Source organism: Nomascus leucogenys, chromosome 2, assembly GCF_006542625.1.
Source record: "Nomascus leucogenys isolate Asia chromosome 2, Asia_NLE_v1, whole genome shotgun sequence".
Classification (NCBI taxonomy): Eukaryota; Metazoa; Chordata; class Mammalia; order Primates; family Hylobatidae; genus Nomascus; species Nomascus leucogenys.
In genome coordinates this window covers 52,228,983-52,785,794 of record NC_044382.1, presented here as the reverse complement: position 1 = coordinate 52,785,794, position 556,812 = coordinate 52,228,983, and the positions used below count along the sequence as shown (strand labels likewise).

The following is a 556,812-nucleotide window of genomic DNA, read 5'->3' as shown; positions in this document are numbered from 1 at the left end:
GAGGAAACATGGTTTGAGGGGTGGGCAGGTGGCCTAGGCCAGAATCCTGATGTTCAAATACCCTACATGGCACAGAGTGCCCGTGCCACAAGGCCCACAGGGCTGCGTATTGAGGGGTCCCCAGCCTGGGCTGTTGCCTTGGAAGTGGCAGAAGCAATGCTCTGGGCCATGTACACTGACCTGAGCTTCTCCTGCCTCCTTGCTCCTAAAATTGATTTATAAAGGAGGCAGCTAGCCATAACATGATCTAATCACCACTGGGGCAGACCCAAGCTCAGACCATGCCAAAGACAGGCTTGCATAAGAGGCCGTGACATCCTCCCTTCTGGAGGGGCAGCTGTGGATTCGGGGCCTAACGCCTACTTCTCTACACTCCCCAGGAAGGCCTGGCGCCCACATTTGGAAAACCAGCCTCCTCCTTAGGACAAGTCCAACAGCAGGGTAGGCACAGACCAGTGACCCAGGGGGCCACTGTGGGGTTGGAAAGAGAGGCCAGAGCAGGATAGAGCACCCCCATCCCCCAAGAGGGCCTGCAGACTCACTGGTCTATCTCTTCATTAAAAATGGAGAAACTGAAGAAGCCACAAACAGCCCAGAACCAGCTCAGAGCTGCTGGGACAGCCTACAGCAGACAAGGTCAGCAGGTAGGGCTCAGGCCTCTCAGCTCAGAACCCAGTGCAGCTTAGAGCCCTGTGGTTCAACCCTGGTGGCTTCTTGGAGATGGTACCCCAGGCCCAGGACTCTGGCTACGAGGACACTTAGTGCCTTCTCCTCAGCCTCCTAAGCAGGCAGGAACTAGTACTGCCTAAGCAGGGCTCTGCAGGAAGCTCTTGATTCCCCTTCCCTGGCTTCTGACATGGACCTTGCATCCTGCTGGACGCTGTCTGACCTGGCCCAGGGGACCTGCTCGGTGGAGGGAAGTGGCGGTGTTTGCTTCACTCCTTGCCTCACAGGCAGCCACTCTGGCTCTACTCAGGCTCCAGCTCCAGGCCACAGTCTGTCGGAGCTCTCAGGACTCCAAGGGACTTGGGCCTCTCTCTCACTCTTCTCCATGAGCTCAGCCCTCCTCTGCACTCTGGGAAATCAGACTGCTTCACAAAGTGAGACAGTCCCAGTCAGGCCCTGGGTAGCCTGCCTGGCCCAGCAAAAGCAACAGGACAGGAGCAGAAGAGGGGTGAAGTGAGGAGAGAATGGGAGGAGGAAGTTGAAGGGAGACAAAGGTAAGCAGCAGTGGGCAGGTCTCACTTTCTGGCTCAGGGTCACCCCCCAGCGGGTCCACAAACTCCACCCTGATGCGCTGATGCTGACACCACTGCCCACCTCCCATGACCACCACAGCAGCTCACCAAGAGGCGTGTCCACCAGAATGGCATTGTAGAGCTCAGCAGGTGTCTGAGCAATGTTCACGGCCTCCATCTGCTCGAAGCTGCCTAGTGGGTGGCACTTGGGCACGAGCTCAGCGATGGAGCGCTGGTGCAGCGTGCCCGTGATGAGCAGGATCACGTTGTCGATCATGTAACTGTAACTACAGGGGGCAGGCAATAGCAAGGAGCCCATCAAGGTGGGGGCCGGGAAGTCCTGGCATAGCACCATGCCCTCGCCCCCCTGCACAGGCCATCACCCCTTAACAATGTGTGCTGACTCAAGGGTGCTGCAGATAAGCACCAGTGTCTCCTCTCCCTCCCCATGTTCCTCTCAAGCTTCTGACCACCCCCACTGCCAGAGGCCTAGGACAGACACAGCCCCCCTCAAAGAGGGGGGCAGGGGATTCATGCCCTGTGAGGGATTGAGACACGAGTTAACTACCCCACAGCATGAATAGCATTCTAACAGGACACGGGAACGGGGCACAGGAGGTGAGATATGCAGCCCAGCCCAGGAGGTGAAGAGTGTGAGAGCCTGGGAAATTAAAAGGCTAGGAGAAGAAAACGTGTTCTGGGAAGAGGGAACAGCATGTGCAAAGGCCTGGAGGCACTCACTGAGTGATGGATGCATTGGAAGAACTGGCACGGTCAGGACTAGCAGACGGAGAGAAAGGCGCAGCAGCCGGCAGCATGGGGCTGCAGCGGGCGGCGGGGGGCAGAGGCTAGGCCTGGAGGGCCCTGGCTTTGTTTTGAGCACTAGGGATCTATGAGCAGGGTGTAAGCAGGGGAATCGCCACCCAGTTAGGGTCACTCTGTCCCCCAGTGGGGACAGAAGAGGAAGAGGCAGAGATAGCGACAGGAGGAAAGGCTGAGGAGTGGAGTGGAGAGAAGCTTCTCCAGGGAAGGCCAGCAAGGAGCCAGTGGGGGTTCTCTGGAGTGAAGGCCCAGGTCAGGCAGACCTGCACAGCCCATGCCAGAGATAGAGAACTGTCCTCTTCTTTTAGGGCCTGAGGCCAGGGCTGGGCATTCACCTAGGACGGCCTGGATAAGACCCAGAGACCTGAACAGGAGGCTGGGTCAGGTCAATCCCAGGCCGAGGCTCCCATCACTCTGCCCTGCAGAAGGCCAGCTCTGTGGGGTACATGGGCAGCAGAGGGGGCTGTGGAGCTGGGGAGGGGTGAGACTGCCCAGTTCAGACTTGGCAAGGGACAAGGCTCTGCCTCCAACCAGCTACAAAGGGGCTGAGGCAGAGTTCTGTGTAGTCACCTGTGTGGGGATGCAGTGAAGGGCAGAAAGCCCCAGTCCACAGTTAGGCTGCAGTAGCCACAGCTATCCTCCAGTCTGCCACCAGAGATGAACTCAGGGTACGGGGGAGCTAAATGAGGCCTAGGGGAAATTCCTCCAAGGTCAGGGTGAGGCACCTATAGGAGGATAAAAGTTGGGGTGGAGGCTGTTCTGAGCTGGGCACTGAGCACGGGTCTTGTCCTAGCTTCTGCGTGGGCCAGAGCTAGGCCCCTGCCCTGTGACAGGACCTTGTGCAACTAGTGCTCAGGCTGTCCAGGGAAGACCTTGGTAGGAGGTGTCTTCCCCCATACTGAAGAAAGAAAGGAGGGGAGGTGGCAGCCCAGGGCCCAGGCCTCGGCTCAAAGCACTGGCCACTGGGGGAGCTCCCACAGGGCCCTCTAGAAAGGCGGCAGGAGGAAAAGGCCCCAGCTCCTGTCCTGGCCTGACCCCCACTCCCCCTGCTTGCTCTACACTCCCCCAGCTCCCACCCAGCCTGGCGCCCTGCGAAGACCTTTGCTCTCCTGGGCCTGGGGCCAGGCAACTGCCCTCTCTCCACCCCCAATCTGGCTGGGTCAGCTACAGGATGTGCACTGAGAAGAGACAGTCCCCTAACTCCCAACCATAACTGAGAGCCTCAAGCAGGGCCCACTTGCAGCTGCAAGCCAAGAGGCCCAAATGGGCAGCCTCCTGCCCCCAACCCCACAGTGCTGGCAGAGTAAGGGACCTCAGAGCTTGCCAGAGCTTTGGGCCATGGTCTGCAGCTCCAGCTTGCATCTTTGTGCATGGACAGCACACACGCCTCCTGCCTATGAGGCCTCCAACATCTCACATACCCCAGAGCCCATGCTGCATACGCGCCACCCCGTAATACTCTAACTGCACCCCATCCAGCCCCAGTGTAGCCTTGGTGCTCCCTGAGACAGCCACAAATCCCCTGCCCCCAAGCAGAAGGATGCTTTCTTATGCTCTCACTCCCTTTCAGACAGGAAGAGGGAGAAAAAGCACACCCAAGGCCCACCTTATCCAAGTGATCCCACAACCACTAGCATTACCAGCCCCACTGTCAGAGCAGATAAGGCCCAGAGAGGGCCAGCACCAGGCCCTATCACACCACAAAGCAGAGGAGCTCCACGTCCCCATGGCAAGTGTCCACACACCTCCACCCATGGCCAGGGCCCCCTGCCTGGCTCTACATATCCCACCTTGTCTCATTTTCTCAGAGGGATCCCCACCAGTCAATTTCCTCTTTTTCAACCTCCCCCTCCTTGCGCCCCCCACTCAGGGCATCTGTTTATGTGGGGGAAATGCTGAGCCTAGTAAGGGCCACTCACAATCACACCACCCCAGCCCCTTCAAGGCCCTCTTCAAACCCAAGCCAGGCGAATCGTGGGCAATCCTGTGCCAGACCCAGCACTTCCCTTCCCGGGCTGGCTATAAGCTTGTTGCTGCTGCAGCCCTGCTTTTCTCTCCTGCCCAGTGAGGGGCAGAATCCTCTTTTTCAGGAGATGAGAGGCAAGACAGGCCTGGCAGAGATGAGGCTGGCCCAGCAGTCTGCCTTTCTCCCAAGGCTGAGGCCTTCGGCAGGCAGGGAAATCCTCCTCTTCCTCCTTGCCTGGCTTCAGCAGCTGCCTCCCTGCCCCCAGAAAGCCACTCCACCATTCCTCCCCTCATTTGGCCTCAATAGGAGGGAATAAGGTTCCAGCTGGTCAGCATCTCCCTCCAGGGGAAGACAGCTGGGGAGTGGAGGGCCGGCTGCCCGCCAGGCCAAAGAGGCCCTTGTGGGGTGGGGGTGGGGCCGTCTGTATTCCTCTGCCCAGAGGTCCTCCCTTGCCCTGTGCCTTCAAAACTTAGCTTGGGCCCACAGACATCTTGGGTTGGAGTTTAGGAAGCCACTTCCTCCAAGAAGCCTTCAGAGTCCCTAGCCAACCCTGCCCCTCTGCTGTGCCCTTTGGTGCCACCTGCTGGAACAATATGGCTTCTCAACCCTGGGGGGCTGGTCTGGTGCTGGTGAGGCAGCCATGATGCCTGGGTAACCCTGCCAGCTTGTCCACTGCAGTCCCCAGCAGGGGCTCTGGTGAGCTGCTAGTGACAGTATCTGTATTCAATCACATCTGGGTCCTGAAGAGCCCTGTGCAGAGTGGAAAGTGAACAGAAATATCACTGTTTCTGAGCTCTGTCCATGGCCTCAGCACACCACCTCTTGAGACTTAGTTTCTCCTCCATATCAAGATGAGTGAGGGCCAGGCATGGTGGCTCACACCAGTAATCCCAGTACTTTGGGAGGCAGAGGTGGGAGGATCTCTTAGCTCAGGAGTTTGAGGCCAGCCTGGGCAACATAGCAAGACCTCATTTCTATTAAAAAAATCAAAAAAATTAGCCAGGTGTGGTGGCATGCACTTGTAATCCCAGATACTTGGGAGGCTGAGGCAAGAGGATCACTTGAGCCCAGGAGATCAAGGCTGCAGTGAGCTATGATCATGCCACTGCACTCCAGCCTGGGCAACAGAGCAAGATCCTATCTCAAAAAATAAAATAAATAGAAGATGAGGGCGGGTGCTGTGGCTCACGCCTGTTATCCCAGCACTTTGGGAGGCCAAGGCAGGTGGATCACTTGAGGCCAGGAGTTTGAGACCACCTTGGCCAACATGGTGAAATCCTGTCTCTACTAAAAATACAAAAATTAGCCAGGTGTGGTGGCGCACACCTGTAATCCCAGCTGCTCTGGAGGCTGAGGCAGAAGACTCACTTGAACCTGGGAAGCAGAGCTTGCAGTGAGCCGAGAACGTGCCACTACACTCTGGCCTGTGTGACAGAGTGAGACTCCAGCTCAAAAAAAAAAAAAAAAAAAAAAAAAGCATATGAGTGAGGTGTGGCTCCAACAGAGATAGTGAGCTCTAACCTGCTCATAAAAGTCCTGCCTCTCCCCGAGGCCCAGTTGGGTCCTTCCACCTGGTCTGAGCCTTCTGGGCCTCACGGAGCTCCTGCATGCTTGACCCCAGGCCCAGGAGAAGAGTGAAAGTGCTGGCACTCCTTCAAGGCAGGAGCCAGGTCTAGCCCAGGACCCCAAAACCACAGCAGGCCTACAGCCCTCAACTGCAGAGTCCTGCCATGGACCCAGAAACAGTGACTGTAGATAGCAAAGACAGGAACTGGCCAGGGGAGTGGGGGCCAGAGGAACCTGATGCCCCTCTGTGACGAAGCAGGGCCCCAAGGTTGGGGTGACAGGTCCTGGAGAAAATCACAGATGTGCTCACAGGCCCATTAGGCATTTGAGGCCACTGTCCTGGGACAAAGCCTCTTTCCAGCTGCCCACTCCAGGCTGGTGGCACCGAGGCCCCTGACACAAGAGAAATAGGGGCCCTCAGATCCCCCAGGTGGTGCAGGTTACCCAAGCCCAGGCTCTGCCAATGGGCACCTGGGCTAGGCCCCCTCCAGGGAGGCTCACTCATTCAAAGACAAAGGCCTTTAAAGCCCACCTGGGACTCCCCAGAGGCCACACTCACTCCTCCCACAAGTCTCTCAGCTTCTCTTCCAGGACCGACTCTCTCAAGGGAAAACATCATGGAATGGCCCAGATCAAAGTCCCCTCCAAGGCCAAAAAACCCTGACAACACTATCCCAAGTCTCACAGCAAGGTAATGACTGGGCTTGGGCACGGTGACATAACAACATGTTAGTGGCATGAAACTGAGCCAGATCCTCTCAAGAGCACATGACGACAGTCCACTTCACGGGCCCTATCTCACTCAGGCTGTCGGCCCCATGCCAGAGAGCTGCCTCATGCCAGAAAGCTGCCTCTTCTCCAGCCACCTACTCTCTCCAGTGGCCTCTCTATCCCCACCTGATCCTGGAGTCCTCCCAATGCTGTGAAGCCACCTGTGACCCCCAGTTCCATTTGCTAAAGCTGCTCACAGTCCTCTCCAGGCACTGTCTATACTATCACTGGTGCCATCCCACTGCATCCAGGCATCTCCCTCCCAGCCCCAGGCCTGGCCCAGAGCAGGTACTGGTTATGTGTGTGGCTGAAGGCTGGCCAGGACCTACAAAAGCAGGGGACACTGTCTCTCACACAGAAGGGCAGAGGCAGCCTCAGCCAGCTCCTGCTTTCATCACCTCCTGGCAGAAGCCTGCTCCAGCCAGACTGGGGCAGCTCCAAAAGCAACTATGAGGCCTTGAGGGATGGAGCTAAGGTGACCTCTGTGATGGTCCCAACCTCTGTCCCCAGCTGGGCCAACTTTGTCTGTGGGCAGTCAGGGCACTGTTCCCTCAGGTCTTCACACCCAGGACAGGTCCTCTCGCTGATGCTTCTACTGCCTGGAGGACTGTACTCTCCTCTCTGAGTACATTCTTCTGGGTTTTCTAGGGTAGCTTCCTCATTCGCAGAGTGGGCGCCATACCTGGAGGCTGTTGTGTGGGGCACAGAGCCAGGTGCACCATGCTCGCTACTCAGGACATGTATAGTTCCCTCAACCTAAAACCCCCCTATTCCAATGCTTCCCTTAAATGCTTTTCCCCTCAGCCAAACTAGCCACCTCCTCAGGGAAGCCAATCATGAGCCCCAGCCTGAGGGAGCTCAGGCCTCTATGGAAGGCTTCACCCCTTCCTGCAACACTCCACACACACACACTGGGGATGGCCTGCTGGGGCAGAGTGGAGAAAGAAGAGTGGCCAGAGAGGTAGGAGTTAAGTCAGAGAGGTATCATGGGAGCAAAGAAATAGTTAAGGAGGCTGGGAGGTGGACACCGCAGAGTGGTCACGCCTGGAGACCTTGGCAACATGAAGGTCGGGGTGGCTTTAGCCAGGGCCTTGTGGTGGAGTGACGGGACTGTTGAAAGCTCGAGGGATGAGGGGAAATGATGGAACAGACAGTGAATGTAAAAGTTTAGGTCCCACGAGATGGTTTTTCATTATTTGAGCTTGCTTAGATACTGAAGAGAAGAATTTGGAAGGGAAGGTGCCTGCACAGACAGGAATGCAAATGAGTGGCCATTCGGCATCCAGGGAGTAAGGTGAGGGCACTCAGAACATTGGTGGAAGGATCCAAGAGAAAAGGAAGGGCACTTCTGCCATCGGAATGGGGTTCGGGGTGGGGGGGGGGCAGAAGCAGCACTGGGAGGCATATTGGCTTCTACTGTCTTTGTGAAGAAGGTGGGCCATCTGCCCAAGAGGAGGCTGGGGGCAGGAGAGCAATGGTGTTTAAGACGGGAAGGTGGTCTTTGCAGTGCTGGTGGGGTCTGCAGGGTGCTGAGTAGGTAGAGCCAGAGGCTGCCAGGCAGAAACAAGCTGAGGCTGGCTAAGAGGGTGAACATGCATGCCTGGCAGCAAGGATGACCCCCCTCAAGGCTGGCTTCCCCAGCTTTCCTCCCGGCAGTGGAGGTAGGGGGAGGGCGGCTCCAGGCTGGAGGCTGCTGGGATTCCTCCAGGGCTGGGGGGCTGCCAGCCGGGTGGGACCATGAGTCGGACGGCCAAGAGAGCTGCGGATGTTGGCAGAAAAGTGCTCGAATGATGGACCAGGGAACTTCAGCTGGGGAGGGCGGGAAATGAAGACAGAAGGGGTAGCAGGGGAGGAAGCAAGGCCTAGTGTCCCGCTGAGTCCGGAACCCGTGTCCCACAAGGGACTGAGAGTGGGCTGGATGGCCTAAAGCCTGTGGGTACAGAGGGTGCCTGATTCAGCAATTTCAGGGGTGGAGCAGTTCCAGGTGGTGACATGGGCCTGGGCAGCCATCAGTGGGGGTGGCTGAAGTGCAGACCAGAGGAGCAAAGGAGCAGGTCATTGGAGATGACGAGGTCATGGACCAAGCAGACACAGGCCCTGATGGGCTGACACGTGACTGCTGCGCTCCTCCTGAGTAAGGGCAGGAGTGAGTGGCTGGTAGGACTGGAAGCCACAATCACCCATGAATGGAAGGGGTGGGAAGTGGCAGATTCGGACAGCCTGCCACAGGACAGCACTTGGCTGCTTTAAGCACCCTTGGTGCTTGCAGCCAACCTCCAGCTGCGGTTGTGCGGCCTCAGTCACGCTTAGAGCCCTCTCCAGTTTCATGGCCTGGCAGGCTAAGACCAAGACAGGCCAAAGGCTAGCTGCACAGGCAAGTGGGCTAGTGGGCAGTGGGATGGGTGACATCTACCCTCTGACCATGGGCATGGGGTCAGGCCTCCTCTGGCCAGCCTAGCTGGCAAGGCCGGAACATTCACCAGGAAGCTGATGCAGCCTTGTGCAAACAAGTCTCAGGCTGGGCTCTGGCAACAAATGTACTGCTTCCTGGTATGTCCTCAGCTCTGGCTTTGCAGCAAGGAACACAGAGACCAAGGCCAGGGAATGATCAACAGATGGGGAGCTGCAATGTGACCCCTAATGTAGCACCACAAGAGACACCCCATTACCAGCCTCCTGCCCCAGTAGGTCCATGTTGGCATACCTTGATGGAGGCCAGGGCAGCAAGAAGGCTCTCAGGAAAGGAGGCCTGTGGCCAGGAGAGGGCTTGCTTCCTAGCTTGGGCATGTTCCCTGGCCCTTCAGGTGTCCCAGCCTGTGACTCCTGCCTGAGAATGCAGCCCTTTGGCTGCAGCACTTCCTTGAGCAAGTGGATCCTGGGCAAGTGGCTCCTAACTGCAGGGGGTAAGAATCAGGTCAGGCAGCAGGCATCTAACTCTGTCTCTGTAGGGACAAGTGGGGCAGGTGTGCCAGGTCCCAAGGAGGAGAGTGGGGGCACCATAATCAAGGAATGGTAAAAGTTAGTCAATACCCAGAGAGTTCAGGGAAATGCTTCACCATACCGCACACTCACACTCTGCCAATGCAGGGTACTCTCCTAGATGCTAGCCACCGAGCATGCCTCTGCTCACTACCCCTGTGGGGCCACCACCTAGGCTGGGGCTATTTCTTTGTCCACCAGGACTTGGCTCATGGCTCTTGGGACATCCCTGCAAAGGGACCCTCTCTACCTCCCTGTGCAGTCCAGGTACCCTCCCTGAGCCTGCAGATCCCAAGGTCCTTTCCTCTACTCAGCTTCTCCAGGAGCTTGATGAAGGCAGAGCTGTGCCCAAGGGTCAGACAATGAAGAAGCTGGGGCAGCCAAGGGTCATAAGAATGGGGGCCTGCCCACCTGAGTTCCTGAGGGCTTGCGTCAGAACTGAGAAAGGCAACTAGACGTTCAGCCTGCCCCCTAACTCTACTCCAACCCAATCTCCCTGAGACCCAGGGCCATGGTCAGAGCAGATAGAGAATGGGCCTATCCTAAGACCTTGGCCTTTCAGAGCTCTGTCCATCCCCTGACACCTGAACCCTGGCATGGGGATTGGGGCCTGGTGAGTGTTCTGTTTGGGTGCTGTAGGGTAAGAAAAAGGGCTCCCACCTTCCCAGGTTTCCCTGCCCCAGTCTATGTGACTGAGGGAAGAGGCTTCATCCAGCACTACTGCGTGGGACACTCTTGCCTGCCCACCATATCTTCAGCCACTAGTGAACGTGCTGGTGACCCCATTTTATAGGTGGTGGCCTGGAAGTCCAGGGTTGTTGAATGACCACGCACACAGTCAGGGAGGACTCTGAAGGCAGGGCCTTGTGACAGCTGGCCTGACAGAGCTGCCATCAGCTCTGACAGCTGACACAGGCACGAAGGCAACTGGCCTAAGCCACACTGGGGCCAGCTTCTGCAGGGGTAGCTATCCTGCCCAGGTGAGAGGAGAAGGCGCTACAAGGCACACTCACGTAATGAAGTCTAGGAAGCTGGCGAGTGGCTCATAGGCATGGTTCCTCATGTGGCGGAACTCCACCACCATCTTCTCCTTGAGCCGGTCATCGATGACTGACACCGTCAGAGGTGATGCCTCGTTGGCCAGGAAGTTACCATAATCAGTGCTCTGCAGATGCAGTTTCAAGTCTGAAACCCAAGGGCAGGGGGTAAGGGCTAGCCTTGCTGGGCCTCCCCAAGGGTCCCAAGTCCCCATCCCCACCCCAACTCAGCCCCAGCTCTCCCCTGCAGTTGTGTCCCGCTACTACCCTGACCTCCATCTCCCTGTTGGCTCAGGGCCTACCACAGGGCAATCAGCTAAGGCCCTGGAGATGCACCAGATCTTTGGGCCACAATCCAGCACATGGAGCCCCAAAGTTCGAGCATAAGAGGAATAGTTCCTCCCCAAGATGACCAGACAGCCTGGGAAACTCCAAGGTCCAATCCACAACCCACAGCCTTTGAAGCCCTTCTGTATGTTAAGCTGTAGGCTGGCCCTAACCTAGAGCAGGGTAAGTCATGAGCCCTGCACTCCAGGGCCTCAGGGTCAGAGGGGCAAGCCAACACACCCTGAGGCACATGAAATACAGGACATGCCTGAAGCTGTGGGAGTGGAGTGGAGAGGGCACCAAAGATCAGACTGAGAAGATGAGAAGGCCACAAAAGGCTGGGCCACAGCAAAGGGCAGGGGCAAGAAAGTACAAAGGAAACAGCCAGGAGGATGGTGTGAGTGACAAGTGGCCTGCAGGGCAAATGAGTGGCATGCGGGGGAGGTGAGGCTGGCAGGAAAGACTGAGCATCCCTTCAGAGTGGCTGGAGACAGGCAGACCAATCCTGAGGGTTTTCCTGAGCATTCAGAGACGGGGTGAGGGAAAAGGAAGGAGAGGCAGAGCAGAAGGGCCCGGGGGAAGCAGGCCAGGGGAGAGGCAGTGGGATCCCGATGAGAACCTAACAACAGTCTCCCAGAGTGTTTTGTTTGTTTGTTTGTTTGTTTTTAAGAGATGGCATCTTGCTATGTTCCCAGGCTGAACTTGAACTCCTAGGCTCAAGTGGTCCTCTGGCCTCAGCCTCCCAAGTGGCTGGGACTACAGGCATGTGCCAGCCAGAATGATCTTTTTAAAACACAAGGCAGACCATGCCATTCATTGTCCTTAAACTCTCCCCTATTCCTACTTCACTCAGAAAGAGAGTCCCTTCCGGACCCCTCATGTGATGGTCCCACCATCCCCGCTTTACCTCTCTGACAGGTCCTGCCATTCCCCCATGCTCACTATCCCCAGCCATGTCCCCACCTCAGGGCCCTTCCTTGTCCCCTGGCCTGAAAGTGGAGCTGTCTCCCTCCCTTCCTTCACATTTTTCCTCACACGCCCCCTCTTCAGAGGCTTCTCCAGCAGCCCATCACTGTCCCTTGTGTTATTCTTCTTAGTAGTACTTATCCCACCTGATACAGGACACAGAAGCTCCCTGGAGACAGTACCAAGGACAATGGCTGAGAAGAGACCCAGGCACATGTTGGCGGAGGCTGGCTTGGAAGACTACATGCCTCTCCGTCCCCTGGGGAGGCTGCCCAGGGGATCAAAGGCGGAGCTGCACTTGGGACCACCTCCACATGCTGTCCTGGCCACGGCCTCCCCAGGTGTCTTTGAGGCTCAGGAGACCATGCTAGCCTGGGTTGTTTAGAGAGGAAGGGAAGTGGGGCATATAAACTCTCTACAAGCTTAGGGGACCCCTGTGATGCCCCTCCTGCTGTACTCCATCAGGAGAAGACAGCCCCAACCTGGAGTCAGGCGTGCTAAAGGAGAGATGGAATATAGCACGTTGGAGATAGGGGTATGCACAGGTCTCTGGAATGGATGCCTTCCACCTGCATCTCTGGGGGGCTGGTGGCAGGCCACACTCATGACCTCTGTGGCTCCTGGGCACTCATGGAGTGAACTTCAACCTCCTGAGGCCTGCAGGAGACACCTGCTGCCTTCACCATTACTCTGCAATTGACCACTACTTTTCTCCCATGGCCACTCAAAAGGGCATAGAAAAGAAAGCCAGGCAGGGCAGGCAGAAGCCACCAGCCCCTGTTCTGCTCTGTGAACCCCAATGCCTTTTTGCCTGGGGGATGTGCACTCTCTTACATCCTTACCCCAGGCCATCTGCAATGAGCCCTTGCCCTGGGATCTCTTCTCACATCCTCACCACGTTTAACCAAGCCCCAGCTACTCCTAGAGTAAGGCATGGGTGAGAAAAGATGCTTTGCTCAGTAAACTTGGGTGGTTGCAGTATTTCATTACCCATTTGGTTGTTAACTGTTCTTAACTGTAATTGATGGTCATTGCTGAAATAATATATTGCCTGTATTTCTACCTCTAGAAGTGGGTTTCATGTGCTAGATTTTAATATCCTTGAGCTTGGGCAAGTGTGCAAGCCTTTTTTTTTTTTTTTTTTCTGAGATGGAATCTCGCTCTGTTGCCCAGGCTGGAGTGCAGTGGCACGATCTCGGCTCACTGCAACCTCTGCCTCCCGGGTTTAAACGATTCTCCTGCCTCAGCCTCCCGAATAGCTGAGACTACAGGTGCATGCCACCATGCCTGGCTAATTTTTTTTTATTTTTAGTAGAGACGGGGTTTCACTATGTTGGCCAGGCTGGTCTCGAACTCCTGACCTCGTAATCCACCTGCCTCAGCCTCCCAAAGTGCTGCGATTACAGGCGTGAGCCACGTGTGCAAGTCTTTTTAAGAGAAACATGATTTGTACAAAACTGAGAGATTGTTAATGCCCCTGATGTGGTTTTTGTGGATGTGAAATGGTGAGAATATTAACTGATTCCTCTTACTGTGGTATTAAAATGAAGCCTTCTTAATTTATCAAAGTCATGTTCATGCTCTGATTTTATATACTTGGGGTTCTGGCCCAGGCCTAGCAAGTGCTGAAATCTCCACTAGGGGAAGCTGCAGAGCGGATGGCAGCTGGGAGCCAGGACTGGAATACAGTTCTCTGGGTCAGACCCAGGCACTGGTGAGGCAGCTGCCAGACCAAACCTGTCTGCTTATTCACACAGCCACTGCAGCCAGCCAAGAGCCCTTCTCAGGCCAGGAGACTTCTTCCTTTTCAGCTATAGCCTGGGCCTAGAAGCCAGGCCAGATGTACAGGGTGAGCTCCAGGGAAAAACTCAGTCCTTTGGGTGGTGGCACTCCTGCCAGTGACTCCACTATTCCCTGGGACTGGGAGTCTGGACCCTGGTCTGGCCTCCTGATCCCTCCCCTCCAAAGCACCAGGGGCTGGGCCTCACCCGGGCATCTGTGTACACACTGCTCTTCCAGGCCCTGGCACAAGCTGCTGGGAGGCTTCCCCGAGTGAGCTGTCACCTCCCACTCAGGATCCTCATGAGCTCTCAAGCAGCATGAAACTTCCTCTGCTCCAGCCTCCCACTTTGCTCCGCATGGCTTCTCTCCCTAGCTCAGCAACTTCCCCATTGCCAAGCACCTTTCCCCTCCCTAGGCCTCCATGACTCTCTATCCAACACCTGGCACTGGTCAGGGGGGAGTCCCCTCATCCCAACATGAAGCAGGCAACCCAGATCTACTCTAACTGGAAACACATGGGCTGTACGGTGTTCTCAGCCATGCCAGGAGCAACCTGTGTGCTGGACCTCTCAACCATGCCCATTTCAGCCTCAGGAACAGAAATCAGACAGAACATGAAACCTGTCCAGAGTCCCAAAGTTGGGGCGTAGAGGGGCTGGGATGTGGAGCAGGCCTGGGGGATTCTGTCTGTCCCCAGATCTGGTCTCCTCCTCTCCTCCCCACTCTGCACCTCCTTTACTGCTCTATTCCCCAGCCCTTGACGCAGGACAGGCTTTTCAGATACGGACTCAGCTGTCCAGACAGATTTCAGTCCCAGATGAGCTGGCAGGTGGTGGCAGAGGGGTGAGAGAAGCCAGGGCATGCTTTCTTCCCCTCCTCGGAGGCAGCCTGGACACTCACTGCTCACCTGACAGGCATGGACCATCAGCACTGTCACTGGACTGTCATCACTCAGGGACAAGTCCCTCTGGCATCCCTTGTGGCACCATCCATTCCTAGAGAAGCCAGGAATGTGTGCATGTGAATGAGGGGGCAAAGCCAAACAGCGGGCTCTCTTCTGCAGGCCCCCCACTCCTGGGCTTAGCACGGGCCTCCAAGCAAACACCCCTGTGCCTTGGCTGCTGCATTCTGCTGACGCTGCATCTGGGGAAGCCACAGCTCCAAGCACTGCTGGAACGCAGGCGGCTGGGTGGTTTCTGCTGGCGTTTGTCAGATCAGAGCAAACCCCGGAGACTCTACTGAGAATCCTGCCCAAGGCCTGAGGAGTCTTCCTTACCAGGAAACTTATTTTTTAAAAGCCCCCAGGGACGATGTCAAAGGGCTGTTCCAGACCACTTTCCCTGGCCAAACCCCACATCTCCCTGTGACCCAGGGAAGGGGGACAGCCTGTCAGCCAAGAAGGCGACTTAGAGGAGGAGGCCTGCTGAACCCTCAGCTCACCCATGAGGAGACCACACAGGGCTTCTAAACCAGCTCTGGCCCTATTGGAGAAACCTAGCTCCCAGACCCAGTGGCTGGCAGCCCCAAGCCCTAATTCAGTACTGGTCAGGCCTAGGACAAGGCTGGTTGGGATGCTCCCTCCTCCCCAGCTTCCTGCTCTCTGAGGGATGCGGAGGAGGGGATGTGCCTGGGAGGGGACGTGACTGGGAGCAGGATCTAAGCACAGAAGGAGAGGCCTGGAACTTGTTGAGCGCTTTGTGGGAGACCTGGCCACCCAGCCCTGGCCCAGCCTCTGAGGGCAGCCAAGGACGGCAGGGGCTCTGGGAAGCCAGGGGCTAGTTCTGCTCTGGGCCTTGGGCTCAGTAGCCTGACAGCCTCAGTGATGGCCACTGAGAGGCCCAGACGTGCCTGGCCGAGGCATGAGCAAGCAGTGTTCTGGCTAGCACAGACTCGGGGGACTGCTCTGGTCTACCCACAAGCCCAGCTGTCTACCCCAAATCCTCCCATCCATGGCCCAACACCAGGAATGTCTGGCCAGCTTGGGATCTCTCACAGTAAAAGACTTCCTTGAAGGCTGATTTCTCATGTTCAAGAAGATGCTGCTGCTCTCAGGAAGTTCTCTCTGCTGTCTGACCTAAACCCCAACTCAGAAGCAGCAGACCAACTTGGTCTCCCAGTGTCTCCAGCCTTCCCTCGGGCCTAGGCTTGCTCCTCAGTCTGCACCCCAAGACCTTCCCACACCTCCTCTGCTTCCCACATTCTTGTCCCTATGTTCAGATGACTCTCCCCCCAACTCCATCTCCTGGCATTACCCAGGCCTTCTGCCCCACATCTTGGCTCCCTACTCCCAAGACCACTCTCCACACCATCACCAGAATGAAGTCCTCCAAATTGAACGGTTCGCTGTCACCTTCACCCAGCAGTCCATGTGGCCCTGAAGCTGGAGTTCTGCCTCTCCCCCACAGCCTGTGAGGCCCCGTGCCCTCAGCCCTAGCATTACCTCAGCCCTTGACTGGTCTAACAGCGCTACTTGCTGGCCGGAGTGACCTTCCTGTGATCTCTGCTCCAGCAAGTGCTCTAGGGAAGTCCACAGACTGCCGGAAAGAGAAGCCCTTGAAGTGCAGGAAATAATGCTGCTTTCTCAGGCCCACAGAGAGGCTGGGTTGGGAAGACACACCCCCAGCCTGGAAGTGAGAGTCCCTGCCCTCCCGCTCCACAGGCCAGCCCTGTCCACCCTGAGGTTGCCTGTGTCAAGGACCATTGCCCTGGCTCCAGCAGGAGCAGCTGAGGTCTTTGAAGAGGCCTGGGAAGGCTGCAGCCCAAGACCCACCTGGCATGGCTGCCCCTCTCAGGGGTCGCCAGGCTGCACCAGACTCAGGCTGGCCACACTGGGCCCCAGCTGGCACCCCTATCACCCTAGCCCTTGATTAGTAGGAGGGCATGGGACACTCAGCCTGCCCAGTGCTTTCTGCTCTCTGTGTGACAAAGTATGGGCTTGGCAGCCAACCCCAGACAGGCCTTGAGAGGTGGCAGCTGGGCAGCCCAGCCCCCGCCCACTTCCTGAAACTTTTCCCAGATCCTGCCAACCCAGAAGGGGATCTTTCAGCCTCTCCAGGGCTCCTAGGGTCAGATGGCACACGGCCTTTTCAGCCCCCAGGCCTCTGTAGTTCCTCCCCAAGGGCTACAGGGAGGCAGAAAGGAGGGTCCTGGCCCATGCCAGAAGGTTGGTCCCACATGCCCCAGGGCCCAGTAGGCATGGAGGCAGCCTCTGGCCAGCATACTAGGCGGGGCAGCCCTGCTCGAGGCTCCCCCGTGGCCTCATGGCCAGCCCATGGAGGGGTCTTGCTGGCCAGCTGGCCACAGCAGAGTGTGAGAGGACAAAGTGTTCCCAGACTTTACTTCTGCTTTTCCAGAGGTCACTCAGTGAGGCTCTCCTGGGGAGCTCAGGGGTTTTCAGGAATTGAGGCCCACTGAATGGAACCAGATGTGAGAACATGCTCCCTAGACTCTGGTGTGCCCACAATGCCATTCTCTGCAAGGGTGACAGAGCCTTGGAGCCTGTTCTACCACTCCCCTGGGCCTGGCTGAGAAGTCTGCTTTGAAGGGACTGGACCTGGGCTCTACCTCCAATGCTACAATTTCTACTGGCTCAAAGTAGGAAAACTCAGACAGATGGACCGATGTGGACAGATGGCCAGGCTGGTGGCCCAACAAAGCGAGAGCTGCCCTGCCCCTCCTCGGTGAATGTGCTGCGCCTGACCTCCTCCCTAGGCTCAGGGGTGGGAGGAGACCTTTTTTTACATATCAGCTCCAAAGCAGATGTGTGCACTGGCTGGCTGGATCTGCAAGGTCAGAGCACCACATCTGGAACTCTCAGTGTGGGAGCCACAGCATGGAAGCCATTAACCCTGGGTTTACCTGGGGCCTGCAGCACAGTATGAGTGTCCTCTTCAGCCCCCAGGCCTCTGCCAGGGCCCTTGGCAGGCTCTCTGCAAACCTCACGTAACACCAATTGACTAAGTAACCCCAAGTTCCAACACTTCCTATCAAATGCCAGCTTTCCCCCCTCCCCCCATGCCATCTGCCATTCCCCATCCAGAGCCTTGGCACTACCACCCTCAACTGGGGTATCCATGGCACCTTTCCCTGGCCAGTGCAGGCCCACCCATCACCCATCAGCTGATCTATCCCACAGCCCCAGCCCCCTCTGCAGATCCATTTTGCCAGATCACTGGCTTCAAGACATCATTCCTTAGGCAGCTGAGTGGGACAGGGGACAAAGAATCTGGGCTTCAGAGCCATAAGGACCTGGGTTCAAATCCTGTCTACAAACTGGCCCTAAAATACTTGTGGAATCTCTCCGGAACCAGGCCCCTGGCCAGTCACCGGGTAACAGGTTCTGCAGCGCCAGCCTCCCAGGGCACTGCATGGACACTGAGCAAAGGCAGTGGTTTACAGAGAGCTGAGCACAGCATACCACAGTCCATTTCTCCTGGCAGACACCATAAGCCCAGCAGGGTGTAGCCTTGACTCCAGGCTGTTGCTTAGGCTGTCCTACTAAGTCCTGTACAGAAGGTACCTGTTCCTCCTCTCCATGGTCTGTCCCAACCCTTTCCCAGGCCTCTAGCATGTCCTCCTCCCTGTCATAAAGCCTGCAGGGGACCTTGTGCAGCATGAACATGCTAACACTCTGCTATCTCCTGCGGAAAGAGAAACAGGGCTGGCTCAAGAGCTGGGGCTCCTGTCCCCAAACCTACATCTCACCTATCAGCAAGATCATAGAGAGCTCTGAGCAGCCCCAGCAACCTGGATAGACAGAGGCAAGGACAGAACTCTGCACCACCCACCACACCCTGAGTTGCCCTGAGGGTCTCAGGAGCAGGCAGGGGTAGTATAGCCAAGGGCAGCTCTTGCTTCATGGGAAACTTCTGGGCTGGCAGGCCAGCAGTCCTGGGAAGAACCTGGAGTCTCCTGCTGGCACGGTCACATGCAAGTTACTAGGTTTCAGGTGGCTGAGGCAGAGCTCCTGCAGGGAAAAGACAGTAAGTTCTCCTTCCTCGGTCCCTGGACCCACATTTTGTTTCATGCTAGAGGTTTTTCAGTGAGGTGAGGCACTCACAGTAGGGTAATGGGGCCGATCGGCAGAGATGGTCCAGCTGACACCAGGGGCCAGTGGCACCAACCACCAGCAACATCAGACACAGGGATCAAATGGGAGAGTCACCTCCCAAGTCCAGGAAGCAAAAGGATGTCTGCCCTGGGTTCATCACCCCACTCCCTGCTCTGGGACAGGTGGCAGGTGGTGGCAGAGACACATTTAATTACCCTCATACTCTCAGGAACACCTTGTCCCTGCGGCTGGGAGGATGAAAGCATTTCTCACATCCTAGGAGGAAGTCAACTCATTTGACAGTCAGGAGGGTGCCAGGCAGGCGACAGTCCCATGTGCCAAAGGGAGGGGCAGAACTGGTTACTGCTGCACCCAGGGCAAGTTCCAAGAAGCTCTCCTCTGACTGAGTGGAGATCCGCCTGGACAGCCCGTCACCAGGCCGTCCCCACCCAGGCCCGAAGGCTCCATGGGACTGGCATGTCCCAGGAGACACAGGGCTTGCAGAGCAGCTTTCCTATGTTCCCTGGCCACAGCCCAGCCTGAGAATCAGACAACCCAGCCTCACCCTGGCAGGTGGGGGCCGCACTCTCCTCTGTCGATGCCCTGCACTTTGACCGAAGCAAGCTCTTTCTTCTCCAGGTTTGCCACCACGGTTATAGAACCCGCAGGTTGGGGTGGATCTGGAGCTGTGAAGAAGAGCTTCTTTTCATTTTCCCAAAGATGTGAGTTTGCCTGGGCATGAGTAAGAGGTAAAGTGGTCTGGCCTGGCCAGATGCCAGGTAGCCCAAGGAAGGCCAGTTATGGCAATGTGCTGTGCTCAAAAGCTGGCCGAGGCTGGGCACGGTGGCTCACACCTATAATCCCAGCATTTTGGGAGACCAAGGTGGGGGAATCACTTGACCCCAGGGAGTTTGAGAACAGCCTGGGCAACATAGTGAGACCTAGTCTCCACAAAAAATAAAACAAAATGAGCCCAGCGTGGTGGTACGTGCCTGTAGTCTCAGCTACCTGGGAGGCTTGAGTCTGGGAAGTTGAGGCTGCAATGAGCCAAGATCATGCCACTGCACTCCAGCCTGTTCAACAGAGGGAGACTGTCTCAAAAAAAAAAAAAACCTGGCCCATGCCCATGTCTAGCTTCTGGGTCTGCTGGCCTGCATCACGTGAGCAATCCTGTCAGCTGTTGATGCTGGGCTCCTGTTCCACATGCACAGCCATCTTAGGAAGGACATGAAGGAAAGTTGGGGCTCACTCAGGTAGAGGTGGAGGGGATTTCTAGGGCTCCCTAGAGGTGGCTGTTCTCAGTGAGAATAAGCAGGTCAGGCTGGATCCTGGCTGGAGCATCCTGCCAGTTCCATGGTGCCTAGAGCCAGCCCAAAGGAGAAAAGTAGGAAATACTCATTTTGCTTTGACCTAGGCCCTGTGTTTGGGATCGTGGGATCAAACCTCATCTGGGGCTGTGAGCTCATGCACTGTCAGCATAAAGTCCCATTCCCTGCGGCTCATGGAAACTGGACAGAGGCTGGGCGTGGTGGCTCATGCCTGTAATCCCAGCACTTTGAGAGGCTGAGGTGGGAGGATCACTTGAGCCCAGAAGCTCAAGACCAGCCTGAGCAACACAGAGAGACTCTGTCTCTACAAAAAATACAAAAATTAGCCAGGTGTGGTAGCACGTGCCTGTGGTCCCCACTACTCGAAAGGCTAAGGCAAGAGGATCACTTGAGCCTAGGAGGTCAAGACTGCAGTGTTCGTGCCACTGCCCTCCAGCCTAGGTGATAGAATGAGACCCTTTCAAGAAAGAAACAAAGAAAGACAAAAGAAAGAGGGAGGGAGGGAGGAAGGAGGGGGAAAAAAAAAGAAAGAAAAAGAAAAGAGAAGAAAAAAGAAACTGGACAGAGCAGCCCAAGCCAGAGGTAGAGTTAATCCATCCCATACCTTTCCTTGGCAGAGCCAAGAGGCTTGGTCCAGGCAAGAAGATGGCAGAAGCAGTAACTATACAACCTGGTCCAGTACAGCACCCCCAGGACCCCACCCACCCTGCCTTTCAGCCCTCCCCTCAGCGGCCCTGCTCAAGGGCCTTGTGGGACAGGTGTTGGGGCAACAGTAACATGCCAGAGTGAGCCGGTGCTGTGGACCTGGGCTGGCCCCTGGGAGGGACGTGGTCACCTGCTGGACCACACAGTGAAAGCTAGGTCCAAATGACTGAAGCCACTGGGGGAGGTGAGAGGCATGGAGCCTGGGCAGATACTGAAAGGTGACATTCCAGGACCCTGTGCTCCCCCAGGCCTTGTGATGTGTATCTAGTTTGAAGCTTAAAGGGTTGGGGGCACGGGAAAACAGGCAGAGCTGAACCCATGACCTGGCAGCCTCAGGGCCCTGTGTGCTACATCATGGATTACAGCTCATCTGTATTCATCAGCTCCCAACCCTTCAAGTTCCAAGCTAGATCCCAGGTGGCAAGGCCTGAGGGAAAGACAAGGGCCCCAGAAGCAGGGTCCTTTTTGCGCAACTACCCCTTCCTGAGTTGAGGGCCAGTTCACAGAGATATAGTACAGGCATCCTTGAGTGAACAAATAAAAGAATAGATAAAGGGGGAAAAAAATCAAAGAACATAGAGTGATTGGACAGGAACTGCCAAGACAGGTGTCAGGAGACCATAATTATGCCCTTGGGCCTTACCTTGGACCCAGCTTCCCAGATGAAGAGAGTGAATAACGGTACCTCCAGGAGCCTGTCCAGCTATGACACTGTTCTAGCCTTGTCAGGCCCAGACCACATTGACTCCCTGCAACCCAGCCCCTGAGGGCCCCTCAGGGGCTCCCAGTGAGATCAGTGGCCTGGATACCCATGGAGCAGCCTCAGAAGAACTAATGACAGCTGCAGGGGAGACCCTGGGGCTGTGGAGCCTCTGAGTGGCCACCAGCACAGGGACAGGGGCAGGCAGTAAAGGCTGAGTTTCAGATGACTCCTCAGAGGGGAAAGCCCCATCCACCAGCCAAGCACAAAAGCCTCTGTTGAGGTCAAGGCCTGAAAACCATTGCCTGAGCATCCAAAGTGGGGCAAGGTCTGGGCAAGTGCCCAGGGCCAGGCAAGAGCTAGCCAGGAAAGCAGTGTCCAGCACCAGTCAGGGCTGCTCCTCCACATATTCCTTTCCCCTGCCACCAATCTGCCCAGCAGTCCTCAGGACCACCCACATTCACACAGGGGCAACCCCAGCCCTGTCCCTCGTGCCTACTCCTTGGTTCTTCAGGGGAGTTGCTAGGTTTGGACACACATATTAGGTGCCCAGGCCACACAGCAGCAGCCTATCCTACTAAAGCACCCTTCGGGGCCTTGATTTTCCTGACTCTGAAAAGGAGGAAGACCAACATTCTAGTGCAGGATAGATTTTTTAAAACATCAGCCAGGGAGTAGGTGCTGGATGAGGCAGACGCCAAGGAGGCTAATGGAGAGGCCTCCAAACTGGGGTACAGGGTAGGAGAGACTTGTCAATCAACTGATGATAACCCATCGCCAGCCTGACCGTGTGGACCTGCAGTGCTTACATGGTGTTCAGGTGCCTGGTTCGGCATCTCCCGGAGTCACCTTGCATATATGTGCCTATACATGCCACATACATCCTACATGCCCCTCAGAGGGAGTGTCAAATGAGGTTGAGGAGAGAGAAAAATTCATCCTCTGTCCTGAAGACAAATTTTCCCTCTCCTGGAGAGGCCAGGGTGGCAAGACAAGAGTGGTAACTACCTAGGCAGGTGCATGGTTCTAGGGGCCTGAGAAGTGTAGCCCTGATCCCTGGGCTGCCTCAAGAGCCTACTTGGAGCTCCCAAGACCCTTAGGTTCATAGCACACTGTGCTGTACCTACAGCTCCAACTCTGAGCTGCTGGCATGACCCAGGTGAGGGCAAATGAGGACGGTGTGGTGGGCAAGGCTGGAACAGCCTGCACTGGGCACCAAGGCAGAGAGCATCAGGAAATGTCCCCTGGCCTTCTCCTTCCCAACCCAGGAAGATAGGGCATAGGGAGGTGAGGGTGGATAGAGGTACACAGACAGGAGACACTAAGTGACAAGCCCTACCTCATCTGAGAAGGCCAACTGGGACTTAAGTGAGGGAGTAGGGCCCAGGGCAGAGACCCAAGGGACAGTACTGGTGGCAGTTGCCCCATGGAAAAGTGGAGGAGAGAGAGCCTGGATGACTTACAGGGTCCAGCCACACCTCCCTCCCCAGGCTCCTTGACAGTGGAGTGATCCTGGCGCACCCCCTTGTGGTGGAAGGGAGGATGGCACTGTCCACAGCGAGGGGCCCCTCTGGTGAGAAGAGGGTACACCAGCTCCAGTTCCCTTTCAACACATCCCTCCAATTTAAACACGGCCTCAGACTCCTGGTCAGCATCTCCCAGTCATCAACCTCTGAGGGAGTGGGACTACAGGTACCCACAGAGCTATGCAGGAATGTCTCATAAAGAACAGGAGTTGGGCCAGGCACGGTGGCTCACACCTGTAATCCCAGCACCTTGGGAGACCAAGATGGGCGGATCACCTGAGGTAGAGGGCTCGAGACCAGCCTGACCAACATGGAGAAACCCTGTCTCTAGTAAACACACACACACACACACACACACACAAAATTAGCCAGGCATGGTGGTGCATGCCTGTAATCTTAGCTACTCAGGAGGCTGAGGCAGGAGAATCACTTGAACCTAGGAGGCAGAGGTTGCAGTGAGCCAAGATCGTGCCATTGCACTCCAGCCTGGGCAACAAGAATAAAACTGTCTCAAAAAAAAAAAAAAAAAAAAAAAAAAAAAGAACAGGAGTTGGCCAGGCGCGGTGGCTCACACCTGTAATCCCAGCACTTTGGAAGGCCGTGGCTGGAAGATGACTTGAGCCCAGAAGTTTTGAGACCAGACTGGCCAACATAATGAGAGCTTGTCTCTACCAAAAATAAACAAAATCAGCTGGGCGTCGTGGTGCGTGGTTTGCAGCCTAGGTGGTCAAGGCTACAGTGAGCCATGATGGAGCCACTGCACTCCAGCCCAGGCAACAGAGTGAGACCCTGTCTCAAAAAAAAAAAAAAAAAAGAAAAAGAAAAGAAAGAGAACAGTAGGTGGATATAAGCCTGGAAAGCCAAACCGGAGACCACATGGACCTGAGTTGGCCATAAGGAACTGGTCTGTCTTGCATGAGTGAAGACAGAGCCTTCGGAGGGACAAGGCTGAAGGGGACGTGGAGGGAAGCATGGGCATCCTCAGCCCTCTACACTCTTGCTCTCCCTCTCTGCCAGACCCTCCCAAGTCTCCAGTTCCCTTTATCTAAGTAAGTCTCAACTCCTTTTGTCTCTACTGCCTAGTATGTGTCTAATAAAAGCAAGTGCTTAATAACTCAGAAACAGGGAAATCTATGATATGGTGCATCCCTGGGGTTGGCGGGGGGAGACTTGGCTTTTCCTCCCCCACACCACCAAAGCTTAGTACTCAGCCAGTGCCAATAGAGCTGTCATGGCTGGGCGCAGTGGCTCATGCCTGTAATCTCAGCACTTTGGGAGATCGAGGTGGGCAGATCACGAGGTCAAGAGATCGAGACCATCCTGGCCAACATGGTGAAACCCCGCCTCTACTAAAAAGACAAAAATTAGGCAGGCATGGTGGTGGGTGCCTGTAATCCCAGCTACTTAGGAGGCTGAGGCAGGAGAATCGCTTGAACCCAGGAGGCGGAGGTTGCAGTGAGCCAAGATTGTGCCACTGCACTCCAGCCTGGCGACAGAGTGAGACTCTGTCTCAAAAAAAAAAAAAAAAAAAAAAAGAGCTGTCACTCATCCAATCAGGCAAATATCTATTGAGCATCCACTCTGGCTAGGACTGTGCTGTTGAATCCTTACAACCTACGAATAAGTGATTTCTGTTTCATTTTACAAGTGGGCAAATACATCTCTGCATCACACAGCTGTCCAGAAAGGGAGCCATGGTCTGCCTGATGCCTGGCTCCACACAGAACTCAAGAAAGGTTCTGGCAACCCATAGGGGCCCTAGGGTCCTGACCCTGAGCAGGTGCAGATGACTTACAGACGGTCATATCATGTCCTTGCACCTGTTCATTCTGGATGCAGATCCTCCTAACAAGTGGCAGTGTGTCTGACCACTGAGCTCAAAGCCCAAGAGCAGCTACAGGTTGGGAAGGGGACCTTGGTGCTATAGTAGGCATCCTGACCACAGCAGGAAGAGTGAATGGGTGGCCTGACAGAAGGCCCCAGACAAAACTATGGGAGGCAGACCTGGGCCCTCAGGGACAGTGGTTCTGTTCCATCTCATTCCAAGTCTAACAGCCATTAATGCAGGAGAGACTCTGCTATGTTCAGTGTGTGCCACTTAAGAAAGCAGGGAGCCTGGGCAACATAGTAAGATCCTGTATCCACTAAAAAATAAAAAATTAGCCAGACATGGTAACACATGCCTGTACTCCAGTTACTTGGGGAAGGTGAGGTAGAAGGATCACTTGGGACCAGGAGGTTAAGGCTGCAGTGGGTCATGATCATGCCACTGCAATCCAACCTGGGCGACAGAGTGAGACCCTGTCTTAAAAAAAGAAAAGGAGCTAGGCGTGATGGCTCATGCATGTAATCCCAATACTTTGGGAGGCCGAGGCAAGAGGATCACTTGAGCCCAGGAGTTCAAGACCAGCCTGGGAAACATGGCAAAACTCCTTCTCTACAAAAGATACAAAAATTAGCTAAGTGTGGTGGTGCAGGCCTGTAGCCCTAGATACTTGGGGGGCTGAAGTGGGAGGATTGCTTGAGCCTGGGAGGTCAAGGCTGCGGTGAGCTGTGTTTGGGTCACTGCACTCCAGCCTGGGCAACAAAGCGAGACCCATTCTCAAAAAGAAAAAGAAAAAAAAAAAAACAGAAAGAAGGAAAGAAAGAAAGGAAAGGAAGCAAGCAAGCAGAGAAATGAGCCTAATATATTCCAGAAGTGTATTATGCAATGTTTAAAATAAGGTGTTGAAGCATTTCCGTCTCTGCCATCAAGAAACCCTAGTCACCCAGAAACCTTATATTACTAAGGGCCCTGAATGGCTGACATCTGCCTATGCTGAGAGTACTTCAAAAGGCCTAGCAGGGGTTCAAGCACTGGCTCCACCTCAGAAACCAGGCCCAAGAAATCGCTGAGTAAACCCAAGAAAAAGTATATGTTATCACCCACCAGAGCAAGTTCTGACAAGACATCCTGTGGCAGGGATTTGGAAACAGCAGTTATTGGCTCCTGTGGGGACTCTTACTGACTTGACCATAAATAGCTTCTCAGATAAAATCGGGCTAAAGGCCAGGCGCGGGGGCTCACACCCGTAATCCCATCACTTTGGGAGGCCAAGGCAGGTGGATCACAAGGTCAGGAGTTCGAGACCAGCCTGACCAACACAGTGAAACCCTGTCTCTACTAAAAATACAAAAATTAGCCAGGCATGGTGGCACACGCCTGCAATCCTAGCTACTCAGAAGGCTGAGGCAGGAGGATCGCTTCAACCCGGGAGGCGGAGGTTGCAGTGAGCCGAGATTGTGCTATTGCACTCCAGCCTAGGCAACAGGGCAAGACTCCTTCTCAAAATAAATAAATAAATAAATAATAAAATCGGGCTAAAGTATATGCCAGTGCAAGATGTAACCAACAAAGGGAATACAGGAATGGGGGTCAGGAGGAAAACGCAAAGGACAGACAGAAAAACAGCCAGTTAGGTGGTCACCTGCTCACAGGAGCTGTACCTGGACAGGGGCCCTGCAGCTCTGTCCAGCTGACATGAGAAGAGTCCAGCTCTGGCCTGGGCCCTCAAGCACCCCCATCGGACTTGGGAGTCTTCAGGTGTAAAGAGAAGTGGCTTCATGGGGGTTCCCTAAGACTCAGACCAGCCCTACAATGCTGCGAAACAAAACCTGGACCACAAAGGTCCCAGGCTCTCCAGCACAGGCCTCAGCTTTGATGGCTGCTGGGTGTGGGTACCCTTCTCTTTGCTTACCTATATGTCCTAATTTTCCTTAAATATCTTTATTGAATGTTTCAAATTATAAAATGTGTTCACTGTAATACATTTAAACAATAGAAGAGTACATAAAAAGTCAACATTGAAACCTTCCTCCTCCCAGCCTCTATAAATCCCTCTCCCCAGAGGTTGTCACTCAAGACAACTTGGCGCCTGTGCTTCCAAAAACATGTGTATGTCCACCTGGTAGTCTACCAAGATGGGATTACAAGTAACGCTTTGCAACTTTTCACCTAACAATATATTTCTAAATCAGCCCTTATGGAACTTCACGCTTTGAGCACTGTCTCGTAGCATTCCATTGTAAGAATAGACCACGGTTTATTTAACCAGACCATAACCAAATCACCGGATATCCCATTGGTTCTAGTAGTTTGCTGTTACCAACAAGGCTGGCGTAAACACCTCTGTACATGCTATCCCATGCTAATCTACGGGACACAATCTTGTAAGTTGGGTTGCAGGTCACACGGTATACACATGCAGTGTTTTGACAAAGGGGTGACAATGTATACCCCTTGGAGAGTCTACACCAAGTCATCCTTCTACCAACTTTTTGGAGTTAAAAAATTATATTTAGTCAAAAAGAAAACAAGAAAACAAAAAGCCACCATGCCCCAGCATCATGCAGGAAGAGACACGGCAGGAATCTGGAGGGAGAGCCCGGCTGTCCCTCTCTCTGCTCTGCTTGCCAAACTGGGCTCTATGCCAGGTGTCCTCGTTAGGCCACACTTGTGTCCACTTGGCCCACAGTTAAGGCTGCTCTCTAGCCTCCTGGCAGGAATTGTGGGCAGAGCTAGGCTTCCAAGGCAGGCTTGCCCCGGCTACGAGCCAACAGATGGCCTGGCGCGGGCCTAACTGCTACCAGCCAGTGTACTGGTGACTTCCAGGTTAATATCTTTAGTGTTACTTCCTCACACAGCCAACTGCCTGACGGACTCCCTCAGACATCTGAGATAGAATACTTCCCCTCCCACCCCGCAATCTGCACCCTTAACTTTCCTAACCCTTCTCTGGTAGCCCCCATCTCAAAAGGATCTCCAGCATCCACCCAGTCATTTATTAAGCCAGCAGTCTGACTTCTAACCCCCTTCACCCCACATCTAATAAAAACTGGACCAATCTTGTGGGTTTCATTTCCCAAGCTGATCTCTGACCTGGTCCTTCATCCCCCCTCATTTCACTCCAGCCCTGGTTAGTCCATATTCTCCTACCTGGAGAGCTGCAAGAGCGGCTAGCAAGTGTCCTGCTTCTGGCCTGCTCCCGCAAATCCATCCTCTAGAGCCTCAGAGCAAGTTTCTTTTTTGTTTATAACTGACGTGTAACAATTTCACATATTTATAAGATACATGTGATATTTGGATACATATATACACCGTGTAATGATCAATTCAGGGTAATTAGCATATCCATCAACTCAAACATTTATTATTTCTTTGTTTTTGAGACAGAGTCTGGTTCTGTTGCCCAGACTGGAGTACAGTGGGGGTGATCCTGGCTCACTGCAACCTCTGCCTCCTGGGTTCAAGCAATTCTCCTGCCTCACCCTCCCAAGTAGCTGGGGATTACAGGCATGTGCCACCATGCCTGGCTGATTTTTGTATTCTTAGTAGATATGGGAGTTTCACCATGTTGCCCAGGCTGGTCTCGAACTCCTGACCTCAAACGATCTACCTGCCTCAGCCTCCTAAAGGGTTGGGATTACAGGCGTGAGCCACCACACGTGGCCTATTATTTCTTTGTGTTGAGAACATTCAAAATCCTCTCTTACAGCAGTTTGAAAATATATAATAAATTATTGTTAAATATAGTCACCCTATGGTATAGAATAGAACTTATTTCTCCTATCTAGCTGTAATTTTGTACAGATTAACCATCCTCTCCCTCAGAGCAAGTTTCTTTTTTAAAAAAATTAATTATTATTAATTTTTTTTTTGAGACAGGGTCTCTCTCTGTTGCCCAGGCTGGAGTGTAGTGGTGTGATCACAGCTCACTGCAGCCTCAACCTCCCACGCTCAAGTGACCTTCCCACCTCAGCCTCCAATATTAGTATTTTTTTAGAGATTGGGCGGGAGTGCGGTTCTCACTATGTTGCCCAGGCTGGCCTCAAACTTCTGGGCTCAAGTGATTCTCCCACCTCAGCCTCCTAAGTGGCTGAGATTACAGGCGTGAGCCACCACGCCAGGCCCGGTGAGTTTCTAATTGTATCACACCACCAACCCTACCTCTTCCACAATTCCCCATTTCTTCACCCACTGAGGGGTTAGGTTCCCACACTGGCTCATGACAGCGAGATGCCAAACCTCCCCCCTGCCTAGCCCTAGCCGCCATTCCTGCTCTGGGGCCTCATCCTCGCAGGCGGCAGCAGCAGCAAGCTGGAGGGGAGCAACGAGTGCAGCAGGCTGCCAGACACCACCACCAACCCATTCCAGTTCATCCGCCACTGTGCACTGGGGTCTCCTTGTGCAGCAATGCCACTGCCCAAGGCAGTGGGGCCAACATGAGGGAAAAACTTCAGGCTTGTGTGGGGCCCAGGCTCTCACAACTCAACATGCTCGTTCCCTTCCTTCCACAGAGTAAATGCTCCTTCCATTGTTGCCTTCTGCACATCCTTCTTCCAATGCCCTCCCCGAGCCCCCAGCTCCTCTCTCTTGCTTGTAGTCACTAGATTGCCAGTACCATGTCATCTCTTCCTTTGGATCACGTTTGACTCAGAGGAATTTGGGACTGAGCTAAGCTCATCTTGCTGTCCAAGTTGTGGTCATCTAATTTCACCAATTCAATAGAGTTTCCTTTGACAAACAAAATGAAATGTATAAAATATTTCCAGGCGGCTGGGCGCGGTGGCTCACACCTGTAATCCCAGCACTTTGGGAGGCCGAGATGGGCAGATCACGAGGTCAGGAGATCAAGACCATCCTGGCTAACACGGTGAAACCCCGTCTCTACTAAACAAAATACAAAAAATTAGCCGGGTGTGGTGGCGGGTGCCTGTAGTCCCAGCTACTCAGGAGGCTGAGGCAGGAGAATGGCGTGAACACAGGAGGCAGAGCTTGCAGTGAGCCGAGATCGCGCCACTGCACTCCAGCCTGGGCGACAGAGCGAGACTCCGTCTCAAAAAAAAAAAATTTCCAGGCAAGACCATACACAGAAAATCCCAAACAAGACATTTCCTACACATTAACCTTAACCTCAGAATCTCTCTCTTTTTAAAAATTTTTTTTTACCATAACTCTCATCCTTCCTGAGCAATATGTCCTTCTAAGACACCCACAGCCTTCCAGGAACCAGCCCAATGCATCTATCCAGACCTCGCTGCTGCAAACCCTCGACACACACTCTACTTTCTCCTTCCACCTCCCAAGGCTGCTGTCATGAACGAGGCAGTTTCATGTTTCTGAGACTACTAATGCCATTCCTTCTCCCTATGCTCTTCCCACCTCTTGGCCTGGCTAATTTGGGGCTGGGGCCGGGGGGGAGCGGCAACAGCTTTACTGAGATATAATTCATTTGCCATACAATTTTCCAACTTAAAGTGTACAATTCATGGTTTTTAGTATACTCACAGAATTGTGCAACCACCCCCACAATCAGTTTTAGGACTTTTTTTTTTTTTTTTTTTCAGATGGAGTCTCACTCTGTCACCCAGGCTGCAGTGCAGTGGTGCAATCTCAGCTCATTGCAACCTCCACCTCCCAGGTTCAAGCAATTTTCCTGCCTCAGCCTCCCAGGTAGCTGAGATTACAGGTGCCCGCCACTACGCCCAGCTAATTTTTTGTGTTTTTGTTTGTTGTTTGAGATGGAGTCTCGCTCGGTCACCCAGGCTGGAGTGCAGCAGTGCAATCTCGGCTCACTGCAAGCTCCACCTCCCGGGTTCATGCCATTCTCCTACCCCAGCCTCCCGAGTAGCTGGGACTATAGGCGCCCACCACCATGTCTGGCTAATTTTTTGTATTTTTAGGAGAGATGGGTTTCACCACATTAGCCAGGATGGTCTCGATCTCCTGACCTCGTGATATGCCCACCTCGGCCTCCCAAAGTGCTGGGATTACAGGCATGAGCCACCGCACTCAGCCAATTTTTTGTATTTTTAGTAGAGATGGGGGTCTCACCATGTTGGCCAGGCTGGTATCGAACTCTTGACCTCGTGATCCCCCCGACTCAGCCTTCTAAAGTGCTGGAACTACAAGCATGAGCCACCATGCCTGGCCAGTTTTAGGACATTTTTATCACCCCAAAAATAAAGCCCATACCCATTAACCGTCACCAACCACATAACATATCCCCTCCCTAAAGTACCCTGCACCTACTGTGCACTCAATGCTGTTTTGATGGTCACTCAGTTTGCCTGTTAGACAGGCACACTTGCCCTAAGCAAGACCTGTGTGACATACTTGTATTAGCCACTCAAGGCCCACCATGGCACCTGTCTCATAGGAGTGATGGCAGGGAATGACCACAGTGGAGCAGCTGGCCTCTCCAACTGTTCACTTGGTCCCAGGCCCCGTGCTTACACTTCATAAATATCTCAGAGACCCTAATATTATTCTCATTTTACAGCTGAGGATAAATGACTTGCCCAAGGTCACAAAATCAGTTAAGTGGCTGCGCTGGGATCAGTTCATCAGTAAGGTCTTCTCTAACTGTCTAGACATTGTCTCTGCCCATCCACTGCTGCCACCTTCTAGCCTCACCTTCTTCTGTTCTCATTAAGGTCTCCTATGACCTCTGAATGGCAAAACCAAATGGAAGGCTGACTTTGTCAATCTCTTGGCCACATTTGGCACTCACTACCTCATTTATTTTCAGGCTCTCCTTTGGAGCTACCCACATTTCAGGGAATGACTTTGGCCTTTTTGGCAGGACCATCATCTTCCCCCAAGTCCTTTGATCAACTGAAGTGCTTCCTGGGGGAGGGTCCCATCTTCAGCCTCTACTCTTCTGACTCCATGGTTATCTCTTGGGGACCATGGACACACCGCTACCTCAATTTCCCAAGCTCAGAACTGTCACACCTGAGCACCAAAAATAGCCTTCGTATCTCCACTCAGATGGCTCACAGATCACTCAATTTCATCTTCTCACTCCTCCAACCCGTTCCTTCTCCTACATGCCACCGTCATTTCATTTTGCCACCTACACAGTTGCCTAAGCCAGAGATGAGGACATCAACCTTGACTTAATTCTTCCCCCAGCCTTCCTACCCAACCCTCAAGTCCTATCAAATCCCCTTCCTAAAATTCTCCTGCAATACTCCCAGCCAATGCTTGAGGTCAGGCTGCCTTCACCCCCAGCCTGGATTACTATAAGAACCTGCAAACTGTTCTTTCTGCCTCCAGGGTGGCCTCCACCTTCAAATTGCAGGTATCCTCTAAAGTACAAGTCTAATAGCTTTACTATCCCATCCCCTGCACTCAGGACAGAGTCCTTTCTATGGTTTTTACAATCCTTCAAGAGCTAATCTCTCCTTAACTTTCCAACCACACTCCTAACCACCCCACAGTCTGTGCTAAACGACTTGCCACACCATCAACATTTGCATCTGCAGTTTCATGTGACATTGCAACTGGAGATTGGCCAAGCCCAGCCTGGAGTCTCTCTTCTTCTTGCATAAAATTGTCTCTTGTGAAATAATGTTGAAAGGCACAAAGAGATGTAATGGACAGAAGACAAATGAAATCAGGGTAGAGAGGGATAAAGTGTTCTGGACAACAGCCAGCACATCACACATGGGCGCTTCACCCATGGCCTCCAACGATCTAACTCTCTGGCTGAGAAGAACAATCTTCAGGACCACTAGCTCACATGGAACTTGAGAAGGTTACAGGACTCCTCTTGAGTGTTAATTATATTTCTTTACAACAGGAGGGAGATGTCCTGACTGGCCCAAGTATCAGGTAGAGCTCCCATTCCAAATTAGGAAACTGGCATTCTGGTACTCATCAGCTGAAGTGGTGCTACGTAATCCAGCAAGCCATTTGCTTCTCTGTATTTTCCAAGTTTCTGAGTAAGAGAAGAGCTAAACTAGCCATGGAAAAAACCAAGAATGATGTCCAATACAGTATCAATCAGAACCCCATATGACTCAGATTATGGTCTCTAAATACAACTTTTTAATAAAAAGAACCAAGTCTCCTAAGAGAAATGAAGACTACGTCTGGGTCAAGAAATGTTCAAGGTAAGATTAGAACATACGGGCATCCCAAGCCAGACGGAGTGGCTCACACCTGTAATCCCAGCACTTTGGGAGGCCGAGGTGGGTGGATCACCTGAGGTCAGGAGTTCAAGACCAGCCTGGCTAACATGGTGTAACCCCATCTCTACTAAAAATTAGCCACGCGTGGTAGCGTAGGCCTGTAGTCACAGCTACTCAGGAGGCTGAGGCAGGAAAATTACTTGAACCTGGGAGGCAGAGATTGCAGTGAGCTGAGAATGTGCCACTGCACTCCAGCCTGGGCAAGAAAACAAGATTCCATTCCAAAAAAAAAAAAAACACAGACATCTCAGATAGTAAGGAAGCTTTCAACAGCTACAGGGTTACATAAAAAAGACTTGGCAGTCAACTGAAAAAGCTTCCACTGGCCAAGAGACAATTTAAGCATCAATAAGGTTAATCAACTGAAACATAATAAATACATTAAAATCCATTAGTGTGTTATAATACTAAACAAATCTTGGTTGGTTTAGTCACAAAGCCTCATTAGTCATTTTTGGAGGATGTCAGTGAAACAACTCATTATTTTGAAACCTGGTAACTATTGGAAAGAAGTAAGCATTTATCTTAACCTCTCCTATACAGACTGTATCTCAGGACAACTAAGTAGTTGATTACTCGAAGTTTACAGGCATAGAAGTGGTCAAGCTGGCAACTACAGAAGGAAACAGAATTAGAATAGCACTATTTTGCAACCCCCAATGAAATGATGGCTCCAGTCAATAAATGTCAATTATTCCTTACATCATAAAAAGAGAAACTAGGTATTATGTGCCTCCCAATAGAGGTACAAACATTAGCTGGATGTAGTGGCTCACGCCTGTAATCCTGACACTTTGGGAGGCTGAGGTGGGTAGATCACCTGAGGTCAGGAGTTCCAGACCAGTCTGGCCAACATGGTGAAACCCCATCTCTACTAAAAGTACAAAAAAACTAGCTGGGTGGCTGGTGCCTGTAATCCCAGCTACTTGGGAGGCTGAGACAGGAGAATTACTTGAACCTGGGAGGCAGAGGTTGCAGTGAGCCGAGATTGTGCCATTGCATTCCAGCCTGGGCGACAGAGTAAGACTCTATCTCAAATCAAAAAAAAAAAAAAAAAAAAAAAGAAGTACAAACATCACCTATTAGGTATCTACAAAAAAAAAAAAAAGAATTGAACCAAAATCTGAGCAAGCCTCTAGACCTACTACTAATTTAAAGTGAGAACAAGGGACAGAGGAACAAGTTCAACTATATGTCAGAGATGGGATCAGTAAAATTGAGATGGATGGAAAATCTATAAATCAAGTGATCTAACTTCAATCTATATATTAAAATACTTGAGAGAGTATCAACTGAAATGTATGGATCATATTTGGATCCCAATTGAAACAAATCATATTTTAAAAATTTGAGACAATCAGGGGAATTTGAACACTAAATGGACATCTGATTACATTAACAAATTACTGCTTTTAAGGAAGAAGGAATAATATTGTCATTTTTTTAAATACTCATGACTTTTTTCAGAGACACTGAAATATTTACGACTGAAATGGTATGCTGTCTGGGACTTACTTCTGAATAATTTGGGATTGGGGGTATAAATGGAACTAGCATTGAAACAAGACAAGATAATTATTCTATCAATAAGAATTTATGATTGTTGTAGTTAGACGATTATTACTTAGGGGCTCATTATATTATTGCTTCTTATTTGTATATGTTTGACAGTTTGACAGTATCCATAATAAAGTTTTTTTTTTTTTTTTGAGACGGAGTCTCAATCTATTGCCCAGGCTGGAGTGCAGTGGCGCAATCTCGGCTCACTGCAAGCTCCGCCTCCTGGGTTCACACCATTCTCCTGCCTCAGCCTCCTGAGTAGCTGGGACTACAGGCGCCCGCCACCACACGAGGCTAATTTTTTTGTATTTTTAGTACAGACGGGGTTTCACCGTGTTAGCCAGGATGCTCTCGATCTCCTGGCCTCGTAATCAACCCGTCTCGGCCTCCCAAAGTGCTGGGATTACAGGCGTGAGCCACTGCGCCCCATCAATAAACAGTTTTTTGTTGTTGTTTTTTTTTTTTGAGACGGAGTCTCGCTCTGTCACCCAGGCTGGAGTGCAGTGGCGCAATCTCGGCTCACTGCAAGCTCTGCCTCCCGGGTTCACGCCATTCTCCTGCCTCAGCCTCTCCGAGTAGCTGGGACTACAGGTGCCCGCCACCACGCCCGGCTAATTTTTTGTATTTTTAGTAGAGACGGGGTTTCACCGTGGTCTCAATCCCCTGACCTCGTGATCTGAACGCCTCGGCCTCCCAAAGTGCTGGGATTACAAGCGTGAGCCACCGCACCCGGCCAATAAACAGTTTTAAAGAGAAAAGAGGAAAGCAAAATTCTGGAGGGTACAGGTTCAAACAATACTGAAAACAAGGGTTAACATTTACCTAGCGCTTACTCTGTCCTTGGTGCTGGGCTAAGTGTTTTACATGTTGTAGCTTGTTGACATTTCACAACCTGTGTGAGATAGGTTCTGTTAATATACCAGTTGAAAAACCCAAGGCCCAGAGGTGTTAAATAGATTATCTAAAGTAGTCCAGTAATTGGCAGGATTGGAATTCAACCCCAGGTTTGCCTAACTCCAAAGTCCACCACACTTTGTGCACCAAGTGCTGGAGGGATGGCTTGCATGAGGGATATGAGGGATAGAAATGTGTGTGAATGGCCAAGTGTGGTGTCTCACACCTGCAATCCCAGTACTTTGGGAGGCCAAGGTGGGTGGATCACTTGAGGTCAGGAGTTCGAGACCAGCCTGGCCAATAAGGCAAAATCCTCTCTACTAAAAAATACAAAAATTAGCCGGGCATGGTGGCACATGCCTGTAATCCTAGCTACTCAGGAGGCTGAGGCACGAGAATGGCTTGAACTGGTGAGGTGGAGGTTGCAGTGAGCGGAGACTGCACTGCACTCCAGCCTGGGTGACAGGGCTACACTCTGTCTCAAAAAAAAAAAAAAAAAAAAAAAAAAAAAGAAAGAAAGAAAAGAAAAGGAAAGGAAAGAAATATGTGTGAATGAGCAAAGGATCCCTGAATGCCACACTAAAGATCTAGATGGTATTCTACAAGGTGGGGGAGGGGGCGGGAGGGTGGGTGCCTATGTTGAGCGGTGTTATAGGAAAAATGTGTAGAAAGAATGGCCTAACATATTTATGGGGGATGATAGAGGGTCCCCTGGGAAGATGAGAAGAATGCTGTACCCCCAGAAGCTCTGTTATAGGACAGCGGACAGCAGCAGGAGTGAGGAAAGACAAGAAGAGAAACAACCAACCCAATGTCTATTGATGATCAATGATGTTCACCTTAGATTTAGGCAAATAAAGACCTTCGACAAGTCCCAGGCAGTCCACAAAACTCACATTAAGCTCCAACTGTGTGCCAGGCCCTGTCCCAGGCAGCCTCCCTCTATTTCTCCCCTTTTTCCCACAGTAAGGGTAATCGGTTGCTGGCAGATGCCTACAGCCCAGCATCCCAAAGTGCTCTCCTTCCCCACCTCCACTCACATAAGTAAGGTAAACAACTTTTCTTGCAGATGTACGTTAACATCATAAGACCTATAATTATTGTACTGCCGATTTTTTTTTTTTTTTTTGAGACAGGGTCTCTCTCTGTTGCCCAGGCTGGAGTGTAGTGGTGCAGTCTTGGCTCACTGCAACCTCTGCCTCCCATGTTCAAGCAATTCTCCTGCCTCAGTCTCCCGAGTAGCTGGGATTATAGGCGCCTGCCACCACGCCCAGCTAATTTTTTGTATCTTGATTAGAAACAGGGTTTCACCATTTTGGCCAGGCTGGTCTCAAACTCCTGCCCTCGTGATCCACCCGCCTTGGCCTCACAAAGTGCTGGGATTACAGGCGTGAGCTACCGCGCCCGGCCTGTACTGCAGATTTACATTAAAATCATAACACCTACGATTATTGTATTTTTAACAGTAAGTTTTCTATTTTAAAGGTATTTATTTTCACTTTACTGGTCTAGTTTGCAAGGCAAACAATAAATGATTTTTTAATTTGAGCTCACTTTTAACCTCAAGAAGTTTCTGATGAGAAAATGTTCTCTAGTGGGTGAATCATCTGGCCATCCTCCCCCCACCCAGCTACCAATTATGAGGCTATCAGCACCTCTCCTCAAGAGTACCACTTGAGGATCAGGGATCCCCTCACATCCTGGCCACCCTTCCCTTCCGTACCACCTGCAGAGGGAGTGGTTGGCAAGGACTGGAATTAGGGACATCTCTAACTCAGTACATCTGTTGGAGCTGTGCCTCAGAAGTCAACGCCACTCTGGAGCTGTGTGCTGAGAAGAAAGGGGAACTCGGTTTCTCATTACTCTTGTGCTCAGAAACCCTGTCCCAACAGGCATCCTCCTCGCTGAAGGGGTGGGATTAATTGGCCAAATACTTGTATATGAACTTCCAGACCTGCAAGGGCCACCCTTGTTCTCCCAAACATTGCCTTCAGGAGATACTGCCCAGCCAGCAGTTCAGAGTTGGAAGAAAACCCTCGCTAAACTGGCTCAGCAGTTCCCCAGGAAGGCTCACCCCGCAGGCCAACGCGAAGACACAATGATCCCAAAGATCTTAGAGTCTTGGTCGGGGGAGGGGGAAGACGTGGGGGACTTTTCCGCTTAGCTTCCTAAGCGTTGCTACGGGACAGCTCTTGGGCTACGTCAGGGTAAAGAGGCCTGTATGGCCACATCTCGCACCGATCAACTACCCCCGAAACACCCTCTCCTTCCAAACCGCAGGGTGAGCACAACGAGAGAAAAGGTGGCCCAAGTAGAGGTGAACAACTGCGGTTCTTAAAGCCTTGTTTGCGTTTGGGCCGGCGCCGAGCCACAGCTAAAGATAGATCCCGCTCCCGCGCGTCCGCTATCAGCCCCAGGATTCCCAGAAAGGCCTCTCAGACCCTTCAAGACCCCCGCTTCCGGCTTCCCGGCCTACACCTCTGAACCCTCAGGCCCCGGCCAGCCTCTATCCCCGCCTTTCGCGGCCCCGGCTCACCCTCCAGCGTCTCGCACTGCACCAGGTTGAGGTAGTCGGCCTGGCTGAGCACCCCGGCCTTCAGACCGCGCACCAGTCCCTCCAAGTAGCCATTGTCCACGTTAAAATAAAGCTCTGGGAAGAACGACATGGCTGCTGCGGGAGCGGCGGGACCGGAGAACCTGGACCGGCCGGCACGAATCGCGACTCCCAGATCAGCTGACGCCGCGTCCCCAGCGGGCTGTCAAGTGCGTCAGGTGACGCGCAAGCGCCTCACGTGACCACAAAAGGGGCGTGGCTCTGAGCGGCGCCCGGCTTCCGGGTGGATGCGCGGAAGCGCGGCGCAGGCGTGGGTTGGGGGATGTCCCTGTGGCGCCTGGGCGCTAAGAAGAGGACGTTTGAGGCCGGCCGCGTGGTGGCGCCCGTGGCCGCAGGGATTTGACTGGGCCTTCTCTAGCTTTCCCGGGTTTGCTGCATTTGGCGCTGCAGGGGCGGGCAGGGTAAAGAAGGGAGCGAGCCCTTCTCAAGCTTGGAAAGTTTCCAGACTGCTGGGCCAGCCTCCTCCCCAGAGGGAAACTGAGGTTCGATTGAGGCAGGAGAATAGGGTCTGGAGGCAGGGAACTTGAGGCCAATACGTGCTGAATTCTGAAGCTGAATCAAGGGAAAACACCAAGGTCTGGGGCAGGGAACCGGAGGCCAACTAAGGCGAACTTCCTAAAGCTAAACCAAAAAGAAAAACCCCATCTCCCCATGTCCAAGTAACAAAGGATCAAAGGCCACTGTCCCCACAACCCTCCCCCTTCCACCACGTCTCAGTTGAAAGGGAGAATGCCTTGGATTGGCTGCGGGCCAAGCACGGGGCCATCCCTTCGTCTGCATAGGGCGCCAATTCACCTTAGCCCCATTTATGCCTAGTGTTCCATTATTGGAACGCTAAGCATATGGGAGTTATTTATATCCTACTGCTCAAAGTCATGGCCAAGGTCTGATTGCAAAAATTCAAAAGATTGCAACCTCAGGCATAAATGGGTTAATTAGCCATGGACCAAACCCTTCATCCAGATAAGGGGTAACAGACAGGGACTGCAAAATGAGTACTTAAAACCCAGAAAACTGTAACTGAGCCCTTTCAGCCTCTTGCTCAGGCCCACTCCCACCCTGCGTAGTGCTTTCTCGCTTTAACAAATCCCTGCTTTCTGCTTTCTTCCTGTGTGTCATTCGTTTGTTACTTTATGGGTTTTGTTCAGTTCTTCGTTCAAAACGCTAAGTACCTGAACAATGCACACTCCCGGCCTTCCCTCTGGTAACAGGATGAGGGGCAGGCTTTGCGTGGAAGTAGCAGCAAGCAAGCCCTGGAGCCTAAGGCTAATTCGTTAGCCAGTAGTGATAGCCCCTGTGCCACGCTGCATCCTGCTTTCCCCGCACTTGCTGTACAAGATTTTCTGGAGTGTGGCTCTTCTCTACTTTTCCCAGGGGCACCAGGACCCCTAAAAGCGCCCGTGTATGTGCCTCCTATGATAGGGTAGCCCAGACCCTGGGATAAGAGTATGTGTGGTTTCTTGGCTTGGCGACACTCCCAACCCCTCCGTGAACCCTCCCTCCTTTGACGGCCACGTTTGAAATAATCACAGCCTTGGGGTTGGTCCCATCCTTTATTCGCATTTCCTTGCCCCTACCCTAGCCCCGACCCTGACGTTGGCCAGCTAGGTGCGGCTGCAGGGGTTCATGGCAGTACCCAGCTTTCGGCAGTAGCAGAAGGCATTGAAGAAGCGGCAGTAGCACGTGGCACACGGGTCACAGCAAGGCACCTGCTGTCCCAGGCAGGACTCATGCAGCCTTACGCAGCGACGTGAGGAGCGGGGCTCGCGGTCCTGCGGGTCTAGTACCTGCGGGGGTGGGGAACCAGCACAGGCCTCTAAAGACAGATCCAGGGACCTTACCTGTCCCAACCTGTGCAGGATGGCAGTGGAGCATGGGGAGAGGTGGTCTGTAGTATCGTCGCTGGTGAGGGAGTTTGGAGCTGGGGAGAGGAGCTATTACCCAATGCCCCCTCCCAAGGGCCACCACCTTACCCTTTTCCCTGAGCAGTTACCTCTGCCAAGGCCTGAGCCTCCTGCAACAGATCCTCTTCTGCCTGTTCTGCAGTTGTCTTCTTCAGTGGCGCCCGTAGGCCCAGGCCTGGGGCAGAGGATGTGAGGGCAGGAACCCCCATGCACAAAGCACCCACCTCCCAGGGGAGGGTTTGGGAAGGGGGAAAGAGGGTTTATGCCAGGGGAGACAATTTGTAACCAGAGGGTATTCAGGCCCCGCCCAGTCCCACCCTTGCTCACACTGACCTGGGAGCTCTGGGAACAGGGCCTGGTCAGGCCTTCTGATGCCCTCCAGGGGGGCCAAGCCCATCTGGGCTCCTTGCGTGGCAGGCAGTGCCAGCAGCAGGGCACAGCTCAGCACCGCTGCGGTCAGCATGGCCTGGCTCAGCAGGAAGATGCACCACTTAGTCCCTCTTCAACCTTGGAGTCCCCTCTAGGTGCCCAGATAGAGACCCCACAGAGAGGAGGAGTCCCTGCCCAACCTGAGGACTCACCTCTGCCTCCGGGATTCTTGCCTAGAGAGTTCCCGGCCACCCCGTGCCCTCGGCTTATATGGCAGGGCATAATGAAGGGCCACACGTGACTGATCCTGCAGCCAGGCTGTGAAGGACCCTTCCTGGAGGGTGGGGGCACAGTTCAGGCCCTCACTCCCTGAACCTGAGCCTTTTGTTCTACAAGAGGAGTGCCTGTCTCCAATTTGGGGTGAGGTTTCCAGGAGCCAATTAAAATTTGGGAGCAAGAGAGGGTGCCCAGGGTCCCCAAATTTCCACAGGACAGGGACCTAGGAGCTGAGCAGGGCTGGAGCCATTAGCAATAACAAGGCAGGCGGCCCTGAAAGCTTAATTTAATTTGTGGCCCCAGAGATGCTTACTCAACCCCTATGTGGCGTGTTGTTTCCTGTGCTTCCAAGAATTCGGGTCAAGGACATTGGAGAGGGTGATGAGCCAATGGCCACTGTTGGGCCGGGGTAGGTGCAGAACCAGAACCTGGGTTTCTTTGGAGGGAATGGGGAGGGAAAAGCCCACCTAACCAATCCCAGGCCCTCCTGACTGAATTTCTGGTCCTCCCCTCCCTTTCTCCCTCCAGGTTTCTCCAAGACCCCCCACTGCTGCTCCTGTCCCCAAACCCCTTTCCACCTGGGGTTCCTGGAAGCCAAGGAAACAGAACGAACTGTTCCCTGGGTGGGCGAGCCACTGCAGAGTACAAAGCTTTCAGGCCGCCTGCCTCATTAGCGCTAATGGCTGCTCCCTTCCGCCCTGTGTCGTCAGGACTGTCTATGCCTGGTCTCATCAGCACAAGGCTGGGGTAAGGACTGCCCTTTTGTGGAGATGGCAGGACATACAGGACCCCACTGCCCCTGCCTTCCTTCACCCCACTGCAGAGCTGTTTATCACACACGTGTCCATCTGGGAAAGGAATGCAGGCTGAATCAACTTTGAGAGGATCACAAGGCCCCAGTGCACAAACTGGATTGGCACAAGGCAGTGGAAAAAAAGATGAAGGGGGACAGGTATGGTGGCTCACACCTGTAATTCCAGCATTTTGAGAGGCCAAGGTGGGAGGATCACGAGGCCAGGGGTTTAAGACCGGCCTGGGTATCATGGTGAGACCACGTTGCTACAAAAAATAAAAAAATAGCTGGGGGTAGTGGTGCATACCTGTAGTAGAGGCTGAGGTGGGAGGATGGCTTGAGCACAGGGATTCAAGGTTGCAGTGAGCTATGACTGCATCACCGCACTCCAGCCTGAGTGACAGAGCAAGATCCTGTCTCAAAAAGAAAAGAAGATAAAGGGTGGCCAGGCACGGTGGCTCACGCCTGTAATCCCAGCATTTTGGGAGGCCAAGGTGGGCGGATCACTGGAGGTCAAGAGGTCAAGACCAGCCTGGCCAATATGGTGAAACCCTATCTCTACTAAAAATACAAAAATTATTCAGGCATGATGGCACATGCCTGTAATCCCAACTACCCAGGAGGCTGAGGCATGAGAATCGCTTGTAACACGGGAGGCAGAGACTGCAGTGAGCAGAGATCACACCACTGCACTCCAACCTGGGTGACAGAGTGAGACTCCATCTCAAAAAAAAAATGCTATTTAAAATGAAATGAAGTAATCCATACTCCCAATATTTATATATACTGGGACATCCAAGAAATTAAAATCACACCTCATTATGTCTTTTTCTTTGAAACAGGGTCTCACTCTGTCACCCAGGCTGGGCCTGGTCAGCACCCATGCTATGGAGAGCTCTTCATGGTCTGGTGTGGACAGGGTGGGAGTGGAAGACCTCCTCCCACCCAGGTGCTCAGTGTCTTACCTCACCTACGAGCAGTGGCTGTCTTCACCTGAGTGTGTGCACACAGGTGTATCAGCCCCATGGGCAGTGATGGACGAGGGCTGAGGCACTCACAGGGCAGCCCATGCCCTGGTCAGGTCCAGTGGGGGAGAGATCAAGAAAACCCACCGCCAAAACACAATGAGCTGTGATCACACCACTGCATTCCAGCCTGGCCAACAAAGCAAGATGCTGTCTCAAAAAACAAAAACAAAACTAAACAAACAAAAAAAAAAACAGCCAGGTGTAGTGATTCACACCTTCTTGAGCCCAGGAGTTCAAGACCAGCCTGGGCAACATAGTGAGACTCTGTCTCTACAAAAAAAAAAAAAAAAAAATTTAATTAGCTGAATGTGGTGGTGCACACCTGTAGTCCCAGCTACTCAGGAGACAGGGAGGAGGATAGCTTTGGCCCAGGAGATTGAGGCTGCAGTGAGCCATGGTGGTGGTGACTCACGCCTATAATCCCAGCGCTTTGGGAGGCTGAGGCAGGCAGATCACCTGAGCCTAGGAATTCGAGGCCAGCCTGGGCAACATGGCAAAACCCAGGTTCCATTTAAAAAAAAAAAAAAAAAAGGCCAGGTGCGGTGGCTCACGCCTGTAATCCCAGCACTTTCAGAGGCCGAGGTGGGCAGATCACGAGGTCAGGAGATTGAGACCATCCTGCCTAGCACAGCAAAACCCTGTCTGTACTAAAAATACAAAAAAAAAAAAAAAAAATTAGCCGGGTGTGGTAGCGGGCACCTGTAATCACAGCTACTTGGGAGGCTGAGGCAGGAGAATGGTGTGAACCCTGGAGGCAGAGCTTGCAGTGAGCCGAGATTGAGCCACTGCACTCCAGCCTGGGTGACTGAGCGAGACTCTGTCTCAAAAAAAAAAAAAGTTTCACGGCCGGGTGCAGTGGCTCACGCCTGTAATCCCAGCCTTTTGGGAGGCCAAGGTGGGCAGATCATGAGGTCAGGAGTTCAAGACCAGCCTGGCCAACATGGTGAAGCCCCATCTCTACTAAAAATACAAAAATTAGCTGGGCATGGTAGCACGCACCTATGATCCTAGCTACTTGGGAGGCTGAGGCAGGAGACTTACTTGAACTGAGACCCAGGAGGCGGAGGTTGCAGTTAGCTGAGATCGTGCCACTGCACTCCAGCCTGGTGACACTCCAGCTTGGTGACAGAGTGAGACTCTGTCTCAGAAAAAAGAAAAAGTTTCACTATGTGGGTGATTTTACTGGTAAGGAACCAGCTTGATATTCCCAGGACAATACTTGTTGGCAAAAGGACCTTCAGAAATATGTGGCATGTTCTGGAGGAGGATTTGGGAAACCCTAGGGGAGGCAGAGCCTCCTGAGTGAGGGTGTGGGCCTGGAACACAGGGACTCTGTGCAGGGAGGAGAAAGGGGAGAGTGTGCGTGCTCGTGCCAGAGACCACATGAGGACAGAGAGGGGTGCTCAAACCCTCTCCCTTCTCTCCTTTTTCCTCCTGCAGTGTACTCCCCTTCAAGGGCCCTGTTCCCACTTTGTCCAGGGGAGAGGGTGGGGGGTGCAGGGAAAAACTGCAAGCACCCGTGGCTCTGTCAATCAGGGTTGATTTTGAAACCCCTACCCAGCCCACTGCCCCTGCCCCAGAAAGCACAGCCATGTGTTTCCTGTGAATCACCTGTAGGATTTCCTAAGGCAGAGATTGCCTGGAGAGGCACGGTCTCCTCAGTCATTCAGGGAGAGGAGAAGGATGGATGGGGGTTCTCTCAGGCTGGTGTATTGAGCCCTGAGCTAGAGGGGATCTGTGATGGTTAATTTTATGTGTCAACTTGACAGGGCCAGGAATGCCCAGATATCTGGTTAAATATTATTTCTAGGTGTGCCTGTGAGGGTGTTTCCAGAATCGTCCAATCCTTTGAGGGTTGGAATAAAACAAAAAGATAAAGAAAGTTGGTACCATGGCTCATGCCTGTAATCCCACCACTTTGGGAAGCCGAGGTGGGAGACTCTCTTGAGCCCAGGAGTTTGAGATCAGCCTGGGTAACATAGGGAGACCCCATCTCTACAAAAAAATTTAAAAATAGCCAGGCACGGTGGTGCACATCAGTGGTCCCAGCGACTCCAGAGGCTGGGGTGGGGAGGATCGCTTGATCCCAGGAGGTTAAAGCTGTGGTGAGCCATGATCACACCACTGCATTCCAGTTTATGCACACGAGACCTTGTCTTAAAAAAAATTTTTTTAAAAAGAAAGAAAACTGGAAACAATCCAAATATCCATCAACAGCAAAATGGATAATAACATTATATTGATATAATTGGGCCAGGTACAACAGTGGCTCACACCTGTAATCCTGGCACTTTGGAAGGCCGAGACGGGTGGATCACTTGAGCTCAGGAGTTCAAGACCAGCCTGAGCAACATAACAAAACCCTGTCTCTTCAAAAATTACAAAAATTAGCCAGACATGGTGGCGCAAGCCTGTAGTCCCAGCTTCCCGAGAGACTGAGGTGGGAGGATTGCTTGAATCCAGGAGGCAGAGGTTGCAGTGAACCAAGATTGCACCACTGCATTCCAGCATGGGTGACAGAGTGAGACCCTATCTCAAACAAACAAACAAACAAAGTATGTTTATATAATTGACGACTATACAGCAATGAAAAGAGAATGAACTGCTGCTACACACTGCAACATGAATGAATTGCACAGACATAAGGTTGAATGAAAGAAGCATGCTGCAGAAGGGAGTGAGGATGGAATGATTCCAGCCCTATGACATTCAGACCCAAGCAAAATTATAATAAATGGTGATAAAACGCAACAGCGGTTAACTCTGGGAGAGTGGGGAATTATTGACTGAGGGGGGAAATGAGGAAAACATGTGAGGTGTTGGAAAGGTTTTGTATCTTGATCTGAGTGGTGGTCACACAGGTATATAAGTATGTAAAATTTCATTAAGCTGCACATTTAAGACTTGTGTATTTTGCCAAGTGCAGTGGCTCACACCTATAATCCCAGCACTTTGGGAGGCCAAAGTGGGCAGATCACCTGAGATCAGGAGTTCGAGACCAGCCTGGCCAATATAGCAAAACCTTGTCTCCACTAAAAATAAAAAATTAGCCAGATGTGGTGGTGTGTGCCTGTAGTCCCAGCTGCTCAGGAGGCTGAGGCAGAAGAATCACTTGAACCCAGGAGGCGGAGGTTGCAGTCAGCCAAGATCGTGCCACTGCACTCCAGCCTGGGTGACAGAGTGAGACTCCATCTCAAAAAAAAAATAAAAAATAAAAAAAGTATTGTATTTTTTACTGGATACTGTGTCTCAATGAAAACATTTTTTCTTTTCCTTTATTAGTGGCTCAAAAAATAATGGAGTGTCTGGCTGGACATGGTGGCTCCCGCCTGTAATCCCAGCACTTTGGGAGGCTGAGGCGGGTGGATCACAAGGTCAGGTCAGGAGTTTGAGACCAGCCTGACCAACATGGTGAAACTCCATCTCTACTAAAAATACAAAAATTAGCTGAGCATGGTGGCACGTGCCTGTAATTCCAGCTACTCAGGAGGCTGAGGCAGGAGAATTGCTTGAACCCTGGAGGCGGAGGGTTGCAGTGAGCCGAGATTGCACCACTGCACTCCAGCCTGGGTGACAGAGCGAGACTCCATCTCAAAAAAAAAAAAGAGAAAGAAAGAAACTTCCCTCATCTTTGTAGCTATTTGTGTAACTTCCCGTATCTGTGTAACTACTGTTAACTGTGCAGCTGTGGGCATGTCTTTAGGAAAGCCTATGTAGCTTCTCTTGTCTCTGTAGTTGCAGGTATGTTTTAGGTAAGTCTCCCCATCCCCCTCCCTGTGCAAGTTCCCACAGAGCTCACCATTTGCATGCCTGAAAAGGGGAGGAAACATTTTCCTGGGAGCCTGCTGATTACGCAAAGAACAAAGGCCTCTATCCTGGGCCTTGCTCCCTTATCTGTGCAGCTGCAGCTTGATTTTTCCCCAGGCTGCTCTATCTGTGCCTGTAGAATTTTCAAAAGAATTTTCAAAAGAATTTTACCAAGGACTAGCCTTAGCTCTCTGCCCAACTGCTTTTTTCCTTTTCTCCTCCCTCAGCATCCTATAGGAGAAAGTCACCTTTGTCTCCAAATTCCCTGGTCCTGGTTTTGAAAATCCTGCTGGCACCTACTGCTGAAGGCTGTGGCTGGAGAATTCAGTGAGCTACTTTGTTCTGGACAGGATCTGATGGTCCTCGCTTGACCTAAGCTGAGCTCTCCCAGGCTGTGAGCATCCCCAAGGTCAGCCTGTGACTCTCACAGAAGTTCTGACCTCCAGAGCCTTCCCCCTGCTGTGGCCTTTGGGGTAGAGTAGGTTACATAGGCCAGCACCATCTGCCAAAGTCAGGGCCAGAAACCTATCCATGGGAGCCAGATTTGGCTTTTGGCTTGGGCTGGTATTGACTTTGGGCACATTTGCATCCCAGAAAGAATAATTTGGGGTATGGGATTTCATGTTTTCTTTAGTACAGCCTTGAAAGCCACGTGTACAGGGTGTTTTCTTACGAAGATAGCAGTCGGGCTATATTTGAGTAGTCCAGAGAAGTTTAAATTACAGAGACGTCCGGATATTGTCACAGTCTTGTCTGAGGTCAATAGCTTGCAAGCGGTAGAGCTGAGAGTCATACTGGGGAGTCTGACCCTGTAATGACCCCCTGGTCACTATGCTCGGAAATAATGACACCTGGAGTTGTATTTTTCAGCACAGATTGACTTTGAATAATAAATACGTAAGAATATTTCTCCAGTTACACACACACACACACACACATATACACAATTATGCCATTTCTCATCTTCCCTGAAGCACATGGCCCTTTGGCCTCTATTTTCATACTTTTTTTTTTTTGAGATGAAGTCTGGCTCTGTCACCCAGGCTAGAATGCAGTGGCACAATCTCAGCTCACTGCAACCCCTCCTGGGTTCAAGCAATTCTCCTGCCTCAGCCTCCCAGGTAGCTGGGATTACGGGCGTGTGTCACCACACCCAGCTAATTTTTGTATTTTTAGTGTAGACGGGGTTTCACCATGTTGGCCAGGCTGGTCTTGAACTCCTGACTTCAGGTGATCCACCCGCCTCGGCCTCTCAAAGTGGTAGGATTACAGCCATGAGCTACCATGCCCAGCCTGTCATACTTTTTTTCGGAAACAGAAGATTAGTTCCGTATTTCAATATTAACAATGACCACACTCTGACTCAATATTGGGGAAGTTTTGAAACTAACCCAATAGTCCCATAGACGGCTTTTTTGGATAAACATAGAAATCAACCCTTCTGATCTTAAAGCTTGAAACTTACATTTGTTTTATCTGAGTTCCCCTCTCAGGAAAGGACCCTCAGTCCTCTCAAAAAGTAGCAAAGAACTGAAACGGACCAAATCATCCCATCCAGACAATGAGACTCAAGGGCTCTCATTCATCATGATTTGCTTCCTTACCCCTTGCATTCATTTTCCCACACACAGTTACATTTCTTCCCTGCTATACAAACTCCTAATTTTAGTCCATCAGGGAGATGGATTTGAGACTGATCTCCCATCTCCTCACTTGCAGCACCCGATTAAAGCCTTCTTCCTTGGCAATAATTGTCTCAGTGATTGGCTTTCTGTGTGGTGAGCAGCAGGACCTAGACCAAACCTGTGGTATTTTAATAACAGTTCAAAAAGTGTGAGTTTGGCCTGAAGGGAGAAGCCACTGATGGCAGGCACAGATGTAGGCCCAGGTTTGCCAGAGCTTCAGACTTTTTTTTTTTTTAAGACGGAATCTCACTCTGTTGCCCAGGCTGGAGCACAATGGTGTGATCTCGGCTCACTGCAACCTCTGCCTCCTGGGTTCAAGCAATTCTCCTGCCTCAGTCTCCCGAGTAGCTGGGATTACAGGCATGTGCCACCACACCCAGCTAAGGGCTTCAGATTTTTTAAGAAAAGAGAGAAAACAGAACTTTTTTTTTTTTTTTTTTTTTTTTTTTTGAGACGGAGTCTCCCTCTGTTGCCCAGCCTGGAGTGCAGTGGCCCAATCTCAGCTCACTGCAACCTCCCCCTCCTGGATTCAAGCAATCCTCCTGCCTCAGCCTCCTGAGTAGCTGGGATTACAGATGTGTATCACCACGCCCGGCTAATATTTTTTGTATTTCTAGTAGAGACAGGGTTTCACCGTGTTGGTCAGGCTGGCCTCGAGCCCCTGACCTCATGATCAGGACTTCCTAACCACGCCCGGCCCAAAGGTGAGGCCTCTTACTGCTGTAATAAAGAGAAGACAGGGCTGGGTGCAGTGGCTCACGCCTGTAATCTCAGCACTTCAGGAAGCCAAGGTGGGCAGATGGCTTGAGGTCAAGAGTTCGAGACCAGCCTGGCCAACATGGTGAAACCCTGTCTCAACTAAAAATACAAAATAATTAGCAAGCATGGTGGCACACACCTATAGTCCCAGCTATTCAGGAGGCTGAGGCAGGAGAATTGCTTGAATCTAGGAGGCAGAGGTTGCAGTGAGCCAATATTACACCACTCCAGCCTGGTCGCACTCCAGCCTGGGCGACAGAGCAAGACACCATCTCAAAAAAAAAAAAAAAGAGAGAAGAGAGGAGGGTCTGAAGACTTCCTGCTGGCTGAGTGTTATCTGCCTCAGGCTACCCTGACTTTTTCACTGTTTTTTACTTTTTTTTTTTTTTTTGAGATAGCCTCACTGCGTAGCCCAGGCTGATGTGCATAACACAGCAGCCTTGAACTCCCTGGTTCAAGTAATCTTCCTGCCTCAGCCTCCTGAGTAGCTGAGACTATAGGCATACACTACCTCTCCCAGCTCGCAACTTTTCAGAAAGGGTAGACAAACTACAGTAGCTGCCTGGACACCATACTTGGAGGAGAAGGGGAGGGGGAGGCTGCACCGGATTCTGTCTTCTGAACTATGTTATCTTCCAGTTTCAACATCGTAAATAGCACAGCAATCTTATATGATGGGCCTCCTGATGTGATGCAGAAATCACCAATGTAGTATTCTTGACAAAAGTATTTACCATGAATCCAATCTTGAAGAAGCAATCAGGTAAATCCAGAATATACTAGAAAAGTGGCCTGGCCTAAACTCCTAAAAAGAAAATCAATGACATGAAAAACAAACAGGCTGAGTGTGGGGCAGAGGATACTCTTCTATATTAAAAGACACTAGAGAGACATAACCAAATCCAATTCGTGAAACTTGCTTGGCTCCTGGACTAAAATAAGAATGCTAAAATGGGCTGGGCGTGGTGGCTCACGCCTGTAATCCCAACACTTTGGGAGGCTGAGGTGGGCGGGTCACCTGAGGTCGGGAGTTTGAGACCAGCCTGACCAACAAACCCCATCTCTACCAAAAATACAAAATTAGCTGGGTGTGGTGGCATATGGCTGTAATCCCAGCTACTCGGGAGGCTGAGGCAGGAGAATTGCTTGAACCCAGGAGGCAGAGGTTGCAATGAGCCGAGATCGCACCATTGCACTCCAGCCTGGGCAACAACAGCAAAATTCCGTCTCGAAAAAAAGAAAAAAATATGGTAAAATGGCATTCTTGGAACAAGTCAGGGTGATACTGCTGAATTACTGTTGGTGTGGCGATGGTGTTTTCATTGTGTAGAGCAAGGTTTCTCAACCTCTACTGTTAACATTTTGGTGCAGATAATTCTCCTTTTTTTCTTTTCTTTTCTTTTTTTTTTTTTTTTTTTTTTTTTCTTTGAGGCAGGATCTTGCTCTGTTGCCCGGGCTGGAGTGCAGTGGTGCAATCATGGCTCACTGCAACCTCCCCTTCCCAGGCTCAAGTGATCCTCCCAACTCAGCTTCCCGAGTAGCTGGGACCACGGGCCCACATTGCCACGCCCGGCTAATTTTTTGTATTTTTTGTAAAGATGGCGTCTCACTTTGTTGCCCAGGCTGGTCTCAAACTCCTGGGCTCAAGTGATTCTCCCACCTCTGCCTCCCAAAGTGTTGGGATTACCAGCAACCCCAGGCCCAGGTGATTCTTTCTGGTGGGAAGTTTAACAGCAGTTCTGATCTCTGCCCACTAGGTGTCAGTAGCACCACGCCTCTTTAGTTGCAACAACTAAAAAACGTCAAATGTTCTCCAAATAGGTAGTGGTGATGGTTGCATAATATCGTGAATATACAAAAACCATTGCACTGTACCCTTTAAAATGGTTAAAATGGTGAATTTTATATCGTGTAAATTTTCCCAATAAAAATTGTTATTAGACCGGGTGCGGTGGCTCACACCTGTAATCCCAGCACTTTGGGAGGCCAAGGCTGGCAGATCACTCGAGGTCAGGAGTTTGAGACTAGCCTGGTCAACATGGTAAAGCCCCGTCTCTACTAAAAATACAAAAATTAGCCGGGCATGGTGGCATGTGCTTGGAATCCCAGCTACCTGAGAAGCTAAGGCAGGAAACTCGCTTGAACCCAGGAGGCAGAGCTTACAGTGAGCTGAGATCACACCGTTGCACTCCAGCTTGGGTGACAAGAGGGAAACTCCGTCAAAAAAGAAAAAGAAATGAGTTTCTTCCTCCATACTTCCAGAGCCCCAGTGAGTCCCTGCTCTGCAATGTTCATACCCATTGTGCTGTTACTGCAAGTCAATGAGAATGTTGGTGGACTTCTCTCCACTTCACAGAAGAATGAATGAAGGCCCAGAACAATGGCACGAACCTGTCGTTTCTTGGCCTTTTGGCTAAGATCAAGTGCAATGGCATGAACCTGACCATAGTCATAGACAAACAAGAGGCAGAGACATTGTCTTAGATTGAGTTCCCACTTCAGAAAACCTTGAGACAAACATTGTAGCACAGGAAGTTTTTTAAGAGGATACAAGCCAGGCATGGTGGCTCATGCCTGTAATCCCAAAACTTTGGGAGGCCAGGATGGACAGATTGCCTGAGCCCAGGAGTTCGAAACCAGCCTGGGCAACATGCGGAAATCCTGTCTATAAAAAATACAAAACTTAGGCTGGACGCAGTGGCTCACGCCCATAATCCCAGCACTCTGGGAGGCTGACATGGCTGGATCACTTGAGGTCAGGAGTTTGAGATCAGCCTGGCCAACACGGTGAATGAAACCCCATTTCTACTAAAAATACAAAAATTATCCAGGCGTTGTGGTGTGCACCTGTAATCCTAGCTACTTGGGAGGCTGAGGCAGGAGGCTCACTTGAACCTGGGAGGCAGAGGTTGCAGTGAGCTGAGATAGTGCCACTGCCAGTCCAGCCTGGGTGACAGAGCGAGACTCTGTCTCAAAAAAGAAAATAGCCTGGCATTGTGGCATACACTTGCAGTCCCAGCTATTAGGGAGGCTGAGGTGGGAGGATTGCTTGAGCCTAGAAGGTCAATACTGCAGTAAGCCGGCCGGGGGCGGTGGGCGAAGCCTATAATCCCAGCACTTTGGGAGGCCGAGGGGGGCGGATCATGAGGTCAGGAGATCGAGACCATCCTGGCTAACACGGTGAAACCCCATCTCTACTAAAAATACAAAAAAATTTGCTGGGCGTGGTGGCAGGCGCCTGTAGTCCCAGCTACTTGGGAGGCTGAGGCAGGAGAATGGCTTGAACTCGGGAGGCAGAGCTTACAGTGAGCTGAGATCGTGCCACTGCACTCCAGCCTGGCAACAGAGCAAGACTCCGTCTAAAAAAAAAAAAAAAAAAGACTGCAGTAAGCTGTGAGCATGCCACTACACTCAGTCTGGGTGACGGAGCAAGACCCTGTCTCAAAAATAAATAAGGAAATAAAAGAGGATACAAAGAACAAGGGTACAAAAATACAGGGAGGGAAGACAGCCGCCATAAAGTGGGTCATAAGCAGGGTTCCACCAGGGATGCCTGGTCCCCCCGGGGTGTGGGTGGGGAACTCTGGGCTGCAGTGCAGAATGCATGTCTCAGAGAAGTTCCACCCGAGGCAGGAGGAAGGTGAGTAGATATACAGCAACCCTCTTTCAGTCCCTTAGAGGGTTGTTGGGGGAGAGTTAATTCCTAGCACTTCTGACCAACTTGTAGAGTGAGCTCAGAAAGCCCCAGACACATCAGAGGCAGATACCAGCAGTGGACACCAAGAGTCTGTTCCACGTGTGTCTAAGCGTGCTTATCCCCCAAAATGTGGTGCCTACATCAACAGCATCAGCCTAAGGTAGGAACTTGTGAGGATGTTAAGTCTGGCTCTGCCCCGACATAATGAATCAGAAACTCCTGGGGGTAGGGCTCAGCTGCTAGAGTTTGTTTGTTGGTTTGTTTGTTTGTTTGTTTGTTTGTTTGTTTTGAGACAGAGTCTCACTCTGTCGCCCAGGCTGGAGTGCAGTGGCTCCATCTCGGCTCACTGCAACCTCCGCTTCCCAGGTTCCAGCGATTCTCCTGCCTCAGCCTCCTGAGTAGCTGGGACTACAGGTGCGCACCACCATGCCCAGCTAATTTTTGTGTTTTTTAGTAGAGATGAGCTTTCACTATATTAGCCAGGCTGGTCTCGAACTCCTGACCTCATGATCTGCCCACCTCAGCCTCCCCACGTGCGGGGATTACAGATGTGAGCCACCGTGCCCGGCCAGCTGCTAGAGTTTTAACAGACCTTTCAGGTGGCTCTGATGTGACTGAGCTTTGAGAATCTCTGCCCTAACCCACCGTTTCTAACTCCAAAGCCCGAGGTCTTTCTGGTACTAGATGATGGCTGAGGCCTGCAGCCAGTTAGTGGGAAGGGCTGCTGGGGATGTTAGAGGCAGAGGAATAAGCGGCCTGACACTCAGCTCCGGGAACACCAAATAGGTGCTGGCCCTTGTAACCCAGTGAGGAGGCAGAGCTCATTCCTTTATCTTAAAATACGTTCTGAGCACTTACTGCATGCCAGGGCCTGGTGCAAATGCTTAGGGCTTACTAGGAACCTGGGGGTGGAGGGAGCAGGGTTGATGTGAAGGCTGGGTATCGACAAAGAATTTGGGTCTTTTGGGGCTCCTGTGGTCTGGTCCACTCCTTGGAGATACCTACCAGGAGATGACTCAGCCTTCCTAGTCCAGGAAAGCCCCCACCTCTTTTTCTGTGAGCCCAGCCATCACTTTATTGCCTTCAGCATGTCCTGAGTGGATTTTGTCACTGTTACTGGGGCCTGCAAAGCACACAGCCCTTGTGGTCCAGCTGAGGCCACATGGCCACAGGCCGGCCCACAGCCATACTTGCAGGGTGAACCAAAGTCAAGGAAGGGTCCAGAGAAGCTGGGTCTGAATGCCACCCACCACTTTCCCATGTCAGGAGATGACACTTATGTGGACACCCCAGGGATTCCTATGGATTCCTCCAACCCATCACCTTTTCTAGAGCACCACTCACTCCTCCCTCCAGAGTCTCCCACCTTTCCAGCACTGGCTTCCCAAGTTCCACTCTCTGCAGCCTCCATCTGTGGCCTAGACCCCAGGATCCAACCCCCTAAACTCCTTCTAGGCAACCATCTTGGGCAACTTCACCCAATGACAACCTATGCTCCTCCTGTTATTGACAGCCCTGAAAAAATGGAGTGCAAGGTCATAGGCCCCATTGGACCTGATATCTTTACCAGGCTCCTGAGAACCCAACTGAGCAGCCCTGTCCTCAGATTCCAGCTGGGAGATAACATTGGGGGTCAGAAAACTGACTCCCAAGGTACAAACTGGAACAGCCAGTGTGAGTGCCAGCACACAGGATGGCTTCCTCATCATAGGCCAGAGTCTGGCCCTGGGTTAGCAAGTTCAGGGCGGCCTACAAGAGGAATGAGCTGGAAAGAGCTGTGGCCAACCCAGGGAGGCCCCAAATACACCAAGTCCCAGGTCCTCCTGCTCTTGTCACCTTACTACAGTGATAAGACAAGACGCATTGTGTCTACAGTCCCAGTTCAGAACTTCTGTCATGGAGCCTGTAGTGCTGCAAAGGTTGAAGACAGTGACTTACACCCAGCTCAGTTCTTTATTTTCTTTCTCTCTTTCTCTCCTTCCTTCCTTCCCTCCCTCCCTTTCTTTTCTTTTCTCTCTCTCTTCTTTCTTTCTTTCTTTCTTTCTTTCTTTCTTTCTTTCTTTCTTTCTTTCTTTCTTTCGTCTCTCTCTCTCTCTCTCTCTCTCTTTGAGACAGTCTCGCTCTGTCACCCAAGCTGGAGTGCAGTGGCGTGAACTCAGCTCACTGCAAGCTCTGCCTCCCGGGTTCACACCATCCTCCTGCCTCAGCCTCCTGAGTAGCTGGGACTACAGACGCATGCCGCCACGCCTGGCTAATTTTTTGTATTTTTAGTAGAGATGGGGTTTCACCGTGTTAGCCAGGATGGTCTCAATCACCTGACCTTATGATCTGCCTGCCTCGGCCTCCCAAAGTGCTGGGATTACAGGTGTGAGCCACTGCACCTGGCCTTTTTTTTTTTTTTTGACACGGAGTTTTGCTCTTGTTGCCCAAACTGGAGTACAATAACACAATCTCAGCTCACTGCAACCTCTGCCTCCTGGATTCAAGCGATTCTCCTACCTCAGCCTCCTGAGTAGCTGGGATTAGAGGAGCATACCACCATGTCCGGCTAATTTTGTATTTTTAGTAGAGATGGGGTTTCACCATGTTGGTCAGGCTGGTCTCGAACTCCTGACCTCAGGTGATCCACCTGCTTTGGCCTCCCAAAGGGCTGGAATTACATTTTTTTTTTGTCATGTGTCTGTTGCCAAGGGAATAAGGTTGGGAGGAGGATCAGGCAAGGGTGTGATTTATATACATATATTTTTTTTAATTTTTTAATTTAAGGACAGGGTCTTGCTATGTTGCCCAGGCTGTTGAACTCCTGGGATCAAGCAATCCTCTTGCTTCAGCCTTTCAAAGTGCTGGGATTACAGGCATGAGCCACCGCACCTGGCCAAGCTCAGTTCTTTCTGGGGGTGGGCTTGGGAAGCCTTCCTCAGCAGTGATCCAAAGGCCTAGGACAGAGGAGAGGGGGTGCAGAGAAGAAGGAACAAGGCCTCAACCTCTCATTCTTGGCAAATCTAAACCTGACAACCAAGATGATGATATTCTCATTTCACAGAAAAGTCTACTTTTCTCAGCTGGGGAGCAAGTGTCAGGAGCACTGGGGCCAGACTCCCTCCCCAACCTGGGCCTGCTCATTTTCCCCCCTTGCCTGAGGACCCTGGGGATGAAGGAAGAGCATCAGACCAGGGGCAGGGTCTATTCTGGGCCAGCACGTGGAGCGGAGGCAGAGCTGGCCTCAGGCCCTTGCCTGATCCTCCCTCCCCTTATTCCCTTGGCAGCAGACACATGACATAGAAATCACTGGTTCCACCAAATACTGCACAGCCCAGATGCTGCTGGCCTGATCGGGGCCAAGCTGAGTCACCACTTTAGGATACGATTCTGCTTTGTGGACTATGAATGCACCCTCATCACCCCATGCTCAACCCCCAACTGAAGGCTGAGGTTACAGCAGATCCGTGGATATCACAGGGTGATGAGGCACTAGGCCACCTGCTGCCTATTCCCTGGCACTTCATTCTTCTGATAATGGAGTATGAGAGAGAATGGGACATGAGGTGGACCCCAATCAGGCATGTCATAGACAGGAGGGACACATACTATCACTGGGCATGGCACCCTAGATAATGACCCAGAGGGAGGTTGTAGATCTCGGCCCTGGGGTCCAAGCTGATGAGGAAAGGCAAGGAAAAAAGAAGGGGCCAGGCGCGGTGGCTCATGCCTGTAATCCCAGCACTTTGGGAGGCCATGGTGGGCAGATCACTTGAGGTCAGGAGTTGGAGACCAGCCTGGCCAACATGGTGAAACCCTGTCTCTTATAAAAAAAATATATATATATATTAAAAATTTAGCCAGGGCCAGCCACAGTGGCTCACGCCTGTAATCCCAGCATTTTGGGAGGCCAAGGCGAGTGGATCACCTGTGGTCAGGGGTTCGAAACCAGCCTGGCCAACATGGTGAAACCTCGTCTCTACTAAAAATATAAAAATTAGCTGGGCATGGTGGTGGCACATGCTGGTAATCCCAGCTACTCAGGAGGCTGAGGCAGGAGAATCACTTAAACCTGGGAGGCGGAGGTTGCAGTGAGCTGAGATCATGCCATTGCCCTCCAGCCTGGGAGACAAGAGTGAAACTCCATCTCAAAAAAAAAAAATTAGCTGGGTGTGGTGGTGTGCACCTATAGTCCCAGCTACTTGGGAGGCTGAGGCAGGAGAATTGCTTGAACCCAGGAGGCAGAGGTTGCAGTGAGCCGAGATTGCGCCACTGCACTCCAGCCTGGGGGACAGAGTAAGACTCTGTCTCAAAAATAAAATAAAGTAAAATAAAATAAAATAAAATAAAATAAATCATCATTATATGATGATACAATTGGTACTCCAAACTATCAAGTTGTGGCCAGGCGCAGTGACTCATGCCTGTAATCCCAGCATTTTGGGAGGCCAGGGCGGGTGGGTCACCTGAGGTCAGGAGTTTGAAACCAGCCTGGCCAACGTGGTGAAACCCCATCTCTACTAAAAATACAAAAATTAGGTGGGCGTGATAGTGCGCACCTGTAATCCCAGCTACTCGGGAGGCTGAGGCAGGAGAATGGCTTGAACCCAGGAAGTGAAGGTTGCAGTGAGCCGAGATCACACCACTACACTCCAGCCTGGCGACAGAGCGAGACTCCATCTCAAATAACAACAACAACAAAAACAAAACTATCAAGTTGTAACTTCAAAACTGAAATTTATTTATGTATTTATTTATTCTGAGATGGAGTTTCACTTTTGTCGCCCATGCTGGAGTGCAATGATGTGATCTCAGCTCGCTGCAACCTCTGCCTCCCGGGTTCAAGCGATTCTCCTGCCTCAGCCTCCCAAGTAGCTGGAATTACAGGCCCCCGCCACCATGCCCAACTAATTTTTGTATTTTTAGTAGAGATGGAGTTTCACCATGCTGGCCAGGCTGGTCTCAAACTCCTGACCTCAGGTGATCCATCTGCTTTGGCCTCCCAAAGTGCTGGGATTACAGGCATGAGCCACCACGCCTGGCCCAAAACTGCAATTTATAGTGCACTGAGCAGCAAAGCAAAATGACGAGAGCACCACTTACAATCTCTGTTCCAACAACTCGACTCTGCTGTTGGAACCCAAAAGCAGACACAGGCACCATTAACAGATGAGCCTGGCTACATTTCAGTAAAATTCCATGTCTGCATACTGAAATTAGAATTTTAGATAACTTTAATATGTCACAAAATAGCCTCCATTTGATTTTTTTTCATTGTGGTTCATGCCTGTAATCCTGGCCCTTTGGGAGGCCAAGGCAGGAAGATGACTTAAACCCAGGAGTTGGAGACGCAGCCTGGGCAACATCAGGAGACCCTATCTCTACAAAAAAAATTTTAAATTAGCTGAGTGTGGTGGCGCGCACCTGTAGTCCCTATCCTTTGGGAGGCTGAGGCAGGAGGATCATTTGAGGCCAGGAGCTCACTGCACTCCAGCCTGGACAACAGAGGGAGACCATGTCTTGGAAAAAGAGAGAGAGAGAGAAAGAGAGAGAGAGAGAGAGAGATGGAGGGAGAGGGAGAGAAATGTAAAAACTTCAGAAAAACTTCAGTGCTTCTTAGTTGGTTTAAAAAAAAAATGCCAGGCACGGTGGCTTACGCCTGTAATCCCAGTACTTTGGGAGGCCGAGCAGGCAGATCACAAGATCAAGAGATTGAGACCATCCTGGCTAACACAGTGAAACCCTGTCTCTACTACAAATACAAAAAATTAGCCGGGCATGGTGGTGGGCGCCTATAGTCCCAGCTGCTTGGGAGGCTGAGGCAGGAGAATGGTGTGAACCCTGGAGGCGGAGCTTGCAGTGAGCCCAGATTGCGCCACTGCACTCCAGCCTGGGCAAGAGTGCAAGACTTCGACTCAAAAAAAAAAAAAAATCCTCGGGAGGCTGAGGCTGGAGGATCGCTTGAGCCCAGGAGGTTGAGGCTGCAGTGAGCTGTGATCCCACTACTGCACGCAGCCTGCATGACAAAATGAAACCCTGTCTCAATCAATCGATCAATAAGGCCGGGCACAGTGGCTCATGCCTGTAATCCCAGCACTTTGGGAGGCCAAGGCGGATGGATCATTTGAGGTCAGGAGTTCAAGACCAGCTTGACCTACATAGTGAAACCCTGTCTCTACTAAAATACAAAAATTAGCCAGGTGTGGTGGCAGGTGCCTGTAATACCAGCTACTCAGGAGACTGAGGCAGGAGAATCGCCTGAACCCAGGAGGCGGAGGTTGCAATGAGCCAAGATTACGCCACTGCACTCCAGACTGGGCGACAGAACAAGACAACCTCTGAAAGAAAGGAAAGAAAGAAAGAAAGAGAGAGAAGGAAGGAAGGAAGGGAGGGAGGGACCATTCTTGACTTGTGGGTTATACAAAAACAGGCAGGGTTCCACTCCTGGCACTAGGTTTGTTCTTGTGTTTGTTCTCTGTTCAGGGTTATGCCACACAGGGGGTAGGAGGGGAATTGGTCCATGGTTATGTGTCCTCACAGATGACCACTGAGAAGGCCACCATGCCTAGTCGTCACGACTCTAGGCCCAGCAACTTGCTGAAGCCTCTGCAGTGCTGGGGACCTAAGCATTTTTGTGAGGCTTCCACACCCTATCTGCCTGTGAGGACTGGGCAGTCCATCTGGGGGTCTGGCTGCCTCTTCTGCATGCTGCTGGGAGGCTAGGCCTGACTGTCATTGCTCTACGGCCACATCCCCAGCCATGATCTTCTTTTTCTTCTTTCAGCCAGAGGGAGCCCTGAATTCACACAGAGGAGTTATTCTACTTTCCATCTGCTTCTGCATATCATCTTGTCTACTTAATTCCCCTCCTTCCGGATTTATAGAACAGTATGCATAATATGACCCCAACTGCATTCCAAAAAATAGATGTAGATGTAAGCTTAGAGATGCAAAGAAACTTTTTGAGAGAATTCACTATGCTTCTCTCTGGTGGTGACACAGTTCAAGGAGGTTCCATGGGGTGTAATGTTCACCTTTCTCTTTTATCCCTCTGATCACTGAAATGATGCTTTGTGTGTGTGAACATGTATTACTTTTATAATTAAAATAGAAAAATTAATTTGAATGGGACAAATGCTTGAAGTCAAAGTCACCTGTTATAACTGCTGTCACTAACAGGGCAACTGTTTGAAAATGCTGCAGAAACATGAGAAATGTTCATGAAGTGACCCTGTGGAGGCTTCCGGTCACAGGATCATGTGAGCGCCACGATCACCCCAGGGGTAGAGCAGATGCTAAGTGTTCACCACACCCAATTCTCTTCCTGGACACACAGGAAGATGACGTTTCCCAGGCCCCTTGCAGTTAAACTGAGGTCTAGTGACAGAGGTCTGGCCAATAAATATGGGCAGCAGTGACATGCCCCACCTCTAGGCCCTGGTCTTTTTTTTGTTTAAGGGTCTGAGTCTTGTTCTGTCACCCAGGCTGGAGTGCAGTGCTGTGATCATGACTCACTGCAGCCTCAACCTCCTGGGCTCAAACAATCCTCCCACCTCAGCCTCCCTAATAGCTGATGTTATATAGGCATGAACCAGTGTGCCTGGCTCAGGCCCTACCCTTAAAAGCATCCCACCTGATTCACCAGCCCCCTTCTCCTCTCTCTCAGTAAACTTGGAAACCACACATTCCAGATGGTATAATTTACAGCATGATGGAAAAAGCCAGCTCTCCATGGGAAGCTGGCCAGTCTTCACTGGAGTACATTTTTATTGCATGAAGCCAATGAGACTTGATATTGTTTAACTCTGTGGTTTCCAAAGTGCGGTCCTTTCAAAGTATCCATAAAGTCTACACTAGGTTCACAGTAATATTAAGATGTTATTTGTTAGCTGGGGGCAGTGGCTCATGCCTGTAATCTCAGCACTTTGGGAGGCCAAGGCAAACGGATCATGAGGTCAGGAGTTTGAGACCAGCCTGGCCAACATGGTGAAACCCAATCTCTACTAAAAATACAAAAATTACCTGGGTGTGGTGATGCATGCCTGTAATACCAGCTACTCGGGAGGAGGCTGAGGCAGAAGAATTGCTTGAACCTGGGAGGCAGAGGTTGCAGTGAGCCGAAATCTCACCACTGTACTCTAGCCTGGGTGATGGAGCAAGACACCGTCTCAAAAAAAAAAAAAAGATATTATTTGTCTTTCATGAGTATACAGTGGGATTTTCCAGAGGCTACATGACATGTGATTTTTTTATTTTGTTTTTTATACAGACAGAGGGGTCTTGCTATGTTGCCCAGACTGATCTTCCAACTCCTGGCCTCAAGTGATCCTCCCGCCTTCACCTCCCAAAGTGCTGGGATTATAGGTGTGAGCCACTGCGCCTGGCTGTTTGTGACATATGATGTTGAAACAGGTTGAGTATAGAAGCAGATATGGGAATTAAACCAGAATATTCAACCAGACATTGAAGAGATTTGCAAAAAATACAAAACAATACCACTATTTTCACCTTCTTTTTGGTTTGGAAAAATGTAGTTATTTTTCATTAAAAGTATGTTGTGCTGGCTGGGCACAGTGGCTCATGCCTATAATCTCAACACTGGGAGACTGAGGTGGGAGGATCACTTGAGATCAGGAGTTCGAGACCAGCCTGACCAACATAATGAAACCTCATCTCTACTAATAATATAAAAATTAGCTGGGCTGGCTGAGCGCAGTGGCTCACGCCTGTAATCCTGGCACTTTGGGAGGCCGAGGCGGGCGGATCATGAGGTCAGGAGATCGAGACCATCCTGGCTAACACGGTGAAACCCCGTCTCTACTAAAAATACAAAAAATTAGCCGAGCGAGGTGGCAGGCGCCTGTAGTCCCAGCTGCTCGGGAGGCTGAGGCAGGAGAATGGCATGAACCCGGTGAGCGGAGCCTGCAGTGAGCAGATATCGCACCACTGCACTCCAGCCTGGGCGACAGCAAGACTCCCTCTCAAAAAAAATAAAAAATTAGCTGGGCTTGGTGGCATGCTCCTATAATCCCAGCTACTTGAGAGGCTGAAGCAGAAGAATTGCTTGCACCTGGGAGGTGCAGGTTGCAGTGAGCCGAGATCACACCACTGCACTCCAGCCTGGGCAACAGAGCGAGACACCTTCTCAAAAAAAAAAAGTTGTGTTAACATGTAAAGGTTTCATGATATTATTTTAAATAAATAAATTAATAAACATGCAAACATTTTCTGTTTTAATTTCTCACATGGTAAATATTAATGGTGTGAACCAAAAAGTGACTGAGGCATCTCAATCAATTTAGAGGTTTATCTTGCCAAGGTTGAGGACATGCCTGGGGAAAAAGAGACACAAGTCACTGTATGATCTGTGTCCTGTGCTTTTTCCAAAGAGGAAAGAGGCAGCAGGAGGGGAGGGAGGAAAGGGGAAAAAAGCGGGCAGGAGGGTAGGCAGGGCGGCAAGTGGTGACATTGTTGTGAGGCTCTGATTAGCAGCTCAGTGACTCTACATTTTATATGTGAAAAGGGGTCGGGGGAGTCAATTATGCATTGTCTCGGGCTTAGCAGATCTACATTTTACATAACTAAGCCTGTGAAATTACAGCTGTCCGTTTGCTAAAGGAAGGCAGTTTTTGTGGTTCCCAAGCTTAACTTTCCCTTTGACATAATGAATTTGGGGTCCCAAGATTTTATTTTCCTTTCATAATAAATATAACCAACATGAACAAAATTCTTCAGAATCCTCAAAAATACTGAAGAGTGAAAAGAGGTCATGAGACCAAAAGGTTTGAGACCCTTTGCTCTGTGACAGCTAGCCATCCTGGGACAGGCCGTTTCAATCTGGAAATACACATAGTACCTCAGTTATGGGAAATTCTCTCTCTGTCTCTTTTTTTTTTTCTTTTGAGATGGAGTCTCGCTCTGTCATCCAGGCTGGAGTGCAGTGGCGCGATCTTGGCTCACTGCGAACTCCGCCTCCCGCATTCAAGTGATTCTCCCACCTCAGCCTCCTGAGTAGCTGGGATTACAGATGTGCACCACCACATCTAGCTAATTTTTGTATTTTTAGTAGAGATGGGGTTTCACCATGTTGGCCAGGCTGGTCTCGAACTCCTGACCTCAAGTAATCCTCCCACCTTGGCCTCCCAAAGTGCTGGGATTACAGGTGTGAGCACATTGCCCGGTCCCTTTCACTTTACACTTCCCATTACTGTCATTTTGCTCTACTTCCTGGAGATTTCTTCAACTCTATTTCCAACCCTTATATTGAGTTTCTCACTTCTGCTATCATATGTTTCATTTTTCAAGAGTTTTAACATTGCTCTCTGGAATTTTTTCCCCCTTTTTTTCCTGAGGCATGTTGTTCTTGCTTTATGGATGTAATGTCTTCTCTAATATCTCTGAGAATATTAATGCAGAATGTACATTTCCTCTGATTTGTTTTGTTATTGTTGCTTTCATCTCTGCTTACCACGTTACCTTTATTTCTCTAATATCTGCTGATTATTGGTTGTCTCCTTATATAGAAGAGTCAGGCCCTAGAAAACTGATTGACAGTAGAAGGCATTGAGCGGGGCTTGTGCACAGTTTCAATGTCATATAATCTGAATGGTCATTTCCTTTAGAACCTCCTTCCCCACTCTGCACGATGTCAATGTCAATGTGTTTATTATTTTCTCTTGAGGTCTCTGCCAATCTCCTGCCTGCAGGTATACTCTGGCTGGTGGCATTCTAGACCCTTCCTAGAGAAGAAGAGCAGTGCCTACATATTCAGTATATAAACTTCTCTGTAATCATTCTGCTTTTCGGATGATAATCTGACTCCTAACTGCCTGATGCTCCCCAGTCTACAGACACTCTCTTCTCTATCATCTGCTGGTATGGGAGAAGGGCAGCACCATCTGGGTTGAGTTGAGGAAGGGATCTAGGGTTCAGCCACTTCTTCTTTCTTTAAAGTAATTTTTTTAAATTATTATTTTAAAAAACAAAACTCACCATTTAACCATTTTTAAGCATATGTCAGTAGCATTAAGTACATTCATAATGTTGTATACCCATTGCCACTATCTCCTTCAGACTTTTTTTTTGAGATGGAGTCTCCTTCTGTTGCCCAGGCTGGAGTGCAGTGGTGCAATCTCGGCTCACTGCAAGGCACTCCATCTCCCAGATTCAAGCAGTTCTCCTGCCTCAGCCTCCCAAGTAGCTGGAATTACAGGCGCCCACCACCATGCCCGGCTAAGTTTTGTATTTTTAGTAGAGACAGGGTTTCACCATGTTGGCCAGGCTGGTCTCAAACTCCTGACCTCAGGTGATCCACCCACCTTGGCATCCCAAAGTGCTGGGATTATAGGCATGAGCCACCGCCCCTAGTCCTTTTTTTTTTTTTTTGTAAGACAGGATCTCTAATGCCGGGTGCGGTGGCTCATGCCTTTAATCCCAGCAGTTTGGGAGGCTGAGTTGGGCGGATTAAGAGGTCAGGAGTTCGAGACCAGCCTGGCCAACAAGGTGAAACCCCGTCTCTATTAAAAATACAAAAATTAGCTGGGCGTGGTGGCAGGCGCCTGTAATCCCGGCTACTCAGGAGGCTGAGGCAGGAGAATTGCTTGAACCTGGGAGGCAGAGGCTGCAGTGAGCCAAGATCACGCCATTGCACTCCAGCCTGGTGACAGAGCAAGACTCCATCTCAAAAAAAAAAAAAAAAAAATTCTTGGCTGGGCACGGTGGCTCACACCTGTAATCCCAGCACTTTGGGAGGCCAAGGCAGGAGGGTTGCTTGAGAGGCCAGCCTGAGACCCTTGTCTCTACAGAAAAATTTAAAAATTAGCCTGGCATGGTGGCTCACACCTGTAGTCCCAGCTACTCAGGAGGCTGAGGTGGAAGGATTACCTGAACTCAGGCAACTGAGTCTGCAGTGAGCCGTGATCGCACTACTACACTCTCGCCTGGGTGACAGAGTGAGATCCTGTCTCAAAAAAAATTAAAAACAAAACCAACATTCTTAGCTCACAAGCTGCACAAACACTAGCAGTGGGCTAGATTTGGCCATGAGCCAACCCCTCTACCCTAGACTATTGGCAAAGATCAAGAAGTATGACAGCAGAGAAAAAACAGACACTTGAACTCCTCTTGGTGGGATGTCACTGGCACAACAAGGAGTGGGAGTGGACAGTGGGTGGCATGGCTCAATGCAGTGGAAGCAGTGTCCCCTCCCTCACCACGTCCAGAACAGTGGCAAGACCTCAGTGGGGAGCAAGTACAAAGTGCACCCAGTGAGTCTGAACCCTAAGAATTAGGCACCAGTAGGCCAGGCGTGGTGGCTCACGTCTGTAATCCCAGCACTTTGGGAGGCTGAGGAGAGCAGATCATGAGGTCAGGAGATCAAGACCATCCTGGCCAACATGGTGAAACCCCATCTCTACTAAAAATACAAAAATTAGCTGGCTGTGGTGGTGCATGCCTGTAGTCCCCACTACTAGGGAGGCTGAGGCAGGAGAATTGCTTGAACCCAGGAGGTGGAGGTTGTAGTGAGCCAAGATCTTGCCTCTGCACTCCAGCCTGGCAACAGAGCGAGACTCCATCTCAAAAAAATAAATAAAGGCAGGGCACGGTGGCTCACCTGTAATCCCAGCACTTTGGGAGGCCGAGGCAGGCAGATCACGAGGTCAGGAGATTGAGACCGTCCTGACTAACATGGTGAAACCCTGTATCTACTAAAAATACAAAAAATTAGCTGGGCGTGGTGGTGGGCGCCTGTAGTCCCAGCTACTCGGGAGGCTGAGGTAGGAGAATGGTGTAAGTAAACCCGGGAGGCGGAGCTTGCAGTGAGCCTAGATCGCACCACTGCACTCCAGCCTGGGCGACAGAGCGAGACTCTGTCTCAAAATAAATAAATAAATAAATAAATAAGAAAAAGAGCCGGGCGCGGTGGCTCACGCCTGTAATCCCAGCACTTTGGGAGGCCGAGGTGGGCGGATCACGAGGTCAGGAGATCGAGACCACGGTGAAACCCCGTCTCTACTAAAAAATACAAAAAATTAGCCGGGCGTGGTGGCGGGCGCCTGTAGTCCCAGCTACTCGGAGAGGCTGAGGCAGGAGAATGGCGTGAACCCGGGAGGCGGAGCTTGCAGTGAGCCGAGATCGAGCCACTGCACTCCAGGCTGGGCGACAGAGCAAGACTCCGTCTCAAAAAAAAAAAAAGAAAAAGAATTAAGCACCAGTCTTGACTAAGGTCCTTGAGTCCTATCTGAGCTGCCCCTTCTAGGGCCTTGCGAGTGTGGACAGTGACAGACCCTCAGTGGTGGGCCAAAAGGGATGCAAGGCCAAAGTTCTGCTCCAAGCAAGACCTGTGTCATTTCTCAGCCAGGGGAGGGGAGGGGACCCCAACGGGGTCATGCACAGCATAACGACTATTTGGTCAACAATGAACTGCATATATGACAGTGGTCACATGAGATCGTAATACTGTATTTCTACTGAACCTTCTCTATGTTTAGATATGTTTACATGAACAGATATTAGCTGTTGTGGTACAACTGCCTACAGTATTCAGCACAGTAACATGCTGTGCAGGTTTGTAGCCTAGGCGTGTAGTAGGCTGTACCATCTGGGGTTGTGTAAGTACAGTCTGTGATGTTCACACAATGATAAAATAGGACTTACTTCTCAGAACATATTACCATTGTTAAGTGCTGCATGACTGTAATTACTTGGCAGAAGGGAATTCAGATTCAGATTGATGTTTCTTGCACAAAGGTGGTATTTGGAAGAAAAAAAAATTTTTTTTGAGATGGAGTCTTGCTCTGTCTCCCAGGCATGGGAGAGTGCAGTGGCATGATCATGGCTCACTGCACCCTCCGCCTCTCAGGTTCAAGCGGTTCTCCTGCCTCAGCCTCCCAAGTACCCAGGACTCCAGGCACACGCCACCACTCCCAGCTGATTTTTTTTTTTTTTGAGACAGAGTCTTGCTCTGTCGCCCAGGCTGGAGTGCAGTGGCGCGATCATGGCCCACTGCCAGTTCCACCTCCTGGATTCACCCCATTCTCCTGCCTCAGCCTCCCAAGTAGCTGGGACTACGGGCACCCACCACTATGCCCGGCTAATTTTTTTTTTTTTTTGAGGCAGAGTCTCGCTCTGTCGCCCAGGCTGGAGTGGAGTGCAGTGGCGCAATCTTGGCTCACTGCAAGCTCTGCCTCCCGGGTTCACATCATGTCATTCTCCCACCTCAGCCTCCTGGGTTTGTTTTTTTTTGTTTTTTTTGTTTTGTTTTTTTTTTTGTATTTTTAGTAGAGACGGGGTTTCATCATGTTAGCCAGGATGGTCTCGATCTCCTGACCTCATGATCTGCCCGCCTCGGCCTCCCAAAGTGCTGGGATTACAGGCATGAGCCACTGTGCCTGGCCACTCCTGGCTAATTTTTTTTGTATTTTTAGTAGAGTCAGGGTTACACCATGTTGGCCAGGCTGGTCTCGAACTCCTGACCTCAAATGATCCACCTGCCTTGGCCTCCCAAAGTGCTGGGATTACAGGTGTGAGCAACTGAGCCTGATCTGTTTGTTTGTTTGTCTGTCTGTCTGTTTTTGAGACCAGAGTCTCGCTCTGTCACCCAGACTGGAGTGCAATGGTGCAATCTCGGCTCACTGCAGCCTCTGCCTCCCGGGTTCAAGCAATTCTCATTCCTCAGCCACCCAAGTAGCTGGGATTGCAGGCACATGCCACCATGCCTGGCTGATTTTTGTATTATTATTATTATTTTTTTTTTTTGGAGAGGGAGTCTTGCTCTGTTGCCCAGGCTGGTGCAATCTCGGCTCACTGCAACCTCCACCTCCTGGGTTCAAGCAATTCTCCTGCCTCAGCCTCCTGAGTAGCTGGGACTACAGGTGCATGCCGCCACGCCTGGCTAATTTTTTGTATTTTTTTTTTAGTAGAGACAGGGTTTCACCATGTTGCCCAGGCTGGTCTCAAACTCCTGAGCTCAGGCAATTTGCCGGCCTCGGCCTCCCAAAGTGCTAGGATTGCAAGCATGAGCCACCACACCAGGCCGTGATTTTTGTATTTTTAGCAGAGACAGCTTTTCACCATGTTGGCCAGGCTGGTCTTGAACTCCTGGCCTCCAGCGATCCACCCGCCTTGGCCTCCCAAAGTGCTGGGACTACAGGCATGAGTAACTGTGCCTGGTCTGGGGCAAAAATTTATACCCACATTGCAAGGGTTTTTTTTAAAACAATTGTAGTGATGCCGACTTTCTGAACTAATCTGGAGGGAGTCCACCTGCCCAGAGCTCTCCATCTCACTCTCAGGCGATGGGGGAGGCAAAGTTAGAACCCTGCTGTGAGGGCGACAGTGTACGCAGCCCTGGGGTAGTGAGCTCTCTGGTGAAGCCTCGGTGATGGGATAGGAAGGTGGCTTTTGTGAATGTATCTTTGAAGTCATTCTGTCATCATTTTGACAAGTAAAAAGAGGCAAGATGTTTTGCCAGAGGTGCAGGAACCTGAAGCTGGCCTGCTGTTGAACCTCTGTGCAGGAGGGAGTCAGGCAGATGACAGGAATGACAGGACAGGCTGATGGCCAGCCGTGAACCCCAGGGAGGAGAAGGAAGGGAGATCAGGTGAGACTGAGGCTCTCTATGTTGCCCAGGCTAGTCTCGAACTCCTGGGCTCAAGCAATCCTTCCACCTCAGCATCCCTAAATGCTGGGATTACAGGCATGAGTCCCCACACCTGGCCTATCACCTTTAAAATTATTTTATGTTATGTTATTATGTTGTTATGTTGCCCAGCCTGGGAAACATAGGAAGATCCCATCTCTACAGAATATTTAAAAATTAACCAGGAGTGGGCCAGGCACGGTGGCTCACGCCTGTAATCCCAGCACTTTGGGAGGCCAAGGTGGGCGGATCACAAGGTCAGGAGATCAAGACCATCCTGGCTAACATGATGAAACCCCGTCTCTACTAAAAATACAAAATATTTGGCCGGGTGCATGGCTCACGCTTGTAATCCCAGCACTTTGGGAGGCCGAGGCAGGCAGATCACGAGGCCAGGAGATCGAGACCACAGTGAAACCCCGTCTCTACTAAAAAATACAAAAAATTAGCCGGGCGTGGTGGCGGGCGCCTGTAGTCCCAGCTACTCGGGAGGCTGAGGCAGGAGAATGGCGTGAACCCAGGAGGCGGAGCTTGCAGTAAGCCGAGATCGCGCCACTGCACTCCAGCCTGGGCGATAGAGTGAAACTCCGTCTCAAAAAAAAAAAAAAAAATTAACCAGGAGTGGTGGCATGCACCTGTTGGCCCAGCTACTCGGGAGGCTGAGGTGGGAGGATCCCTTGAGCCCAGGAGGTCAAGGCTGCAGGGAGCTATGGTCATGCCACTGCACTTCAGCCTGGGCAACAGAGTGAGATGCTGTCTCAAAAAAACAAACAAACAAAAAAAGAAGTTTAAAAATAATTTAAAAAGAAAAGACTCGGCTGGGCGTGGTGGCTCACGCCTGTAATCCCAGCACTTTGGGAGTCCCAGGTGGGTGGATCACGAGGTCAAGGGATTGAGACCATCCTGGCCAACGTGGTGAAACCCCATCTCTACTAAAAATACAAAAATGATCTGGGTGTGATGGCGCATGCCTTTAGTCCCAGCTACTTGGGAGGGTGAGGCGGGAGAATCACTTGAACCCAGGAGGTGGAGGTTGCAGTGGGCCAAGATTGCCCTACTTCAGTCCAGCCTGGGGACAGAGCAAGACTCCATCTCAAAAAAAAAAAAAAAAAAAAAAAAAAGGCCGAGCACGGTAGCACGGTGGCTCACGCCTGTAATCCCAGCACTTTGGTAGGCTGAGGCGGGCAGATCACGAGGTCAGGAGTTCGAGACTAGCCTGACCAACATGGTGAAATACTGTCTCTACTAAAAATACAAAAATTAGCTGGGTATCGTGGCGTGCGCCTGTAATCTCAGCTACTCAGGAGGAGTAGCCTCATTTGAACCTGAGAGGCTGAGGTTGCAGTGAGCCGAGATTGTGCCACTGCACTCCAGCCTGGGCGACAGAGCGAGACTCTGTCTCAAAAAAAAAAAAAAAAAAAGAAGAAGAAGAGTGAAAAGACAATCCACAGGATGGGAAAAAAATATTTGCAAATCAAACAACTCAATGCAAAAGTGGGTAAAGAGCCAGGCATGGTAGTGCACACCTGTAGTCCTAGCTACTTGGGAGGCTGAGGTGGGAGGATTGCTTGAGTCCAGGACTTTGAGACCAGCCTGGGCAATATAGCAGGACCCCATTTCTACAAAAAAAAAACTGTGTAAAATAAATATTTACCCAAATAATATACTCAAATGGGCTGGGCACTGTGGCTCACACCTGTAATCCCAGCACTTTCCAGGGGCTGAAGCAGGTGGAGCTCTTGAGCCTCAGAGTGGGAGACCAGCCTAGGCAATATAGCGAGACCATGTCTTACAAAAAAATACAAAAATTAGCCAGGTGTGGTGGTACATGCCTGTGATCCCAGCTACTTTGGAGGCTAAGGGGGAAGATCGCTTGAGTCCAAGAGGTTGAGGCTGCAGTGAGCCATGATCACATCACTGCACTGCAGCCTGAGTGACAGCAAGATCCTGTCTCAAAAAAAAAAAATCATTAAAATTAAAAAATAAAATGAGCCAGGTATGGTGGCACAAGCCTGTGGTCCTAGCTACTTGGAAGGCTGAGGCGGGAGGATTGCTTGAGCTCAGGAGTTGGAGGTTACAGTGAACTGTAGTTGCACCATTGCACACCAGACCAAGACACTGACTCAAAAAAAAAAAAATTGTTTTTAATCGAAAGACAGTAAATGCACGCCCCCTTGTGGGTGCATGTTTACACTTGCTCTCCTTTTGGGACTTCCTGGGAACTTCTCACTTGGTCTTCTCTGTTCACGGGGCTTATGGCCCTACAGCTCTGTTCTCGCTCCGATCTATTGATTAGACTCCCAGAAAGCCCCAGCCCTGTGCTGAATTCCCCAAGCTGATGCATAGCTCTGCATCCCGGAGTCTGACTTGATTGCAATCAAAGAGATTCCTCCACACGTGGTTGACATCAGTCAGAAACATCCAGACACAGAACCCACAACATTAACCACACACACACACACACACACACACACACACACGCACGCACGCACTGAGGACAGTCAATCAACAGCAATCACACTGCACAGGGAGAGCCCCTGGATGACTGCACAGCTGACTTCCAGGTGGGCAGATGGCACCCTAGGAGAAGTGTGTGGAATCTTTCCACTCAAGGTCACATTAGCCACCTGGGTATAATTCAGTGGTGAAAGTAGGGCTGCCTTCATGGGTCTGAGATTTGTGTTGTCATGCAGGGCTCCATGCTCAAAAGGATCCCATGACTGCTTTTATGCTCTGCTGTCATCATCCTGAAATTCATAATAAGATTGAATAAGGCACCCTGCATTTTCATTTTGCACTGAGTCCCACAATGTATTTCCTGGGTAAAATGTTCCAAGACCACAGCAGCACAGAAGACCCTCAGGGGATGAGACAGCCTTGGCTTGCATAAGCCATGATACTCAAGTTTGTGTGGAGGAGGGGGTGACAGCTGTGTCTGACACATATTAAGCCCTCAAAAATGATGGCTGTTATTACTGTGTGTCATTGATGATGATGATAAGAGTTGGCGAACTGCTCCAAAGCTGTTTTTCAAACTTCATTGCAGCCTGATTAATTCAGGATCCACATGCCGTCGTTCTGCTTTGTTTCACTGGTGCATTTGCAAAGCATTTTTTATTCAAGCGGTCCCTTTGGCAACCCTCAGGAAACTCAACATGCATACCCAGCCTTTCTTTTTTCTTTTTTTATTCTTTTTTTTTTTTTTTTTTTGAGACGGAGTCTTGCTCTGTCACCCAGGCTGGAGTGCAGTGGCCCGATCTCGGTTCACTGCAAGCTCCGCCTCCCGGGTTCACGCCATTCTCCTGCCTCAGTCTCCCAAGTAGCTGGGACTACAGGCGCCCGCCACCACGCCCACCTAATTTTTTGTATTTTTAGTAGAGACGGGGTTTCACCGTGTTAGCCGGGATGGTCTCGATCTCCCGACCTTGTGATCCGCCCGCCTCGGCCTCCCAAAGTGCTGGGATTACAGGCGTGAGCCACCGTGCCCGGCTCTTTTTTCTTTTTCTTTTCTTTTCTTTTTTTTTTTTTTTTTTTTGAGACAGAGTTTCGCTATTGTTGCCCAGGCTGGAGTGCAATGGCGTGATCTCGGCTCACTGAAGCCTCTGCCTCCTGGGTTCAAGTGATTCTCCAGCCCCAGCCTCCTGAGTAGCTGGGATTACAGGCACCCGCCACCCCGTCCGGCTAATTTTTGGTGTTTTTGTTTGTTTGTTTGTTTGTTGAGACAAAGTTTTACTCTTATCGCCCAGGCTGAAGTGCAATGGCACAAACTCAGCTCATTGCAACTGCAACCTCCGCCTCCCAGGTTCAAGCAGTTCTCCTGCCTCAGCCTCCCAAGTAGCTGGGATTATAGGCACCCGCCACCACATCCAGCTAATTTTTGTATTTTTAGTAGAGACGGGGTTTCACCATGTTGGACAGGCTGGTCTCAAACTCCTGACCTCCGGTGATCTGCCCGCCTCAGCCTCCCAAAGTGCTGGGATTACAGGCATGAGCCACTGGGCACAGCCCACACCCAGCCTTTCAAACACCCACAGAGACCAGGCGCAGTGGCTCGTGCCTGTAGTCCCAGCTACTCAGGAGGCTGAGGAGGGAGAATCTCTTGAGCCCAGAAGTTTGGGGTTGCAGTGAGCTATGATGTTGTCGTACTCCAGCCAGGGTAACAGAGCAAGACTCTGTCTCAAAACACAACAAAACAAAACAAAACACACTGAGATGTTATATACTGATATGGTTTGGCTCTGTGTCCCCACCCAAATCTTATCTTGAATTATACTCCCATAATTCCCATGTGTTGTTGAGGGAACCCAGTGGGAGATAATTTGAATCATGGGGTTGGCTTCCCCCGTACTGTTCTCGTGGTAGTGAATAAGTCTCATGAGATCTGATGGTTTTATCAGGGGTTTCCGCTTTTGTGGAAACTTCTTCATTTTATCTTGCTGCCACCATGTAAGAAGTGCCCATCGCCTCCCGCCATGATTCCGAGGCCTCCCCAGCCATGTGGAGCTGTAAGTCCAATTAAACCTCTTTTTCTTCCTAGTCTTGGGTATGTCTTTATCAGCAGCATGAAAACAGACTAATACATATATTCTCATCCAGATATTACCACCATTCTCCAGTTGCATCAACAGTTCCTAAAGTCCTACTCCATCTCCCACCCAGCTGCCACAGATTCTCTCAAAGTTCACACAGACACACACCCTCAGGTCATCTGGCTGAGTGTGGGCAACATCTGCATGTTCCTGTCTGCCATATTGAAACCGGCCCAATTGTCCCCTAGAATTGACATTTATGGTTTATTTGAATAAACATAGGATTTGATCCTCCCACTCTTAAAACTTTAGAAAGTTACATTTGTCTTGTCTCAGTTCCTTTCTCAGGAAACCAACCATCAGGCCTCCCAGGTAGTATCAAGGAACTGAAACTTAACAGATCACTGCATCTGGACAATATGTTACCAGACCCCATACCCATCATAACTGCCTAATCAGGCTGGGCACAGTGGCTCACACCTGTAATCCTAGCACTTTGGGAAACTGAGGCAGGCGGCTCACTTGAGGTCAGGAGTTTGAGACCAGCCTGGCCAACATGGCAAACCCCCATCTCTCCTAAAAATACAAAAATTAGCCAGGCATGGTGGCATGCCTGTAATCCCAGCTACTTGAGAGGCTGAGGCACAAGAATCACTTGAACCCAGGGGGCAGAGGTTTCAGTGAGCCGAGATCACGCCACTGCACTGCAGCCTGGGTGACAGAGTAAGACTGTGTCTCTAAATAAATAAATAAATAACTGCCTAACCAGCCACCTGCTTCCTATTAACCAACTCCTCTTCCTTGCCCTTCCCTAATTCCTGTTTTCCCATACAAGGTCACATTTCTTCTCTGCTATATAAACCCCTAAAGTTGTTTGTTTGTTTTTTTTTTTTGAGACAGAGTTTCACTCTTGTTGCCCATGCTGGAGTGCAGTGGCACGATCTTGGCTCACTGCAACCTCTGCTTCCCAGGTTCAAGCAATTCTCCCACCTCAGCCTCCTGAGTAGCTGGGATTACCGGCACCTGCCACCATGTCTGGCCAATTTTTTGTATTTTTAGTAGAGATGGGGTTTCATCATGCTGGCTAGGCTGGTCTCGAACCCCTGACCTCAGGTGATCTGCCCGCCTTGGCCTCCCAAAGTGCTGGGATTACAGGCGTGAGCCACTGCGCCTAGCCTTTTTTTTTTTTTTTTGATACAAAGTCTGGCTGTGTCACTGAGGCTGGAGTGCAGCGTTAGGATCTTGGCTCACTGCAACCTCTGCCTCCTGGGTTCAGTGATTCTCCTGCATCAGCCTCCCGAGTAGCTGGGATTATCGGCGCACACCATCACGCCTGGTTGATTTTTGTATTTTTAGTAGAGATGGGGTTTTGCCATGTTGGCCAGGCTGGTCTCAAACTCCTGACCTCGTGATCTGCCCCCCTCCGCCTCCCAAAGTGCTGGGATTACAGGCATGAGCCACCACACCTGGCCTAAACCCCTAATTTCGTTCAAAGAGACGGATTTGAGACTGATCTCTCATCTCAGCTGCAATACATAAATAAAGCCTTCTTTCCTGGCAATACTCGTTTCAGTGATTGGCTTTCTGTGTGGCGAGCAGCAGGACCTAGACCAAACCCCTAGGTCGTTTCAGTCACAACATAAACACTGACTATGTTCAGGCTGTGGACTCTGTAATTTTCATTTTAGCTTTTAGATTATTACAAATTAGGAATTGTACTTGTGTGTATGTGTGATTTCTGGGTAGCTAGAAAGGGTGAGAAGGGTTGGCATTTTGAAAGTACATTAGAAATAAACCTACGGCTTTCTAGATTTCCAGTGAGAGCCAGTTGTTGTCATTATGTGGAAACTTAGCAAGGAAACACAGGTGATTTTGTGTCTTTGTAAGGTTTGGAGGTTGGGGGCCTTGGAAGCTCTACAAAGGGCCTGGGGTGAGCCCCTAGGAGTACAGGGCCATGGTGTAATGAGGGCTGCCTAAATCAAAGGAAAAACTAACAACTCCACTGCCTCTTATGATTCAACAAATCTGGAGCTTTAGATAAGAAAATTCAGAGACAAGAGGGGGCAGGCAGAGTGAAAAATGATGTCACCTGCCACTCTCAGATTTCCTGCAAGAAATTCCAGTGGAGAACTGAATCCTGGATCAGTAAATGGCTTTATCAGCCAAAAAAGATGAAAAGCAGATTCCAGGAACTAAGGAAGGATGAATCTTGGGGAAAGTGTTTAGTTTTAGTGTGAAACTGTCAAGCCGCTTGCTCCGGTGGAAACTCAGGGAGAAAAACAACAGTGAGAAAGACTAGCGAAATAGCAAGGAACCAGACAGCTCGCCTGAGAGAGTCTGTGCCTCCGGGCAATTTATTAATAGAAGACTGAGATGCATCTACTCAGGAAAAAAAAACAAAAAAAAAACTGGGCAGCTCCAGAGAGGAAGACAATATCCCAGTGCGCAAGGCTCCCTGCCATTCATAATCCAACAGAGAGTCATTGCGCATCCATCCAGTTCCTACGGAAGGCAGTGCACATGGATTGGTGAATGAGGCACCACCATCCCTGGCCCCACAGAGCTCACAGCCATTGAGCAAGTCATTGCACTTGTGTTAAGTGAGAAGGAGGAAGGTTTGGGATGGGGGTCTTGGAAGGCTTCTCTAACACCTATGGGAGGATCATTCAGATATAAAGTTCAAGCTGAGGCTGGGCACGGTGGCTTACATCTGTAATCCCAACACTTTGGGAGGCTGAGGCAGGAGGATTGCTTGAGGGCAGTAGTTCAAGACTAGCCTGGGCAAAATAGTGAGACGTTGTCTTTACGAAAAAATTTAAAAAAAGAAATTAGCTGGGCATACTGGCACACACTTATAGTCCCAGCTACTCAGGAAGCTGAGGCAAGAAGATCACTTGAACCCAGGAGTTCAAAGTTGCAGTGAGCCATGATCATGACACTGCACTCCAGCCTGGGTGAAAGAGTGAGACCCTTACTCAAATAATAAGGCTGGGCACAGTGGCTCATGGCTGTAATCTCAACACTTTGGGAGGCCAAGGCGGGTGGATTGCTTGAGCTCAGGAGTTCAAGATCAGCCTGGGCAACATGGTGAAACTTCGTTGTGTATATATATTGCTTGGGTTCCTGGGTTCAAGTGACTCTCCTGCCTCAGCCTCCCTAGTAGCTGGGGTTATAGGCATGCACCACCATGCCCAAATAATTTTTGTATTTTTAGTGGAGTTGATGGGGTTTCGCCATGTTGGCCAGGCTGGTCTCAAACTCCTGATCTCAGGTGATCCGCCAGCCTCAGCCTTCCAAAGTGCTGGGATTACTGGCATAAGCCACCACACCCACCTGTCTGTATATATTTAAAAATTTTTTAATTAAAAATAATAATTAATTAATTAAGATCAGGCTGAATTTCTGACAGAAGCCTGGGCTAGAGAGAACAGGACTGCTCTGGAGACCTGAAAAGAGAAGCTGTTTGGGGAGCAGAGGTACAAGAAAAGTCTAGATGAGTTCTTTCTATTCTATTTTAGGTTATTTATTTGATTAGCAAATTTGTTGGGGCGGAGAGGGCCATCTCCCAAGTGACAGGCAGGCTTATTTGGCACTTTTTGTTTATTTACAAAGCAATTCAATTTCTTGGTGTTCAGGAGCTCCCTGAGAAACGGGCCAGGCCCACCTCTGGGACAGGCAGAGGGCACAGCATTAGCAAAGGCCCAGGAGAGGGACTCCGCAGAGCGGCCTCTGAGAAGAGCCAGGAGTCCCTCGGGCTGGGGAAGGGAGAGGGCATTGAGGCCTGAAGGAAGACTGGGCTGATCTTCAGACTTCAGTCTAGTGGGGAGCAGGGTTAGTCCTGGAGGGACAGTGCCCCACACAGCCAAGGCAGGGTGAGGGAGGTCACACCTCAGCACATTCTCTTCTGTGTGACGTTGGAGATCATTAACCTGTGGACCCTAACAGCTGCCACCACCACCTTCAGGAATTCAGGTCCTCCCTGCCTGGCACATTGGCCAGCACTCCCACGGCCCAGCCCTGTTGGAGAAGGAGGCAGTTCATTTGATGTGCTGACACTGGCTCTCTTGGCTTCCTGGGACAGCCCTCACCAGCATCCTGGGCTCTCGAGAGCCTGGGCTGGTGGCTGCCATCCCCCCAGGACAGGAGCCCACCAAGTCCCTTCTGGTTGAAGCCCCTTGGGCCCTCAAGAATCCCAACTCTGCTCATGATGGCATCTGGGGGAGCACGGGAGCCCTGGAGGGGAAGGTAAGAGTCCTGCGTCCCAGCCCAGCCTGGCCACTGGCTCACTGTGGCGACCCTCAAGCATGGCCTTGCTCCCTCTGGAACTCAGTGACCTCTGAGATCTGGGACCTCTGAGTCTGGGAATTGGGCACAGAGGCAGGTGACTCAACCTGCACCCGGTCTTGGGATTTGGAAACCTGAGCAGAGCAGGTGGCGCTCTTGGAAGAGGAGGCAGACAAGGGCAGAGAAGGGGGCTGCACAGGGCTTTGTAAGAGAGAAGGAGAGCTTCCGGACCCAGCCTGTGGTCCAGGAAACTGTCTCAAAGGAAGTGGTGTCTCGGCTGAGACTTCAAGGGTGAGCAGCAGTTAAGCAGGTGAAGGAAAGAGGAAAAGGCGTTCAACTGCATGGCCCAGGCCAGGCGCAATGGCTCATGCCTGTAATCCCAGTAATTTGGGAGGCTGAGGTGGGTGGATCATGAGGTCAGGAGTTTGAGACCAGCCTGGACAACATGATGAAACCCGGCCTCTACTAAAAAATGCAAAAAGAATTGGCCACATGGTGATGCACACCTGTAATCCCATCTACTTGGGAGTCTGAGGCAGGAGAATTGCTTGAACCTGGGAGGCGGAGGTTGCAGTGAGTGGAGATTGTGCCACTGCACTCCAGCCTGGGCAACAGAGAAAGACTCTGTTTCAAAAAAAAAAAAAAAAAAAACCACTTCAGGGCCCACCCTGTGCAAAGACGGAGAGGCCAGGAAGGCAGGGTGTATCGAGGGACACAAAGAGTGATGTGTATCCTTGGCAAGTGATAGTCTGACCAAGGGCAGGGCAGTGGGCATAGGGAAGAGGGGACTCACTTGGTGGCTGGAGGGTGTCAGGGAAGAGGTCTGGGGAAAGATTACATGGGGACCCAGGAGGGAGGGCAGTTCTGAAGGGAGGAGATCAGGTTGACTTTACACAATGGATTTGGAGGTGTTCGAAGGTCATCCTAAGTGGGGGAAGTGGAGCAAGAGATGTGGAGGATGAGGGGGATCATCACTGTGGGAATAAAAAGGAGGCTCTGGCCAGCGTGGTGGCTCACGCCTGTAATCCCAGCACTGTGGGAGGCTGAGGCGGGTGGGTCACCTGAGATCAGGAGCTCGAGACCAGCCTGGCCAACATGGTGAAACCGTGTCCCTACTAAAAATACAAAAATTAGCTGGGTGTGGGTGGCAGGCACCTGTAATCCCAGCTACTCGGGAGGCTGAGGCAGGAGAATTGCTTGAACCTGGGAGGCAGAGGTTGCAGTGAGCCGAGATGGCGCCATTGCACTCTAGCCTGGGTCACAAGAGCAAAACTCCGTCTCAAAAAAAAAAAAAAAAAAAAAAAAAGGCTCTGAGGGCCAAGTGCAGTGGCTCATGCCTGTTATCCCAGCACTTTGGGAGGGTGAGGTGGGCAGATCACTTGAGCTCAGGAGTTCAAGACCAGCCTGGACAACATGGTGAAACCCTGTCTGTACCAAAAATACAAAAAATTTAGCCAGGCATGGTTGTGTGTGCCTGTGGTCCCAGCTACTCAGGACGCTGAGGTGGGAGGATCGCTTGAGCCTGGGAGGCGGAAGTTGCAGTGAGCTGAGATCGCGCCACTGCACTCCAACCCAGTGACAGTGAGACCCCATCTCAAAAAAAGAAAAGAAAAAGAAGGAAGGAAGGAAGGGACGGAAAAGAGAGAAGAGAAGAGAGGAGAGGAGAGGAGAGGAGAGAGAAGAGAAGAGAAGAGAAGAGAAGAGAAAGAAAGAAAGAAAGAAGAGAAAGAAGAGAAGAGAAGAGAAGAGAAAGAAGAGAAGAGAAAGAAGAGAAGAGAAGAGAAAGAAGAGAAGAGAAGAGAAGAGAAGAGAAGAGAAGAGAAGAGAAGAGAAGAGAAAAAAGAAAAGAGATCCTGAAGTTGTGCCCTGGAGAGAAGTATCAAGAATGAGGTGTGGCTAGGTGCTGTGGGTCACGCCTGTAATCCTAGCCCTTTGGGAGGCCGAGGCAGGCGGATCATGAGGTCAAGAGTTCGAGAGCAGCCTGACCAACGTGGTAAAACCCCGTCTCTACTAAAAATACAAAAATTAGCTGGGCGTGGAGTGTGCACCTGTAATCCCAGCTACTCAGGAGGCTGAGGCAGGAGAATCTCTTGAACCTGGGAGGCAGAGGTGGCAGTGAGCCGAGATAGTGCCACTGCACTCCAGCCTAGGCGACAGAGTGAGACTCCATCTCAAAAAAAAAAAAAAAAGAATGAGGGAAGGGGGTTGAGCTCCTGGAGGAGCCCACTGAGGGGCATGAAGGGAGATAGAGAAGCAGCTAGAAATCCTTCTCTTGGATCACAGAAGTCAAAGGACGCTTCAGAAGATGGGGAGAACCAGCTGTGCCCAACACGCCTGCAAAGGTCAAAGGAGGAGAGGACTGAGAAGTGGAGGGACAGGGAGCATTCCTCCCTCTTGAAGAGGCTTTGGTATATGGAGGGGGTTTTAATGGTAGTGGTGGGGTTCCCAGGATCCGTGATCAGGTCTGAGTGTCAGCAGAGCTGTCACACAGAACCGAACAGGTTGTACACTGCACTCTACAGTGACTGTCGGTTCTTGAACCCAGGACTGGCCGCCAGCGGCACCCCCTTGAGCTAGCGGTATTTTGCCAAGTCCGTAACTGCAGTGTAGACACTTCCCAGACGGTGGCGCCAAAGACCAACTTTACTTCTTAGGAGCAGCGCCGGGCCCCGCTTGGGGATTCTCAGCCCCAGGTCGTCATCCGAAGGGAGCGGGGAATTTCCAGATGCCTGGTGACCGGGTCTCTCCTACCACGACACCCTCCGAGTCTCTGACAGAGCAGTTCACCTAGCGTTAGCAACTCACAGAAATAAACTATGCACCACACACTGCAGCCTTCCTTTGTCAGGGGGCCTGGGCTGAAAGGGTCCCAGGGGAGCAGTTCATCCCATGAGCTGGGACAGGCGAAGACGTCCCTCCCACTTGTCCCTTAGGAGAAAGGAGTCAGGAAGGAAGGAAGGACGCCCAGCCCAGACCGCGAGACACACAGTCAGTCGCCCCACCCCTTGCCCAAACCAGGAGAGCACCGCCCAGGTCACAGCTCCCCCTGGAGGCCGAGGCTGGACTAGCGGGGACAATGACAGCGACACTGGCCAGCCTCAAGCGGTGTCCCCAGGGAAGCGATTGCCAAGCCTAGAAATTTACACCTCATCAGTGCAGAGGCCAGCCTGGAGATGCCCCAATAAGTAATGGCCATGTTGCTTTTGAAAACGATGCCATGTTGATTGCAAACCATTATTTGTATGAAAAAATACAAAGAAGAAAATAAACCAAGTGAAAGTACAACGCCCAGAAATTACGGGCATTGTGGCCCTCAGGACCTATGGATGCAGGTCTCACCTGAGGAGATTCCCGCTATGCAGGCTGTTCTGGAACTTTCTCCACTCCACCATGTTTGTTGTTGTTGTTGTTGTTTTTTGAGACAGAGTCTTGCTCTGTCGCCAGGCTGGAGTGCAGTGGTGCCATCTCAGCTCACTGCAACCTCTGCCTCCCGGATTCAAGTGATTCTCCTGCCTCAGCCTCCTGAGTAGCTGGGACTACCACGCCCAGATACTTTTTTTTTTTTTTTTTTTTTTTTTTTGAGACAGAGTCTTGCTCTGTCCCCCAGGCTGGAGTGCAGTGGCGCGATCTCGGCTTACTGAAACCTCCGCCTCCTAGGTTCGAGCAACCTCCTGCCTCAGCCTCCCGGGTAGCTGGGATTACAGACATGCATCACCATGCCTGGCTTATTTCGTATTTTTAGTAGAGACGGGTATCCCCATATTGGCCAGGCTGGTCTCAAACTCCTGACCTCAGGTGATCCACCTGCCTCGGCCTCCCAAAGTGCTGGGATCACAGGCGTGAGCCACCGTGCCTGGCCAATTTTTGTATTTTTAGTAGAGATGGGGTTTCACCATGTTGGCCAGGATGGTCTCGATCTCTTGACCTCGTGATCTGCCCACCTCAGCCATCCAAAGTGCTGGGATTACAGGCATGAGCCACCGCATCCGGCCTCCACCATGCTTATTATATTGAGTGCCTTTCCATGTTCAGATATAAAACCCTCACTCCCTACCCTGCCGTCATCCCACTCACCTCTCAGACCTCACACCTCCTGACCTCTCCTCTAGCCCACATGACTCAACCACCACTAGCTCATTCTCACCTCCTAGCTACCCCCCCCCACCCCGCCTTTGCTGTTCCCTCTGCCCGGGACACTCTTCCTCTGGGTCGTTCAGTGACTGTTTCTTTCCTGTCATTCAAGTCTCAGCTCCAATGTCACTGCCTCAAAGAGGCCTTCCCTGACCAACCTGACTAAAGCAGCCCCTCAGACCCACCACTCCAAACCACATCACCTGGTTTGGCTTCTTCACAGCTCTCCTCTCTCCCTCTCTGTGAAATCATCTTGTTTATATGTTAACTCATTTATTATCAGTCTCCTTTGGCAGAGTGTAAACTTGAGAGCAGGGACCTTGCCGAAGTAGTCTGTCACTGTGTCCCCAGCATCCAGAATGATGCCAGGCTCATAGCACATGCTCAATCCATGCCTGCTATCCATTTGCAGTGGCTATGGCGCATCTCAGGCCTATGTGCACCTCCTTTAGCCCTCCATCTCCCACTGAGGGACTATGTCATCCCTCTGTCCCTGATTAAACAAGCCAGTACTTTGGGAGGCCGAGGCAGGCAGATCACCTGAGGTCAGGAGTTTAAGACAAGCCTGGCCAACATGGTGAAACCCCATCTCTACTAAAAGTACAAAAATTAGCCGGGCATGGTGGCGCGTGCCTGTAATCCCAGCTACTTGGGAGGCTGAGGCATGAGGATCGCTTGAACCCGGGAGGCAGAGGTTGCAGTGAGCCGAGATTGCACCACTGCACTCCAGCCTAGTGACAGAGCGAGACTCCGTCAAAAACAAAACAAAACAAAACAAAACAAAACAAACAAACAAAAAAACCAACCCAGTAGTCAACATCTTTTGGCATAGATGTTTTCCTGCATGAACAGCTATTTCTTTTTTTTCTTTTTTTTTTTTTTAGACGGAGTCTCGCTCTGTCACCCAGGCTGGAGTGCAGTGGCACAATCTCGGCTCACTGCAACCTCTGCCTCCTGGATTCACGCCATTCTCCTGCCTCAGCCTCCCGAGTAGCTAGGACTACAGGCGCCCGCCACCAAGCCTGGCTAATTTTTTGTATTTTTAGTAGAGACGGGGTTTCACTGTGTTAGCCAGGATAGTCTTGATCTCCTGACCTCGTGATCTGCCCGCCTCGGCCTCCCAAAGTGCTGAGATTACAGGCGTGAGCCACTGCGCCCGGTCATGAACAGCTATTTCTTTGGGGTAAATTTGCTGAAATTTGGTGAAAGGGAGGTTTGCGCTTGCCATCCTGATAAATTCTGAAAAAGCTACCCTTAAACTTTTTTTTTTTTTTTGAGATGGGGGTCTCGCTCTGTTGCCCAGGCTGGGGTGCAGTGGCACAATCACGGCTCACTGCAGCCTCAACCTACTGGGCTCAAGCGATTCTCCCACCTCAGTCTCTTGAGCTGGGATTACAGGCATGAGCCACCATGGCGTGCTCATTTTTGTGTTTTTAGTAGAGACTGGGTTTTACTATGTTGCCCAGGCTGATCTCTAACTCCTGGGCTGAAGTCATCCTCCCACCTTGCCTCCTGAAGTGCTGAGATTACGGGTGTGAGCCACTACCACACCCAGCCTACCCGTAAACATTTAAACCAATTCCTACTCTCTTGAGTGTCCACTCACACATCATGTTCATCACTGCCCATCTCAGAGGCAAACAAAAAAAAATAGTGTCTCCTGTTGTTTGTGTTTGCATTGTGTTGATTATTAATGAGATGCAGCACTTCTTCAAATTGCAATTTTAACGATTAAATAGATGGGTGCACTTAAAGCATCAGAAAGGAGAAATGGCTCCAGGAGGAGCCTGATGAGAGCGGTAAAGCCAGGACTTGAATGTGGGGCAGCATCCCTGGCTCTTGTCTTTTGACACACACAAAGGAAAGTAGAGTCCAGGCTGGGGCTGGAGGGGTGTGGAGGCTGGTGGTGGGTCAAGCATACCCGCAAGCCTCATACCTACCTCCTCCAAGCCTGCCTTTGCCCCACCATGCACTGAAGTGCTCCTGCAGGCCGTGGTGCTTTGGGCCTTTCCTCACTTGATCTCTTGGTGACCCAGTTGACCACTGTTCCCCCTAGAAGATGTCTCCAGCTCAGACCCCTCTCTCTTCTCCCTGCCTGTCCAGCTGCCTTCTGGACACTTCCTCCTCGGTGGTCCCTAGATCCCTCAGATGCCACCTGCCCAAACTGACCATATTACCTTCCCCTTAAGCAGATCCTCCAGGCCTCCCCACCTCATTAAAAAAACACCACTATCCCACTATCCACCCATCACCCAGGCCCAAAGCTCCTGCCTCATCTGGGATGTCTCCCTCTCTCCAGACTCCACATCCCTTCAGTCACCAAGCTCTGCATTCTGCCTCCTGGACATCTCTTAAATGTCTCCTTCTCTCCATCCCCACTGCCCCCACCCTGGCCCAGGCCACCATCCACTGGGCTGGAAATTGCACCAGCCTCCTTGAGGCCTCCTGCCTCCCCTCATACGCACACACACAGTGCCTGAGTGATGTTTGCAAAGCACAGATATGACCACAAAATCCCGAGCCTAAAGCCCAGGCTCCCCATCACCCCAAGGGTAAAATCCTTGCTCCCCAGCCAGCCCCAAGGCCCCGTGCACAATTCTCCAGCTTTTGCTCTGGTCCAGCAAAAGAGGCTGCTCCTTCCTCCTGTGGCTTAAACTCTGTTGCTCCCCCAGCCTCAGCTGCTCCTCCCAGGACCTACCCACTGTCTGCCTAGGGAGCCCCAACAACAAGCCACGCTAAGGGCCCCTTCTCTGCAAAGCCCTTCCTAACTAGCACACATGTGCACACAGACACGGTCCCACACACTCACATACACACACACCCTCAGCATTTGGGGACTCGGGAGGTGCAGAGACTTGGACATACCTGTTCTCTTTGACTGTGAGCCCTGTGGGAAGGGACTAGGGAGATCTCACCTCTGATCCCCCCAGGGAACCCCGGGCACAGCCGACATTCCACAAATGCTTGCTGTATATCTGGCAAATGAATGAATGATGTGGCCCCAGGCACAGTCCAGGGCAAGCTTCTATTCTATCCGTTCACAGAAAGCTGGGATGGCGGGAGGGGAGGGCATTGCATAGCAGAGAGTTGTCATCCACGGGGGCTGTAGGGTGGGGTGAGGGACGCCGCGGTTTTTCTGGGGTTTTGGACTTGAACTGCATTGCTTCCGAAAATGGAACTAGCAGCGCCATGTGTGAGGACTGGGGGTTCATTGCGGCTCTCACCACCCTCTGCTGTCTGTCCCAGGGATTTTTCTCAGGCCTGAGTCCACTCCTCTGAGAATGTGATCTCCCAGTGGTTAGAAGTGCTCATAATTCCTTTCTACACACACCACAGCTACCAGCTGAGTCCCAGGCAGAGGACGGGGCTCAGTAAATGATGCCCGATTCAAACAGGGCCGAACTGACCACGACCCAGGGAGCCAAGCTGGAGCTCAGAGTCTGCCCTTCCCAATGATGTGACAGTTTCTATGGGAAGTTCTTGCCTTCCCTGAGCTTCAGGTGTCTCCTCTGTGAAGTGGGTTTCAAGCTGTGTCCTCCCCTGTGCTTAGCTCACCAATTGTTAGGGAGAGGCCTTGAAGGCCACCAGCACCCTGTGACCCTCGGAGGGATGCTGCCCTCCCCTCGAGGCCCCTTGGATGTGGGGGAAGAGCCAGGTGAACTCCCAGGTGTTCCATTTAATCACTGCAGCCCCATCTGTGCCTGGTCTGGTGGTCACAAGCCTGGCCATGGACAAGGACAATAGACAGTAATGGGTGCTCAGAGGACACAGGTTCCCTGGAGGAGGGGACATCTGAGCTGTTTTCCAAGTGGATGAGGGGGAGAAGCATCCTAGGCAGAAGGGAGGCTGGGATAAAAGGCAGAGGCCAGAGGGTGGAGGCTGCATCCAGGGAGCTGCAGGCTGGGAGTGTAGTGGAAGCCAGATCACAGGGGCCGCAGAATAAGTGCAAGATAAGGAGGTGAGGTCATCTGAGGCCAGATCTCCTGGGCCTCGGAGGCCCCACCACAAAGTATGGACTATCCACTGGAGTGGGTGGGCATGGTAGGGGGAGGGAATTAATTCAAAAGATGTTAGGGAGAAAGAAGCAAGAGGACTGGGCGGCTGAAGGAAGGTGAGGGCAGGAGAGGGGGATGCCAAGGGCTCATGCATTTATACGTTCAGTTACTTGCTCATTCAACAAATATTTCTTGAACTCCCACTGTGAGCCAGGGACCATGATGATAAGGACTTCTGTGGTTCCTACCCCCACACTACTTAGAGACAACACAGTCAGGCAGGCTCAGGCCCATAAGCACACATGGCGTGTACACTGCTGCCTGGCCATGGTGAGTAGTATGAAGGGAGTCAATAGGAGGCTGGAACAGAGGGTGTCTGCAGAGAAGGTACACAGAAGATGCCCGGCTGAGGGGTGACTTTAGGGGTGGGCAGAGGCCAATTGGTGCCAGCTTTGAGAACTCCAGAGAACCCCAGTCTCTAGCTCAGGTGGATGCCTGGGTAGACAGTGGCGCTTTGCAGGGATGGGGACAATCATGACGACTGGTGAGTCAACCAGAAAGCAGCCAGGGGCTCTGAAACAGGAGAAGGCTCTGGGCACAGAGGGAAGTTTGGGATGGTCAGCAGTGAATGGATGGGAGCCCTGAGACTGGATGATATTTTAGGGTAGGGGGAATAAAGAGAAGAACTCAGCCCCTGGAAGTCATGCCCAGGTTTAAGGACTTCAGAGAAAAGGGCACTGACCGGCCCAGTGGCTCACGCCTGTAATCCCAGCACTTTGAGAGGCCAGGGCGGGTGGATCACTTGAGGCCAGGAGTTGGAGGCTAGCCTGGCCAACATGGTGAAACCCCATCTCTACCAAAAATATAAAAATTAGAAGGTGGAGGATGCAGTGAGCCGAGATCATGCCACTACACTCCAGCCTGGGTAACAGAGGGAGACTCTGTCCCCCCCCGCCAAAAAAAAAAAACAAAAAAGAAAGAAAAGGGCACTACAAAGGAAGCCCAAGAGGAGGGGCTGGAGAGTGGAGAACTGTGAGGCAGAGGTGGCTCAAGCCTGTAATTCCAGTACTTTGGGAGGCCGAGGTGGGAGGATCGCTTGAGCCCAGTTAGAGACCAGTCTGAGCAACATGAAGAAAGCCCATCTCTAAAAAACCGACCAAACAGGCTGGGCGCGGTGGCTCACGCCTGTAATCCCAGCACTTTAGGAGGCCAAGGCGGGCAGATCACGAGGTCAGGAGATCGAGACCATCCTGGCTAACATGGTGAAACACCATCTCTACTAAAAATACAAAAAATTAGCCAGGCGTGGTGGCGGGCGCCTGTAGTCCCAGCTACTCAGGAGGCTGAGGCAGGAGAATGGCATGAACCTGGGAGGTGGAGCTTGCACTGCATTCCAGCCTGGGCGACAGCGACACTCTGTCTCAAAAAAAAAAAACAAACAAACCCGACCAAACAAAACCAAGCAAACAAGCAAAACACACAAAAAAACAGCCCTCAGGACTGGTGGGGGCGGGGTACAGATATTCAGGGACCTCTTACTGTCCCTGAAACCATTCCTGGGTAGGTGTCCTCTGACATACATGAGGGGCTGCAGGAGTGCAAGGCCTGGAGAAGCCTCAGGGGTGTCCAGGTTGGAAGGGGCCAGGGGTGTCTGATTGATGGGAGGAGCGGGGGAGTGGAACTGGCCCTTTGACCCCAACATGGGGTCAACTCTCAGCCCCACCTTTACCCACTGTGTGGAGGGCCAGCATTCCAGCCCCGGCTTTGGAAAGGACTGGGTTAGCCAACACATGGCCCTGTACCGGGACCCTGCCAGCGTCCCCAACCCGACTGCCCGGAAACCAGTACCCAATGAGTGGGGAATGCATGACCCGGCTATGAGCCTGGACTTACCAGCCAGACAGTGGCAGAAAGGGCGGCCTGCCTCTACAGGGGGGAAGCTGAAGCTGGCTGAAATGGCAGGGCTGAAGGGCAGCGTCTGGACCCAGAAGGTGCCAGGCGGCTTCTGGACTCCCCAAGGCCTTCACCAAAACAGCCCTGGATCCTTTCCACCAACCAGCCTAAGCCAGCAGTAGCAGCTCCAGGACCTGTTTCAGGTGGCCACAGACAGGGGGCCCGCAAGGTCTCCAGAGCCCCAGGGATCTGGGGAGGGGACAAGCAGGCGAGGCTCCCTGGCGCTCACCGTTTTAGGGTCTGCTTGAGGTTCCCAGAAAGCCGCCCTCACATCCCCCAGGGTCTGCCCTCCCTGCAAGCTGGTGGGCTGCATGGGCCACCGGCCTGCCCCGTTACCCGAGAGGGCGGAGCGAGCCGTGGGCGCCTCCAGGGCTGCGGGAGCCGCGGGAGCGCAGGGGGTGGGGCCCGGCGGGCCAGGGGAGGGGCGGCGGGGCGGCGGGCGGAGGGAGGGGCCGGCGCCGGCGGCGGCAACGACAGCGGCAGCTGCGGCGCGACCAGGCCGGGCACCTCCGAGCGCAAGGACAGAGCGAGGTCCGCGCAGCCCAGCGCAGCCATGTGAGTGTCCGCGCCGTTTCCGGGGCTGCAGGCCGGGAGGGGAGCAGGCGCGGAGGTTCTGGTGCCCCCCGCCGGCGCCACCCGGTGGGTCCGGGATCTGCGGCTCTGTCCCGCCTCACCCCATCCCCTGGACCCCGGCCGCGCCTTGTCTTCCCTCCCCTCCCCCCGGGCTTGGAGAACGCAGCTTCTCCCACAAAAGCCGCCGCCTCCGGGCCTGCAGCGCCTGGCGCTGCTGCCTTCCTCCCATGGCAAGGCCCTGGCGGCCGGTGCCCCAGGGCGCTGGGGTGGGCCAGGCCAGAGGGCGGGCTCAAGGCGCCAGCCTGGGCCCTGGCACGCGCGCTCCCCGGGAGCCCTTGCTGCCTTCGCCGCAGGGGAGGCTGGGCTGGAAATGGGGAGGGGGCGACGAAGGGTGCGGGCCGGCCTAGGAGCTGAGCTAATCCTCCTGGCTCTAGGGGCCGGCCTAAGCAGCTTTGTGGCGGGCCCCGAGGTGACCGAGCCTGGGCTGGAGCCGGGCTCTCCGCCTAAACCTGGCGTAGCCGAAGCCGGAGAGGATCGTCCTTGTCGGGGAACAGAGCTTTTCCCTGGAAATGGAGGTTGGCGCAAGGTTCTTGCAACAGCCGGGCCTGGGCACTCTGCAGAACTGGTTTGGGCAAGGGGCTGCTCACCAGGGCTAGAGGTCGGATTCTGTCTCGATTCAGCACCCTTTGTCCTCCTCTCCAGGGTGAGGCCTGAGTCTGGCCTCCCCTACAGACCCTCCCCAGCCAGTTCTAACGCATGTCCAGGCTGGCCGCCCCAGCACCTACTGTGCGCAGCCTCATGTAACAATCCTTGTGCCCTGGCTGCAATCTGCGGGGCCGCGCCCTGGGCCTGCCGCATTCGGCCAACCACAGCATCTGAGGAGGGTTATGACCATCTGGCCGTAACAGGCCCAGAGAGGTTAGTAGTATTCTCAAGGTCACACAGCTGGTTTGGGAGAAGCGGGATTAGATCTGAGTCCTTGCCCCTGCGACACCCACCTCCGTGGTATTGGAGGGAGGAGAGGGATGATAATTGGGGGCTGAGGTACAAAATACTCCAGCGGGACAAGGAGGACTGGCATAGCTCCTTCTTCCACCCCTCTCTCCGGCTTGGGTCCTGTGACTGCGGCGGGAGAGAGGAGCAAGGTGAGCCACCCCAGGGATCTGGGTTTGGGTGCGGGTGAGGGGAGGACTCAGGACTCCGGGCTAGGTCCTGCTGGGGAGAAGCGGGCGGGGAGGGCGCGGGTGAGTCACGGCGGCCCCTCTGCGCCGCCGCTCGGACTCAGCCCTGGTCAGGCCCGGCCCGGGGGAAGCCGCCCTGTTCCTAGCGCGCGGCCAGGGAATGTAACCAGCTGACCAGGGAGGGGGCCGGCAGGAAGTGAGGCCACCCGACAGCCTCCGCCCGGTTCCGGGGTGGGGGGTCCGGGGCTGCGCCGCTCCCCCTCCGTCCTATGCGCTTGGGCAGCTGCGAGATGACGTCAGCCGCCGGGTTTGGGGGCAGTTGCCATGGAGACAAGGACAGGCTCAGAGGGGACCCCCTTCTCCCTTGCAGCCGCCCCTTGCCCAGGTTATTTTTAGCCTCTGTTTACCTCGGTCGGGGCGGCCCCGGGGCCTCCCAGAGAGGCGGCTGGCCTGGCACAGTGCTGAGATGGGCAGCCGAGGTGGCGGGATATTCCGCCGCACCCGGGTGTGCCAGTCTTGGTGTGTAGGAAGTGTAGCGGGGCTGCAGGATCTGGGGCCATGCGGGCAGGTCAGGGCTCCACTCACGGCCATCCTGACCTGGCTGTGCTGCAAGCCCCATAACCTTTGGAACCTTGGATCTGGGTTATTTCCCATCCTGGGAACAGACTATAGGGCTGACATGAGCCCAGAGAGTCCCCTGGCTCTTATCAGCCAGTCCCCCACCAGTTGAGGTGGCCCTTCTGCCTTAGCTCAAGGGGTTCAGCTCTTTCCCTACCTGCTGTCATCCAGCAAGGGCAATCCTGCTCACCCATCTCCTGAAGCGGTCACTCAGATGGACATTATGATGGTCATTTGTACCAACAGTTAGACATCCTGGTTTCTATGGGACTCGGGGGATGGTGGCAGCAGAGGGCCAACCAGAGAGCGAAAAGTGATGGAACAGTCAGCCATTTCCAAGTCCAGAATCCCAGGGGATCCCCACCCTGCGTCATCCCAGGGAGCAGAGCCCCATTTGCTGATGGTAAATGATACCATCAGCCAGTGGGAAGGGAGAGGGAGGATTGTATGTGGAGTAGGGGAGTTGGGGTGGACACAGACTTGAAATCCTCCCCACCAACAAACAGCTCAGTGTCTAGGCAGCCCAGCTTCCCCCACTGCTCCCCCTCCTTTATCTCCCAGGTGCTACAGGACCCCCAGAGCACTGTAGTGAGCCAAGCAGATATGCCCCAGGCCTCACAAGGTTCAGTCTGGTGGGAAGACAGGCCCTAAAGGAGAACTGACAACTGGGTTATGTAGTCTCGGGGTTCAGAGGGAGGAAGTCAAAAAGGGGGAACCAACCCAGGGCCTGCTTCCTGGAGGAAGTCATAGGGTAGACTTGAGGAAGGAGAGGGACTTGGGGCTGAGTAGTGGGAAGAAGGAATAGGAGCGATGGGGGCTGCCGGTCAGATTCTGAAGAAGCTTGCAGGTATTGAGAGAGGGTCTCAGTTGCTGGAACAGAGAAAGCAGGGGACTGGGAGGGGAGGAGTGGCTGAAATAATGTGAGGGACAGGACAGATCCTGAAGGGCCTCGTGGGTCATGTTAGAGAGTCTGGGCTTTCTCCCTGGGACAAGAGTGGCTGTGGCTATTTCACATCAGTCTGAATAGAGTGATATTAAAGATTTAGAGTCCTGGGGTCAGACAGCCTGGGTTTGAATCATGGTCTTGACACTTACCAGCTATGTGACTGTTTTGTTTTGTTTTTTGAGACGGAGTCTTGCTCTGTCTGTCGCCCAGGCTGGAGTGCAGTGGCGCGATCTTGGCTCACTGCAAGCTCCACCTCCCGGGCTCACGCCACTCTCCCTCCTCAGCCTACCGAGTAGCTGGGACTACAGGCGCCCACCACCACGCCTGGCTAATTTTTTTTGTATATTTAGTAGAGACGGGGTTTCACCATGTTAGCCAGGATGGTCTCGATCTCCTGACCTCATGATCCACCTGCCTCGGCCTCCCAAAGTGCTGGGATTACAGGCGTGAGCCACCGCGCCCAGCCTGCAGTTAGTATTTGTTGTGTGTTCACAGTAAGATGTTAGCTAGGCATGGTGGTGCATGCCTGTGGTTCCAGCTACTTAGGAGGCTAAGGCAGTAAGATCGCTTGAGCCCAGGAGTTCAAGGCTGCAGTGAGCTATGAACACACTGCTGCACTGAGACCTGGGTGACAGAGTGAGACCTTGTCTTAAAAAAAAAAAAAAAAATTAGGTATGGTGAGTCCACCTCAACGTCCCTACCCCACATACAATTCTCCCTTCCCCAAACACTTCCTATAGAGGGACATCTTCATGAGAGGAGATCTCATTTCATCCTCCCAGCAGCATTGGGAAATAGCTGTTGTTATTATTATTATTGTCCTCTTTTTACAGATGGATGTCTGAAGCCCAAAAGGCTGAATAAGTGTCTTGCCCAAGGTCACACAGCCTCAGGTTTCTCAGGTGCGAAGTGGGGCTAATAGGACTTACCCCCATAAGGCTGTTGCCAGGATTAAATGAGATGATGTTTGCTAAGCTCAATACCTGGCATATAGAATGCTCTCAATAAAGGATAGTTTTTGGCATAGTCAAGCGGCTACAATTTTAAGGTCAGGGTTGTTACTGAATAACGAACGGATGATTGCAGGTTAGAGTGGAGACAGGAAGTCCTTCAGGAAGGTTCTAGCTCATCAGAAGCCCAGCTGTAGGACTCGAGGAGAGAGTTGGTGATGGCTTGGACCTGAATTCTGGCTATAGGGGTAGAGGTGAGGGGGCAGATTGCAGAGAGATTTAAGAGCCAGACCTGGCAGGAGGGGGTGACTGAGTGGCCATGGGGGCTGAGACATCCAGGATGACTCCTAGTTTCTGTCTTGAACAACAGAGTACATAGATGGTGGGGTGTCATGGAGAAGTTGAGACTGGGGAGAGTCAGGTGGAAAGTGGTGACTTTGGTTTGGGAACCCAGCATGCACTATGACAGTGCACGCAGCATCTGGGGAGGCAGCAAGCAGGCAGTTGGATACAGAGGCCTGGTGCTCAGAAGAGTGGCTTGGGTGGAGGAGAGATAAGGAAGCCAGCAACATTTAGATGGCATTGAGCTGCAGGATCTGTGCACAGCCCAAGGACGGGGAGGATAAGGCCCATTCAGGGATGGGAGGAGAGAAGCAGCCTCTGTGGGAAAGTAAGATATGCAGCCAGAGAGGTAGATAGAAAACCAGCGTATTGTCTCTTGAAATTCAGGGGAAGGAAAGGCTTAAAGAAGAGGAGGGGAACCACGAAGTCCAAAAGCTTTGCTGAGATCAAGCAGGATAAGGATAAAACATGGGCACTGGGTTCAGCAACAGGGAGGTCACTGGTGACCTTGTCCAGTGGTGAGTACAGAAACTGGACCAGGGTCGGAAGAGGAGCAGGTGGGTGTAGTGAGAAAATGCAGGTAGACATCTCTTCAAGACACACTTGGCTTTGAAAGGAGAGGAGAGAGGTGGAGTAAGGAATGGGGTAGCTGGAGAAAGACAGAAGGTCCACAGGCAGTCTCTTTTTTTTTTTTTTTTTTTTTAGACGGAGTTTTGCTCTTGTTGCCCAGGCTGGAGTGCAATGGTGTGATCTTGGCTCACTGCAACCTCCACCTCCCGGGTTCAAGCGGTTCTCCTGCCTCAGTCTTCCGAGTAATTGGGATTACAGTCATGTGCCACCACGCCCGGCTAATTTCGTATGTGGTTTTTTCTTTTTTTTTAGTAGAGACTGGGTTTCACCAAGTTGGTCAGGCTGGTCTCGAACTCCTTACTTCAGGTGATCCACCTGCCTCGGCCTCCCAAAGTACTAGGATTACAGGCATGAGCCGCTGCACTGGGCTGAGTCATTTCTTTTTTGTAATTTTTTGTTTTTTTTTAGAAAGAATCTTGCTCTGTCACCTAGGCTATAGTGCAGTGCAACCTCGGCTGACTGCCTCCTGGGTTCAGCAATTCTCATGCCTCAGCCTCCCGAGTAGCTGGGACTACAGGCCATGCCACCATGCCTGGCTAATTTTTGTGTTTTTAATAGAGTCAGGGTTTCACCATGTTGGCCAGGCTGGTCTCAAACTCGTAGCCTCAAGTGATCCACCTGCCTCAGCCTCCCAAAGTGCTGGGATTACAGGCATAAGCCACCGCACAGGTCCAACATTTTGTAATTATTTATAACCAATTTTACATTGAAATATAATAGGCACACAAAAAGTGTGTATGTCCTAATTGTACAACTCTGTACATTTTCATAAGAGAACACACTCATATGGGATCAGGAAATTTAACCCAGAGCAGGAAATAGGACATTACCAGCACCCTGGAAGACCCTTGTGGCTTCTTCAGTCACAACACCTGGAGGGAGACTCCCAGGCTGACTTCTATCACCATAGATTAGTTTTGCTTGCTTTTGAACTTACTATCAAGGGGATCATACATTTGTCCTCTCTTGGGTTTGCTCTCAGATTCACCCATATTGTTGCATGTCACTGTATATTTTTCATTCTTTTTGCTATGTGGTAATTCCATTATTCATTGACAGGCATCTGGACAGTTTCCAGGGTTTTCTTTTTTTCTTTCTTTCTTTTTTTTTTTTTTTTTTGAGACTGCCTCCCGCTCTGTCACCCAGCCTGGAGTGCAGTGGCACGATATCAGCTCTCTGCAGCCTCTGCGTCCCAGGTTCAAGAGATCCTCCTGCCTCAGCCTCCCAGGTAGCTGACACTACAGGCGTGCACGACCACACCCAGCTAATTTTTGCATTTTTAGCAGAGATGGTGTTTCACCATGTTGGCCAAGCTGGTCTCGAACTCCTGACCTCAAGTGATCCACCCGCCTCTGCCTCTCAAAGTGTTAGGATTATAGGCATGAACCACCGCACCCAGTCCGTTTTTATTTTTCATGTGGGAGTGACTTGAGCTTGTCTGAGACTTGTGGAGAAAGTCTGAAACACCCCAAAAGGAGAAAGATGACTAGGGTCATACTTGAGGATTTGCCAGGTGGGCAGTGAGGGCCTGGCCAAGGTTGAGGATTGCTCTGTGATTCCAGCCAGGCTGCTGTGCCAAGACCTCTGGCAACTCCTGCCAACCTGTGTGCAGGTGTAGAGAAGTCCAGGAGTTGGGTTCCCCAGGGCTGGTTTCTGCCAGCTGGGAGAGAGGCGCGCAGTGCTGAGGATACTTGCAGCAGGCAAGTGATGGGATGGTGGCTGTGGATCCAGGCTGGGGAGGAGGCTGTGCAGGGAAGGTACAGAAGAGAAGGTAGGAGGGAGCTAGCAGGAGAAAAGAAAGCAGAGGCGGACTGTGAGCTCTGCACAGGGTGGTGTCTGTGAAATTCTGGGCTGTATCTCCAGTGACTGGCACATCCTTGGCACAAGGTTGCCACCCAGTGAATAGGTGAATAAATGGGTGAGGGCTCAAGGGGCCAGAGGTCTCAGGTAAAAGGCAGGTGAGGTGGGGGTGATGGAAAGCCTGAGGGTTGCATCAGTGTGGTTGTGGTTTAGGAAGGGGGCATTCCAAAGACATGTGATAAGGCTGGGGATGGCTGAAGGGAGCAGAGAGGCCAGCATTAGGCAGGCAATCCATGGGAAAGCACAGGTCACCAGTGTAGGGTGCAGGGTACCCAGGCTTCACCTTCAAGGAGGAGGGGAGAATAACATATCTCAAACTGAGGTCCCCGGACCTCTTGCATCTGAATCTGCCGGGAGGAGAGGGAACTTGTGGAAATGCAGACCCCTGGGCCCAACCCAGCCTCTTGGGGAGAAAGTAAGCACGGTATGGGAGAATTGAGCCTCAAGGAGCAAGAGTGTTTATGGGATGGGGGAGCATCCAGCTCCTCCAAGGTCAAGGGAGGGATGGGCATGGTGGCATCTATCCAGGCTAGAGGCGGACATGGGATATTCAAAGAAGAGACAGGCTGGGCGCGGTGGCTCATGACTGTAATCCCAGCACTTTGGGAAAATGAGGCAGGCTGATCACTTGAGGTCAGGAGTTCGAGACCAGCCTGGCCAACATGGTGAAACCCCGTCTGTACTAAAAATACAAACATTAGCCAGGCATAGTGGTGGGTGCTTGTAATACCAGCTATTTGGGAGCCTGAGGCAGGAGAATCGCTTGAATCTGAGAGGCAGAGGTTGCAGTGAGCCAAGATTGTGCCACTGCACTACAGCCTGGGAGACACAGAAAAAAAAAGAGAGATACTGGGGAGGGGGATCAGGATGGGAACTGGGAACGCAGAACCTGAGAGGCCCATGTGAGCTGGGGGCAGGAAGGATGGGGCATTAGCCTAGGATGCAGCTTGACTGGGGAGGAGGCCCTGGCTGGCAGCCAGACCTGATCCTTTCTCCTGGGTCCTGGGAGGAGGGGAGTGCTCATGCTGAGTTCAAGCGATTCTCCTGCCTCAGCCTCCTGAGTAGCTGGGATTACAAGCGCGCGCCACCACGCCCGGCTAATTTTTGTATTTTTAGTAGAGACGGGGTTTCACCTTGTTGGTCAGGCTGATCTCGAACTCCTGACCTCGTGATCCGCCCGCCTCGGCCTCCCAAAGTGCTGAGATTACAGGCGTGAGCCACCGCGCCCGGCCTCAATAGCGACTCTTTAAGCCCCCTACTCTAATGTCCGATACTTCCTCCACTTAGCGCCTTCATTCTATCCCTTCATATTCATCTCCATGCTCAAATTCCTTTACGCATGTTACTGACCCTAGCCGAGAAGACCCTCTACCCCCCCGTCGGTCCCCTCCCCGAGGGGAACCCCAGTCACCGGTCCCGCCCCATCCAGGCGGGCTGAGTCAGGCGGCAGGAACTGGGCGGGGGGCGGCGCCGGGAGGAGCCGAAGCCGAGCCAGAGCCGCTGGGAGCGAGCCGGGAGCCCAGCCGGGCGGCTTGAAGTGGCCAGGGCCGCAGGGTCCGCGGGGGGCGAGCGCGGGTCGTGGGCCGTCCCGGACCCACCATGAACACCAAGAAGAGAGGTAGGACCCGGCTCGGGGCTGCGAAAGCTCAGGGACTGGCCCCAGGGGGCGCAGGCCGGGTTCGGGGGCCAAGAGTGCGTGTTTCGCCGAAGCGGGGTGGGGGTCTGCCGAGGAGCTCTCCCCGCCGATGCTGGGGTGGAGGCGCACGTCAGTGACTCAGTTTCCAGGTGGGAGCCGCAGGAAAGAGGAGGGGGCGGGGCCCTTCTCGGCATCTCGCCCAGCTCTGGGAATCCCCCTGCCTGGAGGGCGCCGGGACGCCGGGGCCGGTGGGGGCTGGGGGAGCAGGTCACGCTGGCGGGCGGGCGGGGAGCGGGCGACAAACCCGCACCGGCTGGGCCTGTGGGGCAGCTCCGCAGGGCTCCGAGCGTGGCCCCGCCCCGCCCCGTGACCTCCTTGGCCTCCCGGGGTGGGGGCGCCCGAGCTCCGGGTGCCCTGGGGGGACATCGGGGGCAGGGCTGGGGAGGCTGCCCCGCCCCCGGGTAAACAGGCGCTTCCGCACATTCTTCGCGCGCGCCGCCCCTTTCCTGCCCCTTCCCAGCCGGAGGAGGGTCCCCGCGCGACCCCCCTTCCTGCCCCGCGGCAGGCGGAGCCCGCACCTCGGCAGGAAGTGGGGGCCGAGCCGAGGCCACGCTGAGTCCGAGGGCGAGTCGCCTGCGGCTGGCCTGTCATTAGCGCCCGGGTCGGCGGGACTAGGAGGACCCGGCCGGAGCCCGCTGGGGCAGCTGTGCCTAGCGACAGGAAAGACCTGCGCCAGCCCTGGATTCCAGCTGCGGGGAGAGGGCTTCGGGGATCCGACTGGTACTGGACACCCCCCCGATCCCCCGCAGGGAGCCCCGCGCGGACTCACTCCATGATGTCCCTGTCGGTGCGGCCGCAGCGCCGCCTGCTCAGCGCCCGGGTCAGTAGGAGCCAGTCCTTCGCAGGCGTCCTCGGCAACCACGAGCGGGGACCCAGGTACGCCGCCGCGCAGGGTTGGTGGGGTCAAAGGGCGTCAGATGGGGCTGGGACTGGTCGCTAGTGAGGGTCTGGGGGTGCGTAGTGAGAGTCTGGGGGACTCCTGCTCTCCTCTTTCTGAGGACAGCCTCTCCTTCAGGAGCTTCCCGGTCTTCAGCCCGCCGGGGCCCCCACGGAAGCCCCCCGCGCTCTCCCGAGTGTCCAGGATGTTTTCCGTGGCTCACCCAGCCGCCAAGGTGCCGCAGCCCGAGCGGCTGGACCTGGTGTACACGGCGCTGAAGCGGGGCCTGACGTGAGCAGCTCCTCTCTTCCCAGCCCTGTCCCGGGATCCCTCCCCAAGCCCGCATCCTGCTAGTAGGAATCTTCTCCAGCCCCATGCCCTCTCCCTGCTGTCTGCACCCTGGGCAGCATGAGGCTGGAGAGCCGAGTTCATTCTTGTGGTCGCCCCTTTCCTCAGGGCCTACTTGGAAGTGCACCAGCAGGAGCAGGAGAAACTCCAGGGGCAGATAAGGGAGTCCAAGAGGAATTCCCGCTTGGTGAGTGGCGGGAGGTAGGGATGCCCTTTGCCTCTTTGGTGTGGAGGGCTGGGCAAGGGCAGCCCTCGGTGATATCTGGGCTATTTTCTGAAGTGATCTGGTTCAGGTGTGAGTAGAAAAGGGGATATCAGGAAAGGCTGAGGGGCTTTTCTATCACCAAACTTTGCAGTGCATACTTTCTGCTTGGGACTCAGTACCTGCTCCAGGAGCTTCCAGTGGGGTAGGTGGGACCCCTACAGACATGGACAGCAGGAGATTCTGCTGCAGTGGTACTGAGCAGTGGTACTGCTGCATGGTGCTTCTTGGGAAGAGGTTAGGGCTTCCCGGAGGAGGGAACACTTCTGCCGGGTCTTGATGGGAGTTCCCCTGCAGAGGGAACCTTGCACAAGGAAGCACAGAGCTCTCCCCAGGGGGCTGCAGGAAAAGGAATCCCAGGGAAGAGGTGGGAGGAGGGGTCCTGGAGGGGGCTGAAGGGACCAGATCTGTGCTACCAGCATCCACTAAGGGCTAGACCAGCAGGAAGGGGCGTCAGTTGCTACTGTGACGGGAGTGCTTGTGGACTGTGGTGTGAGAGAGGGGAGCTGTGATGAGTCTGAGTGCCTCTGCTGGAGTCCTCCTCATCCCTCCTAAATATTTGCCCCTTCTCCCCACCCCCTGCAGGGCTTCCTGTATGATCTGGACAAGGTGAGTATGCATGGAATGGTACTGGAAGGGGTTGGCTCACAGGGAGGGTAAGGGCCCTGGGCCTCAGGCCCCTCCTGACCCACCTCTCCCCCAGCAAGTCAAGTCCATTGAACGCTTCCTGCGACGACTGGAGTTCCATGCCAGCAAGGTACGAGTGTAGCATGTGTGCAGAGTGGGGTACGGGGTTGGATATCATAGGGAGAAGAGGGGTGGTGCCAGGCCCTGGATGAACAACCCCAGAGGTGAGTAACCCCAGAGGTGAGTCTCAGTCCCCCTACTGTCACCCCACTCACCTTCCCAGATCGATGAGCTGTATGAGGCATACTGTGTCCAGCGGCGTCTCCGGGATGGTGCCTACAACATGGTCCGTGCCTACACCACTGGGTCCCCGGGGAGCCGAGAGGCCCGGGACAGCCTGGCAGAGGCCACTCGGGGGCATCGCGAGTACACGGAGGTGAGGGATGGGTGCCCATGAGGCAGAGGCACAGGGTGTGGCAGGGCTAGTGGCTGGCTCTTGACACCCTCCTGTCCCTGCCCCTCCCTCCCAGAGCATGTGTCTGCTGGAGAGCGAGCTGGAGGCACAGCTGGGCGAGTTTCATCTCCGAATGAAAGGTACTGAGTTGTGGGGGCAGGTGAGGGTCCGGAGGGAGTATGCTGAAGACCCCCAATATGGCTCACCGACTTCTCGCCTTCTCCTCCAACTCTCAGGGCTGGCTGGCTTCGCCAGGCTGTGTGTGGGCGATCAGTATGAGGTATGAGAATGTGCAGGGAAGGGCTGGGTCAGTAGGGTCCCAACACCTAGGCTCCCTCATCCCACCTGTTCCCCCAGATCTGCATGAAATATGGGCGTCAGCGCTGGAAACTACGGGGCCGAATTGAGGGTAGTGGAAAGCAGGTGTGGGACAGTGAAGAAACCATCTTTCTCCCTCTACTCACGGAATTTCTGTCTATCAAGGTGATGTCTCTGCCCAGGACAACAGGCCACCATGGTCCTGTGAACCCCTTGTGACCCCCATTACCCTGAGTCCCCTTACTCCTGTGATCCCTTCATGGCTCCATAGCCCTGTGAAGATATGATTCTATGACCTTCATGATGTCTGTGGCCCTGAGAGGAACAATCTTTGTGACTTTTAGGACATCATGTCCTCCTGACCCTGTGACCTCCTCATGATCTTCTGACCCTGTGAATATTTGACCTCCTAAGCTCCCATGAGGCTGTGACCTCTATGACCTCAGTGACCCTACCATGCAGACCTCTGTGATTCCCATGCTCCCAGGATGCTTCCAGCATCCATGGCTCCATGAGCATGCATGTGTCTGTCTATCTATCTATCTATCTATCTATCTATCTATCTATCTATCTGTCTATCTAGGAGATGGCGGGTCTCACTCTGTCACCCAGGCTGGAGTGCAGCAGTGCAATCATACCTCACTGCAGTCTCAAACTCCTGGGCTCAACCCATCCTCCCACTTCAGCCTCCCAAGTAGCTGGGACTACAGGTGCACCACCATGCCTGGCTAAAATTTTTGTTTGTTTGTTTGAGAGGGAGTCTCGCTCTGTCGCCCAGGCTGGAGTGAGGTGGCGCAATCTCGGCTCACTGCAAGCTCCGCCTCCCGGGTTCACGCCATTCTCCTGCCTCAGCCTCTCCGAGTAACTGGGACGACAGGCGCCCGCCACCACGCCCGGCTAATTTTTTGTATTTTTAGTAGAGACGGGGTTTCACCGTGGTCTCGATCTCCTGACGTCGTGATCCGCCCACCTCGGCCTCCCAAAGTGCTGGGATTACAAGCGTGAGCCACCGCACCCGGCCTTTTTTTTTTTTTTTTTTTTTTTTTTTTTTTTTTGAGACAGAGTCTTGCCATGTTACCCAGGCTGGTCTTGAACTCCTGGCCTTACGTGATCCTCCTGCCTCAGCCTCCTATGACCATTTTATAAGTTATACGCAAATGCAGACCTCAGATTTCCCATTATCTCATAGCCCCTGCACCCTTGTGACCCTACCTTGCACTCTTGGCTACAGGTGACAGAACTGAAGGGCCTGGCCAACCATGTGGTTGTGGGCAGTGTCTCCTGTGAGACCAAGGACCTGTTTGCTGCCCTGCCCCAGGTTGTGGCTGTGGATATCAATGACCTTGGCACCATCAAGCTCAGCCTGGAAGTCACATGGAGGTTGGTGGGGCTGAGAGGCTTGGAGGAGGGCCAGGAGGGCTGTGGCACCTGCCAACAGCCTCTTCTCTTCCCAGCCCCTTCGACAAGGATGACCAGCCCTCAGCCGCTTCTTCTGTCAACAAGGCCTCCACAGTCACCAAGCGCTTCTCCACCTATAGCCAGAGCCCACCGGACACACCCTCACTTCGGGAACAGGCTTTCTATGTGAGTCATAGCCTAGGTCCAGGCCTCGTCTTCCCCCAGAGGCTCCCTGGGGGTGGTTCTGAAATGCCCTCTCCTCTTTCTCAGAACATGCTGCGACGGCAGGAGGAGCTGGAGAATGGGACAGCATGGTCCTTGTCATCCGAATCTTCAGACGACTCATCCAGCCCACAGCTCTCAGGCACTGCCCGACACTCATCAGCCCCTAGGCCCCTGGTGCAGCAGCCTGAACCCCTTCCCATCCAAGTTGCCTTCCGTAGGCCTGAGACCCCCAGCTCTGGGCCCTTGGATGAGGAGGGGGCCGTGGCCCCAGTCCTGGCAAATGGGCATGCACCCTACAGTCGGACTCTGAGCCACATCAGTGAGGCTAGTGTAGACGCTGCCTTGGCTGAGGCTTCAGTGGAGGCCGTTGGCCCAGAAAGCCTAGCCTGGGGACCTAGCCCACCTACACACCCAGCTCCCACCCATGGAGAGCACCCCAGTCCTGTTCCTCCTGCCCTGGACCCTGGCCACTCTGCCACAAGCTCCACCCTCGGTACAACAGGCTCTGTCCCCACATCTACAGACCCTGCCCCATCTGCACACCTAGACTCAGTTCATAAGTCCACAGACTGTGGCCCTTCAGAACTGCCAGGCCCCACTCACACCACTACAGGCTCTACCTATAGTGCCATTACCCCTACCCACAGTGCTCCAAGCCCCCCCACTCACACTACTACAGGCTCCACCCACAAGCCCATAATCTCTACCCTTACTACTATAGGCCCTACCCTCAATATCATAGGCCCAGTCCAGACTACCACAAGCCCCACCCACACTATGCCGAGCCCTACCCATACCACAGCAAGCCCCACTCATACTTCCACAAGCCCCACCCATACCCCCACAAGCCCCACCCATACCCCCACAAGTCCCACCCACAAAACCAGGATGTCAACTCCCACCACTACAAGTCCCACCCACAAAACCAGGATGTCACCTCCCACCACTACAAGTCCTACCCCCAGTGCTATGGGCCTATCCAGACTGCCACAAGCCCCACCCATCCTACCACAAGCCCCACCCATACCTCCACAAGCCCCACCCATCCCACCACAAGCCCCATCCTTATAAATGTAAGCCCTTCCACTTCTGTAGAACTTGCTACCCTCTCCAGCCCCTCTAAACACTCAGACCCCACCCTCCCAGGCACTGACTCCCTTCCCTGTAGTCCCCCAGCCTCCAATTCCTACACTCAGGCAGACCCTATAGCCCCCAGAACCCCCCACCCAAGTCCTGCCCATTCCAGTAGGAAACTCCTCACAAGCCCTGCCCCAGATCCCCCAGAGTCTGTGGTTCAGAGTCTAAGCCCCACTCCCTCACCCCCAACCCCTGCACCCCAGCATTCAGACCTTAGCCTGGCCATGGCTGTCCAGACCCCAGTCCCAAGGGCAGCCGGAGGGTCTGGGGACAGGAGCCTGGAGGAGGCACTGGGGGCCCTAATGGCTGCCCTGGATGACTACCGTGGCCAGTTTCCTGAGCTGCAGGGCCTGGAGCAGGAGGTGACCCGACTAGAGAGTCTGCTCATGGTGAGGAGGGCTGGGCTGGGCTAGGACAACCAGGGAGGGCAGCCAGGGGGCAGCAGCCGCTCTAATGTCCTTAACAACCTCAGCAGAGACAAGGTCTGACTCGCAGCCGGGCCTCCAGTCTCAGCATCACTGTGGAGCATGCCTTGGAGAGCTTCAGCTTCCTCAATGAAGACGAAGATGAAGACAATGATGTTCCTGGGGACAGGTGAGGGGGCTAGGCAAGATGAGTGTGAGGCTAGGTGAGAGGGAAAAGGTGAGGCAGGACCAGGGGAAGGTGGAACAGGTGAATTGCGAGAAAGTCAAAGGAGAGGACAGGTGAGGCAGGGCCAGGTGGAGCACGTGAGGACTGAGTTGCTGGCAGGTGCACCTGTGTCCACCCCTCCTATGTCCTTCATGCCCATGTCTCCAACCCTACATGTGTCCCTACTGCTTCTGACTGCCCTCCTCACCTCTGTAATGTCTGCCTCCCCTGCTGGTCCCCATCAGCTTGGGTGCCTCCAGCCCCTCCTCTTCCCCTTGGCCTCACCTTGGACCTGCCCTTTGAAAGAGCTCTCTCAGTGTCTCACCGTGCACCCTGGGACCCCAGCACTGCCCCGCTCCTTCTCGACCCCGACTCTCCCAGAGGCCCTGGCCCCTCAACTGTCAGTCCTGGAGTGGCCTTTGCTGGTTCCCAGTTGAGAGTTGTGCCAGGTCCCTCCTTCCTCTGCTGCTGCCCAGGCTACAGCCCCAGGCCCTGCACCCTTTGCAGTCCACTTGTCATAAACCATCCTGCCTGCAGCTTACTCCTACCCATGCCATCCCCAGTGGTCCCAGCTGGAGGTAGCATGGGGCAGACTGACTCCAGAGATCCGTACTACTACCTGCTGGTCCCAGCCCCTTCCTCCTTCTGGAAATCCTCCATGAACTTACCCCACTGTCTGCTGTCAGTGCATCATCTTCTTCCTTTCTGGGATGGGGGAAGCTTAATAAAAATAAATGCTGGTGACCAGGTGGTGGTGTGTGCCTGTCGGGTGGTTGACCCCATTTTTCTCTCAGGCCTCCAAGCAGCCCGGAGGCTGGGGCTGAGGACAGCATAGACTCACCCAGTGCCCGCCCCCTCAGCACGGGGTGTCCAGCTCTGGACGCTGCCTTGGTCCGGCACCTGTACCACTGCAGTCGCCTCCTGCTGGTGAGGCTGATGGTGTTCCCCCACCCTTCCCTTGTAACCCCTAACCCCAGGGAGTCCTGCCCTTCCATCCTGGTCCTCTATACCTCCTCTGACTGCCACACCCCCGTGCCCCAGGGCCCTTGGCATCTGGCCCTTGCTGAATGGAGTATCTCCCAACTCTGCAACCCCAACCTCCCCCAGTGCATGCTGGGATTTGTCCTTGAGCACGATCCTCCCAAGCCCTACCCTGAGGCCTGAGCTACTTGGCTACCCATGTTCTCCAGAAACTGGGCACATTTGGGCCCCTGCGCTGCCAGGAGGCATGGGCCCTAGAGCGGCTGCTGCGGGAAGCCCGAGTGCTGGAGGCAGTATGCGAGTTCAGCAGGCGGTGGGAGATCCCGGCCAGCTCTGCCCAGGAAGGTAAAGGCCTTAGGGGTTCGGGCTCTGCCATCTGCCCTGAAGCTCCTACCTCAGCCTACCGCCATCTGCATGCTCTCTACTCACCCGCCTGCTCTATTGCTGACAGTTTCCCTCACCCCCTCACAGTGGTGCAGTTCTCGGCCTCTCGGCCTGGCTTCCTGACCTTCTGGGACCAGTGCACAGAGGGACTCAGCTGCTTCCTCTGCCCGGTGGAGCGGGTGCTTCTCACCTTCTGCAACCAGTATGGTGCCCGCCTCTCCCTGCGCCAGCCAGGCTTGGCTGAGGCTGGTGAGTGGGCTGCCTCCTCCTCCCACCCTTGCTCAGATTCCCAGTGACAGGAAGCTCAGGGAAGCCAGGTCAGCCCACACAGATAAATGAACTGGGCACCGAGGAGACCAACAAAGACTTGGGCCTTAGAGCAGAAGGACCCAGATGGGTGGGGTTTGAACAGGGGGCCTCTGGACCTGAGCCTAGGATAGGAGCATCTCTCCCCTCTAAAAGCTTGTGTTCACCCAAACTCTGAGGCCCATGCTACTGCCTCCTGCAGTGTGTGTGAAGTTCCTGGAGGATGCCCTGGGGCAGAAGCTGCCCAGAAGGCCCCAGCCAGGGCCTGGAGAGCAGCTCACAGTCTTCCAGTTCTGGAGTTTTGTGGAAACCTTGGACAGCCCCACCATGGAGGCCTACGTGACCGAGACCGCTGAGGAGGGTGAGGTGGTGGCCCTGATCACATAGTGGCCTCTTTGGGTCTGAGGACATGAGGACAAGCCCTCCCCACCCTCGGGGGCTCCTCACCCTGCCACCTTGCCCACCCACCCACCATATCCCCTTTTTTCAGTGTTACTGGTGCGGCATCTGAACTCGGATGACCAGGCTGTTGTGCTGAAGGCCCTGAGATTGGCGCCCGAGGGGCGTCTGCGAAGGGACGGGCTGCGGGCCCTCAGCTCCCTGCTCGTCCATGGCAACAACAAGGTCATGGCTGCTGTCAGCACCCAGCTCCGGAGCCTGTCACTGGGCCCTGCCTTCCGGGAGAGGGTGAGTCGGACAGGGCTCTCTTGAGGGCGAGGGCTGGGGTCCTGGGCTCCCAGCGTCTGGCTAAGTCTGTCCTCCTGCCCTTCCACAGGCCCTCCTGTGCTTCCTGGACCAGCTGGAGGATGAGGACGTGCAGACTCGTGTGGCTGGCTGCCTGGCCCTAGGCTGCATCAAGGTGACCCCTGCCAACACTCCCACCCCTCTGTCCCCTTCCAGCACCCCCACCCCTGAAACCCTCCCATCTGCTCCCCTGAGCCCACCTCAATGCTCCCTCCCCTGACAGGCTCCCGAGGGCATTGAGCCCCTGGTGTACCTCTGCCAAACTGACACAGAAGCTGTGAGGGAAGCTGCCCGGCAGAGCCTACAGCAGTGTGGTGAGGCTGGGGGATGGGAGAGATGGGTGGAGTTCTGGGACATCTTGGCTGATGGGAGTAGGAGAGATGGCGCCAGGGGTGGGAGAGTGGGATGGGGCTAGGGCCACCCCTGACCCCATCCTCACTCATTACAGGAGAAGAGGGACAGTCTGCCCATCGACGGCTGGAGGAGTCCCTGGATGCCCTGCCCCGCATCTTTGGGCCTGGCAGCATGGCCAGCACAGCATTCTAAACTATTCACCCCTGGGTTCCTGGCGCCCCTTTCTCCCCACTTTCAGGGCTCACCAGGCACTGGCAGGGAGGGTAAGGGCTGGCTCCAGATACCCCTCCCCCACAGATTCCTAGCAATGAAAATCTAATATATTCTTCTGTTGCCCCTGGGGTTGGAGAGTCAGTGCCTGCAGTCAAGTGCCTCCCAGCCTCGGCTCAGCACATCCCTTGCCACAAATCAGTGTCTGGGGCTTGGCCACCCTGCCTCTGCCCAGCCACATCCCTTGGTTTTGTATTTTATTTACAGAGTTTTACAGAAAATAAAAAAGTAAAATGCCTTTCCTACACGGCCTGGTACACTCCTGACCCTCTGCTCCAACACGCTCTGGCTGTGGCCCTGCCTGACACTGGTGTGTCCACACTGCAGCTGTGACAGTGCCATGTGCACTTGCCCTGGAAATCCAGGTGGAAGAAAGCCCAGAGGCTGGAACTGGGCTTGGAGAAGACAGCAGGGGAAAAGGGTGGTTCAGTCTGCAGGTGGGGCCTACCCTGGGCCTGGGAACTATGGCCCAAGGTGGAGCTAAACTGGAGTTGGCCCAGAAAACACCAAAGCGTGCCAATCCCAGGCTGTGGCCTGGGAGCAAAGGGGAAGGGAAAGGAAAAACAGGAAGGGAAAGGAGGCACGGGGGTGGCTGGAGCTTCTGCCCACCAGGGGGCAGCAGATCTGCGTCAGCAGATGCCAGGTTTGGGTCTTCTGCAGCCTGGGCAGCTTTCTGCAGAGGGGGCTGAAGGAGCTCCTTGAGGCTGGGTGGCAGGGGAAAGGAGCTCCTTGCGGAGGGGAAGAGCTGGGACCTGGGAGGCTAACCTGTGACCCAAGACAGCAAGTCCCTTCCCTCCCCAGCCGTCTCCCCCTCTGTAATAACAAACGTGCCTGAACTCTGTGATCCCCAACAGCCAGCCAACCTGTGCTGCTTCAGGAAGCAGAGATCCCAGGAGAGGGCTTGTCTTTGCCCCGCCTCACCTTGCCCCAGAGCTGCCTGGCCAGTGAATGTGTTAACCCCAGAAGGCTGAGTCCTGCGTGAGGAACTGAAGTGTGGGGTGGGACTTCAGGATGGCAGGGCTGTTCTAAGGAGGGGCTGAGGGAGGCCCACACCTGTGGCTGGAGAAACAGGCTCTCCACCCTTCCCCTCTCCCTCAGCACTTCCAGTATCCAGGGGCAAGGAGATGGTGCACAGGCAGCGCCTCCCCGAATCATTGAGGCTACTCTGATGTCCCAGGACCTGTGGCAGCAGCTTGGCCTGTGCAGGACGTGTCACGTTGGGGAGCCTGCCCTCAGGAAGAGCCAGTGAGGTGCCAACAGTCCCCTGGAGGGTGACCCAGATCCCTAGGGAGCCCTGCCCCCCAGTGTTTTAGAGCTAGGTATGAAGAGGTTTGGCTGGGGCCTTAACCACCTGCTGGGGAAGCCAAGCTGAGCAGAAAAACGGCAACAGGAAGAAGCACAGGAAGCACCTGTGTGGATGCAGGTGGCTCATTCCAGACGCTGGGGCGAGGGTGGGCAGGGGCAGGCAGGCAGCCCTCTGCACACTGGCGCGGCTCTTTGCTCTCTGGGTAACGAAGGGTGGCACGGGATGGTGCAGCTCAGTATTTGGGGTGGTCAGCTGGAGCAGCATGGGGCAGAGGAGGCAAACAAATGATGGAGACCAGGCCAGCACCCAAGGCTGGCCACAGCTGGGGCCTGCCCCAGGGGTCCCTGCAGGAGGCCAGCAATCCCAGAACCAGCCCTAGCAGCCCTCAGTCCTGAGGCCCCCACAAGAGGCCCATTGGTAGAGCAGGGCTATCCACCTGCATCAAAAGCATAGCCTGTCATAGCGGGGAAAGAGGAAGTGAACACTGGTTGACCAGGTCCTGGGAAAGTGCAGATGGGGGTGACTGAGCCAGCATGAGCTTACAGCTCAGTACACAGGAGAGGGCAGGGCTTGAACAAGAAATGGAGGATGGAAAAATGTCATCATCCCAGCTAAGGGGTCCACTGGAGTTGTCACTAAGAATCCCTGCTCTCCAATGCTGGGAAGGGACAGACCCTGGACTCTTTGTGCTCTGCAGAGTCTTGAGGCCAGAGCCTAGTATTCAGCTCTAGCCAGGCATGGGTGTGAGGATCAGAAGGGGACAGAAGCTAGAATGAGGGCACTGTGAGCACAGCCAGGTGAAGCACATGATGCCCATCTGGCTCAGAGCAGCATGAATCAACCCCAGGACAGCCAATCGGCCTCTCTCCATCAGTGGCTTGAAGGCAGGCTGAATGGCCTCCTACACCCAGGCCCATGCCCAGGTCCCTGAGATGGTGGAGGGGCAGGGAGAACCCTTGTCCTCCCACCTCTATATCTCTCCCGACCCCCTCTGCCTCACAGGGGCCTCCCACAGGGCAAACCTGACCATAGCATTCTCCCACCCCCTACCTTGCTGTCATGTGGGTCAGGGAGGCACGTGTTCCTGCTGTCTGGGACTGAGGACAGTTGGGAGCCCCCTGCCCCAGGTGATGGGCAGCTGACGATACCATCATGAGTCAAAGGTATCAGGGCAGGGAAAGTGTCTGCCCAGCCTCTGAGGGGACAGATGGAAGTGGGCTTCCAAGGCCTGTGACACACTGAGAAGTGCCCTATCAGTTAAGTCCATTGAGGCCACAGTCGCCTTGGCCATCATCTCTGAGACTCTGCCCAGAGGAAACTGATCTGCACACAATGCAAAACAGAGGCCAGGCTGAAGTAGTCCATGATACAGTTTATTGTGCTGGCAATCGATAGAGTGTTCCCTCTACTCCCCTCCTTTCCTTTTGCCCTCTCCCAACCTTACCTTTCCTCCTGTCTCCCACTCTTCTTCCTCATGTATTCCAAGCTGCAGAGGACCAAAAAAAGAAGAAAGAAAAAAGGCACGTTTGTGAAGGCAAAGAAGCAGATGGGTTGGCATGTGGGAAGAGGATTGCTGCTTTGTCTCGCCCACAGAGCGGGGGTGCCTTCCTTGTATGTTTCTGTGCCTGGTATGTGGGTACAATTTGCTGAACCCCAGACATATGACATGACCCTCCTTTCCCTCCATACCCCCGTCCCCACCCCAGACACTCCTGGAGTGACCTTTCAGGCCATCCATCTCCTATGGACAGAAGGCTCTTGGCTTGGCTGCAAGGCCTGGCTTTTCTGGGCCTGGGTGATACAGGATGGTGAGCTTGGGAAGGACTCCAGTGCCTCATATAAACTGCTAATGAAGCACAATCTATCATTTAGAAAATAGGACTGACATCGGCCTGCGAGAAAGGGGTCTCCTGTTTCAGAAGGTTGATGGCAATTGGGTGATGGCCACTACTCTGAGTTTAATGTCAAGGGTCAAGTCTCACCTGTCTCACTTGTCTCCAGATACACAGGGCATATGGACACTCAGTGAATGCTGACTGAGAGCAGCTGAATTGCTATACGCAACGCCTAGATTTCTAGCTGTCTCCTCAATCTCCTTACAACCTTCTCCTCCTCAGGCATGTCTTAACATGGTGAAATCCCATGTTGTCTCTACTTAAAAAATAAAAATCACCCCACAGGGTTCCATTCTAGGCCCTTTCCTCCTCGCTCAAAACATACCCCTAGAAGATCTCCCCATTCCACTGGCTTCCATCCACATGCTGAGGCTGCATGCCAATCATTCACATGGTTCTTACCTTGCTTCCAGACCCCCACATCCAACTGCTCACTGGATACTTCCTTTTGAATATCTGGGGCATTTCAAACTTAACATGCTCAAAATCAGACTCAACATCTTCTCAAAACTTGTTTCTCCTCCAACAGCTCTAGTGGTTACCAATTTCCCAGGTACCCAAGCCATATAACAGAGCCTCATCCTTACTCTTTCCTCTGTACCCACATCCCAGCCATCAGAATCCTCCCAATTAAATGCCCTAAATATATATATTTTTTGATATGGAGTCTTGTGCTGTTGCCCAGGCTGAGTGCAGTGGTGCGATCTCAGCTCACTGTAACTTCTGCCTCCCGGATTCAAGCGATTCTTGTGCGTCAGCCTCTGGAGTTGCTGGGATTATAGATGCCCACCACCACACCCAGCTAATTTTTGTATTTTTGGTAGAGACGAGGTTTCACCTTGTTGGCCAGGCTGATCTCTAACTCCTAACCCCAAGTGACCCACCCGCCTCAGCCTCCCAAACTGCTGGGATTACAGGTGTGAGCCACGGCACCTGGCCCATATATTTATTTAAGAAGCTGCACGCCCACCTGCTCTTGTCACAGGAGCCTGCACGTTCCCTTCTATAAGACTAATCACACTTCACTGCAATTGCTTTTATTTTATTTATTTATTTTTTTTTTTTTGAGATAGAGTTTCACTCTTGTTGCCTAGGCTGGAGTGCAATGGCATGATCTCAGCTCACCACAACCTCCGCCTCCTGGGTTCAAGCGATTGTCCTGCCTCAGCCTCCCGAGTAGCTGGGATTACTGGCATGTGCCACCATGCCCGGCTAATTTTGTATTTTTAGTAGAGACGGGGTTTCTCCATGTTGGTCAGGCTGGTCTCAAACTCCTTACCTCAGGCGATCCACCCACCTTGGCCTCCCAAAGTGCTGGGATTACAGGCATGAACCACCACACCTGGCCTGCAATTGCTTATTTACTTTGTATCCTCTGGAACATACATTCATAATATATGCTGACAATTTTACTGAGTAACCACCCAGGTCTGAGGTGGGTACCTTCCCTCTAGAACTTGGTCCAAGTGTTTTGTTTTGTTTTTGAGACAGGGTCTTGCTCTGTTGTCCTAGCTGGAGTGCAGTGGTATGATCATGGCTCACCGTAACGTTGAACTCCTGGGCTCAAGGGATCCTTTTGCCTCAGCCTACCAAGTAGCTGGGACTATAGGCACACACCACTATGCCCTGCTAAAGAGGTGGTCTCGCTATGTTGCCCAGGCTGGCCTCAAGTGATCCTTCCACCTTGGCCTTCTAAAGTGCTGGGATCACAGGTATGAGGCATCACACCCAGCCTTTTTATTATTATTTATTTATTTTTAAACAGCTCTTTTTGAGATTTAGTGCACATACCATCCAATTCAACCATTTAAAGTGTACAATTTGGCCAGGTGCAGTGGCTCATGCCTGTAATCCCAGCACTTTTGGAGGCCAAGGCAGGTGGACCACCTGAGGTCAGGAGTTCCTGACCAGCCTGGCCAACATAGTGAAACCCCATGTTGTCTCTACCTAAAAAATACAAAAATTAGCTGGGTATGGTAGTGGATGCTTCTAATCCCAGCTACTTGGGAGGCTGAGGCAGAAGAATCTCTTGAACCCGGGAGGCGGAGGTTGCAGTGAGTTAGATCACGCCACTGCACTCCAACCTAGGTGAAGAGTGAGACTCCATCTCAAAAAAATAAATAAATACTTAAAGTGTACAATTCAATGGCTTTTAGTATATTCAGAGTTGCACAGCCATTACCACAATTTTAGAACATTTTCATCAACCCAAAAAGAAACCCTGCACCCCTTAGCTGTCATCCCTGCGCTTCCATATTCTCCTCCCTACCCCCAGGCAACCACTAATCTACTTTCTGTCTCTACAGATTTGCCTATCCTGGATATGTCTTACAAATGAAATCAGGTTAGGGCTTTCCAACTTACCCAGTTTTAAGATTCACCTGAGAACTTCCCTGGAGATTCTAATTCAGCAGGTCTGGCGTGGCGCCAGCCAATTCTCTATTTGTTCAGGCTGCATCTGCCTTTGCTATGCCCAGCACCCAAGGCCAGATACAGAGTAAGTGGTCCAGAAATATCTTTTGATGAATACCTCTAAAATCTGTCTCTAGCTCTGGTTTCCCTTAAATACACCTTCCCAACTGATGGCCTTGTCTTATGTCAAAAGCAACCTGAAAAGCACTTTGAGTGTGAAAGTACCATATGTTCAGTGTGGAAGAAGCCTGGAAACTCAAAAACACTCCCTAGTCCCCCCATGGGGCATAGAGCTTTAGAATGCACTTTCACCACCAGGATCCCAATTAAGGAATGGAACAGAAGCCTGAGGAGGGGACAACAGAGGGAGAGAGGACTGAGGTCAGACTGGTGGAGGAAGCAAGCAAGCTGAATCCCCAGGGGCCAGAGGGGGCAGTTAGAGATGAGGCTGAGGGGGTGAGCAGCAGGTTGGTCATGGGAGGCCTTGTGGAGTGGCTGAGGAGTTTGGAATTTATCCCAGGTTACTGGGGAGCCACCCGTGGGCTTGAAGCAGGGGGGGTTTGTGATCACGTGTGTGCTTTGGGAAGGTCACTCTGGCAGCTGTGAGAGGGAGGAGGCCGGAAGCAGGGAGAAGCCTGCAGTTACCATTAGAAGCAGCAAGAGTCTGGGCCTGGTGGCTCACGCTTGTAATCCCAGCAGTTTGGGAGGCTGAAGCAGGTGGATTGCTTGAGCTCAGGAGTTTGAGACCAGCCTGGGCAACATGGCAAAACCCCATCTCTACAAAAAATACAAAAATTAGCTGGGCATGGTGGTGTGCACCTGTAGCATCAGCTACCGAGGAGGCTGAAGCAGGAGGATAACTTGAGTCCGGGAGGTCAGGGCTGCGTGAGCCGTGATTGCACCACTGCCCGATAGCCTGGGCAACAGAGTGAGACCCCATATCAAAAAAAAAAAAAAAAAAAAAAAGCAAGAGTAGCCTGGGCCAGAGTGGGTAAAGGCTAGAAGCACAGGCTTGAAAGTCACGCTCGTTTTAGCATGCAGTTTCATATGACTACTGTGATGTCCAGTGATGCTCCATTCTTTCCACACCTGTAGCCTATACGTTTACACTTCCCTTTTCATCCTTGACTTTTACCTACTAATACTCGAGGTTTAGTCTGATATTTCCACACTAATATAAAACGAAATAGAAGGCACTCGAGGGCTAGGGACATCCTCTATCTATCTCTGGTATTACCTAACCTCGAACATAGACCTGGGTCCTCAGCAGTTATTCAGGACATACTTACAGATTAATAAGTCATCACCTAAATACCTCTGCTGTCTGCCTGAGAGCCTGAAGTTTCCACAATTAAAGCCCTTCCCAGCCTGGGCAACATAGTGAGACCCTGTCTCTATAAATAATTTTTTTTTAATTAGCCAGACATGGTGGCATGTGCCTGTAGTCCTAGAGACTCAGGAGGATTGCTTGAGCCCGGGAGTTAAAGGCTGCAGTGAGCTATGATTACGCCATTGCACTTCAGCCTGGGCGACAGAGTGAGATCCCATCTTTCTTTTTTTTTTTTTTTTTTCGGAAACAGAGTCTCGCTCTGTCACCCAGGCTGGAGTGCAGTGGCGCAATCTTGGCTCACTGCAACCTCCACCTCCCAGGTTCCCAAGTGATTCCCCTCCCTCAGCCTCCTGAGTAGATGGGATGACAGGCACACGCCACCACACCTGCTAATTTTTGTATTTTTAGTAGAGACAGGGGTTTCACCATGTTGGTCAGGCTGGTCTCGAACTCCTGACCTCGTGATTCACCCACCTTAGCCTCCCAAAGTGCTGGGATTATAGGCGTGAGCCACCACACCAAGCCTACAGTCCCCCATTTTTTATGGGGGATATGTTCCAAGCTCTCTGGTGGATGTCTGAAATCAAGGATAGTCCTGAACCCTATATATAGTATGTGTTATCAATCTGATAACTGAGATGGCTGCTAAGTGGCTAATAGGTAGTGTACACAGCATGGGTATGCTGGACAATGGAACAAGTCACATTCCAGGCAGTATGCAGCTGGATGTTGTGAGATTTCACCACTCTACTCAGAATGGTGTGCAATTTGAAACTTATGAATTGTTTATTTCTGGAAGTTTCCATTTAGTATTTTCAGACTGCAGTTGACCATGGGTAACCAATAGCAGAAAATAGCAGAAAGTGAAGCTGTGAACAAGGGAGAGACTACTGTACTCATTCTGATTTTGCCAACAAGTTGCTGGACAACCCTGAGCAACTCACTTCATTTCTGAATTTAGGACAAAACTGCCTGGCTCATCAAATAGAGCTGTGAGCATCACTTGAAAAGGCAGACATGAAGGTGTTTTGCAAAATGAAAAATATAGAGATGGATTATAAAGGGTGATCCATGCATGTTTGGAAAAGTAAGTAACAGCACAGAAAACAAAATCAACTTCTAAAACATTGGATATAGGTCTAGCAACAGTCCTTTATACCTTAAAGAGCAGTCATTTGAGCTGAGAGGTAAAAAATAAATATGGCTGGCCGGGGTAACCCCAGCACTTTGGGAGGCTGAGGTAACCCCAGCACTTTGAGAGGCTGAGGCAGGCAGATCACAAGGTCAGGAGATCGAGACCGTCCTGGCTAACACGGTGAAACCCCATCTCTACTAAAAATACAAAAACATTAGCCAGGCATGGTGGCACACAACTGTAGTCCCAGCTACTCAGGAGGCTGAGGCAGGAGAATTGCTTGAACCTGGGAGGCGGAAGCTGCAGTGAGCCAAGATCTCACCACTGCACTCCAGCCTGAGCCACAGAGCAAGACTCCACCTCAAAATAAATAAATAAATAAATAAATAGGCCGGCATGGTGGCTCACGCCTGTAATCCCAGCTCTTTGGGAGGCTGAGGTGGGCAGATCATATGAGGTTGGGAGTTCGAGATCAGCCTGACTAACATGGAGAAACCCTGTCTCTACTAAAAATACAAAATTAGACGGCCATGGTGGCGCATGCCTGTAATCCCAGCTACTTGGGAGGCTGAGGCAGGAGAATTGCTTGAACCCCGGAGGTGGAGGTTGTGGTGAGCCAAGATCATGCCATTGTACTCCAGCCTGGGCAACAAGAGCAAAACTCCGTCTCAAAAATAAATAAATAAATAAATAAAGCTTTCACAGGGGTCTGAAAAAAGCAGACATTAATAAGGAAAAAAACCTCCTATAGTCTAGGCAAGAGATGATATGGAAGGATGAGTCTTTAAAATGTTAGAAGAGGCTGGGCTTGGTGGCTCATGCCTGTAATCCCAGCAATTTGGGAGGCCAAGGCAGCTGGATCGTGAGGTCAGGAGATTGAGACCAGCCTGGCCAACATGGTGAAACCCATCTCTACTAAAAATACAAAAATTAGCTGGGCATGGTGGTGCGTGCCTGTAATCCCAGCAATTTGGGAGGTTCAAGCAGGAGAATCGCTTGAACCTGGAAGGCAGAGGTTGCAGTGAGCCAAGATGGTACCACTGCACTCCAGGCTGGGCAACAGAGCAAGACTCCATCTTGGGGAAAAAAAATTAAAATGTTAGAAGTGGTTAGGCTTGGCAGTTGATGCTGGTAGACAATGAAAGCTTTCCAAATGTCTTTAAAGGTTTAGCATCACTATACACCCTCATCCGATGGTGTAAGATGACTCGCTGTCCCCCAAATACTCTTGTAGACTTTTATGTCTTTGATCATGGCTCTTCACCTTACATGTCTTCGTGTCACTTGTTAATGCCTTGCTAATCCTTTAGACCCAGCTGAAATGAGATACTCCTGGAGTGACTTACTCCTTTAGCTGCGAGCTCATTTCTTTCCACTATAACAGTTATTGCATTAATTTTTTCTGTGTTTGTTTTAACCAGTTTTACTAGTTAAATTTTGAGTCCAAGGGCAGGAAACACATCGTGAGTCATCTTTGAATCTCCAGTGCCTAGAACAGGAAGCTGCACACAGCAAGTATTCAATAATTACTTGATGAGCTGCATCATGTCTCACACATGTTCTCAATAGGTATAGAGAAAACCAGAGTGTTCACATGTAACTTCCTTACCCCAAAGAGGGCAGGAAGATTCCCTGCTCATTGTGTCTTAGAAAATCAACATGTCTCCCCTTCACTTGTTGATTATCTTGATTAAAGAGTTTTTTTAAAAATATGTAAATGATCATAATTACTGCAAGCTTTACAGGGGTAACAATAGGAGCCAAGGAAGATCTTGGAATTACAACTGTTCTCCTGAGAATCATAGGATAATGATTTCTGGCCGGGCACAGTGGCTCATGCCTGTAATCCCAGCACTTTGGGAGGCTGAGGTAGGAGAATTGCTTCACATCAGGAGTTCGAGACCAGCCTGGGCAACATAGTAAGACCCCCATCTCTACAAAAAACAAAAAACCTTGGCCGGGTGTGTTGGCACTCGCCTATAGTCCCAGCAACTCAGAACGCTGAGGCAAGGTTTGCAGTGAGCAGAGTTCGCCACTGCACTCCACACTCCAGCCTGGGCGACAGTGGACAATGAGACCCTGTCTCCAAAAATAAAAAATAAAAAAGCTTTACTTGCATTTTCTTGTCTAATCCTTACGGCTGTATCAAGCACAGTGATCATCCCATTTTATTTATTTATTTTTTTGAGACAGAGTCTCCTCTGTCACCCAGGCTGGAATGCAGTGGCGTGATCTCGGCTCACTGCAACCGCTGCCTTCCAGGTTCAAGCAGTTCTCCCGCCTCAGCCTCCTGAGTAGCTGGGATTATAGGCACCCACCATCGTACCTGGCTAATTTTTGTATTTTTGTAGAGACAGGGTTTCACCATGTTGGCTAGGCTGGTCTTGAACTCCTGACCATAGGTGATCCGCCTGCCTTGGCCTCCCAAAGTGCTGGGATTACAGGCATGAGCCACCATGCCCAACCTATTATCCCATTTTATAGAAGAGAAATCTATAGTTGAGTTGTTACTAATTCAACAGAGACCACACAGCTAATAAGAAACCAAGACTAGACTTGAATCCCGAACAATCTAATTCCAGCATCCATAGAGGGTGACATTAAACATTTAAGTTACATAACTAACACTGCTTAATCTAATTAACTGCTCATCAAATATTTCTAGCAATTGGGCTTTCCCAAATGCTCTCCTATAGGGGATCAATATGCCTTTTGCCAGCACGAGGACACTGGTCCACTTGCCTGTTGGTAACAGCACTCTGCTTATCTAGCAAGTGCCTGTGTACCTGACAAGTCCCTGAGGAAGGAATCTGCTCTTAGTGTACAAACCACATTGGGTTTCTGGTCCTGTATGAGGCTAAGGACCAGATCCTTTTTTTTTTTTTTTTTTTTTTTTTGAGACAGAGTCTCGCTCTGTCACCAGGCTGGAGTGCAGTGGTGCGATCTCGGCTCACTGCAACCTCCGCCTCCCAGGTTCAAGCGATTCTCCTGCCTCAGCATCCTGAGTAGCTGGGATTACAGGCACACGCCACCATGTCCAGCTAATTTCTGTATCTTTAGTAGAGACAAGATTTCACCATGTTGGCCAGGATGGTCTCAATCTCTTGACCTAGTGATCAGCCCACCTCGGCCTCTGAAAGTGCTGGGATTACAGGCATGAGCCACCGCGCCCAGCCTAGCCTTATTTTTATCACCTCAACTGTTTCACAGCCTGTCATCATATTTTCCCTCAGCTTGTTTCTTTCCAGCCTCAAACATTCTATCCCTTTTGTTTGGCCTTCTATTCCTTCGTCTTTGGAGCTGACTCCATAAAGTAGGACACATCAAGATTTACCATAAAGACAAGAAAATATTTTGTTTATTTATTTTTTAGATGAAGTCTTGCTCTGTCGCCCAGGCTGGTGTGCAGTGGTGCAATCTCGGCTCACTGCAACCTCCACCTCCCAGGTTCAAGCAATTCTCCTGCCTCAGCCTCCCGGGTAGCTGGGATTACAGGTGCGCCACCACGCCTGGCTAATTTTTATATTTTCAGTAGAGATGAGGTTTCACCATGTTGGCCAGGCTGGTCTCAAACTCCTGACCTCAGGTGATCCGCCTGCCTCGACCTCCCACAGTGCTGGGATTACAGGCGTGAGCCACTACGCCCAGCCAGAAAATATTTTCTTTTCTTCCTTCCTTAGTGATCCTTGGCATTTTCTCAGCCCTATGTGAGAGGAGTACATAGGGTCCTTGTCTTCAGAAAGCAGGCTCCAAGGCCACTTGGACCCCATTCCTGGCTTTTGATGCCTCAGAGATCATACAGTTATAAATATAATTAATATATAGTTGTAAATATAATCATAAATACAGTTGAGGTTTTTTTCCCTCTAAATCCACTGCCTCAGGCTGGGTGTGGTGGCTTACATCTGCAATCCCAAGACTTTGGGAGGCTGAGGTGGGCAGATCTCCTGAGATCAGGAGTTCAAGACCAGCCTGGCCAACGTGGCGAAACCCCGTCTCCACTAAAAATACAAAAAATTAGCCAGGAGTGGTAGTGCACACTTGTAGTCCCAGCTACTCGGGAGGCTGAGGCAGGAGAATTGCTTGAACCTAGGAAGCAGAAGTTGCAGGGAGCTGAGATCGAGCCACTGCATTCCAGCCTGGGCGACAGAGTGAGACTACATCTAAAAACAAAATAAAATAAAAAAATAAGTCCACTGCTTCATATTTGCCTACATAAAAGCTTTAGAAGGTGTTCTTGTAGTCTACTCTTAAAGAAGATGGGGACAGGTGTGGTGGCTTACACCTGTAATCCCAGCACTTTGGAAGGCCAAGACAGGAGAATTGCTGGAGCCTGAGACCAGCCTGGGCAACACAGTGAGACCTCATCTCCACAAAAAGAAAACAAAAAAAAGGAAGATGATTTGAAGTAAAATCTTGAGAAAGTGAACTAATTCGCTTATTAATGTTACTAGAAAGAAAATCTAAAGTTTAAATGCAAGTCAGCTTTTAATTTTTTTTTTTATTTTTGAGACAATGTGTTGCTCTGTCACTCAGGCTGGAATGTAGTGGTGCAATCGGGGTTCACTGCAGCTTCAACCTCCTGAGCTCAAGTGATGCTCCTGCCTCAGCCTCCCAAGTAGCTGGGACTACAGGTACACACCACCATGCTCAGCTAATTTTTTGTAGAGATAGGCTTTTGCCATGTTACCCAGGCTAGTCTCAAACTCCTGGGCTCAAGCAGTCCACCTACCTTGGCCTCCCAAAGTGCTGGGATTACAGGCATGAGCCACTGTGCCTGGCCTATTTTTTATTTTTTTGAGACAGGGTCTTGCTTTATCACCCAGGCTAGAATACAGTGGCACACACATGGCTCCCTATAGTCTCGACCTCCTGGGCTCAAGCGATCCTCCCACCTCAGCCTCCCAAGTACCTGGGACTACAGTCATGCGTCACCACACTCAGCTAATTTTTAAATTTTTTGTATAAACAGGCTCTCCCTATGTGCAAGTCAGCTTTGTTGTTTCTAGTACATAAGTTCCTGGCCGGGCGCGGTGGCTCATGCTTGTAATCCCAGCACTTTGGGAGGCCGAGGCGGGCGGATCATGAGGTCAGGAGATCGAGACCACGGTGAAACCCTGTCTCTACTAAAAATACAAAAAATTAGCCAGGCGTGGTGGCGGGCGCCTGTAGTCCCAGCTACTCGGAGAGGCTGAGGCAGGAGAATGGCGTGTACCTGGGAGGTGGAGCTTGCAGTGAGCCGAGATTGTGCCACTGCACTCCAGCCTGGGCAACAGAGCGAGACTCCGTCTCAAAAAAAAAAAAAAAAAAAAAAAGTTCCTAAGTATACCAGGAGCTATTTGGGCTGAGGAGAATGCAAAATGCGAATATTCCAGAGGCATCTGTTTGGTAATTTTCCTCTGAGTTTGTCTTTTCTTTATGTCTGAGTCCTAATGTGTACAAAAGAGGCAAATGGAATAACTTGGTTTCTACAAAAAGAAGGGTCATGTGTAAATTTTTCAAATACTTCACACATTTCTAAAATAGTATCTAATGGTATAAGGTAAGTAACTGGGATTAGACATGAGAAAACTTGCCGGGCGCGGTGACTCGCGCCTGTAATCCCAGCACTTTGGGAGGCCGAGGCGGGCGGATCACCTGAGGTTGGGAGTTCAAGACCAGCCTGACCAACATGGAGAAACTCCGCCTCTACTAAAAATACAAAATTAGTCGGGGGTAGTGGCACATGCCTGTAATCCCAGCTACTCAGGAGGCTGAGGCAGGAGAATCGCTTGAACCCAGGAGGCGGAGGTTGCGGTGAGCCGAGATCACACCATTGCACTCCAGCCTGGGCGATAACAGCGAAACTCCGTCTCAAAAAAAAAAAAAAAGAAAGAAATGAGAAAACTTGGGTCCTGGTGTTGAGAAGCTGTACTATCCCTTTTCTTCATGTCTGTACCTAAGCAGCTGAATGTTGGAGAAAAACCAACACACTAGGCCAACTGGTTTACCTTTAACGCCACCAAGGAAATCCTGTTAAAGACTTGCCTTCCCTCTCCCCTGCACTTGCATCTGTCTTCACCTTTGTTGCCCCTATCATGAATGGAAGCATCCCTGTTCCTCTCCAAGGTCAACCCTCCGTTTCCTTCTATCTTCTCATGGATTTGACTCCTATATGGGTCAAGCAAGCCTTCTCTCTCGTGGATCACCCATCTTTCTTCCCCACTATATCCCTCCCAATGGCACATAAACATGCTCTGGGAACCCTACCATCTTTTATTTATTATTATTTTTTGAGATGGAGTCCCGCTTTGTTGCCCAGGCTGGAGTGCTGTGGCCCAATCTTGGCTCTCTGCAACCTCTGCCTCCCGGTTCAAGCAATTCTCCTGCCTCAGCCTCCCCAGTAGCTGGGATTACAGGTGCGCACCACCACGCCCAGCTAATTTTTGTATTTTTAGTAGAGACGGGGTTTCACCATATTGGCCAGGCTGGTCTCGAACTCCTGACCTCAGGTGATCCACCTGCCTCAGCCTCCCAAAGTGCTAGGATAACAGGCGTGAGCCACTGCGCCCAGCCCCTACTATCTTTTAAAACATCTCATCTTTCTATATCTATTCCCAAACTTATCTAGTCCCTTCACAGCAAAACCTCTCTCAAATTGCATACATGTGCTGTCTCCATTTCCTCACTTTCCTGGTCACTTTTCAACCCATTCCGGTCAAGTCCACCTCCCTGATATACCCACGTGAATCAAGCCAAGGCCATTAGTGACATTCTCCAGTGACTTGCAAGGTGACCCAATCCAATAGCCACATCTCTGGCCCAAGTTTATCACACCGCTCAGCTGATGCCTCCTACCTGAAACCTTCTCTGCCCAGGGATTCCACAACTCAGCGCTAGATTTCATGACTTCCTAGATGCTCCCTTTTAGACTCCTTCTCCATTACTCTCCCAATATTGGAGTGCCCCAGGATTTGGCCATGGAATTTCTCTTCACTCTTTCCTCCAAGCCAAGCCAGGGGTCATAAACTGACAGCTCATCTGTGTGGTTTAATCAACTCACGAAGTTTAAAAACATCTGATTCAGTTGCTAACATCTAAAAACTCTGGAAATTTGACATCTTAAAAATACAGATTTTTTATTCCTTTAAGGGGAAAAAAAAAAAAAAGAGTATGTTACTGGGCCAGCATTCTCACAAGGGAACGGTCAGCTGGATGGAGCAGAAGCTGCTCCCTAGATGCTGGGTCCATTTGATATCTAAGGGAAGAGTCATATTCCCTGTAAGTACCAAAAGGCTCTCCTCCCAGAGCCACCAGCACCTTGCAGTCAGTTCTTGGTCAACTTGACTGCAGGTTGGGAAGGGTCCGCAGGCGGCTCCTGGGGAGGGGTGGGACTGAAGGTCTCCGCCCACAGAGAACAGCTCTCCCGCAAAGACAAGAAATGCACGTTTCCACAGAATTACACAGCACTAAATACAGAAACTCCTTTCAGTAAAAAGCGACTGCTATGAACGTGTTAAAGCATCAAGTCTGGTCTTCCGCCGCCTCTCCGGGCTGAGGTGGCCTGGGGACACCAAGAGGACGCCCTCCCACTCTTCTCTCGCACCCGCTTTTAGGTGGCCCTCTTCTAGGGCGGAGACATCACCAAAAGCCGCTGAACAAGGACAGCCCTTCCAGTCGTCGCTCGCGGACACGGAGCTGGGAAGGCGCGGGAACCGACCGGGTCTTACTCGGTGGCGGGCAGCTGAGACGTTCGGAGGGCGGGTCGGGCCTGGCTGGGGCGGAGACTGGGCGGGGCCGGGCCCGGGAGCCTCCTCAGCCCCACTGGCTTGCCCCGCGCGCGCTTCCTCCAGCCACCCCCACTTCCCCAACCCTGTACGGGTTCAGGGGGCCAGAGACAGCAGCTAGGGAATAAGGTCAAGCGGACTGAATCCGGCACCGCCCAGGGGCGGCGGCCTCCGCCCAGGAAGCCCCACCCAGCGGGAGCCAGGACGCCGCGGCGCCGGCAGAGCCCACGCGCGACCCGGCGGGGGCGCGGGAGGGCGCGTGCGGCGTGACGACGCGACTCGCGGCGCGTCCCGTGACGCCATCGCGCCCGCTTTTGAAAGTTGGCGCCCGGGGCCGCCTCCCATGCTGCCCTGCGCCAACCCCTCCCCTCACCTTTCCTCCCCCGCCCTCTACTCGCAGCCCGGCCGGCCCCCCCACCCGTCCCTTCCCTTATCAGCACCCGCGGCCCCGGCAGCGCCGACGCAGGCGCACTGCACCGCGCCGCCGCCATTTTGTGTCTGAGCCTGTGGAGCGATTAAACCGTGCGCGGAGCTGCTTCTTTGGCGGCAGCGGCGGCGGCGGTAGCCGGTGCGGACGCGCGGAGCTCGCCGGGGACGCCAGGTGGCCGGAGCCGTGGAGCGGCGGCAGAGCGGGCGCCGCGGGGGGTGTGGCGCGGAGGTAAGGGGGCCCGGGGTGGAGGAGGTTTCGCGGGCCGCCTCTAGGTGTCACGATGGGGCCGCTCCGGTCGGCGCTGGCTGCAGCCCGGCGCCAGCGCCGCCGCCGGGGGGTGTTTGTCTCCCTCTACCGTCCCTGCTGCGGCGCGGCCGCCGCCATTGCCCGTCGCCGCCGTGGCCCGGCCGCCCCCCACCCCCACCCCCACGCCCGCCCGCTAGGCCTCCCTCCTGGCAGCGCGCTAGGCCTCGGGCGGCGGCAGAGGCAGAGGCCCGCGCGCCCGGCGACTCCATTTTCCTTCCTTTGTCTCTGCCCTCGAGGCCGGTTCCTGGCCAGCCGATCGCCCGGCCGCGGCCCGCCCTCTGTCCTGTGTCCTCCGCCCCTCCCGCGGCGGGTGACCCCAGCTGAGACGCTATCTCCGCGTCCCGGCTAAGGCGCCCGTCTAGCGTAAGGGTTCGGACCGACTGCCGCCGCGCGCTCAATCAGGTCCCGGTGCCGTATGGGTGTCGGGCCCTGGCCGTCGCGTCTCGGGCTGCCCCTCCTCCAGCCAGCCCCGTCCCCGGAACCTACCCTGCCGCCCTGCGTGCCTCCCCAGCTGCTTGGCTGCTCGGCGGTCGCTCCCAGTCCGCGCGTCGCCGCCGCTGGTCTCCGTCTCCGCCGAGTGGCGCAGGCGGCGCTGCAGCGGCTGCGAGCAGAGGGACCCCAGCGCTGCCGAGAGCTCCCTCTGCAAGACTGGCTGAGCTGCTCGCACCTCTACGCTGCCTGAGCGGGCGGGGGGACGCGCGCTCGCCGCTCCCGCTGCGCCCCCAAACTCTCGCCTGGGCTCCTGGCCGGACCCGACCGATGCGGGCCCCCCCACGGTGGGCGGAAAAGATGCGAGTTCTGCACCAAGTAGTTTTTATCCAGCCGGGTTCAGACTCCCCAGCCAGTGATAGCAGCCTGACTTTGTGCGCTCAGAGATCTCAAAGGGACTGAAACTTAAATTTCGTTCTGATCTCAAGTGACATGACAAATTTCTAAATTTGGGAGTATGGGCTGAGTCCCTTGAGTTTCCCTCCCGCTTTAAAATGTCCTCACACTAACTTAGTACCTGATGCTCTAGGGCTAGGTGAAGGCGGTTCTGCCCCAGGATTGTGCAACTCGATCTAGAGCGCCAGTAGGGCAGAATGAGTTTATTCTTGACTCCACTGGTAATTTGCCCATACGATGAAATATGAGGGTTGACGTTGTAATTGAATCCTGGGTCACTTGCTGCAGATGGTTTATAAATATCTACGCCTAATGTAACTACTGTTTAGTAGGAGACTTCCTGTAGCCCAGAGTTCAGCGTTAAGTAAACATTCGCATACGTAGTCTTCATACTTGGAGTTTCGATCAACTAAGAAAGTTAAAAACCAAGTCCTCATAGGTGGGAAAGGAAGTTAAACAGGGCATATATTTAAATTTATTCGGTCCTTAAGTTTTCTTTCTTCACTAAAAAGCTTCCCGTTGAATTGCGGGAGTCTTTTGCTTTTCCGTAAATATTCTAGTGCCTTAATATAGTTCAGTGCAGCAGTTGATGTATCAGTTCGGGTTGTTTTGGAGAGAAGAAAGTCTGGATTAACATGTTTTTAGGAAGGAAGCTATGTTAAGTTTATGAAGAAATTAAACAGCCTGGTCCTAACCAAAGTTGTCCAGTCCACTGTATGTAATCTCAATCTGTAGCTCCTCACTGCAGTCCTCTTCGTAGGCACGCTATGTCTCCTTTTGGAACTCTGCAAAATGTTCCTGCCACCCCTCTTCCTCAATAAAATTGCATAGAGTAACTAAATGCAGTTGATTGATAGTTAGACTTGGGAATAGAATCACCTTTAATTATCTAATATGTTAGTCCAATTGTGTAATTTATTGCATTCTTTTGTGACTTTGTTTTCCTTTTGAAATTGTGGTTAAGTAGCATGTTTTATTTATTTAAATAAGCTCAACATTGAGTTAAAAATTAAAATACAGCAGGTGTGTAATCGAGCCAGGAGTAAAGCTTGTTTTCCCGGGTTAGTACTGTGCTCCGTAGACCATATTTTGCTTCTTGGTTTGGTTGTTTCATATGCAGTCATCGGCTTCTTGGGTTTATACATCATTTATGTTGTTTTAGTGGAATAGACCTTTTCCACACAGTTGCTATCCTTTGAAATTCCCATATGCCAGGAATCTTACTTTGTTTTGTTTTTATTAGAAAACTAAATCTACAGAGAGAATAAATTGAGGATGAATTAATATGTTAGGGTAACCCAGACTTCTTTTTTTTTTTTTTTTTTGAGACGGAATCTCGTTCTGTCCCCTAGGCTGGAGTGGCAGTGGTGCGATCTCGGCTCACTGCAACCTCTGCCTCCTGGGTTCAAGCCATTCTCCTGTCTCTGCCTCCCAAGTAGCAGGAATTACAGGCCCGCGCCACCACGCCCGGCTAATTTTTGTGTTTTTAGTAGAGACGGGTTTTCACGATGTTGGCCAGGCTGGTCTCGAACTCCTGACCTCAGGTGATCCACCCGCCTCAGCCTCCCAGAGTGTTGGGATTACAGGCGTGAGCCATCTCTCCAGGCCAGGATCTGTTATTTAAATTAGTGATAGGAGGAGGATTAAAACAGGAATGTTTGCCTACATAAGAAAATACTGCCTATTTAAGAGTAGTTGTGGCTGGGTGTGGTGGCTCACTCCTGTAATCCCAGCACGTTGGGTGGCCGAGGCGGGTGAATCACGAGGTCAGGAGATCGAGAGCATCCTGACTAACACGGTGAAACCCTGTCTCTACTAAAAATACAACAAATTAGCCGGACATGGTGGCATGCACCGTAGTCCTGGCTACTAGGAAGGCTGAGACAGGAGAATCGCTCAAACCTAGGAGGCGGAGGTTGCAGTGAGCCGAGATTGTGCCACTGCACTCCAGCTTGGGCAACAGAGCGAGACTCCATCTCAAAAAAAAAAAAAAAACAGAGTAGTTGTAAAGGTTAACTTTATCGGGATCCATTCAACCTATGTAAGAATTTAGGAGGTGAAGTTGTCCTTAAGATGCATTCAAATTCTAAGAGCTTTAGGATTTTATTTTAAAGTACACACGCAAATGAAGGCACTCACCTGGGACTTCTGAATGGCTTGGGGAGTTCCTTGGTGGAAGCCACTTGTGGCTGACTTAAGGCCCTGGGGAGGAATCTTGGGCACAGCCTTGCAGGCTGGTGCCTCCTGGCCAAAAGTCACCTCTAGAGACTGCTTTTTTTGCTTCAGGGATGCTGCTGCTGTCACAGCCACTCCACATCATCTACGTTATAGACTCCACCTAATTTTTTTAAACTAGACCATCTGTCTGCCTAATTTACCTGTCTTGGCTCCAGATGACTTGACTGTTTTGCCAAAAATTAGGCCCCTCTTCAAACAACTCAGATGCATTATGATTTAAAAAGAACAATAATGGCAAATAATGTATAACTTTGAAGACCATGGTTCTCAATTGATGTGATTTGTAGGTGGGACATGGTGGCTCACACCTGTAATCCCAGCACTTTGGGAGGCCAAGGCAGGCGGATCACCTGAGGTCAGGAATTTGAGACCAGCCTGGCCAACATGGTGAGACCCCATCTTTACCAAAAACACAAAAATTAGCTGGGCGGGGTGGCATGTGTCTGTTTCTGTAATCCCAGCTACTCAGGAGGCTGAGGCAGGAGAATCACTTGAACCCAGGAGGCGGAGGTTGCAGTGAGTCAAGGTCGTGCCATTGAACTCCAGCCTGGGTGACAGAGTGAGACTGTCTCAAAAATAAAAAATAAAAATAAAAATAAAAGATTTGTCTTACCACATTTGTTTTGTTGTTCTTGTGGGGCGTTTGTTTGTTTTTGAGACGGAGTCTCGCTCTGTCTCCCAGGCTGGAGTGCAGGGGCGCGATCTCGGCTCACTGCAAGCTCCACCTCCCGGGTTCACGCCATTCTCCTGCCTCAGCCTCCCGAGTCGCTGGGAGGACTACAGGCGCCCGCCACCACGCCTGGCTAATTTTTTGTATTTTTAGTAGAGACGGGGTTTCACCGTGTTAGCCAGGATGGTTTTGATCTCCTGATCTCGTGGTCTGCCCACCTTGGCCTCTCAAAGTGCTGGGATTACAGGCATGAGCCACCACGCCCGGCCTGTGGGGTTTGTTTAAGACAGGGTCTTCCTCTTTTACCCAGGCTGGAGTGCAGTGGTGTGATCACAGCTCACTGCAGCCTCCACCTCCCTGGCTCAATTGATCCTGCCACCTCAGCCTCCTGGGTAGCTGGGACTAATTTTTTCTAGAGATGGGGTTTTGTCATGTTGCTTAGGCTGGTCTCAAACTCGTGGGCTCAAGCAGTCTGTCTGTCTTGGCCTCCCAAAGTGCTGGGATTAGGTGTGAGCCACCGTGTCCAGCCCATTCTTTTTTAAACACCTGTAAACTTTCTGTAGTCTGTCTTCGTATCTTCCCTGCTAGTATCTGTGCATTTTCTCAGTGATTTAATATTTGAATGCAAAGTTGTGGCATTGCATATAGACTGCCAAAATACAGTCCAAAGGTGAGGGTTAGGATGATATTCTTTCACACTTGATCCTTGTTTTTGGTCACTCTTGGAATTTTCAGGGGTAGAAAATTTCATTCCCTTTGAGGTATGCTAGTAATAATAATGGACTCCAGTACAGAAGTGTTGCTTGGACTAAATACGCTAATCACCTGTTTGTGTTACTAAAAATTGCCTCTCAACAGAGGAGACTTTAGCTTCATCTAAGAAAGTATTATATCAGTGAGTTTTGTGGAGTTTAGCTAATTGTGAGATGGGTTTCCTCTTAGAAGATGTACCTCATATGCCAAATTGCTTGGAAACTTTTTTTTTTAATACATTTTGATTGAGGCAGTGGCATGATCATAGCTGTTGCCCAGGTTGGAGTGCAGTGGCATGTTCATAGCTCACTGAGCCTTGAACTCCTGGGCTCAAGCAGTCTTCCTGCTGCAGCCTCCCAAGTAGCTGGTACTATAGGAGTGTGCCACCATGCCCAGCTGATTCTTTTTATTTTTTTGTAGACAGGATCCTACTATGTTGCTCAGGCTGGTCTTGAACTCCTGGGCTCAAGCAAGTCTCCCACCTCGGCCTCCCAAAGTGTTGACATTACAGGTGTGAGCCACCATACTCAGCTTGCTTTTTTTTTTTTTTTTTTTTTTTGAGACAGGTTGTCACTCTGTTGCCCACACTGCAGTGCAGTGGTGTGATCATGGCTCACTGCAGCCTTGTCCCCAGCCTGCCCCAAGTGATCCTCCCACCTCAGCCTTCCAAGTAGCTGGGACCACAGGCACACAACACCCATCCTGGCATGTATATATATGTGTGTGTATATATATATATATATATATATATATATATATATATTTTTTTTTTTTTTTTTTTTAAGATGGAGTTCGCTCTGTTTCCCAGGCTGGAGTGCAGTGGCATGTTCTGGGCTCACTGCAACCTCGGCCTCCCAGGTTCAAGTGATTCTCCTGCTTCAGCCTCGCAAGTAGCTGGGATTACAGGTGCCTGCCTCCGTGCCTGGCTAATTTTTGTATTTTTAGTAGAGACGGGGTTTTGCCATGTTGGCCAGGCTGGTCTGGAACTCCTGACCTCAGGTTATCCACCCACCTCGACCTCCCAAAGTGCTGGGGCTACAGATGTGAGCCACCATGCCTGGCCTTTTATTTTTTTATTTTTTATTTTTGGTTCTTCTTCCCTGAGACGAAGTCTTGCTCTGTCACCCAGGCTGGAGTGCAGTGGCGTGATGGTGGCCCACTGCAACCTCCATCTCCCGGGTTCAACCAGTTCTCCTGCCTCAGCCTCCTGAGAAGCTGGGATTACAGGTGCATGCCACCATGCCCAGCTAGTTTTTGTATTCTTAGTAGAGACCGGGTTTCACCACGTTGGCCACGGTGGTCTTGAACTCCTAACCTCATGATCCACCTGCCTCGGCCTCCTAAAGTGCTGGGATTACAGGCGTGAGCCACTGTGCCTGGTCTGCCTGGCTAATTTTTATATATTTTGTAGAGACGGGGTTTTGCCGTGTTGCCCTGACTGGCTTTGAACTCCTAGGCTCGAGCTGTCCTCTACTTTGGCCTCTCAAAGTGCTGGGATTGCTGGTGTGAGCCATCATACCTGGCCATATTATTTGGAAACTCTTTTTTTTTTTTTCGAGACTGAGTCTTGCTCTGTTGCCCAGGCTAGAGTGTAGTGGTGCGATCTTGGCTCACTGAAACCTCTGCTTCCTGGGTTCAAGCGATTCTCCTGCCTCAGCCTCCTGAATAGCTGGGATAACAGGCGCACACCACTACGCCTGGTTGATTTTTGTATTTTTTTAGTAGAGACAGGATTCCACTATGTTGGTCAGGCTGGTCTTGAACTCCTGACCTCGTGATCCGCCTGCCTTGGCTTCCCAAAGTGCTGGGATTACAGGCATGAGCCACTGTGCCCGGCCTATTTGGAAATACTTAATTCAAATTTAGCTCTTTATTACACTTGGGATTTTATTTTATTCTTTTTTTGAGACAGTGTCTCACTCTGTCGCTAGGCTGGAGTGCACTGGCACGATCTTGGCTCATTGCAGCTCCGCCTCCTGGGTTCAGACGATTCTCCTGCCACAGCCTCCTGAGTAGCTTGCGCCACCATGCCCAGCTAATTTTTGTATTTTTAGTAGAGACAGGGTTTCACTATGTTGGCCAGGATGGTCTCAATCTCTTGACCTCGTGATCCACCTACCTTGGCCTCCCAAAGTGCTGGGATTACAGGTGTGAACCATTGTGCCTGGCCTGGGATTTTCTTTCTTTTTTTTTTTTTTTTTTTTTGTAGGTGTAGGTTCCACTCTACCTTTGCTTGAAGCTTGACAGTTCATTTTGTAATTTAGGGTGAAAAGATGCCATCTAACAAAGTATTCCGTTATTCAACTAAAAAAACTATTTCATTGCTATGCTTCTAGGATTTTCAAAGGTCAGTAAAAGCTCCTCCTGCCAGTTATTTTTTTTTTTTTTTTTTTGAGACGGAGTCTTGCTCTTTCACCCAGGCTGGAGTGCAGTGGCACAATCTCGGCTCATTCCAACCTCCGGCTCCTGGGTTCAAGCAATTCTCCTGCCTCAGCCTCCTGAGTAGCTGGGATTACAGGCGTGTGCCACCATGCCTGGCGAATTTTTATATTTTTATTAGAGATGGGGTTTCATCATGTTGGTCAGGCTGTTCTCAAACTCCTGACCTCAGATGATCCACCCGCCTTGGCTTCCGCAGTTATCTTACTAAACTGGCAAGCATAGCCTTTACTTATGGCATGAACAAACTTAATCAGTAAGACCACTACTTGCTGAAGATACGGAAATAAACTGTTAGAGGGCCATTATTGCAGCCACAAGAATTAATTTTTTTTTTTTTTTTTTTTTGAGATGGAGTCTTGCTCTGTTGCCTAGGCTGGAGTGCAGTGGCAGGATCTCGGCTCACTGCGAGCTCTGCCTCCCAGTTTCATGCCGTTGTCCTGCCTCAGCCTCCTGAGTAGCTGGGACTACAGGCACCCGCCACCACACACGGCTAATTTTTTTTTGTGTGTGTGTATTTTTAGTAGAGACGGGGTTTCACGTGTTAGCCAGGATGGTCTTGATCTCCTGACCTCATGATCCGTCCGCCTCGGCCTCGCAAAGTGCTGGGATTACAGGCGTAAGCCACTGCGTCCAGCCAAGAATTAATTTTTTGGTAGTTTGAGTATGTGTGCCATTATTTGGTTGCAATATTGCAGTGGAGTTTTTTTTTGTTTGTTTGTTTTTTGAGACGGAGTCTCACTCTGTCACCTAGGCTGGAGTGCAGTGGCACGATCTCGGCTCACTGCAAGCTCCGCCTCCTGGGTTCACACCATTCTCAGCCTCCCAAGTAGCTGGGACTACAGGCGCCCGCCACCACGCCTGGCTAATCTTTTGTATTTTTAGTAGAGACGGGGTTTCACTGTGTTAGCCAGGATGGTCTCGATCTCCTGACCTCGTGATCTGCCCGCCTTGGCCTCCCAAAGTGCTGGGATTACAGGCGTGAGCCACTGCTCCTGGCCTTTTTTTTTTTTTTTTTGAGACAAGATCTCTCACTCTGTGAAGCAGACTGGAATGCAGTGGCACAATCTCAGCTCAGTACAGCCTCAAACTCCTGAGTGAGTCTCCCACCCTGGCTTCCCAAAGCGTTAGGATTACTGGTATGAGCCTGGAGTCCTATTTTGCTACTTTACAAATCTTTAGTCCTTTATATATTTAGCAAATGTGTGAAAAAATAACTGAATGTTTTGTTATTGGCTTGATGGTGGACATTTATGGAATGGCTCAGTTAGTGACATGACATTAACAGGTGTTTTGTTTCTTTCCCAATTTTTTCTGTCTTCAGTTTCCCTCATGCTGTTTTTTATACTGTATGTGTATTTGTATAAATTTAGTGTTTCATAAAATGTTTTATGCTTTTCTTTTAGAATGATTACGGACCTGAAGCCAAAGAACAAGATGCGCTAGTGGACAGATTGCTGACCAGGGGCTTGAGAGCTGGGTTCTGTTTTCCCTCCTCAAACTGACTTTGCAGCCACGGAGAGGTAAGTGCTATTTCCATTTTTTCTATCTTAAAAATGGTAGTAATATAACCCTCCTGGAGTTGGAGGATTTGTTGGCTAATTCTTGGATATAGAGGATGCAGGATATCAGGTGATTGAGAGCATACAGGCTTCATAATCAGAGTCCCGGGTTTGAAATTCTTTACAACAATGTACTAGCTGGGTAATATGGGGCAAGTTACTTTAACCTGTCTACTCCTGTAGTCCTCACTTGTGAGAGAATAACACCACCAATCTCAGAGACTATTCTCAGAGTTAATGAGAATGTGTTTTGTAAAGTGTTAAGTACTATTCTGAACATGTACATTGAAAGATCCCAGGAAATTGTGGCTGATTTTCTGTAGAAACTCTTGCAATGTGTATTTTGACTATTGGCAAATGAACTGAAAAGAAAGTCCATGACCTGTGGCTACTTGTAATTTTGATGAGAAACAGATGGAAACTTGTTCTTGGGGAACCTGGTGTCCTGGATAAAAATTGTCTTAATTTGAGTTAGCCTAGCTCATTGCCCATTTTGTGTCAGAGTGTGACAGTAATTATCATTTTAATTTAGCCTATAATTTTTACTATAAAATATAATGGACATTATATGGAACTTGGAATAGGCCTTTTATAAATATTGGAATCTACTATGCTTTGGGATCTCATAAACAACAAAGTGGGATTCTGGTTGTAAAAATTATCTCTTCTCACAGTACCAGAAAGCACATTTTTTTCAGACCCTAGAAAAATGTGAAAATAATTTAATTGTACATGTGTAATGGCAAAAAGGAATGTAGAAGTGGAAATTACAAATGTCAGGATTAGATAAGCTTATATGAATGAATCATCTAAACGACTACTAAGATTTTTCTTACAGGCTCTGCCTGGAGCAAATAAAGAGAAGGGAATAGGAATGAAAGTTCTGTTATTCTTCAAACCTTTATTTTCCAAATGGGCAACTTGTTATCCTGCTAGATGGGAAGGAGAAGGTCTGTGGTAGTATTCTGTCGCTCCAGAAATAACTTATGCCCTGCAGGTTCTTTTAGGAGTGTTGACACAGAGTGCATACCAATAAGTTGCTGATTTAAAAGAATGCTGATTTAAAAACTATTGAGAAATCTAACCTTTAAGAGTTTGGGGAATGGGTTTATAGGAACACGTTAATCACTTTCGAGTGTTATGACCAGCTTAATTGCGTAGATCCCTGTTTCTCAAACTGGGATATGAATACCCTTAGGGAATCAGGTGGTATGATTTCGGGGTACTTGGAGTCTCAAGAAAGATAAACATGACCCATCTTCCTAGAACTTCAGTTTTACTCATTGAAGAGGTGGTGAGTTAAGTAATTTAACTGGTAAGTGATTAAATATTAAATATTGGCTGGGCACGGTAGCTCACACCCAGTACGTTGGGAGGCCAGGCCCTCCAAAATCCCAGTAATCCTAGTACTTTGGGAGGCCAAGGCAGGTAGATCACTTGAGGTCAAGAGTTCCAGACTAGCCTGGCCAACATGGTAAAACCCCATCTCTACTAAAAATATAAAAACTAGCTGAGTGTGGTAGCGGGTGCCTGTAATCCCAGCTACTCGGGAGGCTGAGGCAGGAGAATCGCTTAAACTTGGGAGGCGGAGGTTGCAGTGAGCCAGGATTGTGTCACTGCACTCCACCCTGGGCGACAGAGTGACTCAGTCTGCCCCACCCCCCCAAAAAAAGAAACAAAAGGCTAGGCGCGGTGGCTCATGCCTGTAATCCCAGAACTTTGGGAGGCTGAGGTGGGCGGATCACGAGGTGAGGAGATCGAGACCAGCCTGGCCAACATGGTAAAACCCCGTCTCTACTAAAAATACAAAAAATTAGCTGGGCGTAGTGGCGGGAACCTGTAATGCCAGTTTCTTGGGAGGCTGAGGCAGGAGAATTGTTTGAACCTGGGAGGTGGAGGTTGCAATGAGCCGAGATCACTGCACTCCAGCCCAGGCAACAGAGTGAGACTGTCTCAAAAAAATAAATAAATAAAATAACCAAAAAGACAATTAGCTGGGTGTGGTGGTGCATGCCTGTAATCCCAACTACTTGGGAGGCTGAGGCAGGAGAATCACCTGAACCAGGAGGCAGGCAGAGGTTGCAGTGAGCCAAGATCACGCCACTGCACTCCAGCCTGGGTGACAGAGCAAGACCCTGTGTCAAAAAAATAAATAAATAAATATTAAATATTGTTATATTAAAACAAATAGACATTTTTGGAGCAGAATGAAAACCGTACGATTAAGATAACACAGGTCTTCAACAAAATAAGCATGAGTGTCTGAGGGTGGGAAGTTCTCTTTGTATAGATTCTATAGTCGATACGTTTGAGAAGCAATACATTTGAGCTATAGAACAGCTCTGCTATCCTGCTCCTTACTTTGTCCTTGTAGTGTTTGTGTAGGGAAATACTCTCAAGCCCAGGTTTTTCCTTTGCTTTCACACAACAACCACCATCAACACAAAAGAAGACTTACGTGGCTTGGCCCGGTGGCTCATGCCTGTAATCCTAGCACTTTGGGAGGCCGAGGTGGGCAGATCGCAAGTCCAAGAGATCGAGACCATCCTGACCAACATGGTGAAATCCCGTCTCTACCAAAAATACAAAAATTAGGCGGGCGTTGTGGTGCACGCCCTGTAGTCTCAGCTACTTGGGAGGCTGAGGCAGGAGAATCGCTTGAACCCAGGAGACAGAAGTTGCAGTGAGCCGAGATCATGTCACTGTACTCTGGCGTGGCGACAAGGCGAGACTCCATCTCAAAAAAAAAAAAAAAAAAAAAAAAAAAGACTTACGTGACCGAAGATGGGGTGGAGGGATTTTCCTCACACACCAAACAGTGGATACCAACTAGATGTCCTTCAATTCAATTCCAACATCATCTACCCAAGATGATGTCAGATCCCACACGTTTAGGGTTCAGTCCCATAAAACCACCCGTCCTTCCTACCAGTCACAAGCCCATTCCTTCAGAGCTTCTGACCAACTGGCTTCAAGTTGAGTTTCCCACGACCTCTTTCTTGGGTTCCATTAGTTTGCTAAAGCAGTTCACAGACCTCAAGGAAACACTTCTTTAGATTTGCCAGTTTGTTAAGAAGACTACTTTATTTATTTATTTTTGAGACAGTCTTCACTGTGTCGCCCAGGCTGGAGTGCAGTGGCGTGATCTTGGCTCACTGCAACTTCCCCCTCCCAGGTTCAAGCAATTCTCCTGCCTCAGTCTCCCGAGTAGCTGGGGTTACAGGCGTCCATCCCCACGCCTGGATAATTTTGGTATTTTTAGTAGAGATGGGGTTTTGCCATGTTGGCCAGGCTGGTCTCAAACTCCTGACCTCAGGTGATCCACCCAATTCGGCCTCCCAAAGTGCTGGGATTACAAGCATGAACCACCACGCCCAGCCAAAAGCATCTATTCTTTTTGTTTTGTTTTGTTTTGTTTTGTTTTTGAGACAGAGTCTCGCTCTGTTGCTAGGCTGGAGTGCAGTGGTGCAATCTTGGCTCACTGCAAGCTCCGCCTCCCAGGTTCACACCATTCTCCTAAGTAGCTGAGACTACATGCACCCACCACCACTCCCGGCTAATTTTTGTATTTTTAGCAGAGACAGAGTTTCACCTTGTTAGCCAGGATGGTCTTGATCTCCTGATCTCGTGATCTGCCTGCCTCAGCCTCCCAAAGTGCTGGGATTACAGGCGTGAGCCACTGCGCCCAGCCAAAAGCAGCTATTCTTAACTGTGTGTTTTACAATTACTAAGTATTGTTGTTAACATATTGCTCTTAACGTAAGTGGCATTTAAGAATTACATTTTCTCCATATGTCCTTGTGGATAAAGGAAAAAAAAAATTACATTTTCTTTAGTCACATGTCATGTCGCATGCCTGTAGTCCTAGCTATTCAGGAGGCTGAGGCAGGAGGATCGTCTTGAGCTGAGGAGGTTGAGGTTGCAGTGAGCCATGGTCCCGCCACTGCATTTCAGCCTGGGGGACAGAGTAAGACCCTGTCTCAATAAACAAATAAGTAAGTAAGAATTAAGTTTTCTGAGGCTGGGCATGGTGGCTCATGCCTATAATCCCAGCACTTTGGGAAGATAAATTTGATTTTAATCCCATTAGGACACCAAGTCCTGGCCATGCAGCTTAATAGCTATATGGCCTTGCGCAGTTCTATTAGAGGTGACTTCCTTGGGCTTCCCTTTCCTCTTTTTTTTTTTTTTTTTTTTTTTTTTTTTTTGAGAGGTGGAGTCTCGTTCTGTCGCCAGGCTGGAGTGCAGTGGTGCGATCTCAGCTCACTGCAGCCTCTGCTTCCTGGGTTCAACTGATTCTCCTGCCTCAGCCTCCTGAGTAGCTGGGACTACAGGCGTGCGCCGCCATGCCCAGATGATTTTTGTATTTTTGGTAGAGACGGGGTTTCACCATATTGGCTGGGCTGGTCTCAAACTCCTGACCTCAGGTGATCCACCAACCTCGGCCTCCCAAAGTGCTGGGATTACAAGCGTGAGCCACTGCGCGGGGCCAAGTTGGTTATTGTATATATTTTGCATTAAACTGAACTTCGATGACCACCAGATAATACAAATGTTAATGAACTAAACGGAAATATTGTGCCATAGGAAAATGGGTTAGATTTATCAGAAAATCTGTTGAGCAGTAGAGAAATGGGTAAGAAAACAAGGTCACGTTGCACGTTGCAAGGGATGTAAAACCCTAACCCATTTAAAAAGATGAATGCCAGCCTGGGCAACTTAGTGAGACCTTGTCTGTAAAAAAAAAAAAAAAAAATATAGCCAGGTGTGGTGGTGCACACCTGTAGTCTCAGCTACTTGGGAGGCTGAGATGGGAGGATCACCTGAGCCCAGGAGGTTGGGGCTGCATGCAGTCTAGCCTGGGTGACAGAGTGAGACCCTGTCAAAAAAAAAAAAAAAATGGAAGACTGTTAACCAGCAAAATGCTTATGAGAGAGGTTTTTTAATAGCATAATACCAAAAAGTTAATTATTATGGAATAAAAGTAAAGAAAATCCCAAACTAAAACCTGGCATATAGCAGAAGCCCAATAAGTAATTATTTGTATGAATGAATGCCTAGGGAAAAAAGACTAAACAGACATGGAAATCATCAGTCAAAACTGTAGTGTGAGGGTAGTTTGGTTTGGGGGTCACTTTTTGTTGGTTTTGTATAGTTTGTGTAATTTTTTTAATGCAAATAAGTTTTTTTCTTTTCTTAGATCAAAGCAGAATTACCAAAATCTGGCTATAAAAATATTTAACAATAGGTGACCAGTTAAATTATGATACATCCCTATAATGGAATTTTTTTGTTGTTTTTTGTTTTTTTGAGACGGAGTCTTGCTCTGTCGCCCAGGCTGGAGTGCAGTGGCGCGATCTCTGCTCACTGCAAACTCCGCCTCCTGGGTTTGCGCCATTCTCCTGCCTCAGCCTCCCGAGTAGCTGGAACCGCTAATTTTTTGTGTTTTTAGTAGAGGCGGGGTTTCACCGTGTTAGCCAGGATGGTCTCGATCTCCTGACCTCATGATCCATCTGCCTCTGCCTCCCAAAGTGCTGGGATTACAGGCGTGAGCCACCGTGCCGGCCTTATGATAGAATGTTGTGTAGCCGTTATGTATAAAAAATATGTTGAAATGGCGAGATGCTTGTAACAAAGTACAGAGAAAGCAGATTATCAAACAATATGTATGGTATGATCTCACGTGAGAGTAAGTATGTGTATATATTGGGGAGGGGACTGTGAATTTGGATACAAGCCAGAATGTGTATATAAAACCTGTAGGTAGGTTTCTTTAAGCTTTCTCCTGTTGCCTGTATTGCATAATTTTTAAAGGAAAAGGGAATGCAGTACAGTAGGAAGTAGCACTGAAACTTTCTGATAAAGATAATGAAATGGGCCAGGCATGGTGGCTCACACCTATAATCCCAGCACTTTGGGAGGCCGAGGTGGGCAGATCACGAGGTCAGGAGATTGAGACCATCCTGGCTAACACAGTGAAACCCCGTCTCTACTAAAAATACAAAAATTAGCCAGGCTTGGTGGCAGGCGCCTGTAGTTCCAGCTACTGAGGAGGCTGAGGTGGGAGAATGGCATGAACCTGGGAGGCTCTGTCTCAAAAAAAAAAAAAAAAAAAAAAAAAAAAGAAACGATAAAAGGTGTTTTTGCCTAGTTTACTTGGCAGTAATGTCTAGACTTCTTTTTTTTTTTTTTTTTTTTTTTTTTTTTTGAGATGGAGTCTCGCTCTGTCGCCCAGGCTGGAGTGCAGTGGCGGCTATCTTGGCTCACTGCAAGCTCCGCCTCCCAGGTTCATGCCATTCCCTTGCCTCAGCCTCCTGAGTAGCTGGGACTACAGGCACCCACCACCACGCCCGGCTAATCTTTTTTTTGTATTTTTTTAGTAGAGACGGGATTTCACTGTGTTAGCCAGGATGGTCTCCTCATCTCCTGACCTTGTGATCCACCCACCTCAGCCTCCCAAAGTGCTGCAATTACAGGTGTGAACCACCGTGCCCAGTCAGTCTAGACTTCTTGAGTGGAATCAAGAGGGCCACTGGAACAGTTACAGAAGTGCAGCCAGGAGGACAGTAAGGCAGGAGGAAGCTCCTGCATCTGCCGAACTGTTAGAGGGGATTGAGGTTGCAGAGGCAGTTCTTGCAGTGATCCTCACTTAAATTTGGTCTTAAACTTTCTTTAAATATTACCCAAGTAATGTTTAGTTTCATTGTTTGGAAGAGTCTAATGATTGTAGAATTACATTAGAACCTAAAGAATCCCTTGTTTTCCCAGAGCTGAAGACTATTAATAGTCTGATGTGTTGACTTTGTGCGTTTATTAACAGGCATGTACATATAATACAACTTTTTAAACAAAATATAATTGTGTTATGCAAATTTTCTATAACCACATTTAGTGTAAGAATATGAGGGGAAAATACTTCAAACAGTACAAAATGTTAATAATGAAAAGTAATCCTCAGTCCCACCTCTTATCCCTCATTTTTCTTCCTCAGAGGCAGTAAATACCAATTTTTGATGTATCCCTCCAGAGAAAATTCTGTGTATATTCAAATGTGTGAGTTTATGTATCTTTTTTTTTTTTTTTTGAGACAGGGTTTTCACTCTGTCACCCAGGCTAGAGTGAGAGGCGTGATCTTGGCTCACTGCAACCTCCACCTCCTGAGTTGAAGTGATTCTTGTGCCTCAGCCTCCCAGGTAGCTGAGATGACAGACATGTGCGGCCATGCCCAGCAAATTTTTGTAGTTTTAGTAGAGATAGGATTTCAGCGTGTTGGCCAGGCTGGTCTCGAACTCTTGGCCTCAAGTGTTCCACCCACCTCGGCCTCCCAAATTGCTGGGATTACAAGCATGAGCCAATGTGCCTGGCCAAGTTTATGTATCTTTTTTAAAAAGCACAAATAGGCCGGGCGTGGTATCTCACGCCTGTAATCTCAGCACTTTGGGAGGCCGAGGCAGGCGGATCACCTGAGGTCAGGAATTCGAGACCAGCTTGGCCAACATGGTAAAACCCCGTCTCTACTAAAAATACAAAAATTAGCTGGGCGTGGTGGCAGGCACCTGTAATCTCAGCTACTCAGGAGGCTGAGGCAGTAGAATAGCTTAAACCCGGGAAGCGGAGGTTGCAGTGAGCCGAGATCGCACCATTGCACTCCAGCCTGGGGGACAAGAGCGAGACTCCGTCTCAAAAATAAATAAATAAAAATAAAAGGCCGGGCATGGTGGCTCACGCCTGTAATCCCAGCACTTTGGTAGACCAAGGTGCGTGGATCACCTGAGGTCAGGAGTTCAAGACCAGCCTGACCAACATGGTGAAACCCCGTCTCTACTAAAAATACAAAAATTAGCCAGGTGTAGTGGCACGTGCCTGTAATCTCAGCTACTGGGGAGGCTGAGGCAGGAGAATCGCTTGAACCTGGGAGGTGGAGGTTGCAGTGAGCCGAGATCGTGCCATTGCACTCCAGCCTAGGCAACAAGAGTGAAACTCTGTCTCAAAAATAAATAAATAAATAAATAAATAATAAAAATAAAAAATAAAGCGCAAATAGTAGCTTACTGTACACGTTCTAAACGTTTAAGATGTTTTCATTCTTTTTTTTTGAGACGGATTCTTGCTCTGTCACCTAGGCCGGAGTGCAGTGGCGTGATCTCGGCTCACTGCAACCCTTGCTTCCCAGGTTTAAGCGATTCTCTTGTCTCAGCCTCCTGAGTAGCTGGGATTATGGGCACATGCCACCATGCCCGGCTAATTTTTGTATTTTTAGTAGATATAGGGTTTCGTCATGTTGGCCGCGCTGGTCTTGAACTCCTGACCTCAGGTGATCCACCTGCCCCGGCCTCCCAACTGCCCAGGCCTCCCGAAGTGCTGGGATTACAGGTATGAGCCACCACACCCGGCCCGTTTTTAATCTTTTGCCATTAGAGAAAAATACCCTAGTAGTAAATAGCTTTCTTATATACACATCTTTAGGCTCGTGTACTAGTGTAAACATAGGGTAAGTTCAGAGAAATTGAATTGCTTGTATATTCCTAGAAGAGGGAATGGCATGTACAAAGGCCCAGAGGCAGGAAAAGAAAGACCTAGAATGTTCTGGCTGCTGAAAGAAGTTTGGTGTGATTAGAGGAGAGTGTATAAGGCTGGATGCAGATCTGCTGATAGGGCCCTGAAGCATGTGGTAGGCAATGTGAAAGAGTTTGGATTTTAAGAGTTTTCAGCATGGTGGTTTCAGAAGGGAAGTCTTCTTGCTGATAACGGATTTACATTTTAGAAATCCGTGGCCGCTGTGTGAAAAATGGTAGGTAACGGAGCAAGAGGGGAAGCAGGGAAACTGGTTAGAAGGCCACTGCATTGGTCCAAGCAAGATGTAATGCTGTCCTGAGTTAAGGTGGGATAACTGGGATTTCTGTTTGTCTAGTTTGTTAAATTATAATGATTATTTTAAATTAATTAAGTTAGAGACAGAGTCTCGCTCTGTTGCCCAGGCTAGAGTGCTGTGGTATGATCATAGTTCACTATAACCTTGAACTCCTGCCCTTAAGCCATCCTCTGGCCTGAAGCTCCTGGGTAGCTAGGAGTGTAGGTGCATATCACCAGGCCCAGCTAATTTTTTTTTGTAAAGATGGGGTCTTACTGTGTTGCCCAGGCAGCCTTGAACTCCTGGCCTCAAGCAATCCCTTCCTCCCAGGCCATCCAAGGTGTTGGGATTACAGGTGTGAGCTACCACGCCCGGCTTAGTTTTTTAATTATTTATTTATTTTATTTTTATTTATTTATTTATTATTTTTGAGACGAAGTCTCACTCTTGTCCCCCAGGCTGGAGTGCAATGGTGCAGTCTCAGCTCACTGCAGCCTCTGCCTCCCAGGTTCAAGTGATTTTCCTGCCTCAGCCTCCAGAGTAGCTGGGATTACAGGTGTGCACCACCACACTCGGCTAATTTTGTACTTTTAGTAGAAGCGCCTGCCACCACGCCTTGGCTAATTTTTTTTTTTTTTTTTTTTTTAGTAGAGACGGGGGTTCACCATGTTGGCCAGGCTGGTCTAGAACTCCTGACCTAAGGTGATCCACCCATGTCGGCCTCCCAAAGTGCTGGGATTACAGGTGTGAGCCACCGCACCAGGCCTTTTTTTTTTTTTTTTTTTTTTTTTTTTTTTTTTTTGAGATGGAGTCTCACTCTTGCCCACACTGGAGTGCAGTGGCGCTATCTTGGCTCACTGCAAGCTCCACCTCCCGGGTTCACGCCATTCTCCTGCCTCAGCCTCCCAAGTAGCTGGGACTACAGGCGCCCGCCACCGCACCCAGCTAATTTTTTGTATTTTTAGTAGAGACGGGGTTTCACCATGTTAGCCAGGATGGTCTCAATCTCCTGACCTCCTGATCCACCCACCTCGGCCTCCCAGAGTGCTGGGATTACAGGGGTGAGCCACCACACCCGGCCCGGCCTTACTTATTTTTAATTAGGTTGGAATCCTTTTCTGCATCCTCCTTTGTAACCTTGCTGCGTGTTATGAACATTTTTCCTGTTAGATATCTGGTTTTTTTTTTTTTTTTTTTTTTTGAGACAGTCTCACTCCGTCACCCGTGCTGGAGTGCAGTGGCATGATCTAGGCTCACTGCTACCTCTGCCACCTGGGGTCAAGTGATTCTTGTGCCTTAGCCTCCCAAGTAGCTGGGATTACAGACATGTTCCACTAGGCCTGGCTTATTTTATTTTTATTTTTATTTTATTTATTTTTTTGAGACAGAGTCTTCCTCTGTTGTCCAGTCTGGGGTGTGGTGGCACAATTTTGGCTCACAACCTCCGCCTCCCAGGTTCAAGTGATTCTCCTTCCTTAGCCTCCGGAGTAGCTGGGATTACAGGCGTGCACCACCACACCCGGCTAATTTTGTACTTTTAGTAGAGATGAGGTTTTACCACGTTGGCCAGGCTGGTCTAGAACTCCTGACCTCAGGTGATCCACCCACCTCGGCCTCCCAAAGTGTTGGGATTACAGGCATGATCCTAATTTTTGTATTTTTAGTGGAGACAGCGTTTTGTCAACGTTGACTGGGCTCATGTTGATCCACCTGCCTCAGCTTCCCAAAGTGCTGGGGTTACAGGTGTGAGCCACCTCACCCAGCCTCTGTTAGATATCTTTTGTTGGCTGGGTGCAATGGCTCATGCCTGTAATCCCAGCACTTTGGGAGGCTGAGGCGGGCGGATCACGAGGTCAGGAGATCGAGACCATCCTGGCTAATATGGTAAAACCCCGTCTCTACTAAAACAAAAAATTAGCTGGGTGTGGTGGTAGGCACCTGTAGTCCCAGCTACTGGGGAGGCTGATGCAGGAGAATGGCATGAACAGAGCTTGCAGTGAGCCGAGATCGCGCCACTGCACTCCACCCTGGGTGACAGAGCAAGACTCTGTCTCAAAAAAAAAAAAAAAAAAAAAACTTTTGTTACTTCAAATTAGTAGGAACTTTGTTGTTGGATGTTAAGTGACATGTGTGCGTGCTTTAGTTTTCTGAACTGTTCCTTTGGGCATAGCAGTCCTTGTTTGCCCTGACTTTTTGCCTCTACTATGTTGTTTCTACCTATTCCTCATTAATTGAATTATTTCTAAAATATGAGCATTGGCCAGGCATGGTGGCTCACTCCTGTAATCCCAACACTTTGTGAGGCTGAGGTGAACAGATCGCATGAGTTCAGGAGTTAAAGACCAGCTTGGGTGACATGATGAAACTCGGTCTCTACTAAAAATATAAAAATCAGCTGGATACGGTGGTGGGTGCCTGTAATCCCAGCTACTTGGGAGGCTCAGGCACAAGAATCGCTTGAACCTGGGAGGCAGAGGTTGCAGTGAGTCGAGATCGTGCCACTGTACTCCATCCTGGGCAACAGAGTGAGACTGTGTGTCAAAAAAATAAATGAAATATGAACATTGACTCTGAGAGCCAAGTTTATTGTAAATTTGAGTGCATAGATTTTGAGTTGTTTTTTTTTTAATCAAACCTGTTTTGGTCCTGTTCTTGTTTTCTAAGTGGTAGATATTTGCTGGTTTAATGACTTACACATAGGGTGACACAGAGGTCTGTCTTAGTTAACAGCTATGTAGATTATCCTATCACTTATATAGCTATAAATATTCTACACATTTTTCACACACTGAACTTAAATCTCCAATTTCTTTTTTTTCTTTTTTTTGAGACGGAGTTTTGCTCTGTTGCACAAGCTGGATGGAGTGCAGTGGTGCGATCTCAGCTCACTGCAACCTCCGCCTCCTAGGTTCAAGTGATTTTCGTGCCTCAGCCTCCCAAGTAGCTGGGATTACAGGTACCGACTACCACGCCTGGCTAATTTTTTGTATTTTTAGTAGAGATGAGGTTTCACCATGTTGACCATGCTGGTCTCTCTAACTCCTGACGTCAAGTGATCCTCCAGCCTTGGCCTCTCAAAGTGCTAGGATTACAGGCATAAGCCATGGCGCCCAGCCTACTTCTTATTTTGAAAGAAGTAGATGATACACATTATCTTACCCAATAAGGAAGAAGGAAATGAGTCCTAAAATATCCTAGGTTGGTGAGGGCTTTTGAAGAAAAGAGCATATATCTAGCTGGGCGCGGTGGCTTACGTCTGTAATCCCAGCACTTCAGGAGGCTGAGGCAGGTGGATCACCTGAGGTCAACAGTTCAAGACCAGCCTGGCCAACATGGTGAAACCCTGTCTCTACTAAAAATACAAAAATTAGCCGGGTGTAGTGGGGCATGCTGTAATCTCAGCTACTCGGGAGGCCGAGGCAGGAGAATCACTTGAACCTGGAAGGTGGAGGTTGCCGTGAGCCAAGATCGCTCCATTGCACTCCAGCCTGGGCGACAGAGCGAGACTTGGTCTCAAAAAAAAAAACAAAAGAGCATGTATCTTGATGCTCTGTGTGGTGAGTAGTAAGCAAGAGTATACAAAGAGTGATTAATCCTTGACTTTCGAGCAGCTTTTCTAGTTTAAAACATATCCTAATGGAGGGAGAAAAGGGCAGTCTGGTAGGTTGTATTTTATGTTGTAGCATTTTTGCCTGACACAGGGATTCTGCTTTATATTTCTTGGACTGCAGATGTAAATGCTGCTCAGTAGAGTGGTGTACATTAGCAATCCTCATCTAACTAGGTTTTGGAGATTTCTGTCTGATTTCTGGGTTACAGACAAGGGGACTGCAAAGCCAGAGAACCACCCTTTGCTTCATGCTTGTGTGCAGCCTCACTGTGTGCAGTCGTTTAAAAATGTCTGCCTTCAGCTGGGCGCAGTGGCTCATGCCTGTAATCCCAGCATTTTGGAGGCCGAAGTGGGTGGATCACCTGAGGTCAGGAGTTCGAGACTAGCTGGGCATGGTCGTGGGCACCTGTAATCCCAGCTACTCGGGAGACTGAGGCAGGAGAGTTGCTTCAACTCGGGAGGTGGAGGTTGCAGTGAGCCGAGATCATGCTACTGCACTCCAGCCTGGATGACAAATTAAACTATTTCTCAAAAAAAAAAAAAAAAAAAAAGTTTTTTTTTTTTGTTTTTTTTTTTTTTGAGGTGGAGTCTCGCTCTGTCACCCAGGCTGGAGTGTAGTGGCGCGATCTCAGCTCACCGCAACCTCTGCCCCCCAGGTTCAAGCGATTCTCCTGCCTCAGCCTCCCAAGTAGCTGGGATTACAGGCGTGCTGTGGTTTTTGTACTTTTAGTAGAGATGAGGTTTCACCATCTTGGCCAGGCTGGTCTTGAACTCCTGACCTCATGATCCACCAGCCTCGGCCTCCCAAAGTGCTGAGATTACAGGCTTGAGCTACTGCGTCCGGCCAGTCTTCTTTTTTTAAAAAACTGTGAAGTGGTGATACTGGTTCCTTTCTTACCTATAAGTATTCTTCAAATTGTAACGTAATAAAACTGTAGGATATTAAAGCCAAAAGAAAATTGAAGTCATCTGTCAATCCCTTAATTTTACAGATAAGAAAACTAAGAGGCAAAGTGATTCACCTAAGGTCATGGATGTAGGACAAGTGCTTATGCCTTTTTTGTTCTTCCCTAGACTGGCTCTGAATAGTCTTTGGGTTTCCCAGAATTTCCTGCTGCATTTGGTTCTGTAGCTAATTATTTTATACCTTCATTTTTTAAATCTCTTTTGACAGAAAAACATGCATCAATGTGTATCTCTAGAAAAACAATGTAGAGGCTGTACATTACTGCTCTAGGGTGTAGTATGCATGTTTTTTTTTGTTTTTTTTTTTTAAGACAGAGTTTTGCTCTTATTGCCCAGGCTGGAGTGCAATGGCACAATCTTGGCCCACTGCAACCTCCACCTGCTGGGTTCAAGCAGTTCTTCTGCCTCAGCCTCCCAAGTAGCTGGGACTACAGGCATGCACCATCATGCCCGGCTAATTTTTTGTATTTAGTAGAGACGGGGTTTCACCATGTTAGGCTGGTCTCGAACTCCTGACCTCAGGTGGTCCACCTGCCTTGGCCTCCCGAAGTGCTGGGATTACAGGCGTGAGCCACCATGCCCGTCTTATACATGTCCTCAGTGTGTATTTTTCAAAGAAGAGCAGTAATGTTACCAACTTTAAAAAAAGTGCCCACGTGTGCAATGATGCATTACTAGGCTCTGACTGAAGATAATATTAAAGTTCAGTATCTAATAAGATTTTGAGCTTACTCATCTTCTTAATCCAGGACTTTTCAGAATCCTTCAGTAATCTTTGTGTGATAAGAACAGAACATCCTTAGAGGCGGTATTGGTTAGCACTTCTGTTTTTAATGTAGTGCACTTGGACCACTGAAAGTTTTTAATTTTTCCAACCACTACTTTTTGTTTATTTGCTTAAATAAACTCTAATATAACAAATCTCTGGAATAGCATGGTCACTATCACATACTATAAAGCAGGTAGAAGATATTTTACATTTACAGAGGTATGATACATAACTCTTCTATAATAGAAGATATCGTAATTCTTTTTAGTATTTCCTGTGTTTTATCTCTTGTATCTTTCTACTCCTATTTAAAAATTTTTAAGGTTATGTTAAGAGTATAAAATAGTAGTGACTCTTGGTTTGTAATTTTTTTCTCCCTGTCCCCCTGTTCAACAAAGTATTTGCTTCTTCCTGTCTTGATTGTGTCTTTTGGGTATATATAAATATATAACCCTCCCTGCCCCCCACCCTACCCCCATGCAATTTCTTGGTTATGGTATTGCCCTCATTTTTTTGTTGCCTATACATGTTTGTTTAAATATTTCTTAGTAACCAAGTTGACAAATTACTTGTTTTAATCATATTGGTTCAAAGTAACATTTTGAGGCTGGTTGCGGTGGCTCACGCCTATAATTCCAGCACTTTGGAAGGCCGAGGCAGGTGGATCACTTGAGGCCAGGAGTTATAGAACAGCCTGGCCAACATAGAAAACCCCATTTCTACCAAAAATACAAAAAATTAGGCCGAATGGGTGGATCACAAGGTCAAGAGTTCGAGACCAGCCTGGCCAAGATGGTGAAATCCTGTCTCTACGAAAAATACAAAAAAATTACCTGGGCATGGTGGCAGACGCCTATAATCCCAGCTACTCAGGAGGCTGAGGGAGAGAATTGCTTGAACCCGGGAGGTGGAGGTTGCAGTGGGCCGAGATCGCGCCACTGCACTCCAGCCTGGGTGACAGTGTGAGACTCCGTCTCAAAAAAAAAAAAAAAAAAAAAAAAAAAAAATTTTTTTCCTGAGCATGGCCCTTGTATTCCCAGCTACTAGGGAGGCTGAGGCACAAGAATTGCTTGAACCCCCTGGGAGGTGGAGGTTCCAGACTGTGTCTCAAAAAAAAAACAAACGAAGTAACATTTTGTTTCTTTTGTTGTTTAAACTTCTACATGTGTATCTTTGTTTTTTCAGCCTCTTTTATTCTTTGTAGCTATTCAGTAATGCTTTATTATCCATATCCTATGCTGCTATACTCTTTTGTTGTTGTTTTGGGTTTTTTTGAGGCAGGGCCTCACTTTCTTGTCCAGGCTGGAGTGCAGTGGGCACAATCTCAGCTCACTGCAACCTCTGGCTCCTGGGCGCCTGCAATCCTTCCGCCTCAGCCTTCTGAGTAGCTGGGACTACGGGCCTGCACCGCCATACCTGACTAATTTTTGTATCTTTTTGTAGAGACAAGGTTTTGCCATGTTGCTTAGGCTGGTCCCCATCTCTTGGGATTATAGGTGTGAGCCACTGTGCCTGGCCTGCTACTTGCTAATGATGTCATTTTAAGTGGGGGGTAACTTTTTAAACATTTTTTGTTTTTTCTTTTCTTTTTTTTTTTTTTTGAGACAGGGTCTCGCTCTGTCACCCAGGCTGGCACAATCACAGCTTGCTGCAGCCTCAAAATTCTGGGCTCAAGCAATCCTCTTGCCTTGGCCTCCTGCAGTGCTGGGATGGTAGGCGTGAGCCACCCTGCCCAGCCAATAACTTTCTTGATTGTTGTCGAAGACATTATATTGCTATTTATTGTTACCACATTGCTATTTGGTACAAGTATCCATTGTTGTATTTAAACTGTTAGCTTCTGATTTAATGTTAACTTTACAGGTGAACCGTTTTACCAAATAAAAGTTGTCTTGGTTTTACTAAGTAGCCTTCATGAGGTGAGTCCTGGGTTACAGAGACATTTTTATTTATAAAAATAAAAACCATGACAGTTCACCCTATCATGTGTGCCCATTTCTGCAGGGTTTTTTTTTCTTTTTCCCTTCTTTCATGCCTACAGATTGTCCTTACTACCTAGAGATTGTTAAATATTGGTTGTACCCACAATAGAAGTGAAACTTCAAGGCTTACTCTGCTAGGCACAGTGGCTCACACCTGTGATACCAGCACTTAGGGAGGCAGAGGCAGGAGGATAGCTTGAGCCCAGGAGTTCAGGACCTGCCTGGGCGGCATAGCAAGACCCCATTCTCCACAAAAAGGGGGAAAAAGACAAAAGACTCATTGAGTCATACATTCTATTATTGCTTATGTGAGAATTATATTAGTTTTGAGATAGGCTTTGTAGTTTTTTTGTTGTTGTTTGTTTTGTTTTGTTTTGAGACGGAGTCACCCAGGCTGGAATGCAGTGGTGCAATCTTGGCTCACTGTAGCCTCCGCCTCCCAGGTTCAAGCGATTCTCCTAACTCAGCCTCCTGAGTAGCTGGGATTTCAGGCGCCCACCACCACGCCTGGCTAATTTTTGCATTTTTAGTAGAGACGGGGTTTCACCATGTTGGACAGGCTGGTCTCGAACTCCTGACCTCAGGTGATTCACCTGCCTCGGTCTCCCAAAGTGCTGGGATTGCAGGGATGAGCCACTGCGCCCAGCCAGGATCTCTGTTTTTTAAAGCTCACAAGAATATTCTGATACGGAGTAGGTTTGGGAATCATTGCTCAGGCAGCATCTGTCCAAAATTCATAAAAGTACCTGTTAGGTGTTGTGTAAATCCTGCATTATGTGTGTAATTTATTCCTATTTTGTAATACATTTATTCAAGGTGATAGACTTGCTGTAGATCCTCAGTCTTTCTCGTATTCCAAGTGATAAAAAGACTGTAGGGCTGCTCCAAAGAGAGTCTAACTCTGAGCTGCTTCCAGGTATATGGGTCTGCAGTGTGGCAAGGAGGGATCTGGTGGTCTGTAACATAGTCTCTTACTAGGGGAACAAGAAGTGAAGCTTAGGTTACTCTACACCAGCAAAAGTGTCATTTGGGCTATGGAGAGCAGAGAGAGGACAGCATGTGCTTGGGAGGCAGCCTCCTGTTGGCACTATGGCACCAACGTTGACTCACAGATGAGCATTATCTTTGGTTTCATGTATAAATGTTCAATAAGTGAAATAAACAGGCTACCCTTAACAGAGGGCTAGAACATGGTCTCTGAAACCACATCAAAATAATTTTTTTTTGACACAGATTCTCACTCTGTACCCCAAACTAGAGTGCAGTGGCGTGAACTCAGCTTACTGCAACCTCCACCTCCCGGGTTCAAGCGATTCTCATGCATCAGCCTCCCAAGTAGCTGGGATTACAGGCACACACCACCACACCCAGCTAATTTTTGGATTTTTTTTTTTAGTAGAGACAGGGTTTCGCCATGTTGGCCAGGCTGGTCTCGAACTTCTAACCCCAAGTGATCCACCTGCCTTGGCCTCCCAAAATGCTGGGATTACAAGCGTGAGCCACCATGCCCAGCCTCAAAGTAATAAATTTGAGGCCTGGGTGTAATGGCTCATGCTCATAATCCCAACATGTTGGGAGGCTGAGGCAGGAAGATTGTTTGAAGCCAGAAGCTCAAGACCAGCCAAGGCAACAAAGCAAGACCCCACCTCTACAAAATAATAATGATAAAATAGCAGGGTGCAATGGTGCATGCCTGTAGTGTCCCAACTACCCAGGAGGCTGAGGCAAGAGAAGCACTTGATCCCAGGAGTTCAAGGCTGTGGCAAGCTACGATTGCACCACTGCGCTCACTCCAGTCTGGGAGACAAAGCGAGACCGCACCTCTTAAAAAAGATAAATAATTATAATAATATTAATTTGAGATGGCTTAATACAGTTCCACTCAGTTACATTAAATTTCTTCTGCACAAAATTAGTCTAATTCCATACATATTTAAGTTCTTGTTATATATACCGTTCACCTGTTCTGTAGTTTGTCAGGCAAGGTCCACCTCATCGTTTAATATCTAGCTGTAGCAATTCCTTTCCTTAAAGCCCTTCACCCACTGAAGTCATCCTTTATGCCAGGGTGGCAGGAAGTTTGTTAACCCTTGTTACAGTACTCATCACACTATATAGCTGCTATTTGTTTTTCTTGCTGCCTGCCAGACAAGGAGCTCCCTAAGAACTGAACCTCGTGCAGAAGACAAAGCTTATCTGTTAGTCAGCTTTACCACAGTACTGATTGAAGACTACCCCTAGTACATATGCTTGTACTCTCTCTCCCTTCCCCGCCTCCGGCCCCAAATGACACTTCAACACCTAATACCCCATTTCTTCCATTAACTTGAAAAAGAGCCGGGGCGCGGTGGCTCACACCTGTAATCCCAGCATTTCAGGAGACCAAGGTGGGTGGATCACCTAAGGTCAGGAGTTTGAGACCAGCTTGGCCGACATGGTGAAACCCTATGTCTACTAAAAATACAAAAATTAGCCTGGCATGATGGTGGGCGTTTGTAGTCCCAGCTACTCAGGAGGCTGAGACAGGAGAATCACTTGAACGCGGGAGACGGCCATTGCAATGAGCCAAGATTGGCACCATTGCAATGCGGACTGGGCAACAAGAGTGAAACTCCATCTCAAAAAAAGAAAAAGAACAGTTAGAACTTTTTTTAAAAAAAAAGAAGAGAGTTCCTTTCTACAGCAGTGTCAGCCACCTTTTGGTGAAAGAATTATTGTCTGCCTTTATTATTCTTTGTAGCAAAAGAACTCCTTCCCCTCCTCCCATACTAGTTTCACTGTTGCCATTACAAATATTTTATTAGTATGTATTTCCTAGATTCAAAGCTTCAGTGGGCTTTCTTCAAGTAGCTGTTAGAATAATTGTTTTGTTTTGACCATACCCTTTAATATTAACAAATGGGAGGTGAGATTGTTAACAAAATACTAGAATGCTCTTAACTTTTTTTTTTTTACTTAGAAGAAACATTTTTATTTCCCTTTTAATTATTTCTACACACACACATACAAAAAGCCCTAGCTGTTTTTTTATAATTTATAATATTTTTTTTTAGTAGAGACAGGGTTTCACTATGTTAGCCAGGATGGTCTCGATCTCCTGACCTCGTGATCTGCCCACCTCGGCCTCCCAAAGTGCTGGGATTACAGGCGTGAGCCACTGTGCCTGGCCCTAACTGTTCTTTTAAAAATTGGCCAGGCACGGTGACCGGCCAGATGTGGTGGCTCACACCTGTAATCCCAACACGTTGGGAGGCTGACGAGGGTGGATCAGCTGAGGTCAGAAGCTCAAGCCCAGCGTGGCCAACATGGTGAAACCCTGTCTCTACTAAAAATACAAATATTAGCTGGACATGATGGTTGGTGCCTATAATCCCAGCTACTTGGGAGGCTGAGGCAGGAGCATCGCTTGAACCTGGGAGGTGGAGGTTGTAGTAAGCTGAGATTGCACCATTGGACTCCAGCCTGGATGACAGAGTGAGACTCCGTCTCAAAAAAAAATAGAAAAGGCTGGGCTGGGTGGCTCACACAAATGCTGTGATTACAGGCGTGAGCCACCGTAATCCCAGCACTTTGGGAGGCCGAGGCGGGCAGATCACTTGAGGTCAGGAGTTTGAGACTAGCCTAGCAAACATGGTGAAACCCCATCTCTACGAAAAATACAAAAATTAGCTAGGCGTGGCGATGCGCGCCTGTAATTCCAGCTACCCAGGAGGCTGAGGCTGAGAATTGCTTGAACATAGGAGGCGGAGGTTGCAGTGAGCCAAGATCTCACCACTGCACTCCAGCCTGGGTGACAGAGCGAGACTCTGTCTCAAAAAATAAATGAAAATTAATGTCAGAGAAGAGAAGTGAGAGGTACAGTTGTGATTAAATAAATGAGTGCTGCTTCAGATAAAGGCTGCTTCCGTTCCCAATCACTGTGAAATAAATGGTCACTATTATTTTTCTGCTTCTCAGCCCAAGTTATTCTCCCAGTTCAGCTCCTCCTCATTCTTTATTGTAGTCTACAACTTTCCTGGTACTAGTTCACTGATACTTTGCTTTGATGAATTTTAAGCTCTCAGATAAGATGATGGCGTATATGTTTTCAGGAATAGCAGAGTAAAATGGTTATTTTGTTTAACTTTTAAACAGCTTTTATTCTAAAAGAGTTAATAACTTTTATTCGTTTTGGCTAGTGTCCTGCATCTAGTAAAAGTTACTTAGCTTTTCCTTTCATCCTCAGGAAAAACTGATTACTTTTTTTGGGAGGGGGGGGTCACAGAGTCTTGCTCTGTCGCTCAGACTGGAATGCAGTGGTGTGATGATAGCTTACTGCAGCCTGGGCTCAGGCGATCCTCCCGCCTCAGCCCCCAGAGTAGCTGGGACTACAGATGGATGCCATCATACCTGGCTAATTTTTTTTAATTTTTAGTGGAGACAAGGTCTCACTATGTTGCTCAAGCTGGTCTTGAACTCCTGGGCTCAAATGATTCTCTTAGCTCTGCCGCCCCAAGTGCTGGGATTATAGGTGTGAGCCACTGTGCCCGACCTGATTACTTTTAATTGCTTTTTTTTCCCTCCTTGTCCTAATGTCATTTAACATTCTCTGTAGTCAGAATACCAGACTAAGCTTTTCAGTCAACATTTTTCTAATTTAAAGATCTATTGACTGGACGCGGTGGCTCACACCTGTAATCCCAGCACTTTGGGAGGATGAGGCGGGCAGATCACCTGAGGTCAGGAGTTTGAGACCAGCCTGGCCAACATAGTGAAACCCTGTCTCTACTAAAAATACAAAAATTTGCTGGGCATAGTGGTACACGCCTGTAATCCCAGCTGCTTGGGAGGCTGAGGCAGGAGAATTTCTTGAACCCTGGAGGCGGAGGTTGCAGTGGCCAGGATTGTGCTACTGCACTCCAGCCTGGGTGGCAGAGCAAGAATCTGTCTAAAAAAATAAGTAAGGCCAGGCACAGTGGCTCATGCCTGTAATCCCAGTAATTTAGGAGGCTGAGGCGGGTGGATCACCAGAGCTCAGAATTTTGAGACCATCCTGACCAATATGGTGAAACCCTGTCTCTACTAAAAATATAAAAATTAGCCGGCATGGTGGCATGCGCCTTTAGTCCCAGCTACTTGGGAGGCTGAGACAGAATTATTTGAGCCCAGGAGGCGGAAGTCGCAGTGAGCCAAGATCGTGCCACTGCACTCCAGCCTGGGCAACAGAGTGAGACTCCATCTCAAAAACAGCCACGTCAAAAAAAGATACGTACAGAGGCCAGGCATTGGTGGCTGGCTCAGTGTCAGTAATCTGAGCACTTTGGGAGGTCGAGGCGGGTGGATCACTTGAGCTCAGGAGTTTGAGACCAGCCTGGCCAAGATGGTGAAACCCCGTCTCTACTAAAAATACAAAAATTAGCCAGGCGCAGTGGCATGTGCCTGTAGTCCCAGCTACTCAGGAGGCTGAGGCAGGAGAATCGGTTGAACCTGGGAGGCAGGGGTTGCAGTGAGCCGAGATCACGACACTGCATTCTAGCCTGGGTGACAGAGTGAAACTCCGTCTGGAAAAAAAAATTATATATATGTATGTATAAATTTTTAATATATATTTTATATTTTAATATATTATTTCTAATATATTTTATACATACATATGAAGAGAAAGCTGCAAGGTATCTTCTGTTCTCTTAAAGTTTTTTTACAGTTTCAACTTTCATTTTAGATTCAGGGGGTACATGTCCAAGTTTTTTTGTGTACATGGGTATATTGTGTGATTATGAGGTTTGGGGGTACAGTTGTTCTTATCACCCAGGTAATGAGCATAGTACCCAATGATTAGTTTTGCAGCCCTTACCCCGTTTTGTCCCTCCCCCTCCTAATCCCTAAGGTCTGTTGTTATGTTTATGTCCATGTGTACCCAGTGTGTAGCTTCCATTTATAAGTAAGAACATGAGATACTTGGTTTTCTGTTCCTGCCTTAATTCGCTTAGGATAATGACCTCCAGCTGCATCTGTGTTGCTGTAAAGGATGTTATTTCATTCTTTTTTATGGCTGTGCGTTCTTTGCCTTCTTATGATGTCTGAGGGTTTTATCAACCTCTGTTAGGCCATTTGTTAGGTACCCTTCATGTTGACTTTCAGAATTTCTGTGGCTTGTGAAAGTTCATGGGGTCTTAGAGCTGCTAATGTATTTCTTACCAAGAGAATGCAGATAGACTTCTGGTCTCCCCAGGAAATAAGTTGGGGTTTTTAGCAATCAATTGCCCCTTATAATGGATAGTAAGTAGTATATTGAAAAGTTGTGGGTTTAGTTATAAAATAGACTGCTGGAAATCATTCTCTTCTACTGTCTTATTCTCAGTACACATGGATTATTCCTGGTATAATAACCAGTCTACTTAACTGACTAAACTCTGCAGTGGTGAGTATAAAAGGTTATTTTGGTTGTTTTCCTTTGGAAATTGTCTGACATATTTGCTATGTAGTCATAATCATAGGTGATAAATTACTAAACCTTAATGTCTTCAAAAATTAGTGTATTCACAATTAGCTTCCATTTTTACATGGCAGGATTTTTAAAAATCTAACCTGTAATTGTGTTTTTGGGCATTTTTATTTTTCTCTATTAAGAAGTGACACACGCTGAGCATGGTGGTTTAAGCCTGTAATCCCAGCACTTTGGGAGGCCAAGGTGGAAGGATCCCTTGAGCTTAGGAGACCAGCCTAGGCAATACAGTGAGATCCCATCTCTGTAAAATAAAATGAGCCAAGTATGGTGGCACATGCCTGTAGTCCCAGCTACTTGGGAGGCTGAGGTGGGATGATCACTTGAACCCAGGATGTCAAGGCTGTAATGAGCCTTGATTGTGCCACTGCACTCCAGCCTGAGCGACAGGGTGGGACCCTGTCTCAAAAAAAAAAAAAAAAAAAAAAAAAGATGTAAGAATTAACACAGGCTAGTTGCAGTGGCTCATGCCTATATTCCCAGCATTTTGTGGGGAATGAAGTGGGAAGATCCCTTGAGCCCAGGGGTTCGAGAACAGCCTGGGCAATATAATGAAACTTTGTCTTTCAAAGTTTCTAAACTTTGCACCACTTAAAAAAATAGTGATGCATAAAAAGACTTTGCATCACTAAAAAAATAGTGATGCAAAGAGAGCAATAAAGGTAAATTCATATACTTAGGCTTTCACTTAGCATGTAAACAGTGTTTTGTTTTTTCATGTTCCCTTCCTGCTCTTGTCCTGTGCAGGAACCATCTATACCTGTTTCACCTGACAAAGTCACTGAGAATTCCTGTTTGTCTAACACTGTTTTATATCCCTTGCTATAGAGACTACAGAAATAAAAGGCATAGTTACTGCCCTTAAAAAGCTAATACCGGGGGGCAAAACACATAGAACATTATGCCACAGTTAAAACTTGTGGTCAGTTTGCACTGGTCAGGGTTGAGTTGGCTTTGATTTAGAAGGTGACTTGAGCTGGGAAGGGACAAGACATCAGATACTGATGTGGAAGATGCCCAGCAGGAAATAGTCAGAGGTGAGGTTGGGTGGGTGGAAGGGAATGGGAACAAATTGTACAGAGCTCTGGGAGCTAAGATGGAGAATTTGGACCTGATTCAGTCAGCATTACCAATCATGAATTTTTGGAATTTTTGAGCCTCATTTCAGGAAGGTTAATGTGGCATCAATATTCTGGATAGAACAAGACTGGCCAGCCTGCAAAGCTGTTCTGTCTCTTCCTACCACCATCCCCCACCCTTCCTTTGACTCACCTCAAACTCCTGGGCCCAAGCCATCCTCCTGCCTCAGCTTCTCAAGTAGCTGGAACTATGGGTACAAACACCATGCCTGGCTTGTTCTGTTTCTTTTTTACTCTTTCTCCTTCATTCCTGGATTTATAGTCAGTCACCAGCTTCTGTCAACTGATTGCTACCTTCATCCTACAGAAATCCAGTACTTTATCAGAGAAGTCATTTTTGTGGGGAAAATTTATCAAAGGTTTAGATAAGATTAGATTCTAGGAATCTAATTAGAAAGCTAAGAAGCCAAAAAAGCATATATTGTTGAGTTAACCATGTTGAATGTCTTCTTGGCTGGCGGTATAAGGATACAGAGGATAGCAGTTGGCATCATGCATGTATTGTTTCATTGGGTTTTTATGATAGCCTGTTAAATGGGTACCATTTCCTTATTTTATAGAAAAGAAAACTGCAGCGAGAAGGTAGCATATCTCACCCCAGGTCACAATGCTAATTAGAAAAATCAGAATTGTGATACACATCTCTGACTCTTAACAGTGATTCCATTCTGCTTCTCCTGTCTGCCCTCCCTTTTTAAATATAGAACAAACATTTTCTCTATATTATGTATTATATTAAAGCACTATTTTTGATGTCTATGATTCACACCACCAATTAATTACCTTCAGTAGAACTGTGCTAGTTTCACTGCACCAAGGACAACATTGGGGAGTATCTTTTTTCTTCTTTTTTTTTTTTTTTTTTTTTTGAGACAGAGTCTCTCTCTGTCACCAGGCTGGAGTGCAGTGGCACAGTTTCAGCTCACTGCAACCTCCACCTCCTGGGTTCAAGCGATTCTCCTGCCTCAGCCTCCCAAGTAGCTGGGACTATAGGTGCATGCCGCCATGCCAAGCTAATTTTTGTATTTTTAGTAGAGACGGAGATTCACCATGTTGGTCAGGATGGTCTCGATCTCCTGATCTCGTGATCCGCCCGCCTTGGCCTCCCAAAGTGCTGGGATTACAGGCATGAGCCACTGTGCCCAGTCTGGGGAGTATCTTTCAAAACAGCCATAGCAGTTTAACAGAGGCAAATGCTGTCACATTATTTTAGTTCGCATTTCTTTTACTATTAATGAGGTTTGGTTTTTTCTTATTCATCTGCCATTTGTGTGTTTTCAGTCATCTATTTGTGTCCTTTGCCCAGCTTTTTCTTTCAGTGTTCATCTTTTCATTGTAAATTTTACAGTTATATATATGATAAAGAGGTTAATCCATTGTCATAGATGTTGCAGATATTTTTTTCATGTTTGGCCATTTTCTTTTTAGTTTTTGTTCAACATGTTTTTGTCATACGTAATTTTATTTTTATTTTATTTTGTTTTGTTTTGTTTTGTTTATTTATTTAGAGACAGAGTCTTGCCCTGTCACCCAGGCTGGAATGCAGTGGCACGATCTCGGCTCACTGCAACCTCCACCTCCCTGGTTCAAGCGATTCCCCTGGCTCGGCCTCCTTGAGTAGCTGGGATTACAGGCACACGCCACCATACCCGGCTAATTTTTTTGTATTTTTAATAGAGATGGGGTTTCACCATGTTGACCAGACTGGTCTCAAACTCCTGACCTCAGGGAATCCGCCCACCTCGGCCTCCCAAAGTGCTGGGATTACAGGTGTGAGCCATTGTGCCCAGCCTGGAATTTTTTTTTTTTTTTATCTTATGGTGCTTAAAATCTCAATCATTTCCTCTGATTTCTCTTATTACTTACGCTTCTAAGCACAAAGCCTTCCTCATTTTTTTTTTTTTTTTTTTTTTGAGACGGAGGCTTGCTCTTTCTCCCAGGCCAGAGTGCAGTGGCGCGATCTCGGCTCACTGCAAGCTCCGCCTCCCGGGTTCACGCCATTCTCCTGCCTCAGCCTCTCCGAGTAGCTGGGACTACAGGCGCCCGCCACCACGCCCAGCTAATTTTTTTATATTTTTAGTAGAGATGGGGTTTCACCGTGGTCTCGATCTGCTGACCTCGTGATCCGCCCACCTCGGCCTCCCAAAGTGCTGGGATTACAGGCGTGAGCCACCGGGCCTGGCCGCCTTCCTCATTTTTAGAAAGCTGTTCACCTTTTCCTAAGTTTTGTGTGTGTTTTTGTTTGTTTTGTTTCATTTTGAGACATGGTCTCACTCTGCCGCCCAGGCTGGAATACAGTGGCACAATCATGGCTCACTGCAGCCTCAACCTCCCCAGGTTCAGGAGATCCTCCCACCTCAGCCTCCTGAGTAGCTGAGACCACAGGCGCACATCACCACGCCCAGCTGACTTTTTGTATTTTTAGTAGAGATGGAGTATCTCCATGTTTCCCAAGCCAATCTCGAACTCCTGGGCTCAAGCGATCTGCTGGCCTTGGCCTCTCAGTGTTTCGATTACAGGCGTGAGTCTCTGTACCTGGCCACTAATGCTTTTTTTTTTTTAATTTTGATACAGAGTCTTGCTGTGTTGCCCAGGCTGAAGTGCAGTGGTGCGATTTTGGCTCACTGCAACCTCCACCTCCTGGATTCAAGCAGTTCTCTGCCTCAGCCTCCTGAGTAGTTGGGATTACAGGCCCCGGGGGGCCACTATGCCCAGTTAATTTCTGTATTTTTAGTAGAGACGGGGTTTCACCTTGTTGGCCAGGCTCGTCTTGAACTCCCGACCTCGTTATCCACCCGCCTTGGCCTCCCAAAGTGCTGAGATTACAGTCGTGAGCCACCACACCCGGCCCTGCCAATGCTTCTTTGTTTCATACAGCAGATATATTACAAATGGATTAAAGATAACTTCCATTTTTTTCCAAATAGTTAACTGTTTTTCTGGTACCTTTTATGCAGTAATTCTCTTTTCCCTACTGATTTAAAATGACACCTTTTTATTTGCTAGGCTTTGTTTCTGGATTCTCTCTTCTGTTTAAATTGTCTGCCTATAGTAACAGTACCACATTATATGAATTATGTAGCTTTATGGATATGGATAATAGTGTCCCTACTTAGTGAGGTTTTTTAAATGCCTCTTGGAGGAATTTGGGGCTGGAGGGATAGGGTTGTTTTCTTTTTGTTTTTGTTTTTCTTAGTTTTTTTTAGACCACGTCTCACTTTATTGCCCAGGCCAGAGTGCAGAGGCATGATCACTACTCACTGTAGCCTTAACCTCCTGGGCTCAAGCAATCCTCCCAGCTTAGCCTCCAGGTAGCTGGGACTACAGGCATGCACCATCACACCTGACTAATTTTTTAAAGTTTTTGTAGAGATCGTGTCCTACTGTGTTGCCCAGGCCTGGTCTCAGACTCCTGTGCTCAAGCATTCCACTCTCCTCAGCCTCCCAAAGTCCTAGCAGTCAGGCGTGAGCCACTGCACCTGGCCAGTGGAAGAGTTTTATAATCTTCAAATAGACCCTGCACATTTTCAGTTCACATTATTCTTTTTCTTGTATCTTTTTATGTTTCTGTATATTTTCCCATGTTTCAGTGGTGTATATTTATTGAATAGATTGTATATACACTTTCGAGTTTATAGCCCATCTTGTTCCAGAAAGAACTTGAAGAAATATTTAGGAAATACAGATAATAAGTGATTTAAATAAACCAGAAAATACAAATTATAATAGAAAGTTATTATTACATGGTTTGAGAGGCAACAAATTAATCAAGATGTAGCCAGCTAAAAAAATGGCAATATGATCCTGTTACATAGGTTTAACAATGAAAGAAAAAAAATTTCCTTGGAGAAAAGCTTTTCCAAGTATTTAACTCCCAGTGCAATTTCTCCCACATATCTTTTAGTGTAAGCTAAGGCATGATGCCAAAGTGAAACTCAATAAAAGCACTTCTGTAGGGGATAAGGCCATGTGGCCCAAGTATACCCAGCTTTCTGATGGTCTGGCATAATTCTGGGATAAAGCCTAGACTAGAATGCTGAATTCCACAGAGAGGGCAAGTCAAATAAGGACAGAAAAGCCTTGGTGGATTTACCAATTAAAGGCCATTGCTGGCCTCAGAGCAGTTCCGTAAAGTATTCCCCAATACTTTCTGATTCCCCAATCAGAAACCAAACTGGTGAGTGGAAAGTAAGGAAAGAATTAGAGACAGCAAGTGTAAAGTCGAGCGTGGTAGGAAAAAAGAGATGACAGATACTAAATCCTGCAATGGGGTTGAGGGGAGTTATAAATGGGCAAGATTTAAGCAACATAGAGCTAGCTAAGAAGTGGCTGAAGCGGCCGGGTACGGTGGCTGAAGCGGCCAGATGTGGTGGCTCACGCCTGTAATCCCAGCACTTTGGGAGGCCGAAGCGGGCGGATCACGAGGTCGGGAGATCGAAGCCAGCCTGGCTAACATGGTGAAACCCCATCTCTACTAAAAATAAAAAAAATTGGCAGGGTGTGGTGGCTCACACCTATAATCCCAGCACTTTGGGAGGCCGAGGCGAGTGGATCATGAGGTCACAAGATTGAGACCATCCTGGCCAACATGGTGAAACCTTGTCTCTACCAGAAATACAAAAACTAGCTGGGCCTGGTGGCACGTGCTGGTAGTCCCAGCTATTCAGGAGGCTGAGGCAAGAGACTCGCTTGAACCTGGGAGGCAGAGGTTGCAGTGAGCCGAGGTTGTGCCACTGCACTCCAGCCTGGGTGACAGAGCGAGACTCTGTGTCAAAAAAAAAAAAAGTGGCTGAAGCAAGAGGAGGAAGACTGATCCATGCTCCCCAAGGATATAGGCCTCTGGGGTCTCTGTGTTGGATTCTAGGCCCTTGCATCCTCACACTCAGTAGTCAGCAGGGCCAGAGAAGCATTAAGATGCCAGTTTTCCTTCCTTTTTGCCCCTCCTCCCTGATTGCCTGGATTGTTCTTCCTCAGTCTGGAGGAACCTCCTGTTCATCCTGTATAGAGAAGTTGACTGAATAATAAAATTTTTTTATCTAAGCTTCACCTTTTCACCTAGATGATAGAGAAACGCAATAAGGATCTGGTCTTAGGAGCTCCATTTTATGGTGATACCACAGTCTAGATGACTAACCCACCCACTTTGCCAAGCTCACTTAGTTGGTTAGTGATGGATTGGGTATACTGGAGTTTCTCTTTATTTCCTGTGCAGTGTCATTGAGTTGAAGGTGACAGCCAAACATTAATAGATTCTTTAGGCAGTGAAACTGGGATTGCAGATATGGATTGGAAAGACCTCTGTGTAGAAACAGTGGAAGTTAAAAGGCTAGTGCAATGGGCGGCTGCAGAGCCTTGGTGTGCTCAGGGGGGCTGGTGAAAGAGTACTCAGAGACAAAGGAAGGGAGCTAAGGGAGCAAAGAGGCTTATGAAGGAAGAAATGAGTTTCATCTTGTCAGATGCCAGAGAAACTGAGATTGAGAATGAAGGAAAGGCCCTTGGGTTGACTCTGGTGGTTCTTGATGGATGGTACCTGTGGGCCAAACAAAGGGGCCACAGAGGGCTAAGGAGGGAGTTGAGTCCTTTTTAATAAGGACAGATATTTAAATTTATTATATTTTTTGATTTATTTTATTTTTGAGGAACAGGGTCTCACTTACTCTGTTGCCCAGGTTGGAGTTCATTGGTGTGATCTCACCTCACTGTAACCTCTGCATCCTGGGCTCAAGTGATCCTCCTGCCTCAGCCTTCCAAGTAGCTGGGACTGCAGGCATGCACCACCATGCCTGGCTATATTTTGTAGAGATGGTGTTTCACCATGTTGCCCAAGCTGGTCTCGAACTCCTGGACTCAAGGAATCTGCCCACCTCAGCCTCCCAAAGTCCTGGAATTACAGGTGTGAGCCACCATGCCCGGCCTGGCTAATGTGTGTTTTTTAAAATTTATTTTTAGAGATGGGTCTCCCCATGTTGCCCGTGCTGGGCTTGAACTGTTGGGCTCAGGTGATCTACTTCAGCCTCCCAAAGTGCTGGGATTACAGGCTTGAGCCAACGCACCTAGTCGTAAGGACAGATTTTTTGAGATAGGAGAGCAAAGCCATATATAGAAGTGTATATAAATTCTATATATAGTACGATTTCATATATATACAAAATACATACCTTTAACTGAATAGCTGAGAAAACAGCATCAGAATATTAGGTGATTTTCATAATCTGGAGGAAAAAAAATATGTCCCGTAAGTAAATTAAAACTGCTTTGAGTGATATAAACTTCTTTTTGGTGGTGGTATTGGTCCACAAAAAATATTTGAAGAAACCTAGAAGGCATGGGCGACTCAAGCAAGCATAGAGCCAAAAAATATGTAGGAATTAGAGTGAGTGGGTATGTTTTGTGCTAAGAGGAACTGACTGTTTGAAAGCAGTAAAGGGAGGAGATGGATTGGAACTGCTAGCGTCGGGAGAGACAGCTAGAAGCGCAGTCCCCAGGGAGTGGGGAGAGTGACCTGGTCCAGCCTATTGGTTACTTATTGATTCAGAGGAGAGACTCCCATCCTCTGGAAAGAAAGTAAAAGAAGTTAAGTAAAAGGAGGGATCCACTGCTTCATGGGATGCACTAAGTTTGTGTGTGTGTGTGTGTGTGTGTGTGTGTGTGTGTGTGTGTGTGTGTGTTTAAGATGGAGTCTCGCTCTGTCACCCAGGCTGGAGTGCAGTGGCGTGATCTCGGCTCACTGCAAGCTCCACCTCTCGGGTTCCTGCCATTCTCCTGCTTCAGCCTCCCCAGTAGCTGGGACTACAGGCGCCTGCCTCAGCCTCCCCAGTAGCTGGGACTACAGGTGCCCGCCTCAGCCTCCCCAGTAGCTGGGACTACAGGCGCCCGCCACCACGCCCAGCTAATTTTGTTTTTGTATTTCTAGTAGAGATGGGGTTTCACTGTGTTAGCCAGGATGGTCTCGATCTCCTGACCTCGGGGATGCTCTGAGATTTCTGAGCAGTGTATTGAGAGGCTGATGGCTTGCTACTTTGTGTCTGATTTTTCTCTATTAAAAATAGAAGCTATTGCTTTAAGACCTGAGTAGATGCTGTTGTTTTGTGGACTTTATGCCATGTTTTTTTTTTTCACAGTGAGATAATACTCTGTCAGCTCAACTCCTTGGAGGCACAGTTAGTTTCTATTTGTACTCTTTTGTACCACTTCTTTTTCTACCTGGTTTATAATTCTGTGACCTCTTTTAGGTTGGACTTGGTTGTTTACTTTTTTTTTTTTTTTTGAGATGGAGTCTCCCTCTGTCACCCAGGCTGGAGTGCAGTGGCCCAGTCTTGGCTCACTGCAACCTCCGCCTCCCGGGTTCACGCGATTCTCCTGCCTCAGCCTCCCGAATAGCTGGGACTCTAGGCGCCTGCCACCACACCTGGCTAATTTTCATATTTTTAGTAGAGATGGGGTTTCACCATGTAGGTCAGGATGGTCTCGAACTCCTGACCTCAGGTGATCTGCCCGCCTCGGCCTCCCAAAGTGCTGGGATTACAGGCATGAGCCACTCAGCCTGGCCTGTTTACAAGCAATTTTTAACATTTTAAGTTTTCAAATTCACACCAGAGACCAGATAGAATTTTTTTCCGTTGTCTTCAAGTTGTAGCATCAAATTGTATGCTACAAAATCCTGGAGACCCCAAAGATTCTTTTTCCTCCACCAATTTTATTATTGAGGATATTTAAATAGTCTGGGATTATGTAGTGATTCTGGCAGGGTCACCACATTTACATTCACAGCATCTCAATTTTTTGTTCTTTGATACCTTTTCTGAGAATGTCACTGTGAAGTAAATTGGGCTTTTTGTATGTTCCCTAGCTCCAGACATCTGGATTATCATTCCCTTTGCAGGGATACTAACTTTTGGGGCTTTTCAGGGACTGAAAAACTTCTCTTAAAAATTTTTTTTCTGGGGGCTGGGCACGGTGGCTCATGCCTTTAATCCCAGCACTTTGGGAGGCCGAGGCCGGCGGATCACCTGAGGTCAGGAGTTCGAGACCAGCCTGACCAACATGAAGAAACCCCGTCTCTACTAAAAATACAAAATTAGCCAGGTGTGGTGGCGCATGCCTGTAATCCCAGCTACTCGGGAGGCTGAGGCAGGAGAATCGCTTGAACCCAGGAGTCGGATGTTGCGTTCAGCCGATTGTGCCATTGCACTCCACCCTCTAGGCAACAAGAGTGAAACTCTATCTCAAAAAAAAAAAAAAAAAAGAAAGAGAAAGAAAAATCTTAATGGGGAAACAGTAATAGTATAATGTTAAATTGCAAAATCTAATTCTGTGGGTCAAGGGTGGGACCTGAAGTTCTGTGTTTTTACGAAGCCAGTGCTGCTGGTCCTCAGACCATACTTTGAATAACAGAAGTACAAAGCTGTGCTGTCCAGTACAGAAGCCCCTAGCCTCATGTTGCTGTTGAGAATTTAGAGTTTTACTGGTTCAAATTAAGGTATGCTGTAAATGTAAAATACAGCTGGGCACCACGGCACATACCTGTAATCTCAGCACTTTGGTAGTCTAAGATGGAACAATAACTTGAGGCTGGGAGTTCAGGACCAGCCTGGGCAACACACCTCTACAAAAAAAAATTACAAAATAAAAAAAAAACATTAGGCCGGGCACGGTGGCTCACACCTGTAATCCCAGCACTTTGGGAGGCTGAGGTGGGTGGATCACGAGGTCAGGAGATCAAGACCATCCTGCCTAACATGGTGAAACCCTGTCCCTACTAAAAATACAAAAACAAAATTAGCCGGGAGTGATGGTGGGTGCCTGTAGTCCCAGCTACGCAGGAGGCTGAGGTGGGAGAATGGCATGAACTCGAGAGGCGGAGCTTGCAGTGAGCCGAGATCACGCCCCTGCACTCCAGCCTGGGCAACAGAGGAAGACTCCCTCTCAAAAAAAAAAAAAAAAAATGAGGGGCGCGGTGGCTCACGCTTGTAATCCCAGTACTTTGGAAGGCCGAGGCAGGCGGATCACGAGGTCGGAAGATCGAGACCATCCTGGGTAACACGGTGAAACCCTGTCTCTACTAAAAGTACAAAAAATTAGCCGGGCGTGGTGACGGGCGCCTGTAGTCCCAGCTACTTGGGAGGCTGAGGCAGGAGAATGGCATTAACCCAGGAGGCAGAGCTTGCAGTGAGCCGAGATCGCGCCATTGCACTTCAGCCTGGGAAACAGTGCAAGACTCCGTCTCAAAAAAAAAAAAAAAAATTAGAGGCCAGCCACGGTGGCTTATGCCTGTAATCCTAGCACTTTGGGAGGCTGAGGCGGGCAGATCACTTGAGCCCAGGAGTTCGAGACCAGTCTGCGCAACATGATGAAACCCCACTTCTACTAAAAATACAAAAAAATTAGCCTGGTGCCTGGCATGAACCTGTAGTCCCAGCTACTCAGGAGGCTGAGGTGGGAGAATCACCTGAGCCCAGGAAGTCAAGGCTGCAGTGAGCCATGATCATTCTGCTGCACTCCAGCCTGGGCAACAGAGGAAACCCCGTCTCAAAAAAAAAAAAAAAAATTAATTGAGCATAGTGGCATAAACTGTAGTCGTAGCTACTTGGCAGATTGAGGCAGGAGGATCACCGGAGCCCAGGAGTTGGAGGTTACAGTGAGCTGTGATCCTACCACTGCACTCCAGTCTGGGCAACAGAGCAAGTCTGTGTCTCAAATATAACAATTTTTTTTGTTAGTTTTGTTTTTGTTTTGTTTGTTTTTGAGACGGAGTCTCGCTCTGTTGCCAGGCTGGAGTGCAGTGACACAATCTTGGCTCACTGAAAGCTCCACCTCCCAGGTTCACGCCGTTCTCCTACCTCAGCCTCCCGAGTAGCTGGGACTACAGGCGCCCGCCACCACGCCCGGCTAATTTTTGTATTTTTAGTAGAGACAGGGTTTCGCCATGTTAGCCAGGATGATCTCGATCTCCTGACCTCATGATCCCCCTGCCTCGGCCTCCCAAAGTGCTGGGATTGCAGACGTGAGCCACCATACCCGGCCAACAATTTTTTAAATTGATTAAACCTTGAAATGGTATTTTGGACATACCAGGTTAAGTAAAATAGATTACTAAAATTAATTTCACCTGGGTTTTTTTTTTTTACTTTTTAATATGAAGTTTTTTTACTTAAAATTATATATAATGTGGCTTATGTTTGTGGCTTGCATTATATTTCTGTTGAACAGTGCCAGCATAGAGAATTTCTATTCTAAAGATAATCTGTCTGAACAGTACTGAGTATATAAAATTGATTATAGTTAGGATTATGCTTAGTCTTTTACAATCAGAGGTATGAATGAGATTTTTTTTTTTTTTTTTTGAGACAATCTCGCTCTGTCTCCCAGGCTGGAATGCAGTGGCGCAATCTTGGCTCACTGCAAGCTTCGCCTTCCGGGTTCACTCCACTCTCCTGCCTCAGCCTCCCAAGTAGCTGGGAGTACAGGCACCCGCCACCACTCCCGGCTAATTTTTTGTATTTTTTAGTAGAGACGGTGTTTCACCGTGTTAGCCAGGATGGTCTCAATCTCCTGACCTCATGATCCACCTGCCTTGGCCTCCCAAAGTGCTGGGATTACAGGCGTGAGCCACCACGCTTGGCCTAAATGAGATCTTGTAATAAAAATGCTAGCACTTTGCTCATTTTAAATTTATAGGCGAATTATAAAGCATTCTACAAATGTTCTTTGATCCCCACCTTCTGCGGTAACTTTTTTTATATTTGTCCCCACTGTCATGGAACAGCATAGTAAGAAGCCTTTGCATTGGATGTTGTTGTATTTTTCTCTTGGTTGTTGAGAACAAGGGACTAATGAAAGAAAGAAGGTAATGGCAGAATAAACCAAACTGGCAATCCAACAACCTCGGGAGTTTACCTTAAGCCTTGTTTTTTTCCAGGCAGATGGTGGGGTTTGCTGAATCTGTCCAAAAATATATGTTGCTTCAAGCCTGGCTTTTGCCCTTAAAGAGCTTTCACACCCAACTGGGAAAATAGATCACTTTGAGAAAATTTTAAATGCTAAACTGTGTCCTTATTTTATCAGAAACACATTTGGAGCAAAGTAGTGGCCACAAGAACCTCAGAAAGCTTTGTTGTGCCAAGGATGAGCTGGTGTTGAGAGGAGTGGATCAGGCGTAAAGTACAGAGTGAAGACAGGGAGATGACAGTAGGAACTGTGTCTGGATGAAAAGACAGCTTGACTGAAGGGGAAAGTGCTAGAGGGCAAGACATAAATCTGAATAGGTTATCATGGGGTCAGGTATGGAGGGGCTTTGTGAGCCAGAAGGGTGGTAAGTGCATCATGTAGTTTTTGCAAAAATAGAGACACACTTTTTGAGGAAATTAAGTCCTGTTCTTTGTGAAATGAGTGAATCTTTACTTCTCTGCCCAGAAAGCATAAGTGGTTTTCCATTGCCAGTCGTCTGAGATATTTTGTTATTCAAGACCGTCCAAACTGTGGGGGGCAACCAGCACATCTTTCACCTTACTACCCTCTCCTCTGTCCTGTGCCTTAAGCCAGTTCTTTTTCTTACTCATAACTAATTCCCACATGTATTTATTCTACCCAAAAATCCAAACCTTTCCCCTACAGAATACACCCTCTGCCTTCCACTGTCAAACTCTGCCTTTAAATGTTCTGTTCATGTTTCAGGGTTCCATTCAAATTCCACATTTATGAAGCATTTTTCTATCACACCTGGTTATGCTATCTTTCTCCAAACCTACGTAATTTTACCTTGAACCATTGTGCTACCTATTTTGTCCTTTATGTTAGACAGTAACTCCTAGAATGTAGGACCAGGCCTCCCAAAATGCTGGGATTACAGGTGTGAGCCACCATGCCCGGCCCCTATTTTACTCTTCTTTAGGTAATGTCATTCTCTCTGTAGTTCTTGTGCTGCCTCGCAAGTGGTCCTGGCTTAAGGAGTCTTCTCTGACTGCTAATGTGGATATAATACAATGTTAAGGTGCCTAGACAGAGAATTGGAGAAAAGTGTCTCTAATAGAAGTAACAAAAGCTTCGTTTGAGCTGTATTCTTGGCCAAAAATACAAAACACTTGAATGTTGTTTTTTTTTGTTGTTTTTTTTTTTTTTTTTTTGAGACACAGTTTCACTCTTATTGCCCAGGCTCCAGGCTGGAGTGTAGTGGCACTTGGCTCACTGCAATCTCCACCTCCAGGCTTCAAGCAATTCTCGTGCCTCACTCAGCCTTCCAAATAGCTGGGATTAGAGGCACACCCCACCACACCCAGCTATACGTTTTATTTTAATTATTATTATTTTTTTTAGACAGAGGCTTGCTCTGTTGCCCTGGCTGGAGGGAGTACAGTGGCCCGATCTCAGCTCACTGCAACCTCCACCTCCCAGGTTCAAGCAATTCTCCTGCCTCAGCCTCCTGAGTAGCTGGGATTACAGGCATGTGCCACCACACCTGGCTAATTTTTGTATTTTTAATAGAAGCGGGGTTTTGCCGTGTTGGCCAGGCTTGTCTCCATCTCCTGACTTCAAGTGATCTGCCTGCCTCGGCCTCCCAAAATGCTGGGATTACAGGCGTGAGCCACCACGCCTGGCCCCTATTTTACTTATTTTACTCTTGTTTAGGTAATGTCATTCACAAGATTTTTCTTTGTTTTTTGTTTTTTGTTTTTTGTTTTTGAGACCGAGTCTCACTCTGTCGCCCAGGCTGGAGTGCGGGGGCATGTTCTCAGCTCACTGCAACCTCCACCTCCAGGGTTCAAGCTCTTTTCGTGCCTCAGCCTCCCAAGTAGCTGGGATTACAGGTGCACACCACCACACCTGGCTAATTTTTGTATTTTTAGTAGAGATGGGGTTTTGCCATGTTAGCCAGGCTGGTCTTGAACTCCTGGCCTCAACTGATCCACCAGCCTTGGTCTCCCAAAGTGCTGGAATTACAGGCGTGAGCTACCGTGCCTGGCCTATTCACAAGATATAAGAGCCAAAAACTATGAATTGGCTGATTTGTTTTCTGTTTTCTATTACATATTCAATTTGATTAGCATTTATTGAGTACTTACCAGCTTGGGCACAGTGCTAAAGAGTAAAAACCATGGCTGGGCGTGGTGGCTCACGCCTGTAATCCCAGCACTTTGGGAGGCCAAGGTGGACAGATCACGAGGTCAGAAGTTCAAGACCAGCCTGGCCAACATAGTGAAACCCCGTATCTGCTAAAAATACAGAAAATTAGCCAGGTGTGGTGGTGGGCACCTGTAATCCCAACTACTCCGGAGGCTGAGGCAGGAGAATCACTTAAACCTGGGAGGCAGAGGTTGCAGTGAGCCAAGATCACGCCATTGCACTCCAGCCCGGGTGACAGTGCGAGACTCCAACTAAAAAAAAAATATATAGTAAAAACCGGCTGGGCGCAGTGGCTCACAGCTGTGATCCCAGCACTTTGGGAGGCCGAGGCAGGCAGATCATGAGGTCAGGAGATCAAGACCATCCTGGCTAACATGGTGAAACCCCGTCTCTACTAAAAATAAAAAAAATTAGCCGGGCATGGTGGTGGGCGCCTGTAGTCCCAGCTACTTGGGAGGCTGAAGCAGGAGAATGGCGTGAACTTGGGAGGCAGAGCTTGCAGTAAGCAGAGATCGTGCCACTGCACTCCAGCCTGGGCGACAGAGCGAGACTCCGTCTCAAAAAAAAAAAAAAAAAAAACCACTTGTTAGATGTGGTTCTTATTCTCAGGGAATTCATGATCTCATTGTCAGGAGAGAGGTGAATGTCAACTTGATGGTATGACATGGGCAGTTTTGTGTGGTGTCTACAAACAGGGCCATTGCAGTCTGGATGTAAGTTCTGAGTTTGGCTTCAAAACACAAGGTCAAAAAACTTTGACAGGGTGGAGAAAATGGGGAATTGCTATTCAGTGGGTATAAAGTTTAGTTATGTAAGGTGAATAAGTTCTAGAGATCTGCTACACAACATAGTTCCTGTATTAATCGTATAGCATTATGCACTTTGAATTGTGTTGAGGATGGATCTCATGATAAATATTATCACCAAAAACAAAACATACAAGGAAATTTTGGAGGTGTGTTTAGTGGGTTTTTTTTTCTTTTTTGAGACGGAGTTTCGTTCTTGTTGCCCAGGCTGCAGTACAATGGAGCAATCTTGGCTCACCACAACCTCCACCTCCCGGGTCAAGCGATTCTCCTGCCTCACCCTCCCAAGTAGCCAGGATTACAGGCATGTGCCATCACACCTGGCTAATTTTGTATTTTTAGTTAGGACGGAGTTTCTCCATGTTGTTCAGGCTGGTCTCAAACTCCCGACCTCAGGTGATCCACACACCTCGGCCTCCCAAAGTGCTGGGATTATAGGCGTGAGCCATCACGCGCTTAATAAAGCTACCTTAATAAAGCTTTTTACAAAACATTGGCAGACCCGGGCACAGTGGCTCGGTCACACGTATAATCCCAGCACTTGGGGAGGCTTAGGTGGGAGGATTGCTTGAGCCCAGGAGTTCAAGGCCAGTCTGGAAACATGGCAAGATCCCATAATTGCAGAAAATTAAGCTAATTCATATATGCATCATCTCACATCCTTGTCATTTTCTGTGATGAGAACACTTAAAAATCTGCTCTCAGTTATTTTCAGGTATACGTTATTATTAACTGTAATAGTCATGTTGTACAATAGATCTCTTCTTCCACTAACTGAAATTTTATATCCTTTACCAGTGTCTTCCCCACTACATGTGTAAGATTTAAATTAGTTTTGTGAGTAATTCTTTAATATCATCAGATATCCAGTTGAAATTTCTAATTGTCTTGTGTCACATCTTTTTCACCGTTTATTGGTTTGAATCAGGATCCAAAGAAGATTCATGCATTGTGATTGATTACTGTCTCTTAACACTCTTTTTTTTTTTTTTTTTTTTTTTTTGAGACAGAGTCTTGCTTGGTTGTCCCAGCCCAGTAGTGACAACCAAAAACGTGTTAGCCAAATGTTCCTAGAGGCAAAGTCACCCAAGGCTGAGAACTACTGATCTACTGGTTCTCCCTCCAATCTTCCCTTGTATTCTTCTTGTTACCTGTTTGCAGAAGAACCTGAGTATAATCTTGCAGTGTTTCCCTCAGTATGGATTTCACTGATTTAATCCCTGTAGTATAATTTAACATCCTGAGTCACCAATTTCCTGTTAATTGGCTTGGATCTAGAGACTTGATTGGTTTCAGAGTTTTGGGGTTTGTTTGACAAGATTGCATTACAGGTAGTGGTTTTTTCTTTTTCTTTTTTTTCTTTTTTGAGACGGAGTCTCGCTGTGTCCCCCAGGCTGGAGCGCAGTGGTGCAATCTTGGCTTACTGCAAGCTCTGCCTCCTGGGTTCACGCCATTCTTCTGCCTCAGCCTCCCGAAGAGCTGGGACTACAGGCGCCCGCCATCATGCCCGGCTAATTTTTTTTGTATTTTTAGTAGAGACGGGGCTTCACCATGTTAGCCAGGATGGTCTTGATCTCCTGACCTCGTGATCCGCCTGCCTTGGCCTCCCAAAGTGCTGGGATTACAGGCGTGAACCACCGCGCCCGGCTGGTGGTGGTTGTTTCCTTCATCAAGAGGCACATAATGTCTGTTGTGTCTTTTTTAATATTAACAACCATTGATGCCTAAGTCATTCACCAAAGGGTCTTTTTGTTTTAAAATGTATGTTTTTATTTAGACATGCTTTGCTTTAAATAACAATCTGTGTTCTCTCTTAATAAAGGCAGGGGAAATGGAAGGTGATGCAGTTGAAGCCATTGTGGAGGAGTCCGAAACTTTTATTAAAGGAAAGGAGAGAAAGACTTACCAGAGACGCCGGGAAGGGGGCCAGGAAGAAGATGCCTGCCACTTACCCCAGAACCAGACAGATGGGGGTGAGGTGGTCCAGGATGTCAACAGCAGTGTACAGATGGTGATGATGGAACAGCTGGACCCCACCCTTCTTCAGATGAAGACTGAAGTAATGGAGGGCACAGTGGCTCCAGAAGCAGAGGCTGCTGTGGACGATACCCAGATTATAACTTTACAGGTTGTAAATATGGAGGAACAACCCATAAACATAGGAGAGCTTCAGCTTGTTCAAGTACCTGTTCCTGTGACTGTACCTGTTGCTACCACTTCAGTAGAAGAACTTCAGGGGGCTTATGAAAATGAAGTGTCTAAAGAGGGCCTTGCGGAAAGTGAACCCATGATATGCCACACCCTACCTTTGCCTGAAGGGTTTCAGGTGGTTAAAGTGGGGGCCAATGGAGAGGTGGAGACACTAGAACAAGGAGAACTTCCACCCCAGGAAGATCCTAGTTGGCAAAAAGACCCAGACTATCAGCCACCAGCCAAAAAAACAAAGAAAACCAAAAAGAGCAAACTGCGTTATACAGAGGAGGGCAAAGATGTAGATGTGTCTGTCTACGATTTTGAGGAAGAACAGCAGGAGGGTCTGCTATCAGAGGTTAATGCAGAGAAAGTGGTTGGTAATATGAAGCCTCCAAAGCCAACAAAAATTAAAAAGAAAGGTAAAACGAGTTTATCCATAGTGGTTTCATAAAACCATTTTGGGATAAGCATACAACACAGTGCATATGCAAGTTGTTTTATATTAACTGTATTTGTAAAAGGTCATTATGTGGGTACCGTTCTTTAAAACCAGTCTAAAATAAGTTTTTTCAGGTTGAATGCTCTTTTTTTAATCCCAAAGAAGAAGGAAATGCATTAGTGACATGAGATAATTATGACTTATATTGGGTTTTGTTATTAAAAGCTAATCAAATATATTTGTAGAAATTTAAGATTAGGATTAATCTTAACACTTTGAAACTCTGCAGCAAGTAAGTGTTTTATTTCGCACATAGGTGTAAAGAAGACATTCCAGTGTGAGCTTTGCAGTTACACGTGTCCACGGCGTTCAAATTTGGATCGTCACATGAAAAGCCACACTGATGAGAGACCACACAAGTGCCATCTCTGTGGCAGGGCATTCAGAACAGTCACCCTCCTGAGGAATCACCTTAACACACACACAGGTGCTGGATAAGAGTCTTGGGGGCTACAACAGCAAATGCTCAGATTTGGCTTTTTTAGTATTCATTCAAGCTGACTCCAGCGGGAATTTAAAGGAAGTTTTTATTATTTCTTATGGTGCCCTTTTTGTAATCATGATTTTATTGTAAGCACTTGGACTTAGTTATTATAGACAAATGTAAAGAAAATTTAATGAAAAATAACAACACCCTCTCTCTTAAAAAAAAGAAGTCTCAGGCAATAGATGCCTGGTACTGTGAGGAAGAACATTAGAAACAGAAGTGAAATCCCAGTGAAACCCTGTCTCTACTAAAAATACAAAAAATTAGCTGGCTGTGGTGGCGGGCGCCTGTAGTCGCAGCTACTCGGGAGGCTGAGGCAGGAGAATGGCATGAACCTGGGAGGTGGAGCTTGCAGTGAGCCGAGATCCCGCCACTGCACTCCAGCCTGGGCAACAGTGCAAGTCTCTGTCTAAAAAAAAAAAAGAAAAGAAATAGAAGTGAAATCCTACGTTTATTTTAAAAAAAAGTGGCCGGGCACAGTGACTCACGCCTGTAATCCTAGCACTTTGGAAGGCTGAGGTGGGCAGATCACTTGAGATTAGAAGTTGGAGACCATCCTGGCCAACATGACGAAACCTCATCCATCTCTACTAGAAATACATAAATTAGCCAGGTATGGTGGCGGGTGCCTGTAATCCCAGCTACTCAGGAGGCTCAGGCAGGAGAATCGCTTGAAACCTGGGAGGCAGACGTTGCAGTGAGCTGAGATAGTGCTAGTGCACTCCAGCCTGGGCAACAGAGTGAGACTCCATCTCACAAACAAACCTTAACGTTTTTTGTTTCTGGTTGTTTCACGTCAAGGAAGGTAAGTAATTCATAATTTCAGAATGGAAAAGTTAAGACACCATTCTGATAATTCAAACATTTATTTGAGCACCCTACTTACTTTAGTGCTCAGATATCCTGATATTAGCTTCATGTTGGCTGTGGCCAGGTTCCATGAGGTCTCTAAAGTAGAGGGACTCTGTGCACTAAATTTCTCTTTAAGCTCTCCTGGGCTGTTTGTTATCCCAGTGTAGGAACTTGGTTGCAAGTCTTCTCACATGGTTTTTCATGCAGAATAACTTTCTTCTATCCATATTCTGTACTTCATTTCATATGACAACTCTTGTTTTTGTTTTTTAGGCTTTTAAAAATTTCTAATGACAACTCTTGTTTTAGATTTGTTGTGCTGGTTGTCAGCTGACCATGATCAAGTAGGTGTTAATCATAAACAGTATGCTGCACATGGGCACATTCTTCACTAATGTGACTTAGTTACTTTTAAACATCTCCCTAACTTCTACCCAGACACTTGATAATATGTTTTATTTGATACTTCGAAGACACTAGGATGGGGCATATGACTAAATAAAAGTGACTGGGTAATCCCAGCACTTTGGAAATCCGATAAGGGGTAGATCACTTGAGGCCAGGAGTTCTAGACCAGCCCGGCCAACATGGCAAAACCGCCTCTGTACTAAAAATACAAAAAATCAGCCAGGTGTAGTGGCACACGCCTGTAAACCCAGCTACTTGGGTGGCTGAAGCAGGAGAATCACTTGAATGCGGGAGACAGAGGTTGCAGTGAGCCAAGATTGTGCCACTGTACCCCAACCTAGGTGACAGAGCAAGACTCTGTCTCACCAAAATAAATAAATAAATAAATAAATGGCCCCGTGACAGGACTTCCCAAGATGGGTGTGCCTTGATTTGGGCATTCTCTATCTGGTCTTCAGCTTTGAAAGTAAGAGGTACAGTCTATCTGGTTACTCAGCAGATTTGGCAGGACTGATTCATACCAACAAAACCCACAAGAGCAGATGCATACACCAAGAGTATCAGTTTATGGTGAGGAGTATACCTTTTCATGTTCCAGATGCAGTTGCATTGCATTCTAGGGGGCGCCTTTGCCTCTGTTACGATGCTGTAGCAGCCAGGCACCGTAGCTGTTGCCTGTAATCCCAGCACTTTGGGAGGCCGAGGTGGGTGGATCACCTGAGGTCAGGAGTTCAAGACCAGCCTGGCCAACATGACGGAACCCCATTTCTACTAAAAATATAGAAATTAGCCGGGTGTGGTGACGCATGCCTGTAGTCCCAGCTACTCGGAAGGCTGAGGCAGGAGAATTGGTTAAATCCAGGAAGCAGAAATTGCAGAGTGGAGGTCGCACCATTGCACTTCAGCCTGGGCGACAGAGCGAGACTCCGTCTCAAAAAAAAAAAAAAAAAAAAGCTGCTGTAGCAATTGAAAGCTAACTTGGCGAGGATGAGCCTTGATGGCTGGGCACATGGTGGCTCACACCTGCTGTAATCCCCGCACCTAGGGAGGCTGAGGTGGGTGGATCACTTGAGGTCAGGGGTTTGAGACCAGTCTGGCCAACATGATGAAACCTCATCTCCACTAAAAATAGAAAAATTAGCCAGGTGGTCGCATGTGGTGGCTTACACCTGTAATCCCAGCACTTTGGGAGGCTGATGCGGGCGGATCACCTGAGGTCAAGAGTTCAAGACCAGCCTGACCAACATGGGGAAACCCTGTCTCTACTAAAAATACAAAATTAGCCAGATGTGGTGGCACATGCCTATAATCCCAACTACTCGGGAGGCTGAGGCAGGAGAATCGCTTGAACCCAGGAGGCGGAGGTTGCGGTGAGCTGAGATCGTGCCATTGCACTCCAGCCTGGGCAACGAGCAAAACCTGGTCTCAAAAAAAAGCCAGGCATGGTGGCCCACGCCTGTAATCCCAGCACTTTGGGAGGCTGAAGCGGGCGGATCACGAGGGCAGGAGATTGAGACCATCCTGGCCAACATGGTGAAACCCCATCTCTACTAAAAATACAAAAAAAAAAAAAAAAAAGTTAGCCAGGTGTGGTGGCATGTACCTGTAGTCCCAGCTGCTCAGGAGGCTGAGGCAAGAGAATTGCTTCCACCTGGAAGGTAGAGGTTGCAGTGAGCCAAAATCATGCTACTGCACTACAACCTGGGTGACAGAGCAAGAGACTCTGTCTAAAAAAAAAAAAAAAAAAAAAGGATGGGCCTTGAGTGAAGGGATGTAGGTGGTCATGTGGCGCAGCCTAATGGAAATCCCTGCCCCACAGCAGTATCCACTTCTTTGCTAATTGCCATGCTTATGCAGGCCTCCTTCTCTCCTGGATAGTACTAGGTAAACACGAGCATTTATTTTTTAGCTTACTTTGTTCTAAAAGACCAGGCATGGTGGCTCACACCTGTAATCTCAGGACTTTGTGAGGCCGAGGCTGGAGGATTGCTTGAGCCCAGGAGTTTGAGACAAGCCTGGGCAACATGGCAAGACTCCATCTCTACAAAATAGAAAAATTAACCAGGCATGGTGGTGCAAGACTGTAGTCTCAGCTACTGGAGAGGCTGAAGTAGGAGGATTGCTTGAGCCTGGGAAGTCAAGGCTGCAGTGAGCCTTGATCCTATCACTGCACTCCCACTGGGCAACAGAGGAAGACCCTGGCTCAAAAACAAAAAACGAAAAGAAAATTGGATGCCACTTTTCTTCTCTTGTTAATTGTTTTACTTCTTACCCGTACCACCAGACTATACACTTTTCACAGGAAGAACTCTGTGCTTTACTGTTAGATACATAGTGGTTCTAAAGAATCAAATTGAACGAACAAATGAACATTCCTTGGAATTGCTTAGTTTTTATTATACTCTAGTATTCTCTTCATTCTCCAGCATTCTCTTCATTCTCAAAGAGAATCATTTGTGCAGATGGCTGGTTCTGTTCATTACATTGTGGCTCTTCCTAATTGTATTCTCAAAGGCAGCCTTCCTTTGGTTTTAGTGTTTGGTATTACCTTGCTGTCACCCCATACCTGCTGCCCACAATTACAGATGGTCACTAGTCTGTGAAACTAGCACTGCATTGTGCTCTCAGTTTTGTCTCTAAGATTCCTTCAGTGAAAGACAAGAAATGTAGAGAGTATATTATTCATAAATGTTTTATATTGGATGAACTGACATTCAGAATGATCACAGCATATTAGACATGGATGTTTGAAAATCATTTGTTTAAATCACATAAAAGGGAATACTATGTAAAGCCTGTGATAAGCCTCTGAAATTCCTTATCAAGACAGATATATATGGAAAACAAGTTATATGTTTGTGTTTTTAAAAGAAAGTTTCAGAATATGGACAGCCCAATGGCCCTATATTTATAGGCATAATACAGTGAGATTTGAGAGACGGGAGATCTTGCTGTGTTGCCCAGGCTGGTCTCAAACTCTTAGCCTCCCAGAGTTCTGGGATTAGAGGCATGAGCCACCAAGCCCGGTCTCTATTAACTTTTAATCCATAATGACCAGGATATTCACAAAATAGGAATAAGAAGGTTTTTATTGTATTCAAAGGCAGCAGATTCAGATGGGTAATTAAGGGAAACTAATTTGGTGTGTGTTATAATATCCTGGTGTTAGTATTATAAATTGATCCAGGCCCTCCCATAGTTTTCGGAGCTGACTTCCGGATCTGCTTTCAAGCTACTGCAGTTGATGGGATGAATAGGGTCCAGTCTCATAGCAGTTCTGTGCCACACATTGAACTCTGTCATTAACTGTGCCCTTGATCTTGCTCTTCCTGTTACTCCATCCTTTCTCTAGGTACTCGTCCTCACAAGTGCCCAGACTGCGACATGGCCTTTGTGACCAGTGGAGAATTGGTTCGGCATCGTCGTTACAAACACACCCACGAGAAGCCATTCAAGTGTTCCATGTGCGATTACGCCAGTGTAGAAGTGAGTGTTCAGCTTTTTGTTGGTATCTCTCTTAGGCAGACCATGATTTATTTCAGTACAAAGCTATAACTACCCAAATGGACTTAAGATGAGGTAGAAGAATGTTAGAAAATTATTAACACTCCCACACAACACCGCTCCCCCAAAAACTTATGATGGGCGTGAAAGATTTACCTGTTAAAAAGAGTCAAGTGTCTGGCTGGGTGCAGTGACTCACGCTTATAATCCCAGCACTTTGGGAGGCCGAGGTGGACGGATCACCTGAGGTCGGGAGTTGGAGACCAGCCTGACCAGCATGGAGAAACTCCATCTCTACTAAAAAATAAAAAATTTAGGACGGGCGCGATGGCTCACAGCCTGTAATCCCAGGACTTTGGGAGGCTGAGGTGGGTGGATCACGAGGTCAGGAGATCGAGACTATCCTGGCTAACATGGTGAAACCCTATCTCTACTAAAAATACAAAAAATTAGCTGGGTGTGGTGGCGGGTGCCTGTAGTCCCAGCTACTCGGGAGACAGGCTGAGGCAGGAGAATGGCGTGAACGCCAGAGGCGGAGCTTGCAGTGAGCTGAGATCACGCCACTGCACTCCAGCCTGGGCGACAGAGCGAGACTCCCTCCATCTCAAAAAATAATAATAAATAAATAAATATTAGCTGGGCGTGCTGGTGCATGCCTGTAATTCCAGCTACTTGGAAGGCTGAGGCAGGAGAATCGCTTGAACCCGGGAGGCAGAGGTTGCAGTGAGCCGAGATCGTGCCATTGCACTCCAGCCTGGGCAACAAGAGCGAAACTCCATCTTAAAAAAGAGTACCAGTTTCACGTGTTAGTACAGGCAAATTCTGTCAAACTTTGAAGAAAAAACTGTACCCAGAACATTTTAAAATGGTAGGTTTATCAATTTTATTATTTGAAGCTACACTGTTACCAAAACTGGGTCAGAAAACTACCGAAAAGCAAACTTATCCTCAGAGAGAAGCAAAAATTCTAAATGAAATTATTAGCCAATGAGCCAACCTAATTTAGTAATACGTTCTAAAAAATAAGTGATATTGAATATATCTGAAACACAAAGATTGTTTATCATTGAGAAATTACTGATGTATATTACATTGAAGGATTGAAGAAAAACCATATTATTTCTGTAGATGGGACGGAGGCTAAAATTCAGTAATCATTAATTACTGTTTAATGTCCTAGCAAGTTAAGTATAGGAGAAAACTTCTTTAATATATAATGTGTTTAGACTGGGCATGGTGGCTCACGCCTGTAATCCCAGTACTTTGGGAGGTTGAGGTGGGCAGATCACCTGAGGTCAGGAGTTAACCAGCATGGCCAACATGGTGAAACCCCATCTGTACTAAAAATACAAAAATTAGCTGGGCGTGGTGGCACGCACCTGTAGTCTCAGCGACTCAGGAGGCTGAGGCAGGAGAATCACTTGAACCTGGGAGGTGTAGGTTGCATTGAGGCAAGATCGCGCCACTGTACTCCAGCCTGGGTGATGAGTGAGACTTCCCCTCAAAAAAATTTAAAAAAGCATATATACCAGAAATGTATAATAAACTCATCCTAATTAATTCTGAAACATTGAAAGTATTTCCATTAAAATCTGGAATGTGACAAGTTATTCATTCTTAATGTTATTGTTTCAACGTTGTACTGGAAATCCTAGCTAATCGAATAAAGCAAGAAATGAATTATTAATGGAAAGATAAAACTGTTATTTCTTGCAAAGAGATTTGCTTACAGAGAAAATCTAAGAGTATCAGAACAAAAACTTAGAGTGATAAGAGTTCAGTTCACTGGCCAGATATAAGCATACAGAAATCAGTAACTTTAGTAGTGATAGGAAGGTATGAAATGGATTCTAATAGCAATAAAATAACTTAGGGATAAACTGAACAACAAAAAATATCTATGAAATGTACATGAAGAAAATTTCAGAAACTTTTCCAAAGGACCTGAATAAATGAAGAAACATTACCAGTTGATTCTAACTTTCAACTGGAAGAATAAATGTGAATGGCTAAGAAAAATTTGAAAACAGAATGAGGGGCTTGTGCCATTGGATTTTGTAAAACTATAGTAAATGAAGCCAGTGTGATATTGCAGTAGGAATAGATAGCTCATTGGAACAGACTAGGTTCTGGTACATATTGAAGTTAACAGGTTAAATAGGGAAATCTTGAAGGAAAAGAATTAGTAATGCTGTTAGGATAGTTATCGACTTATGTGTGTGAAAACTTGGTGTGTAACACTTACAAGTGGGGCCGGGCACGGTGGCTCATGCCTGTAATCCCAGCACTTTGGGAAGCCGAGGCAGGTTGGTCATCTGAGATCAAGAGTTTGAGACTAGCCGGGCCAACGTGGTGAAACCCCCGTCTCTACTAAAAATACAAAAGTTGGCCAGGCCTGGTGGTGTGCGCCTGTGGTCTCAGCTACTCGGGAGGCCAAGGCAGGAGAATTGCTTGACCCTGGGAGGCGGAGGTTGCAGTGACCCACAAGTGTGACAGTGTACTCCAGCCTGGGCAACAGAGCGAGATTTCATCCCAAAAACAAAACAAAACCAACAACACTTACATGAGTGCAGTGTTTTTTGTTTTTTGTTTGTTTCCTTAAAATTAGGATACTTTTTAAATTTTTCAAAACATTGAAACATTAGTGAATGTTCAAAGCACTTTTTTGGAGCAGGGGGTGCGTGGGGGATAGGGTCTCTCACTCTGTCGCCCAGGCTGGACTGCAGTGGCATGATCGTGGCTCACTGTAGCTAGCCTTAAACTCCTGAGCTCAGGTGATCCTCCCACTTCAGCTGCTCCTCACGTAGCTGGGACTACAGGCATGTGCCACCACACCCATCTAATTTTTGTATTTTTTGTAGAGACAGGGTTTTGCCATGTTGCCCAGGCTGGTCTCAAACTCCTGACCTCAAGCGATCGCATTCCTTGGCCTGCCAAAGTGCTGGGATTACAGGTGTGAGCCACTACGACCTGCCCTCAAAGCACTTCGTAGAATCAAGTTTGAAAGTCACTGTTTTAGTATCAGGTATCCTGCAGGGGACTAAAGGATGGGTAATGGTGAGGATGATGGATGAGAGGCCCTTCGAGCCTGGCCTGTCTAGGAAACGCTAATGATAGGAAAAAAGGATGAGTGGAATTAAAATATGTACTCAGTAACACAGGATTTGGAACAAATTGATCTGTAAATAGGCATAGATTATTTTTAAACTATTATGGAAAATTTCAAACATGTAGAAGTAAAGATTGTAATACATCCTCATGTGCTTGCCACCCAGCTTAAACAGTTATTAGTAATGCGCAGTCTTTTTTTTTTTTTTGAGACAGAGTTTCGCTCTTGTCGTCCAGGTTGGAGTGCAGTGGTACGATCTCGGGTCACTGCAACCTCCACCTCCTGGGTTCAAGAGATTCTCCAGTCTCAGCCTTCCGAGTAGCTGGGATTACAGGCATGTGCCACCATGCCTGGCTAATTTTTGTATTGTTAGTAGATACAGGGTCTCACCATGTTGGCCAGGCTGGTCTTGAACTCCTGACCTCAGATGATCTGCCCACCTCAGTCTCCCAAGTAATGACCAATCTTGGCTCATCTACACCCGTATTCATTTACCCACTTCTCTTAGATAATAATATGGATTCGAGAAGCAAAGTTTACAAATAATGAGGAGGGAAGAAGGTTATCTTTTAGACTTCTGTATTCTGAACTTCAGTGCCCCAAAACTAAGCTTTTGGGCCTAACCTACAGTGCTCATGTTATAGTCTGTGTTAACAGAAGTTAAAGTTCGGTTGTTTTCGTATTTCAGGTCAGCAAATTAAAACGTCACATTCGCTCTCATACCGGAGAGCGTCCGTTTCAGTGCAGTTTGTGCAGTTATGCCAGCAGGGACACATACAAGCTGAAAAGGCACATGAGAACCCATTCAGGTAGGACTTCTCCACTCCTTACTGTATTAATGAGCTTCTTTTCAGTGAATCCCATGGGACCCTGTGGACCACTGTGTGCCCACATTGTTTATGTGAATGGAAGACTGGCTTGAAAATAGCATGGAATTGATTAATGCTTCTCCGGCATATCCTCTGAATTCGTTGTTCGGAAAATACATTAGAAAATAGTACCTTTTGTTTTGTTCAACTTGAATCTGCCTACAAGAAAAATTTTAAGGGAGAAATTAAGTTAAAATGGACAGATTTTAATTTTAAAAGTCTGGGTAGATTTCCTAACCCACCTTATTCAGTTTTCCTGGATGTTGTCTTTTCCTAAAAAGAAAAACTTGTGGGTTCTCCATTCAGTCTCCCCCAAAGGTAAGCATTGCTGTAATGTGGAGGATTCTAGAGCAGAGCTGGGCAGAGCAGAGGTGGCCAGCAGCAGTTTAGGACTTGGCCATATCTGAAGATAGACAAGATCTGGGAACTGGGACTGAGCCTCAGCCTTCCGAAGACCTGTAGATTCTCTGTGATGTAGCATATCTGCCACCTGAGTTACCCTCCAATTAAATTACAGTATTTATTCATTTCATTTATGTGTTCATTCTGTATTTTCTTTAAAGGGGAAAAGCCTTATGAATGTTATATTTGTCATGCTCGGTTTACCCAAAGTGGTACCATGAAGATGCACATTTTACAGAAGCACACAGAAAATGTGGCCAAATTTCACTGTCCCCACTGTGACACAGTCATAGCCCGAAAAAGTGATTTGGGTAAGTAGATTAACTAGTGAGAAGTGAAAAAAATATTTTGAAGGATTTATATTTCAAAATATGGGGATCATAAATAACTGCACCTTCTGACTCTCATAACATTTTATGTATAGGAATGGTCTGTCACTTAGTAAAAGCCATTGCTTAGCTGCTTTTTTTTTTTTTCTATTTCTTCCTTTTCATACTGTAGTCAGCCCACAAGATTCTGTCCTGAATAAAACTCATCTATAAATTAAGGGGAGCTGTGATGGGAGGAGACAGAGTACACCTTTAATTAGTAGCCTTCCTTCCCCAAATAGGAAAGTAACATAGTGTGATTCAAACTCAGGTCATTCTATTGTATTTTTTTGAGAACATCTGTACTTTCTCTAGGTAATGGGACTGTTTTATTGGTTTAGTGGTAACTGTATTTCTGTGCATAGTTAAACTAGAGTTTACATACAGCCGGAGTTTATTAATTATATTTAGGCTGGGCACGGCGGCTCAACACCTGTAATCTCAGCACTTTGGGAGGCCAAGGCAGGTGAATCACGAGGTCAGGAGATCAAGACCATCCTGGCTAACATGGTGAAACCCCGTCTCTACTAAAAATACAAAAAATTAGCCGGGTATGGTGGTGGGCACCTGTAGTCCCAGCTACTTGGGAGACTGAGGCAGGAGAATGGCCTGAACCTGGGAGGTGGAGCTTGCAGTGAGCAGAGATCACGCCACCGCACTCCAGCCTAGGTGACAGAGCGAGACTCCATCTCAAAAAAAAAAAAGTAGCGAGTAAAAAGTGAGAGCCATCCTCTCCCTTACCTCATATCTACTCCCAATAATTAGCTCTCTTTAAGTTTGGTGGGATATCACCTCAGCTGATACAACTTGTAGTACTGTAAATATATAAATTCATGATCTCAAATGTAGCTGGGCCCTCACTGCTCCTAGCTATTCCAGCTGTTTGTTCTTGTTAGGTGTGCTCCAGTTCTTTATGAGTGAGCGAATTCATTCCACAGTGTTTGGTGCTTGTTATATAGAGTTAGGCACCCTACTTTTACTTTTTTTTTTTTTTTGAGGTGGAGTTTTCCGTTTTCCTCTTGTCACCCAGGCTGGAGTACAATGGTGTGAACTCAGCTCACTGCAACCTCCGCCTCCCAGGTTCAAGTGATTCTCCTGCCTCAGCCTCCTGAGTAGCTGGGATTATGGGCGCATACCACCATGCCCAGCTAAATTTTTTTTTTTTTGTATTTTTTAGTAGAGATGGGGTTTCACCATGTTGGCCAGGCTGGTCTTGAACTCCTGACCTCAGGTGAGCCTGCCTACCTCGGCCTCCCAAAGTGCTGGGATTACAGACATGAGCCACTGCGCCCAGCCCTCACTTTTTTTTGTGACAAAGTTTTGCACTCGTCACCCAGGCTGGAGTGCAGTGGCCTGATCTCTGTTCACTGCAACCTCCGCCTACTGGGTTCAAGCTGTTCTCCTGCCTCAGCCTCCCAAGTGGCTGAGACTACACGTGCCTGCCACCATGGCTGATTTTTGTATTTTTAGTAGAGACAGGGTTTCACCATGTTGGCCAGGCTGCTCTCGAACTCCTGACCTCAAGTGATCTTCCCTCACTGGCCTCCCAAAGTGTTGGGATTACAGGCGTGAGCTACTGCACCAGATCCCCTACTCCTACTTTCTTATAACCTCTAATTTTCCTTCTTTTTTCTCTCCCTTCTTGGTCTCAGTAAATGACTTGTCTTCCTACTTAAAAAGTAGACAAAGGGCCAGGCGCAGTGGCTCACGCCTGTAATCCCAGCACTTTAGGAGGCCGAGGTAGGCAGATCATTTGAGCTTAGGAGTTCCGGACCAGCCTGGGCAACATGGCAAAACTCCATCTCTACCAAAAATACAAAACGGTTGTGGTGAGGTGCAGCTGTGGTTCCAGCTACTCAGGAGGCTGTGGTGGGAGGATCACTTGAGCTTAGGAGGTAGAGGTTGCAATGAGCCAAGATCGTGCCACTGCACTCCAGCTTGGGTGACAGAGAGACCCTATCTCAAAAAAAAAAGAATCTTAGCCAGGCACAGTGGCTCACACCTGTAGTTTCAGCTATTCAGGAGGATGGGCCAGGAGTTCTAGACCAACCTGTGTGATATAGCAAGACCGCATCTCTTCAAATAAATAAAAATATGGCCAGGCGCGGTGGCTGATGCCTCTAATCCCAGCGCTTTGGGAGGCTGAGGTGGGTGGATCACAAGGTCAGGAGATGAAGACCATCCTGGCTAACACAGTGAAGCCCCATCTCTACTAAAAATACAAAAAATTAGCCGGGTATGGTGGCACGGACCTGTACTCCCAGATACTTGGGAGGCTGAGGCAGGAGAATCGCTTCAACCGGGGAGGGGGAGGTTGCAGTGAGCCGAGATCGCGCCACGGCACTCCAGTCTGGGCAAGGGAGTGAGACACTGTCTCAAAAAAAAAAAAAATTATATATATATGTAAAAGTCTTCACCCTCTAGGTTTAATTCTTCTCTCCTTCCCAGCCAGCCTTTATGAAGAGTTACATCCCTCACAGTCTTCTCTCCCTCATCTTTCCCCCCTGCCTGGCTTATTTCCCATCACTCTGGTATAATGACTCTTGCTTAGGGTCATGAATGACCCCACACTCTGAATGTAGTGAAGACTCCTTTCCACTCTTCTTCCTAAGAGCTGACTTGATCTGTTAGCAGTGTTCTTCATCATTGACAGTACCCTCTTCCTTTGAAACACTTTCTTCCCTTGGCCTCTGTGACACTAAATCCTGTTGGTTTTCTTCTTCCTCTTACTCCTTTCAACTTTCTCTTATTTTAACCTTTTTTTCTCTCACTGGCCTTAACTCCAAGATTTTTTTATTTGTTTTTTTTTTTATTGGAGACTGTCTTGCTCTGTTGCCCAGGCTGGAGTTCGGTGGCTCAGTCTTGGCTCACTGCAGTCTTGACCAGGCTCAGGGAATCCTCCCACCTCAGCCTCCCTGGTAGCTGGGACCACAGGCACATGCCATGATGACCAGCTATTTTTTTTTTTAGCTTTTGGTAGAGACAGGGTTTCACTATGTTGCCCAGGCTGGTCTCGTACTCCTGGACTCGAGCAATCCACCCCCCTCAGCCTCCCAATATGCTAGGATTACAGGTATGAGCCACCATGCCTGGCCCAACTGTTAGACTTCTTTGTGTGTATGTGTGCGTGTGTGTGTGTGTGCGCTTTGTGTGAGAGACGGAGTTTCACTCTGTCACCCGGGCTGGAGTAGAGTTGCACGATCTCGGCTCACTGCAACCACCGCTTCCCTGGTTTAAATGATTGTCCTTCCTCGTTTTCCTGAGTAGCTGGGACCACAGGTGTATGCCACCATGCCTAGCTAATTTTTGTATTTTTTAGTAGAGACGGGGTTTCACTATATGTTGGCCAGGCCAGGTCTCAAACTCCTGACCTCAGGTGATCCACCCACCTTTGCCTCCCAAAGTGCTGGGATTCTTTTTGAGAGGGAGTCTTTGTCGCCCAGGCTAGAGTGCAGTGCAGTGGCACAATCTTGGCTCACTGCCACCTCTGCCTCCCAGGTTCAAGCCATTCTCTTGCCTCAGCCTCCCGAGTAGCTGGGATTACGGGTTTACAGGCATACACCACCATGCCCAGCTAATTTTTGTATTTTTTTTAGTAGAGACAGTTTTGCCATGTTGGCCAGGCTGGTCTTGAACTCCTCACCTCAGGTGATCCACCTGCCTCGGCCTCCCAAAGTGCTGGGATTACAGGCGTGAGCCACTGTGCCTGCCAACTCTTAGACTTCTTAAAGCATGACCCATCCTTTTTATTTTAATTCTACTTTTTGCCTTGGTGATCTTATCAGCTCCCATGGGTTCAAATTCTAACAACTCTCTGTGGCATTGGTGGTACAGTGATAAGCATAGCTGCTTTCAAATCCTAACAACTTGTACGTTTATATTCCTACTCCAGATCTTTCGAGTTAGCCCTATATAACTGTGTATCCCTTGCCGTCCCACCCCTGCTTTGATATCTCTGGCATTTCAAATTCAGCATGTCTAAAACTGAAGGTCTAAAACTTCTCTATTCCCTATGCCCCCCCACCCCCCGACCCCAAAAATAACACATACAACTTGGTCTTAAGCCCTCTTCCACTATTCTTGTCTCAATAAATGACTCCAACACCTACCTGGTTTTCCAGGCCTGATACCTGCTTTCTTCTTCACTCTACAGTCAACTAAATCCTGTTGATTCAGCTGCTTCCATCTCTCATCAGTTCTTCCCCTTCCATCCACACCCATTGTCATCACCCTTGTCCCAGCCACCATCTTCTCCCACCTGTCCTGTTTGAACAATCTTAATTGTTCTCCCTGCACCTGTTACTCTGCCTTTTCATTCATTTTCTGTATAGCACCCAGAGTAATACTTAAGAATCAGGAGAAATGGGCCGGGTGCAGTGGCGCACACCTATAATTCCAGCATTTTGGGGAGGCCGAAGCGGGCAGATCACGAGGTCAGGAGATTGAGACCATCCTGGCTAACACGATGAAACCCTGTCTCTACTAAAAGTACAAAAAAAAAAAGAAAAATTAGCCAGGCGTGGTGGCGGGCGCCTGTAGTCCCAGCGACTCAAGAGGCTGAGGCGGGAGAATGGCATGAACTCGGGAGGTGGAGCTTGCAGTGAGCTGAGATTGTGCCACTGCACTCCAGCCTGGGTGACAGAGCAAGACTCTGTCTCAAAAAAAAAAAAAAAAAAAAAAAAAAGAATCAGGAGAAATGTATTAGTAACTTGTTAAAGTGCTTGTTTGTGTTTTCACATTACACTGGGCTTTTTACTGTGCTTTCAGGTGTCCACTTGCGAAAGCAGCATTCCTATATTGAGCAAGGCAAGAAATGCCGTTACTGTGATGCTGTGTTTCATGAGCGCTATGCCCTCATCCAGCATCAGAAGTCACACAAGAATGAGAAGCGCTTTAAGTGCGACCAGTGTGATTATGCTTGTAGACAGGTAGGAACCTTCATTGAAAGTTGTTGGTGCTTTCTCGGTGTCTGGTGTTATCAGAGGGCATTTACGTATCTAGTACAGTGGCTGTTTTTAAAGATAGTATTTTCAAACTGTGGATTATGAGGAATGTCACCAAAATCAAAGGTCATGCTCCTTGTCAATTGTATCATCCCAGTGTCCAGCTGATGTTTTATTCAGTCACAGCTTACCTCTTCCTTAAGCAGACATCTTTCTGAAAACTGGAAAGTAAGTCCAGGACTTGAGAGAGGAGAAGAATCTCATGTGGGGACATGACTCTTGGGAGGGAGCCAAAGAAGGAGCTCAGCAGGAATAAGCAGCTCTATCTGTGCTACAATTATGGAAGCAGTTCTGCACCACACTAAAAATACCTTTATCAAGCCGGGCGCAGTGGCTCACACCTGTAATCCTAGCACTTTGGGAGGCCGAGATAGGCAACAGAGAGAAACCCTATGTCTACAAAAAGAAAAAATTAGGGGCCGGGTGCGGTGGCTCACGCTTGTAATCCCAGCACTTTGGGAGGCCGAGGCGGGCAGATCACGAGGTCAGGAGATCGAGACCACGGTGAAACCCTGTCTACTAAAAATACGAAAAATTAGCTGGGCGTGGTGGCGGGCGCCTGTAGTCCCAGCTACTTGGAGAGGCTGAGGCAGGAGAGTGGCGTGAACCCAGGAGGCAGAGCTTGCAGTGAGCCGAGATGGTGCCATTGCACTCCAGCCTGGGTGACAGAGCGAGACTCCGTCTCAAAAAAAAAAAAAAGAAAGAAAGAAAAAATTAAGGCCGGGTGCAGTGGCTCGAGCGCCTGTAATCCCAGCACTTTGGGAGGCCGAGGCAGGTGGATCACAAGATCAGGAGATCAAGACCATCCTGGCTAACACGGTGAAACCCCGTCTTTACTAAAAATACAAAAAATTAGCTGGGTGTGGTGGTGGGTGTCTGTAGTCCCAGCTACTCCGGAGGCTGAGGCAGGAGAATGGCATGAACCCAGTGAGCCGAGATCACGCCACTGCACTCCAGCCTGGGCGACAGAGTGAGACTCCTTCTCAAAAAAAAAAAAAAAAAAAAAAAAAGTCAGCTGGGTGTGGTAGCAGGCACCTGTAATTGCAGCTACTAAAGAGGCTGAGGCAGGAGAATTGCTTGAACCCGGGAGGTGGAGGTTGCAGCGAGCCAAGATCACGCCACTGCACTCCATCCTGGCAATTGAGCGAGACTCTGTCTCAAAAAAAAAAAAAAAAACACAAAATTATCTAGGCATGGTGGCTCATACCTATGGTCCCATTTTGAAGCCGCAGTAAGCCCTGATCACACCACTGCTCTCCAGCCTTTGCAACAGAGCCAAACCCTGTCTCTAAATATATAGCTTTATCATCTCAACAAGCCGTGTTGAGTCTAGACCTAGCTTGGGTGAGAAATACCTGTTGGCCACATGCATGCAGGTGGCAGCTGGGGCAGTAGCCCCACGAGCAGGCTCTGAGGCCTTTCCCCCTACGCCGTTTCAGGAGAGGCACATGATCATGCACAAGCGCACCCACACCGGGGAGAAGCCTTATGCCTGCAGCCACTGCGATAAAACCTTCCGCCAGAAGCAGCTTCTCGACATGCACTTCAAGCGCTATCACGACCCCAACTTCGTCCCTGCGGCCTTTGTCTGTTCTAAGTGTGGGAAAACATTTACACGTCGGGTAAGGGTCAGAACTTCACTTTTCCTGTTATGATACTGAATATTGGATTTTTGGTCTTCCTCTGCAGAGCACGGTGGTTTTTTTCACTGAGGTTATAAACAGAGATGCCTCATTGTTTGGAAAGGGTTAGTCATCCCCATCTTGATGTTTCTATCCATGTGTGAACCCTTCCACTGATGGGGAACACAGTATCTTTGAATAGATTGATTGCACAAAGAAATTTCCTGGTCGGGCGCAGTGGCTCACGCCTGTAATCCCAGCACTTTGGGAGGCCAAGGTGGGTGGATCACAAGGTCAGGAGATCGAGACCATCCTGGCTAACATGGTGAAACACCGTCTCTACTAAAAATACAAAAAATTAACCGGGTGCGGTGGTGGGCCCCTGTACTCCCAGCTACTCGGGAGGCTGAGGCAGGTGGATGGCGTATACCCGGGAGGCAGAGCTTGCAGTGAGCTGAGATCGTGCCACTGCACTCCATCCTGGGTGAAAGAGCGACACTCCGTCTCAAAAAAAAAAAAAAAAAAAAAATTAGGTGGATTGAAACCTGCACCCCACCCCACCCCTAGCTAGCTGTAGCCTGTTCTGGGACTTCTCTTGGGGGCTGTGTTAGATCTTGACAGAACTAAGAGCTGGTCTGATCCTCCCCCATCTCTGTCTGCAGGCTGCTGAGCCTCCCCTCAGAGAACCCAGCCTTATCCATTTCCCCTGAGCAGAGACAGTGTGTTCAGGACACACTTAGCAGATACTAGAATTTTTAGGCTTAATATGGATTTTATTAAAGTAAATAACTAACAGTCTGATCTTAGCTTTTTTAGTGGTGTGAAAGAGGATTTTGTTCTTTTTGTTAGAATACCATGGCAAGACATGCTGATAATTGTGCTGGCCCAGATGGTGTAGAGGGGGAAAATGGAGGAGAAACGAAGAAGAGTAAACGTGGAAGAAAAAGAAAGATGCGCTCTAAGAAAGAAGATTCCTCTGACAGTGGTAAGTGACTTGTTTCATGATTTGCTTACTATGGCAGGCTTTGGAGCCCAGTTTCCAGTGTATTTATGTATGGATATGCTGGGATGTAGAGGCAGGCACACACTCTTCCTTTCTTTAAACTTCTCATCTCCTAACGTCTATTTACAACAGCAGTTAGTGTTTTTCTGGGGCTTATTTTCTTTTCTCCTCGTGGCATTCCGCTTATTAATGCCTTTTTTTTTTTTTTGAGACGGAGTCTCGCTCTGTCGCCCAGGCTGGAGTGCAGTGGCGCAATCTTGGCTCACTGCAAGCTCCGCCTCCTGGGTTCATGCCATTCTCTTGCCTCAGCCTCCTGAGTAGCTGTGACTACAGGCCCCTGCCTGGCTAATTTTGTATGTTTTAGTAGAGACGGGGTTTCACCGTATTAGCCAGGATGGTCTCGATCTCCTCACCTCGTGATCCGCCCGCCTCAGCCTCCCAAAGTGCTGGGATTACAGGCATGAGCCACTGCGCCCAGCCATTATTAATGCCTTATACATAATCTTGAGTTAAAGCAGAATTAATATTTTTATTCAGTTTATTCAAATTTGTGATATTCTAAGGCCAGCAGAGTTTCTTTTCCTATGTTCTTAACTTTTACATTTAGGAAGCTGGTCTAGATTTGATTGAGCAGTGAATCTAATGGACATGAAGAAGGTTGTTTAAGTATCTTCACTTATGGTTTGACTGCCTGTGTCAGCCTAACCTTGAGAGGTGCTGATCAAGTCAGTGAAGGTCAGCCTTTCTCTTCCTACCTTAATCTCTCCATTTAAAGTTTAAAATCTTGCCTATTTTCCTACCACAGGTACTCTTTGGAGTGTTTTTTGCCTCTCTAGTCATGAAATCCAGGCAGGAGGTTGTGCTTAGAAGTGCCAAGCCTCGGTCGGGCACAGTGGCTCATGCCTGTAATCCCAGCACTTTGGGAGACAAAGATGGGCAGATCACTTGAGGTCAGGAGTTCGAGACCAGCCTGGCTAACACGGTGAAACCTTGTCTCTGCAAAAAATTTAAAAATTAGGCAGGTGTGGTGGTACATGCCTATAGTCCCAGCTACTCGAGAGGCTGAGGGAGAATCACCTGAGCCCGGGAAATTGAGGCTGCAGTGAGCTGTGATCATGCCACTGCCTTATATTCTGGGCGTTGAAGTGAGACCTTGTCTCCAAAAAAAAGAAAAAGTGCCAAGCCTTACAAAGAGGGTGGAGGAACAAGTGTCTTGGTAATTTGGAGGCCACATTTAATTACACAAACATGTTCAGAGTGTTAGATTCTATAGTGTGGATACCTAGGTTGCAGGCATCCAGGTGGGAAGGCACCTCTGTAACTAAAGACTTAAGGTATGGATGGAAAAGGTGGTAGAGAGTTTGGTTTTAAGAAATGGACTTCCCAGAAGCACCATTAAACTGGAGAGATTATAGATGATGCCTGATAGTCTAGGGATTCTTCATATTGTGTTTTGCACTGGTTGTCAGTAGAAATAGTGGGGAGGGGATGAGATTTTTGAAGAAGGAACATATTGGAGAACTTTAGTCACTTTATTGGGCTTTTTTGTTCTTTGTTTGGGGTTTTTGTTTTTGTTTTTTTTTTTAAGACGGTGTCTCCCTCTTGTTGCCCAGGCTGGAGTGCAGTAGTGCAATCTCTGCTCACTGCAGCCTCCACCTCCTAGGTTCAAGTGATTCTCCTGCTCAGCCTCCCAGGTAGCTGGGATTACAGGCATGCCCCAGCACACCCTATTAATTTTTGTATTTTTAGTAGAGATAGGGTTTCACCATGTTGGCCAGGCTGGTCCAGAACCCCTGACCTCAGGTTATCCACCCGCCTCGGCCTCCCAAAGTGCTGGGATTACAGGCGTGAGCCACCATGCCCAGCTGTTTTTTTGTTTTTAAATAGAGATGTGGTCCCACTGTGTGGCCCAGGCTGGTCTCTTAACTCCTGGGCTCAAGTGATCCTCCTGCCTTGACCTCCTAGTGTGCTGGGATTATAGGCATGAGCCACTACACCCAGCTACTTAATGGGTTTTATTGTAAAACTTTCTCATGAAAGCACTAAGCTGTAACAAGGTCCCCCCCGACCCCTTTTTTTTTCCTTTTTTTAAATGGAGTATCCGTTTTAAGTAGTATCTTCTTCAGTCACTGGGTGTTAAGTGTATGCCTCCTTTAAGATGTCAATTTGCAGCCGGTCATGGTGGCTCATGCCTGTAATCTCAGCACTTCGGTAGGCTGAGGCAGGCAGATCACCTTAGCTCAGGAGTTTAAGACCAGCCTGGGGAACATGGCAAAATCCTGTATCTACAAAAATCAGCAGGGGGTTGTGGCCTGCACCTGCGGTCCCAGCTACCTGGGAGGCTGAGGTGGGAGGATGGCTTGAGCCCAGTAGGTTGAGGCTGCAGTGAACTGAGATAGTGTCACTGCACTCCAGCCTGGGCAACAGAGCGAGACCCTGTCTCAACAAAAAAAAAAAAAGGAAAAAAACTATTGCAGTGAACTGTTGGGGGTTTTCAGAAATATTGGGAGACTCCCAGATATTACCAGTGATCAGATAATCTTAACCTTGGGGATCCCTATAGTTGTTCTTAGTTGCAAAGCCCCCTGCTGCCAGACTCTGTCCTGTGTCCTGCTTTCTCCTGATACTGCTTTGTTCACTTCTGTGGTTCATCTCCAGGAAGACCAGCTTCTTTCCCTAATTGTATGTAACCAGAAGCATCTTTAGTCTAAAGAGATTATTGATAGCTTCTGATAGATTTCTACAGTTCTCTGTTCTGTCTGCTGCTGGTTAGTAGAGCATGGAATTTGGTTCAAGGCCTTATACCTAGTGACTCTTTATCTCCCCCAGAAAAGGGACATCAGCCTGGGCTCCATGCCACTATTGGCCATGCAGTCTTACTTGTCCTGACCCAGACGTTCTGCCTGTCAGCTGTCTACAGAGATTGACCAGCAGATGGTCTACTGCTGTTTTCAAGGCTTTTTGCCGAAATACCACCAAGCCAATAAGCCTTTGATCCTGTTAGCCTGCTTTTGTGTGCTTTTCCCCCCAATTCTGACTGAATTTGTTTAGTTTTCTAGGCATTGGGCCAACCTAGGCAATAGAGGGCTTGAAGAAGTTCAGCAGGGAAGCATCTCTTGTTCTTGACACACTGCCACCTATCTATATATTCCCCACGTTTTCACTTAGGATTTCAGTCATTTGAGAAATAGGGCATTTTATCTGGAAGAGCAGGAGTTTACCCACAGATCTCTAAATTTAAACATTTTGTTCCAGAGAAAGAAAGTGCACGTTAATAACCCGTGCTTTCTAGAGGAAGGCAGGCAGTGTACATTTTGTGCCACAGCCATGGGGGAGGGATAACAAAAGCTCTTTGGCTGCCTGCAGATGTGGGCGCCAGAACAGCCCCAGACTGAGGGCAGAGGTTTGAATTCTACCTGCTGTGACTTAGCTGTGCGTTGCAATCACTTAGTTTCTCACTTTTTCTATAAAATGAGGGTAACACCCTCATTCAATGAAGTACTGAAGCCTAAGTGGAAAATGGCGAATTTTTAAATTGTGATGTTTGCTATAAGTAAAAGCTGTGTTTGTGGTAGACCATAGGTTATGGAGTGGGATTACATGAGTTCCCTGAGTCCTGTTGATCCCCAGGTCACTATTAAATGGAGTGAGAATGTTACAGAAATTACTCAGGGAAACTGAGTCTCAGCTGGTCAGATGTCCCAGGTCACGTACCTAGTAAGAGATCTGAGACAGCCTCGTTACCTGGCTCCTCGTCAGTATTCTTTATACAATAGTTTCCTCACTTTTATGTACCACTTATTTTACTACGAATGGACAATTGTGGCATTAGGGAGGAGAGCAAGAGGGTTGGGAATGACACATTGGGTCTGGTACAGCTGGGAATTAAATTAAGTCCAAAAACTTGACCTTAAAAGAGAATCAATAATAGTTTCAAAAGAACTCTTGCTACTTACCTTAGTAAGTAGGACCTCACAATGTGTAAGAATTTCTGGCCAGGCGTGATGGATGAAGCCTGTAATCCTAACACTTTGGGAGGTCAGGCGTTAGAAGCTGCAGTGAGGTATGACCGCACCACTGCACTCCAGCCTGGGTGACAGAACAAGACCCCGCCTCAAAAAAAAAAGAAAAAGAATTTCCGTCTTGTCCCCTGACAGACACACACACACACACACACACTCTCTCTCTCTCTCTCTCTCTCTCTCTGTCTGTCTCTCTCTCTCTCTCTCTCTCTCACTCTCACTCCCTCTTACCCCTCCTGCCCACTTAGAGATGAGCAGAACCACATCTCCAAGGGTCCATTTCTGGCTTAGTGTCCTGCTTTATCTTGGTATAGTAGGTAGGGGGATCATGAGAATTTGAAATTCAGTATTGTGTTGAGTCAAAAAAGGGTCTAAAGCTAAAAGGAGAAAGTAATAGCCAATCCCACATAAAATGTGAATAATAGTATTCAAGTCGATTTGCTTCATTCTGCTGTAATACCTGTTTATTATATTAATCCTGATAGCAAAAATTCCAGCAAAAGCATTTTTATTTATTATTTTTTGGAACCTCACACCCTGCTCCCCTAAAAGCATTTTTAAATGGGCTTTTGGTTTGTTTTATTTTGTTTTTAATTTTTATTTATTTTTGTTGTTATTTGTTGGTTTTTCCCAGACAAAGTCTTACTATGTCGCCCAGGCTGGAGTGTAGTGGCCTGATCTCAGCTCACTGCAACCTCTGCCTCCCAGGTTCAAGTGATTCTCATACCTCAGCCTCCTGAGTAGCTAGGATTACAGGTGCCTGCCATCACAGCTGGCTAATTTTTGTATTTTTAGTAGAGATGGGGTTTCACCATGTTGGCCTGGCTGGTCTCAAAGTTCTGACCTCAAGTGATCCACCCACCTCGGCCTCCTAAAGTGCTGGGATTACAGGCGTGAGCCACCGTGCCCTGCCTAAATGGGCTTTTTTTTTTTTTTTTTTTCTTTACACGGGATCTCACTGTATCACCCAGGCTGAATACAGTGGTGAAATCACAGCACGTTGCAGTCTCTACCTCCCTCGCTTAAGCAGGCCTCCTGCCTCCGTCTCTTGAGTAGCTGGGACTACAGACACACATCACCGTGTCCTGCTAATTTCTTCTTCTTCTTTTTTTTTTTTTTCTTATTTTTTTTCCTTGAGATGGAGTCTCATTCTGTTGCCCAGGCTGGAGTGCAATGGCGTGATCTCGGCTTACTGCAACCTCCACCTCTCGGGTTCAAGCAATTCTCCTGCCTCAGCCTCCCGAGTAGCTGGGATTACAGGTGCCGCCACCACGCCTCGCTAATTTTTGTATTTTTAGTAGAGACAGGCTTTTACCATGTTGGCCAGGCTTGTCTCGAACTCCTAACCTCAGGTGATCCACCTGCCTCAACCTCCCAAAGTGCTGGGATTACAGGCATGAGCCACTGCACTGGGCAAATTTTGTTTTTGTTTTTGTTTTTGTTTTGAGATGGAGTCTTGCTCTGTTGCCAGGCTGGAGTGCAGTGGCGCAATCTCGGCTTACTGCAACCTCCGCCTCCTGGGTTCCCAGGTTCAAGTGATTCCACTGCCTCAGCCTCCCGAGTAGCTGGGACTACAGGCATGTATCATCACACCCGGCTAATTTTTTGTATTTTAGTAGAGACAGGGTTTCACCATGTTGACCAGGATGGTCTCGATCTCCTGACCTTGTGATCTACCCACCTCGGCCTCCCAAAGTGCTGGGATTACAGGTGTGAGCCACCATGCCTGGCCACCTTTTTTTTTTTTTTTTTTTTTTTTTTTTTAAAGTAGAGACGGGGTTTCACCATATTTGCCAGGCTGGTCTCTCACTCTTGACCTCAAGTGAGCCACCCACCTTGCCCTCCCAAAGTGCTGGGATTACAGGCATGAGCCATCACACCGAGTCAATTTCGTTTTTGTTTTTGTTTGTTTTTCTCTGGAGACAGAGTTTCACTCTTGTGGCCCAGGCTGGAGTGCCAGTGGCGGATCTCAGCTCACTGCAACCTCCGCCTCCCAGGTTCAAGTGATTCTTCTGCCTCAGCCTCCCTAGTAGCTGGGATTACAGGTATGCATCACCACGCCCAGCTAATTTTATATTTTTAGTCGAGTCAGGGTTTCTCCATGTTGGTCAGGCTGGTCTCGAACTCCCAACCTCAGGTGATACACCCGCCTCAGCCTCCCAAAGTGCTGGGATTACAAGTGTGAGCCACCGTGCCCAGCTGCCAGTTTCTTATTTCATGTAGAGATAAGGTTTTACTATGTTACCCAAGGTGGTCAACTCCTGAACATGAGTGATCCTCCAACCTCAGCCTCCCAAAGTGCTGGGATTACAGGTGTGAACCACCGTGCCCAGCCTTAAATTGATTTTTCTTAATAATTGGCTGAGCACGCTAGCTCACACCTGTAATCCCAGCACTTTGGGAGGCCGAAGCAGGCAGATCGCCTGAGGTCAGGAGTTTGAGACCAGCCTGGCCAACATGGCAAAACCCCATCTCTACAAAAAATACAAAGATTACCTGGATTGGCTGGGCACATTGGCTCATGCCTGTAATCCCAGCACTTTGGGGGGCCGAGGCAGGTGGATCACCTGAGGTCAGGAGTTCAAGACCAGCCTGACCAATATGGTGAAACCCCATCTCTACTAAAAATACAAAAATTAGCTGGGCGTGGTGGCGTATGCCTGTAGTCACAACTACTCAGGTGGCTGAGACAGGAGAATTGCTAGAACCCAGTTGCAGAGGTTGCAGTGAGCTGAGATCGTGCCACTGCATTCCAGCCTGGGCGACAGAGTGAGATTCTGTCTCAAAAAAAAAAAAAAAAAAAAAAAAAGGAAAAAAAAATTACCTGGGCATAGTGGTGCATGCCTGTAGTCCCGGCCACTCAGGAGGCTGAGCCACGAGAATTGCTTGAATCTGGGAGGCAGAGGTTGCAGTGAGCCAAGATTGTGCCACTGCACTCCAGCCTGGGCAATACAGTGAGACTCTGTCTCAAAAAAAAAAAAAAAAAAAAAAAAGAAATATATATATATATAAAAAAAACAAGACTTCAAAGAATATATAATTGTTTTCTTTCATCTTCCACCACCCTTCTCCTTGCCCCACCACCTGTGCTTCCTGATTTCATGAAAAGAAAATGCTGAACCAGATCTGGACGACAATGAGGATGAGGAGGAGCCTGCTGTAGAAATTGAACCTGAGCCAGAGCCTCAGCCTGTGACCCCAGCCCCACCACCCGCCAAGAAGCGGAGAGGACGACCCCCTGGCAGAACCAACCAGCCCAAACAGAACCAGCGTAAGTTGTTCATCTCTGCTCTGGAGGCTGGGTCTTCTCCGAGCATGTGGGGGAGCCAGATGGATCCTTGTTCTTTGGGGAGGTGGGAACTAAGCCATGAGAACAAGTTAAGGGCATGTCGAGAACAAACTCTCAGGAAATGGCTTTTTAGGAGTTTTTACTGAGGAACATCTGAGGAAGTCTTTAGAGGCCTGTTACATTTCAAGAAGGCCAGAGTAGAAGGGTACTTGTGTTCTACAAGATGGGTACTGTTAATGTGGGCGGGTTTTGAAAAACAACCAAAGTCACAGTCAGCTGGCAGAATGGATGTGGTAATGAATATAAAAGAGCCAAATCGTAAAGGGTGGAGAGGGAAAGCAGTTTCTGTGCTGAGATTGTCCCTTCTAAGAAACTCAGGGTCAAGCGGTGGCTCATGCCTGTGATCCCAGCACTTTGGGGGGCCAAGGCGGGAGGATCACCTGAGGTCGTTAGTTCCATACCAGCCTGGTCAACATGGTGAAACCCCATCTCTGCTAAAAATACAAAAATTAGCCAGGCGTAGGGGTGAGCACCTGTAGGCCCATCTACTCAGGAGGCTGAGGCAGGAGAATTGCTTTAACCCAGGGGGCAGAGGTTGCAGTGAGCCGAGATCGCGCCAGTCCACTCCAGCCTGGTGAAAAAGCAAGTCTCCGTCTCAAAAAATAAAATAAAAAATAAATTGACTCTCTCTGGACCGCTATCTAATAAGGCTTTCCTGTGTTGCTGACATCTCGTTCGCTCTCAGTCTAAAAGACCCTTGTGATTCTTGGGGCTTTAATGCACCATTTGTTCTGTCTGTGCTCTTTGCCAGCAACAGCTATCATTCAGGTTGAAGACCAGAATACAGGTGCAATTGAGAACATTATAGTTGAAGTGAAAAAAGAGCCAGATGCTGAGCCCGCAGAGGGAGAGGAAGAGGAGGCCCAGCCAGCTGCCACAGATGCCCCCAACGGAGACCTCACGCCTGAGATGATCCTCAGCATGATGGACCGGTGATGGTGGAGCCTTGTGCGTCGCCAGGACTGCTCTGGGCTGTGTTTAAACGGCCCGCATCTTAATTTTTCTCCCTTCTTTCTTTTTTTGGCTCTGGGAAAAGCATCATTTTACCAAACATACCAAGAACGAAAACTTCAAGGATGATGTTAGAAAAAAATGTGATTTAACTAGAACTTGCTGTCTGATGTTAGCAAATCATGGAATGTTCTGAGTCCCCGAGGGTTTACTGTGAAGTGCTGAGGAGAGTGTTGACGACTAACTTGTTTTCCTAGATGGAAACAGAGACATTGACCCCTCCCTCCATGTGGTAAACCACTCCAGAATGGCCACCAGGTTTCCCAGAGTTCTATGGTCTTCTTCCCAAGAGAGTTTTTAATTGTAAATGCATACTTGGGAAGGACTTAGACTTTTAAACTGTTTTTTGCTTTTGCTTTTCCCTGACTCCCTTTGCTTGGAGTCAGCTGCACACCAGTAGTATGGCATGCTACGATCAGGTTCTGTCCTGAAAGCTTTGCCTCTTTCTTGGCAAAGTTTCTGGTATGGTCAAGCTTGTAAATAACTTTTTTTACATTTTAATCTTTTCCATTAATTAAGAGGTTGAAAAGAAGTGCAGTGTAAGAAAACCCAGCATTTTAATTACTTGCAAATTAAGTTACCACAGACTCTGTAGTGTGTAAATGTTGACAAGGAATTGGATCACAATCATGTAGCAGAATGGCACCCAGACCACTGCCCACCAGTGACGGACACCCACGTGGCAGATCATGATTTCCAGCCCACGGAGCCAGCATTTGAACCTTGTATAATTAACTTTCAGTTATGATTTCCCATCGACATTTTCTTTGCCCTGTTTGTAGCTGATTGTTGTGTTTTATAAATCTTCTGTTAAGGCAGAAGGGTGATGATGAGTGGGTCACAGCAGCCCTTATATGCTGGGCCAGATAATTTCACTAGGTCAGTAATTTAAACTTTGGATCTTCAAAAAATAATAATGTGAAGCAAAACCAACTAAAAAGTGATTCTTGCACATGAACTGTCACATGTTTAAAAATGTGTTTTTTAGAGAGCCTCAGTCTTACTGATTTCAAACACTTTTTTCTTCTGTGTATTGCTTTTAAGAGAGCCATCAGTTAGCTATCAGACCCTAGGTTGATGCATTTTGTACTTAGCTGTACTGTGTGATATTTTTCATTATTTTAGGATGCCAACATGAGACCTGTAATAAAATATGTAATGGGGTTGAAAGCTGGGGAGGAGGATCTACTGCTGTACAGCTAATAAATCATAACGGATTAACAAGTGCTCCAAAGACTCCATCTTGCGTGATTCCTGCCTGCTTGAGGGAGGTTGGGAGGCTGCATACATGGTTCCAGGCTGTGCAGGCTGCTGCCTTTCATAGGCAACCTCTGTTCCCTGGGATGGTACTTCCTCTAGCAGATGGGAGGATACGATCTTGGCGGGTGACTGGATATTGAATGCATCCTGCTGTAACTTTTTTTTTTTTTTTTGAGATGGAGTCTCGCTCTGTTGCCCAGGCTGGAGTGCAGTGGCGCAATCTCAGCTCACTGCAACCTCCGCCTCCCAGGTTCACGCCATTCTCCTGCCTCAACCTCCCGAGTAGCTGGGACTACAGGCGCCTGCCACCATGCCTGGCCAGTTTTTTGTACTTTTAGTAGAGGCGGGGTTTCACTGTGTTAGCCAGGATGGTCTCGATCTCCTGACCTTGTGATCCGCCCGCCTTGGCCTCCTAAAGTGCTGGGATTACAGGCATGAGCCACCGCACCCAGCCCTTACTGTAACTTCTTAACTCCCCGAAATGTGTGTGTGAGTAGACAGGTGAGTAGATGGACAGCAGCCAGCTTCCGTGATCCACTTGAGGAGTAAGTGCCCTGTGCACAGAGTAGATGGGCCATAGAGCTGCTTGGAGTGAAAGCTGAGGAGAAGCTCTCTACTCAGGATCTCAGCTCAAGGAGGCCTGGGATCAGATGTACCTGGAGCTCTGCCAGGTGTGAGGGAACAGAGAGGAGCTGGGCCCCAGCCTGCCCTCGAGAAGTTCATTTGAAAGGAGAGACAGATGCACAACCACCGGGTAGTGAAGAGACCGTCTTAGATAATAGAGCTGCCTGGTAGCACTTCAGGAAGGTGGATGGAAAGGGAGTTGTGTCGTGTTTGGAATCTTGGGCGTGAGTGGAAAATCATCTTGCTGCTGCTGCCATTTCTAGGCAGATTGCTTTGGCAAACCCACTTGAGGTGAAAGCTTAAACCACTTGAGTTTTTTAACCAAAATTCCAACTTAGGAGTTTTCAATTAGAAGTAACAGAGCAAAATGTGTGAAGCTTTTGGCTGGCTAGTGCTGTCCACACAGATGGGTCTCCCAGGAAAACGACCCAGGGCCTCCTGGGGCCTCGGGACTCAGCCAGGCAGTTAACTCGTTGGTCTGAAAGTTAGTGGTCTCAGACTGTTGGAGCTTGAGTTCTCTATCCCATCCACAGGTTTACCCGCCAGGGTACCCGCTACTAGCCAACCACAACTTTTTTTTCTTTTTTTTTTTTTTTTTTTTTTGAGACGGAGTCTCGCTCTGTCACCCAAGCTGGAGTGCAGTGGCACAATCTTGGATCACTTCAACCTCTACCTCCTGGGTTCAAGGGATTCTCCTGCCTCAGCCTCCTGAGAAGCTGGGATTACAGGCACCCACCACCACACCTTGCTAATTTTTGTATTTTTAATAGAGATGGGGTTTCACCATGTTGGCCAGGCTGGTCTGGAACTCCTGACCTCAGGTGATCCGCCCGCCTCGGCCTCCCAAAGTTCTAGGATTACAGGCATGAGCCACCACACGCGGCCCCAACTTTTTTTTAATTCCAAGTTTTTTTTGAGACAGGGTCTCACTCTGTCACCTAGGCTGGGATGTGGTGGCACAATCAGCTCACTGTGACCTTGAACTAGGCTCAAGCAATCCTCCTACCTCAGCCTCCTGGATAGCTGGGACTACAGGCCATGCCATCACACCTGGCTCATTTGTGTGTGTGTGTGTGTGTGTGTGTGTGTGTGTGTGTGTGTGTGTGTGTGTGTGTTTCAGAGATAGGGTCTTGCTATGTTGCCCAGGCTAGTCTCAAACTCCTGGACTGAAGTGATCTTCCTACCTCAGCCTCCAAAAGTGCTGGATTATAGGCATGAACCACCATGCCCAGCCACTTAAGCATATATAACCTCTTTGCAGAACAATGAGGCTCAGTTTTTCTGTATCTTCTACACAGACTGTCATTCCTGATTGTATACATTCTGTTTGAAAGGTTTTTGTTTATTTGTTTTGAGATGGAGTCTCGGTCTGTTGCCAGGCTGGAGTGCAGTGGTGCGATCTCGGCTCACTGCAACCTCTGCCTCCCAGTTTCAAGCAATTCCGCCTCAGCCTCCCTAGTAGCTGGGAATACAGGCACGCGCCACCACACCTGGCTAATTGTATTTTAATAGAGACGGAGTTTCACCATGTTGGCCAGGATGGTCTCAAATCTCCTGACCTCGTGATCCGCCCGCCTCGGCCTCCCAAAGTTCTGGGATTACAGGCGTGCACCACCATGCCCAGCCCTCTGTTAGAAAGTTTAAAAGTGGCCAGGTGTGGTGGCTCACACCTGTAATCCCAGCACTTTGGGAGGCTGAGGCAGGCGAATCACAAGGTCAGGAGTTCGAGATCAGCCTGGCCAACATGGTGAAAACCTGTCTCTACTAAAAATACAAAAAATTAGCTGGGCATGGTGGTGGGCACCTGTAATCCCAGCTACTTGGGAGGCTGAGGCAGGAGAATTGCTTGAACCCGGGAGGTGGAGGTTGCAGTGAGCCAAGATTGCGCCACTGCGCTCCAGCCCAGGCGACAGTGTGAGACTCTGTCTCAAAAAAAAAAAAAAAAAAAAAAAAAAAAAAAAAAAAAAAAGCGGGCGGATCACGCCTGTAATCCTAGCACTTTGGGAGGCCAAGGTGGGCAGATCACGAGGTCAGGAGATCGAGACCATCCTGGCTAACACGGTGAAACCCTATCTCTACTAAAAATACAAAAAATTAGCCGGGAGAGGTGGCGGGCTCCTGTAGTCCCAGCTACTCGGGAGGCTGAGGCAGGAGAATGGCGTGAACCCCGGGGGGCGGAGCCTGCAGTGAGCCGAGATCGCGCCACTGCACTCCAGCCTGGGCGACAGAGTGAGACTCCATCTCAAAAAAAAAAAAAAGTTTAAAAGTGGATTTGTTGGCCGGGCGCGGTGGCTCACACTTGTAATCCCAGCACTTTGGGAGGCCGAGGCGGGCGGATCACGAGGTCAGGAGATCGACACCACGGTGAAACCCCGTCTCTACTAAAAATATAAAAAAATCAGCCGGGCGTGGTGGTGGGCGCCTGTAGTCCCAGCTACTCGGAGAGGCTGAGGCAGGAGAATGGCGTGAACCCGGGAGGCGGAGCTTGCAGTGAGCCGAGATCGTGCCACTGCACTCCAGCCTGGGTGACAGAGCAAGACTCCTTCTCAAAAAAAAAAAAAAAAAAAAAAAAAAAAAGTGGATTTGTTTTAGCTGGAGGAGGGGCAAGAGAATCGACATGCTGATGGAGTTAAGGCTGAAAAGTGATCCTCCTGCTGCATAGCCCAGGATGCATCCTGTCTGACCCTTAATTATAAAACCTTCAGCAGCAGAAGCCAGTTTTGTTACTGCTTCTGTTGACAGGGAAGTTCCTGAACCTGCATGCAGCTCCCTCAGTGTTAAGCCACAGAAGTAAAGAATCTATGCCCCTTTCACCCCTAGGCTGGCATCACACCCTATTGCTGCCCAGCTCAGCAAGTACCTGAGCCCTTCTCTGGCTTGTCAGAACCTGGTCTTTGAAAATCATCCGAGGTGAGCCTTGTGGCAGCACCAAGGGGGCGTAGCCCGGCCCACCTGGGAGGCAAGTCTCACCCTCAACCTGTGCTACCCAGAGCAGGCGAGGCTGATGCTCTCAGGAGCTTTGGCATTTACTGAACGCCCATGGAGTGGCATGCCATCCAGAACACAGACGGGCTTGAACAAGCTGACAGCTTCTCACTGAGTCACTGTCACTTGTAAGAACTGAGTTCCATGTGTTCACTTGGTCTCTGAGATAGGTTTGCTGTGTTACTACCGCCCTGACCACCAGCAGCCACTTGCTAGCCCCGCAAGCCTGTCCAGATCTCTCAGTCATCCCTGCCTGCCCCCATGTGCTCACGCACACAGAGACTGGCCCCACTGGCATCGCTACAGCCTCCAGAGGCCCTCCACCTGGGCACAGCTCCAGCCCTTTTGGCAGTCACTCTCATCTCTCTCTCCTCCTTGTCATTCTAAACAGAAAAATCCCAGTGAGGTGGATTTTCTGTCATTCTGTTTTGGAATCCCTGGGTTGTCATGGTAGACTTGGCAAATGTGTTATCTGAGTGCCAGGCACTGTTGCAGGTACTTCCCTTAATAAACATTGAATCCTTTGAGCAAAGCGTGAGGTTAGTTAATAGCTCCGGCTTACAAACAAAACTGGAAGACCAGAAAGGCTAAGTAATGTGTTCAGTGTCAAAATCTAGGCAGTGTGCCTGCAGAACCTGCTTTTTTTTTTTTTTTTTTTTGAGACGGAGTCTTGCTCTGTGGCCCAGGCTGGAGTACAGTGGTGAGGTCTTGGTTCACTGCAACCTCCGCCTCCTGGGCTCAAGCAATGCTCATGCCTCAGCCTCCCCAGTAGCTGGGACTACAGGTGCCCACCACCACGCTCGGCTTTTTGTATTTTGGTAGAGACAAGGTTTCACCATGTTGGCCAGGTTGGTCTCGAACTCCTGAGCTCAGGCGATCCACCTTGGCCTCCTAAAATGCTGGGATTATAGGCATGAGCCACTACACCTGGCCAGAACCTGCATTCTTGGTTCCTTGGCAGTACTGTGTGAGACCTACTGAATTGTCATCCTACAAGCAGTTTGAGGTTCTGTGTGGTCTTAGAGCCTTAGATCTTAATCCAAACTATGTCTCTTTGTGGCCAGGCGTGGTGTCTCACGCCTGTAATCCAGCACTTTGGGAGGCCGAGGTGGGCAGATCGCCTGAGGTCAGGAGTTGGAGACCAGCCTGACAAACATGGTGAAACCCCGTCTCTACTAAAAATATAAAAATTCGCTGGGTGTGGTGGCACATGCCTGTAATCCCAGCTACTTAGGAGGCTGAGGCAGAAGAATTGCTTGAACCCAGAAGGCAGAGGTTGCAGTGAACCAAGATCGCCCCACTGCACTCCAGCCTGGGCAACAAGAGCGAAACTCTGTCTAAAATAATAATAATAATAGTAATAATAATAATAATTAGCCCGGGCATGGTGGTGGGCGCCTATAATCCCAGCTACTCGGGAGACTGAGGCAGGAGAATTGCTGGAACCTGGGAGGCGGAGGCTGCAGTGAGCCAAGATTGTGCCACTGCACTCCAGCCTGGACCACAGAGCAAGACTCTATCTCAAAACAAACAAACAAACCAAGTATGTCTCTTCAATCAGGGAGGCAGCAGGAACTCTGTGCTGCATCTTCTCCAGCTGACTCCTCCTCATCACCCTTAGCTGTCATTTCACCTCCACCTTGCTGAGCTATGGGCAGGGTAGACTGCTGTTCCTTACTGCTTAAGTGGAGTTTAGATTGTAATAGAAGAAAAAAATGCAGTCTCTTCCTGTGAACCTTCCAGAATCTAGGTCCTGGTCTTTGAAAGGGCAACAGGCTACCAGGCCCCACCCCATGACTGACCACTCTCAGCCCTGGAGACACTAACTTATTTCTCTCTCTCTGGCTGCCCCCTCCCAAACTCTCTCCAGCCTCAGCCTGGGGAGAAGGCAGACACAGGAAGACCCCCATGTACCTGGACGACTCACTCTGGCCCTCTATGAAGTGCCTGGCCCCAGGCTTCCTTAGCCCCAGGCTTCCTCACCTTAGCCCCAGGCTTCCCCCCTGAAGGCTCCGGGTACACCCTCACCTTCGGCCCTGACCCCACCTCTGCGGCAAGGAAGGGCGTCTGGACCCATCAGGCTGGTTTTTGTTTGTTTGTTTGTTTTTTAGACAGGACCTGACTTTGTCACCCAGGCTGGAGTGCAGTGGTGCGATCTCCGCTCACTACAACCTCTGCCTCCCAAGCTCAAGTGATCCTCCCACCTCAGCCTCCCAAGTAGCTAGGATTACAGACACACGCCATCACGCCGTCTAGTTTTTAAAATTATTTTGCAGAGACAGGGTCTCCCTATGTTGCCCAGCTTGGTCTCGAACTCCTTGGCTCAAGCGTTCCTCCCTCCTCCACCTTCCAAAGTGCTGGGATTACAGGCGTGAGCCACCGCGCCTGGCCCCATTTGGCATTTTTTCCCACCCATTCAAAATCTCTTGGATCCTTAACAGGGTCACGGACTCCAGGTTCAGAGCAACGGGCAGGACCCCCGGTGTTGGCAGAATTCGGGCTCTCCTTGCTGAACAGTCCCCCTTCTGCCAGGCGCCTCGTCCACCTCCGCAGCCCTGGGCTTTGGAGGGGACCCGCCTGGGTGGGCCGCGGGGATCCCCGGGCAGGCAGCGTCCCCTGGTGTTCGCGGCAGGGACTGCGGGGCGGGGTGGAAGCTAGGGGCAAGGACCGGCTGGAGGCCCGCCACACGCGCGACCCTCCCGGCCACGCCACTCCCCACCCCGACGTCTACCCGGGCGGAGAAGCTCCTGGGCGACGGGGCGGGCGGGCAGGTGGGACTCGGCCCCCCTCCCACAACCCCGCTCCCGGGCGAGCTCTCGGGCCGCGAGGCCGGGGCGGGGAGGGGCCGGGCCGGGGGCGGCCTGGCAGGAAGCGGCGCGCACCTTCCGCCGCCGGGGGAGCAGGTGGCTGCCGTGCGGGTCTGGGCCTCAGGCTTCCTGTGTGCGCGCTCGTCCGCTGCTGTTTCCCGCCGGAGCTCGTTGGGCCTCCGCGGCCCGCCCGGCCCATGGCCCAGACCCCCGACGGCATCTCCTGTGAGCTCCGAGGTAAGCGCTGGCCCTTCCCGCCTTCTTGGCCAGGAGGAAGTAGTGCAGCCCCAAAATCAGAGGCCCACCCAGCGCCCCAGAGGGCCTGGTCAGAGGTCCTCTCTTCTCCCCAGGAGGGCGGGCGCCCCAGATCCTCTCCCCTCCTTCCTCGCTGGCCGCAGATAAGCCCCAGGGCCCCAGCCTGGCACAGACTGCGGGCACCAGTGGCCTCTGTGAAGTCACCCAGCAGGCTGCCCTTCCACAGGCGAGATCACCAGGTTCCTGTGGCCCAAAGAGGTGGAGCTGCTGCTGAAAACCTGGCTACCCGGGGAGGGTGCTGTACAAAACCATGTCCTGGTATGGGGCAGGGGACAGAGCCGGGGAGGCGGCTGTGGCCCCACAGAAAGAGCCTCTTGCTCTGCCCAGGGTATCAGACTGTCTTTCCCCAGGCACTGCTACGATGGAGAGCCTACCTGCTGCACACCACCTGCCTCCCGCTGAGGGTGAGTCCCAGGGCCTGGCCACACCCCCCGCCCTCCAGCAGCTACCTTGGCAAGGGGCTGCATCTGCAGAGTGGTCCTTCTTGGCCTTGTGGGCCCTGACTTTGCACCAACACTGGGCTCTGGGCAGCCGACAGGAGTGGAGTCCAGGCAGGTCTGGCTCTGCCCCAGGCTGCCCAAAGGACTGGACTTCCATGAGGGCGGGGCTGGGGGCTTGGTCCCAGCTGATCTAGGCCTTTCCTAGGTGGACTGCACATTCAGCTACCTGGAGGTCCAGGCCATGGCGCTGCAGGAGACACCCCCTCAGGTGAGACACCTAGTACCCCACCTGGGCCTAGAGCCTGGTCTTCATGCTACCACCATCACCTGCACCCATGCGTGGAGCCAAGGCCCAGTAGTCCCCCTTCCCTAGGTCACCTTTGAGCTGGAGTCCCTGCGTGAGCTGGTCCTGGAGTTTCCTGGTGTGGCCGCCCTGGAACAGCTGGCCCAGCACGTGGCTGCGGCCATCAAGAAGGTCTTCCCTTGCTCGACCCTTGGGTGAGGCCTGGCAAATTCGAGGGGCTGGCAGGGGAGGAGGGAGTGCATGAGAAGGGCTGCTTCCCGTCCCAGAGGCTGGAAGTCCCTTGCCCCCTTCTCCTTAACCCCCTACCAGGAAGCTATTCCGGAGGCCTACACCTGCCTCCATGCTGGCTCGGCTGGAGAGAAGAAGCCCCTCGGAGTCCACTGACCCCTGCAGCCCCTGTGGTAAGGGTGAAGGCAGAGCCACAGGCCTTCCAGCCTGCTCCACCTCTGCCTCCCCAGACCCGCAAGCTGGGGGGGCCCCAAACTGCACAGAGCCATTCAGGTCCCAGCCACCACCTAGTCTGTGGGTCTGGTCTTCCTCCATCATTGATGTTTCGTCTCTCTCCTTTCCCCCATCGCACCCCTATCCCCTCCCCAGGTGGCTTCTTGGAGACATACGAGGCTCTGTGTGACTACAATGGCTTCCCTTTCCGAGAGGAGATTCAGTGGGTGAGGGTAGGGCCCTTTTGGAGGGCTCTGGAGACATCTGGTCCCCCATGTGTGCTGAGCCCCTCCCTGCCCCTTGTGGCCCCAAGCAAATTGTAAGCATCTCCTTCTCACCCAGGACGTGGACACCATTTACCATCGCCAGGGCTGCCGCCATTTCAGCCTGGGAGACTTCAGCCACCTTGGCAGTCGGTGTGTGGCCTGCCAGGATGGGAGAGGAGGAAGATCCCGGAGCCCATATCCCTGGGCCTCAGCTTTTCCATGGAGGGGCTGCTAGGCCTGGGACCTGGCTGGAGGGCCCTGAGCTCTGCCTCTCTTCCCACCCTCCCACCAGGGACCTGGCCTTGAGTGTGGCTGCCCTGTCCTACAACTTGTGGTTCCGGTGCCTCTCCTGTGTGGACATGAAGCTGGTGAGGGGGTGCGGGGTAAGGGCAGGGAGGGGCCAAGGGTGTGGGCCAGGGTGCAGCCCGCTGAGGGCCATGGTGCAGCCTGTGAGCTGCCGCCGTCTGCTTCTCAGAGCCTTGAGGTCTCAGAACAGATTCTGCACATGATGAGTCAGTCATCACACCTGGAGGAGCTGGTGCTGGAGACCTGTGGCCTGAGGGGGTGAGGGGGACAGGGCAGGGCTTGGAGAGGAGAGTCTGGGGGCTTGGGACTGGGGGCTATTGGCCTGGGAGGGGTTGGCAAACCAGGGGCAGAATCTCATGCCTGGGGGCTGGTCCCCAGAGACTTTGTCCGACGACTGGCCCAGGCGATGGCGGGACACTCAAGCTCTGGGCTGCGGGAGCTCAGCCTGGCGGGGAACCTGCTGGATGACCGAGGTATGGCTGAGCCTGGGGACCGCAGGGGTGGGCAGCAGGAGGAGGTGAGACCCACGTGGCTGTTCCCACCCCCCAAGGCATGGCTGCACTCAGCAGACACCTCGAGCGTTGTCCAGGAGCTCTGAGGAGACTCAGCCTCGCCCAGACAGGGTTGACACCGCGAGGTAGGCTGGATGAGGGAGGGGGTGAGGGGAGGGGGTGGGGGGTCTGTCCAACTGCTGAGCGACCCCGCCCCACCACCAGGAATGAGGGCTCTGGGCCGGGCACTGGCCACCAATGCCGCCTTTGACTCCGCCCTGACCCACCTGGACCTTTCTGGGAATCCTGGGGCGCTGGGGGCTTCCGAGGACAGTGGGGTGAGTGGCTGTCTTCAAGGTGGGAGCTTGGGGTTGCTCAGAAGCCCTGGGTAGGCGATCCCCGACTCCATCGCACCCCTGTCCTCCCGCCAGGGCCTCTATAGCTTCCTGAGCCGTCCTAACGTGCTGTCGTTCCTGAATCTCGCAGGCACCGACACCGCCCTGGACACTGTGAGGGGGTGCTCCGTGGGGGGATGGATGACTGGCAGGGCGGACTGGAGGGCGGGACGGGGAGGGCTCGGTCCCCCCGCGGGTGCAGCCAACAGCCTCCCCTCGCAGCTCTTCGCAGCGCTGTCCGGAGGCTGCTGCATCAGCCTTATTCACCTCGACGCTTCGAGGAACGTCTTCTCCCGCACGTAAGGGGGACCTGTCGGGGCCAGGGGAGGCTGCTGGAAGCCGCCTCCTTGCGCCCCCAGGCCCACCTTCCCATTTCCCCCAGGAAGTCCCGCGCTGCGCCGGCCGCAATGCAGCTCTTCCTCAGCCGCGCGCGGACTCTGCGGCACCTGGGCCTGGCGGGCTGCAAGCTGCCGCCCGACGCGCTCAGGTCAGTGTCGGACCCTGCCACGGCCCCGCGGGAGCTCCCACCCGCCCTGGCTTTCGCCCCTCCCCGCTCCTGCTTCTGTCGCTCCCACAACCTCCCCCAGATCCTGGCCCTGCCTCCTTCGTTCGCAACCTGGAGCCCCCTGTCCCAGCTCCCGCCACCCCCTGTAACGTCCCCTCCCAGAGCCCTTTTGGATGGTCTCGCGCTCAACACGCACCTCCGCGACCTGCACCTGGACCTCAGCGCTTGCGAGGTGAGCGCCGGCCCCCAGAAGAGACCACACATAGGGAGTAGCGCTGGGAGGCGGGAGGGCAGGGCCGTGGGCCGCCTGCCCCTCCCCACTCGAGGCCTAAGTGGGTCCCACTTCCCACCTCCCACCTCCCACCTCCCACCTACAGCTGCGCTCGGCCGGCGCCCAGGTGATACAAGACTTAGTGTGCGACGCAGGCGCTGTGAGCTCCCTGGATCTGGCGGATAACGGTGAGGCTGCACGAGAGCCCATCCTCACATCATCCACTCGATTCCGAATCCCCACCCTACCCTTGCAACTTCGCCTCGTGCGTGACCCAAGTCACCCCCAGGCTTCGGCTCAGACATGGTGACTCTGGTGCTGGCCATCGGGAGAAGCCGGTCCCTGAGACATGTGGCGCTTGGAAGGAACTTCAACGTCCGGTGCAAGTGAGCCCTCACCCTACTCCTGGGCCTCCCAGACAACACCCCACCACCCCTGTCCCCCACAACTGCGGCCCCTGCCCACAGGGAGACCCTGGACGACGTCCTGCACCGGATTGTCCAGCTCATGCAGGACGACGATTGTGTGAGTTCACGGGACCTTGCAGGGTCCTCGGGCAATTAGACCCCTTTGGTCCTCCTTTCTCTTGTTCCCTCAGACCCTGTGACCTGCCCTCACTGACCCCTGACTCCAGCCATCAATGGCTTTCTCTTAACCCCAGCCTCTTCAGTCTCTGTCGGTGGCTGAGTCTCGGCTGAAGCTGGGCGCCAGCGTCCTACTCCGGGCCCTAGCCACCAATCCTAACCTGACCGCGCTGGATATCAGCGGCAACGCCATGGGGGACGCGGGCGCCAAGTTGCTGGCCAAGGCGCTGCGGGTCAACTCGAGGCTCCGGTGGGCGGGGTCAGAGGGGTGGGACCAGCGGGCAGGGGGCGCGGTGGAGAGGAGGGCGGGACTAAATGAGGCGGAACAAATGGAGCAGGCGGACGAGGCGAATGGACGAGGCCGAGGGTTGGGTGGGGCCATGTGCAGCTCCGTCCCCGACTGAAGCCAGGCCCGGCCCAGGTCTGTGGTCTGGGACCGGAACCACACATCTGCTCTGGGTCTGCTGGACGTGGCGCAGGCGCTGGAGCAGAACCACAGCCTGAAGGCCATGCCTCTGCCACTGAACGACGTGGCCCAGGCGCAGCGCAGCCGCCCGGAACTGACAGCACGTGCAGTCCATCAGGTGGGCGTCCCCCTCTTCCCTTGCCCTTCTCTGCACTGTGGCTCCGTCCCTGGGCATTTCTCAATACCCCTTGCCCCTAGATCCAAGCCTGTCTCTTGAGGAACAACCGCGCAGACCCTGCCTCTTCTGACCACACGACCCACCTTCAGCCACTCGGTCTGGTCTCAGACCCCTCAGAGCAGGTCAGTGTCCCCTCCCCAACCACGAGAGGTAGGGCATGAGAAGACCTGTGGCATCCGGGAGCCTCCATGAGTCAGAGGGTCTGACTTTCGTGGGGCCAGGGTGCCTGAGCCCTGCTGTCCCAGACAAAGTCCCTCTCCTCGATCTGGAGGCGGCTAAACACCCCTTAAATAGCTCTCCAAATAACACCCTTGGCTGCCTAACGTTAAGCCTGTAAACAGGCTGTCCTGTTAGAGAGGAATTTTTATGTCCTCCCTCAATTTTCCCCCAATTGTAGCCCCATCTCTGACCTCACATATACATGGCTTCCTTCCCCTCTCCATTGTGTGCCCAAACCCAGCCGCTCCTTCACTGTCTTCATCTCCCTCCACTACCTTATCTGTTGGAGATGTTTCCACCTCTCCATTCCCAAATACCTCTTCTTTGCTAAGCTTCAGAGCCCAAAGGTCTTAATCCAGACATCCTGCAGGGCTTCATGCTCTGCACTTCTCCAAGTGATGTCATCGTCTCTCACAAACCCTGTTGTCTACCCTGGAGCCCAATCCCACTGGCGCCCACAGCCACCCAGTGCTGTGGACAGAGGTTGGGGCATCCTTCCAGGTCTCTCCTGGTCACACTGGAGCCCTCATAGGCCTCCTTCGTCCTGCCTCTAGACCAACCTTCAAACATGCCACTCCTTACCCCCACACCAGTTATCCCTTGCTCCTCCCAGTCCCTCCTCCAGGGCTACTCACTCCCTTTTCCACCCCTCTCCCAGTCTATCCTCTGTGTGGACAGACTGAGCTTCTAAAACACAGACATGATTTACAACTCCTTTCCTTGCTATTCTGGGCACTTAGGAAGTATATATAAAGTCCTTAAAATGAACCAAAGCAACAGATAGTTCCTTCCCTCCTTGAACAGATAGGGTTCCAAAGTGGCTAGTCTAAGGTTGCCAGCTTCAGGACCTCCCTCTGTTAAAGAACCTGGGAGGAAGGCAGGCAGGATCTGGGAGACTGGGAGGGGGCTAGGCTGAGACTGATCCCCATTCCCCCCCAGGAAGTGAATGAATTGTGTCAGTCAGTGCAGGAGCATGTGGAGCTGCTGGGCTGTGGGGCTGGGCCCCAGGGTGAAGCTGCTGTGCACCAGGCCGAGGATGCCATCCAAAATGCCAACTTCTCTCTCAGCGTGAGCACTCCTCCTCTTGCTACAAGGACCCTTCCCCTCTTAGTCAGGTGTCAGCTTGCAACTGCTTTTCCTCTTTGGCCTTCAGATTCTCCCCATTTTATATGAAGCTGGAAGTTCCCCAAGCCATCACTGGCAGCTTGGGCAGAAGCTGGAGGGCCTTCTGGGACAGGTGGGCGAGGTCTGCCGCCAGGACATCAAGGTGAGAGGGTACTCCTGCCCCAGCCCCACCTCCGTTTGCAGGTTTGACTCCCATCCTTTAGTTTTAACTGTGATATCCCCTGACTCAATATTCTGTTGGAGTTGGAGCCTCAAGCCAGCAGCCTGGTGTCTGGCCACATCCTCACCATGCTCTGACTGACCTTTGTCCAGGACTTCACTCAGGCCACACTGGACACAGCAAGGAGCCTCTGCCCACAGATGCTGCAGGGATCCAGCTGGAGGGAGCAGCTAGAGGGGGTCCTGGCAGGCTCGAGGGGCCTCCCGGAGCTGCTTCCAGAGCAGCTGCTGCAAGATGCCTTCACTAGGCTCAGGTAGGCTGGATGGGGCTGGGCTGGGCAAGGCTGAGCAAAGCCAGCCCATTAACCCCTGTCCTCTCCTGCCCTTAGGGACATGCGGCTATCAATCACAGGGACCTTGGCAGAGAGCATTGTGGCTCAGGCTTTGGCAGGCCTGAGTGCAGCCCGGGATCGGCTGGTGAGGGGGAGATGTGCACACACTTTTGTGCAAACACACACATGCAGTGACTGGCCATCTCTCTTGCAGGGGCTCTGTAATGTCTTCTGGGGTCATGTAGCCCAGGGCTATTTCAGGGTCCCCTTAGCATCAATGGGATCATAGCTGAGGCCCTACCTGCCATCTTTGTCTGCTTGGTATTGCAGGTGGAGAGTCTGGCTCAGCAGGCAACAGTGACAATGCCCCCTGCCCTACCAGCACCAGATAGAGGTGAGCCCAGCCTCCTTGAGCCTGGGGAATTGGAAGGTCTTTTCTTCCCCGAGGAGAAGGAAGAGGAGAAGGAGAAGGTAAGTGGTTTTAGAACACGGGGCATGACACTCCCAGTCTTCCCATCTTGCTGTGGAGTATGGAATGTGAAAGGCAGCTCTTTTGGGTTGGTGCTCACCTACCCCAGGCTGAGTTTGTGCCCTCCCCACCAGGATGACAGTCCTCTACAGAAATGGCCTGAGCTCAGCCACGGTCTTCACCTGGTCCCCTTCATTCACAGTAAGTCAGGGCCTTGAGGGAGGGAGTTTACGTGGGTGGACTGAAGCTCCATTAGACTTGGGGACCCGGGGACCTGGATGAACTCATTCAGCCTTGTCTGGGTACCCACCAGCCCGTGACTGGGCCAGGCCGGGCCCCCTGTGCAACCTGCAAAGCTGGGGTCTGCTGTGGTCAGCCCGGGGCGGGACCTGGGCGGACCTGGGACAGGACACCGGCTCGGCTCGCCTCTCCGCGCCCCTTTCCCTATCCCAGGGACGCGCATGCTTGGCGGCGGCGCGGAGTCGCGCGCGCTCGGGGCCGCGCTCAGCACCACGGACAGCGGCGGCGGCGGGGGAGGGGCGGAGGGGCGGAGGGGCGGGGGGACGGGCGGCGTAGCCGGGCCCCTCCCCGCGCCCTGGGCGGGTCCCCCGCCGCCCTAGCGCCTCCGCCGCCACCTCCCCGGGCTCGGCGCTCGGTGCTCTTCTGGTGCTGTCCCCTCAGGTGCTGCTGAGGAAACGGAGCCGGAGCCCGAGCTGGCGGCTCCGGGAGAAGATGCGGAGCCGCAGGCGGGGCCGTCCGCGCGCGGCTCTCCGAGCCCTGCCGCCCCCGGGCCCCCGGCCGGCCCGCTGCCCCGCATGGACCTGCCACCGGCGGGGCAGCCCCTGCGCCATCCGACCCGGGCCCGGCCGCGGCCGCGCCGCCAGCACCACCACCGCCCGCCGCCGGGGGGCCCCCAGGTGAGCACCCTTCCCCCACTCCGGAGCGCGTGGAATTGGGTATCACGGGTGGCCCGGCCGCTCCTCATGAGTGGTAGCGGTCAAGGAGAGGGGGTGGTATGGGCCCAAGGCCACCTGGTCGTGCGGCCGCGGTCACATCCTGGCGTCTTCCTGGCCACCCCCCACCCCAGGCCATGCCTGTGCGGGACTATGGGTGTGCGGGTTCCGTTTGGGGTGTGCCTGGGTGTGGGACTCCGCCTCGGAGCGGCCCGCGGCCTCCGTGGCTGCGCGAGAGAGGGGGTCCGTCCTCCTGCCCTCCCCCAGGGGCTGCTGAGAGATGCGGGGCAGCCGGGTAGCCAGGCCGCGGGGCCAAGCCTGCGTCTGCTGCGCGTCCGGCGGCGGCGCGTGTGGGGAGATGCGTGTGTGGGCTGCAAGCCCGCGGGGGCAGCGGGCACTGGCGGAGGGCGGGGAGGAGCCGGCTTGAGGCCCCCCCAGAGGGTCTGACGCAGCAGCCGGCGCCACTGAGCCGGCAGCAGGCCGGGTGGAGTGGGGGTGGGGTGGGGGACACTGCAGGGAACTGTTCGGAGCAGAGCTGGTGGCAAGTGGTAACGGGTGACCCCGGGGGCACGTGAGGGCTAGGTTTGCTGGTGACCGGGTGGCTTGGGCGTGTAGGATACTCTGTGAGACAAGGACGGGTGTGGACTGGGTGTGCGGGAGCCGGCAGTGAGTGACGAGTGTGTGAAATCTGGCTTCTCTGTCCAGCAGCAGGACAGTAGGAGGCTGGTATCAGCAGCCCCTAGGGTCACCCCAGTCTGGAATCCTGGAGTTATTCAGTCTAGGCTGCCGGCCAGGGGAGGGGGTAGAAGCCAGAGTTGCACATAGCCCTGATCTCTGACCCCATGATGCCCCCCAGGTACCCCCAGCCTTGCCGCAGGAAGGGAATGGGCTCAGTGCCCGCGTGGACGAGGGCGTGGAAGAATTCTTCTCCAAAAGGCTGATCCAGCAGGATCGCCTGTGAGTGAGGGGCATCTGCTGGGGGTGGGAGAGGGTGGGATGCCTGATGGGCTTTCTCACTCACTGCTGGGTGTCCCCACAGCTGGGCCCCCGAGGAGGACCCAGCCACTGAGGGGGGCGCCACGCCTGTCCCCCGTACACTGCGAAAGAAGCTGGGCACCCTCTTTGCCTTCAAGAAGCCTCGTTCAACACGGGGTCCACGGCCTGATCTAGAGACCAGCCCTGGGGCAGCTCCCCGAACCCGAAAAACTACATTTGGCGACCTACTGCGGCCGCCAACCCGTCCCAGCCGTGGTGAGGAGCCTGGTGGGGCTGAGGGGGACACCAGCAGCCCTGACCCTGCCCGCAGGAGCCGACCTCGCTACACAAGAGACAGCAAGGCCTACTCGATGATACTGCTGCCTGCTGAGGAGGAGGCAACGCTGGGTGCCAGACCCGACAAGGTGAGGCTTGCTGATGGGGGGGATGAGGGCGCTTCTGGGACCCAGGGCATGGACTGTCTCCAACTCGAGCATCTCTGTCCCTAGCGGCGGCCCCTGGAGCGGGGAGAAACAGAGCTGGCTCCATCCTTTGAACAGCGGGTACAAGTAATGCTGCAGAGGATAGGCGTCAGCCGAGGCAGCGGGGGCGCCGAAGGCAAGAGGAAGCAAGTGAGTTGAGGGGACCTGAGAATGAAGTGAGAGGGCAGGTGGCATGCTGTGGGTGATATATGTGACCAAGATGGAGGAGACTCATGACAGATAGGTCTAATTGTCAGTTCTACTCCATCCTCCTCAAAATAGTTACAGATTCGACCTTTCTTCCCTCTTGGCTTTGACCCAGGCACAGGACACCAGCATCTCCTCTTTGGACCTGAGAAAGTCTTTTCTCTGCAGGTCTAATAGAAATCTGAGGCCTGGGCCAGGCACCATGGCTCACGCCTGTAATCCCGACACTTCGGGAGGCTGAGGCAGGTGGATCACCTGAGGTCAGGAGTTGAGAGACCAACCTGGCCAACATGGTGAAACCCTGTCTCTACTAAAAATACAAAAATTAGCCGGGTGTGGTGGTGGGCACCTGTAGTCCCAGCTACTTGGGAAGGTGAGGCACGAGAATTGCTTGAACCTGGGAGACAGGTTGCAGTGAGCCTAGATCGCGCCACTGCACACTAGCCTGGACAACAAGAGTGAGACTCACCTCAAAAAAAGAAAAAGAAAAAAATCTGACCTTGTCACCTGTACTTGAAATAGCAAGTCCTCCAGGGGGCTTCCTCTCAAGACACTGTTTAGACTCCACAACCTGCTTCAGGGCCCTCTGGGGTCTTGGCCCTGGCCACCTTAAAACCTCACTGCTGGGTGCAAATTGCACCCTCCCCTGGGTGCAAATTGGAGCCTCCACACACATCCCCGGGTGGTCTGGATGTCCTCCCTGCCTCGCTTCCAGTCTCTAATTGTGGGTTACCCCAGGTCCCTCCTCAGCCATCCCTGCAGTGCCCATGGCTCTTCCCTGACTCTCCTCTGTGGCCACCCTGCTAATATCACTCTCATCACAGTCCCAAAGAATCCCAGCCCTCCATACCATCCATTCAATATCTTAAAATACAAAAAACAAAAACAAACAAAAAACATGAAGTTGTTGGCCTGAATTTAGAAACATTCAAATGTGCAAAGAGTTCTAAGAGGGCTGTACTGGGTTTGCCATGTTCTTGTCCAGCCCATGGTGGGCATTCAGTGGCAGGATTATAAGAACAAGAATGAACAAAAGGCTAGGGTGTGGGGAGGGGGCAGGGCTGGAATCTGATTGCCCTGTTTCCTGCAGAGCAAAGACGGCGAGATCAAGAAAGCTGGCTCAGATGGTAAGTGGGACCCTGGGGTGCGGCAGTACATTTGCCAGGGGGTGTCCTTACAGACAGCCCCCAAAGCACTTGCTCTCCTTGGGGAGGAAGGGGAGAGGCCAGGTTTTTCTTCCCCTCACCTCCAAGGTCTGGTACCTGAGTCCCCAGCTCCGCCTTGCAGGTGACATTATGGACAGTTCCACGGAGGCCCCTCCCATCTCGATCAAGTCCCGCACCCACTCTGTGTCTGCTGGTGAGTGAGGGCCACTGTGTGTGTTGGTAGGGGGAGCAGGGACAGGCAGGAGTTGGGTCAGACCGTTGTTCAGACCTATCTCCAAGGCCTGACCAGGTCTTGGCTGACACCCTTCTCCCCGCAGATCCCTCCTGCAGACCTGGCCCAGGAAACCAGGGGCCCGAGTCTGCCACCTGGAAGACACTGGGGCAGCAGTTGAATGCAGAGCTCAGGAGCCGTGGTTGGGGCCAACAGGATGGTCCAGGCCCTCCCTCCCCTGGTCAAAGCCCAAGTCCCTGCAGAACAAGCCCCTCACCAGACAGCCTGGGCCTCCCAGAGGACCCTTGCTTGGGCCCCAGGAATGAAGGTAGGCAGACACCTGATTCCCCACCCCAATTCTGGCCTCGGGGCTGGAGGAGTTCCTGCTGGGAACTCAGCTCCTCTAAGGACCCTGAGGGTGGGAGGCAAGGGCTGGAGTGGGGGCAGCTGTTGGAATACCCCTGATTCCCTGGCCTCCCTCAGATGGCCAGCTGAGGCCGAGGCCTCTCTCGGCAGGGCGGCGAGCAGTGTCTGTGCATGAGGACCAGCTCCAGGCCCCTGCTGGTGAGGGGAGACACCTCCACGTATGCTTGAATGCAGGAGATGTGGGAGGGTGGGCTTCTGGGGCTCCCTTCATGGCTTTGGTCCTTGGAGGGAGCCACCAGTGTGTGAGGGCTCAAGAAATCAGGGAGCCAGAAGACCAGGTGCAAGGGTTTGACAAGCCCTTCCAACTAGCACTGGCTCCACTTCCTGAAGAGCAGCCTCTGCCAGGGGTGAAGACGCAGGGATGGGGGATGCTCTGAAGGCAGCAGTGTGTGTGAGTGCATGCTTACGTGCACTGGAGGTGGAAGAGGGGCAGGGGATTGACAGACCCCAAGCCTTAGCAACCCACCCCAAGCCTTTCTGTGTCCCTTAGAACGGCCCCTGCGGCTGCAGCGCTCCCCCGTCCTCAAACGCAGGCCAAAACTCGAGGCACCTCCATCCCCAAGCCTAGGTAAGAGGGGGTCCAGGCCAGCTGGGAGGGTGGCAGGACTGCTTAGCCCAGCCCTGACCCTTCCTCTCTCTCCCTCCCTCCCCTCACAGGATCTGGCCTTGGAACTGAGCCTCTGCCCCCACAGCCCACAGAGCCCTCCAGCCCTGAGCGGAGCCCACCCTCCCCAGCCACAGACCAAAGAGGCGGCGGCCCCAATCCCTGATCCTCTCCTCTCCTGCCGCATGAGATTATTTTATTAAAAAACTCAAAGGAAGCAGAGTGTGGAGCGGTATCTGTCCTGTCTGACCTCTCACATCGGAGTTGGCTCAGACTCTGGCTGTGGATCCATCAGAAAGTGCAAGGCCCAGGCCATGAGCTGGGGAGAAAGCCTGGAAAGAAACCATGGCTGCAGGTCAATGGAGCCTGGGACTAGTGACCAAGAGTGGGGGCAGACCCAGGCACTCACCTGGCAGCTTGGACCCGAGCACAGAGGGACGTGCAGGGTGGCTCATACTCATACTGGAAGGCAGAACCATCACGATGCTTCTTTGGGGGTTCCTGAAAGGGGTATGGTGTCTGGGGAAGGGCTAACAAGGACCCCAACCCCATCCAAGTCTACCCATGCTCCCTCCCAGCTCTACCTCAGGCCTTCCTTGTTCTACCCTCCAGCTGTAGAGGGGCTATGCTTACCCAGACAGAGCAGGGCTCCTGGGCTCCCTTGGTAGCTCTGGTCCTGGGAAAAGGCAGCCGATTCTTGCAGGGCAACCCTACAAACTCCTTGAACTCCAGGCTAGGTTTCTGGGGCCTGGTCACAAGAGCCTGGTGTGGACTGGGGACATGGCTACGGGGTGAGAGACTGGGAGTGCAGCTCTGGAGTGGGGAGCTGGGGGTACGACTGGGGTGTGGGGACCTGGGGGTCAGAGGGGCAGGGGCTGAGCAGATGGCTGGTGGGGGCTGGGAGCTGCTCCTCTGCCCTGGGTCTGGAGCAGCCAAGGACAGGGCAGGCAGAAGGCTGATGCTGGTACCACTTTCCTCGGATGACATGTGGCCGGGTAAGGCCGGGGTTCCTGAGGAGGAGGGGACTTACTGTAGGCACAGCCCTCTCCGCTCAGGGCAGCTGAGTGGCCTGCGAGCTCAGACAGGACTGCAGGGACTGTGTTTATCCCCCGCCCGCCGTGCACCTTTCACAGCATCCTGTGCAGCCCAGGAACCTGACTGACAGACGGCAGTGAGTGCCTGTGACCTATGCATCACCTCACCTGAGGAACTGGGTGAGGAAGGAGGAGAGGCTATGAGAGTCAGAGATAGGTCCTGCAGAGCCGGGTCTGGTGGGGGCAGCTCAGGGCCTGGGGGGTTCAGGAAGTCTTATCAGCACTGTGGACCTGGGCCCCAGGTATCCCCCCAACCTCTCCAGTCCCCCTTACCCTGTGTCCTCTGACAGGGGCCTAGAGAGCTCAGAATTAGCTGGTCATTCTCAGAGATGCACAGCATTGAGCTGGGGACAGTGTACACAGCTTCTCCCTGTGGGACATGAACTCTATAGGACAGGCCCATTTACTCTCATGTCCTGTGGGACATGACCCTTGCCCAACTCCTCACCCTGACATCTCCCAAGAAAATCCCCAGACTGACCGTGGCCTTGCATCGTGAGGCAGCCCAGTGGGTGATGGGGGGTGCTGTGCAAGGGCCCTCCAGTGTCAGGCAGCTTTCAGCCAGGCACACGAGTGCCCCCTGATGCTCCTGGTCCTCCCGCATTTCATCCAGAAGCTGGGACAGTGATAGGCCTGGGGACAGGGGACCATGGGATGAGTCAAGGCTTAAAGGGGAGGACCGGGAGGGTGAGGGGGAAGAGAGCTTATTGAGGAAGCGGAAGGTTAAGGCTGGAGAGGTCACTGCACAGGGTGTTAGGATCACTGGTCAAGCCCTACAGTACCTGCATTGGACGAGGTGGACTCTGAAAGGTGCTCCCTACAGGAAGAGAGTGGCCAGGACTCAGGAACCATGCTGAGGCCTGTCTACCTAGACACACCATCCCCTCACCAAACCACACGTGGCCCCCGAGCCCAACCCCAGACTCACTCAAGGCAGTCATAGAGCTTTTTCTGAACATCTAAGTCTTGGTTGCTAAGAAAAAGAGAAGAGTAGTTAATGAAGGCCCAAGCCCTCCTACCCCAAAGGCGTCTGCCAGCGCCGGCCAGACGCTGGGGTGGGGAGAGCTGCTGGGGTGGGGAGAGCTGCTGGAGGGCGGAAGCATTACTTACCAACCAGGCACCCGTAGCCGGGGCTGCTCTGTGGGCAGCAGGCTGAAGCGGTCCACCTGGAGATAGAACTCTGCGGGCTGGAAGAGTTCGGGAGGAAGGGGAGGTCTCAGGAATCGTCACGAAGACTCATGCCCGGTAACCCTCCCAAGGCAGTCTCACCACTCACCGCGCCGCCCTCAGCGACCTGGACATGGACCCCGCAGTCCTGCAGCAGCAGCAGCCGGCCCTCTGTCCCGCGGAAGCCGAACTCCTTCTCCTCCCTGCGGCGAGCAGGACCCTCACTGCCGGGCCCACCGGAACACAAGGCCCGCCCACCTCGCGCTCTCCTGCCGGACTCCGACCTCCGGAGCCGCGCGGGGCCTCTCACCAGTCCGAGGTGTCCAGGGCCTCCCGCGTCACCAGGCATCGGACACTGTGGGTCCCGTCAGACACAAGCAGCGTGGCGCCGACGTCGGACGTATCAGGGGCGTGGGATGGGCCCGCGGCCGCGGCCTCCTGTAGTACCTGACGGCGGCGAGCGGCGTCAATCCCACCACCCCGGACCTCCGCCTCGGTCTCCGGGCCCTGAGTGGGGGCTCACCTCGAGCAGCTGCCCGGCTCGTGGACTGGAGAGTGTCTCTGACCCCAGAATCAGCTCCCGAATCCAGGGCCGTAGGACCAGCCTCCCCGAACCTGCCATTCCTACGGCTGCACCTAGCGGAGGCAACGGGCCCGGGTTTCCCGCGGGCGCCCAGGCCCCGCCTTTCCTCGGAAGAGGAAGCTCCTTCGGCTGGGCGGGGCCGGAGGAGGAGGTCCCGCCCACGTGCACCCCGCGCCTGCGCACGAGGGCGTCCTGCTCGGGAGGTTGTGTGCAGACTCCCGCTGGTCCACCCCGCTGGTCCACGAGCTGCTGGCCCGTTTACTCTCATCGCGGCGTCACTCTGACAGCGGCCCGGCATTTGGGCCGTTCGTCAAGATTCCTGTGGTACCGGTAGGGAACAGAACAAGGGCTGGTCCGGTCCCTGGAGAGGGTTCCAGGGCCGGAGGCTGCGGCCGAGTACCGTCCGAGCGAGTTGACTCGAAACCATTTCAGCACCGTGTGACCCCCGAGCGGTTCAGCACATATTTATTATGACTCAGTTTCCTCATCTACACAATGCATGGTCTTGTAAGGCCAGTGGAAATAAGAGCACACACACAGCGCCCAATAAATGGTACTTCCTTCGCCCTCCCCTCGGATTGGCCGAGCCCTCCTCCCCAGACTCCGGGGGCGCGCGGACCTCAGCGTGATGACGCAAGAGCGGAGGATGGCTCCTCTCCACCCACGGCTCCGTTTCCTAGGAAACGTGGACTCCGCGTTCCACTCTGCGACGCTGCCCCCCTGTCGTCACGCTCCGGATGGGAAGGCGGGGCGTGTGCTACCGCCAGGGGCGGGGCGGGGCGGGGCGGCGCGGGCGGGCCGGCCGGGCTGTGCACCTGCGCCTCGGCGGGCCGCCTGGGGCACCGTCCCCGGCCCGCCCGGCCCCGCCATGGCCCGGCCGCAGAGGACTCCGGCGCGCAGTCCCGATAGCATCGTTGAGGTGAAGAGCAAAGTAAGGGCTCCTCCGGCCTCGGCCCTAGGCGCTCCCAATTCCCTCTTTCTCCCCTTCCCAGCTCCTTGGTCCCCGCCACCTCTTCCCTCTATCCTCCAAGTCCCATTCTGCTTTTCTGCTCGCCTTCCCCCATCCATCTTCCTTCCTCCACTGCTGGTCTCCAGATCTCTCTGTGGCCTGAGTACCTGGAGGGCGGTAAGAAGACCTTGGACAGCGTCCCTGGTACTGGAGCTGAGGTCTGGGCTTAAGGCTGCCGCTTTTGCGGCAGCCGTATCTTTCCCATCCCTGCCAGCCTGCGGTGAGAAAGGGGCGCAGGCTGTCCTGACTCCTCCTCTCCCCCAACCCCGACTTCCAGTTTGACGCCGAGTTCCGACGCTTCGCGCTGCCCCGGGCTTCGGTGAGCGGCTTCCAGGAGTTCTCGCGGTTGCTGCGGGCGGTGCACCAGATCCCGGGCCTGGACGTGCTACTTGGCTATACGGATGCTCACGGAGACCTGCTGCCCCTCACCAACGACGACAGCCTGCACCGGGCCCTGGCCAGCGGGCCCCCGCCACTGCGCCTACTGGTGCAGAAGCGGGGTGAGGAGGGGTACAGTGGGCAGCCTCTGTGGGGTAAGGTGTCTGTGGGGCAGGTCTACAAGGGTTAGTTCATGCCCAGGGTACCCAAGTGTCACCCTCTGCAGTCCCTGCCCTTGGCTTGACCTCCAAGTGGTAGGAAATAGCTACAGTGCCCCCTGTAAAGAGCCCAAGTCGGGGAGCAGGTCTCTGATCTCAATATCCCCCCTCTTCTGCAGCAGAAGCTGACTCCAGCGGCCTGGCTTTTGCCACCAACTCTCTGCAGCGGCGCAAGAAAGGGCTCCTGCTGCGGCCAGTGGCACCCCTGCGCACCCGGCCACCCTTGCTAATCAGCCTGCCCCAAGATTTCCGCCAGGTTTCCTCAGTTATAGATGTGGACCTACTGCCTGAGACCCACCGACGGGTGCGGCTGCACAAGCATGGTTCAGACCGCCCCCTGGGCTTCTACATCCGAGATGGCATGAGCGTGCGTGTGGCTCCCCAGGGCCTGGAGCGGGTTCCAGGAATCTTCATCTCCCGCCTGGTACGTGGGGGTCTGGCTGAGAGTACAGGGCTGCTGGCGGTCAGTGATGAAATTCTCGAGGTCAATGGCATTGAAGTAGCCGGGAAGACCTTGGACCAAGTGACGGACATGATGGTTGCCAACAGCCATAACCTCATTGTCACTGTCAAGCCCGCCAACCAGCGCAATAACGTGGTGCGAGGGGCATCTGGGCGTTTGACAGGTCCTCCCTCTGCAGGGCCTAGGCCTGCTGAGCCTGATAGTGACGATGACAGCAGTGACCTGGTCATTGAGAACCGCCAGCCTCCCAGTTCCAATGGGCTGTCTCAGGGGCCCCCGTGCTGGGACCTGCACCCTGGCTGCCGACGTCCTGGTACCCGCAGCTCTCTGCCCTCCCTGGATGACCAGGAGCAGGCCAGTTCTGGCTGGGGGAATCACATTCGAGGAGATGGTAGTGGCTTCAGCCTCTGACAGTCAGAATGCAGCCCCATGCCGCTCCACACTGCTGGGACATGGCAGGGACTTCACAGTGGGGGTTTTCAGCTGGCTCACAGGGCTCCCTCTGGCTGGGGAACATTAAAGGTTTTCTACAAATACAGTCATGGTCCTTCTGTGTCCCAGTCCCAGCCTCCTCCCTGGTCCCACCAGCTTGCCTTCTGCTCTGGACTAAGGCAAGAGTGACAATGGGGAGAACTTCCTGCAATCAAGCAGCAGGAGGGCCACCAGGCTTGGCATTTTTAGGGTAAGAAAAGCTCTTATGGAAACAAATCCTGTGTACAAAATGTTTAATTTTGACAAAGCGGTTAAAACGCTGGGGTGGCCCTTCTGCAGCCACTGGTGGCTGGGAAGAGTGCTCTAGGGACACTGGCCACCCCCCTGCTCCTGTCTTCAGACCTCTGCTCTGGGATTGGGTCCAACCCTGTCCTTTGCAGCCATGTGGCGATCCTCAGCATGGAGCTCCTTGCCACTGTCCCCCAGAGGGGCTCAGGCGTCCATCTTCACGAAGACTTTGGGCCGAGAAAAGATCTTGATGGCCTCCTCTACCTGCACCAGCTTCCGGTCCAGCTCAGCACGGTGGCTCTGGGCTCTCAGTGAGTCTGCCCCAGCAGGCAGCAGTACCAGCTCACGCAGCAGCTGGCTCTGGCCTACAGGGGGCCCGGGAACAGTGAGAACAGTGAGTGTTGGGCAGGGGTGCCCGGTCCCCAGTGGGGTCCCCCTCCAGCCTCCCTGCCCAGGTACTCACTCTGGAGCAGCTTGGTCAGTGTTTCCAGCCGCTGGTTCTCAGGCATGCGCGTGTGGCCTGGGGGCATGGCAGGGTCCGGCTGGCTCTGCTTGTGGGCCTCGGCCTCCCGCCGCCACAGGTCCCTGCGCTCCAACAAGCTGTGGGTACACAGGCTCAGGGTTGATGACCCCAGGGCAGAGGTTGGTTCCCACCCTCCACAGGTGTCCCTCACCCTGAGTGTCGGGCAGTGAGACCTACTAATGCGGCACATGGCCCTTCTGTGTGGCATTGTAGTGCTCCTGGGCTTGCCGCTGTTGCTCTAGCACTTGCGCCAGGACCTGCAGCGAGCGGGAATGCCTCCGGGGGGCTCTCTTGGCAGCTCGTGCATTGTGACGAATGAAGTCCACCCCCAGGCCTGGCTCCTGCAGGACACAGCAAGCGTGGGTGGGGGCAGACGGCATTATGTTGTGTCCCCGAACCCCCCACACACACCGGGAGCCCTGCCCAACCACTATCCAGCCCCCACACATCCTCTCACCTTAGCTTCGGGACCTGGTGGGGTTGGCTGGGGACTAGGTACACGGGGTGGTGGGAGGCCAGGGCTGCAGCGGGAGTGCGCCCGCAGGAAGTGGGCAGGCTGTGTCCCAAAGGCAGGGCCAGGCTCCTGGAGGACAGGGCACAGCAGAGAGAGCAGGCAGGCTGAGGTCTGGGGCTCAAGCCGCAAGACCCTGGCCATCTTGGCCCTTCTGACCTTTTCATCCATGTCCCTCGGGCCCTCTTCCCTCTTCAAGGGACACTTGTCCTCATCAGCACACAAATGTGTGACTATGTCAGATTTTTAAGAAAACAACAAACCATCTCTCCTTCCACCTCAGTACTGGCCCAGCTACCACTCTCTTTCCTCCTTCCTAGCCAAGCTTCCTGGCTCTAGCCCCACAAGGCTCCTAACGGCTGGCCTCCAAGTCCTCAAATCCAGGCGGTCAATTCCTTGGTCTCGTTGTCCTCAACCTGATCGTCAATAACTCCTAGGTCTCACTCCTGAGATCCAGGCCTGAATTTCCATCTGCTTCCTGGACACACTCCCACCCCCTGAGAACCCCACAGATGCTTCAGCCACGACACATTTGTGTGACCTTGCCTTTCCTCTTACTCCTGCTCCTCCTGCTGAGTCCCTGGATTGAAGGATGGTGCTGCTCTCTACCTGAGACAGAGCCCCCCATCATACCCCTGCCCTTCCCACTGTCCTCAGAAATAAGGGCTGAAAAGTGGCTTTTGTGGCCCCTGATGTGGGTCCAGCTGACTTCTTGGTCTAACTTCATGCCCTTCTTTCCTCACAGTGAACTATACTCTAGCATCACCACTGCTGCGTGCCCTGTGGTCTGTGAGGTTCCATCTTTTGGGAATGTTCTCTTCTGCTGTCCCCTTGATTAATTGCTACTTGCCCCTCAGGATCAGCCCTGCCATCACTACTTCTGAGAAGCCCCCCAGCCTCGTCCTGCAGCAGAGCCAGGGTCTCTTAGTCCTCTGTTACCTCTGTGACTTCCCTTCCTCCCCAGAACTCAGATCAGGGTATAGTTGTCTGTTGGCCAACAAAATGGGTAATACTTATGGCTCCCTGAAGCAGGTACCTGGAGCTGAGCCTTGACCCGGGACTCCACCTTGTCGTACTTGGGCGAGCGCCACAGAGCTTTCAGGGGCCTGGGCTGGCCCTGCTCCCGGCTGCGCTCCTGTTCTCTGAAGCGCTTCTGAATCTCCCTGATCCGCCTCAGGTTCTCCTTCTCATGGTCTTTAGGGTCCTTCCCTGGAGAAAAGATGCCACCAGGCTCTGCCCTACATAGGGCCCACACAATCCAACTTCCACTAGTTCACACACAGGCCTGCCCCCTGCCTCCTACAGAAAGAGCTCCCTGACCTCTCCAACTACCTTAGACCCTACACACACTCTCCCTCATCACCGTGTTCCCTTCCTCATGTAGTAAGTATTTCAGGATGATTTTCTCCATTATTATTATTATTATTTGAGACAGGGTCTCACTCTGTCACCCAGGCTGGAGTATAGTGGCATGATCATAGCTCACTGCAGCCTCAACCTCCCCGGCTCAAGTGATCCTCCTACCTCAGCCTGCCGAGTAGCTGGGATTACAGACACACTCCACCATGCCAGGCTAATTTTTGTATTTTTTGTAGAGATGGGGTTTCACCATGTTGGCCAGGATGGTCTTCAACTCCTGGGCTCAAGTGATCTGCCCGCCTGGGCCTCCCAAAGTGCTGGGATTCCAGGAGTGAGCCACTGCACCCAGGTGATTTTCTCCATTATTATAGTGAAGTACACCATTGAAGTACACCATAGATCATCTCACACATGACATTCATCTCTTGTTCTTTGTCTCCCACCTTGACTCAGTGATGGCTCATGCTTATCTTCAACCCTGTGTTCTAGCACCTATATGGCCTGGCACACAGTAGGCACTCAACAAGCAAATTTAATGGGTAATAAATGCATAAAGCAGAGCTAGGGCTTCGTGGGAACTACCTCATTCAGTTCACCTCCTTCGAGAAGGTAGCACATTTCTCCCCCTTATAGTTGGGGAAACTGAGACTCAAGAGACGCAAAGCCTGGGCCCAGGTCAGGGTGGAAAGAGCAGCTGCTTTTGATCTCTTTCCACCCCGCACTGCCTCTCTGCCCCTTCTTCCATTCCTGGGACTTACTCTTGAGAGATGCCCCAGGACCTAGGGAGATCCCCTCGAGTTGCAACAGCACGTCCCCGACGCCGCGCTGGCCGCGCTCCAGGATCTCTCCGGCACCAGGACCGATGCAGGGGCCACGGGGAGCGGTGGTGTCCAGGGCCCGGTCCGAGGTCAGCAAGTCCAGCTTCAGCGCGTTTCCCTCGAGGCGCCCTTGAGCTGTGGCGCGGAGCCGGGCGGAGTCCGGGGCTCAGAGGTGGAGCCGAGGCCGACCCCTGAGCCTCGCACCACCGCGGAGCCCCCGGACTCACCCGAGGCCGGCCGCCGGTAGTAGTCAGGGCAGAGCGTCGGGTCTGGGGGGATGGGCCCCGAGATGCGGGACGGGCCCTCGCACATGCCGCCAGCGCCGCCCAGCAACGGTGCCCCGAGGCCTTCAGGGCTGTTTACCTCCCTCCACGGGCCCCCTTCCCCAACCCCGGGCCTCCTCCCTCGCCCGGGACCCTGACCCTGGCGTGCCCGCCACTCCCGGGCCCCTGCCGGTCTCCGCCCGGGCCCCGGCCTCGCTCGCCGCCTCCGCGACCTCTGCTCCCAGCCCACTTCTCGGTCCCGCTCGCAGCCTCTTCCCCGCGGCACTCGGGCAGGGGCTCACTCGAGAGGTTTTGCCGCCAGCCGCTACCACCCGACGGGACTTGTTGTTGCCGGGCAACCGTGGCTTCCGTCCCCGGGGTCAGGGCCCACTGACCCTGGCGCAAAGCGTCCTGGGGCTTGTAGTTCCGGCCGAGGGTGGGCTCCGCGCTCGCCGTTTCTCTTCCCAGCTCTGCCCTCGCTTGCTGGCCGGTCTCCGGGGTCAGCGCGGGGCCACCATCCAGCCCCTTGGGACCTGCTCCAAGCAGCTGTCGAGGACGCACTGAGCCTGCGCAGCCATGGCCTCGGCAGGGGCGGAGAGGAGGCCGGGGGTCCAGGAGGCCACGGTCGTGGGGCAGGGGCAGCTCACGGAGGAGCCCGGCAGCGCTCAGACCTCCGAGGTGACCGTCAGGCTGTTTAACCTTCAAACACGGGGCCGCAGCGCTCTGAGAGGTGGAACTCTGAGCGCCCCGACCCGCTAACTGCCAGGCTGGGCCCTCCAGGCGGGGAGGGGCACAGGCTGGTGTCCTTATTCCCGTTTCGGTGTCTAATGTTAGGTGTTCAGTGACGGATCCCTATGTCCTTTGCCCGGCCATGGTGACCGATGGCCTGTGTGTCACCTCTAGTGTCCAGTGGCGGGAGACCAGTTCCTGGTGCCAGCCCATGAGGCCAACGGAACCCAGAGTGAAGACCAGCGCCCAGCAGGCGCAGCTTCGGAGCCGGAGCTCCAGGAGGAAGGACCCAAGCTGGGGGAGGAGAGGCCCAAGCCGTATGCCGGGGCGCTAGAGGAGAGAGGCCCCAGGACCGTGGTCTCCATTGTGAGGCCCCGTCATGGTCCAAAGAGAAAGCCTCTCAAGTGAGGGGGCTCTCGGGGGAAAGAGCTGCAGCCCCGGGGTTGGGGCACACACCCCAGTAAGATTCCTAAATCCTGCACTCCTGCAGGGAGGATTCTCGTCCCCAGCCACTACCGTCACTCTCCTTTCCCGTTCCTCAATAGCCCCCGTGTAGGGAGCAGCAGGAGAGTGGGAACTTCAGGGTTGGTTGGGGACTGGGCTCACTGGCCTCTAAGCCTCTTGGGCCTGGGGCCTCATTGACCAGGAACGGGACAGGCGTTGAGCCCTGGGGCTGTGGGCAGGCTGGGCTATTCCCTGGGCCAGGGAATGGGAGCCAGGGCTGGAGCCTGGCTCAAGTCTCTTGTCCCTGGCTCAGGTCCCTCAGCTTCCTGGGCCTTCATGCCCATCTTAAGGCTGAAGCTGAACTGCCACCCAGGCTGCCGCTGCAGGAGAAGGAGTCAGAGGGCAGCCAGAGTGAGCCCTCACCATCTGCCAAACAGCACAAAAAAGCCAAGAAGCGCAAGAGCCTGGGGGCTCCCGTGCTCCACGCTGTGGCCAGCACAGTGTCTGCACCCTTAGAGACATTGGGGCTGGAGCGTGAGTGGCAGTCCCTGGGCTGTTCCTTCTCCCCCTGCCTGTGGGGCCCGACATGGCACAACCTGGCGCTCTAGCCTCTGCCCTGCCCTGGGTCTTTGCAGGAAAGGCCCAGCGCCTGCGGCCCCTCTACCAGTACATCAACTATTGCAACCCCGAGTTGAACCAGGCAGGGGAGGGGGACGGGGAGGCTGAGGTGGAGGCAGAGGCAGAGCTGGCCCCGGTTCCCGAGGAGGCAGGTGTGGAGCAACTGCAGGCCTTGCTGCCCTTGGCAGGTGAGCTGGGCCCAGGCCTCACTTTGCCCTGTCCCAGTCCACTAGTGACCCCCACCCATGCTCTGGCTCCCTTCGGAGAGGAGGCTGGAGAGGAGCCTGGGGGCTTGCCCAGCTTGGGGGTGAGTGACCACCACAAGGCCGAGGTGGATAAGTCAACCCAGGTGGACATCGACAAGATGCTAAGTGTCTGCACTGCTCCGCTTGTCCCTCCGCTCTCTCCTCATTACAAGTGACTGTCCCGCCCCACTGGTGGCTCTCCTCTTTCCACACCTGAATTTGGCTTCAGGCTTCCTGTGGGCCCAGGCCCTCTGGTGGCGGGGGCAAATTTGGCACCTGCCCCCACTTGGGACTTTGGTCTTGCTGAAAATAAATATTTTTCTTTTTCAAAGACTTTGTGATTCCCCAGATCGGTTGCCTGAAATGGGAAAGAGGATGGAGGACTCAACAGTGCAGGGTTTGAGGCCTGAATGGTCATCTGCATCACCTGAGACTTTGACAATGACAGATTCCTTTGTGCCACCCCATGCCTCACTGAATCGGGGTGGACCTGGTGCTGTGTGTTTAGGTGAATCTGAGGGTCAGGCAGCTAACTGGGTGATGAAGAGGGAAGTGAGAAGGAGGAACTTGGGACACAGAAAAGAAAGGGTCTGTTGGGTCATGGGAAGCAGGTGTTTGGCCCTGCTCCTCTGTCTCCTGGGGAAGGGCCTGCATTTGGTCTCACCTTGAGGGGATCAAAACTTGGGATCCTCCTAGGAGGTAGCACAGAGTTCTTTTGCCTGTCGCAACAGTGACAGCTTTGGGATGTTTTCCACTCATTGCCAGACCATAGCTGGACCGGACCTTGTCTGTGGAGTAGCCCCTGGTCACAGGTGACGGGGCATCAGTGATGTTTTCCTGGCAGGGAGGGGTGGACAGGGGCAGTAAGTGCATCTGGGGCCCTGAGGCCAAGCCACTGGATGACAGCTGTGTCCAACCGGCAGGGATCTCTGGGAAGAGCCGGCCAGTGTTGGCCATTTTGGAAACTGCACATCCTGGGCCTCCTGTGTGTTCCTTGGACACTGCAAACAGACACAGGGAATTTTAAGTTCATGGAAATTTCCCCTCCCTCCAACTGGCTTTTCCTCCTGTATCTCATCTGCGCAATTGTTTAAGCTAGAATCTTGGGTGTCACCCCAGACCCCATCCTGTTCTTTGCTCCCTGATTCCTACAAGCTAAGCAGACATTGAGGCCAGTGATTGTACCCTTTCAGGCTGAGAGACTCTCGGACCCCACAGTCAGCACTGTTGCCTGGACCACTGTCATCTCCAGGTGACAGCCTCACTGGTCTCACTACCTGTCATCCCTTGGCCCACAGATCCATCCAGTGGCCCTGTGACACACACACCTGAGCCCCTGATGGTGTCACTCCCCCTTGGGATTCCCCTCCTCTTGCCCCAGCTACCTTAGAATTCAGTGGCTTCCGGTAATTCCCTGAGCAGTTACACCTTTTTCTCCCTTCACTCTGTGCTTGTGGGGCTTTTTCTGCCTAAAATGCCTTTATTCCCACCTCTCCCCCGGCTAGTGCATGCACACCTTTGAAAACTTGGGGCCCTGCTTCCTGGGGAGCCAGACAGCACCCCATGTTGCCCTGCATGGTAGCACCTACACACTACTATCATGTGGGTTATAACTGTCGTCAGGATTAGACCGTGAGCTCCCTAAGGGCACATCTCAGTGCATCACATCGACCTAGCCAGAGGGCCCCTTAAAAGGCACCAAGGTGATGAGACTGAAGTGAGGGGTGGAGGAAGCTGCAGAGAGGGACAGGCCAGAATCTGAAATGCTGAGGCCATCCTGAGGCCACAGTCATGTGTAGGTTCCCTGAAATATGGCCTGGCAAGGTCACTGGAGGGAGTGGGGTGGGCAGGTTCAGGTGGGAAAGGCAGGGTCCCCTTTCTGGCATCATCCGAGGCTGCTCCCTCCTTTGACAGGGTCACTTGGGTGCTCACTGGCCCCATGGCAAGCCATGGGGTCAGGACTTTTTTTTTTTCTTTGAGACAGCGTCTCGCTCTGTCACCCAGGCTGGAGTGCAGTGGCACAATCTTGGCTCACTGCAACCTTTGCTTCCCGGACTCAAGGATTACAAATGTGATTACAAATGTGAGCCACCATGCCTGGCCAAAATTTTTTTTTGTGGAGATAGGGTCTATGTTGCTCAGCTTGGTCTCAAACTCCTGACCTCAAGCAATCCTCCCTCCTTGACCTCCCAAAGTGCTGGGATTACAGGCATGAGTCAACACACCCAGCCAAGATAACTGAGCTTAACCTCCTCGCTTTATGTTTGGGATGGCAGAGGCCTGGAGAGAAGTGGCCTTGCATGAGACCACACCCTGGGATCTAGGAATCCCTGTCCTGAGTTGTGCAGGATCTGCCGACCTGGGGGCTCTCTGGCTAAGGCCGGACCCAAGAAGGCCTCTATATCTTTGTGCGGTCTCCAGGGCTGGAAGTGTGAGCAAGGCCAGCACTGATAAGGAAGAGCTGGTCCGGTCTTCTCACAGGTGAGGCAGGAATTAGAAATCGTGGGAGAACGAGTCTGCAATTCCTGAGGCCTATTACCCAATGGACTTGTCTAAGCAGGGTGAGTAGTAGGAACTGCAGAAAGGATCAAGTCCCTACTGCTCCTAGAAGCTCACTGTAAAGAGGAAATGCTACATGATTTAGGGATACATGTGTAGCTGGGCGTGGTGGTCTGTGTCTGTAGTCCCAGGTATTTGGGAGGCTGAAGCAGGAGGATCGCTTGAGCCCGGGAGTTCAAGACCAGCCTGGGCAACATTTTTCCCTGTCTCAAGAAGTAAAAATGATGCAGCCATAAAAAAAGAATGAAATCGTGTCCTTTGCAGCAACATGGAAACGGCTGAGACCATTATCCTAAGCAAATTAACACAGGAACAAGAAACCAAATAGCACACGTTCTCACAAGTGGGAGCTACACATTGTGTACATATGGACACAAAGATGGGAAACACAAACATGAGACTACAAGAGGGGACAGAGAGGGGGTGGGATGATTGTTGAAAAAACCTGTTGAGTACTGTGTTCACTACCTGGGTGATGAGACCAATCGTCCCCCAAACCTCAGCGTCACGCAGTATACCCATGTAACAAACTCGCACATGTACCCCCAAAATGTAAAGTAAAAGTTGAAATTATATATTCAAAACAAGTGGCCGGGTGCAGTGGTTCATGCCTGTAATCCTAGCACCTTGGGAGGCTGAGGAGGGGCAGATCACTTAGGCCAGAAGTTCAAGACCAGCCTGGACTATGTGGTAAAACCCCGTCTCTACTAAAAATACAAAAATTAGGCTGGGGGCAGTGGCTCATGCCTATAATCCCAGCACTTTGGGAGGCCGAGGTGGGCAGATCACGAGGTCAGGAGTTCGAAACCAGCCAGCCTGGCCAACATGGTGAAACCCCATCTCTACTAAAAATACAAAAAAATTAGCTGGGCAATGGTGGCATGTGCCTGTAATCCCAGCTACCTGGGAGGCTGAGGCAGGGGAATTGCTTGAACCAGGGGGGTGGAGGTTGCAGTGAGCCGAGATCGTGCCACTCCACTCCAGCCTAGGCAATGAAAGTGAAACTCCATCTCAAAAACAAACAAACAAACAAAAAAACCCAAAATTAGCCAGGTATGGTGGCTGCAGTCCCAGCTACTTGGGAGGCTGAGGCAAGAGAATCGCTTGAACCCGGGAGGCGGAGGTGGCTGTGAGCCAAGGTGATGCCACTGCACTCCGGCCTGGGTGACAGAGTGAGACTCTGTCAAGAGAAGAAATAAAGGATGGAGGGAGGGAGGGAAGGAAGGAAGGGAGGGAGGGAGGGAAGGAAAGAGAAGAAAGAGAGAAAAGAGAAAGAAAGAAAGAAGAAAGAAAAAGAGAAAAAGAAAGAGGAAAGAAAGAAAAGAAAAGAAAAAAGAGAAGAGAGGGAGGGAGGGAGGGAGGGAGGGATGGAGAGACATGCAACCTCAGTTCAACTGAGGACCAAGGCTGTGGAACCACAGGTTGGGAGGTGGCTACTTTGCTGAGGTCAGAAGTGGTGACCAGGAAGTCCTCCAGCTGACTCCTGAGAGAGAAAGGTGGTGCCTTCCAGGCAGAGGACATGCCAGGGACAAAGCCCTGCTAGTATGGAAGCTGCCACCTCTGCAGGAGGGCTCTTAGTGTGGCTGGAGAGGAGGGCATGGCCATATGGAAACCAGGTTGGGCAAGTCTGGGGGTGAGGAGGAGGGGTGTGGACAGGGAGGGATCTTGGCGTGACATTCAGGAGAGGCTGCTTGGCCAGCAGGGTGATGGGCAGAACAGGAAAGGAAGCGGCTGCCATCGTCTGTGTGGAAACAGTCCTGGATTTGGCTGGAGGTTGAAGAATAAGCGACAGGTATTTGGGAAGTTCTCTTCTGGTTGCTGTATCTGACGAGCAAAGCTAACTGCATTTTTACTGTCCTGGAAAAACTTTATTTTGACCTGAGGAAGAGCTGTTAACATCCTGAGATTTGGAAACAGGTCCTGGGAGATGCTACTGCCTTCTTCCAGGAGGGGGTGCTCCTGGACAAGTCTGGAACCAATGTGGGTTCACTCACCTGTGGAGACCAGAACCCTGTGGGCTCCCTTGGCCACAGGCATCTGGGCACATCTGTCTTCCCCATCCCCAGTGTGGGACTGACCAGCTCTGATGCCCAGGATAACTCGATGGTAAAGACGTCTGAGGGAAGGGGCCATGCAGCCCTCTGGCCACGAATCTAGGCTCTGGGGATTCCCTCAGATGAACCGGTGTCCTCATTAAAGTAGCTCTGCACTAAGCCCACTGCAGTACCCCCCACCCCAGCACATTCTGGGAAGCTGAGTGCCATTCTGGGTTGGCCACATGGCCCTTTCTTATGTGGGAGCATCTAAGTCGGGCTTGTGCTTTCCTGGTCAATTCCCACATTTCAGAGTGACCTCGACATCCTAGCAACACATGGGAGGACTGAGCTGAGCTAACTGTCCCAGGGACAAGGGGGTAGCCTCCCTCGGTGTCCTGCCTGGTGGTGGGTGCTGTCTGCACTTCACCTCCGCCAGGCCGAGGCTCCTGCCACAGGGAGGGGCAATGCCATGCCCTCAGGTCTGAAGATTCCCAAATGCTGGGAGGAAGTGTGGTTCAAGGTCAGGCTCTGTGGTTAGATGGTCCTGACCAGGCTCCCAGCTCCATCATGTACAATCTACAGGAGGCAAGTAGCTTTGCCCTCTGCCTGCATTTTATGATCTGAATGATGAGAATATTTACCGTCAGAGAGTGGTTTGGAGATTAAGTGAAATAATAACATACATGTTTGCCCTGAGGGTCAGCATGCAGTAGGCACACTCCAACCCTATCCCTTGTTATTCCCTCTCACAAGGACATCTGAATCCAGGAAATGACAGGAAAACAAGCCTAGTGACTTCTAGAAGAGGTGCCAAGAGGAAGAGGAAGCCCTCCCTGGGCTTTTCTGGCAAGGAGCCCAGGGCAGGGCAGAGAGCGGAAGGTTAGAGAAGGGAACAGAACTTGGTCCAGGCTGAACGATCCTGGCAGGCTGGTCAAAGAAGCAAAGGGGAGGGCATGTCCTTTCTCAACACCGCACCCCCCCCCTCCTCTCCCCCACCCCCCACCTCTGGCAGAGGTGGGTGGGCGGCTGGCCCTGTGCAGAGCAGTCAAGAGCATGGTGGGTGATTGGCCCTCGGGTCCAGCCACAGCTGCTCCATAGGGCACGCCTGGAGCTCTTCCTCCTCCTCCTCACCCTGTGCCACCTCCCTGAAACCACTACTCCCCGCCACCTCAAGGGCACTCCGGCAGCCAACACCGTGACATTAAGAACAGAACCCCTCCTGACCTCCAGCCCAGCGAGGCCCCAAACTCTCCCGCTATCTGCTGAGACGGCAGGCCCAGCAGCAGCCCATTAGGAAGTCCTGAGTCCTGTTCTCTGAGGAAATCTTTTCTTCGGAGGCTCCTGGGATTTGGCTATGAGGGAACAGGCAGGAGACGAGGGCTGGCAGGGGCAGCCGCCCATGTGGCACAGTTGGCGGTGATGACCCACGGCTGGCTCCGAGCTGCTGTGGAGCAATGAGTAAAGAGAAAAACCCCCTACCAGCCAGAAACAAGCCTTTCAGTATTAAAGAAACCCAACCTACCAAACAAAAACCACATGCCATGTCCTATTTTCTGAATTATTTATTAACATTTCTCAGATGTTCTAAAGCCCTCCCTTGCCTCCTCTCTGCCAAATCAGGGCCCTCTGTCCTACTTCAAAAGCCCAAGAGCTCACTTAATAAAGCAAACCCAAGTCCCCACCTGGGAAGGGCCTGGTCACATGGGAGGGCAGGTAAGGCTCCCTGAGGGACAGCCTGTTGCCCTCACTGTTCCTGAGATGCCCCAGCCCAAGAAGAAAACAAAACTTCTCATCATTTCTCCTCGGGCCTCAGCCGAGCTGGCCCCTGTTGTGCTTTCTCACCCCGTAAGGACTGCGGATCAGGCTGAAAGACTCACCAGGGTAAGCCTTTCCTGGTCCCACTCACTGGCATCGCCACGAGGAGGCCCAGCGGCGGCTCTGCCCTGTGCACGCCGTGATAACCTGGCAATAGGAACATTTGCTGCCCTGCAAGTCTGAGGAGCAGGTGAGCCACTGGAGGGGGCGATGTCCCAGGGCCACCTCTGGCTTCACCCAGACTCATTTAATGAAAGACACTGTCTCTGCTAGGGCCAAGCCCCTGTCATGTCTGGCTCCTGTTCCCCTCCCTGGTCCCTCTGCCCTGTGGCAAGGAGCCCAGGTGCAGGCTCATAGGTTGTTCCGCTGAAGTGCCTCACACAGGTTCTGGTTGGTGTCGGGCTCCTCTGTGAGCACCTCCACAGCCTCCCACTCCCCGGATCGGCTTGACCTCTTGATGGCATCCACCACGCTCTGCATGTACAGCCCATCCTCGAAGGAGGCGGCCATGGAGACAGGGGCATGGTCCCAGGTGCGGCAGTCGCCCTGCCCCTGGAAGGACTGGCGCAAGGCCTGCACCATGTAGACCATACCCTTCAGGTACAGCAGCGGGACGTCCTGGGGCCCCTGCTCAGGCAGCCCCGCGCCCACGGCCAGCGAGTCCCTCAACAGCAGCTCCTCTTGCGTGGCAGAGTTCTTCTGTCCATAGAGGTCGGCTCCTCGGGCGACGAGGCGTCCTGCAGAGCCTACCACCATGACTTCATGCACAAAGGCGCCCGGCATGTTGAAGTTGAGTGTCACTGTGCTACACACACCCCCACCCATGAGCATCTGGAAGAAACAGAAGTCATCGCTGGTGACGTGCCGGATGCCACGGATGGCAGCATTCTGCCTCACGAATGTCTTGAGCAGCCCGTGCACCTTCTCGGCTCTCCGGCCGGTCAGGTGGGTCAGCAGGTCCACAATGTAGGTCCCCATGGTGTGCAGGCCCCCGCCGCCCATGAGCTCATCACAGATCCAGCCATAGCTGGGGCTCAGCAGGCTGCCTGAGTAGATGCGGGCATCGCAGATCATCACCGCTCCCACGTAGTGCTCCGAGATCAGCTGCTTCATGCGCACAAAGGCAGGCAGGAAGCGCAGCACATTCCCTACCAGGCTCATGAGCTGCGGGTAGTAGCGCGAGGCTGTCACCATCCGGAAGGCATCCACCGATGTTGCTGCCTTCTCGCAAACCACATTCTTCCCAATACCTAACAATAGGACACAACAGGAAAACTCAAAGTTTCAAGGGGGAATCTCCAGCATGTCTGTCTGCCCTGAGGATTTTGGACTTGTTTGCCTTACAACTGCATGAACTAATTTTTTTTTTTCTTTTTTGTAGAGGTGGAGTCTTGCTATGCTGCCCAGGCTAGTCTCAAACTCCTGGCCTCAAGTAATCCTCCACCTTGGCCTCCTGAGTAAGTGGGACGACAGGTCTATACCACCACGCCTGGCTAATTTTAATTTTTTTTTTGTAGAGATGGGGTCTTCCTCTGTTGCCTAGGGTGGTCTAGAACTCCTGGGCCCAAGTGATCCTCCTGCCTTGGCCTCCCAAAGTGCTGAGATTACAGGTGTGAGCCACCATGCCTGGCCCCAATTTCTTCAAATAAATCTCTGTCTTAAACACCCTATTGGTTCTGTTTCTCTGGAGAACCCTGAATAACACCGGTGGGCTAGAGAGGTGGGCACACTTCATGGACGTGTCTCTATGTTGTCATGCATTTATTAGGTCATCAGCTTGGGGCAAGGGAATCTAACCTATTTTCCAGGGGATGGGCTAGTCATAACTCCTACTCTTAGTCACAACTCCAGAGAGGGCCCTAAGATTCCCTGCAGATTGTTCTCTGAAAACACTGGTCCAACAAGTTAGAGTGGCCCAACGCTAGAAAATGCTTGGCTCCGGCAGGAAGGGAAGGAAGTGAGAATACCCTTTTTACCCTCATACCCATTCTGGGTACACTGAAGCCAACACGCACCCAGAGCTAAACAAAGCTGGACAAAGCCCTGAGGAGAGTGCTAGAGGATGAGCAGCTGGAAACTGACGGGATGAATGCTGCTCCATGTTTCAAGATGAAAGCTCGTGAGGATATGAGCAGCCATGAGACACTAACACCTGCAGTGCTCCTGTGAGCTTCGTGTGGTTCAAGTCGAAGAAAATCCTGTGCTAATACTTTAAATAGAAAACTTAGAAAGCCCAAAAAGCAGTATGGACTAGACACATACATAAGTTTACAAGTCATAGTAAGCCAGGAAGGGTAAAGACACCCTGGCAAAAACCCACGAAAAAGCTCTCCAATGTGCAATTGCTTTTCGGAATAAAAGCCAGTCCTTACAAAGGCCCCACCCATAAGGTCTTCATATATGATCTGTGCACTCCTCCAAAATTTTCCTTTTTTAAAAAAAATATTGAGATACAGTCTCACTCTCTTGCCCAGGCTGGAGTGCAGTGGCATGATCTCGGATCACTGCAACTTCCACCTCCCAGGTTCAAGCTGTTCTCTTGCTACAGCCTCCTGAGTAGCTGGGATTACAGGTGCCCACCACCACGCCCGGCTAACTTTTGTATTTTTAGTGGAGACAGGGTTTCACCATGTTGGCCAGACTGGTCTCCAACTCCTGACCTCAGGTGATCCACCCGCCTTGGCCTCCCAAAGTGCTGGGATTAAGGCATGAGCTGCCATGTCTGGCCACTCCAAAATTTTGTTTTTGATCTCTTTGCCTCCTGTGGTCTCTCGGCTGCTCATCCTGCTCTAGGCACTGAATGTGAGATGGGGGCTGCTGTGCAGAAGGACTTGGGGACTGGGGAGAGGCAATGATCACAAAATGCTGAAGGACTGAGAAGGCAGGGCTGGGTTAGGAAACGAGACTGAAAGCATTACACAGAGCCTATATGCAATGTGGAAAACTGGATACCAAGTCTTGGCCTGGATTAATTCATGTGCTTACCCTTCTAGTTGAAGCCCATCTGGGCAATGTGTGCACCTGGGCTTCACCTCCACGGCCATCCAGGCTCCACTCTAGCACTCCACAGGTACTTCCTGGTTGGAGGGGCAGCCTTAGGCCTGGATGCCGGTGACCTGGGGCAACCGAGTCAAGAATGTGCCTTCTCTAGGTATGTGCATCTTCAGTAACCATGGTGCTCATCTTCCCTCAGGCCCCCAAACATTTTCTGAATGTTTTCAGATGAGGTAATGGTTAAGACATAGATTATTTCTGATGGCTCACTGCAGGGTGCAGCTTACCCTGATGGACCAATATGGATTCTGTTCACACAGGCTCAGGAGGGGCCAGCTTGCAGCAGAAACAATAGTAACTACAGACAATAAATCTTGCAACAAAAACTAAGAAAACTTTATAGAAATGGCCGATGTCTTGGCCGGGCATGGTGGCTCAGGCCTATAATCCCAGCACTTTGGGAGGCCAAGGTGGGTGGATCACCTGAGGTTGGGAGTTTGAGACCAGCCTAACTAGCAGGAAGAAACCCCGTCTCTACTAAAAATACAAAATTAGCTGGGCGTGGTGGCACATGCCTGTAATCCCAGCTACTCGGGAGGCCGAGGCAGGAAAATCACTTGAACCCGGGAGGTGGAGGTTGCGGTGAGCCGAGATCGCGCCATTGCACGCCAGCCTGGGCGACGAGAGCGAAACTCTGTGTCTCAAAAAAAAAAAAAGGCTGGGCGCGGTGGCTCACACTTGTAATCCTAGCACTTTGGGAGGCCGAGGCGGGTGGATCACGAGGTCAGGAGATCGAGACCACGGTGAAACCCCGTCTCTACTAAAACTACAAAAAATTAGCTGGGCGTGGTGGCGGGCGCCTGTAGTCCCAGCTACTCGGAGAGGCTGAGGCAGGCGAATGGCGTGAACGCGGTAGGCAGAGCTTGCAGTGAGCCGAGATTGCGCTACTGCACTCCAGCCTGGGTGACAGAGCGAGACTCCGTCTCAAAAAAAAAGAAAAAGAAAAAGAAATGGCCGATGTCCCACATGATGGATGGGCCCCAGGACAACTGACTAACCAGGAAGAGTCAATTACTGGTGCTGGACTCAAGCTTTGGAGCCAGAAATTCCTGTGCTCAAATCTTGGCTCTCTCACTTCATTGCTAGATGATCTGGGAAGTTTCTAAACTTCTCTGGGTTTTTGTTTACTACTATAACTGTAAAGCAGGATTTTACAGTTACAGGGAAGAAAGGAGGCCTAAGGCAACCAAAGCAGTATATGTAAAGTACCTGGCTCAGTACAGCTGTCAACAGTACATTTTATTACCATCACCAAGGGAGGGATTCAGCGTCATAAATACAGGGAAAAAAAGCCCATTGTGACTTGGATTTTAAGATGGCTGGGCGTGGTGGCTCACGCTTATAATCCCAGCACTTTGGGAGGCCAAGGTGGGAGGATCACTTGAGTTCAGGAGTTCAAAATCAGCCTGGGCAACACAGCAAGACCTAGTATCTATTTAAAAAATAAATAAAAAATAAGCCAGGCGTGGTGGCGTGTACCTGTAGCCCCAGCTACTTGGGAGGCTGAGGTAGGAGGATCCCTTGAGTCCAGGAGATCGGGGCTGCAGTTAGCTACGATCAAGCCACTGCGCTCCAGCATGGGTGACAGAATGAGACTTTGTCTCAAATAAATAAATAAATAAATAAATAAATAAATAAAAAAAAAGACTCACATAGAAACTACATTTTCCAGGTAAATAATTTCTTTTTTTTTTTTTTTTTTTTGAGACAGAGTTTTGCTCTTGTTGCCCAGGCTGGAGTGCAATGGTGGGATCTCAGCTCACTGCCACCTCTGCCTCCTGGGTTCAAGCAATTTTCCTGCCTCAGCCTCCTGAGGTAGCTGGGATTACAGGTGCCTGCCACCATGCCCAACTAATTTTTTTGTATTTTTAGTAGAGATGGGGTTTCACCATGTTGGCCAGGCTGGTCTTGAACTCCTGACCTTAGGTGATCCACCCACCTTGGCTGCCCAAAGTGCTGGGATTACAGGCGTGAGCCACCGTGTTGGTCCCAGGTAAATAATTTCTGTGTTCTGTATTTTGAAAATCTGATTTAGTTTATTCTGCCTTTTTTTAAGAGACAGGGTCTTGGCCAGGCGCGGAGGCTCACACCTGTAATCTCAGCACTTTGGGAGGCTGAGGCGGGTGGATGACAAGGTCAGGGGTTCGAGACCACCCTGACCAACATGATGAAACCCTATCTCTACTAAAAATGCAAAAATGAGCTGGGTGGGGTGGCGGGCGCCTGTAATCCCAGCTATTCAGGAGGCTGAGGCAGGATAATTGCTTGAACCCGGGAGGCGGAAGTTGTAGTAAGCCGAGATGGTGCCACTGCCCTCTAGCCTGGGCGACAGAGCGAGACTCCGTCTCAAAAAAAAAAAGAAAAAAAAGAGACAGGGTCTTGCTTTGTCACTTAGCTGGAGTGTAGTAGCGGGATTCTGGTTCACTGCAGTCTTGGTCTGGGCTCAAGCAGAGCCTTCCTCCCAGCTTTCCAAGTAGCAAGGACCATAGATGCGTGACAGCACGCCCAGCTGATTTTTAAACTTTTTGTAAATACAGGGTCTTGCTACGTTGCCCAGGCTGGTCTCAAACTCCTGGCCTCAGGTGATCCTCCTGCCTTGGCCTCCCAGAGTGCCAGGATAACAGTCATGAGCCACCGTGCCCAACCCATGTTGATTTTATAATGTCTTTTTAGAAAATCAAATTTTCAGGCTGGGTGAGGTGGCTCACAGGTGTGGCAGTGCACAGCTGTAGTCCCAGATACACAAGAGGCTAGGGTGGAAGAATCACTTGAGTCCAGGAGTTAGAGGCTGCAGTAAGCTATGATCGAGCCACTGTACTCCAGCCTGGATGACAGAGCAAGACTCTGTCTCAAAATATAAATAAAATCAAAATGAATACAGAGGAGTTGTTTTATCATACGTACTGTTTATTAGGCCTCCCCAAGAGTCAAGCCCAGCCTGGCCCCCTGGTAGCTCACATCCTGACCAAGCCCACAGGAGACAAATTGGTGCCTCTGGTCAACCCTTCCCCCTCCTCTCACTTCCTACCCCCACCTCTGCCACCCTGACCCTGAAGAACCCCACAGAGCACCTGTCACTTGTACTTATGGGCATCTTAGGTAGGCCTGAACTCCCAGGATTACAAACCTCAGTGCTGTAGCAAGGAACAAGGCATGTGGATCGGTAGTCTATGACATCATTCAATCTCTTCAATTTATTTATTTTTTTAATATATATTTTGTTATTATACTTTAAGTTCTAGGGTACATGTGCACAACATGCAGGTTACATATGTATACATGTGCCATGTTGGTGTGAATCTCTTCAATTTATGACACTTCAATCTCCTGCTCTTCTTTAATAAAAGAAGCTTTACAACATGTACTAGCAGGACAATAAAGAACGGCCAGCCAAGTGTCACATACCTGGGATAGGGTGGCCAGGCCCTTGCACGCAGCCCAGCAGGGAGAGTAGCCCCTGCTAGCACTACTGCTTCTGGAGGGTCTCCAGTGCTTCTCCACACTTGTGGGCCTTCCAGATTAGGGATAAGACAATCGCAGTTCTGGGGGTGAATTTTGCCATTTGGCTGCTGAACACCTATGGCTGACCAGGGAGGGATGTAATGAGGAAATGAGGTCTCAGACACCCCACCTGAGAGCTGCTGTTCTGGCCAACTCAGAAGCCTCCTGCTATAATGCCTCACTGTGGTGGCGACAGAGTGGATACTGCAGTGTGAGGCAGAGAGGAGGTGGGTTGAGAGGAAAAAGGACTTTTATGACTGCTAGGAGTTTGGTGGTAATAAAACTAGGATAAGGAATCCCGTTTCATGCCTCAAGAGGTGAGGAAAGAGGGAAAGACCTCTCTTCTTGAACCTGAAAAATAGTTTGTTTTTGTTTTTTTAGATGGGGTCTCGCTTTGTTACCCAGGCTGGAGTGCAGTGGTATAATCTTGGCTCACTGCAACCTCCACCTCCTGGGCTCAAGCTAACCTCCCACCTCAGCCACCCGAGTAGCTGGGACCACAGGTGCACGCCACTGTGCCCAGCTAATTTTTTGGATTTTTGGTAGAGATGGGGTTTCATCATGTTGCCGAGGCTGGTATTTAACTCCTGAGTTCAAGTGATCTGCCCGCCTTGGCCTCCCAAAGTGCTGGATTAGAGGTGTGAGGCATTGCGCCCAACCCTGAACAACAGCACTCTTAAACTTAGGGCCCAGTAGTATCAGTGTGGGACTACAAGGACATCTTGAGTTAAACGGGCTCCTGCGGGCTAGCTGTACAGAGTCTTTGGGTAGCCATGAAAGACATGTCTACCTGAGTTTATCTAGCTCTCCTGCCAGGAAGTCAAGGGAGAGATTAGAGAAGCTGAAATCTGCTGGGCACAGTGGCTCCCACCTACAATTCCAGCACTTTGGGGGGCCAAAGTAGGATGATTGCCTGAGGTTAGGAGTTGGAGACCAGCTTTAACAACATAGCGAGATCCTGTCTTTACAAAAATGTTTTCTTTTTTTGAGATGGAGTCTCGCTCTGTCACCCAGACTGGAGTGCAGTGGCGTGATCTCAGCTCACTGCAACCTCCATCTCCTGGGTTCAAGCAATTCTCCTGCCTCAGCCTCCTGAGTAGCTGGGACTATAGGCACGTGCCAACATGCCCAGCTAATTTTTGTATTTTTAGTATAGACAAGGTTTCACCAGGTTGGTCAGGCTGGTCTCAAACTCCAGACCTCGTGATCCACCCGCCTCGGCCTCCCAAAGTGCTAGGATTACATGCATGAGCCACCATGCCTGGCCTGCAAACTTAGTGTTTTTCTAATGAACCACAGAAGTGCCAAGAATTGGGCACAGAAGCCCACCTTTTAGTGACAGACTTAAGAAAACATTCAACTGTGGCAAAGATGCTGGGGCACCTTGCACTTAAAATACAATTTCCTGAACCACTTCTGAACTGAAGAATAAAATATATTAGGGCCCTTCCCCTCTCCCCTTTAAGAAATTCATGGGAAAGCTTTAAGGATGAAATTGGAGGTAGAAGATGAAGAACATAGGTCAGACCAAAGCAGAAAACAAGATGCCATAAAAAGAGCTGTGATATGAAAAGTATATCTCTGGAAGGTAAGTCCAATCATTAATTTTAGGAAAAACTACTAACGAGGGCAAGAAATGATCTCATGGCCTTAGAAGTAAGGTAAAAATATAAAGCTCTAGCAAGAGAGAAAAATTACAGCACGAAGACTTGGTAAAACGTAACCAAGGTGTCATTCCTTAATGTTCCTGGGCCTCAGTTTAATTCAAAATGATTGGATCAGTGGCTCTCAATCCTTCATGTCCACCAAAGTAACCTGCAAGGCTTGTTCAGACACAGATAGCTGGATCCCAGAGATTCAGTAGGTTTGGAGTAGGGCCTGAGAATTTAGATTTCTTTTTGTTTGTTTGTTTTTGAGACAGTCTTACTCTGTCACTCAAGCTGGAGTGCATGATTACTGCTCACTGCAGCCTCTATCTCCTGGGCTCAAGCAATCCTTCTGCCTCAGCCTCCCAAGTAGCTGGGACCACAGTCATGTGCCACCATGCCTGGCTAATTTTTAAACTTTTTTGTAGAGAGGGGATCCCACTATGTTGCCTAGCTGAGAATTCAGTTTCTAACAAGCTCCCAGGTGATGCTGCTGCTGGTGGAGCATACCAAGAACCAGAAAAAAAGCAAGCTTGTTGCCAAAGAACCCTGGGGTTTTCTCTTTCTTCCTGTACAGCTTGGAAATGGTCTCTGTGGGGAACCCTAAAATTCAGGAAGAGGACTGAGAGCCTCCAGAGCTCTGGCTCTGGACACACCTCACCTTTCCAGCACGCATTCAAGCCACAAGGGATGGCAAGGAGTCAAGTGACCATAGTGGCTTGCTTCCCCTTGAACCAACTTGCTGCTAAAGTGTTGACTTAGGTCTATTTCTGAATTCAATCTGGGAGCCACCATCTGACCTCCCAAGTATTTGGTGACCAATGAATGAATAACTCCAATGTCACACATCCTCAGAGAGAGCTCTCTGGAAGAAACAAACAATAAGGCCAAAACTTACTTGCTCCAAATTGACAACCAGACAGACTGAAGTTCTTTCTCACTTCAATGAACATTTATCCTTCCCCACCCACTGGGCCAGAGGTGACAGACACCTTCATATGACATTCCTCAGAATGAGGGAAGAGATAAGTAGCAGACCCTGAGGTTTGCCACCATGGCAGTGGTCAGGAAGAGTGGAGGACAACCTCATAGCACCAGTTCCTCGACCTAGAGATCTTTGGCTGCATCAAAGAGACACTTGGCTCCTATCACCTCACATAAAACAGTTACTCAGTCAAGTAAGTATATGCTAGTTGAATTGTGACTATGTCTTCTGTCATCTACCTTGTAATGTGTGTTATTTCTAGTTGCCTCAATTGGACTATAAAATCTGAAGGCACGGAGGGGTCCAATCTAACACAGCTTTGAATGTCCAAAATGACATCAGGACAGTGACTGGCACACAGGAGGCATTAAAAAAATAATTGAGGCCGGGTATGTTGGCTCATGCCTGTAATCTCAGCACTTTGGGAGGCCAAGGCAGGTGGATCACCTGAGGTCAAGAGTTCGAGACCAGCCTGGGCAACATGACAAAACCCCATCTGTACTAAAAATACAAAAATTAGCTGGGCATGGTGGCACATGCCTGTAGTCCCGGCTACTTGCAAAGCCGAGGCAGGAGTATCACTTGAACCTGGGAGGTGGAGGTTGCAATGAGCTGAGATTGCACCAATGCACACTCCAGCCTGGGCAACAGAGCGAGACTCCATTTAAAAAATAAAATAATAATAATAATTTAAAAAAAAATGCTGGGCATGGTGGCTCACACCTGTAACCCCAGCACTTTGGGAGGCTGAGGCAGATGGATCACCTGAGGTCAGGAGTTCAAGACCAGCCTGGTCAACGTGGTGAAACCTGTCTCTACTAAAAATACAAAAATTAGCTGGGTGTGGTGGCAGGCACTTGTAATCCAGCTACTTGGGAGGCTGAGGCAGGAGAATCACTTGAACCCCGGAGGCGAAGGTTGCAGTGAGCCGGGATTGCGCCATTGCACTCCAGCCTGGGCAACAAGAGCGAAACTCTGTCTCAAAATAAAATAAAAATTACTGGCTGAATGTTTACTGGTTTGTTTACTTAGTAAACTAGGTTCTGATTTATATTAGATAAAGAGAAGAAGTTGACTCCAGTTGACTGGAAAGAGAAGGCCAATGGGAACTGTAGGAGAACAGCTCAGCAGGCCATGCCCAGTCAGGGGCAGGAGGTTACCAAGCCCAAAACTTTCCAAGGGAGTGGAGATGTCACGTAAGCAGGCTGTCGACGGATCCTGTCAGGGAAGCCCAATGCTGGCAGAGCCTTCCTGTCCTCCGGCAATACAAGACTGCAGTTTGGCAGGAAGGGTGTGTGCTCACTATAGTCAAATGCTGACAAAACATGGGAAATGGTAGCCTTGCTACACAGCCTCTCCTTCCTGTGGTGCTGTGTGCCCCAGAAATGGGAGAACAAACACACTAGTCACAACCAATTCCCCGCCACCCAGGGCTCTGATCTCTAACTTCACAGAGGCAAACTTTACGTTGCCTGAGATGCAACCATCTCCAGCCCCTTGATGGCTGTCTCTTAGAGTATTTCCTTAATTTCTGTTCAGGGATTTATAGATGGGAGGTAGGTTAGGCTATGTCTTTTTTCATGCCTTCCCCAAGCACTGCTTCAGGGACAAGTGATGTCCCAGAGTTCTCCTCCCTGCAGATGCAAGCCCAGGAAGGAGAGCTCAGAGGAGAGGAGTGACCCTCAGAGGACTGCCCAGAGGGAGACATGATCTGCCCCTGCTGTGGCCTGCCGGGCGTACCTAGAGCCTTCACGGATATCTGCCGGGTGAGTGGAGGGGGGATGCTGATGCACACCAGATCCACATCTTGATGCAGCAAGATGTCATCAGTCCGGCTGGTGTAGAAGGCGATGTTCATCTCCTCAGCAAGCTGCTTCGCCTCCTCCTCAGTCTTCCCCCACAGGGCCTCAACAGTGAACCCTTCTGCCCTCAGCAGCGGGACCAGAACTCGGGCGGAGCTGCCAGTCCCAAATACGCCCACTCCTGGCAGCATCTTCATCCCGGCCTCTCTCTTTACCAACTCATCTCCTCACAAGAGCCTCCGGCATGGATATGATCTTCCAAATGTCCTGGTCAGACATGGCTCCTAGAATAGCAAGCATTACACTGGTTATTACTGGAGAGGACACTCAGCTGAGGCTACTTTCTTTTTTTTTGAGATGGAGTCTCTCGCTCTGTCACCCAGGCTGGAGTGCAGTGATGCGAAGGCTACTTTCAAATACAGAAGTAACAAGTTCTCTGCCAGAAAAGCACAAATGAGGGCCGGGCGCGGTGGCTCACACTTGTAATCCCAGCACTTTGGGAGGCCGAGGCGGGCGGATCACGAGGTCAGGAGATCGAGACCACGGTGAAACCCCGTCTCTACTAAAAATACAAAAAATTAGCCAGGCGTGGTGGCGGGCGCCTGTAGTCCCAGCTACTCAGAGAGGCTGAGGCAGGAGAATGGCGTGAACCCAGGAGGCGGAGCTTGCAGTGAGCCGAGATTGCGCCACTGCACTCCAGCCTGGGCAACAGAGCAAGACTCCGTCTCAAAAAAAGAAAAGCACAAATGAAATATGGCTCGAGGCCAGGCATGGTGGCTCATGCACGCTTGTAACCCCAGCATTTCAGGAGGCCGAGGTGGGAAGATCACTTGAGACCAGGAGTTTGAGAGTAGCCCGGGCAACATGGCGAGATGTCATCTCTATTAAAAAAAATACATTAAAAAATAGCTGGATGTGGTGGCATGCGCTTGTTGTAGTCCTAGCTACCTGGGACGCTGAGGTGAAACGATCACATGAACCTAGGAGTTCACAACTGTAGTGAGCTATGATTGTGCTACTGCACTCCAGCCTGGGCAACAGTGCAAGACCTTGTCTCAAAAGAAAAAAGAAATACTGTTCCAAGATGAAAAACTGCAGAATCTTCTTCTTCCATGGAGACTGAAGGATAGGAGGAAAAACAGAAAATGAATAAAGTTGAGTTTAAATCTCTGTTCTGCTACTTAACTTTCTGTGTAACCCTGGTTAAAAGATTCAACCTTCAGGGCCTTAAATGTATAATAAGGGGAGTGATTGATCTTTAAGGTTCCTTCTTGCTATAAAAGTTCATGATTCTATATATGACAAAGAAAAAAAAGAGTGGAGGCCAGGCACAGTGGCTCACACCTGTAATCCCAGCACTTTGGGAGGCCAAGGCGGGCAGATTACCTGTGGTAAGGAGTTCAAAACCAGCCGGGTCAACATGGCCAAACCCCATCTCTACTACAAATACAAAAAAAAAAAACTAGCCAGGTGTGGTGGCAGAGGCCTGTAATCTCAGCTATTCAGGAAGCTGAGGAAGGAGAATCATTTGAACCCAGGAGGCAGAGATTGCAGTGAGCCAAGATCACACCACTGCACTCCAGCATGGGCGACAAGAGTGAGACTCGAGCACAAAAGGAAGGAGGGAAGGAAGGAAGGAGGGAAGGAAGGAAGGAAGGGAGGGAGGGAGGGAGGGAGGCTCATGCCTGTAATCTCAGCACTTTGGGAGGCTGAGGTGGGCGGATCTCTTGAGGTCAGGAGTTCGAGACCAGCCTGGCCAACGTGGTGAAACCCTGTCTCTACCAAAAATATAAAAAATTAGCCGGGTGTGGTGGTGCAAGCCTGTACTCCCAGCTACTCGAGGGGCTGAGGCAGAAGAATCACTTGAACCTGGGAGGTGAAAGTTGCAGTGATCTGAGATTGTGCCACTGCACTCCAGCGTGTGTGACAGAATGAGACTCTATCTCAAAAAAAAAGAAAAAGAAGAATGGAAAACAAAAACCAGTTCAAGAGGAAAGTGAAAGAACTAACTGCTATACAGATTAAGTATAATTAAAATTTTTATGGTAGCAAACATAGGAAAATGCTCACTAGAAAAAAAAATACCAAAAAACTTTTTTTATCAAACTGGCTAAAAGAAAAAGTATGCTTAAAAAGATTTTATTAGGCCAGGTGCGGTGGCTCACACCTGTAATCCCAGCACTTTGGGAGGCCGAGGTGGGCGGATCATGAGGTCAGGAGATAGAGACCATCCTCACTAACACGGTGAAACCCCGTCTCTACTAAAAAATACAAAAAATTAGCCAGTCGTGGTGGTGGGCACCTGTAGTCCCAGCTACTCGGGAGGCTGAGGCAGGAGAATGGCGTGAACCCGGGAGGTGGAGCTTGCAGTGAGCCGAGATCACGCCAGTGCACTCCAGCCTGGGTGACAAAGCTAGACTCCGTCTCAAAAAAAAAAAAAAAGAAAAAAGAAAAAAAGAAAAGAAAAAAGATTTTATTGGGCTGGGTGTGGTGGCTCATGTCTGCAATCTCAGCACTTTGGGGGGCCAAAGCAGGAGGATTGCTTGAGATCAATAATTCAAGATCAGCACAAGCAACGTAGTGAGACACCCATCTTTACTAAAAAAAAAAAAAAAAAAAAAAATTAGCCTGGCATGGTAGCACATGCCTATAGTCCCAGCTATTTGGGAGGCTGAGGTAGGAGGATCGCTTGAGCCCAGGAGTCAAGACTGCAGTGAGCTATGGCAGTGCCACTACACTCTAGCCTGGGCTATAGAGTGAGACTGTCTCAAAAAAAGAAAAAAGGTTTTTTTGTATACAGATATTTACTATAGCACTGGCTATCATAGTGAAAAACTGGGAGACAATCTAGATGTCCAACACAAGTAATGGGTTAGATAAAGAATGCTGTGGGCGGCCAGGCGTGGTAGCTCACACTTGTAATCCCAGCACTTTGGGAGGCCGAGGCGGGCAGATCACGAGGTCAGGAGATCGAGACCACGGTGAAACCCCGTCTCTACTAAAAGTACAAAAAAATTAGCCGGGCGTGGTGGCGGGCGCCTGTAGTCCCAGCTACTTGGAGAGGCTGAGGCAGAAGAATGGCGTGAACCCAGGAGGCGGAGCTTGCAGTGAGCCGACATTGCGCCACTGCACTCCAGCCTGGGCGACAGAGCGAGACTCCGTCTCAAAAAAAAAAAAAAAAAAAAGAATGCTGTGGAGCTACTGAAAACCATGAAGTAGAAGGCCCTCAATAACCTGAAAGACATTCACCACATTGTCACTGAAAGGGGAAAACATACACTATCAGAAGTATGGGTTTTTTTTAAAAAAGCACACAAAATAAGTACAATAGGTATGAGTATATATATAAGGATATCTGTAATGTATCTATAAAAATATCTCTATTCAATGCTGTAGAAGGACTATTCAATGCTGTAGATGGACTAGAATACTCCTGAATTTATTGATTGCTGAGGTTGATGGGATTATGAATGATTTTTATTCTTTTCAATTTTTGAACTTTGCCAAATTTTCTGAGACATGATTGTGTCTTGTAGAGTTTTTCTTCTGATCACAAGGGTTATACAATAGAGAACAAAACCAAACCAAAGTCCTTTGCTTGGGATCAATGTCATGTGGGAAAACCAAGATGAGATGTAGATGTGCTCAGAATACCAGGGTTCCCCATCCAACATTTCCCTCAGCTAAACCAGCAGTTCCCCACTCCGTATTAGCATCACTGGTAACCCTAGACACACTGAAATAGACAAGAGTGATGTGGGCCACATCACCGTCATTTTCTTTTTCTCTTTTTAAACTTTAATGTAATTTTTAAAATTGTGGTACAATATACATAAAATTTACTTTTTTTTTTTTTTGAGACAGAGTCTCGCTCTGTCACCCAGGCTGGAGTGCAGTGGCACAGTCTCGGCTCACTGCAAGCTCCGCCTCCCAGGTTCACGCCATTCTCCCGCCTCAGCCTCCCAAGTAGCTGGGACTACAGACGCCCCCCCACCACGCCCAGCTAATTTTTTTTTTTGTATTTTTAGTAGAGACGGGGTTTCACCGTGTTAGCCAGGATGGTCTTGATCTCCTGACCTTGTGATCCGCCTGCCTCGGCCTCCCAAAGTGCTGGGATTACAGGCGTGAGCCACTGTGCCCGGCCTACTTTTTGTTTTTTTTTTTACAGACAGAGTCTCACTCTGTCGCCCAGGCTGGAGTGCAGTGGCGCAATCTTGGCTTACTGCAACCTCCCCCTCCTGGTTTCGAGCGATTCTCCTGCCTCAGCCACATGAGTAGCTGGGATTACAAGTGTGTGCCATCACCCCTGGCTAATTTTTGTATTTTTCGTAGTGATGAGGCTTCGCCATGTTGGCCAGGCTGGTCTCGAACTCCTGAGCTCACGCAACCTACTCACCTTGGCCTCCCAAACTGCTGGGATTACAGGCGTGAGCCACCACGCCCAGATCATCTTAACTATTTTTAAGTATATACATCAGTGGTATTAAATACATTTACAGCTGGGCATGGTGGCTCATGCCTGTAATCCCAGCACTTTGGGAAGCCAAGGTGGGTGGATCACCTGAGGTGAGGAGTTTGAGACCAGCCTGACCAACATCGTGAAACCCCATCTCTACTAAAAATACAAAAATTAGCCGGGCGTGGTGGTGTGTGCCTGTAATTCCAGCTACTCGGGAGGTGGAGACAGGAGAATTGCTGGAACCCGGGAGGCAGAGGTCGCAGTGAGCCGAGATCAAGCCACTGCACTCCAGCCTGGGCGACAGAGCAAGACTCTGTCTCAAATAAAATAAAATAAAATAAATAAGTAAATAAATAAATACATACATTTACATTGTTGTGTAACCATCACCACCACCCTGGTGATGGTTACTTCTGGAACTCTTTTCACCTTGCAAAACTAAAAACTCATTAAACAATACCCATTATTCCCATTAAATAGTAACTTCCCATTCCCACTACCCCCGCCCCAGCCCCTGGCAACCATCATTCTGCTTTGTCTCTATGAATTTGACTACTTTAGATACCTCATCTAAGTGAAATCATGCATTATTTGGGCTTTTGTGACTGGCTTATTTCAGTTAGCATAATGTCTTCAAGGTTCACCCTTACAAACCTTGTAGCATATGTGAGGACTTCCTTCCTTTTCAAGGTTGAGTAATATGCCATTGTATGGCTGATCCATTCCTCTATCAATGGACACCTGGGTTGCTTCCATGTTTTAGCTACTGTGAATAATACTGATATGAACATAGTGTACAAATATCTCTTCTAGACTCTGCTTTCATTTGTTTGGGGCATATACCCAGAAGTGGAATTGCCGGGTCATGGTAATTAGATTTTTAATTTTCTGAGGAACCACCATACTGTTTTCCACAGTGGCTGTACCATTTTACATTCCCTCCAACAGTGTGCAAGGCTTCTGATTTCTCCACGTCCTCATCAACCCTAGTTATTTTCTGGCGTTTTTTGTTGGTTAGCCGTTCTGATGGATGTGAGGTGACCATTATTCACTTTTTTTTTTTTTTTTTTTTTTTTTGAGACAGAGTCTTGCTCTGTCACCCAGGCTGGAGTGGAGTGGCATTGGTCTTGAACTCCCGACTTCAAGTGATCCGCCCGCCTCGGCTGCCCAAAGTGCTAGGATTTCAGGTGTGAGCCACCACACCTGGCCTCATCATTCACTTTTATCATTCACTTTTAAAGCCCCCCCAGGTGATCCTAGTGTGCAGCCACCATCTGAGAACCTCTGAACTATGTTTAACGAATATGAAAAATTATCTACATTTGGAGCCATAACAAAATGTCCTGTTTGTCATATGTACACTTTCCTGAACCTTCTCACTCTCTGTACTATGATTAAAAGCACAAATCTGTCATTAAGAGGGAAAAATCTCTAACACAACTATTTTAACTTCTATGCATTACCTTCAGTAACATCATTTTACCAATAATTTTATAAACACCATACGGTCCCTTTACCAATTACATTTATTGATTCTTTTTTGAGATGGAGTCTCACTCTGTCATCCAGGCTGGAGTGCAGTGGCACAATCTCAGCTCACTGCAACCTCCGCCTCCTGGGTTCAAACGATTCTCATTGCCTTAGCCTCCCAAGTAACTGGGACTGCAGGTACGTGTCATCATGCCCAGATAATTTTTTTATTTTTTATTTATTTTTATTTTATTATTATTATTTTTTTTTGAGATGGAGTCTCGCTCTGTCGCCCAGGCTGGAGTGCAGTGGCGCGATCTTGGCTCACTGCAAGCTCCACCTCCTGGGTTCACACCATTCTCCTGCCTCAGCCTCCGGAGTAGCTGGGACTACAGGCGCCCGCCACTGTGCCCGGCTAATTTTTTTTGTATTTTTAGTAGAGACGGGGTTTCACCGTGGTCTCGATCTCCTGACCTCGTGATCCATCCGCCTCGGCCTCCCAAAGTGCTGGGATTACAGGCGTGAGCCACCGCGCCCGGCCATTTTTTTATTTTTTAGTAGAGATGGGGTTTCACCATGTTGGCCAGGCTGGTCTTAAACTCCTGACCTCAGGTGATCCGTCTGCCTTAGCCTCCCAAAGTGCTGGGATCACAGGTGTGAGCCACTGTGCCTGGACTACCAATTACCTTTAAAAAGCTAACTACTCCTGATCTTGGTCACTATCACAATTTTTATTTTGAGACAGATTCTTGCTCTGTTGCCCAGGCTGAAGTGCAATGGCTTGATCATGGCTCACTGCAGACTCAACCTCACAGGCTCAAGGGATCCTCCCACCTCAGCCTCCCGAGTAGCTGGGATTACAGGTGCACACCACTGTGCCTGGCTAATTTTTGCATTTTTTGTAGAGACAGGGTTTCACTATGTCACCCAGGCTGGTCGCGAACTCCTGGCCTCAAGTGATCTGCCCACCCTGGCCTCCCAAAGTGCTAGGATTACAGGAGCAAGTCACACTGTGCCTAGACAAAAAAAAAAAAAAAAAAAAAATTAAGACTCTGCGGCAGGTCCCTCTGCATAGCACAGCTTCTGCTTTCTTTGAGATGACCAACTCCTGGAACTCTTCTCTACCCTGCATCTTCCCTCCTCTGTAAATCTTTTCTTACTGTACCCCCCTAGGAGCTCCTCCCTCTGGACCTTCTATATACTTGCAATAGGAACTAAACTTACTCCTCTTTTGTGTCCTCAGGGCCACAAACATAGCAGGCCCTCCACTGATTAGTGAATGAATAAATTAATGAACTCACTGCGCTCAGTAAAGTGTTTTCTGGATGCGCCTACTCACTGGTGTCACCAGCTTCTCATGGCCACATTCGTCCATGAAACACCAAAGTTACCCTCTGAAAACATACTGGAGGTTCTATCCTCACGTGCTGCTGATAGTGATACAGAATCGTACAGCTGTTCTGAATAAGAAGTAATCTGGCCTTATTTATAATTAAAACTATGCATTTTATGACTCACAAATTCTACTTGTGTGTGTGTATGTGTGTTCCCAAAGAAATTCTCATAGGGATCCATTGATAAGGGATACAAAGATATTTGCCACATCATGTCTGAGGTGCAGAGTTGGAGACAATCTGGGGATCAGAAGTGGGCAGCTAAAGTGTGGGGGATGTATCCACTGGAGTTCTCTGCAAGTTAGAAACAATACTAGATGAATACAGTCACATGAATGAACTTGGTAAAAAAAAAAAAAAAAGAAAACATAGCGAGCTCTAATACATTATTTATATAAACTAAAAATACACACACAGGCTGAGTGCAGTGGCTCACGCCTGTAATTCCAGCACTTTGGGAGGCAGAGGTGGGTGGATCACCTGAGGTCAGGAGTTCACAACCAGCCTGATCAACATGGCAAAACCCCGTCTATACTAAAAAATAAAAAAATTAGCTGGGTGTGATTATGCACGCCTGTAGTCCCAGCTACTCAGGAGGCTGAGGCAGGAGAATTGTTTGAACCCGGGAAGCAGAGGTTGCAGTGAGCTAATGCCACTGCACTCCAGCTTGGGTGACAGAGCAAGAAGACTCTGTCTCAAACAAAACAAAACAAAACAAAACAAAACAAAAACACACACATACAAACAAAAATGCTTCATAGGAACTTATACAAACAAAAGGATACATACTAAATACATTTACAGGGGATAGGGAAACCAGAGTAGAGAAAGGGATAAAGGGGAATAATTAAAAAAAAAAAAAAAAAAAAAAAAAAAAGGCCGGGCATGGTGGCTCATGCCTGTAATCTCAGCTCTTTGGGAGGCCGAGGAGGACGAATCACAAGGTCAGGAGATCGAGACCATCCTGGCTAACATGGTGAAACCCCGTCTCTACTAAAAATACAAAAACAAAATTATCCAGGCGTGATGGCGGGCACCTGTAGTCCCAGCTACTCGGGAGGCTGAGGCAAGAGAATGGCGTGAACCCAGGAGGCAGAGCTTGCAGTGAGCTGAGATCGCGCCACTGCACTCCAGCCTGGGCGACAGATTGAGACTCCGTCTCAAAAACAAAAAAAAAAAAAAAAAAGGAAAATGTCGTTCTAAAAGGAATCCTTCCTCACTTTTTAAATAAAAAGCTTGCATTTCAAACACAAAGTGACAGATATATGTACCTCTGGTCCTACTAATGGGACACCAGCACAAGCTCTCTGATCTAGCCAAATCCAGGGAGTAGCACTGCATCTGCATATTTGGCCCAGGACCACTTATAGCTCAGACAAAGATCCTTATTTCAAATTAGCCACCACACCTGGCTTTTTTTTTTTGACACACAGTCTCACTCTATCACCCAGGCTGGAGTCCAGTGGTGCGATCTCGACTCACTGCAACCTCTGCCTCCTGGGTTCAAGTAAGTGGCTGGGACTATAGGTGCGTGTCATCACGCCCTGCTAATCATACCTGGCTAATTTTTTGTATTTTTTGTAGAGACAGCGTTCTATCATGTTGCCCAGGCTGGTCTCAAACTCCTGGGCTCAAGCAATCCTCCTGCCTTGGGCTCCCAAATTGCTGGGATTACAGGCATGAGCCATGGTGCCTGGCTAGAATCTTTTTTGGGAAGTGGAAAAATGTACATTACAGAATTTACCATTTTAAACCATTTCTAGGTGTACAGTTCAGTGCACTAATACATTCGTATTGTGCAACCATCACCAACATCCACCTCCAGGACTTCATCATTCCATACTGAAACTCTGTACCCAGCCAAAATTAACAATTTTAAAGTGAACAATTCAGTGGCCGCTGGGTGCAATGCCTCATGCCTGTAATTCCAGCACTTTGGGAGGCTGAGGTGGGAGGATTACTTGTGCCCAGGAGTTTCAGGCTATAGTGGGTTATGATCATGCCATTGCATTCCAGCCTGGGTGATAGAGCAAGACCCTGTCTCAAAAAAAAAAAAAAAAAAAAAAACTCCAAAAAACAAACCCCCACAATCCAGTGGCATTTAGGACATACTTTGTCTCAAAAAAAAAAAAAAAAAAAAGTATGCCAGAGTCTTGCTCTATCGCCCAGGCTGGAATGCAGTGGTGCGATCTTGGCGCACTGCAACTTCCACCTCCTGAGCTCTAAGGCTGAGGCGATTCTCCCGCCTCGGCCTCCTGACTAGCTGGGATTACAGGCACACGCCATCACACCTGGCTAATTTTTTTGTATTTTTAGTAGAGACGGGGTTTCACCATGTTTGCCAGGCTGGTCTCAAACTCCTGACCTCAGGTGATCCGCTCGCCTGGGCCTCCGGAAGTCCTGGGACTACAGGCATGAGCCACTGAGCCTGGCCTAATTTTTTATTTTTTTGTAGAGATGAGGTCTCGCTGTGTTACCTAGGCTGGTCTCAAACTCTAGCCTCAAACTCCTGGCCTCAAGCGATCCTCTCAGCTCAGCCTCCCAAGGTGGTGGGATTATAAGTGTGAGCCACTGAGCCTGGCTTTTTAATAAAAAAGTTTTTTTTTTTAATTTTAATATAGAGACAGCATCTTACTATGTTGCCCAGGCTGGTCTTAAATTCCTGGCTTCAAGTGATCCTCCCACCTTGGCCACCCAAAGCACTGGGATTATAGGCATGAGACACCACAGCTGGCGAAATTGTTTTCTTAATTTCATTTTCAAGCCCAGCATCTCTTTTGCTCCTAATGTAGACGCAAGTATACTGGACTACGAAAATGTCTACAGTAGGGGATGGTTTGTCAGCATTAACCAGTATAACATCTTGTACTGCTCAATTCTATCTGAAGTATACCTGTTCCTTTGTGAACCACTAAATTACACGACTTGGGCTGCCTCTAACTCCAGATCCCTGCCAATTTCGTGCCTCCTGTCTCCACTCTCTGTGACTGTGAAGCTTGGCTTGCCTCCTGTACTCTCACTGGGGTTCTGCTTTATTTTAACCATCTTTCTTTCTTTCTGATGGTAAACAGTGTCTGTGGCCACTCAGTCACCTTGCTTTCCTTTTCTACTTTCTCCATCTCTCTTTTTTTTTTTTTTGAGACGGATTCTCACTCTGTCGCCTAGGCTGGAGTGTCATGATGCAATCTCGGCTCACTGCAACCTTTGCCGCTCCAGTTCAAGCGACTCTCCCTGCCTCAGCCTCCCAAGTAGCTGGGGTTACAGGCACACGCCATCATACCCAGATAATTTTTTTATTTTTAGTAGAGACAGGGTTTCACCATGTTGGCCAGGCTGGTCTCAAACTCCTGACCTCAGGTAATCCACCCGCCTTGACCTCCCAAAGTGCTGGGATTACAGGCATGAGCCACTGAGCCTGGCTACCACCTCTCTCTTTTCTCCTTGCTAATTCTGCCCCTACAGGCTTCTCTACTAGTTTTCTTAGAAAACAGGTCAAGCACACAGTTATCTTCTACAATTTTCATGTCCTGGACTTCCTTCAGCTATTTTGGTCACTGTCTGCTTTTACAGGTGTCTTGGTTATTTACAGGTTATGGCTATTATAGGAGCTTGACAGTGTCAAGTATGCAGCATTAGGTAAGTAGTGAGATTCTACTTAAGTTTTTTTTTTTTTTTTTTTTTTTGAGACGGAGTCTCATCTCTGTCACCCAGGCTGGAGTGCCGTGGCATGATCTTGGCCCACTGCAACCTCAGCCTCCTGGGTTCAAGCGATTCTCCTGTCTCAGCCTCCCGAGTAGCTGGGATTACAGGCATGCGCCACCATACCTGGCTAATTTTTGCATTTTTAGTAGAGACAGGGTTTCACTATGTTGGCCAGGCTGGTCTCGAACTCCTGACCTCAGGTGATCCTCCTGCCTCGGCCTCCCAAAGTGCTAAGATTACAGGCATGAGCCACTGTGCCCAGCCAAATTTTGTTGGTCATTAATTACCAACTGTTACAGGGCTAAGGGAGTGAGACACAGTCCAAGTATTCTGTAAATTCATGCCCAGGGCACACCTCCTCCACTCTCACACCGTGTTCCTTCTCACTCTAGTTGTATTTGGGTATATATAGGGAATATATGTACCCACTACATAGGGAATCTTTTTTTTTTTTTTTTTTTGAGACGGAGTTTCGCTCTTTTTGCCCAGGCTGGAGTGGTGCAATGGCACGATCTTGGCTCACTGCAACCTCCACCTCCCAGGTTCAAGCGATTCTCCTGCCTCAGCCTTCCAAGTAGCTGTGATTACAGGAGCCCACCACCATGCCTGGCTAATTTTTTGTATTTTTAGTAGAGACAGGGTTTCACCATGTTGGCCAGGATGGTCCCGATCTCTTGACCTTGTGATCTGCCCACCTCGGCCTCCCAAAGTGCTAGGATTACAGGCGTGAGCCACTGCGCCCGGCTGGGAATCTTTTTTTTTTTTTTTTTAAATGATCTATTACGTATCTATGACCGACTTACATGTCTCCTCTTCAAAAGCTGTGTAGGAATATGAGGATGATAATTTTGAGCCAATATGAAGTGAAAAATATATGTAAGTATCGGTAGCTTAAAACAACAGAATGGACTAGAATTTTTTTTTTTTTGAGACTGAGTCTCGCTCTGTCGCCCAGGCTGGAGTGCAGTGGCGCGATCTTGGCTCACTGCAAGCTCTGCCTCCCGGATTCACGCCATTCTCCTGCCTCAGCCTCCCGAGTAGCTGGGACTACAGGCACCCACCAACACGCCTGGCTAATTTCTTGTATTTTCAGTAAAGACGGGGTTTCACCATGTTAGCCAGGATGGTTTGGATCTCCTGACCTCGTGATCTGCCTACCTCGGTCTCCCAAAGTGCTGGGATTATAGGCGTGAGCCACTGCGCCTGGCCGAAAAATTTTTAATAACCTGTTTTATTGCCACTGACTCAAAGGGAAGCTTCATCAACACCCATAAAGGGGTACTGGCTGGCCCCCGAGGAAGCCAGATGGCATGAAGGCAGGCAGCCTTGCTGACTAGGTATTTCCTGCCCAAGCAGGCAGAGCTGGTTTTCCTTGTTTATTTCAGTGGCTACCCTTTCTCACCCCTAAAATGTCCCCACTCTTTGTCTTTAACATCCTTGCACATATCCTTCACATGCCTCCAAAGATCTCCACAAACCCAGTCCTGCCAAGGCCACATGCATTTCCCATCACCACATGCTGGTCAGGAATGAAGTGTGCCTTGGCAGGACAGGCTATATACAATTTGACAAGGCCTTGCCTGGGTTCAAATCCTGGCTCTGTCACTTACCAGCTGGGTGACCTCGGGTAAGTCCTTTAGTCACTCTGTATCTCCATTTCCTCATCTGTAAAATGGAGAAATTTTATCTACCTCACAGGGAATTTAAGGATTGAGTTAATATTTGTAAAATACCTATAATTGGGCCTGGCCAATTAGATATGAGTCAGTACATAGGGAATCTTTTTCTGAAAAAAAGATATCTATTAACTATCTGTGACTGACTTAAATGTCTCTTCTTCAAAAGTTGGGTAGAAATGAGGGTCATAATTCTGAGCTAATATGAAGTGAGTATAATAGGGCAGCCACTGTTTAGTCTGTCCCTAGGTCCATGCAACCCTGTTGTACAGATGAGAAAATATGCTCCAAGAGGCGAGGTAACTCTCCCAGGGTTCTATGCCTGGCTGTGTGCATGAACTGCTACAACCAGCACGAAACCTTGAGCAGGTTACTTCACTTCTCTGAGCCTCTATAAAAACAAGAAAGAAAAACAGTCATTTTGTAACATGTGCATGTGTGGAGCAACTCTTCTTCCATCCTTCCTCATGAGTGTGAGCCAGGGAAGTTCCTTCCACTGTCTGCTCTGGGGGTGACTGTTTGCCTCTGATCCACTGTTCAAAACGAATACTAATCTGGTCATATGTCTCACCTTTTCTGAGGAGCTAACGAGGGAGCTGTGGGACATAAAAAGATGAAAAGTCCTAATTTCAGGGGTGACAAGTCAGCAAGGTGAGTAGGAGCCAGAACTGGTGGCATACATAAAGTGTTAATCTCAGGAGTTTGGACTTTGACAGGTGGGTGTGCTCGGTAGTCTTGGTCTGCTCCTCCTTCCCTACCTGATCCTCTCTGCCCTGCTTTTTGTCTCTGGAGTCAGAAGGTCAGTCTCTAAAGCCCTGGGCTCCAGGTCCTCTGGCTTCCATCTGAGTCCAGCCAAGGGAAAGAACCAGGAAGAGATCAGCGAGCAGGAAGAAAGGCCACGGTGTTTATTTTCTGCCTTCTCTCCCTGCCAGGATGTGGTTCTGGCAGAGCTGTGTTCCCTAACCAAGGTCACAGCTCCTTTGGAGGACCCCTCTCTCCCATGACCATAGCTTTTGCTGGGTTCCAGTGACACATCCCCACTCTGTCATTGCACCTAGGGTGGGGACACTACCTTGCCAGTCCCTGGGTGCTCCACCATCCCTTGTATATTTCCTTTACTACTCACACAATTGTGAATAATCCCTTCATTAAAGAGTTTTTAATTAACCCTTTGAGTACACTGACTGTTTCCTGCCTAGACCTTGACTAATGTAGGTAAGCAATAAGAACCATTGAATTTTTTTTCTTTTTCTTTTTTTTTTTCTTTGAGATGGAGTCTTGCTGTCACCCAGGCTGGAATGCAGTGGCGTGATCTTGGCTCACTGCAACCTCTGCTTCCCAGGTTCAAGCAATTCTCCTGCCTCAGCTTCCTGAGCAGCTGGGATTACAGGTGTGCACCACCATGCCCAGCTAATTTTTGCATTTTTAGTAGAGACAGGGTTTCCCCATATTGGCCAGGCTGGTCTCGAACTCCTGACCTCTGGTGATCTGCCCACCTCGGCCTCCCAAAGTGTTGGGATTACAGGCGTGAGCCACTGTGCCCGGCCTGAACTTTTTTTCTTTAATTTGGCAGAAAGACGTAGGTAGGATAGAGTTTAGGAGACATTAGATACAGAGAACCAGTTAGGATATCAAGTAAGACATAAGGAGGGTCTAATGGAGTGAATGAAATGGAGCAGACAGTTATCACTAGGATTTGGGATTATCAGGTGGTGGGAGAGCCAAAAAAATAAATAAATAACTGAACTATAGACCAATACCTCTCATAAACTTAGGCACAAAAATCCTCAACAAAATATTAGCAAATTAAATATAGCAATGTGGCCAGGCGCAGTGGCTCATGCCTGTAATCCCAGCACTTTGGGAGGCCGAGGCGGGCGGATCATGAGATTAGGAGATCAAGACCATCCTGGCTGACATGGTGAAACCCCATCTCTACTAAAAATACAAAAAGTTAGCCAGGCATGATGGCAGGCACCTGTAGTCCCAGCTACCCAGGAGGCTGAGGCAGCAGAATCGCTGGAACCAGAGAGTCAGAGGCTGCAGTGAGCTGAGATCGTGCCACTGGCACTCCAGCCTGGGTGACAGAGCAAGACTTCGTCTCTAAAAAACAAAACAAAACAAAAATAAATAAAAATTAAAAAAAAAATACACCATGACCAAGAGGGGTTTAATCCCAGGAATGCAAGGCTGGCTCAACATTCTAAAATCAACTACTATTGGATAGGAGAATGTGGGGTTTTTTTGTTTGTTAGTTTGATTTGAGACAGAGTCTCACTCTGTCACCCAGACTGGAATGCAGTGGCACGATCTCGGCTTACTGCAACCTCTGCCTCCTGGGTTCAGGTGATTCTCGTGCCTCAGCCACCCGAGTAGCTGGGACCACAGATGTGTACCCCACGCCTGGCTAATTTTTGTACATTTTGTAGAGAAGGGGTTTTGCCATGTTGGCCAGGCTGGTCTCAAACTCCTGGCCTCAAGCGATCCACCAGCTTCAGCCTCCCAAAGTGCTGGGATAATAAGAGCAAGCCACCGCGCCCAGCCTGGATAGCAAAATGTTTAACTGAAAAAGAAAAAAAAAAGGCCAGGTGCAGTGGCTTATCTGTAATCCCAGCATTTTGGGAGGCCAAGGCAGGTGGACTGCTTGAGGCCAGGAGTTCAAGACCAGCCTGGTGAACATGGTGAAACCCTGTCTCTACAAAAAACAAACAAAAAAAGCCAAGTGCCGTGGCACACACCTGTGGCTACTCAGGAGGCTGAGGTGGGAGGAACATTTGAGCCTGGGAGGTGGAGGTTGCAGTGAGCCATGTTTGCACCACTACACTTCAGCCTGGGCAACAAGAGCATGACCCTGCCTCAAAAAAATAAAAACTAGGCCAGGCGTGGTGGCTCACGCCTATACTCCCAGCACTTTGGGAGGCCAAGGTGGGCAGATTGCCTGAGCTCAGGAGTTTGCGACCAGCCTGGGCAACAAGGTAAAACCCCATCTCTACTAAAATACAAAAAAATTAGCCGGTCATGGCAGCATGCGCCTGTAGTCTCAGCTACTTGGGAGGCTGAGGCAGGAGAACTGCTTGAACCCAGGAAACACAGGTTGCAGTGAGCTGAGATCACGCCACTGCACTCCAGCCTGGGCAACAGAGTGAGACTCCGTCTCGAAAAAAAAATTAAATTAAATTAAAAAAATAAAATCAACTACTATAACTTACCATATCAGTAGTCATTAGACAGCATTAATTAGAAATACAAATTAAGGCCGGGCGCGGTGGCTCACCTGAGGTCAGGAGTTTGACACCAGCCTGGCCAACATGGTGAAACCCTGTCTCTACTAAAAATACAAAAATTAGCCAGGCATGGTGGTGGGCGCCTGTAAACCCAGCTGCTTGGAAGGGTGAGGCAGGAGAACTGCTTGAAGTCGGGAGGTAGAGGTTGCAGTGAACTGAGATTGTGCCACTGCACTCCAGCCTGGGTGACAGAGCAAGACTCCGTCTCAAAAAAACAAAAACAAAACAAAAAAACAAACAAAAAAACAAATTAAGGCTGGGTTCAGTGGCTCATGCCTGTAATCCCAGCACTTTGGGAGGCCGAGGCGGGCGGGTCATCCGAGATCAGGAGTTCGAGACCAGCCTGGCCAACATGGTGAAACCCCGTTCCTACTAGAAAAAAAAAAAAAAAATCAGCCAGGCGTGGTGGTGCACGCCTGTAATCCCAGCTACTCAGGAGGCTGAGGCAGGAGAATCACTTGAACCCAGGAGGCAGAGGTTGTAGTGAGCCGAGATTGTGCCACTGCACTCCACTCCAGCCTGGGTGACAGAGTGAGACTCTGTCTCAAAAAAAAAAAAAAGAAAAGAAATACAAATTAAAACTTATTAAATACACATTACAATGTCTGAAATTCAGGAAACCTGATATCAAATACTGGCAAGGGTAGGAAGCAACTATTCATTATTGGTGAAAATGTAAAATAATATAGCCACTTTGGAAAAGTTTGCCATCTTATAAAGCTAAATAGATACCTATCACACAACCTAGCAATCCTACTTCTAGGTTTAGTACTTATCAAGAGAAATGAAAACTTATATTCACACAAAACCTCTATGTGAATGTCTACAGCAGCTTTATTCATAATTGCCACATCTTGTAATCAACATAAATATCCTTCAATTGGTGAACAGATAAACAGTAGTATATCAACGCCAATGGATACTACTCAGCAATGGAAAGAACATACTACGGATGTATGCCACAATGAACAAATCTCAAATGCATTCTGCTAACTGAAAGATGCCCTACTCAAAGGCACCATACTGTGTGATCCCATTTAAATGCCATAATGGAAAAGCAAAACTATAGGGACAAAGAGTAGATCAGTGGTTGTCAAAGGTTGGAACTAGGGCTAAGTGTAGACAACAAAGGGGCACAGGGGAATTTTTATGGGGTGATGAAACTTCTGTATCTTGTCTAGGGTGGCAATTACATGACAGCATTTGTCAAAACTGATAGCACAGAATATACAGAAAAAGGATAAACTTCACTGTTCTGTAAATTATACTTCAATAAATGTGACTGACCCCACTTAAAAAAAAAAAAAAAAAAGACCCTGAAGTTCTAAGTGACTGAGAAACTGCAGTGTCCTTAAGAGAAACATGGAACTCAAAAAGCCCGACTGTTGAGACTTTGGTGTGGAGGCTGAGATTTGTGAATTGTTTTTTCCCAGACTGCCCGAACATCATCTTACCTTCTCTGTATCTAGTCTGTAGAGCCCCAGCTTCTGCCTAACTAGAGGCCACAACCCACTGCCTATCACAGGGGTGGGAGAAATCCAATCTGATAACTGTTTTTGTAAATAGCTTTATGGGTATGACAGAACACAGTCATACCCATTTGTTTACCTACTCCTCTATTTATGGTTGCTTTTGTACCATCAATAGCAGAGTAGGTACAACAGAAGCCATACGGCCCACACAGCTTAAAATATTTAAAATTTGGAGGCCGGTGCGGTAGCTCACACCTATAATCTCAGCATTTTGAGAGGTTGAGGCAGGCAGATTGCTTGAGGCTAGGAGTTTGAGACCAACATGTGAAATACTGTCTCTACTAAAAATACACAAATTAGCCAGGCTTCAGGGTGTTCACCTGTAATCCTAGCTACTCAGGAGGCAGAGGCAGAAGAATCACTTGAACCTGGGAGGCGGAGGTTGCAGTGAACAGAGATCATGTCACTGCACTCCAGCCTGGGCAACAGAGTGACTCTGTCTTAAAAAAAAAAAAAAAGTAGCCAAGCGTGGTGGCTCACGCCTGTAATCCCAGCACTTTGGGAGGCCACGGCGGGCGGATCACGAGGTCAGGAGATCCAGACCATCCTGGCTAACACGGTGAGACCCCATCTCTACTAAAAGTACAAAAAAATTAGCCGAGCGTGGTGGCCGGCGCCTGTAGTCCCAGCTACTCAGGAGGCTGAGGCAGAAGAATGGTGTGAACCTGGGAGGCGGAGCTTGCAGTGAGCCGAGATGGCACCACTGCACTCCAGCCTGGGTGACAGAGTGAGACTCTGTCTCAAAAAAAAAAAAAAAAAAAAAAAAAAAAATTTACAATTTGGCCCTTTACAGAAAAGATTTGCTGACCCCTGTCCTACGCTCTGTTATAAGGCCCAGGAACTCCAAGTGACACAGTATTGTCATGAAGGTAGCCAGGATTTTTTTTTTTTTTTGAGATGGAGTCTTGCTCTGTTGCCCAGTCTGGAGCACAGTGGCACCATCTGAGCTCACTACAACCTCTGCCTCCTGGGTTCAAGTGATTCTCCTGCCTCAACCTCCTGAGTAGCTGGGATCATAGGTGTGTGCCACTGTGCCTGGCTAATTTTTGTATTTTTTAGTAGAGATGGGGTTTCACCATGTTGGCCAGGCTAGCATTGAACTCCTGAACTCACATGATCTGCCCGCCTCGGCCTCCCAAAGTGCTGGGATTATAGGAGTGAGACACTGCGCCCGGCCACTAGCCAGGATTATAGTAAAAAAATAATCACCCACCTCACTGTGTGTGAGAAATCAGATTCTGGGAATTGTGGAGTCAGTGGATAACTTTAGAGGTCACTCACTCACTAGGCAGCTTGTATAGTGGTCAGACCCTCAGCAGAAGGTGCCTAAGAATCCTTCTTTCCTGCCAACAGTCTTTATAACGTTGGGGTTTTAAAGTGCAGAGTTAAAACCTGTATTTCCTGGCCAGGCACGGTGGCTCATGCCTGTAATCCTAGCACTTTGGGGGGCCGAGGTGGGCGGATCACCTGAGGTTGGGAGTTCCAGACCAGCCTGATCAACATGGTGAAACCCCATCTCTACTAAAAATACAAAATTAGCCGGGCATGGTGGCGCATGCCTGTAATCCCAGCTACTTGGGAGGCTGAGGCAGGAGAATCGCTTGAACCTGGGAGGTGGAGATTGTGGTGAGCCGAGATCGCGCCTTTGCACTCTAGCCTGGGCAACAAGAGCAAAACTCTGTCTCAAAAACAAAACAAAACAAAAAAGGAAAAAAACCTGTATTTCCTAGCATTCCTTGTAAAGAGGTGTGTCAAATGAGATAAATATAGCAGGTATAGTTTGGTAGAATGTCTGGAAATGTTCTTTAAAGGAGGCAATCTCAACTGGCAGGAACTGTCACCCCTGCCCCTTTCTGTCTGGAATTACCACCAGGAGGTGACTTGAGGATAAAACACAATTTCTTGCAGATTTTGACACTGAAAAGATGAATCAGATGTTACCTGTACCCTCAAAGAACTCCACAGATCAGACAGGCACTTGAGCAAATCTGTCATATGGTAGACAGGCAGAGCAACAGAAACTTGCCTCTGGTGCAGAGAAGAGCACCATTAACTACAGGGGCTAGAGGCAGTGTACAGGCAGGAAAGACTTCCTGGAAGAGATGACGTAACTCCCCATTACCCATCTGCCCAGCCCCTGGCAACCACCATTCTACTTTCTGTCTCTGAATCTGACTACCCTAGGTACCTCACATAAGTGGAATCATACAGTATTTGTGCTTCTATGTCTGGCTGATTTCACTCAGTGTAATGTCCTCAAGGTTCATCCATGTTGTAGCATGTATCAGATTTTCCTTCCTTTTATAAAGGCTGAATAATACTCCATCGTGTGTAGATACCACATTTTGCTTATCCATTTATCTGTCAGTGAATGCTCGGGTTGCTTCTACATTTTACTATGTCCATAATGCTGCTATGAACTTGGGAGTATAAATTATAGTTTTTTGACCCCGAGTTCAGTACTTTAAATTTTCACTCTAATAAATTTCATTTAGTTTAATTTGGGTGACTGTTTACCAGATGAGATAATTTTGGATATTTACTCACTGTCCCTACCAGCTTTGTGTCAGCTGAAAATGAGATCAGCATAACAACATCTCTTTTTGAGTAAACATTACATGCCCCATGCTTTACAGGCATCATCTGATTTAACAATTATAACTTCCAGAGGCAGGTGCCATTATTATTATCTTCATTTTACAGATGTGGAAACTGAGGCTGCCATCGTTTTTTGGATTAGTGATTTCAAGTACAGTAATTACAATTTCACAGAACTATACTAGCTCTCATTTCTCTTTTTGCCCAATGGGATGAGAGACTACAAAAAACCCCCACAGCTCAGATCTAAATAAATGATATTTATATTTGGCACTCCCCTCAAGGTTACTAATAATCCAGCAAGCATACTAAAAAAACCAAATTGTTGCCAAGTGCACACACAGTCAGAACTGACCATATATCCACAAGGCCAACAACCAGATGTGTATAGGCACCTGACACAGAGTTAGGCCTTAATAAATGTTAGATGATGATGTCCTTTATAAATCCACACACCTTGCAGTGTTCTCCAGTTCTCTTTCTAGGTGCTCAGGGATCATTTGTTTGATGAGATGTTCTTGCATAGTTCTGAGGAATCACCAGCATCAGGCTCAAACATCACAGACGTTGTGTATCTCCTATCATCTGGCACCTGCCTCTACTCCACAATGCCTCAACGCTTATTGACAGTAGTTTATGAAGTATATCATGGAAAGCTGCTACTTTTCTGAGACCCATGGGATGTAATTCAAATTGATCAGAAGAAACAAACCCACTGGGCACTGGGTATTCTATCTTCCCTGCACTTGGTCCTTCCAGCTGGGTCTCTGATGAAAGAGAAATATAGGAGTTGAATAGTTGTTTTCCCTGCCATGGTATCCATTATTCATCCTAAATACCTCTCAGTATATCTTCAAGAATACTTTTGATCGCCTGCCAGTTTTTTCTTTTCTTTTTTTAGATAGAATCCCACTTTGTTGCATAGGCTGGAGTGCAGTGGCATGATATCAGCTCACTGCAACCTTCGCCTCCCAGGTTCAAGGAATTCCCCTGCCTCAGCCTCCCAAGTAGCTGAGATTACAGGCATGTGCCACCACGCCCAGCTAATTTTTGTACTTTCAGTAGAGACAGGGTTTTGCCAAGTTGGCCAGGCTGGTCTTGAACTCCTGGCCTCAAGTTATCCACTCGTCTCAGCCCCGCAAAGTGCTGAGAACACAGGCGTGAGCCACCGTGCCTGGCCTACCTACAGGTTTTTTCAAGTGTCATTACCTGTTCTGGCATTGTGTCTCCCTGATCCTATTAGCAGCAGCGAGCTCTTCAAAAATGTATAGATGAATGGAGCCTGGGTGGTTCCATCCAAGCTTTTAAAAAATGTACCTGTAGGCCGGGCGCGGTGGCTCACGCTTGTAATCCCAGAACTTTGGGAGGCCGAGGCGGGCGGATCACGAGGTCAGGAGATCGAGACCATGGTGAAACCCTGTCTCTACTAAAAATACAAAAAATTAGCCGGGCGTGGTGGTGGGCGTCTGTAGTCCCAGCTACTCGGAGAGGCTGAGGCAGGAGAATGGCGTGAACCCGGGAGGCAGAGCTTGCAGTGAGCCAAGACTGCGCCACTGCACTCCAGCCTGGGTGACAGAGCAAGACTCCGTCTCAAAAAAAAAAAAAAAAAATGTACCTGTAATAGGTTGGGTGCGGTGGCTCACACCTGTAATCCCAGCACTTTGGGAGGCCAAGGCGGGCGGATCACTTGAGGTCAGGAGTTTGAGACCAGCCTGGCCAACATCGTGATACTCTGTCTCTACTAAAAATACAAAAAATTAGCTGGGCACGGTGGCAGATGCCTGTAGTCCCAGCTACTCAGAAGGCTGAGGCAGGAGAATCACTTGAACCCGGGAGGCGGAGGTTGCAGTGAGCCGAGATCGTGCCACTGCACTCCAGGCTGGGCAACAGAGTGAAACTCTGTCTTTAAAAAAAAAAAAAAAGTGCCTGTTATAGTTTTCCCTGTGATTTTTTTTTTTTTTTGGAGACGGAGTCTTGCTCTGCCGCCCAGGCTGGAGTGCAGTGGTGCAATCTCAGCTCACTGCAACCTCCGCCTCCGGGGTTCAAGCAATTCTCCTGCCTCCCGAGTAGCTGGGATTACAGATGCGTGCCACCACGCGCAGCTTATTTTTGTATTTTTTGTAGAGATGAGGTTTCACCACATTGGCCAGGCTGGTCTTGAACTCCTAATCTTGTGAGATATGCCTGCCTTGACCTCCCAAAGTGCTGGGATTACAGGCGTGAGCTATTGCGCCTGGCCTGACCATACTTTTTTAAATTACAAAATATGCTTTTTATTTCTCAGCGCCAGGCTTTTAAAAAGAGCCATTAGAGATTTCTATAGACAAAGTTATAGTCTTGTAATACTATCTTTACCTTGCAAGTCACACAAATGCAGTAAGTTGTTTTTCAGCCAAAGCATTAAATTAATTCAATGGGGAAAAAAATTCTTCTTAAGAAATGATGTTAGAACAATTGGATAGCCATATGGCAAACAATTAACCTTAACCCATCTCTCTCACTATTATGTGCAAAAATTAATTGAAGGCCGGGCGCGGTGGCTCACGCTTGTAATCCCAGCACTTTGGGAGGCCGAGGCAGGTGGATCACGAGGTCAGGAGATGGAGACCACGGTGAAACCCTGTCTCTACTAAAAATACAAAAAATTAGCCAGGCGTGGTGGTGGGCGTCTGTAGTCTCAGCTACTTGGAGAGGCTGAGGCAGGAGAATGGCGTGAACCCGGGAGGCGGAGCTTGCAGTGAGCCAAGATTGCGCCACTGCACACTCCAGCCTGGGCGGCGGAGCGAGACTCTGTCTCAAAAAAAAAAAAAAAATTAATTCAAGACAGATCAGAGACCCAAATGTAGAAGCCAGAACCATAAAGTTTCTAGAAAAATACATCAGAGAGTACTTTTTGAAATCATGGGGTAAGGATTTCTAGGACAGGACACAGAAAGCACTAACTCATGAAAACTGGATTTCAAAATTTAAAGTAATTTCTGCTCATTAAAATACATCATTAAAAAAATGAAAATGCAAGCCACAGTTTGGGAAAAAATATGAGCTGAATATATATGTAACAAAGGACTTGTCTGCAGAACTCCTACAAATCAACAATAAAAAGATGAACCACCCAATTAAAAAAATTGTCACCGGGCATGGTGGCTCATGCCTGTAATCCCAGCACTTTGGAAGGCCGAGGCGGGCAGATGATAAGGTCAGGAGATTGAGACCATATTGGCTAACACATGGTGAAACCCCATCTCTACTAAAAATACAAAAAAATTAGCCAGGTATGGTGGCGGGCACCTGAAGTCCCAGCTACTTGGGAGGCTGAGGCAGGAGAATGGTGTAAACCCAGGAGGTGGAGCTTGCAGTGAGCTGAAATAGTGCCACTGCACTCCAGCCTGGGCAACAGAGCGAGACTCCATCTCAAAAAAAAAAAAATGTCCGGGCGCAGTGGCTCATGCCTGTAATCCCAGCACTGTGGGAAGCCGAGACCGGTGGATCACCTGAGGTCAGGAGTTCAAGACCATCCTGGCCAACATGGTGAAACCCCATCTCTACTGAAAAAACAAAAATAGCCTGGTGTGGTGGTGCATGCCTGTAATCCCAGCTACTCAGGAGGCTGAGGCAGGAGAATTGCTTGAACCCAGGAGGCGGAGGTTGCAGGGAGCCGAGATCGCGCCATTGCACTCCAGCCTGGGCCACAGAGTGAAACTCCATCTCAAAAAAAAAAAAAAAAAAAAAAAGACAATCCTGAAGTTTGGAGAGGATATGCAGCAAATGGAACTCTCATACATTCTTGGTGGGAGTGTAAAACAGTACAACCACTTTGGAAAATTGACAGTTTCTTATAGTTAAACATATATCAACCCAATCACAGCAACTCCACTTATAGATATTTATCTAAGAAAATAAAAACAGAAATCCACACAAAAAATTATACAAATGTTCACAGCAGCCTTATTCATAATGGCCCCACGCTAGAAACAAATGTTCACAGAACATCATAAATTATGATGTCACACAATGGAATACAGTAAAACAGTAAAAAGAAATTAACTATTAATGAATTTTTTTCTTTTTAAAAATTTTATTAATTTTTTGTAGAGATGGGAGTCTCACTATGTTGCCCAGGCTGGTCTCAACCTGCTGGCCTCAAGTGATCCTCCTGCCTCAGTCTTCTAAAGTGCTGGGATTACAATGAGCCACCTCGCCTAGCCTGTATGAATCTTAAAAATATTATGTAGAGTGAAAGATGGCAGGCCCACACACAAAAGACCCATACTGTAGAATTCCATTTTTTTGAAATTCAGGAATAAGCCAGGCTTATTTATAGTGACACTAGTCAGAAGGCGACAGTGGCGGTGGTGGCTGAGGTGGAGGGAATCGAACAGAAAGGGGCACAAGGCTACATTCTAGAGTGATGGAAATGTTCTGTATCTTGTTTGGTGCTTGGGTTACATGGTGGTACAACTGTCAAAACTCATCAAATTGAATACTTAAGATCTGTGTTTTTAATTGTATGTAAATTATACCTTAATTTTTAATCACCTTAAATAGTTGTGCCCAAGGACATAGAACAACCTGTTCACACCTTGCAAATTCAGGTCTGTAATCAAACTAAACGGATATGTGTGAATTAGAAGTCTCTTTCCTTTAAAACAAACAAAAAAACCTGTAAGCTTACTTTTGGGGACATCATCGGTACAGGCTGGGGCCAAGAGAATAAGTTTTCTGAGAAAGTAACTTCAAGCTAAGGCCCAATAGGCTGATGAATCCCAGCACTTGCTGAGCGTATCTGAAGATGGCACTTTTCCCTGGGCAGTGTCACACTGGGTGAGTGGCTGAGCTCCAGATGTTAGGAAGTCCTCACCACTCATGAACAACTCATACTGAGGAAGGGAGGGTTCAAAAGGGGTTCACTGGTATCATTTCTGGCAAGCAAATTTAATGATGGCTATTCATAGAGCATTGGTATGTATCAGTTTGTAGTTGTAGCTATACAGGTTGGGCAATAAGACTTGGCACTGAAAGAGTGGCAAGCCCTCACTTAGTGTCAGCCTCCACTGTGCCTTAAGGGCCACTCACCATGAGACTAGCCCCAGACCCAGCCCCACACCTTCCAGAGCACTGCATCCTGAGAGGCACCTCCACAGACTTGCTGCACACTTCTGTCCCCTCAGGCACATTCCAAAGGGCCAGTGTCAAGACCCATACTGTAGAATTCTCTTTATTTGAAATGCAAATAAGACTCATTTGATAATTTGATTTTTCTGTGAATTCTTTTCAGTAATTTCATCCTAATATAAAGCACTGGGGCCAGAGGTGAGGGTCACGGCCCTAGTTATGAAGTGAGACAGATCCTCAACCTAACTTAAAACAAACTGTAGGGCTGAGAGCAGTGGCTCATACCTGTAATCCCAGGACTTTGGGAGGCCGAGGCAAGTGGATCACTTGAGCCCAGGAGTTTGAGACCAGCCTGGGCAACATGGCAAAACTCCTTCTCTACAAAAAATACAAAAATTAGCTAGGCATGGTGGCACAAACCTGTAGTCCCAGATACTCAGGAGAGGAGACTGGGGTGGGAGGATCTCTTGAGCCCAGTATAGGTCAAGGCTGCAGTGGGCTGTGATTGCACCACTGTACTCCAGCCTGGGCAACAGAGCTTATCTCAAAAAAAAAAAAAAAAAAAAAAAGATTGGGACATTAGCTAAGCTGATCACGTGTTTTAGGTGCTTGTGTATAAAATGACACCTGTAATTTATGTAGGTTGATTAATAAATACTTATTAAGCACAGACTATGAGTGAGCCAGGCCTCAGCAAAGCACAGGATACTTCAGTAAGCCAAACAGATACAGTTTCTGCTTGCATAGAGTGTACAGTCTAAGAGGAGTGATAAGATAATCAAATAATCACATAAATATGTAATTACGATTTGAGATTAAATGCTATAAAGGAAAAGAATGGTGCTATGACAGACTCAACAGGATATAAATTAGCCTTATTATTATTATAATGGGGTCTCACTCTGTCACCAGGCTGGAGTGCAGTGGCATGATCTCAGCTCACTGCAACCTCTGACTCCTAGGTTCAAGCATTCCTCCCACCTCAGCCCCCTGAGTAGCTAGGACCACAGGCACATGCCACCACACCCAGGTATTTTTTTTTGTATTTTTGGTAGAGACAGGGTTTCCCATATTGCCTAGGCTGGTCTTGAGGCTGGTATTCAGCTCTTGTCCTCAAGTGATCCGCCTGTCTCAGCCTCCCAAAGTGTTGGGATTATGGGCATGAGCCACCATACCCAGCCAAATTAGCCTTATGTTTATTTTTTATTTTTAGGGGACAGAGTGTCCCTCTGTCACCCAGGCTGGAGTGCAGTGGCGCAATCTTGGCTCACCACAACCTCTGTTTCCTGGGTGCAAGTGATTCTCCTGCCTCAGCCTCCCGAGTACCTGGGATACAGGTGTGCACCACGACGCCCAGCTAATTTTTTTTGTATTTTTATTTATTATATTTTTAGAGACAGGGTCTTGCTCTGTTGCTCAGGCTGGAATGCAGTGGGGTGATCATAGCTTACTGTAACCTCGAACTCCTGGGCTCAAATGATCCTCCTGCCTTGGCCTCCCAAAGTGCTGGGATTATAGGCATGAGCCACCATGCCAGCCCTGTATTTTTAGTAGAAACCGGGTTTCACCATGTTGGCTGGGCTGGTCTCAAACTCCTTACCTCAAGTGATCTGCCCGCCTTGGCCTCCCAAAGTTAGCTTTTGTTTTTTTTTTGAGACGGAGTCTCGCTCTGTCGCCCAGGCTGAACTGCAGTGGTGCGATCTCGGCTCACCGCAAGCTCTGCCTCCCGGGTTTACGCCATTCTCCTGCCTCAGCCTCCCGAGTAGCTGGACTACAGGTGCCCGCTAGCACGCCCGGCTATTTTTTTGTTTTTTAGTAGAGACGGGGTTTCACCATGTTAGCCAGGATGGTCTCCATCTCCTGACCTCGTGATCCGCCCGCCTCGGCCTCCCAAAGTGCTGGGATTACAGGTGTGAGCCACTGTGCCCGGCCAGTTAGCCTTATTTTTAAAAGTGTTCAATGACAGATTTATAATGCACTTTGAGTTCCACGTGAGAAAGGTTTCACACTCTGAGGCTCAATTACGATAAAAACACTGACATTGTGAGTCATTTTCTATCCACTGACCCTACCCTCTCCTTGACTATCAATCCCCACTTGCTGTGCTATATTCAGAGTTCAGCTCAGTCTCTCTCCCCGACTGCAAGACTCATTGCAGAGGTACCTATACCTGTCACCATGGTCCTGAATAAAGTCTTCATCACCATGAAAAAAACCCAAACATTGACACTGGTAGTGCAGTAAAAGGCACAGCAGCCCAATGTCATTAAAACCCCAATTTGTGATTAACAGACGCCCCCCTTCCCCAGAGCAGTAACCAGACCCAAAAGCATTTCTTCAGAATGAAGAGTCCAAAAGAGGTAGGAAGGAAAAGTAAATAAAATGTTTAGAACTTCAAACTGCAATTATGCAACTCTCTCATGATGCTCTGTGTTCAGGCATCATGACTGAAAACCCTAGATTATTGGTTGTAAATCATACTACAAATAACCAAGCTTCAGCTATCTCATCTTTGTCAAATACAATTAAATCCAGTGGTCAATTCTCACCTTCATCCCACTTTGACTTATCAGCAGCATCTGACATGGCAGATTCCAACCTCCTTGAAACACTCTTCACCTGACTTCCACAATACAAATTTCTTCTGATTTTCCTCTTACCTCTCTGACCACTTCTCGGTTCCTTCTGCTCGTTTCTCCTGATGGTGACTGTAGTAACCATGGCTCAGTCCCCAGTCTATTTGTCTTTTCTATCTATACTCACTCCCTTGGTGGTTCCATTCAGTGTCATGGCTTTTAAATGTTATCTATTCCCTGATGACTCCCAAAGTTATCAGCCAGGTCCTCTTTAAGCTCCAGACGGGTACAAATAACCGCCTATTAACATCTCTACTTGGATGTTTAATAGGCATCTCAAACTTAAAACTCCTGATGTTTCTCCCCACCAAACATACTCTTCCCACAATGCCTTCATCTCAGAAACTGGTAACACAAACCTTTCAAATGCTCAAGTTAAAACCTTGGAGTTATCCTTGTTTCTTCTTTTTCTCTCACACTTCACATCTGATCCATTAACAAGTCTTGCTGACTCTCTACCTTCAAAATATACCCTGCATCCAAGCACCTCCCACAACTGCTATTACTACCATCTTTGTTCAATCCACCCTTACCTCTCCCCTACATTATTGCAACCACTGAGAGGAACTCGATTAAAATGTAGTCAGATCAAGCCACTCCTCTGTCCAAACCCTCCAAAGGCTTCCTTCTCTCTTGGAGTAAACGCCAAAGTTCTTTCACTGATCTACAAGGCCCTACATAATATATGTCTGCAATCCCACACTCCTTTTACCTTTCTGATTTTTTTTTTTTTTTTTTGAGACAGAGTCTCGCTCTCCCTCCCAGGCTGGAGTACAGTGGCGCAATCTCAGCTCACTGCAACCTCTGTCTCCTGGCTTCAAGTGATTATCCTGCCTCAGCTTCCCAAGTAGCTGGGACTATAGGCGCATGCCACCACTCCCAGCTAATTTTTTGTATTTTTAGTAGAGACGGAGTTTCACCATGTTAGCCAGGATGGTCTTGATCCCCTGATCTCGTGATCCGCCCACCTTGGCCTCCCAAAGTGCTGGGATTACAGGCCGGAGCCACTGCACCCAGCCTACCTTTCTGATCTTATATCCTACTCGCTCTTCCTTCACTCACTCTGCTCCAGTAACGGTAGCTTTCTGGTGTCTGCACACAAACATGTCAGGTACATCTTGCCTCAGGGCCTTTGCACTGGCACTGTCCTCTATTGTGCAGACATCCATTTGGCTTTCTCTCTCTCTCACGTTTCCTTCAGGTCTCTAATTCCATGTTGTCTTTTCAGAAACAGGTGTATTTTTCCATTGTTTGTCTCTCCCCACCATCCCTGCCAGAATGTATCCTCCTTGAAGACAACAAATTTTTTGTCTGTTTTGTTCACTGCTATATCCCCACTGCCTAAAACAAGGTCTGACATGTAGTTGGTGCTAAATATTTGCTGAAAGAATGAAAGATTTCAGACCTGGTTCCTGCACAGTCAGTCAATAAACTAAGACATATATACTGAGCTCATCAAACCCATACTATACAAAACTATATATACTGAGCTCACCAAAACCATCAGTAGGCTCTTGCGATATGCTTAAAAATGTAATATAAGAGGCCAGGCGTGGTGGCTCATGCCTGTAATCCCAGCACTTTGGGAGGCTGAGGCAGGTGGATCACAAGGTCAGGAGATTGAGACCATCCTGGCTAACACGGTGAAACCCCATCTCTACCAAAAATACAAAAAATTAGCCGGGTGTGGTGGCAGGCGCCTATAGTCCCAGCTACTCGGGAGGCTGAGGTAGGAGGATGGCGTGAATCCGGGAGGCAGAGCTTGCAGTGAGCAGGGATGGCGCCACTGCACTCCAGCCTGGGCAACAGAGCGAGACTCCGTCTCAAAAAAAAAAAGTAATAAAGAGATTCCTTATGTCACTAGCCTAAGTAGTTTGGAGCAGAATCTGGTTTGAAGGTTCAGGAAAGAAAAAAAGCATCATAATAGCTCTGCCTGATGCTTGGGGTTAGGAAGATGAGCTGCTGCTCTGTCTTCTGCTACATCATGATATGCCAAGACACTGCTCTCACATAGAACTGTCTCTCCCACCATTACACCTCCTCCACAGGGCATGACCCAGGCCTATCCATCACCTCAGTCCCCTTGCAGTCAAGTTTCCTCCCTCTTACCAGAGAAGTATATTGTGTTGAGTGAGCCTTGCAGGACCACAGTGACCTAGCATCTGAGGGTCATATTGAGTCAAATGCCAACAGACAAATGTGAAGGGAAGGCAAGTGATAATGGACCCAAATAAATGATAGTGACTCAAACCTGACCAGTTCATAAGGAACCACTATGGCTGCAGTGAAGCCTCCTCGCCCCCACGGCCAGTCCATCCTTCCATTCCATCAACTGGACATCCTGATGTCTCTCTCCTGGTTCTGACCATTTTCTCCCCCAACCCTTAAGCCCATAGGATAAAGCCCAAATTCCTTGATGGGGCTCACAAAGCATCTCCCCAGTGTGGGTGGGGCCCTTCTTCATCTTTCTCCTATGACTGCATTTGTCAGGCTAAAAGCTACCATACCTGACCCTTTCAGTTCTGCTCAGAGATTGTGGGCCATGCTGTTTGCTTTGCCTGGGACAACCTTTTTCGACTATCCCAGGTTAACTCCTTCTCAAGAGATCTGTTAGGTCTCCAGTTAAACATCATTTCTTCAGAGAAGCTGTGCCTCAGCTGGTTAAGTGATTCTATTCACAGTCCCCACAGCAGCCTGAGCTTTGGCTTTCAAGGGCTCAGCATGCTTCACTGGCTCACCTATTTAGTGTCTGTCATGATGGCAGGACCTTGCTTGTCTCACATGCTGCTATGTCACCAGGACAGAGCACAGTGCCTGACATGGAGTAGGTGCAGAGTAACGATTGAAAAATGAGCATACAGGCCGGACGTGGTGGCTCACGCCTGTAATCCCAGAACTTTGGGAGGCCAAGGCAGGTGGATCACCTGATGCTAGGAGTTCGAGACCAGCCTGGCCAACATAGAGAAACCCTGTCTTTACTAAAAATACAAAATATTAATAATAATTACCTGAGCATGGTGGTGCATGCCTGTAATCCCAGCTACTTGGGAGGCCAAGGCAGGAGAATCGCTTGAACCCGGGATCTCAGTGAGCTGAGATCATACCACTGCACTCCAGCCTGGGGGACAGAGTAAGACTCTGTCTCAAAAATAAATAAATAAATAAATAAATAAATAAATAAATAAATAAAGGAAAGGCAAAGGAAAGAAATGCTATCCCTCCAGCTCTATAAGTTGACATGGCAGTAAACTGCTAGGCAACTACCATGTTATCAGAGAACAGACCAAGCCCCAGCCAGAGATGTCAGCTCCTCATGCTACCTTGCTCCACACAGTGTCCCAGGAAGGACACTAATGACAGGCTAATGATCTATCCTATGAAGCATAACTACCCAGTGTACAAAAGGATCAGATAAATTGGATCATAAAGGAGAAGTAAACTTAACACCCATAGAAGTATCTGGATGACTATGAGGTTTTTTGTTGTTGTTTTTTTGTTTGTTTTTTTTTTTTTTTGAAACGGAGTCTCCCTCTGTGGCCCAGGCTGGAGTGCAGTGGTGTGATCTTGGCTCACTGCAACCTCCGCCTCCCAGGTTCAAGAGATTCTCCTGCCTCAGCCTCCTGAGTAGCTGGGATTACAGGCATGTGCCACCACACCAGGCTAATTGTTGTATTTTTGGTAGAGATTGGGTTTCACCGTATTGGTCAGGCTGGTCTTGAACTCTTGATCTCGGGATCCATCTGCCTCGGTCTCCCAAAGTGCTGGGATTACAGGCGTGAGCCACCGCGCCCTGCCTCAGCTAGTTATTAACATAGGCAAAGTACTTATCTACTGGCTATATTAGGTATTTATTTATTTATTTATTTTATATATATTTTTTTGAGGTGGAGTTTCCCTCTTTTTTGCCCAAGCTGGAGTGCAATGGCGCAATCTCAGTTTGCTGCAACCTCCGCCTCCCAGGTTCAAGTGATTCTTCTGCCTCAGCTTCTCAAGTAGCTGGGATTACAGGTGCATACCACCACGCTCAGCTAATTTTGTATTTTTAGTAGAGACGGGGTTTCACCATGTTGGCCAGGCTGGTCTTGAACTCCTGACCTCCACTAATCCACCTGCCTCAGCCTCCCAAAGTGCTAGGATTATAGGCATGAGCCACCACAGCCAGCCTATTTATTTTTTGAAACGGAGTCTCCCTCTGTTGCCCAGGCTGGAGTGCAGTGGCGCCATCTCAGCTTACTGCAATCTCCGCCTCCAGGGTTCAAGCAATTCTCATGCCTCTGCCTCCCGAGTAGCTGGGATTACAGGTGCACACCACCATACTTGGCTAATTTTTGTAGTTTTAGTAGAGACGGGGTTTCACCATGTTGGCCAGGATGGTCTCGAACATCTGACCTCAAGTGATCAGCCTGCCCTGGCCTCCCAAAGTGCTGGGATAACAGGCATGAGCCACTGTGCCCAGCCATTTCCTAATATTTTTAAATGCCACCTGAATCAAGCATTATGCCAGCAGTTGGGACACACAAGCGTGATCCAAACAGGCCAGGTCCCTGGAGCTTACAGTTTCCATTTCTTGCTACCCTTAGCCAAATACCAAGGACTGATGTGACTGAAGATCACAGTGAGTGTTCCAAGACCTTTCCCTGAGGCAGGCATGTAAACCAAGACTCTACCTTTGCCTTTGAATCACTGAGGTAAAGCACACTTGTCTGTGATGCACATGAAGTAGCCAACCCTAGAGAGGTGTGTTATCTGTGGTCCCAAGAAGAGGGTATTTAATCATGCTAAACATTTTTCAATGTGCAAACCTAATTGAAGTTTTCTTGTGTTTTCTACTTTCTATATAGACAGGAGTGCTCTGTTCCTGAGAAAAGTGCTTGCTATTTCAATGGTACCAAAAGACACTCTGGGTCACCCATCTGCCTTCCTTCTGGATTTCAGGGTACTCAAGAGCACAGGGACCCTGATGGGTGTTCTCTAACTCCATATTACATAGTCTCTGATCACTGGGAAGGCTAAGTAGTTCCCCCATGACAGGAAAGGTCCAGTGCCCTTCACAAGCACTACCTACTTATACACAGAAAACTGCTTACTAGTTGGGCCATGACCATGTTGAGTTGTGAGTTAACAATCTTCCAGCTAGCTGCTAAATGGGAGATGTAAAATAATTGAATCTCAGTGGCTGAGGCATGAGAATCGCTTGAACCCGGGACGTGGAGGATGCAGTAAGCTGAGATCCCACCACTGCACTCCAGCCTGGGCAACAGAACGAGACTGTCAAAAAAACCACCATGAGGCCAGGCGCGGTTGCTCACGCTTGTAATCCCAGGACTTTGGGAGGCCGAGGTGGGCGGATCACCTGACGTCAGGAGTTCAAGACCAGCCTAACCAACATGATAAAACCCTGTCTCTACTAAAAATACAAAAATTAGCCAGGCATGGTGACATGTGCCTGTAATCCCAGCTACTTGGGAGGGTGGGACAGGAGAATCGCTTGAACCCAGGAGGGGGAGGTTACAGTGAGCCGAGACTGCACCGCTGCACTCCAGCCTGGGCAACAAGAGTGAAACTCCGTCTCAAAGAAAAAAAAAAAAAGCAAAAAAACAAAAACAAAAAAACCCACCATGAACAAGAACAAGCCCAGGGCTAAGAGAACTAAAACAGTCATTGACTTACAGTGATTTATTTTGAAAATAACATCACATAAGAAATACTATGTTAAATCATCTTCATTGCTCCAAAATACAAGCTGTGTCCCCTGAGCTTCTGAATGTGAGTTCAGGAATATGAATACAAAAGACTGAAAAGCAACCAGAAGTATGACTGACCTCTCTTCCATCCCCCTTCTCCCTGACAATCAGAGGATGCCTGGCAGGACAATTACACAATCTCACGTGCTCCCAGAGTCACCCCCAGAAGGGCCTCTCAGACAGAATCATTTCCTAGCAGGAGCGACCCTGCCATAGAAACCACTTGCCACATGGAACTTCCTATAATATACTTGCTGTCCATCAAGCACCACCAAAGAAACCCTAATGGTCAAAACTACCTGTCAACAAGAAATAGCAGTCTTAGAAAGCAACATTTAAGATCTGTATAGTCACTCTTTTTTTTTTTTTTTTTTTGAGATGGAGTCCTACTCTGTCACCAAGGTTGGAGTGCAGTGGCATGATCTCGGCTCACCGCAACCTCCACCTCCTGGGTTCAAGCGATTCTCCTGCCTCAGCCTCCCAAGAAGCTGCGATTACAGGCACGCATCACCACACCCAGCTAATTTTTGTATTTTTAGTAGAGATGGGGTTTCACCATGTTGCCCAGGCTCATCTCGAACTCCTGACCTCAAGTGATCCACCCACCCCAGCCTCCCAAAGTGCTGGGATTACAGATGTGAGCCACTGTGCCCAGTCATGTATAGTCACCTTTCAATTACACAAACACACAACTCACACACAAACACACACCTCACACACACACACTCATTAACCAGGTAACCTCATTACTGTTTGTTTCACTGACACCTGGGAAAGGAAACATCAGTGCCACCTAGTAGTCCCTGCCATCATTCTCCCCACTCACACACCAATTTTCATAGAGTGAGAGGGGATGAAGTCTCTCAGAAAATGAGTTTATATCCTCATTTATACCAGCAAAAAACTTTAAGAGGGTTTACTTTTTAAAATATAGACCCATCTCTTTTTTTTTTTTTTGGGACGGAGTCTCGCTCTGTCCCCCAGGCTGGAGTGCAATGGCGGGATCTCCGCTCACTGCAAGCTCCGCCCCTTGGGTTCAGGCCATTCTCCTGCCTCAGCCTCCCAAGTATCTGGAACTATAGGCGCCCGCCACAACGCCCGGCTAATTTTTTGTATATTTAGTAGAGACGAGGTTTCACCATGTTAGCCAGGATGGTCTGGATCTCCTGACCTCGTGATCCACCCGCCTCGGCCTCCCAAAGTGCTAGGATTACAGGCTTGAGCCACCGTGCCCGGCCTAGACCCATCTCTATTAGGAGTACAAGTACTGTAGTAAATGCAACACGAGTTATTTCAGTACTGTTTGTTTGAAATTTGTGTTGTTCATGTATTGTGATTTAACTTGTTGATGCATGTAAACTGGATGCATTTTGTTGCCACTGCATGTTTGTTTTTTTTAGGAGTCTTGCTGTGTCACCCAGGCTGGAGTGCAGTGGCGTAATCTCGGTTCACTGCAACCTCTGCTTCCTGGGTTCAAGCCATTCTCCTGCTTCAGCCTCCCGAGTAGCTGGGATTACAGGCACACACCACCATCCCCGGCTAATATTTATTTATTTATTATTTATTTTTTGAGACAGAGTATTGCTCTGTTGCCCAGGCTGGAGTGCAGTGGCACGGTCTTGGCTCACTGCAGCCTCTGCCTCCTGGGTTAAAGCGATTCTCCTGCCTCAGCCTCCCAAGTAGCTGGGACTTCAGGCAGGTGCCACCACGCCCAGCTAATTTTTGTATTTTTAGTAGAGATGGGGTTTCACCATGTTGGCCAGGCTGGTCTCAAACTCCTCACCTCAGGTGACTGGCCTACCTTAGCCTCCCAAAGTGCTGGGATTACAGGCGTGAGCCACTGCACCTGGCTGCCACTACATGTTAAATGGTGGCCAACGTTTTTACAAAGAAATTGAACCAAAAAAATCATAATAATACTAAGAAAACTATGGTGTTTTCTTATGTTCTATTTTGGCTACGTTTTTACATTTGTTTGGTGTATTTGTGATCATACTGTATGCACAATTTTGTATCCTGAGTTATTTTACTTACTCTTCTGACGCAAGCATTTTTCTTTTTTTCTTTTCTTTTTCTTTTTTTTTTTTTTTTGAGATGGAGTCTTGCTATCGCCCAGGCTGGAGTGCAGTGGGGCAATCTTGGCTCACTGCAACCTCTGCCTCCCAGGTTCAAGTGATTTTCCTGCCTCAGCCTCCTGAGTAGCTGGGACTACAGGCGTGCACCACCACACCCAGCTAATTTTTTATACTTTTTATAGAGACAGGGTTTCGCCATCTTGGTCAGGCTGGTCTTGAACTCCTGGCCTCAAGTGATCCACCCACCTCGGCCTCCGAAAGTACTGGGATTACAGGCGTGAGCTGCCACACCGGCCAGACATAAGCATCTTTCATGTTATCATAAATAGTTGTATGGGTTACCTAATAGGTATGTCATTGTGAAAGTGGAAAGACAAATTCAAATTGTTTTTCCTCTGCTTTCTGTTTTTTTTTTTTTTTTTTTTTTTTTTGAGACGGAGTCTCGCTCTTTCACCCAGGCTGGAGTGCAGTGGCGCGATCTCGGCTCACTGCAGGCTCTGCCCCCCGGGGTTCACGCCATTCTCCTGCCTCAGCCTCCCGCGTAGCTGGGACTACAGGCGCCTGCCACCTCGCCCGGCTAATTTTTTGTATTTTTAGTAGAGACGGGGTTTCACCATGTTAGCCAGGATGGTCTCGATCTCCTGACCTCGTGATCCGCCCGCCTCGGCCTCCCAAAGTGCTGGGATTACAGGCATGAGCCACCGCGCCTGGCCTTTCCTCTGCTTTCACACAACAATCAACACAGACCAAGCAAGCAAGCAATTCTGCAGTCAACACCTGCTGGTGTCTTTCAATTCAATTCTGACGTTATCTACCTGGAGAATCGCATCAGATCCCCCGGGTAGAGGGCTCAATCCCACAGACTTCCCCTCCCCAACTACCAGTGCCATCAAAAGCCCCAGGTTGTTTCAACTGTGCCTCTGCCTGATGGGCTACAGACTGGAGATTCTATGACTCCCTCCTTCAGATCAACTGATTTGCTAAAGCAGCTCACAGAACTCTGGGAAACACTTACTTATATTTACTGGTTTATTATAAGGAATATTACAAAGGATAGAGATGAAGCAGGTGCATAGGGCAAGGTATGGGGGAAGGGGCTTGGAGCTTTCATGCCCTCCCTGTGTTTATAGAGGCTTCATTAACTAGGCATGATTGATTAAACCACTGGCCATTGATGATCAGCTTAACCTTCAGTCCCGCTCTCCTCCCCAGAGGTTGGGGAGTGGGGCTGAAAGTCACAACCCTCTAATCATGCTTTGATGTTTCCTATAACCAGTCCCCATCCTGAAACTACCCAGGAACTGCCAGCCACCAGTTAACTCATTAGCATACAAAAAACCATCACTCAGGAGATTCCAGGGATTTGGTTGGTGCAAAAGCAATTGTGGTTTTTGCCATTACTTTGCGGCAAAATCTGCAATTGCTTTTGCACCAACCTATTGAAATTGCATGCCAGGAAACAGGGACAGAAGACCATATATGTATTTCACAATATCACAGCCACTGACCATATGAACTAGCTTCTCATTCTCTACTGTTACACATTTATGACATTTTCATTTTGCTTCCTGTTATACAGGTTAAGAAATTACGGTCCAGAGGCCAGGCAGGGTCACTCCCACCTGTAATCCCAGCACTTTGGGAGGCTGAGGTGAGCTGATCACTGAGGCCAGGAGTTCAAGACCAGCCTGGCCAACATGATGAAACCCCATCTCTACTAAAAATACAAAAATTAGCCAGGCATGAAGGCGCACACCTGTAATCTCAGCTGCTCGGGAGGCTGAGGCACAAGAATCACTTGAACCCGGGAAGTGGACATTGCAGTGAGCCGGGATTGTGCCACTACACTCCAGCCTGGGAGATAGAAACACTGTCTCAAAAAAAAAAAAAAATTATGACCCAGAAATTACACGATTTGCCTAAGGTTATCATCCTAAGTAAAATACAATTGTGAAAGTAAATAATAAAGATTTTGAGGTTATAAAGTGATACAGTAAAATCTCAAAGCCAAGTAGAAGTGTTTTGGATTCTATTTTGGGGTTATCTATTCTCACGAGAAATTGACAGCTGACAATTTGAGAGTAGCGCAGTTATCCCAGGCCAGAAAGGAAGACCACACTAAGTACTCAGTTCCCATTTTTCACAGTCTTCATTCCAAATCCTTGATTATAGAGGACTGATAGAAATCTTTACAGAAGCTCTTGGGAATGACTTAGAGAGGTGGCAGAGAGAGTGAGCTATGTTCCCACGAATTTCAGGACTATCCAGGGTCCCAAAGAGTATATACATTTTATCACTGGCTACCTTGAGAAATGACAGTACCTTGGACAAAAACACTACTTGCAACTCCTTTCTAAGAGCAGGAGCTAGCAAACAAGTGCTTAAGGATAGGGTTCAAGTGTACTAAGTAACGTGGAAGTATTTGACTCTTCCTTCTTAATGTTTAATCCATATTTTCTTTTTTTTTTTTTTTTTTTTTTGAGACGTACTTTCGCTCTTGTTGCCCAGGCTAGAGTGCAATGGCACAATCTCGGCTTACTGCAACCTCTGCCTCCCGAGTTCAAGCAATTCTCCTGCCTCAGCCTCCCTAGTAGCTGGGATTACAGGGACCCGCCATCACACCCCGCTAATTTTTTGTATTTTTAGTACAGACGGGGTTTCACTATGTTGGCCAGGCTGGTCTCCAACTCCTGACCTCAGGTGATCCACCTGCCTCAGCCTCCCAAAGTGCTGGGATTGCAGACGTGAGCCACCGCGCCTGGCTCTAATCCATATTTTCTAAGTGTTTATTCACAACACTATGAGAGAAAATTGTCATTTTTTTTTTTTGTCTTTGAAGACAAGATACTTTAGTGAGCTCATTCCCAACCCAATGTCTAATTTATAAGGAGGTGTTAGAGTGTAGGGAATTCTTCCTGCTTTCATGTTTTTCTCAGTATCTCTTATCATTCTAACTTTCATGAACCCAAGCTTTTCAAATATCTTTCATTCTCACTTTTTAAAACACCTGCCATTTAAATTTTCAAGTAATAAGGACTTTTAGACTCCAAATTTCAGTTTGCTTTGAAGTTTGCTAATATAAATCTACTACTTTTGAATGTAAGAAAGATAATGTTCCATTACTATACTGTATATAAGTTCTCAAAAATAGCAAAATCTCCAATTCCATTCTTTCCTAGATGTACTCTAATTCCAATTGTGGATTTGTTCTACAATTGGACCCCCTGTTATAGAGACCCCTATCTCTACAAAAAAACAAACAAACAAACTTGTTTTATTAGCTGTCTGTGGTGGCATGCACCTGTGGTCCCAGGTACTCAGGAGGCTGAGGTAGGAGGATCACTTGAGCCCAGGAGTTAGAGGCTGCAGTGAGCTGTGATCACGTCACTGTACTCCAGGCTCGGTGACAGAGCAAGACCCTGTCCCGAAATGAGTAAACATTTAAAAATAAATATGCATGAGTGACTTTTCAGGCATCAGAAAGGCACTTTTCCTATTTCTAAGTTAGTGGTCTCTCTTATCCTGTGTTTTCTGAACACTGACCTCTGCATTTCAACTTCTAACATCAGATGACATTGCATTCCCATTCCATTTCTCCTCTTATGGGAAAACTAGAAAATCAGCTCAGTGAAAGTAGCTTCTGTTAGCATTGCTGGTTTATCTGGTAGGGTTTCCTCATGGTTGGCCTGTCAAACACTGTTGATTACTTTATTACAGGCCAGATACGATAACTGCCCTCAGCTGCTCCAGAAAATGGCATAGAAGTTAAGTAATTATTTGTCAAAGGTTTCACTGTCATAGCAACCAGGACTTTTCAGAGTCCTCTGTAAGTCTACCCTTCTCTGAAAACAAGTGTTTTTCTGATTGGAGCTCAGAAAACGCACACAAATCCACAGGGCACACCACAGCCGTATTTAAGCAGTACCCTCTCCAAAAGCTCATTCAAAGTATTTGTGCCCACATTCAAAACACCCTCCCACACGCCATCCAGTTCCACAGGTGGCAACTGCTCCCTTCCATTTTACCTTGACTTGATTTTGGCCTACTTGTCTTACCTTCCTCTGGGTCAACCTGAAAGTAATGGAGGTTTCTGCACAGAACACAGTGATTTTCATGAAGCCTTTCTGACAGAATTTGGTTAACTACTGATTTTCCCCAGAGGTTACATCTGCTTTTGATAATGCCCCATTATATCTCCTGAGGTATTTATACAAAATAACCCCACAGGTGGAAGAAAAGTCGGTAAAAAGCACAGTCATAATACCCATAGTTATGGTATAATGCTGAATTATGAAGCCAAGACAAAGTTTTCTTCTTTTTTTTTTTTTTTTGAAACAGAGTTTAGATCTTGTTGTCCAGGCTGGAATGCAATGGCGCGATCTCGGATCACTGCAAATTCTGCCTCCCAGGTTCAAGCGATTCTCCTGCCTCAGTCTCCCAAGTAGCTGGGATTACAGGCGTGCACCACCATGCCCTGCTAATTTTGTATTTTTAGTAGAGACGGGGTTTCACTATGTTGGTGAGGCTGGTCTCAAACTCCTGACCTTAGGTGATCCACCCACCTTGGCCTCTCAAAGTGCTAGGATTACAGGCATGAGCCACTGCGCCCAGCCCAGAGCTTTCTTCTTTAAACTGATTTCTCCTGTTAATATTATTATACTGCCAATGTATCTTCTTATAAGGGCAAGGGGAAAAACCTGCTGCAAAGTCAAATGTAAATAGAAAATTAGTTTTTATCAAGCTAGGGACAAACTGACTTTGATGATTAGAATCAGGGACCATCTTTTAAAAATCACATACTTCTAATTTTTAAGTTTTGGGTCAGAGGAGGCTTTTTAAAAAATTGCTAGTTCTACTACCAATGTGTTCTAGTATTACTATAGAAATCAGATAGCAATTGCCCTAGCAAATAAAAATAATAACGAGGGCTGGGCGTGGTGGCTCACACCTGTAATCCCAGCACTTTGGGAGGCCAAGGCAGGCAGATTATCTGAGGTCAGGAGTTCGAGACCAGCCTGGCCAACATGGTGAAACCCCCTTCTCTACTAAACATACAAAAATTAGCTGGGCATGGTGATACATGCCTGTAGTCCCAACTACTCAGGAGGCTGAAGCCAGAGAATCGCTTGAACCTGGGAGGCGGAGGTTGCAGTGAACTGAGATCACACCACTGCACTCTAGTCTGGGTGACAGAGTGATAGATACATAGATAGATAGATAGATAGATAGATAGATAGATAGATAGATAAATAGAGAATTAGACCCAAACCAATGATTATTCCATAGCAAAGTGGGAAAACCAGGTGGTAAGAGAAAACCTCTCACAAAAGAATCTTTATCTGTGAAATAAGGATTCGACCAACAGAAGCGTCTGTTGAAAATTTTCCTCTTTTGGTCCAGGCAGGTTCTCTAAACTCCCAATCCCAAAGCAGTTAATTTTTTCACATTTTCTGTAAAATGGATGGCCTTAAAACTCTTTTGTTCTCTAGCGTAGCTTTCCAGAAGGAAATAAGTTTCCTTATCAAGAATGAATCTAGCTTCCCCGACTCAAAAACAACCATCTTCTCTATATTGCTCCACATCACAATACATGTGTCTTCCTTTTCTAAATTAAATGCTGTTCCCTTCAACTTAAGGGCCACACACTAAGGGCTATTCCTTTAGAGGCTTTGTGCCCCATAGATCACAAAGGTGGTGCCCTGCCCGAGTTCTTTCTGGACATTTAAAAGGGCATCCACTTTCTTGCCCTCAGGATAACATTATGGGAACAATGAACATAAATAAGACAGTTAAATAAGCTTCCCTGATGCCTATCCAACTCTTCTATCCTGCCTTGTTCTTTAGATCGTGCTGCAGTCTGGAGGGTAAACTCTTCACACAACCATTCCCAAGCCTTCATGCCCCTGTCCACTCTTCCTCCCTCAACTTTTAAGTGTGATAGGGCCTTGAAGGGAATACCTCACTTCACCTTTTGTCTCAAGTCCATCTGCTTCCTTCCAGAGCTACAAATACAAAGGTAGGCCAGGGCCATTGAGACGTGGCCACAGGGCACATGGGGGCTGGCAGAGCCACTCGCACCTTCTGGGGTGTCCCTTCTTCCACCTGTCAACGGAACACCCGTTTCTTAAAGATTTATCCCCAAAAGTCCCATCTCATTCTGAAAGGGGACGAACCAGCTACTCCACGAGCCCTTTGTCTGAAGCTTCTACACCTCACACATCCTCATCCACAAAGCGTCCATCCTCACACAGTCAGGAGGTCCGCTCGGCACAGGGCAGGGAAGACTAGGTTTTCGCATCTGGTAAAAGGATGGGTTATGTCTCAGGTTCTTTCAGGATCCCAAATCCTATAATTCTACCACCAAGCCTGCGGGTCCTATTTCTACGGTGGAAAGGGCGAACCCCAAGGCGACCCTCCACTCCACGCGCCAGCAGGCAGTTGGAACAAGCCCCCTCCAGCCCCGGCTCTGCGGGTCCACGCCTCCAACCTCCGGCGCCGGGCCGCGGAGGAGGCCCTGTCGGCGCCCGCTCCCGACCGCGCCATGCCCTCTTTCGCCCTCACCCGCCGCCGGTGGCCGCCTCTCACCTGGCACGCTGGCATCGCCCACTCCGCGCTGCACTGGAGACCATGGGTCCGGCGGGGTCTCGGCGGCCACCCATCCGCCTTAAGGAAGGCTGGCGGGGATGCGCGGGCCCCGGAGTCCAGGGCGCCGCCACCGGGAACGCGCCGCCTGGTTTCTAAGGAACGGGGGGCTCTGGAAAGGGAGGGGCGGGACGGCAGGAGGACTGCGCATGCTCCGTAACGGGGGTGGGCCTGCGCTGGGAGGGGCCGTAGCCGGGAGCTGCGCAGGCTCGCTCGTTGGGGGCGGAGCTTAAGCAGCCTGGCTAGGAGGCTCAGGTTATTCATTTCCGGCGGCGGAGGCGTCAGTTTCCTAAGTTTGGCTTCTCTCCGGTCCGCTGACCGGCGTCAAGGACCAGGTTTTGGGAGCTGTGGTTAGCCTCGGTTGTCCTGGAATGGAAGACAGTTTCGTGTTGGACAATGACATATCTGCAGAAGGCCAGTTCTCTCGAACTCGTCGGACTTCCTGGCTCCCTGACTCCCAGTGACTCGTTTTTCCGTTTTCTCAGGTGCCTGTCTGGGCTCCTCTTCCTCTGGATGTTTTTTGATTGTTCCTTAAATATCAGTGCTCTTCAAGACTGTGACCTCAGTCCCCTTGGCCTCTTTACTGAAGCCTATGCCCCACCAAAGTAAATAGCAGACTGTCCGCTAGAGTAAGGAAGCCGGTAGACCTTAGAATAAAATTGGCTGTGTAGGAAATGTGATTGGGGTTTGTATCTGCATGCGGAGCCCCGTCCCTGCTTGTCTGAGCCTCCTGCTGAGTATCAAGATCCCCACTCAGCTGGCATTAGGATGGTCTCCCAGCCATCATTCCAGAGCAGCCTGTGATGACACAATATGTCAGCTGACCTAAGCGTGAGGCAGTTCCTACTGAGATATGCTAACTAGCAGCAGAGCTATCCCTGCTTTGAGCGGAGACAGGACTCCTACCACCTCTGTGAGCACGGAAGGCTCCCAGAGTGATGAGAAGTTGTAACCCCTAAACCCCCCTTCTTCCGATGGGGTTTATCCTTTCTCTCCTGGATCCTCAAGAGCCAGGCACAAGGGAGGCAGAGTCAAAATGTGCCTGTTTGATCTGTTTCTTAGTCATTGTTCGGAGTTCCACTCTTCTTGAGTAGGATTTCTCAACAATGGCACTATTGACATTTTGGACCTGATAATTCTTTGTTGGGCAGGGGTGGGGGGAGCTGTCTGCATTGTAGGATGTTTGGCAGCATCCCTGGCTCTACCCAGTAGATGCCAGTAGCACCCCAAGCCCAATCTCCAGACATTGCCAAGTGTCTCCCTGGGAGCAAAATCATTCCCAGTTGAGAACCACTAGTCTAGAGGAAAATGAGCCTACTCTGGCTTTACTTATATAGAACCAGGACTTTATGCTTAATCTAAAACCCGTATTTTCCCTTCTATGCTACCTCTTCCCTAAGAGCGTTCTGTAGAGTAATAGTCCTGTGAGATTCTACTGAGTGACACAGTCTGTAGTAACGTAAGTTTGGAAAGTGCCGGGTTAAACAACACATTTTAACACAGGATTGTGAGCTTTTAATTAGCTGGTGGCGATCACTGTGAACATCCATAAGACAGTTTTCCTAATTTACCGCACCACAGAAGAACCCTTTTCCTTTGGCAAACCTCCCAATTCCAGTGACTTCTAGCCACTGCCTGCCCCCTTTTGTTCTGTTATTTTGTGGTACTATTATCCATCCCATCACCCCCAACCAAAGTCTGCATTTGCCTTGTCTCTTGCTTCTATTTCCCTCACATTCAGTTATTCATCTTGTACCTCCAATTCTCTCCTAAATATTTCTCAAACCTGCCCTCTTTGCAGCCTCCTACGTGGGTTCTTTTGCTCCAATTTGTCTCCAATACCACCTCCAGGTGGACACCAGCATGATCTACCATATCCCTCCTCTGCATAAAACCCTGGTGCCTTGGGGGCAGGGGAGGCAGGAGTGGGCCAGTCACACCAGTGGGCATCCTCATGGAGGAAGGATGCTCATGTGTACTGTGTGTGTCCCTGTGTGCCAAGCACTGCTGTATATCTGCCATAATCCCCTACCTCCATGGGGCAGAAGGATTTACCATGTTTTAAGGATGGGGAAACAGTCTCGGATAAAGAGGTTAACTTTCCATGTTAACACAGTGAACAGGGCTGTCGGTGCGAGGATTTTGAACACAAGCTCTTGCTCCTCAGCAAGAGACAGGAAGCTAATTTCAATACCCGTCAGGCTGGGTGCTGTGGCTCACGCCTGTAATCCTAGTAGTTTGGGAGGCCAAGACAGGAGGATTGCTTGAGGCCAGGAGTTCGAGACCAGCCTGGCCAACATGGTGAAACTTCTCTATAAAATATACAAAACTTAGCCAAGAATGGTGACACATACCTGTAGTTTTAGCAACTTGGGAGGCTGAGGTGGGAGGATCGCTTGAGCCTGGAAGGTTGAGGTTGAGGTAGCAGTGAGCCATAATCATGCTACTGTACTCCAGCCTGGGAGACAGAGCAAGACTTTGTCTCAAAAAAAAAAAAAAAAATTCCAAATATGCTCGCCTCAAATACTGCACAGTCAGAAAGTTTTCTGGGTACCTCAAAAGAAAACTTTCTGGGTACCCAGAAAACTTTCTGACTGTGCAGTATTTGAGGCGAGCATATTTGGAATTTTTTTTTTTTTTTTTTTTTTTTGAGACAGGGCCTTGCTCTGTCATGCAGGCTGGAGTGCAGTGGCACGATCATGGCTCACTGCAACCTCAACCACCCAGGCTCAAGCAATCCTCCAGCCTCAGCCTCCTGAGAAGCTGGGACCACAGGCACACACCAACATGTCTAGCTAATTTTTTCTATTTTTTGTAGAGACAGGGTCTATGTTGCCCAGATTGGCCTCGAATTCCTGGGGTCAAGCGATCCTCTTGCCTTGGCCTCCCAAAGTGCTAGGATTACAGGTGTGAGCCAATGCACCTGGCCCTGGAATTTTTTTTTTTGGTGGTTGTTGTTTTTGAGATGGAGTTTCGCTCATCACCCAGGTTGGAGTGCAATGGTGCGATCTTGGCTCACTGAAACCGCTGCCTCCCAGGTTCAAGCGATTCTCCTGCCTCAGCCTCCCTAGTAGCTGGGATTACAGGTGCCCGCCACCATGCCTGGCTAATTTTTGTACTTTTAGTAGAGACGGGGTTTTACCATGTTGGCTGGCTGGTCTCAAACTCCTGACCTCAGGTGATCTGCCTGCCTTGGCCTCCCGAAGTGCCGGGATTACAGGGTGAGCCACTGCACCTGGCTCTGGAATGTATTCTTACTATCTTATTTTTGTGGGGAAAAGTTCCTGTGGCCCACCTTTACTTAGTTGAATTTTTTTTTTTTTTTTTTTTGAGACAGGGTCTCACTCTGTCACCCAGGCTGGAGTGCAGTGGTACGATCTCAACTCACTGCAGCCTTGACCTCCTGGGCTCGAGTGATCCTCCCACCTCAGCCTCCTGAATAGCTGGGACCACAGGAATGCGCCCCCATGCCCAGCTAATTTTTGTATTTTTTGTAGAGACGGGGTTTCACCATGTTGCCCAGGCTGTTCTCAAACTCCTGAGCTCAAGGGATCCACCTGCCTCAGCCTCCCAACGTGCTGAGATTATAGGCGTGAGCCACGGTGCCCAGGCTCTTTAATTGAATTTGCTACTTTTTCCTTGTCTAAGATGAAAGCCGTTTCAAGAGAGAACTGAGGTTTAAGTACCTGTCCTCTTTGAGGTCTTACACAGTTTCAAAGGTCCTTGAAGAAGGCACCTGAGGGCCTGGGCACTTGAGAGGCTGGGAAGGGCCCAAATCCTTTAGGACAGGATGTGTCACAGAAGGGGTGCCAACCTCAGTAAGACTCAAAACAGAGACCAGACACACATGACTGCTCATGGATGTGTATTTTAATAAAAATAATTCTGTCAAAATACAACAGGAGTTTTTTTTTTTTGTCTCTCAAGTACAATTTTAATAAGATGTTTTGTGTTAGAGTTCTCTCTCCATCCTCCCACACCCACAAGTTTCATGCTAATGCCAAGTATCAACTCTTGAGGACAAAGGCAAAACCAGTGTGCACAATGTGGAGGATGTCTGTTTCAGCTGTAGTTACTAATGGAGGAAAACCCGATGCAAAGAGGCAAATGCCTGAGGCAGCCAGAGGCCACAATCTGGCCACAGGTCTGGGTGCATGAGACTGGCAGTCTAGTAGGGCTCCGCTGCCTGGCTGCCACACGGGTGCATACCTGAGTTGTGAGCAACCAAAGGAACTTTCAGCTCTGACAATTCTCTGCCTCATCTTCTTTGTGCTTGCTGAAGGAGTGGGAAGGCGCTGCGTGGCCAGGCAGTCCCCACTTCTGTCTCGTGGTGTCCATTTTGATGGCCTCCACCCAGCCACAGACCCATGTGGATGGGGATGGGGGTTCTGGCTTGCTATGAGTGCCAGTTTTTGCTCTGGAAGGAGTGACCATTTGGTGCTGCAAGGGGAAAGTGAGTAGGGAAGGCTGCTCCCCAGGGCCGGACAAACCAAGAAAGTCAGGTCTTCCTCCTGCCTCCATGGGTCAGGTCCAGCCCTTCACCAGGGCTCCCCCAGGTGCCTTTCCCACTCTAGGCTCCTGGAAGCAGGCTGGTAGGACTGGATGTGCATAAGGGGCACCTCTGGCTGGCAGGCAGGCCTGGACTCTCAGCAAGAGAGTGGGCTCAAGCAGCTTGGTTTTGGCCCTCTCCACAACTTGTGGGGCAAAGGCTTAATGTCCCAAAGGTGAGCTGCCCAACTGAGACAGAGAGCCCCTCTGGAGAGGAACAGAGTAAACAACTTGGACTCAGCTGAAACAGTAAGATAAGGCACAGAAAATGGGGAGATGGCCATGGGTACCGAGTGCGAGCCAGGCAGACACCCAACCCCATGCAGCACACAGCTGTCCCGAGCCCTCCTGGGCCCTCTCAGCCACTCCACAACCTAAGCTCAGGCACCCATCCTCATCCCTGACACACCTCTGAAGGTAGCAGCTTCTCAGATACTGCTGGAGGGCACATCAGCCTGACCTCTCATGGGGTTTATCTGCCATTCAGTTTCAGGACTAAATACTGTTGCCCAACCCACAGGGATAAGGGATAGTCCCGGCTCTGCTACTAATTTGCTGTGTGACTTTAGCCAAGTCACTTAATCTCCTGGGCCTGTTTCCTTATTTGTAGCAGGAGAGGAATGGGGGAGATGTTCACTGAACCCCATTCCAGCTGCAAAAGCCTGTGGTTTTAATCCAATCCTGCTAGGCTATGATCATTTTAACAGCCTGATGTCTCCAACCTCTGGGTTTGGGAGCTAGGTAGCCCCAGGCTGTCACAAGAGATGAATTTCCTTTACAGACAGGACGCCTCCTAACAGGCCATGGTCTATGGGTCTGCCAGCCCCAAGGACCAAGAAAAAGCAGCAGCTATAGGATCATTTCCCAAGGCAGAATTCTGAAAGCACAGGGCCCAGGACCCTGGCCCCATCACCAGCAGTTGGTCCAATTCAATCATTTTTCTTGTTGCCCAGCTGTGGGCCCAGTGAGGCCTGGTGAGCAATGAGTATCTCAGGCCACACCAACCATTCCCATGTCCACCAATATGGAGCAGGAGCTTGCACAGCCCAGATTCAGGCAGGGACTGAAAGTTCAACTTCCGGCCTTGCCATGGCTGACCCTACTCTTTGCATGGGTGGCTTGTGCACTCCCCTCACAATGTGAAGCACGTATGGAAATTCCAGCCTGTCCTGGTGCTCCTCTGTGTAGGCTTCCTCCCTTTCCTCCTCCAGGGCAGCCAGTCCTCTCCATAGATGGGCCACCCCAAGTCCTGGCAACCATCTCAGTCTTTCCTTTCCTGATTCCCCAATGGTAGCGGGACCGCTTTTACTCTGCCAGCTGTAAGGATCTATCTGAAACAGCTGGTGGGACATCTGTAAAGCTGATGGAGTCCCATCCTCTGGCCAGCAAATACTCCCAACAGTCTTTCCTAAGAGTGGCTAGGGCCCAGCTGCAGGGAGCTGTCTGGCACAGTGGCAGTGAAGTCTGGCCTAGGGGACCAAGGATTCCATCCACTCCCTGGAGTAGCAGCCCAAGAACTTGCCTCCACAAGGTACTGGTTTCTCAACAGAAAGCATCCATTCTCTCAGAGCTGTGCAGAGGTGGTGAAGATCCAGGCAGGAAGAGAGCAGCCCCTGTACTCAAGGGCCTCTGTCCGGGGAATGGAGTCTTCTTTCCGGCAGCCTGACACACAGAAGCTCTCAGGATGAAGGCAGGTAGTTTCCAGGCAATCAATTTAGAGTAAATGTATTATTTGGCCATCTTAACAACAAGGGAAGGTAGGGTATTGAAAAGGGAGGAAAGGGGAGCAAGGCAGGCAGTGGGAGGTGGGGTAGAGTGGTAGACAGTGTGCTGGCCAAGGACCCTCTACCTCTGCTGTGTGGCCCTGGGCCAAGTTATCACTTCTCTGGACCCTTGGCCCTGTAGCTCTCTGCTCTATCCAGCTCTCAAGGGCCTAGGGACCCATAGTTCTTGGGGTGCTATAAACCAACGTAACCATGCCCACTAAGTGGCCCACCAAACCCTATTTGGGTTTCCTAGGCTGCAGCTTGGCTTGTGACTCAAAAAAGGGGGAGCAAAAAATAAATCACTTGGCTGAGGTGACAGAGATTCTTCTTTTTTAATGAGTTGGACTCAAAGGAAACATGGTGCCTGGACAGCCTCACCCAAGAGGTGCTGGACCACTAATGCTACGATAAATACTGTCTTTTAATATATATATTTATATATATATATATAATCTCATTTGTTTTTTACTTATGAAAATAATAAGCTATCACCAACTCGGATAGGCTTCATCACTAAATTAGCAGAAACCAGCTCAGCACAAACTCTCCAGAGATAAATACTGGTGGCTCAGTCAGGAGAAAAGAAATTTAAAAACCCCAACCCCTCCTCAAAACAAAACCCCCCTTTCAAAATAGAAGGCGCTACATGAGAGTAACCAGCCAATACTGTGTCACAGGCCGCTGCACGTGAAGGGGAGAGAGAGAGACTGAGGGGGGTGGTGGGCAGAGAAAGGAAGGAAGGAAGGAAAGGGAGAGGGGGAAGGCCAGGCAGGAGGAGTGGACTCTGTCCATGGCTTCCCGGTCCCTGCACCAGCTGCCTATGGAGGGCAGGGCAGTTCCAGCCCTGGGGCCGGCAGAGGGCCAGCCAGAGCCAGCCAGCACGGTCAGCTAGTGCAAGTAGTCGTCGACTCTGGCAAAGGAGCAAGAACCCAGGCCTGCTCGGGCCATGAGCCGGAGACACTCAGATGCCTGGCCCAGGGCGAGCATCAGAGGGGGCTGCTTTGGCAGGTTCTGGGACTCTGTGGAGGAAAGACAAGGCCTGGTCACTGGCCTGCCCAGGGCTTGGGCCCAGGTCAAAGTTCCCTTGGGGGTGGAAGGAGGGGGCAGTGGACAGATTCTCTTGGAACAGAGTGTTCAGTACCTCTGTGTAAGTGTGTCCCAGCCACCAGGCCATAGCCCTGAAGTCATGCCAGGAACCTGAGGACCTTAGCCCCATGTAGAGCACTGGGCTGGCCTGGGCCTACCGCCATGGCCTAGGACCCATCATGAATTCAGCTGGGCAGACGGAGGTCAGGGTTTAGGTTCAACCATGGGAGCCCAGGAGTCCTACGAGTCACCAGAGAGGGCCTGTGCAGAGCTTGCTGCCCCAGTGTGGACAAACATCAGCTCTTTCTGGGACCAATTGGGGTGGGGGGCAGGAACCACCCAGGTAGCCATGGGCCAGCTTCTGTTTTTGTTAGATCCACTCACCTAGGCCAGGCATGGTGGCTCACACCTGTAATCTCAGCACTTTGGGAGGCTGAGGCGGGCAGATCACCTGAGGCCGGGAGTTCGAGCAACCTGGCCAACACGGCAAAACCCATCCCTACTAAAAATACAACAACTAGCCAGTTGTGGTGGCGAGCACCTTAGTCCCAGCTACTCAGGAGGCTGAGGCACGAAAATTGCTTAAACCCAGGAGGCAGAGATGGAGATTGCGGTGAGCCAAGATTGTGCCACTGCACTCCAGCTTGGGCTACAGAGCAGATTCTGTCTCTAATAATAATAATAAATAGATTCACTCACCTAAAATGGCACTGTTGAGGGCAGCACACACAGGTTCCCTCTGGACGGGGTCAAGCTGCTGGCCAACTGGGCAGCTCCAGGGGTCTGAGTACGCCAGCAGGCTGAAGGCATCCTACAGGACAGGGCATTCTTGAGACGACTGTGGCACACACCATAGCCCGCCCTGCTACCCGTGGCTCCAGAGGGAGACAGGGCCCTGCATGATGCCCAGCCTGGAATGTGGGGTGTAGGGTCGGGCAGGGCTGTACTCTCCCCAGAGCCTAGGTGTGGAGGGCACATGTCCAGTGGGCCCAGATGCCCCACTTGCCTCTGCAGACCTGGCTGGAACCCACTCTTTCCTGCTGCCCCCTGGACTCTCCCAGAGCCACCCTGCCCCCAACACCAAATAGGGCCTGCTCTGCATGAGGCCCGGCTCATTCTGTACCTGCAGCATCTCTGTGTGGGCCAAATTCTTGCCGTACTCCCGGCCCAACTGCTCACTCAATGCCTGCAACTCGCGGCCAAACAGAATGATCCTTTCTGTGGCAGCCTGGTTGCCCCCACAGAGCTGCCGCCGAGGATGCCCGTCATCTGCATCCAGAACCCAGTGGAGAACACGTTAGGACGGGTGAGGAGGGAAGGGCAGGACTGGGGTGGGGCAGGAAGGACCCCGGGTGGGCTGCAGCTTCTGCCAGAGGCAGGCAGGGCTGGGAGGAACAGGTGAGGCAGCTACAGTCGAGGCGTTCTCTTCATTCACCTGGCGCACAGTCTAGGGTTTAGGGAGGACTTGGAAGTTGTCCCTCTTCCCAGCCTGCACAGATGCAGGATGCTCATTAGGGTGCCCACGCTCTCGAACACCCTCCAGCCTCAAACATAGGTGGTCTTGGCACAGGCCAGGGCCTTCATACATTTGGAGCCACCTCAAGAACCCATCCACAATCGGCTAAGGAGGCTGTGGACCAGGTCTGGCTGAAGCTTCTCAAGATGCCAAAGCCTGCCTGCCCCAGCCCCTCCCAGAGGAAGAGGGCACCCAGACTGCACACTGCCCTCAAAGAATAGCACACCAGGCCGTGGCTCTCACCCATGCTGGACTCATCCGTCTGCAGGTCCTCATGCTTGTAGGCACCATTAACAATGCGCGTGGACATGCTTCCTAGCACACCATTGGGGTAGTGCTCTGCCTCCATCTCCATCTCACTGTCGCTGTGGGGAAGGGTTGAGGTGGGAGTTGGCCCAGGGGGTGTGGTTGGAGCAGCCTGGTTGGGCCTCCTTTCAGGCTGTAGCCATGGGTTGCTGTGGGTAAACCGAGGACCCCCCAGGAACATGAAAGGACAGCTCAGGCTTCCAAGTCTTCAGCACTTGGCCCCTACTGTGACACCAGCTATCCTCAGAGGCCTGTCACCTGATTCCCACCCTTGTCTCAGTGCTGCCTCTGTGATTCTCCCCTCCCTGGCCCTCCTCTGAGTTCACAAACCTCTTCCACATATCCCCCAACCTAATGACTGGGCCCCATGGCCGCCATGGGCAGCTCTGTGGCCTTGGTTGGAAGCCAAACTCAGGTCAGCCTTGAGGTGTACCTGGGGATGCTGAGAGCCACCTAGAGCTCTAGCCTGCAGCTTAGCTTCCCCTGCCTGCCCAAACTGGCTGTCTATAAGCCAGAGCCAGGGAAAGCTCCCTCATGATGGACCCTGAGGGTTCTCACAGGTTCGGCCTCTTTGGAGGAGATCACATCCTCAGCCTGGCATCATTGGAGCCTCTGGAGAAAGCCAAGGCCAAGGAAAGTGCAGCTGAATCGTGGGGAGGGCCAGAAACCAGAGCTGATGTCTGGCCCAGTGGGCCAAAAATTAGGACTCCAGGCACAGACCTGAGATGGAGGCTGGGGGTGAAGGGCAGGGCACTCAAAGGACAGACTGCAATGGGCCCAGCTGGCATAGGGCAGAAGGCAGAGGAGGAAGCAGAGCAAGGCAGGCACCTGGTTTCCTGGTTACTGGTACTGCTGTGGTGCTGGGACTTGGTGGAGTCTGTTGAGTTGGACTCGGAGTAATTGACGGAGGATGGGGAAGAGGAGGACGAGGAGGAGGAGGACGAGGATGAGGAGCTGGGTGCAGGGTATTTACTGCGGTTCTGTTTGCTCTTGGTGGATGCGACACCATTGCTACAGCTGGGACTGTCTGCTCCTAGAAGCCAGGGGGACAGTCAGAAGAGGAGGGGCAGCTTGCCATGAAGTGGAGCCCCAAGAATAACCACAATGGTCCCATTTCCCTTCTCCCAAATCCAGCAGTGAGCCCTGAGCCCAGCCCAGGAAAGGGTATGTGGAGTGACCTCTCTCCTCCACACCAGTTCTTCTCAGAGCCCTCTGGAGAGTGGCTGACCTGTGTTGTGCATGTGGGAACTACTGGGGCCATGTCGGGGGCTGAGGCTGGGGGAGCCAGGGTAGCTGTCCTGGGACTTGGGGCTTCGGGAGCTCAAACTTCGGACCTCACTGTCCGTCCCATTCACCATCTCCACAAACTGCCGGCACCTGTGGAGGGAGCGGGCAATAATGCTCTGGTTGTGGTCCAGGCTGACGTTCCCACCATCAGCTGAGAGGGGCTGGACTCTGGGGGAGCTGGGGGTGCCCAAGACTTACTTGAGCATGAAGAGGAGGTTAGGGTTGTGCTCTAGCAGCCCCGGGTAGAAGCGTTGGGTGGTCTCAATGGCCTCACCCACACGGCCCTCCAGCACCAGCTTCTGGATCTCTGCAGGGTGCAAGAACACAGCAGTGAGCGAGGGCTACAGGCCTCTCCCATAGCCACACACCTGGGATGCTACCAGCCTCAGGGTAGGGTCCGGCTCAGAGTGCCTCACCAGCCTGAAATGCTCACAGGAGAAGAGGCTGGAGAAAGAACCGGACTGCCCAGCCCAACAGATCCTGGTTTCTGCCAAGTGTCAGAGAGTCCTCAAGAATATGGGGAAGATGGAGGGGAGACTCTCAGCCCAAAGGCAGGAGGGTAAATGTGGAGGTCTGTTCCTGTGGGGCACATGGTGCCAGGGACCTGGGGGCAGGGTAGGGCCTCAGCTGGGGCAACATGATCTGGGGATGGGCACCCAGGCAGCTTGGTGGCCTGAGGGGCTCCTCTTCAGACAGACTCCTCTCTTTCCAGGCCTCACAGGGGAATGGTAATGGAATCACACTGGTTTCTGATCAGGGCTCTGGCTGGTGGTCTTCAGGGGCTGTAGCATGCCCCCTGCTGGGAGAGGAGGCCATCCTCCTCATGCTGGCACCTCTGATGTTGACACCTCTCAGGCCATCAGCATCTTGCTGTTGCCTTTTCGCTCTTGCCGTGGGGCCTGGTACATCTCGCTGGGAGCAACTTCAGGGTCTGAGGCTCTCATTCATAGATCCCAAGTCTGGGATCCCTTTCCGTCTGTCTGGCTGAGCACAGCTTCTCTGGGAGACAGACACATGCACATACAGAAGAGACAGCAGGCTCGGAGAGGGGTAGGCAGGCACTCACAGACACGCATATCCACACCCACTCGCCCTCATTCTCCTTTTCTCCTTCTAGCTCCTCGCTGGGCTCTTTCTTCTTTTCCAATAACCCTCCTTCCATGAAAGAGCCTCCAGACACATAGCATCCAGGCCAGCATCAACACTGGGAGAGCTCTGGCCAAGGGAGGACTTTAGGTTGTCTGCAAAGGGCAGGACCAGAGGTGGGGAGCAGAGGGTAGTGCCCCCACAGCAGCCATTGAGCACTGGCTTTGCCCTGTCTGACCACTTCAGTCCCCTCTCTGGCTAGGAATAAGCAGAACTACTAAGGCTGAGTAAATGGTGAGAAAGGCAGAGAGTTTGTCTGGTAAGAGGCAAACAGTCTTCCTGGAAGACCATGAACAGGAGGCTGAGAGGAATCCAGGATTCAGGGGGAAGGAAACAAGCAGGGAGGAAATGGAGGAATGGAACCAGCCATGCCAGGGCCTGGCCTGCGTCCAGCCTTCAGAATGTGCATTAGGGAGGCTGCCCTGAGACGTCTCCATCCTGCCAGCTGTCCATCTGGGCAGTGCCATCTTGAAGGTGGGACAGGAACATGGCCTCAGGCTGCAAGCTGGTCATGAGGACCAGAGCTGAATGGACTCCTGACAGGTTAACCAGGGTTGACATGAGCCAGAGAGCAGAGTTAGGGACAGGTGAGGAAGGGAAAGGGGAAAGTAGAATAAACCTTACTTTGTCTGTTCTTTATGGACGCCTGTTCTTCCTGAATTGGGGTTTCAGTCATTCGAGCAAAAGCCGTGGCTGTGGCACAATACCCATGATGTACGAGGTAAGATGAGACCATGCTAGAAGAAAGGAAGAGCTTCAGGTGACACTCAAGAACTGCACTTCTCATTGACTACCCAATGGACTCAGGACAGATTACCTCCCCCAGAGGTCTCCCTAAACATGTCCTGGAGGTGTAACCTCCACAGAATGAAAATAAAGGGGGCTGAAACAAAATGAAAACTTCCCCCATGGTGCCCCACGGTCATGAAGTCAGGCTTCGGAGGGGCTGGTCACCACATCTGTGCCCACAGTTCAGAGGAGTGGCTGCAGTTTCTCTGAGACATGCTGCCCACAAGTAAGTGAGTACGATAACAGAAGTACACACACAGGCACACTCCTCACAGGTGGCTGCCTCTTTGGGAAATGCAGCAAGCCTAAGAGGCCAATGGTCTCACTGATAGCTTCCCGAAACTGCAGCTAGCCAGGTAATCTGGCAGATTCCCAGACAGGATGCATACCACATGCACACCTTCTACAGACACAGGAGCCCCTCTGCAGGCTGTGCCATGTACCTGAGAGAAGCATTTCAGCCCTCCAGGTGAACTTGCCCTCAGCAGTTCCAGCTCTAGTGAGTGAGTGATGGGAAGCTAACTCACAACCCAGAGTTACACCATGATACACCACAAATCAGGGGCCCAGGAAGCCAAGCAATCAGGCTGATTTTGCCAGGCAGAGATAGGCAGCAGCAGGGCCAACGGGAACACAGTCATTGGGGAAATGGTCTGGAGAAGTCTGACTCCCAGTAGCCATTTAACCTCAGCAGAAGCTGGCTGAACAGTGGCACATGTGTGTACACATATAGAGCAGGGGCTGAACCCTCAAATCTGATGTGTACAGGAGTGAATACCTTGGTGTGTACATGTGTCTGATGTCATTACTGTAACTCTAAACACAAATGTCTGAAGGGTTGTCAGGTGGAAGGCACAGAAGTTTGGGTGTGTGTTCCCTCAAGCTTTAAGGGGTAAATGAGATTATACACATAAAGTACCTGGCAGGAAGAAGTCCATAAATAAACTTCTTATTATGAAATGATATATTACACAATATTATAGTATAAATAATAATTATCAGCTGGGCGTGATGGCTCATGACTGTCATCCCAGAACTTTGGGAGGACAAGGCGGGAGGATCATTTGAGACCAGGAGTTCAAGACCAGCCTGGCCAACATTGCAAGATCTCATCTCTACTTTAAAAATATGGCTGGGCGCGGTGGCTCACGGCTGTAATCCCAGCACTTTGGGAGGCTGAGGCGGGCGGATCACAAGGTCAGGAGATCGAGACCATCCTGGCTAATGCGGTGGGATGCCGTCTCTACTAAAAAAATACAAAAAAAAATTACGCCCAGGCGTAGTGGTGGGCGCCTGTAGTCCCAGCTACTCGGGAGGCTGTGGCAGGAGAATGGCTTGAACCTGGGAGGTGGAGCTTGCAGTGAGCCGAGATTACGCCACTGCACTCCAGCCTGGGTGACAAAGCGAGACTCCGTCTCAAAAAAAAAAAAAAAAAAGATTATTGGCTGCGTGTGGTGGCTCACACCTGTAATCACAACACTTTGGGAGGCCGAGGCAGGCAAATCACTTGAGCCCAGGAGTTTGAGACCACCTGGGCAACATGGCGAAACCCTGTCCCCACAAAAAATACAAAAAATTAGCCAGGCATGGTGGTGCATGCCCAGCTACTCAGGAGACTGAGGTAGAAGAATTGCTTGAGCCCAGGAGGTCCATGCTGCAGTGAGCCATGACTGTGTCACTGCACTCCGCCTGGGCAATAGAGTAAAATCCTGACTCAGAAAAAAGTAAAATAAGTATAATTATTATTATTACACCATATTATTATTATAAACACAAGGGTAAATATGAAAAAGTCTTTATCTACAAGAGGGTTACCTACACGAGTAAAAGAGAGGAAATTAGCTGACCTTCCACTAGAGGAAGCCAGCCAAAAGGCTTGTGACAAATTTGTCTCTGTGATAACATAGCCATTATCAATATTCATTAAATGAAGTTATGTAAAACCACAGTACACAAATTATATGCAGGTTTTGGCAAATGCTACATATGAACACATACAAGCACATGGATACACACATGTAAACAAAAACACCTATGTGCTATGCCAGACATGGCAGCACAGGCCTGTGATGCCAGCTACTCAGGAGGCTGAGGTGGGAGGATCACTTGAGCCCAGGAGTCCAACCTCGGCAACAAAGCGCGACCCCATCTCAGTATTTTTTTAAAAACCCCAAAACAAAAACATATCCATGTGCTGAGCCTAGGCCCTGAAAACTCAGAGTATCAGTTCCTCCCCTACACAGACTTGGCATCTTCACCCCTCTTCTTGCCCATCCCACCAAGCCTGCTATGGGAGTGGCGCTGTCCTGGCCATCCAAGGAAGTCCTTGTCATCTGCTCTAGGGGGCTGTGAACAAGAGGCAGCAATGCTGTTTTTCCTGGGGAAGGTCTGGCCACCTAGCCCCTGCCTCAGCCCATCCTTGGGGTCTGCCTCAAGGGACAAAGGCTGCACAAAGAACCCAGTGTGCACCCCAACCCCACCCCAGGGATCCTAGCACCCTGGTGCCTTTGCAGGGCAATGACCACAGGTAGTGGAAGCCCAGCCCTTCCCCATACCCATCTGCCCATCCTTGGGAGCCAAGCTAACACCCACCTCCTGGCAGAGTGGGTACTGGTCACTGCCTCACTCAGGCTTGCAGATGGCAAGTGGAAGAGAAACCCAAAGCTGGCCTCCCTTGGGAATTCAGCGACACTGGCTTCCAGGACAGTTTGGGAATTAATCAGCCAAGGAGCTAGCTCAGCTGGTCCTAGGCAGAACTCCCTTCCCTCCACCACTGCTATAGACGAATGAGACTCAGCTGGATGCTGGGCCCTGTGAAGTGGCCTCAGGCCAGAGTCACAGCACCATGGATACTCCCTATGGTAGAAAAAGGGTCCACAGAGGAAGAGACCACAGGGCATCCTCTGCAAAATCCTCTGCAAAATGACCTGGGGAAGGAAAACAGCCCTGCTGGTGATCTTATGTACAGGAGCCTCCAATCTGGCTGAGAGGCAAAGGTTTAATTAGGAGCAGCCCGGAGAACTCGGTGGGAGCTGTCCATCCGACGACAGAGAAGCAGGAGAGCTGTAGGCTGAATCGCCCTGGGAATGCTTCCCAGAAAGGATCCACCCGCTGGAATTTGTAAGAACAGCTTGTAGCCCTACAGGGGCCTAGAGTGAAGTGGGCTGGGGTGGGGTGGGAGTGGGTAAGGGCGGGAGCAGGGCACTCACTTCTGCAGCACTGCCTGCCACTCGCCAAGCTGGGCACTGATGGGGAAGCAGTGGACCGTGCCCTGGACCTTGGCACGCCACTCCCGCATGTAGTCCTCAATGTCAAACAGGAAGGGCTGCTGCCCAAAGTTGGCGTCCACAATCTCCCCAGGTGTCTGCAGGCCTACGGTGGGGTAGAGGTTGGCCTGAGGAGGAGAATGAAATGTCAGTCAGGCCCTGAGGGCAGTGGGGTGCTAAGGCCTCACCTCACCTCCATGGCTGCTGCTGGCCCATGTTTGGGCTGGAAGAGTTGCAGCAAGGCTGGAGGAGGCAGGGCAGAGCCACCTCTGTCCACCTCCCTAGCAGAGACATTATGCCCCAAAGCTTGAGGGGAGAAAGCAAAAGAAAAGCAAGCAAGGCACATCATGGAGAGTGTCCTGCCCTGTATCAGAGGCCATTGTGTCCTCAAGGCCCAAGAGCCCTTTCTGGAACTCAGCCAAAGCATACAGAAATGGGCTGGGCTCCACGACCCTGCAGATGTGCCCATGAAGGTCTGCTGCAATGGTGGGTCATGGCTCCTCTTGGAAAGATCCAGGGCCAAGGATCTCTCTGCCACAAAAAAAAAATAAGACACATGAGGCTGGGCACGGTGGCTCATGCCTGTAATCCCAGCACTTTGGGAGGCCAATTTAGGAGGATCGCTTGAGCCCAGGTTTTCGAGACCAGTCTGGGCAACAAAGTGAGACCCTGTCTCTGCAAAAAATAAAAAAATAAAAATTAGGCAGGTGTGGTGGTATGCACCTGTGGTCCCAGCTACTCGGGAGGCTGACGTGGGAAGATGGCTTGAGTCCAGGAAATTGAGGCTGCAGTGAGCTGTGATTCTGCCACTGCAACCCAGCCTTGGTGACAAGAGTGAGTCCCTGTCTCAAAAAAAAACAAAACAAAACAAAACAAAAAAAACAAAAGATAGATACACGAGGGGGTAGGCAGAGATGGGATGACGCAGGAAAGGAGGGAGGAGGGGAGCATAGCAAAAGGGAACCGGTGGTCTAGACCCCTGGTGAAGAGAAGCTACCCCTCCTGTTAGAGGCTCGCTAAGAGGAGGATCTTCTGGCCAGTAGGGTGTGGGGCTCCCTGCTTTCCACCTAGCCTCTACCATGACTGGCTTTTGTCCGGTCCCTCCCTCACTTGGTTGTTCCTGTGGCTCCCTGCTGCTACTGTCCAGAGCCTCGCTAGCCTCCTCCCCACTGTCACTGCAGATGGTCTTCCCAGGGCCCTGAGTCCACTCTTCACCTCCGTGCTCAGGCCATGTTCCTTCCTGAGTATCATGCACTTTTTTTTTTTTTTGAGACGGAGTTTCGCTCTTGTTGCCCAGGCTGGAGTGCAATGGCGCGATTTCAGCTCACCGCAACTTCCACCTCCTGGGTTCAAGCGATTCTCTTGCCTCAGCCTCCTGAGTAGCTGGGATTACAGGCATGCGCCACCACGCCCGGCTAATTTTGTATTTTTAGTAGAGATGGGGTTTCTCCATGTTGGTCAGGCTGGTCTTGAACTCCCGACCTCAGGTGATCTGCCCACCTCAGCCTCCCAAAGTGCTGGGATCACAGGCGTGAGCCAGCGCACCCGGCCAACCATGCATTTTTGTACCTGCCCAAAGTGTGGGACCTCTTCCTGTATGCTGGCTTCAGCCCACCATGGGCTCTGCACACAGAGGACCTCTCGCTTCCTTTCTTTCCCCTACCATCCTCCACACCACAGGCAAGGCCCCCCTCCTCCAACAAGCCTTCCCTGACCATCACTGCCTACAATGTCTTTCCCCCATACCTTCTTGCATGTGACTGCATACTGGCCATGCTCATGCGTGGTCATTTCATGTCACGTCCCCATAACAAGACCCTTCCCTAGCCAGGGTCAGCATTCTCCACCTGATTCTGTTCTCTTTGCCTAGGACCACAGCCCCTCTCTGGGGCTTCCAGGTAAGAGGGAAGGATTCTGAGCCATGGACTGGAGGTTTTAAGAGGACCCTGGGTGCTATGGTCTGGGCTTCAGAGGCCCATATCACAAAGGCATTTCCTGGGGCATCACTGGGGTGTCTGGGATCCCAAAGCAGCCACCAGAGTCAGCAAACCTTCCTTCCTTCCAGAACCTAGCCAGAACACACAGAGCCAGGCCAGGCTCCCAGCATCCTGGGTGGAGGCCCTGCATGTGATTAGGCCTGTGATGACTCATAATAAAGAGAGACTGGAGTACAGGTGCAGGATGGCTGGAGGTGAGGACACACCCTGAACTAAGCAAGCAGAAAACTCCATTCTTTTCTTTCCTTTATTTTATTTATTTATTTATTTTTGAGACAGAGGCTCGCTCTGTCGCCCAGGCTGGAATGCAGTGGTGCGATCTCGGCTCACTGCAAACTCCGCCTCCCGGGTTCAGGCCATTCTCCTGCCTCAGCCTCCCGAGTAGCTGGGACTACAGGCGCCTGCAACCACACCCGGCTATTTTTTTTTGTATTTTTAGTAGAGATGGGGTTTCACCATTAGCCAGGACGATCTTGATCTCCTGACCTCGTGATTCGCCCGCCTTGGCCTCCCAAAGTGCTGGGATTACAGGCGTGAGCCACCGCGCCGGGCCAGAAAACTCCATCCTTTTCTAAGAAGAGAAAACCCCACAAAGCTCACCTCTGTGGCTTGAGGGTGCCCTAGATAGTAGCAGATGAGTTCCCCTTGGGCACTGGCTTTCCTCAGGGATCTCTGATGGTATGTACAGGGACTAGGTTCCCTCACAGTTCAGGAACAATTCCCTACACTCTGCACCCCAGCTGACACAGGGCTGGCTTAGACCAGCTGAGCCATGGAGCTATCTTCATTCCATCACCCTACCCCCGCCCCCCCACCGAGCCCCACAGCTGCCTTTGGAAGTGCCACAAATTACTGTCACCTGCTAAGAGTCGTAGGAAGACCAGACCTTGCTGCTGGAGAGAGAGGAAGGCCAGCAAGTGCCCCTCCTGGTACCCTCAAGCTGACAGCATGGCACACATCCCTGGTTGGGGAAAGAACCAGACTCCACACCCTGCACTTGCAGGTACCACCGTGCCCCATCCCAGTCAGCCCCCAGAAACCCAGGAGGGGAAGACCCAATAGTAGTACTCACCGGGAGGTCTGTGAAGGCTATACCTGTGGAGGGAAAGGAATAGTCATCAGGGCCAGCCCCTGGGGCTACTCTGCCTCTGCACCCCATGGTGGAGCCAGTGCTAGGGCCGGGTAGTTGTTTTTTTGGTTTGTTGTTGTTGTTGTTTTGAGACAGAGTCTCCCTCTGTAGCCCAGGCTGGAGTGCAGTGGCGCGATCTCGGCTCACTGCAAGCTCTGCCTCCCGGGTTCACGCCATTCTCCTGCCTCAGCCTCCCGAGTGGCTGGGACTACAGGCACCCGCCACCACGCCGGGCCAATTTTTTGTATTTTTAGTAGAGACGGGGTTTCACCATGTTAGCCAGGATGGTCTCGATCTCCTGACCTTGTGATCTGCCCATCTTGGCCTCCCAAAGTGCTAGGATTACAGGCGTGAGCCACTGCGCCTGGCCCCGGGCTAGGTAGTTTTAATTAGACCATGGCCTTCTCTTCACTGGTGGCCTGGCCAGAAGTGAAATCAGATGCTTAGGTATGTGCATAGCTCCTCCACCTGCAAAGAAAGCCTGCTAAGAGGAACTAAATCCAAAATATCTATCCCCTGCGGCCCTTCAGGCCTGATCCTTCTCTTGATTTAACACATATTTATGGAAACCTATTGTGCATGCCAGATCCTTTTTTGGAGAAGGGTCTCACTCTGTCTCCCAGGCTGGAGTACAGTAGCACAATCCTGGCTCACTTCAACCTCTGCTTCCTGAGTTCAAGCAATTCTCCTGCCTCAGCCTCCCGAGTAGCTGGGACTACAGGCACATACCACCATGTCCGGCTAATATATATTTTTGTATTTTTGGTAGAGACGGGGTTTCACCATGTTGGCCAGACTGGTCTTGAACTCCTGACCTCAAGTGATCTGCCTACCTCAGCCTCCCAAAGTGCTGGGATTACAGGCGTGAGTTACCGAGCCTCGCCCCTTTTCCATCCATTACTTCATCTGATCCTTACGCCAACTCTGGGAAGCAGGATTATCCCATTTTACAAAGGAGAAAAATAGCCTCAGAGGTTCGACAATTTGCCAATAGTCATAAAGCTAGCAAAAGTGGTGGGGCTGGATTCGTTCCTTGTCCAATGCTCCAATGTCATCTCCAAGCTGACAGAGAAGTGGAAACAGGGAGGGTGGCAGCTGCCTATCTCCAGTCCATACGCAGTCAGAGTCCTCAGAGGTTCCAAGCTGGCAAAGTCCAGGTTAACAATGGCCTGTGTGGGAGGATCTCTTGAAAACAGGAGTACAAGACCAGCATGGGCAACATAGCGAGGCTCCATCTCTACAAAATATATAAAATTAGCTGTGGTCCCAGCGACTTGGGAGGCTGAGGCAGGAGGACCACTTGAGCCCTGCAGGTTGAGGCTGCAGTGAGCTAGTATGATTGTGCCACTGGGTTCCAGCTTGGGTGACAGAGCAAGACCCTGTCCCAAAAAAACAAAAAACAAAAAACAGCTTGTCAAAAACCCTCCTGCCAAGAGAAGTGGCTGCATTTCTATGGACTTCAGCTCTGAATTGGAAGTGAGGGTAGAGGGGAGTGGGACCCCAACTATATAAGCAGGCCACCAGAGCACCCATGTTCTTCAGACTGAGAAATGACAAATGACTCAGGATCAGTGGAGGCTCTCCCAAGGACTCAAAGCCCTCTCATTTTTCAGATAAAGTATTTTTTTTTTTTTTTTTTTTTTTTTTTTTTGAGACAGAGTCTAGCTCTGTCGCCCAGGCTGGAGTGCAGTGGCATGATCTCGGCTCACTGCAAGCTCCGCCTCCCAGGTTCACGCCATTTTTTTTTGAGACAGAGTCTTGCTCTGTCCCCCAGGCTGGAGTGCAGTGGCGTGATCTCAGCTCACTGCAAGCTCCACCTCCCAGGTTCACGCCATTCTCCTGCCTCAGCTTCCCAAGTAGCTGGGACTACAAGTGCCCGCCATCATGCCCGGCTAATTTTTTTTTTGTATTTTTAGTGGAGACGGGGTTTCACCGTGTTAGCCATGATGGTCTCGATCTCCTGACCTCATGATCCACCTGTCTCAGCCTCCCAAAGTGCTGGGATTACAGGTGTGAGCCACCGCGCCCGGCCGATAAAGTCTTATCTCCCAGAAGCTCCTGAGCTTTTGGCCTCTGAGGTTTTCAAACTGCTGATTCCTTAGAGATCTCCAGTCTGCTACACCAACCCCTGCCCAGAAAAGAAACTGAAGCCCTGCAAAATAGAACAGGTGAGGGTCTGACAACAGGTCTCCCAGAAACCTGGCCGGAATCATGCCAGCCAGCACATACCACATGCTTCTTCTATGATGGGCACTGGACTGAGTATCTTATAAGGCACCATTCAATCCTCAGAACAACCTTGGAAGATATATACTACCTCTGACACTAGTTCACATATGAAAAAACCAAGATGCAGAAAGATGGTTTATATTTTTTGTTCGGCTATTTTGTTTGCTTCTCACTGAGGGACACTCATAAGCCGCATGGTCTGCCTGTCTGAGGCCACTTTTGGGCCCCACATGCACAGTCGGCATGACTCTGGCATGCTGGCAGGACTGAATCCGGAAATTTCTCTGTACCCAGGAGGAGACCCCAATGTCCACCCTCCAGGTCTGCCCAGGAGCTGCCCTCATGGATCTCAGCATGGCCAGGATATTGCTTACTCCAGGGCTCATGGAGGAGTCCCCAAGAAGCCTGGAAAAAGGGAGTCCAAGCTCCGTAAGTTATATGTAGTGTGACCTTTGGCAAGTAACCCAACCTCTCTGAGCTCATCTGAAAAAAAAAAAAAATAATATCGATATCTCGACTTCAAGGAAAAAGGGAGAAAATGAGACATTCTGTGAAAGCTACTTCATGAACTCTGAGGTCTAGGTATAGGTCAGCTGCAGTAATGCCACAGGGTGAGGCAACTGCCCCACTTTTGGTCAGGGGATGACCTACCCAGGCTTGCCCAACTCTGCCTCACAATGGCACCCAGGAAGGATAAGGCCTTGAGGTGCTTCCAGGAGAATGAGGAAAGACGCTACTCCACCCACTACTGCACTGGACAAGGGCAACACTGCTCCTCCAGCCTGCAACGTTACTTTGATGGCAAGATCTGAGTTGGCCCACGGGAAGAAGGTTCAGGCAAAGATCCAGGATGCAAACAGGATAGCTGAACTTGCTGATAAGGAGTACCCAGAGCCAAACAGACACAGGTCAGGGACCACTGAGGCTGAGAACATAAAGACCTTGTGGGAAAGCACAGAGCTGTGTGGAAATGACTGTGAGCACATGGACCACTTGCAAATGAGACATCAGTCCATATCTCCGTTCACTCATTCCTTCATCCTTCTACCAAGTATTTGTTGTCACAAGACTAGAGAAACAGTGGCAAACCTGGCCCTCAGATTCCAGCAAGAGAGATGGCATATGACTAAGAATTACGCAGACAACTGACCAATGGCACATATGGCAAGGACTGTTGACAGAGGAAAGGGGCAGGGAGGCCAGAGGCAGGAGACATCATTCCGCTGCTGTAAAGTGGGGAAGGGTTCGATTCTGAAGCACATTAGTGTTAGATAAGATGGCTTGGGAAAAGGAAACAGAGACAGTAGAAGATTCACCATGCATTCTGTCACTCCAACTTCACTGCTCTTCCATTAAATTTTGTAATCTAAAAATGCAGAGGACAGGCCATATCCCGTTTTCAGTAAGGTCTCAATAATATCCATGTGGAAAAAATGGAAAAATATAAGCTTCAGGAACTAAGTGATTCTTTTTTTTTTTTTTTTTTTTTTAAATAGGGATGGGGTCTCGCCACTCGCCCAGGCTCATCTCGAACTCCTGGGCTCAAGCGATCTGCCCACCTCGGCCTCCCAAAGTACTGGGAATACAGGCGTGAGCCACCGCGCTCAGCCAACTTAGTGATTCTTAAATGGCTGATGTCTTCCAGGACAAGCTCAACTGTACAGTGAAGGGCTCAAATCTTAACCTTCTCTTCTTCCTATATTTTTTAACAGTATCTTCATGAAAACATAAACACAAACAACAAATTTTAGATTAATACAACACTGAAAAGGATATCAAATATTTGAGATAGAACAAGTAAGAACACAGAAGGTGTTGACAGGCTGGAAAAAAAGTCAGAATACTACCAGATGAAATTTAATTACAAGATGTGTGAGGTCTTGGATGGCGGTCTATAAAAAGCATCCACTAAGGAGATGGATTTCTAAAAACAGCCTAAGTGTTTGAGGTGACATTAAAATGGCCATCTGCTCTCTATGGGACCTTGGGACTTGACTGACAAAGAGCTCATGGCCCTTTGGTGGTCCTGGTGCACATGAAAGGCCTGAAGGAGAGGGATGCAGGTGCAGAGGGAACAGTAGAGTGAGCAAAGGGGCAGGGAGGCCCATCCGTGAGCAAAATGTGGGCAAGCTGGAGGGATGTGAGGAAGGCAGCTATACAAGGGGGTAGGTGAAGGAGGGCTTGGATACAGAGTGAGAGCCCACAATAGTGGCCCCTGGGACTTTGACAGCAGAACCCAGAGCCAAGAAATAGCAGAATCAGAGTGCAGAGCGGAGAGTGAAGAGCTGTCTTGAGGCCTTGGACCACCCTCTATCCACTAGCTCCTCACCAGCTGGTCACTAGCAACTGCAGCTAGGTGGTCATCAATTTCAGAGGAGGGTTTCTCTGATGTGCACCTAGGTCAGCTTAGCAGTGTCTATGCTATGTTCTCGGCTGCCTAGCTACCAAGGCTTTCCGGCCAACTCTTGGTTGGGGCATCCAGTTGCCCTGTTGAGGAATGCTGGCTCCTAGGCATGCAGCCCCAGCCATCAGCAATCCAATTCCCACTCAGGTCCCCTGATACTAGCTGTGCTCATCTCCTGGAGAAGTCATAGAGGGGATGTGGGGATATGGAGAGTTGCAGCCACCTTTTTACTGACCCTCAAGCCAAGGGAAATGGGACTTCTAGGAGTTGGGTTCCAAGTAAAATGCCCAACTCCCTTTCCTGGCAGAGCTGCTGGCAGCTGGGCTGGTAGAGTTCTGCCAGTTCTCTCCTCATTATACCATTCCATTCTGGAGAACTAGGGTGTGTAGATCGGGAACTTCTGCAAACCCAAGCAGGCAGACCAGGCAGTTAGTCACCACCTCAGGGCCAATGTGGCCGAATACCAGTTAGCACCCGGTAGGCAAGGCATCAGAATAGCCAAAGTCTCTTCCTCTCAAGCTCTAATCCTAAATGTCTACACATGTACAGGAATGCTCCTTCCAGGGATCCCAGAGGCCCCATCCTCTTCCACTGATTGCTATTTCTCCTGGGTTTCTTCTCCTGGTTAACAGCAATACTAATCCAGCCATTTTCTCACCTTTCCTTCTGCAAGTGCACCCCATCTATCACCAAGCCCTGCAGAGCCACACCTGGGCCTTTGTCCTGCACCCATCCCCACTGCCTTACCTCAGGCCATCTGCCTCTTCCCCTGGTCTTTACTCTGGTCCATCCTTCATGGTTTCACCAGAAGCCTTTTTCAATGTAACTGCTCTGGCTGCTGCTCATTCACCAAGAACAGACCAGAGGTCTGGCCCTATCTGACTCCCACCTGTCTGTTTACTTCCTGGACTAGTGCCACCCTCACTGCTGCTCCACAGCAACCAGCACCAAAGTCTGGGCCAGCTCACAGGCACACAAACCACCACCACGCAACCTATGCAAGGGTTCCCCAAACTTCTCATCCAACTCCAAACCTTGCTCCAACAAGTGCCACCAAAGCCAAGATCACGACCAGGATACTGCTGTACTCTCAGCATCCTCCCCGGGCTGGATAAACACAGCTGACTGGCTGGATGAACAAAGGCGTGCCCCTGCTACCCTCTATTCACCTGAAAGGGCTCCAATGCCTGGAAATGGTGCGGTACCCCAGAGCTCAGCAGAGGCGACACTGCCTTGAGCATTTGCCCCTGAGCCTCTCACCAACCAAAGTGGCTCCACAGAGCAGAGCCTCCAAGGTCCCTTATGCACACACCAAGGCTGTGGCCATTCTTGGTGTAGAAGCAGGTGCCATTGATGAGGTTGACGCAGCAGCCGATCACATCTCCTGTGGTGAATGTGGGACCATAGGGCTGGCCAGTCCCCGAGGAGCAGAACGAATGCCCATCATCACCATGGTAACCATAAGAATGTTTGTCCCAACCTGTGGGGGGAAGAGAGCAGCAATAACTGAGTAGGTACTTGAGGGAGGAAAAAGACAGTCACAGAAGCCCACCCAGGTCTCTCAGCCTCTCCTCAGCCTGCCCCACCTCTGTTAGCACTCTTGGCTTCTAGCAGAGCCACCAATAGACAGAGTCTGGCTGTGAGTCCAGCAGGTGACTGCCGAAGTAGCTGATGCAGCCCCACAGAGGAATGATCCCATGCTGCGGTTAACAGGAACCAAAACCATCAGTGACCCAGAAGGAACATACCAGAGGGTTACAACAAGGAGGTGGTCAAGGAAAGCCTTGTGAAGGAGTGGGAGGTGGTCAAGGAAAGCCTTGTGAAGGAGTGGGAGCTGGAAGTAACCTTGGAAGTGTATCTGGCAGGTTGTTTAAAATGCTTTTTTGTTTGTTTGTTTTGAGACGGAGTCTCGCTCTGTCACCCAGGCTGGAGTGCAATGGCGTGATCTCAGCCCACTGCCAGCCCTGCCTTCCGGGTTCACGCCATTCTCCTGCCTCAGCCTCCAGAGTAGCTGGGACTACAGGCGCCTGCCACAATGCACAGCTAATTTTTTTTTTATTATTATTTTTAGTAGAGACGGTGTTTCACCATGTTAGCCAGGATGGTCTCAATCTCCTGACCTCGTGATCCGCCTGCCTCGGCCTCCCAAAATGCTGGCATTACAGGAGTTAGCCACCGCGCCCGGCCGCTGCCCAGCTAATTTTTTTGTATTTTTAGTAGAGACGGGGTTTCACCGTGTTAGCCAGGATAGTCTCAATCTCCTGACCTCATGATCCGCCTGCCTCGGCCTCCCAAAGTCCTAGGATTACAGGTGTAAGCCACTGTGCCTGGCCTAAAATGTATTTTATATTGTGGATTCGTTTACATATAGTAAGAATCTCTATTTTTATTTTTTTTTTTGAGACAGAGTCTCCCTCTGTCACTCAGGCTGGCGTGCAGTAGTGTGATCTTGGCTCACTGCAACCTCCGCCTCCCAGGTTCAAGTGATTCTCTTGCCTCAGCCTCTGGAGTAACTGGGATTACAGATGCGTGCCACCATGCCCAGCTAATTTTTGTATTTTTAGTAGAGACGGGGTTTCAACATGTTGGCCAGGCTGGTCTTGAACTCCTGACCTTATGTGATCCTCCAGCCTCGGCATCCCAAAGTGCTAAGATTACAGGCATGAGCCACTGTACCCGGCCGATTCTCCCTTTTAAACTGTATAATTCAAGTGAGTTTTAACAAATGTATACAGTTGCATTACCACCACCACAATCAACACACAAAACATTTCCATCACTCTAAAGCTGAGCATGGTGGCTCACGCTTGTAATCCTAACACTTTGGGAGGCTGAGGTGGAAGGATCACTTGAGGTCAGGAGGTCAAGATCAGCCTGGGACAACATAGTGGGACCTCATCTCTATAAAAAATTTTAAAAATTGTCCAGGCGCGGTGGCTCACGCCTATAATCCCAGCACTTTGGGAGGCCGCAGTGGGTGGATCACCTGAGGTCGGGAGTTCAAGACAAGCCTGACCAACATGGAGAAACCCTGTCTCTACTAAAAATACAAAATTAGCCGGGCATGGTGGTGCACGCCTGTAATCCCAGCTACTCAGGAGGCTGAGGCAGGAGAATCACTTGAGCTCAGGAGGCGGAGGTTGCAGTGAGCCGAGATTGCGCCACTGCACTCCAGCCTGGGCAACAAGAGCGAAACTCTGTCTCGAAAAAATAAAAAATAAAAAAATAAAAAAAATTAGCCAGGCATGGCCAGGCATGGTGGCTCACACCTGTAATCCCAGCACTTTGGGAGGACAAGGCGAGCGGATCATGAGGTCAGGAGATCAAGACCATCCTGGCTAACACAGTAAAACCCTGTCTCTACCAAAAATACAAAAAATTAGCCGGGCACGGTGGTGGATGCCTGTAGTCCCAGCTACTCAGGAGGCTGATGCAGGAGAATGGCATGAACCTGGGAGGCAGAGCTTGCAGTGAGCCGAGATCGCGCCACTGAACTCCAGCCTGGGAGACACAGCGAGACTCCGTCTCAAAAATAATAATAATAAAAAATTAGCCAGGTGTGGTGGCGCCTGCCTATAGTCCCAGCTACTTAGGAGGCTGAGGCAGGAGGATTATTTAAGCCCAGGAGTTCAAGGCTGCAGTGAGCTATGATCATGCCAGTGTACTTCAGCCTGGGCAACAAAGTGAGACCCAATCTCCTCCAAAAAAAGTTCCCTCAGGCCTCTTGGGAGTCAATTTGTTCCATCCATTCCCAGTCCCCGGCAACACTAATCTGATGTGTTCCCATGGTTTTGCCTTTTCCAGAATTTCACATAAATGGAATCATAGAACATGAGGTGTCTTGCCTGGCTTCTTAGACTTAGCACAATGCATCTGCGATCCATCCATGTTGTTAGGAGAAGCAGTGTTCCATTCCTTTTTATTGCTGAGTAGTACTCCATGTTATGGATACACCCCAGTTTTTCTATCTGTTCATACACCAGTTGATGACATTTGAGTTGTTATAATTTTTAGCTGTCATGAATAAAGCCAACAAATATTTGCCTTAAGGTATTTGCACAGACATATGTTTTCATTTCTCTTGGGTAAATACTTACAAGTGGTATTACTGGGTTATAAGATAAGTGTATGTTTCATTTGATAAGAAACTGTCAAACTGTTTTCCAAAGTGGCTGTGCTATTTTGCATTCCAACCAGTAATGTATGAGTTCCATATCTTCTTCAGTATTTACTATTCTCAGTTTATTTTTTTTAATTTTGGCCTTTTAGTGTATATATAGTAGTTTTAATATCATTGTGGTTTTAATATACATTTTCCCTATGACAAAATATACTGAGTGTCTTTTCATGTACTCATTTGCCATCTATTTGTTGGAAAATTATTCAACTGTCTTTTCAAATTTTTAACTCACTTTTTATTGGGTTGTTCATTGTATTGCACTTGTTTATCGTATTGCACTGTAAAGGTTCTTGATATATTTTAGATACAAGTCCTTTTATGTTTTGTGAGTATTTCTTCCAGTCTGTGGTTTATCATCTTTTGTTTGTTTTTTTGGTGAGAAGGGGTCTCACACTCTCTCATCCAGACTGGAATGCAGTGGCCCAATCTCAGCTCACCACAACCTCCGCCTTCCAGGCTCAAGGGATTCTCCCACCTCAGACTCCCGAGTAGCTGGGATTATAGGCACACGCCACTATCACCAGGCTAATTTTTGCATTTGTAGTAGAGTTGGGGTTTCACCATGTTGGCCAGGCTGGTCTCGAACTCCTGACCTCAAATGGTCCACCCGCCTCGGCCTCTCAAAAATGTTGGGATTACAGGCATGAACCATGGCGCCTGGACTCATTTTCTTTTCTTTTTTTTTTTTTTTTTAAGACGGAGTCTCACTCTGTCGCCCAGGCTGGAGTGCAGGTACGTGATCTCGGCTCACTGCAAGCTCCGCCTCCCAGGTTCGTGCCATTCTCCCACCTCAGTCTCCTGAGTAGCTGGGACTACAAGCACCCGCCACCATGCCTGGCTAATTTTGTTTTTGTATTTTTTAGCAGAGATGGGGTTTCACCATGTTAGCCAGGATGGTCTTGATCTCCTGAACTCACAATCTGCCCACGTCAGCCTCCCAAAGGGCTGGGATTACAGGCGTGAGCCACTGCGCCTGGCCCTCATTTTCTTAATAATGCCTTTCGAAGGTGGGCTGTGATCGTGACTGGGATTTTGTTGACTCTCTAGATCAATTTGGAGAGAATAGATAGCTTAACAATATTAATTATTCTGGCCGGATGTAGTGGCTCATGCCTATAATCCCAGCACTTTGGGAGGTCAAGGCAGGAGGACTGCTTGAGCCCAGGAGTTTAAGACCAGCCTAGCAAACAGGTGAAACGCCGTCTCTACCAAAAATACAAAAAAAATTAGCCAGGCGTGGTGGTGGGCGCCTGTAATCGCAACTACTCAGGAGGCTGAGGCAGGAGAATCACTTAAACCCAGGAAGGCGGAGGTTGCAGTGAGCAAGATCACGCCACTGCACTCCAGCCTGGGCAACAAGAGCGAAACTCCGTCTAAAAAAAAAAAAGTAAGTGCATGGTACTCAGGAAGGAAAAAAATATATATTACTATTATTTGTACAGACAGGGTCTTTCTGTGTTGCCCAGGCTGGTCTCAAACTCCTGGTCTCAAGCAATTCTCCCACCTCTGCACCAAGGTTTTAGACAAGGGGAGAGGGGAGTGAAAAAGGGAGGAGGATGTGCAGGCAAAGGCATGAGTACAGGTGGCGCAGGAGGGGTGGAGCTGCAGAAGGGTTCGACTGCCTGGCTAAGGAGCAGAAATGGAACCCATAGAGCCATGACAAGCCCAGGACCTGCACAGGCTGGGGAGCTGATGGGCTGACAGGCAGGTCTACTCCCCAGGTACCCCTCCAGGTAGCTTCCCCAGTGTCTGCCTGCTTCTTCCTTGGGGCCTAAGCAGCACACCATAGGAACATGCTTAAGCACATCCCTCCCCTCCCAAGTGGCATGGGTAGAGGCTCTCTTCTGAGTAGAGGATCTGAGTAGCCAGAAAGCAGGGCAAGGCTCAAACATTCACAGTACATGTTGTGTACGTGGATAGGTGAGGACACAGGGTGTGGGCAGGCAGCAAGCAAAGGTGTGGGGGTGAGAAAAGGATAACAGGGCCAAGGGCTGACAAGAGAGGCAGAAAGTGTGACTGGAGAGGTGACACAGTCCAGACCCTGGAGCCTAAACTCAGCATTTAAATCAGTGAGCACAAAGGAAGTTGTCCCCTTGGTCACAGCACCCATCCCAAGCCTAGTGTACCCTGAGCTTTCACATCTTTTTATCCAGGAAGCCTCTATTTAAACAAAGATTCTCCAGCACCCACAGTGGGAAACAGGCCAAGACTGAACAGCTCTCAGAAACTGGTGGAGGCCCTCAGCCCTGCTGGTGCCTCCTGCATCTCCCCACCGCCATCACCAGGAAACCAGTGTGAGAGCTGCTTGAGACTGGCTTTAGAAGGGCCAAAGCCTCTACCTGGATCCAGGCTCTATTCTTACCTTCTGAATTCCCCAAAGACATTGGAACTGCCTGGCTCAGGGGACATGTTGCTGCTCTGAGCATCAACTCAGCTCCTAAGCTCATCAGGCCCAGCAGTGGGAGAGGCCTTTCTGTTGCTAGTGGGTATGCAAATCATTTGACCTCAGAGAAATAGCTCTTCTGGGACAGAGCAATGCCCATTCCCCACCAAGAGGCAGGCTCATGAGGCCATCACAGTCAAGGCCTTTTCTCAGGCATCAACTCGGGAGACACTATGGCTCCTGATGGCAGCGGCTATTCCCCTGGTCTATAGCAGGCTATAGATGAGGGCAGCCAGCTGGACAGCAGTGAGGAGCAAAGGGAAAATCATCCCTCCAGGTCTGGCTCAGACTGTGGTGGCCCCAGGCATGCCCACCAGCTTGCCCTGACAGGATCCATAACTATGGGCCACACCAGCCACAACAGCCCTCCTCCCCCCCAGCCCCTCATCCCTCAGATAGAGCACAGGGATTTCCCACTGCAAGGCAGTAACTGACAACAATGTGGCAACCTGTTAGGAGGGCACCCATAACCCTGTATGTTTGGCACAGCACAACAGATGTTGCCAGGGGTCTGGGATGCCAGAAGGTAAGGTGGGGCTCTCCTCAATGCTCCCTGACCTGCACAGCCCCCTAAAGCCAAGTCCACTGCTTATGTGGCCACGGGGGCACACCATCCAGCAAAGCCACTGCCCATTCCACCCTCCCCAAATAGTCTTTCAGGAAGGCTGCTTGCTGCTTTTCTGGGTCCTCTTAGAACTATGCCCAAGAACTAGTGGTATCGACTCTGTCCTCCCCTCTTGCCAGTGCATCATGATCCAGTTCAAATTTCTGCCTCCTGGAGTCTTTCATAACATCCTTTGGTCCTCCCCTTGCACACTGCCCATATCCCTGGTCCACAGCCTGGTGCCTACTGAACCTCTTCAATCACCAGTCACTGTTCCCGGGACTGTCCATGCCCCTTCCCCCAAGATCATGAGCTCCTTGGTACAGGGGCCAAATGATCTCAGGAAAGTTCCTCCAGTGCCCAGCATGTCAGGAGTCTGACAGGTGGTACAGGTGTGTGCACAAGCACATATGTGTGTTTATGTGCCACCAGTGACCAGCCCCAGTTGTCAGCCTGCCTCTTTCTCACACAAGGATGATCCTGTATGACAGATTTTTATGCAAATTTTACTGTCCAGGAGGTCTAAGACATAATAAGCTGGAAGGTTTCCTTTTTTCACTTTCTTTTTTTTTTTTTTTTTTTTTGAGACGGAGTCTCACTCTGTCGCCCAGGGTGGAGTGCAGTGGTGCGATCTCTGCTCACTGCAAGCTCCGCCTCCCAGGTTCATGCCATTCTCCTGCCTTAGCCTCCCAAGTAGCTGGGACTACAGGCGCCCACCACCACGCCTGGCTAATTTTTTGTATTTTTAGTAGAGACGGTTTCACCGTGTTAGCCAGGATGGTCTCGATCTCCTGATCTCGTGATCTGCCCGCCTTGGCCTCCCAAAGTGCTGGGATTACAGGCGTGAGCCACCGTGCCCGGCCCCTTTTTTCACTTTCTCAGGTTAGAACAGCAGATACTCTAGAAAACCTAACAACACTTTGGTCATATGATTTATGAAAGCTCATGAAATCACCAGTAAGAACCTACTTAGTCAGTGACTCAAGGATATTTGGGAGATATTTTTGTCTCAGTGTATGGGAGTTCAATATCCACTATGAAAACAACAGATGCTTAAATTTTCAAAGACCTAAAATTAAAATAAGTATTTTAAACACTTTTCTTTAAAAATAAACTATATAACTATTTTGACAAAACGAGCACAGAATTTTTAGATTTTGCCTGTAATCCCAGCACTTGGGAGGATGAGGTGGGAGGATCACTTGCGGCCAGGAGTTTGAAACCAGCCTGGCCAACATGGTGAAATCCTGTCTCCACTTAAAAATAGAAAACTTAGCTGGGTGTGGTAGCACATGCCTATAGTCCCAGCTACTTGGGAGGCTGAAGCATGAGAATCACTTGAACCGGGGAGGCGGAGGTTGGAGTGACCTGAGATTGTGCCAATGTACTCCAGCCTGGGCAACAGAGCAAGACGTTGTCTCAAAAAAAAAAGGCCAGGCTCAGTGGCTCATGCCTATAATCCCAGTACTTTGGGAGGCTGAGGTGGGCAGATCACCTGAGGTCAGGAGTTTGAGACCAGCCCGGCCAACATGGAGAAACCTCGTCTCTACTAAAAATACAAAAATTAGCTGGGCGTGGTGGTGCGCTCCTGTAATTCCAGCTACTCGGGATGCTGAGGCAGGAGAATTGCTTGAACCTGGGAGGCGGAGGTTGCAGTGAGCTGAAATCGTGCCACTTCACTCCATCTCAAAAAGAAAAAAAAAAAGAAAGAATTTTTAAATTTTTAACTCTGGCTATAAATATGGATTTTAAATTTTAAAAAACCAAAGAGCTCAATTAAAAAAAAAATTAGAATCAATTCAGGATTCACCATCACCTCAGTTTGGCCAGAAAAGAGAGAAGTTTTCTGCCTTTCCAATTCCCAAATGATTTATCAATTTTTATAGATTTTCCCAGAGGTGAAAAATACACAGTACCTGTTACAGGCCGGATAAGACCCCCACCCCAAAGACGTCCATGGTCTAATCCCCAGAACCTGTGACTATGTCACCTTTCATGGTAAAAAGGATTTTGCAGAAGTGATTAAGTTAAAGCCCTTGAAGTCGGGGATGACAGTGGATTATCCAGGTGGGCCAATGTAATCACAGGGGTCTTTATGAAATGGAAGATATCTCACTGCTGGCTTTGAAGATGGAGGATGGGGCCATGAATGAGTCAAGGAACACAGGAGGCTGCTAGAAGCTAGAAGAGGCAAGGAATGAATTCTCCCCTAGGGCCTCCAGAAAGAATGCAGCCCTGCCAATACCTGGATTTTAGAATTTCTGTTCTCCAGAACTGTAAAATGATTATTTCAAGCCAACACTGTTGTTACAGTAGCAATAGGAAATCTGAACCTATTCTGGCCAGGGGTCTGCCATTACAGAGCTGTAATATATCTTCAACTGAAGCTATCAATATTTTTTTCCAGACACAATAAGTGTCTGTGTGTATATATAAGGTATATAACTTATATATATATATTTATACAAGGATGTGTGCAAAAGGCAGTTTGAGGTTAAAAACAGAATGTTGCACACCTCATTTAGTATCACTGGCTGCTGCAGCAGCATGGTTTATGGCCACTGTGTTGCCTTCACATCCTCTGGAAAGGACAAGCACTATCTGCTTACCACCAAATAACTAACAAAGGCCTGCCCCAGGGAGTTTGCAAAATGGGAGTAGGAAGTGTGAAAGGAATAAAGACAGGGAAAATGTAAGTAAACAAATAGGAAAACAAGAAATACCTGGTAGATCAAGTATGCTCTAAAGAAAACAAGGCTGGGCTGGGTGCAGTGGCTCATGCCTGTAATCCCAGCATTTTGGGAGGCCAAGGCAAGAGGATTGCTTCAGTACAGGTGTTCGAGACCAGCCTGGGCAACATGGTGAGACCCTATATCTACAAAAAAATACAAAAACTAGCTGGGTGTGGCAGTGTGTACTTGTGGTCCCAGCTACACAGGAGGCTAAGTTGGGAAGACTGGATCATGCCACTGCACTCTAGCCTGGGCAACAGAGAGAAATCTCATCTTAAAAAAAAGCTGTGTGCAGCAGCTTATGCCTGCAATCTCAGCACTTTGGGAGGCCAAGGCAAGTGGATCACTTGAGCCCAGGAGTTCGAGACCATCCTGGACAACATGGTGACACCCCATCTCTACAAAAAATTAGCCAGGCACTGTGGTGCACACCTGTAGTACTACTGAGGAGGGAGGATCCCTTGAACCCAGCAGTTTGAGGTGGCAGTGAGCTATAATCGTGCTATTGCACTCCAGCCTGGGCAACAAAGACTATTTATAAAAGAGAAGAAAATGCAAAGCCAGATGATGGGCTAGCAATGGGAGAGGGGATGAGGACTGACTGGAATGGGGTAGTCAATCGAGTTCTTGCTGAGAGGGTGACTCCTAAGCAGAGGTCTGCTGGACAAGAGGAACAGAATAAAAAACCTTCGGGGTAAAGGGTATGAACTCAGCATGTCTGAGAAACAGAAAAGCATCCAGTGGGGCTGGAGCTGAGCAAGACTTAGGAAAGACTCAGAGCAGAGTGGGCAGGACTCGCCAGGTGTGGGTGCAGCTAATGTGAGAGGAAAAAAGGATGGCACCCAGGTTTCTGGCCTGAGCAAACAAGTACATGGTGGCACCATTTATCAAGAGACAAGGAGGCCGGGCGCGGTGGCTCACGCCTGTGATCCCAGCACTTTGGGAGGCTGAGGCAGGTGGATCACGAGGTCAGGAGATCGAGACCATCCTGGCTAACATGGTGAAACCCCGTCTCTACTAAAAAATACAAAAAATTAGCCGGGCGTGGTGGCGGGCACCTGTAGCCCAGTTACTCGGGAGGCTGAGGCAGGAGAATGGCGTGAACCTGGGAGGCAGAGCTTGCAGTGAGCAGAGATCGCACCACTGCACTCCAGCCTGGGCGACAGAGCAAGACTCCTTCTCAAAAAAAAAAAAAGAGACAAGGAAGATGGGTGGAAGGAACAGGCCCTTCAGAAACGCTAAGCTTGAGATGTCTTATTAGACATCCAAGTAGCCAGCGGCTGAACAAGGCAGGTAAGATGGTGGCAGGTCCAGGGACTTTGTGGCTCCTTCCCAGATGCAGAAAGGCTGTGATGGGGAACACTCATTAAACAAACAGTGGTGTGGACAGAAAACTTTGAGTGAAGTCACTGGAGGATTTTCCTCCTGTGTTGTCCTGATACATACAATGGTTTTCTGTTTTTCCTTTGTGAGAAAGATTCAGCCTAGCTAAGGGCTAGAAAGAACAGGACAAACATGCAACAAAGGCACCAGAAGCCCAAAGGAGTTCAGGAGATGATGGATTCAGTCATCCGCCCCTTGTGAACCTGCTCCCCAGGCCTTGAGAAGTTGTACAGTAAAGAGGAACTGGCACTACACTGCCGTCTTGAGAAACTGGAAACCAGAAGGCCAGGGCTTAGCCCCGGCCCCACATTTTGCAGTGAGTCTGTTGTCAGCCTCAGGCTAGGATCCTCACACAGGCAGACTGGCCTCTGTTAGAAAGAGACTGTAGCCCTGGGTGCCAGGACAGCCAGTGGGGCTGAAGTGCTTCTGCTGTCTGGTTCTGGCCACAGCACTGTTCTTCCCGTGATAGGCCCTGGCCAGTCACTCATCCTCAGACCTCAGACCCTGGTTCCCTTCTCTACAAAATGAGAGGAGAGGGACTAGGCAGAGTTGTCAAAGGGCCCTGGATGTCTACTTGTAGGAAACATTCTAAGACTCCAACCCACTTGCAGGTATGATAAATCCCATCAGAGGACAGAGGAAACTGAGGCACTAAGAGGCTGAGTGGAGGCCTGTGGTCATGTAAATAACACTTCTTCCCTCCTCTGAGGGACACCCAGGGGAGCACCAAGCAGGTACTTGTGATGGTGAAGCCACCTCCTCCTTCCCAACCCAACCACCCAGCACCATGCCTAGGGTGCTGCCCTTCCCATTAAGGGGGGGTCCAGCAATTATGCCTGGGTGAGCAGCCTCTCCAGCCCCACCAACTTCTGCTTTAGAACCAGACAACCCTTTTCCCACTCCCACCCTGAAGCCAAAGTCAGCAACTTTCTAAACATGCATCCCTCCCTCGGTGGGTCTAGAGAGAGGATGGAGATGTGCCTAGAAGTGAGGGTTGTCACCCGCACCGTGAGGCCAGAGATGGCTGTCTCAGAGGGGACTGGGATGTGAGGGCCAGAAAAGAACAAGTGGGCTGGGCGCAGTGGCTCACACCTGTAATCCCAGCACTTTGGAAGGCCGAGGTGAGTGGATCACCTGAGGTCAGGAGTTCAAGACCAGCCTGGCCAACATGGCGAAACCCCTTCTCGCGTTTTTTTTTTTTTTTTTTTTTGGAGACAGAGTCTCGCTGTCGCCCAGGCTGGAGTGCAGTGGCGCGATCTCGGCTCACTGCAGGCTCCACCCCCTGGAGTTCACGCCATTCTCCTGCCTCAGCCTCCCGAGCAGCTGGGACTACAGGCGCCCGCCACCTCGCCCGGCTAATTTTTTGTATTTTTAGTAGAGACGGGGTTTCACTGTGTTAGCCAGGATGGTCTTGATCTCCTGACCTCGTGATCAGCCCTCCCACAGTGCTGGGATTACAAGCGTGAGCCACCGCGCCTGGCCCGCGAAACCCCTTCTCTACTAAAAATACAAAACTTAGCCAGGCATCGTGGTAGATGCCTGTAATCCCAGCTGCTCGGGAGGCTGAGGCAGGAGAATTGCTTGAACTTGGGAGGTGGAGGTTGCAGTGAGCTAAGATCGCACCACTGCACTCCAGCCCAGGCGACAGAACGAGACTCTGCCTCAAAAAAAAAAAAAAAAAAAAAAAAAAAAAAAAAAAAAAAAAAAAAAAAAAAAAAAAAAAAGAACAAGTGGACATGGCTGCCTGGGTCAGGCCCTGCAGGGAGTCACATCCGGCTGGCTCTGGGTCAGAAGGATGGCTGAGGCCACATGATGGGGACAACACTCTGACAGAGAGGACCACCCAACTAACCATTCTTCCGTCTCCAAAGAGAATAAGCCTTGTCACTCCCAGAGAGAAGTGATGGGCAGTTAGCCTGGCACCCATACACAAAAGTCTATGCCCGGCCATGTCAGGTACTTATGAAATGCCAGTGATGCAAGGAGAAACCAAGCCACATTTGAACCAGCAGGCAGGAGGCCCCATGTGGCCAGTGCAGACGCTCTGGCACCACCCACTTCCCCCTGCATCATCACTCAGACAGAAAGTCACAGTCACAGAAATGCCAGGGTGGCTGCAGAAATCGTTTATCACCTTGGCACTCCCAGGTAACATCCCTGGACAGTGCCCTAGAGATGGGAGACTCCTGTAGGGTGCCAGAGACTCCAGCGTGACCGTTCCAGCAGCCCACCCATGCCACTACCATCTGCCAGGGCACATCCAAGGCCTCAGTCCCAGGGCAGTGAGGAATGGAGAACACTCCTACTGCTGAATGGAAAGATTTCCTCAGAAGCCGCAAGTTAGTCTGGAAACCTGGAAGGGGCTAGGGCTATGCCTGACCACCAGGTTCTGGTCCTGGCCCACAGCTGACCAGGACACAGGGGCCAGCTACGTCTCCTTCACAAAGCTAACCTGAGGCCAGGCGCGGTGACTCACGCCTGTAATCCCAGCACTTTGGGAGGCTGAAGCGGGCGTTCAAGACCAGCCTGGCCAAAATGGTGAAACCTCGTCTCTATTAAAAATGTAACAATTAGCCAGGTATAGTGGCGGGTGCCTGTAATCCCAGCTACTTGGGAGGCTGAGTCAGGAGAATCGCTTGAACCCGGGAGGCAGAGGTTGCAGTGAGCCAAAATTGCACCACTGTACTACAGGCTGCGTGAAAGAGTAAGACTCTGTCTCAGAAAAAAACAAAAAACAAAACAAAACAAAAACCCAAAAAGCTAGCCTGAGCACTGATCACCAAGCCAGTCATCTCTTCCCAACAAATGGGTCCCAGTCATCACTCACTGTGGATCAGAAAGACTTGAGCTCGAATCCCAATTCTGTCACTTCTTAGCCCCCAAGTTCCCTTGGCTAAACTTCTCTCTCGGGGATGGCAGGAAGATTAAAAGCTAATGTCTGCCAGGCGCAGTGGCTCACGCCTGTTATCCCAGCACTTTGGGAGGCCAAGGTAGGCGGATCACCTGAGGTCAGAAGTTCAAGACCACCCTGACCAACATAGAGAAACCCCGTCTTAACTAAAAATATTTAAAAAATTGGCTGGACGTGGCGGCACATGCCTGTAATCCCAGCTATTCGGGAGGCTGAGGCAGGAGAATCGCTTGAACCTGGGAGGCAGAGGTTGCAGTGTGCCAAGATCGTGCCATTGCACTCCAGCCTGGGCACAAGAGTGAAACCCCATCTCAGAAAAAAAAAAGAGAATGTGCACGGGACACAAGTCCACAGGAGAGACACTCACCAGGGAGATTCCCTTTCCTCACCATCTTAAACCCTGGCTCTGCAGTAGAGTCTGGGCACTTCACATGTTCTGCTCCCTTCTGCCCCAAGGGAGCAGGTAGGGATGGAGCTGGTCACTAGACCCCCTCCTAATGAGTGGCCACCAACAGCAGCCCCAGACCTGCTCCACTCTTGTTTCTGGCCTCCTGGGAAGGCAATCTAACCCTTGCAGCACCAGGCAGGGTTCAACAGCCATGCCCAGTGGCTCTCAGAAGGTCACTCTTGAGGCTGGCTGTGGAGGGATGAATGCTGCGCTGGCTTGGCCAGAGTGCTTCCTGAGCATGGGGCCGCGCCCAGGTACATTGCGGGACATCATGGCAGGGCTGCTTCACAAGGGTGGTCACTCACACAGAGCCATCACTCTCCAGAAATCCAGCAGACAGATGCTGTCCCCATAACCTCAACTATCTTAAAAAATCTGGCAGGACCCACGGCCTGGAGCAGCTCAACAATGGATAATGGGAAAGCAAAAGAGATTTTTTTTCATTCAGCAAATGCTGTGGGGTGGCATCAGAGAACACCGCTGTCACAGCACTCCCATGGCTGTTCCCCTGAGCTTTTAGAACCAAGGAACAGGACCAATGCAACCATAAGGTAATGCCTCTGGCACTGCAGGCAGGAGGGTCTGGCAGTGCCCTGGGTGCAGGGTCTTCTCTTCATGGTAGCTCAGCATGGAAGCCATGGTAAAGGGGGCAGGAGAAAAAGGCTATCTCTACAGGTAGCTGATGATACCAGGGGCTGACACCAAGTGGGGCATGCCTTCCCATGGGCACCTAGGCCCTCCACTGAGATAGGACCCAGGTGTCAGCTGGAAGTCATGGGCAGGGCAAGGAACAATACAGCTAGCACCTGCAGAAAAAGGGGCCTTGCACAGATCACACCCTCCCCACTCAGAAGAAGTAGATTCCTGATGCCCAGGAAAGGCCCAGGGGGGCCAGGCTGGGTCTAGCTGGGTCTGGATAGGACATGGCTCAGATGGCATCTGGTCCATCTGGCAGCACTACCTGCCAACACCTTGTCCCGACAGGACAAGTTGGCTCTGTAACCCATACTGAACCAGGCTAAGGAAAGGCGTTGCAGTATCCTGCAAAACTGAGGTGCAACGTCAGCTTGCCAGGTTAGGTGTCTCTCTTCTAGGGCTGGGTTTGGCTTTTGTTTCCCCGAGCTCCTTTTGAGCCTCCTGGGAAAGTCATTGGATGGGTGACCTATGGTAACATATGCCTGTGACTCTGCGTACATCACTTGGTCCTGAGCGATGGCCAACCCCTTCTCGAAAGGAGCTCCCGGAGTGGCATCCCCACATTCCCAGGGTCTTGGGATACAGATCCTCTGCCGGCACTAGGAAGGCAGGGGACTGAATGGGAACTGGTCTCCACTCTGCTTCACCCTAATATGGCCTCAGCCTCACCCAGGACACTTGAGAATCTCTGTTTTCAGACACTGACAAACTCAGGTTTCAGAACTGGCCCCCTGCTGTCGATGAAACCTTTTCTATCAAAGGACTTAACTTGCCCTGAAAAATCCAGTCTTAGAATGTTTACTTCTGTGAGAGAGGCTGGGGGCTAGTATTTGGAAGACGAAAACAGGACAGTATCAAGGAGGAATCCCATGCCCAGGAATAAGAGTTTTTAGGTCTGGGTGAGCTGCCTCGCTTGAAAAGGCTGCTGAGCAGCCCTGGTGTGGCGGGGTGATACAAGTCTCCTGTGGGTCAGGGAGGAGGCCCATGGAAAAGGAACACGCGCTTGCTGGCCATAGAGCCGAGGGTACTGCCAGCCCAGGGAGGAGTGGCAGGGAAGCAGAGAGCAAATTAGGTGAAACAAGCTTCTCAGTATGGACCACAGTGTCCTGCAGCACTTACACCATTAGCCACTGCTTGAATCACCAGCTAAGTACCTCTGGGGCCCAAATACCAAACCACCCTCTGTTCTGGACTGCCCTGGAGAACCTATTACTGCTCAGAGCTACAAGGCCTGGGACGTCTACTCCTTCACTCCCATCTAGGCCATGTGCCAAGGGTCTCTCAAATGAGAAACGACAGAATGAGAAAGGCAGAGGGGCAAGGCAGCACCAGGTACACAAACCCAACCTATCTTCCCACAGCCCTGGTCCTGAACAGCTGCTCCAGCTAATTCGGAGACCCTCCTGTGTCATGAGTCCTTTTCCAGGGGCACCCTATAGGCTTGAACTACAGTGTGACAATCAGTTGGTTTCTTCCCCCTGCCAGCATCAGTCAGGCACCGGCTGACAGAGTGCCCAATCATGCCAGGGGAGCAGAGGCTTGTTCCCAGAAGGAGTGACACCCAGAAGCATAGTGGGCCCTGATGGCTCAACTCACCCAGCTCGGGAGAAGCATAGCTTTCCCTCACAGAGGGACCTTGCTGCCCCACAGCAGACCCCTGTGAAGTACTGTAGATCCCAAGATGAAAAATGCTCCAGAGAGAGGTGGTGTTAATGGTGGACATGGCAGGGACTGTCAGCTGTAACATGGGTCCCAGGCTATATGGAGCAGGAAAGAAGTGGTGCCTATTTGGCAGGTATAGACAAACTGCATTTCCAGACTACTAGAAACCCACCTACGTCGGAGCCAGGCGCAGTGGCTCATACCTATAATCCCAGCACTTTGGGAGGCTGAGGTGGGCGGATCACGAGGTCAGGAGATCGAGACCACCCTGGCTAATACAGTGAAACCCCATTTCTACTAAAAATACAAAAAATTAGCTGGGTGTGGTGGCAGGCGCCTGTAGTCCCAGCTACTCGGGAGGCTGAAGCAGGGGAATGGCGTGAACCCAGGAGGCAGAGCTTGCACCGAGCCGAGACTGTGCCATTGCACTCCAGCCTAGGTGACAGAGCAAGACTCCATCTCAAAAAAGAAAAAGAAAAAAAGAAACCCATCTACGTGCCAGTAATCTCTAAGACAGCAACTGCACAAAGCCACCTGCTACTGGTATTTGCTCAAAACAGAGACATCTTTCACTGGATGTGCTGTACTCTTAGGAGGACAGGGAGGAATGATATCAAACACCTTGTTATTTCTTTTCATTGCTTGCCACTCAGGCAGGGACTAGCCTCTGCCCTTGTGAACCTGGCACAGACCCCTGGTGTTCTGCCCTGATCTCTGCTATCAGTGGTTCCTCTTCCATGGCACACGCAGATGTGAGATATCAGCTGTTTGCAGAACATGTCCTACCCTGCAGAAGCAGCTTCCTGCTGGGCCTATGCCTCTAACAACTCACTCAGAGCAAGCCTGGTAAGGTAAGTTCTACGGGAAGGAAAGATGCTCACTTGATAAGGATCATCCTGTGGAAGCAAAGCAGACAGGCTCTACCCCTCCTCCCCCAAAGGCCAGGGCCTGGTTGCCAGGCACCACGTGTTTCAGGAGGTATGTCCCCTATCCCCAATCCCTGCTGTAGTTCTTCCAGCTATTCCTTTTCCAACAGTTACAGTCAAGGAAAGTATGCTTCAACGGGCCTGATGCTGCTTTGAGGCATTGTAGTAACTAAGGTAATGTATGTCACACCAAGTGAACAGCTACCTGCGCTACAGAAATGGCAAGGAGGAAATTATCAACTACCCAGCTCTGATGCAGCTGGGCCTCCTATCAATACAGCCTGAGTCTCCCTGGCTCTGGCTGAGGCACAAGACACAGAAGCAAGATTTGTCTTTCTCCCACCCCCTTAAAGTACCCAAGCCTGGGAGACGCCCAAACCCCACTCTCTCCATCAACAACCCTGACTTTGTCTTCTTGCTTCCCCAATCCAGTATCCTGGCCTCTGCCCTTCCCTGCCAGCTCACCGACGCCAGGGTGGGGCTGCAGTTAGGTTCACCTACCCTGCTTCCAAGTCATTTAGCCAAGAGTTCTGACATTTTTATTTTGGGGTCACACCTGTTCCTTGGTTTCACACTTAAGAAGGCCAAAAAACACCTTGCAAAAGATAAACATCAAAACTTCCACATCTTCCAGGAGAAACCTCTGACCATGCAAGCTAAGACATACATGCCCATAGGCTCCCAGGAAAGTCTGAGCACCACAGCCTCACTGGAGAGGGACTTTCTGTTATCATCTGCCCCAGGTTCCAAGCAAGACCCCAGGGTGTCTGCCCTCTGCCTCTAACAGCTCTACCGGCAAAGATGTCCTTGCTGAGCCAGTGCAACCGACAAGAAAACACTCAAAACATCAACATCTTGACTTTGATTCCTGTGCCATCTTTTTCTATAATTTGACTACAGCTACTGTGCTAAACACGCCTTTTCAAACACAGAAGACCAAGCACTTGAGAGAAAAGGTAGTTTCAATGATACCTAACTCCACTCTAACACATAAACATACATATATATATATATATATATATATATTTTTTTTTTTTTTTTTTTTTGAGACAGAGTCTCACTTTGTCACCCAGGCTGGAGTGCAGTGGCACGATCTTGGCCCACTGCAACCTCCACATCCTGGGTTCAAGCAATTCTCCTGCCTCAGCCTCCTGAGTAGCTGGGACTACAGGCGCGCACCACCACATCCAGCTAATTTTTTATATCTTTGGTAGAGACAGGGTTTCACCAGGTTGGCCAGGCTGGTCTCGAACTCCTGACCTCAAGTGATCTACCCGCCTCGGCCTCTCAAAGTGCTGGAATTATAGGCATAAGCCACCATGCCTGGCCATACATAAACATTTATAAAAGAACTTTAAATATATAGGTACCTCCTTCTTCAGGTAGAAAAAAACACACCTTTTCTCAATAAGAATAGCTAATATAGCTGAACATAGTGGCTCACACCTGTAATCCCAACAATTTGGGAGGCCAAAGGAGGAGGACTGCTTGCGGCCAGGAGTTCAAGATCAGCCTGGGCAACATAGCAAGACCCCCATCTCTAAATAAAAACAAACAAAAAAATTAGCCAGATGTGGTGGTTGTGTGCCTGTACTTCCAGCTACTCGGGAAGCTAAGGCAAGAAAATCACTTGAGCCCAGGAGTCTGAGGTTACAAGGGAGCTATGATCATGCTACTGTACTCCAGCCTAGGCAACAGAGTGAGATCCCAATCTTTAAAAAGTAAGAATAGCTAATATTTATGTACCCCTTTTTTGTGTCAGGCACTAGTCTAAGTATGTTACAGGAATTAACTCAATCCTCATAACCATCCTATATATGAGTTAGATACTAGTATCACTTTCATTTACAGAGGGGGAAACTGAGGCAGAGCAGTAAAGTAACTCGCTCCAGGTAACACAGCTGCCAGGATGCAAATGCAGGTGGCATAGCTCCAGAATCCACGCTCTGCTCCACCAGCTGACCACAGCCCTTGATGTCTATTTCCCCATATGACCAAATGTGAGTCACGAGTGGATTCAATGACACTTAGTCCTGACATATAGAAAAGGGAGCAGTCACTACTCCTCCAGGTAGAAAGTGGTAGCAGAGCCCCTACACACAATCAGTGCCATAATGATTAGGGCAGTGGGGTGAGGCTGAGCTCCAAATGACGGCTTCAAGCTGTAGGCAGGCCGCAAGCTGATGGAGCCTGATGCAATTTACTGAAGCCCAACACACTTAGGCAAAGCACAGCAAAATGCAGAAACAACTCATCCCAAAGCCCAAGTGCATGATGCCAGGTGCTGTGCTCACTATGGGGGAGTCCCAAGGAGCTCACAATCCAGCGAGGACACTCTGGGTAAATGTGAAAGACACATAGCAGGCAGGGTGGCAAGTGTCATCCCTGACATGGTCAGGGCTGAAGGAGTCAGACAAAGTTGAGTGGGGGTCAAGGAGGAAGGGCAGTCTCAGGGCAAGAAGGACATCTGCCAAGGGGCAGAGCAGGGAGTGTCAGCAGCATGTTTGGCACCCCACACAGCCATGCTGGTGTGTGGCATGTGCAGAGGGCAGAGGTGTAGGAAAACGAGGCTGAGCAAGAGACTGTCCACTGGGCAGAGGAGTCAGAGGCCCAAAGCAGGGAAGGGGCACAGTGCACACAGAGAGGAGAGCAGAGGCCTGTGGCACAGATCATGGAAACGGCCAGTGGAGAGGCAATGGCAATGGGGTGGAGACAGGAGCCAGATTAAAGAGATATCTGTGGAGCAGCAGAACCACGGCTGAGGGAGAGGGAGGACATGAGATTACTCTGAGGAGTCCCACCTGGGGGCCAAGGTGGACAGTGGCTGTCAGCAGAGATGGGGAACACACGAGGATCTGGTTTTTGCAGGAAAATAACCCCAGTCTGGGGCAAGTGGGTTCACCTCTGTTGGACCTGGAGCAAAGAACTCAGGTTTCTGGAAGTGGGATCTGCTCAAGGGCAGGGTGCAATGAGTGGAGTGGCTTGAATACTCCTGCTGGGGGCACCAGCTGCCCCTTCCCTGCTTTCTCAGGGTCTGGCAAAGCACAACCACCATTCATAGGCCTCAAGAGTCTTCTGGGTCCCTCAAGGAAGGTAAGTCCTATCCCTACCACTCCTACACCCACTTCAGTCAGGTATCTGATTGTTTGTTTGTTTGTTTGTTTGAGACAGAGTCTCACTCTGTTGCCCAGGCTGGAGTACAGTGGCTCCATCTTGGCTCACTGCAACCTCTGCCTCCCGGGTTCAAGCGATTCTCCTGCCTCAGCCTCCCGAGTAGCTAGGACTGTAGGTGCAATGCCACCATGCCAGGCTAATTTTTTTGTACTTTTAGAAGAGACAGGGTTTCACCATGTTGGCCAGTCTATTCTTGAACTTCTGACCTCAAATGATCCTCCTGCCTCGGCCGCCCAAATTGCTGCGATTACAGGCATGAGCCACCATGCCCAACCAGGTACTGGATATTTTAATCAGGAACTAGACACAAAAGGGCCAGAGAAAAGAGCAGTCCAATGTACAGGAGGAAGTCAGGGAGATGGAGATTATCCTCTATATTCGAGAAACACTTACTTCAGAGAGAGAAAGGCAGAGGCTCTCTCAGGCCAGTCTCATCAGTTCCTGTTGGTTTCAAACACTCAACCAGATCAGGTCCCAGAAGAAAAGGGGCTTAATACCACACTTGGGCCTCTCCTTCGTCCCAAGCCTCTCTTCCGAGGGCTCATAAAAGGCTAAAGACTAAGTACTTCTAAGACAGCAGCAGCTGGGCAGGCCAAGGGTAGAATTTCTAAGTTAACCTCTTTTCTTGGGCTGACTCAGATAAGGGCCGCTTAACTCACATTCTGTCCACTTGCTCCTAACAACACTGAGACTCAGCATCTAAAATGGCCATTGTACTGACAAGCCAGAACAGAGAAAAAAAATAATAATAAAATGGCCATTGCCAGGCCATTTTATTAATAAAAAGCATTCTTAGAACAAATTATCAGGAACACTCTAGAGGCACACTACTCATAGCCTGCAGTCTAATAATCTACTGTTAAGACACCAAGTCCAGCTGAATCACTTCCCATAGGGCTTGTCAATCCTGTCACAGTGAGCTACGATCGTGCCACTGTACCCCAGCATGGGGGACAGAGTGAGATCCTGTCTATAAATTAAATAAAGCAATGTAAAAATAAACAGACATATGTCATTTCTGGTTCGGAAGACTAAATTTTCAGTAAGATTGAGGTTTCCCATACTAATCCATAGATTTTATGCAACACATTATCAATCTGAAATGCCAGTAGAACATTTTGGAACATTTAATAAAAGTCTGATTGATAGGGCCATCAAAGAAACAGGCATGTTGCTAATGAAATCCAAAAACAGTCTAGTACAATAAAATGTAAGGGCTATAAACTTGAACATCTTAACTATATTAAAACATTAACACCCCTCATAAATAGCACAAGAAGCAAAAACAAAGACTTTGCACAAAGATGTGTAAGTATCAGTCAAAACAGCAAACTTAGGTGGGCATAGCAGCTCATGCCTGTAAACCCAGCACTTTGGGAGGCTGAGGCAGGAGAATCACTTGCCCAGGAGGCAGATGTTGCACTGAGCCAAGATTGCAGCACTGCACTCCCAACCTGGGTCACAGAGCAAGACTCCATCTCAAAAAAAAAACAAAAAAACAAAAAAACCATTAAAAAATAAATTAGTCGGCCAGGCGCGGTGGCTCACACCTGTAATCCCAGCACTTTGGGAGGCCGAGGCGGGTGAATCACCTGAGGTTGGGAGTTCGAGACCAGCCTGACCAACATGGGAAAACCCTGTCTTTACTAAAAATACAAAATTAGCTGGGCGTGGTGGTGCGTGCCTGTGATCCCAGCCACTTGGGAGGCTGAGGCAGGAGAATCGCTTGAACCCGGGAGGCAGATGTTGCGGTGAGCCGAGATTGTGCCATTGCACTCCAGCTTGGGCAACAAGAGCAAAACTCCGTCTCAAAAAAATAAATAAATAAATTAGTCGGGGCTGGGCACGGTGGCTCACGCCTGTAGTCCCAGCACTTTGGGAGGCCGAGGTGGGCGGATCACGAGGTCAGGAGATCAAGCCCATCCTGGCTAACATGGTGAAACCCCATCTCTACTAAAAATACAAAAAAGTAGCCGGGTGTGGTGGTGGGCCCCTGTAGTCTCAGCTACTCGAGAGGCTGAGGCAGGAGAATGGCGTGAACCCAGGAGGCGGAGCTTGCAGTGAGCTGAGATCGTGCCACTGCATTCCAGCCTGGGGAACAGAGCGAGACTCCGTCTAAATAAATAAGTTAGTCAGGCATGGTGGCACATGCCTGTAGTACCAACTACTTGGGAGGCTGAGGTGGAAGGAGCACTTGGCCCAGGAGGTTGAGGCTGCAGTGAGCTGTGACTGTGCCACTGCACTAGCCTGGGAGATAGAGTAAGACCCTGCCTCAGATAAATAAATAAATAAACAAACATCAAAGTCTCAAAATCTGGACCCAGCCTAGGCCACCACCACTACTGCCCTCCTACCAACCACACATCTGAACCATCCAATTGACCTGCATCTCAACCAAGAGCCTCTTGGAAATTAGCAGCGGCTGGCAGAAAGGCTTTAGCTGCTGTCGTCTTCCATCCCACCTCCCCACCAAAATACCAAGACCTTCATCTCTGTTTATGAATGATAATGCTTTCAGTTTTGCAAAATATATGCTCATCACCAGAAATAGAAAAGTGATCCCAGAAACTGGAAAGCAACAAAAGGGATTCCGATCTTCAAAACCCAGTACTGCAATGAGTAACGGCAACCTGATACAGTTTGGATGTTTGTCCCCTCCAAATCTCCTGTTGAAATGTGATTCTCAATGATGGAATGGAGCCTGGTGGGTGGGAGGTGTTTGGGTTACACTAGCATCCCTCATGAATGGCTTGGTGCCCTCCCGGCGGTAATGAGTTCACACGAGATCTGGTTGTTTGAAAAGGAGTCTGGTATCCCCTGCCCCCACACTACTCCCTCTAGCCATGTGATACACCAGCTCCCCTTCCATTCCACCATGATTTTAAGCTTCCATAGGCCCTCACCAGAAGCAGATGCTGGAGCTAGGCATCTACAGCCCTGAATCATGAGCCAAATAAAACTCTTTTCTTTATAAATGATCCAGCCTCAGGTATTCCTTGAGAGGAACACAAACTAACAAAAAGGCCCACTATCACCCCTGAGAGGGGTGCCCTTTACTCCATCCTCCCGCCTGCCCTGTGCTGGATCTGTCCAGACATCCGGCTAGCCCTGTATTCTGGAAAAGCCAGGGGCATCCATCCTTCCCAGGGAGAAGTGCTATCTAGATGCAATCTGATTCCTCCTTTCCACCTTAAAGACAATCAAGGAGATGATCAGATATGGCAGGAAGGAAAACCCTCAGGAGTTGGCAGGCAGACTGAAACAAAGACAAGTGCAATATCCACTGAACACTTAGGCCCCTTTCTCTTGCCAAACAGAGGTGCACCCATGAGGAAAATAGATTTTCCTACAGCTTTATATTAGCAATGTCAAAGGACATGACCAGTAGCTGGCCTCAGACCAGCCCAGAGAGGTTAAAAGTCTCATATTGTGAAAAAGAGAAACAGACTAGGCTGGCTCCATATGGTCCCATCTCAAAGAGACTCAGATCAGCCCAGCAGACTCTGAACACCTCTCACCTCGTCTACTTCACTCTGTGGATCTCAAACTCAATGGGTGACACAAAAACAGTTTTTACTAGGCAGGCATGGTGGTATACACCTGTAGTCCCAGCTACTTGGGAGGCTGAGGCAGGAAGATCATTTGAGCCTATGAATTCAGGGCTGCAGTGAGCCATGACCACTCCACTATACTCCAAGCTGGGCGACAGTGAGACCCTGTTTCAAAAAAAAAAAAAAAGCAAAAAGCCAGGCGCGGTAACTCGCACCTGTAATCCCAGTACTTTGGGAGGCCTAGATGAGAGGATTGCTTGAGCCCAGGAGTTAGAGACCTGCCTGGGCAACACAGGGAGACCTTGTCTCTACAATTTTTTTTTTTTTTTTGAGACGGAGTCTCGCTCTTTCGCCCAGGCTGGAGTGCAATGGCGCTGCCTCAGCTCACTGCAAGCTCCGCCTCCCGGGTTCACGCCATTCTCCTGCCTCAGCCTCTCGAGTATCTGGGAGTACAGGCACCTGCCACCGCGCCCGGCTAATTTTTTGTATTTTTAGTAGAGATGGGGTTTCACCGTGTTAGCCAGGATGGTCTCGATCTCCTGACCTTGTGATCCACCCGCCTCGGCCTCCCAAAGTGCTGGGATGACAGGCGTGAGCCACCGCGCCCTGCCTCTACAAGAAAATTTTAAAAATTAACCAGACATGGTGGTGTGTACCTGTAGTCCCAGCTACTCAGGAAGCTAAGGTGAGAGGATCACTTAAGCCTGGGAGGTCAAAGTTGCAGTGAACCATATCATGTCATTGAACCCCCAGCCTGGGCAACAGGGCAAGACCTTGTCTCAAAAAAAAAAAAAGGGTTTTTATTAAAGAAAAAAGAACATACGGCTACGCATGATGACTCATACTTGTAATCCCAGCACTTTGGGAGGCCAAGATGAGTGGATTGCTTGAGCTCAGTTCAAGACTAGCCTGGGCAACATGGCAAAACCCTGTCTCTACAAAAAATACAAAAATAGCCAGGCGCAGTGGCTCACGTTGTAATCTTAGCACTTTGGGAGGCTGAGGCAGGCAGATTGACTGAGCTCAGGAATTCGAGACCAGCCTAGGCAACATGGCAAAACCCCGTCTCTACTAAAAATACAAAAAATTAGCCAGGTGTGGTGGTGTGCACCTGTAATCCCAACTACTGGGGAGGCTGAGGCACGAGAATCGCTTGAACCCGCGAGGTGGAGGTTGTGGTGAGCCGAGATCGTGCCACTTCACTAAAGCCTGGGTGACAGAGTGAGACTCTGTCTCAAAAAAAAAAAAAAAAAAAAAATACAAAAACTAGCTGAGCATGATGGCATGTGCCGGTAGTCCCAGCTACTTGGGGGGCTGAGGCGGGAGAATCGCTTGAGCCTGCAAGGTTGAGGCTGCAGTGAGCCATGTTCACACCACTGCACTCCAGCCTGGGCAACAAAGTGAGACCCTGTCTTTAAATAAAAAAAGAACATATGAAGCAAAGAATACTAAGTCCAACACATGGTGTAACAGGCCACATCCTAAGACTACCTAAAAGACAAACAGGAGGGTTTCCTGATACAGGGCCATTGCTTTAGTTTATTTAGTTTTAATTTTATTTATATTTTTAAAACAGATAACATATTCACAAGAAAGAATATTCCAAAGGCTCGTAAGCGAAAATTTTTCTTTCTCAGTCCTGGCTCCCGCCACCCATCCCTTCCCAAGGAACAGCCAATATTACAAGTTTTTCTGTAGCTTTCCAAAGATGATCTATACATGTATGAGTAAATACAGATATGTTTGTTTTCTTTTTTACACATTTGGTAGCACATCATATATTTCCATGCTTTATATATATATATATATATTTTTTTTTTTTTTTTTTTTTTTTTTGAGACAGAGTCTCGCTCTGTCGCCCAGGCTAGAGTGCAGTGGCGCAATCTCGGCTCACTGCAAGCTCCGCCTCCCGGGTTCACGCCATCCTCCTGCCTCAGCCTCTCCGAGTAGCTGGGACTACAGGCGCCCGCCACTACGCTCGGCTAATTTTTTTGTATTTTTAGTAGAGATGGGGTTTCACCGTGCTCTCAATCTCCTGACCTTGTGATCCGCCCGCCTCAGCCTCCCAAAGTGCTGGGATTACAAGCATGAGCCACCGTGCCCGGCCTCCATGCTTTATATTTTTAATTTCCCAATATATCCTACAGATGATTCCAAATTGGTACCTAAAGAGTCCCCGGCCAGGAACAGTGGCTCATGCCTGTAATCTCAGCACTTTGGGAGGCCAAGATGGTTGGACTGCTTGAGCTCAGGAGTTCTAGATGAGCCTGGGCAATCAGGCAAAACCCTGTCTTTATTAAAAATACAAAAAAACTAGCTGGGGGTGGTGGCGTGTACCTATAGTCCCAGCTACTTAGGAGGCTGAGGTGGGAGGATCGCTTGAGCCCAGCAGGTTAAGACTGCAGTGAGCAGTGTTTGTGCTACCGCACTCCAACCTGGGAAACGAAGCAAAACCCTGTCTCAAAAAAAAAAAAAAAGCCGAGTGCAGTGGCTCTTTTGGCCTGTAAGCCCAGCACTCTGGGAGGCCAAGGCAGGCAGATCACGAGGTTAAGAGATCAAGACCATCCTGGCTAATATGGTGAAACCCCGTCTCTACTAAAAATACAAAAAAAATGAGCCGGGCGTGGTGGCACACCTGTAATCCCAGCTACTCCAGAGGCTGAGGCAGGAGAATGGCGTCAACCCAGGAGGCAGAGCTTGGCTTGCAGTGAGCCGAGATCTCACCACTGCACTCCAGCCTGGGCGACAGAGCAAGACTCTGTCTCAAAAAAAAAAAAAAAAAAAAGAGTCCCTACCAGGCAGGCTGGCTCATGCCTGTAATCCTAATACTTTGGGAGACTGAGGCAGAAGGACTGCTTGAACGCAGCAGTTCGAGACCAGCTGGGGCAACGCGGTGAGACCCCACCTCTACAAAAAGTGAAAAATTAGCCGGGTATGGTAGCTTGTACCTGCAGTGCCAGTTAAAGGGGAGAATAAGGTGGGAGAATCACTTGAGCATGGAAGGTCAAGACTGCAGTGAGCCATGATCATGCCACTGCACTCCAGCCTGGGCAGCAGAATGAGACCTTGTCTCCAAAAACAAAACAAAAAAAAAGCTCATAAAAGTCTCTTTTCTCCACTCCACTTCATCGTGTTACCCAGCCTGGGTTACAGAGTGAGACCCTGTCTCAAATATATATATATATATATATATATAAATAAATATAAATAAAATAAAGATAAACTGCTTCAATCACATTCCATGTGGGAGGTCACTTAAAAACTTTTATCTTTTTTTTTTTTTTTTTTGAGAAGGAATCTCACCCTGTTGCTCAGGCTGGGGTGCAGTGGCACAATCTCAGCTCACTGCAACCTCCACCTCCCAGGTTCAAGCGATTCTCCTGCCTCCACCTCCCAAGTAGCTGAGACTACAGGTGTGTGCCACCACACTAATTTTTTATTTTTAGTAGAGACAGGGTTTCACCATGTTAGCCAGGCTGGTCTTGAACTCCTGACCTCAGGTGATCCGCCCACCTCAGCCTCCCAAAGTGGGATTACAGGCGTGAGCCGCTGCGCCCAGCCAAAAACTTAGATCTTTAACACGATGAAGTAACAAAGGAGCCAAGGTTGGCAGCAGTCTTCCTCCCAGTACATGCCTGAGTCTGCTCAGCAAGGCCAATGGGAGCAAGGGCTACTGAGGCGTATCCCTACCTGGAGCAAACTCAGGTCAGTTGACTTTGATGGCAAACAGTTCAAATTCCATTAATGACAATCACTTGTCAATTAATTTTTGGAATGGAAATGCACACCATCCTGGCCCAAGGGCTACCTTTCAGGATCCTCCAACCAGTGGCATGGCTTGAGGTAGGCAGCTAGCAAACAAAGTCCTCCCCAGCCTCTCTGCTACCACCATGACTCTCAACGCCAGTTGGATCAGGAGAGCAGAACAAATGTTCTCTTAAACAGTGACTCACCAGGAAGTCTGTTCATGTTGACGCCTTGAGCCGAGAGTCCTATTCCCATGTAACTTCAAAAAAAAAAAAAAAAAAAAAACACAAAATTCTTGGTTAGCAAATGCTCATGCATCTCCCTTCTCAAACATTTATTGGTAAAAGACAGAAAAATGAGAAAAGCAATGAATGTAGAGGCTCTTATAACATACTAATGGTTCTTGGAGAAACCTGACATTTTGATTTGCTAATGGAAAGCATCTTAGTGCCTCACCCAGCTAAAGAAAGAGAAAGTTGTGTGTGTGTGTGTCACTATGAACCACTGGCTTCAATTTCAGAGAAAAGTGTCATGAATTCATGGCTTCCAGTCCTTTGGCATTCTGGCTGTAGCTAAGGCACAGAATCTATTCCTAAGATGTGCCTAAAGTATCTCAATCCTAGGTAGTGCCTTACAGAGCAATGCACGGTTGTTCCATAGGGACAACACAGTCTGCACCAAAGACCAGGACATGGTAAAGCCATGTTGGATCTATATAGGATCATCAATCAAGACTGCTCAAACAGAGCTTGTTCTCTGGGTCTCAAAATTCATTACCTTCCCCGCATGCATTCACGTTGGCCTCCCAAACCACACGAAGCTGGGAGTAGTGATGTGTGAGGCCCCCAGATACCCCCTCACTCCTCCCACTCTTTGAAGAGTGGGGCTTATTCTCCTCGAACTCTGACTCAGCCGTGATCTCATTGGAGTATGCAACCTGGGCTCTTGTGGGGCTGCTCCCTGTGTCATTGACACCTGGAGGTAGAATGGCACCCAAATGTAGGTGTCAGCTTCCTCTGGCTGCTCTCCCCTTAGACAATCCACTCAGATTCTCAAGTTGAGGCAGAGGCTCCCAAGCCATCTACTAATAAATACCATCTTACCTTTGCACTTGGGACTTTTTAAGTTAATGCTGGAATGAGTTAAGACTCTGGCGGACTACTGGGAAGGGATGATTGTATTTTGCAATGTGAGAAAGACATGAAATTTGGGGGCCAGGGTAGAATGATATGGTTTCGATGTTTGTCCTCTCCAAATCTCATGTAGACATGTAATCCCCAATGCTGGAGGTGGGGCCTGGTGGCAGGTGTTAAGATCATGGGGATAGATCCCTCATGAATGTCTTGGGGCAGTCCTCACAGTAATGAACGAGTTCTTGTTCTATGTTCCTGTGAGATCTGGTTGTTTAAAAGAGTATGGCACCTCCCCTCAACTTGTTCCCGTTGTTGCCATGTGACATGCTGGCTCCTAGTCACCATCCACTATGACTGTAAGCTTCCCGAGGCCTTTGCCGGCACCATGCTTCCTGTAAAGCCTGTAGAATTGTGAGCCAATTAAACCTCTTTTCTTTATAAATTACCCTGTCTCAGGTATTTCTTTATAGTAATGTAAAAAAGGCTAATACACTGCCCCTGCCAGTCCTTTATTGGCAGTAAATGCCCTTTTGCCTTTCTCTGGGTTGCTGCACCACTATATTTGGGGGAGCAGCCTCTACTACCAAAATAAAGGATCAGGCAGGGAGGGAAGGCTCTGACTTACTCACTTGCCTCTGAAATCAGCTATCCCAATCATGCTGGGCAGGAACCAGGAAAGGATACAACCCAACATATGGCCCTGACAACTTGGCCTACATGGCTTAGGGAAAAAGGTAGAGAAGGGAAAGGAGCAAAGCAGAAGGAACAGGACTTCAAAGAGGGAGTTTCATGGTTCGGAACTTGTCTTCTGCTTTGTTTTAAGCAGCATTTGAGACAGAGTTGGATCCTTAAAGGTCAAAGACATGAACCAATATAGCTTGTAGCTGGACAGGACTGCTCAGTCATTCCCAGAAACACACAAACTGCCTGCCACCTCCTGCCAGAGGGGCTAGCTTCAAGGACCATCAGGAGCAGAAGCTGTCTTAGCCTGCTGGCAGAATTCCCATTAGATTAAAACTTGCACATTTTTCCAGAAAATCTGCAGCCCAAATAATCAGCTTCCTAACTTTACATGGCAGAGGCTGCCAAAAGTCAGTCTCCATTCCTTCAGTACCTCAGCTGACCAAGCAGCAAACGACCCCAGCTGCCCTGCAGTCAGCAGTCCAACAGGCACAAGTGCAACACAGTCAGGGCTTTCCCTGATTTAGACAACAGCCACTCACCATGCCCTGTTCAGAGGGGCCTGGGGCTATGCCCAACACCACATGTCATCCCATCCCCAGCACATAGGCTTCCTGACACTAGGTAAGGGTTTATGTTTGGAGCACATGTGCAAAGGGGGAGGTCAAAGGTCACTCAAGAAGACTTATGCTTGGTCGCTGCAACAGGGCTCTGGTTCCACAACATTCTATGGGAATGGGGAATCACTAAAGCACCTGTGCTCAAAACACAACTTGCTTAGGCCTCCCCATAGGAGAAGCCTCTCCCTTCTCCAGCAGCTAGCCCTAAACACCTTCCTACAGACTCTGCTCCACAGGTAAGATGGTGTTTATTAGTGGATGGCTCGGGAACCTCTATACAAACCCCTGCCTCAACTTGAGAATCTGAGTGGACTGTCTAAGGGGAGAGCAGCCAGAGGAAGCTGACACCCACATTTGGGCACCATTCCACCTCCAGGTGTCAATGACACAGGGAGCAGCCCCACAGGAGCCCAGGTTGCATATTCCAATGAGGTCACAGCTGAGTCAGGGTTCAAGGAGAATAAGCCCCCACTCTTCAAATACTGGGTGACATTAAGTCTTTTCCAAAAGCATGGTGTTTTAAAGCTACCAAAAGATGCACTCTTCTATCTTCCAGAAACTCTTCATAAACTTGAAGACTATCATCCAACAATCTGAGAGAAACAAAGCAGACCCTGTGACTATACTAAAAAACACTGAATTGTACACTTTAAATGTACTTGTATAGCATGTTAAATTACATGTCAGTAACACTCAAGAAAGTAGGAATAAAAGGAAACTACCTTAACACAACAAAGGTCATATATGAAAAACCTGGCTGGGTGCAGTGGCTCACACCTGTAATTCCAACATTTGGGGAGGCCGAGGCAGGTGGATCACTTGAGGTCTGGAGTTCGAGACCAGACTGGCCAACATGGTGAAACACGTCTCTACTAAAAATACAATTAGCAGGGTGTGGTGGCACACGCCTGTAATCCCAGCTACCAGGGAACTGAGGCAGGAGAATCGCTTGAACCCTGGAGGCCGAGGTTGCAGTGAGCCAAGATCAGGCCACTGCACTCCAGCCTGGGTGACAAAGAGAGACTCCGCCTCAAAAAATAAATTTAGAAAAACCCCACAGCTAACATCATACTCAATGGTGGAAGACTGAAAGCCTTTCATCTAAGATGCCTGCTTTCACCACTTCTATTCAAGACAGTATTGGGAGTTCTAGATGATGTAATTAGACAAGAAAAAGGAATGAAAGTCATCCAAATTGGAAAGGAAAACTATCTCTGTTCACAGATGACACGTTACCATAGGTAGAAAACCTTGCCAGGTGCAGTGGCTCATGCCTGTAATCCCAGAATTTTGGGAGGCTGAAGCAGGAGGATCGCTTGAGCCCAGGAGTTCGAGACCAGCCTGGGCAACATGGTGATATCCTGTCTCTACAAAAAATTAGGTGGGCATGGTGAAGTGCACCTGTAATTCCAGCTGCTTAGAAGACTGAGGTGGGAAGATCACCTGAGCCCAGGAGATCAAGACTGCAGTAAGCAAGATTGTGCCACTGGGTGACAGAGTGAGACCCCGTCTAAAAAAAAAAAAAAAAGGCCGAGGCGGGTGGATCACGAGGTCAGGAGATCGAGATCACGGTGAAACCCCATCTCTACAAAAAATACAAAAAAATTAGCCGGGCGTGGTGGCGGGCGCCTGTAGTCCCAGCTACTCGGAGAGGCTGAGGCAGGAGAATGGCATGAACCCGGGAGGCGGAGCTTGCAGTGAGCCGAGATTGCGTCACTGCACTCCAGCCTGGGCGACAGAGCGAGACTCCGTGTCAAAAAAAAAAAAAAACTGGAAAGGAAAGGGAAACCCTAAAGATTGCACAAAACAAAAAACTTGCTGGGCACGCTGGCTCACGCCTGTAATCCCAACTCTTTGGGAGGCCCAGGCGAGCGGATCACAAGGTCAGGAGATCGAGACCATCCTGGCTAACATGGTGAAACCTCGTCTCCACTAAAAATAAAAAAGTTAGCCAGGCGTGGTGGTGGGCGCCTGTAGTCCCAGCTACTCGGGAGGCTGAGGCAGGAGAATGGCATGAACCCGGGAGGCGGAGCTGGCGTGAGCCGAGATCACACCACTGCACTCCAGCCTGAGCAACAGAGCAAGACTCCATCTCAAAAAAAAAAAAAAATTATAATTGGCCAGGTGCAGGGCTGGGTGCGGTAGCTCACGCCTGTAATCCCAGCACTTTGGGAGGCCGAGGTCGGCAGATCACCTGAGGTCAGGAGGTTCAAGACCAGCCTGACCAACATGGTGAAAACCAATCTCTAATAAAATATAAAAAAATTAGCCAGGTGTGGTGGAACACGGCTGTAAACCCAGCTACTTGGGAGGGTGAGGCAGAAGAATTGCTTAAACCTGGGAGACAGAGGTTGCTTTGAGCTGAGATCAGGCCGCTGCACTCCAGCCTGGGCAACAGACACAGACTCCATCTCCAAAAAAAAAAAAAAAAAAAGAATTGGCCAGGTGCGGTGGCTCATGCCTGTAATCCCAGCACTTTGGGAGCTAAGACAGGCAGATCACCTGAGGTCAGGAGTTCAAGATCAGCCTGGCCAATGTGGTGAAACCCCGTCTCTGTTAAAAATACAAAAATTAGCCGGGCATGGTGGTGGGCGCCTGTAATCCCAGCTACTCGGGAGGCCAAGGCAGGAGAATCACGTGAACCTAGGGGCAGAAGTGGCAATGAGCCGAGATCAAGCCACTGCACTCCAGCCTGGGTGACAGAGCAAGACCTTGTCTCAAAAAAAAAAAAAAAAAAGTAAAAAAAAGAAAAAGAAAAAAAAAAGAACTAATAAGTTACCCTATTTCTCACTTTTCAGTTGTGTTGCTACACACTAACAATGAACAATCAAAAAAAAATTGAGAAAACAATTCCATTTCCAATAGCATCAAAAGAATAAAATACTTAAGCTGGGCACGGTGGCTCACGCCTGTAATCCTAGCACTTTGGGAGGCTGAGGCAGGTGGATCACGAGGTCAGGAGTTCAAGACCAGCCTGACCAACATGGTGAAAACCCATCTCTACTAAAAATCCAAAAATTAGCTGGGCGTGGTGGCACATGCCTGTAATCCCAGCTATTCAGGAGGCTGAGGCAGGAGAATTGCTGGAACCCGGGAGGTGGAAGTTGCAGTGAGCCCAGATGGCAGCATTGCACTCTAGCCTGGGGTACAAGAGCAAAACTCCATCTCCCGCCCAAAAAAAAGAAAACAAATACTTAAAAGTAAATAAAGTTGGCTGGGCGCGGTGGCTCACGCCTATAATCCCAGCACTTTGGGAGGCTGAGGTGGGCGGATCACGAGATCAGGAGATTGAGACCATCCTGGCTAACATGGTAAAACTCCGTCTCTACTAAAAATACAAAAATTTAGCCGGGCGTGGTGGCGGGGGCCTGTAGTCCCAACTACGGGGGAGGCTGAGGCAGGAGAACGGCGTGAACCCAGGAGGCTGAGCTTGCAGTGAGCTGAGATCACGCCACTGCACCCCAGCCTGGGCAACAAAGCAAGACTCAGTCTCAAAAAAAAAAAAAAAAAAAAGTAAAAAAACTTAACCAAGGAGGCTAAAGACACTAAAAACTATAAAATGTTGATGAAGGAAATTACAGACACAAATAAATGGAAAGACATCCTCTGTTCACTGATTAGAAGACTCACTATTGTTAAGATGTCAATACTACCCAAAGTGATATACAGATTCAAGGCCATCCCTATCAAAATCCCAATTATGTTTTTCACAGAAATAGAAAAATCCATATGGAATCTCAAGAGACAGAAACAGTCAAAACAATCTTCAAAAAGAACAAAGTTGGAGGGCTTACACTTTCTGATTTCAAAACTTACTACAAAGCTACAATAATCAAATCAGTTTAAGACTCGCATAAAGATAGACGTACAGTCCAAGGAATAGAATAGAGATCCCAGAAATAAACCCTCACGTGTATAGTCAACTGATTTCAACAAAGATGCCAACACCATTAGATGGGGAAATGACAGTTTTTTCAACAAATAATGCTGGGACATCTGGATAATCACAAACAAAAGAATAAAGTTTAGCCAGGTGCGGTGGCTCACACCTGTAATCCCAGCACTTTGGGAGGCCAAGGTGGGTGGATCACCTGAGGTTGGGAGTTCAAGACCAGCCTGACCTATGTGGAGAAACCCCGTCTCTACTAAAAATACAAAATTAGCCGGGCATAGTGGCGCATGCCTGTAATCACAGCTACTTGAGAGGCTGAAGCAGGAGAATCGCTTGAACCCAGGAGGCGGAGGTTGCAGTTAAGCCAAGATCGCACCACTGCACTCCAGCCCGGGCACCAACAGCGAAACTCTGTCTAAAATAAAAAAAGAAGAAGAAAGTTCTTCGCTTACATTACACCATATATAAAAATCAACTCAAAATGGATCAAAGACCTAATCATAAGAGCTAAAACTTCAACTCTCAGGAAAAGACATAGAAAGCAAGCTTCATGACATTGCATTTGGCAATAATTTCTTGGACAAAAGCACAGGCAACAAGAGAAAACATAGATAAAATAAACTTTATCAAACTTTAAAACTTTTAGCTAGGAATAGTGGTGTGCACCTGTATTTCCAGCAATGTGGGAGGCTGAGGCAGGAGGATAGCTTGAGCCCAGGAGTTTGGGACTAGCCTGGGCAACATAGCAAAACCCCATCTCTAAAAAATGAGAGGGGCAAAGGCCTTGAGTAGATGTTTCCCTAAAGAAGGTGTACACGTGGCCAGCAAGTACCTGAAAAGATGCTCACCATCACTATCGCTATGGAAATGCAAATCAAAACTACAGTGAGGCCGAGCACAGTGGCTCATGCCTGTAATTCTAGCACTTTGGGAGGCCGAGGCAGATGGGATTGCTTGAGCTCAGGAGTTCAAGACCAGCCTGAGCAACATGGCAAAACTCCATCTCTACAAAAAATATAAAAATCAGCTGGGCATGGTGGTGCTTGTCTGTAGTCTCAGCTACTTGAGGGGCTGAGATGGGAGCACAGCTTGAGGCCCAGGAAGTCGAGGCTGCAGTGCCTTGTGCCATTGCACTCCAGAGCCTGGATGACAAAGTGAGACACTGTCTCAAAAGAAAAATAAAATAAAAATAGTCTGGGTGCAGTGGCTCATGCCTATAATCCCAGCACTTTGGGAGGCCACGGAGGGCTGATTGTTTGAGACCAGGAGTTCGAGATCAGCCTGGGCAAAATGGTGAAACCCTGTCTCCACCAAAAAATACAAAAATTAACCAGACATGGTAGTGCATACCTGTAGTCCCAGCTACTCAGGAGGCCGAGGTGGGAGGATGGCTTGAGCCTGGGGTGGGTGGAGGTTGCAGTGAGCTGAGATGGCACTACTGCACTCCAGCCTGGGTGACAGAGCCAGACCTTGTCTCAAAGAAAAAAAAAAACAAAACACAGCGAGATACCACTTTGTACCCTTTGAGCTGCCAAGAATGAGACAAAAAAAATAAGGAACGGGCATAACAAAAACCTCAAACTCATTCTTTTGTACACATACTGCAGTATCTTTGCATCTATGGAACAGGAAGAATCCCCATAGGAGGCCACTGATACTACCTTTCCTCTATTGATCTCTGGAGGCACTTGAATATGGCTGAGTTATTAGGAGCTCTTGGGTCCTTGCTAACATTAATTCAGTAAAAACAGGTGTGATAAATTTCTTTTCACAGAGGTTCTTCCAGTCATTCATGTCATCAACAAAAATGCCCTGTACCCAGTATGGTGCTGGGGACATAAGAGTGGGGGCCTGGGCTCAATCCTTGCCCTCCAACAGTTCTAATGTCAAGTCAGGGCAAGCCAGAGAGTCAAGGTGTGCTGACTCAAAGTGGGGAATTCCCTCAGGAAGTGAAGGCTGACCCAAGGCCTGGTAAAGTAGATGACAGGAGAAAGAGGATCATGGTCCACGCAGAAATAGCAGAATGTGGGCCAGGCACGGTGGCTCACGCCAGTAATCCCAGCACTTTGGGAGTCCGAGACAGGTGGATCACGAGGTCAAGAGATCGAGACTATCCTGGCCAACATAATGAAACCCCATCTCTACTAAAAATACAAAAATTAGCTGGGCGTGGTGGCGGGTGCCTGTAGTCCCAGCTACTCGGGAGGCTGAGGCAGGAGAATCACTTGAACCCAGGAGACGGAGAATGCAGTGAACCGAGATTGCGCCACTGCACTCCAGCCTGGCAACAAAGCGAGACTCCGTCTCAAAAAACAAACAAACAAACAAACAAAAAAAACACAGCAGAATGTGAAAAGGCATAGAGGCAAGAAAGCAGCCACATGGTCAGGGAACTAACAGAAGTTCAGTGTGACTGGGTTACAGTCTGGGCAGACCCAGAAAGACAGACAGCTGGATCAGGAAATGGGCTGTGCCTGCACAGCCTGCATGCCAGCTTAAGGAGTCTGAACTTCATGAGAGGTAAATGGGAAGCCACAGAAGGGGCTAAGCTGGGGATGGTGGCTTCAGCCTATAATCCCAGCTACTTGGGAGGCCAAGGCAGGAAGATCATTGGAAGCCAGGAGTGCAAGACCAGCCTAGACAACATAACAAGACCACCTCTGTCTCTAAAAAAAAGAAAGGGCACAGCTGATCAAACAGCTGATATTTGAAAAATGGACTGAAGAACCAAAACTGGACACTTCCAGAGTCATTCCCATGGAAGATGACAAGGGCGGGACAGAAACAGTGAGATGATGTGGAGACAGGCAAGTGCTCTTTACAACACAGTTAATTTATTGCATGGGGGAGGGGCTACAGAAGCCTAAGACACTGCCTAGCACAACCAGGTACCAAGGAAAGGTCAATTCTCTGAGACCCACTTGGAAATACTGGAGCCAAAGTACTCAGCCAGAGTTAGCAGCAGCCATTCTCCAGCTGTGCTCCCTAAGCCTGGCATTGATGCCATGCACACACATCTCAGAACATAGCTCCAAGGAGCAAATACAGTTGACAATCCCACACTCCAATCTCACCTCCGCCACTGAGTTCAACACATGCCCACTGGCATGTCCCATGTGCTCTCAGAGCCTGCTTTATCAGCTATTACCTTGAGGCTGGAGAGCCCCCAGTGTAGCCATTCAACAGGATCAGACAAAGGAGCACCTGGGCGCAGTGCCTGGGGCTGAAGGTGGATGACGGGACAACCCCACTTTGTCCATTCATTCATACACTGGAGGATCTTCCAGCATCAGGATCTGGTAAGGAAATGAGGCCATTCTGGAAGGCCTGGATCTTAGAACATCTAAAACAAACGCCTGTTTACTTGAGATTACCAAGGAGAAATGAGGTGAATATTTGCTTCCTTGTTGGTAATGGGCCAGGCTATACTAGAAACACTCACAGATACAGCCTGCCTAGGTCAGCCTGGGAGGGAGGGCAGCAACAAGGGCTTTTACTCCCGGAGCAGGTGACTGGAATAGATAGAGTAGCTTAGCTCCCAGCAATTCTCTACCAGGGCCTTCTTTTCTAACTGCAGGATATATTTAAAGGGCTGGGGAGAGGGAATTATTTATGCTACGACACAAGTGAAAGTAAGGTAAAGCCATCTGATTTACTCCTTTCTTCTAAATGGCAGCAAAGTGGAGAAAAAATATCATGCCAGAGGTGAGACAGGAAGCACAGAGAGGCAACAGACAAGCTCTTCGTGGCAGTGAGGCCATGACTAGGCCTGTAACTTCAGTTCCTACCCTTGCCTGCCAAAACCACAATGCAAGGTGGAGATATGAGAACAGCTGTCCTGCCCTATCTAGCTCAAGGGAGAAGAGGGCAGCAAATAGGCACTGCTTGGGCCAAGTGGAGTCGAGATCCACCAGAACACAAGATAGAGAAGAAGCAACCGCACCTGGAAGCAGGCAGCAAAGGCCCACAGCTGTCCACACTCACGAGTCCACCCAGAAGCTCCCACCATCCACTGCAACTGGCAGGGAGTTCATGCTGCCACCTGCGCAAGGGGGGTCCACCCAGCCCTGCCACCCGAGCAAGTCTGCTGAAATCCTGCAGTCACGTGGAGAGCTGCAAGCACAGTCCAGTCCTCTTGGATTCCCTTTTCTCTTTGCTTTTCCAGATTTTCTACAACTAACACAAATTACTTTTTACAATTTTTAAATTTTATTTTCTATTTTTATTTTCTATTTGGGACAGGGTCTCACTCTGTCTCCCAAGCTGGAGTGCAGTGGTGAGATCTTGCTCACTGCAACCTCTGCCTCCCAGGCTCAAGCCATCCTCCCACCTCAGCCCCCTGAATAGCTGGGACCATAGGTGAGTGCCACCACACCTGGGTAGTTCAGAGACGGGGATATGCCCTGTTGCCTAGGCTAGTCTTGAACCCCTGAGCTCAAGCAATCAGCCTGCCTCGGCCTCCCAAAATGCTTGGATTACAAGTGTGAGCCACCGCACCCAGCCAATTATTTTATTATATATTTTATTATTTTTTTTAGAGACGAAGTCTTGCTCTGTCACCCAGGCTGGAGTGCAGTGCCCCGATCTTGGCTCACTGCAACCTCTGCCTCCCAGGTTCAGGCAATTCTCCTGCCTCAACTTCCCAAGTAGCTGGGACTACAACGTGTGCGCTACCACACCCAACTAATTTTTGTATTTTTCAGTAGAGATAGGGTTTCACTATATGTTGGCCAGGCTGGTCAACTCCTGACCTCATGTAATCCGCCGAGCTTGGCTTCCCAAAGTGCTGGGATTACAGGCATAAGCCACCGTGCTGGGCCAAAAATCACTTTTAAGAGCCATCTCTTAAAAGCCACTTTTAAGAGTAATGGCTACATACTGCAAAGGTTTTTGGCTCTCACTCATCAGACTCTCTGGATCACCCCAGGACATTTCAGTGATGGCGGACACATTAGGAAACGTGGCTTTCACAGTCAGCAACTTGGTCCACCTAGCACCCCAAGTCTTGACAGAAGGGCAGAGGCTGCATCACAACAGTACAGCTTCAGAAACAGTCAAAATCCTTGCTGAGCAGAGGCACTGTGGCTCCGGCTCATATGGCACCTAGTATGTCCCAAGCTGGGCACAGAGCACACACGCAGGAGACCCTGCTGCAGTGAGACAGACTTAGCACAGCTCCAACTGACTAGAGTTTCTTCTGCGACCCAGGCAGGCCTGGTGGTGGACAGAGGACAGAAGTTTAGAAACCAGGGCCACCTGACTCTCACACCTCCCAGATATGTATAAGGCCACAGGAAGGAGACGACCCCTTTACTGTACTCTACCACCCAGTCCTGATAGCAAGTTTGAGAACCTTGCACAGAGAACCCCTTTGGCAACAAGTCTGACTTCCCCTCCTGCCTCCTGAAGAGTTCTGAGGTGACAAGAACACTTCACAGCAGGGCTCCAAACACAACACCCTTGACTCTGAAAGGCTGGTCACAGACACTCCGGCCTAATTCAAGACTATGGGTCTTAGATTTCTTTCTTTTTTTTTTTTTTGAGACGGAGTCTCGCTGTGTCGCCCAGGCTAGAGTGCAGTGGCGCAATCTCGGCTCACTGCAAGCTCCGCCTCCCGGGTTCACGCCATTCTCCTGCCTCAGCCTCTCCGAGTAGCTGGGACTACAGACGCCCGCCACCACGCCCAGCTAATTTTTTGTATTTTTAGTAGAGATGGGGTTTCACCGTGGTCTCGATCTCCTGACCTCGTGATCCGCCCACCTCAGCCTCCCAAAGTGCTGGGATTACAAGCGTGAGCCACCGCGCCCGGCCAGATTTCAACCCACATATCAGGTTCCTTATTAGAAGAGGAAAGGTTAAACCAAAGGCTCCTAAGCAACTTCCCAGCTTTGACCTAGAGACTTCAATTCTTCACAGAAAAATGTCTGTGCACATTGTAAATGTGCAGTGCCCAAATGCAAACCCAAGATGAGGAAGATCCTGGAACAGCAATCAAAAAGCCACTAAGAAGACATCAGGCTGGGTGCGGTGGCTCACACCTATAATCCCAGCACTTTGGGAGGCCAAGGCAGGCGGATCACAAGGTCAGGAGTTCAAGACCAGCCTAGCCAAGATGGTAAAACCCCATCTCTACTAAAAATACAAAAAAATTAGCTGGGCGTGCTGGCGGGCGTCTATAATCCCAGCTACTCGGGAGACTGAGGCAGAGAAGTGTTTGAACCTGGAAGGTGGAGGTTGCAGTGAGCTGAGACTGCGCCACTGCACTCCAGCCTGGGTGACGGAGACTCCGTCTCAAAAAAAAAAAAAAGAAGACATCAAAGGAAAAGAAAGTTATAGAGCAATATAGAGGAATATAGATGCAAAAATCCTCAACAGAATAGTAGCAGACCAAATCCAACAGTATATTAAAAGGATTATATACCACAACCAAATGGGATTTATCCCAGAAAGGCAAGGGTGGTTCAACACAAGAAAATCAGGCAGAGGCTGGGAGAGGTGGCTCACGCTTGTAATCCCAGTATTTTGGGAGCCCAAGGCGGGTGGATCACTTGAGGTCAGGAGTTTGAAACCAACCTGACCAACATGGTGAAACTCCGTCTCTACTAAAAATACAAAATTAGGCCGGGCCTGGTGGCTCACGCCTGTAATCCCAGCACTTTGGGAGGCCAAGGCGGGAGGATCACCCGAGGTCGGGAGTTTGAGACCAGCCTGACCAACATGGAGAAACCCCGTCTCTACTAAAAATACAAAATTAGCCAGGCGTGGTGGCCCATGCCTCTAATCCCAGCTACTCCGGAGGCTGAGGCAGCAGAATCACTTGGACCTGGGAGGCAAAGGTTGTGGTGAGCCGAGATCAAGCCATTGCACTCCAGCCTGAGCCACAAGAGTGAAACTCTGTCCCCCCCCAAAAAAATTAACCTGGCATGGTAGTGTATGCCTATAATCCCAGCTACTCAGGAGGCTGAGGCAGGAGAATTGCTTGAACCTGGGAGGCGGAGGTTGCAGTAAGCCAAGACTGCACCATTGCACTCCAGCCTCGGTGACAAGAGCAAAACTCCGTCTTAAAAAAAAAAAAAGAAAAGAAAATGATCTAAATATAAGAGGTAAGGCCCTGGGCCAAAAATCTGGCACTGGCCCAGTGGCACTTAAAAAAAAAAAAAATAGGCTGGGCGCAGTGGCTCACGCCTATAATCTCAGCACTTTGGGAGGCTGAGGCGGGCAGATCACCTGAGGTCAGAAGTTTGAGACCAACCTGGCCAACATGGTGAAACCCCATCTCTACTAAAAATACAAAAAAAGTAGCCAGGCGTGGTGGCAGGTGCCTGTAATCCTAGCTACTTGGGAGGCTGAGGCAGGAGAATCACTGGAACTCTGGAAGAGGAGGTTGCAGTGAGCCGAGATCGTGCCACTGCATTCCATCCTGGGCAACAGAGCAAGACTCGGTCTCAAAAATAAAAAAGGAAGAGAAGAGAAGAGAAGAGAGGAAGAGAAGAGAAGAGAAGAGAAGAGAAGAGAAGAGAAGAGAAGGGAAAGAAAGAAAGAAAGAAAGAAAGAAAGAAAGAAAGAAAGAAAGAAAGAAAGAAAGAAAGAAAGAAAGAGAAAGAAAGAAGGGAGGGAGGGAAGGAAGGGAAAAAATAAAGTAAAAAGGAAAGAGCCAAAACCATAAAATCCTTAGAAGAAAGCGTAAGGGTAAATCTTCATGACCTTCGATTTCACAGTGGATTTAGAGATGATACAAAAAGGATGAACAAGAAGAAAAATACATGAATTGGACTTAATTAATATTAAAACTTTTGTGCATCAAAAGACGTCATCGGGGCTCATGCCTATAATCCCAGCACTTTGAGATGCTGAGGCAGGCGGACCACTTGAGGTCAGGTGTTCGAGACCAGCCTGGTCAACATGGCAAAACCCCGTCTCCACTAAAAATACAAAAATTAGCCAGGTATGGTGGTCCATGCCTGTAATTCCAGCTACTCAGGAGGCTGAGGCAGGAGAATCGCTTGAACTCGGGAGGCGAAGGTTGCAGTGAGCCGAGATCATGCCACTGCACTCCTGCCTAGGAAACAGAGTGAGTGAGACTCCATCTCCAAAAAAAAAAAAAAAAAAAGGCCGGGCATGGTGGCTCACGCCTGTAATCCCAACACTTTGGGAAGCCAAGGCGGGTGGATCACAAGGTCAGGAGATTGAGACCATCCTGGCTAAAACAGTGAAACCCCGTCTCACTAAAAATACAAAAAATTAGCCGAGCATGGTGGCGGGCGCCTGTAGTCCCAGCTACTCGGGAGGCTGAGGCAGGAGAATGGCGTTAACCCGGGAGGCGGAGCTTGCAGTAAGCGGAGATTGCACCACTGCACTCCAGCCTGGGCAACAGAGTGAGACTCCGTCTCAAAAATAATAATAATAATTAAAAAAAAAAAAAAAAGACATCATCAAGAGGCCAGGCATGGTAGCTCACACCTGTAATACCAGTGCTTTGGGAGGCTGTGGAGGCAGGAGGCCTGCTTGAGCCCAGGAGTTCAAGACCAGCCTAGGCAACATGGCAAGACCCCATCTCTACAAAAAATTTAAAAATTGGCCAGTCATGGTGGCATGCACCTGTAGTCCCAGCTACTTGGGATGCTGAGGTGGAAGGATCGCTTGAGCCCAGGAGGTTAAGTCTGCAGTGAGCCAAGATTGCACCACTGCACTCCAGCCTGTGCGACAGAGCAAAAACCCATCTGAAAAAAATAAAAATAAAAATAAAAAATAAGAGAGTGAAAAGACAATCTACGGCATAGGAAAAAGTATTTGCAAATCATAGATCTGATAAGGGTTTAATATCAAAAATAAGTAAAGAATTCCTATAACTCAACAACAAAAAGACAAACAACCCAAATAGGCAAAGGACTTGAACAGACATTTCTCCAAAGAATCTATACAGATAGCCACATACAATAAGCACATAACAAGATCCTCAACATCACTAGTCATTAGGAAATGCAAATCAAAACCACAATGAGTTACCACTTCATACCTAGAATAGCTATAATTTAAAAGTTCCAGGTCAAGTACGGTGGCTCACGCCTGAAATTTCAGCACTTTGGGAGGCCGAGGCAGGCAGATCAGTTAAGGTCAGGAGTTTGAGGACAGCCTGGCCAACAAGGTGAAACCCGTCTCTACTAAAAACACAAAAATCAGCCAGGCGTAGTGGTACACACCTGTTATTCCAGCTACTCAGGAGGTTGAGACATGAGAATCACTTGAACCAGGGAGGTGGTGGTTGAAGTGAGCCCAGATCAAGCCATTGCATTCCAGCCTGGGAGATAGAGCTAGACTCCATCTCAAAAACAAAAACAACAACAAAAAAATAGAATAAATGGGCCAGGCATGGTGGCTCACACCTGTAATTCCAGCACTTTGGGAGGCCAAGGCAGGAAGCTGAGGTGGGAGAATCACTTGAACCCGGGAGGCAAAAGTTCCAATGAGCTGAGATAGCGCCAGTGCACTCTAGCCTGGGTGACAGAGTGAGACTCCATCTGAATCAATCAATCAAAGTTCCAGCTACTTAAGAGGCTGAAGCAAGAGGATTGCTTGAGCTCAGGAGTTCAAGACCAGACTAGGCAAGACAGCAAGGCTTTAAAAAATAAAAAAATGGAGAAAGAAATAAAATAAATGTTGGCAAGGATGTAGAGAAATTGGAGCCTTCACACACTGCTGGTGGGGATGTAAAATGGTGCAGCCACTATGGAAAAGTTCAGTAGTTACCCAAAAAAGTTAAACAAAAATTATCATATGACCCAGCAATATCATTCTTAGGTGAACACCCAAAAGAACTGAAAATAGGAACTCAAACACTCTGTACACCAATGTTCGCTGCACCATTATTCACAATAACCAAAAGGTGAAAGCAACCTAAGCGTCCATCAACAGAAGAATGGATAAACAAAATGTGATGTATATATAAGTACAACAGAATATTATTCAGCCATAAAAAGGAATGAAGTTCTAGGCTGGGTATGGTGGCACATGCCTGTAATCCCAGCACGTTGGGAGCCGGAGGCAAGAGGATCACTTGAGGCCGAGTGTCAAGACCAGCCTGGGTAGGCCGGGTGCAGTGGCTCACGCTTGTAATCCCAGCACTTTGGGAGGCCGAGGCGGGTGGATCACGAGGTCAGGAGATCAAGACCACGGTGAAACCCCGTCTCTACTAAAAATACAAAAAAATTAGCCGGGCGTGGTGGTGGGCGCCTGTAGTCCCAGCTACTCGGAGAGGCTGAGGCAGGAGAATGGCGTGAACCCGGGAGGCAGAGCTTGCAGTGAGCCGAGATCGCGCCACTGCACTCCAGCCTGGGCAACACAACGAGACTCCGTCTAAAAAAAAAAAAAAAAAAAAAAAACAACAAAAAAAAGACCAGCCTGGGTAACATAGCGAGATTCTGTCTGTCTCTAGAAAACAAAAAAAATTTTTTTTTTTTTTTAATTTTTTTGAGACGGAGTCTCGCCTGTTGCCCAGGCTGGAGTGCAGCGGTGCGATCTCGGCTCACTGCAACCTCCACCTCCCGGGTTCAAGTGATTCTCCTGCTTCAGTCTCCCGAGTAGCTGGGACTACAGGCACGTGCCAACACACTCAGCTAATTTTTGTATTTTTAGTAGAGATGGGGTTTCACCATGTTGTCCAGGATGGTCTTGATCTCTTGACCTCATGATCCACCTGCCTCGGCCTCCCAAAGTGCTGGGATTACAGGCGTGAGCCACCACACCTGGCCTCTACAAATTTTTTTTTTTTTTTTTTGAGACGGAGTCTCACTCTGTCGCCCAGGCTGGAGTGCAGTGGCACGATCTCCACTCACTGCAAGCTCTGCCTCCTGGGTTCACACCATACTCCTGCCTCAGCCTCCCGAGTAGCTGGGACTACAGGCACACACCACCATGCCCGGCTAATTTTTGTATTTTTAGTAGAGATGGCGTTTCACCGTGTTAGCCAGGATGGTCTCAATCTTCTGACCTCGTGATCCGCCTGCCTCCGCCTCCCAAAGTGCTGGGATTACAGGCATGAGCCACCACGCCCGGCCTACGAATTTTTTTTTTTTTTTTTTGAGACGGAGTCTCGTTCTGTTGCCCAGGCTGGAGTACAATGGCGTGATCTTGGCTCACTGCAACCTCCGACTCCCGGGTTCAAGCAATTCTCCTGCCTCAGCCTCCTGAGTAGCTGGGATGACAGGCACACGCCACCACACCGGCTAATTTTTGCATTTTCAGTAGAGACGGGGTTTCACCATGTTGGTCAGGCTGGTCTCAAAGTCCTGACCTTGTGATCCACCCACCTTGGCCTCCCAAAGTGCTGGGATTACAGGCGTGAGCCACTGCGCCTGGCTCAAATTTTTTTTTTTTTTTTGAAACGGAGTCTCACTCTGTCACCCAAGCTGGAGTGCAGTGGCGCTATCTCGGCTCACTGCAAGCTCCAACTCCTGGGTTCATGCCATTATCCTGCCTCAGCCTTCTGAGTAGCTAGGATTACAGGCGCCAGCCACCATGCCCAGCTAATTTTTTGTTGTATTTTTTTAGTAGAAATGGGGTTTCACCATGTTAGCCAGGATGGTCTCGATCTCCTGACCTTGTGATCCACCCACCTCAGCCTCCCAAAGTGCTGGGATTACAGCATGAGCCACCATGCCTGGCCCTTTTTTTTTTGTATTTTTAGTAAAGACGGTGTTTCACCATATAACCAGGATGGTCTTGATCTCCTGACCTCGTGATCTGCCTGCCTTGGCCTCCCAAAGTGCTGGGATTACAGGCATGAGCCACTGCACCTGGCCCCAAAATTCTTTTTTTTAATTAGCCAGGCAGGCCGGGCACAGTGGCTCACACCTATAATTCCAGCACTTTGGGAGGCCGAGACAGGCAGATCCCTTGAGGTCAGGAGTTCGAGACCAGCCTGGGCAACATGGTGAAACTCCATCTCTACTGAAAATACAAAAATTAGCCAGGTGTGGTGGCACACACCTGTAGTCCCAGCTACTTGGGAGACTGAGGCAGGGGAATAGCTTGAACCCAGGAGGTGGAGGTTGCAGTGAGCCAAGATTGCACCACTGCACTCCAGCCTGGGCAACAGAGTGAGACTCTGTCTCAAAAGAGGAAAAAAAAAAATATTATCCAGGCAGGCCGGGCACAGTGGCTCACGCCTATAATCCCTGCACTTTGGGAGGCCGAGGTGGGCAGATTACTTGAGGTCAAGAATTCAAGACCAGTTTGGCCAATATGGTGAAATGCCATCTCTACTAAAAATACAAAATTTAGCCAGGTGTGGTGGTGCACGCCTGTAGTCTCAGCTAGTCCGGAGACTGAGGCAGGGGAATAGCTTGAACCTGGGAGGTAGAGGTTGCAGTGAGCCAAGATCGTGCCACTGCACTCCCGCCTGGGCACCAGAATAAGACTCCATCTCAAAAAAAAAAAAAAAGTACCCAGGCATGGTGGCATATGCCTGCAGTCCTAGCTACTCAGGAGGCTGAGGCTAGAGGATTTCTTGAGCCTAGGAGCTCAAGGATACAGTGAGCCATGATTGTGCCACTGCACTCCAGTCTGGGCAACAGAACAAGACCATGTTTCTTTTTTTTTTTTTTTTTTTTTTGAGATGGAGTCTCACTCTGTTGCCTGGGCTGGAGTGCAATGGCACCATCTCGGCTTGCTGCAACCTCCATCTCCCAGATTCAAGTGATTCTCCTGCCTCAGCCTCCCAAGTAGCTGGGATTACAGGTGCACACCACCACGCCTGGCTAATTTTTTGTATTTTCAGTAGAGACAGGGTTTCACCATGTTGGTCAGGCTGGTCTCAAACTCATGACCTCAGGTGATCCACCCATCAGGTGATCCACCCATCTCAGTCTCCCAAAGTGCTGGGATTACAGGCGTGAGCCACCACGCCCAGCCAACCATATCTCTTAAAAACAACTAAATAAATAAATAAAGAAAGAAAGAAGAAGAAATGGGCCAGGCGCAGTGGCTCATACCTGTAATCCCAGCACTTTGGGAGGCCAAGACAGGCGAATCACGAGGTCAGGAGTTCAAGATCAATCTGGCCAACATGGCGAAACCCCATCTCTACTAAAAATACAAAAATTGCTGGGCATGGTGGCACACACCTGTAATCCCAGCTACTCGGGAGGCTGAGGCAGGAGAATCGCTGAACCCGAGAGGCAGAGGTTGCAGTGAGCTGAGATCGCACCACTGCACTCTAGCCTGGGTGACAGAATGAGGCTCCATCTCAAATAAAAAAAAAAAAAAAAAGAAGAAGAAGAAATGAAGTTATGAAACATGCCACAACACAGATAAACCTCGAAAACATAATTCTATGTGAAATGGGTCAGACACAAAAGGACCAATATTGTAGGATTCCCCTTACATGAACTATCAAGAATAAGCAAATTCATAGAAACAGAAAGTAGATCAGAGGTTAACAGGGACTAGGAGGAGGGAGAAATGGAGAGTTACTGCTTAATGGGTACAGAGTTTCTGTTTGGGGTGATGGAAAAGTTCTAGAAATAGAGAGTGATGTGGTGATGGTTGCACAACATTGTGGATGCAATTAATACCACTGAATTATACACTGAAAATGGATAAAATGGCATCTTTTATGTTACATATATTTTACCACACACACATACACGGAGACACCAAGAACACCCCTATGGCCCTACAAACCAGCAAGGACCGCATCTGGCTTTTCCCGATGAGACAAGGGAGGCCCCGGCACAGAGCACAATGGGCAGCGTAAGAATATTCTGGCCTCACATTGGGGCCAGAAGTCCCGCACTTAGCCCATAGCAAATGACAAGAGTGAAGAAGGACCCAACTGTTTTTACTTTTACCAATTTTTTATTTTTTTATTTTTTGAGATGGAGCCTCAATCTGTTGCCCAGGCTGGAGTGCAGTGGCACAGTCTCAGCTCACTGCAACCTCCGCCTCCCAGATTCAAGCAATTCTTCTGCCTTAGCCTCCTGAGTTGCTGGGATTACATGCACTCACCACCACGTCTGGCTAATTTTTGTATTTTTAGTAGAGACGGGGTCTCATCATGTTGACCAGGCTGGTCTCAAACTCTTGACCTCATGATCCACCCACCTCAGCCTCCCAAAGTGCTGTGATTACAGGCATGAGCCACAGAGCCTGGCCAGTTTTACCAATTTCTTTCTTTTTTTTTCTTTTTTGAGACGGAGTCTCGCTCTGTCGCCCAGGCTGGAGTGCATTGGCGCGATCTCGGCTCACTGCAACCTCTGCCTCCCGGGTTCAAGCGATTCTCCTGCCTCAGCCTCCCAAGTAGCTGGGACTGTAGGCATGTGCGACCACGCCTGGCTAACTTTTTGTATTTTTAGTAGAGACAGCGTTTCACCATGTTAGCCAGGCTGGTGTTGATCTCCTGACCTCTTGATCCACCCGCCTCAGCCTCCCAAAGTGCTGGGATTACAGGTGTGAGCCACTACGCCCGGCTCAGTTTTACCAATTTCTTTTTAGAGGGAAGGTATATTTCATGGGCTGGCAAGACTATGGGCACTTTTAAGAACTGCTGCATAAGATACAGGAGCCAATGAGGCTTGAACGTTTCAAATTTAAGCTCCATCAGCAGGATGTCCCTACACTCACAGGGCTCTGGTAGGAAGTGATGAAAAGGAGAGAAGAGACAGGGTCTTCAGCCTCAGGGCTGAGATGGCTGTTGGAGGCTGCAGGAAGGTACCAGCTCTGCAGCCCACCCTCAGGTGAAAAGGCTAGTCCCCAGTACCCCCAACCCTAGACCTCCCAGGGGCTCTAGGAATTTCACCGGACAGGTTCATCTTGACATCTAATACCTTAGCCACAGTTCAGCAAGCTGGCAATCTTTTTGCTATCAGAACCTGCCCCAGAGAAGAAATCAACAGCCTCTACAACAAAGGGGAACTCTGGGACCTCAGTTACAAAAGGATCCTTGGAAGATGGTTCAGGAAAAACAACAATTGATATTTAGGTCTGAAATGAGAGCTAATATTCAGTGCTAGGAATTTTATTTCATAGTCTAATCAGCCCACTTAAGGCCATAGTCAATGCCAGGTGTGCTGGCTCACACCTGTAATACCAGCCTTTGATAGGCCAAGGCAGGAGGATTGCTAGTGCCCAAGAGTTTGAGGCTGCAGTGAGTTATGATCACACCACTGCACTCCAGCCTAACTGACAGAGCAAGTGAGACCTTGTCTCAAAAAGTAAATAAATAGCCAGGCATGGTGGCTCACGCCTGTAATCCCAGCACTTTCGGAGGCTGAGACAAGCCGATCATGAGGTCAGGGGTTCGAGACCAGCCTGACCAACATGGTGAAACCCTGTCTCTACTGAAAATACAAAAATTAGCCAGGCATGGTGGCGTGCGCCTGTAATCCCAGCTACTCAGGCAGGAGAATTGCTTGAACCTGGGAGGCAGAGGTTGCAGCGAACCAAAATCACGCCACTGCACTCCAGCCTAGGCGACAGAGCGAGACTCCCTCTCAAAAAAAAAAAAAAAAAAAAAAAAAAGGAAGCCGGGCGTGGTGGCTCATGCCTGTAATCCCATCACTTTGTGAAGCCAAGGTGGGCAGATCATGAGGTCAAGAGATTGAAACCATCCTGGCCAAAATGGTGAAACCCCATCTCTGCTAAAAATACAAAAATTAGCTGGGCATGGTGATGCACGCCTGTAGTCCCAGCTACTAGGGAGGCTGAAGCAGGAGAATCACTTGAACCTGGGAGGCGGAGGTTGCAATGAGCCGAGATCACGCCATTGCACTCCAGCCTGGGCGACAGAGTGAGACTCTGTCTCAAAAAAAAAAAAAAAAAAGTAAATAAATAAATAAAGCAAGCTACAGTCCATCATGACACTGGCTGCTATGTGTAAGCTGCTCCTCCAGCAAGCAACCATACCCGCCCCTGCCCCAGGAAGCCATGCAGTCACCCACTGAGCTCAATTCTGTGTAGGCTTCCCACTAAGAGAAAGCGCATTACAGAGATGAGTGGCCTGGGCCTTAGCACTATTCAAAAAATATAGGTTAGACCAGGCACAGTGGCTCATGCCTGTGATCCCAGCACTTTGGGAGGCCAAGGCAGGTGGATCACAAGGTCAAGAAATCGAAACTGGGCTGGGCACGGAGGCTCACACCTGTAATCCCAGCACTTTGGGAGGCCAAGGCGGGCGGATCACGAGGTCAGGAGATCAAGACTATCCTGGCTAACACGGTGAAACCCCATCTCTACTAAAAAAATTACAGTCCCAGCTACTTGGGAGGCTGAGGCAGGAGAATGGCGTGAACCTGGGAGGCGGAGTTTGCAGTGAGCTGAGATCCCGCCACTGCACTCCAGCCTGGGCGACAGAGCGAGACTCCATCTCAAAAAAAAAAAAAAAAAGAAATCGAAACCATCCTGGCCAATATGGTGAAGCCCCATAAAATATAAAATACAAAAATTAGCTGGGCATGATGGTGTGCACCTATAGTCCCAGCTACTCAGGAGGTTGAGGCAGGAGAATCGCTTAAAACTGGGAGTCAGAGGACTCCAGCCTGGCAACACAGCGAGACTCCGTCTCAAAAAAAAAAAAAAAAAAAAAAAGGCCAGAAAGCAAAGGAGCCTCAAGTTAGGGTGCTCATATGGAGAAAAGTGGTTCTCTGTATGGGTCAGGAGACCCTCATGTGCCCAATGTCACCAGCACTATCAAAGCACCCAGAGAGATCACCAGACAAAAGGGGCAGAACAGCCCCTATCGGTGGCCCTAGGCAGGTTACACACCCTTGGTTCTGAGTTCCTCCTCTAATGTACTAACAGAGTCTCAAGTACCAAACCTTGACTCTCTAGAGCCTACCACATTCAAAAACCCAAATGAACTGCCCGTAACCAAAGGGTGTAGCCACTAATGCCCCAGCTTAATGTGAGAGGGTTCCCATTAGACCCCACAGCCAGTAGGCTCTGGGCCCTAACCTCCACCTCTATGGTCCTGTGTAATTACGGAGCTGAAGCACACAAGCATAGCAGTGTTTGAACACCACAAATGTCCTTTGGTACACAGACACTACCCTTAACTCTAGTTACAGGTGTTCATCCAGACACTGGCCTTGAGTTCGCCGGCTTGTAATTTTTTTTTTTTTTAGATGGAGTTTTGCTTGTTTCCCTGGCTGGAGCACAATGGCGCGACCACGGCTCATTGCAACCTCCGCTTCCCAGGTTCAAGCAATTCTTCTGCCTCAGCCTCCCGAGTAGCTAGGATTACAGGCATACACCACGATGCCTGGCTAATGTTTGTATTTTTAGTAGAGATGGGGTTTCGCCATGTTGGTCACGCTGGTCTCAAACTCCTGACCTCAGGTGATCCGCCCACCTTGGCCTCCCAAAGTGCTGGGATTACAGGCGTGAGCCACCATGCCTGGCCTGGCTTGTAATATTTTATCTGCCATCTTATTTTCAGTCAGAGACATTATTTAAGTAGCCTAGTCCATCATTACATGAAAATTCTAAGTCTTGATAATTTTATAAGCATTAAAGTCCATATATTAAACCCCTTTCTACTGGAAATATCTGGTTTCTGTTTTCTGCATTTGCTTCTACTAGTACTATATACATAACGGCCATAAACCTGCATTTGTTTAAACCTGCATCTCTCTATCCCTCTGCTATTTTATTTTTTATTTTTTATTATTTTTTTTTTTTGAGACAGAGTCTCACTCACTCATCCACACTGGAATGCAGTAGTTCAATCATAGCTCAATGCAGCCTCAAACTCCTGGTTTCAAGCAATCCTCTTGCCTCAGCCTCCCAAGTAGCTAGGTCTACAGGAGTGTTCTACGACACCCCGCTCATTTTAAAAAATGTTTCGTAGAGGTGGGGGTCTCACTATGTTGTCCAGGCTGGTCTTGAACCCTAGGCTCAAGCAATCCTTCTGTCTTGGCATTCCAAAGTGCTGGGACTGGTCAGGCGCAGTGGCTCAAGCCTGTAATCCCAGCACTTTGAGGGGCCGAGGCGGGCAGATCACCTGAGATCAGCAGCTTGAGATCAGCCTGGCCAACATGGCAAAACCCCATCTCTACTAGAAATACAAAAATTAGCCAGGCATGGTGGTGCATGCCTGTAACCTCAGCTCTCAGGAGGCTGAGGCGGAAGAATTGCTTGAACCCACGGGGCAGAGGTTGGAGTGAGCTGAGGTCATGCTGCTGCACTCCAGCCTGGGTGACACAGCGAGACTCTGTCTCAAAATAAAAAACAAGTGCTGGGATTACAGGCACGAGCCACCACACCCGGCCTGCTGTGTATTTTTTAAACGTAGACTTTATCAGGTATTAAAAAAATCTGACATATTCTTTTTTTTTTTTTTTTTTTTTGAGATGGAGTCTCACTCTGTCGCCCAGGCTGGAGTACAGAGGCACAATCTCAGCTCACTATAACCTCCACCTCCCAGGTTCAACCGATTCTCCTGCCTCAGCCTCCTGAGTAGCTGAGACTACAGGTGTGTGCCAACATGGCCAGCTAATTTTTTTATATTTTTAGTAGAGACAGGGTTTCACCTTGTTAGCCAAGATGGTCTCGATCTCCTGACCTCATGATCCACCTGCCTCAGCCTCCAAAACTGCTGGAATTACAGGCTTGAGCCACCGTGCCCAGCCTAAAAAAAAATCCTGTATATTCTTTAACAGTTAAAAAAAAATTTTTTCAGGCCACTATCTTGCCACTGCACTCCAGCTTAGGCGACAAGAGTAAGACCCTGCCTCAAATTAAAAAAAAAAAAAAAAAAAAAAAAGGCCAAGTACAGCGGCTCACACCTGTAATCCCAGTACTCTGGGAGGCCAAGACAGGCAGATCACTTGAGCCCAGGAAGATTATTACCGTGGGCAAGTGGTGAAATTCCATTTCTACTTAAAAAAAAAAAAAAAAAAAAAAAATTAGCTGAGCATGATGGCATGTGCCTGTAGTCCCAGCTACTCAGGAGGCTGAGGTGGGAGAATCTCTTGAGCACGAGGGGAGGTTGCAGAGCCGTGATCGCAACACTGCACTCCAGCCTGGGCAACAGAGTGAGACCCTGCCTCAATAAAATAGGCTGGGCATGGTGGTCCACGCCTATAATCCCAGCACTTTGGGAGGCTGAGGTAGGAGGATGACATAAGGTCTGGAGTTCAAGACCAGCCTGACCAACATGGAGAAACCCTGTCTTTAGCAAAAATACAAAATTAGCCAGGCATGGTGGTGCATGCCTGTAATCCCAGCTACTCAGGAGGCTGAGGCAGGAGAATCGCTTGAACCCAGGAGGTGGAAGTTATGGTGAGCCGAGATCGTGCCATTGCACTCCAGCCTGGGCAACAAGAGTGAAACTCCGTCTCAAAATAAATAAATAAATAAATAAAATAATTTTTAAAAAATAAAAGTTTTCGGCCGGGCGTGGTGGCTCACGCCTGTAATCTCAGCACTTTGGGAGGCCAAGGCGGGCAGATCACAAGGTCAGGAGATCGAGACCACAGTGAAACCCCATCTCTACTAAAAACACAAAAAGTTAGCCAGGTGCAGTGGCGGGCACCTGAAGTCCCAGCTACTCAGGAGGCTAAGGCAGGAGAATGGCGTGAACCCGGGAAGTGGAGCTTGCAGTGAGCTGAGATCGCACCACTGCACTCCAGCCTGAGCGACAGAGTGAGACTCTGTCTCAAAAATAAATAAATAAATAAATGTTTTCTATAGGTAAAATAAAAATATTTTGATTTTTTTTTTTTTTGAGACGGAGTCTTGCTCTGTTGCCCAGGCCGGAGTGCAGGGGCATGGTCTCAGCTCACTGCAACCTCCGCCTCCTGGGTTCAAGTGATTCTCCTGACTCAGCCTCCCTAGTAGCTGGGATTACAGGCGCCTGCCACCACGCCCAGCTAATATTTTTTACTTTTAGTAGAGATGGGGTTTCGCCATGTTGGCCAGGCTGGTTTCAAACTCCTGATCTTCTGATCTGCCTGCCTCAGCCTCCCAAAGCGCTGAGATTACAGGTGTGAGCCACTGCACCCAGCCTATTTTGATTTTTATAAAAGTAAATATAACTACTGATAAACTACTGGTGCAAGTTGTTATAAAAACAGGACATTCCATTTTTTTAAAAAGTCCATGCTAATTTCAGATACATGGCTTTATAAACTGGGTTAGAATCAGTTCTACTCAGCAGTCCAAACCCTCTGTTTCTTTCCTCTTGGTTCAGCTCTGCCTTGGGACTCTCCTTTAGAAGAAATAAGCTGAGCCCTCAACCATCTGGGCCTCTATCCACTTCTTATCTTCCAACCACCTCCACCCTGAGGGCTGGTAGATTTCATCTCATGATGAAACTCTGACCAGTAAATTACAGCTGCCTAGTGTGCTATGCATTGAGAAAAATTCTGGGCTCTGTCTGGACAAGAACAAGCGCTACTGTCAATCAGTAATGTTGGTCACAGAAGCTGAGGGTATTGTGGGGTATTGGGGCCTTCATACTTGCCACCCCTGACCTAAACTAAACTCCCCTGAAACCCCAAGCATCTCTAATTCCAAGAGTTAAGTGACAAAAAATGGCATAAGAGGGGTTTAAAGGGCTTCCCCAGTCCCTTCCCAACTTCCCTACATAGTACAGAGCATCTTGTTCTGGCCCCTTCATGACAGAAGGGCTAGGCTCTGTTCCACCACCAAGTCACAACACCAACGATCCTAGAATTACAAAGACATTTTATATGGATTTTGAACAGAATGGAGAGGCAGAGGAACATCTTCGCATTTAGACATAATTATCCATCCCTCTTCCACTGATGAGTCCCTTGTTTCCAACTTGACCCGACCACACAAGACCCACTCTGGGGCCCTTTATTCCTTCCCAATGGCCCCATAATAGGAATGGCACACAGTGCCTGCCGCATGGTGCTGCTAGGTTCATCCTCCTGTGCTCTGGCCTGATGAGCTTCTGCTTCTCTTCTAACAAGGAATTGCCTTACACGGTGACCCATACAGGGAAAAGACCAAAAGTTCCAGAGAACAAAAACACCATCGAGGCAGAAAGGCAGGAGGTGAAGTGAATTCTAGGAATTTCTCTAAAAGCTAATCCTCGACCAAGGAAGGCCCCAGCTATAAAGAAGGCAACGACGCTCCCCAGTCTCAGCTCACAGTTGGAGCCTGGGTAGCAACATACAGTGAGGAGGGAGGCCCTACCAGAAAAGTGGCCACAGGCCAGGTGTGATGGCTCATGCCTGTAATCCCAGCAGTAGGATTGATTGAGCCCAGGAGTTCTAGACCAGCCTAGGAAATATAGCAAGACCCTGTCTCTACAAAAAATTTAAAAATTAGCCAGGGCTGGGGATGATGGCTCACACCTGTAGTCCCAGCACTTTCAGAGGCTGAGGTGGGCAGATCACTTGAGGTCAGGAGTTCAAAACCAGCCTGGCCAACATGGCAAACCTCGTTTCTACTAAAAATACCCAAATTAGCAGCCGGGCGCGGTGGCTCACGCCTGTAATCCCAGCACTTTGCGAGGCCAAGGCGGGCGGATCACAAGGTCAGGAGATCGAGACCACGGTGAAACCCCGTCTCTACCAAAAATACAAAAAATTAGCCGGGCGCGGTGGCGGGCGCCTGTAGTGCCAGCTACTCAGGAGGCTGAGGCAGGAGAATGGCGTGAACCCGGGAGGCAGAGCTTGCAGTGAGCCGAGATCGCGCCACTGCACTCCAGCCTGGGCGACAGAGCGAGACTCCGTCTCAAAAAAAAAAAAAATACCCAAATTAGCCAGGTGTCATGGCACACGCCTGTAATCCCAGCTACTCAGGAGGCTGAGGCATGAGAATCACTTGAACCCTGGGAGGCGGATGTTGCAGTGAGCAGAGATCACTCTACTGGACTCCAGCCTGGGTGACAGAGCGACACTCTGTCTCAAAAAATAAGTTAAATAAATAAAATAAAAATTAGCCAGGCATGATGGCATGCACCTGTAGTCCCAGTTACTCAGGAGTCTGAGGTAGGAAGATTGCTTGAACTCAGGAGGTTGAGGCTGCAGTGAGCCATGATTGTGCCACTGCACTCCAGCCTGAGTGACAGAGCGAGACCCTGTCTCAAAAAAAAAAAAAAAAAAGCAAAGAACAGTGGCCACCATCTAGACTCCAGTTCTCTTACCCCGTGTTCCAGAACCCAAACATCTTACCCTGTGTTCCAGAACCCAAACATTCCATGTCTCCACAAATAGCACAATGTGTTACCTGAGTAGAAGTGCAGCCCAAAGCTCAGCATCTGCCTCTAAGGCCATCAACTCCAGGGGGGGCAGTCAGGGAAAACGGGGCACAACCACGGCCTGTACCTGCCTTGGGCAAGGACAGCACCTTCTTCTCAGGGTGGGCAGGACAAGGCCTTCCCCAGATGACATATGAGCACCAAAGTTCTCAACAGCACTGTACAATGCATGTAGACTGGAACTTGGTGAGGGGACCCAGGGTGACGAGCCAGCCACAGTTGTCTCTCAGCTGGAAGGGCCTAAGCTTAGATGGCCCTCCAGACCAGGAATGTGGCAGGTGAGATCTTAATCAAGATATCTTAATTAACAGTGGCTCTCTAGGTCTCCACGGAAAATCACTTTGGCTGATTCTGGCTCACGAGAAGAGATGCTTAGATATAAAACATGGGACATTACTGTCTTTCAGATGGGAGCTGGCAAAACCAAAATACCAGAACTCCAGCACAAGCAGAGTCCTCTCACCTCTGAGAAGCCTCCTGGCTACCAGTCTTTCACACCCCATCCCTTCATCTCTTCATACCAAAGGAACAGCCAAGAGAAAAAAAGACAACCGCTATGAGAAAACCATGCTAGAGCCAAAGACCTAAAGTCACTGGCCCACCCTGGACAGGACTCTTGGCCAGAGAAGCCTGGCTGAACCAGACTGGCACAGTCTCTTCTTTTCTTCACTCTCAAAAGCATGGGTAGATCCACAGCCCCCCACACTGCTACTGCCTTCAGGATACAGCCCACGCTCCCTGACCACAGCATACAAGGTATTTTCTTTTTTATTTTTTTGAGACAGAGTCTCACTCTGTCACTCAGGCTAGAGAGCAGTGGCGTGATCTCGGCTCATTGCAACCTCCACCTCCCAGGTTCAAGTGATTCTGCTGCCTCAGCCTCCCAAGTAGCTGGGATTACAGGCACACACCACCACTATTATTAGTGCCTGGCTAATTTTTGTGTTTTTAGTAGAGATGGGGTTTCGCCATGTTGGCCAGGCTGTTCTCGAACTCCTGAACTCAAGTGACCTGCCCGCCTCAGTCTCCTAAAATACTGGGATTACAGGCATGAGCCAGGCCACACACAAGGTATTTTCAGTCTGGCCCTACCGACCTCATGCTCTGCACTCCCCACCTTTTTTTTTTTTTTTTTTTGAGACAGAGTCTCGCTCTGTTGCCCAGGCTGGAGTGCAGTGGCACGATCTCAGCTCACTGCAAGCTCTGCCTCCCAGGTTCACACCATTCTCCTGCCTCAGCCTCCTGAGTAGCTGGGACTACAGGCGCCCGCCACCATGCCCAGCTAATTTTTTGTATTTTTAGTAGAGACGGGGTTTCACCATGTTAGCCACGATGGTCTTGATCTCCTGACCTCGTGATCCGCCCACCTTGGCCTCCCAAAGTGCTGGGATTACAGGTGTGAGCCACCGTGCCCAGCTAACTCCATGTCTTTTTATGCACTGTTTCTTCTGCCTGAAGCATTTGCTTCTCACTTTGTTCACCTAGAACACTCTAACTCCTCTTTCCAGAGCCCACATCATCACCTCTTCTGTGATTCTATGATGTTTTCCTCAAACTCTGACGTACAGTCCATCCTCCAGGCCACCCTTGGATATGACACACACTGTGGGCTGACCCTTCGACACCACCTGTGAGGCCTCATGCCTGTGCTCCTGGGGCCCAGGCTGGGACAAAACCATGGGTACGGCCAGGCGCAGTGGCTCACGCCTGTAATCCTAGCACTTTGGGAGGCTGAGGAGGGCAGATCATGAGGTCAAGAGATCGAGACCATCCTGGCCAACATGGTGAAACACCGTCTCTACTAAAAATACAAAAATGAGCTGGGCGTGGTGGTGCACACCTGTAGTCCCAGCTACTCAGGAGGCTGAGGCAAGGGAATTGCTTGAACTCAGGAGGTGGAGGTTTGCAGTGAGCCAAGATTGTGCCACTGCACTCCAGCCTGGCAATAGAGCGAGACTCTGTCTCAAAAACAAAACAAAAGGCCGGGCACGGTGGCTCATGCTTGTAATCCCAGCACTTTGGGAGGCCGAGGTGGGCGGATCACGAGGTCAGGAGATCCAGACCACGGTGAAACCCCGTCTCTACTAAAAATACAAAAAAAAATTAGCCGGGCGTGGTGGCGGGCGCCTGTAGTCCCAGTTACTCGGAGAGGCTGAGGCAGGAGAATGGCATGAACCCGGGAGGCGGAGCTTGCAGTGAGCCGAGATTGCGCCACTGCACTCCAGCCTGGGCGACAGAATGAGACTCCGTCTCAAAAAAAAAAACAAACAAACAAACAAAAAAAGCAAAAAACAACAACCAAAAAAAAAAAAAAAACAATGGGTACTGCGCCCTGGTGTCTGGAATGAATGAATGAGTGCACTGCTGCCTGGCCAAAGGACGTCAGCTGCAGGAGCAAGGGAAGGCTGGCTGGCTGTGGTCAGAGACCCCTGCTCTAGGCCTGGGCCCAGACACTGGCTACAGAGGAGAATGCCCCCACCCCTCTCCATGCCATCCAGTGCTCTAGCCCAGGCCTACTACTCTTGGGTAAAGCAACCATCACATGTCAGGAGGCCTCCACCGTTGGGATGATGTTACAGTCTATTTTGAGGGTCACACTGGAGCATCTGTCAGCCTAGCCAGCCACACCCTCCATGTGTCATCACTAAGAGCCAGGGACACCCACAGGTCCATGAACTCTGCCTGCAGACGTTGCTCCTCCCCAGGGACTCAGCTTCAGGCCCTCCTTCGCTTCCTAGAAAGACAGACCTGGATGCCCCTTATCTCCTGGCACCACTGGCAGTGCTCTGATATCTCCTCACCCCACCAGACCCGTTCCCCGAGTTCACAGCTCTGGTGACTCAGCAAAATGCAGCTGAAGCCCATCAGTCTGTGCCAGGCTCTTAGCTCAAACACAGCCCCTCCTAATCCACAGAGCTCTCTTATAATTGAGGAGTGCCCAGAAAGCCTAGCACCCAGAAGTCAAGCTAGTTACCCATCAGACTCATAGGTCTAACAGGTCTCGCCTGCTGGGGAACTCCTACTCATCCCTCCCAACTGTTCTCAGGCTCTGTCTCCTCTTGCAGAAAGACTTTCAGTCCACTCTCTACTGAATGGGCCACAGGCTTCCTGAGGACAAAGCTGATTTGTGCTGGCTTTACATCTGTTCTCCCTACACCTAGTATAGGGCCTGGAACATAGTAGGTATATATAAATATTCTGTGAAACCCTGACATGGAACTTTCCTTATTAGACTAGCTTAGTGTGTTCATCTCCAAAAGATATTGTCAAAACAAAGGACGTTCTGGAGAACAATGACACTAACAACTGGGTATATAAATACCTTTACAAAGGAGGTGTACTCAAATCTGCAGAAAAGCAAGTTTACAGATTAAATGGAACAGTAAGTTGATCAAGCCCGGCCCAGAGCATGCCACAATTCTCTGGCCCTACACAGCACCATGCCCCCTTCAGCTCTGTCCCCTAACATTGCAATCTGGTAGGAATCCAACAGAACATTCCTTCACTCTACCCAGGGAAGGAATGCAACAGCTACAATGGGGAAAGGCAGCAGCAGTGTGGACATGTGTGTCTAGGATCAGGCAAGGACATCTGATAAGTCAGGCTACTCCACTGCACACCCTAAGCCCTGCAGCCAGGGTAGGCCATCAAACATCCCAGGGACTCAGGGCTCACTCACAAAATGGGAAGGTACATGATCATCTGCTCTAGCCACTTGCCAGAGATGCTGTGAAGGATCAAACTAGATAACACAAGAAAGCTAGACAACCAGTTAATGCTTGGGTCATGGACTAAACCAGGATAAAAAATACACCTCCAAAATCCATGGGAGGCTGGCCATGGTGGCTCATGCCTGTAATCCCAGCACTTTGGATCACTTTGAGGCAGGAGGATCACTTGAGGCTAGGAGTTGGAGACCAGCCTAGACAACACAGCAAGATCCCATCTCTATAAAATAGTTAAAAAAAAAAATCAGCCGGGCACGGTGGCTCATGACTGTAATCCCAGCACTTTGGAAGGCTGAGGTGGAAGAAATACTTGAGCCCAGGAATTCAAGACCAGCCTAGGAAACATTGTGAGACCCCATCTCTACAAAAAATAAGAAAATGAGCCAAGCATGATGGCACACACCTATAGTCCCAGCTACTCAGGAAGCTGAGGTGGGAAGATTGACTGAGCCCAGGAAGTTGAGGCAGCGGTGAGCTGTGATCATGCCATTGCACTCCAGCCTGAGCAACAGAGCAAGACCCTGTCTCCAAAAAAAAAAAAAAAAAAAAAATCTACAAAAAAAGGGAAATGAGCCAGTTGATGTCTGCCTACCCTGTGTAACTGCCTTTGGCCTCCTCAAAACCACACCTGGCCCATACTAACATGTGGCTGCATCCCAGCCACGAGAAGTTCAGGGATTCCGTAAAGAGACCATGAGGAGCCATTCATACTCTTGCCATCTGACAGTGGTCAACTGAAGCAGGCTACCACAGGCATACACGACCTGAGACCTTTCTAAAACCGATGTTTCCTTGCTGGGCACCATGGCTCATGCCTGTAATCTTAGCACAGCACTTTGGGAGACTGACGCAGGTGAATCTCCTGAGGTCAGGAGTTCGAAACCAGCCTGGCCAACATGGCGAAACCCCATCTGTACTAAAAATTAGCCGGGCGTGGTGGCATATGCCTGTAATCCCAGCTACTCAGGAGGCTGAGGCAGGAGAATCACTTGAACCCAGAAAGTAGAGGTTGCAATGAGCCGAGATTGAGTCACTGCACTCCAGCCTGGATGATAAGGGAGACTGTGTGGCAAATAAATAAATTAATTAACATCTGATGTTTCCAGATTAGCTCAACAGCTATGTTTACCACATGTAAAATGCTGGGAATAGATGCCCACCTTTCTTTAGACTTCCAGTCAACACCTATAGTTCACCAATCTAACATGACACAGGGCCTTTTCCAGCAAGATCGACTAAAACTGAAATGTTAAAAGCCAGTTGAAAGAATCCAGATCTCCAACATAACCAGACCTCATCTCTCTTTTTTTTTTTTTTTTTTTGAGACGGAGTCTCGCTCTGTCGCCCAGGCTGGAGTGCAGTGGCGCGATCTCAGCTCACTGCAAGCTCCGCCTCCCGGGTTCACACCATTCTCCTGCCTCAGCCTCTCCGAGTAGCTGGGACTACAGGCGCCCGCCACCACGCCCGGCTAATTTTTTGTATTTTTAGTAGAGACGGGGTTTCATCGTGGTCTCGATCTCCTGACCTCGTGATCCGCCCGCCTCGGCCTCCCAAAGCACTGGGATTACAAGCGTGAGCCACCGCGCCCGGCCCCTCATCTCTCAAAAAATGCAAAAAGAAAAAAAGAATCCAGGTCTCTAAGTGTAAACACTTCCCTTCTGAATTTGGTCTCTGCTCTCTACCTAGATAACTAACTCAGCTGTTATCTATGATAAAGACTAGGAGAAAACAATTCATTTTCCTCGCTACAAATTTAAGAAGTGCACTTCAGTTTCTCTGGCAGTATGAGACTCCAGCACTACCATCTTAGTCAACATTATTTTTGAGGTGCTTGTTTTAAGGGGCTATTCTCATTCACACTAGTTCAAGCACACTAAATATATGTGCTTCTATCAGATGGTGGAAGGGGAAAATAGGAGCTTTGAAGCCCTCCCATAAATTTAACTTTCCTATCTGTAAATGCACTAGATGGGGATAAAAATGAAAGACGGCTGGGTGCAGTAGCTCATGCCTGTAGTCCCAGCAGTTTGAGAGGCCAAGGTGGGAGGATCACTAGAGACCAGCCGGGGCAACATAGCAAGACCTCATCTCTACAAATAATTTAAAAAATTAGGCCAGGTGCGGTGGCCCACACCTGTAATCCCAGCACTTTGGGAGGCCGAGGCGGGCGGATCACCTGAGGTCAGGAGTTTGAGACCAGCCCGACCAATATGGAGAAACCCCGTCTCTACTAAAAATACAAAATTAGCCAGGTGTGGTGGCACATGCCTGTAAGCCCAGCTACTTGGGAGGCTGAGGCAGGAGAATTACTTGAACCTGGGAGGCGGAGGTTGTGGTGAGCTGAGACTGCGCCATTGCACTCCAGCCTGGGCAACAGGAGCAAAACTCTGTCTCAAAAAAAAAAAAAAAAAATTAGCCAGGTGTGGTGGCATGCACCTGTATTCCCAGTTACTCAGGAGGCTGAGGTGGGAGGATAACTTGAGGCCAGAAGGTCGAGGCTGCAGTGAGCTGTGATCTTGCCACTGCACTTCAGCCTGGGAGACAGAGCAAGACCCCATCTCGGCCGGGCACGGTGGCTCAAGCTTGTAATCCCAGCACTTTGGGAGGCCGAGGCGGGCGGATCACAAGGTCAGAAGATCGAGACCATCCTGGCTAACACGGTGAAACCCCGTCTCTACTAAAAATACAAAAAAAAAAAAAAATTAGCCGGGTGTGGTGGCGGACGCCTGTAGTCCCAGCTACTCGGGAGGCTGAGGCAGGAGAATGGCGTGAACCTGGGAGGCGGAGCTTGCAGTGAGCCGAGATTGTGCCACTGCACTCCAGCCTGGGGGACAGAGCAAGACTCCATCTCAAAAAAAAAAAAAAAAAAAAAAAAAAAAGACCCCATCTCATTTAAAAAAAAGAGAGAGAGAGAGAGAGAGAGAGAGATGCAGTAGCTTCCCATGATCAGAATTTCAGAGGCACAGAATTCTGGAGTTCAGGCAGCTTACATGCTGGCCTGGATCCTCACAGTGCAGATCAGGAGACTGAAGCTCCAACATCTACCCAAGACCACAGAGACCTCTCAGGCAGAGAAGTTACATCACTGAGGAAGTAGGCAAGGCTCTGACTCTGGCAGTGTTGTCCCCAGCCTAGTCCCTTGGCCAAGCATTTTGCATGCACCACAAAGGGGACAGTCCCTAGGAGAAAGAAGTTCTGAATGTTTGAGAACACACACTCAACGTTGGCGTGGTCACCAGAGGGGCTGGCAAACTTCAGACACCAAACCTAAAGTCTGATGAGGAAAGCCTTTCCAAGGTAGCTGCAGTCATGTTACTTCATAACTTACACACCTGCTTCATCACAATCACTGGGAAAAAAAGGGAGACTGGGAGAAAGAAAAAAAAATTAAGTATCTCCCCTATGATTTCCTGTGTCTGCTTGGATCACCCTAAAATAGGGAGTCTCCCTAATGCTGACTTTTTTTTGTTTGGTTTTGGGACGGAGTCTCGCTCCGTTGCCCAGGCTAGAGTGCAGTGGCGCAATCTCAGCTCACTACAACCTCTGCCTCCCATGTTCAAGTGATTCTCATGCCTCAGCCTCCCAAGTAGCTGGGATTACAGGCACACACCACCACACCTAGCTAATTTTTGAATTTTTTTTTGTAGAGATGGGGTTTTACCATGTTGGCCAGGCTGGTCTTGAACTCCTGATCTCAAGTGATCCGCCCGCCTCGGCCTTCCGAAGTGCTAGGATTACAGGTATGCCAGCTAATTTTTTTGTATTTTTAGTAGAGACAGGGTTTCACCATGTTTGCCAGGCTAGTCTCCAACTCCTGACCTCAGGTGATCTGCCCATCTTAGCCTCCCAAAGTGCTGGGATTACAAGCGTGAGCCACCACGCCCGGCTCCTAATGCTGACTTTAATGAGGACCTTCCTAAAGCTGATCCAACTAGTAGTGTTCAAGTCCTTGGACTGAAAAACAAGTTTATGAGCAGCAAGGTCACCTGATTCTGACCATGTGTATGCTGTTTACCCTGAGATGACAGGCTGGTGGCCACAGCAGCTTTCATGAATGCTGCAAAGACTCTACTATCTCTTTGAAGGCTACCAGGGCCTCTACATGACTAAATGCCATAAAAAAGAACCTCATGAATACAGCAAGAATGTGAAAGGAAGGAAGTCACAAAAACACCACATGCTCATGAGGGAAACTCCATTCTGGACACTAAATTTTTAAAGTAAACTTGTTACTTGTTTGCCTAACCTTCTAGGTATCAAATTACATCAGCACTAAAAAGAATCCCCTGCTTTACCCCCAACACACCCACTGGCCATCAAGATCTGCTGCATAGACCAGATCATGCCCACAGTCAGGAAATAGTGGCAGCCCAGACCCATGCGGCTCCCCAGCTCACATCGGCAACAAGTGCCAGCCAAAGGATCTGAACTCTGACCACAGGGATCAGCTCCATGTTCGGGGAAAGAAGGTGGTCATGAAGGGCTTACCCATCTCTTCCTTTGCTGACAATCTTCACTTCAAAGTAATAAATGCCACAGGCAGCAGGTATGGGGTGGGTGGCACGCACTGAGGCTGCATCTTTGTGATTTTTGCCATGACCTAACAGGAGAGGGCAAGTAAGAAATTTCAGCAGAAGGAAATGCAAATGGCAGCCTCATTTTTCTCTGCAACTCCTCCATGGCAACTCCACTCCTCTGTGGCCAGAGGAAGCGCTTACACAGTCCAAGGAATCATCAGACAACTGAATAAACACTTAAACCTTCCACCTTTGCCTCACCTCCTCCTGAGAACAGCAGTCCTGCCTGAGACACTGCCCATACAAACAAAACAAGGGTACAGGCAATGTGAGAGATACCCAAGTGCTGCTGGCTGCCTCTCTAGAATCCAGGCAGCCCACCTGGGAGGCCAGGGGAAGAAGGAGGAGGCCGACCTGGAAGACATTCCCCAAACTCTAGCACGGAACCTCAGGCCCAGTCTAGGATGTCTGGCAGGTGGGGAAGCCCATGAGTCTCAGACTAATGGTAGGGATGTGACCACCCCTTTCTTCTAAGCAGTGGCGAAGGGTCCCGCTGCCGTTGGAGCCAGCCTAGGATAAGCACGGAGGCCCTGGAGTGGAAGGTCCGGCCCAGCACTAGGTTTGGACACCTGTTGCCGTTCTCTTGACGGCAGGTGTCTCAGGACAGAGAACAGGCAGTCAGCCCTCGGCCTGGTCAGCCTCACCACGCTGGACATCCTGAAAGGGCCAAGGCCTAACTTAGAGCACCTAGGCAGGGAAAGGGAGGTGATGGGACGGGGGCCTGGCAGCAGAGCCACCCCACGGACGCTCTAGCCTTGATTCCCCGCAGCCTGACAGGCCGATACCTTTGTAGTGGACGCGGAGGTTGCCCTGGGAGAGACCAATGTAGTTGTATTTGTCCTTGGGGCTCCAGGAGCGCGGCAGCGGAGTCTCTTGCTGGTTGACCGCGGGATACAGGCGCTGCAAGCGCCGGCTCAGCTCCTGCTCCCCAGGGGACGGCAGCCCGCCACCAGCGCCCCCGCCGGAGGAGTCCCCAGCCTGCGGGTTCCCAGCTCCCGGGTCTGCCGTCGCTGCCGCCATCTTGGAGGGAGCTACTATTGTGTCACTGGGGGCGGGGAGGAGCGGGACCAGATCCGCCCCGCTCAGCCAATGGCCCGTGAGCCTCCCTGGGCCGCAGGGAAACCGAGTCCAAGTCCGGCACCTCTCTTTGGACACTGACGTGCCTCGCCACCTTTCGAACTCCATACCCCACAATGCAGAGCTCTCGAGAGGCGGAGCAACTCGGGCTGCTAGAGAATTCTGGGAGATGTAGTACAACCCTCCTCAGCCATAAGCCTGTCCCATCGAGACGTCGGGACACCGAAAACTACAATTCCCGCCGGCAAAGCGGCTCCGGCCTCTCAGCACACTTACCCTCCCCATGGCCTCTGTTCATCCCCCGCCTCAGTTCTGTACCTGGGGTCAAATCGGTTGTAGTAATTGACTCTCAGGGCACCCGCTGCCGGGTCCCAGTCCACCTTTGCTACTTTGTCCTCCTCCCAGCCCTCGGACGCTAGGCTCGGGGGCGTGGCGCATCCCTGACTCCGCCCTCGCCGCGGGGGCGTCTGGGGCCTGGTCGCCATGGCGACGGGTTGTACACTACCACAGCTTCCCAGGCCGCGGGTGCTGATTGCCCGCCTGCCCGTGGGTCATGGCCTGCCAGCAGTCGCGGTACCACAGCTTCTCGTCCGCGTCGAGGTAGGCGCTGGCAGGGATGAGGGCAGAGAGGAGGGTTTGAGTACTTCTAGAGAGGGAAATGGCACTTGATCCGGACCTCTGCACCTCCTGCTGGCCTCTGACCATTGATCTAGGGCTCCAGCACCACAGAGTCAATGGTTGCAGGAACGGTTAGAATCGGGCTGATTGGCCGGGCGCGGTGGCTCACGCTTGTAATCCCAGCACTTAGGGAGGCCGAGGCGGGTGGATCACGAGGTCAGGAGATCGAGACCACGGTGAAACCCCGTCTCTACTAAAAATACAAAAAAAATTAGCCGGGCGTGGTGGCGGGCGCCTGTAGTCCCAGCTACTCGGAGAGGCTGAGGCAGGAGAATGGCGTGAACCCGGGAGGCGGAGCTTGCAGTGAGCCGAGATTGCGCCACTGCACTCCAGCCTGGGCGACAGAGCGAGACTCCGTCTCAAAAAAAAAAAAAAAAAAAAAAAAAAAGAATCGGGCTGATTTAGCCCAGTGAAGACGTTACGTGCTAGCAAAAGGGCAGGCGCACTTTATCATTACTAGTAACAACCAGCTTGTATTGAATGTACTATATGCTAAATGCTTTATATACCACATTTTTAAATATTTTATTTTTGAGAAAAGATCTCGCTCTGTCTCCCAGGCTGGAGTGCAGTGGCACTACTACGGCTCACTGCAGCCTCGACCTCCCGGGCTCAAGCGATCCTTCTACCTCAGCCTCCCGAGTAGCTGGGACTACAGGCATGCGCCACCATCCTCGGCTAATTTTTGGTTGTTTCTTTGTTCGTCTGTTTTTTGTAGAGACGAGGTTTCACCACGTTGCCCAGGCTGGTTTCGAACTCCTAGACTCAAGCGACCCTCCCACTTCGACCTCTCAAACTGAGATTACAAGCGTGAACCCCCACACCTGGCCTACGTACCATATTTAATCCTCACAACAACCGTATAAAGTAGTAATATTACCATTGCACAAGTAAAGAAATACTTTAGAAGCCTGGAGAGATCATCCTCTGGGTAGCTTCTGCCTGTACTCAGGTGTATAGCCTCTGGGTACTGCAAAATATGACCAGCTCCATCAGCCTGGAGAGCCATATATACGGATTAAAACAAAAATTTTGGCTAAATCGTTTTCTAGTTTTGGGACTTCAGAGAAGGCCCTTCAAGTTCCAGGCCTCAGCTTGTATATCTCAAACATTGGAATGATACAGCCCACCCCACAAACATTGTTGGGAACATTTAGGCAGAATATGTGAAGCTCTTGACACAGCTCTTGTATGTAATAGGCACCCAGTAAGTGTTGAATGAATGTAGTGTCCCTGCTTCTACTCATTCGCAATGGAAAAAAAAAAAAATCTCCACCCAATCCCACCTAAACTCTCATCCTTCAGGGTCTGCTACCGTGGCAGAGAAAAGCCTACAAGGCCGGGCGTGGTGGCTCACGCTTGTAATCCCAGCACTTTGGGAGGCCGAGGCGGGCGGATCACGAGGTCAGGAGATCGAGACCACGGTGAAACCCCGTCTCTACTAAAAATACAAAAAATTAGCCGGGCGTGGTGGCGGGCGCCTGTAGTCCCAGCTACTCGGAGAGGCTGAGGCAGGAGAATGGCGTGAACCCGGGAGGCGGAGCTTGCAGTGAGCCGAGATTGCGCCACTGCACTCCAGCCTGGGCGACAGAGCGAGACTCCTTCTCAAAAAAAAAAAAAAAAAAAAAAAAAAAAAAAAAGAAAAGCCTACAAAAGTCCCTAAGAGGCCAGGCTCGGTGGCTCATGCCTATAATCCCAGCACTTTGGGAGGCCAAGCCGGGGGATCACCAGATCAGGAGATCGAGACCATCCTGGCTAACATGGTGAAACCCGGTCTCTACAAAATACAAAAAATTAGCTGGGCGTGGTGGTGGGTGCCTGTAGTCCCAGCTACTCAGGAGGCTAAGGCAGGAGAATGGCGTGAACCTGGGAGGCAGAGCTTGCAGTGAGCCAAGATCCTGCCACTGCACTCCAGCCTGGGCAACAGAGCAAGACCCCGTCTCAAAAAAAAAAAAAAAAAAACAATTAGCCGGGCATGGTGGTGGGCACCTGTAATCCCAGCTACTTGGGAGGCTGAGGCAGGAGAATCGCTTGAACCAGGGAGGCAGAGGGCAGAGGTTGCAGTGAGCCAAGATCACGCCACTGCACTCTAGCCTGGGCGACAGAGTGAGACTCCGTCTCAAAAAAAAAAAAAAAAAAGGAAAAAGAAAAGAGAGAAAAAGAATTGTTACCCAGCACAGGAATAATTTAGTAAACTGCCATTCTCTATGAAAAGGATATGAAGCAGACCGAGAAAGAGAATCCCCATCCATTTTAAGAAAGAAGCACAGGGCTGGTCATGATGGCTCATCCCTTTAATCCCAACACTTTGGGAGACCAAGGTGGGAGGATCACTTGAGGTAAGGAGTTCAAGACCAGCCTGGGAAATATAGTAAGACCCTGTCCCTACAAATAATAATAATAATAATAATAATAATAATAATAATAATAATAATAATAATAATAAAAGTTTCAGCTACTCGGGAGGCTGAGGCAGGAGGATTACTTGAACCCAGGAGTTCAAGAGGTTGCAGTGAGCTATGATCACACTAGTGCCCTGTAGCCTGGGCAACAAAGCAAGACCCTATTAAAAAAAAATGGCTGGGCGTGGTGGCTGACGCCTGTAATCCCAGCACTTTGAGAGGCCAAGGTGGATGGATCACGAGGTCAGGAGATCGAGACCATCCTGGCTAACATGGTGGAACCCCATCTCTACTAAAAACACGCAAAAAAATTAGCCAGGCGTGGTGGCGGGTGCCTATAGTCCCAGCTACTTGGGAGGCTGAGGAAGGAGAATGGCGTGAACCTGGGAGGCGGGGCTTGCAGTGAGCCAAGATCTCCCCACTGCACTCCAGCCTGGGTGACAGAACGAGACTCCGTCTCAAAAAAAAAAAAAAAAAAAAAGCACAGCCATACAGCTAGGCAAGGTGGCTCACCCCTATAATCCTATTACTTTGGGAGGCCAAGGCAGGCAGATTGCCTGAGCTCAGGAGTTCGAGACCAGGCTAGACAATATGGCAAAAACCCTGTTTCTTTTTTTTTTTTTTTTTTTTTTTTTTTTGAGACAGAGTCTCGCTCTGTCACCCAGGCTGGAGTGCAGTGGCGCGATCTCGGCTCACTGCAAGCTCCGCCTCCCGGGTTCACGCCATTCTCCTGCCTCAGCCTCTCCAAGTAGCTGGGACTACAGGCGCCCGTCACCACGCCCGGCTAATTTTTTGTATTTTTAGTAGAGACAGGGTTTCACCGTGGTCTCGATCTCCTGACCTCGTGATCCGCCCGCCTCGGCCTCCCAAAGTGCTGGGATTACAAGCGTGAGCCACTGCGCCCGGCCGGCAAAAACCCTGTTTCTAATAGCAATACAAAATATTGGCCAGGCGCAGTGGCTCACGCCTGTAATCCCAGCACTTTGGGAGGCCAAGGTGGGCAGATTACGGAGTCAAAAGATCGAGACCATCCTGGCCAACATGGTAAAACCTCGTCTCTACTAAAAATACAAAAATTAGCCGGGTGTGGTAGCTTGCACCTGTAGTCCGAACTACTCAGGAGGCTGAGGCAGGAGAATCGCTTGAACCCAGGAGGTGGAGGTTGCAGTGAGCCGAGATCATGCCACTGCACTCCAGCCTGGCAGCAAAGCGAGACTCCGTCTCAAAAAAAAAAAAAAGAAAATCAGCCAGGCATGGTGACGTGCGCCTGTAATCCCAGCTATTCTGGAGGCTGAGGCATGAGAATCACTTGAACCCAGGAGGAGGAGGTTGCAGTGAGCTGAGATCTCACCACCGCATTCCAGCTGCCTGGGAGACAGAGCAAGACTCCGTCTCAAAAAAATAAATAAATAAATAAATAATACAAGCCGGGAGCAGTGGCTCATGCTTGTAATCCCAGCACTTTAGGAGTCTGAGGTGGGTGCATCATTTGAGGTCAGGAGTTCAAGACCAGCCTGGCCAACATAGTGAAACCCTGTCTCTACTAAACATACAAAAACTAGCCAGGCGGTAGTGGCATGCACCTGTAATCCCAGCTACCTGGGAGGCTGAGGCAGGAGAATTGCTTGAACCTGGGAGGCAGAGGTTGCAGTGAACCGAGATCGGGCCACTGCACTCCAGTCCAGGCAAGAGAGTGAGACCCTGTCTCAAAAAATAGTAAATAAATAAAATTTAAAAAAATACAAACATCATTAATCTACCATATTCCTTATTCACCAGTATTTAGTGATGTTGGGCCAGACTCACTGTTTCTCTTAGAGACACTGTGGGTGTCCTCATCCTTTCCCTTTAAAGAGGGGCAGCATGATGGATAGGCTAGACCTTAGCACTGTGGAACATGTCATCAGGACCCTCTGCAAGGGACCTTCGAATTGTGCATTTTCCTGGGGCAGGTTTCTCCTCCCTATTGGCTTTTCTCCTTTCACCCTTATAACCCTGGCACTTGGTGGATGGAACTCAGCAGCTTGCGTTCACTGAATACCAAGATACACCCCTGACAAACCCACTGCCTACTACCACTTAAATAACTGAGCTTGAGGCCAGGTGTGGTGGCTCACGTCTGTAATCCCAGCACTTTGGGAGGCTAAGGTGGACAGATCATGAGGTCAGGAGTTCGAGACCAGCCTGACCAACACGGTGAAACCCCATCTCTACTAAAAATACAAAAATTAGCTGGGCGTGGTGGTGCTCACCTGTAATCCCAGCTACTCGGGCGGCTGAGGCAGGAGGATCACTTGAGCCCGGGAGGCAGAGGTTGCAGTGAGCCGAGATCATGCTACTGCACTCCTGCCTAGGCGACAGAGCCAGACTATGTCTCAAAAAAAAATAATAAAAATAAATAAATAACTGAGTTTGGTCCAGCTTTGAGGTAGAAATATAAATGTTTCCCATTCCCCTCTAAGGGTTACCATAAAATATTTAACATAATACATCTTAAGCTTTTTTTTTTTTTTTTTTTTGAGATGGAGTGTCTCACTGTGTTGCCCAGGCTGGAGTGCAGTGGCATGATCTCAGCTCACTGCAACCTCTGCCTCCTGGGTTCAAGCGATTCTCCTGCCCCAGCCTCCCGAGTAGCTGGGACTATAGGTGCGTGCCACCACACCTGGCTAATTTTTTGTATTTTTAGTGGACAGGGTTTCACCGTGTTAGCCAGGATGGTCTCGATCTCCTAAACTCATGATCTGCCCACCTCGGCCTCCCAAAGTGCTGGGATTACAGGCGTGAGCCACCACGCCCAGCCCAAGCATCCTAAGCTTTTTGGATAAGTGTACGGGCCCTAGCAGGTGTTTGGTTTGCCTTGTTTTAAGTCTGTTTTATAATGTTGTCTCCTTTGATATTCAAAACTAACAACATCTGTTACCTACTGAACTTTTCCATTCAACAGCTTCTCAGAATTTATAGAATTCCCCAATTTTCTTGCTTACCTTGCCTTTCCTGGTGGTTCCAGCATGAGCAAGAACAGAGTTTGGAGAATTGATTAGTCTTTTTTTTTTTTTGAGACAGAGTCTCGCTGTCACCCAGGCTGGAGTGCAGTGGTGCGATCTCAGCTCACTGCAGGCTCCAATTCCGGGTTCACGCCATTCTCCTGCCTCAGCCTCCCGTGTAGCTGGGACTACAGGCACCCGCCACCTCGCCTGGCTAATTTTTTGTATTTTTAGTAGAGATGGGGTTTCACCGTGTTGGCCAGGGTGGTCTCGATCTCCTGACCTCGTGATCCACCCGCCTCGGCCTCCCAAAATGCTGGGATTACAGGTGTGAGCCACCGCGCCCTGCCCTTTTTTTTTTTTTTTTTTTTGAGACAGAGTCTCTCTGTGTTGCCCAGGCTGTAGTGCAGTGGCTCCATCTCGGCTCACTGCAACCTCTGACTCCCGGGTTCAAGAGATTCTCCTGCCTCAGCCTCCCGAGTAGCTGGGACTACAGGCACCTGCCACCACACCCAGCTAATTTTTGTATTTTTTTTGTAGAGCCAGGGTTTCACTAGGTTGGCCAGGCTGGTCTTGAACTCCTAACCTCGTGATTTGCCCACCTCTAGCCTCCCAAAGTGCTGGGATTACAGGCTTGAGCCACTGCACCCAGCAAATAACAGATCAGTCTTGATAAGAAGGTATTGATGGCCGGGCGTGGTGGCTCATGCTTGTAATCCCAGCACTTTGGGAGGCCGAGGCGGGCGGATCACAAGGTCAGGAGATCGAGACCACGGTGAAACCCCGTCTCTACTAAAAAATACAAAAAAAAAAAAAAAAAAATTAGCCGGGCGTGGTGGCAGGCGCCTGTAGTCCCAGCTACTCGGAGAGGCCAAGGCAGGAGAATGGCGTGAACCCCGGAGGCGGAGCTTGCAGTGAGCCGAAATTGCACCACTGCACTCCAGCCTGGGCGACAGAGCGAGACTCTGTCTCAAAAAAAAAAAAAAAAGAAAAATAGGCCCAGCACGGTGGCTCACACCCGTAATCCCAGCACTTTGGAAGGCTGAGGCGGGCAGATCACGAGGTCAGGAGATCGAGACCACCCTGGCCAACATGGTGAAACCCCATCTCTACTAAAAATACAAAAATTAGCCAGGCACGGTAGTGTGCACCTGTAGTCCCAGCTACTCAGGAGGCTGAGGCAGGAGAATTGCTTGAACCTGGGAGTCGGAGGCTGCAGTGAGCCGAGATCACGCCACTGCACTCCAGCCTGGGCAACAGAGTCAGACTCTGTCTCAAAAAAAAAAAAAAAAATTGGCTGGGTACAGTGGCTCACACCTGTAATCCTAGCACTTTGGGAGGCCAAGGCAGGCGGATGACCTGAGGTCAGGAGTTTGAAACCAGAAATAAATAAAAATAAATAAATAGGCCGGGCGCGGTGACTCACGCTTGTAATCCCAGCACTTTGGGAGGCCGAGGCGGGCGGATCACGAGGTCAGGAGATCGAGACCACAGTGAAACCCCGTCTCTACTAAAAATACAAAAAATTAGCCGGGCGTGGTGGCGGGCGCCTGTAGTCCCAGCTACTCGGAGAGGCTGAGGCAGGAGAATGGCGTGAACGCGGGAGGCGGAGCTTGCAATGAGCCAAGATTGCGCCACTGCACTCCAGCCTGGGTAAGAGAGCAAGACTCTGTCTCAAAAATAAATAAATAAATAAATAATAAATAAATAAATAAATAAAAATAGAGGCAAAGTCTCACTATGTTGCTCAAGCTCGTCTCGAACTCCTGGGCTCAAGCGATCTGCCTGCCTTGGCTTCCCAAAGTGCTGGGATTACAGGCATAGCTACCACACCCATATGCACATCTAATTTTTTTTTGTTTTCTTTCAGACAGACTTTTACTCTGTCACCCAGGCTGGAGTGCAGTGGTGTGATCTCGGCTCACTGCAACCTCTGCCTCCCAGATTCAAGTGATTCTTCTGCCTCAGCCTCCTGAGTAGCTGGAATTAGAGACACCCGCCACCACACCCAGCTAATTCTTATTTAAACTTCAGGCGGGTCACGGTGGCTCACACCTGTAATCCCAGCAGTTTAGGAGGCAGACGTGGGTGGATCATTTGAGGTCAGGTGTTCAAGACCAGCCTGGCCAACATGGTGAAACCCCATCTCTACTAAAAATACAAAAATTAGCTGGGCATGGTGGCAGGGGCCTGTAGTCCCAGCTACTCAGGAAGCTGAGGAAGGAGAATTGCTTGAACCCAGGAGGTGGAGGTTGCAGTGAGCTGAGATGGCACCACTGCACTCTACCCTGGGTGACAGAGTGAGACTGCGTCTCAAAATAAATAAATAAATAAAATAAATTTCACAACTATGTAAGATAGGCAAAGCAAGAGTTGTCTCTGGCCGGGAGCAGTGGCTTACGCCTGTAATCCCAGCACTTTGGGAGGCCAAGGCAGGTGGATCATGAGGTCAGGAATTCAAGACCAGCCTGGCCAACATGGTGAAACCCCGTCTCTACTGAAAATACAAAAATTATCCATGCATGGTGGCAGGTGCCTGTAATCCCAGCTACTCGGGATGCTGAGGCAGAAAATGGCTTGAACCCGTGAGATGGAGGTTGCAGGGGGCCGAGATGGCACCACTGCACTCCAGCCTGGGTGACAAGGTAAGAGTCTGTCTCAAAAAAAAAAAAAAGTTGTCTCCACTTCTTTGTGAAGAAACCAGGCTGAGAAATACTAAATGACTTGCTCGAGGGTGATCCTATTAGAACCCCAGATGTCAGCCCTTAGACCCTATCAGTCACCAGTAAGTGCAGGATTCAGACTCACACCCCAGATCCTGGACCCCAGACCTTGTGCTTCTTGTCCTACAGCACCTGCCCTTTGTATCACAGCCCCAGAGTGTGCCAGAGTTGTGTACGTGAAACCAATATCACAGCCATAGTTGAACACTGAACGGAAGTATAGGCCCATGGGGTTCTCTGGGTTCATGCGGAGGATGTCCTGCTGCTGCAGTAGTTGGTGAAATTTTGGTGATGAAAAGAATGTTTCTGGGAATGTAAGCAAATGGTTTGGACCCAAGACCAGGGACTTGCTTGGCAGTTTCTCTGGGAATCCGGAAGCAGCACTGGGAAGACCCAGAGCCTGGCTCGGGGAGACGGCTATGCCTTGTGGATCTAGGAAGGATGGGGGTTCTCTTCCCACTCCGGACTCTGTCACCCACCATCAGCTTTCCCTTCTCTGTGCAGATTACAGCCACAGCCTTCAGGAGTGACCATAGAGGAATCCTTTCTCACAGAAGACAAGAGCACCCAGAATCGCAAGCTTCTTCAGAAACGAAGGACACTGGTTAGTGATAGTGTTGTTTTGGAACCCCAAATGTCAGCCCCCAGACCCTATCCGTCTCCCTTCCTGCAACCCAAGAGTACCACCCACCTGAAACATGCCCACCTGAAACATGCCCACCAGAGTGGCTTCTTCTCAGTCAGAGAGTGTGGCTCAGAGAGGCCAGGCCCACCAGGCTTTGGGGAGAAGGGTGTACACTGGCTGCCTGCTCCTCATCTGAAAAGCCTTCCCGGATCTCCCTAGGCAGAGAGAGAACTCGCCTCTGCCCACAGACATCCCTCCCCTGCAGCTCAGCATTCTGCAGCGGACCTCACTTCTCATCCCTCCCGCCAACACACCAGGCACTGTGCTACCTGCTGGGACGGTCATACCAGATCTGCCAAGGTCCTTCAAGGCTGTGACTGTATCTTTCTGTCTTTATGGCCCTAGTATCTAACAGGCTACCTGAATGTCTGCCAAATGTTGATAGCTCCATAATTACTGAGTAGGTGTGTGAAGGCAGGAGGAAAGAGATGCGTCTCTACCATGTTCACTCTGGATCTCTCCGCCATTCCTCTTTTTTAAAGTTTGTATATAAAAATGAATGCTAGGCCGGGCGTGGTGGCTCACGCTTGTAATCCCAGCACTTTGGGAGGCCGAGGCGGGCAGATCACGAGGTCAGGAGATCGAGACCACGGTGAAACCCCGTCTCTACTGAAAATACAAAAAAATTAGCTGGGTGTGGTGGCAGGCGCCTGTAGTCCCAGCTACTCGGAGAGGCTGAGGCAGGAGAATGGCGTGAACCCAGGAGGCAGAGCTTGCAATGAGCCGAGATTGCGCCACTGCACTCCAGCCTGGGTGACAGAGTGAGACTCCGTCTCAAAAAAAAGAAAAAAAAAAAAAAAAAAGAATGCTGTACCAAGGTATCAGAAGAGAAATGAAATTTAAATTAAAAAAAAAAAAGAGCGGGGCACAGTGACTCATGCCTATAATCCCAGTGCTCTGGGAGACCGAGGCAGGCGGATCACCTGAGGTCAGGAGTTTGACCAGCTTGGACAACATGGCGAAACCCCATATCTACTAAAAATACAAAAATTAGTCATGCATGGTGGTGCATCTGTAGTCCCAGTTACTCAGGAGGCTGAGGCACGAGAATCGCTTTAACCTGGGACGTGGATGTTGCAGTGAGCCAAGATCACACCACTGCACTCCAGCCAAAGACTCCATCTCAAAAAAAAAAAAAAAAAAAGAATGCCGTCTTTTTTTTTGAGACAGGCTTTTGCCTGTCAGGGTGCAGTGGTGCAATTATGGCTTGCTGCAGTCTCAAATGCCTGGGCTCAAGTGATTCTCCTACCTCACCCTCCCAAGTAGCTGGAACTATAGGCACATGCCACCACACGCAGCTAATTTTTTTTGGTGGGGGGGAACAGAGTTTTGCTCTGACAATCCAGCTGGAGTGCAGTGGCACAAACACAGCTCACTGCAGACTCCACCTCCCACGCTGAACCAATCCTCCCACTCAGCCTCCTGAGTAGCTGAGACTACAGGAGTGCGCCACCACACCTGGCTATTTTTTGTATTTTTTGTAGAGGCAGAGTCTAAACTACGTTGCCCAAGCTGGTCTTGAACTCCTGGGCTCAAGCAATCCTCCTTCCGTGGCCTCCCAAAGCACTAGGATTACAGGTGTGAGCCACCACACCGAGCTCAATACTGTTTTTGTTTTTTTTTTGAGATGGAGTCTTGCTGTGTCACCCAGGAAGTAGTACAGTGGCGCGATCTCGGCTCACTGCAACCTCCGCCTCCCAGGTTCAAGTGATTATCCTACCTCAGCCTCCTGAGTAGCTGGGATTACAGGTGCACACCACCACGCCCGGCTAATTTTTTTTTTTTTGAGACGGAATCTTGCTCTGTCACCCAGGCTGGAGTGCAGTGACGCAATCTCGGCTCACTGCAAGCTCCGCCTCCCGGGTTCACGCCATTCTCCTGCCTCAGCTTCCCCAGTAGCTGGGACAGATGCCCGCCAACACGCCTGGCTAATTTTTTTGTATTTTTAGTAGAGATGGGGTTTCACCGTGTTGGCCAGGATGGTCTCGATCTCCTAACCTCGTGATCCGCCCGCCTTAGCCTCCCAAAGTGCTGGGATTATAGGCGTGAGCCACCATGCTCGGCCACGCCCGGCAAATTTTTGTATTTTTAGTAAAGACAGGGTTTCATCATGTTGGTCAGGCTGGTCTCCAACTCCTGACCTCGTGATCTGCCTGCCTCGGCCTCCCAAAGTGCTGGGATTACAGGCGTGAGCCACTGTACCTGGCCCCAATGCTGTCTTATTAAGTACTTTTGGGCTCTTGTTGATATGATCATAGGATTGTTATTAATCAGCAAATAGCCATTGTCCAAATCTCATAAAGGAAAAAACACATTTGAGTAAACTTACAACTCTGGCTCACAGTGGAACAGCACGGGCTGTATGGTGATTTTCCTTGTGTGACCGTGACCCTCGTGGGGAATTTGGAAACACATGGGCCACACACTTTCTGGGGCTGGGGACTCCCAACACCCCTGCGGGAGTGACTCCAGGGAGGAGAAAGGTGGGGGTCAGTATGGATTATTCGCAGAGACCAAGCGCAGCCCAAAAGACCTGATGACTAGGGGAAAGCTCTGAGGCTCCAGGGCAGCGTTCTCAGCTGCCACCTTCTGTGGGCCAGGCTTTTTCATTCTCACTTTCTTTTGCGCGGCATCAACCACCAGAGGGCAGTGTTCCCTCCCGCCGTCCCTCCGGGGCCGCCTTCCCGTTTTTACCTACAGGGGGAAGCAGAGGGCACGGAGCGCCCGGGAGCACTACGTTCCAGCCACCCGGGCGGAGATCCCTCAGCTGTTAATAACCTAGCCAAGACGCGGCATGGCAGCTAGCTCTCCAGCTTCCACTCGCCTCTGCAAGCAAAGGAGGGTAGCCACATTTTCTCCCGGTAGAAACAGTAGACAGAACACGAGGACTGGTCTTTTTTTTATATATTAATTAATTTATTTATTTTTTCAGACGGAGCCTCGCTCCTCGCCCAGGCTGGAGCGCAGTGGCACAATCTTGGCTCACTGCAACCTCCGCCTCCCAGGTTCAAGCCATTCTCCTGCCTCAGCCTCCCGAGTAGCTGGGACTACAGGCACGTGTCACCACACCTGGCTAATTTTTTGCGTTTTTAGTAGACACGAAGTTTCACCGTGTTAGCCAGGATGGTCTCAGTCTCCTGACCTCGTGATGTGCCTGCCCGCCTTGGCCTCCCAAAGTGCTGGGATTACAGGCTTAAGCCACCGCGCCCGGCCAAGGACTGGTCTTTTACAAGTCTGAAAAATGGCCGGGCGCGGTGGCTCACGCTTGTAATCCCAGCACTTTGGGAGGCCGAAGTGGGTGGATCACCTGAGGTCAGAGGTTCGAGACCAGCCTGGGCAACATGGTGAAACCCCGTTTCTACTAAAAATACAAAATTAGCTGGGCATGGTGGTGCGTGCCTGTAGTCCCAGCTCTTTGGGAGGCTGAGGCAGGAGAATTGCTTGAACTTGGGAGGTGGAGGTTGCAGTGAGCCAAGATCGTGCCACTGTGCTCCAGCCTGGGCGACAGAGTGAGGCTCCGTCTCAAGATAAATGAATAAATAAAAACAAATAATAAAAAATAAAAGTCTGGGCTGGACGCAGTGGCTCACACCTGTAATCCCAGCATTTTGGGAGGCTGAGGCGGGCAGATCACTAGGTCAGGAGTTCAAGACCAGCCTGGCCAACATGGTGAAACCCCATCTCTACTAAAAATACAAAAATTAGCTGGGTGTGGTGGCATGCGCCTGTAATTCCGGCTACTCAGGAGGCTGAGGCAGGAGCATCACTTGAACCCAGGAGGTGGAGGCTGCAGTGAGCAGAGATTGTGCCACTGCACTCCAGCCTGGGTGACAGAGCAAGACTCAGTCTCAAAAAAAATAAATAAATAAAATTCTGAAAAACAAGGCTGGCTCACACCTGTAATCCTAACACTTTGGGAGGCCAAAGAAGGAAGACTGCTTGAGACCAGGAGTTTGAGACCAGCCTGGCAACACAGGGAGATTTCATCTCTACGAAAAAGATTTTTTAAATTAACCAGGAGTGGTGGCGTGCCCATTAGTCCTAGCTACTCGGGAGACTGAAGTGGGAGGATCTCTTGAGCCCAGGAGTTTGTAGTTACTGTGAGGTGTTATTGGGTCACTGCACTCCAGCCTGGGTGACAGAGTAAGACCCTGTCTCTAAGAAAAAAATAAAAAATAGCTGGGCGCGGTGGCTCACACTTGTAATCCCAGCACTTTGGGAGGCCGAGGCGGGCGGATCACGAGGTCAGGAGATCGAGACCACAGTGAAACCCCGTCTCTACTAAAAATACGAAAAATTAGCCGGGCGTGGTGGCGGGCGCCTGTAGTCCCAGCTACTCGGAGAGGCTGAGGCAGGAGAACGGCGTGAACCCGGGAGGCGGAGCTTGCAGTGAGCCGAGATTGCGCCACTGCACTCCAGCCTGGGCGACAGAGCGAGACTCCGTCTCAAAAAAAAAAATAAAAAAGAAAAAAAAAAAAGAAAAAAATAAAAAATAAACTCCCAGGTGTCTTCCAGGGTTATTTTGTGCTTTGATAAAAATTAGGCTGGACATCATGACTCAAGCCTGTAATCCCAGCACTTTGGGAGGACAAGGTAGAGATCTCTTGATCCCAGGAGAGTTCAAGAAGCCCAGCCTGGGCAACATAGTGAGATCCCATCTCTCCATCTCTTCTTTTTTTGAGACAGAGTCTCTCTCTGTCACCCAGACTAGAGTACAGTCGTGCGATCTCTGCTCACTGTAGCCTCTGCCTCCAGGGTTCAAGCAATTCTTCTGCCTCGGCCTCTGGAATAGCTGGGATTACAGGTGTGCACCACCAGGCCTGGCTAATTTTTTATTTTTAGTAGAGATGGGGTTTCAACATGTTGGCCAGGCTGGTCTCAAATTCCTGGCCTCAGGTTATCTGCCTGCCTCCGCCTCCCAAAGTGCTGGGAATCAGGCGTGAGCCGGGTGCTGTGGCTCACACTTGTAATCTCTACTAAAAATACAAAAGAACCGGGCATGGTGGCAGGCCAGCTACTTGGGAGTCTGAGGCAGGAGAATCGCTTGAACTCAAGAGGCACAGCTGCAGTGAGCAGAGATCGCGCTACTGCACTCCAGCCTGGGCAACAGAGTGTGACTCCATCTCAAATAAATAAATAAATACATACATATAAACATACATACATAAATAATTACATCCATTTTGATAGTCTTTTTTTTTTTTTTTTTTTTTTTGAGATGGAGTTTCACTCTTGTCCCCGCGGCTGGAGTGTAATGGGTCGATCCCAGCTCACTGCAACCTCTGCCTCCCACGTTCAAGCGATTCTCCTGCCTCAGCCTCCCTAGTAGCTGGGAATACAGGCACACACCACCGTATTTTTAATAGAGATGGAGTTTCACCATGTTGGCCAGGCTGGTCTCAAATTCCTGACCTCAAGTGATCTGCCCACCTTGGCCTCAAAGTGCTAAAAGTCGCACACCTTGGCCTCCCAAACTGCTGGGATTACAGGCATGAGCCACTGTGCCCGACCAGAATAGCTAATCTTTATTGAGTTCCTAGCAAGTACCAGGGTCCATGTAAAGCACACATTATGCTTTCTCTCTTTTTTTTTTTTTTTTTTTTTGAGACAGAGTTTTGTTCTTGTGGTCCAGGCTGGAGTGCAATGGTGTGATCTCGGCTCACTGCAACCTCTGCTTCCCGGGTTCAAGGGATTCTCCTGCCTCAGCCTCCCGAGTAGCTGGGACTATAAGCACACGCCACCACACCCGGCTTTTTTTTTTTTTTTTTTTTGAGACCGAGTCTCGCTCTGTCGCCAGGCTGGAGTGCAGTGGCGCAATCTTGGCTCACTGCAAACTCTGCCTCCTGGGTTCATGCCATTCTCCCCGCCTCCCGATAGCTGGACTACAGGCACCCCCATGCCAGATTTTTTTTTTTTTTTTTTTTTTTTTTTTGAACTCTCGCTCTCTACCCCTGAGTGCAGTGGCGGGACTGCAGCTCCGGGTCACCCATTCCCCAGCCCCGATACTGCCCGCCCCACGGCTAATTTTTTTTTTGTATTTTTAGAGGGGTTTTGTCTCGATTCTATCTGTATTGTATTATTTTTTTATTTTTTATTTTATTTATTTATTTTGAGACAGAGTCTCGTTCTGTCACTCAGGCTGGATGGAGTGCAGTGGGACGATCTCCACTCACTGCAAGCTCCGCCTCCCGGGTTCACGCCATTCTCCTGCCTCAGCCTCCAGAGTAGCTGGGATTACAGGTGTCCAACACCACACCCGGCTAATTTTTTGTATTTTTAGTAGAGACGGGGTTTCACCGTGCTAACCAGGATGGTCTCGATCTCCTGACCTCGTGATCCACCCACCTTGGCCTTCCAAAGTGCTGAGATTACAGGCATGAGCCACTGTGCCCGGCCTAATTTTTTTTGTATTTTTAGTAGAGATGGGGTTTCACCCTGTTAGCCAGGATAGTCTCGATCTCCTGACCTCGTGATCCACCCACCTCAGCCTCCGAAAGTGCTGGTGTGAGCCACCGTGCCCAACTGTGCTTTCTCATTGCATCCTCACATCAATACACTGTGACGAAGACTACCATCATCCCTATTTTACAGACGTGAGAACTAAGACTCAGAGAAGTTTTGACATAGCTAATAAGGGACATTTGAGACTTAACCCCAGTCTTCTCTAACTCAAGAACCCACAGTCTTAATTGTGAACATGTTGAGAGATGTTTGTAAAACACATCAGAGCTGGCCAGGCGCGGTGGTTCACGCCTGTAATCCCAGCACCTTGGGAGGCCAAGGTGGGTGGATCATGAGGTCAGGAGTTCAAGACCAGCCTGGCCAAGATGGTGAAACCCCGTCTCTACTAAAAATACAAAAATTAGCTAGGTGTGGTGGTGAGTGCTTGTAATCTCAGCTACTCGGGAGGCTGAGGCAGAGAATAGCTTGAACCCAGGAGGCAAAGGTTGCAGTGAGCCAAGATCGTGCCACTGCACTCCAGCCTGGGCGACAGAGGAAGACTGTCTCAAAAAAAAAAAAAAAAAAAAAGTCAGGACTGGGGGAGGAGAGATGGAGAGAAACATTAGGAAGGGAAGCAATGTTGCCATGGCAACCCCACTTGTCCCTCCCTGCAGACTGGTCAGTTCTCCATGGGTGGGCACCTGTCCCCATGGCCCACATACACCAGTGGCCAGACCATTTTGCAAAATCGAAAACCCTGTTCAGATGACTACTGGAAGCGAGTAGGGTAAGCCAGGGTCAGTCCCATGGTGGGTGGGCTGGCATGGGCCAGGCTTTGGGCCAGGAGACAGGGCAGGGGCGTGTGTTGCCCCAGACTGAGGGCACAAGGGTCCCGTGGGGGTGCTGGCCACATATCAGCCACTGTCCCCTGCAGGAGCTGCCAGCAGCACCCCTTTCGCACTGCCAAGCCCCGGTACTTGGAGGAACTGGAAAACTACCTACGCAAGGAGCTCCTCCTGCTGGATCTGGGCACAGATTCCACCCAGGAACTAAGGCTGCAGGTCAGAGCCACAGAAGAAACTTGGGGAGGGAGGGGGAAGGGTGGGAAGAAGCTTCACCTACTGGCCAGGCACGGTGGCTCACGCCTGTAATCGCAGCACTTTGGGAGGCCAAGGCAGGTGGATCACCTGAGGTCAGGAGTTCAAGACCAGCCTGGCCAACGTGGCGAAACCCTGTCTCTACTAAAAGTACAAAAATTAGCTGGGCATGGTAGTGGGCGCCTGTAGTCCCAGCTACTCAGGAGGCTGAGGCAGGAGAATCGCTTGAACCCAGGAGGCAGCGGTTGCAGTGAGACGAGATCACACCACTGCACTCCAACCTGGGCGACAAGAGTGAGACTCCGTCTCAAAAACAAAGAAAAGCTTCACCTACAAGGACTGAGCACCTCAGACCTTCAGGGGAAACCCTCCTGTCCCAGCTCTCCTGGGTCTCCTTCCCTGAACAGAAGCATGAAACATCCTATGAAAATGCCAGTGAGGCCGGGCACAGTGGGTCATGCCTGTAATCCCAGCACTTTGGGAGGCTGAGGCAGGAGGATCGCTTGAGGTCAGGAGTTCAAGACCAGCCTGATCAACATGGTGAAACCCTGCCTCTACTAAAAATACAAAACCTGCAGTGGTGGTGCACACCTGTAGTCCCAGCTACTCAGGAGGCTGAGGCAGGGGAATCGCTTGAACCCGGGAGGCAGAGGTTGCAGTGAGCCAAGATCGTGCCACTGCACTACAGCCTGGGCAACGGAGCGAGACTCTGTCAAAAGAAAAAAGAAGGCCAGGCATGGTGGCTCACACCTGTAATCCCAGCACTTTGGGAGGCCGAGGCAGGCAGATCACCAGGTCAGGAGATCGAGACCATCCTGGCTAACATGGTGAAAACCTGTCTCTACTAAAAATACAAAAAAATTAGCCAGGTGTGGTGGCAGGCACCTGTAGTCCCAGCTGCTCGGGAGGCTGAGGCAGGAGAATGGCATGAACCTGGGAGGTGGAGCTTGTAGTGAGCCAAGTTCACGCCAGTGCACTCCAGCCTGGGCGACAGAGTGAGACTCCATCTCAAAAAAAAAAAAAAAAAAGAAAACGCCAGTGAGCAGGCAAGGCTGCAATGTGGATCCGAAAGTCTCCTGAGGCTGGAGTTCCTCATCTGAGTCAGGTGGCCTGGATGCTGTGCCCAGTCCCTGCAGCTCTATGATCCCCAGTACCCAGGTTGGGCCACTGGACATCAGTGAATGGAGCCTGACTGCTGGCAGTTGGGCAAGCAGGGGTCACACCGTGTTTACCAGCCCAGTGGCAACAACCCCAAGCTTAAGGAACCAGCCCAGATGCATAAGGAGGGAGGGAGGAAGAGAGAGAGAGAGATCAGATCTAACCCAGATTCCAGTGTATATTAGGGAGAGAATCACCAAATCTGCTCAAACAAGGATGATGACAGAGGATCCCTGCCTTTTGACTTAGTCATTGACTAAAGCATTTACTGAACACTGGCTATGTGCAAGTGCAAGGCCCTGGGCTGGGGCCTTACATCGATCTCCCGAACAGATAAGGAAGAAAGCATACCACTATGGCGTAGTGGGGCTAGGCTTCAAACTTAGGGCTGACTCTGGAGACTGTGTTCATTTCAGTGAGCAGTGCTGCCTCCAGAAACCTCCCATGCGTCCAAATGGGACAGAGGACCACACCCCTATTTGCATGTCAGGATGCAAGGGTACAACCTTCAATCTCCTGAATCTACCAGGCTCTAAGATGGGGAGAGGTTACAAGTGAGAGGCCAATGATGCAGTGTCTAGAAGACAAGAGGCTGGCTGCCTGGAGAGCCAGAGAGGGGCTCAGGCACAGAATGGAGGTCTGTCCATGGTCATGGCAGTCCACTAGGCCTCAGAGATAGCATCAGGACAGGCCTCCAGAGAGCTGCCCCCCAGACTCTGTGGCACTGTGAGGTACCTGGATGGTATCTAGGGCATTTACTTGAATATAAGTGACCTGGCAGCCTCATGCCGGAATACTACTAAGCCCAGTAAAGAAAGACACAGGGCTGGCCGGGCGCGGTGGCTCATGCTTGTAATCCCAGCACTTTGGGTGGCCGAGGCGGGCGGATCACGAGGTCAGGAGATCGAGACCATGGTGAAACCCCGTCTCTACTAAAAAAATACAAAAAATTAGCCAGGCATGGTGGCGGGCGCCTGTAGTCCCAGCTACTCGGAGAGGCTGAGGCAGGAGAATGGCGTGAACCCGGGAGGCAGAGCTTGCAGTGAGCCAAGATCGCGCCACTGCACTCCAGCCTGGGTGACAGAGCGAGACTCCGTCTCCAAAAAAAAAAAAGAAAGACACAGGGCCGGGCACAGTGGGTCACACCTGTAATCCCAGCACTTTGGGAGGCTGAGGTGGGTGGATCACGAGGTCAGGAGATCGAGACCATCCTGGCTAACATGGTGAAACCCTGTCTCTACTAAAAATACAAAAATTAGCCAGGCGTGGTGGCGCACGCCTGTAATCCCAGCTACTCAGGAGGCTGAGGCAGGAGAATCACTTGAACCTGGGAGGCAGAGGTTGCAGTGAGCCGAGATTGCACCACAGCACTCCAGCCTGGGTGACAGAGCGAGACTCCATCTCAGGAAAAAAGAAAAAGAAAAACAGTTCCCCACTAAGGTTGGCAGCTCTGGGCCAGGAGATGATGGGTTCCCTTTTCTTGCCAGCCTTACAGAGAGATCTTTGAGTTCTTCATAGAGGACTTCAAAACGTACAAGCCATTACTATCCTCCATCAAGAATGCGTATGAGGGGATGCTGGGTAAGAATGCACCTCCTGCCAGGCACAGTGGCTTACGCCTGTAATCCCAGCACTTTAGGAGGCCGAGGCGGTGGATCATTTGAGGTCAGGAGTTTGAGACCAGCCTGGCCAACATGGTGAAACCCCGTCTCTACTAAAAACACAAAAAAATTAGCTGTGCATGGTGGCACACACCTGTAATCCCAGCTACTTGGGAGACTAAGGCAGGAGAATTGCTTGAACCTAGGAGGTGGAGGTTGCAGTGAGTTGAGATCATGCCACTGCACTCCAGCCTGGGCAAAAGAACAAGACTCCATCGCAAAAAAAAAAAAAAAAAAAAAGGGGAAGGGGTGGAGAAGATCCTATTCAACCTTCTGGTGCTCCACAGCAGGGCTGGGGCAGCTACCAACTGGGCCTTGAGGTCACCAAGGCCCCTCAGCTATTCTGCACAGACTGTTCTGTGATAGGGCACCCCAGAGCACCTGACCACCCCTGTCACTGAGAAGCACAGTGGGGCAGTCCCTGTTGACAAGGGAGTGAACCCCAGGAGAGAGTCAGCACCTCTGGGAGTTAGCAGGCTCCCCTGCCAGGCTCAGGAGGTGCAGGACATGGTGCAGTTGCAGGACTTAAGGCTGTAGGGGAAAGGACATAGGAGAGACCCCGGTCTTCATCTGAACTCTGCCCTTGGTTTAAAATCGAGTGCAGGAAGGCCTGAAACAGGGACCATGGCTTTGAACAAGGCATGCAGAGATTCTTGGGGTTTGCAAGCGACATAGCCACTCACCCATGACCTTAGGGTCTGTGTCTTCTGGCTGTTTGTTCTCCATGGCCCCAAAGCAGCTCTCCCACCTGTCTCTGCTTAGCCCACCAAAGGGAGAAGATTCAGGCTCTAGAGCCCCTGAAGGCCAAGCTTGTCACTGTGAATGAGGACTGCAATGAGAGGATCCTGGCCATGAGAACTGAGGAGAAGCATGAAATCTCCCTGCTCAAGAAAGAGAAGATGAACTTGCTAAAACTCATCGACAAAAATAATGAGGAGAAGATTTCATTGCAGAGTGAGGTGAATGGAAGTGGTGAGATGACCAAGTCCCCGAATTCCTGCCAACCCCACCACAAGGGTGACCCCCTACCCCGCTCTGCCTTTCTACAGGGAGTGACACACTGAGCCACCACCTTTCCCCAGAGCCTTGCTAACTCCACCCTCTGCCCTGCTGCTGGGCTCAGCACTTTCCCCACAGGGGGAAGCATTGGCACCTTGCCGAATTCTCAGAAATGGCCAATCTCCTCCTTCTTTCACCTTTCCTGTTCAGTCCCTGATGGGGCCCCCCAGCACCCAGCCCATTCCCTGGGGTGACCAGCTGCATACAGGGGTCCAGGGGCAGCCCCTGACCACACAGCCACCTTCTCGTCAGGTGACCAAACTGAGGAAGAACTTGGCTGAGGAGTACTTGCACTACCTCAGTGAGCGAGATGCCCGCAAGATCCTCATCGCAGACCTGAACGAGCTGCGGTACCAGCGGGAGGACATGTCATTAGCCCAGTCGCCAGGTAAGCCTGAATCAGGAATTGGGTTTCTCTCTTCTCTGAGACGCTGGAGGAGTCTGTTCTCACCCCTAAGCCCCATTCATTCAACATTCCTAAGACCTTCTCATTCCATAACCGTTCAGAGGGGAGATGTCCCTGCCTCCCCCAGGGCTATGTATCTTCTGAGTTGAACTGCGAATTGTAGGAACACAGTTGGTAGCTGAGGCAGCCTAGGCTCCCAGTGGGCTGGACAGGCCTGGTACTCAGTTTCCTGGGCTTCTAGACTTTAGCCTGAAACCCTAGGCTGGTAGTGCTGTAGGCAAGACCCAGGGAACCCCAAACAGGAAGGGCAGAGGGCTTCAGGCAACCCCTGAGAAAGCCATGATGATACAGGCTGGTGGACCCCCTCCCCTGGCAGGCATCTGGGGGGAGGACCCTGTGAAGTTAACCCTGGCTCTTAAGATGACCCGGCAAGACCTGACCCGCACGCAGATGGAACTCAACACCATGAAGGCCAACTTTGGAGATGTGGTCCCCAGGAGGGACTTTGAAATGCAGGAGAAGACCAACAAGGATCTTCAGGAGCAGGTGCTGGCAGGCAGGGCCAGGAGGGTAGGACAGGGTCTCACAGATGGGGGGCCAGGGCCAATGTCCTTGCCCACAGCTGGACACCCTGAAAGCCAGCTACGAGGAGGTTCGCAAGGAACATGAGATCCTGATGCAGCTGCATATGAGCACGCTGAAGGAGCGGGACCAATTCTTCTCTGAGCTGCAGGAGATCCAGCGCACTTCCACGCCGCGGCCTGACTGGACCAAGTGCGAAGGTGAAGGCAGCCGGCGGGGCCCCAGGTCTTGCTTACATGTGGGCCCGGACTCCAGCTCCCTCTTCCCACATGCAGATGTGGTGGCTGGGGGCCCAGAGCGCTGGCAGATGCTGGCTGAGGGCAAGAACAGCGACCAGCTGGTGGACGTGCTCCTGGAAGAGATTGGCTCGGGGCTGCTGCGGGAAAAAGACTTCTTCCCTGGTCTGGTAGGGTAGGCCCCAGGAGTGGGGCTTGGGCCAGAGTCAGAACAGCCATGCCCTGCTGCTCAGACAAGCTTTTGGGGAACCAACTGAAGCTCTTCCCTGACTGGGGGTGGGGCCACAGATGGGTCCAGAGATGAGCTGATATCCTCCTCCCTCCTAGGGCTATGGGGAAGCCATCCCTGCTTTTCTTCAGTTTCATGGCCTTGTGGAGAACAAGAAGCCAAGCAAGAAGGACGTGGTCAACCTCCTCAAGGATGCCTGGAAGGAACGTCTTGCTGAGGAGCAGGTCAGATCTCACCAGCCACTCTGGCCCAGCATGGTCTTCAGATCCAGAGTCCTCTGCAGGTCCAGAGGTGCCAGGGATGAGGGCCAACCAACCCTAAGGCAGGATGACTGAGCATTTCCTCGATCCCGCAGAAAGAGACGTTCCCAGATTTCTTCTTCAATTTCCTGGAGCATCGCTTTGGGCCCAGTGATGCCATGGCCTGGGCTTACACTATTTTTGAAAATATCAAGATCTTCCACTCCAACGAGGTTATGAGTCAGTTCTATGCAGTCTTGATGGGAAAGGTGAGCTGGGGCCTATTCCCCTTGGGGAGACTGAGAGCGGTCTTTGTCCCTAGCATAGACCAGCTTTGCCCCCACCACTCCCAGGAACAGCAAGTGAATAATGCTTCTCTCCTTATAGCGGAGTGAGAATGTGTATGTCACCCAGAAGGAGACAGTAGCCCAGCTGCTGAAGGAAATGACAAATGCTGACAGTCAGAACGAGGGGCTACTAACCATGGAGCAGTTCAAGTGAGAGGCCAGTCCAGGCCACCCCCAACTCCTACCCAACTGTTCCTGCATCTGCAGGGAAAAGGGGCACCTGGTGGGAAGGGCCACAGCCTCGGAACTCACTCCATTTTGAGCACTAGGGAGAGGCACAAGCAGGCCTCAGCAGGTCCCTGTTGGCCCTCGTGTCTCCCCTACAGCACTGTCCTCAAGAGTACCTTCCCTCTCAAGACAGAAGAGCAAATCCAGGAGCTGATGGAGGCAGGGGGCTGGCATCCCAGCAGCAGCAATGCAGACTTGCTTAACTACCACTCACTGTTTATGGAGGTGGGTGTGTGGGGTCTGGGGACTGGCCTGGCTGGCCCCTGCCCTAGCCTTGGCTGGACCCTAGCCAATGTGCCCTCCCCCGACTTGTGGCCCCTCCCAGGATGAGGAGGGCCAGAGTGAGCCCTTTGTGCAAAAACTCTGGGAACAATACATGGATGAGAAGGATGAGTACTTACAGCAGCTAAAGCAGGAGCTGGGCATAGAACTGTGAGTGACCCTCATCCATAGGCGAGTCCCACAGGCTGGGCCCCTGAAGCCCCTGGGTCTCCCTGTGCACCATGCACCATCCACTGCTCAGCCCAGCACAGAGAAGGGCACCTGGGAGTCTGGGGCATGGAGAGGAGGGGTCAGGGCCTGTCACTCTCTTTTCCTGTGGGGCAGCCATGAGGAAGTGACTCTGCCCAAGCTGCGAGGGGCCCTGATGACCATCGACCCCAGCCTGGACAAGCAGACTGTGAACACCTACGTGAGCCAGGCCTTCCAGCTCCCTGAGTTGGAAATGCCAGAGGAGGGTGACGAGAAGGAAGAAGGCGTGGTGGAAATCCTCCAGACTGTCCTGGAGCGGCTTCAGGTGATTGACATCAGGCGTGTGGGACCTCGAGAGCCAGAGCCTGCAATCTAGGAACCTGTGGGCAGCCTGAGTGCTCCAGTCCTGCTAACCCCTAGCTTTTAGTATAAAAGTGTTTGTCTGAACCCATGCCATTCTCCAGACTGTGCTGGGGAGTTGTCGGGGGGAATCAGTCCCTGCCTGGCTGGCCCCAGAACATGCACCAAAATGCAGAATATTCTGTTTATGACACTTTATTGATGCTGGGGGGGTGGGGAGGAGACCTGGAGAAATATGTGGGGGGCAAGAGGCCCCAGGTGGGGACAGGAAAAGTGTTGAAGCCTGGCCACTACTGGGCAGGGAAGACAGAGTTGCCACTGTACGCACAGGGGATGAGCAGCTGCCGGTACTCCAGGGGCAGGTGCCGCTCCACTAGCACGTGCAGTGAGACTTGGTCGGTGACCAGGCCCTGCCTGCAGTGGAGGAAGAGAAGGGACAGGCAGAATCAGCGCCAGAACTCCCCCAGCCAGCACCCCCACACCTTCTGCCCTCTCACCGCCGCATCAGCAGCTCCAAGTCCTCTGGCTTCACAGTCTTGCGGCCAGCATGAGCAGCAAATACCTCCAGGTCGTCACAAAGATGCTGGAAATATTTATCTAGACTGCCAAGAAGGTGGGGATGGAGCAGGCTGAACAGTCTGATCATGACCCGAGGGGTTCCTCTCCCTACCCCACGTGCCCAGGACTCACCACTTCTCCACCATCTCAAGAGCCTTCCTCTCCATAGGCATCTTGGCATAGAAGCTAAAGAGTTTCACATAGTGGCTCAGTCCAGCCTTGTGGGGATCTTGCCGGGCCCTGGGGCCAGTGGTCCGGGGCCTAGGGGGATGCCTGACCAACAGAGGCTCTGCAGGCTCTGAAGATAAGCTGAGGGCAACAGTGGACAGAGGGGGCTCTTATTCAAGAGCAAGTCTTGCTGGCTCCTGCTGAGGCTGGGACCATGTGGCCCATGGCCAGCCAGGACCAGCAGCCCTGACCACCTGCTGAGGGGCAGTTGGGTCAGGGGGCCACATAGAGGCCAGTCTTTCCCCGGGGCTCTGTCCCTCCACAGTCGACTCGACATCCTGGTTCAGGCTTATTATCTATATCGGTACCTGCTTGGGTCCATGACCCCAGGCCTTAGAATGGACAGTCTCTCCCCTTACTCTACTGCTGCCTTTCCCGATTCTGCTAATCGTCCTCCAGCAAGCCTTTTCTGACTACAAACCAACCACATACTTTCCCCCTCACCCAGGCTCCTCTAAGCCCTGGAGGCAGGCACCAGGATGGCAGGGGTGCTCTTGGTGAGCTCTCCCCAGCCCAGCTCAAGCTGCCCTGCTGGGTAATCATCTGCATACCCGTAGGAAGGGGGAAGACCCTATGTACACAGCGTACCCAATGCTCCCTTCCCAAGAGGCCCATGAGGAATGGGGTTGTGGGATCTTACACTACAGCACCAGGAGTTGGGGCTGGCTCAAGAAACCGATGATGTCGCCTGGCCTGGAGAGACTCAGGGGTGCTGGAGGCCGACTCTGGACTTGCTACAAAGAAGAAGGGTGGGGTCACAGGGATCCCAGACCTGACCATCTCACCCAGGCCAGCACAGCCACAGTATTTCTGTCCTGTTTCTGGTGGGCCCCACCTAGCTCCAGCCAAGCAGGTGCCCCTCAGTCTCCCTGACCCCCTACCACCACCAGTGCCCGGAAACACAACCCAGGCAAGGCCTTTCTGTTTGCTAGGGCCTGAACACAGCTGTCACCAGTCACCCCCTGCACTGGGCCTCTTACCTTCCCTGCCAGAGGCATCCTCATCCCCTGAAGATGCTCCTGGCCCCTCGGCCTCAGCAGTCCCCTGGGATCCCTCTGCTTCTGTCACCTCTGTGTGTCCCTCGGCCTCTTCTATCCTGCTGGGTCCTTGTGCTCCTGTTGCCTCCATTTCACTCACACTCACACCTTCTTCTTCCATCTTCTTCTCTGCCTCTTCAACTCCATCGTGTAAGGGCTCTACTTCATCTTCTCCAGAGACACCACTGCTGGTGCTCAGGAAGCTCAGAGCAAAGGCATCGACCTCCTCTGCCTCTCCTGCCAGAAACTGGGCTGGTTTCCCAGGGCCTGAGTGAAGGGGAGAGAATACAGGCTGGAGATGCAGCAGGCCAAGGCTGCATAGCTCAGAGAAGGGTAAAGATGGACTAGCAGATCCAGCCCTGCCCACTGAGGAAAGACAAAGCCAGAGGCAGCACCAGGACATGGATCTGAAGTCTCCTGGCCCAACATGGACTCTGCTCTTGGATGAAGGAGGCAGCCACAGCCAGGGTGCTCTAGGGGCACAGAGGGGCTTGAGGAAGGAAAACTACCATTGTCAACTCTCACCCAAGCTAAGTTTGGCTCCAGGCCACCGGTGCCACACACTCACTATTGTTCTGCAGCCCAGGCCCACTGCTCTGTGTCTTGCGACTGGCAGCCCGCACAGCGTCTTCAGCCCCAGTGTGAGGCATGCAGGGCAGGGAGTGATACACGTCGTGGGAGCCAACCGTGGGCTGAGAGAACGGCTGGGTGTCCTCCAACACAATGTCTGTGGGCAGAGTAGTAACAGGTTCTGAGGCTGTCACCTGGAGATCAGGGGCCAGCTGGCTCTCAGCGTATTCCAGGCCCACCGGCTGCTACTCAGAGTTGCCAGGGCCTGGACAGTGGGCTGCATGGGTCCGCCCTGAGTGGCCTTCAGAGAAAGAAGACGACCTAGCACGCGAGGCCTTATCGCCTACAGCCCTCCTTGCTTACCTTCCTGTTCCTCTGCCTGGCAGTCCCAGGTCCCCACAGCTGCCCGCCCACCAGCAGCCCACTTAAAATACCTCTTCGCTGCTTGTTCTGCTCCTTTTTCCCAAACCCTCTTCTTACTCTGGTGAACTTGTTTTCTGTAATCAGGCTCCCAGGTCAGTTTGAATTGGCCAGCTGATCCTGAAACCTGGCCCCTTTCAACAAGTTTCGGCCACCACACCACACCCCACCACACCCCTTTCCAACCTCCAGCCCTACAGTCTAAGGATATGGGGCCCTGGGAGACACCGAGGGACCAAGGAAAGGGGCCCCCTGTAGAAAGCAGGCAGAAATTCCTTGTAGACCCACTGACCAGAGTTGCTCACTGTCCTTGACCCCACTGAGAGGGGTGCAACCCTGACTCAGCATCACCTCCTATCTGTCACAACGGGGAGAGCTTTCCCCAAAGGCCAGCAGGGGAAAACCTCAACCTTACTTGGAGGAGCCAGGGAAGTATCTCGCAGATCCCGCAAAAAGGCACCCACATCTACAGCTCGGCGGGCGGGAGGTCTGCGGGCCAAGCCAGGCCTCTGCACTGACTGTGGCTGAAGAGGTGTGGCAAAGGTCAGGTTGAGGGAGCTGGTGAGAGCGGGGAGGCACAGAGGAAAGTCAGGTACCTGAGACCCAGTTTGCCCAGAGATCCCTCCATCTGCCCTGGGGCTCTCATCTCTTAGAACAGATGCTATGAGGCTAAAACCGGCAGGGAGTAGTATGGCCAGATTCCATCCCAGGCAGCACCTCCTTTCCCAGGTCTCTCCTCCACCCACTCCCAGAACAGGAAATGCCCAGAACAGCACCTGGTGAGGGAAGAGGCATCAGCATTCCCTTGAGACTCTGTCAGCAACCGGCAAGAGAATGTAAAAGAAGAAAACCATGGTAAGTGATCCAGGCCTATGAGGGCCCTCTCTCAGGACTCCTTAGCCTCTCCAGAGGACAGGAGGGAGAGGGTAGCGAAAGTGGTGTCCAGGGCCTCACCTTGGGAGAGAGACAGCCCCTGGTCCACTCCCTGCTGAAACATCGACAGTCTCAGCCTCTGTTTCCTCCTGCCAGGGACCAGCAGACCTGGAGCCAGGGTTGTGGGGGGCTCGAGCTCAGGAAGTTGCAGCTCCAGGCTGTAAGAATGGAGCTTATCTCAGACGGGCCAGGAAGTCCAATTCTGGCTTTTGCAACCCCCAAGAAACTCCCCGACTAAGCTGCCCATAGTACAATCTAAGGTGGGGGAATTCTGTGTACCTGCCGCAACTGCTCTCTCGTCTGGAGGGTTGGACCACCTGCGGTGCTGGCACTGGCTTCACTACCGACTCGGGCATCAGGATGGAAGATTCCGGGGCTGCAGAAACACCAAGGAGAGGGTGGGGCTGACAGAACAGGCCACCCTGAATGAAAGATACCACAAGACTGGTGTTGGACTGGTACGTAACTCTGACCGGCAGGCCAGAGCTCACTTACCAGTTAGTAGGATGTTCTTCAGCAGCGTCCGAGGTGTCTGTTCCTCCAAGTGCCCACTGGCCTGAACATGGGCCGATCTGCCAATAGACTATCGGCAAAAGCACCAAGCAACCAGTCTGTCCGTTTGCCTTGAGATTTCCTCAAGGTGGGCTCCAGAGCAGAGCTAGACCTCAACCCCCCCTCCCCGAGGCAGCCAGGGCCCTTTGGGGTCAGTGGGCTGGGTACTTACCCTGGCTCCACGGGAACGCCCTCTGGCTATTGTACTTGTTTGGCCACTCAACCTCCTGGAGGAAGCCATTTCAAGCAGGGCTCTCTGGGCTCTGCGTAAAGACCAGCAACACTGAGAATTACGGTGAGGAAGGTAGAGGATATAGAGACATGCCTTTATCAGGGGTCTTGGTCTGGAGCCTTTTTCCCTCAGGGCTAGGGACCCAGAAACCACTTGCCCCTACCATCGCCCCTGTTCCCAGCCCTATGTCAACAGCAGTGTGGACCGAAGAAGACCCCTGGGGTATGGGAATAGGGAGGGCATATGAGTGAACCAACCAGGAGGGGCTGGGAAAGGCTTCACAGAGGTGACTTCAGCAGAATCACAAAGGATAAGTAGGAGTTAGCCACACAGACAAGAGGGGCAATTGGAAGAGCATCCACCCCAGACATGAAAGTAACAATCCATAATGGATATTATTTTATTTTTTTTATTTATTTATTTATTTTTTTTCTGAGACGAAGTCTCGCTCTATCGCCCAGGCTGGAGTGCAGTGGCGCAATCTCGGCTCACTGCAAGCTCCGCCTCCTGGGTTCACGCCATTCTCCTGCCTCAGCCTCTCCGAGTAGCTGGGACTACAGGCGCCCGCCACCACGCCCGGCTAATTTTTTGTATTTTTTAGTAGAGACGGGGTTTCACCGAGGTCTCGATCTCCTGACCTCGTGATCTGCCCGCCTCGGCCTCCCAAAGTGCTGGGATTACAAGCGTGAGCCACCGCGCCCGGCCTTAAAGTATTTTAAAATCTTTTAAGAACTTGGTACCCCAGACACCTTAGTCTCTCCAGTCCAGTCCCTCTCAGATTCCAGAGCCACATAAGTGTTCCCAGGGCGCAGCTCCTACCTAATGGGTGTAGAACCTATAATGAATGGCTTCTCATTCCCTATAAAGAAACTCCACTGTCCCAGTCTGGCAGATGTCAACGTATGCATCCTCTGCACCGTGAGCTCACCACAGCCCTCACCCACTGCCACTCCCACTGAGTCAGGACAAATTCCCTGCTCCTTAGCAAAGCATCTTCCAGTTGCTGACTCCCAACTTCTGCCCAGGCTGTCCTCTAGCTCCTTTCCCATTTCCCAGCTGAGAGCTACAGGGACAGTAAGACAATGCGCAGGAACAGTGGGAACCCTCGGGACGCAGAAGTTCCGGGCAAATGCCTAGGCACACCCTGGCTGGTCTGGAGAAAGTACCCTAGAGAACAGAGCAGAAGGTGAGATTCTGAGCGCCTATCCTCCATCTCCAGTGGCCGAGCCCCCAAAGACTCGGGATCAGTCAGGCTCTGTGGTACCGAGGGCTGGCTGCCTGGAGCCCTGGGGGCAGGGGCACCAACAGCTGGCCTGGGCCCGGCTAGAGCAATGGAACCAGTTCTCAGAGTCCCAGGCCCTGCTCCTCTCTGAGACTCAGTTTCCTTCTTGGAACAGAGTCGGCGCTGGGTCCCACCCAGACCCCACTCCCCAGTCCCTCTAGTTGCTCAAGTACTCGGGGAGCCCCCTCACATACCCAGCCCGAGCACTCCGGGGTCGCCGCGGGGTGCGCGAGTCCGCTGTATCCAGCACGCGTCGCAGCAGCGTGCGCGGCGTGGGGTCGCTGTCAGGGTCGTTGTCAGCCATCGTCTCCGGCCCGGGCCCTCCTAACCGCCCAGCCAGCTGCAGGGTCCGCCGTCCCGCCGCCACAGTTAAGGTAACTCTCGCGATGCTCCCGCAAAGCCCCACGGGAATTGTAGTTCTCGCACTATCGCAGCTCGCGGGGTGGACAGTGATGGTTGCAAACTCCAGCTGCTTTGGAGGCAACCTCGCTGCGGGTAAACCTCGGTTAATGTAATGCAAGCAGCCCAAGTCTTGGCTTCTTCATCTGTAAATTGAGGTTGATACCCACCTGATAAGGAGCTTGTAATGATTCAAGGAGTTAATGTTTAACTCAGAGTCTAACACACGATAAGCCTGGGCACTGGTAACTAGCAATTGCTATTATTAGAAGGCTCTCTCATTCCCATCTCTCTCTCCGAAGATGAGGAGAGACGCTTGGGCCAGGAAAAAGATTTTTATCCTACATATGACCTGGTTAGATTTGCATTTGCAGGCTAGGCGGTGGCTCACGCCTGTAATTCCAACACTTTAGGACACTGAGGCGGGAGGATAGCTTGAGCTCAGGAGTTCAAGAGCAGCCTGGGCAACACAGTGAGACCCCCGCCCCCTGGTCGCTACAAAAAAATAAAAATAAATTATTCAGGCGTGGTGGTGCGCGCGTGTAGTCCCAGATAATGGGGAGGCTGAGGCAGGAGCATTGCTTGAGCCCAGGAATTCAAGACTTCAGTAGTCGTGATCGCACTCCAGCCTGGGCAACAGAAAGAGACCCTGTCTCAAAAAATAATAAAAGCATTTTTAAAAGATCTGCATTTGCAAATCTGTCTATAGGGCCTATCTCTATCAGAAGAGACCAGGAAGCAGGCTCCAAGGCTAACAGGCTGTTTGTGATCCAGCACTGATGTTATGATCTCCAAACACGAGCAATTTTGAGATGAATTCCAGCTCTCAAAAGTTCTATTAATGTTTTCCCCATTACCACCACATCTAGCAAAATAAATAAAAATTGGGTTTTTTTTTTTTTTTTTTTGGAGACAGAGTTTTGCTCTTGTTGCCCAGGCTGGAGTGCAATGGCACGATCTCCGCTCACCGCAACCTCCACCTCCTAGGTTCAAGTGATTCTCCTGCCTCAGCCTCCGGAGTAGCTGGGATTACAGGCATGCACCACCACACCTGGCTAATTTTGTATTTTTAGTAGAGACAGGGTTTCTCCATGTTGGTCAGGCTGGTCTCGAACTCCTGACCTCAAGTGATCCGCCTGCCTCAGCCTCCCAAAGTGCTGGGATTACAGGCGTGAGCCACCGCACCCAGCCAATAAAAATTGTTAATGCTAGAGATGCTTACCATATTCTGTTAGTGTTTTCCTCCGTATTTTTCACTGATTGACAATCCCCTCACCTTAAGTTTTCATGGCAACTGAATTAGAACTTGGTTTCTGAGTCTTCCATGGAGTTCGCTTTCCCAGAATCTGCACCGAGATCAAGTGTAAATTATCAGATACCTGAGACAGGCATGGGCATATTTGTGCTTGTGTTAAATAAGCTGAGCCAAGAAGTCCAGGCATGGTGGCTCATGCCTGTAATCCCAGCACTTTGGGAGGCTGAGGCGGGCAGATCACTTGAGGTCAGGAGTTTAAGACCAGTCTGGCCAACATGGTAAAACCCCGTCTCTACTAAAAACACAAAAATTAGCGGGGTGTAGTGGCACACACCTATAATTCCAGCTACTCTGGAAACTGAGGCAGGAGAATTGCTTGAACCCTGGGAGGCAGAGGTTGCAGAGCTGAGATCCAGCCACAATACTCCAGCTTGGGCGACTAAGCAAGACTCCATCTCGAAAAAAAAAAAAAATTAAGCAAAAAATTAGATTCTTGCTTCTCAAAATAAGAGAACTGTAGAGAAAAAGCTATCAATATTCCTTGTCATTTAGATCTGATATCTGTGTTATCTGACTCAATTTGCTATCCTTTTGCAGACATATTTCCATGGTTACTACCTAAATGCATTTTTTTTTTTTTTTTGAGATGTTCTCCTGCCTCAGCCTCCTGAGCAGCTGGGATTACAGGCAGGCACTACCACGCCCAGCTAATTTTTGTATTTTTAGTGGAGACGGGGTTTCACCATTTTGGTCATGCTGGTCTCGAACTCCTCATGATCCGCCTGCCTCAGCCTCCCAAAGTGCTGGGATTACAGGTGTGAGCCATGGTGCCTGGTCTGCAGTTTTGTTTTTGTTTTTGTTTTTTGTTTTTTGAGACGGAGTCTCACTTTGTTGCCCGGGATGGAGTGCAGTGGCACAATCTCAGCTCACTGCAACTTCTGCCTCCCAGTTTCAAGCAATTCTCCCTGCCTCAGCCTCCCAAGTAGCTGGGATTACAGGTGCCTGCCACCACATCTGGCTAATTTTTTGTATTTTTAGTAGAGACGGGGTTTCACCATGTTGGCCAAGATGGTCTTGACCTCCTGACCTCATGATCCGCCCGCCTCGGCCTCTCAAAGTGCTGGGATTACAGATGTGAGCCACTACACCCGGCCCCAGCCTGAAGTTTTAAATTATTTATTCATTTACTAGTAAAACCTTGAACTACTGAATAATGGGGAAAAAAAAAATCTTTTTTTTTTTTTTTTGAGATGGAGTCTCGCTTTGTTGCCCAGGCTGGAGCGTAGTGGTGCCATCTCAGCTCACCGCAACCTCTGCCTCCTGGGTTCAAGCAATTCTCCCTGCCTCAGCCTCCCAAGTAGCTGGGATTACAGGTGCCCACCGCCAAGCCCAGCTAATTTTTTGTATTTTTTTTTCTTTTTTTGAGACAGAGTTTTGCTCTTGTTGGCCAGGCTGGAGTGCAATGGCGTGATCTCAGCTCACCGCAACCTCCGCCTCCTGGGTTCAAGTGATTCTCCTGCCTCAGCCTCTCGAGTAGCTGGGATTACAGGCATGTGCCACCACGCCTGGCTAATTTTGTATTTTTAGTAAAGATGGGGTTTCTCCATGTTGGTCAGGCTGGTCTTGAACTCCCGACCTCACGTGATCCGCCTGCCTCAGCCTCCCAAAGGTTCACGCCATTCTCCTGCCTCAGCCTCCCGAGTGGCTGGGACTACAGGCGCCCACTACCACACCTGGCTAATTTTTTGTATTTTTAGTAGAGATGGGGTTTCACCGTGTTAGCCAGGATGGTCTCGATCTCCTGACCTCGTGATCTGCCCGCCTCGGCCTCCCAAAGTGCTGGGATTACAGGCGTGAGCCACTGCGAAATTTTTTGTATTTTTAGTAGAGACAAGGTTTCACTACGTTGGCCAGGCTGGTCTCCAACTCCTAACCTCAGGTGATCTTCCGCCTTGGCCTCCCAAAGTGTTGGGATTACAGGCGTGAGCCACCGTGCCTGGCCTTTTTTTTTTTTGAGACAGGGTCTCGCTCTGTCACCCATGCTGGAGTGCAATGGTGGGATCACAGGTAACTGAAGATCTCAACCTTTTGAACATCCTCCCACCTCAGCCTTCTGAGTAGTTGGGATTACGGGAGTGAGCCACCATGCCCAGCTAATTATTGTATTTTATGTACAGGCAGAGTTTCGCCATGTTGCCCAGGCTGGTGAAACATGTTTCAAAAAGATTAAAACATGAACTTTGGCCGGGCGCAGTGGCTCACACCTGTAATCCCAGCACTTTGGGAGGCCGAGGCAGGTGGATCACAAGGTCAGGAGTTCAAGACCAGCCTGGCCAAGATGGTGAAACCCCGTCTCTACCAAAAATACAAAAAATTAGCCGGGCACGATGGCAGGTGCCTGTAATCCCAGCTACTCAGGAGGCTGAGGCAGGAGAATCACTTGAACTTGGAGGGTGAAGGTTGCAGTGAGCCAAGATCGCACTCCAGCCTGGGCGACAGACAAACAAACAAACAAACCATGAGCTTCATTCTTTGTACAGTAGTATTCTGTTTGTTCACATAATTAAACGTTATAATTACTTTTTAAAAAAATACCGGGATGAAGTGAGGCAGGGAGGAGTGAAGGAGAATGGCAGGGCTAGACTAATATGGGGTCTTGCAGGCTCTGGGAAAGAATCTGGACATTATTCTAAATGGAATAGGAAGCCAGTGGAGGAATTTAAGCAGAGGTATGACATATCAGATTTTCTTTGGCAGCCATGTGAAGAACAGATTGCAGGAGAGGCAAGATTGGAGGCAGGGAGACATGTGATGAGGTTCTTGCCTTTCTCCAGGGGTGATTAAGACAGAGAGTGAACTGGGCGGTGGAGGTGGGGAGAAAGCCATGCATTCCAGATATGCTTTGAGTTAGAAGATTAAGTGTAGATGACAGGTGATTTTATGTACTGGAAATTAGAGTTTCACTGGTCATAATTTTCAATATTCTAGGCCGGGCGCGGTGGCTCACGCTTGTAATCCCAGCACTTTGGGAGGCCCAGGCGGGCGGATCACGAGGTCAGGAGATCGAGACCACGGTGAAACCCCGTCTCTACTAAAAATACAAAAAATTAGCCGGGCGTGGTGGCGGGCGCCTGTAGTCCCAGCTACTCGGAGAGGCTGAGGCAGGAGAATGGCGTGAACCCGGGAGGCGGAGCTTGCAGTGAGCTGAGATCACGCCACTGCACTCCAGCCTGGGTGACAGAGCGAGACTCTGTCTCAAAAAAAAAAAAAAAAAAATTTCAATATTCTGTGCATAAAGAAATTACATCGGCCGGGCGCGGTGGCTCACGCCTGTAATCCCAGCACTTTGGGAGGCCGAGGCGGGTGGATCACGAGGTCAGGAGATCGAGACCATCCTGGCTAACATGGTGAAACCCCATCTCTACTAAAAATACAAAAAACTAGCCGGGTGTTGTGGCGGGTGCCTGTAGTCCCAGCTACTCGGGAGGCTGAGGCAGGAGAATGGCATGAACCTGGGAGGTGGAGCTCGCAGTGAGCTGAGATCACGCCACTGCACTCCAGCCTGGGCGACAGAGTGAGACTCTGTCTCAAAAAAAAAAAAAAAAAAAAAAGAAATTACATCGGCCGGCGCGGTGGCTCACGCCTGTAATCCCAGCACTTTGGGAGGCCGAGGCGGGCAGATCACGAGGTCAGGGAGATCGAGACCACGGTGAAACCCCGTCTCTACTAAAAATACAAAAAATTAGCTGGGCGCAGTGGCGGGCGCCTGTAGTCCCAGCTACTCGGGAGGCTGAGGCAGGAGAATGGCGGGAACCCGGGAGGCGGAGCTTGCAGTGAGCCGAGATCGCGCCACTGCACTCCAGCCTGGGCGACAGAGCGAAACTCCGTCTCAAAAAAAAAAAAAAAAAAAAGACATTATATCAATTTGGCCTCTCAACATTTTTTGAGCAAGGTGAGTCCTGAGACAGGTAGAGTTTAAACCATAACAGTTACAATGATCTTTTGCTGAATTTTATCTCTATTGCACACATATTTAAACATGGCCAGGCATGGTGGCTCATGCCTGTAATCCCAGCACTTTGGGAGGCCGAGGCAAGCTGATCACCTGAGGTCAGGAGTTCGAGACCAGCCTGGACAACATGGTGAAACCCCATCTTTACTAAAAACACAAAAATTAGCCAGGCATGGTGGCGCATGCCTGTAGTCCCAGCTACTCGGGAGGCTGAGGCAGGAGAATGGCTTGAACCCGGGAGATGGAGGTTGCTGTGAGCCAAGATCGTGCCATTGCACTCCAGCCTGGGTGACAGAGCGAGACTCCTGTATCAAAAAAAAAAAAGAAAAAAAAATGGCCAGGCGCGGTGGCTCACACCTGTAATTCCAGCACTTTGGGAGGCCGAGGTGGGTGGATCATGAGGTCAGGAGGTTGAGGCCAGTCTGGCCAACATAGTGAAAACCTGTCTCTATGAAAAATACAAAAAATTAGTTGGGTCTGGTGGTGTGCGCCTATGATTCCACCTACTCAGGAGGCTGAGGCAGGAAAATCTTGTGAACCTGGGAGGCGGAGATTACAATGAACCGAGATTGTGCCACTGCACTCCAGCCCTGGCCACAGTGCGAGTGCGAGACTCTGTCTCAAAAAAAAAAAAAAAAAATTTAAACATGTAATATAGGCCGGGTGCAGTGGCTCACGCTTGTAATCCCAGCACTTTAGGAGGCCAAGGTGGCCAGATCACCTGAGGTCAGAAGTTCCAGACTAGCCTGCCCAACATGTTGAAACTCCATCTCTTCTAAAAATACAAAAATTAGGTCGGGTGCGGTGGCTCACACCTGTAATCCCAGCACTTTGGGAGGCTGAGATGGGTGGATCGCATGAGGTCAGGAGTTTGAGACCAACCTGGCCAACATGAGGAAACCCCCGCTCTACAAAAATACAAAAATTAGCCGGGTATGGTGGTGGGCACCTATAATATCAGCTCTTGGGAGGCTGAGGCAGGAGAATTGCTTGAACCCTGAAGCGGAGGTTGCAGTGAGCCTAGATCGTGCCACTTCACTCCAGCCTGACCAAGAACAAAACTCCACCTCGAAAAAAAAACAAAAACAAAAATTAGCTGGGCGTGGTGGTGCACGCCTGTAATCCCAGCTACCTGGGAGGCTAAGACAGAAGAATTGCTTGAACCCAGGAGGTGGAGGTTGCAGTGAGCCAAGATTGCACCGCTACACTCCAGCCTGGGCAACAGAGTGAGACATCCCTAAGAAAAATAAAAATAAATAAATAAATAAATAGGCTGGGTGCGGTAGCTCACACCTATAATCCCAGCACTTTGGGAGGCCGAGGTGGGTGGATCACCTGAGGTCAGGAGTGCAAGACCAGCCAGCCCAACATGGCGAAACCCTGTCTCTACTAAAAATACACAAAATTAGCTGGGTGTGGTGCCCGGCGCCTGTAATCCCAGCTACTTGGGAGGCTGAGGCAGGAGAATCTCTTGAACCCGGGAGGTGGAGGTTGCAGTGAGCCGAGATCGCACCACTGCACTCCAGTCTCAACAACAAGAATGAAACTCTATCTCAAATAAATAAATACGTAAGTAAAAATGTAGTATGTGTGTTCATGTTTATACTGTTGTATAAATGATTCACCCAAATGAATGCATATCTTTTACCAGGGGCTACACTGGCCCCTATTTTGTTTTTATGTCAAATACTATAATTAGAAATAATGTACACGGTGGCTCACGCCTGTAATCCAGCACTTTGGGAGGCCGAGGCGGGCGGATCACGAGGTCAGGAGATCGAGACCATCCTGGCTAACACGGTGAAACCCCATCTTTACTAAAATTACAAAAAAAATTAGCCACGCACAGTGGCGGGCGCTTGTAGTCCCAGCTACTTGGGAGGCTGAGGCAGGAGAATGGCGTGAACCCGGGAGGCGGAGCTTGCAGTGAGCCAAGATCGCGCCACTGCACTCCAGCCTGGACAACAGAGCGAGACTCCATCTCAAAAAAAAAAAAAAAGAAATAATGTATATTAGGCTTCCATTTCATGCCTGTGATCTGCTATCAGGAGAGAAAAAAGGACAAGAAAAATTGGGAGGAGACCACGATCATGCCTTTTGTGGGAATATGCATGGAGCTGGGGGCCGTTATCCTTAGCAAACTAATGCAGGAACAGAAAACCAAATACCACATATTCTCACAAGTGTGAGTTAAATGATGAGAACTCATGAACGCAAAGAAGGCAACAACAGATACTGGGGTCTACTTGAGGGGGGTGGGAGGAGGGAGAGGAACAGGAAAGATAACTATTGGGTACTGGGCTTAATACCGGGGTGATGAAATAATCTGTACAACAAATTGCGGTGACACGAGTTCACCTATGTAGTAAACCTTCACACGTACCCCCGAACCTAAAATAAAAGTTTAAAAAAAATTGGGAGAAGGAAGAACTCGGCAAAGGAGGGCTAGTTTGCAGGTAATTCCCCTGGAGAACTGCCTGGCCCGTCCCTGGCTTTCCACAACATTTTGTGTTCTTTACAACATTTTCCCCCAGCCGGGCGCCGTGATCCTAGCTCACGCCTGTAATCTTAGCACTTTGGGAGGCCGAGGCGCGTGGACTGCCTGAGCTCAGGAGTTCGAGACCAGCCCGGGAAACATGGCGAAACCCTGTCTCTACTAAACACACACAAAAAAATTAGCCGGGCATGGCGGCATGCGCCTGTAGTACCAGCTACTCCAGAGGCTGAGGCAGGAGAATTGCTTGAACCCAGGAGGCAGAGGTTGCAGTGAGCCGAGATCTCACCACTGCACTCCAGTCTGGCGACATAGTGAGACTCCTTCACAACAACAACAACAAAAGATTCCCTCAAATAAGTTGAGGTAGGGGGGAGGTGTATTGTTACAATGCAAATCCTTTCTCATAAAATCCTTTAATAGCTCTCAGTGGCCTGCAGAATAAAACCCCAAATCCTTAACATGTCCCAGTTTGGTATTTTCCTACGCTTGGCCCTACCCGGGCCACCACCTTCCAGGCTCTTTAAGGGCGGAGCCTAGCTCTTTTCTGCCATGTGGCCTTACAGACTGATTCCCGGGACAAGAATTGGCTACTTCTCCCTACCCGAGCTTTCGTTCGTTTTTTATTCCCGGCCCCCACCACCTCCCCCCCCCCATTTCTCTGCTCTCTTGTTCATTCCTTTGGAGCGATTACTTTCTGTGAGTAGACATCCATTCGCGTGCATTCAGATCTATTACCCAAAAGACAGACGCTTATCCGTCTAGGTAGTCAGGCTCCAAGAGAGGAGCCCAGTCGGTCTGACTCCCGGAAACTCCCTGAACTGTGTCAGCCACATAGTAGGCGTCTACTGGAGACTTCGTTTAGGTCAGTGAGTCAACGCAGGCAGCAGCTGAATCAGGAGAGAGTCCGCAGCGCAAAGAAAGGGGCTCCTGAGACCCGGGGCGCCGAGGCCCAGGTTTCGTCTCCCTCTGCTGCAGCAATGCCGTCGACTCAAAGGCGCTCGGGGCTGGGGGACTGGTTCTGGCAAACAGAACAACCTCGCCCGAATCCTGGTCGCAGTAGGTCGATCTTTCCCTTAGGCGGCGCTTCGGGCCGAAGGCGCCTAGTTCAGCGCGAGGCCTCACGGGATTTGTAGTCTCCGTGGGCATATACCCACGGCGCTTGCGCACTGGTGAGGCGCGCACCGCCCCGCTCCACGCCCCTATCAGGATTCGGGTCCTCGTGAGGAGCAGTCCAGGCGACAGCGTTCCAACCTAATACGCCTCTCTCACCCGCCGGGGACAAGACGGGCTGGGGAAAGAATCTGCTCTTCGGAGGCTATCGCAGTGCCTTGGAAGGCGGCCGGAATCCGCACCCACCCGCCCCGGAAGCGAGTGGCTCCTGGCGCGGGGCATTGTGGGGGGCGTAGTCTCTTTCTCAGGCGGTCCTTCGCGGCGTCCCCGGGGCCGACTCCCGAGCGCAGGCGGGCAGCCAGGCGGGCGGCGCGGCGCGGGCCGGCAGGAAGCGTATTCTGGACGCGGGGCGCCGGGCGGGCCGGCTGCGCCGAGCGGCAGTGGTGGGATACTACCCAAGGCCTCGCGCGGCGCCGCCCGTCGAGGGGCGGGCGGCGACGGAGCCACTGGGCCGTCGAAGGGCGCAGGAGGCCGGTGGGCCGGGCCGGGCCGCGCGACGCAGCCATGCCTGGCTTTACGTGCTGCGTGCCAGGCTGCTACAACAACTCGCACCGGGACAAGGCGCTGCACTTCTACACGTTTCCAAAGGACGCTGAGTTGCGGCGCCTCTGGCTCAAGAACGTGTCGCGTGCCGGCGTCAGTGGGTGCTTCTCCACCTTCCAGCCCACCACAGGCCACCGTCTCTGCAGCGTTCACTTCCAGGGCGGCCGCAAGACCTACACGGTACGCGTCCCCACCATCTTCCCGCTGCGCGGCGTCAATGAGCGCAAAGTAGCGCGCAGACCCGCCGGGGCCGCGGCCGCCCGCCGCAGGCAGCAGCAGCAACAGCAGCAGCAGCAACAGCAGCAGCAGCAACAGCAGCAGCAGTCATCACCCTCTGCCTCCACTGCCCAGACTGCCCAGCTGCAGCCGAACCTGGTGTCTGCTTCCGCGGCCGTGCTTCTCACCCTTCAGGCCGCTGTAGACAGCACTCAGGCTCCGGGATCCGTGCCGCCGGCGCCCATCACTCCCACTGGAGAAGACGTGAAGCCCATCGATCTTACAGTGCAAGTGGAGTTTGCAGCCGCAGAGGGCGCAGCCGCTGCGGCCGCCGCGTCGGAGTTACAGGCTGCTACCGCAGGGCTGGAGGCTGCCGAGTGCCCTATGGGCCCCCAGTTGGTGGTGGTAGGGGAAGAGGGCTTCCCTGATACTGGCTCCGACCATTCGTACTCATTGTCGTCCGGCACCACGGAGGAGGAGCTTCTGCGCAAGCTGAATGAGCAGCGGGACATCCTGGCGCTGATGGAAGTGAAGATGAAAGAGATGAAAGGCAGCATTCGCCACCTGCGTCTCACCGAGGCCAAGCTGCGCGAAGAACTGCGTGAGAAGGATCGGCTGCTTGCCATGGCTGTCATCCGCAAGAAGCACGGAATGTGAACTGGTGCCCCGGCAGCCTGCTGGACTCCCAGACCCCATCCAGCCAGGGGACCGCAGGCCATTGTTGAACTCCTCTATACTCCTGGGGCACTGGTTGACAGTACTGAGGCTTAAGGCAGCTGGACTCTCTTGCTGGTGACCTGGCATCCTCAATTGTTTCCTCCTGAAGTGGAAGCTGGGGCCTTAGACTCTGCGCTGGTGACACCAGCAGTTATGACTTTGTCTACCCTTCCTCCCCCAGTTATTGTTGCAGATTCTGGTTAAGCAGAGGCTTCAGAACCACTGAACTTGAAACTTACCCTCTAGGGATGCAGGTGGGATGTCCAGGGACTATGGGTTTGGGAAAACCATACCTTAAGGTTGGTCAGCAGTCAGACAACTCTAATGTGTGTAAGTGATAAGAGATTCAAGTAACATCAGTTCTCCTCCTCTTCATGCTTTTCCTTCCCAGGTGCAGCCTGTGATTCTGATGGGGACTGGTAAATCTGTGCCTCTGCCTCCTAGGACTTATTTTCCCAGGAGGCCATTTACAAGGGGATCTGGATGACCTGCTGATGGAGATGCAGCTTGCCAGGGACTTAGGTTTATCCTGTTTTGTTTGCTACTGGTTACAAATTCTATTTTCTGTACAATTAGACTAAAGTTTTCACTGTGTTTGTTTGGCAAAACAAATTAAACAAAAAGTAAGGTTTTTATTTGGGTCTCGCCATTTTATTTTTACAAAAACATAGTTAAATGTCCTTGAAACATTGGGAAATAGGCCTTAGCCTATTTGAAAGACCAGGCTGACCCTGAAAGTAGAGATGCTTCAATGACCAGGTTTTTCCAAAAATGGGCCCTAAACACATGGATCCTGGCCTTATAAGGTCCTCACAGAGTTCCTGGCCCAGCTCACCCTAAAGAGTTTGGAAACTGCACCAAATGGGCCCAATTTGTCCATGGATTATCTCCCTGTATCCTTTCAACAAGAAGGACCAACTGGTAACTAAGATATATTGTGATAGTTCGCCTCTGAGGGTTTTGAATTCTCAGCTGGGATTAATTTTGCTCACCATGACATCCCTTAGGCTTAGCACAGCCTCTGGTATGCATGTGCATGCAGTTACTCTGAACTGGTAAGACCACAGCTGGAGCTAGCCAGGACTGCCTCAGGCACAAGGACTGTTGTATAGATACCTTGGCCTTGGTACACCTTCGGTGTGACAGATCTGTATCCACAGAGGGCATTAAGAAATTGGGAGGTGTGATTCCTTGACTCATTTTCTTGGCTGCCTCTATTTTTTCATTTTTTTTTTTTTTTTTTTTTTTTTTTAGATGGCGCTTTGCCCTTGTTGCCCAGGCTGGAGTGCAATGGTGTGATCTCAGCTCACTGCAGCCTCTGCCTCCCAGGTTCAAGAGATTCTCCTGCCTCACCCTCCTGAGTAGCTGGGATTACAGGCGCCCGCCACCACGTCTGGCTGATTGTTGTATTTTCAGTAGAGGCAGGATTTCACCACGTTGGCCAGGCTGGTCTCAAACTCCTGATCTCAGGTGATCCGCCTGCCTCTGCCTCCCAAAGTACTGAGATTACAGGTGTGAGCCACCCCGCCCAGCCTCTATTTTTTCTTAGATTGGATATTGAAGGGGCAAGGATTACATTGTTTTTGTCTATAGCTCCAAGTAATTTAGCTCAAAGCCAATGTCTAAAAGTAAATGCCTTTAAAGCTATGGGTTTACTGTGGGTGGTGGGGCACAAATGGAGACTTTCAGACCCCATAAAATATGACTCCCTTCTCTTTGTTACTTATGGACAAAGCCATCTGCCTGGGGACTTGCCTGTGGCAACATGCTGGGATGGTCCTAAAACTCAAGTCTCTGTTTCCCTTCTAGTCCCTTAGCACTGAGTTGGGAAAGAAGTCTGGTGGGGAAGAAGGGGTGAGACATAGGTTGTGTGGGTGCCTGGTTGGGGGATGGACTGGATCTCTGTCTTCCTCGGGTTAGATCTGGCTGGTAATCAGGTGGTGGAAGCACAGCAGTGCCCTTTGTTGCTCCTATTGGGCCAGTCTCACATCTTCCCGGTTTCCTTCCTTGGAGCGAGGCCTTTTCCAGGATCCAGCCATGCTCTTCAGTGTATCCTTGAGCTCCTGTTTATTGAAGGGACTTCTGCTGTTTCTGCACTGGCTCCCTTGAGGCTCTCAGCAGTACTCCCTGGGCCCTCCCTGGTGTCTGCAGGTTATGGGCAGTGTTTTGGCTTCTTAGGGAGAAGAAGACAGTTCACAGAGCAAGGGAGATCCCAGATGCAGATGTACAAGCGGGGCAATGCAGAGTTCTCACTAGCTGAGTAATAAGCATCTAGTCAGGCAAAGTGTAGTGTTGACAGACCTGAGATTTAAAAAACAGAAGTGTGGTCCGGTCTTACCAGCCATCTCTTGGAGGGGTAGCCTGTGGGTGGGTAAAGGTGCAAAACTCTTGTGGAAGAACAGGAGTACTGAGAGATCTCTGGCCAGGAAGGCAGGCTAGGAGTTGCCTGGAGAGGCCTTGTAGCCATTTCCCTTACCTGTGGTACCCCAAGTTAGCTGCAGATCTCTTTGCCAAGCACAGGTCTGACCTAGAGACTGGCCTTACCACAAATGTTTGTGTTACCAAGAAAACAAATGGGCATTGAAAGGAAAGGGCAATGGGTAGGAAGAGAACTATTTACAATCTGGTCACTTAAATCACGGAAATTTTGGGTAAGTCAGTCATTTCTCTTTCCTCATTAATAAAAATGAAACACTTAGCTGCTCTATCTGCTGCAAAAAAACCTTACAGAATGTTTTGGGGACCCCTGACTAGAAGTTTGAGGGTAACCTCTCCAGCCAAGCCCCACCTGAGGGACATTTGAGTCTCCGGCCCAAGAACAACCTAGCCTGCTCGAAACCAGCTTTGGGCTCGACTCGCCCAGGTGCAGGCGCACGAATGTTGGGATTGCAAGAGCTGTGCGTTCCGCCCGGGCTGGTTAAGGCTACATAGCTCGGAAGAGCAGCAGCGGCAGCCATAGCCCTAAGGGGAGGGGGTTTCGTGAGCGGAAACGGCCCTGGGGCCCAGGGAGGAGCAGCTGAGCCAGCTTGGGGCCGGGCTGGGCTCCCACGGAGGCGGGGTCAACCCCCACCCCAGTGCACAGACCGGGCGGGGCCGAGCCAGCTGAGACCAGGCGACAACTAAGCCCTGACCCTAGCCTGGCGCCAACCTCTAGTGTTCCAGAGGCTTCCGCTAGACCACAATTCTCAGGGGATTGCCCCGGCAGCCTCCCCCGCGGCTTAGCCTCACCTCCCGCGCTGCGGGCCGTGTCTGGGCCTCCGCGCATAGCACGCCGGGAATTGTAGTTTTCTCTCGGCGCGCTCATGCCGGAAAGGGGGGGCGGTGGGACTGCGTCTCCCAGAGTGCAGCGGGGCGGGCAAGGAAGGCAGGGGGGAAGGGACAGTCGGTCTCAGACCGCGCTGGGTTGCCGCCGCCGCCGCTGCCGCCATCGTGCCAGCCCCTCGGGTGAGTGTCGGGGCCAGCACGCCGGGGCGGGGGCTGGGCCGCAGGAGCCGCTCTCCAGGCTGCCGGGAGGCTCCGCTGAGAGTCCCCGGGCGGCCCCTCCCCTCCCCCCCCCGGCGGCCCGAAGCCGCGCGGGGCCCGGGCCATGTGTCGCGCGCGGCTCCGCCTCCCGCCGGTCCTGTGAGGCGGCGGCCGGGGGTAACGCAGAGAGAGCCAGCCGGGCGCCTATCTGGGCCGTACCTTGCTGGTGGCTGGTGCACCGGCCTGCGCCATGGCCGGGCCTTTTTTTCTAGACAGGACCATCCGGATGGGGCCTTAGGGCCCCGCCCCGTCTAGCCTGGCCTGGCCTGCGCGAGCCCCGCAAGCTCTGCAGCCTGGCTAGCGGGCAGACCCCAGCCCCACGTCCTGCTACCCACCTACGAAGGATCCGGGGATGGGCAGCGCCACCCGGCCCGCTCCAGAGTCAGCATGGGTAAGGGCGCCCGCCTGCCGCAGCCGGGGCTTGGGCCCCTCACCCGGTTCCCGACCATAGCCCGGCCGGGGTGTAGGTGAACACCCCCTGCTTGTCTGCTCCTCGGAGGTGTACGTTTCTTACCGCTACCTCTGTGGAGCCCGTACTAGAGTTCTCGCAGGGAGGGCAGGGTCAGGGAATATGAGGCGGGAGGGGATTCCACGGGAGACTTTACACCTGGCTTGTCTTAGAGGATCTGGGCCTGATGGGGTGAGGTGGCTCCTGCCCGGTAGGCCCAGCCCACGCCCTTCTCTATCAGTGACCGGGCCCCAGCAGCAACACAGAATTGCCCCGCAGGACAGGATGACTTCATAAGAATGGGATGTTAAGGTGGGACTTAATGCACGGGGAAGTAGAATTCAGGCCTGAGGTTCTTGAGCCTAGTGCTAAACCAGAACCTGGGCTGGAAGGGGCCTTGGGGGGTGGGGCACGTAGATTTCAGACTTTGTGGGGCCCTTCCGAAGCCTGGGTGGCAGAACTAGGGCTGGAAGCTCCAGAAAGTCTGGCTTCCCCTCGCTTGCTCACTTTCCAACAACTGGAGCTGCCTATAAACAGGCAGAAACCTGGTTGCTTTATGAAATTGCGGTTACTGATGCCATCAGATACCCTACTGTGTTCTGGGAGAAGAGTTATCTTTGACCAGAAAATACTATCCTGATATCCTTTGTAAAGGCGTTTCTGATTGAGAGATGATAAATTAAGGAACCAGTCCAGAGAAGACCTTGGGACTAGGGGAGAGATGGCATGTAAAGTCTTGATATCTCTGAGCTGCAGTCTTTCCAGAGACTAAAGAAGCAGCTCAGGCCTGGCGCAGTGGCTCACGCCTGCAATCCCAGCACTTTGGGAGGCCAAGGCCAGCGGATCACCTGAGGTCCGGGGTTCCAGACCAGCATGGCCAACATGGCGAAAGCGCATCTGTACTAAAAATACAAAAATTAGCTGAACATGGAGGTGCACGTCTGTAATCCTAGCTACTCAGGAGACTGAGGCAGGAGAATTGCTTGAACCCGGGAGGTGGAGGTCACAGTGAACTGAGATCATGCCACTGTACTCCAGCCTGGGTGACAGGGCTAGACCCTGTCTCAAAAAAAAAAAAAAAAAAAAAAAAGCTGGGTGTGGTGGCGTGCACCTGTAATCCCAGCTACTTGGGAGGCTGAGGCAGGAGAATCGCTTGAATCCGGGAGGCAGAGGTTGCAGTGGGCAGAGATCATGCCACTGCACTCCAGCCTGGGCGACAGAGCAAGACTCTGTCTCAAAAAAAAAGAAAAAAAAAAAAAGCAGCAGCAGCTCAATCTCTGCAGCCCTGGCCTCAGCAGCAAGCAGAATATCAGGGCTCTTAGGAGGGCTGATTGAGACCCAAGGTGAAGAAAGCCACTGCCCCTGCATTTTTTTTTTTCCTTCCTCCTTGAATATTTTCCCAGGTAATGTTTTTCTGGTCATTTCTGGTCACTTCTTCCAAGTACTCTTGACCTAGAAGTTTTCTTGCATATAAATTGCTCTGCCTAGTTATTCTCCCTGGTCAGGAAGAATAGGCAAGGATGCTGCTCAGATCTTACCAAGCCCTGCCTTCTCTCTGGATTTAACTTTCCTAGTCCATATCCTGGCGCATGAGGACATGGAAATCAGGTTCATCCAAGAGGCTCAGGAGAGGCCAACTTTGCCAGTGGAGCTGGGCAATAAGGAGGGACTACCCACAGGACAATGAGGTGAAATCTAGAACTAGAAGCAGTTATTTCAAGACTCTGTAGATTGTCTGGATTGGTACTTTCTAGGACACAGATTTCAGGTGAGCTGGCTTACGGCTATGGCTTAGTTTGCATATTTCATGGCCCTGGGTGGCTTGACCAGGAGAGGCTTTTTTTTGTTTTGTTTTTTGTTTTCTCTCGAGACGGAGTCTCGCTCTGTCACCCAGACTGGAGTGCTGTGGTGCGATCTCGGCTCACTGCAACCTCCGCCTCCTGGGTTCAAAGGATTCTCCTGCCTCAGCCTCCCCAGTAGCTGGGACTACAGGCGCATGCCACCACGCCTGGCTAATTTCTGTATTTTTAGTAGATACGGGGTTTCACCATATTTGTCAGGCTGGTCAAACTCCTGACCTCAGGTGGTCCCCCCGCCTTGGCCTCCTAAAGTGCTGAGATTACAGGCGTGAGCCACCCCACCTGGCCTGTTTTTGTTTTTTTGAGACAAGATATTGCTTTGTCCTCCAGGTTGGAGTACAGTGGCTCAATTGTGGCCAACTGTAGCCTCAACCTCCCGGACTTAAGTAATCCTCCCATTTAGTCTCCCAAGTAGCTGAGACTACAGGCATGCGTTACTACCCTGGCAAATTTTTTATTTTATTTATTAATTTTTTAGATAGAGTCTTGCTCTGTCGCCCAGGCTGGAGTGCAGTGGCACGATCTCGGCTCACTGCAACCTCTGCCTCCCGGGTTCAAGCAATTCTCCTGCCTCAGCCTCCTGAGTAGCTGGGACTACAGGGGCACGCCACCACGCCCGGCTATTTTTGTAATTTTAGTAGAGACGGTGTTTTACCATATTGGTCAGGCTGGTCTCGAACTCCTAACCTCAGGTGATCCACCTGCCTTGGCCTCCCCAAAGTGCTGGGATTACAGGCATGAGCCACTGATCTCGGCCTAATTTTATTTTTATTTTTATTTATTTATTTATTTTGAGACGGAGTCTCGCTCTGTGGCCCAGGCTGGAGTGCAGTGGTGCGATCTCCACTCACTGCAAGCTCCGCCTTCTGGGTTCACACCATTCTCCTGCCTCAGCCTCCCGAGTAGCTGGGACTACAGGTGCCCGCCACTACGCACGGCTTTTTGTATTTTTAGTAGAGATGGGGTTTCACCGTGTTAGCCAGGATGGTCTCGATCTCCTGACCTCGTGATCCGCCCGCCTCAGCCTCCCAAAATGCTGGGATTCCAGGCGTGAGCCACCGCGCCTAGCCTTATTTTTATTTTTTGTAGTGATGTGATCTCCATATGTTGCCCAGGCTGGTCTCAAACTCCTGAGTTCAAGTGATACTCCCACCTCAGCCTCCCAAAGTGCTGGGATTACAGATGTGAACGATTGCCCAGTGATCACAAGGGTTTTCTTCAGGGTCAAAAAGATACTTTTCCCTCTCCAAGGTTACTCAAGAGTAGGAGGAATTCAGGTCCCTTCTTCTCATTCCAACCTCTAGAAGTTCTCTGTAACCTTTTTTTTTTTTTTTTTTTTTTTTTTTGAGACGGAGTCGTACTCCATCTCACAGGCTGGAGTGCAGTGGTGCGATCTCAGCTCACTGCAAGCTCCACCTCCTGGGTTCACGCCATTCTGCTGCCTCAGGCTCCTGAGTAGCTGGGACTACAGGCGCCCGCCACCATGCCTGGCTAATTTTTTTTGTATTTTTAGTAGAGACGGGGTTTCACCATGTCAGCCAGGATGGTCTCAATCTCCTGACTTCGTGATTCACCCGCCTTAGCCTCCCAAAGTGCTGGGATTACAGGTGTGAGCCACCGCACCTGGCCGTTCCCTGTAACCTCTTTGTCTGAGGTCAGCTAGCCATTGCTAGGCATCCTGATCCTGAGAATTCGTTAATGTTTCTGGAACTTGGCGGGCCATCTAGGTCTCAGATATAAGAGAAGTAGCCTGAGGTTATCCAGGATCTGTCTGCATCCTCTATTCATGTAGGGCTGACTTGGAAGTGGGACCCGGCATGCGGTGGTTGGGTTATTGCTGCACAAGGATGAGGCAGGATATCAAGATGCCTCAGTTCACAATTAGCTCAAAATTATGTCCCTTCGTGTATAGGAGCCTATCTGCCTGTCACTATTTTTTTTGAGACAGAGTCTCACTCTGTTGCCCAAGCTGGAGCGCAGTGGCGTGATCTCGGCTCACTGCAACCTCCACCTCCTGGGTTCAAGCGAGTCTCCTGCTTCAGCCTCCCGAGTAGCTGAGATTACAGGTGCCCACCACCACACCCAGCTAATTTTTGTATTCTTAGTAGAGATGGGATTTCACCATATTGCCAGGCTGGTCTTGAACTCCTGACCTCAAGTGACCCACTCGCCTTGGCTGCCCAAAGTGCTAGGATTACAGGCGTGAGCCACCGCACCTGGCTGAGCCCATCTCTTCTCTCTGAGCCATGTCTTGTTTTATTCTGTTGCCTTTGGAGTTGATGGTTTGGGAGGGGAAGAATTACTTAAGAGAGACACAGAATAGGCAGGGTGCGGTGGCTTATGTCTGTAATCCCAGCACTTTGGGAGGCCGAGGTGGGCGGATCACGAGGTCAGGAGTTGGAGACCAGCTTGGCCAATATAGTGAAACTCTGTTTCTATTAAAAATACAAAAATTAGCTGAGCATAGTGGCGGGTGCCTGTAATCCCAGCTACTTGGGAGGCTGAGGCAGGAGAATCGCTTGAACCGGGGAGGCGGAGGTTGCAGTGAGCGAAGATTGTGCCACTGCACTCCAGCCTGGTGGCAGAGTGAGACTCTGTCTCAAAAAAAAGGGAGACACAATTTTTTTTTTGTTATTATACTTTAAGTTCTAGGGTACATGTGCACAACTTGCAGTTTTGTTACGTATGTATACATATACCATGTTGATGTGCTGCACCCATTAACTCGTCAATTTACATTAGGTATATCTCCTAATGCTATCCCTCCCTGCTCCCCCCACCCCACGACAGGCCCTGGTGTGTGATGTTCCCCACCCTGGAGACACAGAATTTTCAAATTTCAGAACAAGGCTGGGCGCAGTGGCTCACGTCTGAAATCCCAGCACTTTGGGAGGCTGAGGTGGGTGGATCACTTGAGGTCAGGAGTTCGAAACCAGCCTTACCAACATGGAAAAACCCCGTCTCTACTAAAAATACGAAAATTAGCTGGGCGTGGTGGTGCATGCCTGTAATCCCAGCTACTCAGGAGGCTGAGGTAGGAGACTCGCTTGAACCTGGGAGGCGGAGGTTGCAGTGAGTTGAGATTGTGCCATTGCACTCCAGCCAGGGCAACGACAGCAAAACTCCATCTCGAAAAAAAAAATTCATAACTAGAAGCCACCTTATATCAAAAATTCTAGGATTCAGCATCAGCTCCGAAGCTGGAGCATTGCTTGAGGCCAGGAGTTCAAAACCAGCCTTGTCAACATAGCAATACCCATTTCTACAAAAGAAAAATAAAAAAATAGCCAGTGTGGTTGTGGTGTTGTATACCTGTAGTTCCAGCTGCTCAAGAGGCTGCAGGAGGTCAAGGATCCGTGAGCTATGATCATGCCACTGCACTGTAGCCTGGGGACACTCTAGCAAGACCCTGTCTCCAAAAAAAAAAAAAAGCTAGGTTTCCCTTAACAAAACACTATCATCTTTTTTCTTTTTTTTTTTTTTTTTTCACCCAGGCTGGAGCAAAGTGTCACTCTTGCCCAGGCTGGGGTGCAGTGGCGCAATCTCGGCTCACTGCAGTCCCCACCCCCCGGGTTCAAGCGATTCTCCTGCGTCAGCCTTCTGAGTGGCTGGGATTATACCTGCATGCCGGTATAATCCAGCTAATTTTTATATTTCTAGTAGAGATGGGGTTTTGCCATGTTGGCCAGGTTGGTCTCAAACTCCTGACCTCAGGTGATCTGCCCGCCTCGGCTTCCCAAAGTGCTGGGATTATAAGCGTGAGCCACCCGTGCCTGGCCTTTTTTTTTTTTTTTTTTTTTTTTTGAGACGGAGTCTCGCTCTGTCGCCCAGGCTGGAGTTCAGTGGCGCAATCTCGGCTCACTGCAAGCTCTGCCTCCCGGCTTCACGCCATTCTCCTGCCTCAGCCTCTCCGAGTAGCTGGGACTACAGGCGCCCGCCACCACGCCCGGCTAATTTTTTGTATTTTTAGTAGAGACGGGGTTTCACCGTGGTCTCGATCTCCTGACCTCGTGATCCGCCCGCCTCGGCCTCCCAAAATGCTGGGATTACAAGCGAGAGCCACCGTGCCCAGCCTATTTATTTATTTTTTGAGACAGAGTTTGGCTCTTGTTGCCCAGGCTGGAGTGCAATGGCGCAATCTCGGCTCAGTGCAACCTCCGCCTCCTGGGTTCTAGCGATTCTCCTGCCTCAGCCTCCCTAGTAGCTGGGATTACAGGCATGTGCCACCATGCCTGGCTAATTTTGTATTTTTAGTAGAGACAGGGTTTCTCCATGTTGGTTAGGCTGGTCTCGAACTCCTGTCCTCAGGTGATCCACCCACCTTGGCCTCCCAAAGTGCTGGGATTACAGGTATGAGCCACCGTGCCCGGCCCTTTTTTTCTTTCTTTTTAAAGTTTTTCTTAGGGTACATCAGCAGCCTTTTTATTTTATTTTATTTTAATGAGATAAGGTCTCACTCTTTTACCAACAGTGAGACCCTGTCTTTAAAATAAATTAAATAAATAGAAACCAGCCAGGTATGGTGGTGGGTGCCTGTAGTCCCAGCTACTTGGGAGGTGAGGCAAGAGGATCACTTCAGCCCAGAAGTTCAAGTCTGCAGTGAGCTGTGATTGTGTCACTGCTAAAGTGCATTGGTGCCATCTCAGCCCACTGCAGCCTTGACCTCCTGGGCTCAAGCAGTCCTCCCACCTCAGCCTCCTGAGTAGCTGGGACTACAGGTGTGCACCATCATGCTCGGCTAATTATTATTATTATTTTTGAGATGGAGTCTCACTCTGTCTCCCAGGCTGGAGTGCAGTGGCATGATCTCGGCTTACAGCATCCTCTGCCTTCCGCATTCAAGAGATTCTCCTGCCTCAGCCTCCCAAGTAGTTGGGACTACAGGCTCCTGCCACCATGCTCTGCTAATTTTTGTATTTTTAGTAGAGACAGGGTTTCACTATATTGGCCAGGCTGGTCTCGAACTCCTGACTTTGTGATCTGCCCGCTCAGCCTCCCAAAGTGCTGGGATTACAGGCGTGAGCCATTGTGCCTGGCCACACCTGCTAATTTTTATATTCTATTTTTTAGTTTTTGTGGAGACAGAAGTCTCACTATCTTGCCCAGGCTGGTCTTGAACTCCAGGCTCAAGCAATCCTCCTGCCTCAGCCTCCCAAAGTCCTGGGATTACAGACGTGAGCCACCGTGCCTGGCCAAGTTTTACAACTTCTTGTAGAGACGGGATCTCACTGTGTTGCCCAGGCTGGTCTCAGAATTCTTGAGCTCAGGTGATCCTCCTGCCTTAACCTTCCAAGTACTGGGATTATAGGGAACAGCCACCATGCCTGGCCTGTTGTGCGTGGCCTTCTTTTTGAGGTGGAGTCTCGCTCTGTCACCTAGGCTAGAGTGCAGTGGCACGATCTCAGCTCACTGCAGCCTCCGCCTTCCGGGTTCAAGCGATTCTCCTGCCTCAGCCTCTCGAGTAGCTGGGACTACAGGCATGTGCCACCACGCCCAGCTAAATTTTGTATTTTTAGTAAAGACGGGGTTTCACCATGTTGGCTAGGATAATTTTGATCTCTTGAACTCTTGGTCTGCCCGCCTCAGCCTCCCAAAATGCTGGGATTACAGGCGTGAGCCACTGAGTGCCTGGACTGTGCGAGGCCTTCTAGTCCCCTGCCTGGAGCATGGGTTTGTGGCTTCTGCTCCTTTCACTGAGACCCTCTTATGGTCACTTTAAGTGCCCAATAGTTGTTCCTGTGGTGGTACCCATCGGCATCTTCCGAGGCGCCAGACAGGAATTCTCCACAGAGGTGGGAGGTTCAGCAGACCTGGTCAGGGAGGCTCCTTGGATGTTCCTTCAGCAGATGGCCCTTGCCTGGGGGCTTACAGAGGGAAACAGGAGACAGCAGGGACTTTGGAAATACCAATAGTGCTTGTTTTAGAATCCAATTCACACCATTTTCGTTGAGGCCTCCAGGACAGAGGAATAGTCCTTTTGGGGCAAGGGGAGTGAATCCAGAAAGTTTTCCATAAAATAGACATTGAAAGTTGGGCATGATTTCTTGGCTGGGCACGGAGGCTCACACCTGTAATCCCAGCACTTTGGGAGGCCAAGGTGGGTGGATCATCTGAGGTCAGGAGTTTGAGACCAACCTGGCCAATATGGCAAAACCCTGTCTCTACTAAGATTCCAAAAAATTAGCCGAGCATGGTGGCAGGTACCTGTAATCCCAGCTACACGGGAGGCAAGAGAATTGCTTGAATCTGGGAGGCGGAGGTTGCGGTGGGCCAAGATTGCGCCACTGCACTCCAGCCTGGGCAACAAAGGGAGATCTCTGTCTTTAAAAAAAAAAAAAGTTGGGCAGGATTTCTTTAAGCTGAGGTTGCGCCGAACCTTGTGCTGGGTGCTGGGTTTTTTGTTTTTTTTTAATTAATGTTTTGATAAGGCATTTAAGAATGATGTTTGTGTGTTTGCAGTTCAGTTTGAGTTGGCTATCCCTTTCCTGGCTTTGAGATTCTGTGATTCTCTCTTCCTTTGATCATATATGGCAGGAATTCTTGAGTCCCTCCCTCGGGGAGCCAGCAACGTATGGATTATCCTTGGAGTGACTTAGGCCATGTGATATTATTCACTCTCTTTTTCCTCACCCTGTCAGCTGGAGTGTGCCCTCCTGGGCAGAATGCTTTGCTTGGGTCTGGGTTTGGCTGGGAGCGTGTCTTAGTGGCCAAGGGAGAGGGACACGAGGCCCAGGGTGGCCTGCCTAGGGGCCACAGAGCTCCTGCTGCTGGCTGACCAGTGGCTAAGAACTTCTTTTCATTGTCTTTGGCGTTACTCATTTGTTGCTGTACCTGCTGTGTGCCAGCTCCCTAAGCCCCCAGGCTGGAGACAGGGCTGCTATGGGGATGGGGAACCCTCATGAAAGAGGGGTTTCTGGGGTACCTGGGAACTGAGGGCTGTTTGCCCTCTGTCGCCTAGGCTGGAGTGTCCTCAGTAAACTGGGGGAATTTTGGAATGTTTGTTTCTTAAAGCCTCGAATGATTCCATCAGAGCCAGTGGGTCTCCCGAGGGCAGAAACTGGAAAGCTTGCTGCCCCAGGAAGGAGCTCTGTGTGGAGATACTGGTTCCACTTGCAGGTGGTTTCAGGACTAGGAGAATGCAAATTCTCAGTTGTCCTAAGGTGTAAAGCTGCTTTGACCTGCTGAGTAGGTGCTCAGGTTCATCCATTCTGAGGCTCATGGAGCTTGCTGATTTCATAGGGGAAGACAAGGCCTGGGCTGCATTCCTTGCCACCCGATTTTTTTGGGGGTGGGATGGGGGAAATGAGAATAACTTTATTTCATTGTGGGGAGTGGGCAGATGTCCAGCCTCAGAACTTCTGGAACTGCTTCTTGGTGCCAGCGGCCTTGGTGACCTTGAGCATGTTGAAGCTCACTGTCTTGCTCAGGGACCGGCACTCACCCACTGTTACGATGTGGCCAATTTGGATGTCCCTGAAGAAGGTAGACAGGTGTATGGACATGTTCTTGTGCCACCTGATTTTGTTACTTAGGTGCTTTCTGCTACTCCACATTGGCTCTCAGCTGTTTGCATCTCAGCCAGTTTTTTTTTTTTTTTTTTTTTTTTTTTTTTTTTTTGAGACAGTCTCGATCTGTCGCCTAGGCTGGAGTGCTGTGGTGTGATCTCAGCTCACTGCAACCTCCACCTCCCAGGTTCAAGCAATTCTCTGCCTCAGCCTCCTGAGTAGCTGGGATTACAGGCACCCACCACCATGCCTGGCGAATTTTTATACTTCTAATAGAGACAGGGTTTCACCATCTTGGCCAGGCTGGTCTTGAACTCCTGACTTTGTGATCCACCTGCCTTGGCCTCCCAAAGTGCTGGGATTACAGGCGTGAGCCACCATGCCCGGCCCAGTTTTTTTTTGTTTTTTTTTTTTCCGTTTTGAGTCGGAGTTTCGCTCTCGTTGCCCGGGCTGGAGTGCAGTGGTGTGATCCTGGCTCACTGCAACCTCTGCCTCCTGGGTTCCAGCAATTATCCTGCCTCACCATCCGGAGTAGCTGGGATTACAGGCACCTGCCACCACACATGGCCAATTTTTTGTATTTTTAATAGGGATGAGGTTTCATCATGCTGGCCAGGCTGGTCTCAAACTCCTGACCTTAGGTGATCCACTTGCCTTGGCCTCCCAAAGTGCTGGATTTACAGGCGTGAGCCACTGTGCCCGGCCCCATCTCGGCCAGTTTTGTGGACATTCTAATGCTGGCTATGCCAGTGGCCTTTTGTGGTCTTAAATTCTTTCTTAACTTCTTGGAGTCTTTGTTTCCTTGTCTATAAAGTGAAGATAATCATACCAGCTTCACAGGGCTTGTTGTGAGACTCAAGTGAGAGAACACAGAAGTGTTTGACTCACAGCAGGTGTTCCCTCCACCACCCTGTGGATGCCATGGTCATCCCTTTATTCCCTGCTCTTCTCAGTCTCAGCGTGTCACAACAGTGTTGGCCAGGCCACAGGAGTGGTCACTTAGGGGTCTCAAGCCCCATTAGGGGAGCCAAGTCCGTGTTTACCTGACCATCAAGTTCATGCCCTGAGGCTCAGTTCACGGATGGGAGCTGTGTAGAAAGAATGGGGCCCCAGAGGTCTTCTGAGTCACTGGGGAAAGGGAGGTTACATAGGGAGTAAGTGCAGAGCAGAGACCAGAATGCAGGTCTCAGGATTCAGCTGGGCCAGTCAGGGAAGCCCAGTGGCTCTAGAACCCTCCCTGCAGGCAGAAGAGGAGGAAGGGGCCCTTAGGGTGCTGTGGGCACCTAGACCTCAGGTGACAGCCCCAGGAAAGGATTCTGTCCTGGCCAGCCATCTGGGCTGATTTCACTCCATCCTTCAGGCAGGGGAGTGGCGGGCCAGGCAGGTTCCATTCCTGGTTCTAGGCCTACTCCATGGTGTGGGCGAGATACCTACCTTCTTCCTAGCTGTTGACCTGGTATTCATTCACCTAGGAACCCATACTAACTCCTTACAGCTGGGTCCTGCTCCATACCCCATTCATTACCTCCTAACATCCTACAATTACTAATGATGGGACAGAGTCAAAGGGTCACATAACAAGGGAGAAGTGGAGCAGGCTAGAGGCCAGGTCTTTGAGGGTGTGGCTGTGCCTGCTGTTCAGCCACAGCTGTCTCTCACTAGGACCTTGGGAATGAGAGAGTATTGGGGCCAAGCCCCAATTGCCACGTGCCATAGACAGATAGCTGGGTGGACAACAAATAATTGTTTCCTCACAGCTTGGACAGAAGGTGTGGGTGGAGGGGAAGTGGGTCAGTAGGCCACTTCAGTGGAGTTTGCCCAGAACTCACTCCTCCTCCAGAGAAGAAGGGCTGGCCTCTCAGCCCAGGCTCTGACACACTCATGCACTTAGTGGACAAATAGTTATTGAGGGCTGGGCCAGGTACCATGGGAACAGGGATGACTAGGGGTGCTTTGTCAGGGAGATAGACCGTAAACAAATACCAAAATGTGACAATGTCATGCAGTGATAAGTGCTAAGAAAACAATACAGGAGGCAAAATGGGTAACTAGACAGCTACTTTATTATTTATTTATTTATTTTAATTGAGACCGAATCTCACTCTCGCCCAGGCTGTAGTACGGTGGCATGATCTCGGCTCACTACAATATTCGCCTCCCTGGTTCAAGTGATTCTACCACCTCAGCCTCCCGAGTAGCTGGAACTATAGGCGCATGCCACCATTTCTGGCTAATTTTTGTATTTTTAGTAGAGATGGGGTTTCGCCATGTTGGCCAGGCTGGTCTCGAACTCCTGACCTCAAGTGATCTGCCCACTCAGCCTCCCAAATTGCTGGGATTACAGGCGTGAGCCACTGTACCTGGCCACTAGATAGCCCTTACTTTAGACCGAGTGGTCAGGGAAGGTGTGAATGAGGAGGTGACATTCGAGCTGGCACATATGTGACACACGAAGATCTAGGAAGTAGAGTGGTCCAGATAGAAGGAGCAGCAGTTGCAAAGCCCTGCGATGAGAACAGACTTAGCATGTTCCAGATAGAGGAAAGTGCCTGGTGCAACTGTAGAGGAGGGGAGGGAGTGGCAAGAGATGAGGTTGGACAGCCAGGAGGGCCAGGTCACCTAGGACAGGATAAGTGGTTGAGACTTTGTTACAGGTGCCATGGGACAGAATACATAGTGGCACCCCTCCTCAGACCATAAAATCATTGGGGGACTTCCTGAAGGACTGACATCCAGCAGTGTCTTCCTGTCTGGTAGCTGTTGCTCTGCCTTCAGGACACTTTTTTTTTTTTTGAGACAAGGTCTCACTGTGTTGCCCAGTCTGGACCTCCCTGGCTCAAGCCATCCTCCCACCTCAGCCTCCCGAGTAACTGGGGCTACAGGCATATTCCACTATGCGCAGCTTTTTTTTTTTTTTTTTTTTCCTGTAGACATGAGGTCTCACTATGTTGTCTAGGCTGGTCTTGAACTGCTGGGCTTAAGCAGTCCTCCTGCCTTGGACTCCCAAAGTGTCCGAGGGATTACAGTCATGATTACAAGTGTGAGCCACCACACCCGCAAGACACTTTTTACACTCTGGCTGCAAGGGTTTTTGTTTGTTTGTTGAGATGGAATCTCACTCTGTTGCCCAGGCTGCAGTGCAGTGGGGTGTTCTCGGCACACTGCAACCTCCACCTCTTGGGTTCAAGCAGTTCTCCTGCCTTAGCCTCCCTCCCAAGTAGCCGGGATTACAGGTGCATGCCACCACACCCAGCTGATGATTTTTTTTTTTTTTTGAGATGGAATTTTGCTTTTGTTGCCCAGGCTGGAGTGCAATGACACAATCTCGGTTCACCGCAACCTCTGCCTCCCGGGTTCAAGCGATCCTCCTGCCTCAGCCTCCTGAGTAGCTGGGATTACAGGGAAAAATTAGCTGCCACCACACCCAGCTAATTTTTTGTATTTTTAGTAGAGACGGGGTTTCCCTATGTTGGCCAGGCTTGTCTGGAACTCTCGACCTCAGGTGATCCGCCCACCTCGGCCTCCCAAAGTGCTGGGATTACAGGTGTGAGCCACCGCGCCTGGCCTGATTTTTGTATTTTTAGTAGAGATGGGGTTTCACCATGTTGCCCAGGCTGGTCTGGAACTCCTGACCTCAGGTGATCCACCCGCCTTAGCCTCCCAAAATGTTGAGATTATAGGCGTGAGCTACTGCACCAGCCTTTTTTTTTCTTTTTTTTTTTTTTTTTTTTCTGAGATGGAGCCTCGCTCTGTCACCCAGGCTGGAATGCAGTGGGGCGTTCTCAGCTCACTGCAGCCTCCACCTCTCGGGTTCAAGCAATTCTGCCTCAGCCTCCGGGGTAGCTAGGGTAATTACAGGTGTACACCACCGCGGCCAGCTAATTTATTGGTTTTTTTTTTGTTTTTTTTTGTTTGTTAGTTTTTGAGATGGAGTCTGGCTCTGTTGCCCAGGCTGGAGTGCGGTGGCGCAATCTCCACTCACTGCAAGCTCCGCCTCCTGGGTTCACGTCATTCTCCTGCCTCAGCCTCCCGAGTAGCTGGGACTACAGGTGTCCACCACCACGCCCAGCTAATTTTTTGTATTTTTAGTAGAGATGGGGTTTCACCATGTTAGCCAGGATGGTCTTGATCTCCTGACCTCATGATCCGCCCACCTCGCCTCCCAAAGTGCTGGAATTACAGGTGTGAGCCACCATGCCCAGCCTTTTTGTTTGTTCTGAGGCAGAGTCTTGCACTGTCACTCAGGGTGGATTGCAGTGGTAAGTTCACAGCTCACTGTAGCCTGGACATCCCAGGCTCAGGTGATCCTCCCACCTCAGCCTCCCCAGTAGCTGAGACTACAGGAGTGAACCACCATGCCCGGCTAATTTTTAAAATTTTTTGTAGATATGGGGCTTTGTTGCTGAGGCCGGTCTGGAACTCTTGGACTCAAGTGATCCTCCTGCTTGGGCCTCCCAAAGTGCTGAGATTACAGATGTGAGCTACCATGCCCAGCCCTGGGCCTGAGGGGTTTAAGCCATGTTGGCTATCAGTTTCCCTGTTGGAGGAGTCCTTTCCAGGCTGTGTTTCAGGGCTGTGTTTTTGGCCTCCGTGATAGCATGTGTGGAGGATAGCCACGACTGGTACCGATTTTGGGGCCCTCACTGCAGGCCATGCAAATCTGCCGGCATTCCCTGTGGGCTTCAGCAGACACATGAGAATCTTTCTGTGTGCCAGTCTGGAAGGAGTGACATCGTCTTCCCGGTCACTCTCCTGCCTCAGGCTAGGATCTCTGCTCTGTCTGCTTTGCTGAGATGGTAGAACAGGGTTGTGACTTCGAAGGTTTGAGAAAGCTGACGTTATCCTCCATGAAACCTCCTGTTGTTTGGACTCTGGGTTTGATGAGGCCTTTGTTTGGAGGTGGAAGCCCTGGTTCAGGACTGCCTTGCCCCTTTATGAGAGAGCCAGGCTCAGAGGAGTGCTCTCACTGATGTAGTCTGTTTTTGTCTGCAGGCCCAAGTTGTCACTAGGAGTCCTGACTCTGGAGAGGCCTCCAAATCTGGTCAGTCCAATTCCACCACCTATCAGCTGCTGACCTAGAGCAAGTTGGAGTTGGCTAACCTCCCTGAATCTCCTTTTGGTCATCTCTAACAAGGGCGTTGACTCACAGGGTGTGGTTACAAACAAGTGCACATAAGCTCTTTGCACATTTCTGTGCCTAATATGCATTAGTGAAAATGAAGTGTTCACAGCCAGACACTGTTATTTTGAGTTTTGTTCTTGGAAACACTTAAAATTGGAAGATAAAAATGGAGTTTTTCTGTTGTCTAACGGGATCTCCTGGGTCAGAGGTTTTAACCTGGGATCTATGGCTGAACAGCTGAAAATTATTCACAAGGCTGGGGCATCTCTACCTCTGTGCAGATGTGTTGGGAGAGGGCCACAGTTTCTGAGACATTCTTAGAGAGTCTTTGCACTCACAGAGACCTAAGGGTCAGTGAAGGCTGGTGTTCAGTAGGTGAGAGGTTATCAGAGTCTTTTCTGCTCCTCAAGGAGCCTGGCCTCAGTCAGCCTGCGGACTGTTGGGGTGAAGCAGGAGATGGTGTGGTCAGCGGCCCTCTCACAAGAGCTGTAGGAGAAGCTGTCATGGTGGTCAGTCCCCAGTCTAATGTGAGGCTGCCTCTGAGCCCAGGCTTTTTTGTTTCTTTCCAGCCTGTTACTTGCACAGTAAATGTGTTAGAAACAAGATCAGAGCTTGCTGGCTATTCTGGGGAACATCTTCCAGCCTGGCCTGGACCCCTCCCTCATGCTGCCTGGGGATAGGATGGGGGCTCTGCACTCTTGCTTCTTTTTTTGGACTCAAGAGTGTTGCCTCCCGTGGGAAGGGTGGGGATCGCAGGGGGGACTTTCCTGTGTACAAAACACGGTGAGCAGGCTCTCAGTAGGTTCTGTTGTGTCTGTATGTAGCTGGATCAAGGTAGGAGGGAATGGCTAGGGAGATGGGGATGAGGGTGGGTGGCCACCTGTGGAGCTTAGGGAGTTTGGCCTTTAAGCCAAAAGCAAGGGTGTTGTAGGGGAGGAGCATGGTCAGCTTTGTGGTTTAGAGCTCAGGGATGCAGAGTTAGCAGAAAAAAGAGACGGGCCTTGAGCAGAGGACCCAGTGTCAGCACTGATGTACCAGATGAGCTTAGGGCAAGACCCAGTGACATCACTGGATGACAGTGGATTCTGACTATGTGGCTATTGTGATCACTACGTGGAAATAAACACAAGACGGTGAAGCAAGCCGCAATCCACGTAGTTTTGAAGGTTCCTTCTCATTTTCTGGGAGCCCCTGATCTGTCCTATTCCTCAGAGAGCTTACTCTTCCCCACTCTTCTCTGCCCTACCAGGCCAAAGGGTCTTTGTCTTCCTTTATCCCTCCACCCCATTTCCTTCTACCACTACTTCAGTCAAGGAGTTTTTGTATCAGAAAGTTATCACGGACCGGGCATGGTGGCGCACGCCTGTAATACCAGCACTTTGGGAGGCCAAGCTGGGCGGATCACTTGAGCTCTGGAGTTTGAGACCAGCCTGAGCAATATGGTGAAGCCCAGTCTCTACAGAAAACACAAAAAGCAGCCAGACTTGGTGGTGCTTGCCTGGAGTCTCAGCTTCTTGGGAGGATGAAGTGGGAGGATTGCTTGAGTCCTGGAGGTTGAGGCTACAGGGAGATGAGATGGCATCACTGTACCCTGACCTGGGGGACAGAGCGAGACCCTTTTCATGCCCCGAGACATTTGCTAGTGCTGTTTCTTCTGGTTGGCATACCCTTTCTGAGGACTGCCCAACTTTGCTGTGAGCCAAGGGTAGAAGGAGACATGGCCCTTATCCATTCCTCCAGCTTTTCCCCTACCCTCAGATCTCTTAGGCACTGGGTATGGTATCTTGGAAGCTGCAGCAGGGTCAGGGCACATTGAGTGACTAAGCATAGCAAGTACCAGGGTGGACAGGGCAGAAATGCCAGAGGCGGGAGCTGTGCTCTGCCTTAGGTCCTCTAGGTTTGTGTGTGAGTACAGCCAGCGTCTGACCCCTTGGAAATGTGACCAAGACCACAGCGAAGACTAGATAATGGTCCTGTGCTTCCCCCACTTGTTGGTTTTTTTCTTGGCAGAGTGTGAACTAGGACACACCTTGTGTTCCTGTGTGGCAGGCATGACTGGATCCAAGCTTTCTCCCCTGCTTGCTTTAGATTTTCCTGGACATTTCTTAGTCATCCCAGCACTGAGCTACTATTTTTAGTGCCACTACCTCCTAGGGGACCTAAAATAAAGCTGGCTTAGCTTCCTCGTCCCTCATTGGCTTGAGTCTTGGTCACAGAGTGGAGGATTGGCTGCGTTGTCACTCTTTCCCTACACGATTCCTCCCCGCTGGCTCCTCTGGCTTTGGGCGAGGTCACAGGGACTGGAGTGAGCTAGCACTTACCATGTTGAGCTGAGGGCTTTATCATGTTCCCTTAGAGAAGCTTCACAACCACCAGCACTGTCAGGTTGCCATCCCCATCTTACAGTGGAGGAGGCTGAGGCCCTAAGAAGGGCAGTGACTTGCATCAGATCCCACCATTGTGAATGCTTGTCTGCTGGGGTGGAACCCACCTCCTCACTGCTTTGGTTCAGAGTCCTATTATCAGGACAGAGGGGGTGGGCTCCTCTACAGTTGGGGCCATCCACAGAACAACACGTGGGTCTGCAGTCAGGGGATCTGCAGCAAGATGTGGGCTTCCCTACTTGGAAGGGGCCTAGCAAAGCCCAAGCGGCTCTCCCATCTGGGGCTTGGGTTTTCCATCCAGTATCCTTACAGCTATGGTCTCTAGTTGGGAGGGGGCTTCCCCTCCCTCTCAGAGACCCAAGAGAGACAGCTCCTTAGGGTAAAAGCAATGCTGGGATGAGAGGATATGAAGCGATGACACGTTTCCCTTCACAGCCTCCATCCCTGCTTCCCACAATCCTCAGCTTTCCCTCTGATCCTTGAACTCACGTCCCCAGCTCTGAAGTGAGTAGGAGTCACTCCCATCAATGAAGAAATATCCTAGAAAGGGCCAGGTCATATCACCTGGCCTCGGGGAAGTAAACTGCCCCCATGAGACTAAGGGATCACTTGCTGTTTTTGGGAGAAGAGGGGCCTTGGCTGGGCACAGTGGCTCACGCCTGTAACCCCAGAACTTTGGGAGGCCAAGGCGGGTGGATCACCTGCAGTCTGGAGTTCGAGACCAGCCTGGCCAACGTGGTGAATCCCATTTCTACTAAAAATACAAATTAGCTGGGTGTGTTGGCGGGCGCCTGTAATCCCAGCTACTCCGGAGGCTGAGGCAAGAGAATCACTTGAGCCCGGGGAGTGGAGGTTGCAGTGAGCCAAGATGACGCCATTGCACTCCAGCCTGGGCAACAAGAGTTAAACTCTGTCTCAAAAAAAAAAAAAAGGAGGGGCCTTGAGAATCTCCCCCCGTCCTCACTGGGTCTTCCATCTGTCAGCGTAGCCCTGGGACAGTGTTGGGGGCCTGAGGGCTGTAGTACAAAATAGTACACACACACACACACACACACAGGTATCAGTTGTTCTTGGCTGTAAAGTGGGAAGAATAGCAATAACTCTGACCTTGCAGGTTGTTGAGAGGATTACATGGAAAGAGACTGGAGGAGTGCTTAACTCCTTCCATAAGGCCCCTCCCCTTGCTGGGCTTTCAAGGGCCTGCCTTGACCTTTCTTTGTTGTAGATCCACCCTCAGCACCCCTCCTGTGTGCTCCATGACCCAATCATCTATGTGTCTCATCAACCAAGAACTCAAAGGAAAGGCTGGGTCTGGTCTACCTCTGGGCTCCCAGCACTGGTCTGGCTTGGGAGGGGTCTCCTGCCAGTTCCCCAGGGCCTGTCCGTGTTCTCTGAGAGAACAGATCTCAGCAACAGCAAAGGACCCCAGGAAGGCCAGTGAGGGGTGGGGGTCAGTGGCCAGTCACCTACTCTTGTGGTACCAATGCTTCCCTCCTGGTCTCATTGGTCTTGCAGGTCTCCGTGAGGCCGGGTGACGCTCCAGAATGGGAGACAAGCCAATTTGGGAGCAGATTGGATCCAGCTTCATTCAACATTACTACCAGTTATTTGATAACGATAGAACCCAACTAGGCGCAATTTACGTAAGTTTCCAGCTCTAGGGCCAGAATAGGACCCCAGGGGATCAATTTGGATGTTGGGCCAGTGTGTCCAGTTCACAAGTTCTGGTAGCCCTATCTGGACTGGCTACACTTCTGTATCTGAGCTTTTGTCCATGGGACAGGGGTCTGAGGCTTGGCCCAAGTAATTACCTGGTCTATACTTTTCCTTTTGTCAACTCCCACAAGAGTGAGAATCCTGCTATTCTGGGCAGGGTGTTCTGGGCTTGCCATTCCATGTGGCCAGCACTTGTCATGGCACATGGTTTTGGATTGGGCAGCGACAGGCAGAGGTTAGGGCTCATGGTGCCCTCTGGAGGCAGCAGCCATGAGCATCCTCAGTGCAAAGCTGAGCTCTCCTGGAGGCCTGGGGTCCAGCTTCCTTTTGGATCCAAAGCTCCTGAATGCTCATGGGAAACAAATGAGGTTAGCCCAGGGAGGCTGATAGGTCATTTCATAAACCCTTCTATGCAGGCATTGCTGGCTGCTTTCTTTTTTTTTTTTTGAGATGGAGTCTTGCTCTTTCGCCAGGCTGGAGTGCAATAGCTCGATCTCAGCTCACTGCAGCCTCCGCCTCCTGGGTTCAAGTGATTCTCCTGCCTCAGCCTCCCGAGTAGTTGGGATTACAGGCGCCTGCCACCATGGCCAGCTAATTTTTTGTATTTTTAGTAGAGATGGGGTTTCACCATGTTGGCCAGGCTGGTCTCAAACTCCTGACCTCGTGATCCACCCACCTTGGCCTCCCAAAGTGCTGGGATTACAGGTGTGAGCCACCATGCCCAGCGTTTGCTGTTCTTTTAATGATGTTCATATACACCAAGAACTAATTGTACTTGACTCTGCCTGAGAGTCAATCACAAAAATGTGATTGATCAGGCAGGTGAGCCCAGGATGGGGGTGATAGGAGTAATCCAGGCACAGTCTCAGAGCCTGACTGGGCTGACTGTCCACAGTCTTCTGTGTCTGTCTCCAGAAAGTCAGCGTCCATTCAGAAATTTTGGAAAAAATAAATCTTATTAGTGGAAGACCAATTCCAGCACAGATATTTGATTGTCATTATCATAGTAGAGTTTTTTTTTGTTTGTTTGTTTTTTTTTTGAGACAGAGTCTCACTCTGTCACCAAGGCTGGAGTGCAGTGGGGTGATCTCAGTTCACTGCAACTTCTGCCTCCTGGGTTCAAGCGATTCTTGTGCCTAGCCTCAGGAGTAGCTGAGACTACAGGCATGCACCACCAAGCCTAATTTTTTTTTTTTTTTTTTTTCGAGATGCAGTCTCACTCTGTCGCCCAGGCTGGAGTGCAGTGGTGCAATCTTGGCTCACTGCAATGTCCATCTCCTGGGTTCAAGCTATTCTGTCTTAGCCTCCCAAGTATCTGGGACTACAGGCACGTGTCACCATGCCCGGCTAATTTTTGTATTTTTTAGTAGAGATAGGGTTTCACCATGTTGGCCAGGCTGGTCTTGATCTCCTGACCTCAGGTGATTCGCCCGCCTCAGCTTCCCAAAGTGCTGGGATTACAGGCATGAGCCACCACGCCCGGCTACGCCTAATTTATGTATTTTTAGTAGAGGTGACATTTCACCATGTTGGCTAGGCTGGTCTCCAACTCCTGACCTCAGGTGATCTGCCTTCCTTGGCTTCCCAAAGTGCTGGGATTACAGGTGTGAGTTACCATGCCCTGCATAGAGTTTTTGAAAACTTGAAGTGATCTGACCTGAGATCCTGGCACTTGTGCCTCATTATCGCTCTCTCTCTCTTTTTTTTTTTTTTTTTGAGATGGAGTCTCACTCTGTCACCTAGACTGGAGTGCATTCATGCGATTTTGGCTCACTGCATCCTCCGCCTCCCAGGTTCAAGCAATACTCATGCCTCAGCTTCCCAAGTAGCTGGGGTTACAGGTGCGCACCACCATGCCCAGCTAATTTTTGTATTTTTAGAAGAGACGGGGTTTTACCATGTTGGCCAGGCTGGTCTGGAACACCTGACTTCAAGTGATCCACCCACCTTGGCCTCCCAAAGTGCTGGGATTACAGGTGTGAGCCACTGCACCTGGCCTCATTATCTCTTAAAGCAGGCCTGAGCCAGAGAAGAGAGTTAGCAAGGTCCTAAAAGAACAATTTATATTATTTCATAATACTCAGCACATTACCCCTTTGAAGGTTAGGAAACTAAGACTCAGAGAAATAATGTCCAGCTAGTAAGTAGCAGAGGCCCTTTTGAGTTCTGCCCTTGAAGGCTGTGGAAGGGAAGATTTGAGGTGGAACTAAGCTAAGTGGGTTACATGTGAGATTTTGCTTCTTGGTGGTAGGGAGGGTCCCAGACTAGGCCTTGGAAGGCCCTGTCAGCCTCCATCTCTCCCTGACCCCATGGGTATCCAGAAGGCTAGCTAGAAAGTCTACAGTGGAACTCAGCCTGGGCCCTGGAGGGTGATGAATGTGGAATTTTTCCAAGTTATTTCTGATGACTTTTTTTTTTTTTGAGATGGAGTCTCACTCTGTCACCCAGGCTGGAGTGCAGTGGTGCAATTTCGGTGCACTAAAACCTCCGCCTCCTGGGTTCGAGCAATTCTCCTGCCTCAGCCTCCTAAGTAGCTGGGATTTCAAGCGTGCGCCACCACGCCTGGACAATTTTTGTATTTTTAGTAGAGCTGGGGTTTCACCATGTTGGTCAGGCTGGTCCCGATGTCCTGACCTCGTGATCCGTCCGCCTTGGCTTCCCAAAGTTCTGGGATTACAGGCGTGAGCCACCGTGCCTGGCCATATTTCTGATGACCTTTTGGGACTGACACTGACTGACCACACAGCAGGATGGCTGAGCTCAGGCCACATATAGCCCTCCTGGGCCTATGCATATCAGAGGCCATATGATTTCTTAAATACAAATGGGAAGTATATTTTATTAAATAGTCTTTCAGAGCCTGGGCCCATGGGACAGTGGGGTATAATTGAAGATGTTGATAGTGTAATGTTTGGGGGCTATACTCAGTCTCCCTCTTTAGACAGGGAAACTGAAGTGTGGCCACACTTCTCCAATCAAGGCCCTTTTCAGAGTCTTTCCAGGGCCTTAGAGATACTTGTACTCTGAGGCCCCAACCCTGGGGTTTCCTGTGCCTGTTTCAGATTGACGCATCATGCCTTACGTGGGAAGGACAACAGTTCCAGGGGAAAGCTGCCATTGTGGAGAAGTTGTCTGTAAGTAGGGATGAAAGCCAGGGTGCAGGTGGCTCCTTTCCCACCCCTTCTGGCCTTGGTTCTCCCGCCTCCCACTCTCTCTCTTGCAGAGCCTTCCGTTCCAGAAAATCCAGCACAGCATCACTGCGCAGGACCATCAGCCCACTCCAGATAGCTGCATCATCAGCATGGTTGTGGGCCAGCTTAAGGTAATGGTGCTGCCACAGTGGTAGGGAGGGGTGGGCAGGCAGAGGAGAGTCTTGTACCCCTGCTTTCCCTGTGGATGTGACCTGCTTATCTAGGGACACCCAGACAAAGTGACTGTCTAGAGCTGTGTAGTTCAGTATGCTAGCCATTAGCCACATGTAGGTGGCAATTTTTAAGTTACATTAATTAAGGTTAAATAAAACGTACTTCTTTGGTTGTACTAGCCATATAGAACATTTTTGTGACTGCAGAAAGTCCTATTGGCAGACACTGGTCTAGAGCCTTTATCTGGAAAAGGGAGAAGTATAGGAGCAGGATGGGACTGGGGTGCCAAGCCACTAGGCTCCCACTCTGCCCTAAGGTCAAGGTGGACAGGCCAGCCTGCTGCGGAGAGGCAGTCCACTACTGCAGCCCTTGCTACCAGTCCTCAGGCTGGCTGCTGGCTCCTCACCTGCTGAGCAAAGCAGATTCCTGGAACTCCTATTTCTGGGTTTTTTTTTTTTTTTTTTTTTTTTTTTTTTTTTTTTGAGATGGAGTCTCGCTGTTCTTGCTTAGGCTGGAATACAGTGGCACAATCTCAGCTCACTACATTTCTTCCTCCTGAGTTCAAGCAATTCTCCAGCCTCAGCTTCCCAAGTAGCTGGGATTACAGCTGCCCGCCAACACGCCCAGCTAATTTTTTGTATTTTTAGTAGAGACAGGGTTTCACCATGTTGGCCAGGCTGGTCTTGAACTCCTGACCTCAGATGATCCACCTGCCTTGGCCTCCCAAAGTGCTGGGATTATAGGCATGAGCCACCTATTTCTCTTTGCATTTTCCTTTCTCCTTCTCAAGACCTGTTATTCTCAGACTTCCTGTGGTCCCTCAGACCCCCCAAGAACTCTCCAAGGACCTGTTGTGCGTCAGCATATTAAAGTCAGATTCTGGGCTGGGCATGGTGGCTCATGCCTGTAATCCCAGCACTTTGGGAGGCCGAGGCAGGCAGATTACCTGAGGTCAGGAGTTTGAGACTAGCCTGACCAACATGGAGAAACCCTGTCTCTACTAAAAATACAAAATTAGCCAGGCGTGGTGGCACATGCCTGTAATCCCATCTACCCGGGAGGCTGCAGCAGGAGAATCGCTTGAACCTGGGAGGCGGAGGTTGCGGTGAGCTGAGATTGCACCATTGCACTCTAGCCTGGGCAACAAGAGTGAAACTCTGTCTCTACATAAATAAATAAATAAAGCCAGATTCTGTTTACAAAAACACCGTTCTTCCCAAAAATAGCAGGACAAATTGGCTGCCCCTCGGCCTGGGCTTGTGTCTTACAATAACACCGTCACATGCTCTTTCTCTCTAGGCTAGCTGGGACAGGGCTTCCTGAATCCAGAGTGGGTGTGTAGGTGGTCTGGGCCTCTGCAGTGGACGCAGAGGCACCTGCTTTCTGGCCTGGACTTTCCTGTCAGTTTCTCCTGCCTGTCCAGGATGTCCTGCTCAGTGCCTGTGCCTGAAGAGGCACAGAATTCAGGAGGTCTCTATAGGGAGCTCATTGCTCACTTTCTCAGGCAAAGGTAGTAAACACTGCTCCTTCCCACCAGCTTCAGGTTCTTCCTGGTGATTCTTTCCAATTTGGAGCTCCCAAACAACTGATTGGCCTCCTTGATGACGATAATTCCCAGAAAGCAGGTGATGTTAGAGACAGTGCTGGTTAGCTAGGCGCCAATTTCAGCTAGGTCTCATCCTAGTTTTCTGCAGTTTGGCTGCAGGTTTCTTGCCTTTTTTTTTCATCTCAAATACTGTTTATTACATGACAGGAAACATCATTGGATGATGAACCTATGTTTTCAAGATTGTTTGCAGTTTTTTTGATACTCCAAGTTACTTGGTAAATACTGTGGGATTTGTTTCAAAATTGTGATCACTTGTGTCTGGAGATATGTGCTTGGAGGCAGGTACATCCTCTGCTCTTTGCTATAGCTAAGGGTCAATTATTGTGCAGTTTAAGCACACATAGCAGTAGGCGTGGCTGATTGTTGGCCTACATGTGCCCAGGGCATTGTTTCATACATTACATCAATTCACATTCACAAGTACCCCTTGGCTATACTGGGATTTGAGTTCAGGACAGTAGGGCCTGATCCTAAAGTCCATATTTTTTTGCCCTGTTCTCCTACCACTGAATTCCCTTCCTGTTTCTTGATCCCCTTACTGAATCCTCTTTTCTCTTCTCACAGGCGGATGAAGACCCCATCATGGGGTTCCACCAGATGTTCCTATTAAAGAACATCAACGATGCTTGGGTTTGCACCAATGACATGTTCAGGCTCGCCCTGCACAACTTTGGCTGACCTCCTCTCAGCTAGGCACTCACGCTGTTTCCTCCTCCCTCCTCTTCCCAATACTATTCCCACTCCTCCAGATGCTCCAAATATCATGCACAAATGAGCAGGGCCACGGTGGGAGTGGGCGCAGTGCGCTGCTGCCACCGAGGTGTTGTGCATGATGTTTGGACGCTAGACTAGTTGCATCTGACGGGAGAAGTTTGTGTTGTACCAGCGCATGCCTTGGAAAGACTTAAGTAATGCAAAAGGTTGTCCTTTTTTTTTTTTTTTTTTTTTTTAATCTACTGACAAGTTGCTCTAGTAACCCAAAGAAGTGAAGGAGAAAGCAGCTGCCTCACCGCCCAGACATTGATTTGTTCAGATGTTTCAATGCCTCATGATACAATAAAACCACAAAAATTTTCTTAACAGTTTAAATTGTTTTAATTAGTTTACTAGTTGGCTGGGCATCAGAAGCTACCTGGACCCATTGTCTCTCTCATGTCTCACCCTCCCACTTCTGCCCTAACTCTGAATACCTGTTGCAGGGAGAAACTGCTGAAGCGGCACTCCCAGCTAGCCTCTGAGAAGCCCTGTAGGGCAGTTCTCTCCCACTCCGCAGGGCGACTGGTCTTTGAAAAGCAGGCAGGAAGAGCTCAGGTCTGGCCTGAAGCTTCTCTCATTGAAGCCTGTGCAGTCAGTTCTGATACCTCCTGTGACTTCTGCTCTGGGTAGGTTCAGGGCCCTAGTAGCAGGAGAGATGATACTGAATCCTGTTGAAGCTGGAGAGGCCTTGGCAAAATGGCCCATCATGTTCAGGCCCTCTGGGCTGAGCTGTCAGCAGTGTCAAGGGAAGGGCCTGCCCTATCCCCAGAAGGATCAGGATCATATCCAGGATGCCCCACATACACCAAGCCAGGCAGAGGGCAGCTCAGCTCCTGTCCCATCTGCTTTGGATATCATTACCCAAAGGCAGGTAACCCGAAGAGCCAGCCTTCACTGCCCACAGAGCCAGGCCCAGTTGGGTTGGAGTATAGGTCAGGAGCTGTGGAAGGAGGCAGTCTGTGAGGGACTCATGCTTTAGGAGTCCTCACCCCTCAGACTGCTGCAGGACATTGCCAGGCCTCTCTCTATTTCCTTCCTCAGCATACGGACTTCATGCTATCTTCAAATTCCAGGGAGTCTTAGCTATTAGGGCAGTTTCTGCTTCTCCATTTTGGGGACAAACGCCTTGCCCAGTACAAATCTAGCCCCTCGTCCCACAGACTTCTGGATGGTATAAACCTAGTGGCAACGTAGCAACCATAGGCTAGAACCAAACCCAAGATTTGGGTCAGTGCCCTGTTAAGGGTTTTAGGATTGGTAAGGACACCACAGCTAAATCTGACGTGTGAAAGGATACCTTTCCCCCGTCCCACTACGGGTGGAGGCTAAGGACCTCCTCAGATCCCATAGATTGCCTGGTGACATTGGGCACAGGGCTGGATGGTGTGCTGTTTGAGAGGACAGCATGCTCAGATTTCAGTGGGAATGATCTCTAGGCTGATGCGTATTTGGGGAAGTGGGGGTGGGGAAGAGGTAGGTGCCTGCTGCCTCAAACCACCTTGTGTAAAATCTGCAATACAGCTTCTTCCATGTACCTGTGCCTGAACTGTCTGCAATAAAGAAGAATTTGTAAATTGTGGTTTCTTTCTTCCAACCTGAGGGTGCCAGGTGGGACAAGGGGATGCTGGGGGACAGTAGGGAACAATGACTGATCATTGTAGTGGGACCATCTCCCCTGCTCTTGCAATTCCTGAGTTTTATGACCTCGAGGGCAGCCTCAGGCCTTGAGTTATTCCGACCCATTCCCAAAGGGAACCTGAGGGACCTTAGCATGGGCGGCTGAGTTGACCCCGTCCTAGGACCATCGGAGTCCATGCTCTGGGAGTGGGCAGGGACCTGGCGGCTTCTGAGTAGAGGAGGGCTTTGGGTGGCCCAGTGCGTGGACGCTTACTTCAGCCCTGTGGGACTTCCCTGACCTCGCGGGCACAGGGGCGGGGCCGTCGAGGGGGACGGGCTGCGGGAGGGGTTTAGACTTCCGCCCCCAGCCCGGAACCTTTCTTCTCCGGCCCTGGCAGGTTCCGGGAGCCTCAGCTCGTGGGTGCCGGAAGTGGAGGCGGTTGGTGGGGTTGGCGGGGCTCAGCGACGCTGCGCGGGCGGCGGTTTCCGAACTGCGGGTGGACTGAGTGTAGTGACCAGCGTCCCGCTGTCTCGCCCCGTGGCGGGTGGGCGAGGGTGCGTGGTGCGCGGCGGCGGCGGAAAGAACGCGGTGCGGGCGGGGCGCCCGCCGCTGGGCCCATGGCCTCCTGCGCGAGCATCGACATCGAGGACGCCACGCAGCACCTGCGGGACATCCTCAAGCTGGACCGGCCCGCGGGCGGTGAGCGGGGGTTGCGGGGGTGGGCCCCAGGCGAGCTGACAAAAGGGCGGCGCGCGTCTGAACCGCCCTTGGGGCCCACAGCTCCCTTAGGACTAGCTCTGGATCCTCCCGGTGGGTAAGGGTGGACGGAGATTGACTGTGCCCCTCGAAGGGCGCAGACCCCTGTGTGTGACCCCTCCCTATCTTGTCCTCAGGCTGTTCTGCCTCGTCCTTCAGCGTCTCGGTTGAAGGTGAGGCCCCTTCCCTGAGTCCGCTGGGGCCCTCTGGTTTCCTGGCCCCGAGGTCTCTAGTGTTCCTGGGACTGGCCTAGCTCCTCTTCCCTTTCGCCATGGTTCAGAGGCCTGGTCTGGGCTCCGTATATGGAATTCTGGGCCCAGGCTTAAGCGCGATGCTGAAGAGCCGCCGGTCCCTCTCCATAACTTGCCCTTCTCTCTGGAATAAAGACTCCAGGCCTCCCGTTCTGAAACTGATTTCCAGGAGGAAGGTGTCCAGTCTCAATTCCGTGTTCTTTCTGGGATGAAGGCAAATCACAGACCGCACCACCCTGACTGAATTATGCTACAAATATCTGCAAGCCCTAATTGGTTCCCATTCATTCATGTTTCGCTTTGACTCTTAATGATACCTCAGAACTAGTCTTGCCCCCAAAGATTCCCCAAGACACAGCTAACAGGGTTGTAATATACCGTTGTCATTGAAAGAAAGGAGTGTCTCGATACTGTGATGGGCATGGGAAGGGTGGAGGCTGGTGAGTGCGGAGTGCAGGTCTGAGAGGGGAGACTGGGCTAGGTCTTGTAATGTGAACAGGGGCTTGGGTGTCAGGAAAGGCACCCAAGCCACCTATGTAGAAGCCACCTATTAGGAAGAGGAAATAGCACGTGTGCAGGCACTAGTTTACTGACAGGTTTAGGGATCTCTGAAGTGGCCGGTGATGATGCTGTGGGTGTACAGTGGAGAATTGATGTTTCCTCAGCTCTTGTTCTTACACCTGCTGGGAGGCCCAGACTGGCTGCTTCTGGAAGCAGGCACTGGTGCTCACTAGGGGTGGATTCAACTAACCCCTACTTTCAGAAAATCCATCTGCTGCCTGAGACCACTCGGCCCTTTGTCCCAGGCCTGGAGTGCATGCCCTCTTTACTCATGAGTTGGGCGTGGACCTCTCCTGCTGCTCAGCTGCTTTGTAGACTAGACTCCGCAGAGATTTGGTAGAGCCTGGCATGGCCAACCATGTACAGCCTGGGCCTGCTTTTTGGTTGTCCTCATGGTACCCTTCATGGAAGGGAGAGTTGTCAGCTTGTCCCTGAGCAGCTAAAGTGGCTCTGATCCGAATGAAGTGGCCTAGGGGCTTTCCTTATAACTCCTTTGTTTATTGATTGGCACATGATTCCCTTGTTTGCCAAGCAGCTCTTTCTTGTCTCCTCTCACTGGACGACCAGGTCAGAACTCAGACTGTTGAGGGCTGGGCACGGTGGCTCACGCCTGTAATCCCAGCACTTTGGGAGGCCGAGGTAGGTGGATTGCTTGAGGCCAGGAGTTTGAGACCAGCCTGGCCAACATGGTTTCTTAACATGGTGAAACCTCGTCTCTACTAAAAATATAAAAATTAGGTGAGCTGTAATCCCAGCTGCTTGGGAGGCTGATGCAGGAGAATCCCTTGAACCCAGGGGGTAGAGGTTGCAGTGAGCCAAGATGGCGCCAAAATAATTCAAAGACTGTTGTGACTGGAAACTTGCTATGTTCTGAATGTGGAGCCCTAGGCTCCTTGCCACCTGGGGATGTTGGAAGTGGTGTGTGAGCCTATGAGAGTGTTTGAAACCCAGCCAGTTGCAAAGAACTGAAATGCTGTCTTTCCTTACTCCACACTCTGCCCCATAGTTTCTCTCCTTTTGGTCCAGCTCCTTTATGTCCCTGCCTTCTGTGTTTACTTGCCCAAGATAGCTTCTTCTGAGCCATTTCTGTGTGGGGCAGCCCCTTCCACATCTTACCAGTGCCCTTCCATGCCTTAGGAGCCCATCTTCTCTCCAAACTCTGACACTATGTTGGTCTAGGCCTTGATCTCTCTCACCCAGATTCTCAACCATTCTGCATGCTATCTTAGAGTAATCATCCCACTGGCCAGAACTGACCATGTCACCTTCCCTTTTGAAACTCTTTATGGTTCTCACGACCCACAGGGAGAGTCTAAGTGCCACAGCATCATACCTGATGCCTCTGTAGCTTTGTTTTCCCTCCATCTTTCCTGTGTTTGTGTGTTCCAATCACACTAACTGCTGTATAAAGTCTTTCCTGACCCTTCCTATGCCCTCACTCAGAGTCCACAGAGTTCTTCTGTAGTGACCCAGACCTGAGTATTCACTGCTCTCAAAGGGTCCTTGATGGCTTGTACCCCTGCCCCAAGCAGAAGAGCCTGATGCTCATCCTTGGTCCTGCCTACATTAGTGTTTATGGAACGAGAGATGAACACAGGGCCCTCCTCCTCATAGACATGCTTTGCTCAGTTGAGTGTTCTTAGAGCACCTCATAGTTCTTGAAGGAAACTCTGAAAGGGGAGAGGCTTGTGGGCAGGTCGAGCAACCTTATCAGAGTGATCCTCTTTGTCCCCAGGCCCCAGTGCAGAGAGCCCACGGCCATCCAGTGCCTACAATGGGGACCTCAATGGACTTCTGGTCCCAGACCCTCTCTGCTCAGGTGATGGTACCTCAACAAACAAGACTGGTCTTCGGACCATGCCACCCATTAACCTGCAAGAGAAGCAGGTCATGTGAGTACCTAGGAGACGACAGTAGTGGTGATGGTGTGTTTGGGGTGTCTGCTAGCAGAAGGCATGAGATGGGGAGTGAGCAGGGCCAGCAGCCTCTGCTGCTTCCTCTTTAGATGACCTGGGGTGGAGCTTGAGCTTGCACTAGGATGAGAGGCAAGGACAAGCTCAAGGGTTTGGCCTGGATACCTGGTTTAGAATGAAAGTAGGCTCATTCCCAAGGAAGGAGGTGAGCAAGTGGAGCTGTGGGTCTGGGGCCAGTGGACCAGGCAAAGCTGACATTGGACTAGATACCTTCACCAGTCTGGCTATGTCCTCGCTTCCTCCCAACCCTGCCCATTGAGCCTTTGGGTGAACAAGAGACAAAGTTTTTGCACTCTTCCCCACAGCTGTCTCTCAGGAGATGATAGCTCCACCTGCGTTGGGATTTTGGCCAAGGAGGTGGAGATTGTGGCCAGCAGTGACTCTAGCATTTCAAGCAAGGCCCGGGGAAGCAACAAGGTAGGTACTAGGATGCTGTGGCATATATAATGTATGGGGGCACACCCAGCCTTTCCAGTCTCCCTCATGCTGCCAGTTCCTATGGGGACCACCTTGACACTTTCCCAGTTTCAGGAAGCCAGGGCTGGGTGCCAAGCCTCTGTGGGAGTCTGGCTCCAGGAGGTAACAGTGGGTAGCTGGACTTGCATCTGTGTCCTCTCCCATCCCCAGGGATGTTGGGGGCCACCTAGGCTCTGGGGAAATTCCATGACTTTTCTCACCCTGGGTTCTCAGGTGAAAATTCAGCCTGTCGCCAAGTATGACTGGGAGCAGAAGTACTACTATGGCAACCTGATTGCTGTGTCTAACTCCTTCTTGGCCTATGCCATTCGGGGTGAGTAAAGACAGTGAGGAGGAAGGAATGTTTTCCTGGACGTCCCACAGAGCCAGTTCCGACATCAGGCCACTCAGGCCTTAGGGGTACAATGGAAGGTTTGTCCATGCTGCCTCTTGGGGAGCTGGGTGGGAAAACCAAGCTTGAGACTATGGTGGTGGCAGGGAGATAGGCAGGGGCAGTGCTTCTCTGCTACTGCCTGTGCCTGAATACGTATTCATGGTCCACTGCTCTCCTGATTCCAGCTGCCAACAATGGCTCTGCCATGGTGCGGGTGATCAGTGTCAGCACTTCGGAGCGGACCTTGCTCAAGGGCTTCACAGGCAGTGTGGCTGATCTGGCTTTCGCGCACCTCAACTCTCCACAGCTGGCCTGCCTGGATGAGGCAGGCAACCTGTTCGTGTGGCGCTTGGCTCTGGTTAATGGCAAAATTCAGTATCCATTCCTTCCTGTGGGTGGTGGGACTGAAGAAGGGTGGGCGGAGCTGGGGTGTCACGCCTCTTCATTCACCTGTGTAGCCCTTAACACCCTGCTCAGAGAAGAGATCTTGGTCCATATCCGGCAGCCAGAGGGCACGCCACTGAACCACTTTCGCAGGATCATCTGGTGCCCCTTCATCCCTGAGGAGAGCGAGGACTGCTGTGAGGAGAGCAGCCCAACAGTGGCCCTGCTGCATGAAGACCGGGTGAGGGGGCTGACATGGCGAAGAGGCGCCAGAGAAGCCATAGCGTGGGGTTAGGCTGCACACTCACCTCCCTGTGCCTTCCAGGCTGAGGTGTGGGACCTGGACATGCTCCGCTCCAGCCACAGCACCTGGCCTGTGGATGTCAGCCAGATCAAGCAGGGCTTCATTGTGGTAAAAGGTCATAGCACGGTAAGCCTGTGACTGCCTGCCTCCCCTCCCCTCCCCCCTTCCTCATATCCATCTTCTGTTCCCTATATCCACAGCTGCCCGGGCAGCTTTACTAGCATTCTGCCCATGGGGACTCTGAGCTCAAAGTGGCCCTCACCTGTGCAGCTTTCTCCTTACCTGGCAGCACCCTGCAGGTCTGGCCTTCTCTAGGAACCCTGTTCATTTAGTGAGTCACACAAGCATGCCAGTCCCACCATGAGTCAGCTCAGCTCATTACCGTCCTCACTTGGGAGGGGCTCGTTCTCACCTCTAGTCAGCAAAGCTTTTTGGGTTCTTTCTAGTGCCTCAGTGAAGGAGCCCTCTCTCCTGATGGGACTGTGCTGGCTACTGCGAGCCATGATGGCTATGTCAAGTTCTGGCAGATCTACATTGAGGGGCAAGATGAGCCAAGGTAAGGCAGGGCCTCAGGGACCAGGATCCTCCCGAGGTAGCCCACTCACTTAGGCCCCTCATCTGCCTACCTGCAGGTGTCTGCACGAGTGGAAGCCTCATGATGGGCGGCCCCTCTCCTGCCTCCTGTTCTGTGACAACCATAAGAAACAAGACCCTGAGTGAGTGAGTGGGCAGCCTAGTGGGTGGTGGGCTGGGCCATGGCTCCCAGCAGGGGGCCCAGCCAGCCACTCACTGCCTTGTTGCCTTGCAGTGTCCCTTTCTGGAGGTTCCTTATTACTGGTGCTGACCAGAACCGAGAGCTAAAGATGTGGTGTACAGTATCCTGGACCTGCCTGCAGACTATTCGGTAAGCAGTGGCTGGAAGGCTGGGGGACTGGGCAGGGGCGGCAGGGTTGGGAATGTGGCTTCCTTCAGTTCTCAGGCTCATTCACTCTGCTTTGTGGCTCTCTAGCTTCTCCCCAGATATCTTCAGCTCAGTGAGTGTGCCCCCTAGCCTCAAGGTTTGCTTGGACCTCTCAGCAGAATACCTGATTCTCAGCGATGTGCAACGGAAGGTAGGCTGCCATGGGGTACCCTGGGCAGAGTTGGGATTATAGAGGAAGGCCAGGGGGCAGGTGGCGCATCACAGCCCTTAGCCTCTGAGCTCAGCTAGGAACGTTCTGCCTGTGCAGGTCCTGTATGTGATGGAGCTGCTGCAAAACCAGGAGGAGGGCCATGCCTGCTTCAGCTCCATCTCGGAGTTCCTGCTCACCCACCCTGTGCTGAGCTTCGGTATCCAGGTTGTGAGTCGCTGCCGGCTACGGCACACTGAGGTGCTGCCTGCCGAAGAGGAAAATGACAACTTGGGTGCTGGTGAGCTGCCTCAGGGTCAGAGTTATGTGTCCATATATCTAGGGGGTTGTGGAGGCACAGAGAGGGCCAGGGGCTTCATCATCCACCCTGTCCTTTCAGATGGTACCCATGGAACCGGTGCCATGGAGTCTGCGGCCGGTGTGCTCATCAAGCTCTTTTGTGTGCATACTAAGTGAGTGTTAGGGGAGGCCCACCAGTGTCCTGTCTGTGTCTGTCTCCACTCTACTGACCCTCGCCCTTGGAGCACTTTATTCTCCCCCTTCTTTTCCTGCAGGGCACTGCAAGATGTGCAGATCCGTTTCCAGCCACAGCTGAACCCTGATGTGGTGGCCCCACTGCCCACCCACACTGCCCATGAGGACTTTAGTGAGTAGGGCGTGAGAGGGAGGTAGGGTAAGTTGGACTGACCAGAGTCTGAGATCTAACTCAAGTGGCAACTTGCCCTGCAGCATTTGGAGAGTCTCGGCCCGAACTGGGCTCCGAGGGCCTGGGGTCAGCCGCTCACAGCTCCCAGCCTGACCTCCGACGAATCGTGGAGCTGCCTGCACCCGCCGACTTCCTCAGCCTGAGCAGTGAGACCAAGCCCAAGTTGATGACACCTGACGCCTTCATGACACCTAGCGCCTCCTTGCAGCAGGTACTCTCCCAGGGTAGGGGGACCTGGGAATGCCTCAGTCACAGGCCACAGGTCTTATTCCCTGCATCTCCCCAGATCACTGCCTCTCCCAGCAGCAGCAGCAGCGGTAGCAGCAGCAGCAGCAGCAGTAGCAGCAGCTCCCTTACAGCTGTGTCTGCCATGAGCAGCACCTCAGCTGTGGACCCCTCCTTGACCAGGTGAGGCAAGGGTCAGAGGTGGAGGATGGCAGGGGCTGGTACCAGATGATGCCAAGCTCTGGCTGCTGACACCTCAGCCTTCCCTCACCAGGCCACCTGAGGAGTTGACCTTGAGCCCCAAGCTGCAGCTGGATGGCAGCCTGACAATGAGCAGCAGTGGCAGCCTTCAGGCAAGCCCGCGCGGCCTCCTGCCTGGCCTGCTCCCAGCCCCAGCTGACAAACTGACTCCCAAGGGGTCGGGCCAGGTGCGTGAATGGGTGTGTATGTGTGTGTGTGTGTGTATGTGTGTGTGTGTGTGTGTGTGAAGTGTGGGGAGCAGGTGGGCGGCAGCAGGGAAGGTGGGTGGTGGGCTCCTCCCAGCCCCCTGCTGCTGATCCTGCTCTACCCAACATGGTCCATGTTTCCCTGAGGTCATTTCACCCTCCTGTGTTTCCTGGTGGGTGTCTCCTCAGCCTCCCTGTCCCCACCTCCTCTTCTTGGCTGTGGCCTCATTTCTGAGGCCCCACTTCCTTGCTGCCCTGTCTCTCATTACTACTAATACTAATGCCTCGTCTCTGTGCCCCCCATCCCTGCCTCACTTCCTGCCACTTAAGCCCCCATCTTTGGCCCACCTCAGGTGCCTACTGCCGCCTCTGCACTGTCCCTGGAGCTGCAGGAAGTGGAGCCCCTGGGGCTACCCCAAGCCTCCCCTAGCCGCACCCGTTCCCCTGATGTCATCTCCTCAGCTTCCACTGCCCTGTCCCAGGACATCCCTGAGATTGCGTCTGAGGCCCTGTCCCGTGGTTTTGGCTCCTCTGCACCAGAGGGCCTTGAGCCAGACAGTATGGCTTCAGCCGCCTCGGCACTGCACCTGCTGTCCCCACGGCCCCGGCCAGGGCCCGAGCTCGGCCCCCAGCTTGGCCTTGATGGAGGCCCTGGGGACGGAGATCGGCATAGTACCCCCTCCCTCCTGGAGGCAGCCTTGACCCAGGAGGCCTCGACTCCTGACAGTCAGGTTTGGCCCACGGCACCTGACATTACTCGTGAGACCTGCAGCAACCTGGCAGAAAGGTGAGGAGCTTGGGAGGGGAAAAGTGTGCTAGCAGGAGGGGCTTCAGATAGATTCACCCACTGCTGAGTTGGCCTGTCCTCCCAGCCCCAGGAATGGCCTTCAGGAAAAGCACAAGAGCCTGGCCTTCCACCGACCACCATATCACCTGCTGCAGCAACGTGACAGCCAGGATGCCAGTGCTGAACAAAGGTGGGAGCCGCTCTACACCATTGCCCTCATGGGGGGATGGGCAGCAAGTGGGCAGGGGCTTACTCCTCCTTCCCCTTCCCACAGTGACCATGATGATGAGGTGGCCAGCCTTGCCTCTGCTTCAGGAGGCTTTGGCACCAAAGTTCCTGCTCCACGGCTGCCTGCCAAGGACTGGAAGACCAAGGGATCCCCTCGAACCTCACCCAAGCTCAAGAGGAAAAGCAAGAAGGATGATGGGTAGGGAGGAATCCTAGGGAGGGAGAGGGTGGTCTCCAGGCTGCCTGACGTAGCCTGAGGTGCTTCTCACCTATGGCAGGGATGCAGCCATGGGATCCCGGCTCACAGAGCACCAGGTAAGTGAATGAGCCCACTTTGTACTTGTGGAACTTCACCCTGCGGGGGTGGAGAAGGGCTCTGGGCCATTCCCTGGTCTGGTGTGTGGGGATGGGTAGGGCAGGCATCTTGTGACTGTCAGTACTACTGACAGGTGGCAGAGCCCCCTGAGGACTGGCCAGCACTAATTTGGCAACAGCAGAGAGAGCTGGCAGAGCTGCGGCACAGCCAAGAAGAGCTGCTGCAGCGTCTGTGTACTCAACTCGAAGGCCTGCAGAGCACAGTCACAGGCCACGTAGAACGTGCCCTTGAGACCCGGCATGAGCAGGAACGTATCCTTGAGGCTGGTAGCACAACATGGCATAGGGACGGGGGCAGCATTCTTGGCCTGGGAAGGAGTACACGACCTGCTCCAGGCCTGTTCCTTAGCTATGGCACAGAGCGGCGGCTGGAGCGAGCACTGGCTGAGGGGCAGCAGCGGGGAGGGCAGCTGCAGGAGCAGCTGACACAACAGTTGTCCCAAGCACTGTCTTCAGCTGTAGCTGGGCGGCTAGAGCGCAGCATACGGGATGAGATCAAGAAGACAGTCCCTCCATGTGAGTTTTGCATGCAGACTCCCTTTGGGTGGTTCAGGTGGGAGTGGGGTACCTGTCAAGCTTCTTATGGCTCCACCTCACCCTCTTCCTCTCTCACAGGTGTCTCAAGGAGTCTGGAGCCTATGGCAGGCCAACTGAGCAACTCAGTGGCTACCAAGCTCACAGCTGTGGAGGGCAGCATGAAAGAGAACATCTCCAAGCTGCTCAAGTCCAAGGTGCTATAGGGCCCAAGATGTGGGTGGAGGTGGTGGTTCCTGGGCCTAGTCAGGCCAGGCTGGGCTCAGGCTTTCAACTTGGCCCCTCCCTCTAACCCCAGAACTTGACTGATGCCATCGCCCGAGCAGCTGCAGACACATTACAGGGGCCGATGCAGGCTGCCTACCGGGAAGCCTTCCAGAGTGTGGTGCTGCCGGCCTTTGAGAAGAGCTGCCAGGCCATGTTCCAGCAAATCAATGATAGCTTCCGGCTGGGGACACAGGAATGTGAGTGGGGTCATATGGCCCAAGGTGGGAGGGGTTATCCTCTTTTCTACTGTTCCCCTTATAGTCCCTGTGGTCACCCCTCAGACTTGCAGCAGCTAGAAAGCCACATGAAGAGCCGGAAGGCACGAGAACAGGAGGCCAGGGAGCCTGTGCTGGCCCAGCTGCGGGGCCTGGTCAGCACACTGCAGAGTGCCACTGAGCAGATGGCAGCCACCGTGGCCAGCAGTGTTCGGGCTGAGGTGCAGCACCAGCTGCATGTGGCTGTGGGCAGGTGTGTGGGCAGAGTACTGGGCAAGGTGGTGGGCTTGAGAAAGGCCAGACTAGGCTCCCTGTCCACTTCACCTCACTCACTTCCCTTTGCAGCCTGCAGGAGTCCATTTTAGCACAGGTACAGCGCATCGTTAAGGGTGAGGTGAGTGTGGCGCTCAAGGAGCAGCAGGCCGCCGTCACCTCCAGCATCATGCAGGCCATGCGCTCAGCTGCTGGCACACCTGTCCCCTCTGCCCACCTTGACTGCCAGGCCCAGCAAGCCCATATCCTGCAGCTGCTGCAGCAGGGCCACCTCAATCAGGCCTTCCAGCAGGTACGATAGGCATTAGGCCCTGGTAAGGGTCACATGTCTTGACAAGGCCCACACACCATACATTGTACTCCACCCATCACCTTTGCACCTTCTGGCCCCAGCAGACTGTTCTTGGTTCCCTTTGGCCTCCAGGCCATTGTCCCTGCTGCTTCCTCTTCCTGGACCCCTTTCTTCCCACCTAGCCCACCTTGCTTTACAACCACCCTTCTCAGGAACCATTTCCCAATCCCCTAGGGTAACTACACAGCTCTACGGGGCTCTCTCTGAGTTCCTCTGGAGCTCTCACTAGCCCACCCTGTGGTCATCCTCCCCCAGGCCACACAGTTCAGACAAGCAGACATTCCATCCTGATATTTGCTATAAACACTGGTGCTTTTTTCTCCTCCAGGCGCTGACAGCTGCTGACCTGAACCTGGTGCTGTATGTGTGTGAAACTGTGGACCCAGCCCAGGTTTTTGGGCAGCCACCCTGCCCACTCTCCCAGCCTGTGCTCCTTTCCCTCATCCAGCAGCTGGCATCTGACCTTGGCACTCGAACTGACCTCAAGCTCAGGTAAGTGGGGGCAGCCAGGGATAGGGAGATGAGCTGGGGAGTGGGGCAGTGGGAGGGAGCAGTTTGAAGCTGACGCCCACTTCTGCCTGAATCCTCTCCCTAATTTTCTCCACCAATCCTTTCTGCCTTCACCCAGAGGGTTCCCTCTGGGCCTCGGTGCCACCAGGGGGCGCTCCTGTCTGCTAATGCCCACCTGTAGCCTGTCCTTTCCCCCGTCCCCAGCTACCTGGAAGAGGCCGTGATGCACCTGGACCACAGTGACCCCATCACTCGGGACCACATGGGCTCCGTTATGGCCCAGGTGCGCCAAAAGCTTTTTCAGTTCCTGCAGGCTGAGCCACACAACTCACTTGGCAAAGCAGCCCGGCGTCTCAGCCTCATGCTGCATGGCCTCGTGACCCCCAGCCTCCCTTAGCTGCTAAGCCTGCCTTGCCCAGGGGTGGGATGGCACTGAAGGCCAGCAGACAGGCCTAGGCTGAGGCAGGGTCACGGCTGGCCTTTACCTGTTCAGGCCCCCATCTCTGGGGTGTTTGGGGGTCAGGGAGCAGGGAGCACTGGCCGTGGTCTACAGGGTGTGGTAGTCAGAAGGTTTAGGCTGGGCCCAGGGCAGGTATTGTGCCTGCTCGGGTTCTGCCATGCTTGGAGCATGACCCTGAGATCGTGACACCACTTGAGTGGAATTTTCCATGTTCCTTTTTACCTCTAATTTGGATCTTTTTGTTTTTGAAAAACATTGAGAAATTCAATTAAATCTTTTGGAATAAAATGGAGTATGTGTGTGCTTTTGCTTTGTCTTTGGTGTGACTCTCATAACTGCTGTCTGTTCGTTCCCTGCCCATCTCTTCCCCGTGGAGCTCTGTCTAGGCCAACCCAGCCAAGGGGCCGGGTTACCCATTCATCTGCTCCAACTGCCTTCCCAGATCTCCCTTCTCCCTCCTTCTATGGGGTGAGGGTCCAGGGGCCTGCCCATCACCAGCCTGTGCTCCTGGGAATTTCTGCTCTCTGAGGTCTTCTCGCTCCTTTTCCCATCTGGGTGTTGGAGGCGGAGCCACCAGCTGGGTTCTGAGCCCCACCCCCAGTTCCCATCCAATCACCGTCCCTCCCTCCGGGGGTTGGGCGGACGGGCTGCACTCCAAGCAGCTAGCTCCGGCACTAGGCTCTCAGCCAGGGATGATGTGCTGCTGCCGCCGCCGCTGCTGCTGCCGGCAACCACCCCATGCCCTGAGGCCGTTGCTGTTGCTGCCCCTCGGTGAGTGCGGGCGTCCGGGGCCCGGGCCACACCCCCTTCTCGCCCAGCCAGGCCAGGCTGGGCATAGGGTGTGTGGGAACGCTGGGTGCCAGGGTGGAGAAGAGTTGTAAGGGCTCCAGGAAGGTGTGCTGGTGACTTCAGGACAGAAAGTGAGAGGCACAAACAGCCCTAGTTATGGGGGAAGGACTCCAAATTTTGCATCCCCTCTTATGATAAAGGGAGACATGCCAATGGCAGGACTTATAGACCAGCCGTAGGATCCCTAAGTCCTCTCTGAGGGTCTGGCCTGGATCCCAATACCTCTGCACCCTGCCTTGTCTCTCCAAAAATATCTATCTTTAGAGAGAGTTCGGAGGGCCAAGCAAAGCTTGTCTAAACCGCAGAGAGATGCACCTGTTCCTGGTCTGGGGCTTCTGGACCTCCCTCCCCTCCATCTTGTCCTGACTCCTTTACATGGACCCTTCTCACTCCACCTGCGGCCCCAGAAGCTCAGAGGAAGAGCTGACTTGGGGGACACAACACCCCCTCCCCCTGTACAAATCCCAGTCTGAGTCCTACCTTGAAGGGGGCCTGGGTAGGTAATCCCCAGACTTGCCCTTTAGTTCGCTGGGGCGCCCTTTTTCCGCTGAGTCACATCCCCAGAGTGCTCCCAGGTAAATAAGCCCCTGGGGGCTGGGGGACGGGCCTGGCTCATCCTATCTACCATTCCTCCCCCACCCCACCCCACCCCCGCCCTACTTCTAGTCCTTTTACCTCCCCTGGCAGCAGCTGCAGCGGGCCCAAACCGATGTGACACCATATACCAGGGCTTCGCCGAATGTCTCATCCGCTTGGGGGACGGCATGGGCCATGGAGGCGAGCTGGAGACCATCTGCAGGTACCGGTGGGTGTGTGAGGCAGTGGCCCAACCTGTGCCACCATTGGGGACTGAACCTTTTATTTCCCAAGTTAAAGTCTCCTTGCCTCACCTAATCCCCCTAATCCCACTCCCTTAACAGGTCTTGGAATGACTTCCATGCCTGTGCCTCTCGGGTCCTGTCGGGCTGTCCGGAGGAGGCAGCTGCAGTGTGGGAATCACTACAGCAAGAAGCTCGCCAGGCCCCCCATCCGAATAACTTGCACACTCTGTGCGGTGCCCCGGTGCATGTTCGGGAGCGCGGCACAGGCTCCGAAACCAACCAGGAGACGCTGCGGGCTACAGCGCCTGCACTCCCCATGGGCCCCGCACCCCCACTGCTGGCGGCTGCTCTGGCTCTGGCCTACCTCCTGAGGCCTCTGGCCTAGCCTGTTGGGTCGGGTAGCAGCGCCCGTACCTCCAGCCCTGCTCTGGCGGTGGTTGTCCAGGCTCTGCAGAGCGTAGCAGGGCTTTTCATTAAAGGTATTTATATTTGTACTAAGCTCCTTCCTTTCTCCTGGCTGTGGCCTGGCTTGCGGCTGGGGTCAGGGACTCCTAGAAACTGATCCTTTGCTTGGATGGAATGGGTGGGGCTGAGGGCCACCACAGGGGACTCAATCTTCCTCCTTACAAACACTCATTTCCCAGTGGCAGCGCAAAGCTTTCCATTTCGTGCAGGTCCCAAGAGCTCCTCCAGTGGAGACTGGAGATCTGCCAGAATGCACAGTCTTCCTCTACCTTCCTGTGCTGGCTGAGGTCGGGAGGGTGGGGTCTCAGCCCTGCACTCCTAGCACTGCCTACCCCTTCTATCCTGGCCCCTGGGGGCCAGGTGAGCTGGTGAAGTGCCCCTGATCTCAGCTCCATCCCTTCCCCAGCCTCTGGGCTCCTGACCATTTCACCTTCTCCTCTCTCTGCCTGTCACCTCAGCCTTCAAGGCACAGCACAGACTATGTGCTCAGTCCCTTCTTCTGGGTTTCTGGTCTATCTGAGGGAGGCCTGTTCTAGAAGGTGGGGAGCCTCTGTTGAAGTCCACATTCAAGCCCCTGCTGTGACCTGAAGTGGCAAAAACTGGAGTCACCGTAAGGGTTCCTCTGGCCTCTGCTCTCCACAAGCTTGTTCTTTTTTTTTTTCTTTTTTTTTTTTTTTTTTTTTTTGAGACAGAGTCTCACTCTGTCCCCCAGGCTGGAGTGCAGTGGCGCGATCTCGGCTCACTGCAAGCTCCACCTCCCGGGTTCACGCCATTCTCCTGGCTCAGCCTCCCGAGTAGCTGGGACTACAGGCACCCGCCAACACGCCCGGCTAATTTTTTGTATTTTTAGTAGAGACGGGGTTTCACTGTGTTAGCCAGGATGGTCTCGATCTCCTGACTTCGTGATCCGCCCGCCTCGGCCTCCCAAAGTGCTGGGATTACAGGCTTGAGCCATCGCGCCTGACCTCCACAAGCTTGTTCTTTGAGAAGAGGTAGGCAGTGTGTAGTCAAAACAATTGCAGAAGGCTTTCTGGAAGCCGTGGAATGAGAGCATGTGGTGTGCGAGGAGCCACTCTTCATACCGGTGGAAAGGAAGAGCAAAATCAGCTAGGCAGAATCTGAGGAAGGAGGAAGCCTTCTGGGGGTAGGACCCTCTTCTGATCAGCCTTCTCCCACCACTGCCAGGATCCTATTCTAAGCCATTACCCCACGGTTTACAGAGGCACTGCCATAGTCTCCTCATTGACTTCTATTATCGCTCCCTCCACTTTATTCTTTACTTTCTTTCTTTCTTTTTTTTTTTTTTCTTGTCACCCAGGCTGGAATGCAGTGGCACAATCTCGGCTCACTGCAACCTCCGCCTCCTGGGTTCAAGCAATTCTCCTGCCTCAGCCTCCCTAGTAGCTGGGATTACAGGTGCCCGCCACCATGCCCGACTAATTTTATATTTTTAGTAGAGATGGGTTTTGCCATGTTGGCCAGGCTGGTCTCGAACTCCTGACCTCAGGTGATCCGACCCCCTTGGCCTTCCAAAGTGCTGGGATTGCAGACATGAGCCACCATGTTTGGCCTTATTCTTTACTTTCTTTTTTTTTTTTTTTTTTTTTTTTTGAGATGGAGTCTTGCTCATTGCCCAGGCTAGAGTGCAATGGCGCGATCTCCGCTCACTGCAAGCTCCGCCTCCCAGGTTCACACCCTTCTGCCTCAGCCTCCCAAGTAGCTGGGACTACAGGCGCCCGCTACCATGCCTGGCTAATTTTTTTTGTATTTTTAGTAGAGAAGGGGTTTCACCATGTTAGCAAGGATGGTCTCGATCTCCTGACCTCGTGATCCACCCACCTCGGCCTCCCAAAGTGTTGGGATTACAGGCATGAGCCACCGTGCCCAGCCTATTCTTTACTTTCTAAATTGAAAAACTCAGCTAGGCACAGTGACTCACTCTTGCAGTATCACCTCCTCTAGGAACTATTCCCTAACCCTGACTACAAGCTGAATCAGAAGGCTCCTCTAGGTCCACACAGCTCCTGGATTCCCTTCTGCCTCAGTACTGATAGCACTAGCTTGTTATTGTCTAGGTACAGGTCAGAATTCCCCACTGTGGATTCCCCAAGGGCAGGAAGTCCTTTTTGTCAGAATCCTCATTGTGTCTCTAGCATCCAACCTAGGGCTGGATATAAAGGGTGCACTTGTGGGCGGGTGTGGAATGAAAGATAGAACTCTTAAGTCCAGCATGAGTAGTGCTACAGTAAGCAAGAGCTTGGACTGAGAATGACCCCACTGTGGAGGTGTGTCATCTTGGGGTGGCACCTTTACCCTGGGCATACTGCTGGGAAGGATGGTGCTGGGGCTGTATACCCCCGAAGTCTTCCAGAGCTGGTCTTGGATGGCTAGAAGCAGGGGCCTGGCTGTTCTGGCCAGCCGTCAGGGAGATTACCATCCTCCTGCTGTGACCTACTTTTCCCCTGGTTTTTGCTAAGTCCCTACTCTTCCATGGAATAGAGCAGGGCTTGGGGAGGGGGAAATGAATCTGCTCTCTGGCTAGGGGCTTAAGGGCTTTGTGTGTTTTATCCTAGAGCTTGAGGAGAGGGGTGGGCTGATAGCCAAGCTGGCTGGGCCCTGGGCACAGCTGCCCAGGCCAGAGCATCATGGTGATGGTGTTTCTCACATTTGCAGCACTGTGGACAAGGAGTACCTTATTGTTCTGAGAGAGCCTGGGGGATGGATGTCCTGAGCCCAGTCCCCTCTGCATTAATATATCTCTTCACCTAAGGACCTCCCTCCTGCTCTTCTCCAGAGCCCAGACCAGCACATAGTAAGGGTTCAATAAATATTTGTTAATTAATGCGCTGAATGTCTGTAAAACAGGAGTGTTGTGTAGATTTCTGAGTGCCATCAACCCTGGAATTCATATTACTTTTAACCCTCACAACAACTCTGTAAGGTCAGGATTATGACCCCCCGTTATATTTTATTTTATTTTTTGAGACAAGGTCTCATTCTGTCACTCACGCTGGAGTGCAGTAACCCAGTCCTGGCTCACTGCAGCAACCCAGTCCTGGCTCACTGCAGCCTTGACCTCCTGGCCTCAAGTGATTCTCCAGCCTCAGCCTCTTGTGTAGCTAGGACTATAGGTCTGTGCTACTAAACCCAGCTAATTTTATATTTTTGCAGAGACAGGGTCTCATTATGTCACCCAGGCTGGTCTCGAACTCTTGACCTCAAATGATCCTCCTCCCTCAGCCACCCAAAGTGTTGAGATTACAAGCACGGAGCTATCCTCACTATATAGCTAAAAAAAGTGAGGCTTATGGGCCGGGCATGGCGGCTCATGCCTGTAACCCTTGCAGTTTGGGAGGCCAAGGCGGGTGGATCACCTGAGGTCGGGAGTTCGAGACCAGCCTGACCAACATGGTGAAACCCTGTCTCTACTAAAAATACAAAAAATTAGCCAGGTGTGGTGGTGCATGCCTGAAATCTCAGCTACTCAGGAGGCTGAGGCAGGAGAATTGCTTGAACCCAGAAGGCAGAGGTTGCGGTGAGCTGAGATCATGCCATTGCACTCTAGCCTGGACAACAAGAGTGAAACTCCATCTCAAAAAAAAAAAAGAAAAGAAAAATGAGGCTTATGGCCCAGTGCAGTGGTCCATGCCTGTAATCCCAGCACCCTGGAAGGCTGAGGTGGGAGGATAACTTAAGGGCTTGTCTAAATAAATAGGCCAGGCATGGTGGCTCAGGCCTGTAATCCCAGCACTTTGGGAGGTCGAGGCTGGCGGATCACCTGAGGTTGAGAGTTCGAGACCAGCCTGACCAACATGAAGAAACCCTGTCTCTACTAAAAATACAAAATTAGGCCGGGCACAATAGCTCACGTCTGTATCCCAGCACTTTGGGAGGCTGAGGCAGGAGAATTGCTTGAACCCAGGAGGTGGAGATTGCAGTGAGCCGAGATCGTGCAATTGCACTCCAGTCTGGAAAATGAGTGAAACTCCGTCTCAAAATACATAAATAAATAAGCAAGTCAGGCATGGTGGTGCATGCCTGTAGACTCAGCTATTTGGGAGGCTGAGGTGTAGTGGGATTTTAAGGAATCAGAGAGACCGATGGGGTTCAGAAGGATATTTATTAATTATTTAGGTGCGTTGGCCCAGTCAGATTAACATCCAAAGGACTGAGCTCTGAACAAAGAGTTAAGTTACCTTTTAAGCATTTTGTGTGTGGGGGGGCGGAGATCTGTGCAGGGGGAAGCATATTACAGAAGCAAGAAACAAAGACAGTTATTAAATTAATTGAGACATGCATTACATCATTTCTCTTTTTTTTTTTTTTTTTGAGACAGAGTTTCACTCTTGTTGCCCAGGCTAGAGTGCAATGGCGTGATCTCAGCTCACCGCAACCTCCGCCTCCCAGGTCCCAGTTCAAGCAGTTCTCCTGCCTCAGCCTCCTGGGTAGCTGGGATTACAGGCACGCATCACCACACCCAGCTAATTTTTGTATTTTTGGTAGAGATAGGGTTTCACCATGTCGGCCAGGCTGGTCTCGAACTCCTGACCTCGTGATCCGCCTGCCTCGGCCTCCCAAAGTGCTGGCATTACAGGCGTGAGCCACCGTGCCCGGCCACATTACATCATTTCTTACCTTTCAAGGAGAAGCATGTTTTACAACTTGAGTTTATCTGTCTAGTGACCTTGCAACTGCACAGCTAGTCAAACAGGGTCTTCACAATGCCTGGGAAAGGAGGAGAGATAAGGCTTCCTAGCCACAGAAAAACAGGCAGTTAATTTTTAAAGGTCTCCAGCTCTTTCTCTTTCTCAGGGGGAATTGGGTTTTCTTACATACAACTGAGTTTCTACTTACACATTATTTAATTTCTTTTAATTCCTGTTCCAGAGACAAGAGGATCCCTTGAGCCTAGGAGTTCGAGGTTACAGTGAGCTTTGATTGCTGCCATGCACTCCAGCCTAGATGACAGAGCAAGACCCTGTCTCTATTAAAAAAATTAAAAAGCCTGGGCGCAGTGGCTCACGCCTGTAATCCCAGCACTTTGGGAGGCTGAGGCCAGTGGGTCACCTGAGGTCAGGAATTCAAGACCAACCTGGCCAAAATTTAAAAAATAAAATGAGGCTGATGAGGCAGATGTCTTGCTTAAACTCAAACAGCTCTGGAAGTGTCAGAGCTGGGATTTGATCCCAGGTATGTTTGGCCCCAAAGTCTATACCCTTCATTATTGCACTAGACTTTTGGAAACAATTTTTTAACTTTTTTTTTTTTTTTTTTTGAGACAGAGTTTTACTCTTCTTGCCCAGGCTGGAGTGCAATGGTGTGATCTCCGCTCACTGCAACCTCTGCCTCCCAGGTTCAAGCAATTCTCCTGCCTCAGCCTCCCAAGTAGCTGGGATTACAGGCGCCCGCCACCACGCCTAGCTAATTTTTGCATTTTGGTAGCAATGGGGTTTCACCGTTGGCCAGGCTGGTCTCCAACTCCTGACCTCAGGTGATCCACTCACCTGGGCCTCCCAAAGTGCTGGGATTACAGGCATGTGAGGCACCGTGCTGGGCCACCATTGTTCTTTTTAAATGAAATTGTAAGAAACCTTACTACGGCTGGGTGTGGTGTCTCACGCCTGTAATCTCAGCAATTTGGAAGGCCAAGGAGGGCAGATTACCTGAGATTAGGAGTTTGAGACCAGCCTGGCCAACATGGCGAAACCCTGTCTCTACTAAAAATACAAAAGGGCTGGGTGCGGTGGCTCACACCTGTAATCCCAGCACTTTGGGAGGCCGAGGCGGGCGGATCATGAGGTCAGGAGATCAAGACCATCCTGACTAACATGGTGAAACCCCGTCTCTACTAAAAATACAAAAAATTAGCTGGGCGCGGTGGTGGGCACCTGTAGTCCCAGCTACTCGGGAGGCTGAGGCAGGAGAATGGCGTGTACCCAGGAGGCGGAGCTTGCAGTGAGCTGAGATTGTGCCACTGCACTCTAGCCTGGGTGACAGAGTGAGACTCTGTCTAAAAAAAAAAAAAAAAATTGACCAGGCATGGTGGCAGGCGCCTGTAATCCCAGCTACTCGGGGAGGCTGAGGGAGGAGAATTGCTTGAACTCGGGAGGCAGAGGTTGCAGTGAGCCGAGATTGTGCCGTTGCACTCCAGCCTGACAACAAGAGCGAAACTCCATCCCAGGAAAAAAGAAAAGAAAGAAACCTTACTACATAAAATAGACAACAATTTTGTTTTTTTTTTTTTTTTTTTGAGATAGAGTCTCACTCCCTCACCCAGGCTGGAGTGCAGTGGTGCAATCTCAGCTCATTGCAACCTCTGTCTCCCAGTTCGAGCTATTCTCCTGTCTCAGCCTCCCGAGTAGCTGGCACTACAGCAGGCTGCCACCACGCCTGGCTAATTTTTGTATTTTTAGTAGAGACAGGGTTTCACCTTGTTGGTCAGACCGGTCTCGAACTCCTGACTTCAGGTGATCCACCTGCCTTGGCCTCCCAAAGTGCTGGGATTACAAGTGTGAGCAACGGCACCCAGCCAACGACAATGTTTTATTGGTGTTAATTTATTTTTAGGTTTAAAGTATAACATTAGCTTATACAGTCAATCAAAGACAGTTCCATGTGCAAAGTACATACTCAATAAAGATTTGAATACATGAGCTACTGAAATGGGGAAGATGGATGGAGGTTACAATGCACTTACCATCTGCAGCACCTATTTTTCCCCCTCCAAGTTGGGTTGACTGTAAAGTGAACCAGTTCTGATCCTATAGAGAAGTCATTGTGAATGGTAACAATTTTTTTTAAAATCCGCTTGCTTTTCAGACTCGGCATATAAATTAAATCAACAACAACAAATAACCATGAGTCCAGAAGTTGGCCCAAGATTGAGTTCACCAATCTTCAAGTTAACCCTTTGCATCTCTTCTTTGATGGAGGCCAAATTCAACACACGGAGTGTTGAAATTATTCTAAGTGCAGTTTTAAGAAATAGATTTTGTTAATGAAAATTAAGTCTATCCTTTGCGGAGTTCCAGAGGCACTTCCAGAAACCTCTGTTGGAAAGCATTGTTTACCCAAGCTCGCATTACAGAGTCCCCTTTCCCCCAACCAGAAACTTGAAACTTTCTCCCTATTTCCCGCGATCCTTCCTTTTTCTATCACCGATCCGTCTCGCAGACAGCGGTCAAGTTACTTTGAGCGACAAATAGACCCACCCCCTCAGGAGAGTGCCCGTCCCCGCCCCGAAGAGGTTGATTGGCAAGCCACGCTCGGAGATCCGCCAGCTGCGTAGCTCAGCTTCGGGAGAGTCCGCCCCTGTCCCGCCCTGTAGGTTTGTTTTGGCGTCAGCTGCGCGCTGTGATGACGCCACGACGCTAACGCCCGAGAATGGCTGCGGCGGCGGCGGAGGCGGTGGCCGCGGCCACTGCCCGGAGATGGCCGGCAGAGCCGCTGAGACGCCGAAGAGCCCGCCGCCCGCGCGAGGTGAGGCGGCCCGGCCCAGGACGACGGCCCGACTGGCGGGAGGGGCAGCCGAACTGTGGTCGTGGTCGCTTTCTGGCGCTCCAGGGCCTGCCCCTGGTCAGCCTGCAGCGTCGGCCCGTGCCCCGTGCTCCAGGGCCTACAGGGTTGGAGAGCAGGCCGGGCGATGGCTGCTCGGGTCCCCGGCGTCCGAGTCTGGACTGGCCTCGGAACGTGCTGTCGTGCTGGATAGCCCGTCTCTAGGGCCGCGTGGGCCTGGTGGACGTGGTCGGTTGCCCTGCCTGCTTGCTGTTCAGCCGCCCCGCGTCCAGAGCTGGTCAGGTTGATCCAACCTGGTTTTCCTTGTCCTTACTGCCTTCTCGCGCCCGGTGCCTACTCCACACCCCTCCTTTGCGTCTGCCAGGGGCCGGCGGGGCAGCTGATCGCTTCCTTGTGCAGGCTGGGAAATAGCAGGTCTGAGTCCAGCTGGGTTGCCTGCTTGGCAAGCTTGTCATTCCTCTACCTGCAAGGGGAAGCCTAGCCCCCGGCACTTAGTCCCCCTCCATAAAGCGGCTGAAGTGATAATGCCCACCTGAAAATCTGAATAAGTCCTTCACTGCCTGAAACTAGTTCCTTAGTGCCTTCAGGACAAAGGCCACACTTCTTAGCAAGGCATTCAGGGCTCTTCTTAATCTGGTGAAGGTTTAACCAGCCGATCAACACCAGAGCACTTCTGTGCTCCCTTTACGTAGTTTATTGTTGTTAAAGCGTGTGGCGCTCCTGTTAGCTCTGGTTTCATACCTTCGTGTTTTAGTATTACTAATTTTGAGACAAGGCCTCTATTGCCCAAGCTGGAGTGCAATGGCTCATTCATAGCTCACGGCAGCCTTGAACTCCTGGACTCAAATGATCCTCCCACCTCAACCTCCCAAGTAGCTGAGACAACAGGCGCTCCCCTCCACGCCTGGCTAAGTTTTAAAATTTTTTGTAGAGCCTGGGAGTCTGGCTTTGTTGCCAGAGCTGGCTTCAAGAGACCCTCCCGCCTAGGCACCTAACGTATTGAGATTATTAATACAAGCGTGAGCTGCTGTGCTTGGTCCGCTTGTGCTTTAGATAACGCAGTTTTCTCAGTTTGCTATACACTGCCTTCCACCCCACCGACCACCTACCAGTGTTGGAAACTTGTATCTGTCCTATAAAATCCACCTGAGATGTCACTTCCTAGGAAAAAAATCTCCCTTGCTTGGCATGTAACCATTAACTCCTCTATATCCATGCTGCTACTGTTGAGTATATCCTGTTGTGTCACATGGTGGTCTTCTGTCTGCATATGTCTGGCTCTGTGCCTGGCATAAAATAGGGGCTAGCCTCCAGTAGCATTTGCTGAATGCTGACTTATGAATGGATAGATTCAACTGTATTTTTGAGCACCTGTCAGGGCTAGGATCTGAGATGAGCACAGCAAATGCAAGCGTATGTGTGTGATAGGTGGTACAGCCTCATAATCCTGGATAGTCCAAAATCTCCTGGGATAATTTTGTGATACAAATTCAAGAGCCTCACTGTCTGAGTTGGGTTTTTTTGTGTGTGTGTGTGACGGAGTTTTGCTCTTTTCGCCCAGGCTGGAGTGCAATGGCGCGATCTTGGCTCACTGCAACCTCTACCCCCCAGGTTCAAGTGATTCTCCTGCCTCAGCCCCCAGAGTAGCTGGGATTACAGGCAAGTACCACTATGCCCGGCTAATTTTTGTATTTTTAGTAGAGACGGTGTTTCACCATGTTGGCCAGGCTGGTCTTGAACTCCTGACCTCAGGTGATCCACCTGCTTCGGCCTCCCAAAATGCTAGGATTACAGGCATGAGCCACTATGCCCGGCTGAGATTTTTTTTTTTTTTTAAACAGAGACAAGGTCTTGCCATGTTGCCGAGGCTGGTGTCGAACTCCTGGGCTCAAGCAATCCTCCCACCTTGGCTTCCCAAAGTTTTAGGGTTACAGGCAAGAGCCACCACACCTGGCCCACTCTTTGAGATTTTGATGAAGATGATCTGGGGTAGGAATCTGTTTTTTTTTTTTTTTTTTTTTTTTCCGAGATGGAGCCTTGCTCTGACACCCAGGCTGGAGTGCAGTGGTGCGATCTCGGCTCACTGCAACCTCCACCTCCCAGGTTCAAGCAATTCTCCTGCCTTAGCCTCCCGAGTAGCTGGGATTACAATCACACACCACCACGCCCGGCTAATTTTTATATTCTTAGTAGAGACGGGGTTTTATCCTGTTGGCCAGGCTGGTCTCGAACTCTTGACCTCGTGATCCACCTGTCTCAGCCTCCCAAAGTGCTGGGATTACAGGTGTGAGCCACCGCGTCTGGCCAGGTATCTGTATTTTGAAAAAACTTCCCAGATAACTTTATTGTGCTTCCTCATTGAAGATCTTTGTCATCGCCTAGGAAAACTGTTGTCTCCTTTGTCCAGTGAGAAGGGCTTGCCTTGTAGACTCCTGTTGTGGTCTTATGCCTAGAAGCATGGGCTTTGGTGTCAGAAAGACCTGGATTCAGTTTCTGGCTTTTCTGAAATCTTGAGATTCTCTAAGTCCTAATTTCCTTATTCCAAAATAGGAATAATCCTGCCTACTACATGTGCTTGTAGAGAGGAGTGAGATGGTACATATAAGATCCTCAGCAAAGTTGGCACTCAGTTAATGGAAGCCACTTTTATTACTAATGGCTCCTCTTCCCAGAGTTTCCCTTGTCAAAAGAAGGTCTTGTCTTCTTTTTTCTTTTCTTTTTTTTTTTTTTTTTTGAGACGATGTCTCGCTCTGTCGCCAGGCTGGAGTGCAATGGCGTGAGCTCAGCTCACTACAGCCGCCGCCTCCCAGGTTCAAGTAATTCTCCTGTCTCAGCCTCCTGAGTATCTGGGACTACAGACGCCTGCCACCATACCCGGCTAATTTTTGTATTTTTAGTAGAGACGAGGTTTCACCGTATTGCTCAGGCTGGTCTCAAACTCCTGACCTCAGGTGATCCACTCACCTCGGACTCCCAAAGTGCTGGGATTACAAGCATGAGCCACCACAACTGGCTAGAAGGTCTTGTCTTAATAAGCGTGTTTGTTCTTCAGGCTTAGTTGTGTGTAGGAAGCTGCTTTGTATTATATGATTTCTTCAAGGTCATTTCTGGTCACTGGGGAAAACTGACAATAGTGTGCTTCTTTTTTTTTTTTTTTTTGAGACGGAGTTTTGCTCTTGTTGCCCAGGCTAGAGTGCAATGGCTCAATCTTAGCTCACCACAACCTCTGCCTCCCGGGTTCAAGCGATTCTCCTGCCTCAGCCTCCTGCAATACGGTGCTTCTAAATCAGGGTTGATTCAGTTGGCCATGCCCCTAGAAGAGATTTGGAATGCTGATTCACTAGAGGGTGGGTTTGCTGAATAAGCACATTGTCTAGGTCTAATTGTAGTTTTGTGCTTGTTAAGTTGTATAAATGAGGTAGAAAAAGTGCAGCCCTCAGGAAACCTGTTTGCATCTAACACTGAGCTCCAGTTGCACTTCACCTCAGGCATCTGGTTGGCATCTAGAACAGAATGCCCCTACAGAAGTAGGTGCTGGAGTTCTCTATCATAATCACAAGTTCATAGTTAAATGAGTGAGACTTTGGTTTGGCCTTCTGTTTTACTTTGGAAGTGTGAGTGTGTAATATGGGCAACTTAGGTCCTCTTCACAGCTTCTCAGCTGTATGATGTGAATTGGCTATAGTTGTGCCAAAGTATCGACCCTTTGTTTTTTTTTTTTTTTTGAGACGGAGTCTCGCTCTGTCACCCAGGCTGGAGTGCTGGAGTGCAGTGGCGCGATCTCAGCTCACTGCAAGCTCCGCCTCCCGGGTTCACGCCATTCTCCTGCCTCAGCCTCTCCGAGTAGCTGGGATTACAGGCGCCCGCCACCACGCCCAGCTAATTTTTTATATTTTTAGTAGAGATGGAGTTTCACTGTGGTCTCGATCTCATGACCTCGTGATCCGCCTGCCTCGGCCTCCCGAAGTGCTGGGATTACAAGCATGAGCCACCGCGCCCAGCCTAGTATCGACCCTTAAGCTTCAGGATAGCCGAGAACAGCTGTCTCCACTGACTCCCGGGTGTTATACAATAGTATCATTCTGTCATTCTCTGTGTGTATCTTGGCATGGGGAAAAATTTTTGAGAAAAAGAAGTACAGCCCTGGAAGAAGGGAAGCAGTTCTGCTTGTTGAGAGCTGGAGAGAGACTTATTTATTTGAACTCCCTTTCCTTCCAGGAATCTTACTCAAGGAGCATTAAGCCGGTTTGTGTTGGCTAGATCATCACTGAGCTAATTCTGGTACAGCCCTCTGTTGCCATGGTGTCTGATGTGATGCTAAGGTGGAAAAATGTGATGTTTTCATTTGCTGGGAGAAAGTTTTCTTTCCAAGCTGCCAGCCTTGAAATGACCTCTCAGGGCATCCTAAGAGTTATGGATCAAGGGACTCTTGGTGTGGAGCCATTCAGGCTGTAAGTTCCTTGAGAGTAGAGACTATGACTGCCTTCTTTTTGTTTGTCGCAACCTCTGGCAGAGTTCCTGAGTCACAGCAGGAATTCAGTAAATATTTCTGGGTTGAACGTTGGGATTTTGGAAGGAGAACCCCAGGTGCATTGCCAGGTCTGTATTTCTGATGATGGCAAGGTCTCACTCTGTTGGCCAGGCTGGAGTGCAGTGGCATAATCATAGCTCACCGCAACCTTGCCGGCACAATCATAGCTCACTGCAACCTTGCCTTCCCATGCTCAAGTGATTCTCCCACCTCAGCCTCCTGAGTGGCTGGGACTACAGGCACACAGCACCACACCCAGCTAATTTTGTTTTTTTGGAGACGGAGTCTTGCTCTATCCCCCAGGCTGGAGTGCAGTGGCGCCATCTCAGCTCATTGCAAGCTCTGCCTCCCAGATTCACGCCATTCTCCTGCCTCAGCCTCCCGAGTAGCTGGGAATACAGGCACATGCCACCACGCCCGGCTAATTTTTTTTGTATTTTTAGTAGAGACGGAGTTTCACTGTGTTGGCCAGGCTGGTCTTGAACTCTTGACCTCATGATCCACCTGGCTCAACCTCCCAAAGTGCTGGGATTACAGGCGTGAGCCACCGCGCCCAGCCACACTCAGCTAATTTTTTAAACATTTTTTGTAGAGAGGCCAAGACAGGGATCACTTGGGCTCAAGAGTTCGAGAACAGCCTGGGCAACATGGTGAAACGCTGTCTCTACTGAAAATACAAAGATTAGCCAGGCATCCTAGATACTCGGGGGCTGAGGCACAAGAACCGCTTGAACCTGGGAGGAGGAGGCTGCAGCGAGCCGAGATTGCGCCACTGTGCTCCAGCCTGGGTGACAGAGTGAGACCCTGTCTCAAAAAAAAGAAAAACTTTTTTTTTTATAGAGACAAGGTCTTGTTATGTTGCCTAGCCTGGTTTCAAACTCTTGGCCTCAAGTGATCCTCCTGCCCTGGCCCCCAGAGTGTTGGGATTATAGTTGTGTGCCACTGTGTCCAGCCTTATTTTTGGAATTATTGAGAAATTGCTACCTACTTCATTTTTTTGTTTTTGTTTTTTTTTTGAGACGGAGTCTCGCTCTGTCACCCAGGCTGGAGTGCAGTGGCGTGATCTCGGCTCACTGCAAGCTCCGCCTGCCGGGTTCACGCCATTCTCCTGCCTCAGCCTCTCCGAGTAGCTGGGACTACAGGCGCCCGCCACCACGCCCGGCTAATTTTTTGTATTTTTAGTAGAGATGGGGTTTCACTATGGTCTCGATCTCCTGACCTCGTGATCCGCCCGCCTCGGCCTCCCAAAGTGCTGGGATTACAAGTGTGAGCCACCGCACCCGGCCTACCTACTTCATTTTGGTAGACAGTTTTTCTTTCTTTCATTCTTTTTTTTTTTTTTTTTTTTTGGAGACCGAATCTCGCTCTGTTGCCCAGGCTGGAGTGCAGTGGCGTGATCTCAGCTCACTGCAACCTCCGCCTTCCGGGTTCAAGCAATTGTCTGCCTCAGCCTCCCAAGTAGCTGGGATTACAGGCATGTGCCACCACACCCAGCTAATTTTTGTATTTTGAGTAGAGATGGGGTTTCACCATCTTGGCCAGGCTGGTCTTGAACTCCTGACCTTGTGATCCACCTGCCTCGGCCTCCCAAAGTGCTGGGATTACAGTTGTGAGCCACTGCGCCCAGCTGGTAGACAGTTTTTCAAAACATGTCAGTAGAATATAGAGATCTTTGCAGGTGACAGGTTATAAAGCTTTGCTTGGAGAGGGCAAGGGTTCCTATGGTTCCTTGCCTGGAAGACATTCACAGACCCTGCCTCTATGGACAGAAAATTGTTTCAGGATTCATCCTTGCTCCCTGCCCCGGGACCCCTAGCTTTCCCCACAAATGGGGCTAGGTTTGGCAGCTTGTGAACAAACTTGCTTTGGCATTCAGATAAGAATCTGTAAAACTCAAACAGACTTCCTTCATTGTTGAGGATATTTACAGGGTGTCCAAAGAGTGTGGCTATGGTTTAACTACCGATCTGGCCTCTTCAACATTTCCAAGGTTCTAGAATTGTTGACTTGCAGCAAATAGAAATCCAAGAGCCAGATCACATTTCTTTTTTTTTTTTTGGAGACGAGTCTCGCTCTGTCGCCCAGGCTGGAGTGCAGTGGCGTGATCTCGGCTCACTGCAAGCTCCGCCTCCCGGGTTCACGCCATTCTTCTGCCTCAGCCTCCCGAGTAGCTGGGACTACAGGCGCCCGCCACCACACCCGGCTAATTTTTTGTATTTTTAGTAGAGACGGGGTTTCACGATGTTAGCCAGGATGGTCTCGATCTCCTGACCTCGTGATCCGCCCGCCTCGGCCTCCCAAAATGCTGGGATTACAGGCATGAGCCACTGTGCTGGCCCACATTTCTTTTATTTATTTATTTTGAAATGGAGTCTCGCTCTGTTGCCCAGGCTGGAGTGCAGTGGCGTGATCTCGGCTTACTGCAACCTCTGCCTCCCAGGTTCAAGTGATTTTCCAGCCTCAGCCTCCCAAGTAGCTGGGATTCCAGGTGTCCACCACCACACTCGGCTAATTTTTTTGTATTTTTAGTAGAGATGGGGTTTCACCATGTTGGACGGGTGGTTTCAAACTCTTGACCTCAAGTGATCCACCTGCCTCAGCCTCCCAAAGTGCTGGGGCTCCAGGCATGAGCCACTGTACCCGGCCCGTTTTTTTTTTTTTTTTTTTTTTTTTTTTCTTGAGACAGAGTGCTGCCTTGTCGCTTAGGCTGGAGTGCAGTGGCATGATCTCAGCCTACTGCAACCTCTCCTTCCCAGGGTCAAACGATTCTCCTGCCTCAGCTTCTGAGTAGCTGGGATTACAGGCGCCCACCACCATGCCCCAGAAATTTTTTTGTATTTTTAGTAGAGACGGGTTTCACCATATTGGCCAGGCTGATCTTGTACTCCAGACCTCAGGTGATCCACCTGCCTTGGCCTCCCAAAATGCTGGGATTATAGGCATGAGCCACTGCGCCCGGCCAGACCACATTTCATTTGCTCTGAGTTCAGTACTTTGATAAGTACCAAGGGAGTTCTGGAAACCTGAGAATGGCCCCTTCCCTCAAAGGTCTGACAGCTGTAGTGATCAAAGGGAGTCTGGAGTAGAGCAGTGAGCAGTGTGACTCAGATTATAGTTGGAATGGAGGTTTCTAAAGCAGACCCTTCAGGAAAGATCCTCAGGAAAGCTTTGTGGGTTCACCAACTCAGTGGCATGGGGAAGGATTGAGGCCTTGACTGGATGAGGCCCAGCACTGCTGGAGTCTTTCCCGAGTGATAGAAGGAGCCCCAGATGGGGAACTAGGATATTTGGGTCCGAGATGTTTGGTCACCACCGTCTGAGTGGCTTTGGACGAGTCTCTTTACCTCTCCTGGACTGTCATTTCTGTAGATTGTCAGTGAGGACGATAATGCTGAATGCTCACACCCATTGCCACACTCTGTCCAGTGTGCGTGCCTTCTTTGAAGAGTGCTTTGGACCAGGCTGGGAGTTGAAGGTTTGGAGGCAGACTCTAGAGAATTGGGTACTTTCTGCAAGATGACATAGTGTGACCCTCCTGGGAAGTCTTTTCCTGAAGCTTCCTTACTCATCCTTGCCCATCCCTACACCCACTGTGATCTCTGGGCTAGGGGCACACACAAGAGATGCTGGGAACAGGAAAAGGCTCTGCTCTTCTTCCTCGGAGCTTTACCAACCACCTCCCGTGTCATAGAGTCTGCATTTTCACCTGACCACAGTGTGGAGAGGGAGTTTAACAGATGTGATGGGACTGTGGAGCAGCTGTGATCACCTGGGGGCTGTTGCCCATTGTCCCCACCTCTCAGCCAGCACCCTGTCTTCTCTACATTCTTTTTTTTTTCCCCCTCTCTTGGCCAATTTAGTCTAATACCATCCTCCAGTTTCAATCTGTAGTTTGGATGGTGGAGTACCCACATCAGCCTGTCTTTTACAGAGTTTCTGATTGGAATCAGTGGGAGAGAAACTATGTCTCAGGAAGAGAGAAGGAAGGTCAGAGGGAAAATCATTGACTCTCTTATTGCCGACTGACTTTATTTTTTCTTTCTTTCTTCCTTCCTTCCTTCCTTCCTTCCTTCCTTCCTTTCTTTCTTTCTTTCTTTCTTTCTTTCTTTCTTTCTTTCTTTTTCTTTCTTTCCTTTCTTTCTCTCTCTCTCTCTCCTTCCTTCCTTCCTTCCTTCCTTCCTTCCTTCCTTCCTTCCTTCCTTCCATCCATCCATCCTTCTTTCTTGACAGTTTCGCTCTATCACCCAGGCTGGAGTGCAGTGGCGTGATCTCAGTTCACTGCAACCTCCGCCTCCTGGGTTCAAGCAGTTCTCCTGTCAGCCTCCCGAGTAGCTGCGACTGCAGGCGCATGCCACCATTCCTCGCTGATTTTTTTGTATTTTAGTAGAGATGGGGTTTCACCATGTTGCCCAGGCTGGCTCATCCTGAGTTCAGGCAATCCACCTGCCTCAGCCTCCCAAAGTGCTAGGATTACAGGCGTGAGCCACTGTGCCCGGCCTATTTTTTTTTTTGGAGACAGGGTCTTGCTCTGTTGCCCAGGCTGGAGTGCCATAGCACAAACACAGCGCACTGCAGCCTTGACTTCCCTGGCTCAAGCAATCCTCCCACCTCAGCGTCCTGACTATCTGAGACTACAGGTGCATGCCACCACTCCTGACTAATTTTTTGTAGAGATGGGGGCCTCACTATATTGCCCTGGCTGGTCTCAGACTCCAGGGCTCAAGCAATCCTCCCACTTTGGCCTCCCAGAGTGCTAGGATCGCAGTGTAAACCACTGCGCCATGATGCTGACTTACTTTTGATCCCTGTGCAGGTTTTATTTGTTTAAAGTGAAATAGTGAGGCCGGGTGTAGTGGCTCACACCTATAATTCCAACACTTTAGGAGGTGGAGGGGGCGGATCACTTGAGGCCAGGAGTGTAAGACCAATCTGGCCAATGTGTTGTAACCCTGTCTCTACTAAAAATACAAAAATTAACCAGGCATGGTGGCACATGCCTGTAGTCCCAGCAACTTGGGAGGCTAAGGCACGAGAATTGTTTGAACCTGGGAAGCGGAGGTTGCAGTGAGCTGAGATCGTGCCACTGCACTCCAACTTAGGTGATAAAGTGAGACTCCATCTCAAAAAAAAAAAAAGAAAAATGAATCAAAAAGTTAGGCCTTTTGTTTTTTGTTTTTTTGAGACAGTCTCGCTCTCTCGCCCAGGCTGGAGTGCAGTGGTGCAATCTTGGCTCACTGCAACCTCCGCCTCCCTGGTTCAAACGATTCTCCTACCTCAGCCTCCTGAGTAGCTGGGATTACAGGCGCGTGCCATCACATCCGGGGATAATTTTTGTATTTTTAGTAGAGACGGGGTTTCACCCATGTTGATCAGGCTGGTCTCAAACTCCTGACCTTGTGATCCGCCCACCTCAGCCTCCCAAAGTGCTGGGATTACAGGCATGAGCCACTGTGCCCAGCCAGGCCTTTTCTTTTCTCCTTAGTTTTTTCCCTGAGGACCAGACTAAGTCCTCATTTAAACAAAAATTTAAACAAAAATACACAGTACATGTGCCTGTAGACTGTTTATTTTGTGAATCTAGGGTTCTGCTTCTTCACCAGGAAGAAGTGACATCTGAGTGGCTGTGCTGGGTTACTCATGCAGTTTGTCTTGCCTCCGAATGGTGGTAGATGTTGCTTACTGAGTGGTCGTGGGCATCAGGGTGAGGGACCTGTGTTCTGCCTCAGGAATACCAGCCCAAGAGGAGCTTCAGTCCTTCACTGCATGAGGTGTTGTGTTTTCTCTGAAAGAAGAAATAAGTCTGCAAAATTCCACAGTCCGTAGTTCTATCCTGTGGCCTCTGCAAAAAGGAACCTCAGTTCTAAATGCCTTTGTTTAACATTATTTCCTAGTTGCCATGTGTAACTTCCTGTGCGTTTGGGTGAGAACAGCAGCAAATCCTGAAGAGTCTTGTGGAGGAATCTTTTCCCCTTACGTGAAAAAAAATAAACTATTTTTGTTTTGTTTTGTTTTGTTTTGCTTTGTTTTTCAGACAGGATTTCTCTCTGTCTCCCAGGCTGGAATACAGTGGTACCATCACCGCTCACTGCAGCCTCAACCTCTTGGACTGAAGCAGATCCTCCCACCCTAGCCTCCTAAGTAGCTGGGATCACAAGCACATGCCACCATACCTGACTCAATTTAAAAAATGTTTGGTAGAGATAGGGTCTTTCTGTGTTGCCCCGGCTGGTCTTGAACTCCTGGACTCAAGTAGTCCTCCTGCCTTGGCCTCCCAAAGTGCTGGGGTTACAGGCATGAGCCACTATGCCCCATAGATAAACTGAATTTTTTTTTCTCTCTCTCTTTTTGAGATGGAGTCTCGCTCTTTTGCCCAGGCTGGAGCGCGGTGGCACAGTCTCAGCTCACTGCAACCTCCGCCTCCCAGGTTTAAGCGATTCTCCTGCCTCAGCCTCCCGAGTCTTTTCAGACATCAGATTCTGTATCCAGTAACCCACAGTAAATGTCACATGGATGGTCTACATGCACCCCACACATCCAAAACTGAACTCTTTCCACTGCTTCCCAAATCTGTGCTTCCTGCTACACTCCTGACCACTTGCCCTTGAGCTGTGCAAGGGACTGGGTGCTGTCCTCATTCTTCCTTCCACCCAACATGGAAGTTCTGCTGCTGATATCTCTCGATTCCACTCCACTGTTTGGGGCACTACACTCTTTTTTTTTTTCTTTTTTGAAATAGGGTCTTTCTCTGTCACCCAGGCTGGAGTGTAGTGGTGTGATCATAGCTCACTGCAGCCTTGATCTCTTGGGCTCAAGCAATCCTCCTGCCTTGGCCTCCAAAGTAACTGGGACTACAGGTGCATACCATCATACCCAGCTGATTTTTTTTTTTTTTTTTTTTTGAGATGGAGTCTCACTCTGTCACCTAGGCTGGAGTGCAGTGGTGTGATCTCGGCTCGCTGCAACCTCCGCCTGCTGGGTTCAAGTAATTCTGCCTCAGCCTCCCGAGTAGCTGGGATTACAGGCATGCGCCACCACGCCCGGCTAATATTTTTGTATTTTTTTGGTAGAGATGGAGTTTCACCATATTGGCCAGACTGGTCTCGAACTCCTGACCTTGTGATCCGCCCACCTCGGCCTCCCAAAGTGCTGGGATTACAGGTATCAGCCACCGCGCCCGGCCTAATTTTTGTATTTTTAATAGAGACAGGGTTTCTCCATGTTGGTCAAGCTGGTCTCAAACTCCCTACCTCAGGTGATTCGCCTGCCTCGGCCTCCCAAAGTGCTAGGATTACAAGCGTGAGCCACCGTGCCCGGCCTACCCAGCTAATTTTTTAATCTTTTGTAGAGACAGGGTCTCACTGTGTTGTCCAGGCTAGTTTCAAACTCCTGCACTCAAGCTATCCCACCACCTCAGCCTCCCAAAGAGCTGGGATTACTCCTAGTGCTGGGATGGCCACACCTGGCCAATGGGACACCACACTCTTACTGGTCCTTTTTTAATTTTTTTTTTTTTTTTTTTGAGGCAGAGTCTCGCTCTGTAGTGGCGCGATGTCTGCTCACTGCAACCTCTGCCTCCCACATTCACGCCTTTCTCCTGCCTCAGCCTCCCGAGTAGCTGGGACTACAGGTGCCCGTCACCACGCCTGGCTAATTTTTTGTGTTTTTAGTGGAGACGGGGTTTCACTGTGTTAGCCAGGATGGTCTCGACCTCCTGACCTCGTGATCTGCCCGCCTCGGCCTCCCAAAGTGCTGGGATTACAGGCATGAGCCACCGCGCCCGGCTCTTACTGGCCCTTTTAATCCACTTTGACCCTCCTCCAGGTCAACCTCATCCTTCTCTCTAAACACAGATCTGAATGCCTCTTTTCTTGTAAACCCTTTCGTAGCTCTCCTTCACTTCCCGGGAAGGTCCTGGTCCTCACTTGTGTTGCTCTCCATAACCAGCTTCTGCTGATCTTCTATAACTTCATCTCCACATCCCTGCCCTTGTACCACCAAACTGCCCATTCCTAGATGCAGGATGTTACTCTGGGTTTCTGAGCCTTTGCAGTATGTTATTCTCTCTACCTGAAACACCATTCCCCCCTTTCCTCATCTGACTCATTCTTGCTTCAAAATTCAGCATGGAGGTTACCTCCTTCAGGAAGGTTTTTCTAACCCCGGCTTCACTCTACATATCTACTGTTGGTTCTTAAGCTTAACACTTACCATGTTATATTGAAATTATGTTTTTGGCTGGGCACAGTGACTCACACCTGTTATCCTAGCACTTTGGGAGGCGAAAGCCGGTGGATCACTTGAGGTCAGGAGTTGGAGACCAGCCTGGCCAACATGAAACCCTTTCTCTGTACTAAAAATACAAAAATTGCCAAGGCGAAGTGGCAGGTGCCTGTAATCCCAGCTACTTGGGAGGCTGAGGCATGAGAATCGCTTGAACCCGGGAGGCAGAGGCTGCAGTTAGCTGAGATCGTGCCACTGCACTCCAGCCTGGGTGAAGGAGACTCTGTCTCAAAAAAAGAAAAACAAAATTATCTGTTTTTATGCTTTTCTCTTTATTTAGATTGTGAGTTTATTGACCATGTTCTACTTGTTTTTGTGTGTGTGTTAAAATATAACCTACATTGGACCATATTTTATTTATTCCTTTGCCCCGGTATCTACTAGATATTTAATAAATGTTTTATCTGAATTGATAATTTCTCTTCCAGTTCTATTTGTCATAATTTTTTTTTTTTCTTTTTGAGACAGAGTTTCACTCTTGTTGCTCGGGCTGGAGTGCAATGGCGTGATCTCGGCTGACTCTAACCTCTGCCTCCCGGGTTCAAACAATTCTTCTGCCTCAGCCTCCCAAGTAGCTGGGATTAGAGGCATGTGCCACCAAGCCCGGCTAATTTTGTATTTTTAGTAGAGATGGGGTTTCACCATTTTGGCCAGGCTGGTCTCGAACTCCCAACCTCTGGTGATCCACCCTCCTTGGCCTCCCAAAGTGCTGGGATTACAGGTGTGAGCCACCGCACCCAGCCTTTTTTTTTTTTCTTTTAAGACAGATCTCGCTCTGTTGCCCAGGCTGGAGTGCAGTGGCACAGTCTTGGCTCACTGCAACCTCCACTGGGTTCAACTGATTCTTCTGCCTCACCTCAGCCTCCCAAGTAGCTGGGGTTACAGGTGTGCATCACCATGCCCGGCTAATATTTTTGTATTTTTAGTAGAGATGGAGTTTCACCATGTTGGCCAGGCTGGTCTTGAACTCCTGACCTCAAGTGTTCTGCCCACCTCGGGCTCCCAAAGTGCTGGGATTACAGGTGTGAGCTACCAGGCCCAGCCTGTGTGTCATAATTAATAGAAAATCCTTAGCTTTCTTCAACCCTTGGGGTCCTCAGACATAGAGAAGAGCCCTCTCATTAGAAAGGTGGTGACATCTGGAAAGCAGTAACTTCAGCACTACACCTTGTCCGGGGCCCCACCAGCCCCAGGGTATTTAGTTCATGGTTGGAACATCTCTGTCTGGGAATCAAACTGGAAGGGCTCCTGGATCCCCATCATAAGGAAGCAAGATACCCTGATCTTCATCCTGAGTTAAATCTGGGTGAAACTGCCAGTGTCCTCTCTGAGCTCAAGCCCCTCTGACTCTTTTTTTTTTTTTTTGAGATGGAGCCTCGCTCTGTTGCCCAGGCTGGAGTGCAGTGGCAGGATCTCGGCTCACTGCAAGCCCCGCCTCCGAGGTTCACGTCATTCTCCTGCCTCAGCCTCCCGAGTAGCTGGGACTACAGGCGCCTGCCACCACGCCCGGCTAATTTTTTGTATTTTTAGTAGAGACGGGGTTTCACTGCGTTAGCCAGGATAGTCTTGATCTCCTGACCTTGTGATCTGCCCGCCTGGGCCTCCCAAAGTGCTGGGATTACAGGCCTGGGCCACCGCGTCCGGCCAACTCTTTTTTTTTTTTTTTTTTTTTTTTTTTTTGAGATGGAGTCTCACTCTTTTGTCCAGGCTGGAGTGGGGTGGCGCAGTGTCAGCTCACAGCAACCTCTGCCTCCCGGATTCAAGCAATTCTGCTGCCTCAGCTCCCCAAGTGGCTGGGATTACAGGCGCCCACCACCACACCCGGCTAATTTTTGTACTTTTAGTAGAAATGGGCTTTCACCATATTGGCCAGGCTGACCTCAAACTCCTGATCTCAGGTGATCTGCCCGCCTCGGCCTTCCAAAGTGATGGGATTACAGGCATGAGCCACCATGCCCGGCCCTGCCTCTGACTCTTGAATGAAGACCAGGCGAGTTTTGCTGTCACTTGGTAGCAGTTTGTTGAGGCTTGTGGTCCCAAGTTCACTGGGATTGATTCCAGCAGTTCTGGGCGTTGTGTGGGATTTCAGCCATCCATGTAGTGTGCTGGGGAAGTGAGAGACCCTGGAATAGGGAGTTAAACTTCCAGGGTGGGGACAGTGCATTAGCAAAGGAGTGGAAGCTTTCCAGGAGAATGAGGGAGAGCCCCAGGGAAGTGGTTTGTTGTTTGTTGCAGAGGGACCAACCCCTGTAGGAAGCCTAAAGGGCTGGGAAAGATATCCATGAAGGAGGCCTTGGAGAAGCAGCTTTCTGAGCCCTGGTGGGTGATGGTGTTAGAGAGCAGGCCTCCAACACTTCGCACCCCCATTTCAGAAAAGATGAGTCAAGAGTAATAAGAGGAATGATTTTAACATTTTAGAGACATGGGACTTCGGCTAGGATAAGGGGCCCAGGCAGAGGAGTGAGGAGGGTGGGCGTCCTGACAGCTGAGGCTGTGCGTGTTCCTGCCCCCTCTCAGGGTTGAAGAGCAGCATAAGGCTGAGGCCCAGGGAGATATGAGTCAAAGCCGTGAAGCTCGGGCCATCTTTTCAGCTAGACCCTGTATTGAGTCTGGGCTCTTGAACAGCAAAGCCATACTCTCGACCAGGGAAATAAATGAGAGCCAGGACTTCAGTTTTTTGTTTGTTTGCTTGTTTGTTTGAGACAGAGTCTTACTCTGTCACCCAGGCTGGAGTGCAGTGGTGCAATCTCAGCTCACTGCAGCCTCCGCCTCCCGGATTCAATCGATTCTTGTGCCTCAGCCTCCCCAGTAGGTGGGATTACAGATGTGTGCCACCACGCCCGGCTAATTTTTGTATTTTTAGTAGAGATGGGTTTTCACCATGTTGGCCAGGCTGGTCTTGAACTCCTGACCTCAGGTAATCCACCTGCCTCAGCTTCCCAAGGTGTTGGGATTACAGGTGTAAGCCATCACGCCTGGCCAGGAGTTTGGTTTTAAGGAGACTGAGTTTCTGGAGAGGGAGGGCTGAGGAGGATGGCTGGTTTCCTTAGAGTTGTCCTGGCTGTGCTGACTTGTTCTCTCTTTATGTGTAGGTGTAGACGGGGCACTGCCTTCAGAGCAGGTCCTGCCAGCCTCGCTGGAGAGGATGCCCTCGTGTCCGTGATGGGCTGTGGGACAAGCAAGGTCCTTCCCGAGCCACCCAAGGATGTCCAGCTGGATCTGGTCAAGAAGGTGGAGCCCTTCAGTGGCACTAAGAGTGATGTGTACAAGCACTTCATCACAGAGGTGGACAGTATTGGCCCTGTCAAAGCCGGGTTCCCAGCAGCAAGTCAATATGCACACCCCTGCCCCGGTCCCCCGACTGCTGGCCACACGGAGCCTCCCTCAGAACCACCACGCAGGGCCAGGGTAGCTAAGTACAGGGCCAAGTTTGACCCACGTGTGACAGCTAAGTATGACATCAAGGCCCTAATTGGCCGAGGCAGCTTCAGCCGAGTGGTACGTGTAGAGCACCGGGCAACCAGGCAGCCGTATGCCATCAAGATGATCGAGACCAAGTACCGGGAGGGGCGGGAGGTGTGTGAGTCAGAGCTGCGTGTCCTGCGTCGGGTGCGTCATGCCAACATCATCCAGCTGGTGGAGGTGTTCGAGACGCAGGAGCGGGTGTACATGGTGATGGAGCTGGCCACTGGTGGAGAGCTCTTCGACCGCATCATTGCCAAGGGCTCCTTCACCGAGCGTGATGCCACACGGGTGCTGCAGATGGTGCTGGATGGCGTCCGGTATCTGCATGCACTGGGCATCACACACCGAGACCTCAAACCTGAGAATCTGCTCTACTACCATCCAGGCACTGACTCCAAGATCATCATCACCGACTTCGGCCTGGCCAGTGCTCGCAAGAAGGGTGATGACTGCTTGATGAAGACCACCTGTGGCACGCCTGAGTACATTGCCCCAGAAGTCCTGGTCCGCAAGCCCTACACCAACTCAGTGGACATGTGGGCGCTGGGCGTCATTGCCTACATCCTACTCAGTGGCACCATGCCGTTTGAGGATGACAACCGTACCCGGCTGTACCGGCAGATCCTCAGGGGCAAGTACAGTTACTCTGGGGAGGTGAGTCTGTCCTGCCCCTGTCCTGGGATGTTGGGGAGGCACTTGCAGAGGCAGGTATATCCTGCAGCTCTCAGTCAGAGGTATGTCCTCAGGGCCATGCTCGTGAGGGCCAGGCAGGTCATGTAAAAGGGACAAAGTGAGACTATCAGAATGTAGTTTGGGTTCCCTCAAGGTGAGCCCTGAGACAAGGACTTGGGAGCAGATAGTTTATTTGGGATGTGATTTGAGTAACTACAAGTGAAGGAGTGGGGAAGTGAGGCAGGAAGGGAGAAAGTCAGTAGAGTATATTGAGAAATGGACTGCCACTGTGGGCCACTGGGAACCTTGGTAATAACCATGTGGAACGTGCCTCACAGTTGTACCACCAAACAGCAGGAACGTGAGTTTCTTTTTTTTTTTTTTTTTTAATCCACTGACTCCTGTACTTCATGGGTTGAGAATTTCTTTGAGGACACTAAATCCCTGGTGCTTCTGGGCTGTCCTGATACCAACTAGTGCTAGAGAAAGTCTTCAGGCAGAGAAGCAGAGAGATGCAGGCACTGGCGGTGGGAAGCTGTTGCCAGGCACCAAGCAGTGTGCCACAGCTGCAGATGAGCTCGGGGGTGGGCTGAGAGGATGTGGGCAGGGCCTTCCCAGCATCTGCTCTGTGGGGCCCCAGCCAAGCTAGACTGAACATGCCCATCTCAGAGAGCAGCTTCTCATCTCTGTCCAGTTTCGCCACACAATGAGGACCTCGTGTGTCCAGATCTGATTTTTTTTTAGAAGAGAAACCAGAGAATCTGATCTTTTATTTTTTGAGATGGAGTCTTGCTCTGTTTCCCAGGCTGGAGTGCAGTGGCACAATCTTGGCTCATTGCAGTCTCCACCTCATGGGTCCAAGCGATTCTCCTGCCTCAGCTTCCCAAGTGGCTGGGATTACAGACCTGGGATTACAGGCCCGCCCCACCTCGCCCAGCTAATTTTTGTATTTTTAGTAGAGATGAGGTTTCGCCACATTGGCCAGCCTGGTCTCGAACTCCAGACCTCAGGTGATCCGCCGGCCTTGGTCTCCCAAAGTGCTGGTGTTACAGGCGTGAGCCACTGCACCTGACCAGAAAATCTAATCTTAAAATGTTAGAATATTCTTTTTTTTTTTTTTTTTTTTTTTTTGAGACGGAGTCTCGCTCTGTCACCCAGGTTGGAGTGCAGTGGCGCGATCTCGGCTCACTGCAAGCTCTGCCTCCCGGGTTCACGCCATTCTCCTGCCTCAGCCTCTCCGAGTAGCTGGGACTATAGGCGCCTGCCACCACGCCCGGCTAATTTTTTGTATTTTTAGTAGAGATGGGGTTTCACCATGGTCTCGATCTCCTGACCTTGTGATCCGCCCGCCTCGGCCTCCCAAAGTGCTAGGATTACAAGCGTGAGCCACCGCGCCCAGCCAAAATGTTAGAATATTCTGATTCACATATTTAAGCAGCTTCTTGTGCGCCAACAAACACTAACCTGCAGGTCACATTCAACCGCCAGGCTGTCAGTTTGTGTCTTTGGATCCATTGATAGTCCTGATGCCTCCGAAAATGTGTGAGGTTTCAGCACTGTTGGGAGCTGAAGGAAGGTACAGAAAAAGTGAGGGCTGGTTGGTCCTTAGGAAGGATGCTGACTGGGTAGAAGACAAGGCTGACTGCAGGAAGTAGCAAGCATGGCAGCTGGAGCCTAGTGGTGTGCTGGGAAGGCTGAAGAGAGTATGTGTCGGCTTTATGTGGAAGGGAGGTGAGCTTGGCAGGATGACAAGATTTTGCCAAGGCAATGAGAACCCCCTCTTCTAGGGGGCTCCCCATAGGGTGTTTCCCTCAGACATGGACCTGCTGAGGTGCTATCCATGCCTCTTGTACATCTTCTGTGGAGGGGAAGGAGCTCTGGAAGCAGCTCCCTTCTGTGGCCCAGCTTTCCTCCCAGGGGTGTGGGCTGGGCCCTTTCTGGCCCTAGCCAGCATTTCCTTCAAGAGTCACCCAACAGCTGGCCAGGTGCGGTGGCTCACGCCTATAATCCCAGCACTTTGGGAGGCCGAGACAGGTGGATTACTGGAAGTCAGGAGTTCAAGACCAGCCTGGCCAACATGGTGAAACCTCCTCTTTACTAAAAACACAAAATTAGCCAGGCGTGGCAGCGGGCACCTATAATCCCAGCTACTCGGGAGGCTGAGGCAAGAGAATCACTTGAACCGAGGAGACAGAAGTTGCAGTAAGCCGAGATTGTGCCATTGCACTCCAGCCTGGGCAAAAAGAGTGAAACCCTGTCTCAAAAAAAAAAAAAAGTCACCCAACAGCCTCACACCACTTACTTTGCCTTTAGCACTTGAGGTCCTGTGCTGTATCACCTTCCCTGACAGCTTCTGGATGTGGCTATGGGGTCCATTGAGGACTTCCTCCTGCTGGGGAGGGGGCTGGCATTCTCTAGGGACATCCCCATGTCATGCCTCTCAAAGGTGGCACAAGGAAGGGAGGGAAGCTTTCCTCCTGAGGCTGGCTCTGTCACAGGCACAAGGGAGGGTATCTGTTTGTACCACTCTTAGGAGATCGTTGAGTAGGAGTCAGGCAGGTGGTGAAGATTTATACCAGTAACTGGGATCTGTGGGCCTGGGATCTGAAGGGGCCACTGTAGACCACTAGATGCTTACTGCAGAGTGGTCAGCCTTGTGGAGAACTCAGTCCTGGCCCACTGTCATTCTCAGATTTTATGTGGACAGGTGGGTTCTGCAGAAAATCTGGCTGTCACATGCTTAGAGCACTGGGCAGTAAATGGGACCATACTGGTACTGAATGAGAGCCTGGGAAGCCAGAGAATAGTCCCCAATACTCAGTTAAAAGTCAGGAGTGCCCAACAGTGAATTAACTGTCACACTCGGGACCATTCCAGTCTAATTAGATTTGATTCAAGGCTCAGATAAAGCTTTGGGTTTGGTTCCCAGCATCATCATGGCAAGTGTGAGCTTTTGATGTCTATGGAAGGCACTGGGAAGAGTGAGAGGATCAGGCACAGGTGGTGACAGAGGGAGCAATTTAAAGACAAGCCCCTTTATCCTGATGATGATCCCCTCAGTAACGTTGGGGCAATGCCCTGATGTTTACTTGGTTCTCAGATATGGATTGGCCATCAGGTTGGCACAATCTGTGGCTATAAACTGGCGATAAGAAATCTTCTTCCAGCCAGGTGCGGTGGCTCATGCCTGTAATCCCAGCACTTTGGGAGGCCAAGGTGGGTGGATCACCTGAGGTCGGGAGTTCGAGACCAGCCTGACCAACATGGTGAAACCCATCTCTACTAAAAATGCTAAATTAGCCGGGTGTGGTGGCACATGCCTGTAATTCCAGCTACACGGGAGGCTGAGGCAGGAGAATCACTTGAACCCATGAGGCAGAGGTTGCAGTGAGCCGAGACTGTGCCATTGCACTTCAGCCTGGGCAACAAGAGTGAAACTCTGTCTCAAAAAAAGAAACAACAAAAAAAAAGAAATCCTCTCCCAGGCTGGGCATCGTGTCTCACATTTGTAATCTCAGCACAGTTTGGGAGGCTGAGGCAGGAGGATTGCCTGAAGCCAGGAGTTTGAGACCAGCCTGGGCAACATAGTGAGACCCCATCTCTTTAAAAAAAAATTTTTTTTGCCAGGTGTGGGCACATGCCTGTAGTCCCAGCTACTCAGGAGGCTGAGGTGGGAGGATCACTTGAGCCCAGGAGTTCAAGGTTGCAGGGAGCTGTGAATGTGCCACTGCACTCCAGCCTGTGTGAAGACAGAGTCTTGCCCTGTTACCCAGGCTGGAGTGCAGGGGTGCGATCTTGGCACACTGCAGCTTCCGCCTCCCAGGTTCAAGTGACTCTCCTGCCTCAGCCTCCCAAGTAGCTGGGACTACAGGCACGCGCCACCACGCACGGCTAATTTTTTGTATTTTTAGTAGAGATGGGGTTTCACCATGTTGGCCAGGCTGGTCTCAAACTCCTGACCTCAGGTGATCCGCCCGCCTCGGCCTCCCAAAGTGCTGGGATTACAGGTGTGAGCCACCACACCTGGCCAACACCCTGTCTTAAAAAAAAATTTTTTTTTTAAAAGGCTGTCCTAGTGTTCTGGGATAGAGCTGTAAAAGCATGCCAGGTTGCTGGCAGGAACTTGAAGGAGGTGCTGCCTCTGCTTACCAGGAGACTGTCTAGCTGTGAAGTGAGTGGCTGGAAGGAGTGATTGCTGGGTCTCATTCTAGCGATATCTGTCCTCACCTCCATGCAGAAAAGTAAAGAGAAACCAGGGCCCTGCCAGGGAGTGGCAGAGGCTGGTACTTCTCAGACTCCTGATGTTCATGCACATCCCCTGGAATCTCATTAAAATGTAGATTCTGATTTAATAGGTCTAGGTAGAGCCTGAGGGTCTGCATTTCTAATAATCACCAGGTGGTGTTGATAACACTGACCTATAAGAACATGCTTTAGGAGCAGGTTTTTAGGCAAGTGCCTTAAAGGTGAGCTGGGGTGGTCAGGGACAGTCTTAGAGAAGAGGGAACCTGGAATTTGGAGCATGGCTGTGAGGAGTCAGACCAAGAAAAAGGGAATGATAGCCACAGAAGTATAGGAGGGAGAAAGCAGGAGGCAGGCCTGGGGGCAGTGGCCTGAGGGACAGGTTCATATATAGCTGAGGTCCATCAGAGGACCCTGCAGGGTACTTGGGAAGTTCAGTTGTCCTGATAGCAGGCTCTGGAGAACCAGTGAAGTTGTAGCTGAAACTAAATTTTTTTTTTTTTTTTTGAGATGGAGTTTCGCTCTTGTTGCCCAGGCTGGAGTGCAATGGTGCGATCTTGGCTCACCGCAACCTACGCCTCCTGGGTTCAAACAATTCTCCTGCCTCAGCCTCCCAAGTAGCTGGGATTACAGGCATGTGCCACCACGCCCAGATATCTAATTTTGTATTTTTAGTAGAGACGGGGTTTCTCTATGTTGGTTAGGCTGGTCTCGAACTCCCGACCTCAGGTGATCCACCTGCCTCAGCCTCCCAAAGTGCTGAGATTACAGGCGTGAGCCACTGTGTCTGGCCTGAATTTTTTTTTTTTTCTTTGAGACGGAGTCTCACTCTGTCGCCCAGGCTGGAGTGCAGTGGCACGATCTCAGCTCACTGCAGCCTCCACCCACCAGGTTCCAGCGATTCTCCTGCCTCAGCCTCCCAAGTAGCTGGGATTACAGGAGTGTGCCACCATGCCCAGCTAATTTTTGTATTTTAATAGAGATGGGGTTTCGGCATATTGGCTAGGCTGATCTTAAACTCCTGACCTCAGGTGATCTGCCTGCCTCGGCTTCCTAAAGTGCTAGGATTACAGGCATGAGCCACCGCGCTCAGTGAAACTGAAATTTTAAGATAGATCTGGGAATGTCTGAAGCTTGAGAAGCTGATTGTGTTCTGGGAGTTCTGCATGGTGCCAGGCTGTTGAGGGTCCAGCTGGCAGAGGGGACATTGAACTTAGCCCAGGAGGGAGGGAGAGAGATTTCCCAAGATATGCTGACAGAGGAAAGACTCTGCTACAAGCTTGTAGGTTTGCCCGAGTTCCTGATTCTGGCAGTCGTTGACCTGGCAGTTTATCTAATTAGAGCTTGCACAGTCTTGCTAACTGGCTATATTACCTGAGGGTTGGAAAATGACGAATGGGGTGGGGAGTGGGTTCCTGCCCGCTCCTACTGTAGCCGAAAGACTGAGTCCTTAGATTCTGTTGTTCTGCTGGAATCACAGGGCAGGACTCTGCAGCTCACAGTGAGTGAGTGAGTGAATGAGTGAGTGAGAGAGAGAGAGAGTGTGCGTGTGTGTGTGTGTGTGTGTGTGTGTGTGTGTGTGTGTGTGTGTATATTTGTGTCGGAGAGGCACTGCTCAGCCTTTGCTCCCACTACCCTTTACCTGGAGCTGAAAAGCATCAGTTCCCAGCTCCAGAGGCAAATCCTGGCAGGTTCTGGTGGCCCTTATCTGTGACCAGGAGCTTGCCTGACCCCAAAAATCAGATTCTACCACCCCCTGTGGAGAGCTCTGGGTTGGGAGGGATCTGTCTGGGACATTTCCTGGGGGAGGGGTCCTTATCATGAGATCAGGCTCTCTCAGCTGGAGACCAGTCCAGCAGACCCTCAGGCCCCACAAAACCTGTTGAATCAGAATCTACATTTTAACGAGATTCCAGGGGATGTGCATGAACATCAGGAGTCTGAGAAGTACCAGCCTCTGCCACTCCCTGGCAGGGCCCTGGTTTCTCTTTACTTTTCTGCATGGAGGTGAGGACAGACATCACTAGAATGGGACCCAGCAATCACTCCTTCCAGCCACTCACTTCACAGCTAGACGGTCTCCTGGTAAGCAGAGGCAGCACCTCCTTCAAGTTCCTGCCAGCAACCTGGCATGCTTTTATAGCTCTATCCCAGGATACTAGGACAGGCATTTTTTTTTTGTTGTTGTTCTCCTGGCCACTGCCCACCCACAAGCACACCTGCTCACTCCTGGGGAAAATGCAAGAGACGTGAAGGCCTGTTCTTCCTATCCATAGAGGTTGAGATTGCCTGGGGAGAAGGAACTAGAATAGGCAATGGCCATAGGATGAACCCGCATTGGCAGACACATGTGAACACAGGCCTTGGCATAGAACCACCGGGCCTGGGCAGTCTGGAACATGGACTGTGGTGCTCAGGTCAGGTGGTTGGGCCCTGACCCCACCCACTCCAGCCATCTGTCCTATATGTGTAATAGGTGTTTGCCCTTAGGAAGGCCATCTAAGTGAGCAAGGCTCTGCCAGGATAACCTGTGAGAGAGAGAGTGTGTTCCATGGTGAGGGGGATGTTGCTGTGTGAATGAAGGACCTCTGACGCAGCAGCGTTTGGAGGTATGCATTCCTCACCAGCGAGTGTCTCATGGTGCTTGGTGCCTTTCTAGGGGCACCTTTCCTGTTCCCTGACCCCGTAGAGTGCTCTCCCCTGTACACCAGGCCGGGTCTGGTGTGCCTGTTTCCTGCGAGCTCTGTCCATGCAGCCCCAGTCCTCTGTCAGGCTCAGTGGCGTCCACGGACTTGAATAGAAAGCTTCCTGCAGAAGATGAGTTTTGAGAAGGAGGAGGCCCAGAGAAGGGAGCATTGCTGAGTGCTCCAGAATAAACAGGAGATTGGGAGTGACAGAGCAGAGGTTGAAGAGGCTGGGGCAGGTCTGGTGTTTGTTGTTGGGAGCCCTCTGGGTTCTGGGTAATGGAGGAGGAAGGCAGCAGAAAGTGGTAATGGAGCCTGGCAGGAGGAAGGCTAACTGGAGGCTATTGGAATAATTCCATCCTGTCCTCCTGGGGATGTTTGGGGCAGATCAGGGATCCCAGGGAGTGGGATCCACATGGCATATGTAAGCCACAGTATAGGAGGTGAAGGAGTATGGAGCAGAGTCCTAGCTCTGCAGGAGGGACATCAGCTTGTATGGGCAGACTTGGAGAGGATTCCGGGCTACCCTCTGACCTGGAGAGCATGTGGGGTCCTGCCTACCATCCTGGCACTCCAGATCCCCCAGCCCGAAGCCCATGCCCTAGACCCCACCCCACTCCCTGCACACCACAGGCCTGAGCCATTGCCCCCGTTCACTCTCCACACTAAGCTTCTGCCTCAACTGTTCATGCTGCTCCCAGTATCGGTCTTAGTTGTTTCCTTTAGAAATAATTCTGCCTACTGCCATTGTGTGGTGCCTACTGAGTAGCAGACCCAGGACTGAATGTTCTGTACCCCCATCTCCAATCTATGACAACCCTGCCAGGTGGTACATAATCCCCCACCTTACAGATGAGGAAACTGAGGATGGTGAGGTTATATAACTTGGCCATGGTCTCCTGACCGGAGGGTGGCACATCTGGGATTTGATTCCAGGCTGTCTCGGCTTCAGAGTTCTTGGCCTGTCTAGCGCTGCAGTCTGCTCTCCCTGGTATGTGTGCCTCAGCACGTTGCTGGTTTCTTGTTTCAGTGCTTTCTGGCTACTGATCAGTGGACACATCTCTCCTGTCTAGCCTGTAGGGTCCTTGAGGACAGCGTGTACATCAGTACATATGCTGTCCACTGTCGTGTCCAGGCTTAGTGCACAGTGGTACCTGTATGCTGGGTTGAACTGGAGTATTTATAAGTGATAACTGGTGGGGGAACTTTCTCTTGGCTTCTCCTGAGGGAAGCACCGGTGGCTATTGATGACACCCTGGGAAGTGTCCCAAATGTGACTGCTGGCAGGCAGACAGGCTGTGCAGCCAGTGGAGTGCTCCCCTCAAGGGGCCAGACTCCAGGAGGAAGCAGAGAGCCTGCTGGCAATGCGCTTAGGAGGCTGCTGGCCACAGCTGCCTGTGGGTGCAGGCAGGGGGAGGATTTAAAGGCCCAGGGCTGGTGTGTGCTTGTCAACTTTTAGGGCAAATACAAGACTCTTGGAAGAGGAGTAAATGCTGAGGAGGAGATGACTGGAAGGGAGAAATCTGAATGTTTACCCAGCACCCAGAGGCACTGGAGTGGAGAGGGCATGCTGGAAGTGGTGGGGAGACACAGGTTGGGAGAGGTAGGGAAGGCCTGTGTGAATGTGAGAGCAGTCTGAGGACACAGTCACCTTGAGAGGAGGCTTCCTATAACAGGAGGCCTGGAGGAGCTGTTTCTAAAGGATGGCACAGAAGGTGAGTCATTAGCTGCAGACTCATGCTAGAGAACTGTCAGGGTCCTCCAATGCGGAGAGTCTGTGATTCACTTGACATGAAATGTGACATCCTTGATGTCAGTGCTTTTGTCAAGAGTTCTATTCCTAGAGGCAGGACGGATGAAGGGGCTTTTGTAGGATTGATATTAGAGTGATGCCATTAGGAGCTTTGCTGTCTGCTGCATTCAGCATCCTGAATTATCACCCTCCTCTGCTTGGCCAGTCTCTGAGCTGTGGGTGAGCCCAGGTGACTGTACCAGGAACAGATGGGCTTGGGTAGAAGTTCTCACAGAGCCTTGTGAGTGCTGCTGGGCAGGGGACAGAGTGCCGTTGGGAGAGGAAGCCCACCTTCATAGCCACTCTGCTGCTACCTGGGTGACAAGGGCTGGTGGGAGGTGGCCTCCCAGGGGTGGGTGTCTGGTCTGCAGGTTGACCATACATTGATCTGGGGCTAAGTATACCTGAAGGGGCAATGAGCTTGACCAGCTGTAGTTCTTCTTTTTTGTTTTTTGAGGTGGAGTCTGACTCTGTCACCCAGGCTGGAGTGCAGTGGTGTGATCTCGGCTCGCCAAAGCCTCCACCTTTTGGGTTCAAGCGATTCTCCTGCCTCAGCCTCCCAAGTAGCTGGGATTATAGGTGCCAGCCACCACACCTGGCTAATTTTTGTATTTTTGGTAGAGACGGGGTTTTACCACGTTGGCCAGGCTGGTCTGGAACTCCTGACCTCAGGTGATCTGCCTGCCTCGGCCTCCCAAAGTGCTGGGATTACAGGTGTGAGCCACCACGCTCGGCCTCCCCACTTCTTAAAGTGACTCTAACATGCCTTGGGATGTAGAAGATAAAATGAGATGCAGAGAATGTGGCATGTCTCAGTGATCTCTAGGTGACAGGGCTTGGTTATGCGGCCTGGTCCTATGCTCTGACTTTCTGTCTCCCTCCCTGCCCCTCATCTCCCCCCATATGTCACAAGGAGCAGCCATGTGAACAGGGATAGGACCTCATCCCAGAGTCATGGGGAGCACTATCCGGGTGTCTGGAGAGCAGGAGACCAAATGTATATGCTGGTGGCAGAGTGGAGGCAGGGAAGCGGGGAGCATGTTTCCTGGCTTATGCTTGGATTCTCCTGGATGCTTTAATTGCCTGACTTTTCTCACCTTCAGTGTGGGTGGGGACTGTGATGGACCCATCAGCTCACCTCTCTTCTCACTGACCCCTGCTACCAGAGTCAGAGGATGGCTTTCCCACAACTGTCTGAATAGCTGACAGCACGAGCAAACACAAATCAGTTTAGAATTCTTTGCTATGAGGCATCTGTCCCTAAGCCCTTCTTCCCTGCCGGCCTGCTGGGGCTGCTGCATGTCAAGTGCCGGATGCTTATGCTGTCTGTATGTGAGGATCCCATGAGGATGATCAGATGCCCCCATACCTGGCCAGGAAGGTTCCCTTGGGAAAAGCCATCCCCACTTCACCAAAACACGAAGTGTTCAACAGATTAAGTCTCCCTCCTTCACTGCAGGAGCCAATGCCCTCAGGCTGGATTCCTGACTGGTCACTGGGAGGTGGCATGGTTTGGGCCACTGGATGGAGGCAGTGGACCCTCAGTTGGTCACTGTGGCTGGGGACCTGCCCTTGGTTGGAGATCTCTGGCAGGAAGGCAGAGGAAGCTCTCTCCATTTGAGGCCGGAGGAAGCTCTGAGTGGAGAAGAGCAGCAGCCCCATCTGTGTCACCTCTGTGCCAACACTGGGCTCCCCAGAGCCCTGTCCTCTAGGTTTCCCTTTGTCACTGCTGCCCTGGTTTCATACACCCCAGAAAGTAGCAACTTCCCTGTAGTGGCAGGAGCAGACCCACCCGCCATGCTGCTGCATTCAGCCGTTCCTGCTGACCACCCATAGCATCACGTCAGCCTGGGTCACAGCTGCCTTTCATCACTTTTTCCACCTCCAGCCCTTGAGGCCTGGCCAACAAAGAGCAGGGTGTGGTGGCTTGCACTCAGAGCCATCCCTGGTGCGTCAGCCATCCCCTCCCTCTCCTGTCTTTTCATTGTCTGTCTCCACCTGGAGAGCACTGCCCTTCACAGGCTCTGTCACTTCTGGGCCCTCAAGTTCCTCTGGGAGCTGCTGGGCTGTCATCTCTCCCACATTCCGACCTCTTTATTTTTATTTATTATTATTTTTTATTTTTTATTTTTATTTATTTATTTATTTATTTATTTATTTATTTATTTATTTATTTATTTTGAGATGGAGTCTTGCTCTGTCGCCCAGGCTGGAGTGCAGTGGCGCAATCTCGGCTCACTGCAAGCTCCGCCTCCCAGGGTCACGCCATTCTCCTGCCTCAGCCTCTCCAAGTAGCTGGGACTACAGGCGCCCGCCACCACGCCCGGCTAATTTTTTGTATTTTTTAGTAGAGACGGGGTTTCACCGTGGTCTCGATCTCCTGACCTCGTGATCCGCCCGCCTCGGCCTCCCAAAGTGCTGGGATTACAAGCGTGAGCCACCGCGCCCAGATATTATTATTTTTTTAATAGAGACAAGGTCTTGTTGTAGAGGAACAAGAGTTGGAGTGCAGTAGTGTGATTATAGTTCATTGTAACCTTAAACTCCCGGGCCCAAGCCATCTTCCTGCCTCAGCCTCCCAAGTAGCTGGGATTACAGGTCTGGGCCACCACACCGGGCTAATTTTTTAGGTTTCTTGTAGAGATAGGGTCTTACTACGTTGCCTAGCCTGGTCTTGAACTCCTGGCCTCAAGTGATCCTCCTGCCTCGGCCTCCCAAACTGCTGGGATTAAAGGTGTGGGCCACTGTGTCCAGACCTGACCTCTTTAGATCCACTCATAGCCTCCCATGCTCATCCTCCTCCCACACCTACTGAGGTGGAGGCTGGCTCTCAATTGCATGGCATAGCTGATGGTGACCTGGTCCAGCCATCCCCACTGGCTGTGCCCCTCCAAGCTCACCTTCCCTGGTCAGTCCTCCCATCACACAAGGTTACCCTTCTCCATCGTGCCTGACGTCCCTCGGTAGATGTGTGGTGCCCAGAGAGCTCTGCTCCCTTGTGGCCCAGCCAGCTTGGAGCAGAAGGCTTAGTCACATTCATCTCTTCATTCTTCCTGCCATCCCATGTTGACCTACCACTGGCCCTAAGCCAAGTCCTGTATGCCTGGGGTTCCAGGGACAGAGACTACAGTGTGGATGAGATGGTTACAGTCACTGAGCCTCCAAACTGCCTCAGAAATTAGGATGGGAGGAAGTTGAGAAAAAGAAAAAAGGCTGGGCACGGTGGCTCACACCTGTAATCTCAGCCCTTTGGGAGGCCAAGGTGGGTGGCATCTGAGGTCAGGAGTTCGAGACCAACCTGACCAACATGGTGAAACCTCATCTGTACTAAAAATACAAAATTAGCTGGGCATTGTGGTGTGGTGCATGCCTGTAATCCCAGCTACTTGGGAGGCTGAGGCAGGAGAATTGCTTGAACCCAGGAGGCAGAGTTTGCAGTGAGATGGTTCCATTGCACTCCAGCCTGGGCAACAATAGCAAAACTCCGTCTCAGAAAAAGAAAAAAAAAATAATGCCAGGTGCTGTGGCTCACGCCTGTATCCCAGCACTTTGGGAGGCCAAGGCAGGCAGATCTTGAGGTCAGGAGATCAAGACTATCCTGGCTAACACGGTGAAACACCGTCTCTACTAAAAATACAAAAAATTAACCAGGCATGGTGGCACGTGCCTGTAGTCCCATCAACTCGGGAGGCCAAGGCAGGAGAATCGGTTGAACCTGGGAGGCGGAGGTTGCAGTTAGCCAAGATTGCACATCGCGCCACTGCACTCCAGCCTAGGTGACCGAACGTGACTCCCTCTCTCTCAAAAAAAAAAAAAAAAAAAAATCAAAAAACCAGGCTGGGCCCTGGGAACCACTTGGCCTCAGTGGAACCCTTGATGAGTGTAGATGAAAGAGATCACGCTGCAGCAGGCTTCTAAATCTGGAACCTTCCAGGGCTACTCCAGGACATTGTTAAAAGCAGACATCGCTATGTTGGTGGCACAGGCCTATTGCAAAGCGAGCAAATAGCATCCTTCTCGATCTTGAGTTGTGCCCTGTCTCCCTCCTCTCCTTCCCCTCCACTCTGGCTCTGGGCAGGGACAGGTGGGGGCACACCATTTCATTTTGTTATCCATTTCAAGTTTCAGAACACAGCTTTACTAACCTTTAAGTTGTCACACCTTTTCTCATTTTAATCTTGATTCTTTGCTTTTTTTTTTAATTCTCTACTTGTTTTTAAAACTGCATTCTCTTCCCTCTATTTCTCTCCTCAGGCTCTCTCCCCCCACACCCTTCCCTTTTCTGTTGCTTGCCCCTCACCCGCCCTCTGCCAGGTCCCAGGGTGGTAGATTCTGTCTGGTCTGGAAGCGCAGGCACCAGGATGATGGGTTTTTGACCAGAGGAGGGGATGCTGGCTCTGCTGCCACACAGTATCTAATTCTGCTGATGCCTTTCGTCATGGGCAGCATCACAGGGTGCCGTTCTTGTTGTCATGCTGCTTTCCTGAGTAAACTCAAAGCTCTGTTTCCAGAATTCTGTGCCCTTTTCTCTGCTCTCATTCAGGCCCACGTAAGTACAGAAAGGAGGCCTTTGAAGGTGGGAATAGTGGGTCTGAAAATACATCTTGAAATAGAGCTGAAGGAAGAACTGAGTCATGGTAGCAAAGCCCAGGCTTCTTCCTCCCTTCCCATCCCTTCTCTAGCAGCACTGTGGTGGGGCCACCTTCTCTGTCAGCCAGCCTGCCCCAGAATCATCGTCGGTTGGATAAGGAACCCAGGGCTCAAGAGGTCAGCTTAAATGCTAGACTCTGTGCTTCATTTGTGGCCACATGAAGGAAAAGGTGGAGAAAAAGGAATTCAGGAGTTTAGAAACTGGAAGAGACTTAGAGTTCATGACATTCAGCCCCTTCCTCCTGTTAAAAGTGAAGGTGGTGTGATTTATCTAAGGCCGACAGAGAGAGTAGAACTAGAACTCAGGTTGCTGGGTTTGCAATGCAACCCTTTAGCCTATCCCAGATGCCACTCAGAAGACACACCAAGGGGCTTTTCTTTCCCAGCCTCACTTGCCAGTAGGCAGCCCTGCCTGCCAGAGGAAGTCTAGGGCCACCCTGTAAGCTGTGTTTGCTGCCAGAAAGAAGCAGCTTCCTCCTCTGTCTGCAGCCTCTGCGAGAGCTGGCGCTGTTCTGTTTCCTTAGCCCTTCGGCTCAAGGTGAGACCGCTGGCAGTGGCTTGGGTAGTGTTCATGCCAGGCCCTTGTGCCAGACATTAGAGCTAGAGCAAACGAAAAGGGTTGGTGCGGGGGGTCCTCGGGCGGGAGCGGAAAGCCCTTCCTGCTCTGCTGCCTCTCCCTCTCCAGGGGGAGTAGGACTCCACTGCCTAGGAGTGGCTTCGGCCCAGCATGGGTAGGGGGATGAGGAAGGCCAGTTGATAAGGAGGTGCTCACGGAAGAGGTTGCTCCTCATACCCACTATTGGCATCTTTGCTGTTCCAACATCAGGAGCAGGTACCTTAACTGCAAGGGGAAAAGGACTCTTTGAGGGCCATGGACTCAGGAGAAAGGCAGCCAGCTTGATGGTTGGAATCAGAGCAGAGGTGATGCCCTCCTCCCACAGCCCCTGCTTGTCTTCCTCTTGAAGCAGGGCCCAGCCCTCACTCACACAGCAGCATTCCGAAGTGCTGGGATTAGAGATGTGAGCCACTGACTTGCCCAGAGACTGTGGAAAGGAGAGAGTGGAGACTGTCACCCTGGGTATGAAAGCTGTTCTCTGATCCCAGAGCAAGGGAAGATCTGAGAGTCTGGGCGTAGAGCCAGCCGACATCTTAGTGTTTCCCTCTGTGCGTCGTGCTCCACATCGACCCAGAAGCAGGTGGAAGCCTCAGAGACTGCCCAGGTGGGTCTTGGCACCTGTGCCATCTGTCAGCCAACTGAGGCCATGTGTGTCCCTGGTGTGGCTCAAATAAGTATACTGAGGCAAGAGTTCCATTCTTCACCCAGAACAAACAGACTTGTGGAGACTGAAGGGCATGACTATTCATCATTTTCCCGTTTCTCCTGCTTAGAATGCTTCCCGGCCAGTCAGCCCCTGGCTGACACACGTACTTATGTGGCTGCAGGGGAAGCAGGTGGGTTGGGCTGCTGGTGTTGAGTGCTTTCTTAGGAGGTGCTGAGTTGATGTGAGGCCTGAAGCCTGGCTGTGGGCGAGTGTGGAAAGCCTTACTTTTCTGAGCCCTGTGGGAGGCCTCAGCAGGGCTTCTAGAGGCTGCTATTCTGAAAGTCACCCTAAGCCCCCGCCTCACTGTCAGTGAACTGGATGAGGACCACCTTCTTGTGTTCAGCCTGACTTTCCTCTGTGTACAAGGGTTAGGCTGGGGGCCAGGTCAGGATGACTTGAGTCACTTTGGCTTGGGGGACCCACCTGGCCCAGCTGCTCACAGCTCTTCAAAGATGGGGAGAGCTGGGACCTGCCAGAGAGGCCAGGCCAGCCCTCAGACAAATGAGTCCATGTGCATTCTGCACACAGCCACAACGCCCATAGTAATTGGTGAGGCTAGAATCTTGGGGAGCAGGGGGAGAGGGATCGATCTGGCTCGCTTTGGCACTAACAGGCCGGCCGCTCCACGAGCAGCAGGGGTTGATGCCTGCTGGTGTGAACCTGTGCCACTCTGAAGATGGAGACATTTAAGCCCATAGGGCTGGTCTGGGGAGAGGCCCCTCCAAGACTGCACCGGTGACTGGTTTGGAGTTTCAGGTCCACGGTTTGGCTGGGTGTGGATGTGAAGTGGTGAAACCTCCAGTCCATCCGTGTTCAGGCTCCTGGCCTCTGTAGGGGAGTTGCCCCTCTTTTGTCTTGGCTGGACCAAGGGGCAGGGGCAGAATCCATGTCCCAGCCCTATTGGGACACCCTGGGCTGTCAGCCCTGTCTTGGGGCTGTTCCAGCAACAGGCCAGACTGAGCTGCAGCGTGCTTCCTAGTGAGTCCTCCTCTTCCTGGAGACTGTAGAAAGCCAGCAGGCAGCAGAGGTGTCCCCTGACCCACTCTGTTCAGCTGTGTGTGTGCTGTCTCCATCAAGCTTCTGTCTCTCCGGTGGGTGATGGGGGCTACAGTGAATGTCTGTGGTCTGGACTGGCTGCTACCAGTAGTGGTTTCTTGTGTTCAGGGGGCAACCATGGAGCTTTCTTTTTAAAAAAATTTTCATTAATTTTTTTTTTCTTTTAGATGGAGTCTTACCATCTTGCCCAGGGTGATCTTGAACTCCTGGGCTCAAGCAATCCTCCTGCCTCACACTCCCAGAGTGTTGGGATTACAGGCGGAAGCCACTGCTCCTGGCTTTTGGGGTTTTCTTGAGCTGTGATCCAAAAGCTATTGTGGCAGCTGTCTAGTCCAGTTGCCCTGCATGTCGGCCTCAATACCTCAATATGAATCTTTTTTTTTTTTTTTTTTTTGAGATGAAGTCTCGCTCTGTTGCCAGGCTGGAGTGCAGTGGTGCGATCTCGGCTCACTGCAACCTCCGCCTCTCGGGTTCAAGCAATTCTCCTGCCTCAGCTTCCTGAGTAGCTGGGACTACAGGAACGCCACCACGACCGGCTAATTTTTGTATTTTTGGTAGAGACGGGGTTTCACCATGTTGGCCAGGATGGTCTCGATCTCATGACCTTGTGATCCACCTGCCTCAGCCTCCCAAAGTGCTGGGATTACAGGCATGAGCCACCACACCTGGCCCTCAATATGAATCTTGAACTACACAAGCCCCCAGGAGACTTACCTGCCTGTCGAGGAGGGCTGTTGCACTCTGCGCCCTTGGATAGTAACGCATCTATGGGCCTCCATTGGCTGCATGCTCCTGGACCTTGACTTTCCTCCTCCTGAGGGCCAGCATCTCCCCAGGAGTCACTGGGTTGCTGCTGGCCCACTGTAGAGGATGACCCTGTTAGGTGTGTTTGGGAATATGGTTCCCCTGTTGCTCCCACTTCAGCTCAGTAAAACTTGGAATAACCTTCCAAAGAGTGGGTGAAGACAGCAGCTGCAGGTAGCCCCAGCCCTTCCTCAGGACGGTGGAAGCGTGTTCTCCCTGCCTCACCCCTCTGTGGCAGTGGGGAAGGGTGGTAGGAGAAGAGTTGGAGGTCAGGCGAGCCAGACTGGGAGTAGCAGTAGTCAGTGAGTGTGTGTGTCTGCTAGATGGCTGTGCACCTGCCCTGAAGGTGGGCTCTCGGATCCTCCTGAACCCCCTGGAGGGCATGTTCAGGGGTTCCTCAAGGTGAAGGGTGCCATGGATGGAACAGGCAGACCTCAGCTGGCAGGAGGGAAAGTGACAGGATGGTTAGCATCCCTGTTGAGTCATCTGCAGCAGGTTCAGGAAAGGTCCTAGCTGCCTATCCTTGGGGGAGCATCAGAGCCCATGCCAAAAGTGCTCCTAGGAGATGCAGGGATGCAAGGACTCACCTGGCTGAGCCCCAAGGCCTGGAAGCAGCTCCAGGAAAGGGCACCCATCTGGCAGCACCGTGGGTTGTTTACTGTCTGAGCCTGTGCCTACTGAGTGCTTCCTGTATGCACAGCACCAGGCAGGGGCTCATCCAGCTCAGCGTTATCTCATGGGAATAATAAATATGAAATTGCAGTCTCAAGTTACAGCTGGAATAATTGCTGGAAGCACTGGGGGCTAAGAGGGAGTCTGAGCAAGTGTCCTTTACCCTGAGAACCTGAGGATCCAGTCAGGTGAAGACAGCTGTGCAGCCTGAGGCCCTGAGACAGACAGCTGCTGGGTTCGGGGCTGAGATGAGGCAGCCCGGGGTGCATGTGGCAGAGTGGGCTTTATGGAGTTCCTCCCAGGGGACAGAATGTACTAAAATGAGGCTGGCACACAGCACTGCCAGGAGCCCTTTGTGGCTTAGAGAAGTAATGCGGGCTGGAGGGTGCCACTGAGAAGGGTCCTGGTTCCTTCCTTGTCCTGGGAGCGCCTGCCCTCAGCCGACTGGGAAATCTAGTTGCCTTGAATTGTTTCCTTTCCTCCCCATGCTGGGAGACGGAGGCAGGGAGCAGTGGTCTCTTACCACTGCTTCGGCAGTTGGAGAGAGGTTGGATCTTCTCTGTAAGGACTAGGAAGTTCCCATTTAAGTAGCCTGATCCTGGTCATCCAGATATTGGAGCTTCAATCTGACTTAGGATGTGGTGGGAAAGTTTGAGTCATTCTCTTACAGTCCCCTGTGTTATGATACTCCTGGGGCAAGTTGGGGGCTCTTGGCAGAGGCCATCTCCCTGAGCCCGGCTTTGGGTCCAGTGCACCATAGAATTTGCTCCCTGGGAGAGTGGAGAGGTCCTTTCCTTCGTTGCCAGACTCCATCACCTGGAGAGCAGCCCCTGTTCAGCCTGGGCCAGCGTTGGGCGGGGAGGCCGCAAGCGCTACATGAGAGGAGGGGCAGTACCTCTCTCAGGAAAGTGGAGGGATGCTGAGTAGTGGCCTCATCCAGATGGGTTGGGCAGTGTCGGATGCTCTCACTCTAATGCTTGTCTTTGGTCTCTAGCCCTGGCCTAGTGTGTCCAACCTGGCCAAGGACTTCATTGACCGCCTGCTGACAGTGGACCCTGGAGCCCGTATGACTGCACTGCAGGCCCTGAGGCACCCGTGGGTGGTGAGCATGGCTGCCTCTTCATCCATGAAGAACCTGCACCGCTCCATATCCCAGAACCTCCTTAAACGTGCCTCCTCGCGCTGCCAGAGCACCAAATCTGCCCAGTCCACACGTTCCAGCCGCTCCACACGCTCCAACAAGTCACGCCGTGTGCGGGAGCGGGAGCTGCGGGAGCTCAACCTGCGCTACCAGCAGCAGTACAATGGCTGAGCCGCCTGGCTGTGCACACATGAGGCACGGCCCAGCCTGGCCACACACTGTGGTGTAATCTGGGCCCGATGCCCTCTCTGGAGATAGGCCTATGTGGCCCGCAGTAGGTGAAGAATGTCTGGCTCCAGCCCTTTCTCTGTGCCTTCAGCAGCCCCTGTCCTCGCCATGGGCCTGGGCCAGGGCCAGGTGTGACAGTGTGGAGGTAGTGCAGGGGGCTGTGACTCCCCCTGACTGGGAGCCTGACCTGGCACTGATACCCCTCTTGGTGGGCAGCTGCTCTGGTGGAGTTGGGAAGGGATAGGACCTGGCCTTCACTGTCTCCCTTGCCCTTTGACTCTTCCCAAATCAAAGGGACCTGCAGTGCTGGGTGTAGTGTCCTGTGGCCTCAGGACCCTTTGGGACAGTTACTTCTGGGACCCCCTTTCCTCCACAGAGCCCTTCTCCCTGGCTCCACACATTCCCAAGCATCCTGATCCTTAAGATTATGCTCCAGTGGGAGACCCTGGTAGGCACAAAGCTTGTGCCTTGACTGGACCCGTAGCCCCTGGCTAGATTGAAACAGCCCTCCACCTCCCAGCCAAGATCTGTCGTCCTTCATGGTGCCTGCCCCCAGGGAGCCTTCCTGGTCCCAGGACCTCTGGTGGAGGGCCATGGCATGGACCTTCACCCTTCTGGACTGTGTGGCCATGCTGGTCGTCGGCTTGCCCAGGCTCCAGCCTCTCCAGATTCTGAGGGGTCTCAACCCACCACCCTTGGTGCCTTCTTTGTAGAGCTCATCGCTACCTCCCTCTCCCCGTTGGATGTCCATTCCATTCCCCAGGTGCCTCCTTCCCAACTGGGGGTGGTTAAAGGGAGCCCCACTGCTGCTACCTGGGGGATGGGGCACCTGGGGGCCAAGGCAGAGGGAAGGGGGTCCTCCCCATTAGGGTCCAGTGTCAGCCTGGGTTCTATCCTTTGGTGCAGCCCATTGCCTTTTCCCTTCAGGCTCTGTTGCTCCCTCCTCTGCAGCTGCATGAAGGCGCCATCTGGTGTCTGCACGGGTGTTGGCAGCCTGGGAGTGATCACTGCACGCCCATCGTGCACACCCGTAGTCCTCCACGAGGACATGGGAAGGTAGGAGTTGCCGCCCTGGGGGAAGGTCCCTGGCTGCTTACCTCTCCCCTTCTGCTGAGCTTCTGTGCACCCATCCCTGGAACTTAGCCATACTGTGTGACCTGCCTCTGAACCCTGGGTGTCTGGGGCACTGCTTTCTCACAGCTCGCCTTGCCCCGTCCACCCTGTGCTGCTTCCCTTCACAGCATTAACCTTCCAGTCTGTGTCCCGCTGAGCCTCAAGCTGGAAGGATCCCCTGCGGGAGGTGGGTGGGGTTGGGTGGCTGCTTTCCCAGAGGCCTGAGCCAGAACCGTCCCCATTTCTTTTGTGGTATCTCCCCCTACCACAAACCAGGCTGGAACCCAAGCCCCTTCCTCCACAGCTGCCTTCGGTGGGTAGCATGGGGCCAGGGCCCAGCTTTGGCCTTAGCCCGATGGCAGGGCCCCTGCCATTGGGGGAGGGTTTGGCTCCCACTCAGCTTCTGCTGGTCGGCAGCCTGGGCCAGGCCCTCTTCCTGCATGTGCCACCTCCAGTGGGAAACAAAACTAAAGAGACCACTCTGTGCCAAGTCGACTATGCCTTAGACACATCCTCCTGCCATCCCCACTGCCCCCTGGGCAGGAGGCAGTGGAGAACCAAGCCCCATGGCCTCAAAATTTCCCCCCAGTTCCCCAAGTGTCTCTGGGGACCTGAAGGCCTGGGGATTATGTTCTCTCTTGCCCAGGGTGGGCCTGGTCCTGAGGGCAGGAGAGGGGGTTTATAGATGTGGGCCTTTGATAGACCCACTTGGGCCTTCATGCCATGGACTGTGGATGGAGAATGTGCAGTTATTTATTATGCGTATTCAGTTTGTAAACGTATCCTCTGTATTCAGTAAACAGGCTGCCTCTCCAGGGAGGGCTGCCATTCATTCCCACAGTTCTGGCTTCTTGCTGTAGGATCAAGGGGTTGCCCTGGAGGAGGGGTGGGGGCCCTGGCCTGGGCATGGCTACTCTAGGAAGAGCCACTGGTACTCAAGGAGTCACTCAGCCCCTTCTATGCCAGAAGTCCAAGTAGGGAGTCGGACCCTCAACAGCCTCTCCTTTCTCCTGAGCCAGGAAGACGGGAATGCATGATGGGACAGGGCCTGGGTCTTTAATGGGTTGAGCTGGGGAGGGGCCTGTGGTGGGCTCAGTTGTAGGCTATGACCTGGTTGATCCAGGCGCTAAACTTGCTAACTCAAGTATACACATCAGGTGCGCGCACATTGCAGTTTTTGGTGCCCCAGGAGACAATACCAATAAGCACCCACGTGCTTCCCTTCTGGCAGACAAGAGGGCCTCTGGAGTCACCCTGAGAGGGAAGAGGGAGGGAGAAGTGAGTGGGGGTGGGGTGGGGAGGTGTACCACAGGACAGTGCAGAGGACCGGGTGCTGGGGCTCACCTGGCACGAGGAAGCACCAGCGCCACCTGCACAGATCATAGAGTCAGTGATACGTGAGCCCCAGTACTGCCGGCACTGATTCACAGTGACCAGGGGCAAAGCCACCTGCTGCAGACGTGCTGGTGTCACGTTGCCTGTGGGCCAGGAGGGGTGGTCACGTGGGGCCCAGAACACTGGTCCCCACCCCAGTCCTCCCACCCTGAGCTTTGGCCTGAGTTCCTACGCACGCCAATGAGGCGACCCCAGCCGGTGGTGACACACATGAGGCCTTCAGTCAGAGCCTTGTTTGAGGATGCCACGCAAACTGGCGAGATGTGGGTTGTGTACTGGGCTGGCGAGGCGAGCTTCAGCAGCGTCACGTCATTGTTCATGGTGGTAGAGTTCCAGCTAGGGTGTGTAATGGCCTGTGGGGTCAGAAACAATCCATGTTGTTCTGATGGGTGCTCAGCAGGGTAGGCCAGGGCATGTCCTGAATTCCTCATTCCCAGCACCCACCCACCTGCACTGCCCACTTTTCCTCCGTGTCTGCAGCCCTGGCACTCACCTGAGAGATGGACAGAACCTGCAAGGGCTCTGCGTTCGATGATCTGTCACACTCGCCCAGGACAACAAAATGGCGGCCAGGGCTGCAGAGGGGTGGGATTAGGCAGCTGCAGGGAGGCCAGCACCAGAGTGGGACAGCTAGGGGAGGAGGCAGGAAGAGGCGAGGGGCAGGGCAGGTGGAGTGCAGGCACTCACCTGACATTGCAGTGGGCAGCAGTGACCACCCAGGACTGGCTGATGAGAGAACCACCGCAGAAGTGGAAGCCGCTGCTGTCCGGGGTCAGGGCTCAGAGGTCAGAGTGGGGGTGGGCTGCTGAGGCTGCCCCTAGGCATGACGTACCCAGGACCCTGCCCACCCCTCCGGTGGTGTACCTGCAGGGACACCTGCCAGGGCCAGGAGCCCGACACTGCATTCTCCCCGTTGACAATCCTCTGGCTGAAGCTCAGTGCCGGTTTGATGGCAGGAACGCTGCAGCCTGGCCATTGGGCTAATGAGGACCTGCTTCCCATGCCTCAGCCCACCTTTCTCCACCTCCTTCTGGGTGCCCCAGGCTGTGCACCCCAGAGAGGTCTGTTGAGAGGTTACAGCACTACCCCTTCCCAACAGGGTACATGCAAGCACCTTCGGGCCCCACAGCTCTCTTGGTTATCCCCACCCAACCAGTCCCCCAGCCCTGCTGTTCTACATCTTTCTCCAGCCTAGTCCCCGCTGTTCCCCATGTCTACCCCTGGTCTCTCTGCCCCCTCCCGGCCTGAACAGTTCATACCCTTCATGCAGCCAGAAGGTTCTTTCTAAAAGACATGGACAGGTCTTCCTGTCTCAGCTTCCTAAACCCTCCCGGGCTCCAGGGCCTGGCTCAAGCTCTGGTCCTATTCGTGAGACAACCCCACCTCTTGCCCCCTCCCAGCCCTGCAGGCCTGTTCCTGCTCCCCTGTCCTGGCATATCCTGTTTCTTTTGCCCACTCTGTCCACCTTCGTCCCTTCCAGCCAGCCTAGCTCCTTCTCTGGGCTGGTGCTGGGAGCTGAGTTGGTCCCAGGGCTGAATCAGGGCTGGTCCTGGCCCACTCACCCCAGGAAGAGCCGAGGAGAACCAGGCTTAGGGTCAGGCTGGGCAGCAACATCGTGGCAGATGTGAGGTTGGGAGCTGGGTCTGGCTTTATAGGTCTTCTCGTCCTTGAGCTAAAGCTCCAGGCCTGAGGCCAGGCCAGCTGTGTAGACTCAGCCCCCTCCCATGCTCCAGGCAAGACAGGCCCTTTAGGCCAAGGTCCCCTGACCCAGGCCTAGACTTGCCAGACAGAGCCCAGGTATGAGGCTCTCACCTCTGCCACCTCCCAAAGCCTGGCCTCTAATTGGCTCCCAGAACCACCTCCCATTCCAAATGTTGAGCCCTGGGTACCGAGGACAGATGGTTAAATTAGGTCTATAGTGACAACCTGGTGGCTGGGATCAGAGGAGTCACCCAGGGCTATCAAAGGCACCAGGCTCTCAGAGAAGGCCGCTCAGCGTCCAGGGTGTTCTGACTGGTGGAAGGAATGCACACGGTGGTCGACTGCTGTGAAGGGCCAGGGGCTGTGAGGTTCTGGCAGGCTGGGAGTCCTAACACATCATCTCAGTGGTTCCTCGTCCGTTTGGAACAGGAGTCACAGGTCTGCTCAGAGATGGTGACTCTCCCACCAGCACGTGGTTGAGTTGTACACAAACCCACATTTGTCTGGCGCTGAAGCCCCCACTCTTAACAATGAGATGATACTTATGAAGGGCCTGGCATTTAGGAGGGCAGTGTGAACTCTTGGTGCCTGGCAGACCCTGGACTGAGGCTGCAGGTGGAGAGTGACAGACATCAAATCTCTGCCACCCTCTTTAGGCCTTGGGGCTCCCATGGGCAAGCCCCTGGTGTCTGCAGCCCATTTGTTACTGAGCTGCAGGCCAAGCTTGAAGGGAGAAGACACCCTGTGTGCAAAGTTCTAACAGGTGCTTTGGCTGGCCTCCTTCCGGGAATGTGAGGGCTTTAACTGATTCAGGAACAGATCAGGGCTGGGTGTGGTGGCTCACACCTGTAATCCCAAAAGTTTGGGAGGCAGAGGTAGGAGGCTTGATTCCAGGAGTTTGAGACCAGCCTGAGCAACATGATGAAACCCTGTCTCTACAAAAAAAAAATTTTTTAATTAAGAAATGAGCTGCGCATGATGGTACACACCTGTAGTCCCAGCAACTCAGAAGGCTGAGGCAGGAGGGATCACTTGAGCCCTTAAGTTCCAAGCTGCAGTGAGCCATGAGTGCACCACTGCATTCCAGCCTGGGCGATGGTGCTAGACCCCCATCTCAAAGAAACCGCATCAGTCAAAAAATGAGATGAATTGGCTGGGCATGGTGGCTCACGCCTATAATCCCAGCACTTTGGGAGGCCGAGGCAGGCAGATCACGAGGTCAGGAGATCGAGACCATCCTGGCTAACACAGTGAAACCTTGTCTCTACGAAAAATACAAAAAAAAAATTAGCCGGGCGTGGTGGCGAGCACTTGTAGTCCCAGCTACTCGGGAGGCTGAAGCAGGAGAATAGCGTGAACCCGGGAGGCAGAGGAGCTGAGATTGTGCCACTGCACTCCAGCCTGGGCAACAGAGCGAGACTCTGTCTCAAAAAAAAAAAAAAAAAAAAGAGATGAATTAATGGATAGAGGGATGGATAGATGATAATGCAAATATAACAAAGTACTGTCAGGTCTGTGGTGACCTGACAGTATAAGGGTATTCAATATACAACTCTTTCTACTTTTCAGTTACATTTACAAATATTCATAATATAATGTTGGGGTGCAGGGAGCACAGTCAGCGGCCCAGGGATGTCCAGCCTGGCATAGACCCTCCCTGGGTCCTGGGCCCTGGGCAGACTCTCCCTGACATTTCTGAAGCTCCAGCGGAGTTCAGCCATTCTTGCTGAGGGCAGGATGCTCTTGCTGGTACCCAGCAGCCAGGCCTGAGACTGAGCAGGGGCCCAGCAAAGTTTGTTGGAGAAACATGTCATCTCTCCCCATGTGAGTCCTGTGACCCTTGTTAGCCTGGAAAACTTGGAGTCACAAGCCCAGCGTGTGCAGACAGAAGCCGAGCTTCACGTGAGCAGTGCAGGCATGCCTCGTCATCTGAGGGGTGTCATGGGTAAAGATGTTGCAAGGGTGAGTAGTGCTTGGTAAGAACTTGCCTTAGAGTCAGGGAGCAGCTCCTCTTGTCAGCACTTTAGCCCTCAGTGGGGCCTGTGGGGGCCTGACTGAAAGGTATGAGCTTTGTCCTGGGCCACTGAGGAGCCATGGAAAGTCTCTAGGAGGGGGTAGTACATGGGGTATTTGGTGTTTTACAAGTCTTCAGTGGACTAGAGGGCAAGAGCAAGGCAGTGGAGTGGTGGGGGAGCCTCCAAGGTGTGGAGTCAGAAGGAAGGTTTGGGTGGAGACCAAGCCTGCAATGCTGGCCAGGGCTGGGGTTCTGGAGTTGTATGTGCCTGAGGTTATGGATGAAGGGCATCTCTTAGGCCAGACACTAGAGCTATGGTAGGTAATGGCCCCTGCAGGGATGCCTTAGCTACAGAGCCCTGCTGGCCGCCTGCCCACCCCATTCCACTCAAGAATGACACAGCCATCTGTTTAACTGTATTTTCTGGGTTTATTCCCCTTTGTTCCAAGCTCTAAGCCTCAGCTTACTCCACTTCCATAGCCTGCACAGTTTCCTCCACTAGCTCCAGGGTTAGTGGCTTCACGGTCTGGGTCAGGACAGCTGTGGTTCCAGGCACAAAGTGGTAGCGGCCAGACCTGGGAGGGAGGAGGGACAGCCTCTGAACATGGGCCTGTCATGTGGCCCATCCCCTTTTTGCAGCCCCCTATCTCCCCTGCTACAGCCCCACACATCCCTGTGGTCCCCGATCTGCAGCTCTCACCTCTTCACGGGCTCTGTGGGTGAGCTCAGTGTCCGCAGCAGCTTGGCGCCAGTCTTCGTGATCACACATGCGTCCACGTTGCCCCCGGAGCCCAGGTCACCCAAGATCCCGGCGGTGATGGCTTCCACCAGCAGCCCCTGAGCGGCCTCCAGCTGTGGTGATAGGTGTGTGAGGCCTAACGGGCCCTCTGCTGTTAACTTAGGCTACAGCCTGGGGACTTGCCTATCCATTCACCCAATCTGGTCTTGCCCCCCAAACCCCCACTGTGTTTCTCCCTCTGAGCCTTAGCCACCTCCGAGGCAACATCACGTGCTTCCATCCCACCCCAAACAAAATCTAGGCTCCAGACGTTGATATAAGTAGGACCCTACTGGTCCTTCCCTCCGCCCTCCGCTCGTAAAGATCCTCTGTGAGCTTCCACTTCTCCCAGCCGTCCAGGCTTTGGTATTGGACGGTGTTGTGTCGGGACCGCACTTCTCTGCCCTTACTCCACTCACCCTTCAGTGGTCACCTCCTCCGACAAGCCTTCCCCCACCCGCACTGGGTCAAGGTCCTGTGCTACCCCAGCTCCCGGGTGCACATCCCACTAGCGACCACAAAGTCGGGGACAGAGGCCGCTCACCGTCATGTTCGGCTGGAACCGGTCTTCTAGCACCGCCAGGGCCGCGTCCTGACCAGAGCCTGAAGGCAGGAAAAGCATCTGAAGTCAACCGCTGCCACGCCGTTTGGAGTGAGGCCAAGGTCACAGGGGCAGAGTTCGAGGAGAAGGGACAGAAGCGCTCACCCAGGGCTGTGAAGGGCAGACGGCTGTAGGAGCCATGGGGATGCACGCCGTAGAGCTGCGGTCCAGTCAGGTCTACGCCGCCCACGATCAGCGATGCACCCACGTGGCCCCGGTACCTGCTCGAGAATGGGCGGGGTCGGCCACAAACGGGGGCCTAGGCCCCGCCCCTCTACGCCCCCGCGCCTAGGTGCTGTCCCCGCCCCTTCCTGTGGCCTGGCGCCCGATGACTGACATCACCTTTTCCTGTAGCCCAGCTTCTGTTGGGCCGGCCTCTTCCGGTCACCTGGCCCGTCGCGGCCCCGCCCTTCTTTCTGTCCCGCCTTCCATTGGCCCCGACCCCGCAACGACCCCTCCTGGGGTCCTGTTAGCCCCGCCCCCGCACCTGAAGAGCGTCTGGCGCAGGATGCGAGTGACCGTGGCCACGCGGGGCTCGCGGCCCGTGGATAGCGCATGTAGCTCCATCTTGGACGCCACCATCCGTGTGGTCATCTCGGCGTCCGCGGCTACTCCAGCCCCACAGCAGCTGAGGGAAAAGGGAGGATCGGTGTGGGCAGGGCTGGGACGTTCGGGGACCGGAATGGGAACGAGGGGGCCGTTCTTTTTTGCGTGCGGGAACTGGGCTGGGGAGTCTCACTAGATTTTGGGGGTGATGAAGTGGATCTTCTCGCAGCTCTTGTCCGCCACGACCGAATCGTTAGTGGCTCGCGTGTCGGCGCCCAGAATGACCCCGTCCTGAGGAGAGGGAGGGACCGCAGCCTCAGGGCCTGCTCGATACTCCCGGCTCCCCTCCAGCTCCCCGTCCCTCCCCGCTGCTCACTTGGAACACCAGGCCCGCGATGGTGGTCCCGGTCTTGCGTGCATGAGGGACCTTGAGCCCCGGGAGGACGCGTTCCAATGATGCATTTCTGGAAACGGAGGAGGGCGCCCAAGTTTCGGCTCTGCTTTCAAGACCCCTGTTGCTTCCGCTAACCTGGTCCCCGTCTCCCTCATCTTCCGGGGTAAGCCTGGAACCCAAGTCGCCCAACACACCCTCCCCCACCCCCAGCCGAGAAAAAAGGCCACGACCAAGCAGAGGCGGCTCAGGAGTGACCGCCCCCCGCGGCCCCGCTTCACCTTTGGCAGTTCTCGAAGGAGAAGCCCCCTCGGGGCTCCAGGGCTGGCTTCAGCATCTTGGGGCAGGCAGAGCGGATTAGGGGTCGCGGGCGAATGGGTCGGTCAGACAAGCAGGGCCAGTGAGGAGCTAAAAAGTCCTCTGCTAGGCTCCACGTCTGTCCTTCCTGCTTTCGCTTTCGCCTTTACCCTTCCTCAAAGGCCCGTGGCGGTTTTCTGCATCTTGTCTTTCACTTTCGGCTTTGCTTGTGGCTCTGAGCATTTGGGGAACCGGATGATGTCCCTTGCTGTGCCCTCTGTGCTGCTCACTGGGTCCTCTGTTGGAGAGAGGGACAAATCTCTTCCCTTCTGGACGTTGTTCAGGTCCTCCTCCCCCTCCATCTGAGCCGCTTGCTCTTACCCTAGCCTCAACTCTGACCTCCAGTCCCAGCATAGTAAAGCTCTCAGAGCCTTGGCCAAGTCTGCATTGTTGCTGGCCACCCAGTAGCATCAGGCATAGCTGACTTTTGTTCCTTGTCACCTTTCTTCCAACTCTCGCCTCTTTTGTTGCCTTTACTCCTCCGCGAAACCTCAAACAGAGGCTCAGTCCTCAGTCACAGGGACCCTGGTCTTTCCATCTTCCGTCTCAGGTGCCATCTTCTCTCTCTTAAGAGGGGCACCATGGGTGCTGGGTTCCACTCATGGCCAAGCCTTGTTATTTCACCTCCCCAGTGAACTCTTGTCTGCACACATCTTTTTCCTAGCACTTCTCATCTCAGCTAGCATCCTCTCCCACCTGGACATTGCACTGGCCTCCCTGGTTACCTTGCAATTCTTGCCCCCCACCTCAGGCTACACCTTACCCTGCAGAGAGCGGGTCTTTCTGAATTGGAAATCTGGTCACACTCTTTCTCTGGTTTAAACCCTTCAGCAGTCTGGGCCTGGTGGCTCCCACCTGTAATCCCAGCACTTTGGAAGCCCAGGAGTTCGAGGCTGCAGTGAGTATGGATCATACCATTGCACTCCGGCCTGGGCAATAGACCCCGTCTCAAAGGGTTTATTTTAATTTTTTTTTTTTTGAGATGGGGTCTTATTCTGTTGCCCAGGCTGGAGTACAGTGGTGTGATCTCGGTTCACTGGAACCTCTGCCTCCCAGGCACGAGCACTCTTCCACCTCAGCCTCCTGAGTAGCTGGGACCACAGGCACACACCATGTCTGGCTAATTTTTTGTATTTTTTTTTTGTTAGAGATGGGGTTTCACCATGTCGCCCAGGCTGGTCTTGAACTCCTGAACTCAGGCGATCCACCCTCCTTAGCCTCCCAAAGTCCTAGGCTTACAACCATGAACCACTGTGCCTGGCCTATTTTACGTTTTTGGTTTTTCTTTGACACAAGGTCTTGCCGTTGCTCTTGGCTCACTGAAACCTCTGCCTCCCAGGTTCAAGCAATCCTCCTACCTCAGCCTCCCTAGTAGATTTGACCACAGGTGTGGCCACACCTGGCTAATTAAAAAAAATTTTTTTTTTTTTTTTTGAGATGGAGTTTTGCTCTTGTTGCCCAGGCTGGAGTGCAATAGCGTGATCTCAGCTCACTGCAACCTCCACCTCCCAGGTTCAAACGATTCTCCTGCCTCAGCCTCCCGAGTAGCTGGGATTACAGGCATGCGCCATCATGCCCGGCTAATTTTGTATTTTTAGTAGAGATGGGGTTTCTCCATGTTGGTCAGGCTGGTCTCAAACTTCCGACCTCAAGTGATCCACTCACCTCGGCCTTCCAAAGTGCTAGGATTACAGGCATGAGCCACCGCACTGGCCTAATTTTTAAAATTTTTGTAGAGATGAGGTCTCACTATGTTGCCCAGGCTTGTCTCGAACTCCTGGGCTCAATCAAGTCAAACCCAAGTCTTTACAGTGGTCCATTACTCTTCTTGTCCCTCTGACCTCAGTGTAGGCACTGCCTCCTCTGGGAAGCCTTTGCTGACCTGAAAGGCTCAGCCTCTTGTGCTTCCTAAGCTTTCCTCAGAGCATTTAGCTTCATTAGTAATTAAACTTTCATTAGTGAAATCTGATTAATGGTTGTCACTCCCAGATTTTAATTCTAAATTTTTTTTTTTTGAGACCCAGTCTCTTTTTTTTTTTTTTTTTTTTGAGACAGTCTCATTCTGTTGCCCAGTCTGGAGTGCAATGACGTGATCTTGGCTCACAGTGACCTCCACCTCCCAGGTTCAAATGATTCTCGTGCCTCAGCCTCCTGAGTAGCTGGAACGACAGGCGCATGCCACCACACCTGGCAAATGTTTTGTATTTTAGTAGAGACGGGGGTTTCTGCCATGTTGGCCTGGCTGGTCTCAAACTGCTGAGTTCAGGTGATCCGCCTGCCTTGGTCTCCCAAAGTGCTGGGATTACAGGCGTGAGCCACCGTGCCCGGCCTCTAAACTCTTATGGCCCTGTCATTCATCCAGCACTCAAAAGGTCGTCTCACCTGCCCTTTTGGGAGCTGGAAGAGACAGCTCAAATTGTCCCCCACCAACCCCCCCGCCCCGTGCTCCTCTGACAGCTGCGGGTGGAGCCAGCTCCAGTCCCCACGCCCAGCACAGAGGCAGGCATGGTGCACACTACCTCAACAGCTTGACCAGAAGAGTGGGCAGCTGCACATCTAGGGTGCCCAGCTCAGTCCCAGGCCTCAGCAGAGCCCATCTTGCCTCATTGCACACAGCACTGAGCCTGTGGCTGGTGAGGAGTGAAACCTGGTGTGGGACTCTAGTGCCTCCCTTCAACCTGCAACATAGACATCAGGGCTTACGGTAGCAAAGGAAGGTCTTTATTCAGGAGGCGGGGGCTCTGGGCTGGCAGTCGGGGACGCAGGGGGACCCTGGCGGTAGGCACCCAGCAGGATGGCATTGATGTGCTCCAGGGTCAGGTTGCTGAAGACCATGTTGAGATGCTGTATCCCGTGCAGGGGCAGCAGGTGCACAGGCTGTGGCTGGCGGCCCTGCCACAGGCCACATAGCTCGGTGCTGCGCGTCGCCACTGTGTCGTCACCATCCTCATAGAGCACACCCACAGGATCCGTGTAGGGGAAGCCGTGGTCGTAGATGTAGGTGCGGGGCGTGGGTAGGCCCACGCCATAAAGACAGTATACTTCCACACCAGGTGCTGGGAGTCCTGCCAGGAGGTCACGTGACTGTAGCCACATGTACCAGCCTTCCTCAAAGTGCAGGTCTGCAAAGAAGCGCTGGAAGTCACGGCCTGTGTAGTTGAAGCTGGGTGTGGAAATGAACACGTGGTCCTCAGGCCACGCCATGCGAGAGGGAAACATCCAGGGGGAGGTGGTGGTTATGCGCTGCTCCTCTTTCAGCTTGATGCTGGACATGATGGGGATGCCCTGGTTGTCACCTGTGGATATGGAGCAAGGTGGGACAGGGAGCCAGGCCTGGCTACCCCTGGCCCACAACCTGCTGAGTGTAGGCTCAGCCAGATGCTCAATCTTGTCCCTGCCCAATCTAGACACAGATTCTAAGCCACAGGCTTGAGCAGGCCTGATATTCAATGCTGCTCAGTGTCAGCTTACTCAATGAGAAGGCCTGATAAGACCTCTGTTGGGCGGAGCTGTAGGGCTTCAAAAGGAGGGCAGGGGCAGCTGCCATGGCTCATCCCTGTAATCCCAACACTTTGGGAGGCTGAGGCAGGAGGATCACTTGAGGCCAGGAGTCCTAGGTAATGCAGTGAGACCCTGTCTCTACAAAAAAAAAAAAAAAAAAATCAGCTGGGCATAGTGGAGTGCACCTCTAGTCGTAGCTACTCAGGAGGCAAAGGCAGGAAGATTGCTTGAGCCTAAGAATTTGAGGTTACAGTAAACCATGATCACACCACTGCACTGTAGCCTGGGTGACACAGTGAGATTCCAGCTTAAAAAATAAATAAATAGGGCTGGGTACGGTGGCTCACGCCTGTAATCCCAGCACTTTGGGAGGCCAAGACAGGCAGATGACTTGAGGTCAGGAGTTCGAGACCAGCCTGGCCAACATGGGGAACCCTCGTCTCTACTAAAAATATAAAAATTAGCCAGGCGTGGTGGCACATGCCTGTGATCTTAGCTACTAGGGAGGCTGAAGCAGAAGAATCACTTGAACTGGGGAGGCGGAGGTTGCAGTGAGTGGAGAGTGCACTACTGCACTCTAGCCTGGGAAACAGAGTGAGACTCCATCTCAAAATAAATAAACAAATATTTTATAAAAGGCCCAGCACAGTGGCTCATGCCTGTAATCTCAGCACTTTGGGAGGCTGAGGCAGGAAGATCACTTAAGCTCAGGAGTTTGAGACCAGCCTGGGCAACATAGCAAGACCCCGTCTCTACTAAAAAACAAAAATTAGGTGTGGTGGTGTGTGCCTATAGTCTCAGCTAACCGGGAGGCTGAGGCAGGAGGATTGCTTGGGCCAGGGAGATTGAGGCTGCGGCTATGATCGCGCCACTGCACTCCAGCCTGGGCAACAGAATAAGACCCTGTCTCAAAAAAAAAAAAAAATGTAGGCAGGGCTGAGGACCGGGGCATGTGGGGATGGTGGGTGAGGCCCGGGATGGTGGGGGCAGTACTGGCTGTCCTCCCTCGGGCATGTGTCTTTCTGCTCCTTGTGTGGCTTGTGCAGCAATGGGGGCCACAGAGTTGTGCTCCAGAAAGGGGGAAACAAGAGGTGTCTGTTTGATGTTTATTGGTGGTGTCCGATGAGTGTTTCTCTTGTCCAGACTGTGTTTCTCTTTCCAGACCAGCTCCCAGGGTACAGGGGGTGGGGAGTAGGTGGTAGCTGTGTCAGTACTGGGCCCTGGTGCCACTCCCTAGGGAAGGGCAGGCGGGGCCTCGGGGGGTCTGGCCCTAGCTCTGGCAGATCCATCCTCAGTAAAGCACATCCCTGGGCAAAGGCGCTCCTGCGAGCAAGCGGAAGGCAGGCAAGGGCTGGGTAGGCAGGCTCTGGGGCTACAAGGAACAAACCTGGGGGCAGATAGCTGGGATTCACTTTCTGTGTTCACTGCCCCTTTGCCATCACTGACACAGACTCTGGAAGGAGCCACCCTAATTGCCCAGGCCAGGGTCACTGCTCTGGGGGCCAGTGACAGCGAGCATGCTGGCCGGGGGTGGTAGATAGCACCCCTAGAGGCCACTGTGAGCAGGAGTCGCAATGAAGGCAGGCCCAGGATCAGCTTGGTCTCACCCATTGCTGGGCATAAGTGGTCGAGGCCTTCTCACCTGAGGCCAAGACCAGCATGGGCTTGATGGAGCCACCCCAGGGAGCCCCAAGAGAGATGAAGCCATCGATGAAGCGGTCCTTCCAGGCCTGGGGCTGGCGCAGCAGGAAATAGAGCAAGTGTAGACAGCCGAGGCTGTGGCCAATGAGGAAGACAGGCTTCCCATAAGCAGCGTGCATCTCCTCCACCAGCCCTGCGAGCTTGCGGTAGTACTCCTCCTGCTGGCCTGCAGTGGGTGGAAGGGGTCAGGGCAACTGGGGTCTGGGGCACTTGCCCCACCCCAAGCCGGTCATCTGCAGAGACACTCACCGGGCTCCAGCCGCCAGTCATAGGGGGCGGCGCGCACAGTCTCGTCCCGCACGTAGCCGTTGTTGACCAGGTTCTGCACCAGCGTGTGCAGGTACCCTGTCGGGGGAGCAGCAGCACCAGGGGCTTGGGCCATGCCTTCTGTGGGCCAGCACCCCAGCCTGGAGCCCCAGCCCTGCCCTCTGACACAAACCTGCCAGCTTGCTGCTGTCCAGGTACTCCACAGAGTAGGTCTTGCCAAAGCCAGGAACGCGGATCTGGACACCAGGGGCGTTGGACACGAGCCCAGAGCTCCGGTTGTAGACAACCCTGCGGGGCGGGGGTGCCACTCAGCAGCCAGTAGCCAAGGGGCAGCATGTCGGGGCTGGGGCAGAGCACATGGCTGTACCTGGTGTTATCGATCCAGCAGTCTACCCCAAGGGGTAGGAACATGTTGAGATCCAGCCAGATGGTGAAGAAGTCCTCTGTCTTGCGGTAGCACATCCAGTTCACCACATCTGGTTTGTCCAGCTTGGCTTCTAGCTGATTCCCCAGGCAGCCGGGCACTGTGAGCAGCGGCCCTCACTCTGGACTCTGGATTCCCCCCGTGACCCTTACCCCAGTCACCCCAGATGCTGCAGTGACCAGACCCACCCCCCACCTCCCACACCCTCAACCCCCAGGTACAAAGCACACTTACCCTCCCCTGCTTACACCCCCTCTCCCCGCTGTCCCCCCAGTAGCCAAAGCCCAGGCTTCCCTGAGGAAGGGAAGGTGCCGAGGTGCTGAGGCCAAGGCCGCTGACCCCTGCCTCTGCAGAGCAAACACCCAGCCTGGCGCTCCTTTATTGCCAAAGTCCAAGGTGGGAACAGATAGGTCTGGGGGCATGGGGGCTGGGCCTAATAGGGGCCGGGCATGGATGGGCCTCTCCTGCTCACCGGTCCTGGGCTGGGCATCTTGTCCTTGGTGGGTGGGGGCCAAGGAAGGAGTGGTGGGGCTTGGCCCAGAGTCTGGTGTGGCTGTGACTGACCACAGCTTGTGATGCCCCAGCCAAGACCTCAGGCACACCCAGTCCCCCACTCCGCCCCCCTGGGTCAGACAACTGAGAGACACAGTGTGGGGGGAGAAGGGAGGTCATTCCTCTACGGGACAAGCTTTTGGCCCCTCCCCACACCACGGCAGGTACTTATGTCGGGGCTTATGCAAAGCAAAAGGGCTTTGGCCGGGTCAGCTGCCAGGGGCTGGGGCCCAGGCTCCCCAGGGTCTGGCGTGGTGCATCAGGGGCCTGGTGGGGGCTTACCGAGGATGACAGGCCGTGTGTGGTTACTGAGCTCAGCCTTGGGCGTGGTGTGCGGGGGGAAGAGCACATTGAGGAGCCAGAAGGGGGCGGCAGAAGGGAGCAGCAGCCCCAGCAGCAGCGGCACCCACTGCCATGGGGAGCCGGGCGGCCCCATTCCAGCCCTGGTGCCTACTGCCAGAGGAAGCGGCACTGGGCTGGCCTTATCTGGTGTGGGAGTGGGAGGGGCCCCAGGGCCAGTGGGAGGGACGGCCTGGCCAGTGGGGGTTGTGGCCAGAGATTGCCGGAAAGGGGCACAGCCTCAGGGAGCCGGCTCTGGGCCTGGGTTCAGTTCCGCCTTCTTCTCTTGGCGCCAGGGGAAACAGAGCCGGGGCAGCAGGAGGCCCAGAAGTACACAATGTTTTATTGAAAAAGTCAGGCCTCAGCTCGGCTGTCTCCATTTGGCTCAGCTTGGTGGGGGGCCCTGCCCATAGTAGACTGAGCCAGATCTTTCTGCAGGCAGCTGGGCTGGACTCCCTCCCTGGCTACCCTTCCCTTCGTCTCTGATGGTGACATCCAAATAATAAATATGCAATAAATAGCGCTCCTGGGCTGGGCCAGGCCGGCTGCCTTTAAACCCCACTCGGTCTCTACCAGTCTTCTCTGGCCAGGACAGGCCTACTGGGGTGCTAGACAGTAAAGTCCCCAAACCTCCCAGGGTCCCACAAGACCTGGGATCCATCTCCATTTTGAGGCCCAGGCCTGGTTTCCAAGGAGACCTAGCAAAGCTGGGTCCAGGACAGGGCCAGGCAAGCAGGACTGGCAGGTGGGTGCTGGGAAGAGGCTGTTACCCCAGACCACAGCTTGTGATGTCCTGGCCAAGACCTCAACTCCAGGCCACAAGATGACACTGGGCTCAGGAGTAGATGGTGATGACTTCACGGCCACCACCGCGCACCAACAGCACCCGCTCAAGGCCCTCGGTCAGCACCTCGAGGAACTCCATGTCTGCAGGGCCTCAAGTCAAGGAGGCAACAACCGAATCAATGGGCAACCCCGGGCCACCGGGGCCACGCCCACCCAGGGGTGCCTGGGAGAGGAGCTGCTGGCCTGACCTCCCATGCTGTCCACCTCCCAACTGCCTGCCTCTCCACAAAGGGATACAGTTCTCGTCGCCTTCACTGTTCCTGGGTGGGCCAGGCATGTTTAGGAGAACCAGGCGGGCATCGTGGGAGCGCGTGACAATGACTTCATTGAGCTTCACAGCAGTGTGCATGCGCCGCACATTGGATTGGTCCCTACACGTAGTGTAGGCAGTCACAGGTCACCATGAGCCATCCTGCAAGGAGGGTCCCCACCCCTGGCCCACCTAACACTACTTGTCTGCCCCACCCCACCTCCACCCCTAGATTCCAGCGCCGCTGGGGCTGTTTTTGCTGCACTCACGGCTTAATATGCACCAGCTCCCGGAAATTGTCAGGGGCATGGCTGGGGTCCCAGGTCTCAGTCATGTACTTGTCCCTGGTCCATGTCATCTGGATCTTGTCAGCCCCCACTGCAGACTCATCTTCCTCGTCCGAGTACAGGCTCTCCAGCCGCAGGACTGAGTGCCGATCCTTGACCAGCTGGGCCTGGGGACAATTGCAGGAGATAGCCTTGGTCCCATAGGAAAAGGGGGACGGGGCCTGTCTGGCGCAACGTGACCACCTTGCCTCTGGGAAATGAGCGCTAGCTTGGGTAGGGCTGCGGTGAGTCATTCTGATTCCTCCACACCCACCGATGCGGTCTCCAAAGTCCTGACCCTGCCACCCACCCTGGCCTGAAACACAAAGGGCACTGACTTCTCGCTCCCGCTCAGTCTTGGTCAGTCTCATCTGCCGCAGCATCTGTGACCGCTGCTCCATCATCAGCGTCCGCTCGTAGGTGTATGCAGAGATGTCACTGTTATGCTGGGGACAGGGTTGGCCGTGAGGACCCAGCTGCACAGGACATGGTATCCACGGGTCCAGGGCAGGGGGCTCACCATCTCCACCACCTCCACCTCGGCCTCAAGGCGCAGATGGTACAGGAAGACGGCCAGGTCCTTCTTCATCTGGATGCTGTTGTCATCCATCTGGGCCACTGTGAAGATGCGCATCCGGCACTTCCTCCAGACCTGAGGCAAGGGACCGGGTGGGCGGTTTGGTCACAGCCGCTCCTTGGAGGGCCCAGCCCCTCTCACCTGCACCCACCCCCTGGCCTACCTTATGCTGGCGCAGCAGGAAGGGCAGAAGCATGAGCATACCACCGTCATGCACGATCCACCACACGTCTATGTGGCCCTCCAGGTAGCGCTCGTGGTTGCTGGGGTAGAAGGCGATGTTCTTGGGCACAAGCAGGGCCAGGTGGGCAGCCGTAGTGCAGCGCACGGTGTCTGGGGAGGAAGAGCACGGCTGACCACCAGCCTGTGGCCCTCTAGCCACTGCCACCTCACTTCACCCCTGCCCACCGGGCCCAGCCCAGGCCCAGGCCTTCACACACCAATGAAGGTCTTCCAGGCACGGGGGTCCTCGCTCTGTCGCCAGCCGTAGGGCCAGCCCAGCACCACGGAGTTATGCCGCATGCCGCCCAGGCCGCAGGACTGGATGAGGTGGGCCAGCCCCTCCCGCACCTTGCTGGCCACCACCACCTGGCAGAAGCCCTTCACCTTCTCAATTTCCATCATGTTCTTGATGGTCTGTGGGGAACACACCCAGGGCCAACGGGAGGCCATCAGCTTCCTGCCTCTGGGCTTCCTCCCAAGGCCCCTCGGGAACAAAACGACTTTTGGGTGGAGGAGGGCCTGGGGGCAACGAGCTGCCTACCCAGAGGCCAAGTTTTCAAGATGCGACTGCTGGCTCCCCCTTGTGCCAGCTCTCAGGTGGCAGCAGTGCTGGCTGCCTGGCCGGCCACCCTGGCCAAGACTGGGCCCTCCCCTCCGTGCCAGCTGCAGTCCAGACCCCTGCAGTCTGGCTCAGCTCTCTCTCCCCAAAGCAGGTACCTGCTCGGCGGCCTGAGCCTCGCCATAGCTCTCCAAGAAGCTCCCCTGGATGACAGAACCAACAATGGTCAGGCCCTTGCCGGCCTTGAGCTGGGAGGCGAAGGTGAGGAGCCGCGGGTACTTCACATGCAGGTCCTCGTCCAGCTTCAGTAGCACCAGCAGCTGCGGCCTGCAGTGGCCGGGTGGGGGAAGCCTGAGACCAGGGCCGGCCGTTCCAGGGAGCCCCTCCTCTTCTTCCCTTCTCGGGTCATGGTCCCTGCAGGTTTGGGTAGCATGGCCGAGGAGGGTGCCCCTGGCAGCCCCAGGACGGGGAGCCGGCACCTCTCGACCCTCTGACCCCGACAGCGACCCCTAAGAACCTCTGTGTCCTGGCCAGGGTCTGGCGGGAACTCACCGCCAGTTCTTGGTGTGAGGAGGCCCCTCCTCCAGCCGCAACAGCGCGTAGCGGGCGGCGCTCAGGGACAGGCCTCGGATCCCGTCACCCCACTCCTTCTCAGCCCTGCAGATTCCACCACAGCTGGTGAGCCCCTGGTGCTGCCCAGGGGGTCCTGTCTATGTGGATGCGAGGTGGAGGGGTTCTGCCCCTCAAGACCACCCAGGGGTCCTGAGTTACAGTCCCCAGTCCTGGCACCCACGGTGGCCCAGCTCCCTGCCCACCCCAAAGTCAGACCACCCTGCCTGCTCAGCCGGGCCCCCTCAGGGCTGTGCAGGCTGCTGGCAGAGACCAGGTGGCAGCGCTCACTCACCCTTGGTACTCGATGTATTTGTAGATCATACCGGCGATGAGCATGGCCACCAGGGCATAGTACCAGGAGGAGACAAACATAAGGGCCAGGCAGAGACTCATGCCCAGGAAGGACAGCGCCCTGGACAAGAGGGGAGGGCAGAGTCAGGGCAGGACCAGGAGGGCCCCTGGCCACAGCCTGGCCCATGTCCTGGTAGCCCTGTCAGGTCCCGGGTGGGAGGTCCCAGGTGGGTAGTCAGGTCACCAGGTGCAAGACCTAGGTCCAGTCCCCCCCAGCCCCATAATCTCCCTCCCCACAGTGTTTCATCAAGAGCTCCCTACCCAGGAAGCCCAAGCCTCACCCAGAATGAGGCTCCTGGCCTCCCCAGGGCCTCCCGTGTCAGAGACGTGGCTCACCAGTGATAGTACTTGAACCGGGGCCGCCAGTTGGGGGTCCTCAGGAGTGTCTGTACCGCACAGGCCAGGTTCACGAACAGGTAGCACATCAGAAAGAACCTGCGGCACAGGGGGCGGTTGGCGAAGAGCAGCCTCCTCGGCAGCCAGGGACCTGATGTCCGGCTGGGCCTGGCCCAGAAACGGGGTCTCTGCCCTGCATGGCTCAGCCAGGTCTTCTCAACCTCATTGATGCCACTTCCATGGCCTGAAGCGATGAGACTACTGTGGAGGAGTCCTTGGAGCCAGATCGCAGAGGATGGGCAAGGGTTCGCCATTGGAGGAGGTGGGAAGGGGAGTAACGGGGCAGAGCTGAAGAGGGTGGTGCAGGGGCGGCAGGAAGAGCTCAGTGCCTGGAGACTCTAGGCCACATTCAGGCCTCTGACCTGGGTGACCAGCTAGCTGGGTGAGGGGCTGCCATGCATGAAGGGGAAGATAGAAGATGAGCCGGACCATTTGAATGCAACCATTCAGAGACACTTAAGAGTCACTGCGGTGGGTGTGGGAGTCCCACGAATGGGCAGGGCCAGCTGCATGAGCTCTCCAGGAAGGCAGCCGAGGACCCACACAGGGCATGCCAGGGGGCAGGGGCTCCCAGCAGGAGGCCCGAGATAAAGGCTGAGATGTAGCCTCTGACTTGGGCACAAGAGGCCACCACCCAAGACGGCTGTGGCAAAACAGTTTCAGGTGTGCTCTTAGGTGAGAGGAAGGGGCGTGGGGGGGTGGACAAGAGGGCGCTGGCTCCAGCAGGCCTGGCTGTAGCTGGGATGGAGCCTGCTCAGGGAGACATGGCCCCTGTCAAGTCTGCAGGCTGAGTGGGTAGGGAAGGGGAGGCCTTTCATAACCGCACAAGCAAGAAGGAGCGTCAGCCACGGAGCAGGGTGGGCGAGGACCCCAGCCTGGACAGAGCCAACCAAACAAGCGCTGCCTCGGGGTCCCTGGGAGTCACCACATACTGGACACTCCCTGCAAGACACTGGCACACAGATTTGCCTGGTTGATTCCAGAATGTTAAAAGCAAATGACTTTGAAAATGGATGGGCTGGGCATGGTGGCTCACGCCTGTAATCCCAGCACTTTGGGAGGCCGAGGCAGGTGGATCATCTGACGTCAGGAGTTCGACACCAGCCTGGCCAAGATGGTAAAACGCCATCTCTACTAAAAATACAAAAAATTAGCTGGGCGTGGTGGTGCATGTCTGTAATCCCAGCTACTCAGGAGGCTGAGGCGGGAGAATTGCTTGAACCCAGGAGGCGGAGGTTGCAGTGAGCCAAGATTGCGCCATTGCACTCCAGCCTGGGTGACAGAGCGAGACTCTGTCTCAAAAAAAAAAAAACAAAACAAAAAAACAAACAAACAAAAAACCAACAGATGGAAGGGGCAGCAGTGGCTTCATGGAGGCATGAGGGACGCAGTGGTTGCCCTGTCCAGTGGGAAGGTCTGCCGGCTCTGGGGGCTCTCTCAGGGAGGTGTGGACCTATTGGTCACTTTATAGCTTTGGCATAGGTGCCAGGCTTGCTCCTAAATGCAGGGGTGGGCTGAGCCCTGCCAGGCCACATCTCCCTATGCAGCCTGCCACATCTCCCAGCTGCGCCCCCAACACCAGACACAGGCACAGGGAGGTGCTGGGGATCAGGGAGCCTTTCCCAGACCATCCCCCTGCCCTGCCCGGTCCCAGCTCACATGGATAGGATAGGGGCCACCATGTCGAGGGAGGCGATGAGGATGCCCAGCTCGGCGATGAGTGCCGTCAGGAGGAGTGCCCATGTGGGTTCACCATTCACCTTCCCGTGGCCAAACACCTGTGTGCACCAGGAAGGAAGCTGGGTCCTGTCACCCCCATTCCACACCTTGGGCCCCAGACCCCAGCCTGGCCTCCCTCACCCCCAGGGCCCGCCTCGGGGGCTCAGGCCGCCCCTGTGTCTATCCCTGTGGATGTCAACAGTCTTCCCGATTCCACCTCACCAGGCCTCTCTCCTTTGGATGAGCCCTAAACAGGCCATGAAGATTCTGGGTCCAGGCAGCTCCAGGCCCAGGGGAGTGCCAGGCCCAGGGCACTTCTCAGTAGCTCCTCATAGATGGCTGCCTGGCCCCGGGGGGCTACTGAGGGCAGGACGTGCTGCATCTGTGTTCCCTATCTCTCTCCCCAGCCGGGTGAGGGCCTGGGAGCAGCCAGGCCATGGGGGAGTACAGAGGGGCTCACCCGGAGGAAGGGGATGATGTTGTCCTTGGCAATGGCCTGCAATAGGCGCGGTGCCCCTGTGAGGCTCTGGAGGCCAGCACCACACGTTGAAAAGAAGGAGCCGATGACGATGACCCAGGGTGAAGGCCAGGCCAGTGTGCCCACCACCAAGTTCCTGCTGACACCATCGCCATACCTGCAGGGGCCACCAGAGTGAGGGATGTCAGGGGTCCAGAAGGACGGCACAGACCACCAAAGGCAGCCAGCAGGCTGAGGACCACCCACGGGGTTGGGAGCTAGTGTGAGGGCAGGCCAAAGCCCAGCCGCTGCTACAGAGAGTGGCCCAGCTCACTCACTTGTCCCGGAGAACCACACCCTCGATGCAGGCGCCAAAGAGAACCACACTGCTGAAGTCTGCGGCGGCGTCAAGGAAAACTCGGTCTCTGCCAACCCACTGTCCCTGAACAGTACCACGTGCCCCCACCCCAGCCAGACATACACACCCAGGTGTGTATGTGCATGTGTGCATGAGAAGGGGAGCTACATATGAGTGTGTGGGGTGTCTGTGCATGCAACCTGGCGACGTACACAGGCCAAGCGCTTCCCGTCCTCTGCCCCACCTGCCCCAGGCCTGGGAAAGGATACACACGAGGGAAGTTGTAATGATGGCCAGAATGGTCCCCACAGGGATGGACTTCTGGGCGTCACGGAGGTCCCCAGAGCGGTTTGAGCCAGCCATGATGCCTCCAAAAACAGATGAGACTCCCTCAGGGGCTCCCCGGGATTGGGGACAGGGCTGGGTGGGTAGGCAGGCGGAGCTCACCTGTTACAGAAGGGAAGAAGATGCCGACCAGCACGGTGAAGGATGTGGCGATGTCGGCGACCACGTACAGGGGCAGGCTCTCCTTCAGGCTCGGGGCATCTGTGGAGGGCAGGCCATGCTTCTCCACGATGTCACCCTTCTCCAGGTAGGCGCTCCACAGGTTTTCTGCAGGGGTAGCTGTGTCACCACCACAGCCACCCCCCACTACCCCAGGCAGTTTGGGGCAGCCTAGCCAGAGGCGCAGATGCAGGGCAACTTTGGGGACTCAGGGAACAGCTTCAGCCCAATGACTGCAGCGTCAGCCACAGGGCTATCCTGACCACAGAGAAGGAGCTGCCCAGCTAGAAGTCGACAGACAAAGGTGGCTGAACCACCATCACTCAGAACCCCCCACCGCCCGCCTCGCACAGAGGCCTTTATGGATCCTGTGGGAACATCCCCAGGCAGTGTCAGGGGCTGGTGGCTGGGGAAGACAGGCTGCTGCAGGCCTTGGATGCTGGCCAGACAGGCTCCACTCACTCCAAACTCAGCTGCCAGGAGCCAGGCTGGGAGGACACTGCGGGGCTGGGAAGGCGGCCAGTCCTGCCCCCGTTCCCAAGCTGGCCACACAAGGACAGCTCTGTGCTCTGTGCCCCTGCTCAGCCTGTGGGCTCAAGAGCAGGACGACGGGAGGGAGGACCCACCCTGGAGCACACCAGCAGCTGCCCCGGGGATGCCAGGGATCTCGGTCACATTGTTGAGCATGAAGTAGGCGTCGCAGGAGTCGGTGGTAAGGTTGGGGCTGTGGCAGAAGAAACTCCATAGCCGGGTGGCCACTGTCTCATTGTCCACTACAGCTGTCTTGGCACAGATGTCAAACTGGTCCCGGGACAGGGTCCTGTTGCCTAGCATGCATACCCTGTGAGGGACAGAAGCACCGGCACCTACTCAGGTCGAAGCCCCTGCCTGTGCCCACCTGCAATCTCTGGGATCTGGGGCATCAAAGGCTGGCTACATGGGAGGGATGTCCATGCAATGCCCAGATAAATTCCTGGGTTACTTACGGAAACACGGGAGGGTCAAATATAGACTTTATGCCCCCAGCATAGATGGAGAGGATGGAGATGATCACACAGGCCAGGAAGAGCGAGGCAAATTTGTTCACATACTTGACCCCCACAAACACCACCAGAGTCATGAAGGTCAGGAAAATGGTCCCATACACACGCATATTGTTCAAAGTGGCATTCGACGTGTCCTGAGCGCCCGATGGGTAAAAAAGGGCAGCTGGTGGGGCAATGTAGGTCTGAAACAAGAAGATGGATAAGGAGGGTTTTATTTCTTATTTGGAAAGTGAAACTTGTCATTTTGGTTTTCTTTTTAAGAGTACCTAAAAGAGGCCGGGTGCAGTGGCTCACGCCTGTAATCCCAGGACTTTGGGAGGCTGAGGTAGGGGGATCACTTGAGGTCAGGAGATCATGACTAGCCTGGCCAACATGGGTAAACGCCATCTCTACTAAAAATACAAAAATTAGCCGGGCATGGTGGCACGTGCCTGTAATCCCAGCAACTGGAGGCTGAGGCAGGAGAATCGCTAGAATCCAGGAAGTGGAGGTTGCAGTGAGCAGAGATCGCACCACTGCACTCCAGCCTGAGTGACAGAGGGGGACTCCATCTCAAAAAAGAAATAAAAAATAGGCCAGCGCCATGGCTCACACCTGTAATCCCAACACTTTGGGAGGCTGAGGCGGTGGATCACTTGAGGTCAGGAGTTTGAGACCAGCCTGGCCAACATGGTGAAACCTCGTCTCTACTAAAAATATAAAAATTAGTGGTGCAAAAACTGGTGGTAGTGGTACACGCCTGTAATCTCAGCTACTCGGGAGGCTGAGGCAGGAGAATCACTTCAGTCTCGGAGGCGGTGGTTGCAGTGAGTAGAGATCACGCCACGGCACTCCAGTCTGGGTGACAGAGTGAGACCTTGTCTCAAAAAAATAAAGAATAGGCTGGGCACAATGGCTCACGCCTGTAATCCCAGCACTCTGGGAGGCCGACTGCCTGAGCTCAAGTTCGAGACAACCCCAGGCAACATGGTGAAACCTCATCTCTACTAAAATACAAAAAATTAGCTGGGCGTGGTAGCGTGAGCCTGTAATCCCAGCTACTCGGGAGGCTGAGAGGCAGGACAATTGCTTGAACCCAGGAGGCGGAAATTGCAGTGAGCTGTGATCATGCCACTGCACTCCAGCTTGGGCGACGGAGTGAGACACCAACTCACAATAAATAAATAAATAAAAATAAAAAATAAGAGTACCTAAAAGAAGCCAGTCACAAAAGGCCACATATTGTATGATTCTGTTATATGAAATGCCCAGAATAGGCAAATCCCCAGGCAGAAAGCAGATTCCTGGTTGCCAGGGCTGGCGGGGAATGGAGAGTGACTGCTAATGGGGGTTCTTGGGATGATGAAAATGTTCTAGAATTGACTGTGCACCTCTGTGAATATACTATAAAACACTGAATTGTACACTTTCAATGGTATATAAATTGGTATGGGAATTGCATGGTATGTAAATTATATGTTAATAAAGCTGTTATTTAAAAACAAGCAAACAAAAAGGATCCAAACATAGCTGCCAACCTGAATCGTTAAATAGCCAAAGTGGAACAGTTTGAGCAAGAAAATAAATAATCATAGTATTGGATTACAACCCAAAGAATAAAGTAAATATCCAGAACTCCATACAGATATAATGACATGGCTGAATAGATAAACAGGAGAAGGGACAAATCCCACATAACGAATGTAGAAGGGATATGAGAAATGAAAACAAACCAAAGCCCCCCAAAATCAGAAGATTCAGGTGCAGGGTCCATGCTGCAGGTAGAGGACCTGGAGGCAAGAACAGCCAGGCAGTCCCTCTAGGTATCTCCTACCCTCTGGATCCCCAAGGGCGGGCACCTGTCACCCCATGCCTCCCGCAGCTCCTTGCCTCTTCTCCCACTGGTACGGCAGTTCATTGGGGAATGAGAAGCTGAGGCTGACAGAGCTCCCATGGGGCTCATGGAGGGGGCACCGACCTCCAGCAGGGTTCTATGGCTGCTTACCCTGATTGAAGGACAAGGAGAAGGTGGATCTGAAGTGCCCTGGCACAGAGCCCCAGAGGACACAGAGCTGGCCAGGGCCCACACAAGCCCAGAAGGAAGCCTGCATCACCACCGAGATCTGTCACTGAGCTAAATACAACAGTTCCTGGAACACTTGCCATGGCTGCAATGGAGCCCAGGTGGACGGAACATCCAGGGCCAAGGTGAAGGCAGCTGGGCCGAGGTGAAGGCAGCCATGCCTCTTCCTTGCCTGGCCCAAAATGGCATGGAGGTGAAAGGAAGACCAGCCTGAACAAAGGTCTTTGTCTCTCGAAGAGGCTTCCTACTTTATAATGCCCAGGCCTTGGCCAGACGTGTGGGGATGAACAGCCTGAGCCTTCTGTTTGGAGTCCAAAGGGACTGTTTGGACATGGCCAGAGTTGGCCAGGGCTCAGCCTGACTCACCAGCAAGATCTCGATGGCCCCCAGGATGTACATGGCTGCTGCGAATGTCGTTCCCAGGTAGAAGCACAGGCCCACAGCACCTCCAAATTCTGGCCCCAGTGAACGAGAGATCATGAAATAGGAGCCCCCAGCTACAGCAGAGAAATGAAAGTGTGCACAGGTCAAGGCTGGTTCTTCTTCAAGGGGTCTCCTTGTGACAAGCCTGCACAACCGCCCAGAGGGACAGGGACTGCTTTTCCTGTTTATGGATGAGTAGAGGGGCTGGGAGACCTACCCAGGGCAGAAAGGTGGGTAAGCATCTAGGCTGGCATTCGATCCTATCCCCATCTGACTTGAATGTCCAGCATGGCCCATGGAAATGACTGCTTTGTGGGAGCAGCTCTAGTCTGCAGCAGTGGCTGACTGGCCACCATCCTCCAATGCCCTGTGCACAGCCCACAGCCTCCTCTGGCTGGGTGTGTCCCATCTCAGCCCACCTCACCCTCCTGAGGCCTGTGCCTTTGTTAGTCTGACTCCTCCAGACCAGAGCAGGGACTGTGTCTCATCCAGTCTTTTGGCCCTAAGGCCCAGCACAGGGCCTGCCACCAGGTGAGTGTCCACGGCTCCTGCCCTGAATCTGTGCTTCTATCAAAGTCTAACACCCTTAAAAGACTCAGGGAGTCATGACTAGGCCCCAGGGTGACAAGCACAGGGGGACAAGAGTCATCTCATGTTGCTGGTTGTATCTGCTGCTGAGACAATGTCTCTGGTGAAAATCTGGGAACAGGGATCAAGAAATTCTTTCAAAGAGTCAATCTTGGCTGGGTGTGGTGGCTCATGCCTATAATCCCAGCATTTTGGGAGGCTGGGGTGAGTGGATTGCTTGAGCTCAGGAGTTCCAGACCAGTCTGGGCAATATGACGAGACCCCGTCTCTACTAAAAAAAGGAAATGATAAAAATATACATTTTTAAAAAAAGGCCTTATTTGTAATCCCAGCATTTTGGGAGGCTGAGATGGGCGGATTGCCTGAGCTCAGGAGTTTGCGACCAGCCTGGGCAACACGATGAAACCCCGTCTCTACTAAAATATAAAAAATTAGCCAGGCGTGGCGGTGTGCGCCTGTAGTCCCAGCTACTCAGGAGGCTGAGGCAGGAGAATCGTTTGAACCTGGGAGGCGGAGGGTGCAGTGAGCACAGATCGTGCCACTTCACTCCAGCCCGGGCGATAAAGTAAGACTCCATCTCAAAAAAAAAAAAAAAGTCAGCTGGGCACAGTGGCTCACGCCTGTAATCCCAGCACTTTGGGAGGCTGAGGCAGGCAGATGACTTGAGGTCAGGAGTTCGAGACCAGCCTGGCCAACACGGTGACACCCCATCTCTACTAAAAATACAAAAATTAGCTGAGCATGGTGGCGCATGTCTGTAATCCCAGCTACTCGGGAGGCTGAGGCAGGAGAATCGCTTGAACCTGGGAGGTGGAGATTGCAGTGAGCTGAGATCGTGCCACTGCACTCCAGCCTGGGCGACAGACTCCGTCTCAAAATAAATAAATAAATAAATAAATGAAAAGTCAATCTTTTTCATGCCGTAATCCACCTCCAGGACCCTCTCCTAAGGGAACTGCTGGGGCATGAACAAAGATTCATGTTCAAGGATGTTCATGACAACAATGTATACAATGGTGAAAAAGTGGAACCCACAGGCAGGAGAATAATCACATTAATTAGGTTATGGCGTACCACGGAGAATCCTGTTTTCAAAAAACCATTTTCGGCAGGGTGCAGTGGCTCACACCTGTAATCCCAGCACTTTGAGAGGCAGAGGTGGGTGGATCAGTTAAGGTCAGGAGTTCGAAACCATTCTGGCCAACATGGTGAAACCTCGTCTCTACTAAAAACACAAAAATGTGGTGGTCGCCTGTAATCCCAGCTACTCAGGAGGCTGAGGCATGAGAATCAATTAGAATTGCTTAAACCTGGGAAGTGGAGGTTGCAGTGAGCTGAGATCATGCCACTGCACTCCAGCCTGGGTGATAGAGCGAGACTCTGTCTCAAAAAAAAACCCAAAAAACCAAAATCAAAAAACCGTTTTCAACACTTGGGAAACACACACACATGTACACACGTAAACATATGCATATGTATATATACACACATATACTTTTGGGAAATACATATATATATATAATTTATATAGAGTGTGCGTGTGCAATACTTCATAAGACCCTAAGACTTATATATACCAAAAGGCGAATAGTAATGATTTCAGGATGGTGGGATTATGGGTGCTTTTAATTTTCCATTCTACACTTTTCTGTACTTTTTAATTATTTATTTATTTATTTTTGAGATGGAGTCTTGCTCTGTCACCCAAGCTGGAGTGCAGTGGCACAATCTTGGCTCACTGCAACCTCTGCCTCCCTGGTTCAAGACATTCTCTGCCTCAGCCTCCCAAGTAGCTGGGATTACAAGTGTCCACCACCATGCCTGGCTAATATTTTTTTTTTTTTTTTTTTGATACGGAGTCTCGCTCTGTCGCCCAGGCTGGAGTGCAGTGGTGCAATCTTAGCTCACTGCAAGCTCTGCCTCCTGGGTTCACGCCATTCTCCCACCTCAGCCTCCCGAGTAGCTGGGATTACAGGTGCCCACCACCACGCCCGGCCAATTTTTTGTATTTCTAGCAGAGATGGGGTTTCACCGTGTTGGCCAGGATGGTCTCGATCTCCTGACCTAGTGATCCACCCGCCTCAGCCTCCCAAAGTTCTGGGATTACAGGCGTGAGCCACCGTGCCCAGCCTTTTTTGTACTTTCAAACCCTCTTACAGTAAATATACATTGCCCTTTTTTTTTTTTTGGTATTGCTTTTATATTAACAAAAACCACACTGGCAATCTCCAACTCTGTCAAGCAGGAAAGCTCCTACGTGGGCACTGTCCTGGCATCAGGGATTGGGAGCCCACTACAGAACTGCTTGGGGCAGGGGTATGCTATGGGGGTTCCCAGGTAGGTCAAGGCAGATACTGGGTCCTTTTCTCTTCCACTAGGCCTTGGGTGGCGCTCACTGACCTGGAACCACACCGTTGGTGGCGATGGCACTCATGGAGATGGCCGTCAGCAGGGTCTGTGGGAAGAAGGGCCTGGGTGAGCGGCTCAGCTGGGTGGGCTCTGTAGGGGCAGCTGTAGCCCATGCCCAGCCCACCCCTCCCACGCCAGGACACTCACACAACAGCAGCAGATGAGCACGATGAGGAGGGCCTGTAGCACACCTGCCGTGCCCACCATCCAGGTCAGCCGCAGGAAGAGGATAACCCCAAAGATATTCTGCAGGCAGGGCAGGTACACCCCCATGAGGGTGCCCATGCTGGGTGCCTATGCGAACACAAAGGGGGCAAGTAGAGCATCAGAGGGATGCACCATGGAGGGTCAGCCCTAGTCACTCAGCAGGCCCCCTCCCCCAGTGGGACCCCAGGGAACACAGCAGGTAGGGGTGACAGCTAGGATGTCTCTATTGACTTTCATATAGGAAGACAGTTGAGTCTCGGAAGGTGTAAAACCTGATTCTTTTTAAAAACCCACGTTGAGCTTTGGAAACTTAACTCTCTCTCAAGGTACTGCTTCCTTCCCTTCCTCTCTTCTGTTAAACTTCTAGAAAGAGGGATTTGTCTCAGATCTCCACCTTCTCACCCAGCAGGCCCTAAGTCACTCAAGCCAAAGTCCCAGAAGTCATCCCTGGCCCTCCCTCTCAACCCCCAACTCTAGTCCCAGTAGACACTAACTCCTACCCAGTCTGTCTCCCTGCTGCCCTGAGATCAGCCTGCCTTGTCCCAGCCTTAGTCCCTTGAACCTGGGGCACCTGGGTGGTACCTCCTGAGCCTGTCAACCTCTCCACACTCCAGCCCACTCTGCTGCTGGAGCAGGTTTCTGAAAGCAAGTCTAATCTCATCACCCACGCTGAAAACCCTCTGTGTCGTCTTGTAATCCAGCGTGCTGTCCAACTCCTTGGCTTGGGCCACCAGATGTGTCCCATCACCTCTCTTACTAGCTCCAGCCCCTGACCACATGGGTCCCTCAGATTCTGCGAACCTGAGAATGTGTTGGACTCTGCCTGGGAGAGCCAGCCCTGCCTCACGGCCTGGCAAACTCCTCTTCAGTGAAACTGTTACCTCTCCCAGGAAGATGTCCGAAGGTTGCCTCAGGTGGAGTTGGTTCTCCCTCTGACATTCCTTTGGCATCTGATACTCCCTATCACAGTGGTCACTACAGGTCATGGTAACAGAATGTACTTGTATATTTTGTTACTATATTAGGGCAGGCTTGGCTTGTTTATGGTTCTATCACCAGCAGGCCCTGCAGGTACCCAAAAGGTGCTTCTGAACCCAGTGAGCGGTGCTTCGGAAGCCCCTGGGACATCCTGTTGGGAAAATCCTACAGAGAAAGTGCTCAGGCTGTAGGGCAGGTGAGGAAGATCTAATATGCAAATCCAGGCAGGCTTTCTCAACTCAGGGCAAAGTAGGGGCCAGCCAGGAGGCCAGGGCAGAGGCTAAGAGCACAGAGGCTGGCTGACATCTTTTTGAGGCACTGAGCCCCCAAGAGTGCAACCTCCGCAGTGTGGCCCTGACAGCTTCCACTGGAGCCCCAGCAAAGCCTCCTCACTGATCCAAAGGACTAGATTAGTGAAAATCATTCGGGGAGAGGGGACAGGGAATCCCCATGAGACAGTGCCCGTGCTGCCCTGAAGCCAGGGAGAAGAGAACTCCATGGCCGTGATCTTATCTAGCTGAGTCACCTTAGACAAGTTCCTTAATGCCCCTCCTGAAGGGTCCTGGCCTGGGGCAAGACCTGTGAGTGACCTAAAGGACTTCAGAATGGCCTCAGCAAAAACAAATGGCTCCTCAACCTGTCCTGCGTGGAGCAGTGCAGGGGACGGATCCCCCTCATCTGGGCTTTGTCTGAGCCCTTCTCAGAGGATGCCACCCACAGAATAGTGATGGCAAAAGCGCCCAGTCCTACCCCCATCCCAGGCTGAGTCACTCTAAGAAAAGGGCAGTGTGGGAAAGGGCAGGGCGGGCCGGAAATGCTTTCTGCATCCCCAAATAACCTCTGGCAGCCTCAGAAGGTCATCAGGCCGGAGCTGGAGCTGAAGCAGCTGCTGGGGAGAGGCGGCTTTGGGTCTTGGCATGGTCTGGTAGGAGGCCCACCCTTCCTGCTTCAAGCCTTCCTTTTCCGAGGCCCCTACTCAGGCCTGCCCTGGGTGAGGACCACGACTCAGCAGCCCCAGATCCCTAACTTCCTACTGATTCCTTAAAGACTTGACCCGGCTCCTCCTTCTTCCATGAAAAAACTACTGCAGCTAGGACACCCAGCCACCCTCTCCCATGCTTACCCTGGGGCCAGGTAAGCTGGATAGCTAAGCTAAGCATCCTCACAGGTTCCCCATTGGGCCAAGGGATGATGGGCCCTCTCTGGCCCAGGCATCCCTCCCACATTCCTGTTGAGATGTGCACTAGCCATTCTCAGGGGCCTCTTCACTCCCCGCCACCAGCTCTCTGGCTTGGCCTGAAGGGACAAGGATGAGGCTCTGACCTAAGGATCCTGTCACCCACTGTGGGCAGAGCACTCTCAGAGGTTGAGACACCCCTGCAGTGCTGGACAGACATGGCCAGACACAGTTAGGGTTCTCCGCTATCTAGTCACACCTGGCTGCACAGGGTCAGGGTCAGGTCTGTGTGACCTCAAGGTATCAGCTGCTCTCTCTGAACTGTGGGCTGGTTTGCCTCCCTGAAGGGCAAGGTGAGAGACGCACTTCAGTGGGGTTCACCTTCTCTGCTAGCCCCACCCCAGAAAGGCCCAAACCTCACGACCAGGTGTGAGGCTGCAGGCCTGGCTTATCCCAGCCAGGAGCTCCTTCTGCTTGAGCCGACCTCTGAGAATACTACAGCCAGTGCCAGACGTCAGCTCCTCCTAAAACACCGCTGCTTCCCAAACCTCAGGGAGTCAGTATGTGGAGAGGGAGGGTCCCTAGCCTCCAAATGAAAAATGTAGAAAAATCCCCAGCCCTCAGCTACACTGAGCTGCAATGACACAGAGGAGCTAGGCAAAGAGGTAACAGTCACCCCAAAGAGAAGAGGGCTGAAGTGCCAGAGAACTGGATTAGTGACCAAAAAGTGGGACAGGGAAGCTCCACAAAGCAGCATCAGGCTCCGATCACATACACATGTCCCCCCGACCCTGGCACTCAAGGAACCTGGGGGGTGTTGGAGGGTTCTGCCAATGGAGCCTTGGGCCAACACTGCAAGCAGCAGGAGGGTTTGTGACTTGCTCTGGATGGCATGACTTCCAAAAGACAACCTGGTTCCTGGCCCCAAGGGCAATACCCTTAGCCACCCTCACACAATGTCATTGATCTGGCATTTTGCATAGTTACATATCCCACAAATCTGTCTCCCATAAAATCTACAAATCCATCTTCCAGCATTACACATTGATCTTGTCTAGCTCAGTCACCTTAGACAAGTTCCTTAATGTCCCTGACACTATTTCCTCATCTGAAAAATGGGGATGATAGTAAGCACCTGCCTCTTGGTTTTGTTGTACAGTTGACATGTGAGAACCCAGGCCTGGTGTGGTACCTCGCACACAGTAAAGGCTGAGTACAGGCAGCTGTGTCTCCCACTGTCATTCCTGAGGGGCTCCCTGGCCCTCTGCCCCCTGGGGGGATTCTCATTGGCTCACTTCTTAAAGCCTCCTGAGCCAAGGCATTCAGTGCCCATCCTCCCTGCTCACTATGCTTGGCACCCACTTCCCCTGGTGTGCTCACCATGTGGGGAAACAGCCAATTCCATGGTGCTGTGTCTGTCTTCCCAGGTGTGGCCCCTCTGCTGCCCCAACCAGCTCACCTCGGCTGCCCTCCGGCGGGTGCCTTCCCCACTCTCAGCCTCCTCATGCTCCTTGGCGCCCTGGGTGAGGTTGGTGTAGCTGACGAGCTTTCCCAGAAGAGATGATACCTTTGGGCGGATGTCCAGCTCTTCCTGCAAACAGAGCCACAGGGCAAGATGGCACTGGGCCAGGCGGGTGCCAGCTGTGTGGAGTCAGCTGCCTGGTCCCTGGCCCTGTTCCAAGCCCTGAGACAGGCCTGGGCCTGATCCCAGTTCCTGCCTGGGGAAGCCCAAGCCATCGAACTGGACAGGTGTGGACACCACACCCCAGCACGTGGCACTCAAAGTCCCAGCTCCGCGGCTGCTTTTCTCTGCCCCACCTTGGCACCTGATTTCACAAATCACTGTCAGCCCATTTGTGAAAACCACCTGCCTCAGGGGAGAGAGGGCAGGGAAGAACACAACTGGCAGGGGGGCAATGCACACTTTATCCTGCCTGCTCTGCCCAGCCACCTCCCGGCTATGGCTGCACCTCTAGGACTCACGCCTACCCTCCCCACAAAAAAGCCACCCTAGTCACCTCAGGGAACCAAAGAGGGCAAAAGAGTGATATCTGGGACAAGTGAAGTCTCTCTTGTCTGCCCAAACCCTGATCTCCCTGGGTGGTCTTCCCCTGACCCCAGTCCTGCGAGTACCCACATCAGTCGCAGAGATGGGATCCTGATCCTCCAGCCCATCCTCAGGCGGGGCTGGGCCAAGGCCTTCACCGCAGAACCTTGCTGCTTTCCCAGGTCAGGAGGCCTCCCGGGGCTCAGGGCCCCCAGCCCCACTGGGGTCTAGGCGATGATCCCTTCTCCTGCAGCCTTCTCGAGGCTGTGCCTCCACCTGCCTCCTGCCCACATTTAGCTTTTCCCTCTCTGTCAGCTCCCTTCTGACCTACACACAAGGAGAAGTTGCTTTGGTGTGAGAAAGGAAGACGAGGGCCCTTGGGGGCATGTGGAGATTAAGAAGCCTCGGCCAGATGTGGTGGCTCACAGTGGTAATTCCAGCACTTTGAGAGGCCGAGCAGGAGGATCACTAGAAGTCAGGAGTTCAAGACCAGCCTGGCCAACATGGTGAAACCCTGTCTCTAAAAACACAAAAATTAGCCAGGCATGTGGCGGGCACCTGTAATCCCAGCTACTTGGGAGACTGAGGCAGGAGAATCACTGAGCTTGGGAGGCAGAGGTTGCAATGAGCCGAGATCGCGTCACTGCACTCCAGCCTGGGGCGACAGAGTGAGACTCCACCTCAAAATGAAAAAAGAGAAAAAAAAAGAGATTAAGGAGTCTCCATTATTCAGCCATGCAGTGGCTGAATTCGTGGGTCAGAGTTTAGGAGCTTAAACTACGTCTTAAATCCAGATCTCACTGCTCAGCTTGAGTCTGGAGAAGATAAAACTCAAGTACAGAGGCAGATATTTGGGAATCTTTCCAGAGAGGTATCCCCTAAAGTTGCAAATGGACCAGGACTCAGGGAACTAGAGAGGGACAGAGCTGGAAAGGCCAACCAAGAAAGACAAGGAAGAATCCATGGAAGAGCGAAGAACCATGGACTTGGAGAAGAACCAGGAGTGGAGGGAAGAGGAGAAATCCTGAGTTGGGAAATCCTAAGCGGGCGTTTCCTTGCTGAGGGGTTGTAAGGAAGTCAGAGGTGAACAGCCCTGGAGGTAGCAATGGTGGTGGGATTGTGAGTGACCTCTGGGAAGGCAGTTTCAGTTGAAAGGGCCAAGGGAACTGCAGCCCGGCTGCCATGAGAACCAGGAACACAAGAGGAGATGAGAGGAAGAGCAAGACAGAGGAGGCTCACGTGTCCAGCCTGCCTGCTCAGCTAAAGCCTCTGTGTGCCAAACCTATGGCCCAAAATGGCTCCTCAGCTACCTCAAACAGTGCCAGGTTCCTGTCATAGTAGTCACTTCCTCTGGAAGCCTCCAAGGGGGAAAGAAAAGGGCTGCTCTCTCTGTGGTTGCCATGTCCTGTGAAGAGAGAGGGACAATCAGGGCCTGCTTCCTGAGCCCCCAGCCTGGGCCCCTTCTCAGAAAGCCAGTCCCCAAATCATTTCTGTGGAGCTCTTTGGAGCTGCAGTGTCACCAGGTTGCAACTCAGTTTTCATATCGCACCGCGCCAATGCCCTTGAAGGGCCAGAGATAGCCAGAGAGTGGCCAGTGACCAAAACCTGGGACATCATTCCCTCCAGTGAAGGGAATCCAGGTGAGGGCACAGGGGCCCTAGCACAAGCATGTATGGATACTGAAGGACAGGGCCTGCAGATGGGCGGGGCCAGCCTTTGACCTGCCCCCAGATCCCCTCCACGCCTCCGTCCCTTTCCCGGTCTTTCCGGAGTGCCCAATGTACAGGATGCCAAGGGTTCTCAGGGACCGCCCAGGCAGTGCCCTCCAGATAGACGAAGCCGCACAGAGCACCTTCAGCTGCCATGGCCCAAAGGTGGCCGGCTGGCTACCCCACCATGCACTGCGTGGGGGGCATCCTGCAGGGCGGCCCGGGGCATGCCGGGAGGTGGGGCAAGCCCCAGGACGTGGAGAGCGGAAGTGGATGCCAGGAGCTTCTAGGGCCGCCTAAGAAAGTCGGACAGGTGGGTGTCGGACTGAGCAGGGAGAAAAATGGGAGCTGGGACTGCTGGCAGGAGCAGCACAATGGCCCCCTTGCCCACAGATCCTGCTGCTTGCCCCAGACTAACCTCTGCCTACACCCCTAGGCTGGTGAGCCAGTGCCCCAGCTCCAAGAAATCTCGCCAAAAGGAGTGAAATGCTCCTTTTTTATAAGCCTGCCTCAACTCCCAAAGCTCGACTGTTTTTTCTGGCCTCCCATCATTCACTCTTGCCTGTTTTCCAACTCTTGTCCCTTATGAGTCTCGGTGGGTGCCATTCCCAGCTTCCCACCAAGCAGGACACCAAGCACTCATTTTCTAGGTGCTGAGTGTTCCCTCCACCCCAGCTACCCTCGCAACCCCAGCCCTAGCTCAAGGCCTCACAGCAAATGGAAAGCACACATCTTGGTGTTGGATGGCAGCAGTATGCAGTTCTGACATGAGAAGGACTGGCATGGTGTCCAGTGATGGAGGTGGCAACAGAACTGTCACCACCAGCCCAGGCTAGTGGTGTGATTGGGCCATGCACTGGCCATGCCCGCCAACCTTTTCTGTTTACATAGGCCACAATTCATTTTTCTTAACTGCAGCTGAGAATGCTGATTGAGGCATCCTCCTGCATCTCATACATCTCTTGGTATCAGCATGAGGCTTCAATTGCTTTCTCTGAGCCAACAACCACTCAGCAGGTGCTGTGCTGTGGATTCTTTATCCCCCAAGGAAACTAACAAATCAAGTGTGCCCATGACAGTTTCTGGGGCAAAGTCAGTTCTTCCTTCCCACAGCATGTGAAAGTGGCATACCTGCTGCACCCCGCAACCTGGACTAGCTAAGTGAGCCAAGCAGCTCAGTCCCACATTCGCATAGGTCAATGCCAATGGCACAGTGGACAAAGGCAGCCAGAGGTCAAGACAGTCCACCGTGTCATGTTAAGGACAGGTGGGGTCATGTCGGACACTCTATGGTATCTGCTGTACCCTCCATGCTTGTTCAGGATCAGAAGGAGTCCCAAGAAAAATCTGAAAACCCAGTATAACATTCTGCCTCTTACATTAATGACATTAATGGCTCTTCAGTGAAAAGCCTTTGAAAATTACTCTTGGATTTTTGTGACAAAAAAGGTGTCTCCCTTTGATAAATCAGGTGCTTCATTTTGTCAGAAAATGCCAGCTATACAGCTCGTCTTACTTCTCTTTCTGCTTTGGCTGCCAGGAATCTCCAAGCTAAATTTACTCTTTAGATAAAGTCACCATCTGTCTCATCTCAGAGTCCTTGCCCCCTTCCTCTGCATGGTTTTCAATCTTCCTGAGAGTAACAATCACTTGGGGAGACACTTTTGTTGGCTATTTCTTCTGATTCTTTTGTGGAAGTAGGCTGGAAATCAATTATAATTTATTCTAAACTCATGTACTGCAGCCTGCCCCATCACTGTTGCCTGGTCTTTCTAGGGAGACTGTATTGCTATCCAGAAAACACACAGCTGAGCACACAGCAGCTCCCCACAAATGCCTGTAAATGGTCCTCTAAGACCTAGCCTATCCCCTGTCCCTTCAGCCATCACTCTAGGATGGTTCGGGGCCCTTCCAAAAGTTGTCTTTAGTTCTCACAGCAACATTCCAGTAGAGAGCATTTACTACCTTTTAGGGACAAGGAGAGTGAAGCTCAAAGATGTTCAGAGGCAAGGCCACCCAGGAAGAAGGCCACATCTGGGTCCCAGGGTCCATCAGAGCCCTGTAGGGGCTAAGCTGCAGGTTCCGTTCCTACTACAGACTCCAGTCCATCTATGCATCACAATCTTTAAAAATAGAGAAGAGTGCTGCAATTTGGCCAGGGTACGCATACCTAGGCCTCTGGGCATTCAGACTGTGGCAGACTGGCTTGGATTCCCAGCCCTTCCCCCGTGTGACCCAGGGAGACATGCTTACTCCCTGTGCGGCCTTGGTTTCCTCTCCTATGAAGTGGAGATCGTAACACTTGTTTTTCCAACTGCCCAGATGCACTAGAAAAGGGACAGTTAGTGCCAGACACACAGCGGGCACTCCTCGGAGTTCCCCCAAAGCTCCCAAGGGCTTGTGGGAATGTAAGGGTCTAAGCAGTGCCTAGATGTCTGTACTGCCCTCGGCTTCAGACCTCCCGTTCTGGCCTTAGCCATTCCAAAAATTCCAGGACAGGTCTGGACATGCCTGCCAGGCCGAAGCTGCTCAGACACCACCTGAGATCCCCAGTAAAGCTGAATATGGCCTAGGCCTAGGGACTGCCTGTGAGCTACACAACTGTGTTCCCACCAGCAACTGTGACTGCACCAGTGGCAGGTGGGGATCCAGGTGACCCTCCTGATCCCTGTGTACATGGACATCTGCCTGAGGTGCCCCCTCCAGGACCTCTCTACCCCCTGCCCACAGGCCAAGGTGGGCTGGATGAGCAAGCCCATCTAGGCCTCCCAGAGCAGAGGTGTGGGGACTGAGCTGGGGAAGGGGCAGGAGATGGATCTGAGGCTCACTGTGCTTTGTGCCCTCTGACCCTTTGCAGTCCCCACCAAGGATCAAAATCACTCACCGGGGCTCAGGGTGTCCCCCATCCTGTAGACAGCCAAGGTCTGGCTGAAAAGGAGTAAGAGGAGGAGAAAGAGGAAGGGAGGCAGTGGGAGGAGCTGGCCTAGCTTGCAGGGATCTAGCAGGACTCAGCCAATGTAGCTCCAGGTCCCTCCAGTCACCCTGTAGGGGCCAAGGCGTGGCCAAGGTGGGGCCAGCAGCTAGGCTCAGCTCTGCCTGCCCACTGGTCCAGGCTGATCCTGGAGATGCAGCCCAGTCTACCCTCTGGGGACAGAGGTCCTCCCAGGGTTAGGGAAGCAATGCTGGCTTTTGCTTTGACCACTTGAATAGAGCTGGGGCAGACAAGGGCATGGAGGCTGGGGCACTCACACAGCTGTCAAGCCTGTAAAACCTCTGCAATGTCTAGCAGCCCATGCCACTGTCCTGTGCTACCTCTGCACATGGCAGTCAAGTGATATACACACATATTGTGTACATATACACACATACCATCATTCAGATCAGGCATGGATCACCTCAGTTGTGTCACCATCACAAATGGATCAGAGGTCCAGATAACGTCACCTGGCACGTGTCAACCACACACTTCCTATGTATCTCCATCATGATCAGTCACAGATATCACAGGCATTTGTCATCAGTCAAATCACCATCCTCATCACTGTCAACCCTGCAGCAAACAGGGGCTGTGAGAATGCCCTGACCTGAACCAGCCTTCACCCTGTGATACCCACAGCTACACACTTGTACAAGCACAATTACACATGCATATGCCACTACATACACAGACACATGTCCTCAGCCGTGTTCGCACTCCAAGGGTAAGCCTTAACAAGAACAGCCCCCTGGGGGGCCTCCTGGGGTAGGAGATAGAGAAAGGGCTGTGGAGAGAGGCAGGCACCTGGGAGGAAGGAGGAAGGAGATGGGGCTTACCTCCCAGCCCTGGCACGGTTAAAGAGTTAAGGTGCTGTAATCTCAAACCCAGGCTTGACTGCCCCTGGGCAAGTTATATAACTGCCACCCCTCCCTTGACTGCTCCCTAATTGGGAGTAACAGTACTTATCCCAAGGGTGATGCTGGAGGATTCAACGAGTTAACTCACTTCAAGTGCCTAGACACATCCGGCTCCGTGTGAGTGCTTCACTGAGGCCCACTGTCCCTACAGATCTACACCGGCGCACTCACGGGCAGTTACCCATAGACCCCCCCAGTAGGCACACTCTGGCCAGAGTTTAGGTTGGCGCAGAGAGGCACACGGAGGGGTTTGGGCAGTTGGGGAGCCGGCCGTCTCAAAGGCAAAGACGCTGAATCTCAAATGGGGAACCGAGGCGAGAACAGGATGTGGGATTCACCGAAGGTGAAGGGCCGGGAAGGGCCTGAGATGGGGTCTCGGCCCTGTCCCCAAGCCGGGCGGCCTGGCCGGCTGGCCTCCCTGGGCGGCCACGTCTGCAGCCCCCGCCCGCGGCCCACAGGGGAGGAGCTGGGGTGGAGAAAGCGGCCGGGCGCGGGCGCCGGGGCCGAGGAAAATCGTGTCTGCGCGCGCAGGGCGGGGAGCCAGTGGCTGCGGCGCGAACCAAAAAAAGTTGAGTCCGCACCGACGTGTGCGTACAAGGTCCCGGGATAGGTCCGGGCGCGGGCGCGGGCCCGGGATGGCTGCCCCGGGTGGCAGGCCCCGCTGCCCCGCCACGGCCCCTCAGAACGCGCCCTCACCGTCCGAGTCCTCCCGCTCGGCGCGCTCCCCGTAGTCCACCCAACTGAGCCCCTCGAGGTTGTCATAGTCGGCGCGCCGCGGCCCGTCTACCGGCACCACGGTGAAGTGAGGCATCGTGCGCGCTCGGACCCGCCGCACCCGCCGTCCCAGCCGCCCGCCGCAGTCCCCGCCGCCCCGGGCCGACACGCCCCGCCCGCTCGCATTCCTCCCCGCTGCGCTCACTTCCTCCGCCCGCCCCCCGGGCCGCCCCTCTGGGGCGGAGAGCGGGAGGGGCTCGGGCCGGCTCCTCCCAGAGCGGGGGCCCTGGTGGCGGGAAGACCCCTGGGCGGGAGCACTCCTAGTGGCTCCACGGCCTGGGGGCGGGCCCGATTCCTGTGTGACCTCGGGTGAGAGGCCGCCCTCTCTGAGCCCCAGATGCAATATTTGTAAAATGGGGGAAACACACTTCCACCTCGGGGTTATTTTAGGGCTTCGTGAGATGGGTCGCGGAGTGTCCTGGCTCTGCGCCCTGGGCTTACGAAGCGCTCTGTTACTTAGGGACGGGGCAGGTTAGGCCGGACAGGCCCAGGACTGCAGAAGCCACTTGCCCAGGGCCTCCCGCCAACCCCGGATACCTCCTTCCCATTTCCAGCGTCTGCATCCCGTTTCTCCGCGACCCTGGGAACCGGACCCCCGCGAAGGTCCCATCCCAGCCCTGGGCCCTCTAGCCGCAGCCTCTCCTGTTGGAGGCAGATGGGGATTCTCGGTCCCTCCCTAGGAGCTGCTGCGTCCTCGGCAGGAAGAACACCCACACCCACCCTCCTTCGCCCCGCTTGCCTCCCTTGCCTTTTTGGGACAGTGCACTGGATGCTTTAGCCAAGTCCCTTCATTTTAACTTTGTCTATCTCGCCTCCTGGGTATTCCTCTATCCAAGCCGTTTACTTATTTGCTTTTAACGTTTCTTTCACTTTCTTCTCCACTGCTTCAGATTACTTATCTAGCTGGCTTTACTATTTTTTTCTCTATCAGAAAACCCCAGAGCCCATCTTACTTGTCTATCTCCACTCTTCTCCCTCGCGTGGCTCGGGTGGCGTCCTCTGACTACGCCTACTGCCAGCCTCCAGCCCTTGGGGTGGGGGGTACGGAATCAGAGCCGCTGGGCCCCGCAAGACGACCCCCGAGCTTACCACCCTCTGACCCCTCCCCCAGGGCCCCCGCGGCGGGCCCGCTGACCTGACCCCCCCCCCGCCCCTCACGCCACCTTCGGCCGCCCACAGTAGCGGCCTTCCTGCTGGACTCCCTGCCCTCGCCCCTGCTCACGTAGAGCCGCCTCTTCTGAAGGAAAATCCTACTAGCTCCCGGCCCATAAGGTCCTGCCCAATGCGGCCAGACCCCGACCTCTGCAGGCGCATCCCTCGCCACCCACCTCGCAGCCTCAGCCCTTCAAATCTCTCTCACCTGAGACCTATAGTTTCTGGGCATCACCCACTGTTCACTCTGGGGGACATCTACCTAGCCTCTGTCCCTACCCTCACTTATTAAACTCCTGATCCAGGCCGGGCGCGGTGGCTCACGCCGGTAATCCCAACACTTTGGGAGGCTGAGGAGGGAGGATCACCTGAGGTCAGGAGTTTGAGACCAGCCTGGACAAATGGTGAAACCCCGTCTCTACTAAAAATACAAAAATTAGCTGGGTGTGGTGGTGCGCGCATGTAATCCCAGCTACTTGGGAGACTGAGGCAGGAGAATCACTTGAACCCGGGAGGCAGAGGTTGCAGTGAGCTGAGATCCGGCCATCGCACTCCAGCCTGGGCGACAAGAGCAAGACTCCATCTCAAAAAAAAAAAAAAGCATAAGGGGGTTAACTGCTTCATGGGTATAGGGTGGGTGTAGGGTTTCCTGTTAAGATGAAAATGTTTCGGAACTAGATAGAAGTGGTGGCTGCACAACATTGTGAATGTACTAAAGCCACTGAGTTGCTTACTTTAAAAAGGTTAATTTTAGCTGGGCGCAGTGGCTCACACCTGTAATCCCAGCACTTTGGGAGGCCGAGGCGGGTGGATCACGAGGTCAGGAGATTGAGACCATACTGACTAACACGGTGAAACCCCGTGTCTACTAAAAATACAAAAAATTAGCCGGGCTTGGTGGCAGGCGCCTGTAGTCCCAGCTACTCAGGAGGCTGAGGCAGGAGAATGGTGTGAACCCGGAAGGCGGAGTTTGCAGCGAGCCGAGATCACGCCACTGCACTCCAGCCTGGGTGACAGAGCCAGACTCCGTCTCAAAAAAAAAAAAAAAAAAAAAATTAAAAAATAAATAAATAAATAAAATGGTTAATTTTATGGCATATGAATTACACTTCAATAAAAACAAATCGCTGAAATAATGAGGATAAACTGATACTGCTAAGTACAGTATCAGATATGAAAGATTTCTTTTTTATTTTTTTTTTGAGACGAAGTCTCGCTCTGTCACCCAGGTTGGAGTGCAGTGGCGCGATCTCAGCTCACTGCAAGCTCCGCCTCCCGGGTCCACGCCATTCTCCTGCCTCAGCCTCTCCGAGTAGCTGGGACTACAGGCGCCCGCCACCATGCCCGGCTAATTTTTTGTATTTTTAGTAGAGACGAGGTTTCCCCGTGGTCTCGATCTCCTGACCTCTTGATCCGCCCGCCTCGGCCTCCCAAAGTGCTGGGATTACAAGCGTGAGCCACCGCGCCCGGCCGATATGAAAGATTTCTTTGCTTTTTTTTTTTGAGACAGAGTCTCACTTTGTTGCCCAGGCTGGAGTGTAGCAGCGTGATCTCAGCTCACTACAACTTCTGCTTCCCAGGCTCAAGTGATCCTCCCACTCAGCCTCCCAAGTAGCTGGGACCAAAGGCACGGGCCACCACACTTGGCTAATTAAATTTTTTTTTTTTTTTTTTCAGAGATGAGGTCTCACTAAATTGCTCAGGTTGGTCTCGAAATGCTGGGTTCAAGCAATCCTCCTGCCTCAGCCTCCCAAAGTGCTGGGATTTCAGGCATGAGCCACTCTGCACCCAATTCAAAACTATTTATTTTATTTTATTTATTTTTGAGACGGAGTCTCACTCTGTCGCCCAGGCTTGAATGCAGTGGCACGATCTCGGCTCACCGCAAGCTCCGCCTCCCAGGTTCAGGAAATTCTCCTGCCTCAGCCTCCTGAATAGCTGGGACTACAGGCGCTCGCCACCACGCTGGGCTAATTTTTTGTGTTTTTAGTAGAGACATGGTTTCACCGTGTTAGTCAGGATGGTCTCAATCTCCTGACCTCGTGATCCACCCGCCTCGGCCTCCCAAAGTGCTGGGATTACAAGTGTGAGCCACTGCACCTGGCCATTTATTTTATATTTTATGAGACAGAGTTTCACTCTGTTGCCCAGGCTGGAGTGCAGTGGTGTGATCTCGGTTCACTGAAATCTCCTCCTCCTAGGTTCAAGCAATTCTCTCGTCTCAACCTCCTGAGCTGGCCAGGCTGGTCTCAAACTCCTGACCTGAAGTGATCCACCTGCCTTGGCCTCCCAAAGTCCTGGGATTACAGGCATGAGCCACTGTGCCCGGCCTCAAAACTTATTTTAAAGTTGCCATAATTAAGACAGTTGGTATTGATATGATAAACAAATAGTCCAAATAAATGGAACAGACCCAGACATATATAGACCCTTGTTTATAACACAGGTGGCAGTGGAGTCATTCTTTCTCCCAATTCCAAGTTCCCATGGAAGGAACTTAGATCTGGCTCTGGCTCAACTGGAGAGGAAAGCAGCCAAAGACAGAGGCCACTTGAGTGAGCCATACAGACCCCATGAGTTTCTATTTATTTATTTATTTATTTATTTATTTATTTTGAGATGGAGTCTCGCTGTCTCCCAGGCTGGAGTGCAGTGGCGCAATCTCGGCTCACTGCAAGCTCCACTTCCTGAGTTCACGCCATTCTCCCACCTCAGCCTCCCGAGTAGCTGGGACTACAGGCGCCCGCCACCACGCCCGGCTAGTTTTTTTTTTGTATATTTAGTATAGATGGGGTTTCGCCGTGTTAGCCAGGATGGTCTCGATCTCCTGACCTCATGATCTGCCCACCTCGGCCTCCCAAAGTGCTGGGATTACAGGCGTGAGCCACCGCGCCCGGCCTCCTTTTATTTCTTTTCAATTTTTTGTTTTAAGATTTGGTGATTCTGCACCCCCCCATTTAAAAATTAGTTTTTTTAAAAAATCAGAGGACCTAATCTGAGAAATCTTTTACAAAGGTACTCTCCAGATAATTCCAAACAAGTTATTCTTTTCTGGGGGGACGGAGGAGAACGAAGTCTCGCTCTTTCGCCCAGGCTGGAGTGCAGTGGCGCGAGCTGTGCTCACAGCAACCTCTACCTCCTGAGTTCAAGCGATTCTCTTGCCTCAGCCTCCCGAGTAGCTGGGACTACAGGCACGTGTCACCATGCCTGGCTAATTTTTTGTATTTGTATGAGCTAGTAGGATTTTCCTTCAGAAGAGACGGCTCTACGTGAGCAGGGGCGAGGGCAGGGAGTCCAGCAGGAAGGCCGCTACTGCGGGCGGCCGAAGGTGGCGTGAGGGGCAGGGGGGGGGTCAGGTCGGCGGGCCCGCCGCAGGGGCCCTGGGGGAGGGGTCAGAGGGTGGTAAGCTCGGGGGTCGTCTTGCGGGGCCCAGCGGCTCTGATTCCGTACCCCCCACCCCAAGGGCTGGAGGCTGGCAGTAGGCGTAGTCAGAGGACGCCACCCGAGCCACGCGAAGGAGAAGAGTGGAGATAGACAAGTAAGATGGGCTCTGGGGTTTTCTGATAGAGAAAAAAATAGTAAAGCCAGCTAGATAAGTAATCTGAAGCAGTGGAGAAGAAAGTGAAAGAAACGTTAAAAGCAAATAAGTAAACGGCTTGGATAGAGGAATACCCAGGAGGCGAGATAGACAAAGTTAAAATGAAGGGGTTTCACCATGTTAGCCAGAATGGTCTCGATCTCCTGATCTCGTGATCTGCCTGCCTCGCTCTCCCAAAGTTCTGGGATTACAGGCGTAAGCCACTGTACCCAGCTGAGTTATAATTTACTCTATAAATAGTATCAGCTTCTAAAAAAAAAAAAATTTAACCTTTCGGAGAGAAACTGGGAAGCACCCCACTGTCACACTCCACGAAGGGACTGAAACTGAACGTTTTTGTGTACTTCTGTGGGCTCAAGCTTTTAGCTTAAGAATTTCATAAGATGCCTCTGGCCTTCCTGAGATAGCCAAAGCTGGAGGTGAGTGGGAACCACCCACCTTGAGCAGCTGTGGCTAGACCACAAGACTCCTCACTGACCAAGAACCCACCTGCCCCCACTCCCGCTAGGTAGAAGGAAAGACACGTGCACCTGGCTCCATGTGTAAAATGTTTATTCTCAGCATATGCTTGTGAATGAACTAGGAGGGGGGGCTTTGTGAGGCTTTGCCACAGTGACCTCTGCGGGGACCGATCGTGTCAGCAGAGCCACTGGGTGAAGGTTGGGAAGGCGGCAGCAGCCACAAGGCCTGGAACAAGGTATGGGGAGGCATTTGAGGACCTCCAGGGGACCCGTTTGGTTGGCTGCTTGGTCACCTCCAGATGTGTAGCCTGGTGTCCATTCCGAGGCACGAGGTGGGAGTGGCAGGATGTGCTCAGTTGCCCATATGGAAACTCAGCCTCCACGGGGCTCTGCGCCCTGCTCTCCTCTCTCACCTGGGGGAGGAAGTCCGCAGTCAGAGGCTCCCACGGCAATCCCTTCCCCTTCTCAAACCACTGAACCATCCTGTCCACCAGCCCAGCTTACCTTTTCCACTTGTCTGAAGACCCGCAGCAGGTTTCCACGAAGGACACCTTGAAGCTCTTCCTCACTCCAGCTACGACTCAGCAACTCCTCTATCAGGACTGGATATGTGGACACGTCCTCCAGCCCCTGAGGGAACCTGTGTGGCCACCCACCAGCCAGCTGTGGGACCTTAGCCCTGATCCTGGGTTAGGGCCCGCTGTCCACCAGCCCTAGTCACGCAGGGGAAACTGAAGGCCAAGTTCTTTAGGCTAGTGAATGCAACCTTGGAGGCTCCTGGAGGACTGGGCTTCTGTAACCTCCACCTGCTGAGCAGACGGTCAGCCCACAGCAGGTCTGCTAGGCTGGGAGTGGAGCATATCTTGGACAGATGAGCCCTGCCTGGGGAGGGGAGTATTTAGCAAGTATGACAACTTGGAGTGGGGCCACTGGGCCACTGAAGGGACAGGGAGAAATTAGGAAACAGGCCCTGAGAGTGGGGAGTGTCAGGTGGGCTAGGAGACCAGAGCCTGTGGCTGAGGCCTGGATGGGAGGACGTCAGGATGGGAATGAAGACTAAAGGACTCCCTGCTGCACCCCAGCCTAAGAGAAACCTCAGGGAAGCACTCACCGGCCAGTCCCGTCATAATTTCCACCAATCCCGATGAACTCAGATCCAATGACTGCCCTGATGTGGTCAAAGTGATCTAGGGTGGAGGTGAGGGTGGGCAGCACTAGGCTGGAGTTAGACCCTGGCACCAGCCCTGTCCCCAGCACTCCAGGCTGTGGCCGTTGGCTCCACAGAGCTGGCCCATGGCCAGTCATGAGTCCTGAAGTGGCTACAGGCTGGTCACTGGACCTAGAGTGGACCTTGGAGCCACCCTTTGGGCCTTTTCCTGCCCAGGAGCCACCCTGCCTCTGGGTTCCTTGAGAGATGCAGCTGAGCCTGTCCTCAGCCCGTGGCTGAGAGGTGCGGGCTGAGCCTGTCCTGCCCAGAGATGTGGGGAATGAGAGAAGTTCAAGGATTGGGAGCAAAACCAGGAGGCATCAAACACATCAGCACCAACTCTGTGGCTCCAGATCTGGGTGGCACTGAAGAGCTGTCTCTCTCTGCTGCCTCTGGGTCATTGGGAGGTCTGCCCATTGCCCAACAGGTGCACTAGACTGCTAGAGTCGTCCTGAGGGCCCTGGCAGCCACAGCCCAAGCCAGCACTGCACAAAGCTGAGGTGGGACTCACCTGCCACAGTGGACACGTTAGCAAGCAGGTTGCACTGCAGCACCCCCATGGACAGTGTCACCATCACGATGCCACCATTCTTCTTCTAGAGGGATAAAGGGACACTCGTCTCAGCCCTTCTGGCCTGAGAGCATGCCTCCTGTGCTGTGGGGGCCCTGGTAGGACTGTGCTCCGTCCTGGCTTCAGGGGTTGGAAGAGGCTTCACCTCTCTGGGTTTGTGGCTCCCTGGGTGGAAATGACTTGGCCTTGAGTTTCAGGGATGGAGGAGGATTAACCAGCCTTTGGTCCAAGGGTGTGTGAAACCCGGGCTGGTGGCTTTGTGCTCAGGGTCAAGAACCTTTGGATAACACATGCCTAGCCCTGGGTTTGAGAGCTGAGATGGCCACTCACCAGAAGCTGCAGGATGTCATCGGGAACATTCAACAAATTGTCACACACAGCTCTGGCAGCTGAGTGGGAGAAGATCACAGGAGCCTGAGACACTTCCAGGACCCTTCTCATCAAGGTGTCCGATGCATAGGACAAATCTATCATCATGCCCAGGCGGTTCAACTCCTCTACTACTTTCTGCAGAAACAATTAGGTTTTTTTGTGGGGGAGGGTGTTGGGGTGCAAAGGTGTACACACATATCCATAGGGAGCAGGTGGGTTGGGGTACAAAACAGGAGTCCTCACCTCACCAAAGCTTGTCAATCCGCTGACGTTGGTGTACATGTGGTGTCTGAACTTGGTGGAACTCTCTGCCCTGCAGGACAGCCATGGAAGGGCAATTTAGCTGATCACACCTTGGGCCATCACAGCCTGGGGGCCCTGGCTCTATCCATCCATCCCGCTTCCAGAACAGGTGCAGAAGCAGCTGCTTTCTGGGATTGTAAGGGACCCGCTGGGTGTCCAGCCTCCCTCTGCGGACCCCTTCATCCTCAACGGCTTGGTCACACCCATGCCAGGAATGGGGCAGTTTCCACACCATGCCATCTAGCATCCTGGCCAGGTGCTATGCTCACCATGGTGTATTGCAGGTGAAGGTGAGTGTCAGGTAGCGCACCCCCAGCATATAGAAACTGCGCAGCACAGAGAGGCTGCTGTCCAGTGAGTGACCACCCTCCACGCCAATGAGGCAGGCCAGCTTTTGAGAGCTGTTCAGACCTAGAAGGAGGTAGAGAGTCAAGTGGTTAGATCCCAGGAACAGGACCTCCAGAGTGACATCCTGACTACCTCTCATCTGCTGGCCCACCTTCAGCTGAGGTCACAAGCTCAAGTTCAGAGTAGGAGTCACACATGCGGCGAATGAGGTCAATCTGCTCCAGGGTGAGGCGCACAGCAGTCAGGTCCTGGGACTGGCATGAGACGGAGGCTGACCAGAACTGAGGGTAGGTCAAGGGGTACAGAATGAGGCCAGGGTGGTCTTCAACCCCCTAGGCCTGCCACTCCTGCCTCAGACCCCATAACACCCATTTGGGTCAGTGTCCCCCCATGGTACCTTGATGACTTTTTTAAAAAATTATTTTTTATTTTTATTTTAAAATTTGAGACAGGGTCTTGCTCTGTCACCCAGGCTAGAGTGCAGTGGTGTGATCACGGCTCACTGCAGCCTTGACCCCCCAGGCTCAAATGATCCTCCTGCCCCAGCCTCCCAAAGTGTTGGCATTACAGATGTGAACCACTGGCCTGGTTCCTTGATGACTGTTTGCTGCCAGCAGTCAAATGATGGACTCACGACACATCATAAATTACTGTTACGGCCAGGCCAAGTGGCTCATGCCTGTAATCCCCACATTGTGGGAGGCCGAGGAGGGTGGATCACGTGAGGTCAGGAGTTCGAGACCAGCCTGGCCAGCATGGTAAAACCCTGTCTCTACTAAAACTACAAAAATTAGCAGGGCGTGGTGGTGAGTGCCTGTAATCCCAGCTACTCAGGAGGCTGAGGCACGGAGAATTGCTTGAACCCGGGAGGTGGAGGTTGCAGTGAACCGAGATCGTGCCACTCTACTCCAGCCTGGGAGACAGAAGGAGACACTGTCTCAAAAATGCAAACGAACAAACAAGCAAAAACCTGCTGTTAGTCCATGTGCTATGTGAATGCCCCAAGGCCAATCCACTATGTCCTCTGTGATTACAGCAGTCCCCACACTCACTAGGGATTTTCTGGTCATTTTCTGCGTGTTTCCACAGAACTTGGGCATACATGCAGCTAGCCTGTCTTGGCCTCCAAGGCCCCACTCTCCTTAGAAGCCACATGATGGCACACTGCATGCCCCATTGTATTTAGTCACCCAGAGGCTGGCCGACTCAGGTTTCTGTGACCCCAACATCCCCCAGCAGCCATGCTGTGGCACCCTGTGTCCCTGTGGTACCTGGGCACCCACGAGGCCGTCTCTAAGCCTGTCCAGGCTGGTCTGTCCGTGGCTGAAATTTCGCAGGTTAATATCCTGAAGCACATTCTTGTAACGCTGTCTCAGGACCTGGGGCAGGTCATTGTGGCTGGGGGCGTGAAGGTCAGGTGGAAACATGGCCTCCAGATCAGTCAGGATATATCAGGTGCTTGGGTCCACCCTCCTTCACCCCACCAGGCACCTCCTCACACAGACCATATAGAGACCTCCTGAGATCCGGTTGGAGGGAGGGAGTTATGTTCCACCAGGAATGGAGTAATGCGGGGAAGGGCACCCATGGGTGATGGAGAGAGGGCATCCAGGGGTGGTGTGAGGGAGCCTCCTTGATAGCCCTGCATGCTCAGAACCTCCTCTCCTGCCCAAGGGTGTGCTCACCCCGCATTGCACAAACGCTGCACCTACATACCCGTCCACGAGCGGGAAATTCCGCATCAGGGCCTGCGCGCGACCCCGAAGGTCCAGGGTTTTGGGGGTGCCTGGCGTAGTGAGGCCTGGCGTAGTGAGGCCTGGCATAGAGAGGGCGCTGGGGACGCCCGGCGTGGTGAAGAGGCTGGGGGAGCCCAGCGTGGAGAGGGCTCTGGGGGCGCCCGGCGTAGTCTCCGCGCGGGTTACGGGCTGCCGCAGCAGCAGCAGCAGTAGCAGGAGCAGCAGACGCCGCAGATGCCGCCGGCTGAGCGCGCGGGAACCCTCGCGGCCCGTGGGCTGCATGTTGCGCGGGGGTCGGCCGCGGGAGCCTGGGAGGAGTAGGCGACGGGGAAAGGCCGACAATGGGGTCCGGACCATGACGACCCAGCCTCGCGAAGAGGGGGTTGAAGTCACGCGACTCTGCGACCGACGCGCCACGCAAGGGGGCGCCACGGCTTTTCCGCCCCCAAGTAGGAGAGCGCCCCCATGGGCCGGAACCGCCGCTGCAGCGTCGAGGACTGCTAGCCCTTCCACCCCCATCGCTGGCTCCGTAGACCCCCAGACGAGTGGGGGAGGAGGCCAGGCAGGGAACTAGTAGGGGCCCAGGGATCTTCCTGATCTCACGTCCTACCCAGGCCCACGTGGGGGTTAGCTGCCAGCTTGTACCCAGTTCTTAGGCAGGTCAAACATTCTAAGCTGCGACTCAGAAGAGTTAATTCGGTCTGTCTGGTTTGATGGACAGAGAAAGATTCTCTATAGGTATTTCATTTTTTTTTCTTTCTTTCTCTCTTTCTTTCTTTCCTTCTTTCTTTTTTTTTTTTTTTTTTTTTTTTTTTGAGACGGAGTCTCGCTCTGTCACCCAGGCTGGAGTGCAGTGGCACAATCTCGGCTCACTGCAAGCTCCGCCTCCTGGGTTCAGGCCATTCTCCTGCCTCAGCCTCTCCGAGTAGCTGGGACTACAGGCGCCCGCCACCACGCCCAGCTAATTTTTTGTATTTTTAGTAGAGACGGGGTTTCACCATGGTCTCGATCTCCTGACCTCGTGATCCGCCCGCCTCGGCCTCCCAAAGTGCTGGAATTACAAGCGTGAGCCACCCCGCCCGGCCTCTTTCTTTCTTTTTCTTTCTTTCTTTCTTTCTTTCTTTCTTTCTTTCTTTCTTTCTTTCTCTTTCTTCCTTTCTTTCCTTTCTTTCCTTCTTTCCTTTCTTTCCTTCTTTCTTTCTCTTTCTCTCTTTCTTTTCTTTCTGTCTCTCTCTTTCTCTTTCTTTTCTTTCTTTCCATCATTTCATTTCATTTCACGCATTTCAGTTTTGAGATGGAGTTTGGGTCTTGTCGTCCAGGCTGGAGTACAATGGTGCAGTCTCGGCTCACTGCAACCTCCACCTCCCGGGTTCAAGCCATTTTCCTGCCTCAGCCTCCCGAGTAGCTGGGATTACAGGTGCCTGCCACCATGCCCAGCTAATTTTTGTATTTTCAGTAGAAATGGGGTTTCACCATGTTGGCCAGGCTGGTCTTGAACTCCTGACCTCAAGTGATCCGCCTGCCTCGACCTCCCAAAGTGCTGGGATTACAGGCGTGAGCCACCGTGCCCAGCCCTGAAAATGAAATTTAAGAACAATTTTTGTTGGGGACCATTATTTTAGCTTTTTTCCTTCTCAGAGAGACAGAGTATCTGTCACCCAGGCTGGAGTTGCAGTGGGGTGATCATAGCTTCCTGCGGCCTTGAACTTCTGAGCTCTAGTGATCCTCCTTCCTCCACCTCCCAAGTAGCTGAGACTATAGGTGCAGTGCCACCATGCATGGCCAATTGTTGTTTTCTATTTTATTAAAAAAATTTTTTTGAGACAGGGTCTCACTGGAGTGCAGTGGCACCATCTCAGCTCACTGTAGCCTCGACCTCCCAGGTAAAAGTGATCCTCCTGCCTCAGCTCCCTAAGTAGCTGGGAGGCATGCAACACCATGCCCAGCTAGTTTTTGTATATTTGCATTTTTTTTTTTAGAGACAGGGTTTTACCATGTTGCCCAGACTGGTCTTGAACTTCTGAGCTCAAGCGATCTGCCCACCTAGGTCTCCCAAAGTGCTAGGATTACAGGCATGAGCCACCATGTCCGGCCTTATTTCTTTTTTAGAGATGTGGTCTTTTTTTTTTTTGAGACAGAATCTCGCTGTGTCCCCCAGGCTGGAGTGCAGTGGCTCCATCTTGGCTCACTGCAAGCTCTGCCTCCCGGGTTCATGCCATTCTCCTGCCTCAGCCTCCTGAGTAGCTGCGACTACAGGCGCCCGCCACCACGCCCGGCTAATTTTTTGTATTTTTAGTAGAAACCGGGTTTCACCGTGTTAGGCAGGATGGTCTCGATCTCCTGACCTCGTGATCCGCCCGCCTTGGCCTCCCAAAATGCTGGGATTACAGGCGTGAGCCACTGTGCCCGGCCGAATATTTTTTTCTATATATATATATTAATACACAGACACAAAAATGAGAAGTGATAGCGTGCTGGTAGCCCTCACAGCCCTCGCTCGCTCTCCGCACTTCCTCGGCCGTGGCACCCACTCTGGCCGCACTTGAGGAGCCCTTCAGCCCGCCGCTGCACT

At 51.1% G+C, this 556,812-nt stretch overlaps 23 protein-coding genes and 1 long non-coding RNA gene across 46 annotated transcripts in view; 11 read left to right on the top strand and 13 right to left on the bottom strand.

Moving 5' to 3' along the window:
• The window catches only part of ATP6V0D1 (ATPase H+ transporting V0 subunit d1), a 43,247-nt gene extending 5,194 nt beyond the window's left edge, over positions 1-38,053 (bottom strand). The window contains exons 1-3 of the mRNA XM_030795361.1: positions 37,771-38,053; positions 10,356-10,527; positions 1,347-1,525 (exon numbers count right to left, since the gene is read on the bottom strand). Of these exons, the coding sequence (XP_030651221.1) occupies positions 1,347-1,525; positions 10,356-10,527; positions 37,771-37,900 (481 nt within the window). The 5' untranslated portion in view covers positions 37,901-38,053. The remainder of the gene's footprint in view (positions 1-1,346; positions 1,526-10,355; positions 10,528-37,770) is intronic.
• A 1,334-nt stretch (positions 38,054-39,387) lies between these two features.
• On the bottom strand, positions 39,388-40,629 carry AGRP (agouti related neuropeptide). The gene is made up of 4 exons (XM_003262892.2): positions 40,334-40,629; positions 40,086-40,218; positions 39,842-39,927; positions 39,388-39,635 (listed from the first exon to the last, which is right to left on the bottom strand). The coding sequence occupies exons 2-4, from the start codon at positions 40,213-40,215 to the stop codon at positions 39,453-39,455; spliced, it is 399 nt and encodes a 132-aa protein (XP_003262940.1). The 5' UTR covers positions 40,216-40,218; positions 40,334-40,629; the 3' UTR covers positions 39,388-39,452.
• A 35,027-nt stretch (positions 40,630-75,656) lies between these two features.
• LOC100602949 lies at positions 75,657-87,060 on the bottom strand. Its single transcript, XR_001115285.2, has 2 exons — positions 86,618-87,060; positions 75,657-76,331 (listed from the first exon to the last, which is right to left on the bottom strand). It is a non-coding gene; the product is annotated as an uncharacterized LOC100602949 (long non-coding RNA).
• Positions 87,061-94,954: 7,894 nt separating this feature from the next.
• Positions 94,955-105,035, top strand: RIPOR1 (RHO family interacting cell polarization regulator 1). Its single transcript, XM_030795335.1, is given in 23 exon segments — positions 94,955-95,395; positions 96,223-96,349; positions 96,489-96,641; positions 96,807-96,885; positions 97,546-97,569; positions 97,664-97,717; positions 97,871-98,023; positions 98,118-98,181; positions 98,278-98,321; positions 98,399-98,524; positions 99,591-99,739; positions 99,814-99,943; positions 100,028-100,958; positions 100,961-101,508; positions 101,592-101,713; positions 102,544-102,676; positions 102,940-103,075; positions 103,202-103,363; positions 103,623-103,781; positions 103,911-104,107; positions 104,196-104,279; positions 104,388-104,478; positions 104,613-105,035. Coding segments are annotated over 23 exon segments (3,783 nt in total). The 5' UTR covers positions 94,955-95,376; the 3' UTR covers positions 104,711-105,035.
• A 14,343-nt stretch (positions 105,036-119,378) lies between these two features.
• Positions 119,379-197,571, top strand: CTCF (CCCTC-binding factor). Of its 2 annotated transcripts, none has more exons than XM_030795319.1 (12): positions 119,379-121,290; positions 129,760-129,876; positions 169,464-170,253; positions 170,590-170,760; positions 175,433-175,566; positions 179,382-179,502; positions 180,126-180,275; positions 185,100-185,260; positions 186,775-186,957; positions 187,807-187,942; positions 195,092-195,253; positions 196,089-197,571. In XM_030795319.1, exons 3-12 carry the CDS (start codon positions 169,473-169,475, stop codon positions 196,265-196,267), a joined length of 2,178 nt encoding a protein of 725 aa, XP_030651179.1. In that variant the 5' UTR covers positions 119,379-121,290; positions 129,760-129,876; positions 169,464-169,472; the 3' UTR covers positions 196,268-197,571. The 2 variants fall into 2 exon arrangements, with proteins under 2 accessions (XP_030651179.1, XP_030651168.1); XM_030795308.1 differs by having other exon boundaries at positions 121,092-121,290; positions 196,083-197,571.
• A 6,530-nt stretch (positions 197,572-204,101) lies between these two features.
• Positions 204,102-216,525, top strand: CARMIL2 (capping protein regulator and myosin 1 linker 2). 2 transcript variants are annotated; one of them, XM_030795228.1, is made up of 38 exons: positions 204,102-204,255; positions 204,500-204,591; positions 204,684-204,737; positions 204,979-205,041; positions 205,147-205,271; positions 205,387-205,478; positions 205,675-205,745; positions 205,861-205,934; positions 206,077-206,152; positions 206,260-206,348; positions 206,469-206,563; positions 206,641-206,727; positions 206,807-206,919; positions 207,013-207,275; positions 207,359-207,463; positions 207,644-207,713; positions 207,859-207,940; positions 208,042-208,138; positions 208,220-208,277; positions 208,414-208,586; positions 208,758-208,920; positions 209,001-209,102; positions 210,139-210,267; positions 210,353-210,466; positions 210,637-210,797; positions 210,873-210,960; positions 211,146-211,286; positions 211,419-211,485; positions 211,966-212,201; positions 213,094-213,194; positions 213,277-213,637; positions 213,722-213,844; positions 214,992-215,028; positions 215,189-215,260; positions 215,385-215,606; positions 215,762-215,842; positions 216,195-216,272; positions 216,362-216,525. In XM_030795228.1, exons 1-38 carry the CDS (start codon positions 204,216-204,218, stop codon positions 216,472-216,474), a joined length of 4,308 nt encoding a protein of 1,435 aa, XP_030651088.1. In that variant the 5' UTR covers positions 204,102-204,215; the 3' UTR covers positions 216,475-216,525. The 2 variants fall into 2 exon arrangements, with proteins under 2 accessions (XP_030651088.1, XP_030651095.1); XM_030795235.1 differs by lacking the exon at positions 215,762-215,842 and having other exon boundaries at positions 204,119-204,255; positions 207,013-207,090; positions 207,199-207,275.
• On the bottom strand, positions 216,468-219,715 carry ACD (ACD shelterin complex subunit and telomerase recruitment factor). 2 transcript variants are annotated; one of them, XM_003262897.2, is made up of 12 exons: positions 219,093-219,715; positions 218,880-219,016; positions 218,679-218,772; positions 218,513-218,589; positions 218,331-218,375; positions 218,185-218,219; positions 217,884-218,035; positions 217,676-217,772; positions 217,511-217,597; positions 216,942-217,318; positions 216,718-216,809; positions 216,468-216,640 (listed from the first exon to the last, which is right to left on the bottom strand). In XM_003262897.2, exons 1-12 carry the CDS (start codon positions 219,189-219,191, stop codon positions 216,562-216,564), a joined length of 1,371 nt encoding a protein of 456 aa, XP_003262945.2. In that variant the 5' UTR covers positions 219,192-219,715; the 3' UTR covers positions 216,468-216,561. The 2 variants fall into 2 exon arrangements, with proteins under 2 accessions (XP_003262945.2, XP_030651110.1); XM_030795250.1 differs by lacking the exon at positions 217,511-217,597 and having other exon boundaries at positions 216,483-216,640; positions 219,093-219,293.
• On the top strand, positions 219,688-221,758 carry PARD6A (par-6 family cell polarity regulator alpha). 7 transcript variants are annotated; one of them, XM_030795259.1, is made up of 4 exons: positions 219,688-220,083; positions 220,248-220,319; positions 220,439-220,661; positions 220,880-221,758. In XM_030795259.1, the coding sequence occupies exons 1-4, from the start codon at positions 219,703-219,705 to the stop codon at positions 221,629-221,631; spliced, it is 1,428 nt and encodes a 475-aa protein (XP_030651119.1). In that variant the 5' UTR covers positions 219,688-219,702; the 3' UTR covers positions 221,632-221,758. The 7 variants fall into 7 exon arrangements, with proteins under 7 accessions (XP_030651119.1, XP_030651116.1, XP_030651114.1 ...); XM_030795256.1 differs by having other exon boundaries at positions 220,877-221,758; XM_030795254.1 differs by having other exon boundaries at positions 220,439-220,694; positions 220,877-221,758.
• Positions 221,759-221,928: 170 nt separating this feature from the next.
• Positions 221,929-225,771, bottom strand: ENKD1 (enkurin domain containing 1). The gene is made up of 7 exons (XM_030795293.1): positions 225,379-225,771; positions 225,092-225,286; positions 224,011-224,183; positions 222,921-223,046; positions 222,641-222,804; positions 222,404-222,540; positions 221,929-222,305 (listed from the first exon to the last, which is right to left on the bottom strand). The coding sequence occupies exons 1-7, from the start codon at positions 225,461-225,463 to the stop codon at positions 222,145-222,147; spliced, it is 1,041 nt and encodes a 346-aa protein (XP_030651153.1). The 5' UTR covers positions 225,464-225,771; the 3' UTR covers positions 221,929-222,144.
• Positions 225,184-227,784, top strand: C2H16orf86 (chromosome 2 C16orf86 homolog). 3 transcript variants are annotated; one of them, XM_030795300.1, is made up of 4 exons: positions 225,184-225,240; positions 226,318-226,547; positions 226,901-227,121; positions 227,223-227,784. In XM_030795300.1, exons 1-4 carry the CDS (start codon positions 225,196-225,198, stop codon positions 227,624-227,626), a joined length of 900 nt encoding a protein of 299 aa, XP_030651160.1. In that variant the 5' UTR covers positions 225,184-225,195; the 3' UTR covers positions 227,627-227,784. The 3 variants fall into 3 exon arrangements, 2 of the variants coding, with proteins under 2 accessions (XP_030651160.1, XP_003262947.2); XM_003262899.3 differs by lacking the exon at positions 225,184-225,240 and adding an exon at positions 225,835-226,092; XR_004026227.1 differs by lacking the exon at positions 225,184-225,240 and adding an exon at positions 225,858-226,092 and having other exon boundaries at positions 226,249-226,547.
• Positions 227,785-233,589: 5,805 nt separating this feature from the next.
• On the bottom strand, positions 233,590-287,374 carry GFOD2 (glucose-fructose oxidoreductase domain containing 2). 2 transcript variants are annotated; one of them, XM_030795288.1, is made up of 3 exons: positions 287,116-287,374; positions 244,787-245,132; positions 233,590-235,110 (listed from the first exon to the last, which is right to left on the bottom strand). In XM_030795288.1, exons 2-3 carry the CDS (start codon positions 245,043-245,045, stop codon positions 234,212-234,214), a joined length of 1,158 nt encoding a protein of 385 aa, XP_030651148.1. In that variant the 5' UTR covers positions 245,046-245,132; positions 287,116-287,374; the 3' UTR covers positions 233,590-234,211. The 2 variants fall into 2 exon arrangements, with proteins under 2 accessions (XP_030651148.1, XP_030651152.1); XM_030795292.1 differs by lacking the exon at positions 287,116-287,374 and adding an exon at positions 245,797-245,811.
• Positions 287,375-291,024: 3,650 nt separating this feature from the next.
• On the bottom strand, positions 291,025-377,087 carry RANBP10 (RAN binding protein 10). 3 transcript variants are annotated; one of them, XM_003262901.4, is made up of 14 exons: positions 376,743-377,087; positions 375,869-375,980; positions 339,305-339,357; positions 311,954-312,121; positions 305,952-305,974; positions 302,826-303,010; positions 299,452-299,564; positions 297,880-297,988; positions 297,623-297,771; positions 297,223-297,427; positions 296,332-296,453; positions 295,696-295,841; positions 295,272-295,383; positions 291,025-294,505 (listed from the first exon to the last, which is right to left on the bottom strand). In XM_003262901.4, the coding sequence occupies exons 1-14, from the start codon at positions 376,975-376,977 to the stop codon at positions 294,375-294,377; spliced, it is 1,863 nt and encodes a 620-aa protein (XP_003262949.3). In that variant the 5' UTR covers positions 376,978-377,087; the 3' UTR covers positions 291,025-294,374. The 3 variants fall into 3 exon arrangements, with proteins under 3 accessions (XP_003262949.3, XP_030651076.1, XP_030651083.1); XM_030795216.1 differs by having other exon boundaries at positions 296,332-296,543; positions 376,743-376,995; XM_030795223.1 differs by lacking the exons at positions 375,869-375,980; positions 376,743-377,087 and adding an exon at positions 354,625-354,628 and having other exon boundaries at positions 293,416-294,505; positions 296,332-296,543.
• A 430-nt stretch (positions 377,088-377,517) lies between these two features.
• Positions 377,518-401,111, top strand: TSNAXIP1 (translin associated factor X interacting protein 1). Of its 3 annotated transcripts, XM_030795192.1 has the most exons (16): positions 377,519-377,634; positions 386,326-386,425; positions 393,622-393,734; positions 393,882-394,008; positions 396,690-396,783; positions 397,626-397,822; positions 398,175-398,310; positions 398,705-398,874; positions 398,951-399,110; positions 399,186-399,316; positions 399,474-399,599; positions 399,731-399,883; positions 400,002-400,111; positions 400,288-400,414; positions 400,515-400,621; positions 400,796-401,111. In XM_030795192.1, exons 1-16 carry the CDS (start codon positions 377,588-377,590, stop codon positions 401,034-401,036), a joined length of 2,139 nt encoding a protein of 712 aa, XP_030651052.1. In that variant the 5' UTR covers positions 377,519-377,587; the 3' UTR covers positions 401,037-401,111. The 3 variants fall into 3 exon arrangements, with proteins under 3 accessions (XP_030651062.1, XP_030651052.1, XP_030651058.1); XM_030795198.1 differs by lacking the exons at positions 393,622-393,734; positions 396,690-396,783 and having other exon boundaries at positions 377,556-377,634; XM_030795202.1 differs by lacking the exons at positions 393,622-393,734; positions 393,882-394,008; positions 396,690-396,783 and having other exon boundaries at positions 377,518-377,634; positions 399,062-399,110.
• Positions 401,112-401,199: 88 nt separating this feature from the next.
• CENPT (centromere protein T) lies at positions 401,200-408,577 on the bottom strand. Its single transcript, XM_030795188.1, has 14 exons — positions 408,454-408,577; positions 407,027-407,377; positions 405,491-405,581; positions 405,262-405,349; positions 405,046-405,142; positions 404,788-404,924; positions 404,610-404,646; positions 404,249-404,391; positions 403,412-403,570; positions 402,787-403,110; positions 402,447-402,540; positions 401,711-401,887; positions 401,518-401,622; positions 401,200-401,434 (listed from the first exon to the last, which is right to left on the bottom strand). The coding sequence occupies exons 2-14, from the start codon at positions 407,134-407,136 to the stop codon at positions 401,311-401,313; spliced, it is 1,686 nt and encodes a 561-aa protein (XP_030651048.1). The 5' UTR covers positions 407,137-407,377; positions 408,454-408,577; the 3' UTR covers positions 401,200-401,310.
• A 7,003-nt stretch (positions 408,578-415,580) lies between these two features.
• THAP11 (THAP domain containing 11) lies at positions 415,581-418,276 on the top strand. The gene has a single exon (XM_012504724.2). It carries the CDS (start codon positions 416,670-416,672, stop codon positions 417,579-417,581), a length of 912 nt encoding a protein of 303 aa, XP_012360178.2. The 5' UTR covers positions 415,581-416,669; the 3' UTR covers positions 417,582-418,276.
• A 2,707-nt stretch (positions 418,277-420,983) lies between these two features.
• On the top strand, positions 420,984-447,501 carry NUTF2 (nuclear transport factor 2). Of its 2 annotated transcripts, none has more exons than XM_030795170.1 (5): positions 420,984-421,085; positions 439,997-440,124; positions 443,260-443,331; positions 443,421-443,519; positions 445,736-447,501. In XM_030795170.1, exons 2-5 carry the CDS (start codon positions 440,026-440,028, stop codon positions 445,847-445,849), a joined length of 384 nt encoding a protein of 127 aa, XP_030651030.1. In that variant the 5' UTR covers positions 420,984-421,085; positions 439,997-440,025; the 3' UTR covers positions 445,850-447,501. The 2 variants fall into 2 exon arrangements, with proteins under 2 accessions (XP_030651030.1, XP_030651034.1); XM_030795174.1 differs by lacking the exon at positions 420,984-421,085 and adding an exon at positions 421,113-421,554.
• A 455-nt stretch (positions 447,502-447,956) lies between these two features.
• On the top strand, positions 447,957-459,420 carry EDC4 (enhancer of mRNA decapping 4). The gene is made up of 29 exons (XM_030795135.1): positions 447,957-448,244; positions 450,849-451,005; positions 451,392-451,503; positions 451,777-451,876; positions 452,122-452,311; positions 452,414-452,561; positions 452,646-452,750; positions 453,071-453,180; positions 453,257-453,340; positions 453,433-453,528; positions 453,634-453,736; positions 453,854-454,034; positions 454,134-454,206; positions 454,309-454,400; positions 454,484-454,671; positions 454,747-454,868; positions 454,960-455,113; positions 455,485-455,918; positions 456,004-456,108; positions 456,193-456,345; positions 456,425-456,461; positions 456,596-456,773; positions 456,882-457,037; positions 457,137-457,252; positions 457,354-457,519; positions 457,604-457,790; positions 457,883-458,102; positions 458,491-458,654; positions 458,877-459,420. Exons 1-29 carry the CDS (start codon positions 448,163-448,165, stop codon positions 459,067-459,069), a joined length of 4,206 nt encoding a protein of 1,401 aa, XP_030650995.1. The 5' UTR covers positions 447,957-448,162; the 3' UTR covers positions 459,070-459,420.
• A 99-nt stretch (positions 459,421-459,519) lies between these two features.
• On the top strand, positions 459,520-464,129 carry NRN1L (neuritin 1 like). Of its 4 annotated transcripts, none has more exons than XM_030795161.1 (3): positions 459,520-459,903; positions 460,648-460,780; positions 463,941-464,129. In XM_030795161.1, the coding sequence occupies exons 1-3, from the start codon at positions 459,825-459,827 to the stop codon at positions 463,996-463,998; spliced, it is 270 nt and encodes an 89-aa protein (XP_030651021.1). In that variant the 5' UTR covers positions 459,520-459,824; the 3' UTR covers positions 463,999-464,129. The 4 variants fall into 4 exon arrangements, with proteins under 4 accessions (XP_030651021.1, XP_030651013.1, XP_030651009.1 ...); XM_030795153.1 differs by lacking the exon at positions 463,941-464,129 and adding an exon at positions 460,902-461,296 and having other exon boundaries at positions 460,672-460,780; XM_030795149.1 differs by lacking the exon at positions 463,941-464,129 and adding an exon at positions 460,902-461,296 and having other exon boundaries at positions 460,669-460,780.
• Positions 464,130-467,819: 3,690 nt separating this feature from the next.
• Positions 467,820-506,274, top strand: PSKH1 (protein serine kinase H1). The gene is made up of 3 exons (XM_003262909.4): positions 467,820-468,746; positions 484,686-485,712; positions 503,947-506,274. The coding sequence occupies exons 2-3, from the start codon at positions 484,756-484,758 to the stop codon at positions 504,262-504,264; spliced, it is 1,275 nt and encodes a 424-aa protein (XP_003262957.1). The 5' UTR covers positions 467,820-468,746; positions 484,686-484,755; the 3' UTR covers positions 504,265-506,274.
• A 254-nt stretch (positions 506,275-506,528) lies between these two features.
• CTRL (chymotrypsin like) lies at positions 506,529-508,670 on the bottom strand. The gene is made up of 7 exons (XM_012504725.2): positions 508,392-508,670; positions 507,678-507,797; positions 507,517-507,607; positions 507,323-507,404; positions 507,002-507,182; positions 506,779-506,912; positions 506,529-506,688 (listed from the first exon to the last, which is right to left on the bottom strand). Exons 1-7 carry the CDS (start codon positions 508,441-508,443, stop codon positions 506,575-506,577), a joined length of 774 nt encoding a protein of 257 aa, XP_012360179.1. The 5' UTR covers positions 508,444-508,670; the 3' UTR covers positions 506,529-506,574.
• Positions 508,671-510,949: 2,279 nt separating this feature from the next.
• On the bottom strand, positions 510,950-513,450 carry PSMB10 (proteasome 20S subunit beta 10). The gene is made up of 8 exons (XM_003262910.4): positions 513,142-513,450; positions 512,846-512,933; positions 512,663-512,760; positions 512,411-512,551; positions 512,029-512,144; positions 511,867-511,925; positions 511,245-511,396; positions 510,950-511,119 (listed from the first exon to the last, which is right to left on the bottom strand). Exons 1-8 carry the CDS (start codon positions 513,195-513,197, stop codon positions 511,008-511,010), a joined length of 822 nt encoding a protein of 273 aa, XP_003262958.2. The 5' UTR covers positions 513,198-513,450; the 3' UTR covers positions 510,950-511,007.
• Positions 513,451-515,916: 2,466 nt separating this feature from the next.
• On the bottom strand, positions 515,917-520,756 carry LCAT (lecithin-cholesterol acyltransferase). Its single transcript, XM_012504716.2, has 6 exons — positions 519,945-520,756; positions 519,054-519,210; positions 518,859-518,974; positions 518,669-518,764; positions 518,361-518,585; positions 515,917-516,513 (listed from the first exon to the last, which is right to left on the bottom strand). The coding sequence occupies exons 1-6, from the start codon at positions 520,096-520,098 to the stop codon at positions 515,939-515,941; spliced, it is 1,323 nt and encodes a 440-aa protein (XP_012360170.2). The 5' UTR covers positions 520,099-520,756; the 3' UTR covers positions 515,917-515,938.
• Positions 520,324-544,652, bottom strand: SLC12A4 (solute carrier family 12 member 4). 2 transcript variants are annotated; one of them, XM_030795117.1, is made up of 24 exons: positions 544,415-544,652; positions 539,426-539,520; positions 537,528-537,659; positions 533,854-534,000; positions 533,698-533,752; positions 530,653-530,783; positions 528,165-528,406; positions 527,805-528,019; positions 527,122-527,286; positions 526,944-527,042; positions 526,655-526,712; positions 526,320-526,494; positions 525,800-525,918; positions 524,081-524,179; positions 523,686-523,805; positions 523,334-523,438; positions 522,940-523,108; positions 522,441-522,636; positions 522,164-522,333; positions 521,944-522,075; positions 521,762-521,869; positions 521,367-521,551; positions 521,085-521,218; positions 520,324-520,928 (listed from the first exon to the last, which is right to left on the bottom strand). In XM_030795117.1, exons 1-24 carry the CDS (start codon positions 544,527-544,529, stop codon positions 520,837-520,839), a joined length of 3,258 nt encoding a protein of 1,085 aa, XP_030650977.1. In that variant the 5' UTR covers positions 544,530-544,652; the 3' UTR covers positions 520,324-520,836. The 2 variants fall into 2 exon arrangements, with proteins under 2 accessions (XP_030650977.1, XP_030650981.1); XM_030795121.1 differs by lacking the exon at positions 521,085-521,218 and having other exon boundaries at positions 520,789-520,937.
• A 5,125-nt stretch (positions 544,653-549,777) lies between these two features.
• Positions 549,778-554,684, bottom strand: DPEP3 (dipeptidase 3). 2 transcript variants are annotated; one of them, XM_003262914.3, is made up of 10 exons: positions 554,221-554,684; positions 553,776-553,902; positions 552,656-552,785; positions 552,426-552,567; positions 552,097-552,166; positions 551,812-551,988; positions 551,422-551,506; positions 550,815-550,890; positions 550,208-550,343; positions 549,778-550,116 (listed from the first exon to the last, which is right to left on the bottom strand). In XM_003262914.3, exons 1-10 carry the CDS (start codon positions 554,595-554,597, stop codon positions 549,880-549,882), a joined length of 1,557 nt encoding a protein of 518 aa, XP_003262962.2. In that variant the 5' UTR covers positions 554,598-554,684; the 3' UTR covers positions 549,778-549,879. The 2 variants fall into 2 exon arrangements, with proteins under 2 accessions (XP_003262962.2, XP_030650971.1); XM_030795111.1 differs by having other exon boundaries at positions 551,422-551,503.
• Between the last annotated feature and the right edge of the window lie 2,128 nt (positions 554,685-556,812).

What these genes read in the sequence shown, in the direction of transcription:
- CARMIL2 (XM_030795228.1), top strand. Translation starts at nt 204,216, where the DNA reads ATGGCCCAGACCCCCGACGGCATCTCCTGTGAGCTCCGAG. An exon ending in AGGAACGTCTTCTCCCGCAC is followed by an intron (nt 207,276 to 207,358) that starts GTAAGGGGGACC and finishes CATTTCCCCCAG; the next exon opens with GAAGTCCCGCGCTGCGCCGG. An exon ending in CAGCACGTGCAGTCCATCAG is followed by an intron (nt 208,921 to 209,000) that starts GTGGGCGTCCCC and finishes CCTTGCCCCTAG; the next exon opens with ATCCAAGCCTGTCTCTTGAG.
- THAP11 (XM_012504724.2), top strand. Translation starts at nt 416,670, where the DNA reads ATGCCTGGCTTTACGTGCTGCGTGCCAGGCTGCTACAACAACTCGCAC.
- GFOD2 (XM_030795288.1), bottom strand. Translation starts at nt 245,045, where the DNA reads ATGAAGATGCTGCCAGGAGTGGGCGTATTTGGGACTGGCAGCTCCGCC. An exon ending in GATATCCGTGAAGGCTCTAG is followed by an intron (nt 235,111 to 244,786) that starts GTACGCCCGGCA and finishes TCCTATTGTTAG; the next exon opens with GTATTGGGAAGAATGTGGTT.
- NUTF2 (XM_030795170.1), top strand. Translation starts at nt 440,026, where the DNA reads ATGGGAGACAAGCCAATTTGGGAGCAGATTGGATCCAGCTTCATTCAA. An exon ending in CCCAACTAGGCGCAATTTAC is followed by an intron (nt 440,125 to 443,259) that starts GTAAGTTTCCAG and finishes TGCCTGTTTCAG; the next exon opens with ATTGACGCATCATGCCTTAC. An exon ending in TGGTTGTGGGCCAGCTTAAG is followed by an intron (nt 443,520 to 445,735) that starts GTAATGGTGCTG and finishes CTCTTCTCACAG; the next exon opens with GCGGATGAAGACCCCATCAT.
- C2H16orf86 (XM_003262899.3), top strand. Translation starts at nt 225,991, where the DNA reads ATGGCCTCGGCAGGGGCGGAGAGGAGGCCGGGGGTCCAGGAGGCCACG. An exon ending in GCAGCGCTCAGACCTCCGAG is followed by an intron (nt 226,093 to 226,317) that starts GTGACCGTCAGG and finishes TGTCACCTCTAG; the next exon opens with TGTCCAGTGGCGGGAGACCA. An exon ending in CCAAAGAGAAAGCCTCTCAA is followed by an intron (nt 226,548 to 226,900) that starts GTGAGGGGGCTC and finishes TCCCTGGCTCAG; the next exon opens with GTCCCTCAGCTTCCTGGGCC.
- DPEP3 (XM_003262914.3), bottom strand. Translation starts at nt 554,597, where the DNA reads ATGGTCCGGACCCCATTGTCGGCCTTTCCCCGTCGCCTACTCCTCCCA. An exon ending in GATTGACAAGCTTTGGTGAG is followed by an intron (nt 551,989 to 552,096) that starts GTGAGGACTCCT and finishes TTGTTTCTGCAG; the next exon opens with AAAGTAGTAGAGGAGTTGAA. An exon ending in TCTTCAGACAAGTGGAAAAG is followed by an intron (nt 550,117 to 550,207) that starts GTAAGCTGGGCT and finishes TTCCTCCCCCAG; the next exon opens with GTGAGAGAGGAGAGCAGGGC.
- RANBP10 (XM_030795216.1), bottom strand. Translation starts at nt 376,977, where the DNA reads ATGGCGGCAGCGACGGCAGACCCGGGAGCTGGGAACCCGCAGGCTGGG. An exon ending in CCTCCGCGTCCACTACAAAG is followed by an intron (nt 375,981 to 376,742) that starts GTATCGGCCTGT and finishes CTCTCCTGTTAG; the next exon opens with GTCATGGCAAAAATCACAAA. An exon ending in GACGGATGAGTCCAGCATGG is followed by an intron (nt 295,842 to 296,331) that starts GTGAGAGCCACG and finishes TTCTGGATGCAG; the next exon opens with ATGACGGGCATCCTCGGCGG.
- TSNAXIP1 (XM_030795192.1), top strand. Translation starts at nt 377,588, where the DNA reads ATGGCCTGCCAGCAGTCGCGGTACCACAGCTTCTCGTCCGCGTCGAG. An exon ending in AGCTTCTCGTCCGCGTCGAG is followed by an intron (nt 377,635 to 386,325) that starts GTAGGCGCTGGC and finishes TTCTCTGTGCAG; the next exon opens with ATTACAGCCACAGCCTTCAG. An exon ending in ACCACTCACTGTTTATGGAG is followed by an intron (nt 400,415 to 400,514) that starts GTGGGTGTGTGG and finishes GGCCCCTCCCAG; the next exon opens with GATGAGGAGGGCCAGAGTGA.
- AGRP (XM_003262892.2), bottom strand. Translation starts at nt 40,215, where the DNA reads ATGCTGACCGCAGCGGTGCTGAGCTGTGCCCTGCTGCTGGCACTGCCT. An exon ending in CCTGTTCCCAGAGCTCCCAG is followed by an intron (nt 39,928 to 40,085) that starts GTCAGTGTGAGC and finishes CCTCTGCCCCAG; the next exon opens with GCCTGGGCCTACGGGCGCCA. An exon ending in AGGCTCAGGCCTTGGCAGAG is followed by an intron (nt 39,636 to 39,841) that starts GTAACTGCTCAG and finishes CCACCCCCGCAG; the next exon opens with GTACTAGACCCGCAGGACCG.
- CTRL (XM_012504725.2), bottom strand. Translation starts at nt 508,443, where the DNA reads ATGTTGCTGCCCAGCCTGACCCTAAGCCTGGTTCTCCTCGGCTCTTCC. An exon ending in TCTCCTCGGCTCTTCCTGGG is followed by an intron (nt 507,798 to 508,391) that starts GTGAGTGGGCCA and finishes CCCAATGGCCAG; the next exon opens with GCTGCAGCGTTCCTGCCATC. An exon ending in GCAGGTACACCACCGGAGGG is followed by an intron (nt 507,608 to 507,677) that starts GTGGGCAGGGTC and finishes CTGACCTCTGAG; the next exon opens with CCCTGACCCCGGACAGCAGC.
- LCAT (XM_012504716.2), bottom strand. Translation starts at nt 520,098, where the DNA reads ATGGGGCCGCCCGGCTCCCCATGGCAGTGGGTGCCGCTGCTGCTGGGG. An exon ending in TGCTGGATCGATAACACCAG is followed by an intron (nt 518,975 to 519,053) that starts GTACAGCCATGT and finishes CCCGCCCCGCAG; the next exon opens with GGTTGTCTACAACCGGAGCT. An exon ending in TGACTGGCGGCTGGAGCCCG is followed by an intron (nt 518,586 to 518,668) that starts GTGAGTGTCTCT and finishes CACCCACTGCAG; the next exon opens with GCCAGCAGGAGGAGTACTAC.
- PSMB10 (XM_003262910.4), bottom strand. Translation starts at nt 513,197, where the DNA reads ATGCTGAAGCCAGCCCTGGAGCCCCGAGGGGGCTTCTCCTTCGAGAAC. An exon ending in TCCTTCGAGAACTGCCAAAG is followed by an intron (nt 512,934 to 513,141) that starts GTGAAGCGGGGC and finishes CTCCGTTTCCAG; the next exon opens with AAATGCATCATTGGAACGCG. An exon ending in GGTTCCAGCCGAACATGACG is followed by an intron (nt 511,397 to 511,866) that starts GTGAGCGGCCTC and finishes CTATCACCACAG; the next exon opens with CTGGAGGCCGCTCAGGGGCT.
- EDC4 (XM_030795135.1), top strand. Translation starts at nt 448,163, where the DNA reads ATGGCCTCCTGCGCGAGCATCGACATCGAGGACGCCACGCAGCACCTG. An exon ending in TGGTAAAAGGTCATAGCACG is followed by an intron (nt 452,751 to 453,070) that starts GTAAGCCTGTGA and finishes GGTTCTTTCTAG; the next exon opens with TGCCTCAGTGAAGGAGCCCT. An exon ending in GATGCCAGTGCTGAACAAAG is followed by an intron (nt 456,109 to 456,192) that starts GTGGGAGCCGCT and finishes CCCTTCCCACAG; the next exon opens with TGACCATGATGATGAGGTGG.
- ACD (XM_003262897.2), bottom strand. Translation starts at nt 219,191, where the DNA reads ATGGCAGGTTCGGGGAGGCTGGTCCTACGGCCCTGGATTCGGGAGCTG. An exon ending in AGGTCGCTGAGGGCGGCGCG is followed by an intron (nt 218,590 to 218,678) that starts GTGAGTGGTGAG and finishes GAACTCTTCCAG; the next exon opens with CCCGCAGAGTTCTATCTCCA. An exon ending in AGGAGCCCTGCTCTGTCTGG is followed by an intron (nt 216,810 to 216,941) that starts GTAAGCATAGCC and finishes TACCCCTTTCAG; the next exon opens with GAACCCCCAAAGAAGCATCG.
- PSKH1 (XM_003262909.4), top strand. Translation starts at nt 484,756, where the DNA reads ATGGGCTGTGGGACAAGCAAGGTCCTTCCCGAGCCACCCAAGGATGTC. An exon ending in AGTACAGTTACTCTGGGGAG is followed by an intron (nt 485,713 to 503,946) that starts GTGAGTCTGTCC and finishes TTTGGTCTCTAG; the next exon opens with CCCTGGCCTAGTGTGTCCAA.
- NRN1L (XM_003262908.3), top strand. Translation starts at nt 459,825, where the DNA reads ATGATGTGCTGCTGCCGCCGCCGCTGCTGCTGCCGGCAACCACCCCAT. An exon ending in GTTGCTGTTGCTGCCCCTCG is followed by an intron (nt 459,904 to 460,647) that starts GTGAGTGCGGGC and finishes CCCTACTTCTAG; the next exon opens with TCCTTTTACCTCCCCTGGCA. An exon ending in GAGCTGGAGACCATCTGCAG is followed by an intron (nt 460,781 to 460,901) that starts GTACCGGTGGGT and finishes CTCCCTTAACAG; the next exon opens with GTCTTGGAATGACTTCCATG.
- ENKD1 (XM_030795293.1), bottom strand. Translation starts at nt 225,463, where the DNA reads ATGTGCGAGGGCCCGTCCCGCATCTCGGGGCCCATCCCCCCAGACCCG. An exon ending in TCCTGGGGCATCTCTCAAGA is followed by an intron (nt 224,184 to 225,091) that starts GTAAGTCCCAGG and finishes TCTTTTCTCCAG; the next exon opens with GGAAGGACCCTAAAGACCAT. An exon ending in CACCAGGTCCCGAAGCTAAG is followed by an intron (nt 222,805 to 222,920) that starts GTGAGAGGATGT and finishes TGTGTCCTGCAG; the next exon opens with GAGCCAGGCCTGGGGGTGGA.
- CENPT (XM_030795188.1), bottom strand. Translation starts at nt 407,136, where the DNA reads ATGGCTGACAACGACCCTGACAGCGACCCCACGCCGCGCACGCTGCTG. An exon ending in CCCCGGAGTGCTCGGGCTGG is followed by an intron (nt 405,582 to 407,026) that starts GTATGTGAGGGG and finishes GTCTTTACGCAG; the next exon opens with AGCCCAGAGAGCCCTGCTTG. An exon ending in CGAGAGAGCAGTTGCGGCAG is followed by an intron (nt 404,925 to 405,045) that starts GTACACAGAATT and finishes CCATTCTTACAG; the next exon opens with CCTGGAGCTGCAACTTCCTG.
- SLC12A4 (XM_030795117.1), bottom strand. Translation starts at nt 544,529, where the DNA reads ATGCCTCACTTCACCGTGGTGCCGGTAGACGGGCCGCGGCGCGCCGAC. An exon ending in CGAGCGGGAGGACTCGGACG is followed by an intron (nt 539,521 to 544,414) that starts GTGAGGGCGCGT and finishes CTCTCTTCACAG; the next exon opens with GACATGGCAACCACAGAGAG. An exon ending in AGACTGAGCGGGAGCGAGAA is followed by an intron (nt 521,552 to 521,761) that starts GTCAGTGCCCTT and finishes AATTGTCCCCAG; the next exon opens with GCCCAGCTGGTCAAGGATCG.
- PARD6A (XM_030795254.1), top strand. Translation starts at nt 219,703, where the DNA reads ATGGTACTTCCTTCGCCCTCCCCTCGGATTGGCCGAGCCCTCCTCCCC. An exon ending in TCGTTGAGGTGAAGAGCAAA is followed by an intron (nt 220,084 to 220,247) that starts GTAAGGGCTCCT and finishes GCTGGTCTCCAG; the next exon opens with ATCTCTCTGTGGCCTGAGTA. An exon ending in TCCCTGGTACTGGAGCTGAG is followed by an intron (nt 220,320 to 220,438) that starts GTCTGGGCTTAA and finishes CCCGACTTCCAG; the next exon opens with TTTGACGCCGAGTTCCGACG.
- CTCF (XM_030795308.1), top strand. Translation starts at nt 169,473, where the DNA reads ATGGAAGGTGATGCAGTTGAAGCCATTGTGGAGGAGTCCGAAACTTTT. An exon ending in AGCCCGAAAAAGTGATTTGG is followed by an intron (nt 180,276 to 185,099) that starts GTAAGTAGATTA and finishes CTGTGCTTTCAG; the next exon opens with GTGTCCACTTGCGAAAGCAG. An exon ending in CCAGCCCAAACAGAACCAGC is followed by an intron (nt 195,254 to 196,082) that starts GTAAGTTGTTCA and finishes GCTCTTTGCCAG; the next exon opens with CAACAGCTATCATTCAGGTT.